The sequence below is a fragment of the Coturnix japonica genome, chromosome 4, assembly GCF_054131305.1.
Source record: "Coturnix japonica strain WE chromosome 4, WE-NBRP24, whole genome shotgun sequence".
Lineage (NCBI taxonomy): Eukaryota > Metazoa > Chordata > Aves > Galliformes > Phasianidae > Coturnix > Coturnix japonica.
The window spans coordinates 56783454-57255252 of record NC_140666.1 but is presented as its reverse complement, the minus strand read 5'-3'; the positions used below and the strand labels follow the sequence as shown (position 1 = coordinate 57255252).

General features: G+C 39.7%; 10 protein-coding genes and 1 long non-coding RNA gene across 53 annotated transcripts; 1 reads left to right on the top strand and 10 right to left on the bottom strand.

The window, feature by feature from the left end:
• Window positions 1–28945: 28945 nt before the first annotated feature.
• Window positions 28946–32883, bottom strand: LOC146761084 (uncharacterized). Its single transcript, XR_014945900.1, has 2 exons — window positions 32726–32883; window positions 28946–28979 (listed from the first exon to the last, which is right to left on the bottom strand). It is a non-coding gene; the product is annotated as an uncharacterized LOC146761084 (long non-coding RNA).
• Window positions 32884–68012: 35129 nt separating this feature from the next.
• PRDM5 (PR/SET domain 5) lies at window positions 68013–149717 on the bottom strand. Of its 10 annotated transcripts, none has more exons than XR_014945898.1 (18): window positions 144472–144653; window positions 139138–139221; window positions 138576–138634; window positions 129937–130059; window positions 121974–122157; window positions 119456–119630; window positions 118155–118247; window positions 117777–117898; window positions 113811–113890; window positions 110294–110378; window positions 108867–109024; window positions 104095–104186; window positions 102539–102632; window positions 98504–98664; window positions 97098–97191; window positions 84495–84580; window positions 74642–74746; window positions 68013–69900 (listed from the first exon to the last, which is right to left on the bottom strand). XR_014945898.1 is itself a non-coding variant. In XM_085546926.1 (18 exons), the coding sequence occupies exons 3-18, from the start codon at window positions 138612–138614 to the stop codon at window positions 69736–69738; spliced, it is 1851 nt and encodes a 616-aa protein (XP_085403052.1). In that variant the 5' UTR covers window positions 138615–138634; window positions 139138–139221; window positions 144472–144653; the 3' UTR covers window positions 68013–69735. The 10 variants fall into 10 exon arrangements, 7 of the variants coding, with proteins under 7 accessions (XP_085403052.1, XP_085403051.1, XP_085403050.1 ...); XM_085546926.1 differs by having other exon boundaries at window positions 104095–104181; XR_014945897.1 differs by lacking the exon at window positions 138576–138634 and having other exon boundaries at window positions 144472–144678.
• Window positions 149718–163266: 13549 nt separating this feature from the next.
• Window positions 163267–182124, bottom strand: NDNF (neuron derived neurotrophic factor). Of its 12 annotated transcripts, none has more exons than XM_085546914.1 (6): window positions 181752–182124; window positions 180987–181053; window positions 180226–180304; window positions 167149–167337; window positions 166115–166239; window positions 163267–165331 (listed from the first exon to the last, which is right to left on the bottom strand). In XM_085546914.1, exons 4-6 carry the CDS (start codon window positions 167334–167336, stop codon window positions 163938–163940), a joined length of 1707 nt encoding a protein of 568 aa, XP_085403040.1. In that variant the 5' UTR covers window position 167337; window positions 180226–180304; window positions 180987–181053; window positions 181752–182124; the 3' UTR covers window positions 163267–163937. The 12 variants fall into 12 exon arrangements, with proteins under 12 accessions (XP_085403040.1, XP_015717405.2, XP_085403035.1 ...); XM_015861919.3 differs by lacking the exon at window positions 181752–182124 and adding an exon at window positions 181511–181536 and having other exon boundaries at window positions 180981–181053; XM_085546909.1 differs by lacking the exon at window positions 181752–182124 and adding an exon at window positions 181511–181536.
• Window positions 182125–193565: 11441 nt separating this feature from the next.
• Window positions 193566–267322, bottom strand: TNIP3 (TNFAIP3 interacting protein 3). Of its 7 annotated transcripts, none has more exons than XM_015861936.3 (14): window positions 267248–267322; window positions 238247–238332; window positions 230115–230250; window positions 221575–221661; window positions 220369–220458; window positions 219429–219494; window positions 218179–218310; window positions 214914–215042; window positions 211115–211228; window positions 208055–208180; window positions 206699–206749; window positions 205379–205537; window positions 201957–202017; window positions 193566–194937 (listed from the first exon to the last, which is right to left on the bottom strand). In XM_015861936.3, exons 2-14 carry the CDS (start codon window positions 238252–238254, stop codon window positions 194906–194908), a joined length of 1191 nt encoding a protein of 396 aa, XP_015717422.2. In that variant the 5' UTR covers window positions 238255–238332; window positions 267248–267322; the 3' UTR covers window positions 193566–194905. The 7 variants fall into 7 exon arrangements, 6 of the variants coding, with proteins under 6 accessions (XP_015717422.2, XP_015717423.2, XP_085403047.1 ...); XM_015861937.3 differs by having other exon boundaries at window positions 230115–230247; window positions 267248–267277; XM_085546921.1 differs by lacking the exon at window positions 267248–267322 and adding an exon at window positions 262237–263422 and having other exon boundaries at window positions 230115–230247.
• Window positions 267323–270405: 3083 nt separating this feature from the next.
• On the bottom strand, window positions 270406–318909 carry QRFPR (pyroglutamylated RFamide peptide receptor). 5 transcript variants are annotated; one of them, XM_085546916.1, is made up of 7 exons: window positions 318799–318909; window positions 317118–317190; window positions 277691–277849; window positions 277049–277110; window positions 276004–276239; window positions 274517–274614; window positions 270406–272953 (listed from the first exon to the last, which is right to left on the bottom strand). In XM_085546916.1, exons 3-7 carry the CDS (start codon window positions 277830–277832, stop codon window positions 272556–272558), a joined length of 936 nt encoding a protein of 311 aa, XP_085403042.1. In that variant the 5' UTR covers window positions 277833–277849; window positions 317118–317190; window positions 318799–318909; the 3' UTR covers window positions 270406–272555. The 5 variants fall into 5 exon arrangements, with proteins under 5 accessions (XP_085403042.1, XP_015717427.2, XP_085403043.1 ...); XM_015861941.3 differs by lacking the exons at window positions 317118–317190; window positions 318799–318909 and adding an exon at window positions 291886–292385; XM_085546917.1 differs by lacking the exons at window positions 317118–317190; window positions 318799–318909 and adding an exon at window positions 280676–280749.
• Window positions 318910–366456: 47547 nt separating this feature from the next.
• Window positions 366457–386297, bottom strand: ANXA5 (annexin A5). Of its 4 annotated transcripts, none has more exons than XR_014945893.1 (13): window positions 386266–386297; window positions 386119–386168; window positions 379905–379989; window positions 378668–378762; window positions 376967–377080; window positions 376093–376183; window positions 375152–375231; window positions 374684–374740; window positions 371869–371962; window positions 370542–370637; window positions 368800–370006; window positions 368019–368141; window positions 366457–367018 (listed from the first exon to the last, which is right to left on the bottom strand). XR_014945893.1 is itself a non-coding variant. In XM_015861905.3 (13 exons), exons 2-13 carry the CDS (start codon window positions 386125–386127, stop codon window positions 366956–366958), a joined length of 966 nt encoding a protein of 321 aa, XP_015717391.1. In that variant the 5' UTR covers window positions 386128–386168; window positions 386266–386297; the 3' UTR covers window positions 366457–366955. The 4 variants fall into 4 exon arrangements, 2 of the variants coding, with proteins under 2 accessions (XP_015717391.1, XP_015717393.1); XM_015861905.3 differs by having other exon boundaries at window positions 369948–370006; XR_014945894.1 differs by lacking the exons at window positions 386119–386168; window positions 386266–386297 and adding an exon at window positions 385600–385668.
• A 2609-nt stretch (window positions 386298–388906) lies between these two features.
• Window positions 388907–402945, bottom strand: LOC146761083 (uncharacterized). The gene is made up of 4 exons (XM_085547742.1): window positions 402914–402945; window positions 401405–402037; window positions 398070–398294; window positions 388907–389085 (listed from the first exon to the last, which is right to left on the bottom strand). Exons 1-4 carry the CDS (start codon window positions 402943–402945, stop codon window positions 389001–389003), a joined length of 975 nt encoding a protein of 324 aa, XP_085403868.1. The 3' UTR covers window positions 388907–389000.
• A 5226-nt stretch (window positions 402946–408171) lies between these two features.
• On the top strand, window positions 408172–412618 carry EXOSC9 (exosome component 9). 2 transcript variants are annotated; one of them, XM_015861913.2, is made up of 12 exons: window positions 408172–408268; window positions 408410–408504; window positions 408719–408838; window positions 409063–409165; window positions 409549–409686; window positions 409859–409941; window positions 410177–410309; window positions 410407–410495; window positions 410679–410825; window positions 410999–411183; window positions 411533–411611; window positions 412379–412618. In XM_015861913.2, the coding sequence occupies exons 1-12, from the start codon at window positions 408203–408205 to the stop codon at window positions 412458–412460; spliced, it is 1320 nt and encodes a 439-aa protein (XP_015717399.2). In that variant the 5' UTR covers window positions 408172–408202; the 3' UTR covers window positions 412461–412618. The 2 variants fall into 2 exon arrangements, with proteins under 2 accessions (XP_015717399.2, XP_085403032.1); XM_085546906.1 differs by lacking the exon at window positions 412379–412618 and adding an exon at window positions 411776–411895.
• Window positions 412619–413945: 1327 nt separating this feature from the next.
• On the bottom strand, window positions 413946–419971 carry CCNA2 (cyclin A2). Its single transcript, XM_015861915.2, has 8 exons — window positions 419640–419971; window positions 419320–419536; window positions 418882–418994; window positions 418347–418570; window positions 417615–417819; window positions 416216–416329; window positions 415580–415713; window positions 413946–415121 (listed from the first exon to the last, which is right to left on the bottom strand). The coding sequence occupies exons 1-8, from the start codon at window positions 419772–419774 to the stop codon at window positions 415073–415075; spliced, it is 1191 nt and encodes a 396-aa protein (XP_015717401.1). The 5' UTR covers window positions 419775–419971; the 3' UTR covers window positions 413946–415072.
• A 136-nt stretch (window positions 419972–420107) lies between these two features.
• BBS7 (Bardet-Biedl syndrome 7) lies at window positions 420108–435385 on the bottom strand. 5 transcript variants are annotated; one of them, XM_085546901.1, is made up of 19 exons: window positions 435290–435385; window positions 435109–435218; window positions 434962–435024; window positions 434165–434340; window positions 433499–433685; window positions 432913–432985; window positions 430905–431021; window positions 429658–429788; window positions 428851–428935; window positions 428086–428188; window positions 427339–427531; window positions 426485–426559; window positions 425394–425459; window positions 424188–424327; window positions 422443–422607; window positions 422234–422343; window positions 422010–422113; window positions 421058–421181; window positions 420108–420542 (listed from the first exon to the last, which is right to left on the bottom strand). In XM_085546901.1, coding segments are annotated over exons 4-19 (1812 nt in total). In that variant the 5' UTR covers window positions 434167–434340; window positions 434962–435024; window positions 435109–435218; window positions 435290–435385; the 3' UTR covers window positions 420108–420405. The 5 variants fall into 5 exon arrangements, with proteins under 5 accessions (XP_085403027.1, XP_015717394.2, XP_085403030.1 ...); XM_015861908.2 differs by having other exon boundaries at window positions 435153–435218; XM_085546904.1 differs by lacking the exon at window positions 429658–429788.
• Window positions 435386–435502: 117 nt separating this feature from the next.
• TRPC3 (transient receptor potential cation channel subfamily C member 3) lies at window positions 435503–471446 on the bottom strand. 5 transcript variants are annotated; one of them, XM_085546898.1, is made up of 13 exons: window positions 470271–471146; window positions 462062–462833; window positions 455598–455783; window positions 450418–450582; window positions 447813–448029; window positions 446726–446959; window positions 445139–445403; window positions 442864–443059; window positions 440740–440949; window positions 438958–439041; window positions 437241–437316; window positions 436744–436779; window positions 435503–436366 (listed from the first exon to the last, which is right to left on the bottom strand). In XM_085546898.1, exons 1-12 carry the CDS (start codon window positions 470501–470503, stop codon window positions 436769–436771), a joined length of 2649 nt encoding a protein of 882 aa, XP_085403024.1. In that variant the 5' UTR covers window positions 470504–471146; the 3' UTR covers window positions 435503–436366; window positions 436744–436768. The 5 variants fall into 5 exon arrangements, with proteins under 5 accessions (XP_085403024.1, XP_085403026.1, XP_015717396.2 ...); XM_085546900.1 differs by lacking the exons at window positions 436744–436779; window positions 470271–471146 and adding an exon at window positions 471248–471446; XM_015861910.3 differs by lacking the exon at window positions 436744–436779.
• Window positions 471447–471799: the final 353 nt, after the last annotated feature.

The following is a 471799-nucleotide window of genomic DNA, read 5'->3' as shown; positions in this document are numbered from 1 at the left end:
TCCATCAGCAGTTACTTTCCTTATAGCTCAGAGTAATCAATCAACTCTCACTATCCAATTGGCCCTGGATTTTCTTGTTAATTGTAAACAGATACTAAACAGATCATTCTGGTGAAGCTGTCATAGTAAGAATTACAATCATCTTTAAAGCAAGAAGATCCTGCTCACAAGACAAATGTCTCTAATTCAATCCATCAAAAATTGTCTGAATAAATCAATAGAGCAATAAGATCTGCTTGCTTGATAGATGGTATCTCTACTAATAGAAATCACTTAGTTACTTCATCATTCATGGAAATTTGCATCACCATCAGTCTCATTTGTTACTTATAAAGCTTTGTGTAAGGCTAAAACAAAAGAAAAAGCAAATAAACATAAAACCCCATCTCCACTACTTTAGACTACGGCAAACCATCATCCTCTTCCAACAGCAAAAAGGCTATGGCAGGTTGGAGACATGGAGTTTGGTGCTGGCATTATCATCAGGTATATTCAATACTGTCCCTTAAGCAGTGTTTTTTATTTACTAATTTATTGTCTTAGTCTTTGCAAAGTCCAATCAAATCATGTGTCCTTTTCTTTAATACTGGTTTTATTTTCTGTGAACTGTATCTCATGGTTGGCTCCAAATAATAAGTTTGATGTCACATTCAAATGGGATCTGAAATACTACACAAGATAAGTATTTAATACTTCACGTAACCACATCTAATTTCAGTAAGCATCTATACATAATCCCAATACTGCATTGAAGCAGCAGCAAGTCTTGTTCACTGAGGCAGGGAATACAGATTTTCCACATTTTGAGGTTGATTTGTCACATCTGCACATGTCAAGCTTCAAGCACAGACATTAGTCTTTTTCTTCTTTTTTTTTTTTTTGGTCAGTTTAGATAAATGACTGTGCCATACATATTTCTGTAGATCATAGCACACAACCCCATATAAAGTCTGGAGAGTTTTCAAGAGTCATGGTATAAAAAACACAAACCCTTAACTACTTCCACAACATTTTTAAGTCACAAACTGACTTATTGAGAAAGGGTAAACATTGCGTTTCAATTCTGCCTGTCTATTTTGATCATCTGCATGTGCCTGCAAACAAACTTCATGATTATTCGTAAGTTACAGCCCCAAATTTACAATTGTTACCTAGCAGATATCCAAAAAGCAGAGCTAGAAATGCAACTTAACCCAGAAATGTCCGGGCCTCTTTAAAAATATACAGACCTACAAAAAACCATGCATCTAAGTCACTATTTTTAATTAATGGGTAAGCAATCATCACCCCAGATAAACAACGCCTGACGGGCAAGATGGATGGCTGTGAAAAATAACCCAGCGCAGTCTGAGAAGATCAAATCGATACTGACTAAATCAGGCAGCAGTCAGAGCAGCGGCTCTACAGAAGAGAAAATCTGTGGAGGATAACCAATAGTTATCTGGTTTATTTTCAGATGTGTTACAGAGCCTGCTGGTTGTGTTTCATTGAAGCTTTGTCCAAAATCAAGCCAAGTTTAAATATATGTATAATTGAAAGTGATTTATAAGTGCTTGGGTGGTAGCGACAGGCCAGACTGAGAGATATTAACATTAATGTGTGTTTTTGGGGAACTTGGAACAAAAGTAATGCCTATCTTTTATGAACTGCATAACTTGTATGAATTACCCGGTGCCCACAGACTAAAAAATTTTGCTAAAGGAAAAAAGTATTCCTATTTTTCTTTTGATCGTTGAAAGAAATGAGACTGTGCTGGCACATTAAAAATCATTGCTAAGGAAAGCACTACTGGCCAGAGCGCACTCGTGTGAATCAGTCAACAGACTGCAACTATGCGATAGAAATGTCTTAAATTCTCAGCTTTTCAGAAGGATGAAGTTTTCTCCCTATTCATCTTCACCACCATATGAAGAACTAAGAGAGTGTCTGGTGATGAAAAAGATGTTAATCATGTTTATTGTGACAACCACGACTGTTATAAAACAGATACTCATACAACACATGCTAACCTCCCCTGGCACTTTTTTTTCCCTCATTCAAAACCTATTGAACATTCAGTTCAAGCCCACTGAGACATATCTCTAGAAAATCACTGATGCCAGGAAGAAATCTGTTTCAGGTATGTGCAACAGAAGCTGCTAGTAATATGCTAGTGGTATTTATTGTCCGTATGTACCTTTGTTATTTCATCTGAAGTCATGGAAGTATTTCTCAGAAAAGATGTCTTTGAACAGTCTTCAGGAACAACCAGCCGTGAGGCAAAATACATGACTGAAAGATATTTATCTTTGATTTAGCTCTATAATTTATTCTTACCTGAATATTTACTCTCTACAGTGGAAAGTGATAAGGAAATTTTTGAACCAAGCTGAGCTCAAACACATCCATGTGAAATTATTGTCAAAGCTAATATTTAAAGTTTTCGAATGTGCTTAGCAAAGATTACAGAAGCAATGTCTGTAGAATAATGTGGACAGACAAAAATAGGATTGCCTTGGGAACACTTTGGTCTGTGAAGAATTCCTGACAGACTGACTACTCTCCTAGAAAAGACACCTTACTGAATGGACATTGTCAAGTATTATAGCCTTCATCCAAAAAGGCATGAATGGAAGAAGGGACACTCATTACCTTCCCTGGCCTAACAGAGTGCATGAGAGGGCTTGCTGCTGAACACCTGACCCAGCCTACAACCTCCACCCTGGGCTGATGAACGGTGTTTCTGCTCCATTACTTGCTAAATTTCCAGTCTTTTATACCGTCACCATACTGCATTTCTGTTAGGTTAAATGGAAAATAGTTGTGCTACTCACACTTTGCACATTCAAAAGCTTAAGAAATGTTGGTAATTTAATCCTGACTGCTACAATTTTCATTCTGAAAATATCTTTTACAGCCACCATACAATTATGAGACTATTTGCCTGCTCAGTCATCGCAGGCAGGAAAAAGAATATAAATTTTGGCAGTGAGAAATCAAAGTCAGTATAGAAAAATAAGCACTGTTCGCTGGGCTTGTAAGGCTAAATCATATCTGTGTCTTTGCTAGTACTGCACTGTATGGCCTGACAGAAGCATCTGTTGTACCAGAAAAGCGTCAGGGATCCAGACTCCTAACTATTTTTCCCCCAGTCTGCTCCTGAAGTTGCTGAACCCCTTTTACAGCTGAAGGTGGAGCTTGGTGAGATTTTGTCATGTGCTTATAAGGTCCGATGTGAAGCAATAAGACAGTTCCAATCGTAATGTGCAAGGAGAGTAACAATGTCACTCTGCTATTTGCTCATTTACAGCTACTAATGGGATAAGCCCATTTTATGTATATACATAATATATAATATATATAATATACATAATATAATATATATAATATACATACACACACACACACATATATATATATATATGCCATGGAGTGAGCAAAGCAGTCTAGTTTTATAACAGAGGAGCCTGAGAAACCCTTGGGTTCTTTCCTAGAGTCCACAACTTCAGCAAAGAGGCTCTACATAAATTGCAACCACATCGTGTTCTTTTAGTGCAAGAGAAACACCACAATCCTTATAATGGCTATAATACAGCCATTGTCAATGGAGATGCTATTAATCAAGGCATTCGTATGCATTTTGCCTTCACAGCTGCCTTGCTGAGACTTCAGCGTAACAGCTCACTGGGTTTTAACTAAAAGCAGAATGGCCATGTACAGCAACACAAGAGGCTAAGTGCTTTGATTCCAGCACTCTGAACACTTAGCTCTGACCCCTTCTGCCAAGGGGAGACCCTAACGTGTCTGCAGGCATTACTAGCACTAAAATGAGCAATCCCACAACAAGGATTGGAAATATCTCCTTCATTCTGAAAGTACCTTTCACACTGAGACATTCCCCACACAGCTGCTTTTCTCCACTGCCAGAAAATCAGGGCTGCAAGAGAAGAGAAGCTGAACTCTTCTTGCACTGTCCTGAATAGGTTGTTTTTCTTTAAAGAACAAGGCTAAGCTCCCAGGCAGTAAAAAACAAGTAGAAAGAGGGAGGGATGGATAGTGTCTTGCAGTGCTGGTACAAGCTTAACTACTTCGTACTTCAGTTCCTTAGAAATTGACACACAGGTTATAGAGGACTATGGACAGGACAGGTATGAACAATATCACACTGTAAATAGCTTCAGATACCACACTGAGTTGTATAAATGGGAACACAACTTGCAAGGGAAGCTATCTCCGCACTCATCTGGGTAGCCCCAGTAGAAGCCCTCTGCTGCTATACTGTGTCTAATTTCATGCACCATACTGCAAAGATCACAGACTATCCTGAATTAGAAGGGGTTCAAACGAATTATCAAGTTCAACACCTGGCTCCACATAGGACCAAAGGTGTGGTTTAATCAGGGGAAAAAGCCAGAAGACGGGGAAAAAGTCATTGAACAATCGTTGTTGTTGTTGTTTTGTGATTTCTTTTATCTGTTTGTTTTTTTTTCCCACTCACCATTTTAATAGTCTTCTGTATCAGGTTAAACTCCTTCACAAATCTCCCAGGAACACTGTGCAGATATACTTACACCCACAAGATATTCACTGAGGAAGACAGGGATATTAGTCACGTAGATTATAAAAAAATAAAAGGAAAATGCAAACAAACAAACACAAAACAGGAAACAACAGGGAACAAATAGAATTGTTAAAGAAGTAAAACATGAGACAGAAAACACATTTGATAAAATAAGGTACTGGCAGGCACTACAGTGAAAAAAGCAAAACAAAGCAAAAAACCCTAAAGCTACAACAGGGATAGATATTCTGTTAGCAAGTTGGCAGAAAGCCGACATTTTCCATTTCTCCATAAAGATACTATATACCCTTAATGGAACAGAGAAGTAAAAATCATCCTTCCCATTCTGCCATCTTGAATCACAGCCAATGTAGTGGGTCTGCTGTTCGGTCCATGCTTGACATCTTCACACCTCACTGGCTGATTTAAGTGCTGCAGTGCTTTGCAGTATCAGTAGGTGAAGCATTTTTCCAGACACCTAGAAAGCAACTTAGTGTTAGAGGATAACTTTGAAGTGCCTTCTATATCCATCCATCCTCCCCTTTTCCTTTTCCTGATTAGTAAAGTAGGAATTATTTAGTTCAGATTCACTTCTTACAACCCAGTCTAACAGAAGAGAAGTCCTCTGAGCCTAGCAGACCACAGCTGGGACACCAGTGCTCTTATCACAGAAACACAAAGAGGACGGAAACGACCTCAGTTAGTCACCCCCACCCAAAAATCAGGCAGGCAGGAAGAGGACAGCTTGGTAAGACAAGCCTGCAATAGAGCGGTTCTTCCATGTGGTTTTATGGGGCAGTTAACTTTTATTACCTGCTAATTACCATGTGAAATTTCAGACAAGCTGACTCTACAGCCCACATGACAATGGGGCTGTGTGGGCAGCCAGTTCGCAAAGATCCTGCTGCAAGGCTGATGCTGCTAAGGGGGAAGCTGGTCCACTGGGATAGCTGAGTCCAAGAATATAGCTTAGCTGTGACAAAAATGTGCCCATGAACAGAAACACAAAGAGCCTCAGAGCTAAGAAGGAAAGGCTAAGATCTATGCTGTAGATCAGCCATTTGCTTATAATGTGGCCACTGAAGCTGGTCCAACAAGGAGCAAGAAAAGAGGAATGAGATGGCCTTAGAAGAGTAGAAATGTCACAGGGAATATGCACGGTTTTAAGCAGAAGGAGCTTACTCCATCATAAAACAGCTGTTGCTTTAAAACAACAGCTATTAGAAAGAAAATTGCTTGATATTTTTTTCTTCATTGTTCATTACTACTTCTTCATTGTTCAATAGTATTTCATGCAGTCAGTAATGTAAAATATTTGTGAGCAGAATCTGATAATACTTGGAGAATCAATAATAGCATTTTTCTCTGTGGAGGCATTCAATGTTTCTGAAACATGAGTGTTTTAGGGGAACCTCAGACTACTTTCTGTAAACTGATGCCAGTTGACTACTTTGTACACCAACAGAGATGTTTTGAACTCGTATACCTGTTCTAAACTATGTTTAAACCTTAAAGCTAAAAAGATATCAAACAATCCTAAGCCACGTGATAAACAGATGCCAAAGTTTTCTAACTCTTCTGTTCATTCTCTGCAATAAAAAGCAAAAGCTATGGTTGATTTACTGTGCACTCATGTTGGGAGAATCCAGTAACATGTGGGATCAGTTTAGGTCAGGATCAAAACCCCATAATTTAGCAGGAGAGCAGCTTCCAAACTAAGCTCATGTTTTTTCAGCCTGTATTTTTTGTGCAGTTACTATGTGCTGGTACATCATTAAATGCCCTAAGAACTAAAACAACCCTATTCTTTATTGATAGCAGCTTTTGTCCCCCTAACTTAGAAATACTCATTCTAGTGTAATTCCATATCAGCAGCCTTTGCAGTTATTCAGTTGCAATCTGACCTCCAGGTCTGATGGCTGCTGAGCTGTTAACAGTCTCCTCATGTTGCCAGTAAGAAATCAGAATCTTCTGTTCTTCTTTTCTGCCTAACATTCACCTCAGCCTGGCTAAGACCCCTGCTCCCCTGTAGAGTTGGCCAAAGAGTGGAAGATCTCTGGGGTAAGAGCAAGACTCTAGTTCCACCAGGAGTACATAAGAGAGAGGGGTAAGCTACAAAAGCAGATAAAAGGCTGTCTCTCGTGGGCTGCTTCGTCTGCATAACACAGATAATAATGCACTTTTGATATGTTCTGGTTTCTGTAATGTGTGCTCATCCACATGGTATAGTTAAAGTCTGGTTATTTCCAATCCCATTGCACTAAAACAGCAAACTAAGGAGAGTGTTGTGCAGAAGACAAATTGGACACGCATCAGAGACCCAACATATTTGTTAGAGGAATGGTGCTTTTTGATGAACACCGAGAGCCAAAAACTTGTCTTTATCACAGAAGTTGCTGTCTGCAGGGGGAGGCATGGCAGAGAGAAGTACTGGGGGAAGAGCAGCCAGCTGACTGGTATCTCGCTCAAACAACACGGGGACATGCTGCGCTCAGGAAGCAGTGGAAGAATGAATAAAATCACACCACAGACTAAATCAAGAGTGACTTCTGCTCTGCTTTGCACAGTCTACAGCTGTTGCGACACCCACAGACTCATTTGAAACGTAAAATATGAGCTGAAAATGAGCTGTTGGAAGAGTTTTTGTTGTTGTTTTCTTTCTTTTTACCATTTGAATGTGCACAGAAGATATACTCTGTGCATTGAATGGTTTCCTAAGAAGAAAATTACAGAGGCAGGAAAAGTACCATGGGATTTATGCAGACAGTGCATTTTCAGTGGAAGGAAACTTTGCCAAGTTGTTGTATGTGTTCACAAAATGGTCTCTGGAAACATCTGAGTGGGGAGCACCATGATATTCAGTGGGATGCACTGAAAGGCAGCCAACATGGCAAGTATCCTGGGTGCTTCTCTGACAATAATGAGCTTTATCAAACTTTGGCTAGCGATGTCAAAATATTTTCAGTTTGTAGTCATGAAATGGGCAACAAACATACAAGCTCACTGCTTCGTGCTAACATATGTTAAGTCTCAAGAGATTAAGTACTCATCTGTTTCCAAACTGTGTTAAAAAGAAAAAACATACCTTTTCTTCCTGCCCATCCTTTTGAAGTGTAGCAATCTGGACAAGTTACAACTTCACAGGACTTCTACTCTCAGATATTTCTCACTACATAATGGCTTCAGTGTAGACCTGTAGAGGAAATCATAGGCAGTTTTCAGCATGTATAGAAAAACTGAGCCTTCAATCAACGTGTATTTGTTGACATGAGCAAAAATGCTTTGACAGACTGATAACTGAGAAGTGCAGACTGTTGTAACAGGTACAGCAAAGAGCCTGTAACTAAAGCAGTTTGTGCTTCCCTGAAATAAGCTGGGCAGAAAAATACCAGATTTGACCTACACTTTCCAAGACTATATTTGGACCTGGTAGAACCAATTACAATGTACATTGTTCACTGATGATAGACAAAGTTGCAGTAAAGCACAAACCTCTCGCTGATACTGATTCAAAGGAGTACTGCAGTGTTTCCAATAGCCCACTGCAATCCTAATGTCATTCATGGCATTGTCAGGTATTTTGTGAATGTGGCTTTTCAACCTCAGAACTAAAAGAATCTAAATTGCACAGTCTGGATCTAACAGCGATCCTACAGCACTACTGGCTGCTTTAAGTAAATACAAAAAAAACCCAACACCCTGAACCACTCAAGCCCCAGTCATTTCTCTAATGAGCTATAATGTATTAAATCATAGGTACGAGTCAACAATATCATACTGCTGGGAAAAAAAATGAAAGACCATTTTGGGAAAACTAAGTGAATAAATGGCAGTATCATCTGTAAAGCACATGGCACACCACTGGCATTCAGCATAGTGATGGAAAGCATGTGACTTGGCTGCAGGCACCAGCAATTCGGGAGGATATGACAGGGTAGAAAAGCACAGGAACAAGGATGTTGAGGAGTTTCGGGAAGGTGGCTTATTAAGGCTGAAGGACAAGGGCTGTTCACTCTGGGGATCTGAAAAGCAACCCAAAAGTATGTTACAGAGGTCTGCAGATGTGTGAGGAGCATCTAAGAAGAAAGGAGTAATTTGTTCAGCACCCCCTAGCCAACATTAAGCTCAGTGAAGCCCAAGAAGTGCCAGAGACACAAGTGAGCCATCACCCCTGCTGTGACTTTTACTGTATTAGGAATTATGAACTTGTACAACATGATTTGGATACTTTCTGAAAATATCACAATCTGATAGTCATTCATTCCTCATACTTGTGTAAGTATTTGCTCTGAAGTTGCCTTCCCTCATGGACAAAGCAAGAGAGAGCTCAGGACTTCCTTCTGGTGACCACCTGGCCCTCAGCTTCAAGCTGCTTCACTCTGATCTTCCTCTTTTCTGTTTGCTGTTATGAGCTCATTAGTGGTTTGCATATCTTTGTCTCAGCCTGCTCCTCCAGCTGTGGGGAAATATGCTGGGTCCCCACCCCTGACCCAAAAATGTTCTCTGCTCAGTACAGATAAAACAAGAGAGACTTGATGGTTTCCATGGACTGATCAGCTCTCCCATTAGGATCATAGAATCATTAAGGCTGGAAAGAACACTGAGATAATCCAGTCAAACCATGAACCCACTGTGAAAGCTCTTGACCACCTCCCTCAGTGCCACATCCACCCTTTTCCTGAATACCTCCAGAAACTGTGACTCCACCACCTCTCTCAGCAGCCTGTTCCAGTGCATCACCACTCTTCCTGAGAAAAAATTATTCCTGATATCCAACCTGAACGTCCTCTGGTGCAACTTAAAACCATTCCTTCTCATCCTACCACTGACCTTGGATAGCTCTGGAAACAAAGATGAAATACACTGAATAGGAATGTAAAGTACCTAGAGTTTACATAAACATGGAGCAGAAGAATGCAAAATACAAGGCATCCAGCTTGTATTCTAGTGGGAAACACAGTAACATTGTTAGAGATAAAAGTAAAGGAACAAAGAGGAAGGAAAGAAAGTAATTTGTGCAAGTAAGGTCATTTCTCTAAGGACAGATCTACAGCTGTCCAGAGCAACACAGGCATCCCTGAGTTGTACACGACCACACTCCTTTAGTAGAACACACACAGGTGTCTGCATACACAGTGCATGTCTGCTGGCACAGCAGGAGCTAAATCTGGAGGGCAAGTGAAAAACAAGTGAATGACACTTTTTACAAGCACTAAATCAGTCACCCTGGAGAGCGGGGCTACGGTTTCAGATCTACAGAGATCACTGTAAATCCTTTCAGATGAAGTAAATTTGGTCTAACCTACATAAATTTAAGGTGTGAAATAATCTAGGAGAATTTACAAATTGGTGCATGGTTTATTCTTGGTGTTCTTGATTCAGTATCTTCTGTGAGGGCTACATGTCCTGGCAAACATTTGTGCAGCTCTCACCGCTTCCAGTTCTTTCCCCAGTACCACAGCCCTTCTACAGAGTGAGACACAGAATGCTTCCATGCACAGAAACAGCACAGATGTTGGAGCTAAATGGAAACAAGTGATTCAGAAAAGTCCTGGCACTCCTCCTTCAGTTATCCAAGTGCAGTCCTTGTGCTTGTTTACAGTACAACTGAACCATCTTAAACAGCTTAACATTTATTCCTGTTATGTGGTGCAGTTCAGCGTTGGCTGCTGCAGGGACAAATAGCTCCTAGGGAGAGTATCCTGAGCAGACAAACATAAATGACAGCCAAAAATTAAAGAAATTCTGTCTTTTATTTCTACTTAATTTTTTGACTGGTTTATTATAGAATACACTCCTTTTTTCTTCAATCAACATTCAAATCAACAGCGCTTAAATAAATACATGTTCAGTTCACAGAACTGTAGAGTCAGTAAGGTTGAAAAGGACTGCTAAGATCACCCAGTCCAACTGTCAACCCACCCCCACCATGCCCACAAAGCCATGTCCTTCAGTGCCACATCTCTGTGTTTCTTGAACACCTCCAAGGACACTGACTTCATCACCTCCCAGGGCAGCCTGTGCCACTGCATTGCCGCTCTTTCTGAGAAGAATTTTTTCCTAATACCAAACTCCTGGCACAGCTTAAGGTCATTCCCTCTTGTCCTACTGCCATTACCTGGGAGCAGAGGCTGATTCCATCACACCACAACCTCCTTTCCAGCAGTTGCAGAGAGCCATAAGGTTACCCCTGAGCCTCCTCCAGACTGAACAACCCCAGCTCCCTTAGCCGCTCCCCATAAGACTTGTGGTCCAGACATTTCACCAGTTTCAGTTTTCTTGCCCTTCTCTGGATGTGCTCCAGGACCTCAAGAGTCTTTCTCATAGTGAGGAAAAGTTCTTGCTGCAGTAAATAGTTTTAAATGATTTGGGAAACTATTAGCTGGCACACAAAGCCTCATGTTGGCTGCAGTTTCAATCAACCATCTGAGGCTGTCTGTGCAGTGAGTGTGCAGGTCCCATGCTTATCCCCCTCAATAACGAGAAAGGGCCCAGAGGAAATGCTCACCCATGAGCAGATGTGTCCCAGCTGACCTGCTCCTGAGATCAGTTCTGCCAAGCTGTTTCTCAAGGGTGTGGGTTTTTTTTTTTGCCTGATGCAGAAGATGTAAGCGAAGCAAATATTCTTAACCGAGCAAAAGCTTCCTACAGATTGGGAACAGCAGGATAGGAGGGACTCAAAGAGAACTACACCCATGGGAGTTTGCTCTCATCATATGGTAGTTGAAAAGATCTGGAGCAGCAGCCTTGAGCAAGCTGGTTCAGCTAAAAAGACAGCTAATACCTTTGACTTCACACTCTCTGGTATTTTGAAGACCTATAATAATGCAAAAAACTTCCCATCTTTCTACCTGTAATAAGCCAAGAGAATAGCTGCCAATTGTTCAAGTTATCCTCTGAGCATACAGCATTTGTTTTCCTGTCTACGAGTTTTCTCAGCATGAATTTCTTCAGAAAGCGACTATCTTCCTTTTCGCCAACCCAAATCATGTCTTTCTGTCCCCCCCCCCAAACTGTCCCCCAGAAAGCTATTGGCAGCAACTGACAGGCTTTTATTCTAGTGTAAAAGCATAGAAGTGCTATTTCTGAAGGAGCATTTTTTAAGATTTATTATTAGAAGTAGCATTTTTTTTGCATTTAAATGTCCTTCCTCCAAGTTAAAATGTTTCCAAGCATCTCTACCCACCTGAGTATTCCCACTTGAAATTTTGGGGAAACAGAGAAAGGGAGCAGGTAAGGAGAGAAACAACTGGAAAAAAAAAAGAAAAAAAGAAAAAAAAAAGAAAAAAGAAAAAAAAAAAGAGAGAAATCTTTTTCAGAATCATGTATTGATAAATAAAAAATGGAAACATATTTCCAATTTTTCTATACGCAAGTATGCCAGGTGCCCAGTAAAGCTGCTGATGACACAATGGACAAGGAGCCAAGAGCTTTCTTGGAGTCTGTTCATAACCCTATGTTGGCATTTGGCAAACTGCCTCACTGCTACATCCTTTCCCCTTTAACATGAATATTTTTCTTGTATTACACACAAAAAAATTGTTTTTTAACTGCTAATCTTCCAGCATTCTCTGTATCATTAGAACAGACATACAGGTGATCCAAAACTTGTAGAAAGTTGTTCAGATTTTTTCCTGAACAATAACATTTTATGTGGGCTGAGTTTGTTCTGTATTTTAAATGACTGGCACTACTTTTAGCGGCATGAATTCAATAGATTTTACTACCTAGAGCCCCTTATTTTTTTTTTAAATAAAGGTAGGTGATAACATTCTTGTATTCACACCAAGCTGCCCAAGGAGGTGACAGAGACATCATCCCCAGAGGTGTTCAAGAAAATGATGCATGAGGCATTGAGGAACATGCTTTAGAGCCACCATAGGTGTGTCTTGATGGTGGGACTAGACAATCTTAGTTGTCTTTCCAGCTTTAATGATTCTATGATAACAACAGATGCCATTTTATCCTACGTGTATTTTCAGTTTATATGCCAACTACGTGCTGATTCTTGAAATGCATCCACAATTTATTGTAAGGGGACACATTATCCAAGTTTGTTCTAATTGATCCAGTTGTGACTTTTTAACATAATGGAGCTATTCATACCAGGGAGCTGCACTGAACTGGATCTCAAAAATAAATATACCAACTCAGCTAATGTGAATGTCAGTGTTTCTATGAAAATTTTTAATACAAATTTGTGAGGGCAAATCCTTCATCACAGCTTCATCAGCCTTTTGGGAAGAGCAGAGGTTCCTGTGGGATGTTTAAACCCACCCAGGTAAGTCAAAATCCATCTCTTCCCAAAGTCACCTGCAAAATTTTTCACCTCTTAACCTTATGTACCTTTCCTCACTAATGACAGCTTGAGCTGAAATGAAAAACACGCACCAAGATAGTCTTGTCTTGCAACCTTTAGAAATAAAACTAGTTTTGCAGAATGCACAGAAGTATGCACTAAAAAGTAGGTTTCAGTGGGACTTCTAATGGGCTGTGAATTACACTTGTGCTTAATTAAATTGCCTTGCTGAATCAGGTTCTAAATTAAAGTGAGATACTCTTCTGTGTTTATTTTGTTTGGATAATTAAAGACAGTAACAAAATGTGCCTTTAGAGCTAAGGTAAACTGAAGTTGTAGCAATTAAATATTTCTGTGTTTAAGCACCCGGCACAGCTCTTTGGTGCATAGCAAATGCAAGTATAGGTGAACACAGTTCTTCAGCTACTCCCCTCTACTATGAAAACAAAAGTGGAAAATTATCAAGAACCAATCTTACCTCATCCAGACTAATTAGGGAATACTTTCTTTCAGACCACTAAATGGTCTGGGTCCCCCTGGTACTCTTTCCTGGGCCCTCTGAAGCCAATAAGCAGGAGTATAATGTATTTGCTTATTTAAGCTCAAGAAATGGAAGATACTTTGAAGAGGATGCTTTTTTTCTTGAGAGAGGGATGAAATTTCATTTGGGCTCTTATCAAAACCAATTCTCATCTCTTAGGCACTTGCCACTGTCTTAGTCAGTTTTGAAGCTTTTTTACATCAAGTTCTTTTTAATGCATCTTTGCTAATACCTGTATTAATCATCAACTATGTGTATCTTTTTCTGCAACCCTTTGCTGCACAATGGCACCTTACATGTTATTACTGGTTTCATGGGAGGATCCCCGTGAAGACTGGTTTAATGAAGCAGCTTCTGCTCTCCCACAGTACACGCAGAGGAATCATAAACCATTTAAAGGAAATATAGCAGCACCAAATCCTGAAAGAAAAACATACCTGCCTGTTTGAAGGGCTTCGTAAAGCTTCCTGCACAATGTTATCAGGGAACTCATCTGTCCCCTGGAGGATGTGCTACCAATCATATGGCCTTCCTACGTCTACCAGATGAAGTGGCAGTAAATAAACTATAGAAACAGAAAAATACAGGTCTCTTTCAAACTAGCACCCGCTCAAGATCAGGGAGGTGAATAATCGCCACAGAGGGATCATTGTTTATTGTACCTTAGCCTTACAAAAATTTATTGGAAAAACACAGATGTTGAAGGGATGGTTGAGAGGTAAAATCTGGGTTGCAAGGACTGCTTTCTGTGGCTTGATATTTCAACTACTTTGTGGTCAAATTTCTTACTAGTGTCCCCAAGTTTTCTAAAACTGTGGAGTGACCCAACACCTCCTGATTATTGCACATACAGTGCACAGTCTCAGGAATATTGTACTCTACAGGTGAATTAATTTCCTTTCTTTTCCCATCTATAGACAAAGGCACTCCCTTTTAGCCAAGTGAGGAGTGCTGATTACCTTCCACATTTCAATCATGAATTCCTAAGAGGCAGTTCACACTGTGAGTATGAACAATGCCTTGCGAATGGCATTCTCCATTTCAGTACAGTCTTCTTCACAGCCTTCCTGTAAAATCTGCTAATTCTTGCTACAAGGATTATCAATCTACTACAATTAATTAGAGAGTGTACAACTACCTCAGTGTGGGACTTTCTGTGAGCTGTTTTATATATTGTGAGTCTGGTTCTAGGTGTTTCATTTGAAGTACCTGAAGTCTTATTTTTTCCATGCTAATAAGCATCACTATACATAGCTGGCTGCTGGAAAGTAGCAGCAAACATTCTGATGAGAGGCTGAGTGTCTGGATCATGAGCTGGCACCCTGCCTTCTAGCACTGACATCTGCACTGTCCAAATTTCTGTTTACTGAATTTTAAAGACAAACTTACTTTTGGCTTGAGACCAAACCCAACCATTCAGACTAAAAACTGAACTCATACCCCAGAATAGCTTTGCACCAGTGAAAAACAACTATGTGATTGAAAGCATTTGAGATTTCTGCACATTTATACTTTTCATGATTAATTAAAAGGCTATGGGACTTCTGTTCCTCTTAGACAAAATGGAACTGTGTTACTATTTGTCAGCTGGGGAGTTTGGTGCATAAGGTGCTGTATGTAAATTTACCACAGAATCATAGAATCATTAAGGTTGGAAAAAACTTCCAAGATCATCTAGTCCTACCATCCACCTACCACCAATATTTCCCCACTAACTTATGTCTCTCAGTGCCATGTCTCTATGTTTCATGAACATCTCCAGAGATAGCAACTCTATCACCTCCCTGTGCCAATGCATCACCACTCTTTTTGAGAACAAATTTTTCCTAATCCTCAAACGGAACCTCCCTTCCTACCAAGGACAACTATCTGCTCTTCAGGTGGACCACTTAAACTCTAAGGTATTTACTCTTGCCAGTTGCACAAATGAAATAATAATGCGCAGGTAAAAGGCATCCTCCTTCTACCCCACAACAGCCATGGAAGCCAGGTCAGAATGCATCTCTTCATGAAGAAGCACAGATGTACCCTGTAGACACTTAGAGACTAAGTGAAAAAATAAACATGTTCCTCTGTGTGCAATCCATTGGCATATAACTATAATGCAATCTACAATCCTAGATATAAAATGAAATCATTTAAAAAGGACTGAATCCTCTGTGGATTTTCTCAGTGGATAGGCATGAAGCTATTTAGGCCAGATGTTCTAATAATTCTGATGCATTAGGAGATGCACAGCACTGTGGCCAAGTGTTAGCACACTGAATTATAATGTAGAACATGTAAAGACACTGACTTCCAAAGTTATTAGAAGTTTCCACTCTAACCACTTTGCTCCCTTAGTAGCTACATTTTCTTTACAATATGCACTTCTGCTTTAGAGTACGTAGAAGAAAAACTATCAACCCCTCCCACTCCACCAAAGCATAACTCTGCATTCCCTGGAATAACATAGAGAGGACAGCTCAGGACTAATATAGAAATGGAAATCTCATCTCTGAACAGCAAATTGCATACTCAAGGCAGACAAGAGGCCAACAAGACACAGCTGGGTACCACATGAGTAGGTGAAATAGTGATGGTGAGATTTTTGATGACACCAAGAAAGTGTGTCTCACTGCTTGGTAATCAAGTGCATCTGTCATGGATTTAAGTACTTGCAGAGGTGGTTTTAAAGATATTTAAGCAGGTGCAATATCTACTTTGGAATGGTCTAATAAAGAGAAATAACAGTAAAGGAAATACAGAATCATAGAATGGCTTAGCTGGAGGCGACCTCAAAGATCACTGAGTTCCAACTCTCTGCCCAGGGCAGGGCTGCCAAACACTGGATCAGGTGTCCCAGGGCCTCATCCAAGCTGGTCTTGACTGCCTTCAGGGATGGGGCATCCACAGCCTGTCTTGGTCGAACAAAAAAAGGCTCTTAGAAGGATGCAAGAAACAGCATGAAGAAATAGACAGGTACTCTATAGAAAGATAATGCAGTGGAATACTTTGCACTGAGAGCCTGTTCAGAAAAATCCCTGTCACTGTAGGAGCTGAATATATTTCAGTGCTCATTTCTGCACTATCTACTTGCCAGGGTGTTAGCTGAGAGTTCTGTAACTCTTCAAGACCTTGTCAGCCTTAGAGGACAAAACGTGATCCAAAATTATCATAAACAAATTACTGTGCCTTAAAACTTGCTATCACAACTCTTAATGCAAATGTTTCCTAGATCACACCTTACAATTCAGACAGGAAACAGGAACTGAGAGTTGCAGTAACTTTCATTGCTTCAAGTGGGGTTTAATCTATTTTCTTTTTTTGTTCCTTAGTAATAAATGCTGAAGTTTCATTTCAGTTTGGTCTGAGCTTTCTCATGCTTTTTGTAATGCAAGCAAATGTTTCCAAAGTTACATATCAGGGCCATATACAGTGCACTGGTGCAATCTGCCAAAGGATATCACTTCAGCCGCTGATACTCTGATTATTCTCTACAGTAAATGGAGGGTTTGTTTCGCTTCCACAAGACAAATGTCCGGTAATCAAATTTCCTGCATGCCACTTGCCAACTATTCTGCCTTTTTCCCTCATGGCTACACAAAATCTTGTCATTAAACAGTATTAGATATAATTACTTCAATTCACATTTCCGCCTGTTACTTTCACTTAAAAATAATATGGGGGTTCAAAATTATTCAGATGAGAAACCCGTGTTTAAAAACAAAAACAAACAAACAAAAAGAGTTTGTAAAGATAAAGCAGGTGGCAGAATTCATCCTCCAGTGTTATAAAGCTAATCCCAAACCTTGCATTATTCACAGATAATTTAAACTACTCTGTTCTTTTTAAGTTGGATACAGTCCTTGATAGCTGTTGGATGAAAGCTGATGACATCTGTAACCTCTAGATAGTTCTCCTCTCTTTAACAACCAAAGAATTATAACCCATTTATGAAAAAAAAGCAAGCATTCAGCATGCACTAGATTGTTCTATATTGTTTCTAAATTGCTGGTCTACAATTTTAAGTCTGTTTCTTGCATCATCCATTTCATCCTTATCTACTTGGGAGCTCAAAGGTTAAATGAAACAATGATCTTACAATATTCTTAAAATCACAGTAACATATGTGATAATAAAAAACCTTATTCTTGAGCTCTCAAACTATGAAAATACTGTCATATAGCTACTACTGTCATGCTTATTCATGAATCCCAAACTTGCAGACAATTAACGACTCGTACTGTAACAAATCTAAAATGCTTTCGAAAGCTTTGACAAAAAGAATGAGAATGATTAATAATAAAAATGCATATTTGACAGGGGTTACTCATTTCCTTCCTTATCACTTCTTGTCTTGCATGAGTTCTAATACAGAAGTCCCTAAAATACTCTTTCAGAAACAGAAAGCTCCACTGGAAAACATGCCAAAAATCGCAGCCAGAGGCAGGCTTCTGTTGAGAATTCCATTATCAGCGTGCAGAAAAAAAAACAGTTCCACCTGCAAAGGCTACCTAATCTCAGTTCTTAAAATCCTGTCCATGCTACTTCAATGGCAGGAGTTCTTGTAAGTTGACCGAAATGTCCTCTGAGGAAAGAGGCTGAATCATTTACCCTCTGACAACAAAACCACTACCCAGCACCTCAGTGCTTCATGCAGAAACTCCATGTTACTAAACAAAAGCATTTGATCATTTTGCTCATTTGAGCATTTTAAATAAAACCCTTAATAGTGAAATAATAGCTTTAAAATTGCAATTATTACTCACTGAGATTCTGCAAATGCAGAAGTTCCTTTCTCTACAGGGCTATTAAATAGGCATTGTCTTTCTCTAGCCAAAGAATAGTCACTAAGGACCTTATCAGAAACTATTGCTTTCGCTCTCCAATTCCTACACTTCATTTTGCAGAATTGCTCTTTTCCTATACAATTATTTTCACTGATGTTTAGCTATCTCCCAAATGTCTCAGAATCCACTTAGGTTCAGTTTCTTCCAAAATTCAATTGGTACAGAAATAAACAAACAAACACCACAAAAAACACACCCCGATATTCTCTTTTTTGTCTTTGTATGTGAAACACAAGGACTGAAGTACTACATTTATGACTACACACAGTAAGACAGGCATAGAAAAACTCCTGCAGAGGAGAAACAACAGTTCCAATGGCTGAGCAGGGAGAAGGTAACAGAGTAATATTTCAATAATAAGTCATCCAAAAACAAATAAAATAAATCAATCATCACAACTAATATACTCTTCTATTGTCCTGTCCATTCCTTGTGCAAAGAACTCTTTTCTCAGAATTCTTTCATAAGATATGTAACAAAATTTAGCATGACTCAAACATGCTTACATCTGATGCCAACATTATTTGCAGGCTTTAAAGCTCTTGTATTTGGTTTGTTGTTGTTGTTTTTTTTTTTTTTTATCAGCAAGACTCTGGTTCATCCAGAGCTGACTATATTTTTTCAGTAACTCTTAGCTTACTGCAGTGTTTCTTGAAATAAAATTTATCTCTACTTTACTTGTTTCCAAGTGCTGGAATTTACTGCTCAGTTGATGCAAAATTCATTCTACTAAACTTCTTGTTTTGTTCATAAAAATAAAAGAAATAGAAGGATAGCACTGAGTTTTGTACAAAAAAAAGGACTCCCCCAATGCACATGAAGGGAATGCCATTTATCATTGCAACCAATCAACAAACAAACAAAACCTTGTGCAGTGATGGTAGTAACTGCAGGAACCCAGTTTCAGTGCATTTGAAGTGCTTTAGGTATAGCTGATCCTGTCCTGAGTGGGGTTACCTCTGTTCCTATTTTAAGGATATCTAACTTTTTTCAGTGTGGGGAACAACAGAGGGGAAGATGAGAGCTCGCCGCATTGATGGGGATATCTTCCCACAAACTGTCAATCTGTTTGGGCCATTCTTGGGACTTGTGCAGTACTGTTTTTGTATTCAGCAAGGCAATGCTAGCATTCATTATAAGCATTTACACTGGCAACAGCTATTTTTGAGAGACTTCAAGATCAATTTTTGATGGATTAGTTGCAGTATTAGATCCGATATAGAATGGTTAAAGTTCCAAAATATTATTCCACTGTATTTCCACAATACATCATAACAATACACTGTTGCAATTATTTCTCCCAAATTCTGTTAGGGGTGTGGGATAACAAAATATTTCTAAGAGAAGTGGGAATATAAGCCAGAGACACAGTATTTAGCCAGTTTCTTTTCTCTCAGAAACATCAGCAGAGAGGGTTGACTTGATATGGCAGCCTCTCTTCACCACAAATCCATGTTTATCACACTGTGAAAGACAGACTTGGCAGCCAAACACCACATTATGACATGTCTTCATTTCCTCTTCCTTGCCCCTGCCCACGTAGGGATTTGGCAGATCCAGTAGGAGACTGCTCACCTGCAATATGAAATCCAGGGCTGCCCCCCTGACTGCTCTGAGGGCAGTTGTTTACATTCCATCCCCAGCACTGATTTCTTCTTTGTATCCTTACTTTATCCTAGGTATGGCGTCACTATTTTTCCTGGCTTTCCGAGCTGCCTTTCTTGACCCTTGCTCCCCCTTCCCAAGCATTTCATGAGCACAAGCAGCCATCCTTGCTCAGCACTGGATTGTCCTCTCTCGCTCAAACACATTTACCAGATGCTCATCTGCTGTCACATATAATTCATCCCATTTCAACATCTGACACAGTTTTCCACAACTATTGATCTACAAGCTCTGCACTGCTCCATCCTTCTCATTCTTGAGTCTCTCCCCATCCATCTGTTTGTCACTGTGCCATGACATGTAATCATGACATGTGTCTTTACCCACACAGCTCATGCAAGACACACAAGCCTCCTTAAGGGACTCATCTCTGTCTTATGCCAAGCAATAACTAAAATGGGCTTGTCATCTCCATCTCTTATTTCTTCTAAGATGATCTCTCTTCCTCACAGTGTCCTGAGCAGACACACCTTAGAGCCAACACCACCATAAGGATGATTCCACTGACCCTCACTAAGGCTGCTACACTGCACAGAACCTGTCATATAAACAACTGTATTTCCTCAAATACATTTTCAAACAACCCAAATACATTTTCAAGATCAAAGCAAATACAAACCATGCTTATTTGAAGTTCAACATTCAATACAATTCAGTACAGTACCCATTGGGCAGATACTTTCTACAAGTTAAAAAATGAAGTATCTTATGATCATAGAATTATTAAGTTTAGAAAAGACTACTAAGATTATCTATTCCAGCCACCAACCCATCACTACCATGTCCATTAAATCACGTCCCTCGGTTCAAAGCAATGTTGAAACTGTCATCTGCTGCATGCATTCCCTTGTTCCTGAACATCATCACCTTAACTAGAAAGTTTTTTCCTCTCCAAAGATCACCTTCATATTGCTTTCAGTGCTACCAACAGCATACATGACGTTGTCCTGACTGAAGGAAATTTACCCATATTGGTGTGGGCATGCTATCAAAGAGCTCTCTTAATCACACAAAATGAAAAAACAATACAGTTGCAGTCTTACTTACATGAGGGCATATAATGATCCAGTTAAGGCAGAAGAATAGGTTTTCTCTGACCTCACAAATGTGGTGAAATAATGCTCTGTGATCATGTGTGAGATTCTCACATTTGCTAGCAGAGTATGGCAGACCTAATCCAAAAATAAATGAGACATTTATTTATTCCTTTTTCCTCTCTCTAAACTGCCTGAAATAACAACATCAGTGACTATACTATCTCTTCTGTCTGAACAAATGTCTGTTCTGGAGCCAGAAATGGCAATATAAAAAAGAGCCTTCTTTCTTACGTTTAGAACAGAAGTCGAAGCACCTCATACCCATCTTCTCTCATCCAGTATTAATATCCTTTAGATGATATCTGAATGCTCATACCTTGGTTGTTGTAAACGCAATAGCCTTTAGCACACTGAGAATGACCTAACTGAAAAATCTAAATTATATTTAATAGAATAAATAATCCCAAGTTAATAGTGGTAACAAACAAAACGTAGAACCTGTCACTGTACTGAATGTATTGCTTTCATCATTCAGTGTACAAAGGAATTCAATTTCTTTACATTTAAATTAAGCTGCCACAAAACATTTATGTTGTAGTGCCAGAGATACAAAGAATTCAGTACCCTAAGGAACTGGGCTCTACTTGGTGCTGAAATAAAGCTGTTGGAGTTAGGGTGGAAGTGTATTTCTATTGGGCAGCAAGTGCTGGCTATGGTTAAAGAGATGATGCTGAGCTACTGCAGTCACTGGTACTGCTGCCTAATACAGGATGAGACTAAGAAAGCAAGTAGATGGAAGTGGTCTGAGGTTACAGGTGTTCAGCATCTGGACTAAACCAGCAACTTTCAAACATGAGAGCTGCAGAACTGTGTCATATGTCTTTTAGTCTCCTGGAAAATAAAACATCTCCTTTAAAACAATGGAACCCATAATGGACTTTTTGAAGGAGGTCTGCAGGGGAGAGTTACGGAGCATACTTTGCACCTACAACTAAAAGAGTTAGCTTACACCAAATCTGATATAACTTAGTTCTCTCTGACTTAAGCATTCACATTTTTCAAGTGTATGCAGATTGTGTTTATGTTTCACAGCCTGGGATTTATATAGCTTTTTCTAAATTGTTTTCATCAATTAGGTCCACAACACAAATTTTCCAAAGCAATACAGAAAATAGTAAATATCAATGAAACTAATAAAATATTGAAAATACAGATTTATTTTCCTATATAGAACCTCAATTCATACAGTGGCTATTCTTCGTGACAGAAAACATCATGTGTAGTTCCTCAGTATTCGCTGTAATCTTTAAAAAAAAAAATAAAAGAAAAAAATAAAAAGGTTAATTTCATTTGCAAGTCATGAATCAGTTAGATTTTCTAACAATCAAAAGATTATTAAGAAACTAGAGTTGCCACACTGGAAGAGCCACTAACTACCAGTCACTAAATCCATAGAATTATATCAGCAAGGTGTCATGAAACATGCACCCCAGCCCAACCAAAGCAGTATTCTACATTGCCTGCAAGTCTATTATCTCTGGTTTCAAAAACTATATGAATTTGTGCCAGAAGAAAAAGGCAGATTTCAGACCTGTTTTATAAAATGTTCAAAAGGACTCGGAGAATTACAGACTTTAACAAAAGAGACTCACACAAGTTTGACAAATATGTCAGAAACTATGGAATATATCTGAACCAGAACTCTGAAAAAGATGACCACCTGAAGACATCATAGCCCTAACTCTCTTCCACCTTCACAAAAACCTGACCATCTAATGATGTGGAAGAGAAACTAGATGACTGTGGCTTGAAGTCACCTGACTGCCAGGCCGTTGCTTATTGCCTTATCTCTTTTGGTTTAGCTCTGGGGAAACTGTACATGGAAAAAGACTGACTGATAAACAAACTGATACACATCGCAAAAAGAAAACCCAATAAATTTGTTTGTTCTCAGCATGCTGACATCATCATTGTGAACTTTCTTTTCCTCTCAAGGAAACTCAAAACCATTGCACCGAGGACTCAGAGAGACTTCAAAATGGTGAATATAACAACAGAGAAAAGGGGGAGAAAGGAAGTCTTTATTCTGTAACATTTTTACCATGTGATTAATGAGGTTTATTGTATTCAATAGGTAAGTTTAACCAGACACATAATAGACTAACTTGCCTAGCGGAAAGTTCTTGGTTCAATGCTTGCAGCATATTGATTTTCACCATTGGCAAGATTTTGACTGTGACACCACAGAGAAGTGCTATGGCTATCTCTTAAAAAAAACAGATACATCAAAATGCAACACATTTCTTTACGGCTAAATATCGGAAAGGTTAATTTCTAATGTGTCTCTCTCCCTTTTTTCACTCAACATCTTCTGGCAATCAAATCCAAGTGCCTCACACCACTGAAAGTTTTACAACATTTTCAGAGCAGCTGTGACTGACATACAAATTTCTCATCATATCAAAGTAGGTGCAAGAAAGCTCATTTGGCACAGTTTGTCATCTGAGAATGTGAAAATAGATCACGTTAATAAAAGAAAGTGTGAGATCCATACCACAAATTCTGTCAGCCAGCAACTTGTATGAACCCCCCATAAATGCAATGTGAGCACATCCAGATACACAACTGCGGGGCAATGGGACGGCAGCTATCAATTATTTAAAGGAAATCTGCTGGAGACAGTCATGCCAAGCACCTGAATCCACTTTAATGGTGGAAGTGGACGCATGTGCTTGGAGACTTTAAATCCTTTATGAGTAACACTTCAGTTAAGATGTATTAACAGAGAACAAACTTTAAGGAAGACTGTAGTGAGTGTGTGGTGTGTGGCTGTGTTGTGGCTGACGCTGTTCAGCAATGTTCAGGATCTGTAGTTCAGTTTGTTGTTGCACAGATAAAAAGTTAGGAGTTTCAAGTGATCTTGCATAAACAAACATTTCCATATCACAGCTGCTTGCTTTCGTGGCGCTTACATTAAAAGGCTTAATGAAAAATTAAGTGAATGATGCTACATGCTGAAAAAGTCTTGCTTTTGACAAACTGATTAACTATAAAGCCTCCGCTAGCATTTCTTGGATGCATTCCCAGAAAAACCTCTTGTACTCAGGCTATTCCTCATCCCAGATAAATAAAAGAATACAAAACATTAATCAAATGCGGAGAAAGTTGTTTTCAACAACCAATAAGAAGCATTTTGATAATACTATGCTTGGTCTTAAAATACACGTATCAGCATTTACAGAGCAGACACCATTTCTCATGCTAAGCTTGTTCTCCACTTAACACAATACTTCAAAGTCCCCAGCGCATTTGTTAAAAGCAGCAGAATATAACACTGCAGAAAACTTTACAAATCTTTCTTTCTCCTCCTCTAAAATACAAAAACATGTGCAGTTCACAGAGGATAATTTAATTTTGAATAAACAGTTTGAAAACATTCAAATCATTTCACAGCTTTGTGCTTCTACAGAATCAAAATACTCTGAGTTTCTGCTCGGTGAGGTTTTATGCTAGTTACCTGGAAGCACAGATTGCAACAACATTTGTTCTGTAAGGCAATCAGCACCAGTCAAAGTGACAAGTAATTGGAGAGCAAAGAATCAGACCAAAGGAATTATCCCATATTCATTAGCAGAAATTTTAATTACAAAAACTTGTAGGCAATAGCTAGACAAAATGGCAGTACGATATATATGTGTGTGTATATATATATATGTATATATATATACATATATATATGTATGTATAGTTTTTCAGTAGATTTCAGTACAAGTTAAGGAGGTAAAGGAGAAGAAAGAAAACTGAACACTAAAAAGAAAAGAGAGTGCTCTAGCAACGTACATGCAGAATGCCTGGCAGGAGAGAAATTTGGCAGCAAAACTCATAAGAAATGCCTAGTGGGAATGAGCATGGAAGGAGGGAAGAGAGAGGGAGATGGAGAGAGAGGCAGAGAAGTTGTTCTGTTGCCTGGCCGCAATACACAAACCTTACCAGCTACATGTGTTGTCATGGCCAGCAGGCAAACAACTCCTGAAGACTTGTCCAGGCAACATGCTTTATGGGATGAAAGCATCTGCAGTTCTTCCTGGAGAAGGACTCTGGCATCAGTTCGCTTCCTATGGTTCTTTTCAGGTACACTGAAACACCTAAGGTGAGGAGATCTGTAAGGTTGCGGGTGTTCAGGAAAACACTTCTATTGTTATGCCTCACTACTTTTTCTGGTGTTTCTGTTCTGCTGCTGGCAACTACTGGGAGCAATCTCATCTTGAAATGTACCTTTCCTGCAAACTTTTGAGAGAACATTTGTCTCAGCTTGTATTGGACAGTGTTGCCACACGCTGCATAGCTGCCTGTGAAGGATTTTACTCCTCATGCAGTCCAGTAGCCCTTATTCTGTGATCTTAGGACATGTTGTTTCTCTTCAGCACAGCATTATAAGGGAAATTACATTTCCTCCTGTGTTCACAGTTTGCTGTAGCTCATAAAAATGTAGATATATTATGAGCAGAGTGTTCCTGTAACTCCAAGAGTAATAATTGTTCTTTCCCTGGCTCCCCTTCAGCACTCAAAAGTTAACATGACCGGGCTGCTTATTCTAAGCCCATGAAATATTAACAGAGCTCCTGGCCAAGAACCACAAGAACTTCTGCCCAATCTGTTTCAAGAAATGTACTGTCTTTTGTGGGGAAGCAGGGAGGAAACATTATGGTAAAATCTTATTTGGCTCTTTTCAGCAGAGCTGACAATATGTTGTGGGCTGAGTGACTGTAGGTTGAGTAAGTTGGCAAGATCAAAACTGTTTTCTAAGCTTGACTCTGGAGCCAAGTCTGATGGGTAGCATAACATACTGTATAGCCTCTAGTCAGAAAAAAATCCATATATAGAAAATAAATAAATAAATACAGCATGCAGTCACCAAATCTATTCATAAGTTCATGACTGGCTGCATAATCAAAGGAAAATTACTTCATTGGGCACACTGCCCAATAATGAGCTAGAAAGGGTGAGACTTATATTTCTCAGATTTAATTGTAGGCAACTGGGATGACATCTCTAACCCCATAAACCTCATGTTCCTTGAACGGTTCATTATGAACTTCATGTTTACTGCGGTCCTGGAAATATGAGACAATACAAAGAAAATCCAGAAAGCAAATAATGAAGAAACCGACCATTTAAGCAGGAAGAATTTCCCTGATTTGAAACACTGCCAATATTTTGCAGTTGTAGAATTATTTTACGTTTCACAATGTCTGTACTAGCTCAGCATGGTCCATGTTTTAACCCATTTTAACCCACTTTAAAACTATTAGAATGCTTTGGGTCTCCTTGGCTGAGGCAATACCTTGATGCAAATGTCCTCCTTATGACAGCCCACTGCCTTCCTCCATACTCCGTAAGTACTCTGGAAGAAAACAGAAACCTGGACAAAAGGAATACTACTTGTATTATTGTCAGCAATGAACAAGAGTCTGCATGCTGTGCTTGTAAGAATCTGCACCAGGGAAGGTGACCCACTGTCACTGTCACCACTGCTGAAGGGCACTACCCATCACCTCACATCCATGGTGTCCATCAGCACTCAGCAAGTGTTGATGAATGTTACTGGTTGCAATTTTTTTTCACATGGAGGAATTCAGTGTCACACTTCTGCTTGATATGCACTTCTATGTCAGATGCCACTCTGTCAGACTGCCCTGCTGCTGCCATCTGTCATGCAGCAACAACATGTAATGGAATATAGGTGGGAAGGTTCAGCCTCTACTGCCATACCACCAGCATCAGTTTCTGAAGTCATGGGCTGACACCATAAAAAAGAAGCCATTACTTTTGGAGTGGTTTTTGTACATTTAAAATGCCTCCCTAGGTCCCAGTTTGAAAGGGCTTTCCAATTGACCTCTACATCAATCGTACAGACTTCCTACCTATACATATTCTACTGGCCCTTGTAAAAAGTTCTAGATGCTAAAGTAGATGCAACCAGTACAGGCATGTAGACCGTGTGCTAGGCAACAGTGTGTAGTATTTTGATATTCAGGGAGTGAGCAAAGACTTGAACACCAATAGGTGATGTGATCCCCAATGTAGGACATTCTTGAAGGGGAACAGAAAGCAGTTGATGACTACAGCTCCCCTGGCCCTCCACTTTTCCCCTTAAAAGCACTTAATTCCTTTCTCAAACCTTCTCATACTGTATTAGGACCACTCAGTATGTTCTTAGAGATAATAATTTCTAACAGGGACTGCCTCAGCCTATTCCTCAGTTGTTACATATTTATTGTATGCCTAAGTTAGCTACCTATTCTTAAGACTCTTTCTTAGTACTTAGTTTGTGCTCTTGATTATTGGCCATTAAAAGAGGGTTAAGGAGTTTTTTTTATTTGTACAGTGTCGGATGAGATCAAATGTACTTAGATGAACATTTGTAACATGCAACAGTTCTTAAAAAATAAAATTTGACATTGGGACCAAAACAATATAGATAAACAAAAAATATCTTGTTATTATCTCTTAATGAGAACTACTGATTATTTTTTACCTTTCATTTGACAGTCTTCATCTCAATTAATTCTACACAGCAAACTTAAATTATTCAGGTTGATAAAGATCATCCTGACTCCCAAACATACTTATTAAAAGAAATTAAAGCCTGGTGCTAATCAGGCAAAGAGCATGTGTTACTAACCAAACATACAAAGCCTAACAATGAGATAATGACAGGTAGGGTGACAGATACAAAGCACTGCTATTTAAAGGTAGTGAAATGCTTTGAGCTTCCTGAAGGGAACAGGCATTGTTGATGAATCTTCTGAAAGAACATCCTTTGCTTTTTAAATAGGGCTTCTTTCATATCTCAGCTATAAAAGCATTTGCACAGAAAAGTGACTGAAGATGATAAAAGTAGTATGTTGAGAAGCTGTACCAGAGCCAGGAAAGAGTCACAGAATGAAAAGCAGGGCTTGTTGTTACATAGCACAGAGGTAGTTTTCCACAAATGACCCAAGTATTCCCAGTCCTGGCACATCTATCCAGAAAGTTATTTCAAAGTGAACTGGGGAATCTGGATTCAGTGCTGATTTCCACCGACCTCTAGTATATCTATCAGAATACATTTGTTACATCCAGAGTCAAGGCAATGCTAATGTATTTATGTGTCTATGGGTAACACTGCACAGGTAAGTAGACCCAGCAAAACTTGCATTTTGAGCTTTGTTTTGCTCACTGACAAGTGAGATGATTAACACAAGCATGGTTTGCTTTCATTTGCATGGAGCACATGGTTCTCTCTGAGAGAATTATCTGTAATTTTTTTCCTGGCAACCCTTATTGTTTTGGGATGCAGCCTGACATAATAACCTCACTCTGGTAAGTGAGATTTCTGCTTGTAATATAGGTCTGAGGAGTCAGGAAAGTTCCTGTATTGGCAAGATCATGGCCTTGAGAGATCAGTTCTGCCCAACATGGACAGGATGATGCACAGTCTCGTGCAGCCCCTCAGTGAGTGTGGGCTTCACGCTCCAATAAGAACAGCCTGCAGACTGCCCATAAAGAGCAGATGTATGCTGCAGGGTTTGATGAGATTACAAAGGAATTATTTCACAGCTTGGGAAGTCTTGTCTGGCCTGGGTACCCAGCAGCTTGGCCCACTGGCTAAGGTGGTTATGTGATCCATAGGCAGTCACTGGCAGCATGCTGTCCCCCAACCATTTTGGGATACACATTATTCAGAGTGCTGTAGGTATGTTCAAGGACTCCCACAGTTAAAGTTAATTTCTGACATAGCTTATCCAAAACAAGACATAAGCACTAGGGAAGTGCCATGTGGCCTGACATACTGTGGATTAAACACCTGAATATAATTATGACTTTTGCACACCACTTACTCACAAGTTCTCTGGGGAAGGAAGATGAGCCAGTTTATGTTTCAGAGAATTCCAAGTCCTGCGCTTCTCCAAATATACAAGAGGAAATTCACCCACATATTTTGCTCCTCAAAGTTCGCTCCTTTCTACTGTTTCTTATTTTGCATGGGTTGTCCATGGATGTTATTAAACCCAGATCTCACCTTCCAGAAACAAACACAAATTAAATGTAAGTAAAAAGATAGTCAGGGAAACGTAACAGTTGTTTGCAGCACATTATTGACCTGAACCTTCAGTATCTATTATTGGTCTTTAGATGTATACACTCAACTACAGCAAAGTACATTAATGTTAATTGATATTAAGCTCTTTCTACTCTATCAAGATGAGAACCTGAAATAAATGACATAGAAAAGGACAAAAGACAGATGCAGACTATTTTCATTATTTAAATTTGCATTCCCGTGCTCAGCAGTCTCTTTTGCAAAATAACAATAATTAGAGCCTGCATTTTTAGGCCTGCAGCTGACAGTCAGAGAGAAGGTGCAAAAAGAGGAATGTATAACTACTTCCTTAGACACAAAGAGTAAAATCTTGCCATGTCATTCTGTGAGCGCATTTTCATTTGTAGAAGTCATTGAGTGCAAAATGATAAATGTAATTTTGTTTACTCTTCCCATTCTATGGCATGCAAAATAAAAGGAATATATTCCAACATGGATATAACTTTCAATAAATTGCTCCAGGTTACCCTCATCTGTTTACAGCTAATGCTGAATTGCCACGTGATGTCTTTCAGTCTGAAATCATATAGGCAGGCATTAAAAAACTGAGAGCATTAAAGATATCAGTGTTGGCATAGGATCTGGATTTGATTCAAATTACAAAGATTCACATTACAATTTTTACAAATATATATATATTCTCATCTCATAGAATATCAGAAATTGAATTTTTATATGCAAGTCTCAGAAAGCTTATCTAATATCCAACAATGATGCACATGCATTTTGTCACAGCATGGTGGGCTTCTCAGGAGTTTGTATCCATCCTGTTTATCATTCAGTGATGAAGATGAGTCACAACGTGATTCCTGAATTAAACTAAGTGTATTTTGAACCCAGGGATTGGAGTTTATTGTTGTCAGCATATTTTAAGAGCCCACTAAATCTTAAACTTGAGAAGTACTTTTGCCTGATTTATAATTGTAAACGAATCTGATTATTGAGGTTGGTAGAGACCTTGTGTTATACCTGATTTTTTTTTTTTCCCAATTTCTAACTGTACCACAATTGGCAGATATGATTGTAACATTCAAGATAGAATGATGACATAGAGATGCAACACATCATCTTGATGCTTAGTGTAGCATATAATTTACAGAGCTGTACAATTTTGCATCTAGCACAGATCTACTCTGCCATTGTGCTAAGTTATTCAATAAGCACAGTGCTTCACACCCACAGCATTTGTTGGGAATGTATTATTTGGGTAGATTTTCTTTCCCTCAGGAGTGCTGTACAGTAGCTAAATGTAGGTACTCAAAATGAAGCTCAGTTATGAACTGCAGGTGTAACACCAACCTGCATTAAAGCCGGTCAATGTTGGATGCTCAGGAATGCAGGATACTTTATATAAACTCTCACAGACAAGAATCATATTACTAACGAGAAGCATGCCAAAATAAACTTGCAACAAGGACATTGCTGAGTTAAAAGAAGAAACCTTACTCAGAATGCAAGCACAGCTTTTTTCTTGAAGTTTGAACCCTTCTTTCTTGCATGACTGTCAGTGATGAGCTATTTTCCAGCTTTCCAGGTACACAAGTTTGGTTTTACTAACTTGTTTGCTGGATGACAACAGTAAGTTGCTAAGATGAAGCACTGCAGTCTTGAAATGGCATAAAAACCCCAAGCCTTCATTCTTCCCAGTGCTGTTTTCTAACGTTTCTACTGTTGGGTAAGAGAGTGCAGTTTAAACAATCTGCCAGAGGGATTTCTGTTGAACAGCAGAGTTAACGGTCATTTTATAAGGACTCCAGAACCAGTTTCTTTTGTATTTCTTTCTTTTTTTTCTTTTTTTTTTTTTCAATGACACATCTTCAGTATTATCGTATGCTCCATTCTTTCCCATAAGGGATGGGTCATGTATCCTTTGCTACACTTGCATGGGCAAAGCAAGTTGTTGACCTGAAAGACTGAGTCGTACTCTGCAACCCAATGCCTACTAACAGATATAAAACATCATGCAAAAACTTTTTGTTTCAATAAAAAATTAGATTTATCCTTTTCACTCTGGGGAATAAAAAGGATGAAATTAAAATACATAATTCACTGATAAGTTAAAATAAAGCCTTCTCCAACACTGCTGCCATCCCTTCACAACACTCCATGCTTTACCCACAAATCTCTACTCTTGACCTCACATCCTCCTGGGAACCTTTCAGAAAAAGGAATCACTGTCAAAGCACTGCAAGCCCACAGTCCTTTCTCTTAGGGGCAGAGAAACAAGAATGTTCTGAAGTTATGGTTAAACATGTAAAGACACAAATACCTCCTGTGTATCTCCCACTAGTGGGTCAGCTCTGGTAGGACAGTTAAGATGATCCGTTATTGTAAGAAGCCTCTTTTACACCCTTCCTGGGCCAGTGTAAAACTGCCCAAAGTTCAGGAGAGAAGCAAACCCTGGAGTATGTTTCAAATGCAAATATAAGAATAGGAAAAGATAAAACAGGAGGCAAAAAAATCAGACAGAAATGTAAGTGCCAAACCCTGGCAAATGCAGCTCAAAGCAGTGTGTGCCTGGCTCCATGCACCTGAACTGAAGCATTCTTGGCTCGAGAGGTAACTTGTCCTGGAGAGAGGATGTGGAACAATTTCAATGTTAGAGAAAGATCCTATCTGTAAAGCTCTGTTGTCTTGCTAAGAAAAAATGTTGTGATATCAAAGATAGATCATATGAAAGATGGGCAGCAGCCCACAGACCATTCAGTGGCATATGATCTTCCAAGGTTTTGCCAAGTTAAAGGGAAGACATGCCAACAAAAACAGTTTTTCCTCCCAACATGAGACCAATTACACATCCATTGTGTTCAAGGCCAATAGCTTCTGCTTTCCCCTGAGTTCTGAGCTGGCAAGGTGTGGGGGGCACTGCCTCTCACAGTTGCTCCCTTCCAATGCTCCAAACTTCTAGCCAAGACAGCATTGTGCCAGGCAATTTGAGATCTGCCTCTGTGTGAGCTTTGGCATTGCATCAGACAGTTTGTTTGGTACAACACACTTGTTCCACCAAGTAACTCTATAAACCTAATTTCTAAGCAGTTTGCCTCCCTCCTCTTGTACTATGGTTAGGTGGAACATGTATTCCCAGCTTAAATAATTCTTGTTCATGCTTTTTCTATGCGAGATTAAGCATAAAGAATATTGTCACTTGAGAAGATATACCAAATAATAAAGCGTTTAGTGCATATATACAAAGAAAGTATTACTTAGGATTACCATACCACAGCATATAACCAGATTAGAAACAGCACTGTATATTAATTTGAATTTACTAAGTTTTTTTTCCTTATATATCTGCCAGGAGATCTCAGCCACCCAGGCATGCAAGTTGAAGAATTTACTTGAATAAAATTGGATCTGGACATCTAAAACGGTCATTACATTATGCTTTTTACTAGTTAAGAATATGCAACAACTGATATACATCAATGAAGCTGTCTTGATTTTAGCGCAGTGATGCCAATTCACAGAATTTGAGGATTTAGCTGCACTTTTCCTGCTAGAAAACAGAATTTATTTCAAGCTGTCCAAATAAACATACTTCTGACTCGTATGTAAATAAACAAAAAGAAATGAGACAGACTTGTTTTGATGTGACTGTTCACTGAGACACCCTTCTTTCCCACAACTGTGCATTCACGTAGCACTGACAAAGCCCCAGGCCTCACCTTTCTCAGTAGTTTCTCTGCCTCAGAGTAGTTGAACATAACAATCTCCTCACACCTGCACAGCATTCCTGTCTCTCCTCAGTTCCTTCCCCCACCTCAGATATTTCCCTCTGATGTCTCAGGACACACATGAATTCAAGCTTAGAAAAAAGGGTCTTGCCACCTGCAATGATTAGAATGAACTTATTCACAAAGAGGAAAAAAAAAAAATACCAGTTAGCAGCAAAAATCTTCTGATTTCATAGCAGCAGACAAATATCTACTTTACCAATTATTTGAGTCCTTCCTTCTTACCCAGAGCTGCGTGCATGTGTGTGCATGTGCATCCTTGTTCCAAGTAATGCAGGAGGCCTTATTTTTCTCCCATGCTGTCCTGGGATCCTGATACAAAAACTGATAACTATTTCTTTGTGTTCTGCAAAGTTTTTTCTGACTGCTGGTCTTTCTTACTCAATGTGACTGTGAGAAGGACTAGACTGCTTGCAAACACAGAGCATGCATGCATTTGACATGGCTTTATAAAAACGTTGCTTTTGAATAATGTTTTGCTGTATCACTTTGTACATTTTCTACCATATGTACAGCAAGTCTTGAAAAAGAAGGATGATTAAAAGTCTTCAGCTGCAGTCTTGAAGCAAGAGGTTGAGAACCCCATGTCCTCTGCAGGACAGCCCAACAATATCATTATGAGAGCACAAATTTGAGGTAAAGAACTGAGTTTGTGAGAATAGTGGATGAAAAGATTCAAGGAACAATGCAAAACACTACCTACATCATATTAAAGTATTATTTTTTAAGCTACTCTTTGTTTAATTTTTTGTTCATCAGCAGAAGAGCACATTTAGAGTGAAAGAAGATAAACTCAAAGATAAACTCCAAACTACTCACAGTAAAGAAATAAATTTCCTATGACCATTGGATAAACACATTATTTACATAACATAACTTGTGACAGTAGTCAGACAAGAACATAAGATGTGGATAAAGTAGTACATTTGCATGATTTGGAATGTCTTTCAGACAAGTTTTACACAGTATATTTCTCTCTGTGAAAAGTTTTAGAACGCTTCATTTAAAATGATAACCACAAATGTCAGTAACAGCATCACATGACTTTATCCAGTTTAAATGAACAATTTTGCATGAACCCGGCTTGCTAACCACCATGATACTTTAAGCACAAGATTAGCAATAATTACCAGGGGGAACAGGTTGCTGTCTTTAGTGGGTATATCACTACTGACACCAATGAACTTTTAATCAGGTGATGAATCCTGTTTCCACATTAATTTACACTCCAAATTAATAAGCAGTCTATTAATGCTCTGTAGAAAGTAGCAAAGATCAGGCTCGTGTTTCTAATATTTACCCTGAATAAAAATGATGGGACATACAAGAAATACAATGGTGCCATTTTTTTTCCTAATGGAATACTGTATTAGAAAAAAAGGATCAATATTTAGCAATAGTGGTTTCACTAGCCTAAATCAACTAGAAACAAAATTAGAGTCAAGTCCAGATGTTGCTGGGAAAAAAGGAGATGACTTACTTAAGAAGAAAAATTAAGACTTAATTTTCCCTTGATAAAGTTGCCAGATGAGAGTCTCTTCATTCCCACAACATAAACTGACTTGTTAGCTATGAGAGTTATGTTATGAGAATATGAGTTAGTTATGAGAGTATGATGCATTAATTTATTATCCCTACACTTTCTCTTAAAAATTGATGATATCTATAATATTCCCTAGAAATTGTATTATATTCTTGTTGAGAGCTTGCTTTCCCTGTTTGCTCTTAGAACATGAGCAAAGAGTAAAATACCATAGGAAGTGACTTCCATAAATTGATCGTTCTGAAAGTAATGCCTCCTATTTATTTCCATGGAAACTACAACAGATACAAAGAGCACCGTACACTATTGGACGGAGCATTTTCTCAGCCACAATCACTATTCTTCAGCACAGCCAGCACCATTAACTATGCATTTTTGCCAGCAATGAACAAGAACCTGCATGCTGTGCTTGTAAGAATCTGCACCTGTGGAGGTGGCCCACAGTTGCTGTTGCCACTACTAAAATTCAGCGCTTACCGCAGCACAATGCTCACATCCACTGCTTGATCTCCATCAGAACTCAGTTGATGAATGTTAATGGGTGCAATTTTTTTCACATGGAGAAATTCAGTGTCACACCCTTGCTCCATGTGCACTTCCATGTCAGATGCCACTCTGTTAGACTTCCCCTCGGCTGCCATCTGTCACAAAGCAACAACATGTAAAGGAATATAGGTGGGATGGTTCAGCCTCTACTGCCACACTACCAACATCTACCTCTCACATTATGGGCCAACAGTGTAAAATAGGAGGCATTCCTTTCAGATCAGCCCTCATACTTCTTTCAAATAAGTTGAGCTATTTCACTTCCCCCAGTCTTTTGATAGCTGAATTTTCAGTTGTAACTGAAGGGGGAAAAAAATCTCACAAATTCTAACATCAATATTTTATATATATACATAAATATATAAATAGACACAGAAATGTATACACACATACACACTTTTAAAATAAATTGCCTTAACAAACTCTACCTCAAGAACTGTATGTACGCTGTTGCCCCTGACCTCAACTAAACAAAGCATGTAAGCCATTGTTTACTTCCTAAATCAGCTATAAGACAAATATGATTTTATTTTTTTTAATCTCTGGATGTGATTTCAATGGCATTTATGCAAAACCAGTAAGCCTACACTTAAGTGACCTGCTAAATCAGGCCTTTGCTTAGTTAAAAGTAAAATCCCTACCTAATTCCTGCTTTCATTCTGAAGACAAGATTTATAAAACGTTATGATGACATCTGATCAGTGGTGTTTTTGAGATTATGTGGTACTTAACATGACATGTATTTTTTAAGCCAGCTTCAAATCACTGAATATGAAAGAGAAAATAATGGCTGACTTCTGCAGCAAAGAAAGATATTTTTCAATCTGAAAAATGAATGTGTACCTCATAACTAGTGTAGAATATGTGAAGTTTTCTGAGGCATAGAAGGCACATATTGCACAGATCGGTTTTGTTCAGAGACTGTATTTTCTGTGATATTTTCAGCAAATTGCCTCATCTTCCCACTACATACATATAAATCACACACACACTTTCTTAATTATTGTAGGGAGTGGCATTATAAATCTCTCTTTTTCCCAAGATTTACAACCTCATAAAATCAGTATAATGCACATCATCTCTCTTGCGTAGCTTCTGGCACGTCATTTTATTCTCCATCCGGCACAATGGACTACTCTGTGGGATATTTGTATAACAGTCATCAGTCTCTCTAATGAAAGATGCCTGGAAAAAATATGGCAGTTTAACTATGAGATGCTATTTCGTAACAGTAAATCCTAAGGTTTTCCATACACATACAGTTTTCTTAACATTACTAAATTTGACTATGCCATTTAAAACAATTGTATACTGTGCTGGTGATTGTGAAAATAAGACTATTCACAGAAAGTAAGTACAGTTAGTTAACTTTAGGAAAACTCTGTCGTCATAGACATCAAGAAAGAGAAAATTCATTGCTTCCCAACAGAACAGCATCCATTATCTCTCAGTAGACAGAAGACAAAGCAACTCTGGACCTTCATGACTCTCCAGTTAACTGGAAGTGCTTTAGGACAATACTCCTTCCTGGTGAACTGGACACGGGCATAGAAGTTAATGGACCAACATAAGGGATAACATAGAGCAGGGGTTTGAAGGAGTGCCTTGCCACCATTCCAAAGACAGGCTACAGAAGTGACATCAGGCAAAACACTTGCATTTGGACACCAAATAAAGATAACAGTCTGCACTGGAGATAACAGACCAGCACTAATGGTCAAGAACAGGGTGTGCTGATAGACCTTGTGCTTTGAGGAAGAGGTCCAGGTTCCTACCACTAATACTCCTGGACTATGCAGTTATGAGACCCTGTACCAAAAGGCCTCCTTGTGTGTACATGGGTCTTAAAAGATCTTCTGCAAGACAACACTTAAAATGTTATATTTCCCCTCAAATACCATTCTTTCACCTACTGTCCCAGTGCTGCTGTTAGTTTCACACCTGTAGAATACAGTGTATTCTAACAGAGCAGTGATTCAAACTGCAATATTAAAGACATGAAAATAAAGACTTACTGGTACGCAGATGCTAACAAGAGTGGGCTCTGGAGTTCTCAGGGACTCTGACCATAATTTTTTATTTTTCATTAATCAGTGGCAAATTTCTTACCTTTGCAGATGTCAAATAACAAAGATGAAAGACTTCAGTCTAACAGTGATTCCTTACTTCATACTGCTGGTTTCACAATTTTGCAGTTAACATTCCTGCTTCTGAACTTCACCCACTCTTGCATGCTGATTTGTTCACCTCTTCTGTAAAGCCACCCAATGAGACTTACAGAGTTTGAAGGCTAAATTTCATTCTCTGTTTCCTGCAACTCCAGTTCTAGAATAAAAATAGAAAGTAGTAAGTGTTGCCTAAAAACCTAACCTGTGAATCCATAGCACATAAACTTGCAATGCTAGATGGTATACAAGCAAGCCTGTTGATTAAGTCGTATTTAACATGGAGAAATGTCTATTTGTCATGAACAAAATTCAGAAGTTTGGAAGTTAACCTGGTTTCCTGTTCTTTTCTCTGGTTGATGGGTTTGTTTTTTTTTTTATTGTTGTTTTGCTTTACCATGGTAATTCCAGACAAGTTGCATTTAAGCTTCTGAGAGCTACTATTAGTTAAGCTTAAGTTTTTACCTGAAGTGATACTGCTTTCACTGAGTTTTTCCTATTATGGAAATCATAGGGGAAAAAAATCATTTACATAAATCCTGGGAGTTAAGAAGTACAATGTAATATAAATTTGATTGCAGTTTTCCAGAGATGTTGCCACATCAGAATTAGCCCAGACTGTGCAGAGTAATTGTGTTTTACACCAAGGAACAACAGAACAAAAGCCCCCTCTTTTGCATAATAGCTGACTTCTATAAGGTCAATTACAATGAAAGTTCTCACAGAGATAGTAAGGCATGAAATTAGGCACAGCTCCAAAGTTTCTAAAACTCAGGTCCAAGCCATCCTTTGGAAATACATTGCATGTAAATGCATTTCTGAGCTGAAACCTAAAGTCCAATGTGTGCCTTTACCGACACTGACATACTTCTAAAGAAAAGACCTCTCCACCTCAGAGAAAGAGTGCAAAGATTCTGTAGAAAGCTACAGTTCAACATAGATGGTACCCAGAAACTATATCTTAATTACAGAACTCTGCTGAGAAATTGCAACTAAGGAAGTTATTTAAATTCCCTACAACATATTAATGGATATGTACAAGAATTTACACAGTTGCAACAACACAAAAAGTCCTATTATTCTAGAATCCTCCCTCTTTATGACCTACTTTTACCGTAGCTGCATTTATGTTTGTACATATGTTACCTTGTATATCTGTTTTATACCGCAAATCATCCTGCTAAGTACTAATGCTGTAGAAATTGAGATAATAGAAAACTCATTCTTCCAAGCTTCTCCATGATAAATACAATCCTCAATAAAGCAATCCTTCAGCCTGACTTGGAATTTTATGCTCCCTCTAAGCATGACATATTCCACACCTATGAAGTCAATCAAATGCCAATGCTATTTTTCTTTTATTACCCAGGGCTGGTAGAGCAGCTTCAGTAAAAATAATTCATACCAACTGTTGCCAGTTAATGGAAATTCAAAGTCTTCAGACAATGTATTTTATTCCTAGTGCTTGAATTCTCAGGCAAACAGTGAAGTATAATTGATACCATATGCTTTTTATTGTTTTCCACATGAAAGAATCATGATATCGAGTAGATCACTGAACTATGCTGTGGCACTGAGCCACATCATCAAACAGCAAGGTCAAGTGATGAAGGTACAGTACTCGCGGTGGGACTAGCATGTGTCATATCTTTGTATTGGAGGTTTATTTCAGTTCGTCTGAGTAAAATCAGACTAGGAAAAAAAACCAAAACAATACCAACCATAATTCCAAAATACTACATTACATTAGAGCTAGGTCAGTTGCTTTGGCCCCCTCAGAAAAATTAATAACTAGGTCATATAAAAACAACTGCACCTACCAAATTTCAGGAGTACTGCTGACAGAGAAATAGACTCTTCCTCCATACTTGTTCCTGCTATTATGTTCACTAATTGTTTTAAATATTAATTTATCTGCTTCATACTTCTTCTCAAAAATCACAACTAAAAGGAATATGTTTAGAAAAATCTAAACAAATTTTAGCTTTGGAAAAACATTTTAAATTTTGCTTCCAAGCCCAGATCAGGTTTAGTACTTCAATCATTCTTTGACTCATCCTCAGATGCACCTCAGCTTCTCCTGTCTGATTTCAAGCTGAAAACTTGCTGGAAGCAAAACATCTTTGCGACATATGTCTCACACTACAGAGAAATTAGATTCATATCAAAGAATAAGAATTTCAGAACCAAGTGACAGCCAAAACACTTCTGTGTTTTGACCACATATTCCTGTTTTATTCCTAAAATCAAAATCATTTCTGATAGCATATAAATTAAAAGTGTGTCTTTATAAACACAAGGTTATTTTTGTCAGATCTAAGTATTACTGTAACCTTCTATAATAAAACTCTAGTACAGACGTGCTTTTTTCAGCAGATAAAACACACAAATTTTGTTCTGCCTAAAACTCTGTACATAGATGGCTAATTAGGACTTCTAATTAATTTATTTTAATGGAATTTTTTTATAGCACGCTGCTCATGAAAGCCCAACAGAATACAATACAAAAAATGCAGACCACAGAATTTCAAATAAATTAAAAACAACCCAACAGAATCTTAACCATTTCATTACATGAAATTTCTTAATGTTTCCCAGTAATTATAAAGTCATTGAAATGCTTCTAGTTTGGCCAATGCATTATATATATGAGATTAATGTTTTGTTCTCCTAAATCTTGCTTCTCATGCTTCTCACGACAGACAAGGAGCAGCATTACACAGGGAACAATAAGGCTTCAGGAATATGCCTGAATTTATAATATAGCTGAACTGCTTATATAAATACTGCACATGCATTTCTAATCATCACAGCATTTTTTCTTTTTAATTTGATTTATAAATCAGCTTTTTTTTTTTTTTTCCCTACCAGAATTACTAACAGGCTGAAAAATTAGAACTTTCATTAACAGTTCACAATGCAAATATTACCAACTACAGTGCAATTGGCATTTTGGAATCCAAAAGCAGGACTATTTAAAGAGAAACAGGAAACAAGGCAAATTTTTGATTTCCATACTTCTCAGGCAGGAAATTTAATTTTTCACCTTCTGGAAGGGTTTCAGTTGTAAAGACTTTCAAAGGAACACAATGGTGGTATGACCTAATTTGATGGTTTTAAAGAGAGGAAACCCTAAATTTATGGCAGGGACTATATTATAATGCAATATCTTGGCCTTTGTTAAAGAAAGAACAACTATTGCCCTGGGGTTTCAATGACTTTGGATGATCTTCAAATCTTTGCCATTGTGGTTCTTCCATGTCACAGATAAATTTCTTTTAAAAGTAACCTAAAATTCTGCACAGGTACAGTGGAGGGAGACCCTAATTATTCCTTTCTTCACACAACGTAATAAATGGCAGTCTTACTATTTTAATGCTCTCCCTACCTTTTCTCTCTGCTAACATTCCCTTCTTAATAAATCAGTTAGCAATATTTAAAGATTAATTTGTATCAAATCATTACCAAAACTTTTAATGGCAAGATTCTCCACAAAACTTCAGCCCTTTATTTGCTTTTAGATCAGAAGTAAAAGTGTGAATAATGAGACAAAAAATAATCCTAGCTGCTGTTCATCTTACATTTTTAGATGAACTGACCTTGAAAATTGAGCCATGTTTTGATCAATGACCAGCTGCATCCGCCTGAGGATAACATCAATTATTTGCCCAGGCCTGGCAGTCCACACTGAAGTGGTGTGAATTATTTTTGCTCCATCTTGAACCAACTCTGGCACATCCTGAGTTGCCTGTTTGAAATGTTCTTCACACACGGGCACAGGATATTTGCACAGCTGTGAATTTGGCATCCCTTCTTCCCTACCTAAAGACACATCCTATCATTTGACCTCTGGAGGGAAAGGCAGGAGGACAGGACATGAGGTTAATTTCTGAAAACATTTAAGAACAGTGCTGGGATTTGCTGGCAGAAAGGAGATAGTTACAGAAAAGAACAAGGAACCCAACATTTTCCATAACAAATGGGAACTTACAGACCCTAGAAATGTTGCCTTTCCCATTTACAGGATATTCAGTGGAAGAATACTTAATTTCTTCTTAAAGATACAGAAAAATATCCAAGATTTTTTTTTCTGATGAATCTGTGAGATTTATCCCTTTACCATCTCCACTGAGCAGTATTTGCTGCAAAAAAAGAGATAGAAAAATACTAACCCCTTAGGAGGATTTATATATGAGGTGCAAAGCAAATGTTTATGTACTAAATATGTACACACACAAATATTAATCTTAATATGTTTTTACGCTCAGAGGATATTGCATATTTGCCTATGTATTTTCTGGAATTGGTTATGAATGCAGGATTACCCTGGCAGCTTTCTCCACCCCCAATATTTACACATTCCTGGGTATTTGCCTAAGAGGATTTGGATGTCCTCAAAGACAGGGAATGCATAGGTCTTTCTCAGCAAGTGGAAATAAGATGAACTTTTGATGGAAATTGATACATGAGAAAGAAAAGGACCGGGGAGGAATCTGAAGAATTAAACCTATGTAAGTCCAAGTCCCCGCTTCAAATTCAGCGGAAGTTTTGATCTGTGTGTCTTGACCTCATTTTCCAATAATTTGCATGTATGTTAAACACATACCAACTTCATCCTCTACAAAAATGTATTGCAAATGAGCTTCTGTTTAAATGCTGTTAGATATACAATACCCAAAAAGTCACAACACCAACAAGTAATTGGTGACAATTACTACAGCCATGAAATGTTTTTGCCAGGAGCAAATGCATAAATATTCTAGCTGTTGTACCCTAGCATATCTTATGCAAAATGCCTGCCTTTAATATTTATTTAGACATGTGCAATGAGAGATGAAGCTATGGATTCTGTCAAATCCCCTAAGGGGAATCTGGTAGAGCCAATGCATCAGGGTTTTCTTTTCATGCTGTATTCTGTAATACTCTTTGTATGCATTGCCCAGCTCTACATATGCAAGATTAGAAGCAAAACAGATCAACTCTGCAGCAGCTGCTATGTGACTTGAAAGGTGGCAGTGCATTCTCTGGTGCACTATCATTCCACATTTCCTATTTTCTTGAAAATTTTATTGGGGGGGGGGGGGGAAGGCATTAGTAGCAAATATATGCAGTGATGATTAAGCATCATTTTGAGAGTGCATTCCATTTCTTCAGCTATATTTTGGGGATTTACTGTGTCTATGCTCAACGTACTTTCAAGCCATAGGGATACTCTATTCCTGTATGTCAGCATATACCCCTCTCACATATATCTTGCAGTGTATGTTCCCACTTGCAACACAGAACCCATCTGGAAATGTTTCCATTGGCACCTGGTTTCTTTTTAGATCTTTATATTCAACAAAATCTCTCTCTTTCTCTCTCTCACACACACACACAAAATGGAAGAACTTTAAACATAAATTCTGCACAAGTTGTTCATTCTCAGAGTTGCCTGGTGTGTGCAAACTCAGTTAAATGGTTAATTAACAACATTTTTACTGGATACATAAGGATTCTTTGATTTTTATTTGTTCTTAAGCAAAAGGCATATAGTGAAATGCTGAAACTATCTGTTCTGCGAAAAGGGCCACATGGTTTCCCTAGTCAGTACCATTAGATCTATAGTCTCCGTAAGCATGTAAATTTGTTCAGGGTCAAAGAACACAAAAATCTCCTTTTCCCACTGTTGGTAACTAGTCACAACTGCCTCATCTCAAAGATGCTCTTATGTTACTATTACGTGAGAAATCATGAGTAGCTTAGATCTAAGATACAAATTAAGTATTTAAGTATTAGTAGGGATTCTCACAGTGGATTGGTATAAATAATGAGTGAACTTCCTGTGCTTTTTTAAGAGGTGTGTGTTTCCTTGCTAAACTCTGCTGTAGTACTTACTTCACTATAATATAATTAACCCTAGCGAAGAAACAGCTCCAGTGAACATGGAGGAACCATTCCCAGAGACTGCAGTCACTCCAGCAGACAGAGCTGACACCACAACAAGATTTAAATCCCAGACAAGACTCTGGGGACTCCCCGAGCAACACAAGCAGAAGATCATTGATAACGTAGGATCCTCCAATTCTAGTCTTAGCCATATTATGGTGAAAATAATCTTGACAGCTTTTGCATTAAACACCTTATTAAATCTCAGGAAGGACCTACAGCTGAGGCTGTTCTGCTAGGGGTAAACTAATGTGGATTTGAATTCCCTTTTTTTCCTCACAGAGGCAGAACATGATTACTTCCATAAAGCCTGGTGAAAAAGGATTTGGGTGCCAGAACAGGTCATGCCTACTTTTGTCAGCAGAAAACCAGCTTGGGACTTGGGAACAGCATCCTCTGACGGGGACTCCACAAGCTTCCCCAGGAACTCTGCTTATGCAGAAAATATAGATTGTATTTCAAAAGTAACTCAAAAGCTCTCCTCAAAACTAGGCCAGATTAGAATACTAAATACTACACTAGAATACCAATGGGAAAGATCAAATTTCATTTTGGCATCCAGAATCAAACTCTGCAGCAATAACAATTATTTTGGCTCTCCTTTAGCATAGTCAGTAGCACTGAGCCTGCAATTGCATTTTTTACTACTGAGAAATAGCAATTATCCCTCCTTCTTTTATTGACATTTGTCACAGCACATTTTAGTCAAACACAGAAACTTTTTGTCGGATCAGCGTGACACAGCAAGTTTGAAATTCAACAACTTCTTCCTCCCTTTAAAGGAACTAGAAAAAAATAAAGTCCTGAAAGAGCAACATCTGTAAGCCCCAAACTCTTCCCTTCTTCATTTTTGTACCAAGAAATCTACTCACATAAATCAATATATACACCATTATGAACAAAATAATATGAAAGAAACAGCTGAAATGCATGTTGTTATACATGTGGAAAGGCGGAGAACAAAGAGAGAAGCTAGGAATACAATATCACGTTAAAGAGAATCTATCACTAACTAGAGGGCCATTTCTCTTTCTTTTTTGGGGGTTTAAAGTTTTTGGTCATGTTTATAAAACCGTAATACAAAATAATTCTGATACTAGTAGGAGAAATACTTCAATAGTGGCCTTGCCCAAGACAATTCAATAATCCATCTAACTACACACATCTTAAAATAGATAAAATATGAATCTAATAAAATCTGTGATTTCCAGCAAACAGCTTTCCTAGTTATAAATTACAAAAAGTAGCAAAAACTCACGGCTGTCAGATTGCACTAACAGAATTCTGTGAATATAGAAAAAGGTCAGGCAGGTTTCACAAAACATGTTAAAAGCTATGTTTGAATAATAATATATTTAATACCCGAGGCCAAATTATCTGAATATTCTCCAACTGTTCTACCAAAGTTTGCCAGAAAAGTAGGCTATAGAATTGAATGGCCCTTACAACATCTTGTAGTCGAATGACATCATCCAAAAGGCTTTGCAATACCATACAGAGGGCACTGATGTGACAGGTAGACAAAAATCTTGTCCCTTTCAGCAAAAAACCTTAAGCACTTCAAGGATGCTTATGTCCTTTCCTTTCAACCTCCCCCTGCAGAAACACACTACTCATGCTTAATATATCCATATTAACTTTTATGCTACAGAAAAAATACTGCAAGCATGCCCTTCAGGCAGAATATCTACAATCAGTGTCACAGCTAATAAGAAGTGACTGAGAGAAAATAAGACACATTTTCAGATATCTTCCATACTTTACCCTTTCCAACTCACTTCAGTGGACTCCCCAGCAACATCCTTTATTCATGTATTGTATAAGTTACATTAATGTTTTTCAACCAAATATTGTAAAGTTTAAGGGTGAATAAATTGTGATGAGATGGAGAGGGTAACAACTATGCTGATGACAAGAGAATGCTGAGTATAAGAATGACTACAGACAAAGAACAAGCCAATGGCTAGCTGTCATCTGCTTTCAAGCACCCAAGTTCTCAGCATTTATTCCGTACTCAGCTTCTATACTATGAAATTATGAATGATGAAATTTTCAAAATGATTGATTACAATTATTCAGTCTCAACTTCTACTACAAGCAAAAGAGCCTTTCTAATGTCTTTAATTGGAACATCCATCAGCCAATGAAGCACTTTTGAAAATCTCCTCCCTGGATGCAGGAGGGAAGCACAAGCCACTATTAGATACATTAAGAAATATTGAGAACCTGTAAGCTGTTTTGTCCTCAGCTCTTTTCAAAATTAACACTCTCAAACCCAAAGCAAAGATGATTGGCAGACAGACCTCTGCCCCATATGGAGATGATCACAGAAGTGAGGGTTGCATTTCTGGATAAATCCTTCTGCACCCTCTGCAAAGTCTGCACAAGGCAAAGCAGAGAACAGTTCTTCAAGCAGCATATTCTCTTCTGTCTTAAAATATTCAAGTTTTCTTTTCCTTTTCATTACTAGCTCCAAGATCACTATGGAATAAAAACACAAGCATCCAGATGATCTGGCATGATAATTATGTAAGGCTATGATAGGAGGACAGACATTCCTTCTATTCCTTGTTATTCTGCTGTCACAGTTTGTTTGTTTTTCCTGGCAGAAAGTAAGATTTGTAAACAATGCTAATCATGCTTCAAGCAGCACATTATCCCTTGTAATTCAATGCTTCCTAAGTTTAAATATTTCACAACAGAACACAGGAATCACACAAGTCAGATGTTGCTGGTATGACACTGTTCAGAAAATGTTTCTTTCCCCTCTGATATGGTGTATGTGTGAAACTAAATTAATCAAGTCTTCAGTGGAATTTCTGCCCGCAGTAAAGTCTTATGTGGTACAAAAGAATAAATAGAAAAATTCTGTCAAATAAAAAGTCATCAGAATACTTTTGCTCAACCTTTACAAAGACTACAGAGTTTCATTGTGGGTGAGATATAGTTGTGTACATGCAGGAGTTCAGTGACATACAATGATGTCTCCAGGAGGCCGACCAAAGAGAGAGGACCTCTAGCTGTCCAAGTGCATCCTCAGGAGCACAATACAGCTACGCTTTGGCAACTGCATCCCACCACAGTGTGGGCAGTGCGTGCCTCACCAGCATTAGTGTGTATGTTTGAATCTGTTACATTCAGTTGCTTTGGTTTTGGTGTGGTTTTTTTTTTCATTGTTTTTTCTGTTTGTTTGGTTTTTGTTTTTTTCCTGGATGGAAGCAATTTGAAAGCAAGGGAGAAAAAAGCACTAGTGAGGCACTGAAACCAGAAAAGCCATACGGAGATGAAGTAGGAAAATAAACAGAGGGAATGCAAGCATCAAAGAAAGATTGCATGGAAGCTGGATTAAAATGTAGAGTCCCAGGATATCCAAACACAGATCCTGAGGCAGGACAGACTACCTGTGAGTCTGTTTTGCAGCCGTCCATCCTTGCAATTGTCTTTCACATTTGCATTCACTTATTATCTCACCTCACAATGTGGAACAGTATCTGAGAGCTGCACAGTGGTAACAGGTGGCGATAATCCCATGGATTTCCTTGAAGATAGTATGGGAAATGAAGTTTTCACTGCCTGGCCCATGCTCCTAATGAAAGAATATGAACAAGAGCACAGGGAACAGCTGGGATGCAAGTATATGCTTCTGATTAGAGAGGGAATACTGCACATTCTGCATGAAGGCTCCAAAACAAAAAGTATCCTATGCCAGTGTCTGCATCTTTCCCAGTGTCTCAATGATACTGGTTCCTTAGCCTAATCATTTCAGTGGGCTTTCCAAGGGATGGGGGGAGTAGCAGGGGGCATATTTATGGACATAACAGAAAACTTGTCAGGTCTTGCCCAGCGCCAAAACGCTCAACTTAGTTTTTCAGGCAAAAGAGTGTTCTACGCTTACAGAGCCCAAAGGACAGTCCTTATAGGTGTTATTCATAATTTAAATCTGTGCTCCTTAGTACCAAAAATCACAGACAAAAACTGTTATATCAAAATTGAATTTTTAGGTAGACAGAAAATATTCCTCTTCAGGTATCACAATTTTGAGACATATCCTAAATGTGATTTTGCTGTCACTAATAGTCAGTCAGAAAACAGAAATAGAATAGTAATGATGATTTTTCTCCTGGGCAATATAACCAATAGCTAGTAAGCCCTGGTAGTTGATATTCCCTCTTCTCATTGATCTTTAACTCACTAGACATGAGTAATTTTCTAACAGAAATAGCACCAATCTTTATAATCATTTGCACAATATTAAATACAGTGCAATGCCTTAAAAAGGAGTGTGATCTCTAGAACTTGGTCTTTGTTTACTATTATTGTAATGCTATTCCAATAAAATAGACTTGACAACAAGTAAGATTGAGTTCCACTGTGTCATGGGACTGTATTTGAAAGAATTACAAAATAATTTGTGACTGATGCTATCATTAGCTTACTTCTGAAAAGCATCTTAGTTGTTTGGCTATAATTTCCCGAGGATCTTAGCATATCTGACCAGTACCATTTTAATTTCATGTTCCACAATATATACAAAAATGTTTTATAAAAGCACACTTTTTTTTTTAAACTGATATTTACAATAAATGGTATCACCAGATTCATAAATGTAATGTTTTTGATCTTGAAGGTAAATAAACAAACAAGCAAAATACCCCCAGCTGTTTGCAACTGCTCATTGATGTTAATTCTCTCAAAGTCTGAACCTCATGCTAAGAGGTATGAGGTCAGAGCAGTTGCAACACAATGTAATGTAAATGTGTTTTGTCCAGACCTTTGATGTGGATGCAGAATGCACATCACATGGTTTCCTTTCAGTGTTCCAATTTACTTTGCTTCTCGCTTCACATATAACATATGTTTGGTTTCATGAGTTTTTCTGCATATTCCATCACTTTCACTAGTGACCTCTTCAACTTGCAGCACTAATTCAAGAGGATTAGTGACATTTGCTTCATATTTCTTTGAACTTACCTCTACTAAGGGATGGACTGTTGAACAGAAGTTCATCCTCCTGAAAAAAATAACAGAAAATAGGTTTCAGTATCTGTTAAAAACACGTGCCCCAGCAGGCAATCTCCTGTTACAACAGGGAATTACTTTTGATAACAGAAAAAACTTTGATCAAACCCTTAGACTCTGTGGAAATACACTCACCCCCACTGTCTCATTCAGGTCCAGTGGCTCAGCCACTTCAGCTTCAATTACTGAAGCCTGAATTTGATAGAACACAGAATAAAGTAGCTACAGTAAATTGTCCAGAAATCCATAGAGTATATGAGATTCCAAAGCATTCACAACTGAACTTGAAGATATAAGACATGCAGTTGCTGACAGTTTTCAAATAATATTTTGCCCTGAAAATACCTTTGTTTTCTTTTGGACTTGTGAAAAAATCATCTTTCAATTAGGATTAAAAAAATAAACCATGCAACCATTCTTAATTTTTCTATTTCTAAGCTGTCCCAGTGTGGCAGACATTTAGTTTTTTCTTATTCAGATTAGCAAATGGAGATACACAAGAATGAACAGAGGAATAGATAAAAACCAAATAAAAGAGCAGTGAAAAAACAATGCAAGTTTTTTAACTGAAAATTGTCTCTCTCCTGTCTGGGCTGTAGTGTCACAAGTCATGGTTCATAAATAGGCTCAGAGTTCATTTCTTTGCTATTCTGGACTTGAATCTTGAGTCTTGAATTATAAATCCAGCTTTTCCAAGGAGAAAGACAGTCACTCAAAATAGGATCCACAAAAATTATCTTTTGAGGATGGTGATGAATCTGCCTCCCTCCCACCCCAGAGAGACACATTCCAGGTTGTAGCAAACTCCTCCACTGTAGGCCACTGCTCTATAAAAAAGGAAAGAAACAGAGGAAAAAACACCATCTAAGTTTCCTGAGTTCAGTGCATGAGCTCCATTCATGGAATCAGCGCACTAAAGGAACGTATGTAAACCCCTTGTACCTCTTCTAAGTGAAAGTGGCAGCCACTGCTGTGATTAACAGATAGCTTTAAGTTACACTGCAAGGAAATGAACATGCAAGAGACGCAGGAAGTTACAAGCCAAACACATGCACCCCACAGGTTGGAAGCAAGAGAGAAAAGATCAGTCTTCTCAAGAGTAAAGTGCCTTCTGCAATGAAAAAGTTGCAAAACTACTTATCTCTGGAATGTCGTTACTAACAACTAGCACCCTTTCAGGCTTAGGAAGCAATTAAACTAAACTTCAGTACATCACTAGAGCATCACAGTAAATCTAATATAGTTCCTTTTTATATTCAAATGAACAACCACTTGCATATGTGCAATTAAAAATATCTATGTTTTCTGCCTTTACTAATCTTGCTTATTTAATAGGTTTTGTGCACTAGGCATATGCAGGTTTGCATTCTGCAAACAGGCAATCAAATAATCTCCAAGATGCAAATAATTTCTGCCACAGGCATATTCAATTATGGCTTGTCCAGGTTCACATAACCACACTTGAGCAAGAATTAATGTTGAAATTTGCATATTAATTTTCATTGTTAACAAAATGTTCATTCCCTATTATTCCTCAAGAATTTCACCTCAGATTGCACTGGAAATACCAATGAATTCAGGAGTAGCTACTTGTGGAAGGATCTTTATTTTCAAGTTTAAGTGCTGATATGTCAGCACATGGGTGCAGAAGGGAAAAAAAATGAAGACATTTATTTCTTAACACACTCGAAAAACAGCTTTGATAATAATTTAACTTAGAGATTTTCTGCTACACTGCAGAAAAAGAAATGGCAGATGAGTCTTTGGCCCGAGTGAGGTCAGATCTTTACAAATGTTTCTTAGTTGTCCTATCTAGTTTCCCACAAGATGGGATAAAGACCACTTTTATGTGTGTGCAGTACACAATAGGGAAGGTCCTCTACGCTTTACTGAAATTTAGAGGACAAACAAGAAAGTAGAAGGCAAATAGTTTCATCTCAACAAATCTCCAAATAAAACATTTTCCCTTTCATCTCTTTAAAGAAGCATGCATCTTTCACCTACTTGATATATTTCACAAAATGTTATATAGAGAATTAAAGGTAGCAGTGCATGTGTCAGCTAAAATTAAGTGTAATGTCAGTTCGATAATTTGGCACAAAATAATACTTTATATACTGTTATCCTATAAATCTAACTCAGCTTGGAAATTGGCCAGCACTACACAATTTAATATACAGTTTGCATATCATCACATAGTTTAAATATCAAGTTATATATTTTTTTTCACATGGGGAAAATAAAATTAAGGAAAAAATAATTACAAAAACATAGCCCAATTTTAAGTTAACCTCAAATCCAAAGAATAACCCCCAGGCAACCATAAATTATGTGTGTCCTCACTCAATTGAAAAGCCACTGCTACAAGAAGGGATGAAAGAGGTGGGAGAGTTTTGCTGATCAAATAAACCACAATAACTTAATGCTTGCTTAGTATTACAGAGTTTATTTGAGTAGATAATGTAGGCTGAGAATATTGCTTCAGCCCCATGGTATATGGCAATTAAAACCATGTGAAGTGCTTTCTCATCATCTACTCTTAGGTCCTGGTGGCAGAAAATATCAAGTGCCAAAATAATGCCTGAGAAAATGCAGATCCTACATGCCCTGCACTTCTCCACTCAAGACTGACCAAACTAAAGAACATCTTCTTTACACTGAAGCTGATCTTCACCAGATGGCTATTAATTTGAATAATAACAAAGGAAACTATAATGAGAGTGTGCCTCGCAATTCTCTTGAGTTCAGCACATAAAAGAAATTTAAAGTTTACAGCTCAAGCAATTTTCTAAAACAAGCTAGCACACCACTCTCTCTGACTCTCTTCTTCCATGAAAAGAAGAAGAAATAGAATTTAAAGAATTGTTGTTCTTATTACTATGAATTCACAAGTGTGTCAATCTCAGTCTGCTGGTAACACTGAACAAATTTTTTCAGTCGGCAATGTCTGTATTCCTTCAGCTGGGTCACAGAAACAGATCTTCAGCTAATTAAAAGTCAACATAATTCTCTTGAACTTCTGTGCATGTGTTTGTTTACACACCACCCACAGCAAAAGCTGAGAGTTTCAGTTTGCAGTTCAGTTTTCTGATTCTTAAGTCTTTACATTGTATTTTTACCATTTTTGCCTGGATGCAATTTCCTTGAAAAACTTTATAACAAAATAAATATCCACAGACAGTAACTCATCCTAAAGAAATCTCTGATCTCGGAAGCCTGAAAATATCAGGGGAGGACTTTTAACACTGTTAAAACGTTAAAACGTTTCTGACTTGAATGCTAAAAAGTAGGTTCAGATCAGCGTTTGCACACTTGATTCTCAGGGGAATTTAACACTACTGAAAATGGCAGACCTCATAAGAAATAGCTGATGAGTTTCTTCATTGCTGCCTCCTGAAATCTTGCTGAGTTTTGCACTTTACTTTTCTACATTGAGTTATAACCAGAGAATACTATCTGAGAGAAATGAGTTTGTCTTGAACTAACACGCATCAAAATACTTTGAACTATAGGTAGATAAATAATGTCCAGTAAGTTCTACTAATTATTCTGCTCCCATGAATGTACTGGAACATGAGTTTGTCTATCACAACATGCTTGCTGTACTTATCTTTCAAGAGTCTAATTGGTAAACAAATTTCAAAGTTACATGCCTGACTAAGCAAGGAAGATGAATTTTGAATTACCTACAAATCCTAGTTGAAGAGCAATCGTACCTTATCCAATGGGAAACAGAAACAGTGCCATGTGACATATCTGAAATTCAATGATCTTTGAAATTTTATATATTAGAGTAACTGAAAAATGCAGCCGAGGAGGCAAAAAAATATTTGCAGCCTCATAGATGTACCTTCAGCGGATATGTACATCAGATTAAAAAAGTTATTCAATGTAGACTTTTTATTCAGCTGTAGTTAAAATGCAAATAGCCTGTAAAAATTTAGTTTGTTTTTCCACTTCCTGTGTTATACAATGTACTCAAGTTACACAAGGCTGTTTTTTCAGCTGGATCACAGCATGGCAGCATTTGCAGACCAGTGCTGATGTTTCATTAATGATCTCCATAACAAGAAGATCATTGTTTTCCTTTATGTAAATGCTGGCTAAATTACAGTCACATTAGAATTTACTACCTTCTTTTTGGTGGCCCAGTATTAGAGAGAAGGTCAGGCTTCCTACCAGAAAGGACGCTTGAACAACATGTAGGCTATTTTCGGTTGTGTGCTTAGTGATTAAAAAAGCCACATAGTTAATGAAGTCTGCCAACAAAAGAGGAAATCTCAATTGTACATGTCAAAACAAGAAGAGGACCTGGTTTGCTAGGTGACATCTATTCTACTCAGTATAAAAAGAAATGGTTTAATACAGCTGAACATTCAGCTAAGGAATCAGATCTAATAACTTCCTAAGAATACTGTTCCAAATTCTAGGTCTCCACAGACTTCAGAGCATAGCTAAGACAGTTCATTATTTAATTCCTCATTTATCATCATAAACTAGAAAGAATACTTTTCATCCCTTATCTGAGCTATTGATCTTAAGTGTAAGCTCTCCAGTTCAGAACAGCCTCTTGGGGTAGGTGCAAAACAGTGAAAATAAAAATACAAGCCCCAGCTGTGACTGAGAACAAGCAGAAGATCCCTGTAAACACACTAATAACCTCAAATAAAACTGCAGTTCTTAGAGTAAGATTTCCAATTGGAAGTCAATGAGTTCTAAATTCACAGATTAGGAAATGGTATGTAAAACAATCAGGAAATGACTTTTCCCAAATCAAAGTATTTTACTGTAGTAATGAATTGCTCTCATATTATGAAAAATCCCACTCTCCATAAGGTCTGACAGGAAAATCCTGACCATTCATGTAACATCCAATCATCGGTATACACTGAAAACAAGGTTTTCAAAACCTTGCGTCAATATGTGTATTCCGAGTCCCACTGCTTGGACACTGTCACAAGCAGCCAGACTCAAGTGCTTTTCTGAGTGAACTTAACTATGCTGACTGACTCTATTCACGCAGCCCTGAAAGCATAAAAATACTCAGTTTAAGCAAACAAACAAACAAGCAAAGCAAAACCAACAGAACTTTAGCTGTTCAGTAAAATACTCATAGCATTCAGGAAACAGTGCCAGCCACACTGTGTCAAAGTTTAAAATACTCCATAAGGTATGTCAAAGATAACAGAAAATGGTTTTCTAAGAACCTTGAACTGAATGTGATTACTCATGTTTGAAGAAACTCAGATGCAAAGGAAGTGTTAACTTTTCTTTACAGAAAAATCTCCTGACTTATACCACTCCCAGTCACATTTTCCCAGGTTATATCTTATCCCAGTAATCCACCACAGTGCACAGCCACAGCAGTGAGAACTTGAGCAGGGATCAAGATCTGTCAGGTATCTCTGGAGGGAAGCTTCCATAAATACTGTGAAAAATATTGTTTCAAGTTGCAAAATCAGCAGGGAATACTCCATCATTTTGTACTTTTGTTTGTCTGTATGGAAGGAATACAGATGAGAGCATCTTTCCAGATTTCTTGGAGAAAGATCTAAACACCAAGAATGATAGCCAGGAAAGGAAAGCTTGAGAAGTTGACATGTAACAGCAATAACAATTTGAAGGGAAAAGGCAAAGAGAAAACCCTTCTAGGGAAACAGATTCTGCATCACACCTAATCCACTCCAAAAATTCTATTGAAGTAACAGAAAAGGTGTGGAGAAACTGAGAACACAACAGCGAAATATAACAGGGATGTAATGACATTTGCTAGGACTTTAGCAACAGCCAAAATTCCAGTTCCCTGTATTTCACATGCAATACCACTCCAACTTCCATGAAATGATGAATTTCTTCTGAGTCTCATTTCCCTTATTCCCAGTCTCTGAGATAATGCCTCACTGGTTTACATAAAAACCTAAGGAACCCTACCTGAAATTACACAAAATCTGCTTTTCCATAGCCTTTCTGCTCATAGCCTAGGTTTGCCCCAGAGTCTTTCACCCAGAGATGTACACACTTTTACTAAGACAGTAAGAACACCAAATCCAAAATGTCCTGCAGATATTGTGCATCACTGCTGCTCTTCCTCCAGGCTCTACCACAAGAACACTATTTTAATAAATACAGCAATTTGGGGCAGATAACAGAGCAGCAGTGGCAAATGACACAAATAGCCTGAGCTATAAGAAGAGGAAAATCCAATCTTTTACTGCACATCTTTATGTCTACTTACTCCAAAATTAAACGCGGAGTCCAAAAATTCTTGTCAATAGGTGGCAGACTGGATTAAACTATATTAAAGATGGGTTAGAAAGGATGGATGTGCCTTTCACTTAAGATAGTTGTATAAAGCCTTTACAGTTGCATTAGAGAGTCAGATTTACGGAACTATATATATATATAGTATATATATAGAGTGTATATATATATATACACACACACACACGTATATATAAATAAACAAATACATGTATGTATAAATATAAACATAGATACCAAAGCTATTCAGGTGGAAGCATTTCACTGCATATTTTGCAGGGCAGAAGTGCATCTGTGCATATATGAACAGGCTCAACAATAGAAAAGCCAGTCAGGAAGTCAGAGCAAGCATTGTAAGTGCGTGAAAAGAATGGTTTCAAGGAAGGACATGATGACAGCTTTTTAGATTTTCAAAATTACCATTACAGAGAAATTCCTGGAAGCACATCCAAATACAATTTTTCCCCCCTCAGAAAAGAAATCTGGTACCTACTTAGTAAATAAGCAAGATCTCATTGATGATTTTCTTTACATTGCCATTAGTTTCCTCTCCTGAAGTAAATAACTTGCAAAACCCCATATTTTGTCTGCTTCAGCAAGAGAAAATTAACATGCTCTAGAAGTCTGCTGCTAGCATATTCTAGATAGCTATTCTAGCAACAGCATTGCAATATCAAAGCAATAACCGTGATGTGAGGAAAAGTTTCAGCCAATAATGATATAGATTTGAGATACATAAAACCAAATTGAATTGAAATAAATAAGGCTGCTTTTCAGTCAGCAATACTTAGAGAACTTAGAAGAGGAAAAAAAAGAAAAGATTCGAAATAAAAAGAAAAATAAAAAACCTCAACACACTACAACCTGGATATAAAATAAGTTAGAGATTTTGCAAAAGGAAGAAACTCACCATTTAAAGTGTTTCCAGGAGAACAGGAGGACAATGGGATGCATGGAAAAAATGAAGCACGGTTTACTCAGTTTTGTGCTATGATAAATGGTCTAAATGCTCTCGGCCAATCTTAAGCCAAATCCAGAATACTTGTAGCATGTCCAAAAAGACATTTACGTATCATACATCAACAGGATGGGAATTACTACTGACCTACTTCTGCAAAGATACATTGAACAAGCCATCTCCACAGGCACTCCCAAGTGCTCATTTCTGCCCATCTCTGCTTTTGCTACAAGTTTATTTGTGGGTAGGCCAATCCTGTAAGCCCCAGTACTCAGCAGAAAGATTTAAGATTTCCAAGGCTGAGCAAAAGCCCCTGTGACTATTTCTTTCTTGGAACATCTATGCTTCAAAGCTCTTCAGACTGGACACAGATGGTCGTTCTTACTGTTTGATGGCATTGTCAGCACAAAATCATGAAATACTTTAAGGAATAGATATTTATTTCTGAAGTCATTTTTCCACAAAAGCTGATCAATACATCACCTGAAAAGAACTTGTAGGAGCAGTTAAATCTATAGAACATTTTCACGGGTGTTTCCAATTTGTCAAGTGTCCAGCAACACTGCCATGCTGAGAATCTCTGAGGTTTGTCTACAGGTTTGTTGACAGGAATGAAAATGATCAGGATGCTACAGGCAGCCTTTTAGTACGCTTCACACTATTGTAATGAATGTGTACATTACCTATGATGTATTGTGGGGCTACAGATAATTAGACTAGAAGTAGGTGGAGCCCCTCTGGCAACATGGGAGCTACTCCCTTTCCATGCCACTTCTATTGTGAAGATGAGCACATTTCTCAGCTCTGTGCAGCATTTCTAGTTCTCTGCAGCTTTCACATCAGTCATTTGTAGCCACAGAGAAACTGATGTGTAGACATAGCATGATTCAAATAGCTACTGCCATGGAGTTTAGCATGAGGAAGCAGATAATTAATTAGCATATTTATCTGTTTACTCCTTAAGTCTATGCCTACATGCTCATTCTGTTCTACTGCTGAATCACCACAAAGGCTGGGCAAATCAGATGCAATCATCTTGGTTCTTGGAGATCATAAGCATCTGCAGCTCCTATTCTAGTCAGTGGAGGGTAGAAGTATTTGGCCTACCAACACAGGGCAATTAACTGCCTTATGTTTCAATTCTCACATCTATAAAATGGGAGGAACTATTCTTTTTTTATTACTGTGTCAGCAGAATATTAGAAGTAAACTGCTGGGATAGATTATTCCTATTTCCCATAGACTACAGTGATCTGTCATTTTATTGGTTGCTTTATCCCCTGTTATCAGCTGTCTAGCTGCACTTCCAATTAATGAAACAGCCAGAGCAATGAGCTGGATGTCCTCAACACTCTTCACCATTCTTCCCATATGACTATATATGCCACCTGTCTGGTTACCCCTCCTTTTCACTGAGATGAGGACATGTGTTCTGCTGCAATGAAAATAAGTAAAAATGTCAAAAAGGGGAGTATCAGAAAGCATATGGCAATAGTAATAGAAATTTGAATACTATCTTCCCCTGCCTGATAATTATAAGCAAATGGCAGCAGATCTAAATCAGGATTGGTAGCAGCGGCTCTACCAGCAAATCTGATAGCCCTAGCAAACTCCATTCAGCAGCTTTTTTACTTCAAATTATTATCACATAGAAGTGAAATTCTCTGACCTCATTTCAGTGATAACTAAGGCAGGTTATTGCCTCTGGAAGAAAATTTTGTTCAATGTAATAGAAGCAGCCACTGCCCACTAGGGAGAAAATTCTCTAGATATATTCAGGTCTAATACTCTAGACTGAAGGGGCAATACTCTGCAAAGGAGATTTTAGCAGCAGACAGTGGTTAGTATATATGTTGCTTTGGGCTGCCATAATGCATATTAAAACACCTAGACATTTTTTTGCAGCCATAAGACCTTCTGCTTTTACTTTGCGTCAGACAAGTTTACGTAAAACAAAGCACAGGGTACAAGGTAGATCTAGTCAGACTGCATTTATTTTAATCCTGGAATCTGCTGGGCATCTTAGAAATCCTGACACTAGGTCCTAACAGCATAGCATGAATATAAGCAATTAAAACAATCAGTTAATTGGTCTGACAAGTTGAAACCTGTACAAATTTGAAAAGCAGAAAACCTAATAGAACACACTAAGATATTCAAGTGCACTTTCAATTCACAGCCCTTTGGTGGCTAATATAGTGAACAGAAAACACGAATAGTTTGCAGAAACAGAACACATAAAGAATTAGCTACTAAATAGTGCTAACTGCTAGATTCTTACTTCCTGCCTTGTCAATGACACTGTTACCTTCTAAAGCAACAGTGGGCAGCAATTAAATAGGACTGTTATTCACCACTAACTTCACAAAGGAAAAGAAATGAATGAGCTTTTCCAGGCTGCAGTAGTTCCAGATTGTCTCTCAAAGGGCTGCATCAATTACTGTCACTTATTTGTCAGCAGTATGACATGATTAATTGGTGAGATCCACATTTTTGCGTGCCTTACGTCACAGACAACTCTGTTTCCCCATCTGTTTTTATTGGTGTTACAGCCCAAAACGTTCCACACCATGTACCTTGTCAAAAATATATTAATGTCTCACAATGGACCCAAGCTAAAACAACTTTAAACCCTACAGATCACCTAAATGTGCTGAAAATAAAGATATAAAGAGAAAAGACTGAAAGATTTAGTAGAATTTCAAGTGGAGATTACAAAAAAAAGAAAAAGAAAAAAAAAAAGAGCAACAGACTTCAAGCCTTCTTCAACAAAATGAGACTGTTATGTTCTGTTATGTTGGCAGAATAAAGGAATTTGTTGTCAGGACTAAAATATGTGCAAAAGTTTTTCTCACTATTTCAGAGAAAGTAGCACTTTCTAAAAACCCCAAGACACGTACAAAGTAAATTGTTACTTAGCAAGAACAAAATGTCAATGTCAAAAAAGCCTTAATTTTCAGTTCTTCACATAGTATTTAAGATGATGTTTGAGCACTTATTTACTTTTTTAAAAGCACCTAAGTTTTATGGACTCTCACAAAAGTCAGACCATGCATCTCTAGGAGTCTTACAATGAAGAAATAAACATATACATGATAGTGAATAAAAACGGTCCCATATGTGTAATAAAGAGCAGTAAAGCAGGAAAAATTATGCTAAACCATGAACTTATGACTATAACAAAGTCTGAATTATCAAAGCATATTTACATCCTATGTAGGTTTTGTTTTGTTTCTGTGCAGAAACAAATGTATTAAAATAATAATAATAGTAATAAAAAGTAACTAAACATTATTTCCAGCCTAGTCTTGACAGTCATTTGGACATTTAATATATCTTGTGATACACATTATCTTTCTGAGATCTTCTACTCAGAAATTGTGCCCTTTTTAGCATCTTCCTCAAAACACTCTTTCCTCTCTTACTGAGAGAAAAGTTGCAATATGTGAAATTATTTTCAGCATCCAGAAGGCTGTTTTATAATCTATCCCATCTCCCCCCAGTCCTCCCCCCAAAAAAGATACCATGAGGAACACTAGGAACACTATTGCTTTACATGGGAATTATGCTTGCCCTTTCACATTTTCTGACTGTCTGATCATTCAAAGCACTCAGCAAATATTTACACTATGGTAGTCTTGCTTTTTTGTTGCTTTAGCTTCCAAGTTCAGAATAATGAAAATAGTACAGAGAGTAATTAGAAGCGTTTCATAAATACTGGACCATATGCTAGTAATTCTGCATTGACAGTACTTGTCCATGATACAGTCAGAAAAAGAAGCTGGTAACAGTCCCAAGAGCCAAAAAATTCACATATTTTACTCTTGTTTCCACTAAAAAGTAACTATGTTTTAGTATAATTTCTTTAACTTAAGTCTCTGCTTTTATCTGCCTTCATAGAAAGGACCGCAAACTATAAAAACAAACAAAACAAAAAAAGATAGGAAAAACAACAATATAGTTTTTGATCAGATAAACTAAGGTAACCAGAACAGTCAACCAGTGTTAAAATCAGGTAACAACACTGCATAATAAGTTTAGTTACCAACAACAAAAATAAATAAACAAATAAATAAAAATCTGCAAAGGCTCTGAATATTTTTGTTAATTTCAAAAATGTTGTGTAACTTTACACTAATGATGCAGGTGGAAGCACAGAGGAATAAGGGTAAAAAACAAAAAACTAACACACAACTATGAACATCCAGGCCAAAATGCAGTTAGGTTTACTTTTGTCAGGCTCCATGCCATATCTGAATACAGATTATCAAAGTACCGTCATTATGGGTAAAATGGCAAGACAGGCTATGACAGTTACATTCCCGCATTGCTGCATAGAACAGAAAAGAAAAAAAAAAAAGAAAAAAAAAAAAAAAGGCTGCATCTGATAGATCTGCCCATTATCTGAAGGCTTACTGATTCCAGAAGGAAGGTATCTAATCCTCCGGTACAGAATCTCTCCGATGCTTCCGAGGTGCCATCAGCACCTTGGACAGGGTGAGTCCAGACGGAGCGAGTGGCACGTGCTGCAACCCCAGTGGGAACAACAGAGAAAGCAACCCCCACGGTCACCTTCTTACAGCCTATAACGGCCTAGGGATATTTCTAACACGACCCTTGGCAAAATTTTCACGGCTTCTGATAGACACATTGAAAGACTCCAGTAGGTCATCAATCAGCGCATCCTGAAAGAGAATAGGATTCCAAAAACTAGTGCTATTGATGCAAGCTGTAGTCAGTGACAGCTGATAGCAAGTGGTAAAACAAACAAACACAAAAATCTAAGAGAAGAAAAGTAGGACTATATGAGGCATTTATCTTTACCTCCATTTTGTTGTTAAGTTCCTAAGACTGCCCCTTTAGAATTATCTCCCTTCAGACCACTGCCTCCCCAAAGGAAACTAGCAATCTGTTTCACATTCCAATCTGATAATTCACTTTTCACACTAATTTTTAATTCCCTACTTTGACCCCATGCTATTTATTTCTACTTTCTTGTCCTGATACTGTTGTATTTCACAAGATACAAGAGGAGGCTATCTAAATTTTGTGTTGATCATTATATAGCCACAACTATACCAATAGGTCATTTTTCATTAGCTGTGTTTTTCTGTGTACAGCTACAAACTGTGAACATACCACATATCTTTCCCTTACTTGCATAGTGAAATTCAAAACTATGTTGGCTTAAAAACAAACAAACACAAAAACAACAACAAAAGCCTGTTTAAAAATCTAAAGAAATAGAAATTGACAGAAAAAATTGAATGACTTGGTGCTCCATATTTATGCAATATATATTGTATAAACCTATACTATAGGTTTATGTACACTAATCCTCCTGGATGTATTTGCATAAGGAATGGGTCTCTGGTCTTCAGTTTTGAAGCAATTTACTATTTCTGCACACAAGCAATGTTTTAAATAGAAGTCATAGGTTGCATTAGCAAAATGTTTAGAAGGCTCTGATCTATTCAACTTGTGATCTTCACCTTCTGATTTTAGAAGTCCCCAAAATTTTGATTAAATCAGTGATATTTCATACATATTGTCATTATGTTTCATTTCACAGTTTACTTAAGCAGACATATTTGAAGAACAGTCGTGTGACAGTACAGGAATAAGAAATGAGAACAGCATATAAATCTGGCAACTATGCCTTGACAAATGTAGTTCAGCATCAAAATAAAAACTCCTGAAACAAAGGGTAGGCAGAACAACTCTTCAAGTCAGACAGTGCCCTAAGAAGAAATGGAGCAGAATTCTAAAGCCTACACTCCAGGTTTGTTTTTGTTTCTTTTGTTGTTTTGGTTTTTTTTTCTAGAAAATTTACAATAGTCATAAGATCTTTGCAAAGACCTATAGTCCTAAAACCTTAAAATATAGGTCAATAGTATTGTCAATAGTATTTAATACATCAGAAATCCACAAGAGGGCAGAAGTATAGGTAAACTACTGAATGTAAAAAAGACATACACATACACACCAGATAAAGAGAAGCTAGACCATACCATATCTTGCTCAAGATTTTAGTATTCTGAAATACAGCTGGGTTTTGTGTACATTCTTATTCTTGTTGCTTGGTCATGTGTTTTGTTTATCTTGGTGTGTTTGGTGTTTGTTTTTTGTGGTTTTTTTGTTGTTGTTGTTTTGTTTCTTTCTTTTTTTCTTCTTTTTTTTTTAAAGGAGAATTTGACCATTTACTAGAGGAAATCATAATTACCTTCAGATTTCTGATTGCATTTAAATACATAAACTTGCCATATGGTGAGAATATGAAACCTATTAACTAGTTTCAGACAGTTCTTCATTTGTTCTGAGACTGGCCTGCTTTGGTTTGGTTCCACATAATCAAAATTAGCACAATTCAGGCATTCATATTTGTTCACTGATTTCAGCTGGAAAACACCATTCATCGCTGCCAATGATATAATGACTTCAAAATCACATAGAGGAAGCCAGTATCCTCATCTTGGCAGTATTACGATCAGTTTGTACAGCAGCTATCTCAGCTCAAAGCTGCAACTGGAGAGATTTGATTCTCATACAGTACCTCATACTGTTCCCTGACAGGACAAAGTTGTTCTAATTAACTCGGGATCCTACAACTTCAAAAGACTTTTGAGTATTTGAGGCTACAGCTGTAAACAGATGTATTCTTAGGTATACTTTTACTCATCAGAGCTTGCAGTGCCAAATTAGATACCAAGATCCATCTTGTAAAACATATGGAAAGTATAAGATGATAAAGTACAGGAGGGAAGTTGGCTCGCGTAATCTGTATAAAGTCAGAAGAATGATGTGGTCCTTCATTTTAAAGCAGGTAACCACCTACTTGATTAGACATTGTCTACCCTAAATTCTCTCCTCCACAGTACCCAAGCAAGAATGAAATTACACATGAAACAATGTTGCCCATCACAACCTCTCTACTTATATTATCACTTCCTGAAAGATGAGCAGCCTGTTTTCAGTTCTCACTATTCTCTAGTAGCAAAGGTAGCAAAATGTAGCAACTTTGGGAATTTTTGCCATAAGGTCAATACAAATTAGATGCATAACTACTCAGGTTGTGAAAGGTTTGCAAATAAACATATGCTAAGTTGCCATCTGACTTCTTCTGCAATGCTTGCATGGGAAAGCGCATTTAAATTTCTGCCACTGAACAAGTACATGGTCTTGTACTGATACACAGGGACATGAGCAACATCTGTGCAAGCTCAGCAGAGATGTACTTTTCAGCATAAGGGATTCTCGCACCTCAGAGAGAAATCTACTCATACACAGGGACGCTTCTGCTAGTTGCTGGACATGGAAGTAATATCCTGTGGCTCATCAGAAGGTTTTTCAATGAACCTTATCAATGAAGGTTTATAAGTCTCCCTACTATAGTCAGTTTTTTTCTCACAGACACTATGTAGAGAAAGTTTTCTGCCTAAGGTGCAAGCCAGGTTTTCATCCTTTCACACATAAAAGTGGATGCAAATTGTCTTGTTTTATCATTATGTAAAACTTAAGTCATATTTATAAAATTCATTTCTTTCTGCGTGCCCATTTTGATCTATGTTCACACATGCATGCATACATATGCAAGCATTTAAACTTAAAAACTCAATACAACTTACTTGCATCTGTATTGGCTATAGCCTTTCATTTTCTTGCACCAGTATAAATCATGCTCCTAAAGTAAAATTGAGAAAGCATGAGATAAGAACAAGAAAACATATTCAGTTTTCTCAGACTCCTCTTCTCCATGCCTCTGAGATCACAGTGCCAAAATCTACAGCAGCTGTGGATTCACCTATGGTTAAGTCTGAAAAGGAATAGAGACCCATTTCATCCATTAGTTATTTTACTGACTTTCTAGAAAGTGTTTTTCTTTATGTCTGGATCTTATCAAAATATGTAATGATGACTACTCAGTGGGAAAAGAGATGGTAAAAACAGATATTATCCAGTCAGGATCTGCTTACAGAAAAAGCAAAGGCAAATGCCACAGCCATATCCAGCGCAGCTCTAAATTCTAGAGGAATTTAGAAGTCAACAACTTCAAAAGTTGTTTCTACCTTTCTGAAAATATATTTTGAAGCAGAGCATGTAAGTATTTATCCTTTAATGATGAAGAACTACTGCTAAAGTGACTCCTATCTCTCCTAGTGAGGAACTATATTTCTGCTTACTGACAACACGTTAATTTGGATTAATATGTACATATTTGAATAGGAAAATACTGACTTCTGCTGTTAGCCTTTTATAAAGAAAACAAAGCATGTGCCAGTCCTAAAGGGTGGAGTTGGTATAATGCTGAAAGAAAACAGAATGCAGTTCACAGTACCTAGCAAACAAGCACAGGCCTAGTAACTAGTAAACTGAAACCAAAGCAGGACAATTGATTGTAATTCGACAACTAACAAAAAAATACAAAAAGACAGTCTCAGCTGATAGAGCAGATTACTTACAGTCACAGAAATATACAGAAGTAAGCTGCCATTTTGGTACAAAAACAAATGTACTAGTTGACACAAGGGAAACAAACAGCATTTTTATTTCTGAAACAATGGGCTGCTAACCCTAAATTTTTAAAGAAACCATTAAACATGTAAAGCAATCACACTGATTTTTCCATCTGACTGAGAACAGCTAACTTTTAACCAACAGGCAAACCCTATGCCACCTCACTGTGGCCAGCTGAATGAAGGGGTTTTAGAGTTCTACAGCAAAATGAAAAGCCTTTCTTTGAATGACAAATTTCTAGAATCAGGAAAATAAAATAAAAAGAAAAAAGAAAAAGAAAAAAAAAAGAAATCCAAAAGATTAATTATATAATTTTATATAATATAATATATATTACATTATATTATATTATAATATATTATTATATATTATTATATATTATATTATAATATAATATATATTATATAATTATTTCCCCCCTACCCCCCCACTCATCCTCATTTCAATTCTAAGGCAATATTCAACCTAACCTATTTTGCTACAATTACTGACTTCATGAAAAATATGAAAAAAGAAAGAAGAAGGGAGTGAACAGACAGCCCAGGTTGGATGGGGTCCTGAGCAGCCCAGTCCTGTCCATGGCAGAAGGTTGAAACTAGATGACCCTTCCAACCCAAGTCATTCTATGACTCTATGATCACAAATTGACCTACTATGAAACTGAACAAATCGCATACCGATGTAGATGATGTAGAGAACAATCTTTCTGAGTTTTACCACAGCACAAATAACTTGTTAGAAAAATCGGTTTTTAAAAGACAAATGGTTTTATAAGCCTTAATGTGTCTAGAAATACTTTTGATGCAAAATGGATTTGTGACCTACCTTGAATTTAGCAGGCATAATTTGTTAAAAATTTGTTGAAGAACACTTTGAAGGGTGAGTCATGACACAGATAGAAAATAACTGCAACATTAGTACCAAAGAGTCAACATTGCAGTGAAGGTGTCTAATCCAGCAGCACCATCACCTGTTGTAGTATTTACTCCCAGTTTTGTTTGAACAGCTGTCAAATCAAAAATGAACTTGTGGATTTAAGAGCTTAGTCTTCTCATTATAGAAGGATAAAATAACAACAACAAAGCAATAAAGCACCAGATTTTGATTAATGGTGCTTTTATGAGGAATGCCCTTCTCAAAGACAAATAAAAAGTGAAAATATTCTCTGTAATGTTCAATTTTTAAAGACAAAGATTTCAGTGTGTTTCTCACTTGCACTCACATGTCTCTGTTGAATCAAAGAGCAACTGTTTTTCACTTATGCTTGCCTTTTACAGAACTGACTTCCTTACTATGGAACTCTGTTTTCTGTTAAGAAAATGATAAAGAATGTAAATTCCAAGACTTACTTAAAGTTCATTGATTTCAAGGAGCATACACAGAATCAGCCTTTAGATCACTACAACATCATGTACTCATATTTTCATACTAGACTGTCTTTTATAGACCCGACCTATATTGCAGTTTATGCATATGTATGCATAGATGTTCATGAAACGCTTGTGAGAGTGCCTTGTTTCAAAAATCTAGCTAACACCTCTTACTACTTTTCTCTTTATTAAAATTGAGAAATAATGTGAAAATCCAAGTTTTATTTCAGTTAGTTTTTGGAAAGATCACATAATCTGATGGGCTAATACCATGACACAAGATTTCTGTCCTTCAGAAATATTCCATCTGAGATTTCAGTTGCATATAACAGAGAGAGAAGTAGCAGGCATAGTAGGCATCTAAATTACTTATAAATAAATATATAAACCATCTCAATTGAACAGTCGCAGTTTATCCAATCAGCACATCTCAAATATGTTTCTTAAGTATATTGCATATGCCATTTCTCCAAGTCCAACTCCACTTAGGCTGCACAAAGACTGACAGCAATGGGAACCATCTCAGCACTCAGTTGACTGGTTACAAGAGATCATTGAGCATTCAGTGCAAAACACAAGACCCCATTAACCAAAATTCAATTCAAGTGATTGAAGTTTCACTTCAAAATGATATGTATCTCCTCATAACACACACTTCTTGCCCACTCCAGCCACAAGCTCATTTCAAATGATTTTTGTTTAACCACAAAGCAATTGCCCATCACTTTAAAGGACTGCATCAGAACATATCACGGCATACATTTCTACCAATAAGTGAAGCACTGTGTAGTTTTGTTTCTGCTGCTCCTTCTTTCTACCTACTTATTTTTTATTTCTTAATTATTCATTTTTTTTTAATGATCTGGTTGAACTTGCTAGTATAAATTAAAGGATCCATCAAATCCTTGAAAATCTTACAGAGAAAAAGAACTACAAATATCCTTTGTGTTTGCTGTTATCGTCACGTTAATCATTTGTATCAGCTTTTGGCTGTACATCTGATCAGACTGGAAAGCAAAAGGAAGGAGTTTGCTGCTTTTCCTAACATTAGAGGTGGAACTCTCTCAATGTTAACAGTAATGGAAAAATAAAGAGAACAAATTCAATGTCTGGAGAAAACCATGCAATAAAAAGAACTCACAGTCTTCTAAAATAACAGTGGCACTTGTTATTTAAGGAGAATTCTGAACTCTTCATATCAGCCTGTATTATACAACTCACCACAGAAGAATCACTATTTTAACTAATGTTTGTTTTTTTTTCCATGTTGCAATAACAGTTAACAAAGCAAAACAAACATGCAATTTCATATTAAAAAAAACTAAAATAAAATAAAAAAATCAACAATTACCTTTAAACCAATGTTTCAGTTTCTCACTTCTCAAAATCACCTAAAGGGAATGTTTGCCAATGGAATTTTTTTTTACTCAAAGGAAAAAGTTTGGGGTTTCTTATGTTTCGTTTTTCTTTGTTTTCTTAAGAAAGGTATGACCAATTAGAAATATATAAAGGTAAGTCTGCATTGTGTATAAACTCCGTTAAGCAGTTCACCACCATGAATTCACCAAGATCATCTTACCTTATGCATGAAACTCCAGCACCTCATGGAAAGAACAGGGCAGTTCCTAGATGATCCAGCTGCTGGTTCCATAGGGATTCAGACAGACCAGTAACCACTTTAGTCTGCGGGAAGATCCTGGTCTCCTTCCTTACATACCTACGTGAGGTAGAGCTGGGCTTCTGCACCTACTTGTTTTTTCAGCGAAGGTTTTTCTAGATGCTGGCTACCCATTACTCTATTGAAAGTATTAAGATCACTGTTCCAGTTAGTTAGATGCTGCTACTGAATTTACTATTAATATGTACAATATAGCTTTTCCATCAGCAAATTAAGTAATTTATCATTTTCATCCACCAACCTTCAGCAATTAGCTATGATTTTTAAATACAATTATTAATCCTAAATATTTAACACTGCAGACCTCTGGCAACAAAATACGAAGCAACACCACTTATAAAATGATCCCTCTTTTTTATTTTCTTTTTCTTTCTGCAAGGCGATTTTCTTCTTAGTGTTTCTATATTGTAGACACTCAAAAACTGTTTAGAAAAACTTTGAACTCTTCTTTTTTGTTTTCTTTTATCTTATTGCCTTCCACTATTCCCTGTGCTGTAGTTTGCATTGACTACAGAGGAAAAAATGCAGAGGAAGAAAAATATTTTTTAAAATCTATAAATTTAATTTAATGTGACTTAATGCTTGATTTTATTTTTGCCGAAAAGGCAAGAACCAAAAAAGTCACCTCTGTGATGTCTTCCGATCCCAGCCACATTAGTTATCTCTGCAGATTATTAAGAACACAGTTAAATTAATACCCCAAAAACATCACCAGACATCACAGTATTTGATATTGATTCTGCTATCTGAACAAGTTAACTACATGATTTTTTATAGTAACTGCAAGAATAAATTAAATTTCTCTGGACTTACAAGTCTGATAAAAATACCATTTCCAAATAAGTAGACAAGAATTCTTTCATCAGCCTGGTAATACCTATTTCTACTATATTCATCTTATACGTGCAAAACATATTTGATTTATATGGAAAAACTTATTTATATGGAACTATCAAAGACTCCAATTTTTATAACAACTCAAAACTACTAAAAAGAGCAGAAAAAGGACTTAGTATATTTTCACACACAGATCGGAAATGCAAAGTAGGAAATCTTTATAATCTTTATAGTCTGCAGGAATCCTAAACAATCAGAATCAATTAAGTATTTGCATTTTAAACATACAAATCAAATGGAATGAAATAGTCAAGTGTTACACTGAATAATTGTAATTTGTGAAAAATAAGCCATGCAGTTTGCCTTCAGAACTAATACTCTGAAAAACTACAAAAACACTTGAAAAAAAGGTTCCATGTTTAATTGAAATTTAAAAGAACATAGACTTTATAACTTTGCAGGGTAGAGATTATAACATAACACAAGATTACATAACACATACATGTGGTGATGCAATTTTCTTTCACACATCAGTGCGACATCTAAGTCACTTGTTCTACACTGAATTGGTATGTTAAGGAACAACACTGTATTAACTGTATTCTTCACATGCAATTCTCATTCAGAACCCCCTTCATATGGATTTATCTCTGTATGTAAATGCAATGGCTTATTTTAAACAGTTACGATATGGTCCGGCAGACTATGCCTGTTGCCTTACTATGTCTTATTCATTTTTAATATTGAACTAGGGGACACGGTTCTAATATCAAATTTGCAGATTTGGCTAAAGATCACACCTTTGCCTGCAGAAACCTTGCAGGTAACTCATTAAAGCCTAACTGATCATATGTAACTCAGGGAAGATCTATTGTTATTTCTATTGCAGTGCTGGTTGAAAAAATCTATCACGACAGATATGAGAAGAAAGTGAGATTTAAAAAAAAAAATAAAAAATCATGCTGTTCATCCAGTTGTTTCTACTGCAGTTCAGAAAAGCTGAACTCTCTTCCCATAAAAACTAGAACCGGGATGTTCCAACACTACGTCGTTTTATAAAACATTGTCTAAAATGAATACGAAAATTTGCCAGTGGCCAAGTCTTAATATTAACTGCTGATATATCACAGTATCACAGTCTCGTGCGGGTTCGAAGGGACCTTAGAGATCATCGAGTCCAACACCTGGGATTTGAGCCTCCTGTGTAGCAGAGAGGCACTTCTACCACTTGCACCACAGGGGGGGATTTGAACCCAGGCCCTCCGGTGTTGCAACGCGGCATTCCTACCACTGCGCCACCGGGGCACACAGGATTGTCACACCCATATCAGGATTTTCACACCCAATCACTCTCTGAAGTTACATTTTTTTCTATTCTAGTAAATAACAATTTCTTAGTTATGTATATGTGACACAAGGAAGTCCTATGGTAGCTCTTTTCCTGAGTTTTACTCCAGTAAACAACTCAATCTGATATTTGGGAGAATTTCATTGTTACTTAGGTGTATTTCTCCCGTGGCTCATTAACATCCTGGCATTTCAAGAACCAATAAAAGTTAATGAGTTCCATTTATTAATGAAAAAACTGTAAATAAAATGAGACAAAATCATGTCACAATAAAATGCAGCATTGTAAGAGTTGAATATAATATGTCTGGATAGAATCAGCAATCAGTCACATAGACAAATTCTTCCTGGTTTGTACTTTAAGATTTGCAATGGAATGCAAAGCTTTGATATAGAAAAAGTTGCAGACAGCCAGGGGTTCAGCTTCAGATGTCCAAGATTTCCAGTCAGTATCACTAAGATCTAGATTTTTAAGGCTGTAATTGAGAAAGTAGAATTTATTTAAAGCTGGTTGGATATTTTTGTTTGTTCATTTTAAATTACGATAAAATCTTACTAAATGGTCTCTTCGACTTTTTATTTTCAAGCTACATTTTACTTCAAGTGAATGTCTTTGTTTTTGTCCTGCTAACATATAAAAAAGGTGAGAAAAATAACATGCGAATACAGTTGTTTTCCCTGACTATGTCTACTAGTCAAGTGAGAAGTCTGGAGTATGTATACATGCAAGTGGAACACTTTGGAACATGAGATCCATTCTTCTTACACATCATAATTAGCTGTCAGTTTCACCGTGGACATTTTCCATGTGCACTTTGAGGTAGTCATTTCTTGTAAACTTCTTGTGGCAAAGCTGGCATTCTGCCATTGGGCGATTGGGGTTGTGAGTCAGCTTGTGTCGAATCAGCATTTTCTTCAGGCTGAAGGACAAATCACAAACCTAGGCCAGAGAAGACAATAACAAAGATAACACCAGAGATCTTAAAACTTCATATATGTATAATGTTCCTAATTTTACATCACTGAAGCCATAGCTATGCATAACTGCAAAACTTAATAAATGAGTTTGTCTTCAAATGAATAACTGCTTCAGAGACCACTTCTAAGATTATTACTCTGTCTTTCAATGTTGTACCTTAACAACACATAGAGGTATTCCAGTAACGTTACTTTTAGAAAACCTATTTTTCTTTCTGGACATAACAAAAATTATGACAAAAATCTTGCAAGCATCTGTCAATTTAACCCTCAAGGGAAACGCTTTCTTTCTGATCAGAAGAAAAGGATCTGTGGGATCCTAAAAATCAGTTCAAACTTCTCTGTTATTAAGAGACAGAAATGAGAAAGAAGGGGTTCTTAAGACTACAACAAAAGTTAATAACTATAATGGAGGAAGCCCAACTGCTGCAGTGTTCTTTTGCCTGGTCTTTGCTCCAGATTTGACAAATGAAACAGTCAGTTGTCATATCAGTAGATAAAAATGAACACGTACAGGCTTACAATCTTAGAATTCCAAACAAAAACAAGTCCTGTGCAGAGGAACTTCAAGAGAACCCAACAGCATATGATGGAAAACGGAATTTTAAATTCATATTGATATCAAACTGGTAACGAAAATGCTGGATGACTCTTTTTAAAAGCAATGTACACAAACAGAATTAACTATACAAACAAATAATTGTGACCTGCAGTATACATATATGTTGGTATACTGACAGACAGTCAGATGAATATGAGCCAGCAGTGTGCCCAGGTGGCCAAGAAGGCCAGTGGCATCCTGGCTTCTATCAGGAACGGTGTGGTGAGTAGGACCAGGGAAGTCATCCTGCCCCTGTACTCGGCACCGTGAGGCCTCACCTCGAGTACTGTGTTCAGTTTTAGGTACCTCAGTACAGAAAGAACATTGAGGTGATGGAGCAAAAGCCCTTCCAAAGAACAGCAACAAGGTTTGTGAAGGGCTTGGAGAATATGCTCTACAAGGAGAGATTGAAGGAACTGGGGCTGTTTAGTCTGGGGAAAAAAAGGCTGAGGGAAGACCTTATTGCTCTCTTCAAATACCTGAAAGGTGCTTACAATGAGAACAGGGCTGGTCTCTTCTCACTGGTGACAGGACGAGGGGAAATGGCCTTAAGCTGTGCCAAGTTTAGGTTGGATATCAGGAAAAATTTCTTTAGAGAAAGGATTGTTAAGCACTGGAATAGGCTCCCCAGGGAGGTGGTTTAGTCACCATCCCTCGATGTGTTTAAAAACAGTTTGGATGTGGAGCTCAGGAACATGATTTAGCAGAGGGTTATTAGAGTTAGGGTAGCACTGTTATTTGTGGTTGGACTCAATGATCTTAAAGGACTTTTCCAACCTGAACAATTCCATGATTCTAGGATTCTATGAATGCCAGCTAAGGCAAAACCATACAATGATCATAAAAAAGGCAACAGCCTGAGGCAAGTTTTGTACCCAAAATATTTTTCCCCAGACAAGAACATTGTATGTGCTATTGCAATGGAACACTTCTGAATTTATGACATGATGTAACAGAGAGAACTATTATACAGCAACTGTAACTTTCCAACTTTTTTCCCCTAAACATATAATTACCTCTTTCAGCCCCAAGCAACAGTCACCCTTTGTTAAGTGATGATGAATGTTACTTACAGCATTCACTGGCTGGGTCTTAATACTGCTTTTGTCAAGTACCATTTTCTATTTCTCCTCCACAAAGTGAACTCATGTACCTAATCACTACCATCACACTTGCTCTCATGTTTCAATGTGTTAGAAGTGTCTTGTCATTGTTAACACAGATTTCTTGAATGCTAGGAAGCCAATCATGGATATACACACATAAGTAGCATGTATTCTGTGCATCTAATAGACATCTCACAATTTAAAATAAATAAATAAAAACAATGAGAACATCGTAACAGAGTTCAAGGAGCAAATTCAGCTTCCATTGAGGTAACTTCCAAAAAGTTAAACAATGACTGCATATTATATTCACAAAAAGACAGTTTTCAGAAACATTCCAAGGTAGAAGTAGAATCTGTAGTATCCACTTTGAATGGGATGAAAATGTCAAAACATAAAACCACAGAACAAAAAGAACCAGCCTAAGAGCCATTCATACCAGTATTAACCTTCCTCCAAAAGTTTTCAATAGCAAAAAAGGCTAAGGTAACAGGGTAAAACGTAACACTCTTTGTGACTCATTAGGCCAATCAGCTTTAGAGATTTCCTCAGAAGTTACTGGTATTAAAAATATTCATATAAATATTATTAAAGAAAAATCTCTTGATTTTTAAGATTAACTGCTTATAGCACAGTCTAATGGTAATTTTTTTTTCATTTATAATGCTCACTTAACAACCGAATCTAGAATCATGTCCTGCCATTGCTCTATGATATTTTACTACCTGACTTCTTCAAAAAGAAAATAACGAATGCAGGATCATTACCTGAAGTTATGACATATCTTGTGCTGCGCCCAAACATACAAATATCTTATTTCAAGAGTTTGATTTATATTTCAATTTTACAAGCAAAGCTGACGTTTTATGGATTTACAACTGACTTGCTTACTTGCACTGGAATTCTAATCATTCTCTCCAAAATGATAAAAGTTTTGACTGACGTTTAAAACGTTAAAGTGTAGGGTCAACTAAAGGCAGAGCGGTGGGAAATACTGCACTGGAAATAAACCAGGATAAGTAGCACTTGACCTTTCAGCCCTGAAAGAATAATATCTTGTCTCTTAGAAAACTAAAGTTCAACTGTCCTTCCAGTTAAAAACAGGCAAGTCTTCAGAGAAAGATGCAGTATACTAGGATATACGTATTTTGTGTTTCTGTACTTCAGTTTTTATTTTTCCTTGTGATGTATATTAGAAGTATAAAAAGGGAATATTCAATTTCCACTATTATCAGTGGAAAGTGAAGTCTTTGCTTCATTAAAAACAAGCTCTAAAATTGCTTTCAATGACTGATAATACACAGAAATGACTATGTAAAGAAAGTGCAGCACCTTCAAATGGGCTGTATGGATTAGTTTTACATTGTATTACATGAAGCAGGAGAGCACTGTAAACAAGGGCAAGTGAGTATTGCATGAATGAGAGGTTGTGACAACAGCCATGCATGTTAAAAGCAGGAAAACTCAGCAATCTCTTTAGTATGTTGCTGGCCAAATACGAGTGCTGAAGAATGATTTGAGCGAAACATAACAGTAATCTAAAGCATTAAAAAAAACTGCAGTAAGTGAAGGTACATAATTCTTGGGAAAGAATGAGGGCTAGGTACAGATCACAGCTGTATTAAGAAATATTATGATTTCAGAAAACAAACTGCTATCTTGTTAACAGGAAGACTGAAGAATTATTTGAAGCAGGAAAGTACATTTCCATGCAGTTCCTATAACAAATTAAAGAAAAAAGATTAAAATAAAGCGACCCTCCCCATACTAGTCCCAAAAAGCATACAGTGTATCCAAGACCAGTACATCTTGGATCCAAAGTGTGGGAAACTTTGTTCTTACACTGCAAGCCAGCCAACAGTTGCTAAACTGTACAGCAATCTGAGAACTGAAAATATTACTGACAATGATCTCAAACGAGAGAAATTCTCAAGGTGCTATCTATAGCCAGGATAAGATTATCCCAAAAGAATACAGCAAATATCCTGACTTGTAGATATTAGTAAAATTGCTACTACTGAGTCTGAAATTTTTCATTCAGTGCCTTTTAGTCTGAACAAAATGTCAGACTATGCCATTAAAAGCCAGATCAATTAGTAGAGCCTTTTGACTTTCATGCAAAGTGGTTATTCTAGACTTGCATCCAATTTCAGAAATTTCTGAACAATTTTACAACTCTTCTGACTGAACCAACTAGGATATAGCTGAAAACAGGTAGTTTGCTTGAGACTAATTCAATCAGTGCTAGAAACAAAACAAAGAACATGCACTCATTTTATTCCCTGGGCTGATGGCCTCACTAAATCCTCAAACAAAGATTTTAAATCCAGTATTTGATAATTCTGAATGTCACTCGTTGCCAATTGTTTCTGCATATTCAACCTTCCCATACACCCTGGAAGAGATGAGATGCATTGTATAGAGAATGGGGTATGCTGTAATTGACAGTGATCTATGAACTTTAATACAATATTATGCATTTCAGAATTGCAAATATACACTGCAACTGTAATTTCTTCATCATTCAAAGAAAACACATAGATATTGAAAATAACGCACAAGATTTAAGTTAATAAAAATAAGACACATTCTGAATTCATACTTGTGTTATTGAACATCAGAAGCTTTCAGATTCTATGTAATGCCTTTAATAACTTTTTCTGTATAAGCTGCTCTCTCCAACTATTAACCTGTCAAACAATCAAAGGGAAATCCAACTAACATGAATTTGTAACTTGCAACACCCAAATTGCATTAAGAACAGTGAAAATAGCACTTATGGGAGTCAAAACCATTAAAAAAATTGTGTGCAGTGCTCTTGGCAACCACAAAGGATACATAAAATTCACCAGAATGGTCTTTCATGATCTAGGCAATCGAAGACCTATTAGGTGTAACTTTATGCCACAGTCAATAGATGCAAGGCTATAACCTCACTGAAGATAAGCCTTGCTCCTGCACTGAAGTCAAGAAAACAAACAGATAGATCAACTCACATCACACTGAAACGGCTTCTCTCCGGTGTGGGTTCTCATGTGCTCATCTAGGCCTCGTTTTTGACTGAAAGCCTTGTTACACTCAGAACACTGGTATGGCTTTTCCTGTATGAAATGACAACAGTGAGTGAAAGTGAGTCAACACAGAGCCCAAGTCATTAAAGGAGTGGAATTCCATGCTGGATGGTGCAAGTTTTATATTCTCTCTAAGGGATTACAGTCAGTGAAAACAACAGAAAACGACTTTCAGATGATTAAGTGAAAGCTGGGAAAGCTGTGGCCTGACAGTTTCCACTTCAACACCCACTTACGAATTAATTATCTGTTTCAGTCTTTCAAACCCAGTCATTTTGGAAGTCTGTTTTTTGTAATATGAAAGGTACGAAAACATAAAATTTCAATGTGTTTTCCTTCATCCACCACAAAAGCTTAAAGCATAAAGACTAGTAAGATGTCTATAAAACCTCACATTCTTTACCAGGTTTCCGAGGAAGGGAAGAAATGAGGGGAAGAACTGGGGGTACAAGAAAATCTTGCAGTAGAGAAAAAAAAGCTTGTTTTGAAAAAAGTGATGACAGAAGGTTAATCACAAATTCATTGCAGAATCTCAGAAGAAGTACAGATGGCAATCTAGCCATCTGTATTTTTATTAGTACTATTGGTTAGCAGCTACTGTAACACACAACATTATAAAAGTAGCAAGTTCACTAACCTCAAATGCTTGAATATTAGAGGTAAGTATGGAAAACCACTTATATAGAGATTTTCTTCTAAGTTCTTCCTTAATATATAAACCTATAGATAGGTAATTCCTCCTTTATTCCACTAAACTTATGAAAGAACTGCATGGAAAACAACATCTAAATGAAGTAATTAAATATGAATATAAGTATTCTGGCACTAAAAATTGTTCCACTGATGATTCTGAAGCTCTAGAGCCATGTTTATTTTCAGACAATCATACTTCTTTCATTCTACGTTCTTTTTCCTTTGTTCCCTAATTACATATTGCTTGAATTCAAAAGACAGATAGGTGCTCAGATTACCACTAAGGAATTTTCACTAGGTAAAACTGAAAATAAAAAGTGACAATCAATAGGCAATAAAAATGATAACTCCATGAATTAACAAATAATAGTAATTAACCATATATGGTCTTTTAGGAGGTTCTGTGAGATCCAATGCTAAGGGCAAATGAACAACTCAGGTAAGGTTTTGAAGCTAAAAGGTGTTATTGACTTCCAATTGAGTACGCAGGGGAAAACACATCTCTATGTATTGCTTAATCCTGCCAGGTGCTCAGCATAAACTGCATAAATTAAACAAACAGAATATCAGTTGGTGCTGCTCTGGGTAAATCCCAGACTCTTTCTTTAGGGCAGCTCTTTGCAGTATCTATAGACTACAGTTTTTCTGTGGTAAGCCATGACAGTGTGCTCCCATGAAGTTTCCTAGAAGAGGTTCTGTCAAAGAAACATCTCAGCTTGCAGTGACAGGAAGCACTATCAACAGGGAAAAGTAGTTCTTTAGCAATATCAATTTTACATTTGAGTGTATTATGAAATTTTAAAAATACATTATAGTTTAATGCAAGACAAAACTGTCTGCTGACACAGCCTGACTAGATGGTGTCCAGCTGCACATCATTAAGGAGGCCTAATAGAAGCCCTTAACAAAGTTTTCTTTGTAAGATTCTCCTTACACGTTTATCTTCTTTGTGTTTTTTGTTGTTTTTTTTTTTTCAACATTAACTTAATTTTGTAATTTCCACAACACTTCAGTGTAGAGTAAAACAAATTACTTTTAAAATACCTCTACTGATCTTAAATTACCATCTATACTAAAAACTTTGTAATTAAGTTTTCTGGATTGCCTGAAGACTTTATGAAGCATTATTTTTTTAAGGAAATATATGAATAAGCCATACGAAAAGCAGGTTACTGCAACACCTTTAAATTGGTTCTGCATTGTGGTTAACATAAACCACATTTTCTGTGAGATCTCAGAAAACAACCTTTCTTTGTGCAAGTTGTTCCACTGAAAGGGAAAATGTAAAGCGTATGATGTGTATATCTAAAAAACCTCAGAAAAAAAATCAATTACTGCAAGCAGTATCAGGTACACTTGCTTTCTTTTTATCATCTTGTTCTAAAGAGAACGGAAGAGTTAACTTGATTATGATTAGCTTCATCATTTCAGAGCCAAAAGGGCTTCAGAAGTGCCTAGGTTCCATTTTAGAGAGAACACCAATATGAACACCAGGAAGTTAGTCACAAGCCCGGGTAGTAATACTGCCCCCTGAGGTTACATGCATTTATTTGTATGATCTGTACAATTCCATACTGCGGGAGGGAAAAAAAAAAATAGAAAAAATAAAGAAAGGCATATCTATTGATTCTCTTGGCATTTACATTCAAATTCACATACGTAGCACATGAAACATATCCAAAACTGCCTTTGATCTTATTTTAGATCCCTTACATCTGTATATTCCATTAACTTCAGCAGACACAGTTTTGATTCACATCAGCCTGCTCTCTTCATTAAGCTGCCCTTCATTCACATTTGTGTTCATTAAAAAAACGATAAGATAAATTATAATAAAACAGCTGTGTTATACAGTTATATATACACATACACATATGTAAATATATATATATATATATATGTATTTAAAAACATTTTAAAACAGCAATAAGTCTGAACAAATTGAAATGCCACCACACAAGGACAACATGGACAATGGTACGATTTGAATAAAGTTGGAAAAAGGAATAACAAGCTAACTGTCAACAAAACAGGAAGTCAGCAAAAGGATCATATAAGTTTGACTTCAGAGGAGTTAGCAACTGCTAGTATAAATCTACCCTCAGTTCTTAAGGCATCTGCCAGCCCATGGTTATGGTGGCAGCAAAGCCAAAGGCCTACATGTGTTTCCTTTTATTGATGATGCAAGTGAGGAAGGGAGCTGAGAGACTGAGATCAGAGACAGGATTTGGCTGATACTGAAGTGATTTAATATTACTCTTTTAAGTATACCAGGCCTAAATAGAAATATATAGATGGAGATTTCTAACTTTTCTGCATCAAGTCAAGAAAGACCCAGGAGAGCCTAAATGAGACTTGCCATTCTGGAAGGGGTTTCTCTGTGAAAATGGTACACTAACGTAGAACCTCACATTTCTGGTGATTTTTAGCTTATGAAATTTCCAAAACAATAAATAAATAAATAAAGAGCAGAATTTTAACAACAACTATGATAAATAAAAACATTATTTTCTCTCCAGAGCACACTTTCTCTGCGTTTGGATAGCTGAATCATAAATATCACCATGGACTCGACACAAACTGTGCCTTGCACTGGGAAAAGAATGAGAATGTCAGGGTGAAATACACTGACCATCTTAAGTGTTACATGACAATCAATGAACTAGATGTGAATTTTCTTTGTGCTGACAACTGAACAAGCAGGAAAACCAAGAGAAACTAGGAAAAACATATTACATTTTATATTACTTAATAATAAAAGATTCCCCCCCGAAACATACAGAATTTACCTATCTATAACAGACAAGTCTAGAGGTAAACATGACATATTTAGGGAAAATGAACAATGAGGCTGCTACCCGTGGTTGCAGCACACACACAAAGTTTCTTGATAAAGACAGAATGATTTTGAAAAGATCTCAATCCAAGTTCCTTAGTAAACAGTGGAAAAGAACTCTTAGGGGTGTTATTTACTCCTACTAAAGGAAACACAAGAGATAAAAAAAAAAAATAAAGTGTTGTTGAAAAAAAATAGCAAGAATGGAAAAATGGGGACTAGGACAAACAAACACGATCACTCAGAAAACATTAAACTATGTCAACCAGGCCTGCAGTTACCAATATATGACATCTCAACTAGAACCCCTGAAAATCCAGAAGCTCAGTCACTCTGAACAACCTAGGAAAAGCAGTGGCGTAACCTGCTGCAGAATATAGGAGAGAGACAGACTCTGACTTCTGGGAGCGTTATTTAGAGGTCATCTTAAGCATTCAGGGAAGCTTAAGACATATGTTTTATACTTCACATACGCCATTTCTTTGAATGCTTTAAGTCCTTTGCTAGCACCAGTAACAGCCTTTTTATTTCATTCATTACTGATTATTACTGTTTATGTGTCCCTCAAACTACACTCAGAAGCTCTTTGGACAATTGGAGGTGATGTCTACTAAAAATGGTGACCAGAACAGGTACCATTTTGGTCAACAGACCCATCTGAAAGGGAGCTGAAGAGACAGAACTACAGGAGCCTGGAAAGAGTTCAACCTGAGGTAGCCTAAACAGGCTAAACTGCAAGGTGAGCTGTGGGTAACAGCAAATGTCTACCAAAAGCAAACAGAACAGCAATGAATAAGAAGACACAGAGAACCTGAAGGATCCTTCTGCTTGTCCTAGAAACCCCCCGGCATATACTGCCAGACTATGCTGAGGGAGCCAGGCCAAGTGGGTAGCTCTCTATAAGAAGACCTGTTAGACAGCAGCTGTGTTAACAGACTGTTAAGCCTCAGCAAATTCCAGTGTCAATATACAGTTTTTTCTATATAGAGAGTGATGGGTAGTTTCAATATCAATGAAGTGGTGACATGTAATGTAACACTCAATTCTTTTTAAAAGATCACCTTTCATTATCACTAAAGGGTAGGAAACTGAGAGATAGTGCAGTATGAAAGACAGCAAAGTGTCTACTGAAACAAGGGTGGCTTATGTAGTTACACTTCAGCCCTTAAAACAAACCATTAAGCTGATTAATGTCAGGAAAAAAACATCAGTGACACTTTCTTCTAGGTCATCACCACTAGCAACACAACCCCTGTTGAGAAGAGAGGCTAAGTCACTTCAGATCACAGATGGTGCAAGTTAATGGAGTCCAGTTTTGTATGTAAGTGTGAAAAATGTGAAAGAACTAACAAGATGCTCTCTTTGTAATTGGAGGGAGTTTGGAAGTCATAGCAAGCAGATCTCCCACAAACAAAGGTCCACTTAAACTATCAGACTTGCATTAAATTACTGGAAAAATGTTGACACAGAAAGACAAAGGCTGATGAGAATTTATAACCCTCCAGAAGTAGTAGGCCTTTGAATCTTATAATGATTAAAGCTCAATAAACAAGAGAAAGTTAGACAGTTAATAAATCACTTTAGAAATACACACTTCCTCCACTGAAAAGTAAAAACCTTCTAAAAATATTTCCAATAGCTACAGCAGGCACAGAAATCTTCCTGTTGTAACAATAGTGAAATGCTCCTGGCAAATTAAAACAAAATTTTTTGTTAGGAAAGTTCTCTATTACTTCAGTTTTTGGGTTTTTGAAAAAATTCTGCTATCTTCTAAACACAGCTGAAATAAACATAAAAGCACACAGCTACATTTAAAAGCCTGTCGGAAGTAAAAAGCTGTATTTCTCCAAAAACTGTACTATTTGCACGTAGCTGGACTTTACCATTACCATCTTTCTTTCCCTTTCTTTCCACAGTAGTTCTGCCCATTTACCATTAATTGTGAAGTTTTACTCCTTTTTTCTAATATTTTTTTTCTTTCTTTTTTTTCTTTCAGTTTTTTAAACTGCTGAAGCCATTTCTGCCCTAAGATTTAGAGGAAGAGGGGATTCCTTGACCAGCCATGATAAGAACCAAACAGATGCTGATCTGCTCTTGGAAGAATAATGATATCATTACCAAGGATATGTTCTCCCTATACCTGGAAAAATATATTTTGTCAATGTTATTTTTTTTCTTTTTTTTTTTTTTCTTTTTTTTTTTTCTTTTGTCATGTGTGAAAATATGGTTGCACTGCAATTCAATCCTCCTGTATTCTGTATACAAACAGAGATATCATATGCAAAGAAAAACGCAGCACCATCAAAGTCATTACCCTCAGGCACAGATGTTTGAAACTCACTCGTGTGACACCAATGGGGAAAATATAGAGAAATATACCCTCCCTCTGTAGGCAAATATCAGGCTCACAATCACCTGAGGAACCTGAACATCTATATGTCTAGGGGTCCTGATGATATGCACTCTAGAGTCCTGAGGGAGCTGGTTGACATAATCACCACGGCACTCTTGATGATATCTGAAAGGTCATGGTGGTCAGGTGAAGTCCCATTTTTAAGAAGGGACATTTTTAAGAAGGACAATCCAGTGAGTGATTAACTTCTAAAGTGTAACTTTACACTGAATACATGCATCTGACTGCAGCCTACACAGATAGATTCATTCAAGCCTCTGTGAGACTAATTTTCTCGGCCACCGCTGAAAATTAATCATGAAATTTAGGAATTCAAGGGCTGACTTTGAAATTATAGAAATACATGGCATTACTGAGCCAGGAATTGGATTTGATGATCAACCTTTGTAGATTACTTTCAGCTTAGGATATACTATGATCTGTGCATCCAGAAATACACAACATCAATTGCAATCTACAGTCCAGTTCCATTTAATGTCTGTGTATGTGTGAAAAAGCTGGCCATGTATTTCACATGCGGAAAAGTTAGTGGCAAAATTACAAAAAATATGCTTATCACCTATTTGTTCATTTCTTACATCCCTGAACTTTTTAAAACATAGTTCAGCATTTATACATTTTTAATACTATATTTATATATAATAGTATATTTATATATTTTTAAATAGTAGGAGCCTATGAATAAAAAAAAAGGAAATGTAGCTAAGAATACATTAAAATTTCTCTATTTTTCAACTATTAGCTCAGAAACGTACAATGAGGATTAAAGCCAGAAGCCTTTCAACCATCAGAAACCAGATTATTAGGCAAACTACAGATGTCAGATCTATCTGTTACACATTAAAAGTATAAATGTGAAATATTCTAGCCAAATGATGAAAAAGCATTTGGGAATGACTTTTATACTACCTGTTTTCCATCAATGCCATGCATTTAACTGAAACAATGTAATAAATCTACATTTTCAAAAGTACTGAAAATATCTATTTGACACAACAGTAATTCTGGGCACCTATCAACTATTAAATTTCCCAACATTAACAGTATTTTCTCCCTGTTTAAATTTAAACTACGTAAGATTGTGCCTTGTACTGAATAGAGCCTTAGGGAAAAGCTAAACTTTACTGTACAGCAAAGAATGGATGCGTATCTTTTCAATACAGGATATAGTTTATAAATTTGCTTTATTAAGAAATTCACTGAGTTCCTCATTTACGTTTTCTTAGGCTGTTATACTTCTTAAGAAGAAAACAAACAAATCGGGCATGTCTGTCTGCTTTTAAAGAAGCAAATCAGCACTCTGGTGAAATTTTAAAATTAGATGGTTACTATTTTCTTATTTCGTCGGTAGGAAATTTGGCTTACCCTCCCTGCTTACTCTAGAGTTTGAGCTGACACCTGTGGCCACCCAGGTTGTACCAAGTTTAGCAGCTGTCAGACCTTAACTTTCTAAAATGAATTTTCCAGCAGCCATCCCTTATTCACAGGATCAGGTTTGGCATTTTATCCCACTGGTAAAACATATGTAAATTTAAATTGTTAAATGTCATAATATTACATTTTAGCTACTTCACAATTTTTCTGATCAAAAGACAAGACTTTTGGAAAATAATTAAACCAGAAGGCGCATACCAGGGTTTGTTGCTGCACTGAAGGACAAGACTACACAAAAGCCTCAGCAAGATCCTTGAAACACATACAATATAAACGAGGTCCTCAGGTCCAATTGTTTTACTTCACACAGCTGCTACTACAAAACACTACTTGCTACCATAGACGCAGCCTCTGAGTTCCATAATGAAGAACACCTTCACAAACACTCCAAGCACCTGAGAGAGGCTACAACGTGATTGAGTGTACTGGCTTCAAAAAGGACTTGCATGAGGAGCTCAGAATTTTCACTTCAGTCTGTTTGGTTAAGGATCTGAGATGCTCAAAACTAGCAATCTGACTTATTTATTAAATACAAATTTGTAAAGATACCAGCCTTGTAAAATAAACCATCTTAATCATTCTCAGTCTTGATCACACCCACAAAACTAGAGTGAAGGGATAATGGGCAAGAATGCTGGAGAATTACCATCTCTTCTATTGCAGCTAATGTATACCTGATTTGGATAAATTAATTTAAAATTTTAATTATATGTATATGAGCTTCTCTGTGAAGCTTCATAAAAGGAGTAATACATGAACAACATGACAGCAAAAAGAATCCCAAAGGGTCACGTTGTGCTTCATTTTTTGGTTTTGCCTGCATACTTTTAATCATCTAGTGTAAAGATTTCCAGTCATCTGCTTAGCACACTTGCACATAAGAAAAGAATGAAAAAAAAACTGAAATATAAACTGTATCATATATATATGATCACTACAGGCTTAGTATATGGAAACACTCAAATCACATTTGGCATGAACTGAGCTGTACAAAATCACTCATTCTTTCCTTCTGTAGGGATACTGTAACAGCATATTGTTCAATACATTTAAAATCTGATTTTATAACCCTCTTAGTGAAATAAAAGTTCTGTTTCTCTGATTATAACATTTACACACATTAGGAAAAAATCTCCAATCTTTAAAAGCTGTTTTCTAACTCTTCCCTTTCCTATTACCCAAATAATAAGCATTGGTCAAATTTTTCTTCCATCATTGATAAGTAGTTTAAATTATTTTCTTTTCCCTCCTGTTCTCACATCAATTTAAGTTCTCAGTTTTCCTTTTGGTTCCATTTGATGGGAGCATTTTGGAACCAGGTGGTAAATTTCAAAGGCTTTAATTTTTAATTTTTCTGCAAAATGTAACAACATATGGAAATACATGTAAGCAATAAATTATGTAAAAAGAGATAGTAGTAACTAACTAAAAGTCAGTAATAAAAGAGCAAATTCCCTACTAATGTGTATAATTACATTTCAAAGAATAGCTAAGGGCAAGAAACAACCTACAAAAGTACACTCAGCTGAAGAGCAACTCTATTCTGGGCTCCATTCAGCACCACTTGAAATAACTTTTGAAACAGTTTGATGCATATACAACAATCAGAAAAATATAGAATTATCAAGACGAAACTGCACAACTTTCCTCCATTCAAACACTTCGTTTTCTAAGACTGCAGGATTTGCAGTTCCGTAAAAAATAAACACTCTTCAGTTTATTTAAAAGTTTGAAGCAGTAAAGAAAATGTTTTTAAAGCTCTTTAGCTTCACTCGCATGATTTTGAAGAAAGAAAATATCACCTGTTGCAAAATATTACATTCAAGAGAAATGCACCACTACAAGCTTTAAAGGCCTATTCTTAGTCTTTTATTTTTCCTCTATTTTTCTGCATAGGATGCTGGTGGTTTTGAGGTGGTTTGGTTTTTTGTTTGTTGGTTTGGGGTTGTTTTTTGGGGTGTTAGTTTTTTCTCTTTACTCAAACTAATTTAGAAATCAGGAAAAAATTAAGCTTTTATTATGACACAGAAGTTTTATTTACTGCTCCTCCCACCCACACTCACATAATATGGTAATAAAACTTCTCCTTATGAAGAAATAATAATATGAGACAGTAAAAGTAGAAGAGATTTCATTGCAATTATTAAATTGATTCAACAGTTGAAAAAAGTAAATCATACTGGTATTACTTAAACCGAAGACAATTAACTCAGGAAAAACAGAAGGCCACTAAGGGAGACAGAATTTAACAGTTAATGATTTAAAGCTTCTCATTTGGGTAAGCATGAAATACCTTGGTCAGTATAGCCTTACTTCTGTGTAAACAGGAGATATTTACTTTTCTCCACATGTGATTATAAATAATTCTCAAATAGCCACCAAAGCAAATAAGCTACACTTACCCTTGTGTGGGTGCGAATATGCATCTTTAGTCCATCATTCTTGCTGAAAGCTTTGTCACAGTAAGGACACTGGTAAGGACGCTCACCTGAAAATAAGGAGAGCATCAGAATCCACAAGTATGGCCTCAGTACACGAAGGCCTTGTACCACAGTTATTTGACAAACTGAGGCACTTCTTTTTCTGACCTTGTTTTCACAACTCAAACAAAAAGAAAGATAAGTATCTGTGAAATTATAAATTAAGGTCCACCTAGGCTAGATGCATGACTGGTTCAAAATATTACTCTTCATTGCTTAGTTTTGTCTTATTATGCAGAGAGAAACAAACAAACAAACCAATAAAACATCCAAAAAAACCCTATTGCCTTCAGCCAAACCACACAACACAAAAGGTCACTTTTTGGATGGTAGAATCTAATCTAAATATGAAATACAATCTTTTTTAATGCTACGCCTAAACTATCCCATAAACTAGTTACTATTTTTCCATGAAAGTTTTGCAATTATTCCTGCTGATATACGTAACTGAAACAGAAGCAGAACGTTCTTTGCATCTCCCTTGCAGTTCTCTTATCTTAAAGATATTTAGTTTAATGCTCTGTTAAATCAGTGTCATCTAGCAATGATTTGGCTGATTTTTGCAAACTCAGCGTAATGCAGATACAAAGCTATTCAGAATCACAAAATTGAAAGATTCTAAGACAGCTCAATAATATGTAAGAAACATATAACTTCTAAAAGATCTTTTAATTTTGAATTCTTTAGCCTGCGTAATGGAATCTCACTCTATCACCTCCTCTTTCCCATAAGGTTGTTTCTAAAAACTCAGCTCGGCATATCAAGATACAATAATTTGTTTTACTAACACATTTGAATCTGCTCTACACAGTCATCATGCTGAAGATGCAATAAACCTTTATGTGAAAATATGGGTGAAGTAAAGCTTGTTCTACTAAGCCAATGGAAAGAGTTCTACTCAAGAAGTAACTTTCAAATACATAGAGAAAATTAACATAGTTCAAATGCCTGATGAACAATTATTAACACTCAATCACAACGTTAAAACCTCAGACATCTTTCATTGATTATCCAGTGAAAAGAGAATGGCAGTAAGAGAGTTTACAATTTAATTTCAGAAGTCCCTTCTAGCACTGATATCAATCTTCCCTTGAGGAGTGAACCTTCATCCCTTTCCTCATCTTTTCCCCACATTAGGTGTTCCTCCTTGGCTATTGAAAGGGAAAATAAAAGATGCATTCTTTCCTCTGAACAAGATGTAAAAGGATCGCAAGAAGTATATAATAAAGATACCTTACAGAAACAGCTCTTCAGAAGACCCAGCTGTAAACATAGTAAAGCTGATCGATAGTCAACAGTGTACTTAAAAAATTCCATATAGCCTCAGGGTATGCAGAGATTTGAGGACAGTTGAGATTAAATGATTATTTAAGGAGATACAAAATCTCTTTTGTAGAATTTTGTTACTTTCTCTTCTGTTACTGTTCAGACAACTCTCAATGACAGCAGCAAATCTTTGTAGTGAGACAATTGTGAAACAAATATTTTTTCTCTTTATCTCTTTCCATAAGCAAAATTACATCATTGAGTAGTTTGAAATATGACTCTTTCTCATGACCCTTGACTTTAATCCATGCCTCTGTCTTTCAAACTGTCCAACAGTTGTCAGTGTTCCAATATTTAATTCAGCAGACATTTTTATGTTCTAGAGCTTTTGGATGTAGAAGTTAAAGCTTTCAGCGATTTGTTAAGTACATGAGGAGTCACAGGTAGGAGTTGTACCTCTCTTCTCTCACTCTGTCTGTCCCCAAACTGCTTTAAATATAAACCATTTTACATTCAAGAGATGATTTTGAGCTCGTCTCTAACTCAATAAACAGCATCCTTCAGAAACTAACCATGGAGATCATATCTGATTTAGTAAGGCCATAAGAGCTTTCAGGAGATGCCAGTAGAGGGCACCAGCATGACTTCATATCAACTTGTTACACCTGAAAAAGACCAACTTCAAGCAGCTATTACGTACTTTAAGTTTTCAAAAACCTCTACTGTTCAAGAAATTAGGTTTACCACATAAAAAAGACTATGAGCTCTGACTTGACATTTGGTGACACCGTTTTTCTAAATTACACAAATAACTTCTTACACATTTGTGTCATTAATAATTGTTAGAATAACTTAAAAGATAATCCCAAACAAATTTACTGTTGCTCTTATTTTACTTCATTTAAATTACAGTTTGTAGCCTGTAAGTTCAACACCCAATATATATACATATGTGCTTCTGTACTTACAGCATAATCAACTGTTTCCTTTGTGTACTTGCACCTTTTATATGTATAACTTATGTTTTACCTCATAGTTTTTGGGATTTTACAAGGTGAAAGCTGGGTCACTTAAGATAAATCAGTGCATGCAACAGTCAAATTTTCCTCTGGGCAACCTGTTCCAGCGCCTCACTATCCTTACTGTAAAAAACATCTTCCTTATATTCAGTCTAAATCTCCCATTTCAGTTGGAAACCATTCCCCTTGTATTATCACAACAGGCCCTGCTAAAGAGTCTGTCCCATTCCTTCTTAAAGCTCCCTTTTAACTACTAAAAGGCCACTCGCAGGTCTCCCCTGGACCTTCTCCTCTCCAGGCTGAAAAGCTCCAGCTCTGTCAGCCTGTCCTCCTAGGAGAGGTGTTCCATCCTTTGAATCATTTTTGTGGCCCTATTCTGGATACGAAAGTAGGTTTTCAAAAGGAGTGTTATTTCACCAAGTGAGAATTTGGTTTGGGTTTTGTTTTAAATTTTAGTTATTAAATATATTGATAAAATGCAGAAAAAAATCTTCAACATTTGAGTATATTACCATGAACTAATCTTGAAAGTTCACATTTGGAAAATACGTGAAGGTCCACCTTCTACGCTGTTGTTCACAACTCTGCCATTAAACTGCAATTGAGAATACGATCTGCATTTAAACAGGTTTTCTATTATATTACAGTATCAAAATCCACTAGGCATATTAAATACAGCTTGTTCAGTCAACATGCCTGGAAGTAATGTTGTAAATGTAACAATAACTGCAAACAACTTATATCAAAATAGCAAAGCATTCAAGTAAGATGGAAGTAATAAATGCTTTGACTACAGTCAAGTTACAGCTGACTGTCACATTCCTGCTACCCAAGAACAAATGGCTCAACACATTAAGGGCACTTCTGTACAAATAACCCCAAATAAATAATCCTTACATACACTGCTGTGGATTTAATATAATTCAAAGTCTAGACATTCTACTTCCAGATTTTGTATGAATAAAAACAAAGCTTTTAACATAATAAAAATAAATTTAACCCTAATACATGGATTATGAAAAACAATTCCACAATGGAAAACCATATGGGATTTTGATTTGAAAATATGCCATGATAGAATTGCTATTTTTAATTTATTTTTTTCCCCTGAAGCGTGTACATCTCTAGCTTGGAATCATAATATCTACTGAACTTCAATATGGCATAAGAAGTTAAAGAGCAGGATCTTCCATTCCAGTTCACCTTGAGACAGTTTTCTATGAGATGCTTGCAATCAAAGGTGCTATGAGGCAATACTTTGAATTAGTTGAAAACTTAGATTTTCCAAACTCAGATACCTCAGCAAGTGAAGCAATTAAGAAACAAAACCAAACACTAATTTCAGAGGCCGAAGCAATACATTTAATAAAGACTTGAAGACATAATAGATCAAATGAGTCCAATATGCTGCTATTTCCAAACTGGAAATTATAAACCAGGTAGGAACAATGACCTCAACTAAGATAGATCACACCATAGAGGTGATGAACACATTTATATCAAATGAGACAAGGCTGTAGTAACTGACAAACATTTAACAGAGAAACAGGCCTAATCTGAAAACTTTAAAAAATAGCCTGAAGACAAAAAAAAAAAAAAATTAAATTAAATTAAAAAAAAAAAAAAAGAGAGCAAGGCATAAAAATGATGGTCAACAGCATGCAAAAGTACACATTCCATGAGCTATTACACTGTGTTTTGGAATCAATCTATCAAGTTGTTTTGTTTTTTTTATCTTCTAAACATTGTTCCTTTTCAGATGTTGAATTGTAAGGGCTAAAAGATTTATAAAAATAAAAATCTGCATTTATCATTTTAAAATGTCAATATTCCAGGCTAAAATATAACCCCAATTAAACACCTAACTTAAGACTAGGGTAGGTGAGAGGGGGAAAAGGGAGAATCCACCATCACCCAACTTTTGTAGAAAAAAACAGTTCACTTGGGGAAGAATTCGGAGGCAAAGGGGCCATCTGGATCACACATGCAACACCTCATACCAGGTGACCAACAGGGCAGCCCAGACAGAGAACTGTAAAAGGGCTTTTTTAGTCAGAGATAATCTGTAGTGATGACAGCATTCAACAGCAAGTAAGGATGGGCAAAAGGTTAACAGATACAACAAAATTATAATCTGTGACATATGCTTAAGAAAATTATCTGTTCATACAAAGCACTTGACAACTTCACATATCTACCCTTAGCTGCCGTTTCTCTGTATATGAAATTTCCATCAAATAAATAGGGAAGGTTGTGTCCTTAACCATACAAAGGTTCAGTTATTGCACTTTATACACATGGAGATACAAACCTAAAATGCACAGAACTTAATTTCTTTCAAATGAAATTAATGTCATTAAGAACTAAGATTAAGCTAAATATGAACTCGAGAAACAAAGTGACTTTGACAAAAGTTAAAATAGAAAATGCCAGAAAAATTGTTATTGAGTGGATATTAAATACTTACACTTCAAGAAAATATTCAGTAAATTAAATCACCTTCGTGCTGTATGGCATGTCAAATGGCTTTTGAGAAGATAAACACTTTCTCTAAATAATAAATCTCCTCTTTGTGTAGAGGTGGCTGTTTTCTAGATATAGAAAAGTATTTTTGAAAGTGTTGAATAGTCTTAAATGTTACGGTCGGTCTTTTAATGCTTAAGCTCTCTTAAGGAATTTTTACAGTTCTAACCACGAGCTGTAGGAATGGAAAATAACCAAGTAACCAAGCAGCAGGGCCAACTGCAGCAGCTAGCTGCTATTTACAAGCCTCACAGTTAACCTGGACTAGTCAATGCAAACAGTGATCTGGCTAATACAAAATTCTGGGCTGCTTGATTTTCAGCCATTAAACTTAACATTCAAAATAAGCACTAGAGAAGTACAAAAGTACCCACACAGGAGTAGCTTTCACATGCCAAGAACTAAATAACTTCATGATCTGAAAGATAAAATACTTGCAGACATCAGCTGAGACAAGACCCAGAAACACCAAAACACCTGTAATTCTACACTCAGTCAGATAAAGAAAGGGACAGGATTCTTTGGTCTGAATAGTTCTTTGCAGGCTGCTATTATTCCTTGAGAGAAGCAGAAAAACAGTACTCAGGTATGGGATAAGAGAAATTTCTTCACATTTAACAAACATGCAAACTTTGCAGACTCTAGAGACAAGAAGTGAAATATTTCTGTAATAGTTTTTCTTCTCTAAGACATTAATTAATAACATTAAATCTATGTACTTCTGAATGCTTTCTAACCAGGCTCCAGTACTTGTGTATTTTGTAGGCACAAGGGAAAATTAGAATTTCTTTTATGTGATTCAATCAAATACATTTTCCAGTCACTAGCAATGCCACATTTAATAAGGAAAAAAGAAACAACCATACACAAATTTAATGCTCTTCTAAAATAAAACCAGATTGCTTTAACATATTTGTTTTTTCATACTCTTTCTTGGAAGTACTTTTTTTCTTTGAGGCAGAGCAGCAATACTTTCACAGCTGAGAAAGCTTGTTTGGTATGAAGTTCAGGATTTACTCAGAGAATTCAAACTTGACTATAGGCCTAACTATAGCTTAATATTTGTCCTATCTAGCTTATCATTATTAGTATATAATTGTGGTATTAGCTGTTTGTAACTAAATAAATCATTAAGATTTATCAAATATAAGGTTATTATTCTTGCTCCTAAATATGCCTATGTTACCTGCAGAGAGGGAATGAGACATGAACTACCAATATTAATTACTTACACTCTTACCACTCTTAGTGGTATAAGGATTCTTAATCACAAAAAAAAAACCCTATGCCATTACTTTAAATAATAAAGCAGTCTGATTATTTGCATCTGTCAGCAGATGTAAGCAATTTGGTTTCACTGTGAATGGAGCATTAACATCTATGACTTCAGGTCAACAAAATCTTTTCAAGTATATCAGGTGGTATAATTCATTTGATCTAAAGATGTCACTACCATTCAAATAATCTATCTTTTATTAGAACATTTCTTCGTTCATGAAGACAAGAATAAGCTGACATCTGCATGAAACTTCACAGGTACTTTTAAAGATTTAACTGTTGTCTGAAGATAAATACGACAATGATGTATAAACTGAAAGGCTTAGAAATGCAGAATCCTCACCTTTGAGGCCTTCTGCAAGCTTCTTATTAAATTCAGTAGATAAAAGAGAGATCATCTATAAGTTACTGAATAGAAACAACCTATTTGCAGACATTTGCAAACTGTTTGCTGACTGGATACAGATGTATTTTTTCAAACACTTGACTCAGATATGAGAAAAAGTTCCTTCAATCCTCTTCTATCTTTTTATTATTTCATGTGAGAAATCATATATAACTTAATGACAATTTGCCTGACAGTTTGCTATAATGATGATCTTAGCTGTACATCTTTTCTTATGTATAAATTAGTTGCTTGTTTATCTATTAAAATTTTGGAGACACACTTTATGCAATAGCAAGCAGTAGTCACTGTGTGCTTGGATTCTATTTTCCTCAAGCATTTTGAAGTCTTTTGTTTTCAGAGATGGCTGAATTACTGTTAATAAGCAAACATGTTTATTTTAATTCTATAATTTACATTTGGTTTGGTTACTCAGGAATTCTGACACGAGTGTAAAATTTGGACCTAGAGGTTTATGCAGTTGTATCATTAAACATGATTTGAAATATAATCACATGCCTAGTTAATCAAATTGCAGAAGCGTGACTACAAGGGTAAAAATAGGACTATTGTATCAAGCTGTAAATGCAAAGCAAGAGATATCCCAAGAACAAATAAGAATCTGAAGGTATAAGTGACAATTATGATAGAACGTTTCAATGGGCTCGATGATGCTCAAACATTTTCTGAAATACATGTATGATCATCAGTTATCCCTCACGAGTCCCCATGTAATGAAATAGGAAAAATATATAATGGAAAAGACAGTTACAATTTAAATAGACTTAGTTGTTATCTTTGATAGAAAATAAATGAACCTTCAAATATTAGCTACTTCACCACAACTTTTGTTGTTCCTCAACTTGACGTACTACATCCCAAAGACGGAAGCGATTAGGATATAACTAATGAGGCAAGAATCAGTACTGGTATCAGGCAGATAAAATGCATGTATACAAACAGCACAGACACACACACAAGTACATACACATGCACACAGAGACACACATGTAAGACAGCAATTAACAGATCTTAATACCTACGTGTAAGGCAACTGCAAAACTGCACAAACCACAGCCAGTAACTTTTAGCACTGAAAGCTGCTTGAAACTTTAAGCACGTAATTAACCTCCCAGCCCATAGCCTTCTAGTTCAAGGAGTAGTCCATTGAATTTTTTCTCCAACTTACGAACAAGCCAAAGAATTTACATCACAGTCAGAGGATTCTTTTGCTGAATTAACCCTATCTCCCTCTGACCCTAAGAAGCCATAAACCAACAGGATACAGCAGAGGGAGAACGTGCTATAGTGTTTCAGCTGACCTACAGAGAGCTGTCTCTGTCATTCCAAAGCTAGAAACCCAGATGATGAATTACAGAGCAAAATGCTAGGTTCAGATGCAAACATCAACCACTTCCCTCTACACATGCACATGCAGACATGTTCACTCACCCCAGACCATCTCAGTTTCTGCAAAAGGCCAAGTACTGTTAGGGCTCATTTACAGAGTCTTATTCCAAGATAAAAGAGGGAAGAAAATTGCTTATTGAAGAAGCATGCATCCATCTATGAGTAACAGTATTTAAGAACACGTGCTGTGTATTGAATAAAAAGCTTGTCTTTTTGTACATAGATTATTAAATATGACAAAAGTACAAGTCCAAAGCAGAATGAGCAGGATTCCCGAGAATCTTGGCTTGAGCAGCGCTACAAAAATAAAATAAAACAAAACATGATACACAGCTCTTTTAAAAAGACTTCTGCCTAGGTTTATTTGGTAAACACAGAACAAAGCCTCTTATATAAAGTAGCTAATAAAGTCTAGCTGACCACATGCACAGCAAATGCGATAATACAAATATCTGCACTAGGACCTCAAAACTAATCTCTAAGACGTGAAGCTCTTTGCAGTCTTTACATTTATGATGTACTGCTCAGCTGCACTGAGAACTTATCCCCAGCTGAAGGCTTATTCACAAAGACAAATAATCTCTTACAAATGGACAGTGGCTGACTGTTTCATTCCTAATTCAGAACAAAATGCGATACTTTGAAGTCTGGCTGAAAAAAAAAGGAGTCCACAGTTTCAAACTGATTAATTTAAAACCAAAAAATTTAGCAGATACCAAGAGCATGAAGTACTCAACACAGCGACATTTCAAAACCAGATACACCACTGAATGTAACAAGCTTGTAATACTTCTCTGGTGAACTGAAGACATATCAGAAAAAGCCTGACAAGTTGTCAAGGATTTTCAGAATACTGTGAACTTTATTGATAAAAGCCTTCAAATGAGTACTTTCTTTGTACTGTTTCCAGATAATATTAATTTCCCTTACCAACTATCACCAAATCATAGGGATTAGAAGGGACTGCCAGTGATCGAGTCCAACCCCCCTGCCAAAGCAGGTTCCCCACACCAGGTCGCACAGGTAGGCACCCAATCCGGGCAAGTTTTGAATATCTCCAGAAAAGGAGACTCCACAATGCCCCTGGGCAGCCTGTTCCAGTGCTCCGTCACCCTCACCATAATGTTCTTGAGCACATTCACGCAGAACTTCCTATGCTCCAGTTTCTGGACATTTTCCCTTGTCCTGTATCCACACACTGCTGAAAAGAGCCTGGCCTCGCCCCTTTGTCCCCCACACCTCAGATATTTATAGACCTGGATCAGGTCCTCTCTCACTCTTCTTTTCTCAAGGCTAAACAGACCCAGTTCACTTAGCTTTTCTTCATAGGGGAGATGTCCAGGTCCTTCACCATCTTTGTGGCCCTCCCCTGGACTCTTTCCAAGAGACCCTTTTTTGCACTGGGGAGCCCAGAACTGGACACAGTACTCCAAATGAGGCCTTACCAGGGGAGAGCAGAGGGGGAGGATCACCTCCCTCTACCTGCTGGCCATGCTCTTTTTAATGCACCCCAGAATGCCATTGGCCTTTTTGGCCACGAGGACACACTGCTGGCTCATGGCCAACCTGTTGTCCACCAGGACACCCAGGTCCCTCTTTGCAGAGCTCCTCTCCAGCAGGTCATCCCCCAGCCTGTACTGGTGCATGCAATCATTCCTCCCTAGGTGCAAGACTCTACACTTGCTTTTGTTAAACTTCATCTGGTTTCTTACTGCCCAGCTCTCCAGCCTGTCCAGGTCTTGCTGAATGGCAGGTGAGTCAGCCAGTCCTCCCAACTTCGTATCATCTGCAAACTTGCTGAGGGTAGCCACTATCCCCTCGTCAAGGTCACTGATGAAGACGTTGAACTAGACCAAACCAAGCACCAACCCCTGGGAAACACCACTAGTTACAGGCTTCCAACCAGACTCTGCAACAACAATGATGACCCTCTGAGCTCTGCCAGTCAGCCAGTTCTCAACCCACCTCACTATCCACTCATCTATCCCACACTTCCTCAGCTTTGTTATAAGGATGTCATGGAAGACAGCATCAAATGCCTTGCTAAAATAAAGGTAGACTACTTCCACTGCTCTCCCCCCATCCACCCAGCCAGTGACTATATCATAGAAGACTACCAGGTTGGTTGAGCATGACCTCCCCTTGTTGAACTCATTCTGAGTACTCCTGATAACCTCCTTTTCTTCCAATTGTCTGGAGATGGCATCCAGCACAAGCTGTTCTATCACCTTTCCAGGGACAGAGGTGAGGCTGACTGGCCTGTAATTATCTGGATATTCCTTCTTGCCCTTTTTAAAGACTGGAGTAACATTGGTGATCCTCCAGCCTTCAGGCACCTCCCTCATTCTCCAAGACCTCTCAGAGATGATAGAGAGCGGTTCAGCAATCACCTCTGCCAGCTCCCTCAGCATCCGTGAATGCACCCCATTGGGACCCATGGATTTATGAACACTGGTATTGCCTAGGTGCTCACAGACCACCTCTTCCCTGACTAAATACTAACAGTATTTTAAATAGGGGACCTGAAAGTTATCTTTTCTGCAGTGAGCTGTCTCTCACTGTATTTAATCCACAAAGATAATAAAAAAACCTCAGTGCCTTTCTACTTCAAGTAAGTTTAAAATGTCATTGTTTACAGCTTCTGGTATAATAGCAGTTAAAAATGTTGCAAGCCTGTATCCCCGAGACTGGTGTTCTCTGGTGTGTGGTTTCATAAAACTCACCTTTGCATAACTCCTAATTTTGGCAAAATCTGCTTGAGAACAATGAAACATTAAATTCAACTGGTAGGAGAACATGTGTGAAAAGCATTTTCACTTGGACATCCATAAAACCCTTTCCCAAGATCTATCTGCAATATTGGCTTGAAAAATTAGAGCCTCTCTACAGTGCAAACTGATGTGTAACATGCACAGTACACAGAAACCAAATCTAAGGTTTCAGAATAGGACAAATAAAGGAAGAAAGAAAATAAAACAAAATATATATATATAAATTCTAATTTCCATGGAAGTTTAGTATGTAAAAACAAGAAAATTAAAGGCTAATATTTTCCTCACAAGGTGCCAAGGAATAGCCATAAATAAAGTAACAAAGTAATCCTAAATTAATAATAATATTAATTAAAAAAAAATAGCAGACAATTGAAATTGAGGCAGTCATGGTCCTAGAAATCCAGACCAATGGGCTAAGTGACTACCAGTGCTAACACATTTGTTCCTTTTACTCCTGAAAACATGGTTCTTCAATGTACAGCCCAAGTGAGTAAGCAGCTGGTCCTTCTGATTGAACAGTACCCAAGAAATTTCTCAGTTCTCATATCATATGCTCCATGAACGGCATTCTGTGCTTTCATGGTTTCATTTTCCCCCATCCTCTTCTGTGCATCTTGAGGAAGTAACAAAAAATAAGAACAAACTACAGCTTATAGGATAGAAGATAGAAGAGAAAGACACAGCATGCACTGTGTCTTTCAGGACAGGACTTTAAAAGAGGTTTGGAGATTGAGTTGTAGAAAGAACGAGCACGAGGAAGCAGAAGAGAGAACTATTGCATAGTGGTTCTGCCTTAACAGCTTTGACTTGCAGAGTCTTTCATGTCTATGATTACAATATATATTAACCACCTGAGCAGAACACTTATATAGGCTCATAAGTATGTTTTATAACATTGTCATGAGTGAAAAATGTTCCAAGCGTGAAATTTAGCAAAGATGAAGAGGTAATGATTAAATATAAGATTAGTCTTTTAAACTGACTACAGGGTCACAAAATTTGTTAGTGGTAGTCAAGTCCAAAATCATAAAATACATCAAACTACTAAAGACCTGTAATCCCAACAGGTGGTCCTGATACACTGAAGTGATTAATATTTATGCCAAAAAATCACATGAAGCTGAGTTATTAGAAACACCAATTCTGTCATCTTCCTGCAAACCAAATATGCTTATGTGAAGTAAATGTAATGTCAAAGAAAGACTACTTGTTAATTGATGCTTTGGTTCTCAAAAGCAAATACACACAATTTTATGTTGGAAACAAATTATCACAAAGCAACCCCTTTCATTTGCCCACCAATTACATGAAATATGAAAAACCTAAGCACAGAAAGTGAAACCTATCTAAATGACATGACTGATTTATTTTCAGTGTGTTTACAGAAGCATATTAGTAAACAGCAGCACAATCTGAGTGACAACATAAAACAAGTTACATAACTCAGACTTATAAATACTAATAAAACAGCAGAAAGATTCAGATTTTGCAACTGAAAATAAATTTGGAACTAAGGTGTTCTAAAAGTAGATCATTCTAATTTAGTTAACATGCAGGTTGTAATAAAGTCAGAAGGTACAATAACACGAGTTCAGAGTTTCAAAACACCTCAGAAGTCATAGAAATGAATGAATTCACACTGAATATTCATATAAATAGATATATATGTGTGTATATATATTCATATATAAACACAGTTAAAAATAGTACCTCATTTTACACATTATGGAGATAAAACATCTGAAAAACAGGCTGTTACTCCTACCTGTAAATTTCTGTTTCTTAATGAACTAAGTATTTCTAGACAAACTTACAGATACCTTAGTACTCAGATTTTTTTTTCAGTTCCTTACAATAAGTATCACTTTACCTGTATGGCTTCTAATATGAACTCTCAGTGTTCCATTGCTTGCAAATTTCTGTCCACAATAGGGGCAAATTTTTTCTTTTTCACCTGTGTGAGTCTACACGAAGAGAGAAAAGATGAGAATGAAAATTATAGCATTGTCTTCGAATATAAAAATATGGAACAGTTTAACTATATTTCACATTGACAACTATTCTCTTCAACAACCATTATTCATGTCATTCCATCCCATCAGACAGAGGTTTTAAGGAATCAAAGCATTCTTTTAATTTTCTTATTAATTTTCTAATTATTACTAATCTCATTATTAATATATTAAAAAATGCTTTTATAGCTCATAAGTTTAAAATTTCCTTAATAGTTATAACAGATTTCCAACTCCCCTTTATATATTTCCATCATTATAATAGGAAACTAACTTTTCAGATTAATTCTCTGATAGTAATCTCTAAGCTAGAAAACAGTACCTTGATTACCTAAATAAAATTAACTGAAATGGGACTTTAAAACTTGTAACTTCCCTGAATTTTACTTAATTATTAAATGTGGTAGTTCTTTTCCACTGGTAACTTGAACAGGAGCTTTAAAAAGTCTCTACAGAGATTTGTGTAAGTGATTTTTGATGCTTTCATACAAATGAATCACAGACATCAGTTCATCTGAAGTATGACAGACAGCAATGCTCCAAAGTGCAAGAACTCATTGATTACAGTCAATACAGATTGCATATTGGATCTTGCCTAGTTTGCATTAAATGCTATAATCAGATTGTATTTATAGAGTTAATCATAAGAAAGACATTGTGATTGTCACTAAATCTGAATCATAAGCTGATTTCATCTTTTCAAATCAACCTTTTAAGGCTAAACTGCCTTTTATAAAACGAATTATTTCAAATTCTACCATCCACTTTCTGTGGTCAAAAGCAAGACCACAGTAAGTAAGTTATATGCAAGGATTCTCATAATTTTTTTTTTACAAAATACTTCCCAATTCTAAATTGAAGACTTATCAGACTATTGAATAATTTCTCCTCACAGTCATGACAGCTTTACAGAGGGTTTTCAATGACCTTTTCATAGAAAGAATATGTATCAATTCCATAAAAAAAATATGTATATAAAGTTCTTTATTACGTTATAAAATGATTCTCTCACATGGTATATGTTATTGCTGCAGTTGAAGGAAGATTTATACAAAGATAAGCACTAGTTCCCACATCTATAGCATACGGTAAAGTTGGAGAGGCATGTCAAGAGTCCTCTACATTTTACCCTCAATTCTGAAAACAGATTGGTGGGATAATGCACTGTATTTGCCTTAATCATGCACTGAAAATACTGTACCAGTTACTCCATTACACTTAAGGACGTACAAGGAATAAATACAAAATAATTGATTTTACTCACTTTTTTGTGACTTTTCAGGACCGACGGTGTCACAAAAGCCTTGTCACAGAGATCACACTTATATTTCTTATGTCCATCATGTACAACTTGAATATGAACATTTAAGGTGTCCTTTCTTTTGAAAGTAGCATCGCAGTGATCACACTTGAATGTCCTCTCACCTTACAAAGAAAATCAGGTTTAAACATATTAGCTTTGTGTGTTAAGTACATTAATGCCTATCATTTCATAAAATTAACAGAATTGAAGAGCTAGATCCTGAGAACAGAAAGAATCTCAACTCACACAAAAAATGAAAAATATGAAGTGTTATAACCATGTTACAGCTCAAACTATAAAGATTACGACAGGAACAGTTAATACTACTTTTTGAATTAAATCAAATATCTCAGAGAAAGAAAGAAGCACTATAATGTGAAAATCTGTATACAGCTTTTCAGAAAACAAACAAGATCTATGATCATGCAGAGGAATCATCACAATGAAACTTTACTGTATCAGTTAACCGATTAAATGATCTACAAGGTGGCACACCTTCAGAAATCTGTGGTGCTTAGGGTTATAATCAGAGTCACAGTCTAAACTGGAAATTGAGTTTCTATATCCCAAAAAAACTTTCCAGACAGCAACTCTAATACAAAAACAAAACAAAACAAAAAAAAAAAAAAAAAAAAGACCACCATAACCTCAGGACAACTGCTCACTTCTTACTTTTCAATACAGAGCTTTGAGTTGCCAACTCCTCATCCAGTTAAGGCACAGACTTGCATATGCATTAGCTAATTTTTCCAGTAGCAATGATATATGGAGAGAGGTGAGTTATTTTCTTGATATGGATCAACAAATCCTAAAATAACCCCAGTCCTAGTCTAAAATTAATGTAAATTTATATCAGCATGCTGCATATTAAAGCCATTTGATTCTGCATGTTGAGGCATTCAAAAACATTATTTATTACAGTTTACAGATGTAATACCTATAAGTAAGTCTTACCAACACAGCAGTGCACCGAATACCCACAGACATTCCAAAGCCTAGATAAACTGTTTCTCTCCACTATAAATCAGCCAAAATTGCCCTCTTCTCCCCAGCTATCAAAACACTTATTCCTTTTCACCTTGGTAACAAAAGCTTTTTTGTCTTCAATGACACAAGAATATGCTAAAAGATACTATAATAAGTTGTCTCGCCCTAAGATATTTGCAGTCTAGCAATCCAGAACATTTTTTAAGGACAACAGGAATACAATTTATAGATGCTGCTATGGAGGATTAACACTTCTAAGCTTCTAGTGAATCTCTTCAGCTCTTGTCTTGGAAACATAAGACTACTTTGCGAACAAAGTGAAGTCATTACTATTTTTACTAAATAACATGACATTTTTTATTGCTTTGACAAAAGAAAATATCCAAGTAATTTCCATAAAAGGAAACTATGTCTTATCTGTCAAAGGGTAGAAAGGCATTAACGGAGGCACCTAGGTAGACTGAATCCATGGACCAAAGTAAACTGTATGAGTTTCAATAGGGCCACGTGCCAGGTTCTGTCTTTTGGTCATGACAACTACAGGCAACCCTACAGGCTTGGGCAGGACAAGAGACAGCTGCCTGATGGAAAAGGACCATGGTGTACTGATGGACAGTCAGCTGATTGTGCACTAGCAGCGTGCCCTACAGGCATGAGGCAGAGTAGATAGAAGACTACATAGAGGAAACAGACCTGGGGGTGTTGGTTGACATTCTGGTGAACAAGAAACAGCAGTGTGCCCAGGTGGCCAAGGTCGATGGTATCAGAAATAGAGCTGCCAGCAGGACCAAAGAAGTGATCATTCCCCTGTACTCAGCTGTAACGAAGCCACACCTTAAGTACTGTGTTCAGCTTAGGGACCATCACTACAAGAAAGACACCAAGGCCCTGGAGCATGTTCAGAGAAGCTGCTGAGGCATCTGGAGCATAAGTCGTTTAAGGAACAGCTGAGGGAAATGGGATTACTTAGTCTAGAGAAAATGAAACTCAGGGGAGACCTTATTGCTCTCTACAATTACCTGAAGGGAGGTTGTGGTTAGGTGAGGGTCAGACTCTTCTCCCTTGTAACTAGTGATAGGACTAGAGGGAATGGCCTCAAGTTGCACCAGGAGAAGTTCAGGTTGGATTGTTTAAAAAAAAAATTTATTCCCTGAAAGAGCGGTTAGGTGCTGGAATGAGCTACCCAGGTAGGTGGTAGAGTCAATGTCCCTGGAAGTGTTCAAGAAACATTTCAATGTTGTACTGAGGGACATGACTGAATGGGAAATGCTGGTGATTGGTGGACAGTTGAAGTGGGTAATCTTAAAGGTATTTTCCAACCTTGGTGATTCTATGATTCAGAACTGAGAGGTGCCATCATCCAATAATGCTGGACAATGCCTATAAATCTGAGTTATTTCAAAAATGATTGACACATTATCATGGCAACACTACTTGCTAATATTAGAGTTATGTAATGAGGAGAAGCATTCTACTGTTTCTTTGCCTGAAACACAGGTTTTTAGACAGCAACAGAGCTTCTTGTTTTAATCACAGCCTTGAACTGAGCAGTTTATTCTTCAGTTTATCCTTGCAATGACTTCCACTTTGCTATTGGTTTGCCAAAACCTTTTTATAAAAGGACTGCACACGAGAGATGCGGTGTGACCAGAGGAGTTTTGCTTTATATTATGCTACATTAAGAACTATTTGTTAAGATAGTCCACTTTTACTCACTTGTTTTCATTTCCAAAATAAGAAGAAATGGAATCCAGTGCTTAATAAATATACAGAATACTATTAAGCTTTATCTAAGATGGCAGAAGAATGCCATCTTGAAATTTTACTTTTACTTGTCTGCCAACAAGGCTGCTTTGTGCCAAGGAACACTGACTAGTTCATAAGCTTAAGTATTTACATTTGCTTAAAAAGTGGTGGTTCAGGAACAGCTAAACTTGACACAAATCATTACCCAAAAAGCCCTCAAATTTTCTGAGTACTCATACACTTGGAAAAAAATAAGTATGTTTTTATGGTTTTAGAGAAACTTTCATCAATATCTACAATTCTAGATACTGTGAAATGTTGCTTTTGGATATTTCACAAACATTAGGTGGATTTACTTATCAATGCATAGTATGTTTGAATACATATTACCAATTTCCATTGCTTTTTTTTTTTTTCTTAAATAAACAAACTTTTTCCCTCCAGTATTTTTAACATTTTACATTGAATAACAGTTTTTCACAATGCAGTGCTTTGCAACACTGCAGAAGATTTGAAAGATTATTGTAAAAGAACAAACCAAACACTCCAGTCTATTAATTCTTCTACCAGAAATAACATTCTACTGAATCAAAAGTTCATTTTTTTAAATTCAGCCAATGTAAATATTCCTCAAATCAAAGAACTATCTTCTATGCTACCAAGATTTTAGATCAGTAATATTTATTTTAATTTCAATTGCTAACACTGACACGGTTGAATGGTCATTCAGAGATCTGCAAATATTGAGAAAATTCCACAAAAAATATATCTGCACACAGTACAAAATGCCATGAACACGTAAGTCATAATGGAAAACGGCCACAGAATTTTTCTGAGCTGCCAGTTCTACACTTCTGGCAGGAAACAGCATACAGTGAAGTCGGGACTGGCACAGGAGAGACAGTTTCAGTTTCAAGCTCTGAAATGGATTACCTACAAAAGCTAAGTAAGCCACCTCTTTGTCTTTGTTCCCAATTTCCTTTTCTTAAAATGAAGGTAATACTACCACATTTAAAGCTGAAAAATCTTACAATCAGATCTCAAACCATGGTCAATTTTCTACAGTGTATTTGTATTGACATTTAAGTGCATTAAAAAGCAAGGTTTGAATTTGCTATAAAATTTTCTAATTCCTAGTGATTAGAGTTGAATTTTAGGTCTCATTTAATATAGCAAGTTGTACATTGAAGCAAGGTACTAGAGGTCTATTTCTCAGACAAGAGAACAGAAGATGCTTTTTTTCCTTTGTGACTTATCACTTACTGTTATGAATTAGTAGATGCCTTTGCAGAGAAAACGGGGTTCGGAACAAAGCTTTGCATTCCTCACACTGGAACGGTCTCTCTTCAGAATGGGTCTGCAGATGAAAGACAACATGTCAGAGGAAAGGCTTATGAAAATCAATTAGCTGTCATTACAGTAATTATACTTAATTTTTCAAACTGAATTCAGGAGGGGATATATTAACAATTTGAAATATCAGGGGGCAGAGAATTAAAACAATCATTGTGCCATTATTCTGAATCCTAAAAGCCAATAAAGCTGCCTCAGAATTAATGTACCACTCTGATCTTCAGAAGTATTGTATGTAAATAAAAATTAAAAAAAAGAATAACCAGGAGGAAAACTTCAAGTTCAGTTTCATTTCTTTATCAGAACTAATACTGACCCTTAAGTACTTAGTATCATCAAAAAACATACAAAAATACATGTACAAAAAAACCTGCATTTTTTTCACTTAGCAGTAAAACTGATCTATCTCAAGACAGTCTAAAGTTTAGCAAAGAAAATTTCTTAAATCATGTGACTACTCTTGCATACCTTTATTTAAGCTTCACATTTTTAAATAAAAATAAAAAGCATACAGAAGCATCAGAGTTGAGATTTTTGTTTGCTGTAGTAAAAATATACCATAGCTGAGAAACAGCATCAATAGACTTCAAAAAGAGATAAGTAGAAATAGCCTACAGAGACGTAAATAAAATAAAAGGCTAAGTTTGGATGAATTTCACAAACAGCAGGGTTGCTGGAGCACATTTCTTTTCTGGAGCTTGGGAAACATCCAAATTCAACCTAGTGTTGTAAATTTTCCTTTTCCACTCCTCATTTCCCTGGTGCTGTCCCCATAGTAAATTCTGATAGTAAATTCATCTGCACAAGCTGTTATCTACACAATTCCTACACAAATTTCCTACAATTTTCATTAAGGGAATAGTGTTTTTAAAGCATCGGTCTCTGAATATTGTTTTAGCTAAAAAGGACCTTAAGGGGCAACTATAGTGCCAAGGAAAAAATGGGGATGGACGGTGTTTTATAATATGCATTAAATTAAACAGATTAGTTTTGTAGGTTAAGGGTAAATACAGGTCTAGTAAATACGTACTACTGCTTATGGCAGAAAAATTCATAATATCATAAGACACACAGAGATATCCCCCATAATAAGGAGGAAAAAAAAACTATAAGGAGCCAGCACAAATATTTAGATGTAGACTCCTGGCCTCAAACTCAGACTGATTTTAACACAAACGTTCTCTCACATAAACAGCAGTAGCAAAACATTAGAGTACTTGCAATGTTATACAGAGGTTTTGGACTTAAAATGAATTACTTGAGTCCAGTCAATGCCACTTAAAAAAGCAAGTGAAGCACTGTCAAATGTGTGGAATATATTATACATTATATAAAATATGTTGAATGTTTCAGTCCCGCTCTTTGAGGCTTACATCACAATCTACATTAGTTGACACCCTGATTGGCAGCCTCAGCAGTCAGACCAAGGATTGACAGGACATGAAGAGACTGAACTACCTTCTCACCTCAACAGGTGGTTCCTCCAGAACAGGGTTGAGACATATTGACGAGACACTGTGGGGAAGCTCGCAGTGCTGATGTCTGTGCTGTACCTGTTCTGTGGATAAATAGAAGGGTTCAGTCTCTAGGGCTGTCAATCTGGCACCTTTCACGAGCGCAAAGTTCATGTCATTTACTTTAAAAATGCCCTATTTTAGAACATTCAACACTTGAGTGATAGTTCTGAAGAGCACAGTCATTTGTATATAATTTCTTCTTAGCATTCTCTTGCCAGTCCTAGTCTTTTGATCAAAATACAAGAATTCATCCATATTTCTGAACTTCACTGCAAATATTTAACTAGTCAAACACACAGGCAAGTGTAAAAAGATATCCCGGCTCATTTACTCTCCTTGTGACTAGTCCAGAAACAAGCTTGGTGTATCACAGAAAGCCATGAAACGTGTACCTTCAAACAAGCATATTAATTCTAAAACTGTCCACCTTTGTCCTACTAACAGGTTCCAGAAAAGGGATGGCTTCCATTAGGAGTATGGAGGGAAAAATTTAAGAGCCAGAAATTAGTCTCAGTGACCCCTGCAGGGGTCCCTCCCAACTCATGATATTCTATCATCCTATGTTCAAGGCAAACACATTTTGAGATGCACGGCACCACAGCTGCCAAGCCTATTCATTTGCCTTTCAGTTATGCAAGTTTTTGATCAACTACAGAAACTCCACACTCCAAGGTGGGCTCAGTACATTTGTCAGGCTTACATTAGATCTCTAAATACAGCTAACAAAATCACTAAAAGCTGCTTGAAGAGACAACATATACTAAATATATATACAATTTTCTATATAACAGGATATGTGTATATCTGGGAAGCAGGTACACAGTGCACACGGATTAGCTTGCATTTAAGCTACGTATTTAATACGTACATAGCAATACAAAGCAATAGATTACACTACACTTAAACAATTATATCTGTGATATTATTTTCAGAAAAGGGCCCCACCAGCAGCTTGTAAAATGCAGTAGATTGATCTGGATTTGAATATCCCAAAATAGACTGCTCACATGCAAGAAGCATTCTAGAACAGTCTTCGCCCAAAGATGAAGTATCAGATACTAAAGTCTGCAGCATCAGAATTCAAAAAGGAAGGTGGTCATACTAAACAATCTGAGTTGAACTCTCATTCTATGACCTGATTTGTGTGCCCAGGTGGCGCAGTGGTAGGAATACCACGTTGCAACACTGGAGGCCTGGGTTCGAATCCCCTGTGGTGCAAGTGGTAGAAGTGCCGCTCTGCTACACAGAGGCTCGAATCCCGGGGGTTGGACTCAATGATCTCTAAGGTCCCTTCCAACCCACACAAGTCTATGATACTATGATGATGATTCAGAGTGGAATATAAGCAGTACATATTGCTAGGACTGCACATATTTTCAGTAACTTGATGTTCTACAACCAAAAATGAACTTCACACAGTTATCAAAACTGTCTAAAGCTTTTACCATAAATCTGAGTCTTGAAATGAATTAAATGTTCAGATGCAGTACTGCAACTCTTTATAATCATAGTGTGATGAGTAAGATTATATCTACACCATGAAAATACCGTTATATCGTGCTACTATCAGACCTTTCCATTAAGCTGGGGAAAGGAAACTAAAGCACAGCAAAAACATCAGTTTGTGCTTTGTGCCTCCTCTAAAGCAGATCCAAATTGTTGAATAAAAATTTCCACTGTTAAAATACCAGCAGGACCATGAACAACATTACAAAGCCAAAAAGAACCAACATTAATTTTCACGCTTCCCTCTACTTAAATATTCATTATGGAGAAAGTAAACATAATTTATGAATTTCACTAAAATATTTTAAAACAGAAATTATTACTCTATTTTCATTTCCTTGTTTTCTCTTGGACACCAGTGATTACAGTATTTTGATAGGTATAGAAATTGAAGTTGCTGAATTAGGCTGACTTGGAAATGGTGCAGGCATTGACACATATCATAAGAAACTATACAAAACTAAGTGGCCATGTGCACTTTTTGGACAGTTGTATGATCAAAGTAACTAAGGATGGGCTCTCACAGAATATCTCATGGCAGCCTTTTCTATAATAGTATCTGCAAAAGTTTAAACTCAGCCCAAGGCTACCCATTCCCAGTATAGTAGATGAGGTAGTACAATTCTTTCAATTCATTATGCTCCCCAAGACCAAATAACCCTGGATTAACAGTAAACCCTTTAAAATCCTGTGTCTGGTGACCTACTTCTGCTCACTGTCATATCCTCATATTTTATTCTCTGAATTCATCCACTATACATAGCAAAGGAGCAGATGGAGTAAGAACTTTCCATTGTCCTATACAAAAGTAACCTGGATTATATAGCATAGAAGACATACCTTCATTCAGCCTAACCTGGATGAAAAATGACTATCTGTAACACAATTCCCATCTCCTAATTTCAGCTATTATTTTATAACGTTATTTTCACTATTATTTCCAGAAAAATAAATAAATAAACAAATAAATAAATCATTTTCTTCCCATTTTCTTTGCTCAGACATTTAGTCTGAGCTTTTTCAAAATACATCTGAGCCAGATCCACGCCAAGTAACATTTCTCAGTGCTGACACCTTCAAGCAAGTGACAAAACAAACTTGCACAAGCACCTACACAGAGCAGTGTAGTACTTGTGTGCAGCAGCAGTACTCCAGAGCACTACCACAAAGGGACTAACAGTTCCTGCCTCTCAGATCTGCACCTGCAAAGCTGTAATGAGTACCAAGTTAGGATTTACAATTCAGTGCTCTGCAGAACAGAGTAGATGCACTCATAGCTAACACTCTGCCTATCTTCCAATAAAATCCTGTGAAATGCAAAGACCTGATCTCCTCTGCACCTCTGAGAGAGATTTAAAAATATACGTTTCAAGAGCCAAATTTCATTTTGATTCTGATAGCTCCAAAAGTAAATATATATATATGTGTGTGTGTGTGTGTCAAATTAAATAGCTTGATTAAAGGAGTAACAAACAACAGCAACAAGTTTCCATCTCAAACAAGAACTCAAAGGTACAAAATATATCCTGTTTCTTATTATGAATGAAAAACAAAAAAAAAAAGATGTAAAATCTCAAATGATCTTTCAAGTGTGATACTATCAAACTTGAAATTGTGTCTTCTGTCAAACACTATTGATTTAACTGTTTTTAACTACAATACCCACCATTCCTACTGCAGAGTTCCCTGTAACTAGCACAGTCACTGTATTCTGAAAGTAGTCTAATTACTCGGAGATTTTTTTCTTCCTCCAAAGAGCCAGTTCCCCTTTACAGACAGTACGATGGGCAGATAGGTTCAGGAAATAAGTATTCCAACATGCTTTGAAGAATTCTCTCAAAGTTGGGTACTTGCTAAATTTGTATAAATTTTACTATTTCTTCCATTAAGTGAAGCCTCTAATACTTGTCAGACAAAATAATCAACTCTGCAACATTCTCTTATGCAGTCCTTGCTTATCGTGAAGATGTTTTGAACACTGAACTGGGTCAAAACGTTTGCTCATTACTCATACTTAAGCCTGAAGTCTGTTCTCAGCCAAAACTCCCTATCAGTCATCAACTGCAAATTAACCTAAGGAAATATGTTACAAGTATTCATTGAAGATATAGCAATATTTTTCCAGATCATATTCTGTGTATTTCCCTAGAATATATCCAATTTGTGAGTTTCTGGCACATTTTATTAGTAACTCTAAAACAAGATAGCATATACCATGGCATATATAGGAGATAATCTGGTCTTTCAGCAGATTTCTCCATGCTTTCTCTTTCAGACCATCACCATTTCACCCTATGAGAGGCATTATTATTATTCTTACATTATTTATGGCTGAAAGTGCAAAAGATGTTGTAAAGAACCTGTGCCAAAATCCCAGATGGCATACAACATGAGCCAAACTGAAAAAGACTTCCAAGTAAGGGTAGATCAGTTTCAGCAAGAGTGGTAAATAAAGTGGGAGTATTAAATAAAAAAAAAAAAACATAAAAATAAAAATAGTGTCAAATACAGGGCACAAAACTAGAGGTTTTTTTTTCATCTATTAATTCTGAAACAACAGTCATGGATACAGCCTTGTCATTAAAAAATGTAAGTTTGAGTTGAAAATAATGACAGGCATCATGAAAATTTAGTCAAGTAGATTTGAGCTTAAATGAACTGAAGCATAATATCTCTTCAAGAGCCTACTTCTCAGGTAATGCCTCTTCTGATGTTGTTATAAAGTATGAACACTACTACTGAGTACAAATTCACTAATGCTTGGAAAGCATTTGGTGCAAAGTCAAACAGCGAGGAATGATTACAACAGGACTAAAATTTGTTTTGTTCATACACTATGTTTTTGTTTGTTTTTTAAGTTAAAATTAAAAACATTTTAGATCAGATAAAAATTTAATTTGATATCTTAATGTAAAAACAAAAAACAAACACTGGGAAAGTCAAAATGAAAAAGCATTTGATGCTTTTAAACCAAGCAATTGTGATTTGCTTCCAATTTCCCTTTTTTTGTTTGTTTTGCTTTATTTGGAACTCATGCCTTATCTTGAGATTTTGGTTATAACAACATTCACTAATATATATATATGTATACACATTTTCCAATACTTTACTCCCATGTTTATAAGCACGCCAGAGCTTAATGATCAACAATTTAAAAGAAAAAAATCTGCAAATCTAAGGCTGGCAGATCTGTAAACAACAGCAGAGTGCTTTACCTTCTTGTGATTCTTGTAAACATTTCTGTGGGCAAATCCCTTTCCACAAAGCTTGCATTTATAAGGTTTATCTTCACTGTGTATTATTTTGTGTGCAGTCACTTGATCAAGTCGTTTGAAGGACTTATTGCAAACCTCGCAGGTGTAGGGGCGTTTTTCTGCAGAAAATGAGTGGGGGACATTTAATCTCCTGTTTATACAGGGGGAGAAGATGAAAGGCAGAGACAGTCATCTCCTCAGAGATTTCTGCAATTAAGTCAACCCAATTAAGATTAAACCAATTAGAAAGACATCTAATGCCCTTTATGTTAGACAGTTAAGTCACTTCACAAAAGATGAGCCATGGTGTATCTCAAGAAACTGGCACATTCTTTTCAATAGTCATTGCTAAAGCTAAATTCTGATTAATTAGCTTAAATCAAAAGAGAACGACTTCAAAGAGGAAAACACTGTTTCCAGATTACAAATGTGAAGGAGGGTATGACAGCTTTAAAATGTTTTAAAACTTAATTAACAATATACATATTAGCTTCCAAAACTTGCTATTCAAAAAGCCTCTCTGCTTCAACTGGTGACTGCAATTTAACTACATCAACGCTCATCCAAATGTTCAAAATCAAGTTAGGAACCCTGAAATATAGATTATGTTACAAGAAATGAACTTCTGGTGTGGACTGATACCAAAAAAAAATAATTCAACTACAAGCCTGTACCATTGCAAAAACCTGCATTTTTAAATGTTAATGTATGAGAGAACAATGCCCATTTTTCCATTGTGTCAGCTGATGTTTCTAATCACTGGTGAAAGAAATAGAAACACTAGCTTGCAGTGATCAGAAATTCTGGCAGAGCAAATCTGTGTCCTGCTGCCAAGCCTATGGACAGGGAACACCCTGCTCATAGTGATCTGTTCTGGCAGAGGAGGACAGGTATAGTAAAGTACTTGTGTCACCTATGAAACAGTATGGGGAATGAACCATGTTCCTCTGAATGAGAATTCTGTGCACGAGCCCACATAACATATATACACACATATCTGCCCTTTTATCACAGATCTCTGGCTGACAGCATAACTCAGCTCCCATCCTCTTCTTTTCAAGATAAAATTCTGCTCAGCAGTTCTTCACTCTATAAGCCAAGGAACAAGCTTTTCCCCATCCCAGGTAACTGCCACCACATACCCCAGACAGCATGAAACAAAAGCTTGACAAAGCAGCAATAGAAGAAAGCATATAGCATTACACTTGGAATTTTGAAAGGCTTAGAAACAATAAGATCTTTTCCTTGGAGCACGAGATTTCCTTCAACAGCCCAGGACAACACAGAATTCCCCAAGTGTTCTGTTTCTATGTGATTAATGTAAAACTGAGTATATGTTAAATACATCACCCACGCATATATAAGTTTGTGACATTTTAATATGTTACCTGAATGAGTTATCATATGGCGTTTTAGCTGGTTAGCTGAAATAAATCTCTTGTCACATTCCTGACACTCAAAGATCTCATGAACCTGCAAAATGAGTGTTTAATGACAATTAAATACCTGTCTCAAACAAGAACACATATCTTACATACATTTAAGTTCTCCAAAAGATTGTGACTATTTATAATTCATTAGTTAAACTAATATGTGGGGATATTCTATGATTTTTCCCTTTGTAAGTCCCCTAAGGAACAAAATCTCTCAAAACTGATATTCAGAACCAGGAACAAAAAAAAATCATTAAAAAAATATTCAGAAACAAAGGTTATACAAAATCACAACATCAGATCCATTTAAAATATCATTAATATGAAAAAATAAAACAATAGATGCAGAATACCTTTTCAGATCATTTCCTTCTAATAAACTAGACATCAGTAAAAATAACACAACTACTTTGTAACTACTGTAATAATTTTAAAATACTAGTACAATCAAACTCTATTAGGATTTATCTCTACTCATAGAAATCTGATTAAATAAAGGTGTGTTTTCAGAACAACTGTGCTTCATCAAATCACTTAGGGACACTTCTGTTGAGAATTTAGATTCCACTTTTTCTGTTATTTAACAACTAAGGCAACTCATGCAGCACTCTTTACAACACCAAACTCTTTCCAGGTTGAGGCAAAAGGTGATATTGTTTGACCTGAGAGCTTTGGAGGCAAGATAGTGGAGGGGCAGCAGTCTTTCTTAAACTGTAAAAGTAAGCCTGAGGAGGATTTTCAACATCACAGCATATAATGCCAAGAACCAAAAGCTGGAAAAAAAAAAGTTAGAAATTGCAGTTGAGAGCTGCCATCTCTGAAAATCAACTAAATAAAAATTAAACCTATGCTTTTGTTTACCAAAATCACAAGATACACACCATCTCTCCACCTGTTCAGATGAGTATTCACTCTCCCCTCTGTCTTACACTTTCCTTTCAGCAGCCTCACCTTAACCTAGTCACAGTGCAACAGAACATACATTTCAGCCTTTCAGAACTGCAGCCTTAGCACAACTTCCTGGCAGAGATCACATTTCACGAAGCACTTCTGGAGATCTCTAAACTTTCTGAAGAATCTATCAGCTAAAAATAACAAACGTTAAAGCTTTAACACAAGGTAAAACATTTGTAGGCAGCACAGTAATGGCTCCCACTTAAAACAAACAGAGGAAACAACCAAAACAAATTATCCATAAGAACCTCTTGTGTTTCTATGCTGTTACTCCTCAATTAACATTAGTTTATGAAAAAAAATTGCTCTAAGAAGTAGTTACGTTGTTTCCTACAACCTCTACAAGCTTGTATACCTTAGACAGTGATGTTCAACCAAATTCTGATCCACAACCAAGTGGTAAGCTCAAATAACAATCATTCATTTGAATTACCCTGTTTACACACCTGCATTACTGGTTAATTTCCCTGATATACAGTCTACAATTCTACCTTTTCCAAAATTATCTCAATTTTGACTCAGATTATTGACTGAAGCTTACACCAACTCTGCAACCAATTACTATGAGAATCCTGCCAGAGTCTCCTGGTTTCAGATGAACACAACAATGTTTTGGTGTTACTTGAAACTGCTCGTAAGGCACTCTTAAATCTATTCATAAACACATCAGAACTTAAGGTTCTAACTTTTGGATGGAGAAATCAAAGAAATGAATACTATACAGTCAATGAGTTTCCCTAGCACCATTAAAGAGAATAATAATGAATTCCCAACGAAATATGAAAAAGCAGTTGGATTCTGCTATTCAAAAAGCACTTTCATTTTGAGATGTATTAATAGACACGTTCTTTGTATGGAAGATCTCAAGACAATCATTTCTCTATCTGGGGATTATAAGAACTCAACTAAGCATCACAACTTCTTTGGGCAGGAGATGAGAATACTTATGAATAAAATTGTAAGACTAAGGGACTGAAGATGATGACACTGAAGTTTAATTGTGAATGGCTAAGCGAGGGCTTATCTTTAGACATTCAAGGCAGAAACAAATGGCAAAGCACACAAAGCTAAAATAGGTTTAAATCAACAATGACATGAAAGCTACAGAAGTCCTCATAGAGTGAATTGACCTCCACCTCCCCTCTCGTCATCCTTTTTATCTCCTTTCTCTGGGACTGTCAAAACCGTCAGTTGTTCAGACTTATTTTCTGTTACATTATACCTACTTCCTATTTTTCATTTTTTAAATTTACAGGAAATTGGGTGAAAAAAAGTGTTTCCTCTCCATTTCACTTATTGTTTTCTTACCTAACTATTTTTGATAACACATACTTATACAAACGCAAAGTAGTTCAAACAACAGAAGGTATGAGTACTAGATGCATTTTCCTTCACTATGTGATATAGATGTGTGAATCTGTAATATCTATTTCCTGGATGTCTTAAAAGAGAAGCTTGTGTCCTAGTGCATGCACTAAGCAGAACCAAAGTAAATCCTTTCATAAAATGAACACCTATGCTATTTTACATTCTCAGGGGCCATCAAAAGGCACAATGGCATTTTAAATCTGTGATTATTAATGGTGTGGCACAACACAGTTTGATATGGGAAGGAACAGACTGAAGCCAAGAAATGTAAGGCACGTTAACACAATTAAGGAGGCCGAAGAAAAAGAGAAGTAAATAAATAGACAAAGAAAAAAGAAGAGGCCCCATCATTTCCTTTGAAACAATATATTTTAATTGATATAACCTATATCCTCAATGGACTTAGGTTATACCCAGGGTATAATTAAAGACTTACAGTTAATCTGATAAAAAGAAAAATTTAGATTTTTGTAAAAACAGGATCTCTCGGGTTTTACCGATTTATCAAATTAATCTTGCAGGGACTTCTGCTGGATACAATGGATTCAGAATCTCGTGTTCTTAGAACATCTGCATTTCTGTATGAACCCCCTTATTTCCAATTGATGCTTTTAAAACAGTTAACTCTTCCTGATCTAGCAATACACACACACAAAAAAAAAAAGCCATTGCAATTTTTCTTTGAATAAGTGCTTTTTTTTAACTACCTCATAACTAAATTACAAATAATAACCTTACTATTTCATCAGAAGGTAGTAAGAAAGACTGAATGCATTTTGTACAGAAACTGAAAGCTCATGAACCTATTTTAAGGACTGTGCGTATCACAAAGTTATATAACATACATTTACATTTAGCTTAGCAATAAATAACAACATGCACATTTGAATTTATGTTGAAAACCACAGAAGATACAAGCACAAACATGTTTTTATTTGGTAAAAGATGCACGACATCTCTAGGAAGACTTTTGACATAACCATCTGTGATTACAAAACTAAATATCCTCCACAGAATGCATTTGTTTTGTAACCATGACAGATATTAGCCAAAGGTTTGCATTACAGCATCTTTTAAGTGACCTAAGCACCATAGTATTACATCTCAGGGAAGTCAAAGCCTGCTGTGGGTTAGCCTTCATCTTACTGACCTTTCGATGCTCTTGAAGATTTGTTGTTGAGGAACATTTCTTATTGCACACTGAACACGTCAGCTTTTTCCTAGAATTTCCTGAAACAGAAACAAAATACCACCAACATCTTAGAAAGGAAGTGCTAAGAAAGAACCTAAATATTTCTACTGAGCTTGTGACTTTTCACGGGTCATTTCACTGACATAGGATCTTCACACTTGTACCCCATCTTGAAAGTATTCAGTATCAGGAGTTCTCTGTGGGTGTCCAACAAGCCAGTTACTAATGGAATGTAAATCAGCTAAACTAGAATAATAAAGAAAAAAGCCCTCATATAGGTATTACCACATATTACCAACCAAGATGGAAGAGCAAAATTCTCAACTAAGAACAATTCACTTTACAACTGAACAGCTGTATCCTTCCAGAAGCCAATACAGCTCTGTACTATAATTTTAATAGAAAAATTCCATTTTGTTTCTCAAAAAAAATAACAATCCAGACAAACATTTCCCAATTTTCTTTATTCAAAAAGCACTAAGATTACTATTAAATATAATAGCATACATTAATGGTGTTCAACTGAACAAGATAAGAAATTTGTATTAGTACCAGATCACAAATTCATGTGTAGTTTGTACTATAAATCACAGTTCAAACTACAATAGTCAGCTACCAAATATACTTTCCTTCCTTTTTCACAGTTGCTTTAAAAACTGACAGAGCATTTAATCGGGTTTCTCCATTATTTAAAATTTACATTAGTAACCTACAAAGTTATTTTATTACAAGGCAAAGACACCACAAACCTAATTAGTTGAATATAATTATATGTCCATGCAAGATACTTCATAGCTTGTATGAAAAGATGTTCAAACCGCATTAAACACTAAAAAGAATGGACTCAGAACCAAAGAAAGGCAAGCATTGTTTATTCAAGCACAGAGGAACTGAATACTAATCAAAATCATTGATGGATTCCAGCTCTATTTTTCAGGCTCTTAGCATTGCATATCTTTCCTAATCTTGCTGTCCTAAAGAATTAATATGATATTGATTCTATTTTTTTTTCCCCTACTTTATTTCTTGGGAGGAACTTTCAGAAAGAAAACATTAAGCTTAGTCTTACTTTTCTCTACCCTTCCAAAAGTAAGTTTTAATAACTTAATTTTAACGATAATCTCTCTCCCCACATATCTTAGCACTAAAAAACAGCTCTATAAGTTTGCATGTATTCTTCTAGACTACATATTAAAACCTATATACCAAAAACAGTCAATTAAAGATGGTTATAAAAGTGATCATGAGAGCCCTCACCTCAAGATGCTTCAAGAAGCACTGAAAACTTTTGTGTATTAAGTAAGTGAATGAGGCAAGAACACCAACAGTCTGTTGCTACAGAGCACTCCATATACCAAATTTCCACTTACAAATGCAATCAAAAGGAAATCACTTATTTTTCCTGAAATGGACAAAGGATAAACCACCCAGGACATTAGGAATCACCCCTGAATAAGGGAAGTGTTCTTCCTGGGCTCACTTAAGAGCAGTGATATTGTAGTTAACTACATCCTCTTACTTGGCACACACTACAAACAGATAAATTATTTCTTTGATTTACTAACATGAGAGGTGAAAACAAGGTCTTTTGTCTAACTGAAACTATAACATATCTCCCTAACTGGTATTTTTTCCATCTATTGATGCCAACAGCGTGCATGAATGTAGACACCACAAGTCTAAAAAGAACGGTTCATACCACTTCAAGAAAAGTAATTTCTCATGCAAAAGTGCAGACTTTCAGATGACACTGATAACAAGACTTATTTATTATGTTCTTAAAATAAAACTACTTTTTAAAAATTCAATGCAAATATATACATAACATTTTGCTAAAACATGTTGAAATGACTTCTAATCTCAAATGGTCCATGGGGGCTGTAACTAGAAACACTAGCATTTCTTAGCCCTCAGAGACTAGCAAAACATGCCTCAGTCTTCATTGTTTCCGTTCTGTTGATGATTGATAAGATTAAAACTAAAGCAGCTAAACAGGAAAATAAAGGTTACATATTTCATCTGGATATATCATAGCCTGCTGTTAATGGAGGAATTTGGATAGAATGTTATTCATTGCTGGACTATTTTACCGCCTACAGTTTTGTTTCCAAATAAAGAACTTCATTTCCAACAAATATTTGTACAAAGAAATGAAAGAATCTAATAGCAAGTTTTAAGAACATATAGGATTTCAAAGACTTTGAATGTTAGCTCAGTATGCCCAGCTTAGGTCATACTACCACAATGGATCAGAAGAGGAAAGAGAAATAATCATGAGTAAAGCTGCCCACGCGTAGCGAGCAGACTGTGAAAACATAATACAAGGTATGTTTCTCACTACAATATACCATATCAACACTTCATAGTAATACATAAGTACTTCATCTCTTACCTATATTTGCTATTGTAAAATTTAAGTATTGACATATGCTGACACGCATATAAATACAGGAACTTAATACCTTAACTTACAAGAGTATTCAGACTAGGAAGGTGAAAATGAATATCTATGTCTCTGTTCATAGCTTTGCATAATGAACTACATATGTAGCAGTGCTTTCTACTTTCCTTTGCCTCCAGGTTTTGCAAGGCATGAAGGAATACTAGAAATGTCCCTCAACAATATTAGGTTATTTTCCCTCCTGTACTGACACCAGTTGCAATTTCTATGACTCCCAGACGGTAAAAGAAAAGCTCTACTCACTATAAAGGCAGTGCAAAAGTAGGTGCCTAACCTCAGTCATGCCTGGAACAATCATACAAGAGAATAACTGTGGGATTTGTATACCTGTACATAACTAACCAAGGTTGAGCCTAAACATAACATAACACTCCCAGCTGAAAAAAAAAATCTTACAATAATAAATTTTTTAAAAAAGTAGATAAACTTCTATAAAAATTGTTATGGAAGGGTTTCTGTATACTATCACTGGGTATTAGGCTGGACATTAGGAAGTATTACTTCTCAGAAAGGGTAGTCAGACATTGGAATGCACTGCCCAGGGAGGTGGTGGAGTCACAGACCATGGGAGTGTTCAAGAAACATCTGGATGTTGTGTTGAGGAATATGATTTAGCTGGGAAGTATTGGTAAGGTTGGACTAGATGATCTTCTAGGTCTTTTCCAACCTTGATAATTCTGTGATTCTGTGATAACAGTTTGGCAGAAGAAAGAGATTTCATGTAATAAATATCTTACAAAGCAGCTCAGTGTTCTCATCAAGTAAAGATTGTTTTCTTTGCACTGTGGTATACTGCTGTCCCCACACATTCTGATCTGCAAGTGACACTGAGAGGGCACATGCGGAGAGAGCAGAATGACAGCTGAGATCTGCATTGTGGACCTGAGAGAAGCATTTTGCCCTTTCATGAAAACAGACTGAAGTTTGATTGAAAACTATTGATTCACAGTGCACAGTGACAAAACAGCTAGGGACTAGCAGACTGTCTGATTTGGCTTCCTGTACAACAGAGGCTATAGAGTTTCCTGCAATATCCTTAACAAGTCTAATCATTTGTGAAGCATGTCTTCCAGAAATACATCCCATTGTGTCCTGAAAATACCAAAAGATCAAGATGTCACAACCTCCTGTAGCCATTTGTACCAGTGACTTTGATTTTCCTCACTACTGAAGTGCTTTGCTTTATCTTTCACTTGCGTAGTTCAGACTTACCCAGATTCCCACTACATTTCCAGCAGCAAACTAACGATTCATCTGGTAGACCATAAGTTCTCCCTGGGGGAGGAGCAATACTCATCCTTACAATTAGTTACTACTTAATTTTATTTTTTATATAAATGAATCCATTAAAAAAGAAACTAAAGACAATGATGATGTCGATTTGCATATTTAAGGCTAACAACATGTTAAAACTCTTTTGGTTTTTATTTTTTCTCCCAAAGAAACACTGAATTCTTTCTTACCACTATGAACATTTTCTTTATGTTTTTTCAGGGCATCCTTACTCTTGAACCTCTTCCCGCAGTTATCTGCCTTGCATATGAATCTGGCATCCCCTCTGCATGCCTCCTTGTGCTGTTCATAACTATATGGGATGATCAGCAAATAAAAACAACATGTGAAGCAGTATATGCAGAAACCAGACATAAGTACTCTGAGCTTTACACATGCTGCATTGCAGAGATCCAAGGCCACCTCATGCATTACTTACAGCAAATAAGAATGAAAGCATTTGACTTCTTTCATTGTTAGGATTCACATACACTAACAAGCTTGAAAGCTAACATGCAAAGGAAGGCCAGCAATGGTATGACAGCAGTCCAGTAACTCGGACACAAAACCTCGTTTCTGAGCTGAAGGAAGTATTGCAAACAGAACACTGAAAACTTCTTGAAGAGTCTCCTGGGCTGATATTCTCTGTGCACTGAAGTACACTAAAGAAAAATAAAGAATAAAAATAAGGTGACCATTTTACAACTTACACAGAATTGAAGTAACAATAGATGAAAATACTAACATTTCAGTATGTCAATAACCAGTGCAACATGTGAGGTATCCTGGAATTTAGTGGGACTAATCAAATACATGAACATCAAGAGTTATGGTCCTACTGCTGTATCCTGATTAATTTTACTCTGCATAACGTAAAGATTTACTTAACCAGATATAGAACACAAATCCAACTCCCACTTCAGACTAGAAGAAACATGTTCACATTCAATTAAAAAAATATATATTTAATTATCTCCACCAAATATTTCCCAATTATGCTTTCTTCTCTCATAAAGAACTGCTGGCATAAGAAACATTATTGTTATTCAGGCATAAGAAAAATGTTGTACATTTATTTATTACAAAAGTCTTGTAATACAAATTGTGATACAAGTCTTTCTGACATGGAAGAGTTAGATAAAATGTACTACTTATAACAAGATATTTGGACATCCACTGGACTCCCTATAATTAAACATATAATAAAAAGTAATACAACTTTTTAATTGCAAGCAAATAGATATACATAAACAAGAATAGAAAAAAAAAGTTATATTTTTGTATAAAAGCATAACAATAAGACACATGACTTTAGTGACAAAACTGCATTTTTATAGTACCAAGAACAGAATAACAAGATGCACTCTTAAATCTGCTATCTTCTATATTTCTTTTTTCTTTTTTTTTCTTCCCTCGTCCAAAAATTTAATTAATCCATAACAAAGCACGGCTTTCCCATTCTGTTTCTTTTTAGAATATCATTCTTTTTTTTCCTAAATCCCACTCTAATTCAGTAATGACAATTCCAGCTACAACAGACCTCCTAAACTATTAAACAACCCACTTGAGATGGAGATTAAGGGCTCCGCACCAGTCAGTAGCTTTTATCAGGCTTACAGTATGTGATTTGAAAATATTAAAAATTAGTGACATGTTTTTATTCAAACTGAAGTCTCAAAAAAAAAAAAACAAAAAACAAACAAACAACAACAACAACAAAAAAAAAACAGGAAACATACTAGGAATTTATTAGAAGAGTAAGGACACAAATGCAAAGGCATAAAAATTAAAGCCTGTCTGGTGATTAAGCCAAGAGAAATAAATGACTGAATTAAAAGGAACTCTGAAAAACATTCTTGTTTCTACTCACTGTCTTTGTAGAGCTTGTTTAACAGGGAATTTCTTTCCACAGTTTCGGCACTTAAATTCTTTTTCCTCACTGGGTTTTTGGTGCAATGTCTGAAGATGTTCAGCTAGAATCTCCTGGCTTGCAAAACTGGACTCACAGTTTGGGCATGCATGGTCTTCTTTACAAGTAAGGGGATCTGAATGATTGGAGAAGAAAACAGACTGTTTAGATACAACGCAAACATACTTTTCTGAGTAAGTGATTCTAGATTCACTTTGAACTGGGATGCAAGACAAAAGTATTATAAGCAAATTCTGTTTAAAGAAAACAGAAAGACTTCACATTAACAATCTTCTCCATCCAGGGAATTGTCTCACATCCTCTCCCATAATTTTTGTGAGGAAATACTGAATACAAACTTACAAAGCTTGCAATGAACATTATCACTTCTAAGCTCGGCATACCAAAACTGCATCAAAGTTCCAAGTGAGACTGACTCACAATATTAAAAAGACAAGCATGCAGTTATCATAATATTACTGAGATAAGTTTTACAAATTGCTCAAGACATCTTACAAAGCCACCATTACAAACTGACATAAGAAATAATTGCACTGTATTTGTTCTATGTTAAGAGGAGAACTTGTAGAATGTAATGCCTCTTAGCTAATGTTAAGTTGCAAGAGGACCAAACCAATCAGTGAAGGACAACATTTGCCCAACCTCCTTTCAGGATGACATTGATGCAGTTCAGTGGGCAACAGACCAACCTGTCCTTCCTCTGACAAGCAAAGCCAGGGTCATCATATCCCATCAACTTCTCGACATCATGAATGAAACTGCATATAACTCCTTCTGCCACAGATGCCACTTATTTTCTCTCCAAACTTATACATATCTACAATACCTAGCAAGATTTTCCTCTTCCAAAAGGAAAATGCTTAGTTAACTGAATGCAGATTATAGCAAATCAGCTATGTAAAATCTCAGCTTATTTACACTGTCTTTCATTTTTGAGCTAACCTTGCTTACAAGAGTTACAGCCTTGCATATTTCTGAAACCATTTTGCCTCTTGTATTGCATATTAATTGTGATATTGTACCCAATCTTTATTTTCAAGGACTTAGATTTTTTATTCCTATTAGCCAACCTGCAACATTTTACTTAAACTGCCTCACAGCTTTGGCACAGACTTTTTAGATTTTTCAATCCCTGCATACATGAGACTGAATTTCACTGCCATCTCAGAAGTGGTGGCAGACCCGCTGCTGTTTCTCCTTCTAAACAAACAGTCTATCTTGAGTAGGTTACAATCAGTATTACTGAAAATGGATATCAAGTATTAAGTTAGCAGATAACTAACTTAGATAGTCACTCCAGCTCTACAATCCATAACTATGCATAAATTTACATAGCAGCTCAGGTCACCAACCCTTTCTTAGACATCTTATCTTAGGATAGGCTGAGCTGCTTTATGAAAAGGTTTGTTCATTTCAGTTTCTAATATAGTGAATTAACTTTTCTTACTCAGACCATAAACCTTTCATGAGGCTATATTCAGGTGAGATGAACTCCTTTAGTTCAAAAGAATTAATGGTAACGTCACACAGTCTAAGTTAGTAAATCTACTTTAACTCAGTGGACTAGTTTCCCCATATTAGGGAAAGCAAAGAACTCCAGTCCAATTGAAAATAAGATGAAAATCACACAAGAACACAAACTTAACCTGGAGAACCATACAATTACTCAATACAAACAGTTAATGTTCTCTTTCTTCCTTGTCAATACTACCTTCATTGTTACTTCCGGGGGTGAATGGATTGAGAGCAGCTAAACAGAGAAGCACAGAAAGTAATGGTGGAGTACTGCTGTGTACTGTGAGATGGCAGTACATACATGAAGCCTGGAAAGCCAGCTGTGCTTTAGGCTACATCAAAACAAGCATGGCAAGCAGGGCTCTACTCTGCTCTCTGGAGACCCCACCTGGAATACTTCTGAAGAGCTAAGCAAAAGGAAGACATGAATCCATTTGAGCAGGCTTAGAAGAGGGCAACAAAATAATCAGGGAGCTGAAGCATCTCTCCTATGATGCTAAAAAGGCTGAAAGAGCTAGGGCCTGGAGAAGAGAGAGCTCTTGAGAGACTGTCTTTCAATACTTACCAGGGGGTTCTGAGAGACATAAAAAGACTTTTAGAAGGGCATGTAACTGACAGGATGAGAGGTAATGGTTTAAAACTGAAAGACAATAGATTTAGGTTAGATACAAGGGAGAAATTCTTCACTGTGAGGATGGTGAGGCGCTGGCAGAGGTTGCCCAAAGAAGCTACAGAAGCCCCATCATTAGAAGTGTTCAAAGCTAGGCTGAACAGGGCTTCAGACAACCTGATCTTGTGAAAGGCTGTCCTGTCCATGATGGAAGAGGGGAGAGAGGGAGTGTTATTAGCCAATCTTTAAAGATTATCCAACCCAAACCATACTGTGATCCTATGATTCTATTTTTAAGCTCCCAAGCTATACTATTTTTCTCATACTACTCACCTGCAATTTTTTCACCAGCTGGTTGCACTTCTTTATTGTTGCCACTGTCTTCATCTTCCTGGATAACAGTTACTTCCTCCTCATCCTCCTCCTCTTCTTCCATGTCACTGTCCAAGTACCCAATCAGAAGTTCTGTGTCTGTTTCAATATCATCCACAGCAAGATAGAAAATATTTTCCCCTTCCTGTTGCAAATCATAAGTGGAAAAGAATAAATAATTACTTTAGAAGAAGTAAAATTTAAAGTCAAGTCTGGAACCCTGAACTAATAATAGCCTCACACTGGCTCTGCTCCCCAGAGGTCACAAAGCCTTTCTACAACACCTTTCTTGGAATTCTTTCCCAGCATGGCTGCATGGATAAGGTGCCTTAGTGTTCCACAAATATGTTCTGTCTCACATATGAAACTTTTTCAAGTTACTCTGTAATCTAAATCTAGGTAAAGTTGATGCTGAAATCTCCTTCTCTTGCCACACTCTTTCTACAAGCACTTCAGTTTGAAAATGAAAGGCTCAAATATTAGACAAATAATTCAATTTGAATAAAGAATAAGCTTTAGTTTTGTCCCCTATTGGCTACACGATTCAGAATCCAGCTTTCTTACCTACTGTGTTTAGGTTTTTTCCAAGATTCCCAGATCACTTTGTGAAGATATCTTCAACCCTTGTCAGTTATCCTCACTATCAGTTTAGCAAGAGCATCTTTAAATTAATGTTCTTTAAACTACTTCTTCAAAACCTTCTGCTAGTTTAAATTACAGAAGTCAAGGATCCAGCCCAGATTCCGCATGAAAGAACAAACTTCATTATAATAAAGTGTAAAAACTTCACCAAAATGAACAAACAAGCTTTCAAGTAGATACATAACCTAACTTCTTTATTCTTTGACAGTGTTTAGTTAAAGTTACCGAAGTAGACTGGAATGGAATCAGTAGCAAAAGCAGCTGTATATCTAAGCTGATACGTAGACCTGCTTTTTTTTGTGTGTGTATATGAACCAACTGCATTGGGTGTCATCCAAAGCTCTGAAAGTAGACTCATGTTTATGCAATGAAGATTTCCAAATAGTATCATAAATCTTAAAGCTTATTTGATTTACATCCAGGAAAGTTAATTGCTGTTTATTTAACGTACATTTAGCCGTAGATTTTGTAACAAGCCTCACAGCACAAGGACAAGATAATGATTTTTAATTCTCAAAATATATTAAGATTAACTTTAACTGTCAACAGTAATGTAGGATTCCTCTTATTTAGAAGGTCCATTAAATATTACAGATGTTATTGTGACACAACAGTGAACCCTATTTAATTCAATGGACTCATAGCTGCTGCTGCCTTCCAGGATTCACCACTTCTTTTCTCATCTTACCAACAGCACTTGAAATCAAACCAATTATGTGTTTTTTTTTCAAGATACATCTCACATATATCTAACAGCACGTTACTAACTTATTTGTACATCTAAAAGTGGCTGCCTTTCATGATTCTGTCAAAAGTTTCAGAATACTTAAATCTACCACAGTCTAAATTCAAATAATCTCCTGCAGCTCTGATGTGAGGAAAGGCAAAAGGTCTTTCTACACTTAGCCTCCATTTAGGATAAAACCCCAGGGATAAGCCATCCCTGTTCCTACCAGTCTTATTAGAAATCAAGCCACCACAAAATAAAACTAGGAGTACAGCAACCAGAACTAAAGATTTTTTGTCAATCTATGCCAAGGGCACGAATCCCAGCAATCAAGCTCTTATCACTACTGCTGCATCCTCATCACCTCTCTACCTCCCCAGCATACACCTGGGACATGTTTTACAGCATATCAAAAGGCATCTTGGATGTATGGTTACAATTGTACAGTTATAAAATCAATGGATAAACAGAGGTTATGGAATAGAAAGAGAATAAGTGATAAATGCTCACCGATGTCGAGACTCACTGTAAACTCCACACATGAGCAATCTCCAGAAAGAGATCCTGCCTTAGTGGTGGTCAGCCCTTAAATGAGATCTAGGAGAGGTGGAGCCAAGCTCACCACTTCCAGTAGCACAGCTGAATTACCTTCACCCGTGCTTCCACAACTGACTTTTTGCTTGCCTCAGATGGTTAATCAGAGGTTCAGGCTGTGATCAGTTTCCTATACACTGGTTCTGTCCTATTTGTGTACTTTTGGTCAATTAAAAAATACAAAGAAGTATCGAGAAGACCCTCGATGCTTGAGTGGTTTGTGTTGCTTTCTCACTGAAAGAAATCAGCTTCAATACTAACCCAACCTAAAACACAGCTCAAGCTCGTTCTTCCTTTAGGGCTAATTTGCTTGGCTTTTCAATCTATGCTAATTGCCATGTATTTGGAGTGCTAATTAATAGACATATCCCCACTGTAGTAGCTCCTCAGGCTGCAGTGAGAGTTCTCCAGAAACCACAAAGGAATTTAAATCTCTTCCTCCACACAAGCAGCACCAGCATAAAGTATAGCTATCTACGTGCAAACAGACATGGTGAAAGGAGTAAAAAAAAATCTTCCAAAAAATTTTAATAGCCCTCCAATTTACTAACAACTTGTGTGCTTTGTAGTAGAAGAAGGTGGCAGGAAACATGGGCCAACAGGCACTGACAGTGCACCATACTGTTTCATGCAAAAGGCATAAGACAGTTGTATCACATAATCAAGACTGGCTTAAGCTGCAAGGGACCTTAAAAATCATCTGATTTTACCTCTCATGCTATGGGCAGGGTTGCCAACTACTAGATCAAGCAATAGGTAAGGGCCCCATCCGACCTGCTTTGAATACCTCCAGAGACGGGGCATCCACAGCTTCTCTTCTGGGTAACATATCCCAGTGTACCACCACTCTCTGAGTAAAGAATCTCCCCTCTTAGTTTAAAGGAATTCCCTGTTGTACTACCACTACCTGCTTGTGTAACAGGTCAGTCTACCACCTGCTTATACTCAAGTACCAGAAGGCTGCAATGAGGCCTCCTTTGAGCCTTTTCTTCTCCAAGCTAAACAAACTCAGCTCCCTTAAATTGTTTCATAACAGAGGTGGTCCAACCCTCTGATCATTTTCATGACCCTCCTCTGTACCCACTCCAACAACTCAACATTTTTCTTGTGCTGGAGGCCCCAGATCTGAACGCATTATTCCAGAAGAGTAGAGATCAGAGTAGAGGGGGACAACCATCTACCTTTCACTGCTACCACCACTCTCTGTTGATACAACCCAGGATACAGAGGGCCTCTGGGGCTGCAAGCACACACTCCTGGCTCATGTTCAGCTTTTTTCCACCAGGACCCCAAGTCCACAGGGTTTATTTCAGTGACTTATGCTCCCAGCCTATACACATACCTGCAATTGCTGCAACCTTGCACTTGGCCTTGGTGAGTCTCATTAGGTTCTCATGGACCTATTTCTCAAGGCTGTATAACTGATCACTTCCTCAAAGCTGAAAACACAGTGACCACAGTCACTGTTCTTAAAGCAGTGTTCGTTGAAGTTGGCTTTCCCCTACATCCAGTTCCCTGGCAGCAAGGAATCTCTTTAGCTTCCTTGTTATGCCAGTTCTCTTTTGGTAACTCTCCAAAACCTTTCTTTTGGTATCTCTTCTGAGCTATATTAGACCAGTTCAGTGCCTGCCTGAAATAATTTAAAATTCTGTCTGGCTGTGATGCTGTTTGTAAAACAGTTTTCATGTTAACAACTACAGAATCTTTTTTGCAAAGTAATCTTCAGCACAGACTGTTTAATAAAAATACAACTGAAAAACAGATATGTTTATGTTTATCTGTATAAAAGAATACTGAAGATGTAATACTTCAAATCACTCTAAGAAATGGGGATTTTTTCATAGGAGCCATTTTCCTTAGATTATTATAATTACAATGTTGGGATTTTTTGTTGTTTTTTTCTTTTTCTTTTTTTAAATCAGAAGTTATTCCTATCTATTTACTTATAAATATAACCCAAGGCAAAAAAAGATTACAAATAACACAGTTTCTATTGATTCAGAAGTTGTAATCCTGAAGCTACTTTAAATATAATAGGGGATTAATTCATTCAATAAATACTTGAAATCAGTTAAGAGAGCCCTGCAGCAATTCAGCTGCAAAATGCCCAGAAAAACAATGCTGCTGCCCTCCAACCTCTCATTATTTTTTAGGAGCAACATATTGGCATCACCAACAAAAGAGCTGTTAATGATACATGCTGGATGTTTCTAGTCAAAGAATACTTGAACATCACTGTTCCACCATTGAGCTGTGCCAGAAGTCAGAGACAAACACGCACCCTGCAGCATCACCAGGAGCTCTCTCCAGAATATTTTACTACATGTTTTTCTAAGTATGTATTGCATTACTGAAAAGGAAAAAAAAAGAAAGAAAAAACCCCACCCTTATATAAAGTAATTCCCATGACTTTTTACCATAGAGTAAGCATTTTGTACAAGACCTAAATTTTGTACAAGACCTAAAGACACTGTATACTATTAACCTCGATGAACTAATCATATTTTCCAGTCAATTCCAGGGTGTGGTTTACCTTATTTGTATACAGAAACATGTGAATATACTTTCATTTTTTTTCTTCATTTAGACAGAATACCAAGCACTAAGCAGCAGACAGTGAACTAATAACTTCATTTTGAATATAATGTTATAATATTTCACAGCAGACCAAAAAGCTCCTGTTTTGAGTTTTTGGAGACTACTAAAGAAAACTAGTGGGAAAGACAATTAGTGAAAATTAGCAAGAAAGGGAATAAAAAAGGACTCGTTTAGCTTCCATTCATATATTTGTTAGTTTATGCTTAGCCTCCTAGGAAATTTTAAAAGAGAAAAAATAAAGCATACGAGCTTTATTTTCTCATTTTATAGGCTAGTATCATAAACAGTCACATATTTTTAAGTAATCATTGTTGATTTGTGTCATTCACTAGTGAAGATTCACCTTAAAAAGTAAACAGAACTAAAAGAGATAAGTCAAATACTCGTTTAAAAATTCCAACCAAACTCATAAAAATTCTTCACTAATAAAAGCATCTTGAAGACTTTTACATTTCTCAAGAGTAATAATAACGTGCTGCTGAGAACACAAATTCTTTAACCATCTCTAACTATTCTGTTTTCTTTTCTTAATTAGAGAATTGGTTTTCTCTAACTATGCAGACATATTCTACTTTATTATATAAAGCATAATCATTCTTTAAGATCAAGCTTTTATTTTGTTTATTTTATTTTGTCCTTGTGGCAAGCAGGCAACTCACAGTAAAGAAAATTGGAAATTTTCAACTGCCTACCATATTGTCCACTGATTTCATAAAGCAAAGCACTACTGCCTAGCATTAAACACAAAGATACAAAGATTATGGAATTAAAATACTACTGGATATGTGAGCCTTTTTCTTCCCAAGAGGAATAGCAGTGCTTTGGGATTTGCACCTCCATCTGCTATAGTGAAACAAAACCCTGAAAGGAAATATGCACATCTTTAGCCTCACTTAACTCAAGCAGTACCTATTCACGCTACCTGTAATAAAATACATACGTATACACACAAAATTTCAAGGTCACTTACAAAGAATACACAAGTTTTATCAGTTGTTTAATCAATGGTACTTAAAAAAAAAAAAAAAAAAAAGCATTTACTCAGAATATTTTTGTTTGTGTTCATTAATTTGTGTTCGTGATACTTTTCCTTTCTTTAAATAACCATTTTCATTAATAAATACACTGGATGTGACATTCTATTAAGACTTTTGTTCAGAAATTCAGGTCATTGTACAGAGCATTTTATTTAAAATGTAACAACAAACATTAATTGTTCACACTGCTCCCTCTTGTGAAGCTTACCTCACATTTGCCAACACTGACTGTAATTAGTATCACAGTGACTATCCAGTGATTATGATACTTATCTGACTAATGCCTAGGACTGATGACCATGTATGAAGGCCTTTCATATTTAGTGCTGTAAGCAGGACAACAAATCTTGCCAGAAATCTTCATGTTTGAAGCCTTCGTATAACAGAAAGAACAAGACAGAAGGACAAACATACACAAACAATTTCACAACCAGTGATCATACCAAATTAACCACTGACTTGCCACGAACATCATGGAAGATCATAACAAAGCAGCCAAGTACCATAGTACCATTCAACTACAGTGATTAAGGAATAAACACTAGGCAGAAGAGATGCAGCAGAACAGCAGAATAGAAATCATAGGAAGGCTCACTGTTGATACTAAAAGAGGGAGGACATATGAAGTCTATAAGAAGAACCGGCAGCAGAAATCTCACTGGACAGTTCTTGCTTAAAAACCAAATGAGAAAACAGCCCCTCTAGAGGATGTGAGATTTAAGGAGGCATCTGTTTTTCAACAATCCTTATGTTTCTCCTTTTTACTGATTTTTACACAGGCATATGGTGATAGAACAAGGTGGAATGTTTTTAAACTAGAAGAAGGAAGATTTAGATTTGATGCTAGGACATATTCTTTACTTAGAGGGTGGGAAGTCACTAGGACATTAGGAAGACATTAAGAAATAGTTGCCAAGCTCTGGATGCCCCATTTCTGGACGTATTCGCAACCAAGTTGGATGGGGCCCTGGAAGACCTCACCTAGGTAGTGGGAACCCTGTCCACAGTAAGGATGTTGGAATTGGATGGTCTTTGAGTCTCCTTTGTTTTTGATAACATTAGAGTATAGGTGTTTTAACTTGGAACAGCTTTTTGGTAAGTATACATTCTGAGTCAAAAAAAAATAGAACACAGCATAGTAATTTTTGCTTATGTGGGATTGAAAATTACTGAGCTGTGTTTAAAATTAAAATAATAATAATAATAATAATATGCTCCAAGAGCTTTTTTACTTCATAATCCCTAAAAGGACAATAGGTATGACTAGAAAAATATGGCTGCCTTTGTTATCATTCTGCAAAGTGAAGGAATGCTTCCAAAACTTTAGAGATTAAAGAGACTAAGATTCTTCAGCTTGAGAAAAGAGCTGTCAAATAAAATGGAAAGAATATAATAGTGTTTTATAAAATCAGGGATGGCACAGAACAACGAACAAAGTGACTATACACCGTCACACTTGGATGAAGAGAAATCAAGTGAAATTATAAAGTTGCTAAAAGAAAACCATAAGCATGTTTCACATAGTATGTAATAAAAACAATGGAACTCACTACCACACAGTGTCGCAAATGACAAATATAAAAATATAAAAATAAGCTGGATAAATTCAGATCTGCTGCCAAGACTAGAAAAAGAAAATTATCTTCTTTTATTAACTTATCCTCAAGCACTGCATGATCATCCTATCAGATAATTAGATCCTTGTTTACAACTGGAATAATTTAAGTACCGTGCTTGCTATCAAACTTGGCAAAATGCTGTATTACACTTTAAATTATCTATAAAGCAAAGGTAAGATTTTGCTTTTCTCACACCAAAGTCCATATCTGAGTTCAGCACAAAACACAAGGGGATCTCTGAATCACTAATCTTGCTTTAGTCAAGTATAAAGCTACATGGTTATGTTTCTAATTTCCACCATGAGAAGAAACAACTGTATTCAGGCAAAAGCTTAATTGGACTGAGAAAGGCTGTAGTGAGAAAATTAGGCTGTCATTACAGAAGTGTATGAACTACACTGGAAATAACTTTTTTTCTAAGTGTAAACTGTTCATTTTACTATAAATGAGAAATAGCTCGTGTAAGTTACTTTGTGCAATTCCATCTCAGTGGATTAATATAAATCTTTCAAAGAATATCAGATTTTAACTATCAACCCCTTCAGTCTCTACATATATTTTATTTATGGTACCGTATTTAAGCACAAGTGTCCACTTTTAAGAAGAAAGATAAGGAAAGGAAAGTTACGTTCTCAGATCTTTTTTCTGCATGAGATAAAGATCAAGTTAGTAAAAGGAAGCAAATGGTAGGAATGCACCAAATCTACCTGGATTGCAGCCAAATTCTTTTGTTCCTGAGATGGAGCTTCATGGACAAAACGCAGCCAATTAGAATGGCGTGGATTGCTTGCATCCAGGATATAAAGGACTTCACCTTTGCTGCCACGAACCTGAAACATTTCAAAATAAGGAAAATTAAAACTTAGCATCTAGCCTATCTACCAAACACACTAACATGTAAAATATAAAGGCATGCTGGTATTCAGCAAATGAATCTCACATACAAGTATTCCTCTTCATGCTTCTTTATAACAAATACAATTATTCCTCATAGAAGAAACCCATGGGCCTCTATGGGATATACCCACATGTACTGAGAGAATACGTGTACTGGCAGTGGTGATTGCTGAACCACACTCTATCATCTGTGAAAGATCCTGGCAAACAGGATAGGTGCCTGAAGACTGGAAGATAGCCAACATCACTCCAATCTTCAAAATAGACAAGAAGGAAACTCTGGGAGACTACAGGCCACTTAGTCTCATCTCCATCCCTGGAAAGGTGACAGAACAACACGTTCTGGTTGCCACCTCCAAGCAATTGAAAGAAAAGAAGGTTATCAGGAGGAGTCAACATAGATTCACCAAGGGAAAAATCATACATGACCAACCTCGTAGCCTTCTATGATGGCATCACTGGATGGGTAGATGGGGGGAGAGCAGAGAATGTTGTGTACCTTGACTTCAACAAGACATCTGACACCATCTCCCACAACATCTTGTTGTGAAACTTAGAAAGTATGGGATAGATGACTGGACAGTGAGGTGAACTGAGAACTAGCTGACTGGCAGAGCTCAGAGGGTTGTTAGCAGCAGCATAGAGTCTGGCGGGAGACCTGTAACTAGTGGTGTTCCCCAGGGGTCAGTGCTGAATCTGATCTTGTTCAACATCTTTATCCTTTCATTCAGGTCATTGATGGAGTCCACCCTCTTTTTGCAGAGTGCAGTAATAGGACAACGGTTAACAGCTTTACACTAAAAGATGGTTGATTTAGATTAGATATTAGAAAGAAATCCTTTACGATGAGGGTGCTGAGGCCAAGAGAATCTGTGGATGTCTGGAGGTGTTTAAAGCCAGGTTGGTTGGGGCCGCGGGTAGCCCAGTCTAATAGGTGGCTACTCATGGCATGGGGATTGCAACTAGATGATCTTTAAGACTCCTTCTAAACCAAAGCATTCTATGATTCTATGCTGGCCTGAAATAGTGATTTCAGTAACAACAAACTGATATACTACATAGGTGCATAAATTATTTAGTATGGCAAACAAACACACTCAGATTTTGATCACTAAGTGCATAATCGACTTTTAAAAGTGGTGCTGTAGAACTGAAGGTACATGTAAGCACAACAGCTTTAACAGATGAATGAGCCATTGCACTGTTCCCACTCCAGAGCATCAGTAGTAGCAAAAACAGTCTCTTCAAGCAATATTTACTAATAGTTGTAACATCAAATCTAACAAGTTATCTGATATTTCCGTTAGTGAATGTTTTAAAGAAAGAGTTACTTAAGACACAATCTCCGTTTCTGGAGCTTTTGGATATCACTGCAGATCCACAGAATTCCTATGATTGTGACAAAATTCTTACTTTGTCAAAATGAGAATAATAGAAAAAGAAACCTATTTTTAATCAAGTGATTCTTTGCTCTTAAAACACAAAGAAATACTGTTGAAATAATATAGCTGCCATTTTGACATATTAAAAATAGCTTCCTTGTTTTCTTTCAAATAGTGTATCACTAAAATCTCTCTGAAACGGAAGACAGAAAGCCATGAAAAAAAGGTCACAGCACTACAAAGATCTGATACGTTTTCTTTATATGAGGAACATATTTTCATCCATCAACAAGTTTCCAGAGTAAGTATTTCCTAAGAGCTAGGGATTTCAGTTATGCAAGGTCAAAATTAGATTGTCATCATGGCTTTGTATTTAAATTGTTCACATTCTTGCTATATTTGTTTTTTACAGATGCAATATGCCTTCAGTATGGCTGCTTAAGTTACCTACACTTTTAAGATATTGTTAGAACAAAAAACTGTATTTAATTATCATAATAGCTGATGACAGCACGTCGTTCTCATATTAATACGAGAAATCTACTGTAGCTCTGCAAACAAATATGTCTTTGAAATATATTTCAGATCTTCTAAGTGATCTGAAGAGGCACATATCATGAAAAGGTGCCAATATTTTAAACTTTAAAAGCTGTTTAACTTTCAAACACACATTAACCAAAACTGTCAAATCTACAGACTTAAACACACCTGGAAACAATATCATCTAGCACTAAATGCTAGGACACCTTCTCTAGAGAGGCTGCAACATCTTCATTCTTGGAAGAGCTGTCTAGAACAGTCTAGAAAACTGAATATTAGTGGATCTGCCAGAAGAAGGGAGTTGGACCAGATAACCTTCAGAGGCCCTTTCCAAGCTTAGCTATTCTGCTATTTGCTGACTATTCCACTAGGAAATAATACCTGCTCCTTACTGGAACTGCTGGCTTCACCAGTAACTTGGGCAGAATAACTGCAAACCATAAAAGCGAGTCCCAGCTTTACACAAAAATACATGTAAATGGTGTATTTACCTTTTGAAAAGTCCCCACCCCCTTCCTCACAGAAGTGTTGTATCATTTATATTGTAATAATCACCCTGTTCAAAATACCCATACAGCAAAACTTCACCTTGCCTGAGTAATAATAATTACTTTTGCCTGGCTCATACTTGTTCATTCTTAGAAAGTAACAGGATCAAAAATGACTGTCACTAAGATAGTCACTACTCTACTAGAACACAGAATTCTGCTAGTCACTGTGATGAAATTTCCTCCTGCATTCCCCATCAGCAACACTGAAAAGCACATATGATAATAGCTTCACTATATCACCACAATCCTGGCAGTTACCCAAACTATAAAAGCAAAAGAAGAGGAAAATTGGAAGACCGTGTCAAGCTGCTTATGTGCTCCTCAAGAAACTTAAGGATACTGCTGTTTCCCTCTCTACCCCCCACAAAACAAAGACTCAGTAATTAATTTCCCAGAACACAACAAGCCAACTCTCCATAAGAAATAAGCTAAGGTTTCTTGGCCTTACTTATATCTGTTAACCCTGTTTTACAAGTATTCAGACACACATCCTTACCACTTACTGCGCATGAGACCTGAAGAACTAAGCAGAATTCATTCTGCCACAGAATTCTAGTCTGTTCCCAATCTGCTCCTTTCCCTTCACCAAACCACTCCAAGATTCTTCAGGATTACTTACCTAACACAGCTATTTCTTGTAGGAAATTGCTGGAAAACAAAGGATACCTTACTGGGAGAGGAAGTGAAAAACACTTTTGTATATCATAAACTAAAGCAGAAAATGTCTTAAGGAGGCTGTTCTTAAATAATCTGTAGGTAAACAGCTACATTTTCCCCAGAAATCTGAATGGTTATGGTGTTTTTTTCTTGATAGCTACCGAACATTTATAAAAGCAGCAGAAGATTTTTTACAAGATGAAGGTTCCCTGAAATTTTTCTTAAGCAGGATTATAATTTTATAACACTTGTGAACATATTCCTATTTTAAAATTGTTATATTTGAACCTGTCACCTGTCTATATAAGACAACTTCTAAATAATAGAAAACTCATAGAAAAATCAGTCATCTTCATAGATCAACAAAGACATAGAAGGATATGATATGCTGACAGACAACATGAGAAAAGAGCTAGAACTAAAAAGCCTAGGTACAAATGGATGATAACACACTGTGGTTTTTTGTTTGTTTGTTTCTTGGTTGTTATGTTTTTGTATAGAAACAGGGCCTTATCCTCCCTCTAAATGGAGGGGTAAATCAAAAAAAGTTGAGGTTGTCTGCTGTATTTCAGTAGACCTGTTCTAGGATCCATTTAGTTCTAAGGCTCTTTTGACAACAGCGGTCAAGATGTTCCCGCAGTTTATGTAACCAATGGAGATAAGTTGGAGTTTCCATTTACTACCAAGGCGTAATGTTAACAGACATGCAGCCATCTTAAGTTTCACAGGCCAAATAATTAAGTAACAATTCCCTGCAAATTTAAGTATAGACAAAGCAGAATGAATCTAGAACAAGGCTCAAATTTCATTCCTCATAATTCATGGCAAGATATCTATTTTACTACATCACCCACTACAATTTAGCATCTAAACTGCATTCACATTACCAAAGCACCCAACAAAACACCTAAATAGAATGTATCCAATAACAAACCCCTTAACAATCAATACATAAGATGTCAGATTAATCAAATATCTGTACAGTAAGATGAAATATCTGACACTCACTGCCACCATACAAGTGGTTTTACTTCAAGACCAATCAGGATATCACTGAACTACACTGTAATATTATTATTAATTATTGTATCACTACTCAAATATCAGGGGAAAAAGTCCTACAAACAGCTCAGTAATGCCTAAGATGCTTGTAATGCCCATCCACACCATCACTACTTTGTCTGCCAGCCTTTTATGATGCACTGAAATTTTCAAAATGCTTTCAAGGTATTGCATGTGCTACTTAGAAATGTTCATGAGTGCAATTGCACTGTACTATACACATCTAGCAAGGAAAGAAGAACTTCAGTGAAAATAAGCAGATGATCATCCTTGCTGAAGGCAGTTAACATGTCACCTTTCTGGGAAACCCTTTTCTGTTTTTGTTTTTGATTAGCTGAAAACATTATTTTTATTGTTAATGGTATAAAATAGCTAGTTACAATGCTTCTGCATCCCGAGTTTCAGACCTACTTCACAGAATAGAAACTCACATTTTAATGTCACTATAGAAAATATTTAAGTAATACTTGAAAGAGAAACTTAACGCAGCAGCTACTGGTTTTCTTACCAATCAAGAAATACTGGCTCATAGGTGATACACATTTTCCTCCAACCAAAACATAGAGCAACATTTTTTTCATGCTAATGAATCTCCTGCTGGTTCATTATATTATTTAACTTTGTCAAAGACAGAATGGTTCACAAGTTTGCATTCTTAGACTTTCACAATAAGGGTTGAGCTTCACGCTTACTATAAAGATACTCAAGTCTCCTGAAGCAATTTTTGTCTGACCTATTAAGAATTCAAGTCTGAGTAATAGCATCTCAAACTATCAAAATGGACTTTCTAAGAAGCTGATCACCTAACTGAAGCAGCAATCCTAACATTCTCAGACAGATTCAGAGGTAGTTTCTCCTCATCACAAAAACTACAGACCATTAAGGTCCTACTTTGACCATTAAGGCCCTGAAATGGGCTTGTTTCAAAAGTCACTGTAAAGACTCCAAAATCACACACTTAACAAGGATAAAGATGACTAAATTAAAGTTTTAAATAGGTTTACTTTGCCATGAAATTTAGAGCACAGTTCAGCTTAATTCCCAATATATAGAAGCCTTCATTCACCAGAATCACATTCTACTACCAATATACGGAAGAAAAAAGCAATGTCATTAGTTTAAATCACTTGATTTCTCATACCTCAAACAGCAAATACTAAAGCTCTGACAAAAGCTAGTCTCAGTTAATAGTAGGTTTTATGCTACCTTCATAGTACTCTGGCGGTTTTGGGGTATTTTTAACTGAAAAGAACCATCGCTGCAGATGCATTGGCAGTAGCAGAAACATATGTTTCACTTTTTAATACAAATAAACATGAGTATTCGCTTCCCTAGAATGTCTCTTTGCTAGCATGTATCTGCTCTTGGATTTAATGTAACAATGAAGAAAGCAATCTTGGCAGATACACAGAAACCAAACCTGAGATGTGTATCACTCAGCATTACACAATGTATTAAGTGCCACCCCTATCCTAAACATTCCTCCTCCATAAGTCGGAGTATCTGAGGAAGGATTAAGTCTTTCCAGTTTTAACGTGTGCCAGACCAAAAAGTATATGTTTAGCACAACCTAACTGTTGAAAAGAATACCACTTTCTCAGTTAGGAATAGTAAACAAAATAAACTGAATAGATATCCTCCCTTTCCATACTGAAGGGAACAATAAATATTAAAAAGGACATTTGATCCTCCAGAGGTAAAAACCTCCATGAAATTTAATACCTAAAGATTATTCTGTTCTTGCCCCAGAGCACTTTCTCTTCAAGAAAATACACATAATTTAAAATCGCTCTGTCAGTTACACTAACACAGACCAACAAAGCAGTAGTTAATCAAGGCGCTAGTAGGATGCTAAGAATAGGAACAAAACTCACAAATCATCAGCATTAACTAGCTGTACTGCTAACTGGTACAACATGCAATTTGGCCAGACTTAGTGGCTTAGCAGCTGAAGCACAGTTGGATGATGGCTTATCAACAGCAAGAAAGAAAAAGCACAAAGGCATCCAGACATTTTCCCATCTTTTTTTTTTTATTATTTCTAACTAAATGGTTACTACAGCATTGACTATTTTTTCATTTGTCCATCAACTCGTAAATAAAATATTCCAGCCAGTAACTATTTACAAAGGTAAGAGTAACATAATATATATGCCCCCAATATATACCACTTCCCCCACCCCTTTCTTCCTCCCCTTCCCCCAGTCCCACCGCAACCTACTGGAGCCTTTTGAATGAACAGATTAGGGACAGACAAGAAGCACTCTGCTACATTTTATTGAAACACAAATCTTAATGTTCTTAGAACTGTTTTTAATTCATTCGACCCAATAAATTCCTTTAGGTTCCATGTTTTCCCAAAGACCAAAGAAAAATATAACACACATTTCAAGCTGGATGGGGCTCTGAGCAACCTGATGTAGCTGTAGGTGTCCCTACAGCTTCATTGCAGAGGGGTTGGACTAGATGACCTTTAAAGGTCCCTTCCAACTCAAAAGATTCTACGACTCATGAATTCCATCTCAGCATGATGTCTTAAAGATGCCAACTCACAATGCTGGTCTCAGAGAAAGAAGAATAGCTTGCTCAAGACAGGCCACATCAGAGACCACTATTCTATACCACTAGAAATGCACATAGTAAATTCTCTTACAGAAAACCATTCCACAAAGTTAAAGTTAAGAACTCAAAAACCACTTACCAAGAAAAAAAATGCTCCTTTAAGATTCATTTTTACTTGACCTTTGAAAAACTTCTACTATTTAGCTTTCTTTCATAAGGTGCCCTCTCTGAAAGTGTATTGTTTTTTGTTTTTTTTTAATGCAGCCGAACTGCGAGTTGTCTTAAAGTTCCCTCATCTAATAGTCATCAACTTAATTATTTTTAATATATTTGGTACAGCTGGCTACACACAAACTTGGCTGGTTGCTATGACTGCCTCCCACAGTCTCTGGAATAACCATTTACTTGGACTGTTTTACTTCTTACTTTCTGCATTCCTGGTCTCAATTTTCAACTTAAGACTACTCCCAGCATGATTCAAATTATAATATAAAGTTCGTGTTCAGATCAACTTCAGTAAACATGAACAACTTAGGCTCAAACATTCAGGAAGTCATAAAATTTGGTATGCAGGAATCTTTTCAAGGCTTTCAAAACTAGGTTACAACAAGATATTATGAAAAGGTTTTAGAACAGCTCATAAAAATCTCATTTTCTGGTTTGCTGTCAATGGGGTCATATTAGTGTCATCAATAAATACATGTATTTCCCTTTTATTTTCTGACTTACAGAAACAGATAAATCTCATTTAATCATCAGCAATGAGACATCTGGAAACTCATATGGCTTTCCAACCAATTTAAAAACCTATAGGAGCTAGAAAGCTCCTATAATCCACCTACCATCCCTTCTAAAAACCTTGTTCTAGCTCAAATATTTTATTAATTTAAAATAAACTGCAGAAACATTATGAAAAGGAAAGTAAGCCAGGGCCTATTAACACATATTCAGCAAACATCTGTAACAAAAGCACATTGTATTGTTGATGTTTCTTCAGCTGAGAACAAACAAGATGAGAACAGTTGCTCTTGATACATAACCAAGGGAATCAGGGGAAGGAATTGTCTACACCTCTGTAGGAACAGATACTTTGGGTAAGTCCCTAATGTAAAAAACAAAACAAAACAACAGATTTGAGGGAAAAGGGATAAACAAAGATACAGGAATTCATAGACTTGAGTTAACACTCAGCTAGCAGTATTTTTGCCACTTCATCTCTGGATTTAAACTGCAACTAGGTTTAAAAAGACAAACATTCAGCTTTTAGTATTCCTTCACACATCATTCTACTTCATTGAATCTATTTACAGCTGCACTAAGACCACAGTAACACTGTGCTCTCTTTATAAAGATCTCAGTGATGTTTATGCCAGAAGTGTTGGTTGGTTTTTTGTTTGTTTGTTTTAAATAAGTTTGGTTTGCTGTATTATGGGTTGGCTTCCCACCATCCCCACCCCATAAATGCATGGATAATCCTTTAAGGCAGATGTCAAGCCTAAGTTTTTGCACCATGCCATACAACATCAAAATAACCATCACCCTTCCATGCCTAACCACTGAAAACCAAGAAGCTCCAAGAAGCTTGAAAATGAGTATCTTTTCCAGTAGCAGAAAAGACGACAAGGGTGGAACAGAAGCACAAAAGCAGGTGTTACAAACAAGTTTAGAAGAGCCCTGAAAACCCCCTTCATGTACCTTTTTTACCTTCCTTTGCCCATAGCACCAGGTTTTCATCTTACTAAAGTTCTTCGTATCTACACAAAGAATTACAAATGCTGGTAAATACAGAAACTTTCATTATACTATTTATCATACAATTATCATAGAATTACCAAATGTTACAAACATCACAGTAGAGAATGTTTTATATCAGCTTACACCTGTTGGTAACCATAAATCAGTATCTTGTAACTGACAACCACCTTCCTATATTCAAATGACTTTAATTACTTTCATTTATTTTCACAGTATTCAACAATTTTTCACTGTGCTGTTGTGCTTTCATATCTTCACATTTCACTGATAAGAAATTATCATTTGCTATTCCTTTATCCCTTATCCTTTAAAAGAAGCAATTTCTCTATCTCAAAAAAATGTCCTTAAACATTGTCAGTAAGTACAAAGACTACTCACAGTAACTTTAAGCTTGAATGCAATGGAATGGGAAAGGGAACAGGAATGGGAAAGGGGTTACAGTAAAACTTAATTTCTGGAGCTGTTTTCACTGGGTGTAATCATGTTGCTGTGGACTACTTACTTCCCACATGAGCCTGCAGTCTGTGTTCTCATCCAGTTCCTGAGGCATTCGCTTCTCCCCTGCAAAGGGGCCAAATTTTTCACCCTAAGAAATGATTATAAATGAAAATGAATCAATGAGGATGCGAGGAAAAAAAAGAAAAGGAAGAGAAAAAGAAAAAAGCCAATGAATTTCCAGTGTCCAGCAGAGGTCTCAGTTTTAGCTTCAAATAGTAAAGGGCAGTTTTCCTTTGGAAACCCACTGTCTGGCAGAAACATTCACAACATTGTGAGTTCAATCTCATTCGCACTGTTTTTATGGCTTGGAGGATCTCTAAATAATGATATTTCCTCTTCACACTTAATTTCCAATTTAGCAAATAACACTTTTTCCGGATTTTAAATAACAGTTATAATCACAAGTCGCATTGGATTCTCAGGAATCACTTTGCAGTAGACATCCTACTAAATGTAAAGGATTTGACATCTGGGCAAGCACAAAGTTTTCATTAGATTTACTTGCAGGATTATTTGCAACACTACTTTTTGAAGTGCCCCAAATCAAATCACTGAGTAGTTTTGAGGTTTCGAACATATAGAGGGATTTATTTTAAAAAGCAGGAGTATGCACGTGCCTCTGAATTAATTTAAGCCTTCAAAAACAAAATTAAAACGTTCTAACACCTGAGCGCCCTAACACATACTGTGAAAGCATCCATTGATATGTCCTTCCAAACATCTTGGGGTTTGGTGCTCAGTGTTTTTCTTTCTTTTTTCTTTTCCAGATGTCATGCCAGCAGCAGGGTAAATTCTACAACCAGGGCAAAATCTATGACCAGAGCTTATATAGGTCTAACTTCTTTTTCCCCACTTCTTATTTGCAATGACAAGCCATATGAACTGGAATGCAGAATGCTACTTTCCTTTAGGCGGTATTGAAATAGAAAGGTTTTAATATACTTTAAGGCATTACAGGTTAAAACCACACAATAAGAAACAACTTTGTTTCAACTTTACAACGTTTTAGCTAATAAATGGATCGATCTTCTCTGAAAATACCCCCCACAGGCACATTCCACAATCCTAGGAACAGTCTGCTACGTATTTCCCCCTTTTCCTTCCTTGCCTGCATGTGTAGTGTCAATGAAAAAATGGCATAGAAAACCTACATGATGACTTTTCCTAATTTAAAGTGTGTGTGTAAAAGAAATTATATATATACATATATATATATATATGTATGTATATATAATTAAATCTGACGGGGTAACAAAGAAAAAACAAAATAGGCATTGCATAATAATAACACAGAATTGAGAGGCAATAGTTTAGAAACTATGCTCAACAAAGGTATCATTAGAAAGACCAGTAAAAAAAAAAAAAAAAAAAAGCTAAGAATACAAGAACAGCAGAGAACAATTGGAGTCCAAATCATAAAAGGGGACACAAATATGGGCAGAAATAGCAAATATTGGCACTATGGGGCTTCCCCTCCTTCACTTCCCTCTGTTTTCTATTCCAGTTAATCATATGAGGTCACTGGTTGTCTCTTGCCAGCTTACATCTCCTAGGGTTTAGCACTCAACTGATATTCCCTTCTTTCACTCCATCTGCAACGAAGGTGAAATATGATCAGTACAATTACCTGTGCACAGCCACCAATGTCCTCAGCTTCTCCTGCAGCACAGCACTGTCTAATAGGGGCCACGCAGATGTTACAAGGGAGACAATTTGCTGTGCTGTTCGCTTAGGTTAAGGAAGAAGTCAACATGAGAGCAAAGTAATTCTGTTCTAGAGGTGTATGATCCTTTTAGGCTCAGTAAAGATAAGGTAGGCTCCTTCTGGAGGAGATACCTCATGACAAGCTGAACTTGCTTTTCCCATTTCCTTACAAAGCATCAAGTAGTTTTAGTGCAGAAAGGAAAATAGCTCACCACAACTGCTGAGCTCTGAAGAAGAGCGTAAATGTATCTGCAGAATCTCCAGTTACTTATAACAATTATCAAGATGAAAAGAAGCTCATATAAGCTGGATTAGTTCTGTTCTATGCAGAGAAGATAAATTCTCCATAAATTTAATACAAAAATAATTTAAAGTCATAACGAATATGGAACCTTTGATAGCTAGTCTCACACAATCACTTCAGCAGCAGAATAACACTCCAGTGAACAGAAAGTGATGAATTAATTCCTTAACTACTTTAGAGGTTTCTGCAACACTCACCTCAGCAATACTTCCATCCTCACACGCCAAAAGATGCCTAGCTACCAGATAAAGCACCTACAGGATTAATTTTACCCATCACTGAACCCTGCATCGCCTCTGGGGTGAAACACAGCAACAGCTTAGTAGTGCATACCGACTGAAAACATGAAACACCATATGTCATTCCTAGCTCAACTACTCCAGGCTAATAAACCTCTACTGCAATATGTTTAAGCCCTTCTGGAAGCTCAAAACAATAGAGAAAGCAAAAGGCAGGACGCCCACCTCTAACGTAAAGAGAACATAACATGAACTGGAGATGATTCAAACTTCTAAATGCTTTTTAAGGCTCCTCAAACTTGGAGCGAAAGCAGAAATTAGAGACACAAAACCAGGGGTCTCACAACACAAAAGTCCCTGGGGATAAGCACCATTATCTATTCAGCCTTAAACATTATTTCTTTTCCCAATATTTCTATTAGTCCTAGCCAATAAGTACACTGTCATAATGAATATATAGGTCAAAAACATACTAAGACTTCCTCCCAGATCAATGAAGCAGTCTTAAGACAGTCGAAAAATGACTGAGGTTATGAAAGGCACATCATTCAAAAGAGCTGCTTTTCAGAACATGACTAATCTTGTTCTGATCTCAGCAGAACACTGAGAAATGCAGTAGCTCTCTCTTGTGATTATACCAGGGGTCTCATCATACTGGTGCTGCAGCCAAATGCCAGATGCTGGAGAAAAAATAAAATAAAACACTACAAGACAATGACAGCTTTTGTAAAGGTCACAAAACAAACCCGAAAGATTTCACTTTGTACACCTTCAGACAAAAAAAAAAAAAAAAAAAGTATTAAAAACTGGAAATGTTGCATAATGACTGAAGGAACAAAGGCAGATGGCAGGTAACAGCAGCTCAAAACACACCATTTCCAAAACGTTGCAAATAATATAATTTTCTAAGGCCTACTTCATGAGTATTTAACACCTGGACAGTTGTTACTGCAGTTTTTGATATAAGATCATCTGAAGTGTGCTTGACTTCCAATTACAGCTGTGCAGAAACAATAGGAAATAAAAGAATCACAGCATGGCCCAGGTTGGAAGAGACCTCAAGGATCATGAATCTCCAACCCCTCCACCACAGGCAGGGCCACCAACCTTCACATTTAACATTAGACCAGGCTGCCCAGGGCCCCATTCAGCCTGGCCTTGAACACCTCCAGGGATGAGGCATCCATAACCCTGTTCCAGCACCTCACCACTCTCATAGTAAAGAACTTCCCCCTGACATCCAACCTAAATCTTCCCTCCTTCAACTTAAAACCATTTCCCCTTGTCATGCCGTTATCTACCCTTGTAAAGAGCTGACTCCCTTCCTGCTTATAGGCTCCCTTTAGGTTCTGAAAGGCTGCAATGAGGTCACGCCACAGCTTTCTTTTCTCCAGGCTGAGGTGCACTTTTAACTACTCAAGAACACAGATTTTATTTTACAGCATCGTATTCAGCAACTACTCTCAGAGTTTCAAGGAATTAATTAACAATTAATTATTTGACAGCTGTTAACTACTCCGTATCAAAGCCATGAAGCATAGTACTGCTGCCTCACTCACTACCAGGCAGGAAGAAAGTTGGAAGTGTCTCAGATGTGATTTCTTTTCCATGGGGATATCCAGTGTACTATTTGTACTTTTTACACATCTACTGTTCTCTGAAGAGAGTCTTTAACCACTTCTAGGAATGCTCGTACTAAGCAATACCCAGTTTCCATAGGGCGACTCAGAAGCTGATTCCTCATCCTACTGGGGAGCAAAGTCAGGCACGTGCTTCTGAAGGGTTTTGCATACCATACCTGTTGGTAAAATTATAAAAGCACAGTGGATTCGATGCCAAACAAAAACCAAGTCCATAACAGGAACTTCAAAAGCAATACAGAGCAGCTCTAGCAAGAAAAAAGAGCTATTCTTCCCAGCATGCAGATCTAAGGGTTCAATTTCAAACAGTATGAAGGAAGGGGATTCAGACCTTCAGCTGATACTGACACGCAGACATCAATTTTGATCACTTTCACTCTCAAGTTCATTCTATTTCAGAGTCCAGGGACGCACGTGCGATAGCAGTCTACAATTCTCCTTCGTGTGTGAATTCCCAAAGGTTTAATATCAGAGTTCAGACCCTCAGCGGAAAAGAAAACATTAAGCCAACTGATAAAAACCTTGATTGCCTCCTACCTCCTTTCTCTCCCTAAAGGAGGCCTTAGAAATGAGAATCATAGAGTTACCCAGGTTGGAAAAGACCCCGAGGATCATCAAGTCTAACTACAGCCTAACCATAGTACCCTAACAACCCTCTGCTAAATCATATCCCTGAGCACCACATCCAAACGGCTCTTAAACACATCCAGGGACAGTGACTGAACAACCATGTGGAACACCTTCTCTACGGTGTTTAAGCCTGGTGGACAACTGCAAAGACCTGGCAGTCCTCCCAACCAAATCAGCACCAAAACCTGGCTAAAGATGTAAAGCAAATCATTTAAAGTAAGTAGAAGTGCAGAGAAATGCAGGGTTCACGACTTCAGGTATGCCTCTAGCGGTTGAAACAAGTTGTTTAAAAGTGTCAACCGAGCAGTTTTAATAGGGACTCCAAACAATTAAAAGGTTTTTCCCTTAAGTCATCGAGCACCAAGGGCCACGGACTGTTTGAGATAGGTGGGATATGCGGGTAGCTGCGGATCACAACCTCCCCAGTCCCGGGGATGCGGCTCCGAAAACGAGGAATTAACCCTTCGCCTGCCGGGCTGCAGCGGCTGGGAAGAGGCAGGAGCCTGCGCACGACAGACGGGCACCTCCGCCCCCGGGAGGACTAAACGAACCCAGAAGCACGAAATGAAGTCGGGACAAGCCGGGGAAGCAGCAGCCCGCTGAGCACAGCCGCCGCAGGTAGCCGGGCCGGCCGTCCCGCTCCCCGTGCTCGCCCAGGCACACCGCCCCGCCGGGCACCGGCCGGACCCGGGCAGAAGGAGCCCGGCCGTGCGGAAGTGGGTTGAGCGCCGATAGAACGGGGCTGAGCCGTCCCGCTCTGCCGGGATACGTGGCAGCGGCTCCCCGCCGGGCCGCGCCGCCGCTCCCAGGCCGTCACCCACCTTCTTCACTCTGCGGGCCGTGTAGAGCCCCATCCCGTCCTGCACTTTGGACGACTTCAGGGCAAACCTGTCCGGCACGTACATGCCCAGCATTTTGTACCGGGCCGGGCCGCCGCCTGCTAGCGGGAAGGAGGATTCCCGGGGACTTCCATTGCACCGGGGGAGGGGGCAGGAAGAGGGGCTGGGTGCGGGGCTCGTCCCGCTCCTAAGGAGGAGGAGGGAGGAGCCTGCCCGCCGCGGCCGGGCAGAGGCGGCGGGGCGCCGGCAGGGGGCGCGCTCGCCCGGCGGGGCAGCGACCGTCGTGAATCAGTTGAGTGTTAGGAGCCGCTGAGGGGCTGGATCCATTTCCAGATAGGTTGTTACATTGAACAAAGAGGAAACAATGTATCCAGGCCTATAGTTTCAGTTTTAAGAATAACAGCAAAACTTAATCTTTTAATGAAGATCCAGTGCCAAAGCTTCCATATGCACAGCTGAACTTGATATTTTTCTACGCTAGGATGCTTTCTTGAATTGAGGCCAATCTGTCTTAGTTCATATAAAATTAAAATATTAGCACACTTTTCTGCCATTTTCCAAGGACTATGAATATTTTAGAAGTTATTTTCACTTCATGAAGTCCTCAGCAATTCCTTCCTTCCCTACCCTCCCCCCCCCCCCCCCCCGCCCCAAAACAAAAACAAAATAGTTAATAGATCAGTTTAAGAAAAATAGGAAAGAAGCCAAAACAATCTCTCCTTTTGTGGCACTATGGATGTTATCATGCAAATTGGATATCCACAACTGCCCTGGCACCATTACAGATTGTTTTTTTTTTTCTGAGTTTAATTAGTCATCCATACATATAAGCTTCACATGCTGTTGGTATTACCCTTTCTGGTTCATACAAAGGACACTGCAAAGGATAAAGTCAGCCTTGTTGAACATAAAGGTGACACTGTTGAACATAAAGGTGATACGTTACAGCTTCTCTATTTTTTCCTATATGCAAATTCATGGAGGGAGAGATCTCAAAACTCCAAGTGACCCAGAATAGACAGAAATATTGAAAGGCTCATATCATTACATGTGTATGTTCATCATAGAATCATAGAATTACCCAGGTTGGAAAAGACCTTGAAGATCCAACTGCAGCCTAACCATAGTACCCTAACTCTAAAAATCCACTGCTAAATCATATCCCTGAGCAACACATCCAAACGGCTCTTAAGCACAGCCAGGGACAGTGACTCAACCACCTCCCTGGGGAGCCTATTCCAGTGTTTAATTACCCTTTCTGTAAAGAAGTGCTTCCTAATATCCAACCTAAACTTGCCCTAGCGCAGCTTGAGGCCATTTCCCCTCGTCCTGTCCCTTGTCACCAGTGAGAAGAGACTTTGTTAATCAACAGCAAGAGTGGAGAATTATGCTTCTGAATTACTGTTTTGTATTTGGTGCATATAGCCTGCTGTTGTCCTCTGTCATGAACATTATTAGCTGAGAATGATAGATACACCAGCAAAAGGAATTCTCTTGCTGGCATACCAAAGTCATCTCTGAAACAACCCAGTTCTGCAAAAAGGTACATGTACAGCAGGTTTTGCTGGCATAGCTAGCAGCAGTTGGAAGGCATATTGAAGAACTCATATCATGTTATATAACTACACTGACAGAAGTGATTTTGCTGTCTCAGTCTAATGAACCATCAGTCTGTAGTAGCCAGGCAAGGTTGCCTCTAAGGCTCTCTCCACGTATACAAAAAACTATCAAATAAGAGAAAGTGCAAAACAGATGGATATCTTTCTCAGTAAAGGCTTGAACAAACAAGCATGGAAAACATTTGTGTCAGCACACTGAAAAGGCCATTTTCTGAGACTGAGAAGTATGCCTTTGTGTTCATTACCCAAAGCCTCTTACCAAAAGCCTATGAACTGCGATCTGCACTGATCTACTGATTTCTTCTCAGAAAGTCACTGCCAAACATTCACTGTACTTGATATTTCAAAGTGTTATCAGTACTTTACAGAGTTAAATCACCACACACAATGACTTGCTATCTTCAAGCTCTCCACTCCCTCAGAAACACCTGCCATGGTGTTTCTCTCTTTGCTTTGTATTCAGATAGTTTTTCTTGGCACTTGCACTAAGACAGGTGCAATTGAGGGCAGGGTGACAATCAGTCCAGGAATGTTTGCATTCACAGAAACAACTAACTCCATTGCCAGGAACTATTCAGCATTGCCTAGGTGGCTTAACTGCACTGGTGAGTGGCACTTGTGTTCTAAAACAATGCCTGAGAAACTGGTTTGTGTGCACAACTTGGACAAAGATCACATGCAGAAACCACAGTCATACAGAGAAAATGTAAGAGACTTGTATGAAAGTCCTTGGCCCAGTTTAATGACAATACTGTTATTACTCAAGAAGGTTGATCTGCCACAGCTGGGCGAAACAACAGTAGATGATGTTCCAAGAATAGGAAGAAAGCAGTTAAGCTTTGTACACAATATGAAATTATTTGCTCATATAATTAAGAAAAGGTGTATCAATAGGATCCCATGAGATTTCAAATAACAGTTCTCTGTAGGCAGAGTCCTAGGAAAAGGACTATAGAGAGGTTAAAGAGTAGAGTGGAGTCTGCACGTGAAACACACTGGTTTTACCTAAAGTTAAGAACCTGAATTTATCCAGAGCATTGAAAAAAACATTAACGCTGTTGAAATACACAAATATACAATTAATTATATACAAATACTATATACAAATAATTAAAAACTTTACTTTCTTTCAATGTGAAATCCTACAGCCATCCAGGTGTAGGAAAGCTCAGTCAGCCCCTTCCTTTTCCTGAGGGAGCACTGAGTTTATAAGGAAATGTAAACGATTTTCATTTTCTGTTTCACTGCATGGAATATAATTGATTGCAGTTATAAGACTACACTAGCACATACGTGAGAATAATTTTTATTTTAGATACATAAACTACATTTAAATTAACCCAACCAGGAACTTTAAAGATAGGTGTAAAAATTACAAAATGGACACATCAAACTTAACACCACCACCTAAATGAGCTTTGAGCACTGAGGGTTATGCTTTGTTCCCCCCTCCCCACACACACACACATTTGTGTCACACTGGGATAGGATTTGTGGAAAGGACTTTGAGATAAGTTCCATTGTTCTTTCTCAGTTACTATTATAATTTGCAGTGTTTCTGCTTTATCTGGTTCATTGCAGTTTTAATTAACACAGCTACTGTTACTTTATGTTTTGTTTCCTAGTATTAATAGCATAACTTCATTTTTGTTTTACATTGCTATGAATACTTCAGTTGCTATTTACAAAATGTACTTGCAAAAAAATATGGAAAGAAATACAAAGGGACAGCTGTGTCCCATTTCTATTGGCCTAATACTTCTAAGAAGAATGCTTTGAAACTTTTTGGAGTTCATTTCTACCAAGTAAATCAAATGAATTGTTGGGGACCAAAAATGTCTGAGGAATATATCTCAAAGTATAACAATTCATTGTGAAGTAACATATTGAAAATAAAACCAAAACCACATTTTTAGTTTCAACCTGCACCACATAACACAGTGAATAACAAAGGACAAGTAATCTATTAAGTTATTTAAAAGGTATAACATTCCAATTTGGACTTTTATAACATAAATGCTAATTCTTTTTAAGTTTTCTATTCTTAATTTCATCTTTCATTGTCTTACTTTTACATAAAAGTACCTGTACTTTTTATATAATAGCTAAATAGATGTTCTCTTATAGTCTAACTACTCAAAATTGACTGAACAAAATTGCCTTTCAAATATTTCGTATTCCTGTTTTTTTACTTTCTGAATTACTTGTGCATACATCAGGGTAGATATGGTTAGATGCTTTCTTTCTAATGAGCTTCTTATGGCATACCCATAGTCTACGCAATGCTGAGCAATTAAGAAAAAAGAAAACAAAAACAAAACAAAAAAACACTTCACTACTTCACTCTTCACCCCAACCCCAAAATGCAAATAGCGGGTCATTACTCATAGGCAATCTATCACAGAGAGAAACATATTTAGTTTCTATATTAGACTGTAGTTACTCATCTAGAACTGCATGAAGCATTAAGAGAAAACACTAGGGCATCTAATAGCCCTTAGATTTAAAGTCTGACAGTTTCAGGAACTGCTTACATAATACCCTTGTGAAAGGCATAAGGTATTTTCAGGAGAAAGCTTTAACACAGACATGGAGGCTGGTGCGTCCCAAATGGAATTCCATGGAAGAAATCCATGTGTTGGGACAAACAAAACAATTACAAGTTATTCATCTGGAGTTCTAATACTTGTTGCAACATCACACCAGAAGCATGTTAAGATGCTCTCTCCACCCAAGGAACAGTTAATTAAGGGTCAGACTTAATAAGTTAACATGTCATATTCTAAGAAGAAATAGAAAGATTTAAGGACAAAATGATCTTCAAGATTCCTGAAGTATGCATGCCAGCCCCTGAAGCATGCCACACCTTAGAGGAAAAAAAAAAACAGAAAACTGTTCTCCAGAAGAAAGAATGGTTTTTAATTGGTAATCCTTTGTTTAGAATTATGGGCATCCACTATTTTGGCCAGGCTGGGCCATATTGTGTGAAGAGGTATTGTCTTGGGTCATAAAAAAAAAACAAAACATACTATAGTTAAAGCCTATAAGTAACAAAACAGGTTTAATACTTACTATTAAAACACAAAAATGAGGACAATAAAAATCATAAAACTATCAGGTTGGACACACATGGTTTAGATGGGACGCTATTATCCTTAAAAGTTTACTTGACATTTCTTTCCTTTCCTTCTTCTCCTGCCCCTCTCACAACCAACTGAAATCAGAAAGGCAAGTGCTATTTTCTCCTCTTAGTAGTCCTGTGCATCCTAAGTATTAGAATATTAGCTTGTTGCAGCACCCATAGCAATATCAGAATTTGGTTCTGGTAGCTGATAGAGATCCTAGAAGGCTTGCTGCTCGTGACAAGTTTATATAGGTTCATTGCAAATGGTTTCCCAACCTTTCTACGCTGCAATATCCAAACCAGGTCAGAAAAGATCTTTGCTCATTCATATTTTGCATTGGAATACTCTGGAAACTTCCAGCTTGTGTAATCACACGTACAGTGATGTATAGTGACAATAATGCAAAGATGGTACAAGAGAGGTGGCAATAAATATCCAAAAGGTTATTTAAAGGAAAGACTCACCTAATAGAGGTCTTCAGCCTGCTGGAAAACACTGAGGCAATCTCCACCAAGGAGCAGTCTCAAAGAGATACTGCTTTGGTGGTGGTCAGCCCTTAAATAAGGTCTAGAGGGGGTGGAGTCAGGCTCCACCCCTTCTGGGAGCACAGCTGAATTACCCTCACCTGTGCTCCCACAGCTGACCAGAAACTTGCTTCAGCTGATTAATCAGAGGTTCAGGCTGTGATTACCAACTTCCCATGTATCACATTACTTGAGAAAATGGCAATTGGAATAGCATGCAGACTATTACATTCCCCTGCTCTGGGGATGATGGCACCCTTTCTGTGAGTAATCATCAGGCACAGCCACTGAAAATACCTAGAACAAACTGTGTTTGTCAGCTTAAGGTATATATTATACTACCACTTAAAACCTCAGTCTCTTAGATGGAAGAACCTACTTTCCTAAGAAATTAAACTTGGTTATTGAGAGTAGGACAAGTCCCATTACTCAGTGTCTCAGTTTTTTTCCCCAGTTCTGACTGTGTTTTGTGTTTGTATCTGAAAAACCAAAGTTATTCTTTCCCTAATGTATTTTGATTTGCTGAGGAAGATTCCTTTCAGAAACATTTTTAGGGACTGCTTTCCTTTTCAACTTACATTTTCTACACTAGTTCTTCTAGAACTTTTAGGATTCAGTATTTTTTGAATTCAGTGAACATTTCAACCTTGAAACTGCTTCCCTATCTAATCCTTCTTCCAGTCAGGAAAACAACAACACATTTAGTGTAAGACACAGTTTTCTTTAGTAATAAGAACTGGCAGAATCATGAACTTCTGGGTCACATCCTTAAGCATCTTAAAAGTGTCTTCCTCAGCTAATTGGCATACTATTTCAGTTTAAGTGTGACTACCTGAACTGATCTCACCCACCCTGTTATTTCCCTTTCAGACCCTTCAGGATCTGATCCGCTTTTCTCTCTTCATAAATGGTAAATGACATTCCAGATTCAGCTTCTCTCTAGTAAGCTACTTCTTTCAATGCTAACCATTCACACACATGCCCTACAGCTTAGAGGCCAGACTTTCTTAGACCCTATTTCCCATTAGGCCTTGCACTGACCTGATCATATGCTCTTTCTGGAAGCGTTAAGTCTTAAATTTGCATAGTTCCTCTCCTACTTGCAAACTAATACTGAGGGATCTCAAAGTAATACAAATTTTGTCACAAGGCCAATTCCTACTCTATGGAATTATTTGTTTGTTTGTTTAAAAACAAACAAACAAACAAACCCCGCCGGAAGTTGAGGCTCTCTTTTCATACCTGCATTATGCCTTATCATTTAACTCATCGTATGTGGCAGTTCCATCATTCCCGTTTGGCCACTGAACACTGTGCTGGGTTTTCCTGTAGCCGGAAGACAGCTGACCATACTGTACTATGAACTTGTAGTGACTTGTTAATATTTTTATAGCAGATGGATGACAACTTTCATTACAAACCTCTACCTTTGAGGTCTGCCATGTGGTGCAGGATATTCAGACTTAAGCTACCACACACATCAGCAAATGTCAGGAATTAGTTTTTCATTATATTAGGCAGGATGAATGTTTGTAAATAGTTTTCCATTTGAGTGTTTCCATTTGAAAACTGTAATCCTCCATTATTTTCCATCTGACACCACAGATACTTAATAATTCTCTCTCGAATATTCAGAAATCAAAGTCTGCTGAAAACATACAAACAGAGACAAAAAGAGCTGCAAGGTATCTGTTGAAATAAGTAAGTTTAAAAAACAAACAAACAGAACACAATCTAGAGGCTTTGCACCAACCCAGTGCTCACTGGAATTAACAACTTTTCCATTTCTCTGTGCATCTTAAAAACTAGATTGTGTTGTCAACAACATTCTCAGCATTGCATTTCATTTCAATAAGTATTATTCTGATTTATGAACACCTACTGAATAGCATTGATTTCCATAAAATTAAGTTGTGCTTTCTCATATCTTCTACTAATCTTTGTGAGAAATACTCATTTTTAAATAGCCACAATCTAAAAATTTCACAGTCCTTTAGACAAACAAATTTTTAGATGCTCTGATGTGTAACTTCCTGGCTATCATGCTTCCAGGGACACTGTTTTCTTGCATTATTTAACTAGGATTAAATGATAGATACAAGTCTGAAATATGCTGGTTTGGAAACTGTTTGCCCATCTCAAGAGACTCCCTAATTGCCCATTTCTTCCTTTTTCAATACAGTCACAATATCAAATAAGAGAACTATGAACACAGCCATCCTATTTTTATCAGAAAGAAAAGGTACACAAAATGGTCTTTCACCATACTTAGTAGGATAATTTGTTTAACTTTAGGAGTCTTATTTCCAAGTCTTCATTACACAAGATGGAAGGCTAGACCTTGAGTAAAATCCTTTCCAACTACAAAATGTAATAAGATTTAATAATCAAGCACATAATTTTCAGATATTGTTTTCAATGTCTATAAGGATCAACTGTACAATAACTAATGTACAATAGAAAACATGCAAATAAGAGAAATGAAGAAAACCCATGCTTATCTCAAAGATTAAGTTATACAGTTACAAATATTGCATGTGGCTCAATGTTACTTAGTGAAGTTACTAATCTTGAAAAGACTGGAAGGATTTAAGATAATAATATCATTTTTTACTCCCCAAACTAGGAAAGAAATAAATACTTCTGTGTTCCCTACAAGCAATGGTAAAACGAGCCAAACAACACTTAAACAAAGCCTTCTGTCTAAACTTCACGAGTCTACTTGGCTTCACAATGCAGCGATGTCTGGAATAATTGGGGAAAAGAATTTCAGGCAACACACTTTCAGGAACTACTTTTGCTCTTCACCAAGAACCAGACAAAGCTTGATACAGCCCTGCAAACCCACACGTTGGGACATTTGTCAATTCCAAGAGTGGATTAAGAACTGCTTATTGATTTTTAAAGAAGTAACTACATTAAATTGGTAAAGAGAAGCAAATTGAAAACTTGTTAGAATAATTCATACATGTACAGACACATAGACATAAGACGAGTGTACTTTGAAAGTATGTCAGCCACATCGTTGCTTCCTTATCCAAATATTCATCTCGGGTTAACAAGACCAACAAATCCTACAGCTCAGGCTAAAGCTGTAGCTGGTTCTGTTTTGCCATGTGTGAAGCTATGAAAATGCTTTCTCTAAGCTCAAGTGTGCATTCCTCTGACATTTCAGAGGAAACAATGGCACCCCCCTGGGTCAGGCTGCAGAGAGTTTGGATTTGATATTGTTTGTGGGACACCATTCTGTTTATCACACAATAGGGTTTCTGTTTCTCCATCGGTTCTATTGTGTTAAATCATACTGCTTTTTTAGAAGCTATGCTTTAAGTTATAGCCTGTCAGGCACCCTAAGGCATCTAGACATTGGATGCCCTATAAATTCAAGGTTATTACTGCTCAGTATTGCTGTAAATGAGTTAGTCATCTTTTGTCATAAAGCAGCAAGAGAACAGACTGAAAATACTATGCAGCTGCATCTTATTTAAAAAGCGTGTCTTTCAAGAGGTACAAGACATTAACATGCCCTTTCCAATATTATATTGAAATCTGTTCAAGCTATAATTATTTATCACAGAAAAGCTGAATGAAATGCTGTTGCCACAGTTAGCTGTTGTTGTACAATATAGCTATGGTCAACCTGCATGCTAAATACACTTCATTTGGACAAAACAACCGCAGTCACAGGCTACAGAGTGACTAACATGGTCTGACCTGACCTGTGTCTCTAAGGTTATTCTTACAGCATGAAGATACTCTAAACAAGGAGCAGGAGAAAGTAGGCACTCTATGCAGAGCATTCAGTACGCAGTTCCTGAGGTCCCACCTGTCTAACCAGTGACTTTTGGAACCCATCCATCCCACTCCTCACATAGGCTTAGGCACACATTTATTCATGGAGATCTCAGCAAATAACAGCACAAGCACAGTCTCCATATACTTTCTCATGCTTTCTTAGAAAATATCATTTCTCAATGTGCAATCATTCTACTTTGTCAACTGTGAGATAGTATTTCACAGAGCTTTGCTTCCAGATAGTCTACAAAAGTTACTGCATAGATGTATATAATAACTAACCTTGAGCAATGATACAAGCTATAAGAAAAAAAATGGAAAATCTAAAAGACTGGGAGCAAAACATTAAGCAGACATAGATGACACATTTGTTCATTGCAAGGATTTCAACTCTTAATAGCCTACGCTTGGTTGAATGCAATTAATCTAACTAATACTCTTGGGTTGGCTTTTGAAAATTTGTTATTAATAGTTATTGTTATATCAGATTAAAGTCACATAACAACTCCCTCATGCAATAACCAGATGGCTATTTGATCCAATATATCCCTATGATGGAAGCTATTAGGAAGAAGTGATAATTAAAAAGGTTTCAATAAACTAATAAAAGTAAACCTGAAGTTCTTTCTGCATAAGAAATGCACTGCTTTGAGAAATGTAAGAACCAGAAGCTACTGATTATGGAATTTGTGGTATCACCTCTCAATATTGCCCCCCACCAGGTCACACTGTTCCCTCAGGTCACACTAACTGCACAAAGTAAACAGAATTCTAAGCATCATAGATCATGACATTTCTGGTTTTCAAACACAATATGATACTGAGTGCTACAGCAGCCCAGGGTCAGTAGGACTAGAGGTTGCTTGAACAAAATTCAAAGGCAGCACATTCTCAGCCAACTCTAAGTATACCTTGTATGACAGAGATCACATACTAACCACTGGCCTTGTCCAAGGAGCAGACATTTGTACTGTATTAATCTTACAGGGAGCGTGTGGAAAAATTCAGCATGGAATTATTAAAAAGGCTGCATGTTTGGTGTTTCTGTGGTTTGTCAGAAAGGTCACTGTTTAAGATGTTTTCATTTAAAGAAAATACATCTCTATTCTTTTTACTGTTGTGTGGCTGTTTCTTTCACGTATGTTCCTCCTCTGCACCATTGTCTATCATCACATTGAGAAGTAACTAGTTCATCTGGCTGACAAGAAAGTTTGATTTTATAGATTTGTACAACTTCTTGTTACACTAGCGGTTAATTTACAGACGCATACATTTCACCGTAAAAACTTCTCTGAAATCATTAGGGAGATTTGGACAGAAATAAGATGAAAACCATGTTCAGTGTTGTAGGAACTACATTACTTCAGCAGAGAAAGATGTTCTAGTTCTTAGACTCTCATCATATGACTAACCACCAGATCTAAGCACTGATGTTGAGCAGAACTGTATTTGCACAGGAGGTCTACTACAACAGCACCAAATTTGAACAGAATTATGCAAAACATGCAAAACGTATTGAACTTTCACCCTTCATCATGTACATGCCTCCTAATTAGGAAAGACCTGCAGCTTGGACAAAAACAACAACAATAAATAAGGCAGTCGTTGAAGAGACTGGAAACAAGGAGAGCTTCCAGAGGGTAGGGATGGCAGGATGTTGTCTTTCCCTCATGATATTCTAATACACTTTTCTAGCTCAAAAGACAAAATAACAGTAGCTAAATGTTCATATTGCATGTTTTCATATTTGTCACGGCATATTTTTCTTATTTTTTCCAGGAAAACAAAATAAGTCAGTTAGGGGCTGAGATAGACAGCATCCAACTTATTTTTTTAACATATATTATTTTCCTTTAAAGAAGTCTGCTGAGTCAAGTGGGTCTCTGCAGATGAAGGGGCATGGCACCTTTGTTTGAAAACTACTGGGTATCCTTCCGAAGCAAACAGCAAAGAGACAGGAGGTTGCAATGCAGGCTCTCGAGATGGCTGAAAGCTGTAGGAGAATTTAGAAACAAGCCCCAGTAGCAAAGGAAAAAAAAATGATAGAGACTGAAGGAAACAGTCTGCTTCAATTGCAAAAGCCACAGAGCTGAGTGAAACCAAAGCTTGAAGCAAAGACAAAAGTAGCAGCAGGAGACTTGTTTAGAAGCCCTTCCCCATGTCTTGTTTGTCTTTTCTTTCTTGTTTTTGCTGTAAAAGGTTTGCCTGATGAAAACCTGAGGTTTCAGAGAATCACAGAATATCCGAACTGGAAATGGTCCACAAGGATCATCAACTCCTACCTACACAGGACAACCCAAAACTCAAATCCAACACTTGAGAGCACTATCCAATCACTGCTTGAACTCTGGTGGCTCAGAGCTGTGCCCACTGCCTTCTGGTGAAGAACCTTTGTCTAACACCCAACCTCTTTTCCTCAACACAGCTCCATGCCGTTCCCTTGGGTCTTGTCACTGTCACCAGAGAGCAGAGCTCAGCACTGCCCTTCTGTTCCTTGTGAGGAGATGTAGGCTAATATGATGCCTCTTCTCAGTCTCCCCTGCTCTGGGCTGAATAAACCAAGAGACCTCAGCCACTTTGCCCTCCAGACCCTTTCCCATATTCATAGCCCTCCTATGGACGCTCTCTAATAGCTTCAGGTCCTTCTCACACATTGGCACCCAAATTTGCCTGATGCGCCCCACGGTACTGTCAGCCATTTTGGCTGCCAGGGCATATCAACTGAGGGAAGATACCCTGATAGACTTACCACAGAGTCCTGGTCAGGACTTATTATTTTCTTCCATGAATGAAGGTATTGTAGTATTTCACTTCATCATGACAATAATCATCTACTATGTGCAGCATATTAGTAATGCATTTATCACTCTACTTCTCGGAGAAGGGAGATTGAGTGACAATTTCTCGTGCTATGTACACGTACTTATACCAGAAACAGCAATGATCTCAGAAGTACTTCCCTCATACTCTGATATAAAATCAGTCTGAGGATCTGGTAAAAAGCATGTCATAACTTTCCAGTCTTTCCCACTTCTCTCATCCTTTACCTAAAGTAGGAGCGGCTGATCAAAACCTCCAGGCAGAGTGCCCTACAAAACATGCTGTGAATGCTAGGCTGTGTAATTACACAATCAGCTATAACACTGAGTACACTAGGCTGGAGGAAAATGATCTAATACCCCAAGCACAATGAGAGAAGGAGCTTTGACAGTCGATAATAACAAGTAACCTGCAACTGAATGGAATCCGGAAACTTGTAACTCACTTCAATATACTGCTCAAACCAAAGCAGCAGGCATTGTATTTTCTTCATGTCATTTGGGCCTGTTCCACCCTCTCTGATGAGGGCATGAGCCAAATTACCCAGCACTCAGTCACCAATTACAGAGAAACAGAACCAGTGCATTGTCTATACACTGTCACGCATCATCTGCCTGCTAACTGTATTGCACTCACCATTGTCATGTGTTGTCCTCCTCTGCAGCCAGCTACACCATTTGAACAAAGGAGGGTGAAAGAACATAAGGAAGCCATTAGAGGTTAAGAGCAGTTGCCCAACATTACTCAGAAAGGGATCTGAGGAAACATAATGGAATCACTCATGAGCAACTTGTCTGTCCGGTCAACATCTGCAGGCAGCCTGCAGCCTCTCCTGCTCTCAAGGCAGGCTATACTAGCTCTTTAGAACAGCACAGTATATATGCTAGCTCAGTGTACCTACCCATTAGTTTTAAATATGTCACCCATTAAAGCAATCTTTTGTTCTGTTATAGAATGGCTACAAAGATATAGAACTCATGAAAAGAGAAAATGAGGAACAATGCCTCACTGCTAAACTATGGAGAGAAATGTATGCCTCCAGCTTCTAATTATAATGCTATGCAAAAAAAAAAAAAAAAAAAAACCAAACCCTTAAAGTAATGTTTTTGTATTTATTTCCTATTCAGCTCCCCAGATGTGCAATAGGCAGTTGAGGAGAATGAACACAGTAATAATAATAGGGACAGACTGCAGCTGGCATACACGTGGATGTGTGAGAGGAAAAAGTAGCCAGAGTGCCCACGGCCTATGTGCAAGTCCTGCTTACACTCAGCAGAGTTTTCTTCCTTGAATCCTCAGAACATTAACTCGTCTTCTCTGTCCTGGGGAAAAAGATCTAATTCCAGGAAAGAACAAAAGCAAGGACCACACTCAACTTTCAAATAGAAAGTGACAATTTCACACAAGATTCACACCTGTTCTCGTTCAGTTTTTCTTAGTATTTGTGCTCAATTAGAAGCTTTCAAAGGAGAGGATCCCTTTTTGAAGCGCATGATAAACATTTATCTACCTCAAAAAGTATCTTAGCTCTACAGTTTTCAGCAGGCAGAAATATACCATAATTCAGTAGACTTTCAAGATACATATTGATTGCAAGAGCAGAATGCCAGCTGTACATTCATTATTCAATCACAATAGTAATATGAGATAAATTGTTGTCTTTTTTTCTTGTTAAATGGACAGAGATTTATCGTTAAAGAGCAAGTTGTACTGGAAAGAAACATCACAAATAGGTTTTCAAATGCAGCCAGTTGTCTGTTCACTTGAACTTGCACTTCAAAACATTTTTCCTTTAAAACAAATGGTTTTAAAGAAGTACTGTACTGAGACAGGGGTCCTGCATACCATGATGGCAGCATTAATTGCTCATGCAAGCTAACCAATTATGCAGACCTAGACAAGCCTTAAAAGCATTCTTCTAAAACAAAGGATTTAGAACCACTGAACAGCTGAAATGGAGAATTTGCATCTCCAATCCAGTTAATAACACAAGCTTATAAACCAGTCTAGACACTTGTTTAGGAGACTAAACCAACTCTGAATCGTACCAGTTGCTATCTTAAATTTACACAGCTTCACTGAAACTCCAAACAGGCTTAGGATCCAAAACCCATATCATACTCAAAGACAACAAACTCTTCAAAAACATTACTGGGGAAAAACTGTAGTATGAAAGTGATATGAAAACTCTAGCTTCTCCTTTACACATAGAACAAACAGCCAGAAACAGCCGCAGTAGCTCAACAAGAGAATGCAATTTTTGTCAAAGAGCATCTTGAAAGCAGGGAGATAGGGAATTCAAGTAGGGATTAGAGTACTGTAAGCATCAACAAAGTATGGGAAAAGGAAAAACAAAAAAAAAAAAAAAAAGAAAAAAAATAGGATAATGCCAGGTTTAGAACAGCACGGTGTATTTTTATTTAACAGCTTTGCCATTAAATAATCAAGGCATGCTTCTACTAATGGTTTGTTCACTGCTTTCTCAGAGAGCAGAGGAAGACTTCCCTTTTCCCCTTGACAAGTATTAAGCAGATACGATAGTTTAATTTTCATAAACTGAAAAACTTTCATGTCAAGCACAACCAATGAACAGTACCTCTACAAACTTACTCTTATCTTACCTCCGAGGCAGGAGTGGTGTCCTTTCCTGCTCATGTTAGAAGGCTTCTTAAAGGAAGCAAGGTCACTTGGCTGTAACAGCGGGTTGGTAATGGAGCCCAGCTACATGCTCCTGGAGGTGAGGTGGAGCTGCACATCCTGAGGAAGAGGTTGACTTTTCCCTATGGACTTGTACTGGATGCAGGTGCACAAATCAGTGAAATTCTGTGAGGCAGAAGCAGATGGAAAAAAGCCATATTCTTCAGTGTAGTTTTATTATATACCCACACCACAATAAAATATCTGTGTAAGAGGGAAGGCTGGCAGAGAAAGGAGTTCTTACAGGTATTCCTCAGGTTTCCATAGCCTCAGTCAATGACCATTGACATGTCATAGCCCTGTGTATTTTAGCAATATCAGGACTTGCTTCCCAGAAGAGGAAGTTAAATTGTTCTCAGTTGCTTCATTGACCAAAACTGTACATCCTATTCCATTGCACTTTCTAAGCAGGAGTGTTTGAGTGAAAACAAGAGGCAAGAATTTAAGGGTAAAATAAAATAAAAGGCATATAATACACAAGAAAAAACTTTCACATTCCTCTAAACTCCTGTAACCACTGGAATGCCAGGAGGCCTTTTTATTGATACCAAACATTATGAAATGGAAGAGGACATAAAAGAAAATGTTAATATCACTGAAATATTCCTATCCTTCCTAACTTTCTGCACCAGGGAAAGAACTTATGTGCACTTTGGCATCCAGAATCTTACCAAATATTTTCTTTGCATATGCTGAGACTTTATCTGTACATTTTAGCTCAGGCCCGCAAGAATGCTTGTATGTTGAAATTGGAAAACAGAAATGAGTGAAAATAAGAGTTAAATGGTTTGCTTTACTCCACTGCAAGCAATTAGTTTGTGGTTAAGAAGAACACAGATTACAACTGGGAAGAAAAAAGCCAAACACCCTCTCTTTCTCAAATATTAAAATAAATTCTTGGCCAAAGAAATAACTTCAATTTACTACACACATTATCTATCAAATGCTGTCAGTCCACAATGTCCTTGTACTCTCTAGAGACCCTCATATTTTAAAGCCCAAGTCTTGATCTGGGATCTGCTTAGAAGAACCCTCTGCTGACTTCTAGCCACAGCAGGTCCCACTACAGCCACAGAGCACTGTGTTATATAAAGGGACCCAGCTGACACAAATTGCACCAGGTAGCTACTAATAAAGTCAATGAAAGCACCAGGGGAAACTGCCAAACTGCTCTGAGAATAGTCCTCTGGACCAAAACCCAGCAGCCCAGCAAAGTTTCTATGTTTACTAATTTCATGCACTGTGCCAAGATTGAGTTTGTTTATTTCTCTGGGAAATGAGCTTGCATTTCTAACTTTTCAACCATTATGTTACTGGTGCTGGATAAGCAGGATGATGATATACACACCTGCATCTAAACTGGGGGTTTGAATTCTGTTATCTGAGATGTAAAAGGCAGCTCCCCCTGGAGTAACTCTGTAACCTGAAATGGTTGTTGAAAGTGGCTTTAAAACCTGAGCAGGACCGTTGGCCAGATTAGCATCACTGTGTGACAGTCTGAATTTGGAACTAAATGCTGCACTCACAAGTACGAGGTCTGCTGCTGATTTTATTAGTAGCAGTATTTTTTTTACAAGATAAGATAAAAATGAGTACCACTTGTGGAAAACAGAGAAGGCGGTGTCTGTAACACTGCCACATGGGGCAGGCGATGGCAGGTGGGAAGTGACTGTGCCTAAGACTCTGTCAAAGATCAATGGTGTGCTAATAAAGGCGCAATATTTGACAGTGCTGATCCTTTAACCTATGGTACAAGTTTTTTATAGTGTAGGCCAGCTTTAAGCCTCAAGGGTTCTACTCAACACAAGCAAGTGAAAGCAATTTGCTTTATTGAAATGTGTCCTTAGTTCTTAAATAACTCTGAAGTCACAGTAATCCGATACGCCTTTATGAGGAGCTGCCATCAGTGTGGGCCACCATGCACTGCTTCCCCATAGTCCTGCATGTTCCTCAGCTACAGACCCCAGTACAGCATTTGTTCTCAGTGAGACATACATACCAAACTCCACTCAACCCTCTGTTTCCAAGCTCATGTTTCAATTTTATCACCATTCAAACCTGGTGCTTAAAAAAACCACAAATACTCATCCTAAAACTTACCCGTCAGGTACCTGTTCAACTTTAAAATCCACCTTGGACACCTCCCACTTAAGGGCAGTGGTTGTTTTTTCCATACAGATTCTGGTGCCCTTCCATTCCATCCTTTAAAAGGAGAACCTCATCCCTCAGGCCTCTTTCAGATCCAATTGACTTCATTAAGACCTGAATAACAACGGGATGATCAGTGAATGCAATACTTGTATGATCTCAGTTTCTTCCAGAAAAAATAAAGCTAGTTTGGGAAAAGAAGAATTCCAGAGGGAGAAAAACTAAATATGGTGACATTTTTCTTTGAAAATGTAGCACTCAGATATAGAAGACAAATGCATTTTGGGGAAATTTTTCATTTTGTTCATTTTGTGAACAGAAGTGACAAGAAAGGCAGAAATGCCAAGTAAACTGGGTGAATAAGCAACAGAGAAATATGGGAAAATGGAACAAATGGAGCTAGAATGGCTGCAAAATGCACTTTTTGAAGTGAATACTGTAATATATCAATGGAAGGAGTACCATTCCCTGACATAAATAAATAAATAAGCAAATAAAGAAATAATGGCACTAATGTCAAGCTTACAGCAGCACAAGTGTTGCCTTTACGTGAAGGATTCACTGGCTTTTTGGATAGTGAAAGGTGGGAAAAGTATATCCTTTGCAACTAATGAGTCGATACTGGTATCAGACTGGTCCTTGAGGGATTCCTACCTATAGTGACTGCTCACCTGCATCCTGTTACCATAATCCAGTTTAAGAGATCACAGATGTTTTTGAATGAGGAGGAGAGACTGTCTCTAGGGAAATCTAAATTTCAATTATTAGGTTTATTACATAATCAAACACAACAGCTTTTTTTCTTGTCAGACTTTATAATAGAGCATTTGCACATTCAAGAATTGCAACAACAAACTGCATATGGAATGAGGCAGGAGCTTGTGCAGCCATGAAACATTGCTGCTGCCTCATGGTGTGCAGATTGAAATTGCTGGGGACAGCAGAAGGGAAAGCTTGAAGAGCTCAGCACTAAGAAGCAAAGGAAAAGGGAAGAGCACCTCCAGAGGGATCGAGCTTTTGTCTCTCCTGTGAGAAGCCTGAGATGTGCTTTCTGCAGGTATTGGTCTCTTTCTCTTTGATTCTTCCTCCCCATCCCCTAGTTTCTTTAAGTGTGTTATCAGACTCCCAAGGGGACTTCATAGTCAGGAAAGTCTGACAGACACCTGAGGAAGAGAGCCAACGTTCACTGCCTAAGTACTGCACCCTGCAGTTTGCGCTGATGTGTACCATGAGTAAAGAAAAAAAGTTTCTGTTACCTGTCCTGAGGCCCTGAACCACACTATAGTATCAGGAGTGATGCAGTGTATATCCTGCTCTTAGCCACTTGAAACAGGGTTGCTCTAGCTGCTTCTGAGAAGTGTGTTTCCCATTAAGCAGCTCTATACAAGTATCTGACTCAGTGAAGGTGACATGTGAAAAAACAAATAAATAAGAAAATGTAGAAAAGATGAGATCCAGACACTTAAAAACATTTACACAATGGAAATAACTGCGTTTTAAATTACTCTTTTATTTTTTTTCTTAGCACTACCATTCTTGTCAATGGAAAAAAATCTTCTCCATTTACTATTGCTGTGGTCAAGATCAGCAGCATTCAGAAAGCAAATGTTTTCAATGATAATCTAACAAAAATAATGTCTGGCTCTCTGGTGAGTTGTTTGTTTGAATGGTATGCTTGCTCCAACTCAGGCCGTGAACCTCTAAGGAATGCTATACATCACAAGTACTTGCAACCATGACAAAATGGGACCCTTTTTTATATGGGACAAAGTTCTTCCATGCTGTCCCTTTCCTCCAGCGATCCTATCTGAGCAGACGCAGAGCATGTCACAAATGCCCCTCTTCCAATGGCTCTCTCACAGACTTTAATCTCTCTCTCTGTAACATCAGTAATAATTCCTTCACCTGGACTTTGGCCACCTTGCTCCGAAAGATGAAAAACAATAAAAAATAAGTGTGTGCTAACTGAATTGAATTCAAGTCGCAGCCTGCCTCTTCTGTGTCTAACTCTGTTTTCTCCCTTAAAACATCAAGAAAAAGGAAACAATATATAATCTAATATTTTTTTTAATTTTCTGTACAGGAATATAATGTTATGGCAACTTTGTACATGAAATACATACAGTATTTAAATGCGAAAATCAGCTAGGTAAGAATTTACATTAGCAATGAAACTGATTCATGTGCAGCTCAGTTAATATTTAGTTTAGATCTGTATTTTAATGGGGAAAGATTTTAATAGTTTACAATCATAGAAACATAAACATTTAAAACAGGACTCTATAAAATAATTTACAGAAACTCTACCATCTACACTCAGAGAAAGGGTGTATTCCTGTTTGTTTTGTGTGTGAGTAACAAGGTGGATGAATGAATTATCTCAGCCTTTTAAGTATAAAATAATTTAGAAGCAGTTCATGCAATGTGGAAGTGAAGGAGTGTCAGTTCCTGCAAGGTCTCCAGCTACCTCAGACATCTACTGAGCATCGAATGTGGGTCACCAGACACATGATAGTACAGCTGTCAGATGCTACCAGAGGGCATTAGCCTCAGTTCCTCCAAACAATCACTTATGTAAACATAAATATACAAGCTGATATCTTTTCTACACAGTACAAATACAGGCCACAACTTCTCAGCTGTGCAAGTAGTCAATCTGTATACTGGGAAGTAGGATAACGCTCAGAGTGGAGTTCCATATAACTCTATTTACAGGTGCACTAACAGAACTTCCTTGTTTTCACCAATTTGCTCTGGTATTTGACAGAGTGCCCTCCATGCCCAATGACGTACACATCAAGCAGGTAGGACTTGCCAGACTGCAGGCCCCGAATTGTCTCTGTGGTAACCGCTTTCTGTATGTTCTGGCTGTGAAAGTATTTACAGAGAACCTTTTCTGATTTCTTCCTTGTATCTGGACCCAAGCACTGGTTCTGTTCTCTTTTCTTCTGCTCCTCATTGTAGTTATCATCCACCTCCTTTTTGTAGATGCAGAATTTGTTTCTCTCCTGCGTGCCGAGCCATGCCACTGTGACTGAAGAACATGTGCGAAGTTTGTCAAAGGCTTTGATTCTTGTATCTTCAGGAAGAGAAGGAAATAACTGCTTGTTAGGCCTCGTTGTTGCCAGAATCTTCAGCATAGAAGCACCTTTTTTGTTCCCTTTAAGCCTGATTAAATACTTAGCTTTTGCTTTCCCTCGCAGCTGGAACTGCCGAACTCCTTCCACATTTTGAGATAAGAGTAGTTTGCCATCTCTTCTAACCTGGATCTGAACAGCATCTAGGCACGAATGAACAGAGAAGGTGACCTTCTGGTGAGATGACACAGGAGCAAACCGCAGAAATTTGGCTCCCTTCCTCTTGATGAACACATCTGTAACTTTGCCATCCTTCAGCTCGACTGTTTTCTGCTTGGCCTCCTCCTTCGTTCTGGCAAAGGTGCCAACATATGCAGTGCTCAGGTTCGTGTTAGTGTTTACCGCAAACATGTCAAAGTAGTACTGTGTGTCGGGCTTCAGGTCAGACACCGTGAAGATGTTCTTGTTCCCAATACAAACTTTGTGCAGGTCAACTCTTGGCTTTGAGGATATTTGGCGCCCAAATTTTGATGGTGATTTTAGAAAACCACGTTCTTTGCCAGCATTGTTGTCTGAGGGGAAGCCAAAATGGGCAAAGTCAAATGGACTGAAATCCAGACCTGGTTTTGGAGCCATCATGAAGGCATCATCAGAACTAAGCTTGGCTTCAACAGCACAGAGGCTTTTGAAATTGTGCTCTTTATTGATGACTATGCAATACTGAATTGGCTGTTTCAGCAAGGAGGCTGTGGGACTCGGCTTCCACGCCAGCGTTACTGTCGTACGTCCCAGAGAAGTAACATCAATTCTTGGATCGTAAGGTAATTCGGGGTAAGGTTGGTCAGATTCTGGAGTAGTAGTTGCATATACTTTAAAATGTGTATCCTTCTCTGTTGACAACAAATCTAGTTGGTACAGACCAGAAGGAGAACTAGAGGACACAAAATACTCAACATCGTTGCCTTTGTAAGAGAACAGCTCAGTGCCTTCTTCATTAGTAATCTGTTGTTTCTGTTGCTCAAGAGGTTCAGGTTCACCTAAATTATAAGCAAAGAAAAACATCCGTAAATATGTGATCCAAGAATATGAGAAAAGTACATGAGGCACTTCTACATAAAATGCAAATGTGTGATGACAAAAGAAAAGTTTTACCTTCTTAGGAAGGTATTACCAGAAGTTCTGTCAAATAAAGCAGGGTTTGGCACACAGGTTAACAAAGGCAATAGGAACCACACCTGACCAGTGCTACCACAGTCTTGTAGATGGCAGCTAAACTTTCCACCAGACTACGCCAAACACATAAATTGGATGTGCATACCACTCCCAGAGAAGCTGACTTTGCTCCCTGTTTTTGGGTCCTCACACTTGGCCCTGTGAGTCACTCTAAAGCTGCCTGCCAAAATACAATGAGGGTCAAAGGTGACCATCGCCCATTTAATCCAGTGTAGATGACATCTGGCACTTGTGAGAATCTCTGGAAGTCAGAGACTGTTTCTCTTCCTGAGCAGGAATTATATTGCTGTCTCCAAATAAGCTCCTTGTCAATAGATGGGCTCACGAAGGGGCCAACAGAGCTCTGCAGGAAGGCAAATCATACCTCTCCTATTCACTTCAGGTTTTGTTTTCACTTTTTACAGCTCTTTTCCTTCTCATGTTGCTACCTACTGCCACTTTTGTGCACTGAGGGCTGAAGATTCAAAGGTCATAGTAACGGGCCTGCTGTGAGACTCCGCACTATGCTGACATTGGCTTGAGGAGCTTTGAATCCAGGAGAAAAGCAAAAGCTGAAGGGATAAGGAGAGCCCTGGATGGGTTGTTACCTGAACCTTCTCCACTGGCTTCCTCTGGGAGCTCTTGCACACTCAGTTTCCACTCCAGGGGAGCATCACAGGGTGTCACTGTTACTGCTAGGGGTGTGTTGTCCTCTTCCACCACAAAAAAGTACCTAGGGGAAGGTTAACAGACCCTCAGCATCAATAAATTCTATTGGTACCGACCATCAGGGACTGATTTTACGTTATTAAGGTTGACTGTGTTGGGGCAACAGAGACAAAAATGTAACTTACAGGTAATACGAGGAAATGCTGGAGGGCTAGTTGGCATGAACTAAGGAGGTGAGGGGCTAAGACCCCAGTTGCACAGTGCTGCCAAGACATCATGGCACAGGAGGTTGTGTGCCCTCCCCTCCATCAGCTTCACCTTTTGCCCCTACACTAACCACAGACAGTATAAATGGGCACAAAATGGTCACAGAGGTACAAATGAGGGAAACAGGGCCTTTCCTGGAATTTAGATTTATGCTCTTCAAAGCAGGACATGCTTTTCAACAAGTGTCCAGACGAAGGCCCTAGAAGCACATACATACACATACTCATGGAGGATGGTGGCAGTGCTGCTCTTCCCTAAATTCTTTGACTCAGTTCCTTCTCCTGCCTAACCTCAGTATTTTCTGACCCTAGGGTTGAGGCTGGGAAGTGGGTGATCAGGCCAGACTGGCTTGAGCTGCTTCTTTAAAGCACACTATGAAATAAAAAAGAAAAACAAGTATGGTGGTGTCAGCCAGTAGTTTTTCCTTCCCCTCCCTTTTCCTGCAGACGTGGTTAGTGGCCCTGCTTTGGGGAACTTTTGTAGTCTGCAAGGGCTCTGGGATTGTGGCAGAAATCACACAAAAACTGCACGGACCTTCAGCTTGGAGGTCAGACTGGGTTGGAGCTCACATAGCTACTTACTTCACCAGACAGAGTGCTGGCATTTGCATTTCTTTTACTCAGATCCAGCTTTGATTCAAAACACACAACAAATAAAGCTGCTGTTTTCTAAGAGCAATGTCCTCACTTAATCTGGGCAGAAATACCTTTTGGGTGTGTCACGGAAGAGGTAGCTGCTAATTTCGGCTCCATCTGGGATGACTGATGAATCATGAAAAAACGCTTTGTCCCGGATCTGCATCTGGAAGAGCTCCTCATCTCTGGTAGGAAGTTTCTGCATCCTGGAGCTGAGCGGCAGCAGCAGCAAGAGCAGCGGGCAGTGGAGCAGGAGCATTCTGCAGCAATAACAGGGATTCCAGATTGGCAAGGGCTGAGCCATGCACACAACAGGAGCTGCTCAAGAGACTGCAGCAAGGCACAGAAGGAGTCTAGTAGTGAACTATTTGTTCACAAACTCAGCAAGCTGCCAACTCATGTAGGTCCTACATATTGATTTAGGGCTGCCAAGGAGCTTAGTACAGCCTTCTGCAAACACTTAGATGCATTTCAAAGCTGTAGAGCACAGGGCAGAAAAGAGAAATGATTTTGAATGGCTTATTCTGCCACTGAAGCTCACATACACACACAGTGATGTTGCAAGCCCTTTATGTTTTAAAGGAACCTTCACAGCATCACCATGCGAATACTGGGAATACGTGCTGTTAGGACCAAGCTTACACTGTCGGAGCATTTGGATGAAGAATGTAAATAAGATGTTTTCATCTCGAGCTGTAATTGAAAGCAAGCCCACACAGTGGTTTGAAATTGGTATATCTTCCTCCCTTTAACAAAGAGCAAAAGCCTTGCACATCCTTTGGTAGAGCTACAGTTTGGTGCTTTGCCATGGGAGAGTTTGCTGGATGTGGGCTCAGAGCAGATGGGGGGGTACAGCAAGCTAACTTTGCTCAGCAGAGTTTGGTTGGGCTTCTAACAAGTCACTGAAAAGTAAATATTTCCAGTGAAATTACTATTTATAAAAATAGTGAATTAGGAAAATATGTGATATAAACCCACATATATTTGAAGCACATTGGTATTAACATGCAATTCAGCAGGGCTTAATCCTCAAGCCTGATGGGAATTGCAAAACACAAAAGCAGTGAATCCCTTACAAATTAGGCATAATAATTCATAATCTCAGCCTTTCATTATTATGTCTACAACTAGGTCAGTAATGACTACGCTAACATATACAGCGGGATGGACTGCAAATCTCCTCTCAGTACAGCAGATGATCTCACATATAATGGCTCTGGTATGGGGTGGGGGGAAATGCAACCCATTTCTGGCATGAGTACAGTGAGTTTAAACCGCTAGATGATTACATTCCTAAAATTAGGAAAAAGAGTGTTAGGCCATTACCTAAGCTGTGTTAGCCACCAGCTTTGGGGAAAAGCACAATAAAAACACTAAACTGGAGGGAACAGTTTTCTTGTACTTTTCTTCTTGTTACTTGTCCGAATGTGAGGGCATGCTCTGGTCCTTACACTGTGGGATAAGCTGATTACTCCTTCGTATCAAACTCTTTCTTTTTACATTTAACATTAAATCTGTCAGGCTGTTGATTTTTCTTTCCCTCGCCATGACCTTTCTCCAGGCTTTTACATAAAAACAGTAAATACAGGGCTCACTGAGAAGTGGAATGAAGTAGTTTAAGCCATAATAAAATCACTCTTCCCTTTCAAGCTCTTAACAAAAATATAAGCACATGTCCCCAAGGGAAGCATCAGTGTCTGCCTCCTTCCCCCTCCCACAGTTACCTTCTGAAAACCCAAAAAGAGCAGCAGCCCCGCTATTTATTCAGTGATAACCTCACAACAGCAATGTAGGGCCCCAGGGCAGGGAAGCTCTGTGAAAGCAACTCCCCATTTGAAGGATGTGTAATGCTTCATCTCCGTTGATCACAGGTTTTAAATTGCTGTTCCGTTAGTATTTGAGAGCTTTCTTCAGTGTACCTGGCTTTACCTAGGATATGGAGCTGCAACATGAGGTCCAGTTGTGAACTGGCTCTCCCAGGGCTTGTCAAAGTTCATCCCAACCAGATCCTTACCTAGGTTTTGACAACAGCAGACACATTTTCTTGAATCCAGACCGAAGTGTTGATGCTTATCATCACAGCTAATGACATTTGGCCTTTGGGAGCAAAGATCCTAACTCAAAATACTTTCTGACTTGAGCCACCCAAGTCAGCAGAAATCCCTTCTCTCAGGACTCAGGATGAGCTCTGTGTGCTATGCCGTGCTGTTTATTGACTTTTCATGTATTATTGTTGGCCAACAGGGAAGAAATTCTTTCTAACTTAATCATACAGCTACAGCAGATTATTTGGTTAGGTAAGGAACACGGACACTTTCTACAGACAGCGTCCTCTGCGTGAACCCCCTGAAACTGCAGTATCATATATTCTTACAGCCTGCTCCACTGCAGTGTAACTGTTACCAAAATAAACTACTTTTGATTATAGGACTACCCAGGCTAAGCTCCAGTTCTTAAATAATTTCACTAGCTAATCCACTTGAAAAACTTTGGTAGACAGCATTTCTGTCTCCATGAACTACTGCGATGTAGTAGAAAGGTAGGGATTTGTCTGTGATTTCTGTATCTAATTGGAAAATCATTTCAGCTTAAAAATAACAAGAGACATCAAGGTTAGTCCCATACTCCCTACTGAGGCCAGCATCAGCCCATTTTATATGTGAAATAGCTTGCAAAGCTGTTAAATGTTAATGAAAGACCAACATTTTATAAGCTTTGTTACTTTACAAGCAAATGGGGTTTTGAGTGCCTTCATTTTCACATATCCAACCTTACAGACCCAAAACAGGCCCAATTGTCATTCATGACACTTCTGAAAATGGAACATCTAAATAGCAAAGAGGCACTGAAAATTCACTAGCAGTTTTGGAAAAACCTTTTGTCAGCATCACACCACTTCTTTACATGAGTTAATAAATAGATTTTCTTTCTTGCTTTCTTTCATTTTTTTTTCTTTCTCTCTTTCCTTCTTTCTTTCCCTGTTTCTTTCCTTCTTTCCTTCCTTTTTTCTTTCCTTCTTTCATTCTTTTTAACAGTGCATTGGTTAATTTGGCACAGTGTTAAAACCCCTACAGTTCACCCACACCAAACATCAGGAGAAAAGCAAAAAGAATTTGTCCCTTCATGTTTCTTCCCAGACAAGCTCCCCCCTCAGTTCACTCCAACAGCGTCCCCCCCAGATTTGCACACTGTGCCTGTGAGTACACATACAAGTGTTCTACCATCCCTGTTCCACAAATGTTTCTGCTTTCTCAGTGCCCTGCAGCCCAAGCCTGTTTTATTTTCTAACCGCATGCACAGGATGAGGCCAGAACCCTGCACTCCAACACCACACGAATGACGTGAAGTACGCTCTGTGATTTTCATTCTCCAGACCGTGCCACTTCCCAAATGCCTTTTGTTCCCTTTTCCATAAGTTCGCCTTCTTTTCTTTTCAACTCAAGAGTCAGTATTTTATTGATATATTCCCGCTGACTGGAGGGATTTGCCTGCTGTTTATCACTGAATTTAAAAGTGAGCCAAAGCAAACAATCCTAAGTGAAATAATAAGCGGTGCTTGCCTTCTCCAGAGTGCACAAGTGCCCTCTGATGGCCCGTCCTTCCCACTGACCCCCTCCCAGCCCCAGCCACCAGCCCAAGGTGACAGCCACAGGCACACACGGTCACCCAAAAGGATCAGGAGAGCAGAAACACAGGCTGTGAAATGGGAGTGGGATGCGATGGCCTCAAGCGCTTCAGCCTTGCCAGAGGTGAGCGTTTTCTTTCTGAAAGTATAAATAAATCAAGGCAGCAGTCTGGCCATTTTATAAACTTGAGCTGCAAGCACATAGATGAAAATCATTACATTGGATCAGAGATTTCACAGTGAATCCCATTCCCTCCTTCCTTCTGAACACATCACATTCAAGCAGCGAGGCTTCCCAGCCCTCCCCACAGCCCATTCACACACTCTCTGCACGGTCCCTAAGACATCTGTACACCTAACTCCACTTATACAAAGAACTGCAAATATCTAGGGAGAATGCAACCATAAACCGGAGAGAGATCCCACTACACGTCCTTCACCGCTGCCTGCAGATCACAGGGACCTATGAAGAATTTGCAATAACAAAACAAAACAAGAGATCTGGGTTTATTTGTAGCAAAGGCATCTGGAATAAATGAAACCTAATGTTTAATTAGAAAGAGTGGAAAATACACGACTGTAATTTAGTGAGGATCATTTCAAGGCCCTGCCTGCCATGGTACCTTTGTGTAGTATTTCTTTTTCTTACATGGTTGGTTAACTTTTTTCCTCTTTATGCCTTATTTTTAAATTCTGGTTGGTTTTTGTTGTTTTGTTTTGTTTTCCCCAGTTGTTTGCATTACCCATGCTGTATCTCATAATAAGTCTGCAGATTTATTGACTTGATTCAGGTCTAGCTTTGAAAATGAAACTGCTCTGACAGACTTCTCTGACTTATTATAGGAACATGGCAAGTTTGCGAGCTTTGCCATTATAGCTTTCATTTCCAGAGATAAACAACACAAAATGCATGTGCCTTGGCACACAGAGTTATCACCACAGACACAAAGCAATTTAAAAGCACCTACCAATTTCAATTGTAATATAATTAATCATTTTTAATGTGCAAAGGATAAACAACAACGCCTTTGAAATTTTAAGTATTTACTGGAAGCGGGTCAGTTTGTTTTCTCAGAGGGAGACCTGAGGGGAGCAGCACAGCATTTAATACTCATGATTCCCTGAAGGATCTGGAAAACGTTTGGTATGCCTTTCATTTGTTGGGTTGTTATTTTTTTTTGTCTGTTTGTTTTTCTTTAGAAAGAACAAGCTGCAATCTGGCAGGCCCGTTGCTGGCTACAGCCTTGTGCCTGCAATCCTCACCTAGGGGGCTGGGCCCATTGCCCACCCTGAGAAGAAATATCCATGCCCCATCGTGCCCTTATCACTCAATACTCAAGGACACGGTGTGATGATGCCTCTGCCCAGCCTGTTGATAACTTGGGGGTTTGCTGGCCACCCCTTGCAATCCCAATTCAATCCCTTTGCTAGAAGTACTGTGGCAGTAAAGCAAATGGCAGTAGCATGGGAAACTGTCCAGTTCCTGCAGAAACAGGACTGTATGAAGAAGTTAAGGGTACGTTTCCACCAGCTCTTAATGAACAACAGTGGTGATGAACCGCAACTTGTGGGAGAGGTTAACTCCGAAGGGGGAATACTGTGAAACGTGGAGCTGTCTCAAATTAGACATGTTGAAAAGCAAACATACTTGGGGAGATATGGTATCAAAAATCAAATTTTACATGGAATATTCTGTTTCCAAACTGAGCCGTATTTATTTTTCCACTTTTAGTGGAAACAGATTTGAGCTTGAGATCTCTGTCCTGCAGCACATGGGAGCGGGATGCTTCAAAAACCCAGCAGAGCCAGGACATCCCAACGTGGGGCGATGCCTGGCAACTCCCCTCCTCCTGCCTGCCACTGCCCACTAAACAGCTCTTATGTTCACAGCCACTTCCCTCCACACTACCCACGGGTGAGTATCAAAAATAAAATGAGTCCAAGAGACCTCTAGCACAATATCCAGCTGTTCTCTAGTGGCTGAGGCCTGCTGCCTGCCTGCGCCTGCCTAACTCTTGGTTCCCCTCATAGTTCTAGCATCAGCAGGCTTTGTGGCTAGCACCACTCCTGCTTAACCTCCCCAGCCCTCCCAATGCGCCCACGTGGCTAAACGTCCTCCAGTGGGACCACATGTGTCACTCCCATAGAATGACACCACTACAGCAACGGTATTCCTCAGGAAAAAACCAAGGCCCCAGACTCAAAGCTAAACTCAGAGAAAGAGAACTTCTCCATCATCTCAGCAGGTTTTGAGCCCTAGCAGGAGGAAGCAGATGGGCAGAGAAACTTGAGTTTGTATTACTCTCGCCCATTAAAGATAACAGACTGAAAGCCACCTAGCTCCACAACAAATCTTTCACCACAAGATCCTGAGGTGTTTTGTAACGGAGAGCAATTACTATCCCCTTGTTACAAGCAATAAAAGTGGGGCACTGAATTCCTTGTTCGAGGAAATCCCAATCTAATCCTTCCCTTTAATCACAACACAATAGCCACTTCCCGAGGCCAAGTCCCTCTGCTTGCAGCAGGGCTCTGTGCGTGGGTGCTGCTGCCGCCCCGTAATGGATTTCAGCAAGAGGATTAGTGGGGAGGAGTGCACTCGCACAATTACAGATGACAACCAACGCCAGCACATTGCTGTTTGGTACCAAGTTTCCCACTGCTTCCCTATAATAGCCCCAAATGACATTACAAGCTGCAGCTCCTGCCAAAAACCACATGGGACAACGATGGATGGAGAGTCAGGGAAGGACGCTGGAATTGTATACTATTTTCCTTCTGCTTTTTGGTAGATGGTTAAAAAAAGAGAAAGTTGCTCACTGCTTTGTAGTTCCTTTCACTAGAAACACAGTTTCTTCAACATCAAGAAGAACAGCACACATGAACACACAGTTATGAGCCACAGCCAGCTTTCATGCTAGCTTCCTGACCTCCACAAATACAGTTTTCCTGTGAGATCTCCTCAGAAACCCTCATTTTCAGGTACACCATGTACCCCTCCTTACTGACTGAGGTTCCCAGTTAATGACTGCCCCTGCAGATACCTGGGGCAGCACAAAAAGCTGCAGCAGCTTCCCAAACACCCAGTGCAGCTGTGAGCGCACAGCTGGACAGCTGCTGTGATGCTTGTGCCCAGCAGGCAACTGTGATCATCTGCGGGTGCTGGCAGACACCTTGGAGTGATGGCACAGCAAAAACAACTCCATAATTGCAGTTCCATAATTATGCTGACCCCCTAAAATTTCCAGCTCCTTAAATAACACCAGAATCCAAATTTTCCAGTGGAATTTACTGGCCAAAATTAAATTCCTTTTAAATATCATCTGTTTTAAAGGCAAGCAAAGAGAAGTGTACAAATCCGGAATGCTGTACCACTCAGGTGCTCTCACAAGGACTTGTTACATAGCACATCAATACTCACATCCTGTGTCCAATTTTTCCTAGCTGGAGAAAGCTTGCTGCAAACATGTAAATATTTGTATAGTGTTTGAGAATGGAAAGAAAGAAAAAGAAAAGGTAGATTCCTATAGAAGGCAGCTCAGTGAACTTGTGAAAGTTGCTGGCCCAGGAAGCCAACAGCTCTGAGTCACCCAGCTCAACTACCTGCAGTCACTCCATGCTGTCAATTGAACAATGCCAGAGAAAACATGAACTTTGCTTCCCCTGTATGTCCAACCTTCACATCAGGTAAGGTTAATTCAGCCCAGAGAGAAGCAGAAAGATACCAGCCCTGATTTCCCCATCCTCTCATAAATTACTGGGACAAATGTGAGAAGCAAAAGCACCCGATGCTCAGGAGGAAGCAGGGCCACTCAGGAAGAAGAACAGACATATACCATAGCATGGCTCTGACGGCATTATTTAGCACCTCCAAGGGCTAAAGACCTCATGGGACAGAGATGGCTCTCCATCATCATGGACCAGAGATCCCTGCACCCTGCTCCATTACCACCACAGCCCCACCAGGTCAGCTGTAGAACTGTGATGCAGCTTAGTGATAGGCAGGCCTCAGCCCCATGCCCCAGCTCAGCAGAGGCTGTTTGTGCAGCCGGCAGGCCAAAGGCTGGCCCTTCATCCCAACACCGCCCAGGGAACACGTGGCAGGCCAGGCTGCCACGGGTGAGCAGACATCCAAACAGACCCTGGCCCTCAGACCCTCCTGGGGTCAGCGTCCCTCCTCGCCTGGCGGGAAAGAAAAGGAGAAAGAAGGAACAGAATGTATCTGGAATTAAAGCGCTAATTGCAGGCATTTTCTTACAGCCCTGAAAATGCTTTTCCTTAAGTAAGTGTGGATGGGAGCATGCGCCATGAATTAAGGCTGCACGGCACCCACCTTGTGCCAGCAGCCCTGCTCCACGTGCCTGCAAGGAGTGTCTGCATCCTGCTTTAAAATGCTTGTTCAGCTCAAACTGTAAGTTAGAGGACTTCAAACTCAAGCTCTGCTTTGTTCACATGATGTGAAAGGATCTTAGAAACAGATTATTTTTCACAGGATGTATTACTTCACCAATCGTGCTCTAATAGTCTTAAAAGTTTTAACGGACTGACATTAAATCCTCTCTGCAAAACGGTAACTCTACTACACCCTAGAACTGTTAAGTTTTCAATGATTATTCTTCATTACTGAAAAACCAGTCAGAGAGAGCCCCTAAGGTCTTCTCCAAAGAAAGAGATCCTATTAGCCCCACAAATCATATTCAAGTTAAGCATTACTCAGGTGGCAAAGCCCACGGAGAAGTGGCTGCAGCTATAGCAGCCCGAGGAGCAGCAGGAACACTACTTCCTTGTGCTTCCAGAAGCAGGCAGCAGCCAGGACATCACTCTTCTCAATCTCTGTAATCCAAACCCACAATTCTCATCACCAGGCTCTGTGGCAGGAGAAGTGCTTTGGCACTGACAAGGGTAGAAGTGAGGAAGGTGCAAAGTATCATTCTTCTCACCCTAATAAAGTGACAACCCCTCACCCTAATAAAGTGACAACCCCTTTAACACTACCTTTCCTTCAAAAAACAAAAAAGAAACAAAAAAACCCAGCCATATACCAAAGCACTTCACTTAATTAGGTGCATAATGCTTTTCCCCTGCAAGTTGCAGCGGAAGCACAGCTCTCGTGGTGTGTCACCTCGTGGGTGCGCAGGGGTCATACAGAGGGGCACTCATATCCGGACCCGCAGAGTAGGGAATGACGTGGGAAGGAGAAATTATTGCCTCTTGCCTTCCAGGTGCTCTCAGCAAGGACCGTGGCTCCTTATCTCAGCTGTCACGCAATCAGCAAACATCTCTCCCACGACTCCATTTAATTAGCCCACATGCAGAGCAGCCACACAGCTCCACGTCCCCAAAGCAGCCAGCCCCACACACCCTTGAGCATCCCATGAGTGCATCCCTCCTACAGCACAGGACCTTCTAGGCTGGCAGACCCGGGCACTCAAAGAGTGCTTCTCCTGCTGCCTGCTTGCACAGCACTTACAGGATAAGCACAACCCCCCAGATTCGTCCAGTAAAAGCAACACATTTTAGGCTGGAGTCACAACATCAGCCATCTTGCACGCAGACTGCCATGCCCTGCCCAAAGCCATCCATGCGTATTTTCTGGCAGCCCCTGTCACAGCTCTGTGCTCACGTTCAACTCTCGTCAGCATAGCAGCCGTCCCTGTATGCTGCCCATCAGAAAAAGAATTCTGAAAGAGGAAACTTGTTTTTAGTATTTACCATCCCGGTTCTTCTTAATTTATCTCTGCCTTCAGATATGCTCTCCCAGAGTTCAGATTGATTGCTCTGACCCATTTTTCAATCAAAGGGCAAATGCTTCCTCTCCAAATGACACCTCACTGAAGTTTTCAGGCACAACCACTCTTCACTCACCAGCTCCTCCCTGCAGCATTAACTCTGTGGAGCAGTTTCCTTGGGCAGACACAATCACTGTGGGACGTAACAAGGGTTTCTGTCATGGAAGCAATACATTCTAAGTCACAGTGCAAAACAAAGTTTGGGGATACAGCTTCTGTGGGGTTTTTGCCTTTTCTCCAGGAGGATGCTCACTTCTCCATGATAGAGCTCCAGCGCTACTCGAGTCATACCCCAAGAAATTCCCTTCCCTTGGACATAACTCAGTTTTGTCTTTCCCTTTCATCCCGAAGGGCCATGCCCCCATGGACAGCCAAGTGTGGTGCCCCACAGCACTATCCTGTCTGGAAACATCACACTTAGGACTCTCTGGAAGCTCCTGTCAAACCCCAGTCCCTTTTTCTCCACAGCTTGTAAGAAAGCAGAAAAAAAGGAGCCAAGCCCCACTGTCACTTTAACTCTTTATTAGTGGCTGAATGGTAGCAGCTCCGTAGTGCTCCACACTAATGACACGGGCTGCTCTGAGTGGGCTGAATGAGAGGTGTGCAGCCCTCATTAGACCCTCAATACAGAAAATATGCAGCAGGATAGCACAGAGAGCCAGCACCCAGAGGGTGTCTATCGGCATGAACGTGCAAATTGCCTCCCGCAGAAATGAAAATAAAAAAAAGTTGGGGAGTGAAAAGACAAATACCCGGCACACAAAATAAAACCAGCTCTAGAATAGAGGCAAGGTACCGAAGAAGGCCATAAAATAGCCCCCTGAAAATAGTGAAGTAATGGGCTTACAGTTTTATTATTCACATAAAGTTTAGTGACTTCAAGACGGAGGCGAGGCCAAACACGACATACTACCCCCAAAAGCCATACCATAACCTGCACCCGTGCCCAGATGTTCTGCAGCAGAACCCACTGCCCCACCACAGGACAGCCCCACACACCCCACCGTATGCTTCTGGCTGCCTTCAGCCAAACCCACGTAGGGTCTTGGTTATTTTCTGAGCGATCTTTGAAACTGCCAGAGGAAGCATACAAGCCGGTCTCCTGCAAAACTGTTTGATACCACCTCAAGGCATAACCACTTGCAGAAATAAATCAGGATTTCTTTTTAATAAACTGTTTATTACGAGTCTTTTGGAACATAAATTGCAGAAGACAAAGCAGGGGCTGAGTTTAATAAACATCTCATCCTGCAATACCAGCAGACCCTGGCACACCATGGAGCCAGGCAGCCCCCATGCCCCACAGAGCCTCCACGCTACAGAGTCCCTGATCCTCAGATTCCAGAGCCAAGGGCCCCCAAGGCCCGGGTCAGCTTCATGCCCAGAGCATGGGTCCCACAAACTATGGCCAATGGGCTGAGCTGAATGAGCAGAGCTGCAGGGCAGCACTGACTGTCAGGCACAGAGCGAGGCCTTGCACAGGCCGTGGAGCCCGTCAGGGTGCAGGCGTTGCGTGATTTGGAGCAGCTTGCTTGACAGCTCGCACCATATTGTATTTATAAACACTGAGGAACGTGAAATGCTTCTACTCCGTGCTTCCAAAGGAGCAGTCCACAACACAACAGTCCTGCAGGGTGATCCCAGTGCAAAGCCAGCTCCAATTAAAAAAAGAGACCCTATTAATTTCAGCAGAGTCATTCGGGCAAGTAATTGCTTAGGATTCCACGTGGCGTAGAACTGCCCAGCCACATCACGCCTGCTGCCACCTAGAACTGCATTCCTGGCATAAAGGGGTTGATGGCACCTCCCTGGGGTGGCAGTGTGGGATGACAGGGGCCAGTGGCACCCGGTGCTTGTCACACGCTGCTGGCTGCCAGGCGCCACTGAGATGTTGGGAACTGGTGGGCTCAGATGAGCTGCAATGGGAAGGGTTTTATCGGCAGCATTAGAAAGCTCACTTAAACTAAGAAGGGCTTCTCATCTGTGCATGGCAAGATCTAGCCTGTGAGGAGCTGATAATGGGAGGAACTACAACTACGGGATCCCAAATACACCCGCACGGTATGCGTGGGACATGCAAAACAACACTTCTCATAGGTAATGTTGAAAATAGAACATAAAATCTATTTCTAAAAGCTCACTCCTTCTTCAACAGGAGCAAGTTTTGAATCCTGACCACACTACTGAGTGCTCCAGAGTTTGGTGGTGCAGCAGGCAGCAGCGCAGCCCTCTCCTGCAGCTCTGAGCGCTGCGTGGCAGCAGTACAGGACAAGGCACTCCTGATGAGGAGTGCTGCAAAATGCCGTTTTTCTGAAGGCTGGGAGCAGTGTGTTCCCAGCAAGGGAACCCGTTCCCTCGCAGCACAGTGCGGGCTGCCCTTGTCCCACACTCCCGCACTATCCGTATGGGAACAGGGCTATGCCCCAGCCAGTATTGCCCTGCGAGCACACTATCCACTTGGGGTAGGAAAGGCTTCACCTCCACACCTCACACCTCTTTTACACCCGCACAACTCCACCGGCTCTGCCTAACAGAAACGGAGGCACGAAGCCCTGAGCGATGCTACAGTGCAGCCCAGCTGCAGGATGGCAGCGCGCTGCCCCGCTGCTCGCCCAGGGCCACCCGCTTGTCTGGGACTGCTCCCTCCCCCGGCCGCCGCACAGCAGCGATACCCTGCGGTCTTACAACGAAACCCTCGCGGGGAGGCAGCGGGTGCTCGGGAGCCCCTCGGTGGCAGCGGGAGCGGGACGCGGAACGAGCACAGAGCAGCGCCGGGCTTCAGGGCTTTAAAGCATCGAAACGGTATCTGCAAGTGATTAAAACGACGCTTTGTAGCCATTGTCTGGGCGCTGCCGGAATAAAAACACAATCCACGCAAATCCTCGGTCTTACATCCCACCGCTCACTTTTTTTCGGTCGTCGCTTTTTTTTTTGTTCCCCCTCCCTCCCAACTCCCTTCTTCGCTCCAACGCGGCGCTCCCGATGCGCTCCGCCCGGCGGGGCTGCAGCGGCACCAGGCTGGCAGCGGGCGGGAAGGGCGGCAGAGCCCGGAGGAACCGAGGGCGGCGGGGCCGGAGCCGGGGCCGGGATTCGGTGCTCCCTCCTTCCCTTTGGGTTAGCCGCTGCCAGTGCCTTACCTTGCTGCGTCCCGTCACGGAGCTCCCTCGGGGCCCGGCTTTTTCGGGAGGGGGGGAGGTGATTGATGAACCCCTACTCCGGCGGGGACGGGTTGCAGCGGGGACTGCGTCCCGCCCGTCCCTCCTCGCTTTATAGCCCCTTCCCCTCCCACCCCTCCTGCGAGGGAAAAAAAAAAAAAAAAAAAAAAAAAAGGAAAAAGAAAAGAAAAAAAAAAAAAACACGGAAAAAAAGAACCAACAAAAAATTACAAGCACTTAAAAGGGGGTGCCGGAGCCGGGGGGAAAGCGAGGGGGGAGAGGGGGTAGCGGAGGGCAAAGTTTGGGGCGCGGAGGGCGCGGAGTGGCGGCGCCCAGCGCGTCTCGCTGCTGCCGCCGGGGCGGGCGGCGGGGGAGCCCCGCGGCCGCCCCGCCCCGCCGCGCCGCTCCGGGCCGAGGGGCGGTACCGGGAGCCCCGGGCCCCGGGGGAGAGGGGGTGGCCGTGCGCTGCGGGACGGGTCCGGGCTGCGGCGTCCCGGCGGGGAGCGGGCAATGGATGGGGACTTATCGCGGCTCCTTCAGCCCTGCGGACGGCCCCGCATCGCGTATGCGGTCCCTCACCTTTTTCCTCGCTCCGTTTCGCTCGGAAGAGGCTCTCTCGGAAGAGGGTTTGGGCAGTGACGGATGTTTCTACTCTTACCTGCGAGGAAAAGGTAATACGTATCATTTGTTATCGGGGAGCCAGCCTCTTTCTGTTTCTGTTTTTGGCACATCGCTCATAAAGATGTCAAGCGCTCCACAAGCATTAAACAAGCCATCACCGACAGCAGCCGCTCGGCAATTCCCCTGAAGGTACCCATTCCCTCCCTGCACTCCACATTCTACCTTCCGCAGACCTCGGGGGCAAAAATAAAATAAAACCTCCTTTTCCTCAGCAAAACTGCTAAGCAAAACTGACAGCAATGCCCTGGGGAAGGGACACAAATTGCCCTCGGCTGTAGGCAGCAATCAGCTTCGCTCTGCGAAGGCACGGAGCCCAGAAGAGCTCCCGTCTGCGGACACGCAGCTTCCCCGAGCTGCTGATGGCCATCGGCGCTGCTTCTTCTAGCACGGAGCGGCCGTTTCTCGCCACAGTACGGCAAACACTGCCCGGCAGACTGCTCGGGAACAGAAGTTTACCCAAAGGAGCCCAGAATCCAGAGAAAAAGTCCCACGGCAGCCCGAGTTCAGTCACAGTTCTGTTCTCATGTCCCTGTTTTTACATATCGTGCAACAGTATTTCTCATTTTCAAATAGGTTCGAGGGTAGGAGCGTGGGGCAGAGAGGAAAGACGTGGAAGTTTAGAATTAATGTATGCATATCGTAGGAGAACTTACAAATACCTGGTGCTCGCACGCAGCATCCCCGCTCCTTCGTTCCAAGAGGAATGTTTGCCTCCAACAGTAACACCTCGGAAAGAAATACAAACAAAAGCTCAGCTCACGGCAGATGTTTCTCCTCTCCTGCAGAAGACGCAGGCACTCAGTGATACCAAATGCGAGGAACTAACGAAACAAGTCTAAATTAGTGAAGAAAAACAAGGGAAATCAGCCTTCTCCCAAGCCTTTGTTACGTGCAGCAGCCAGTGGGGAGCTCTGCACTTGGTTTAGGGGATGTATTTACATTTAGGGTCACCTCGTGACAAAATATTGCTCTGGAAAGCCAGCAAGAATGGCTGGCTCTGGCGTGAGGTCATTAGAGGTAAAATATTGCTGCCCAGCCAAGAGCTCGTGAGAGCGTGCGCTTTGCACACAGGCACACAGATTATTTCTAACCTGAGGACAGCTTTAGTGCTATTGTTCTTACAGGGTACCGCTGTGTGTGATTCCAGTGCAAAGCAGAACCACGTCCCCAGAATGTTATTTACCCAGCCATGCAAGCAGCAGCGCTTCTGTGTGTGGGTCACCAGTGCTTGGATGCCACAGATTAATCTCTGTCAGAAGTGTAGATCCCTGCTGGGATTTAGGGCATGGCCGAGAACCACACTGAGCCAAGGGAGCAGCCTGGGAGGTACTGAGGCAGCCAGGTGTATTTGAAAGGAAGCTGACAATTTCCACCTGAATCCACTTGGCTGTCATGGGCACTGTCAAAGCACAGGGGAGACTTACACTTAGTGCAGAGCCCCAAGCTCAGGAACAGCTCTGTGCGAGCAGCCAGCAGCAGGTTGAGCAGCTCACAGAGCCCACGGCAAGAGGGAAGGTGGTAAAGAGCAGCTTCTTGTGCCAAGGCAGCAAAAATGAGACACTCCAGGGGAAGAAGACCAGGAAACTTCTGAGCAGTTTGACTTCAGCCATCAGCTTCTCTTTGCCACCTATCAAAGAATTCCAAAGAATGGAGTTTAACCAGCAAAAAAGAACAAGCACAAAACTGAATGTTAAAATAGCATTGAGAGCCAAACTGCTCGCTCACATGTAGCTGCAATCTTTCATGCAGCCGTGGTTCATTTACTTAGGGACTGAAACTGTTTTGACTTACGCGAGCAAACCAATATCCAAAATTTGGAACATCTGTAATTGGTTCACAAGGAAGGCAGCGAATTCTCTGTGCTGTGTGCCGTTTCTCCATGCTGGGAGCCCCTGCCTGAGCAGAGAGGTGCTACCAGAAACAAGATGTATGTTGCGCATTACGGGGAAAAGGGGAGGAAATGTTTAATAATCTGCCCCATGAATAAATCTGAATAATAAATCTTTCTGGAACCAAAAGGGAAACCTGCAATTGGATATTCTAGAAGCAGAGAAGAGGGCTAATTCATCGTATAAATAATTCATTGCAAATTTTAGCACCCAGCACTGCTGTGCTCTCAGAATGGAGTACATATGACACTGTGTGTGCCCGCATGTGCCTGTTTAATTGTGTGTATCTATCTCTTTTTTTCACCCGATTATGTGACTCTCGCTGTGGTGCAGATCTTAAGATCTGCCCTCAGTAATCCATTGATTAACGTTTGTTGGTAGGGAAAGGGTACTGTTATCTATTAACCTCAGAAAGCACAACATTATGCTGGATGTATTGATCAGTGATAAGGCTGCGATGGCTTCGGCTCCCAGCCCTGCAGAGTTGTGGATAGGTAGGGCAGCAGGGCTCCATGGGACAGCACTTGCCAGTGTGTGCTCGACACGTGCCTGTGGAGAGTCAGAGCCACTGGGACTTGCCTCCCTTCCTGGCTTCTCGCTGTAATGAGGGACATTTCCTTTATGCCATCTGAAGAGGAAGAAGAAGGAAAAGCAAACACAGCAGTTGGCGTGCATCTTGCGAGTTAGCTCAGCTTATTCCGCATCGCTTAAAAGCACTGGTGTGAGAGGGACCAACTGAGACACCTCAACGGCAAAGTGCAGTTAATGCAACGTTACGGCCCCCTGCCACGCGCCCTCCAGGCTTTGCCCAGCTGTGGGGCGAGCTGCCATGCTGCCAGTGACCTCAAGAAATTGCACATTTGGGCCGCTCTGAACTCATTACTCACCTATTTTATCCAATTACGGTTTATTTATTAAGCTAATTTTAAAATCTCTTGGTGTTGACTGTTTTACACCTCTGGTACATTCTTTTTTAATCCTACTGTTTTATGAACCTATTAGTAAGACTTTTTTGCTCCAAGACCAGAAATCCAAAGCAAAAATCTAAAATACAAGTGGTATTGAGTCAAGTGGCAAACATCAGAGTTTGCGATGATGTTGCTGGAAATCTCCTGCTGCTAAACACCACTTGTTTGATTTTGTCTAACATTTATATAATGTTAGAAAAAAACAAATTAAAGATGGATGATTTTACTGTAAAATCCCACATCTGCATGTGCAAAATAACAATGAGCAGAGCTCTCATGCTCCAAGCGTTATTTCTTAATTCATGATTTTATTCCACCGAGAAAAGAAAATTGGTGCTATTTCACATAATTTAAATAATCTAATCTACTTCCCAGATAAAATTGTTAACAAACCATTGATTTAATCTCAAGTGTCCAATAGACCTCTTAAACTCTGATGCAAATTATCTATTCTGCTAATTAAAACAAATGAATTTAATAAAAGAGAATGGTACAATAATTAGAAGCAACGTGAACTACAGGCTGCTTTGATCTAGAACATGCACTCTTTAATTCTTATGTGGCTAGGTGTTCCCACAGACACATCCCAGATCTAAATCCTCGTTATATGCCTGTCTTCAAAAAATAATTGTTTTCGACACGTCACTGCAAACTGTTTGTTCATGTCACTGCTTTCAATCACAGGATTACACACTCATACCACAGAGCCACAAATTCTTGTCTGAGCAGCAAGATTCAGCTGTACATACAGCTTTTGCAAGCAGCCCTTATCGAGAAATAGGACATTCTGCTCACTATAAAACCTTAGTGCAAAACTGTAAATGGTAATTGTGATTCCAAGGGCCAATCTGATGACTCCTAAAGCATTCATCTGTGAAACGCTGAATTCCAATTTGCTTGGCAGAAAATCAGAACAGATTTGACAAACTGATTTGGGTTTAATCTGGTGACGCCTCACTGAGAAGGTTTCACTTTCACAAAGGGCAGGTTGGGGATGCCCTACACAATTCCCTCCAGGCTACTGAAAAGTCTATGGCATCAGCCTCCTCCTCCTCTTCCTCTCCTTCCCACCTCAAGGTGAAGAGCAGCCTTTGATATTGTCTGCTCCCATTTCAAGACTTGAGATTTCCTTTCCAGATAAGAAAATCATTCTGTGATAAGAAGAAAACAAAATTGCAAACTCCACAGAAATACCCCAACTGTACTTATGATGATTACATTTCTCCCTTTACCCCTTTCCCAGAAGATCCAGGATCCCCAGCTGAGAATTTAATATGCAGATGTTCAGAATCCTTAACATCTTTGCACATCTTGTAGCATATACTATTGCCTTGTGTGTTAGGCATGGCTACCTCTGTGAACACGATGACCCATCTCACTGTGTGTATATAAGATTCTCAGCACAGTCAGGATGGCCATGTTGCTTTACAAAGGTAAGCCGTGATTACTTAACTCAATAGTAAGTGGAATTAGGATGTCCATTCATTGCACCTTACCCAAAGAAGGTGGCATGTTGCTGTGTTACACCATGAGGAGCAGGACCCAAACCTCCTTGCTGCTCATACCACCCATGTTGAAGAGAAGCACAACGTCCTGCAGGGTGGAGTGTTTACGCTGTCCTGTGATGAATTAGTGTACTTGCTTGGTTACATGAGTAACTCATGTGCTTCTATAATTGTAGTTTTTAAAGCGTTTGAGAGGCAAAATCCATGAGGCGAGGTGCACAGAGTATAAGACACAGCTAATGCTGCTTTCTTTGCCACACAGGGAAGTTCAGTCAGCTTTCCGCTGGGTAACTACGTGTCAGGTTGAATGCTTTTCCTCCTCATGCCCCCATCGCACACATTTTCCTCTAAACCATTAAGCAAGTTTTCCAGTGCTGTGATTTTATTTGGGTCTAATAGCTAAGGGCTGGAAGAGTTATAATTACGCATGGGAAGCATGCTAGGGGATATTAAAATTGGAGAGAGCGAGAGCTGGAACAGCTTTGCCAGACAAGTGAGCAACAGGGCAAGGATCACACCAAGGGAAGCATCAAGCACTTGTAGCCTCAAGAACACATTCCCATTTCCCCCACCTTTCCTGCTGAACGTTGCCAGTTAGCAGCAAGCGCTCGGAAAGCCAGGCTTGCTCAATACAAATAAATCCGCTAAAACCGAGGCCGATGTCCTCCCCCGGCCCTGGCTGCAGCCCTCGGAGCCCCATCCCTCACACACGAGCTCCATCTCGTGGGCCTGTCCGGAACGCCAACACGTGTGGTCGCGGCCTTCCGCACCCAGTCCAGGAGCCCCGAGGGCAAATGGCTGTTTCTGCATCCCAGGGACAGATTGGGACCCTCAAGTTAAAAAGGCTGGCAGTGCTGGCCTCTGGCTCTGGGCTTTCAGAGGTCCTCCTCGTGTATGCATGCAGGGGACACCTGCATGGACACTGTAATGGAGTTATGTACCCATCGATGGGAGATGGCATAGCTCCGGAGCTACACGGTTCCCTGTTCTAAGGATGCTATCATCATTTTGAATCCTTTATTATTAAACGCCGGATCATGTGAAGACACTTCACTCAGTCTAAGTAGGACATCTGTTTCAAAGATCTATTAATTGCTTCCCATCTCAAGTGAACTGATGATAAAGACCAATGCGGAAGATTAAAAGCTAACTGTAATAAACTGCATTGGCCAGGAAAACAACATCTAAAATCATTTGAGATTGAAATGATATTAAATACAATTATGCAAAGCTTAAAAACCAACATCTTCTATAACAGCAGAAATTTGTCTGTGATTAAGGAATGCCACATGTGGGAACGTACATAACCAACTCGTCTGCCTTCCAGAGCACTCTCTGTGCTCCCTCTGGCACAGAGGAGCTTCCACAACTCAGGAGGCAGCAGGACTCACACGGCTGTGTGAATGGCTTGCACAACTCTGTAGATGCCCAACAAGCCTGGCTAGCTGCACTGTTGTTTTTTCACACTATTCATATGCTGTGAAGAGCAAAAGGCACAACAGAGATGCTCACTGTTTACAATTTCCTCGTAGCCAAGTACATCAGAGCTATTCAAAAGAAGTTATTTGCAACCCTTGATAAGAGCAAGGGCTGCTCATTAGAAGATGGGCAATTAAGAGAAAAATGCAAGAACTGAATGTTTGTGTGTGGTCCTAACGAAAGTCCATGGGAGAGTTTGCCTCAAGACATTAAGAAATCTGTGCAGATGAGCTTACTGCTAAAGCCATAAGAGCCAAGGAGGAATTGACTGGATACATCTATTTAATCTTGCCTCTCATTTTTACAACACCAGCTGGAGGAACACAGGGAGCCAGCTAAGCTGGAGATTCAGAGTGGAGAGAGCATCTCTGGACTAAGTGGCTGGAAATACATTCAGGGTATTACTGTTCCAAATGGAGTTGTTTGCTTACAGATAATTATTTTTTCTCAGCACCAGCTTTAAGCCTATTGTACAAGCAAACAAACATTCTCCAACCGTGTTTTCATTTCCCATCCCTCCATACAGAACCAGCATTTATTGTCTGTAAACACCACTACCACGGTGCCAGAGGACTCTGAGGAATTGTACTAAGATTACTGCTTGGAAAACACCTAAACTAAATACAAGAAACATTCTCAGCTACACTTCTATGTGTAATGGCTTCATCAAATAAACTTCTGAAGGACAACTGGTCTTACACAAAATGATAAGTATGAAACAGCACACTTATGGTAACAGTCTGTACATCAGCAGAGTATCTGCATGGTCTGCAGTGTAACCACTCAGAAGTTCATCACATGCTTAACATTCCAAAGTTTGGATCATGCAGACTGTACTAACAAGAAAAAACATTATCTAAATGCCTATGTCGTATAGCGTTGACAACATTTGTCTGTCCAGATGTCCTGCTTTTATTCTTTATAACTTGCCACCATCCCTCAGAAAGCCCCACTAGTTCTGTGAGCTGACCAGTCATGGTGGAGATCAGAGAGGCTCTCACACAAGCAGCAGACTCGAGTCTTTAAAATCAGATTTACAGGGACATATCTCACCTGGATGAGGACTTGTGTCAATTCTCTGATCTTCCATACTAAGAGTTCTCTTTGAGCTGATTCTGCTAAAGGGACACTGATCTTCTTCATCCTGCTTAAACACTCATTCTGGATCGGCAAAGGAGTCTAAGGAAGCAAAAGATGTCCAATAGCCATCACCTGGCACCATACGAGCAATGCCAAAAGGCACAATGAGCCTTTCTGCAGCCTGAAGGCAAAGAAGAGACAATGTTTAGCTTTGGAGGCCCCTGATCTCAACAGGAAAAACAGCAATGGAACAACAGCACACTTGTGTAAGCAGGACAGGCTGCTTTGGAGCCCAATTAAACTGTCCTAGTAAACTCAAATTGCCCTTATAAGAGAGTAAATAAAATAAATGGAAATGGACTTTCCCCTCACCAGTGTATAAACAAAAAGTAAGCACTGAGGAAGCCAGCATGGTGGCAGATTTACAAAAAGCTGGTGTCAGGGAACAGTCTTCTGCCACCCAGATTCATATAAAGCCTTTTCAGCACAGGTAAAGCTTCCCAGACTGGACAGACCTGGTGCTGGTGACAGCTGAACTCCAGGTTAAAAAGAAGCCTTCATTTTCTGTTACTTTAATACTCTGCCCTGGGGACATGACACCCTGACCCTTGCTGTGTAACCTGGCTGAACGTTATAGCAGCAAGTCTCAGCTCTCAAGCTGAGACCAAGATTTTAGAGCACAAAGTAGGATGTATTCACACATGCAGGAGCTCCACAGATCACACATGCCATCCCTCAGCCACCTGGAAGCACCTGGGTTGGCTGATGCATTTTTCCTGTAGATCGTGGAACACCCGTGCAGTTTAACAGAGCCAGAATGACATGGATCTGCAGATCCCCACCAGGTGTCTTTGGGCTCCAGAGGTGGAATGTCTGCAGAATTTCAGGGAATGATCTGCAGCAATTCAAAGCAGCCCAAAGAAGTTAATGGAGATTTATATGACTGCAACTGTAACATGAGTGCGACTGCACTCTTTCTTGAGAAGGAGGGACCAGGATGAAGGACAGCTGCTGAGCAGTCCTAAAACATCTGAGCCTGAACATTATCTAGGATACATAAATCAAGGTGCAATGCTTGCATCAGTTTCTTTTCAGATGAAGAAAGGTTTGTGGTCTTCATAAAATTAAGCTGTTTTAAAACAAAATTAAATTATCCTCATCAGCAACAGCAGAGTTTACATATAGAAATCAAACAAAACTGAGCCAGCTGAATGAACCAGAAGTGGAAGCTGTAGGGGATGTTCCTTCCTTCTTCAGCATCCTCCCCCTCCCTGGTGTTGCTCAAAGGTTTTTGTTTGCCTTTCCCACGTCTCTTATCTGTGCATCCAGATACGAAGTGCCTCACAACATGCTATAGCTTGAATATTTGCATTCATCAGGGATACAACTTTCATTAATAAGAATTCAATTATTTGGAAAAGCTTCCTGCCTGTTGAGCATTTACCTCCTCAGTTCTCATCCAGCAGAAATTTTACTGTCCACATAACTCATTTGGCTCATAAAACACAAATAGACGGTTTGTGTGACTCAGGAGTAAAGGACTTCAGAGCTACGAGCATGAAAAGTGGAGCCTGCCACAGGCATCTGTGGAACAGTAGGAAGTTATGGCAGGCCTGTGAATGGTAGCACTGTCTGAGGCTCCCCGTGGGAATGCGATTAAATTAACAGCACATTCCGATTAATCGCTGTTTTATTCTGGAAATTTTCCTCCCAGCCACCCAACATGTACCTTGTAATGCAGGGCTGCAGCTCATGGGGGTCACTCGATAGCAGCAGGCTTGCCTTTATGGTGAGGTGTTCTGCCTTCCTTCAGTAACATTGCTCAGTGAGTGGCATACTTAATCAAAGAGAGATGATTTTGTGAATAACTCGCAGTGGACCTAAGTACAAGCCAGTTCTGTGAAGTAATATCATTGCCCCCATTAAATGGATTAATTTGGTATTTATGCTGCTAAGATCTCAGGCTCAGTATGCCAGAACAGGTAGGCACAAAATGAAAATTTCCTCCAAGAAAATTAAAGCATTTCCCTCCTCAAGTAAACCAAGAGACTAAATGAAATAAAGCAACCTGATGATGAAAATGCTAACTAAGGTGCTCTAGTTTTCATCAGAGCTGTAAGTAATCTCTCAGTCAGGTTACGCCATATAAATACCAGTAGCATACATTCTGCTTTCCAGTCCATGACAATTCCCTTCTCCAAATCCTCCTTTAGCTGTGGGGAGAGCTGCAGAGCTCCCTGATCTGATGCCTTCCATTAGACCAACAATGCTGTAACCTACAGATCTCAGCACTTGCAAGGATCTTGTATCAGTGAACATGCTCTGCCATGCACCCTATCTGCCTGCCCTCATTGTCCTTAGCCCTGTTGCATGCCCTGCAGCTGTTGTGGGCCCTTTACACAAGCAGCCCTGAGGCAGGAAGCACCTGGGGGTGCAGGCGGAGAGGGGTTGCTGCTGCCCTAAGTGGAAATGCAGAATTAGCCTATATCCTGGCTCCTGGTGGGAAAGTGTTTCACTAATCAGAACAATATTTTCCACCCTGTGGTGTCTCACAGACCTTTACACTCGCATCTGCAAAACACAGAGAAATTCTCCTGTCATTCTCATAACAAATTCAAAAGACAGAAATTGTTTTTGAGGGTTAATTTTTGTTTTTTTAAAGCAAGGGAGAGAACTGCAGCGTGAGTAGAAATGCTCTCTCAGTTCAGCACAGAGTAGTACAGGAATGGCTGTAGCAGAATTGCATCTCATTAGGGTAAAGCTGCATTTCCAGTGTGTTCCGGGGCAGCTGGAAAGCTGAGACAAGTTTGATCAAAAGTTATTTTCATACAACACTAGCTTCTAATTCTATTCCACACTGCAGAGAGAGAGAGAGGAGGACAATGACGAGAACTTTTGGGCATCTCATAATCCTAGTTCCCCCAAAACATAAAGAAATGGAAGCGAACAGGGCAACAACACAGGGAAAGAGACTGGAAGTACGACATGGACCTACTGCATTGATGGTCTGGGTGTGGGGAACCAGAACCAAAGGGTACTGTGTTCTGCTATCCCTAGCACTAACAACACATTTCTAGTTCTTCTGTCTATATTCATTTTATCTCAAGAGAAAAATATTTTCTTTTGAAAACGTTCTTATTATAATTCATAGGATTATGCATAACAATATAACACTTTGCACTGCAGAGGATAACAGACTAATCTCTCCTATAGGGATGACATACTTTGCCAAGAGATCTAGAAAACAAAGCACCAAACTTCTAGCAGTTATTAAAAACAAACAAGGATTGTACGCCACAATTTGAAAGGCCGCTGCATGTACAGAAGGATTTAGAAATCAGTCACACAGAGAAGATGGGAAATGAGGTTAAGGAGTTATCTGAAGAATAACAGAAATATTTCTGACAGGTAAATGACAAGGGCTACAATAGAAACAACATCTTATCACATAGGATACAAAAGCCATGCAAAAGGAAAGGTAAGAAGCTAGGAGAGAGAGCGAAACACTATATGAGAAATGGAATGAGATAAAGATTTGTTGTTTGGACAAGAAATTAAATATTGATGCACAGAAGATCAAAAACTATGGATTCAAGGAAAGTAAAGTGATCCAAAATTTTGCCTGTATTCTCACACATCATCTTGAGCTGGGATACTTAGCCTCCCCTTTATAGGATAGGATAGATGTTTATCTGGGAAACCCTGTGTAGTTTGCCCACAGCAAATCCTGAACCCACTTCCTCTTTTATCCAAGGCTTCCGAGGCAATTAGAGCAGCTCCCAGCTTCTTCTGGCAAATTTTTCTTCTTGAAAGAAATTTAAGACTAAGAGAGAATAAGGAGGGATTCTATTTAGTGGTTTATAAACACTGACAACTTACTTATCATCAATTAGATCCTCATAGAGTGCCACAGAGTATCTATGTATGAAAGCAGCAGGAAATATCTACCGAAGCAGAATGGAATAAGCATTAGTATGACTATCCTCGATAGCACCTAATTCTTCCAGAAGATAAAAGCACTTTTAGAGCTACATTATTTTAGGCAAACACAGTGTTTTAAATACCTGGGAAGTAAATCCAAATCTAGAGTTTCTCGTCAGCAAAATGCTGGTGTCACATCTGCTGGCTCCATACACACACACATAAATGCACACACAAAGGACAAAAAATTCCCCAAAGACCCCAAGCTTTCAAGTGCCTCATTTGCATTAATCACTCCATGCGTTCAAACATGTGCTCCTATTTGAATGTTGGATAATTGCTGTTATGATAATCAAAACATCATTTAGTGAACCCAGTATATCATGTTGTAAATAACGTAAAGATAATATTAGAAGCAGATAATTTAATCTGACATATGAAGACTTGTTCTCACTCATAGAAATGAAAATTACTTCATAGCATGTTGGGTATGTAACACTGAAACTGTATGGAAAAAGTTCAGTTTTGAAGAAAGATCTATGGAAACCTATGCCAAAAAGAACATGTATGTGTTATTTAGTAACGTTATGTGCCCATTAGATTCCACAGCTTGCCACTCAGAATCTGCACAACTCTGTGTCAGATGGTGCACTCCCAGAAGAAGGAATATGGTGAGCTGGCCACAACCAGCAAGGAGACATCTGGGAGCCCCATCATTTTAACTTGCCGAGTAATCAGTTTCACCATGGATCAGTTCCTCATCATGGTTATGGGGTTTGCTGTAGGTATGGTAAAGGGAGGATGGCTGGACTAGATGATCTTATAGGTCCTTTCCAACCTTGTGATTCTATGATACCCACCAAAGTTTACCACTTTTAACAGTGCAGCTGAGTGCTGGGCAGCATGGATGGAGATTTAACTAGGCACAGTAGTGGCTCTGCTGGACAAACAAGAAGAAGCATGCAGGCTGCAAGTCAGAGTCCTGCAGTAAAAGAGGAAGTGCAAGGGCTAGTAAACATCCCTTTAAATGGCTGAAGGGTTTTGACAGGAGCTCACTCTGTGCTTGCCTTGTTTCCTCAAGCCAGCATGAAAGAGAGGAAAACAGGGCCTACAAACCTTGGCAGAGCTCATTACATATTCAGGTATTCAAATAAGTTTCTGGTCCATTATTAAATAGAGTTACTCTGTCTGTGCGAATTGCTCCTTTGGCAATTTGCATAGTAATTCCAGCATTCCCAACCCCTCAGCAGTTCCTACAGAAAAAGGGATGTAGAAAGAAAAGGCCTTTCACAAATACAAGACACAAGCTCTTAACTGCAAAATCCACTCACCACCAGTACACAAAAATATTGGAGAAAGCTCAATTAAAAGGCTCAGATGGAAAATCTGTCTGGTGTCTGGAAAATAAAACATGAAAGAGAAATTGGGAAATGGCAGAATTTTTTTTAAAAGGTGCTGATGCCCAGTTTTGGCAAAACTAGAGGAAGGAACAATGCTTGCTAGGAGTAGTTACGGTTGATCTTCAACTAGAATATAACTCACCTCCTCAAACTTGCCCAGGCCACTGAAGAAAGCATATTCCCTGGGGGTACCTGAGCCTGACAACACTAACTCAAATAGAGAATGGGGCCTGCATTTGGGAAACATGCATCTGTAACCAAAAATTGGAAGGAATTCTATGGGCATTTTAGGCACTTGCAAAAACATGTGGATTTTCTATCACACAACACAAAGAATACCTCACAGTTTGCATGATTGGGATCTGCATGAGTCAAGGTTTATCGCCTTGTGCCCAAGCCAGCCAGACACTAAAAGCCTGTGACTAAACTGAGAAAAAGGTAGCCCTGCAAGCTCTATTTTCTTCTGGTGAATGGCTCGCGTTGAATCATCTGCTTGGGCCAGATAATGCTTGCACAAGTTGCAAGATAATGAGTTAAGCTCCACCAATGGAAGGCACAAACCTATGCAGCTCGTTGGGGAAAACATCAAAATGAATGAAGTGGGGTTTGTTGCCTCCCACAGCAGCCACACAGAAGCTGGTCTGTTTGGGGAAGGCACGGTGCCTTTGAGTGCAGGGTGCCCTACCCACAACACTGGTCACCTGCTGGGAGCCTGCATTGAGCCGGGCTACATTATAATTGGATTTTCCAAAGGCATTGCATTAGCATTTTCCATGATCTCACCCTTATTAGCCAAATAGCTAATCAGGAGTCGCGCTCTTACGCTGTTTGCTAGTTAAGTGATCTGCTGCTATAGTGTCTGCAAGCCAACTGCAAATTCACACAGTGATAAAAACTCCTGTCTATCTAACAGGCAGGGAGTTTGTTCTGGGACTAATCTTGCAATTAAATCTCTAATTTTCAATAGATCTTGAAAAAGCAATTTCTCTTCAGAGCTCAGTTCACCCAGAGCTTCGCTCAGGCGCTTCTCAATTCTTTATTGAAAGTTAGGAAAACTTTTCTTTAATCAGCATAGAAAAGAGCAGCATCACAGTAAAAATTAACAATAGAAAAATCCTTTCCCATAGACTCTTCCCCAGTGTGTCCAAAATCAAACTCGCAACACGTTTTATCCTGCATGGCTATTATTTTAATCCGTTTGTATGTTGATGGGAATGAAAATATCTGTTCTAAATGCAGAAATGACACACAAACCATCTCCAGCTGATCTCTATCTGTCTTCATATAGATCCAAAATCTACTGCAGTATGAACTTCAACACATATTAACTACTCCTACGTTACTAGCAAAGCACAAAGGACATCTCATATAGCTCCTGGCACTAAGTCCCCATTCCTTCCTTCAGGTGGGGTCCCCCAGCAGGCTGGGGTACCTCCCTCACCAAGAGCCTGAAAGGCAGTCTGGCAAGTGGGAAGCACTTGATGAACAGCCATTCACCAGAGTTTTAAAGTCTCATAGTATTAATACATTTTTGTTTTAGAAACCCAGGATTTATTCTCTGATTGGAGGCCACATGACAATGTTCAGATTCATTACATTGGGGTTCTTTGCAACAAGTCTTTGGAAATATAAATTTGTTTTCGCTGTGAAGTCAAACTCACAAAATACTTATACAAAAACTTTACAGATACAAATAAGTGTACAAAGAAAAAGAATTACTGTTTTTACATATACACCTTTAGAACCAAATTGAAAGGAGGGCTGGCCTGGACTCAGAATGGGAATAGGCACCTTGTGCCCGGCCTAGCATCGGTAGTACCTGATCCCAATTGCACAAACACATTAAAACAGTGAAGTACATTTCCTTTGTAACACACAACCAAAAAAACCCACAGAATTCAAGACGGTACATCAACAAATCATTCCCAGGAATCTAATAAAAACAATTATAATCCCTAAAGAGAAAGAATCACAACACTATTGAGCTGGAAGCTCTTGAATTCAAACCAGATGCAACTGTCTTCCAAAGCTCCAGCAATAGCTGCATCTTTTATCACAAGGCTTCTTAACAAATAGCCAGCAAAAACAGCATCTTCAGAACAAAGGGCATTAACGCTTCCCAGTGGAGTTTAACCGGATCGTGAGGATCTCTAGCCTGAACGATCTGCTTTTCTATTGTCCTCGCAGGGATTTCACGAGGCATAAATAACATGCACTGAAGAGATAAGAAGCTCGGGGCAAAGAACAAAATAAAATAAAACCAGAACAAAACCAAACAACGAAATTGCAAGACTAGCTTGCTGTCTTGGGTGTACACATCTTCAGGTCAAAGGCCGTCAGCGATGGGCTCCTTTCTCTGACGATGAATCTGCAAAAGTGAATCAATAGCATGATTTTGACATTGAGAAATCCAATCTGCTCGTGATTCAATTCCCTCAGTGTTTTTTCTATACCCCTTTCCTTGTAGCCAACATTGCACATCCTTACAAGCCAGTAATCAGCCTAACACAAATAACAGTGAGCATGAAGAAGCAAAGGAGTGTGGGACATCCTGCAGTGCATCAGCATTCCTAACTTAGTCCTGAATAATCATGGTACAGAGCAAACTAGAGGTCCTATGAACCTCCATTCCCCATATAAAACTCTTCTAGACTTCTAAAAAGAGCAGCTGACATTCGGCAGTGCTCATTAGGTATACAGTATAGCAGTAGGTGCACCCAAGAGAGTAGGTAAGTACAACAGAGGGAAGAATTCAGTAATAATACAACTGTTAAGTAGGTGTCTGTGGTTCAAATGTGTTTGTCAGTAACTCATTCAAGCTAGGAAAACATAAAATGATCAGAGAAAGGAAATGTACTATGGCCAATGTAACACGTCCTTCCTTCCTGAAGTTTCAAAAGATTCTTGAACTGCTGTAACTTGTTACTAGTAGCACACGCACTGGTGCTCACGCCACTTCACTTTCAAGAGAAATATTAGGAGTGAAATGCCTCCGGCAGGGATGTGAATTTGCCTGGGAGAATTGCTCTGCAGCTACTACACAGTAACCCAATCCTTCATGTCTGAACACATGGGGTTGGTGATACCCCAATGCAGATGAAAGAAAGTTAACCAAAGTGTCCACATCTGGGACAAGACACAGCACCACACAAATCATTGATTTTGGCTAAATTTTTCCTTGCAGGTAGTATCAGAGCTAAAGTTCATGTTACTCGTTCAGAAAAGCCAGGGAAGGCAATCATTAGCAGACTGGTTCTTTGTACATGTTTAAGGTAGACAGAAAGAAATATAAATATCGGCATTTGTGTATTATGTACACATAAGATAAATCAATAATGTACAGTTCACTCACCCAGTGGAATATAGTACTCTTATACTATATAGGGCACACCTCAACTTGTATTCCCACACAGTGTTTGTGAAGCAAAACCTTTTCCAAAGAAAACAACTTGATGAAAATGTGAAACACTGATTCTTTGGCCTTGAGCCTCTGAATTGCATTTTGAGAGTACCATGCAGCTCTGGCCCATCACTGCACAAAAGCCTCTTCTGCTCCCAGCCCCAGGGTCATACAGCAGCATGGCACCAACAACCTGCCACAGTAATGAGTGTGGAGGAAGACCAAAAAAGCTTCCATGATGAGGCAATGCATCCACCCTGGTCCTACTTTTCCAGCATCCTCTTTTCTGCTCACTTGACTCCATGAAGAGAGAATGGAAATCCCTCCCCAGTCAGAATAAGGTCAGGTAGCATCCCAGAGCCTTTTCTTTGCATTGCAGCAGCACAATTCAAGTTGTACCAGTGAACATCCTGGAAATAATCACACATCCACTCCCAGGGGGATGGCAAGCTGTTAATAAAATAACTGTCTTGACTTTTCTAATGAAACGTATACAGTAAAGACAGGCTAAATACCAACAGTGTTGGTTTTTTTGGGGTTTTTTTTTTTTCCCTTCTCCTCTCCAGGAAAATTAAGATGTCAGTTAATTGACTTTTTTTTCCTGTTTGTTCTTCACTGGAGACCTCCACAAATCTATTATTCCATTTTACATTTTTCCCCTTCCTGCAGATGCCATTATTTTCAGTGGAAAACCCCACACTTCCCCCCTCTTCTTCCAATTAGCTGTAATTATAACAACATTAGCCGCAAAGTAGGTACCCTTGAGGGCAAAAATCTGGAAAGCAGTGCAGTGTGGAAGGGAACAGGAGATGATATTATAATGAAAGTAAGTGGACATATCAAGCTGCTGCATGTACTCATTTGAACATCCCTAGGGCTTCACAGGTTGCTTTCTGCTTTTCCAAGGTATGCCAACTGCCTGTACCCAGCACAACTGGATCCAAAACTAAAACGAACAGTTTAAGTGAAAGAAATCCAGTAATTGTATCAAATGGGGGGCAACTGGAGTTCTTAAACATGCACATTGAGACTCTTTCTGCCAAGTAAACAAATACAGTAAGATTAATTTCAGAAATGAAGAAAGCAATGCGTGCCAGCACTTGCGGCATGCAAAAGGGTTCTTGCTCTAAGTGGGCTTTGTGCTATAAACCTATTTTCCAGACAATTTCCCATTAAAAACTGAGCTCAGGGAAAACGTCCAAATTTCAGTCGTTTTTATTTTTATTTTTTTTTCCCCCAAACTGTCTTTTCAATTTTACGCAGTTGGATAAGGAAGGAAGTCAACACTATGTGCCAAAAAAAGTGACATTAAGTGCACTTGCTGGAATTCTTTCTGCCTTGCTCCCTAGAAAGGGGGGGAAGGAGGAAACTTGTTCCAACAATTCTGAGTGACAAAGCACAGATATTTAGGAGCTAATGTCCCTCTGAAGGCAGCACAGCTGGCAGAACAAGGCTGAGCTGGAAGGATTTAAGCATGTTTTAGGAGCAGGATTTCCAGAGAGTGAAGAACTGGGGAAGGAACAGTCCCAGAGGCAGACAGGAGAAGTTAACTTCTCAGAAACCTGTTGCTCGTGCAGTGAGTCATCTCTCTTCCTTAGCCTCTACCCACCTCCTACCATTTATCATTACACACTGCCCTTCTCTCTTTACTGCGACCCTCAAGCAAATAGCCTCATGTTTTTGGAAGCCAGGTGATTTGTCCTAACCCCACCCTGCAAATTACGGATGCCCATTACATAATAGCCTGGTCTCTAACACCACCCATCTCTGAAACGTGGCAGGGCACAGAGTGCTCCTGCCTATCTCCCCAAGCTGATTGCCTTCAGATGGAGTGTTTTATTGGGAAGACAGGGAGAAGACATCTTTATTCTCACAGACAAGCTGTGCCCTAATATGAGTCATCTGACTTTTTTTGAGCTAATAGGAAGAAAAAGCAAGAAAATCAGATCCATAAGCTCAGATACAGTCCACGTGCTCCTCTTTGCAAGTGCTTGTTGAATACTTCTGGATTCAGCTTGGATCCCAACCTTTCCAGAAGTTATGTATTATGTGGTAAGTAAATCTTCACTGTCCCACGCAAACCCTTGCAGGTCAAAGTGCCTCTAAGCTCCCATGATTACCAATGGCAATACCATGTTTCTTAACAGGTGAGGCCCATTGAAACTGTTTCTAGGGTCTCAAAGGCCTGAATGGTACTTCGTTAACATTTAAGTAAATGCCCTAGTGCCAGAGATTTGTTTATACAAGCAAGTTTAGTAGTCAATACAATGTAGTTTAAAGAAAAAATGTCATCTTACAACAGCACAGATGCCTCTATCACAAATGCTTGCAAAAAAGGTAGATTCATTTTGAGACAGATTTGCACTCTAATACAACTCATGAGGTTCTTTCCACCCTCCATTTCCTAACTAGGAGTTCTAGATTTTAGTTGTTTTTCTTTAAAGTCTTCCATTTCCCCTGATTCATTTCCTCAGCCAGGAGATGCGCATATACTTTCTCTTGCTACTTTAAGAGCTCTTTATAGCTATAATCACCATAGTTTGAAACGTTCATTGCTTTGTCCTTTGAGATTGACTGTAATTTTCTTTGGGGAAGCATTAATTTTTATTAAAGAAAGCATTTCAAAAATAGCTATGGGCATATGCGAATAAAAATGCATTAAGTAATTTAAATCCTGATTACTGAATCAAAAATATAAAGAAAGGCCACAGTAGCTAGTCCTTGACAACATCATGTCTACAACAGTCAAAAGCTTTTGTTATACCTATTCAGGCATACAGGGAGATCAAAAATCTAAGTAATCATAAATGCATACCAAGATTACTAGTTGTGCTTGGTCACATCCAGATGTTCACACCTGCGTGCACACACACCAGCCTTCAAATTTCCATGTTCTACATGAACAAAGGCAGGAACAAGACACTTGAGGACACTGTTGCATTAGGCTTTGAACTCTGTTCAAGGTCACGCTGGTGTCATTTCAAGCCTGAGGACTGATCTCCCAAGCCATAGTACCCACTGTCTCTGTACAGTAACTTCATCTTACTGCAAAGGCTACAGACCCTTCATTTCACTCAGATTAAATCCTTAAATGGTCCATAGATACTCAGCTGCAAAATACAGACAGAAAGATTACTTAACCAGCAAGAAGAACAGAGTAGCTCCAAGCTGCTTTTACTGAAGAAGGATGTCACTGAACCCCACTTAGCTGACACAGTTCTGAAAGAAGGAGCTGATAGTGCCCTGCTTGGGTAACAAAAGATGCTCCAAACACTGAATGAACATATAAAGGCATATTTCATAGCTCAGCATGATGGGATGGTGAGAAAATAGTAGGAAATCCCTGTGGCAGGTGCTTTAATTTTGAGAATATTCTAGTAGTTCCATTTGAAAAGTATCAATTTCCATAGATACAGGGAAAGATGCGCTCATTATACAAAGTAGAAAGGCAAACCAGGCTTCACTGATGTAGCAGTCTTACAGGAAAGCCTTTTCTGAACTGAGTAGTAGCTAAGAAAAGTGGTGCTAGCCAGAAAAGCAATACAGAAATGTCTACACAAGAAGAGAAGACCTGAAATTACAGCTTCTTCTTTCCTTCATTGGTTACAGAAGAACCTGGAGATCCTCTCATGTGCCTAAAACAAACATTCCTCATAAGGGAGAGCAGAAAACAGTGTGGGCTCAGCTATAAAAAAAACTGCACATAAAGCTATGAATTCTTCCTTGGTGACGTACGACTTTGCAGTCCCAGTGACATCACAGCAAACTAGATATTATTCTCTGCCAGTGTAGAGACACTCAGATTTGAGAGGTGTTTAAAACCAGGTTGGAGTTTTTTTGACAGCATGTCATAGAAAAGATCTGTCTTCTGATTCATCTCACCTGTGTTCTGTTCTAACACTACAATTTGCGATCCATACTTAGTAATTATTCCTCAAGGAAAAAATACCAAAATCGAAGGAAACTTCCTTCAGATAGGGAAAACTTAAGGGCTTGCCCTAGAAACATCAATATCCAAAACAGCATTTCTAAAGGCAACTGCCTCATGCTCAAAGTTGCTGCACTGCTTTTGGTTTTTCTATAATGAAGCACTAGCTCAAAAGAGATGAGATTTATTGGTCAGTTTATCACCTAATGAGGAAATGAAAGCTGAGAAATGAGACTCAGGAATGCTGCCACACATACTAACTCATTTAAACTCAGAAATGCAATTAGAAGTAGTCAAAAAGAGAACAAAGAAATAGGAAAACATTAAGAATACTTTCATCATATATATTCTTGGAGATTCTAAATTTGAAACATTTCTTAAAACAAATGGCTTAAATACAGATTTAAGTGACTATATAGAATATATAAATCCAGGCTACTGCATGTTAACTGATAGTAGACATTGGACTTCTCTGTGACCAACGGCTAATAAAACACTGTTTTATTAGCAGAGATAAAAAGAGCCCTGAAGATATACTGCAAACATACCCTACACAGCACCATGATGGTACTAGTTGACAATTTCTTTTTAGGGGCACTAAAAAAGAAAGGAAAAAGTCTGTGAGTTTCCTATTCACTGTTCCTCTGAGGAGGAGGCATTTGGATGTTCTGGACAAGGAATAGTTAAAAAAAAAAAAAGACAGAACATGGGGTTTAAAAAAGATTTTCAAGGAGACAGAAGTCATTATAATCAAACAGTGTAAAATAATTTGCTTTTCCTTCAGATCCCCTAAGTGTACTGCCCTGGACCACAGCTGCAGTTGGTGGCCGGACGTTTCATACACTGGTATAAACATCCTCTCAGTATTCTCTCGTGCAATAAATCACTCTGAGTTTAAGTGGGAGGAACTACAAAATTAATCTCCTGTCCTCTCTTGCAGTCACAGCACTACTTTCCCTGCAACCACATCAGAACCCTCCAAGCAGTTGCCATGTAATTATGGGAAGCTCGTCCTCTGTTTTGGCAAGCTGTGTTCCCACCGCACCCTCTCTTCTGTACGAATGTGGGGGATTATAAACAACAGAAGAGTTCTTCTGCAGCCATCTTCTTCCAGATGTTACCAAACAGTTTTGGTGGTGAATCCCACCCACTACATATGGAACCCACTCACCCCAGGAAATGGTGCTCAGATGGAGTGTACATGCTCCTGCAATGTACACCAGTTAACCTGGTTGGTCCCCTAGTACTGCACTGGATGATGCATCATTTGTTTGAGACAGTACTGATGTAAAGGGACCATTAATACACAAGAACAAAGAAAAACACAAAACTTACGGTGCCACTATTCTCAACTACACTTGAGAGAAAAGCGGTGCATTGGAGAAATTCTGGATTTGCACCCAGAACAAAGTCCTTTCTTTGTGCTCCCTGGCTGTCTTTTGAGAGGCCTGAATCAAGTACTTCAAAATGCCAAGGAACTTTGCATGATTTCAAATCCAGCTACAAATATTAAAATGATCCTCCTGGTTTCTAACAGATAACTTACATCAACACGTCAGCAAGCAATTAATTTGGTCTGTTTAAATGGTTTTATTTTCATACCCAGCACACTGAACTATCGGGACTGATCAAGAATAGGCATTTTCACTTTAAAGTGAAACAATGTCCTAAGTCCTGCACTTTTTTACCAAGATCTTCTAAAACCTGTCCCATCTTGGCACCCAAGTTTGGCTCATCATTGAATTTAGTTTTAGCTGAAGCAACAGAACCTCTACAGACAATTCTGAGGATATCTACTCCTTAGGACTCCTAGTAGGCATTTAATGAGGCAGATGCACGATCCCATAATGTGTAAAAGAGGCATTTTACCAATTGCAACAAAACCAAAAGCTGTGACGTAGATGGTATTACATTAGAAACTTCACCTGTTTTACACATACACCAGTCTCACCCTGCTGAAGCAAAGCTGTCATGTAAGCACACAACAGATAAATAGGAAAGTTTACTATGTATCCCTCAAAGGCTCCCATATTTAAAAATAGTACAGCTGTTGTCTTACCATTTGCCTTGTGCTGAACATCTGGAGGAAACTGGTCAGGAACATACCACTGATAGTCTGGCTGCACAGAACAATAAAACATTATTACAGCAATATGGACTTCATAGACACTTCAAACAAGAGAATAGCAGCATGTTAAAAACATAATTGTGCTGTGAAGTTTTTTATTAGTCATACAGAAGTAGTTTACAAAAATCTTATATCTAGATTAATTTTCTACCCAGCTGAGTCTTTCAGCTTGCCTCCTTCATTGTGATGTAGGGTTTAGTTGCTGCACCAATTAGAAACACTGTTGTAAACCTTTCTAGATCCCTCAAATAAAAACAAATTAACAGAAACTAATTCCATTTTAAATGGACTTTATAGTTCACTGTGGCCAAGGAATAAAACATACCAGAAGATATGAGCAGGTATCACACTTCAAATTGGCTCCATCCTCTTTACTTAGCAAGACAGATAAGCCTGGTGTGCACTGACATGATAGGTGAATCTGTTCTGCTTTCAGCACAGGTAACACACTGCTTTGCACAAAAGGAAAATCCCTTTGAATAAAGTTCTCTCTCTTTTCTCTTTCCCACATATTAGCATTTGTGTTGCAATCACATTAGCTGTTGTTTGACAATCTACTGAAAATACTGTGGGATGAGAAGATTCCCCATATTTCTTATAAGAAGCACCATTGGGAAAGTTGTGTGCCTACAAGCATAGTACATGGAAATTCTTCATGGTAAGGCACAGCAAGGAAGAAAGGAAAATTGTGCTGTAGTTTATATTGTGCACTGTGGTAAATGAGCATTACCAGTAGAGAAAACAATCCAGGGACCAGGCTGTTCATCTGAAGCTCTATTAAACCATCAATGCGGTTTGACCACTGCATTCAAGCTCATCAAATTCCAGGTAATTACCACTTCAAATTAGTTAAACTGGGGAAATAATTGCTGTTTTGCAGAAATTACTCTAACAAAACCCTGAGTAGTCCCAGGGAGACTCTTACAGACTTGAAGTTGCGGGGGAGAATGACATTAATGTCTCAAAAAGTTCTGCCTCAATTAAGATGGCAAGATGAAGCTGTAGATACAGAAAAGAGATTCAACTTCTGTGTGTGCTTTCATTCATAGTCAATAGCAGAGATTACTATCATACATTGCCAGGGAAAAGGAAGTATCCTATTTTCCCTTGAAGAACACCGTCCACAGGAATTAACTAATTCTGTGCTTGAGGACAAACAAACAGATTTTCATACAATGCAAGACTGTGCTTTACTTTATGCACAGTTAATTTTCCCCTCTAATTGCTCAAAATATATTTATCTGCATTGCTCTTCTGAATTTCTACTGACTTTTTTGTTCTTTGGTTTACTGTTTTCTTTCACGCATACACAATGCAGAGTGGAATGAATTTCAGAAAAAAATTCATGTTAGACTAAACAGATTTTTTCTACTGACAACATAAAACGAGCAAAAAGGGCACAAGATATAAAAAGATTGAAAAAGCAAAAGCACAGACTAAACACACAGGATTATGTACGTTAACTCAGGACACCCACTAAATTCTAACACCTTTCTTCATTGCTAATAAATTGCTCAGGGAGCTATCAAAAGCCCAGAGCAGTAACGCTGCACTCACACAGGCAGAGAATTTCAAAGAAAGCTCAGAATGAAACTAGGAGTTACAAAGCAACCAGTCAAAGTGACCCCAGTGCTCCAACAGGAATGGCAAAGTTGTAAACCCAGTGATCCCTTACAGAATTAGAAAGCCAGCTGATGCAAGTTCAGGGAGAAGAGCCAAAATAATCTGGGACAGTGCCCAAATTGAAGTGAAAAACATTCCGCAATGCTTCAAATTCTGATAAACAGGCAGATAAACACACTCCTGAAGTATGGAAATGAGGTTTGACCACAGCTTTCTGCTGGTTTCTGCAGCCTTCTATGTATTTTTCAGGAACTAAGCTTGAATTTCTCAAATAAATGGACATCTTTAATAGTCAATAGCTTTAAAGGCAGACACAAATATTTTATGTTTAAAATGACATTCATCATGTTTAAATGGGTCCTCGCTGGCTTTGAAAGAGTACAGCCTTCCTTTTAGATAAACCAGAGCACTTCAAAAATATCAGTCTTTGAAGCATTATTTTTCTTGAAATAGAGAACTCAACCTGACATAACCTGGCCTAAACAAAAGCATTACCCTTCGTGCTGAGGATTAAAGTACAAAAAAATAAAAACCTCCTATTTCCTACTGTGTTATCTACATATAAATGTAACTCCTACTTATGTTTCTTTTTTTCCCCCCCTCTTCTCCCACTACACAGGCTTGCTTGGGAAAACTACAGTCTTAAGGTATTCATGGTCAGAGTGGCTCAACCCCAGTAGAACCTCATTCCACACATAATCCTATTTTACATCAGAGGACCAGAAGGAAGATAGTACCTGGTACAAGAGACAGCATCTGGAATTTCACCCTTACAATTTAACAGCAGCTCTGTGCATCTTACAGCTGGCTTGTCAGCGTGTGGAAACGGGGACAGGGAATGTGTGACTGTGCATCTGTCTACAGGAGTATAGCCTAAAGGTAGGACAGCTGCTGTCTCATCAGCAAATGCAGAAACCATAGGTAAAGCACAGAAACTATTTTCCAGTGACAAGGCCAAAGAAAGAAATACTCAGGGTAGGACATGGAGATGAGCCATTAGTCAACAAACTTTCTTAGTCAGACTAGAGAGAAGAGAACAAAGTAATGCCGGCTGCAGCTAAATACTCATTTTTGTCACTGTCATTTATTCTGAATGCCCAGAACTGAGATCCAGTTAGAAAAGGCTCTGAATTTACATGAATGTAAATTAATCTGAGGAACCAGCAAGAGTTCAATCAATCTTTTTTTTTTTTAGATTATAGGATGACCACCATTATCACTGAAATCAAATGGATAACAGTCCCCTTTTTCTTCACAGTAGTTTAAAAATAATTATTATTTGCCAAAATTATTCTAAAACTTACAAGGAAGTATATACTTAAGGTATATAATTATTTACAGGCTTAAATCGCTATAATTCTTTTTCCTCTATGCACAGATTTCAGCTGGCTATGCTTCAACTGAGACATGGCAGCAATCTATGCAATTTAGTACTAAAGACACTGGAACAGCAAGGAAGAACAGAACACGCTCATAAAAGAAAACCAGCATGTTGAGACAGATAATTATGGAAGAGAGCCTGTGCAGAGCTAAGAAAGACTCTTCAGAATCTTGAGGTAATTCTAAAACCTGTATAAAATCTTGGTCTGGCACCAAAAACAAATGGAAAACCAACACATTTGGATACTGGTGAGGACAGCAGTATGGCAGCACCGTGTTAATTCTTCTGTGGTCACCATGCTGTGAGAAAATCAGTGCCTTTGTGAAACTGGAGAAGGTGGGAACCTTACTGAGTGCTGCTGCTGTTCTTGTGCTCTGCGAGACACTGGGTGGACTTGAGGATCTTGATAGTGAAGAACCAACCCACAACTCCCGTAATTAGCACATGGAGAGAGAAAGAGTGGAGGTGGGTAGGTGAGCCTCTCAGACCGTACCAGAATGTCTTTTGTCTGTCAAAAAATAAACAAAGCAAGAAGAAACGCATTACTAACAGGAAACGACAAACAGCAGAATATCCACATAGCAAATTCCTTGGTGAAAAGGAACAGGGAAGAAAAAAAACACTCTCAGTGTGTTTCACAATGTTCAGTTTATTCTCTCGAATCTGTTCATGATTTAAAAAAATAAATTAAGAAATTTGATCTTTGACATGACACTTTTTATATTAGAATTTTTCTCCTATATATGGCAAGCACATTTCTGGGTGTTTTCTGTCTTCAAGAGATTTTCATCTCATGCCATAGCTTTCAGTAGCTTAAAGCAAACCTACACAGACAGGTACTCGTGCAATAAGAAAAAAATCAACTTCTGGTCCTCTGACAATGAACCAAAATCTATGGTCTAGAGATTTGGTTGAGTCTTATCTTAGGCTGCATGCCAGTAGAATCAATGGGAATTTGCCAAGGGACAGAACAAGGAGGAATGACAGATGAGTCAGAACTAAATATTTTGACTTCAGAAAATAAACTAATAAATATGCTGTATAACCGTATGACTGCTCCCATATTTAAAGTCCCTCATAAGTTCTGTTTAATCATATCCCAAGGCAGGAAGAGACAAACAAGATGAGCCCAAGTGTAAGTTCCCACTACTCATCCGCCTCAAAAATTTCCTGTGGAAAGAGGCAAGGCTCAGCCTAGTGAAAAGGAAGAGCTGTGCATATCATGGAGGAACCGACGCACTGGAAATTCCACACCCTACCTGGTCTCTCTCATCTGTTCACAGACACAGATAAGATGTGGAATGGATTTTTGCTGCTGCTGATCACACAAGTTTAAAGCCCAGTACTCTATGTGGGTGAGCCTCAAGTACACATCCACTAGTCTCTGTTTCCTCTAGAACAAACCGGTGAGCCCCAGCTAATCCCCAGTTACAACAGATCTGACCTTTTGGCAGGGGGAGAGAGGAAGAAAGAAGGAGGGCACTTGTTCTCCCAGCGTAAAAACCCAAACCCTTCAGACTGTCTTGCCACGTGCAGTGCCACCAGCTGTTGTGGCTGGCAAGCAGAGGGAGAGGCTGGGGGTTTATGAAATGGAGATAGTTCCTCAGTGAGCCCAAGTGCCAGCATTTCAGTTACATCCAGCAACAAGGAACAGGAAAAGAGAGCATACCTGCTGCTGTAACTGCCTTTCTTGTTCCTTTCCTTTCAGACAGGTCTTCATCTGTGAAGAAATGAAATATTCACCCTAATAAGCCAACTTTCAGAAAGCCACATCCAAAGCTGTTCCTGTCATTGCAGTGCAGCAACAGCCAAGTTTTGCGCACACCCCAATCAAAGACATGCACTACCCATAGAGTATGTTGAACGTGTGCACTGTGGAAACATTTCTTGCTCAGACTGCTGGGGAGGGTGGAAGAGGACACGCAGCACTGTTTGTAGTCCCCTATTTTCACAGCATCCACTGACCTGCTAGAGCCATGCAAGTTATGTGTTTATGGTTTCTAGACAAAGCAAAAATACATTGGAAGAATGTGCCTGAGTGCATTCTCCTACAAAATAAATAAATAAATAAATAAATTTAAAAAAATTTCTTTATCAAACCACACAGGAGTAGGCTGGAATGGGAGAAATATAATTAAAACATGTTTGCATGCAATACTAACAGATTTGTCCTAGGTATTTTTGTTTGCCTAGGAGGATTTCTATTTTATTTTTCACACTTGTGTGAAGTGCTTTGAAGCACCTATAAAAGCACTCACTAGCCAGAGGCTCTAATACTAATGCCAGCCCATGGCTGGGCTGAGAACAAGGCAGTATTGCAGTTTCTGCTTTACAACAAAGCTGGGGCAGACAAAAAATCATCACAGAACATTTTGGTAATCAGCCGTTCTTTTAAGACATTGCACAATTTTGTTGAGAAAAGAAACCTCAGCATTTCATCATTTTTAAATGGGGTTGAGAAAGCTTGAAGTTTTACATGCCATGACTTCGCCTTGGCTTCCTGAATGTCTATGAACAGAATTCTGACACTACTCCGAAGAGATAAAAAGGATGTTGCAATAACAAATTATTCTAGAGGCTGCTCAGCTAATTTGCATGGAGACATTTATTTTTTTCCTCAGTGATATTAATATTGCTCTGTAATTTCCATGACAGAGGTCAGGACTCATTACAGACACTTTTCATTTCAAAAGCTGGTTCAATGTCACGACTCTAATATCAAGTGCCAGCAAAACAATCAGGAACCCTCTGGATTTGTTTTTGATTCCCCCTTCCATTTTAAGATATGTTCAAGGGATTCTTGCCGTAAACTCTCTCCTCATCTGCTTAATTTAGAAGTTGTCTCTAATCACTTCTCATCTTCTTAACGCATTACTTCAGAATGATTTCATCCCAGGTGGTGACCTCACATAAAATTCAGTGTCAATTAATAGGAGCCAGAAAGCCTTGGGATGCGTGAAGAATGGGAAAATAAAAATAAAATACTCATGTGTTGGCAGGAACATCTTTTTTTTTTGACTCATACCTTAGAGTTTAGTTTATTCAGTTGAGCCTGTAATCTCTCATTAGCCCTCTGCAATGCTTCTTTCTCCTCATTAAGTCTTTCTCTGTCAGATCTCTCCTTTCTGAAGTCTTCTTCATATATTTGTACCTGCAATCATTATGACCAAGTTTGTGAATTTCAGCAGAGCCACACAGACATTTTAATCCACTTTTTTGTACGTGGTTGCTTTTTAAACATTGGCCAACCAGAGGGCTGCATCACCAAAGGATCCCTCTTTACAATCCTGCAACCAAAATATTTTCCCCCATCTTTCTTTTCAAATTAAAAATAGCAAACAAAGAGTCTCCAGTGTCACATATCAACTGAAACAGTCCACAGCTTCTGTGTTCATAGACAAATGTAATCACTGGGGAATATTCATTTTAAAGACTATAAATAAGACTGCAAAGATGATTAAAGACATGGATATTTTCAGGGGACATACAGTAGTAAAGAAAATATTCCCTTTTTTCCCCAGTCTTCTTTTCAATTACAAGCCCTTGTGAGCATCCTGGGGTCGGTACAGCACAAAAAAACAACTTCCAGCACACAGTCTGACATAACATTATCATTTTATCCAACCTAACAATGAAAAGCTATGATTAAACAATATCCTGCCTTTTCCATAGCCACTGAACATCACTGAATACTACATGACAAGATCAGCCTTGAGCCTGTCTTGTTTTATGCTCTTGCAGTTGCCTGTAGTTTTACTTTATATGTTGCTCTAACCATCTAACATTGGTGAAGACCAAAGGATTATGCTGCACAGAAATACTGGTACAATTCAAGGTTGTATATTAATGACCAGAAGACTTGGACTAATCAGGATTGTCAAGAAGTTTAGACCTTGCCTGAAACACTGTGGGAAGGCATTTGTAGGAGGATGCCCTTGCCCTAGAATCTGGAAAAAGGATGAGAAAAAAGAATTGGCCAGTGTGCCTTTTGTCTGTGATATGGGACCTTTGATTCCCCCTCTCAAACTGCTGCCCAAAGAACTTACCCATCTCATCAAAGAGGCAGAGGGGATCACTGATGCACAATTCAGAATGCAAACATGGGGGTTTGACCCAGTTTCTAGAAGACAAACTGCCCTTTGAGGAATACAATATCTTTTCTCTTCCTATATCACCAGGGGTCATAGCTCCGCATCCTGTTTAAAAAACATCTGACCACCCAGGGCACAGAGAGCAAAATACATGTCCATAAGTTAATTGATACTAAGCTGGCTGGCTTAGTTCTCCAGCTAATGGACAGGCATCCACCTTGTGTGAACCTGGAGGTTGGTGGCACTTCCACAGACAAATAACAGCAGAAGTACACTGAAGCGGGAATGACTTTCAGAGCTTCCAGGAGTCCTTTTGTGTCCTTCCAGTTGGCCACTAAAGCCTGCTGACAGTCTACTTGCAGACTTTCTTTGCTGCAGCTCAAGCTCTGCCCATAGCACAGACTCTATTTGCTTTTTGCTGGCAGCAGTATTATGACTTCACAGGAAGACTAAAGAAATGTTAACGCCTCAGGGAACAAAAAAAAGTCAACGTAGGGCTCCATAAATTATTTTCATGACTTGCCTGTTGCAGCTAATTTTTGCAAGGTTTTTGGGGCCCAGAGGTCCCCCTCTAGATATAATCCCTTTCCTGAATAACAGGGTGTAAAAATGAACAAAGGCTTTCTGTGTGGCCACGTGGAGTCTCAGCTCCACAGCCTGTGGCTGAAAGAGGCACAAGTGCTGTGATCCCCTGAAACAGATGCAAAGCTGTCACCTACTGAAATGTAGTTTTCTTGTACCCCTGTCCATCTGCACTCATCTCAGTGTTTCCACGTTTCTTCCTTCCTGCTTCACTCTCTGCTGTCTCACCTCCCTCTCAATCCCCAGCTGTAGGGATTTTCTGAAGCTGCAAGGGAGCAAACTTTAACTTTGCCAGTTTGGTCAGATATTCTCTTGCTCCAAGAAAGGGAGGGACACCTCCCAAGGAATGGATGCCTTCAACTCATCTCTAGTGGCCAGAGGCAGGCTGATGACAGACAAGGCTGATGGCGAGACCGTCCCATCACTGATCATCCCAAGGATCCCTCTCTCTGTAAAGCTAAAGCCTCCTGCTCCACTTTGTGCAAAAGGAAGTTTGGATTCACTGTACTGATTTATAGAACCAGAAAAATACATTCATAAAATGGTCACCCCACGAGAATTCTGAAAAAATTTGGTTTACTCTATTTTATTGTGTAGAATGAAATAACTCATTACTGTACAATCAAGTGCAGGATTTTATTTTCCAGCATGTGGCAAGCATTATATTAGAGAGCAAACTTGGGCTCCACTGTCAAACGTGACAGAAACAAGTATTTTATTCCTATTGAATACAATTTCCATTCTGATCATATCCATTTGTGGGTCAATAATGTTAATCCTAACACTGTCCAGGATGACAGAATTAAACTGCAGAACTATCTGTAAAGTATCATGCTTTAACCAGATTCTTTCACATGTAGAAGAGAGTACACAACCCACTTGAATGGCTTGAAATGAAGATTAAAAAAAATAAATACACTTCCCTACAGTGACAGGCATACAGGTTATAGATGCAAATGTTTTGCCTCATACTTTGAAACGCTGCAAGACCAATGCTAATGAATTGTTTTGAGAACCCTGGTCTTGGCAAATTAAGCTTTCAACTTCATCAAAATAAGAAACAGAAGACACAAATGACCAATTCATCAGTAACTGATGAAGTTCAGCAGTCTCTCCAGATGAATTCAGCCCGTAACAAGGCTGCCACGACACCTCCAAGATCCACAAAAGCCATATTGCTGCTGGAGGTTCTAGACAAGGCCTTGCTTCAGACCATTAGAAGGACTCAGTTTCACTTTATGGACTCTGCTATGATGACAGCATCTTAGGAAACACCAGTCTGAATAGCTTAGAGCTCCTACAGCTTCCTTTCAAAAGTACTATATAGTGAGTCAACCAGACACTGCTCTTGGGAGTGAAGGCAAAACCACATAGCGTGAAATTCAGCCAGACTTTCTTTTAGCCATTCTTACCTGTTGTTTGAGAACTTCAAGTTGGGTTCTCATGTCATCAAGGCTGTTCTTGTCACCAGTCTCTGAAGGAGTCCTGAGAATAGACGAGTTCTTTTTCAACACATCCAGAAGGGCCTGAAACATAAAATATGACACTTACTACTGAGACTCACCACATCAGAAAAAAATTATTTTAATCCATTATAATGTTTTCTCTTTAAATAAACATATTAGAGTGACTCACAGACTTTTCCTTCAGTCACAGTTGCTTCAATTATACACACAATGTTAACCTCACTAATAATAACATGTATGCATGCCGAAGTCCAAGTTTTCTAAGTGCCCACACTGCATCCATGAATCTGAGACAGCACAGTTTAGAAGACTGTGTTTTTACTTACAACTACAACCAACAAATAACAGTGGAAATCACAGTTGCAATTCTCATCCAGGAATGTCATTTACCTGCATAAACCAGTATTTGGGAGAACGAAGGTAGGTATTTAAATTCATCCGGGTCCAAAAACAAACAACCCAAGACTGCTTAAAGAAGCATTCTGCCATATCCTATGTGTGAAACCGTAGTAAAGTCTGAACAAAACACTCTCTGCAGAAGGAGCACAGACTTCTTCAACCAGAACCAAAGGGAAAACTCCCTCTGAAAGGAAGCTATGTAGTCTCTGTAATGCATCGCTAGAGGGAGTTATGTATACACACACTACGCAGAATACTCTTACGCTATTTTTCAGTCAAATTCTGCTAGTGTACTTAACATGTTTTATTGAGTAATATTCCACAGCAGTTCCTTGGACTGGAATAATTTTTAAACTACCCTTATCACTTTCTGTCTATAACCACACACTATGCTTATGTATTTGTTTACTCTAGCACAAATAATACAGTTTCAGTACTTTTCTATGTCTCTCACAGGACGTACTGACTCAGCTAACTTCATTCATTTCAGAAGGCCCCATTCTTGCTAATGGTCCCCAAATCCTCATGGCTGCCCATGTACTATTCACGTCTTAAGAGAAGGAGGAAGATCATTTGGAAGAGGAAGAAGTAGAAAACAAAACAAAACAAAAAAGCAGTATGTAATGTAACACAAGGATTAGTATTATTATGGACTTCAACTTCCATAAAGTACCAAAAGGAGAACAAAAGAAGAAAGCACTTCTTGCAAAGAGTGCAGAAGAGAAAAGGGAGGCCTTTTATTTGATGAGCTACTGTCACAAGGACAGTACAGAAGATAAACAGGCATATCATAGTGGCAAAGTTTGTGTACTATGTCGTACGTGAATAAGACTGATCATAGATATGGGAGGGGAATAGCTCACATCTTCCTTTTTTCCCTTCTGGCCACTGCTAATATCTCTCAGCATTTGACTCTTCAGCATTCTGCATGAATAGCAAAACAAATAATACAAACAAATTTCACATTGACATTTAGACTGGAAGTTGTTTCCTAGCAGCTCCAACAGCCAGTGAAGCATCGGTATCATGATATTAGGTAATTAGATGGAAGGTATTGTGAGCTGTATGTTGCACAATAAATTAAATCATAAAACCTTCTTTCATTATACAAATAAGGACAAAAGTATTACGCAGTGATGCTCTGAGCAAGACTAAGGATCATACTACCCAAGAAGAAGGATAACAGAAAACAGCTCCATGCAAGGAACATGTAAAAATGAGGAAGATCTCACAGCTCACTGAGTTAAATTCAGCTCGACTTCATTCAATGTCAAATATTGTTCAATCAGAAATAGTGAAAACCACAACCTGAAATTACAAGGTTAGCCACACAGAGTTTTTCTGAGCTTTTCTACATCAAAAAAGGGAAATGTGAGACCAAAAAAATATCTAGCTTCCTTCTCAGCATTCTGAGAAGAATAAATAGTCCAATCTAATTGAAACACAATACATTTTTAGGTCCAGGAATAAATTTTGAAGAGAATAGTCATAGAGACATGAAAAACTAGATGAAATAAAGCACAGTTTAACCTGACATCTTTCATTAAAAATAAGTAAACAAATAAATTACAAAAAAGCACAGGTTTTCGTAACAGGGAAATACATTCCAGTCTATGGTTGAATAACATAACTGAGGTGGTAATGCAGCAAAATTATCCATTAAGTCTGGGAGAGGTTTGTCTAATACTTGATTTGTATGGTAAACAGAAAATTCAGTACTGGGGCATGGTATTGCAAACTATTCTGGCATTACAGAATCATTTCCATAATGCAAATGTTAATGCAGGATCAGACCAAACCCTGCATTTTGGGCTCTTTGGATGACCAATGGATCAACATTGGATGAAGCTCGAAGTGTACCTAGACACAAGTAGTAATGTCTTTGATAAAATGGGAACTAAGCAATTAAAATAACTGAGATGCAAAATCATGCATAAGAGCAAGTACAGTTGCATATTAAGAGACCAAAGGAACCAGGTCAGCTTAACTAAACTGCCCTCTAGTGAAAATATGACCGCCCTGCATAGCTAAAGGTAAAAGGCAGGGGTAACAGCAGGAGTGAAGGAGATCAGCTACCATAAGAACAAATGAATATCAACCAGATAGAATAAATTCGACCCAATTGAAAGAGAACTGTCCAATGAAAGAAGAGATGCAGTTCCAGAATAGCCTTCCAAAAGATGCAATGTAGAAGGAGTTTCAAGTATTTTTAAGATAGAAGTTTGATTTAGGAGAATTTGTAAGAACTTCATGTCGCTAAACTAGCAATAGCAGTTTTATATGCATTCATGACATGAGATGTGAAGGATGCAGTTACTAGGAAGCCAGCATCACTTATGTTAGAAAGCACACTACATGAAATTGATGTTTCATTTAAAAGCATGCTATATTCATCTATATCTTCGTTCCAATAACATCATAAGATGAGAAAGCAAAACAAAACACTGAAGTAAGCTGTTTGTACAATAAAAAAATGAAAGTCACAGTAAAGTTTTGATCAACTCTTGCGAATGCATTTCAGAATGAGTTAGAAATCATAAATTCTGTCAGATTTTAATACAACAACATTGCTTCCTTCACCCTGACTTTTGCTGGTCCTCCAGCTTATGTTTCACTTAAAGACACACAGCAATGGTTACTGCAGTGCATTTCCTCAGGAAGCGTTTGTGGTTCACCATGAAATATAGAATTGTTAAGAAACACCCACTGCTTCATGTGACCTTCTGATCAAACTACGTTACATTTATAACCTTCCCTCCAGTGGAAAATTAAAACAGAAACAAACCAACAAAAACCTTGAGCAATTTCATGGCAATTTCCTCGACAATACATACACATGTGAACAAGAACATGCATACACTCATGTATATTTATACATACAAGAGCATTTGTCTTGTGAAGAGAAACCATTCTCTAAAAAAATGTATGTAAAACAAATTTTTAAACTAATTTTTTAAAGCAGTGTCTCACGAGATTCATACTAACATATATTTGTGCCATTTCCTATTTTTTCTTCTGTTTTAACAAGGAGAAACCTAGAAAGAACATAAATATGGCACAGAGAAGTTTCACAGTAGAAGCCAGAGGTTTTCTTTCTTTAATCTTTACAGTACAAACTCTGCTGCCTGCCAAAGAAACATACCCAGATACTTGCTAAGTTCAGTTCATGCTTCCCTAGCTCCCTGAATCTGTCATCTATAGACCAACCGAGATTAGTTTGCTGCTATGAACAGACTATCCACCCAGGATTGGAAAGATCATCAGGTGGTGCCAGTGCTTGATAGTAGAGACCCTAGAATTAAAGGGAGAAGTGATTTTCTGGCCAGTGCCTCATTCTTGTTCCTACCTTATTGAGACGACTTATTTCACACTCATAGTGCTCTTGTTTTCTTATCATTGACACATTCTTCTGCTTCAGGAGCTTGTTTTCTTCCTTCATTTCATGTAGGGCTTCACTGAGGACCTTTATTTCTTCCTGGGATGCAAAAACACAGAGAAATGCTGTTGAAATGCAGATGGAACCATTTTTCGAGAACAGTTTTCAGAATATCCGCTGTCTGGCAGATGTGCTGAATTTCTGGTGTCCCAAACACAGCTGTGAAGGAAAGCAACAGGAAGGCGGGTGGTTAGTAAAACCTAGATATGATAAAGTCTATTGAAACCATTTTGACCACTCACCATACGATGAAATAGAGGTAACGCAGCAGACTAAATTCTTGCTCTCTACAATCTGCAGTTGCACAAAGGCATGAGAAATCTGGCAGGCCAAGGCAAACAGTAGCAAACAAATGACCATCCCAGCCCTGCTTCAGGCTCATCTACTCATATCAGGCATACGGGATTGTGAAGTCCCAGCCACGTAACATCAAAGATAAAAACACATACACAGTCTGAGGGCTTTATCCACCACTTGAGAAGGCAAGGCTTATAGAAACCCACTTTTTTGACCCTACCACAGCTGGTGCCTTGAACTTGACTCTTCTTGGTATGTCTGTCCACACTGCTTCCTCCCAGCGAGCTACCACAAAGATGTTCCTATTTGCAACAAGGCTTACAGTATTCTTTCAAGGTAGTATTGTAAGAACTAGTAGGTCAGATTTGCCAAATTAAGTTTGACTCTCTTTACCTATTGCTTTCAGCAATTTTCAGTTTACAGTGAGTGGAGCTAAGATTCAGATCACAGCCTGAAGTAGCTGGTGACATGTAAGCTTCTCTCCTTTCTCTCTCAGAGAAAAGCATTCCTTGCTAGCCTACTTTTGTCACACTGTCTGCTACTTACATGCATTGAACAGAATGGCAAATACAATTCAAATACACCTCTGCAGCTGCCTTATGCGATAAAGAAATGAAAACCAACAATCACACGCATGTGATACCATATAAATGCTCTGTGCAACAGGCACACCTCTGTGCAGCCAGCTATGAGGTATTCATGTTTGAGCTCATGAGATATGAATTGCAGTGAACATATCAAGTCATTGAAAAATACCCTTGACAAGCTGCCAATTACTCAGGAGGTAGCTTTATTTTCCTTTGTTCTAGGCTACTTGGAATGCCCGCATAGGAACTGGGGAGCTAGCTGTTAGAATTGTATTATATTCAATGCTTCACCATTACCACTCTTTTCTAGCTCCTGGCACACATTCTTATCAGAGACTGATAACTTAGAGAACGTGGCTATTTGCAAGTAAAGATTTCCAGTTCATTCAGGTTTTTGAACCATCCGCATTCTTATTTCTTCTTATTTAACTCTAAATTTTAGGTGTTTTGCCACCTAGACTTTATTGCATATGGGCACATAGTCAAGCCCAAAAAGGAACAAAAAATTTTGCACATCTAAAAGCATTTGTTTTCCTCTGCAGGCAATGGAGGTCATGGGGACAGATAACGAAGTTCACAACATTGTCTTTCTGAGACGTACCTACAGATGCATCAAAAAGGGAAACAGCCCCATAAGACAGCAGTAGTGGGTAATCTACCCCAGGAATAATTGCTGCTATCGGCTTTCCTAAATCATTCGGGAAAGCATGCAGAGAATGGCTACTCTGCTTCTACTCTACTGTGGCTGTGGGATTAGATTAGCAATTAGAGAGCAAACATCTTATCACTCAGCTCTGGCAATAACCTTCTGCAGCCTCTCCCAACTCCGTGGCTATGGGATGGAATGTGGAACATTTGAAAAAGAAACTGTTGCTAGCTTCTAAGAAAATTTTATACATACATTTTATACATACATACATATATATATATATATATATGCATGCATTTAACAAAAAATAAATGATACTATGAAGAATGTTAGTTGCTTTAGAAAAAAATATATAGCCCTACAAATCTCACCTTGGTAAATTTGTCAGTGTGGGTCCCTTTGCTATGCTGAACAATAAAGACAAATCTTGTTTGTGTGCTTTCAAGCTGAATATCTTTAAGCATTTCTCTGGATCATCTCTTGGAATTGCTTTTTCTTCATCTAGCCCCATGGGCAGCCTGGCTGTTGATGTGGGTATTAAAAATCATGTTGCTCATTCAAAATGCTCTGCTTTTAGCAGGTATATCTGCAAGGGTATAGATCTTCTGCACCCCTGCAGGGCATCCAGCAGGTAAAGAAATTCAAAGGGAATAGAAGCACTTTCTGACTGGCTATATAATTTGTAAAGAAACTGCTGATCTGAGGCTGGAACATGTAAGGGGTTTCTGGAGTACAGAGTTATTTTGTTCATTATTTGTGTATGTAGTTAGAAAAATAAAAACAATAAATGGAGAGTACACCCTTTCAAAAAGGTAGCTATTTTTCACAGCTATCGTACTGTGAAGGGTGGGCAATAAAAACTTCTTTAGTAATATGAACAGGAAGATGGATTGTCTTACCTTGTCTGCATACTGAGGGTAAACATAGGCAGTGATTCAGCATGTTCATAATGGCACGGTTTGCTTTAAAGCATGGAAATGGTTTGTGGGTTTACTTTAGTGGGAATGCTTCAGGGATCTGACATTGCGCATCTCTATGCAAGAGCCACTGCCTAAGGACTCCTTGAGAGAGGTGCATGATTATTCTCAGAGTGAGGTGAATGCTTCTCTAGAGCAGAGAGCTACAACTGATCAGCCCCATTGCTTTCAGCACTTAATGCCTGTAATCTTTAAGGGGATCTAAAAAAGCTAGTTGTAAACTGTTGACACTAGGCTGCATGTAAAAACGTGCATCAAAAAGTGGGGGTTTGGAGTTCAATTCATTCCCTTAGTATTTATTGCCAAGCATTTTATATAAATCTGCATCTTTTCCACTTAAAGTCACTGTATTACTTTCTTTCACTGAGCACTTAAAGTTTACCCTGAAATTATCACTTAGGCAGAACACCTCTGCACTGTGCACATCAATCCACCCTTAATTCCCACACACAGACTACTGCTGTGCAGTCTGACAATTTCTATGCAAATGACTGTCTCACCACATAGACTTCTCTGTATCAGACACTGCCTCGAGTCCAGTACTGAAGAGCACCCAACACCACAACCCCATCTACTGGTTGTACAAAACCTCACACCATGTAACCCGCTAGAAGAGAGAAAATGCAGGACAGCATTCAACTCTAGGTAAGAGTGCACCCTCCTACCGCTTCCTGTGATGGTCTGTCTCTGTCCAAGACCTGCAACCTCTCCATCTCTGGAGGATGTCGATGTCTTTCCTCTTCCAGCTCGCAGACTTTCCTCTCTGACACGCGCAGTTTTGCTTTCACTTCTGCCAGCTGAAAGGCAAATAACATACTATGGTGGGCTGACTGTGCATCCTGAAAGGCTCAGCACACCAAAGGTGCCTCGGCACACCATCAGTTCTCAGTAGACCAGTGTAAAGAAGTGGGTCTGTTTAGCTGTAAAGTTCCCAGTCACTTACTTCTCCTCCCACCTCCCTGACTCCAAGCTCTGCTGCTCTGTTTGAAGAGTCTTAATGACTCTGGACAACTGCTTTCATAGTGCTCAATCAGTTGATTCTAGTACTGATTTTGCTGCCAAGGCACAGCTACCAAGGGGTTGTTCCTCTGTATGAATTCTTCATTTTAATGTGCTTTTCTCCTTTCTCTTTACAATATGGACCAGCTCTGCTCTAGTACACATTCAAAGCAATCTAGCCAGGGGCACAGAAATGTATGATAATAAATGAGGAAAAGTCATTTGAATTCTTCTCCTCCTTGGGGAAAATAAATAAATGAATCAATCAATCAATAAAAATTATAAATAAATAAATAAATAAATAATCAAGGAAGAAATGATCTGAATCTCAGAATAACTTACTGGAACATATTAGAGAGAAAATTTTCCAGATAAGCACATGAGGTCACTCATCTGACTTCCTTCTCATAGAAGGAAATAAGAGATGAGAAGTGTCAGCTTACAAAGCGATTTGGTTTTTGGAGTATCAAAAGAAACTGCAAGCACTCCATTAATAAGCCAGAGTGGTAAGTACCACGAGAGGTGGGACAAGAACCAACAGATACGTAGTGATGTGGATCAGCGGCTGGACACGTGAGACACCACAAGTTACTTTTCAGTTAATTGTGCTCTGAATTGTGCCCTTTTGGAAGATAGGAAGATCTCTGTTGTCACGTCCAGCCTGGTTCCCTACTCAGAGAGATGGCCTGCTTCTCTGCTCTCATGCTATTTTACCCCACTGAAGGTTGTGCATGCATTATCTTCACTTGTATGTGATGAAGTATTTTTACCTATCTGCGCAAAAGACAAAGTAAATATTACGCCTTCTGCCCCTATCCCTTCAAAGATCCACACTATAAATACGTCTGGCTGGTTTTTAAGCATAACTAGCAGTAGGTAGCATTCATATTCCAATAGAACTAATTAACATTGTTACCTGTTTCTCATAAAGCTGTTTCATGGTCCTAAATTGATGGTCCCATTGCTTGTTCACCTCCAGAAGCTGCAATTATCAGGAAGTCACAGTAAATAACTCTTATTTCAACACTGTCAATAAATAGAAGAGACTGGCATTCTGGTCCTCTAATTATGAATGTTCACAATCTCTTTGTTACCTGGCCAGTTCATATCAGAGAAAGCAGGTGGAAAGTTTGGCAAACTTTATGGCCCATCTGTCAGTTATTTGCTATTTCAGTTATAGAACATGAGTATACAGGAAGTAACAATCAGAAAACATGCAAATATACAATAAATTATAGGTGGATCATTAGCAATTCTGAACAAATTCCCAAGCTGCAGTTCCTACATGGCCAAGGACTTTTTGTTAGTCTGCTTTAAGTTACATAAAGGTATTTTGCAATTAGAAGGCCACCAGCTTCAAAAAGTGAATAGAACATGCCTATTAATTGCAATTACTATTGAGTGCAGAGCTTGCTTGCCTTTCTCAGTGCCACTAAACTGAAAAATAGCAGGCATGCAAGACAGGGAAGTCTTGTGAACAACTTTCATGCAAGTATTACAACTAAAATCAGTGTGTGTGTGTGTGTATTTTTATTGAAGAAAGCCAAAGAGGCCTCTCAGAAACATTTTGATTTTTAGGATACAGGATCCAGGATATGGGATGCTCAGCAAGAAATCCGCTCCAGTTTGCTGCTGCCTGTGAGTAAGACTCCATTTGCCAGCACTCACAGTGATTCTGTGGCCTTCACCATAGAGATCATTAAGAAAATTTGCCCTTTATGACATAAAAATCTCTGCTTTTCTGGATTCATATCTATAATAGGTGACAATTTGATTTTGGAGGTGATTCTCAAAATATTTTATTATGTATAAAGATTATAACAATAAAGGTTAAAAGTAGGTAAATTCAAGATTACCTCTTGCCTCTGTCTTTCCAGTGAGAGGATAAGTCGTTCCTGAGAGTTAGCTAATACAGTCTTCTGTTTGTTTGGTAATATGTGCTTTGACTGGAGGGGGAAAAAAAGAGCTTAAAATGAATGCTTTCAGCATCCTCTCTTCAAGTCAATATTATCAAATAAAACTCTCATTCACCCTGCTACATGTACATGTAAAGAATGTGAAACAGCAACATTTTCTTACACTGTATTTGATTTCAGCACCTCAACACTCTCTGGCAGTGGATTCTGAAGCATACATCTGCTTTAACCTTGCTTGGCTTGTGCTTTAAAGACATTTTGCAAATGGATTCCAAAATAAACAGGATTATGACTATTTGCACCATCTCAGATGCAGAACACAAAAAAAGGTTTTTAATCATCTTACAAATACTGCAAGTCACAGAAATTGAGCATAAGTTAAAAGTGGGCGCAAGCAATTCCCTTCATTTACAAGAACTAGAATATTTAGTAATGATGCACCCGGTAAGTGTTTGCAGGCCTGGAGCAATCATCTTTAAAACAATGGGTTCAAAACAAGCAACAGAGAAAATGAATTGGCTATTTGAAGAAATTAGGAAAATCAGCCCAATCTGCAGTTCTTCCATAAAACTCATACCCATGCAGGACAACAGAAGCTATGTCCTCATTTCTGTAATGGCAATGCCACATATTTAATTTTCAAGAAGATTCTATGGGTTGTTACAAAGGTATACAAGTGATGCATTTGTATAAGATAATTGGCCTGGAAAAAATGTTCATGTTCATCTAAATACACTACATCAGATCAGGCATATTTTTATTTCCCTAGTCTGAATTCTAATCAATAAATGAGAGAAACATAGAATAAGTGTGAGCACTTCAGAGATCTTGTGACTCCCGAAGAAAATTTATTTTCTTCAACTAAAGAATTTAATGCCAACACCAATGGGAAAAAAAACATAGAATATCTTTGTTGTGGTTTTTTTTCATAGGTACAAATCCTGACCATGTATTTACCCCATGGCCAGTTCTAATGTTGGAGCACTTGACTTTAAGAAAACGATTAATCTCTCTTCCTGTAGAAGCTCACCAACACATTCAAATTAATGCATCCAAAACAATTACATGTCCATCAATTGACTTATTCATGTGTTGAATTGTTTTTGATTGTTTTCCACTTCAGAGGGAGCTGAAACATTCACTTACTTCTAGCGGATCTGCTGGAGCTTCCATCTCACTCACATCTGCCCATGCGCTTTCAAGATGGCCTTGAGCATTCACTTCACTGCAGGTCTTTGAAAGAAGAAGAGCAACAAAAGATGATGGAAAACGCACAGAAATGCAGGAGAAACACAAGTGCTGTGTGTGGAAGCAGTGGGGACTGAGGACTAGGTGGTGGAATTTTGATTTTAAGCTTTTCCTCCTTCCTATCTGGGACTTCCCAGAATGGTTCGGGCACACTGCCTATGACTAATGCACCAGCCAAGGCAGCACAGAGTGCTCTGTATGTAAATTGCAATTGACTGGACAGTTTGCTTCTGAGAGGAAGTTACATGTGTAAGGGAAAGAAGGGTACATTTTTCTCAGCAAGTAGGACACAGCAGGGTTTTCTACCCCTGCTTTCACATGTAACAAAGCACTTACATAAGTATGGTAAATACTGAGTGACAGTAAGACAGTGTGAACTATCATGATAGATAAAATTAGTGAATCATGCTTAGAAAGGCTGTGATGTTAACAGCTACGAGGAAGAGGACACCCATACAAAAACCAGGATGTCAGAGGGAGCACCTTAACTGGAAAACTGGTTTACTTTTTCTTGAAGAAGGGTGGCACAAAGATGCAAAATGTCAGATTTTGTTCTGATCTCAAGGACTTGCAGTTTTAGTCAGTAACTCTAAGCACACTTCTAGCATCAAGGTACTCAAGTCCTAATAGTTTGAACCTATGTCTTAGTTTCCCATGTGGAAAAAGAGGCTGACCTTACCAAGTTAAACTCACAGGAAAGATCAACAAGGAAAAAATTTCCACAGACTTCACACACAAAGTGAAGAGAAAATATAAAAGCACAAAGCATAACTGACTTCAGTCTTGGAATTCTGACTGGTTATGAATTCAATATGGAAAGATGAAAGAAAAATTGTTTTCCTTATTGTGGATCCCTGGGTCTGAAGCCTTTTTTTCAGTGAGGGCAGAAGTTATTCCATTGCTTGAAAAGCAAATAAAGACTGGCCTGTGAAATACAACATAGAATAATATATTCTTCAAGAGACCTTTCAATTTGGAAAATGGCATTAATCAGACTCAAGTAATCCTGAGAAATGGTGGAATTTCTAGCCACATTCCAGCTTTCTAGTTCAGAATGTGTGATGAGGCAAATTCTGTTTTCCAAACTACAAAACCCAGTCTGGGAGAGAGCTACTGTTTGAAAATATTTGCACATGAAATATATCCTCCCAACCCTGACTCTGTTCTCAAGTCTTCTCTTTTGTGGAGCGCCTGCAAAACTTGTGGGTTATAAAAGAAAGAAGCTAAAAGACACATTTTATTTTAGTAAAGATACTTTAGGATTCTACATGGGAGCCATTCTACCCATCAAAAAACAAAAGCATTTCATCTGTATGTTTAGCAAAACCAGCCTTTGAGTACATATTCCTTCCATGTAAGCACTGGTTTAAAAACAGGAAAAACTAGGTATGATAAATTACACGGTAGCAATTTCCACAACTGTGTTTCTTGAAATTTCTCCTACAATTCATATAATGCAGTAGATATATGCCAGCAACTGTCAGGCTATGAAACAAAGTAAATCTCTCCACCACCAAAGCAAAATTAAGTCCAAAGCCAAATTAACTGAAACAAGAAAGTTATCGTCTGGAAACAGGCTCATGGTAAGGCCAACTTCTAAAATGAATAAATAAATCACACTACATGAGGGAAAGTAGTAATAGTAAAACTGTAAAATCCCCACAGTGAGGTAGGAAGAGGAAGGAAGCATCACACATTTTTAGAACGAGACCCAGCACTGCAATATCACTGTCAGACATTTATGTCATATCAAAGCTTAGAATTTCAAAGCAAAAGCCTAGGTAACAGACCTATCATACACATGGGAAAATAGACCAACCGAGCCCTAAAGATCAGCCAGATGGTGGTGTCAGATTGGTGAGTGAATAATATCTCCCTTTCACCCACAGTCTGGGGCTGTCACAGTCACTTCTGCAGCATCCATTAATTGGGCGTCTGTATAATTTTGTGTTCTCACACCCAAGACAGAGGAAGACTATTTTCTGGACCGAAATTACTGCACACGAATAGTCAAAAGTTAGCTAGCTGCTGCCTGAGAGAGTAACGTCACTCAACACAAATGACATTAACAGCCACTACCTCTCATTTTCTCACTGTATCTCACTGCTTTCAGCTGTCCCTGCCACAGCCATAAACACTATAAACTCATGGAAACAGAACCTGCAGAGTTCCAGGTGAGGTGCTGAGCAGTTCCTGCAGTGGGGACAGAAGAGCAAACTGAGGGCTCAGACCTGCTTGTGAATCACAGCTCCCACCTGAAAGATACTGGGGCCCAAATCATTCCAAAGAGAGGGTGAGGCTAAGACCCTGGAATTCACATGGTGATTGTTACCACCAATGAGTTCAAAACTGTTATGTGGAAAGCTGGGTAGATATCAGGGCCCTAAATCCCTAATTGTTAATACCATAGTGATCTCATGAATGACCACTGAAAGTGAATAATTATCTCTCAGACGGGAGGATTCAAAGCTTTTCAGAGGCTGCCGTGTTATATTATAGCACAGGGCTGTGACCTCAAGGAGGATTAGGAGAGCTCATCTAATTCTCATTCTTTTAAAGTCCTGTTGTGCCTCAACTAATGAAAACCTCTCCAAAGTTAATATTATTTTTAATATTATTTTGTGAAAAATGCAGATTTCAGTTGAACAAGAAACATCTTGACGCAAGCAGAAATCTATAGAGATTTTGATTAGTTGCAGCCCGTCCATACATATTAAAAATGGTTCCAACTGTACTTGTACCATCTTACTCTTAGCTATCACTTTCCACTACAGGGATTTCACTGAATATATGACAGAATAGAGACAACATTAAGTTCTCTTTAGTATGTAGCTAGGCAAGCTCAGCATTCTTACGGATAATGACAGTGCTCCTTCAGACAGTGCTTTAAGCCAACTGGTCTTTTAAAAGACTTGATAGGAAATCCAACTCAGGGGCCAAAATTTGGGAGAGTTTGAAGCAAAGTATTTTCCTCTACTTGAAAACATTTAATGGCACTGGGGGGAAAAAAAAAAAAAAAAAAAAAAAAGATGAGGGGATGACATTCATTTTCTTTTGCAGAGATAAAGCTTCTAAATTTGTTTATCAGTTTACCGCTACACAATGTAAAACAACTTAATTACATGATAGCACTGCAGAAATTTGAGATGAATTTATGAAACTCCTTGAAAGAAAGACTCTTGAGAGCTCTGGGACTTTAGGGGTGAAAAACAAAACAAAACAAAATCCCTACACATTTTTAACATATTTACAAGCTGCTTGAAACTGCTGAATCAAATAAGCTATTGTCAATTGCCTGGAAAATTCTAGTTCAAGACCAGACAGAAAATGCAGTCAGAAAGCTAAAACAAAAGCAGAATGCTTACAGATTCAAGCAATGTTTTAAATAAGCTGTTCCAATTTGCCAGCCTGGACAATAGACCCAGAGCAGTTAAAGAGTTGGGGGTGAAATTTGACTTCATGATACACAGCCACGGGAAGCTCAGAGATGGCAGAAAATTACAGCTGAAGAGGGGGTCTGCAAAGTCTAAACAGATCTGCACAAAACACCATGAAAGTAAATTTTGGAGGCTGCCCGAGCAACTCTCAATATAAGGACTGGAATAGGACTTCAGACATGGACAGGACTACAGGCCATATACACATGAGTAACGGCACACAAGTCAGCACTCTATGTAGCATTGCAGTAAAGTGCTTGCAGAGAAAATGAGTCTCTTGGAATAGAGACTAACAAAACCCAGAAATCATATGTACTTCAGCCACTCACATGCAAAAACTTAATTCACTAAATGTGACATAACAGCATTGACAAACTGGTCAGCAAGTGCTATAAATTCCTACCTAATGCTTACACAAACCTTAATTTCCCTATTTCTTCTCTTCCTCTGAAGTCTTCGTCATGCCTTTTACTGGCTACGCTTTAAAAACCTCCAGTAAGCAGGCTGCAGGGAATAGGCAGTGAGTGCAGAAGTTCAAATTTAGAAACCTCTTGCAGTATTACTACCTCCAACTTCTCCACAAACAAGTACATATCCTCGTCCCCATCCACAGCAGTCAGCATCCTGATAATTCTTTCAGCCTTCCTACAGTATGCCACGCAGGCCTTTATCTAGCTAGGCTGATTCACGTGTTCTAGAGCAAGAACTTGCTCTAGAATTGCACGCTTTTTTTCATCTGTTTTTCACCCTTTCCTTCTATTCCCATTCTTTCCAGGAAGTCAGTCCCTTTGCACATTTCTTACACCTGGCCCACATAAGAAAACAAAATGTCGCTATTTCTGCTGCTGGGCTGAACACAAATAATCTTTTCCTTACATAGGAAAAGATTTTCTTAAAGAGAAAATGTAGAAAATCGAATCAGTACAGATTTTGCTCTCCAGAAGTACTGAGGCTTAAGAATTGATACAAGAATGGTCATTTTCCTTCTGCAAAGAGCTGGTATAGTTTCCCCTCTGCCTACGCGTTCAGTAGGAATGCTTTCTTCATTCCCACACATGCCATTCCCCTCAGTATAACTCTGCACCAGCACACAATGAAAGACACTAAGAAAGTACAATAGTGAGTGAACCTTCCCCTGCAGGGTGCTTGAGTAAGCCTGAAACCTTCCATAAGGTAGGTGAATCATAATTTAAAATGTTTATGTTCTCTGAATCAGCATGAATTCCTAGTAAGACCTTTGCCCTTCTTTCTCTCTCCCTTCACACTCCTTCTCTCCATTCACACCCACATGCTCATCCTTGGCACTTAAGAATTTTGTCTGTGCTACAAGCATTGGCAACAGACCAAAACTGGCCACCTATTCCTCAAAAACCACTCAGCAGCTCTGATGAATGTGATGGTCAGTGCTTGTCTGTCTCCCACATTTGGTCACAGCTGTCTTATTTTAAGAGCTAAGGTGGATGGGGAGATGCTCTTTAATGGCAGCCCATTGGAGCACATTAAGGGAAGAAAGTTTCAGTGGCTTCAGAGCACAGTTGCCCAGAATGTCTGGCAGTGAGCAGGAAGCCAGGACCTCCTGCAGACCAACAGCTGCGAGGAGCAGAAATAATCCTGCCAGCTACCAGGTGTGGAAAAAGCTTCGCAGTGACTGAATGGGGGGTGCAGGATCTGTCTACCCTCAGAGTCACAGAAAGGGCTGAACTGCTCAGGATTCCCTTTCTAATGGCTATGCTATTTCTAGGAAATTATGTACTTTCTGTTATTATCAGCCTTAAGGCATCTTCCTCTCCCCCATTTTAAAATAAGGATTACTTGCAGTGTTTCTTCTAAGAAGATCCAACATTTCTGATTGTAAAAGCCTTTTAGTCATCACTGGGAATCTTGCAATGAGATTTAAACAGGAACCTCAGAGCTTTGGCCAATGCTGAGTCCTCTTGAAAGCATCAGCACCACAAGAAGTTAGAAGTTCTCATTTTTGGAGAGTGCTGGATCTTTATTTTGGGAAGGGCTTCTGTTACAGTATTACAAAATAGGTGCACAGATTAAGGTAATGAAAGCCTTTCCATCACTTCTGAAAACTCCCTTCAGTCACGGCAGTGAAACCAGAAATTGCGCCAGTCAAGTAACAGCAAACCTCTCCTTGACTACAAGAAAACAGTAAAATTATCCCTCTTTTTTCCCCTTCCTACTCTATCAATCAGATACGTGCTGAGATTTTTTTTAATCTTACTGCTTCAGAATGGTAGAAGTGACATTTACTTTGAGATGAACCTCAGCTAAAATTTGGTGGCTTCTGAGAAATCTTCTGTTTGCTTACATTTGGGTCAAGCTTTTCTTTTGTATTTGAATCATGTCTAAAAGTATTCTGACATCTTCTGCTCCACTCTGAACAAAATTGTCTAAAGCAAATGCTTTGTTCTGGAAGCTGTTACTTAGCCAGCAGTGTCTGGTATATTATCCATTGCAACCCCTTTTCTCCATTCTGGTGCGCATAGTGAAAGGGTTCAAATTAAGGAATTTTGGTTGAAGAATAAAATCAGCTCTTAAAGCAGAAGAATCTCTTTCTGTCTCAAGCTGGTCCATGTGCTTCACCAGAAGAAACGCACTAGAAAGGGATTTTCCCTTAAACAAGCACATCGGCCTCAATATTTTGCCTTGTTCAGATACGTACTCCCTCTAACAGAGTAACATGTGCAGATTCACATAAGTTCCCTAATACACAGGAAACAAAATTAGAGCAAGATGTGTCTACAGAGCAAGTAAAACATCGCACAGGCTTCTGTTTTAGAACAGAATAAAACGATGCCCTTTTATCTGCTGTTTTCTGGCATCACTAGTGAGGCTAACCACATGGACACTGCTCCTTAGGTACCTAAGCTTTTGCAAACTCAGTTCTGAAGATGAAAATGCCAATTTCCTGATACGATAATTGGTTAATAATTTACACCTGTAGCAAGCAGGATATTTTGAGTTTTAAAACAAAGTTACTACAAGTATTGAAAGTCCTTACATTAAACTTCTCACTTTCCACTCAACTATTTCAGCAGTTTGGTTTTCCTGCATTACAATATATTTAATGGAATCAACTAATCTCAACCAATAATCTTTACATCGACACACCTCTGAATTTAATTAGTATCATTATCCCTTTTCTACTGAATATCTTTATCTTCCCTCACTGCCCTTGGTAAACACCCCTCATGTATGTCTTGCAGTCCTTGTTGTTTGTATAGACTCTTGTTACTCATCACTCTGCAACATGATGTTGCAGGAAAAAAAAAGGGAATAGAAAAATAGATGTGAATGAAAAACTGCCAGTTGTTTTAATCAGTGTATATGTTCTATGTTTGAGGGTTTCCCCTCATTCTACCTCGGCATCTCATTTCACAAACTGACCTTTTCTGCTTGTTTTTAAATACTATTTTATAACCTTCATAACTGAATAAGACAGAAGTGATTTTAACAAACTTATTATACTAAGTTTGTTAAAATCACTTCTGTCTTATTCCTAAACCCAATCCAGCAAGTGGACTCCTGGTTTTCAACTCTGACATTGCTGGAGCCTCACTCACTTTAAGTCAGCAACCAGCATACTGAAAATCTCTTTGACTTAAAAGTACTATGAATAAACAGCCAGTGTATTCCTACTGTGAAAATATCACAAACCTTTCTTCTTTAAGCTACACAAGCAACACAAGCACATACTCTGAGGGGGAAAAGGTCCTATACATGCAAAAACTATAGAAGTACTACGAATCGAATTGTGCTACTGTTTTCTGAGTGAAGGACTGAAGCACCCCACAGAAGTGGTTGAAGTGAGTGCGGCCATTCTTTTTCCCCCTCACACCCCATAAATCCTTTCCTGCATCTCCTCCTGTCACAGAGAGAAAGTGGGAGCTGGGCATTCCCACAGAGCAGTTGTGCTTGCTGTTCAGCCCAGCAGTCGCACAGCCTGATGCTAGTCAGTACAGCACTGACTTCTACTTTACATTCTTGTTCCTGCCCTGGGGCTGGAAATCCTCATTTCTCCACGTAGTTTCTCTGTTTCTAATCCCACTGGCCCAACCCTGCAGCATCTCCTCAGGCTGAGCCCTGGTTGCATGCCCTGAGGTGGTGAGTCATTTTGGAAATGGCGGTTCACATGTGAAAAGAGCTGTGTGTAATTTTGTATTTCGTAGAAAAGTCATCTCTCCTTCACCTCCTCGTGCATTTCCTGTATCATTCTGAGAGGCACTGCCTTCAGAGATCTCTTTTTCCTCCTGGCGCAGCCGCACCGGTGGGTAAGCGTGCCATCCCTCCTGGCAGAGCACTGGCATTCATACCTTCAGTGCTGCTCTCCTCCACCCCTCCCTCTCCTTCCCTTCCCGGTCAGCAGAAAGCAGGGATTTCCTTTCCTTTTCCTCCTGTGTGGTAAAAGCAGCTTGCTGTTCAAGGGGAGGAGAAGAAATCCTAGGACATGTTTGCCGTGTTTGTTAACTGCTGCTTCAACCACAAGCAGCAAAGATCGCCCTGGCAGGTGGCTTTACATTTCTGTTTATAAAATCATAGACATGCAGGTTTAAATCATCATTTTTCCTCTTCAGCATTTTCTTCCTGTTTATCTAAATTTAATCCTCCTAGAGCTCTCTCTTCCTTACGTCTCTTTGCACCCTCAGTTAAATCACAGCTACCAATCACAACAACCAAAAGGGATATCAGCGCTCTGGGTGCACACAGCCTCATGGATACACCATACCAAAGAGGCACAACTGGCTGCACGGGGTGGCACTACATGGAACCAGCGGCCATAGCTGACCTTTTAAAACATTATGAAAAGCACCTTCTCATTTTAACTTCTTCATTGTGCAAAGTAGCAGTATCAGGGGGGAAAAACAACAACAACAGAGTGTGTCCAGTGCATCATTTCAGAAATCAAGCAGTTTCCTGCATAACCAGGGCAGGGAACGTGCCCAAAATGTTCTGCTCTCACAGATAACAATTGCGAAAGTGGATGGTGTTTACCTTAAGGGAACACGAAGTCCTCTGGTGGTTCAGACTCCCTTGGGCAATAGGTTCAGGGTCCTCACACGACTTGGAAGTGCCACTCCTCTCTATCAGGTTCCTTATTTCAACATCAAGCTCTTTACTTTCACACCTGCTTAAAAAGAAATTGCAGAAAGACTTAAGAAGGGAGATCTGTCTGCTGTCTTCCAAACATGACAGCAGACAGAGTTTGTCATCCTTGCCCTATCACTATCTCACTATGCGTAAAGTTGATTTCCCTCCTCTTTATAATCCTGCCTCTTCAAACCATCTTACTTTTGTGAAGCCACAGCATGGAGAAAGAGAAAAAAAAAGCAAGTATAATGTCAGGATATTTGGGTGTGATTCAAGAGCTAGACTTACAGCGTAGGCAGACTTTTGCACAGGGAACAGAACCACAACATTTCAATAATGTAATGTTCTCATTCACTAGAACATATTACATGACTTTTCACTTATACAGAAAAATATTTCCTTGTACCGACTCCTTTATTGTTTGTATTAAACCAATATGGTAGCTTTTATGTGTAGCTAGTGAGTTCAAAGGAAGAGAGTACCTGACGGAAAAGAGTCCTGCATTTTGTTAGACCACTTGGAAAGGGAATTATGGCCAGCTAAAGTCCCAGTGAGTAAAAGAAGGGCTTTCTTGGCACACGTTTTCATAAGCTGCTCCAAACTCCTGCAGCAGTTTTCAAAGCCTCCCTGCTGCTTGGGTGGTAGAGCCAGATCTGGTGATGGGCTGGCTTTGTGAGCAAGGTCGGCTCCCCAGAGCCAGCACACAACCTGGAGCTCCTTAGCTTCCCTTCCACTTATGGTCTGAGGAGATGAGCAGGGCTTTGGGCACTCACAGGACTGGGAAGGAGCCACAAAGCCCTGTCAGCACAAATGCCAGTTTATCAAGAAGAAAACTACAGGAGGAAAACAAGGAACCTAGAGAAAGAAAACCAGCCCTTTTCTGTATCACTAAAAAGTTGCAAAATCCCAGATAGCAGTGCAAGTGGCAATTTTTTCCTTCTTAGGCAACTGTTTGCTAAGCTTCTTGTACAGTGAGTTCTGGAGTGGTGGCACAATCAACTGCTCTCTTTGGAGGCTTTGCTTTCAAGCATCTACATAACACCTGCACTGCCCCATCAGTAACCCCTTTCCCTCTAAGCACGCCTCCCTGGAAAACAGCAGCTTCAGCTCATTAGGATTCCCACCCCTGGCCTAGTGTGAGACTAGGTTGGTTATATGCCATGCAGAGAACTACTGGATGCACTTGAGGGTGCTTGAGAGAGCTGAGAAGTTATGGCACAGAAGCAAACATTTGTGGTGCAGTTTTAGAGAAAAAGAGTTATATATTTACATCTAGGAGAATGTATGAATGAATGATATTTACATTAGGGGAGAAATTGCTGTTACGGCCCCCTCAGAAGCCCTAAAAACGTGGGAAGAGTTGAGGAGAGGTTAAGTACAGCAAAATGAAATGTTACTGAGCAGCACTGAGGGATTTAGGACAGCTGTTAAAACCGCTAACCAACACTTTCAGGCTAAGCTTTCAGAACTTCCATTTTTACTCTGTGCACGGACAATCAAATGAAGGTGAGAGCTGCTCTCCTCCTTGTTGCTCCACTCAGCTTACAGAGCTGAGAGGAAAAAAACTCTTCTCTACATGTAGCTTCTCACCAAAGACTGTTCTGTTCGTTACCCAGGGTTGCAGTCACATGCATATCACTTTTAGCTTCTCACAACCTCTCTGCTGCAAATGGCCATAATTTGCTGCTGGCACAACACACCCATCTGGCTGGGTCAGAGCAGTCAGGTTTCCCTTCAAGTGAAATAAAGCAGCTTAGAATAAAACAACTGCTTAAAGGAAAATAGCAATTTCTAGGGGCACCTCTGAAGAAAGCAAAAGAGGAACAATCTTGGCAGCAGTGTGCACTGAGGTAGGCTGCACACATCTCCACTGCTCAGCCACAATGAGAAGAGATATCTGACCACAGCCTACTGAGATCAGAGCATGAATAAAGCTGGGAAATCCCCAGTAAGGATGGGGGTTGGCTTTAAGTGCTTCTTTTCAGTCAGGAAGTGCTCATCACTCTGCTCTGTTTCCTGCAGCTTGCCCGACAGACTGCTGTTCCTGGTACCTCCTGCAATTCCCTTTCTCACTCTGCATTCTCCTTCCTGGGCTTAGTAGAATACAGGCAAGAAAAGGATTAAGATCCAGCAATGAAAAAGACTGAGAAGCACAAACAACTCAAAGCCCTGCAGTTGGTTGCTGCTCTGTAATACCCATGTATTTCAACATCACCATGAAAGTTAGAAAAATAAATTTCTTTGTCTGGGTTTCTCAGTGCACTTGTTTCTTCCTCTCAGCCTTAAAACCGGGGTGTTTTGACCAGAAGCTCTCCCCACTGTCCATGTGAATTTCAAAAGAACATTAGTTACTTCTATACTTGGAAGGGTATATTTATTGTGAATTATGTAAAATGTTAATTAACCGTACCTGTGATTTAGATGCATTTTACATACCACACCTTCAGAGCACACAGATGACCCAAAGTGCTTGAATAACCCTCCAAGAGAGCAAAGATTAGAGCAACCACAGCACAAGGCAGCTGTGGATGATAACATGAGCTTCCCCTAGTGAGCAGCAGAGGGCACACAGCATATATCTGCCGCAGAAAGCAATTCTTCCTGGACTACTTTTGGTATTGTGAAGTTCACATACATATTTGTGCACCGTTAACATCTTTAATACCTTACATCACTATCAACATTTCCTAAAGCTGGGTATTTTGTTTCTCATTAATGATTGTGGGGTTTTTTTGTTTTGTTTGTTTGTTTTATGGAGAGAAAGTGGGCAATCCACTAGAACAAACAAACAAAACAGAACAGGTCCCATTTACACAGCATGTTATGGTTAAAGAAGATGACAATAATAAGGTATTATGGTAACTCCTCTTTGTAAATTGTGAGTTATGTGCTTAATTTTGTTTGCTGGGAAAATTAAATCTTCTGAGATGGAAGCAGCACGGACAGATATAACAAAGGCAGGTGGTGGCTCACTGTAAGTTTTAGCAGCTTACAGGAAAAGGAAAGAGCACAACCTTACTCATAATTTCTGTGTCATGAACACTTGAAATAGTTGTCAGTATCCTTCCAGCTGTGCTCTCCAAAAGCAAGAAATTCCTTAGGTCTGTCCTCTTTCTTTTGAGAGCTGCCATCTCAATGCAGAAATTCACTGCTAGAGCTGTGTAACAAAGATGTTTTCATTTCCCCTTAGTATTTACCTTGCTGATGTTTTTCTCTTTTTTCTTTCCTCTCTCTTTTTTTTCTTTCTTCATGCTCCATGATGTATCTTTGTGCTATTTTAACTTCTGGATTTAAATGTTTTTTGGTGTTTTTTTTTTGTTTTGGTTTTTTGTGGTTAATTACTTATAAATAGCTGCATACTTTTTATAGCAACTCAGTTTCTTAGCTGAGAGTCAGAATAAAAACGTGACCAGCCTGTGCTTTGTCTGTGACTGGAACTAAAATTCCTACCTAGATCAATGCCACACAATCAAATAAACTATTCAATTCTGTCCTCAAAGAGTTATGTTATGAAGTGCTGGTTATGCATGCACAGTTTAATTAAATTACGTGTGTAGCAGAGTCAGAGCAAAGCTTTGGCCCCAAACTATCACTGAAAGTGGAATATTATGGCATCAGAAAGGAAACATGAGACGTGGAAATCAACAGCTTCTATTAGAGTCAAGTGCACTTCTTTACAGTCAAGCTTCTCCTGTTCAAGAGAAACAGCACAACACCCCATTAAGTTCCATTTCTCGAATGGAGTAGCAGCCATGCCCAGCTCCTGATTGCCTGCTCTGTGGCCATTTCATGAGTCATCTTGCAATGGATCGCATAGATTCATAGCTAAGAAATACATACTTGTATTCAAATAGTTGTGTATGAATCCCAGGAACATTTCCAGTATTGCTGCCAATATCTTTTATGAGCTCTTATCTCTCCCTGGTTTTCACTGGGAAAGACAAGGTATTATTATTGTCTTTTCCAGTATTATTATATATTAACATTATTAGTATTATTAGTTAGTAATAGCTGTGTGGAAATGGTGCAATAATTCGACAAGTCTCAAGGAATATATTGCAAAATTCTGAATTGACTGATTATTTGACCAGAATTATTTGTTCTTTCATTAAATTAACAATATAACTATTTGTAATAATAATTTATAGAGTGGTGTGCTGGGGTCATTCTCCTGTGATTGGCAAAAGCAAAAATAAACACCATAAGCAATTGTGAGAAAAGGTTTTAAGCCAGGATTTATGGCCAGACACCAACAGCACAGAGCCATACTTGGACGGGAAATGAATTCCAGAGTCTAGGGGTTAAGCACATGCTATGTCCCCTTGGGTGGGCATTTCAGACATCCCATTCTTGCAACCAAGAATAGAGAGCTGATCCTTAGAAAGAAGTAAACATCTGAATTTTAATTACAAAGGACAAACTGGTTTCTATAAGTTAAAATTTGAACAAATTTCAAGGCAAACCATTTCAGCTAATATTTCCCCCATTTGTGATACAGCACTTAATTTCATTAAGGAAAATACTTTTAGAATTTGGGCAAGAAAAGACCTGCTTTCAGAATTTCTAATCTAGCATGGGTTAGAAATATTTGAAAGAAGGATAAAATCAGGCATATACTTCTTTACAATGGCAGTTTATCCATAGAACTATACTATTATCTTATGTTCCGTGATTCTGAAGGTTTTTTGCTCTCTTAGTTCAGTTTTATTTAATCATCCCTAGGCTTTTTTCCATGAACATATATTAGGATTTTTATATTAAAATTTTACCCACCCAAGACTAAATGACAAATAGAATTGCCAATCTATTAAAAGACAGGAAGAAAAATCTTTTGCCAAGAAAACAAGATAACTTTTGTTATAGAATTGGGTGGGTTTTTCATTATTGTTATTTTTGTTCTCCTTCATAACCTCATGAACTCTTAGAGCTTTAGTAAGACATTAGCAAACCACGGGTTCCTGGGCTGATAAACAATAGCTACAATGTAGTGCAGCTCCCTAAGAATCAGTGGTGCTATTCCACTACTCAACACCCAGCAAGCAGGTCTCCACTTGGAGCTTAGGGCTGGGAATCCGAGCCCCATCTCTTGAAATGGAACTGCACTCATTCTACATTTCTCCTCTTACAAATCACTCTAAGCGACTATTTATTAGGCATAAAGTACTCTGCACAAGTGCAAGCACACAGAAAGAACACCTGCCTTTGTTGACTATGAGGACCTAAATAAACAACAGAAAGAAAAGGAACGATAGAATTCATCTGGTATTTCAATAGCATAGTTGGAAAGCCAGGCATCAGCAGCAGTTGAGCTCCACCTCACAGAACAGCAGTCTTCAGAGTGAGAGGTCCCAGATGCTGGGAAAAAGGGGCTGGCACTGGTACTTGGGAGCTAAGTACGAGATTATGCCTAATCTTGCTCCACTCCCAAGGAGAGAGCTCCACAAGGCAAGGTGTATGATATGAATTATAAAAAGCGTGGATACTGAGACTACAGCAGAGAAACCGCTTAAACTTTTGCTCAACATGCAATTCAGCCAAAACATCTGCCTGTCACCCCATAAACGTCCCTACACTTCTGTTCCCTTTACGACAAAGGAATGGAGCTTTTAAGGAACATTTAATAGCCAGCAGCTGTTTGGCTGTCAAATGCCACATCTGGAGAAGCTGTGCCGTAAATGTGAACAGAAACAATTATTCTTTAATAGTTTTGCTTAATTTTAAGAATTACACAAATCACAACAACAAAAGAGGTGCATGTTCTTAATGGAAACACATCTGGTTTCTCTGAAAAGAAGCCAAAAGAACGGGTCCGGTGATTAACTGAAGCTGCTCATGTAATCTGCCCTGCCTCACTGAAGAGCAACAAAGCTACCGATATGTAGGCACTCAGTGTTTTCCAGTGTTTGGCTGTTCCCTTCAACAAATATGGGACATGTGAGAAGACAACAGCTATGCTGGTTACATCATTCCCCTTTCACTAGGATCTTCTGCTTAATTATACTTCCAAAACCCATAATTCAAGATCTTCATGATAAACAGAAACGGGGAGAAATTCAAACCCCTGGGAAGTCATGGAATGGGATTCACTAACTTTGTCAGGCTTCACACAAGCTTCCAGTGAGTGACTGAAGACGGTCTCCCAGGAGAAGCAGCACATGGAGCAGTGTCACCCAGGCTCCCTTCACAGGGCTCATGCAGCTGTGTGGGGACCCCGGGGGGTGGGAGGGAGGGAGAACTGAAAACTGAAAAGGAATTGAAGTTTTTCCCTGAAAATCACCCAAAGCGGAAAGCTCAGCCAAGCGTGTGCTTTCTGAGCAGATCAACTCCTTACTCTGCTGAAAGGCACACCTGCAGAAAGCTGGTGGGAGATGGTGGGAAAGTGTTGAAAGAGCCGAAAACTAAGAGTTAACAACACAAAGGGAGACAAATCTACAGCACAGCAAAAATTGTTTCCAGCGCTCCCTTTCTATGCAGATCAATAGCCAGAAAAGCTGGAAGCCTCAGCAGTTACCCTCCAGCAGCACTGTCTGCACTGCCTGCTTGCTCCACAGCCACACCATAAGCACCGGGTGTCCATTTGGGCCTTACAGGCACTCATTTCCCTGGAAAGCTGTCATCCTGCTGCAATTATATGGCTGATGTTTTTAACTGGTGTTTCACACCTCTGTTCTCTCTCTTCCTCAACCAGGTATCACTGCAAACTGAACGAGACCTATGCACTGCCTGTTCTGCCTCCTAGCTCACCCTTGGGCAGGATGTAGATGTGTCATCAAAACCTCACCGATCAGGGCACCTCTGGAGCAAAACAAGCCCAGGATTCATTTGGGTCAGTTTCTCCCCCATAGGCCTTACATATTTTCCATTGTCTACTATCTGTGTAAGCAGAATAAACAGAATGCCACTTGGAAATTCAGCCAGGACATTTAACTTACAGTAGCTGAGGAGGATAATCAGCTCTGTTGAGTCAAGTCAACTTCTTGCCTGTGGCAGCTGTTAGGCAGCCAAATGAAACACAGAGGAAGCTCACTACACAGCTGCCTGTGTCACAGATCCAGTGCTTGAACTGCCAGCACCTGGCATCTGCTTTCACCAGGAATGCCATTGCCTGAAAGGGTTCTGACACCTCCCATCAGAGATGGATTAGAGTCAAACTGCATGAGCAGTAGCACATACTGTATTCAGCAAATGAGAAATCCCAAGCAATTTCAGAATCCACTTATTTCACAAACTAGAAGGAAAAAAAGAAGTTTCTTTCCAGAAAAAAACAAACAAACAAACAAGATGGATACAGTACTACATATTTCATAAACATAAAAACATCTACACTTTCCTTTTGTTTTGTTCTCCTCTCTCACACCTGCACATTACGATCAAAAGGTATTAACTATCCCCAACTACCTGAAACATTTATGAACATTATTGTCAGAGCTTACCTTACTGGATACAACTATTCCTTTAAACTCTCAGCATTCTTCTTTTTCTTTAATCTCCTCACAACTCACTGAATCTTAGAAATGGGTTGACATCATCACAGCCTCACTGAAGACTCTTAACCATCCTGTGACCTCTTTATCTGAATGAAGCATCTCTCCATCCTACTGTACAACCTCTTTTCCTGCCATTATCAGTAGAACTAGCTTTACTTCACAAAGAAGTGAGCAGACCCAAGAATCTTTGCAGTCAGAAATACTAAAAACTTGCCTAGATAGGCTCCAAGACATCTGATCTGACTAACCCCACTGATTCAGACAACAACGAGTGCTTTCCAATTGCTCTTCTCAGTACCTAATATTCTCATGTTTTACCCGTTTAATCAGAACTGATACAGACCTCCACTGGACAGATTAAAGTGGGAAAAAAAGGTAATTGTATTAGGCTGAGTCTCTGGAAGAAAAAAATGACTGACAAATGCAGGAAAATCTTGATTATACAGTTTTAGTAGCTTAATACATATGACTGTATATATATATATGTAAAAATAAAACAAAAGGAGAAGTTTCCCAACAAGAAAATTAAAGATATGAGACTGGTCATACCTTTCCATCTCAACATGCTGATGGGAATGCAATTCTAGAAGGTCCTCTGCCTCTTCACTCTTCCTTTTGAACTTTTCACAGTGAATCTATTAGAAATAGGGAGGGGAAAAAAAAGTGCATTCAGAGTGGAGATAAATCAGTTAATAATCTCTGAAAAAAAATTAATTGCACAATCACAAGAAGAGACAACCGTGCATTGTTTGCATTCCTGTTTTCCCATTACTTTAAGAAGTCATTCCACTGCCTGTATCGCAGGCCGCCAGGGTATGTTTCTTCACGGTGTGTGGGACACCTCTCTTTCACCAGCAAAGGAGCCCATGAGTCTTATTCTTTTCTTTAGGAGAAAGTGACAGAAGAATAGCATTATTGTAGTTGTAATTGGAATACTGGGGGATTAGATTTTATCTTGACCTAAGAGATTTTATAACACCTACTGTAAGAACAGCAATGGAATGAAGTGGGAGTCATCAAGAGTAAAATACAATATTTATGACCAATTACAAGTCTCTTATTTTATTGGCAACATCAGCTTAACATGGAAGCACAGCTGAACTGTTTTATAGAAACCACGGTGCTTCACCTACGTGCAGATAAAAAAATGTAAAATACAAGTTTGCCAGGAGAGGATCATGTTTGGCACCCTGCCCCTCTCCAAATTCCCCATTCCATCAGTCATTTCACACATTTTAAATACATGCTATAATTACTAGTTACAAGAATCCTATTAAGAAAAAATGCCAATTCATTGTCACGTAAAATTTGATTCTGGCTTGTTTGAGTCTTGTGAGTGTTTGCTTACTCATAACAAAAACAAGTTGATGTACGGAAAGCTGCATTTGCTTGATTTTAGTGGGAGCTGCAGACACAGGGGGCTTCTAGAAAGTTCAATACAGTAGGACAGCCCACATACTAAATGAATGTGCTGTGTTAAAGGGATAAAAGAAGTTACTGACCAATGTTGGTAAAATGAATGTAGCAGGAAGTAAAGTGTTTGGGTGTGTCAGCAGGGGGAATGAAGAATACAGAAAAAAATTGTTGCACACCTTTTTGCAGTGACAGACCTGTTCATCTAAGCAGCCCAGGCTGCTTTAGAGAGTTCAATGCTGTTAAAAGCAGTGTGATCCACACTGCAGATCACAGCCAGGCTGCTGCCAACCAAGCAACACTGCAACCTTGGCCACCTGCTTTGATCTGTCTCCCTCGACCTCCAGATAAATGGATGACTGCGTTGATGCAGGGTAATGCCTTTGCCTTCCATTTCTCATGGCTGTTTGGTAATATCAGTTCTGTCAGTATGTCAGTTCTGAATAGCTTTTAATTTTTATTTTTTAAAATCATTTTTATATTCTTCATGACAAAATGAATCCAACCTGTGTTGGCAGCACTAATTGTCCTACAGTTACATATCTGAGCAAGAGACATCTGGACAATTGCACAGAAAATGCACATTTTTGTTGTAAAAGGAACTAGAAGCTTTTACAACGATACCGTGAAATTTAATGCTGTAAGGCATTATTATTAGATCAGACAAATAGAAGCCGAGTTGGATAAAAATTCATCTACTTCAAAGAATTAAGGCTCTGTAGAAAATAATAGGGGGTTATAATTGTCATGGAAAAGATTGCTCAGAATTACATAAATTTTCTGCTTTCTGTAAAGGTCGTAAAAGAAATGGGAACACTGAAAAAAAAAAAAAAGAGGGTCCGTTCTTCTCACACATTTGTGTTCTAGGAGTAATTGAAAATGTTTAGTAAAAAGCATGCAAAATTTTATCAGTCCCCCAATAATAATTTAAGCCCTAAGTACTTCCTTAATATACCCTGAACAAGCTGTAAGAGACTTTTTTGTTTGGAGTACAAATGTGTATTAACAAGGAAGATTTCCATGTGTAAAACAAATGTGAAGAGAAAAAACTCCCCAGAGAGGGACTAATTCTTATAAAATATTAATTATAAAATTAACAACAGCTACCCAGGCACTTATCAAGCTTATTGAAACATTAATTAAAATGCATTTCAGAAGCATCTGTATTGTAGCTGTTACATCTGCACTGCTCTTCCTTCACCTCCTGCCACCTTCTCTTTTTCTTTCCAATCCTACCACTATCTTAAGAGCATCCTATTTTCCCGAACCTTTCTCCAAACACATGCTGTAATTCACTGGTTCTATTGTGCCAAAGCAGCATTTGGTGGGGATATAATGCAGAATGGCTCCCAGAAATGAACAGGCCTAAAGAAGGCAGAGAAGGGAAAGGGACTTTGTGTTCCCCCTGCATACCCTGTCTGGAATGGCTGAGTGATTCAGTTATACAAAACATCACCATAGACAAGACATTGTCACAATGCAAGGAGCAGAAAGCACACACACAGGAAAACAAACAGAAGCATGTGCTAGTAAATTACACATGGGGAACAAACCCATGCATATGTTACCTTTTCACTGATTTGTACTCCTTGTACTACAGAAGACCTGTCACAGCCAGACCAAGCAAAATCACCACCTTTAGTAATACCCAGATTGCAAAATAGCTCCAAAACAAAATGGAACATATGTAATCACAAACAAGCCCACAGATAAACAAGCTGGCAGGTTACACATTATCAGTGCTTGGCTGGTGTGTGGGCGGAGTGGGGGAAAAGAAAAGGATTATTACTGTAAACGTGACCAAAATGGTAGAGCAACCAGAGGAAAAAAAAAAAGTCCAACAGCATTTCATGAAAGGTATCCAATTTGAAACTAATCTAAGACAGGAATAAAGCCGTCAAGTTTGCTTGTTTGTTTACCCTGTAGCTCTGAAGAAGTCAAATATGAAATAATATTTCTGCAATGCCTTCCTCCCTGGATTGCTCCAGGTTTAAAGCTTGTAAACAGCACTAATGTTCAGTGCAGCCAGCCCTGAACCAGCCACTACATATATTTCTGCTTCTGTATCCTCTGCTCCTCGCTGAAAATGCAGCTTCAGCCATACAAGCACAGCATAAAAAACCTCATAATCTCCTTCCCTGGTCATTCCCTTGTAAAGTACTGAAAATTCAGCATTAGGCAGTTTCTAACTAAAAAAATATAAATCTAATGCTTTATTTGTGTCAAAAATGACAAGTTACTAGATTTCTCAGCTCTGTCTTGCCCAACTTGATTCCATTACAATGAAGTTGGTATCAGCACTGCGTGATGCAGGAAGATTTAATACTTAATAGTTAAATGTGATCTCACCATTAAGCGCAGTTATTCTTGGTTAGGTTAGCACAGCATAAGAATGTTAAATATGCAAAATACCCTAATTTGTAGATGCCATCCCACAAAACCATGATAGTCAGAACTTAGTAGCCTATTCTCATTTCCTGATATAATCACAAATGATTCAATAAGCAAAATAAAGTAAAACCCCAAACAGCAGAAAGATAAATTAAAACCCCAAACAGCAGAAAACCATCGCAGTGGACCTGGCTGAGGAGCGAGGCAATTAAAGGCTGACTACCCTATTTCTACCCAGAAATAAATGTCTGGATTTCAACATCAAGTCGATGTGACTCTGTACTTTAAGCCGTTTGGCATTTGTCCAGGAAATAAAACACACAGCATAATCTCTGCATTTGCTTTCTCATACGTGATATAGGGCAGTGACTTTGCACTGATAGGCACTATCTGCTGTTTAGTTCTTCAGTCTTACTAGTGCTGGCTTTCCATAACAGGAGGTCTGAAAATGTTTCCACTGACATACACGAGTGAGTTGAAGTGGTGAGTGCAGATTGCTGTTTTTAAGTATGTGACTTGGCTAAAATAAATAAATACAGAAATAAAAATTAGAAGAAATATCAATGTATCACTTTTACAATACATTAGAAGAGAAACAGTTAGACATGCTTATTTGTTTGAAAACTGGTCCATTTTCCTATTTCTAAACATCCTCAGATACAGATGTAGTTTCTCAAGGTCTTCAAGGTGAGGAAACATTCCCAGGTGAGCATAAACCACATCAAGCACAAACACTACCAAAACCAGACAGCATCACACCCAGAGTTTGTGCATCTGCACAGGTGAATCTAAAGCACAGAATATAATTTGCAAGGCTTCAAACAATGCATTCCATGCTAAAAATATTAGAACTACACTTCTAATGTGCAAGAGCCAGTTAAGAAGCAACCACTGGAAGTCAAAAATCATCAAGCTGCCATAGCAACACACAATATGCCTCAAAATGTCCTCAGAACTTTCTTAAATTTCTGCAAAGTCATCCTCTGTTTCCTTTCCCTCGTTTGAAGCCATAAAAAGATGAAAAAGAAAAGGAAAAGATGAAAAAAGATTAACTCATATTATTATAAAGTTGGGGAGTTGGCGGGGGGAGTGGGCAGCTGAGCTTTTTTGATTTGGATAGCTTTACAACACACACTTGGAAAGTTTTAATGCTGTTAGAAGAGATCATTTCTAGAGAATGGTACGTTTGACTGAAGTCTGTCATTGCATAACTGTGGTTGTCAATGAGACTTCGAAGATTATTGTAGGCAAAGTCTATGAAGGCAAATTGTTGTTAAAAGAATATGATATCGTTCCAGAAAGTACAAAATGCAGTGTTGAAATAAAATTAAGTCTTCAACAATAAATACATTTGATTCGATTAAAGGTTGTTTATCAAGAAATCACAGATAAGTCAAAACAGAAATCTGCCAGACAGACAGTTATTTGGAAGAACATTTATAAACTAAGCACCCTTCTTGCAAGAGCACTTTATGAAGGCTTTCCAATTGTTCTCAATAGCTCTATCTAAATTCAATTAGCATGACAATTTACTTGCGGCTGGGCAAGATGAGACAGAACTACTGTTTGTTAAATGCCAGCTTTAAACAATGCGGTGAAAAATAAAATGTGCTTTTTTTTGGTGAAAACTAATCACCAGCAGTCATTACAAAGCATACAGAGGTGGAAAGACCCTGCAAGATAAAATCGAAATTAAATATATATTTTATAGAAATGGTTTTGTTATTTTCCTGAAGAATTTCCAGTGCAGATCTCACTACAGTTCAACTAATGTTAAGGAGAAAGAAAGAACGGAACTTCACTGTGCAATTCATGCCAAGAAGAAAAATATTTAAGATCTATTAAGCCCAATAACTTTGGAAATTGTACCCTGGAGTACAAATAGGTAACTTGCCATATTAACAGAAAGGAGATCACTCCAAGGGCAGGGCCCACGTGGCTGGGAAGGAGTTTATGAGAAAAGCATTCAAGACAGAGGCAGTCCTACCCACAAAAAGCTGTGCAGCTGTGGGAGCAGAAGTTTAATGTTGAAAAGGTAAGAAAAATCTGATTTAGATGAGAAGTTTAGCTCCAATATATTTAAATGTTATATTTTCCAAGTAAGCTTCAAAATATCGAGGCAAAAAAATGAGAAAGGAGGGGAGTACACAGTAGAAACAATCTTAAAAAACAGTTGTCCAAAGAAGTTTGGTGTTTCTTAGCTGGCAGGAGCACCAGTGCTGAGCAACTCAGTGACCCATGAAATGCATGTTGCTTCGCATACACTCAGTGTACCCATCCTCCTGAAAACTTGATGTTGTTGCTGCTAGAAATTAAGTCTCTGCCAGTAGTACATCTTGGCATGCTGCAGATCAAGCAGCAAGTCTAGGGAAGATGGCCCTTTAAGAAATTCTCTTTTCCCAGGCATCTGTGAACATTTTTGGGATATCATAGGTGTATCTACAACTTGAGATGGGGGAGCAGAAGCTGGGAGGTTCCTACAGCTGCCCTACTGAAAGGAACATGCAGGTCCTCTGGGAGTGAGCATCACCACATTGAAAACAGAAGAGTTAATTCTCACTACAGCAAGCAGAAGTACCGCAGCTTTGCCTTTTGTCAGACAAGTAGTTTAAAAAAAAAAAACAACACAACAACACATTTGCTTTCTTCTCCCTCTATACAAACCTCATCTCATAGCTCACCCTGCTTCTTAACCCAAAATTTTCCACTCAAAATTTCTAGCTATGTGGATACAAGAAATCCTTTTCAGGTTGGAATGCTTCAGAGGCAGAACCTCTGGACCACTCAGAGACTACTGGGGCTAGAAAAAACAATAGTAAATATGGATAAAGGCCCTCCTGTATCTTAGCCACAGATCCAACCACAGGAATTCTCTGCCTGCTCATAAGCAGCGCAGGGTCTGCCATGGTCTACAGAAATTGTAAAACTTGCAAAGGTTTCATCAGAAGCACTACCCAAGGAAGTACAGGTGCAACCCAACAGACATGCACTGAATCTATTTGTATTTGTTACTTAAAATAAGTGTTTGACATAGCCCTAACCCACTACCTGGTAATAATATTTTACCTTTCATTGTCCATCTTTGTGCAGGAAAAGTGTAAAAGCTCTGCTATAACAGAGTATAAAAGTGCATAAATTACATGATTCCTACATAATAATTATAAAGAAACTAAGAAGTATTTAAAAAAATAAAAAATAATTTTAAAAAAGCTATTAAAGCATCAAGTTTGGGATTTGAGATCTTTTTGGCAACTGAAAAGTGCGAAGAGGCAGATGTCTTCACCCCGAGGCTAGGAAGAGACCTAGTGATGCCAGCTTCAAATGCAGCAGTTACTCACCATCTTAGGCAAGGTGTTCATCTCCGTGCTGATGGGCTGGTATGCGCTTGTCTTAATCAAGGCTCTCTGAATCAAATAACAACTAAGTGGTTTGGAGGCAAATATATACCTATCTCAAGGTTTAACCTACACACCAGGCTTAGGGAAACCCCTTTCTTAAAGTCATTCTAACATTGAGGACACACTCATCTCTTACAAATAAACACAGCCCACACAGATCTACTTGAAAGCGCTGCTTATCAGAGACCACAGAGGATTCCCTCTCAGTTTTCAGATGGCCATGGAACAGTGACACAATGGCACACCCACTCGCCAGCAAGAGACGTGTGGTGGGAAAAGTGGTGGTCGAGCATGGTGGAAAAGTTGTATAAACTCAAAGGGTACAAAACACAAGCATTAATCTAGAAGTAGAATAATTTACTGTAAGTAGTAGATAGGTCAGGGAACCATTTCTAGGAATTCTTTTTAATTAGAATTTATTCTAAAGGTTTCCCTGCAGAAATAGCACTCAACCCAGCCAAAGTCCCTTCATCAGAAGTGACTTTCAGTGCTCTACTCAGGCAATAAATATCACATTATCGTTTCGGATTTTCTCTTTGAGGAAGAGAGCATATAGAGGAGGAGTCTGCAGAAACATCTTCCCCTCCGCCCAGACGAGAAGTGATGCAGCAGTTTCAGGATACACTGTTCATCTCAGGCTACAGTCCACTGCACATAATAGCTCATTAATCAAGTTTCACAGTTGATAAAAGTTAATGCTGTAATTCTGTTACTACGAATCTCATTTCTAGGCACACTGAGATCTTTCAGCCTGACTCTTGCGTTGGTTTCGGTTTTGATAACAACAAAACCTGTGCAGCTTTCCACCAAGGAGAAGCAGTTCAAACATGTTTTTGAAGCTCCTGTTGTCTTCTGTACTGAAAATACCAGTGATTCGGGAGCCCTGGAAACATTTTCATGCTCCTTGCAGAAATATCACAGCTGTTCAGTAAAGCAGGGTAGGTTTTTTTGTCACACCATTTTAGCCTCTGCCTCTCACATGCAAACGCACAATAATCATCTGCAAATTCACATCCAGTTCACTGTGGTTTTGTTTAAACTAAACTATTCTGGAAACACTTGCAAAAATAGCACAGAAGGCAACAGGCCAGGGTCAGGATGTGGGAGACTAAAGCTCAAATCTTTCTTCTGCATAAAGGGCGTTTAACTGCTCTTGTACTTCTAGGACAAGCATTTCAACTGCTGAGTTTGCATGGTTATTTCTCGAGTCTTTTGCAATGATAGTCTTCCACTGCATATTGAGTATTTACTATCTCTTTGTTAAAGAAAACATTAATGATTTCAGCTTGATGGTTCCAGCTTTTACCTATGTAGTTCAGAATTACTGTCTGTCTGATTAGAATGAATAAAAGGCACACACATCATCTCCTTTTGAGAACACTGCCTATTCACTCACCTCAACATCAGACCACTTACGATCTCTAGTTCTGATCTCTATTTTAGTCCTATCTAAGTGCTTATAAAAAGCAGAACATCCTCAACAGGAGAAGCTGATAGCAGTCTACCAGCTCAGTAGCAAACAGAGCACCATCTTGGGAGACAATGCCATGTACTCAAATCCTTCCAAGCAGCAAAAGAAACTGAAGCCAAGAGATGTGCATCCGAGAAGAATTTTTTCCACTGGACAGACAAGTAACAAGGGAATAACATCACTTCTTCCCCTGTAATACATTCACAAGAAGTGCAGTGAATACAGTCAACTACATTTTTGGCTTTCACTGCACTAAAACACAGCTTTCAAATTTGGACGCATGAACAAGCTTAATTTCTTTGGGACTGGAAACAGTTCAGCAGCTTGTTGTTATGTTGTTGTCATCTGTCAGCTCAGCAACAATGATGGAGCTAAATTAAATCTTTCCATGTGTGCTGTTCCTGAATTTAATATCCATCACCTGTTCAACACCACCATCATTTCTGCCAAGGAGGCCAGGAATAATAAGATTTTTCCTAATCCAGGACCAGGCAAAGCCAGTATTGCTAAGCCTTTAAGATCACATCCTTTCTTGTCTGAAGGGGTGCATGACATCCCATGAGTAGCAAACAAAATATATACGTATGTTCTGTGAAGCATTCCCCTGAACAAAAGGTAAAACGTTTACAAACACCTTTAAGTCTTTCTGAATCACACACGTTCACTGCAGTACTGGGTTGTGTAAGAGCCTCTTAACACCTAAGACTGAAGCAGGCACAGGTAGGGGCGCATTGCTCTGGTCACTGCAGGACCAGCTACTCGCTTAAAAACACTAATAGGGAACAGGATCATAGAATGGCCTGGGTTGAAAAGGACCTCAAAGATCATTGAGTTTCAACCCCCCTGCTATGTGCAGGGTCACCAACCACCAGACCAGGCTGCCCAGAGCCACATCCAGCCTGGCCTTGAATGCCTGCAGGGATGGGGCATCCACAACTTCCTTGAGCAACCTGTTCCATTGCATCACCACCCTCTGTGTGAAGTATCATTGATACTTCTTAAGAATCAGCCGTGAAAACATAGAATGGCTTGGGTTGGAAGGGACCTCAATGATCATCTGGCTTTAACCCTTCTGCTGTAGGCAAGGTTGCCAATCATTAGATCAGTCTGCCCACGCTCTTCCAGTCCGCCAGCCACCTCGACTCAAACAATCACACTGTTTCATTTTGAACACTTGTAAACGGTTAGTGACATTCATGTAATGCCATTTTCATCACAGCAAGGCAGGCACAACAAAAAACACTGTGGAGGTAGATAGATGTAGACGATGGAAAAATTGAACGGGGGGAATCCTTTCTCTTAACCTCCAGTGGAAAGTTGTAGGGGTACAGCAGAAGTCACACATGCATCTTTTCACCTGACCTCCCTCCTCCCCCTATTCAGAAGAGGAAAACCCCTTTGGCTACACCATAACACATCTGAATAATAAAAATTTCATTGCTTCTCATGCATATCCAAGGCACTTATCTATAGAAAGACCAGATTGGATGGCTGCCATTCAAATCATTTTATTGTTCACTGAAGAATTGTTTGTATAGGGTTTTTCCATGAGGGAAAAATAAGGAAATGAGTTAGAGAAAATTTAATATAACGTAAAGACAGCAGCTTAAAGTACCGGATCCTTGGTGACTTGTGAAGGGCTTAATTGCCATGTAAGTATTATTGAGGAGAGAAAAGACCACTGCAAGGAAGAAAAGAAACCGGGAAATAAAAAGCAATTTTGAAAGTACTCAAAACAGTTTAGGACTCCAATATTCTGGAGAGGAAGCTGAAGGTAGATTTTAGCTGTTTGAGAAGTTTCTGAGGCTTAGTTTTAAGGTTATACTTTGATACCACACTTATGGCATTATGAATGATTTCATTCTGCTGGGAAAATAAAAGCCTTCCATTGTCAACACAAAAGTAACTCACTGGTTACCTACAGCTGTCCTCCTCCTTTTGGAGCATGAGCGAGAAGCCCACCTACGCACTTAACCTTTGCCAAGCTGAAACGCTCTTCTGCTTCTCTCACAGAAACAGAATGGCCACTATTGTAGTTTTCATTATTATATTTTTTAAAGTCTCAAATGGTCCAGATTAAGTAGTTATACAAAGCAGTCAGTTCCAACTGTCATGATTTTGATGTAAACTAAACAGCTATGGTGCAGGCGCATCTTGACCATGCTTGATACAGAACTGAAACACATTTTTGTGCTCACAGAATGGCTTTAGTAGGGGGAAGGTGCTGTTACCCACTTCTGCTCTTAATTTTAGCAAACTCTGATTGAAGTTTGGATTCAGCTGGGCTAGAGATGTATGAGAAGTCAAGGCACTTCCCACTCATTCTGTTCGTGCTCACTGTGTGGCTTACTGCTTAGGCACAGATGAAAGACCACACACAAGAAATTCTCTCTTCCTTACAGAAAATCTGGAAATGCCACAGCAACTTTATGAGGTCTCGGACAGCAATTCAATTAATTCCTTATTATAACTCAAATACATCTTTATGCAATTTCACTGGATTTTCACACCAAGATGTTTATGAAGTTGATATGGTATCAAAGTAAAGAAAGAAAAGGCAATGATCTCACTTCCATCCAACCACAAATCTATTAACTTCTGCCACTTCCAGTTACTGCCGCAGATTCTCATCAGGGGGTATTGTCAGTGGTCTTCCTCCCCAGCCCACCATTCTCACCCAACACCCTTCCTATCAACTTCCACTGCAACCAAGATCTTTTGAAATCAGCTGGCACGCTGTCAGATATTTCAGTGGACCTGGCCTTTCACTACTACTTCCACAGCACAGAGAACAGAAGCCAAAATTTGTAAACAGGTTTTAAAGCAGGTTAGGACCAAATTTCAACACAACATTGCTTCCTTGATGTTTGTTAATTCAATGAACACTAAACACACAGTTCAGTGTCAATGAAGTCTGAATGGAAACCTTTTTTCTGACCAGAAAGTCCACCCTGTTCCCCAGCTGGCTGCCCACCCATTGGTTTCTACCATTACAGTTATTCTTAATGAAATAGTTCAGGCTCTGAATTTTGAGTTTCATCCTGAACTAGAATTAAACCCAATTTTGGCAGTGTCTGAGTCCTCCATGAAGGAAATTTTTCTTTCTGCATTAGCTTCAGAAAGAACTCTTTCCTATCCATACTTAGTTTAATGTGTTTGACAGTTAACAAGAGGAAAAAGTAAGCCCTGAAGTAATAATATGTTTTGCACACTCTATGTCAATGAAGAATTAAATAAACATTTAACAATTTGTTAATAATATGACCTCTACACAATAGAGACAGTTAAGTTTCTTTGGATGAGACAAAGCATTTTCCTTCCAGATTCAAGGACATTCAAAACTGCAAGCTCACCTGAAACATTGAACTTCCCTATAGATAAGGCCAAGGATAAATTTCAAGATTCAAGGTTGAGCGGAAAATACCAAGTATCATCACAAACACTATGGTCACTGCCCCTCAGGCATACACATGACATTTCCCTATGTTTTAAAATAAATCATGCAAAAATGTTTTAAAATATAAATAAAAATTTGCACAAAGTAATCACTCTTCACTACAGTTACATGCCTAACCTTTGTGTAGAGGGAATTCAAGGTCAGCAAAGGTTTTGGCCACATTACCTAAAGCATTATTGGACCCTGATGATCATGATGGCAAATGATACTGAATAGAGTAATGCTGACTGATATCAAACATTGTTGTGCAAAAATGCCCCTCCCCCCATTGATCAGTAAGATTAACCTGTCACTGTGAACTAACACCTCAATTATGGGTTGTAAATTGCTAACTAAGCACAAGACAACAGATCCTGGGTTTAAAAAATGAAAGAAAATACAAAATAAGGCCTGACGTACCCAGTAAGAGCTAGTTGTTTTGCTATTAACACAGAGCTGAATAGAGATAGTTGCCTTCTTCTAGACCATACTTGCAGGTGACCAAGGGAAAACAGTGGAAATGCAGGCATTTCATAGGAGCTACCCTGATTGTCAGTGGACAGGGAAGAAAAACATACTTTGTAGCAGAGAAAGACAGTGAAGGGTGACACTTCCACTGCACTTCAGAAGAGAATTGTACTTTCTAGGCTCTCTGGATGATCCGAGGACCTTCTTCTCACTACCACTAATACTCAAAGAATCACATCACACAAAGCACACAGAAATCATGAAATGGCTTGGGTTGAAAGGGACATCAAGTATCAAGTTCCAACCCCTCTGCCACAAGCTGGGTTGCCAGTCACTAGATCAAAATAATTCAGCCTAACTCCATAGGAGAGGTGCTGCAGCCTTTGGATCAACTTTGCAGCTCTCCACTGGATCCACTCCAACAGCTCCACATCTTTCTTGTGTCGGTGCCCCAGACTTGGATGCATTACTCCAGCTGGGGTCTCATGAGGGCACAACAGAGAGGGACAATCACCTCCCTGTCCCTGCTGGCCAACCCTCTTCTGATAGAACCCAGGTCACCATTGGCCTTCCAGTGTGCAAGAGTACACTGCCAGCTCATGTTCAGTTTTCATTTACTAGGATACACAGGTCCTTCACAACAGGGCTACTCCTCAAGGAGTTCTTCTCCCAGTACATAACATAATATCATTAAAGTCAGAATAATATCCCCCTTCCTACTATAAAACATATGAATCTAATTTTCCCTCTTTGTAAACTCAAGAATAGTATCTACTTCACTATATGATTGTGCAAGACACAGAAGTGAGTGTGGTAAACCTAATGACCACATTAGAGAGGGAGTGCACCATTAGGAGCTAGATCCAATCATTTCTAATACAGTTCCCTATTACATAAGCTACCAGACAAAATCAACAAAAATTTATAAAGGCGAGGACTCCCATATAATATCCTACAAGAAAACCACCTTAGAGCTGTTTCCTGTTACCAAAAGAAAGGACAATAAAAATGAAGGAACTCCTGATCTTAGGCTGCTATTTCCACCTCATATGACCTGAATTTTATGGAAGAAGCACTTTTGTGTTACTCAGATTTTACTCGTAAAACATAGACAGAGGCAATGTATAAGCTTTGGGGAACAATCAAAAACATGTAAAAATTCATTGAATGGTAAAGAAAAAGGTTGTTAAGTGTTTTAAATGTTGCAAGGAAAAGCCATTTGCTGTAGTGGGGATAAGGTTGCTCTTTCTACTTTTTTTATGGAGGGGAAAAAAAAAAAAAAAAAGAGACAAGTGTTTGAAGCAGCAGGAAGTTATAGCAAATAGTTTTACTTCCCATGTGTGCTTCCCCTGCAATTATAACCTTAAAAAGAAAACCAACAAATGAAAAGATTAAGTACTGAAGATTAGTTTATAACCTAGGTACTTGTATCTACCTATCAATTACAACCTTACTCTCAATCTGTGCAATACCTTTCTGTGCATCTTACTTTTAAAGCTACCTTAAATCACAGCAGACAGCTAGTCTAATAGATGCCCCATTACTATCTATTAGCTTTCCAAATGCTAGCAGATGTTCAAGTTTAGCTCACCCTATCTTCCTGAAAAGATGTATCCAGCTTTCTCAAATCCGGGAGTAATAGTGAAGAAAAATGTAACCTATATGAGAGGATTATCCAGACAAGACAGAAATGGAGTGTTATTTTCAAAGCCCGTGCCTCAGATCTATGTGGGAGTTACACTGTCGGGGGCTTAGTTTCTGTTCAGCATCATGTGGTTATCACACTGGGCCCTAAGACAATCTCACCTCACTTGCTAAATGGGAAGTCTATCATTGCTCACATAGCACTACCTTCACCAGTGCAGTGGTGAAGCCATGCTGGTCAGACCCAGCATGACTTGAGACAGACCCACACAAAGGCCTCCTCACCACATCACCCCGGTGTGAGTTATACAGTTTGAGTTTTTCTGTCCTGCAGGGTAGCCCAGATCTTTTGATCCAGATACCTTAAAAGTGGGCTGCAGCCAAGCTAATTAATTATCTGTGAGCACTGTCATGAGATTCTGAATCTTTAGCAGTTAAATTCCTTCCAAAATAAACAACAACAAAAACACTCAAAAAGCCCCACAAAACATTAAATCCCAGAAGTAGCTCAGGCATTTTGCTCTCTGGTTTTCCATTCATCTGGGCTGACATTTCTCACTGTTAGAAAACAACCTGAGGTCACTGGATTGGATCAAGACCTTCTTGAATGCATTTTAGAAGTTTTCTTCCTAAGGAAATCCCCTCATCTTCAACTAAGATCATTTTTAAATGATCTTTCTCTAAAAGCATTAGTCAAAGGCAATGGGAAATTGTAAATCTTTGTGGCTTTTATTAACTTATTTCCTTTACAGCAGTATGCTCTAAAACCAGTAATATGATGCTTTCTAAACTCAAGAGTGTTACTGCGGTGCCTTCAGCAATCTTGTGATTCTTTTCAATGCTTAATAACCACCATATCTCAACTTATAACCACTCCACTCTACTGAAGATACTTGCTTATCAATGGTGACTTTGGGTTATATTTCATTTTGTTCCTAGATAGTTTAGAAACTGGTGTTGCTGAATTCTGTTTAAATAGCAGATAAAAGCAAAGGACCAAAGGCTATTGTAAACTAAAATTCCCATCTCCAGCAGGCACACAGTTTTGAAAGGTGATCAGTACTCTGCTACACAGTATCAGAGCAGTTGCTCCAGATAACAGAATATGACAGAGGACAGTTTCCGAAGACAGCAGCTTAAGGTAACATGTGCTAAAACAACAGTAATGCAGACACAAAGGTCAACACATTTATAGCGAAAGAAATTCAAAGCATTCTTCCATACTAGAAAAGAAAATTTAAAATGAGCAGTTCAGTTTTGACTCCAAGCATACACAAAAACTCAAACCAGATTGTGCCTCTTCATGAAGAACTTCTAATATTTCTTACTGGACTTACAAGCTATCATGTGTTATTTCTCCCCTGCACCTCTACAGACCTTTCAAGATACTAAAATGCTGAGCTTCTTTTTTCAATTTGAGATGCATTTTGATCTATTAAATTCCTAAGCTGCTTACTACTCACTGGAATAACTATTAATCTCCAATTTATTAAACAAAACTAATGGCAACATTGCTTGTTTAACCTACCGCTCTGTCAAACTTTTCTCTCTTTCAAAGCTACAACCCACACAGTGGAACAAGATTATATATAGCAGTAATACAACTAAATAGTTGGAATCCCCTTCAGCTTGAAGCAAACAGCTTGAAGCAAACAGCAGTAGTGACTCATTACATTGCATTAAAAAAGGGGATTTCCTGATGAAGTAAAACACCAATGTACGTTACAAAGAAAAAGAAGAAGAGCTAAGAAGAGTAAAGGGGGAGATCCAAAGATCCATTAGGGAGGAGAAACCAGGGGAGCACAAAGGTAACAGTTTGTATTTCAGCTGAAGGTACAAGAACCAAACTAGACCTGTTATTCTAAAACTGAAACTAGAAGACATGCGGATATTTGAGCCTTCACTCTGAAACCCAGCTGAGCCAACACTAGGCAGCTTTCACAAGTCAGCAGCGCTCTTGCAGTTCATCGCTTCATCCTAGATTCTGGCAAAGACAGAGCAGCCCTATGCATCACCTATACCATCAAAACCGGCACAGAACTATAGCCTTCATTTCAAAGATTGCACAAGACAAGAGAAATGGATTATCAAGTAAGCCATTACCCAATATCTGGGCTTCTTTCCATGAGTCAGGGTGAAGCAGTCTACCGCTTTCAGTAAATATGTAGTTCACATTTGCAATTACTGTTTCTAGTAAAGACAAACTCCCCCGCACAGTGAAAGTAGGAGGGTGGTTATGAACTATGTGGGATGTTTCATACGTAGGCTGTGAGAACACGGGACACCTTCCACCTTGAATATGAAACACCAGGAGATAGGGTTTTTAGTAACTGACTGGCAGACAAGCAAGATTCCCACAGAGCACTGGCACACCAGTATGCCTGCACTAGTATCACAATGCTGGGAGGCAGATCCCCAGCAGGTAGAGGGCTAAAACCGGGGGCTGTTCTGCCACTGAATCACACAGCTTTCTCACCACATCATGCTGTCTAAGGCATAAGAAACTTGTACAGTTTACTGTTCACACTGCATGCTGACTGTATCAACAGCTTCCTTTCTCCAGAGCAGCTGCTGTAAGGAAACTGGGCCAACACTTCCACCGACTTGCTTATGAAATATGAATGACTATTAAATTAGTACACTCCTCTCTGCAAAACTATTTTTCATTCATAAGTTGGTTTTGAGAATGGATTTTTATTGGAATGAGCCTTACTGAATTTTTCTTCTAGATCCAGATGTTAAAGACCCCATTTTACCTCTCTTATGCTCATGTGTCTCAGTGGCTGAATACAGAGGAAACAAAAACACTAGTAACAGAATCAAGCACACCAGATGAAGGCATAATTGTGCATCTCCACAAAGGCAGAATGCCTCAGGTTGGACAAGGAGAATAAAAGATGGCATGCAAAGGAAGGAGAGGCAATGCATTTAGACAAAGCAAAAATCAATTCAGCTCTGCCTTATTGGAAGAGAATTCATAACATTTTCTTGAAGACAAGTCTCTGATTCCTCCTTTGCAGTCAGCAAAGGACCAAGATAAATTTACATTCGTGGTATTTATAAAAAGACAGATAAAGCATTCTGGTAGGCAATACAGGAACGGTAAATCTTTTTAAAAATATTGCTATTGTTTTCCAACCACTTTTCAAGAGATCTATTTTGCTGTATTTCCCACATTACAGAATCCTCCTTTATAAGCACAGAAACAAATCTTCTTAGAAATTTTCTAAGAAATGATCTGTTTGAAAAAAGATGATTAATTACAACCACCAGCTACAACAGCCATATTAATTGCAGAATTAAGTTCCTGATGAAAATGACAAGAGGACAAATACTGTGCACCAAAGGAAAGGAGAAAAGCATATAATTACTGGCCTTCAACCAATCAATATCAAACTTCAGCAACAGCTAGCCTTTCCTTTGCCACTCCTCTCAGGCAACGGACAAAACCTTCAGCCCCACTTAGCCTCTCCATAGACTTAGTCTCTTAGACTCCCCATAGAGGAATCCTCTATGTAGAATAGAGCATCTGCCTCTAGGCAAGGTGAGTACTGAAATCTGCTGTCCATCTGGCTCTCCAGTTCATCCTCTGCACAGCTGGACACCCTGGCCTCCTCACCCACAAGCACAAGATAAATGTCATGGAGGAACAGCCTCACTGCATGCATTGGTGTCCGTGCTGCATTTGTATCGCAACCAGTTGCTGAGCCACCGGAGGGCAGAACCCTGGACTTCATGCTGGACACAGATCAGATGTATGGCCTGAATGTCCATGTGCCTGCTCTTCAGGCAGCATCACACCTTGTGTTCCCAGCAGTCTATCTGCTTCAGAGTGCTGATGTAGCACAGCCCCTGCTTGGTTGTTGTTCTCCAGCCTAATATTACTACTTCACTTCTGGAAAGCCATTGCCACTGGTTTCAAAATTCAGTTGAAACTAACAAGTCATACATCTGAAGAAAGAAAACCACTTAGTTCTCTCCACTGCCTGAGCTCACCTCACCACCTACACACACTTGGGTTTTGAGCACCTTTGGGAATGGTCTTCTCTAGCTCTCTCCTTCCTCCTTACATCTGTCCTGCATATACACTATGGGCCTGAACCCACTGACTGAAAGGTCAAGTTCACTGTTGCCTTCAATGGAGCACAAGAATAAAAACATCCAACATTTATTTTTCATGACATTCACATATCTCAATGAGGAAAATGACAATTAACCTATAACCTTCATATAGATTACATATCAGTAGATGTCCTCAAGTTCCAGGAAGGAACTCTCAGAGGCACATAGCCACAGAATGTGAAACTGTGATAGATGTTACTTCTAGAGCTACTGCATTTCCAGATTTCAAAGCTAAATAAAGTAAGTTACAGTCTTACCTGGTGCAATGCCAAAAGAAAAGAACTTTTAAAAGCATTCTAAGCAGTCAAATAGGTTGGTCATTTTTTTTGTTTATTGGGTTGGTTTTGTGTTGTTTCTTTTTTGGGGGGCAGGGGGTCTTGTCTGTAATACGATCCATGTTTCAAGGAAAAATAATAAGCTGTGGTGTTAGTTATAGCCCAAAGGACCTGCTAATTTCAAGTGCATTAGCTCCATCTCTTTTTGCCTAGAGTACTTCAGAGGAACAGTCTTACACAAAGTTTTGTTGCATTAATGTCTAGCAATGACAGCAAGGTGAGGTTGCTTCAATAGGCTTTATCCTTTCCCACTGAGGAAAAAACTAGCATGTAACAAAAATCCAAAGCCATGAGTCTGTTAATGGAGATTCCATTTTAACTGCTGTTTGCAAGAGATCAGCTAGAGTGTTGTAGTACTTTTTTTTCTCCCCCAGGAGCAGGACTAAAAGTCTGATTATAGTGCCAAATAATTCAGAAAGATTAGCAATTATTTTCAAGTAAAGATCACTTATATAACATAGGTTTTTCTAAAAAACAAAACATAGAAAAAACACACACAGTATTCTGAGAAAAGATACTTCAATTAATTTGCTATATCAGTTCTGAAACCTCAGCTCTAAGACTGATCGTAGAATGATTTGGGTTTTAAGGGACCCCAAGGATCAGCGAGTTCCAACCTCCTCTCCACAGGCAGGGCCACAAATCTCCAGATCTGGTTCTAGTCAAGGCTGTCTAGGGTCCCATCCAACCAGGCTTTGAATACCTCCAGGGATGGAGCATCCACAGCCTCTCTGGACAGCCTGTTCCAGCAACTCACCACTCTCTCTTTGAAGAAATTCCCCTTGATATCAAGCCTAAATCTTCCCTTCTTCAAGTTAAAATGATTTCCCCTTGTCCTACTATTATCTAATCTTTCAAAGAGCTGACTCTCCTCCTGTTTATAGGTTCCCTTTAGGTACTGGAAGGCTGCAGTGAGGTCACCCAGCAGCCTTCTCTTCTTCAGGCTAAACAAGCTCAGCTCCCTCAGCCTGTCTTCATAGGAGAGGTGCTCCAACCCTCTGATCGTCTTTGTGACCCTCCTCTGGATGCTTTCCAACAGTTCCCTGTCTTTCCTGTATTGGAGACCCCATACCTGGATGCAGTGCTCCAGATGGGGCCTCACAAGGGCAGAATAGAGAGGGACAATCACCTTGCTTTCCCTACTGGCCACCCCTCTTCTGATAGAGCCTAGAGTACCACCGGCCTTCCAAGCTGCAAGCACACACTGCTAGCTTTTGCTCAGTTTCTCATCCACCGGGTTTATTTCAGCAGTTATTCTCCCAGTCTGCGTACCTGTCTGGGATTACTCTGACCCAAGTACAAAACCATGCCCTTTGCTATGTGGAACCTCCTAAGGTTCACATGGGCCCAACCTTTCAAGTTTATTGAGATCCATCTGGATGGCACCTCTTCCTTCTAACATGTCAATCGCAACAGTCAGCTTGGTGTCATCACATGGGTGAAGATTTGGACTATAGCATAGCAAGCCCAAAAGATGTTATAAAGGGAAATCCAACACAACACAACAAATCTGACAAACCAATTACCATCTTTCAGGTCTCTGCTGTCCTTAGTTGCCAAATAGCATCTCAGTTTTGCATTTCATCCTACCCAGTTACAATGCCATTCCTGAGGTGGGGAACAGTAATGCTCCAGACTGGTGTAGAAATTTAACCATATCCCAGTGTGGAGCATCTCAACAAGTTTCTGTCAAATACGTATTTATTCATTCCTTAAAGAGAAATAGAAAGATTTTGCAAAACATCCCACAAGGTGTCACTAAAGATGCACCAGCCAAAAGCCTCCTGAAACATCATTCCCTATCTTTGCTTCTCATTCCTTGAAGATGTTACAGACAGATTGGAAATCATAAAAAGCGAAGACAACTGGACAAAAGCGTATTTACTTGAACACCTCTGTCACTTAAGATGTGGCCTATTAAGCAAAAATTTGAACCAAGTAAACACTGATCTACAGGGAACGTAATTCAACTTAGGCAACAACTTAACAATGAAATGGCTCAAAAGTTTGCAGCAGGTTTTATGTTTTACAATGGAATAAAAAGAAGCTGTGTTGCCCCCCCAACCCCCAATCCTCCCCTTTTAGACTCCTAATATAGAAAAAGGGGGGGAAAAGTCAACTATCAGAAATGTCAGTCCCACATTAGTACTAGCAATGATGTTTTGTCTCATTTTATTTTCATCACTCAATTTTAAACACATCTTTTAACTCAGTGCCTATTGCTGAAAGTTACATTCCAGTGCCTAATTTTATTATTATATTATTATATATATTATATTATTATATGAAAAATAATAGTTTACAGCCTTAGCAGATGCCATGTTTACTCACAGCTGAACAGAGCAAAGATGTATCATTGACCTAATCACTCACTTGCTCCAGAAACACCAGGTTTAATGACTTACATTGCTTATTGCCTAGCAGCCAATGCACAGTAATCAGTTGATTGTTGCAGAAAATACTTGACTCCCTATATCTCCATGCCAATGGCCAAACTCCAAAGTGTGCTCCCGGAAATACAAGCAGTCAAATCCTGTGTGCTCAGGCTATAATCTGTAGGATCCATCCAAGTTGATTTGTAATACAGACCGTTGTTTGTTTCTTTGGCAGAATCTTGTAAATGACCACTTCTCCCTTATTTCATTCTCCACAAGAACCAGGAAAGCTGAGACAATCTATCAGACCTTTTTAGAGCAATAGCATGCAACGATGCAATGTAGCTGCTAATGAGCCTTGTCCTCATTACAGAAACCAGCTCAGGCAGAGAGACTCTTAAAAGTGAAACCACAAAATGGACTTTTTAGACTTAAAAAAAAATATCATCAAAAACTGGAAACATAGTTCTAACTAGTTTAGATGTGAGAAACATCTACATCTTTCTTATAGGCCAGTTACTAGCTTTAAGGCATAAAAGTTGAATACACTCATTATTAGATAGACATAGATAAACAGTATTTAATTAAAAAAAAAGTACAGCAGGTATAACATATCAATACTGTTTCTATTTGCCTGTACACAATTATTACAAGAGCACAAAATACAACTGGTCTCAATTAAAGTTCAAATGTTTTTTATCTGCTGGATTTGTACATTAAAATGCTGGCACTCTAGTAGGTTCAAATTCAATCCATAACCAGTAGCCACCTTATACTTCCCAGAACTTCATGGGTAAGTATAAATAAGAATATTTATTCTAAGGTTTCTTGTATTTTACGCAGAAGTCATTTCAGAATAGGTTAGGGTCATCTATCAGAGAAATAAAGCAGATACCAGTAACTGCAGTATAATTGCTAAGAACAAAAGCTGTAAGAGCATTTGTAATTACAAAATATATTAAAATAAAACCAAGCAACAGGAAGTAAAAAGATGGTTACTGCAAAAGCAGTAGACATAATTTTGTGGAATCAAAATCATGAAGTGGAAGCAGTATCGCCCATAACTATTCACCTGGAACAGCTAACTGTGACAAACTGAAATAGCATTCCTTTCCAAGAACAGTCAATCAAAATTTGTCCTGTAAGACTGAAGATGCCTTTAATGCCAGCTATATTTCAGTCCCTGTTTCTAGCTGAGGAATTAATGATGCTTTCTCTATATTTTCCTTTTCAAGTTCAACACTTTGTACAGTGAAAAACAAAATGAAACTTGACACGCTAAGACAAACAGCAGTTCTGTAACATGCTTCTTAAAAGAGTGCTTTGCCTCATTTTTCACATGACTGCCACCTAAGTCTTTTCAAAATAGATGATTACTGCAAACTCAGCAACTCCACCTGCCCCTTTAGTTTACTTAGTCATGAAACATTTTTTGTGCATTATAATAAATATGCTTCTTTCCTCTGCCATATCACCCAAGATTTTTAAAAGTTACACATTCTTAAGAGTAGAGATCCTCGTTCCTTTACAGCCCTCATACACACTCTTGGAACTTCTTCCATCTATCTTATTGCTCCTTGAGCCCTCCCTCCTTCAGACATATTTCACTTCCATAGAATCTGTCACTTTTTATTATGCCCTGCTAAGCCTCTCTATAGATCTTTCTGCAGTTTAAAAGCAGCCTCCAGCTGCTGCTACCTTGTAAATAGCGGGATTATCAGAATCTGTTTTGCTCTGGACCACCTCCAGAAACTGGGACAAAACCCCACTGAGAATGCCCTATTCCAATACATCCCTGTGGCGCAGAGACACCTTTTTAGATACTTCTTCAGGGACCATCTCATACACAATTTGCCATTTCCTCATCTTTCCCGTAACTTAGAAGTGCAGGGAACAGGCCAGCCTCACACAGTGGGGGACAGAGAATATAAATAAGCATCCAGCCTGGGAAGAAGACTCTGAGACAACATGCCAAAGGAACAGCTGCCTACAAGAGCTACAGTAGTATGAGGCAAGGACTTTGTTTTAGACTTACTTCAACAATATGGCTTAATTCATGGCTTGGACAGACACACTGAGCTAGACCATTACCTGATTGAGATGCAATAACAGCGTTGACTGGAAAGATGGAAACCTTGTTAGTAGACTTATGTGCAGCCTAGGGACAGAATAATGATTCTCCACTAACTGCAGAATTGAGCAAAGGCCCAAATGCAGCAGGCAGTAGCAACAAAAGAATTATAGAATCTATGGCTGATAATCCCCATAAATCTGTAATTAAAAACCCCCAGCATAGTCTCTGGATACTTTCTTAATTATTACTATTTTTAAATCTTATTGTACTTGGCTTCAGATCCTGAGGGTATCTAAAACAGCAGGACAGCTAAAGAAGCGATGCACAGCCTGCCTTGCCTTACAACAATCCTTCTCACTGCCTGCAATTTAGCTGTCACATCAAGCTCAACCCATCTGCTTTTCATCTCACCTCTAATTCCTGGAATTATTCAAGGTGTAATTAGTATCAGAAACAGCCAACTAATTAATTAAGGAAAACACTATCTCAAAAAGCTGCTTTTATTTACTCTCATGTCTTCCAGTCAGTAAGACTACCATAATAATAACAAGTGCACCCATTGCACAAACCAAATCAAACTGCAGGCCTGTATCCCTGATAAGGGATATCTTCCACATAAGGCCAGGAAGCTACAAATCCAGAATTATTTCTACCAGTTTCTGAGGTTTTTCAGTACCTTCCAGAATGTCATTGCTTTAGTAGTGTCTTTAGAAATACCACATAAAATATCCAAAAACCTCAAAGATGAAAATAAGGAAATTATTCTAAGAAATTATTTGTCAAATGCAACTCCCACATGGAGAAGAAACAACAGACCCAGCTTTTATTACCCCTACAAGAGAGGAAAACACACAACATCTGGAAGCACCATCACACACATTTTAACACTTCTCACGTCGTTCCTTCCTAATATTCAATTCTAAGGCGAAAGGAGCGCTATCAAACCCTTACCGTATCCTACTAAATGCCTATTTTCAAAAGCTCCTATCAAACCCTTTCAGAGCTGAGTGAGCAGGGGATGGCCTTTGGCATGCAGCAACGCTGCCATCTACAGCCTGAGTTGTGCCACAACACAGCCATTTGGCTCCGTAGATGGATGGGACTTTTTCGAATGTTTCTGCTACAAATCAAGTCCGAACGAGGATGCAGCTTTAAAATGACATTTAGTAGGACATCTTGTAATACTTCAGTCACGGAGACATTTCATGTTTTCTTGCTATTCGTTTATAGACTGCATTCTCTCTAAGTCTCTTCTTATGGACCAAACAATGATACGTAAGTTTTGGGGGTATTTTGGTACCTAGTAGATGTGTGTATGAAAGCCACATGTTTGAGGCAAGAAGCAAAAAACAGATGAATATGAGATTTCTATTGTCACACGTACACGAGACTCACAGAAGAAAATTACTGACCTTTTTAAAAGTCATAGTTCAGATGTTTTTTGTTGCTTTTTTGTTGTTTTTATAGTCAAGGTAGACATTAGCACTTGTTATATGATGCAAGAAAATCATCAGTTCCAGTGCAACTGGCACATTGCTGAGAAGCTTCTAAATTCCTGTGAATTGTAAGTAAGAAAAATCAGATTCAGAAATAATATATAGTACAGGCAAGCTACCTTGAAAACACCGATAAGCACCTGGAAGCTTAAGTTAATTCAAGGCCAGCTGGAAAGGGAGGAAATATCTTCTGTTTAACCCACTAACGTAAAATAGAAATGATCTATTTTACCATTGCTGCCTCAACGACTTCATCAGTGCTAAGCCTGACTTGGCTCATGATATATGTTACTGCACATTTCTCCATGTTACCCCCATCTCACCTCCTTCCCTGTCATGATGAGGGATTCAGGGTCAGGCTTGATGGGTTCCTGGGCAATCTGATCTACTGGCTGGCAACTCTGCCCATGGCAAGAAGTTGAAAGTAGCTGATCTTTGAGGTCCTTTCCAACCCAAGCCATTTATGATATGATGGCCACATCCAGCCCTGATATCAAATGCACCTGACAGCTACATACACCATTTCCAAGTAGAGAATTTTTTTTTTATAAGCTCAATTTGGTACTTTTTTGTTTTATTACCTAATTCTATTTGTCTACCTCAGAATTTCAACATGAGGCACAATTTTATGCCAAAAGACTGCCTCCATCTGAATACAAACTTAGTATATAATTGTTAGGACACTTACCTTAAATGCAGCTGCATCCCTTCTTCCACATGTTTAGCAATAATCCATTCCACAGCAGAAAGCATGTAAGCTGCAGCCTAGCCAATAACATTCCTGGCATTCACACTGGGAGCCCTTCATCACAACTCTGTCAAACGTTCTACTTCAGACTGTGCTGCAAATTGTTGTCATTCATGTTTGGTTTATGGTAGAGTTTCTGTTCATCATAAACTCTACTGCTCTGAAATCAGCAAGGATTTTGGTACAACGTTGTCCACTAGCAGCTGAGTATCAATAAGCAGAGGGACAAGTCTGCAAGTTGTCTTCTTGTAAAGTTTTAAGAATCCTTCAGGCTGCTTTCTCACCATCCCAAATGTGATCTCAGAAGCAAAATCTTATTTATGATAACCACTGAAAAGAGTATTTAAATTGTCGTGGAAGTATGATCCAAGTAAAATATACCTTCAAGACAAAATTAGTTAGATAGACTTCATGGAGTTCATCTGGAATAGAGTCCTAGTGTAGTACAGTAAAAAATGATCACGAAGAAGCAAAGTAATGTTAAGCTAAATTAAACAAACAAACAAAAAAGAACTATTGATGTTTTTCTTTTACAGTCAGATTTTTTTCCCCTAAAATTGCAGGCAAATTTACTAACATAATTTCTTCAGTAAGTATTCTCCTGCGAAACAACTGGCTTGCATAACATTTAAAATAAAGCACCTCAAAGTCTTTTTCCCTTTGAGTGAGATGAATGCAAAAGTCAATGCACTTCTGCTTTTTTTTTTCATTCAAAGTATTCATTACTCATTTCTCGAACATACAGCCTAACCTTGTCTATTCTTTGCTTTAATGAGCTGTTGAAGCAGAAAGTTAAATTAAAACAAGGCATCTGTGATACTACAGAAAAACTAAGTCTGATTCTGCAGCAGGTGATACATGTAACAGTAGAGTATTTATGGAAGTATCATAAACAGAAGTAACCAGGATACCAATTTCAAGAGGGAAAATTATATTGATATACAAGTAAGAGCCTGACAGCCTTCTTATTTAGACAAGACATAACAAAAGCATTGACATCATGCCTTCAATTTTAACTTACAACATTAAGACTCTGTTCAATGGAGGAAAAAAAAATAGAAACAGTCTGAAAATAAAAAAGATATATGTATACAGATTTGCAATGCTACTCATGATGCTACGTGCTAACTTGGGGTTAACTGCACTATACCACTATACCACAGCAAAAAAATAATGAAAAGTTGGGACCAGAGAGGTTATAAGCCAGTGTAATTCATAACTACAAGGATATCTTTTGGATGAAGAGGGAGAAGCTGTGATCAGTACATGTAAGAAACAGGCTAAGACTTTCTGAATGTGAACAAGCTTTTTGAAATCAAGAGATTTAATCTTCAGCAGTTGATCTTAGTTACATGTTTCTATCCAGATGTTTAATAAAAGAACACCTGTAAAAAAAAACTAGCCACAACTAGCAGGAAGAGATGCTGTCTTAGAAATGGAAAAGGCTGATGTGTCATTAAGATTACTTGAATCTTCTTCATGAAGTAGATGTCTTTCAAGCTTTCATTTCAGCTTCAAGCACCCCACAGTGAGCAGAACCAAATTATAGAAGTTTGTATCCCTACTAAATTTGAAGAAGCTTATTATGCATGCGTAAGTTAGCTGCAGATATCCCTAGACCACATCAAGAACAACCCTGGCCTACAGGGTAGCATTTCTGCTGCAAATCAGCTTGATCTGTGGGACTGTTCATCCTTATTTCTACAAGTGAAAGAAACCAAGTTTTACTGCTTTGGATTGATGGTGTTTTCGTTGTACTCCTTGTTGCAGCTGGAAAGCTGAGGAGGGATACATGTTTAAGCTCTCAAGATAAACTATTATGTGACTCTGGAGGAGAGTAGCCTACTACATCTGTAATTTATTCCTGCAGATGTTCCTGTTACAGAAATACAATGCAGTCAGTGAATCTAAATTTAGCACTTTTGCCATTAGTTCTGATGCACCAGCTTCATCTACAGATACATGATATCAAATACCTTAAATATTAATTTATTCCAAGTTTGATTTTTTGTTAAAAAATGCATATTTTTAAGCAGACATTCACAATTCTGTAAAAACAAAAGCGTAGAGAGGTAGTTTTGATCACTGCAGCTGCCTACAAGTAAGTCAGAAAAGGGAAAACTCACTCTTGGCAAGACAGACGGGAGAAACAAACAAGCAAAACAGACCAGAAATCCCATAATAATCCCATGCAAGCAGCAGTAATCAGAAACTGGTAAAGACATTATCACTTCCTAACAACAGGAATAGAGATAGCCATTGAAACCAGAATCTATTACAGCATTGGAGAATATTTACATAAGTTTTGAACAGGTCTTCATGCATTAGTAGTTTCGAGAACTAGAGTCACTTGTAATGGATTATTAACTGAATAGTAACAGCATGGATTTCTTCTTGCCTCAAGTCACCAAAGGCGCTTCTAAAATAACTTCAAACTGTTAACTCCACTGGAGCTTCAACAGAGTAAAATAACAACACTCAGAACTTCCAGTAAGATCTCCAAAACCCAGTTTTGAAGCATCAAAGCAGGACTTCTGGTATAGACAGAATAAAGAAATAAAGTTAAAAATGATATGTTTCTGAAGGGCTATAAACAGTTTAAGGATGCTTTGTAGATTAAATCTGTTCGTCAAAGTCATAAGCTTTGAAACACTGCTATTAAACAGAATCTACAACAAAGAACACCCCACTTAGAATATTCAATGAAAACATGCCTTAAAACAAGCCTGATCCAACAAACTAAGAAGAATGCAGAGAATTGATCCTCTCCCTCTCTTTCTCCACCTGTTTCAGGAAAGCCTTCTGTTCTTGCTGGGCAAGTTTAACACAATCCACATGGGTGGCTGCTCTTGATACCCTGTCTTTACCCTGAACTGAGCTCCCACTACATTCCACCACTTCCTTTCAGAAGAAAATCAAAGGGTATCTTGTACTCTTCCTAGCTCTTCATCCTGTTCCTTTAGATGCTGTTTAGTTTCCAGAATTGCTTCCTAACATATTTCTGAATTTTCTGTTATAGTAATACTCAGCCTACACTTTTTATATATTCACACACATATACACACACATAAAATAGGTCTCCTCATTTCACCTACTTGGTCCTTTGTTTTCTAGACAATAATAATCTAGTTCCCTATTTCAGAGCTCTTTTCATGTTCCTCCCACATCTTAGGTATCCCCTCCTCCCTACTGTTTAAACAGCTTCTACCATTTTTCAAGCAGCACAATAGACAACCTTCACGTATTTGTTAAAAATTTCATCACTATGCAGAAAGGTCAAACACATCCCTCATCCCTGCTGGCATGGCAATCTTGAGATGTGAAGAGGGAGGCTGCCTCCTGTTACTCCTTGGATGAGGCCAATACTCATTGTTTTCTAATTGCTGTCTTTTAAATCTCAATTTTTCCTTCCTCATGCCTCATAATTTGATTTTCCCTTCATGTTCATGAGATGCTATTTCTATCATAGTAAGAAAGAAATCCAAACAAAATTGTAGACATTTTTCTTTATGGCTTTGCCAGACACACTCTCAGCTCAGTGATTTTTTCGAAGCTAAGCCAAGAGCTCATACCCATACTTCATGTAACTAAGCCTTGGGCAGCTGAATTCTGAACAAGGCTTACATGTACTTAAATGTGCCTTTCAGCAGACCATCTCTGCTTTGTTCATGTCAGCATTTATGCACCTTCTGACAGCTTCCTTTCATTAAGGCACGTTTCCCTTTAAAGCCCCTATCACCATTATTACCTCCTCAAAACAAATTTCTAATGGGTATTCTACCACAGCAAAACAGCCTCAGCAAGAGACAGTTATATTATTAGCTACCTAATTTCAACTTAAGCTTTTCTGTTTTGACTGAGGACAAGCAACACGCAGATTTGCATTCTACTGACAAACTTTGTTATACAAACACGTTTTGCAAAATCTCAATAAATATCCAGGCAGCACTCCCCAGAACAATAGCCACAATTCAGTGCTTTACATTATCATCTTCAGTGCTGGTTTTCTTTGTTTACTTCTTGGTTGTTACTGACTTAAGAGTTTTAAGAGTTGTTTTTGTGGGTTTGTGTTTTTTTTTCTCTCAGTTTCTTCCAGGGTTGTTGTAAGGTGGAATGATATAAAGATGGTAACCGATACTCAAAAGGTAATAAGGAAATAAAGTATAAGGAAAAACTCACCCATATGGATGCCTTCGCTGGGAAACGTTGAGGCAATCTCCACCAGGGAGCAATCTCCAAGAGATGCTGCCTTAGTGGTGGTCAGCCCTTAAATGAGGTCTAGAGTAGGTGGAGTCAAGCTCCACCCCTTTTGGCAACACAGCTAAATTACTCTCACCTGTGCTCCCACAGCTGACCCGACACTTGCCTCAGCTGATTAATCAGAGATTCAGGCTGTGATTACCAATTTCCCATACAGTTGTGGATTGGTGCATTGGTTTCTCAGCTCTTGTTGGCATGCTTGTTTCAGTTTCTTTTTGAGAATTTGGCCTGAGATGCTGTGAACATACAGTGCCAAAATAAAGCATGCCATCTTCCCTGTTACCATTTGTTATGCTTGCTTAGGAACAATCAGTACCTACTTGAAAAAAAAAAAGAAAGAATCATGTTTAACAAGAACTGATTCCAGCTTTTACTATGCAGTTACAAATCTGGTTGCAACGTTATCAGGAAACTTGGACACAAACCATAAAAAGTTCAGCTACTAAGTTAAGATAGGAATTTTACCCTCAGGCTATGTTTGTATATCAAATTGACCAAGAAAATCCCAACAAGCACATTTGAATGCTTCTTTAATACAAGCAATGCTATAACTGGATGATGCTGTGAACTGATGCTTCTCATTTAGGTATTTAGAACAAATATAACCTTAAAGTCATAACACCAATTGTGGTATTAGCTCACTTTAGTAGAGTATGTGTTAGGATATAGATTACATAAATTATGGCTATGTATCTTCACATGCAAACTCTACTCTCAGGACACTATAGCACTTTTGAAAGGGGGTAAACACCAAGCCACCAAAATATTAAACCATTTTTCAAGGTAGTATCAATACCAGTGTCATACAACAATAACTAATAAACAGCAATCACCACATAAAATAGTATCTGAGAAAAACCTGACTAAACTCAGGAGGAATAATAATGCAGTGCTTTATTTTACTGAGCTGATGTCTCAGTCACACTAGATGTCCCTCTGAAAATGGGGTAATTGCTTAACAGCAATTAAGGTCTTCCTTCCCAAAACACAGCTAAATAAATTCTGTGCATCAGCTTTTTATGATTTCCCTTACTTGAACTACTGATCTTAAACTAAGCCTCTCTCATAGACACTGTTTCAATGAGGAAAATGTTTCCATGTACATCTTTGCAGAATTAGGTACTTGTATTGCAAAGTCTTCCACAAAAGGAATATTTCTCTCCATCTGACTGCAAAGCAATAGGTGACTCACTTCAAAAAAAAACCATTAAGAGCAGATGCACATATAAACATTGTTCTCATTTCCCTTCCCACAAGCCATACTACTAAGATACCTGCTGTTGGCTGCCTCTTCCAGGTTCTGCATGTTGTCCTGTTACCCTAAGCACTGGCTCTACTAGCATTCCAGCCAGCACTGCTTGCCCCACAACAAGGGCCTGTACCTTAGAATCAGTTTCTCCATCTGTCCTTTTTAGGGATGAGACTTCACAGCACAAATAACCTCAGCTCAACATTAGATAAGATTCCTTTATTAAGATCACCTGATAAAAGACTGCTTATCTTCATCAAATAACTAAACTCCCCATCCTCATTTACTTTCTACTCTCAGCAGGAGATGGGAAGAACACAAAACAAGGCAAACAAATGTAAATGAGAAAGCTCATGGGTCAAGATGAAAACTGGTAGAGTGCTTATGCATTGGTTTTGTGGATCAGTTACTTTACTGCCAATAGATTTAGGTAATGAGCTACAGCATATGGTCAGCACGCAGCAGTTCCTTTCAATCACATTCCCTTTTTCCCTGCTCTGCTGTGATTCCTCCACAAGAGCAGTTGTTCAGAAAAGTAATGGCCATGACTTTCCAAAGGCTGCAAAGAACACATCCTCCTGACCCCGGTGTTGACCTCTTCTACTCTTTACTCATTGTACTCTGCTGCTTCCCACTCTTTCTTAAACATACCTGAGGCACTGCCAAGTCCTGCAAGTTAGTGTTGCAGAGAGCTGAAAGTGCACTCTGTTCAGCTGCCCATTATATTCAGCTTTTTTTGGTGCCTACAAAGCATTATGCTAGCCTGCAACAGAACCTCATGTCTGCAATAATAAAATCACAGCTCCCTGGCTGCTCAGTCAGGTATATACTGCTACAACTTAAAAATAAACCCACAAATGAATCCACCTGATGTCCTTTGAACTATTTCCCACGTTTACCTGGGAAGCAATTTTATGCAATATTTGCCCCTTCCCAATCCTCCCCCTCACCCCCCAAAAATTTCTGTAACAGCCACACAACTGCAGTCACTTGAAGTCTTCATTCCCTCCTTCTCACTGCTCTTCATGGTTATACCATCTGAACTCAGCTGAGACAACTAAAGCAGGACCATACATCTGATGTTTTTTTTCCTAGCCCATTCATATTTCCAGACTTCATTCTGTTGAGTGTGTCCTTTCAGATTCATGGCTTCACTTCTGTGCCAGTTGCTGGCAACATCTCATAGTAACTTTAAAGGCACAGCTCATTACAGCTGAGAATAAAAAGATAAATAAATAAATTACTTTGAGCAGTCAAACTAAGTTTCTTCAAGCTGTTTCACATGTAACTGATATGAAATTAATGGATATTAGACAAGAAACTTTCAGAAGTACTTTTACTTGAAGAACAAAACCACTGATTAATACTCTCTATTCAGGAAGTCAGCTTGGTTATCTGCTCTGCTGACTGGTAAATCTTCTGATGAAGTTCACTATGCAATTCTAGTAACATTAAATAGGAATAAACAGACAAGCCAGGAGGAGAGCATGGCTGTTCTTAACACGCAGAGAAAACTATTGTTTCAAAAGGCATTAATAATATAGCTTACAAAGATCTACAATAACCATTTTTGTTTTGTTTATAGTTAACTGTAAGCACAAATTATGTTGAAATATCACTACTCTTTTACCATGATATTGGTTATTTCCTTTCTTCTAACTTTTTCTGTAATAAAACAAAAAACAAAAAATAAAACCAGCAGCCTTTTAAACCACATCTCTCGGGACGACAGTAACAGCTGGAACCTCTAACATGACTGAAAATTAATCAGTAGAAATGCACGTATAAGATTATACAAATCTTTAAACAAAAGTAGACTCCAAGTTCATTGAAGATGCTCCAAGAAATGCCAAAATGGAGTTTTAATGAAAAAAAAGCTAATACAGTCGCTTGTGGAAATAGTTTTTATCAAACAACAGAACAAACAAGTCAGACAAAACAAACATATACAATACCTGGAAGCTTTGTAAAACAGCTATCACCTTTACTGTTGAACTACATTACTGAAATTAGCAGTACAAAAATAAAAGCTTAAAATAAAGTGCTTTTTGCAGATCTGTCAAACCAGATGATTATCATCAGCCAGATAAATTTTGCATCAACTGAGGAAAGCTGTCATAATTGACCTTCCTGAGCCCCTGTTCTTCAGGGCAGGGAACTTAACTAAAGACCTGTCTCCTGAAAGACAACTAAGACAGAAAAGCAAAGGCAATCACAGTTGTAATCACAGGCAAAATCTGCTGCAGCCGTTTACCAGCATCATTCAAAGGCAATGCAAAAGGGCACCTTTGTATGACTGAAACTAAATGATTTCACTCATCCTGTTTTACCCAGATACAGCTCTCTGATATCAGCATTTTATCTAATACATGAGCTAGACTGGGTAAGAGCGCTCTTAATTCCTGGCTGCCAGATCAAGCTGGGAATCTTCCTCTATAATTGTAGTTAAGTATGTCATATACAATATAATAAATAGAAATTTAAATAAAGAGTACATCACAAACCAGCATCAGAATGCATTATCCAAACATTTGTAAATATTACATAAGGACCAGTTTAGTTCCGATTGATTCATGAGAAACTTAAATCTCAACTGACAATGAAACATAAGCAGCAATATCAAAGAAACTTAAGTCACCATCAAGGGAGCACCAAGGTCTATGGAAAGTGAGAGGTGACAAAAAAACATCTCACAGGCCATTAAAGGATTCAGCCTAATCTCCTCTGGAGCTGCAAATTACATATTTCGAAGCATTATTTGTGAAACCTGATCACACTTTTTCTCCAGTCCCACATTCATAAGAATCCTTTGATTTTCCAGTCTCACAGTTTGACCCAGTGATAGCAAGCTTGGTTTTTGTTTTTGGGGTGGTTTTTTTGGGTTGTTTGGTTGCTTGCTTATTTACTTATTTACTGGAGGGAGCAGGGAGGGGGGCTTCTTGTTGCTTTTGCTTTGTTTTTGTCTAATAATTTATATGGATTTCAACTCTGTAATACCAGCCCTGTTCTTCCGCTGTAATTAACACACTTGTAAGATGAAGGAGAGAGAGCTTGTGCTTCAAATAAGCATTTAGTCAGAAAACAATAGTATTCAACTGAAGGTCTTATGTAGAGTCCAACCAGTTCTGGGACTGGCCCTTATATACCTCTGGGAAGTGGCAACAACTCCAACCCAGAAGCTATTTGTCAAAGTATGACTTAGTGTAAACACTGAGTTCACCTACAGATCACACCTCTGTAGGCCATTGACTTGTACAGCACTTTGAAGTTCCACATTCTCCAGTAGGAATAATGCATTTTACAGGGAAATACACTGGAAATTTAATGTTGTACCCAAGAAGTAACCTGTAAAAAACAGCACATTAGTCATGCATGCATTGTTAATTTCTAATATGCTTCCTGCTAATAACATTCACATGCAAATGTGCCCAAATCTCATCACAACCAAATTATTGCTGACTCCCTCTCCCTGCAAAACAGAATTTCACCTCAGTCTACATTTTCTCTTAACTCAGATCTGAAGTCTCTCGATCCTCAGAGCTGCACAGATAGTACATCATATAGACAATGTTGGACCCATGTGAGCTTCCCAAGCTGTCCATAAAAAGTGTGCACTCTCTCCATAGTGTTTCTCTTCTGGCATTCAGCTGAATACAGTCCAGCAGTGTGCCAGCATCTAGACAGAATAAACTGGCAATCAACTGGTTTTTGTACTACCTAAAAGCAAAAGGCAAGGTAAGCCCTAAATTAACTTAGGAGGAAAAATATTTTCCTTGAAATCACAGTAACATTTTTCCAAAGCTTTTTCTTCATCCTTATAAAATATACTGCAATTTCTGAATTACTATTCCAACCTTACTATAATCAAAATATTTTCCCCCTTTCATTTCAGCATGCAAATTAGAGAACTATTTTAAATGGCATGTTCAAAGTTTTACAAAAAGAACATTTTATTCCATTCTCAAAGCCTTTGTAATGCTACTGAGTGCTTGCAGAATGCACAGGAAGCTCAGAGCTGAACAAAGTGAGGTGCCTTTTCAAATTCCTTTTTGAAGACGGTTGATCACAGAACTTCACTTCAATGTTGCCATCACTGAATGCCTCTCTTCTGGACTCATCTGAGTCAGTGGGAACTCTCTGAGAATCACTTGCCTTCTGCCGCCTCATAGTAATCCCTGAGTTCCCAAGTTGCCTGGTTGGAGATGTATTTTCTTTGACAATGCAGAAGCAGATGGCAGAAAGAAAATTCTTCTTGAAGTTCTCATTCATGAAAGCATACACAATAGGGTTGCAAATAGAATTGAAGAATCCTATAATTTGAACGATTGCAAAGATCATTTTGATTGTCACATCGTCATACTGTTTTTCAAAGTTACCTGAAAGGAAAAACAAAACATGCTAAAAGCACAGAACAGCACCCACTACTTAACCAATATGCATGCAGTCCGGCACTAGAAACTTTTGATTAATGTCAACAAAAGACATCAGTGGAGTGTATTAATATTTGCAATAGGAATTAATGAACAAGTGAACATCTGGACACATCTCACACTTCTTAAATTGAGATCACAGAGGACTTTGAATTCCTTGAATTCAAATACTTGTTCATCAAACTATGGAATAACCAGTATAAAAGATTATACTACAATTAAAGGCCTTGCACCAGCTGAAACAATCCACAAGATTATTTCTGAGCACCTAGTTCATCAAGAATTATGGGTAACCATATCACAAGACAACCCAGACCATTTTAATAGCTACAGCTTTGCATCTTTTATTCTGCCCAAATACAAACATAGTTTCTTTTGGCCAACTGGCTACAGAATGCTGAGTTATCTGCTATCATTTTACATGCAATAGAAGATGAATAAATGCCTGCTGCATTTAGAGAGTACAACAGTTACTACTCTGACAGCCAGCTGCATAGCTTCACATGTTGTCACAGTACTCACATAGAATGTGGAAGACAAACAGTGCAAGACCCAAGTGAATTTAGGCAAAGAGCAAAAAGCAAAGATAACAAGATATCATTTCAAAAACAGCATACAGCCCAGAACACTGGAAAAGTTCAAGTGGATTAGCAGACACAATGGGGATATTAATCCCTGTTGTCCAGGTACTTATACTTTCAAAATACCTACCTACATCACTAAAACCAGGGCAAGTGAAAGGATAAATATTTAACATTGGTTTCACTCAAAGCCGTATGAGAACTTACACAGATGCAAGTAGGAGTTCTTACTCAGAGTTACTTGTTCAAGAGATTTTCTACTTGGAAATAACTTTTACCTTGAGGTGAATGAGAATAATTTACCAGGAAAAGAAAATAATTCACAGTGATATGCTCACCACTCTAGTATTAAAGTCTGCTATTTCTGGAATCTTGTTATACCTCATAAACCTCCTTTTCAATCTGGATTATCTGCTGCACAAATTCAGGAGAAAAAAAAAAAAAAAAAGCAATCTTCTCTTTAAGATCCTACATTAAGATCCTACATTAAGATTCTAAAAGAGCTGCAGAGATTTCAAGTTCCCTTTCACCCTTTCTCCAACAAAGCCCAGTGGAGTATACAGCAAGACGAAGACACTTTTCATTTTTAATTCATACAGTAGGAAAGATGAGATGAGGCTGACACACATGGGTATCTAAGATACAAGACAACACTACACCTGATAATATTTTTATGCATTTAAATTTTCTGTGAGTACAGCAGAACTGTCTACAATTCAAATTTCAGACTAATCCATCTGTTGTTGATTATGCAACTCTGTAACAAGACAGTGACCCAGGATTTAGAAGTATGACATTAACCTCTGCTAGCAGAAGGTATATTATATCTGAGCAGCACTAGCCTTTCATCATCTATAGTTTTAACATGGAAGAAAAAAAAAAAAAAAAAAAGAAAGGCTTTATTTTATGAAACATTGCAAATACTCACTGTATTCCATCATCATGTGAATAATGTGGAAAGGGGCCCAACAGACTGCAAAGAGAAACACCACTGTCACCATCATAACAATTGCTCGCTTCTTCTTCCTGAAATTGCATCAAGACATTTCATACTGAATCACTATGAATTGATTTGTAGTTTATATATGTCTCATTAAGTTAGATTTGCCAAGATGTTCTGATGACTGCAGATGCAAATAAAACACTGGAAAAATTATTAGAAGTACATAATTCCCTTTGAAACAAGAACTGCAGCAGCATATAAATGTAGTAAATAAATAACAACTTACATTTCTGTCAGGAATGCAAAGCATTTTGTGGCTGCAGCAACTGATTACAAGGGAGGTGGGGGGGAAGAATTTACAGAGTTGGCAGAGCTACACATGCAACATTCAGACTTGACTAGTAGGTGAAATGCTAGAATGAGAGCATGAAATGCACTTCCTCATAAACATTAAACTCTCATTGTTCTCAAAATCATTTTATTTATATAACTAGATTTATAGATTGCAAGACAGATCTCTTACTTAAACTGAAAAGTTTACACTTGACTGGTAGCAGTTATAGGATCTTCTCTATATGAAATGCCTGCTAGGATAGGGAGTACCCTAAAGTTCATCTCAACTCGTAACTCTCAACATCATAATTCACATCAGATTGCACAATCTTTCAGTTTTGACTGATAATGGCTCACTTCCTTAGGTACTTTGTTAGATAAATGTCTAAGGAACCATTTACTTCCAAGCTGCTTGCCAGTCTTCTCCTTTCCTAAACTCCTTAATGAGCAGACCAATTGGAGGTGCCACATCATGCACCAGCTTAATCTGCCAAATTAAGGGCAAAGATGTGAAGTAATATAAACAGATAGCCCATATACACTACTAAACAATCAAGTTGTTATAAATGTAAACTAATATACCTTTTTCTCCAATTGGGTTTTATAACCTTCCAGATAAAGTTACTACCCAGATGGTCTTAAAGAAGTCCAAGAACACTCAGAACTCTTTGAAAGTTAAAATAAAACAAATCGTATTAAAGTAATTTTCAAGTGAAATCTGTGTGGGTTTTTTTCCCCCCCCAAGTACCGATTTAATTCACAAAGGGATTATAAAGCAGTGTTTACATTCTAAAAATTATATAAAGAATTCTCCACAGGCCATATGGAAATACATAGAAGTTACTTTCCAACTCATGGCCTACTTCTTTCAAACAAGGATTTCATCATGTGTAGTACCAGATTTATTGAGACAACTTGACATTCACAGTACGGCAATTCTGCATTTTGATGCAAACTTTCTGTTTAAATTGCCTTCTTTCCAGTATCTCATTTAAATAACTAGCCAGCATTAGAAATCTGGGCTATGTCTGTAGACTTTCCCATGAGTAAGAAATATTTCTTTGCACTGGTTCTCAAAATGCAACAGAAAAAACAGTTTCCTAAAAGTCAAAGTTTCAAGTGCATTTCATTTTACAAACCTTGATATTTTAGACATTTCACTCCCATGAATAGTTTGAAGAACTGAAGCATCTCCCACTCGTTTCTTAATCCAGAGTTCATAACCAATTTTAGTGTATAAGCAAAGCATCAATATCAATGGAAAAAGAAAGAGTATAACAAGTATAAAAGTGGTATATATCTTCTGATAAGTTGGACTGGCCCACTCTTCCAAGCAACAGATGTGCACTTTTTCATACAGGAAGTCATATTTAACCTGTAACAAGTGTAAAGGAGATGCATCACTACAGTAATAATCCCAGACATAAAAACAATCAAATATTCCTTGTTCTTATTACAGAAACCGGAATTCATCAGAGAATTATTTTTGAAGTGAGAAAATTCTTCCAAGTGCTTTGTTACACCAAGTGTTGTCTTGATCCAAGTAGGCAAAAAGAGGTCAGGAGAAGCTCTGAGTTGCACTCCTCCTCAAAGCTTTTTTACATCAGGATTTTCAAAAGAAATCTTTGCTATGTATTTTGCAAGTAGAGACAAGTATCTACACACTTCACCTACTACTCCATTTTAAAAAATAACAACAAAATAAACTGGTAAACATTTAGACTCACAAGTAGCAGTTTCCGACAAGCCATTTTTCCCCCCCCAGGTAAATACAGTATCATCTTAAACTCTGATGGGCAGTGAATTACACTTTCAACTAGACACAATTCTTTAAAGTCTAAAAATAGGCTATGCTGAAATACAAAATTAAGACCTACAGCTGCTGCTTCTGTGTCCCTAAAAAAAAAAGAAAAGTAAGCTACAGGACAAATCTCAAAGGCAATTAATACTTTTCGATAAAAACAGGGAGGGTATACATGACTAGTCCCTGCTCGCAGTCTTTCTTGCGGTACATGTGAGACTTAATTATTCCTTTTTTTCATGCTAGCATACAGAACAAAAGCTCTAATTTTTGTTATTCCCTCTTAAATTTCTCAGGAGTTTAGTCAATCTCATCGTTAAATGTGCAAAAAGATCCTGGAATTACTGAATTGAAAACATGAATTGCCGTTTCACCTAACATACCTCAAGCCGTTGCACATGCCACATAGGTGACCCAACAATAACGGCCAGCAACCAGACTATGCCTGTAAACAAATACATCTTTTAACAAGAAGCATAAGTTTTGGAATTAATAGTTTTACAGGTTCATCTTTAAAAGTCAAAGTAGACTATTGAAAGGCATTTTTCAATATGAGACATATTACAGTCAACATTCATATGTGTAACAACATGATCTTTCATTGCCAGCTCAATTTTTCCCAAAAATGCCTTCATTTATTAGTATCCACATACAAAGGAAAATTAATTTGTAGGAGCAGCATTAATTGTATTTTCTTAATGTTAAAATGCAAGGATTATTTATGCCTATGACAATATTTCAGCAGTGCTCACACATTTTGAACCTCTTCACATCAAATAAATAAATGGCTGCTAGAGGTTTAAGAGTCTCAGTTAAGTAAACATTTAACTTCACATTCTAGATTTATTGTCATGATTTTGGGAAGTAGTTACTCTTTGCATAGGCACTTTCCCTGAGTTATTTTATAAACATCAGCATTATTTTTATTTCTGAATCACATGTCTTGTCAATTCATTCTGCTCATCATGCCATCTGTACCTGCTACACTTTATGCACACAGTTACTGAAGACACCTCAGATCTTACCAAGCATCGTGAAAGCCCTTTTATTGGTGTACTGCCATTTCATTTTTAGTGGATGCACAATTCCCTGGTGTCTTTCCACAGCGATGCAGGTCATTGTAAGAATCTCAGTTACAATGGCAGTGGATTGAACAAATGGTACCATCTTGCAAGCGAAGGCACCTATAACAGTCAGAAGGTAAAATATGCAACTGCTGCAGATCATGGTAAAATAATAGTTAACAGTAGTCTTGTTACTAAAGTACTGTCAAGCAAAAGCAACACATTAAGTGCAGTTTTCAATAGTCACAGTGTTGTTCACTACACCTATGAAAACAAGCATTCTAAGGACACACTAACACCTACTGTTCCCACTCTACTCTGTGCTGGTGCAGCCTCACCTTGAGCACTATGTGTGCTTTTGAATGCAACAACAAGACATAAAACTTCTAGGGAACAACCAAAGAAGGGCTACAAAGATGGGGAAAGATCCAGAGGGCAAGACATCTGAAGGGCAGCTGAGTTTCCTTGGTTTGTTCAGCTCAGACATAAGGAGAATGAGACTGAGGAGCAGCTTCATGGCGGCCTACAGTGCCTCACAAGGGGAGCAGAGGGTCAGGTGCTGATCTCTGCTCTCTGGTGACAGTGACAGGACCCAAGGGAACGGTGTGGAGCTGCAACAGGAGAGGGTCAGGTTGGGTGTTAGACTTGCTCATCTCTGTGGGTCCCTTTCAACTCCAGATATTCTACAGTTCTACATTCGCATGCTCTAAATCAGCCCTCCTATTCTGCTTTTGTTCACCATTTACTCTCAAATGTTCTAGGAATACTATCTTTCACTTTCATACAGCTTTTAGAAGGTCACTTGTTTAGACATAGCTTTTCTGTTGCAAAATATTCTTTCTGTTCAACTAAGTACTGCAGCACCTAAAGCATCATTTTGACAAGCAATACATTATAAGTCCTCTGTCTAAGCAAAACACGTGAAAAAATATAACCTTTTCCATTCTTCAAATCATCCTTTTTTCCTGATTAAAACATAATGTTAATGGCACTGTCCAAATTAAATGCTGTATTTTGACAATTGCATATGTTCCCACAGTGAGATGCTCTATTTATGTAGAGCTAAGCACATACCCTCAGATTTCATTGCTGCTACAGCTTCCAAAAAATACATATTTACTTCTTAATATGTCATTAGTCATTCTCCATTACTCATTCTCAAGTCCCAGCCTTCCCAAAATTTAATCTTCGTCAAAAATGTTGTCTTAATGTCTTTCCCAATCTGCTTCCTATTTACATATTCTCTGTTTGTTTTTCTCAAGATCATTTTCTATTTCTGCATTCCCAAAGTTCCTTTACATCCTTATGATTTAGTGTCAGCTATTCACTTCAGGAACAGCTGCAGTGATTTCCTTTACTTGATCATTAATTACACCTTATTCGTATATAACCGATAAACTCAAAATAGCCAAATGATTATCTGATTCAGTTCTAAAATTAAAATGTTGCAAACGCCTTATGCAAGAAAATACAAAATCAGGAAGAACACAAACTGGCAACTATAAAAACACAAACCTGCCCTCCATGAAGGGAACAAGGTACAGGTACACTCCTATCCAGCAGGCCAGGCTAAAAGCCATTGTAGCTTACAAGAAGAAACTAGCTTGTTACTGGTTGTTTTTCTGCTTGTTTGTTTGGTTTTTGATCGATTATAACTGGTCAAAAGTGAAGAAATTTAACCAAAATCACTTTGAACTTTAAAAAAAGTGAAGGGGATGGCAAAAAGGAAAAGGAAGCAAGTCTATTATCTTTCAAGAACACATTCTCTGTGAGCACCACAGTCAGTGAGATGTGCTTAAAGACCTGGCTTAAAATGAAATTAAATACATTTATTTAATTATTAAAATGGCTTAAAATGAAATTAAACACACACACATATATACAATATGTCCTATACATTTGTCCTAAATAAATTTAAAAAAAATAATTATATGTTTTAAGACCAGTTTCAAGTTACTTGGAGGAAATCTTAGCATGGTCAGCAAGGAATGCACTATGCCCTAGGCTGCCTGCTTGCTTCTCATAATAGTTTCTAATTTAAGTATTTTGTTAAGGTGCTGGCAAGAGCAAAATAAGCACAAAGTAAGCCCCACATGTATAAATGTAATTATTCTACAAGACATCGTTTTCCTACTAGACCCAGAACAATACAGGATGCACTACACGCACAATCACCAGACCTAGTCAGTAAAATTCAGAGCCCTTTAACCAGAGTGCATTGAAACTTCCATACTGAGATGATGAAAAGAAAGCTCCAGTCACATGCTCGCACATGTCGAATGCTAAATATAACCAAATAAGAAGTTATAGTTCACAGCCCCTGACTTCTTCTAAAACTCAGCCAACCGTCATGAGTAGAATAGAGCTAAAGGGACCTTCAGTCAGATCCAAATCCCTTGAAGTTTGTCACTTCTGATTTCAACAGCTTTTGCTGTTCTTTTTCTCCTCACTAACAAAGTTAAGGTAAAAGAGACTCCTTTTGCAGAAAAGGAGTAGGTCCTTTCTTTTGCAGAAAAGCAAAATTTTGACAGGAAAGAAAAACGTCTAAGCTCCTCTTTCAAAAGATAAGCCCAAGTTTGAGTGTTAGAACTGTGGGCAAAAGAACAAACAAAATTTATATGCTTTTTCTCATGATCTGAGAGAATTCAAATAGTGAAGCCTACTTGAACCATACTCTACTGTAATGGTTTTTTTTATATACCTCTCTTTCACCAAAATCACAGAACACCAAAATATTCTTAGGAAGCAAGGAGGCATCAGTGTATTACCTTATGGTAACAAGGAAAGGTAGTGACATTCACCAAAGTTGTAAGACACCATAGAATTTTCAGCTTGTGTCTAAGTATTCAAAGAGGAAACAGAATGCCCCACTTCAATGAGTGGTAACTTCCACATTGGGAGTAGAAAAAGAAATTCACTGAAGACTTCTAAGAAGATTTTTCTTACCTTTACTGATATATTCTCATTTTCCCCCCAGTAAATAACTGGGAAAGAACACAGGATAACATTGTGCCTTCAGCTGAAAGTCAAAAAAATAAAAAATAAAAATAAAAATAAATATAAATTCTTTTACGGGTTCATGAAGGGCAGGTCATGCTTTACCAACCTCATCTCCTACAACTGAGTGACCAGACTGGTAGATGAGGGAAAGGCTGTTAATGTAGTCTACCTAGACTTCAGCAAAGCATCTGACATGGTCTCTCACAGTATCCTCCTGGGGAAACTGGCTGCCAGTGGCCTGGACAGGTATATCCTTATTTGGTTACCCAAATAAGGAACTGGCTAGAGGGCTGTGTCCAACAGGTAATAGTTAACAGAATTCAGCTGGCAACCAAGCGAGACCTCTTTACACTCTAGAACTTCCTGAAGAGAGGTTGTGATGAGGAGGGGTTTGACCTCTTCTTCTCCCAGGCAACAAACAGGACCCAATGAAATGGCCACAAGTTGTACCAGAGGAGGTTTAGATTAGACATAAGGAAAAACTTTTTCTCTTAGAGAGCAGTCAAGCACTGTAATGGCTGCCCAGGGAGGTAGTGGAGTCGCCATCCCTGGCAGTGTTCAAGAGGCACCTGGATGAGGAGCTACAAGATATGGTTTAGTGGCTTGTGGTAGCAATGGTAATGGGTAGACAGTTAGACTATATGATCTTGTAGGTCCCTTCTAACCTTGTGATTCTATGATTCTGATTTCTTGCCTCTGAGGACAAATTCACAGGAACAGATGAACTGAACTAAAGTAACTAGTTCTTAAAAGAGTAGTAAAAAGATACTTCTCATGGCAGATAAACAGCTGAAATAGAAACACTTGCTCAGCCTCATGGCACACATTTCAATTCCTGAATGGACTGAATCTTTGCAGCCAAAGCAGAATAACAGCCACGTGCATCTCTGTACCCCTCCAAAACATTTCTAGTGCACAGTAGTTAAAGGCTACTAAAAAAGCCTCTACATATCAATAGTATAAATTGAACAGTGTTCCAACACCAAGGCTTCTCATACCATTAAGACAAGAGTCTCTGAACACCAACTTGCACTAACACTACCACATCATTTTAAGGCTTTTCTGCATGCCTTGAACTGTCATTTGCTATACAAAAGCTTCCCACCTCCAGAAGCTATTAGATACTCCGGTGTTTCACATGTAAAGCTTCACCAGATTTAAGTAACAGTAAGAAGAAAATCCCCTCTAGTTTGTAAGAGTTTTCAAAATTGTTTAACACACACACAAAAAAAAAAAAAAAAAAAAGGGATAAAAAAGCACTCAATGTCACAACCAGCATTAGGGTCATCCACTTCAATGGAAATCTGATGTCAGAACTGAGATCCAGCTCCAGAGTACTTAATTACATTTGGATTCATTTTTTTGTAATAACCTATTTCTGTCAAATTTAATGTCCCCAAAATGCTTCCACATAAAGCCTGTTCTTATTTTTTCCTAAACCTTCATTATATTATTTACAAATAGATAGCAGACATTCCAAATTGCTTGATGATAGATGAAGATTTTCTGCAAGTCTTTTAATACATCAAATTACATAGCTTATGTTTTCATGCTACAGACACTAACAGCTTTCATATGCAAGAAAAATGACAATTACTCATTTTTAAATGAGGTGATTATTTCAGAACAGTGGCAGTTGGGTTGTGATGGGTGGGAGTAGAGAAAAAGGAGAAAGACGATCTGGAGTCATTATTTCAATACATTAGATATGTCTGTGCAACACCAGTTGCTCCAGGAATATTCTGAAATAGAATATCGACATGGAGACAAACTCTTCAGTAGATCTTTCTAAAATACTGTTTCCAAATCCATAAACCCTAAATCAATTTTTCTCTTAGAGATCTTCCTGCTGTTGAGTTTAAGTAGATTTACTGAAAGGACTTTGCACAGCTATGGAAGTCCAAGTGTGATTTAATGGGAGGGGGAATCATAGAATCACCAAGATTGGAAAAGACCTAAAAGATCATCCAGTCCAACCATTCACCTATTACCAATAGCTCCCACTAAACCATGTCCCTCAACACAACATCAAATTGTTCCTTGAACACCCCCATGGTCAGGGACTCCACCACCTCCCTGGGCAGTCCATTCCAGTGCCTGACCACCCTTTCTGAGAAGTAATACTTCCTAATGTCCAGCCTGAATCTCCCCTGCCGCAGCTTGAAACCATTCCCTCTAGTCCTATCACTAATGACACGAGAGAAGAGGCCAACCCCCAGCTCACTACAACCTCCCTTCAGGAAGTTATAGAGAGCAATAAGGTCTCCCCTGAGCCTCCTCTTCTCCAGGCTGAACATTCCCAGCTCCTTCGCTTCTCCTCACATGGCCTGTGCTCCAAACCCACCACCAGCTTTGTTGCCTTCCTTTGAATATCCACCTTATTACCAAGCTAAGCATCACTATTTTACTAAACATTTATCTGTAGCCTTTAAATCACTGAAAACAAAACACACCAAGAAGTCATTATTTGCCTTTCAAATACATGAAGTGCAAAAAGAAAGTAGACAGTGCAGTCAGAATATATTGTTCCATCAGAATTCTAGAAATAAAGACCTATTTAACATAGCAGCCTCACATCCTCGCCCATCTACACAAACTGCTCTGCTTCCCTGTGTATTTATTCTGTTAATTGACCAAAATTGGCTGTCTTCTATCAGGGCTTACACTGATAGTCATCTGGTAAACACAGGAAAAGAGAGCAAAAAAGGGAAAACCTGAAAAGATAAAATCAGCTATTTTCTGTCTCTTTGCTTGTCATCTTTCAGTTAAGGAGTTTTCTAGCTATTTTCAGGATAAGGAATGCATTTTCCACTTCTTCCTCTGATCCATATTAGAAGCCTGGCTAGACTGAATCTTCTTGAACTGGAAACATTGAAGCCTGACTCCAAAACCTGTGCAAACACCAGCTACCTGAGGCTATTAACACAAAATAAGCCAGGCTCAGAATCTATGAAGTCAGAACTCAGTAAAAAGATTGGCATTGTCTATTTCATGCACACAGCCTGACCTATTTCAGGTCTTAAAAGCACCTGGAACATTCGTAAATTATACTGGATAACAGGATAACTGCTCCTATACATTAAAAGTTTTTATGATTCTGTGCACTGAAGTAGTCTGCTATAACTGAGAAGCACAAAAATCTTATCTCTATTTATTAGATTCTCAGGGATTTGTTTTGGTTTTGTTTCAGCTGTGCCTATACTAAATCTTTCAGAACAGTTTTCTTTTAGGTATTTTGCAAACCATCAAGAGGCCTTAGTAATCTGATACACAGCAGAAATAATCTGACAAATATTTTTCAAGGATTTTTTAAGGGCCTTTGAATCACTTATTTTTAAAGAGAAAGCCGCTAATTCACCTGCAATATACAAAGATGTGACTTTTTTGGAGTACTTTATAACATGCATATTTAGGATATTAACGATATCTTTAAATTATCAAAATGCATAACTTTCTACAAGCTAAATCTTTCAGCAGTCTTTCCAATACCTTGATACTGAAGACAGCACTGAAGCATTTAAATACCAATTATTTCCAATGGAGAAAGAATACAATTTCCAGAGGATTACTGGGAATGAAAATAACTAATTGCTTCTTCTTCTTTTTAAGACATTAAGAGGCCTCCCAAAGTATCCCTTATGCACTGATGAAAACTGCATGGTTTATTCAATCCATTATGAATGCTCCCCAACAACAGTGTATTCAGAAGCCTGTAAATGCGAACTATATGTCCTTAAACAATTCTTCATACCTTCTTTATCACCATCATTGTTCCTGTATCGATGAGTTTACTGTTTCGCCCTGTTTCAAACATCAATATTTTTTTTTAATAAAAGAAAGGCAAAATTCTAAAACTATTCTCCAATAAAAGTTAAATTGTTCCTTCCTCTGTTGAAGTGTTATTCACTAAGCCTTTGCACTGGAAGTCTTTATCACAGCTTGTAAAATAGTTCTCTCCAGCTTGCCTGATGCAAGCAAGCTCTGTTTCCTTGTATTTTGTAAATTCACAGCAGAGAACAAGTCTGCTGCAATTATACAGATGATATCCTTAAAAGTACTTCAGCCTAGACTGAACAAGGTACATTTTAAATCAATTCTTTGACATACAGGCATTTTGTATCCTTACTAGTTAAACTACTAAGAGAAAGGTGATTTGTCGTTCACCTGTTACCTAGAGAAGACAATGAACATCTACATTGCTCCAACCTAAAAAAGGTACAAGTCTATCATATGATAGTAGGTCTGCAGTAAATCTGACTATTTATGGTCAATTACAGGCACTGAGGAAACTGTATGGTGGGAACTCACTCGTTTAGACCATAAGCTTTGAATAGCCATAGATGGTTTACCAATGAATACCAGAGTTCACAGAAATAAATCTGTGCTATGATTTAAAAGTGTGAACACAAACTACGATGGCTGACGAAATAATTCTTTCTTCACACTGTCTGCTCTCCTTCCTACCAAGGCTCATATTCACCTTCCCACAGTTCAGCTAAGCCTCCAAATCAGGCATCACAATCTTCAGGCAATTTCCAAACAGCAGTCTATTTCAAAAGACAGCAATCAGTGAATAAAAACAAATACTAACATGCAAGGATGCATTAAAGCTGTACAGCAAAACATTGCTGTAAGAACACCAAACCACCACAGGATACCATTATCAATTGCAATTGTGGTAGAAAGTAATTCAGATTGGGGTGTTCAGGCAGGGATAGAGGTCAAGGATACAGATCTTTACTGAAGAGACAAATGGGACTTGCTCTCAAGGAAAAAAGTGAGGCATGATAAAGAGTCTCAGTTCACACAATATAAGACAGAAATTGCTGAGTGCTTCTACGAAGAATACAATAACGACCTCACAAATAATCATAATAATAAATAACATAAAATTGCCCTAGCCAATCCATCCACATCCTTCAACTTGCTTACTATGCTTAATCAATGCAACAAACATTTTACATCAATCATTCTGTTGAATGTTCATACAAATTAATGCAATGCACAGCTTGCAGAAATTCCCTGGAAATGTAATTATAAGCCTCCTTGTATCAGCACTCTTTTACTGCTCTCATCAAATGTCATCCTGGCAATATATTACATAATAAAAAAAACACAAGCCCATTTTTCCTTTAACTGAGGCACTGGATAACCCTTTCTGAAACCATCTTTACAGTAAGCCTAGATAAAACTTAAATTGGAAACTTAAACAAAAAGCTTAAAAAAATAAAAAAAGAAAAAAAAAGAAAGGAGTCTCTGGTATCTACCTGGTTTCACTGTCGAATATTATCCCAGTGAGCAGAGTATGAGAACATTATTAAAGTGAAACAGAACAAAGAAATTTCTTAAGTTACACTGTAGAATAGAAATGAGAGCTTACAGAGATATCTCCAAGTATTAGACACAAGAGACCCGCTGATTTTATTCACTAAGATTTTGTCAGAAAAGAATATTTATTCATACCATACCAAAAAAAAAAAAAAAAAGTATTAATACTGCTTGATACAGTACGTCTGGTGAAAAACAGAAAAGATCCTAAATGCAAAACTAGTTACAACACGCTACTTGGATTTCAAGGAAGCTTTTAGGGATGAGCAAACTGCTGCGCCAAGGGAAAAAATGAAGTCTCTAAAAAGACCTCTTTGGCACGTCTTGATACCTTCAGTTAGCATGGGAAGCTATATCTAGCAAAGACAGCTATGTAGAGAAGACCCACACCTTCCTGAAATGGTAGCAGTAGTACAGACAAGATAACTAAAGGCACAGTTGCCCAATCTATTAGCTTGCCTGGGCCACACAGAGTAAAGATGAATTGTCCAGGGCTGCATCCACAGAGGTCACTCCTGAAGTACTGACTCCTAATTACTTCCATGGAAAAAAACAACAGATAAAAGAGTACGATAACACTATTGATAGAGTAAATTCTCAGCTACAGAACACTATTTTTCAACACTCACCAGCATTTGCTATGTATTTTCACCAGCAATGAACAAGAGTCTACGTGCCATATGTGTAACAATCTGTTGCAGCACAGGTGACCCGCTGTTGCCACAGCTGAAGAGCGCCACCCGCTGCCTCACTGTGCTCACATTTACTGTTTGGTTTTCATAAACGTTCAGCAAGCATCTATGAATGTCAGTGGGTGCCACTGTTTCCACATGAAGGAATTCTACGCTTTTGCTCCACATGCACTTCCCTGTCAGATGCCATTCTGTCAGACTGCCTCTCTGCTGCCATCTGTTGTATGAAAACAAAATTTAAGGACATAAGGGTGGGAAGGTTTAATCTCTACTGCCGCATCTCCAACATCCACCTCTGATATCATAGGCTAACACAATAAAGTAGGAGGCATTATTTTCAGAACACCCCTCATAAAAATATATTGCTTCATTAATGTACACAAGTAACAAAAACTAGTTTTTTATTTATTTATTTTTTAATAAAAAAGGGTGCAACATAAAACTAGCAAGATACGTGACCTTGCTTTTCTGAAACAAATGTATAAGGCTGGTTCAAGTGCAGTGGCTGCAATCCTCAATTAGTCCTCAAGGTGTTCAGTAGAGATTTCTGCTGAAATTTTACTATTCCTGTGCTTCATCCTTGAAAACTATTGTTCACAAATAGTCATACTGCCACAAAAGGTGGTGAAATGAATAAGGTATGACTATGTACTGAGTGATATTTCTGTCTGGTAAGACAGGGCTTCTAAAAGACTGCTGATGAGATATAACCAAATTTTGGATTGCAACTTTATACATTCCATTTGAAAAATCTCACGGAATGTATTAGTGTCAACTGAAAATGGAGTAGCCTATAAGTAGGAGAGAAAAAAAGCAAACGAGCAGTTCTTTTGTAATGCTGAAACTTACTTTCAGATTCCGTTATCAAAACAGGAGGCATGGTTGCATTTGTTTTGCTGTTCACAGGACTATGTTCAGCCAGTGTAACAAATTCCATAAACCTATTTGCCACAGCTTGAGTTAGCAATTAACTGTGCCCTGGATTCAGCCCAGATGGTGTTTGGTGCTGAGGGGCTGGGCCAGGCCTCATGGTGGGGCAGAGCCACCACCATTGATGGTATGGGGCAGGGCACTACTGCACTGAAAGCTGTGCTGGACCACATGCGGCCAGCAGCTTGGATGCAACTGAGCACAGCCATCCCAAATGCTACTGTGCATTCAGTAGTGCTTCAAGTGACCCAGTACTCCCTAGATGATGGGGAAAAATACAGTTGTAAGATGCATTCCTATGCATTCTGCATATACTACAATAAGATATAAAATCCCCAAGATGAAGCACAGTACTAGGTCTACAGTAATCTTATCTTTTTGCCCTTGTCTTTCACTAAGGGTACTCTACTGCACAAAATGAAACAAATAGTTCTCCAGTTTCCCCAGACAGTTCAGCAAAGATGCTGCTGTTACACAGCTAACTGCTCGTTTTCAGAAAATAAAGCAACTCTTGTAAAATTTGGCTGGCAGATAAAAGCACAGATTTACCTCTCACAGTGCTGCCATCAGTGTGACCACAAGACCCACTGCTGTCTCTCAGAGACAGAAGAAAGCAAACCCTCAACTGTTCCAATCTCTGTTCCACTCTGTGCCAAAAACACTCTTTGCTGTATGCAGCAATTCATCTTTTAGTCAAGTTCCAGTTTCATCCCCTTTTTACAACTAAATGTACTATCGGTGATCACTTACCCCAAAGCTGCAATTTTAATTTTCTTTTACATTACTGAGAGATTGCAGAATTTCTGTTTAAGAGCCTTCTTGAAGTTACAGCCTTTTCAGTCACAAAGTATAAACAAGAAATGGAATAATACACTGTTACTTTCACAGTCTCATGCAGTTGAATAAGTTCTTAACAGATCTGAGAATCAAAAGTGAGACAGATTCACCCATTTTTGGTCAAGATGGTGCTTCTCCCAGTTGCTGCATATGTTTTATAACTACATAATAATCAGGCAAAGCACGACACATTCAGTTTCTTGAGACTTCAATTGATGAATTGTAGGTGAAGTTAGAAATTGTTGAAGAATGTACTGCAGAAGAAGTCATGCTAGTGCCTTTCAGATCTGTCACAATGGAATGAAATTCTGATAAGCACAAGAGGAATATATGTCAGTTTCTAAAGAGTTTAGACAAACGCTATCTATTACAAAGGAGCAACTCTGCCATTCACAATTTGAATTATTTCACACTGTCAATTACGAACGTTTTCCTTGAGGTCCTACTTTAAACTGCACACACCTGGAGGCTTTTTCAGTGGAAGTCCTTAACCCTTCACTTCAGCGGGAATAAAACAGGAATGATTCTTTCCTGATAGCATCCCCTTACAGAGATAACACTGGATGGCAAAAACTTTAACGGCTACATTAAAACCATGGCTGTTATTATATTTTTACTTCTGTATCTACAGCCTAGAGTGACTGCAATTCTGCCCTCACCTCTTCCTCTTGATTTTTGAGTGGGGAAAGAAGATAAACACATACATACAAAAGTGGAAATAATTCCAACACAAAGGTCAGTACAAAACATACTTGTATGTCAGTACACATTACCTAGGTGGTCATTTTAGTGATTCAAATGCAGATAGATCAAGAAGGGAAGAGATTAAATGTCCAGAAACTCAATGATATTTCTAGTATCAAGAGCGTCAGGATAAAGTACCTTTCCCAGCAGAAATATACTACATAGTCAAGTCACCTTTTTCTCAATAGTTGTGAGCTTAAACTACCCAGAACAGACGGGTTGCATTAAGATGGATGAGATTAAACTTCCTCAGGGTAGAAAAGGGAAGGCAAAAGGAAAACAGAACCCATAAAACTAGCAAGGAAAAGTCCTCCCAGTCCAGCAGCCTCTGATAATATATAAATGTAATCGCCTTTTGTGTTTTACAGTGTGAGCCTCAGGAATCAGATGCCCCTGGGGTACCACCATTTTACATTTCATTTGTTTCCTTTCCTTCCCTTCCATTCACAGTTAAGACAAACATCCATCTATTATGTTACTTACTATGCCCCAGCATCATGACGTTAGTTAAATCCAATTATCCTAACAGGACAATTGATGCTGACATCAAAGTCAATGGGAACTGTGAATCCACTTGTAGCAAAGAAGATCTAAGACATCAGAGAGTAGACAAAAGTAGAGTGAAACCCGTAAAACAGTATACTTTAAAATATTCAAATACTGAACCATTGAAGATCTACATCTCAACTATGCTGTGACTTTATACTGACTTCTTCTAGATTATGTCAAGCATCCTCAATAACATAAAGGGAAACGAGTATGCAGAACAATATGGGTAAAGCACATCTTTGCCATATCTGCTGCAATTACACCTCAGAGGGAAGCTTCATGCCACCAAGCTTTCAGCTTTCACTGTCCAGTCTCAAGCTGACAGATTGGTATCACCCCCTACAGGAGAGAAGATTCACAACTCTAACGTTTAGAGGAAGGCACCCCAGTTCAGTCCTTCCCCTTTTGGGTGGGTTATCTTGATGTTTCCAGAAACTTACTGCCGTATTCTTCTCTGAGCAAGGAGAAGTAGTAGTACAAAAGAAGGAACAGTTGTATAACTAACAGTTTTCCTATTATTTCCATTACATACCCATATTAATCTGGGGACTCAGTAGCAATATTAAGATGTGCCATCTTAAAAACAATGGTTCCTTCCCCAAAATCACTCATAAGAAAATAAAACAGCTGCAAAAACAGTTTTTTCTCATTGTCCTTATTATCAGTTGCTCCTGTAGTTTCATATTTATCACTTCTCCTAGAAGCTTCTTGATTCTGAGACCAAACAAATAAATAAATCAGTCTTCTCATAGTGCTAGGTATCCATGTTTAAAATCTCTGCTTTTCAAGTTTCCCCTTACCTGCCAATTCCTATCCTGTATTCTCATCCATCAGATGTACCGAAATTAAATCTTAATGCTCTGAAGATAGTTCAGTACTCCCAGCAGCACAGGCAGACTTGGGAACTGAAATTAATGGAGTTCTTTATGGACACCCTTTTTGTCACAAACATTTCAATCTGCTGTTGTACAAAGACTTTACCTGCCCCTTGTTGCAAAACCATCCCTTTTGTTTTATTTATTCAACACTGTGTTTTAGAACCAAGAAAAAGAAGATAAATGCCTTTTAACTAACATTACATCACGCCTGCCTTTTTGTCACTTTACTTCTTTGGACCAGGGATGTATTTTAAAGTGCTTGCTAGGTAGGTACCAGAGAGGCCTTACACACAGGTCTAGTGGCAACACAACACAGAATTATTAATATTGGAAAAGACCACTAAGATTATCCAGCCCAACTTCTAACCCACCCCCACCATGCCTACCACTCATGACCCTCAGTGCCACATCTACATGTTTCTTGAACACCAGGGATGGTGATTCCATCGCCTCTTTGTAGCAGCACATCACCTCCCTTTCTGAGAATAAATGCTTCCTAATCCCCAACCTGAACCTCCCCTGGTGCACTGTTACCTGGGGGCAGAGGCAGACCCCAGCTCACCACAACCACTTTTCAGGCAGTTGAAGAGATCCTGAGGTCTGCCTTGAGCCTTCTCTTCTCTACACTGAGCAACCCCAGCTCCCTCATCCACTCCATGCAAGATTTGTGTTCCAGATAACAAAATTCCCGAGATAAAACCGTACCTCGAAACGACACGTTACTACAAAGGTAAGTTCTGTCTGTGCTCTCTGAGGAGACGCTCCTTTTCCACGCCAAGAGTTAAAGAGCTCTAACTTCAGGTTTTGAAGAAAGAAAGAAATAACACCACCTCATGGCTACTCCACAAGCACCGCACGGGCTTACAATCGCACCGCAACTTTTAACGAACACAAGCACGAAAGCGCAGCGCATTTAACACAACCCGAGGGAGCGGCGTTGCCGTTGCTTAACTCCACAGATAGTCAGCGCTGACAGATAAAACCCCGAGCGTGCAAAGCGTGCGCTCACCCGAAAACGACCGGCGGCTCAAGTTGTAGAGTGCATCTCCCCCCACCCCCTCCACTACGAGCGTGCTGAGGGCTCGGGAGCAACACACCGCCCAGGGCTCGGGAGTAGCACATCGCTGCCCACCCCAGGGAGCGCCTCAGCCCAGCGGCATCCAACCCGGGGGTACCACCGCAACAGCCCGGCACGCACCGCCCAACCACTCGGAGGAGATGTTCTGCAGCATGGTGAAGGGGACGCAGAAGAAAGCGATGAGGAGGTCGCTGAGCGCCAAGGAGCAGATGAAGATGTTGGTGACGGTCCTCATGGCCCTGCTGCGGGTCACCACGTAGAGCACCAGGCAGTTGCCGAAAAGGGCGAGGGCGAAGATGAGCACGCAGATGAGAACGAAAGCCACCTTGGTGCGGCCCGGCAGCTCCGGGACGTACACAAGCGGCTGCAGTCCGTACAGGGCGATGAACTGCTCTCGTGTCACGTTGTTGTCCCGCAGGAGCTGCGCGAACTGCTCCGGGGTGATGTTCAGGGAGCGCATGATGCTCTCGTCTGTCCGTCCGTCCGTCCCTCAGCGCACCCCGTGGCACCCCGCCATCACCGCCACCCCGCCGCTCAACAGGAGCGCCAGGAGGAGCGCCCAGAGCCGGGCACCGCCCGGGGGGGCAAACTTTGAGGCGGAGGCGCCGCCTGCAGGTTCCGCCGCGGCCAGCGCCCCGGGGCGGGGGGAGGCGCGGCAGCAAATCAGCGAGCAGCTCAGGGCCGCCCCCGCCCCGGCTGTTGGACCCGCTGATCCCCTGAGCGGGGTTGGTCTGAGCTGCAACAGTGCTCAAGAAAATGCCACTGCTGTTAAATGTAGAGAATAGTTGGAGTTAAGTTCCAGTGGAGAGCACAGATTGAAAACTGCACTGATTTGTCTTCCAGCCTTGCCTAGTACACCTTACCCAGTACCATATGACATATAAATACCTTACCCAGTACCATATGATATTTAAATAACAAGAGATTGTCTTTCATCACTCACACTATTAATTATCAAAAAGGATCCCGCGTGGGCAGTGATTTGAGAAAACAGTTCCAAATATGCATCTCTTTCCCTGTAGTGATAGATGTTTCTTAGGGAGGCAGCACTGCCTAGGAGAGAGCTGCAGAATCAGCTCAGCTGCAGAAGGGGTGCTCCTTGCCCTTGGTGCCTGTGCCAGAGGAATGTAAAACATCACTAAGAGAAGCCTAGCAAAAGGCATCTATTAGTTATTAAGCCGAGCAAAAGGCATCTATTAGTTATTGGGCTGTTGATTTGCTAAGAAACAATCAAGATGGAAGAGTTCACCACCACCAAGTGGCTCCCAGCAATATGAATGTTCTCAACAATAGCAAGCATATTTTGTGTTGCATTTGAAAAAATACCTAAGTGTAAATCAGTGAAGTTTCCAATTCTTTATTACAGAACTGTATCCTCCAAATTGCTGTGAAGATCTTTAACAATATTACCTCCACAGCAAAGAATTAAGATTCTCTTCATTAGCCCAGTGTGAAAGGGCCCTGCCACCCATCCTTGGTACATTTTCTTCTTGAGACCATTGTACTCAAAATAGGTTCCCACTCTGGCTTTCTAAGCCTTGTTCTGGAGGACAAATGCTCATTAGACAGTCTTTGTTCCCAAAATTCAATTTTCTCAGCACTTTCCCCTGGTCTATACACTGACAGGTGTAGCCTAAAACCAACTTCTCCCAGCCAGCCTTTCTGCTGCTGCTTGTACAATCATTCCAGCCTGAAGCAAGGTAGCAAATTGTTCTTTACTTCACTCATACACTCTTTCCTACACCTCTTTTTCCTTTCCAATTTCCCCCCATTGTGTTAGCAAAAGAAACTTAATTTAAAAGCTTTTTCATTATCAAACAAACTGGATGCATTTCAGCAGATGTCATTTCAATTATAAATAAAGAAGGGCCAAACTTAGAGAAGAGCAATCTTTGTGTTTGCTGACTGCAGTGTTTTATTATTGATTGCAAAAATGTCTGAGTGTATGAGGAACTTTACAAACAGAAAAGAATAAGCTCTCACCTAACTACTGCAAATAATCCTTTTTTATGGTTAACTCAGACATTTGTTTCCCGTCTATCCTAATTTAATTACTATGGTTGCTCATTACAAGTAGTAAAACAGTTGCATTAAAAATGAAAAACATCCGAGTGGTTATTCTGTGTAATATAAACAAACCTTGAAGCTGGAGGCCATAGAAGTGTGCTAGTAAAACTGCTGTAGATTTAGCTGCTTTCTGAATACAAAAAGAAAAAGAAAGCCATGTCAGGATGCAGGTAATTTTTCAGATAACATCGGTGATGAGTATTCAGATGAAAAAGAAGATAAATGTAGGATTTAGAGAAATTTTCATTCTCTGTGTGTGTTATTGATCCTCCTGGCTGAAGCAATAGTAGCACAGACATCAAGAGAGTGATATGGCAAATCACTAGTAATAGTATTACCCAGCTCCTTGACCTGAATTAAATTATATTTGGAGTAAATAGGGCTGAGTTACAAAAGGTGACCTCCTTTAAAACCTGCTGAAATTACTGAAACGACTTCTCTGCTTCTCTGGGCTATAAATGATTTATAGGTAGGGAGAACTATTGCATCTCAATATTCTGCCTCCCACAGTTCAGCATCTCAGCCATAGGTCTCTGCAGGTATGGGGTGCTCTGATTCTCAACCCTGACTGCTCCTCAGTGAAACATCCCATCATACAAACGGCTTTTCTCTAGAACTGAAAAGAGAATGTATGCATGTATAAGGAGGCAGCACTACTTTGGTTCTTAATAAAAGAGGTGTAAGGCAGCTTTTTCAAGAAACATGGTTTCTTTTTCCTTAATTGGCTTTCTCACTTTTTGATAACTTAACTGCTGCCTCACTTGCCAAATACAGACATGCACATATCTCAAACTTTTACATGACTTTTCCCAGGTTTTAATGATCATTCTCTACACCTTTTATCTTCTGCCTCCAAATCTGCATCTGGTTCCATTGAAATCTATGGATTTTTGCTTTTTACTTCTATGGAACATAGATCCTGTCACTACATGATCATCTTGCTACTTAATGCATTCATGTCTACATACTGTGAGAAGCTGTACAATGAGGTAGCATAAAGGCTACCTATACTAGCATGTACACATCTTTACAGATTATAATAATTTACAAGGTACTTTTCTGTTCCTCTGAGTATTGTATATAAATATATTAAATATAAATGTACTGAGTATATTGTATTTCTGTATCTAGCATCCCAGTGCAAAAGCCTTGCTACTTGAGCAAAGATCAAGTCTCGAGTTTGCCGATCTTTTTTATTTGATTAATTCTAAATAATCAATTATATATTTATTTGTCACAGACCTACAGTTTGATAAGCATGGAAAGAACTGAAATAAGATTTCTCTCTTTCAAAAACACTCACTTCATGCCACGGTATGCTTTCTTTTTTTTCCCAGAGCAGAGGATCCATCTGTATGACACTTCCTTTTCATTCAAAAAGGACAGTGATTTTTTGGCAGAGTGAGAAATACTGCCACTCAGCTGATGCACAGGTGATAACCTTTCCTTTTACAAATCCAGAAGAAGCTATAATTGCACTGTAACCTTTCTACTTGTAACAGCAAGCAAAAAGCTGAGTGCATGGCTGCTGTGGGAAAAAATAATAATAATTATTATTATTATTTGCATATTTTAAGTTTGTGAAAGCTATCATTAGCAAATATTTTGAACAAGTGAACAAGCAGATATTTAGTGTCCAATTCTTAAATAGAAATTTTAAAAGAACCCTTCTTTTTCCCCCAAATCTTTACTCACATTTTCTAACACGGGCAAGGGAGATAGGTAACACTGATGCATCTTAACATAGAGATAAAGATTATTTATAACAAAAAAAACCACAACCATCTCCAGTACAGTTCCTTACTCAAACAAAGACTTTCTTACTAAAGCTGTTTTCACATTACTTGCTTTATAGCTTCTACACTCTGCACTGCATCCCACTCCCTCAGACTGTACAGGCGGCACAGAAATTGTTTTACTGAGAAAAAAACTTGTAACATTTTCTTGAGGAGTTGATCACCCCTCCCTCAAAGCAGCACATTTCTTACAAACCTCAGTACATATAATACTTAGATTTACCTTCTACCTCACTTTCTGACTGCCTTCCCTTAGGAAGTCCCTTGGCTTTTCTTCCTACCACAGATGAAGACATTTCCAACAGTCTTACAGATAAGTATTTGATTTGTTTTACCATTTGTTACCCACAAATGTTTAATGAGAAACCCAAGGAATCAAAACTAAGCTGCAGCAAGCAGAATACTCAAGGAAAAAAATAATAATGGAGTTGCTTTATTCTACTCTCCTTCCTTTCCTCCCCTATCCTGTCTTGTCATAATAATGAGGCCACTAAATAATAATAACAATAATAATACACAACAAAAAGTAGCTCTGCTGATTAAAAATAAGTACACTGTTTGAACTGGAAGCTTTGTTTTGTGGTGTTTTTTTTCATTTTTATTTGAAGATAGGGTTTAATCTAAAATACTAAGTAACCATTACATACACACATGCAAGCATAAATGCAGAATTCCTAGGGCCTTGATTAGCTTTTTAAGTAGTTGTATCACTTTATATTTTCCTTTGTGTAGCTCTTTTTCTTTCTTTCCTACTCACTACTGCATACATATCTCCAATTCCTTCTACATTTATGCTGAGAAGCAGTTCACTTATCTTCATTACTCTGAATCTTTTATTTTTCCAGTGGCAACTCTAATCAGTATTCTGGTTTATTCACATAAGCAGAAAGTGAGCTACCTTTTGCAGCTAGTTATCAGCTGCCACAGTTCCCTCCAACATGACATTAAATTTCCTCATCTTCCAAGTCAAAATCAAGTCTAAACCATGTCCCATCCACTGGAAACTGTCACAAATTCTTCAGCTAACCATTTTTGCCAAGGTCAGTCACAAGTCTCTTTCTGTTATCCTTTGATTGGTTGTAATGAATGTCAAAAAGCAACAGGAACAACCCTACGATGCAGACATCCTTGCCCTTTTTATTTCTTTCAATGATTTCCAGAAAACATGTATCCAAAAATCAGTTCACACGTTTGTGTAAACCTCATTTAAAATTAAAGCCAAAGGATTTCAGTAAGAAACATTTTCTTTCATCAGAAATGTTTCTGCTAACTGCCTGGTCAGCTGCAAATACAAAAAAAATCCCAAATGTCTCTTGCCACTTCTTTCATTTTAAATGAACAGCTTAGTATTCATTTTTGGGGCTTTGGTTAACTATCACACAAAGATTTATTTAAGTGTAGAAGTCTTATTAACCTGTGCAGTTTTTAGTAGTAAGCCCTCAGTTCAGCTTGCACTAGACTGAATTCTCCATCTGGAAAGCAGTCAGAGTAATTTCCATACTTTCACTCAAGAAATAACATATAAAAGTTATTTCATTTCCTGATAGTCCAATTCTCATTTTCTTCCTGTCTTTCTTTCTCCCTTTCTTTCTATTGGTAATCGGTGATCACAGGTAATTGCTATGCTTAACAGTATCATTGTTAATATAAGCATCAGTATCAATCCTGGCATTGCAATCTTGTAGCAGGTGACCTCAGTGTTAATAATATCAATGCCAGCAATGTTGGCTAAGTAAAGCACTGAAAAAGCCTCATCATTACCAAAGACAGATGCAGCTTTGGTAACAATCCTGGCATCAAAGAGCATTCACCTTCCAAGAACTCAATTGTTTCTCAGTTGCTGATGGTCTACAAGTGAAAGTATCAATTAACTTCACAGTAGAAAACAAGTCAACTTGTGACCTAGCCAAGATTAACCTCACAACTAATGAAAGATTATTAAATCCATAGCGTTACGGTGTGGAAGACTAAAGGCATTTCAAATTAACTGCAGCTGCATTGAAAGGAAGTGTCAGACATCCTACTTTGAGTTCATATGAATACTTATATTTTCACACCAACCTTGCCTTTCTTGTCTGAGATATACAAGTCGATGTCCCTCAGAAGTATTCTAAAGGACAAAATTCTCAAAATTACATATACATCAGCTTGAAAGGAAATCTTACTTGGGTTGCTTCAGTTGCATGTTGGCAAAGGCCAGTCTCTGAAAGCAAAAAATGCAGGGCAGTTGTTTTGCTTATTTGATCACCTCGGGTTGTCAAAGAATTGCACAGGGATATAGTTTTAAAAATTCAAACACAGGTTTAAGTCATCCTGTAACCCATCTTAGACACTTTATTTCTCTTGCTACTGCAGCAACAACAAATTGCAGGCAGTGGATCGTTCAGAAGAAACAGGTGTTAAAAACTGTAGGCCTGCCCTCTGTCACCTTGGGTGAGAGTGCTGACTCACTCAGAACTCAAAATCTACTTTCTCTTCCATGTGATACATCAGTCTTTCTTTGCAATACGAACTTTGCCACCAGCAGTGAACAAGGAAGAAAATATTAACGTTAGTGTTTTCTCTCCCTCAGCTCTTCTCCCTGCTCCCATTAAGTATACACACAGCTGATGGAAGCAATATTCAACACAGTCTGTAAAGCTCAGCCTCTGGAGCTCACCTAATACTGGGCATTGGAAATCACTGGCTTTAGGTAGCTCCTCCAATGAGTCTGTGTTCTGCAGGGAAATCACCTAATGACAGCCAATGGCAAGCAGTGGAACAAAGCTCCATTCCATGTAATCCAGCAATTTCCAGAGAGGAGAGACAGTGTGTCCTGTTCAGGAAATGAAAAGAACCAGTGGTTGAAAAAGCATTATTTTTAACTTAAAACCTCAAGCCAGTAACTTACAGATGGCTACCAGGATGCCATAATGCAGAACATATACCCAGTTCATCAAAAAGTTTGAGATTTGCAAAAGGGCTCAACAACTGGCAGATTATTCTGGCTTTTGTATTCTGATACTGGTAGTAGTGACCTAATGCCGTTCCATGCTGACAGTGAACAATAAAGTATAGGCCGCTCATGCCCACACACAGTTAGGAAAGCCTTATTTACTCCCAGAAGGGGTTCAGAACAATTTATGTCGCAGGTCACTCCAATGATTCGTGCTTCACTTTAGGACAGAGCATTTCATACTTTATAGTGCTACATCTTGTAGAACATCTTCTGCACTCTGAAAAAGATGCTTGAGATATATTGTCTATTCTGACATTTCACAAGCTTTAAAGGATGGATATTGTGGAACAAAGCAATTGAACGACTGCCTTTTTACCCTTAGCATCTTGGAAAAAAACAGTCTAAGCCTCACTCAATTTTTTAAAGTCAGAAGCCCTGTTACACCAAATGGAAACAGTATTAAACCAAAGATGTTCTATCTACTTTTATTTGATGAACCTTTCTATATAACACTGACACTTAAAATCCTCTGAAATCCTTTTATAAATGACTAAGGAATTACAAAGGAAAAAATCATTATAATCATAATACAAGACATGGTTGCTGAGAAACTGCTTGGGGAAAAAATGTTGATGAATAGAACAGGAAACACTGTAAAGAGAGACTGCAATGGAAATAACTAGGGGAAATCAGCATAAAAGCATGAACTGCAATTGGTAGTATTGCTTGGCTACATATTTCCCTCCCACAATAGAGCTTGCAGAGCAAATCTGCAGATGGCATGAAATGAAAGCTACTCACCAGCAGATATTTCTTATCCTTTTTGAAATTTAGATTTAGACTCACGGCCTTCTTTTTTCATGTTAGTCTCCCTACTGAGATTAATCTTCACTTTTCTTTGAGAAAGTAATTAAAAACAATCATACTTCTATAGAAGCCGTGAACTAGATGGTCAAAAACCATCTCATGATGTCATGAGCAGAAGTCTCAGAATACACTACCACTTTCAAAAATCTCAGGAAATAGCTAATCCTACACTTTTTGATCTGTATGCTTGTTACTGTGACATGAATTGAGTAGCAGCTGGATCAGTCCTTCTTAATTCCAGAAGATTATTATTACAGCAAAACATATTCTGTTTCCTAGATGTTTGGCCTGATTAGACTCAGTTTCCTATCTTAAAGATGATCAAAGCATTTCAGAAGGAAGAAAAAATCAGTTTATGAAACACATATTGTACACCATCATTTTAAACAATGCATACAGTATTGAAACAGGGAAAAATCACAGGTCCCCTGAATATGGTCAGAACAAGCAATGTGAGGCACCCATGAATGGTAATTGGGTTCTTGGCTGTAACTTCTGTATCTTCCAAGTATTCTATAGTGACTGGTTACCCTGCTAAGATATGGCTGCACCACAAGATTTTATGCATGATTATTTTAATCTAACCCATATTATTGTAAATTAGATTAGTTTGCCCTGAGTGAGTCATTTCTTTCTTTCAATTAGTATATTAAATCATTCTTCCTTTTTAATATTTTGCATAACTTCAGCTAGACAGGGTAGCACAATGTGCTTAGCAGCAAGGGGCTCATTTTTGAACATTTCTGCTGTTTTTGTTCCTGCTACCACCTACTGTTCACCCCCAAAAGTATTTCAGAAGTATATATATCTACACAGATTTCAAGGTAGAATCATGTTCCCTGTGAATAAATTCTCTTAGGCTATATATCTGAAAATGCCAGGGCCAATAATATAGAGAAGCAATTGAATGTTGTGCCCCCCAGGTCTGGGGTAATTTTTGGACTTGTCTAAAAGATGACGAACACTTCTGTGACAGGTTGCCTGATGTATATGTATATATACATCTGATATATACATACATATATATATATATATCTTTTTTTCAGTAAATGTATCTCCATGAATTGAGTGTCACAACACACAATGTTAACACATGCATGCCATTGTTAGACAATGAAATAGGAACCAACATATGTTTGAATGCACCTGCAAGCGTACACAATAATTTGTAAAATATGGGTTAGTCTCTACATAAGATTTTGTTAACATCCTGAGGGTTATGAACTGGGAGGCAGAAAAACAAAAGATGTCCAGACATGAAGAGGCTACCAGTTATCACCTCCTTTAGGAAACAGATATGAAAGAGGAGTAGGAGAAATTAGTCATATACGACTAATGAAGTGGTTGCTGGGCTCATAACATCAGTGTTAAAAATGAGGCAGCATGGAAAGAATGGGCATAGGAGGAGATGGAATTTCACTCTCAAGGTCCATGTAAGTGAGAATATTTCCCCTCATCAATCACCACCTGAGCACTCCTTTATACTTTGCTTTTGCATATTAGGTTATAAGTGGATCTAGTTCCAACAGAATTATAAATAGTACTAAATGATTAAATAACTACATGCCATAATGAACTAGGAAAAGGGATGTAGGATTTTCAATGTAAGTTGCAGAATTTCAGCCTAAAGCTGAAAAGCTAAAAATCTGTCTAAGGTAGATGCATTCACCAAGGACCACAAATGAGCAATGTTTATAGAGTAAGCACCAGGAAATGAAGTACTTCTTTTCCTAAATTAATGGAGACAAGAAAAATAGAGCGATGAATCAAATCTTCACCACTCAATATTTCATGGATGTCATTATGTTGTGTGCTGCTCAACTTTTTATATGACTTAGGTGATTTTTTTATGATTTTAGCTATGAAAAAGAAATATGTTCAGAAAATATTCAAGTCTATTGAGGAATTAATGGCAGAGTAATTTGCAGTTTTTTACATGCTGTTTCGACCATGGCTCCATGCACTGTCCTCATTCTTTATCTGGGGAAGGAAGTACTAAGCTGGAACAAGTAAAGACATTTTGTCAAAAAAACAACGACCACTAAATCAGAAAGTCTTACATCCGAATACAAGTTAGAGGTATCCCAGATCCTCCAAAGGTAAATCACTCAACTATTAAGGACCTCATACTTCTTCCTCTGCCTGTGCAGAGTTTTCTGGAAAAAAATATTGTTTATCAGCCTTAGACAATTTTCTATTTGAACCTGTTTAGAATCATAGAAATATTTAGGCTGGAAAAGATCTATAAGATCATGAAGTCCAAGTCCTAAAGTACTGTATCCATATGACTCTTAAATGCTACCAGAGGTGGTGACCTCACCACCTTCCCCTAAGCTCCCTATTCCAATGCATAACCAAGGTACATTCCCCAGGATTGAGGGAGAAGGCAGATGAACAGAAATATAGTTCTGCATGCGTTGATCCCAGGAAAATTCATTATATCAATTTTTTCTCTAAGTGTTACTGCATTTTCATACACACTCAAGAAAATCAAATCTCTAATCAGTGTTCATGAGCATACCACAGAAATGAGAGCCTGGTTGACCATTCATCAATCCATTTTAATCAAGACAAATACAATGGAACACAGGTGATACAGTAAAGTGTTCTGCCATGTAGAGGTGCGGTCATTCACAACAGGTAAGGCCAGAGGAAATAAACAGAAGTGGATAGGGGTAGCAGAGAATTTGGACAATTCACAGAGGTCTCCACCTAGGGGATGGCCAATTCAGATCCCAAGTTGCATCCAGCTTAAAGACTGGAAGCCTGAAGATCACCAGCATTTTCAAATCAAATGTGAACAGCCAAAGGCACATGGTTGTGTTAATGTAGCACTGAGTCTAATCTAAGCTGGCATCCTGCTATTTGTCTTGAGCACAGCTCCACAGATTCCCAGGCAGAGATATTTTACAGCCAGATAGCTGGAAACATGGGCTGAGTTTTTCCAAAGGATGTCTGAGCAGCCCTTGTAAACTGATGCCAAGAGATTAAAGTTGTAGAGCTCCCTTGAAACCTTCCCCCAACATTTCTGAAGGTACTGTGACCACAGATGAGGAAAGCATATAACTTCTTCTCCTGATTAAATCCCTAGAAAAGTTTTCCTAAGGACAGAGATTTCCTATTTCTCCCATATCCAGAACACGCAATGGGCAAGATTAACTTCAGTGAACAAGGCTGCAGATAAATATGCTCAGAATATTTTTAGTATGACAGCCTTCTGTAGGTTAAGAAAGACAGAATCATAGCAGCAGTTAGTATTACCCTGTGCAAGTGCTTGGGATACCTCCAGAATGCAATACAGCACAACCCACAAACTCAGTCATCTATTGACATTCAAATGCTTGAAGCAAGAGACCATTAAAATCTTACTGAGGGGAGAGAGGAGGTAAATGGAGATACAATTTGCTAAGGGTTAATATGTAACCAAAACCAGGGATGAGACTTGAGAGTTGTGCCAGTGGTTTTTCCATGAGATTATGACAGTGGAGGAACAGTCATTTAGGCTGGAAAACTCAGCTGAGCCAGAAACAAATTTCAAGAACAACTTTAAGAATCAAGAGTTATCAGCTACTTTACAAGGTCTTGCCACTGCATCAGCCTGCTCTATGCTGGTATATTGACCACATCGTACAGTTCTGACTCGTGTCAGTTAAAAAAAATAAAAGCAGTCAAGCCAATGAGGAAATGGCAAAGAGAAGGATGGCTGATAATACTGAACAGTTCTGTCATGTCCTAAACTGTTTGGTTTGGAAAGTAATGAATAAATGATGAAGAGAACAGAAGCCTAAAAGAAGAATGCTGAGTGAGAGAGAAGGTGGGCATGTTTGTTCCTTAAAACAAACAAGCAAACAAAAATAATGAAGCAAACACTAAGCAAAAAGGAAAACAAAAGAAAAGAACACTAAGTGAAACTAGCAGTTAGCAGCATTAAAAGAAAAAACACAACAAAGAAACAAAAAAATAAAATAAACCTTTCTACATGTAACATATTTACACTGGTTCCAAAGGTGACCAGAGCAACCATGGAGATAAGAGCTTCACTGTGCTTAAAGTTATTATTTGAAGTGCTTATTGCTGGAGTGGAAAATTCAGTTAAGATAGTACCAGGATATATTTCATAGACAGAAACTTTTGAGTTCTAAGGGACACATAAGGGTCATCTAGTTCAACTCCCCTGCAGTGAACAGGGACACCTACAGCTACATCAGGTGCTCAGAGCCCCATTCAGCTTGACCTCGACTGTCTCCAGGGATGGGGTACCTAGTATCTGGGTAACCTGTGTCAGTTCCTCACTACTTATTGTAGAAAACTTCTTCATATCCAGTCTCAATCTGGATATTTTAGTTTGAAAATATCTCCCCTTGTCCTATCACAGCAGACTCTGTTGAAGAGTCTGTCCACTTCATTCTTATAGCCCCCCTTCAGATACTGAAAGGCTACACTCAGGTCTCCCTGCTGCCTATTCTTCCCCATGCTACACAGCCCTAGCTCTCTCAGCCTCTCCTTATGGGAGCGGTGTTCCATCCCTGGGATCATTTTTGTGGCCCTCCTCTGGACACGCTACAACAGGTCCACATCTCTTGTACTGAGGATTCCACATCTGGACACAGTACTCCAGGTGAGGTCTTCCCAGCACAGCAGAGGGACACCCTGCTGACCACACTTCTTTTGATGCAGACCAGGATATGGCTGGCTTTCTGAGCTGTGTGGGCACATTGCTGCCTCCTGTTAAGCTTGCCATCTACCAGTACTCCTAAGTCTTTTTTAGCAGGGTTGCGCTCCATCCTTATATCCCCCAGCTTGTGCTGGTAGTCGTGGTTGTCTTGACCTTGGTACTTGGTAAAGCCATGATGGTTCTACCAGATCACCTCCCTCTCTTCCATGAGCTTTAGCACAGCTTTCTGGAGAGTTTGCTCAAGGATCTTCCTTGGCACAGAGGTGAAGCTGACATGTCAATAGTTCTCTGGGTCGTCTTTTCTACCCTTCTTAAAAATGGATGTGACATTGCCTTTTTTCCAGTCACCACGGACTTCTCCTGACTGCTGTATTTGCTCTAATTCACCATGCTTGCCTAGGCTGCTCTCAAATAGAACTAATAATCTGGATGGAATTTCAATTTCACACACTATGGCCATCATCCACTTACAAAACTTCTCAGAGCAATGGTCCCAAAATCTTCCTGATGGGAACCCTCGAAAATAGAAATACAGGAGCTTCTTTAAGGGATTGCATGATGTAGCAGATACTGCATCCCAGACATGCTACAGTGTAAAGACTGTCGTCCCATCTCCTTTCAGTTCTATATACCTGTATCTTCTAATTAGTTCTGTCATTGATGCAACAGGTACATCGCTTATTTGCCTGCATGTCTGAGTAATGTAACACTCCACTGGCAATTACACTATTCACATTCCTTGCCCATTTTTTTTCTGAAGAATTTGCCTGGTTATATTTTCTATTTTCAAGTAAGCAAAGGCGTAAAAAAAATAAAGCCACAATTCTGAGTAGACAGCGTTTAGTTTTCTAGGTTATCATTAAGCTCGTTGTGTTGAAATATTAAATGTGTCAGCAAATAAATAAATAAATATAAATAAATAACATGACACACCAGAAAATAGAAATGGTTGTTTGTAAAACTCATTCACTTCCTGTGGAAAGCTGCCAAATTCTGCTCAATCCACTATTCACTTATTTCAAACCTCAGGTTCCAGGCTGACAACGCTTGACAAACTTTGGAAATTGCTTTCCCACAACTTTTATTTGTAGAAAAGTAAAAATTAACCCAAGCCAGGAACTGTAAAAAAGCTTTCTGCTTCCTATGACAGTCACTAAATCCAGAATAAAAGCTTAACATACCACAGTGTGCAACACAGAGGTTGCTCTGTTCCCCACAATAGAAGCCAAACTCCTTAGGTGCCATGGAGTGCTTTGGAGCAAGGTGCCCTTCAGACCCTCCAGCAGTGTACCCCAGCTGCCAAACTCTTCTCCTGTCTCACCATTTGTGGGACATTTCTCTTTTATCAGAAATGGAGAACTGGACAATCTGTAAGCAGACAGTGAAAGGAAGCACAGCCTTACCTAGAGAGAAGGACATGAGAAAGAAGCAGGTCCAGTGACCTCAGAAGAGGGAGAGAGGAGTGACAGGTTATGAGTATGCACAAGTACTCATCACCCTACTCTAGAAGCTCTGGGTAAAGCCAGATCTACCTGTGGAGGATGGAGTACCATCGCCATGATTGCTTCTCTTTCATGTCATCAGCTCACCCACCTGACATCAGCTTCCACCTTACTCTGAGATTCTAGCACACCAAAATGGAAAGAGTTATAAAAATATATAGAAAGAGCTAAATAACATCTATGGAAATGGATATAGATCAGTTACTGGAGAGAGGAAGACTGAAGGAAAAGCTGAACCCCTGAAGTAGCCTTTTCTCTTCTGTAGGTTCCAGCTGAACTTCTCTCATAGTCTAAGGCCCAAGGCAGACTGGAGAACCATTTATACATTATCCCGCCAACAGCAGAAGCCTTCTTGACCTTGGATTCCCTGGTCAGGGCAGAATGTAGGCACATGGGAATGGGTAAGAGAGAAAGCAGGAAGTAATTGCCAGCATGGAAAAATGATTTTAAATTATTGCTGATTGTATATAACACAGATAAAACCATATTTTTCTAGCTAAATTTTGCCTGCATTCAAGATGAACAAGTCATTTTCCAATTACTCTGCCTTTAATGTCCCTGAGTTAATTGCAGTCAAGGTACGTCAGAGCACAGCTCAAACAGAAAACTATTTTTTAACCTGCACTTGTTTCTGCTTATCTGGAAGAACGTAGGTTATTGCACTTGAAAAAAAAAAAAAAAAAAAAAAAAAAAAGCACCTCAGGTACTGTTTCTTTAATATATTTTCTACCTGAAATCTCCTTTGAAATAATTTTAAAAGTATAATTCATTTTATAAAAATAACTTTGACTTTTTAGAATTGTATATTTGGCACCAAAGTTGTAGAGAAGGAAACCCACAGAATGGGGAAAGTTGCTAAGGGAGGAACTGCTAATGGAGTCTTTTGATAGCTGTCAAAATGAATAGTATTCAGCTGAGCTTGGCAAATCAACTTGCCATAATAGTGATCATTCCATGGGGTCAGCCTTTCTTTAGAGAACAATGAAGTGTGAGTGCAAAATGAAAGTAAATCCAATTATTAAAATATGATTGTTTGCTTCTGGTTTTGAATCACACCGGTTTACATCAGTCATTATTATTTATTCTTATATTTTGCCTTTTGGAAAATGTTACTGTGGCCTTTTTTATTTCCATGCCATTTTTTTTTTCCAGAACACTTTCATTTTATTTTTTTTTATTCAGAAAAAAAAAATGTACTACAAAAATTAAATACTCGGTATTTAATATTTGATAATGATATTGGAGACCCTCAGAGAACAAATTGTTAGATTTTGAGATTTCATTTGAGAAGAACATATCTGCCTTCTCTTAGCTTTGCCAGACTCTGCTAATTTCACAGATTATCCACCCTTGTTAGGCACACTGCCATAGAAGAACACAGCAGAAAAGTTTAGACAAACATGGATTAATTTTTCTTACCATACTTCAAGAACTCACAGTCTTTTCCCAGAACTCTTTTCCATTGTAATGTGTTTCATTGGAAACACTGCTATAATAAGCAGAAAATCTGACATATAGGGGACAAGCAGTTAGAAACATTCCAGGAGAAAGCAGTACCTTTTTGACTGCTCATGGTCCACATTACTTTACCACCTTTAAATAACTTTTTTCCTTTACAAGCTGTTGTTCTTCAGGTGTTAGAAAAGGGCAATCACTTTCTCAGCCATTGTTTTGCTGGTTATTTGTGGGAATAATAACTCCTAGGAGAATGTCACATCTATCATTTGTCTGTTCTCTTTTTCTTATTATTTAACGTAATGAGTCATTCTGCTGAGGCATAAAACATAAATAAACAGCATGTCAGGTTGTAGGTTGGCTGGGCACCCCTTTTTGCCCTTTTCTTCCTAACACTTAAATCACAGAAGCCTTACTTCGTTCTGACCACAGGGCAGCTTTCAGCCTTCAGGGAATTAGAAAGCACTTAAACATTTTCCAGAACTGCAGCCCTTTGGGAACTTGGCATATGTAAACAGCCGAAGAGCAACTATTGTCCTGTTGTTCTTTTGTAGATGCCTGACAGGCAGCCCTCCAGACCACAAGCCAGCTGGTTTCTATTGCACAGGCTGCCCATCTGAATGCTGGCATCAGGTGTAAGCAGTCAGTACTGGTAAAGGCACAAAGGAAAATAATGCCTAAAACTTGAATTACCTCTGTCTTCATTTCAGCTAGGACAGAATTGTTTTCTTTAGAGTGTCTGGCATGATACTACGTTTTGGTTATAAAAATCAACAATGTTGATAACACACCAGTGCTTATAGTTGTCTGCTAAGCAGTGTTGTGCAGAGAAAAGGACACCCACACCAAAGGGCTCAAGGAGCTGGGAGGGAACAGAATTAGGACAGCTGACTTAATCTGACCAAAGGGATACTCCACTCCAACCAGCCTTGAAAATGATATTGATTTTATTTCTTAGGCTTTTCACAAACTTTTATGAAGTTTTCATGAAGTGAAAAAACAGCACTTAGAGAGAATATCCAGTTTTGAATGGAATTCACATGGAAGCTGTAAGATAATATTCATATGAACATGCATGCATTCAAGTGCCATGTAACCACAGCAGTACTGGCTTATCTTTCAAGCCAACTCAGGCACCTTTATGGGTAACAGATTAATGCATAAATTTCTAAAGCCTCTCAAATCTCTGCCTAAATTACCATTGGTGTTATTGGAGAAAAGACCTGGAAGGCATTCAAGAGTTAAAAAACAACAACAACAAACCACCTCAACAGCATTTCAGTTTTACATGTCAAAAAGATTTGGCAGCATTTGCTGACAGGCAATTCAAGATCACTTTCTCTTTAGCTTTCAAAAACCAATTGCCTTGGTGGCAAACCCAGAATAAGGTGTTCTTGATTTTTCCTCTTGATTTCAGTTTACCATCCTCTCATTTGTACCAGTACAATAGCTTCTGATTTCACACTTCAAACCTTACCACTGAAATAATGCACTTCAGAAATAACCCATCACCTGCCAAAGAATGAGCAAAAGAACAAAGATTTAAGTAATCAGGATGGAGCCTGCCTTCAGGCTGAAGCTATTATTTACTAAGGTATACCTTCACATCCTTGACTTCTGAGGTTTGTAGTCTACACTTTTCAATGCGCATAGCCACAGGAAAGGTTCATAACTTAAATTTGTCTTTACCTGAGTAATTTTTGTCTCAAGCTATCAGTTTTGTTAAGGGTTAGGAGCAAGATCGGCACTGGAAGCTGACCAGGACTGTAAATATGGCAGTGGTGTGTTCTTGGGAGATAGAGGTGAGAGAGTCAGACTATTCCATTTCCGTAATACCTTTGCTTCCAAGCTTCACATTATTATTTTTCACAAAGAGAAAGCAGTTTAGAATAAATTCAAGAGCAGATTTGGATAATATGTGCCCCAAGAGAAAATCATTCCTGCTTTTATCCTTGGCAGCAACTTTTTAATGAAAGCTGTAAGTGTTTGGGGTGGCTTGCAGGAGTTTCATAGACCAAGGGGACTTCAACTGCAGCAGCCTCAGTAGCAGCACGATCCTTGAGGCAATGTGCAAATTTTGAAGCTTTTGAAAACAGCTAACAAAAATCATTATTACTGGTTTATTTGGTGGTATTCCTTGTTTTGCTTTTAGTGGATATTATTTCCTTAAAAAGTAGGCTTCTTATTCTGCAGTACTTGCTTGTATGATCCCAATAGCAACTGCTTCTACAACTAATTGTTATTCTGTTCTTCACTGGAAGATTTTCTTCACATTACACTACCATTTTTCAGTTGTGTATTAGCTATGCTTTTTTCCCTTTAAAACTGATTTTATGTATACCTAAATAATGCTCATCCTTAGAAATCTGAAGAATTTTATGCATTCAGTATGTGTTTGAACTTGCTTAAGAGGCAGTCAACAGAACTTGTTTGTGCTTTGTATTTTTACTGAATTCAATACAGATAAACCTAGCCATAGGAACAGGCGATAACAACCTTTAATTGCAGCACCTCTCCCCTGCTGTTACATTTTTCTTTTTTACGATAAAGTAATTTAAAGAATATCCATGAAAGCTTTTTGCCCTCTTTTGTACTTACGCTCATCCTCTGAAGTATGAAAGACAACATCCGTAAGAAAACAGAAGAACTGAAGAATCAAAAGAAATGCCACTAAAATAAGAAACGTTGATTATAATTAAAAATTACAGAGGATCACATGGTCAAAATACCATATAACAGATCCTTGAAAACATGATTTGGGTCTGTGTAGCATAATTTGGTATTATCACAGCACATTAAAAGCTGTTGTTGCTAGAAAGACTGTTAATTAGTAATTAGTTTAATAAACTCTTACTCTTTGCTAATTAGAAGAGTCCACTGCCCAAAGCAGTGTGTTACTGCAAATCTGTGGCTGCTGGACTGTGACGTTAGGCAAAGAAGTCAATATAATTGTTGACATTTACGCATCTTAACATAAATACAAATTTCCTTCAAAAACAACATATTTCCAGATACAATTTAAAAACCCACAGCTAAAATGATCAAATTAATAATATTACTAGTGTCTCATTTAGGTCAGCTGGACATTTATAACTTCCAAATACAACAATTGGATTAGTGCAAAGGTTCTATTTCCACAGATCTGATATCCTCACTCATGTCAGTGTGGAGAGCAGATTATGTACAGCTCCCAGGGAAGTCTCTGGCATACTGAAAGCATGGATGCAGGCTTTCATATCCAGAAAACAGCCACAAACTAGTAAATAATTTTGCAACTAAATACTACAATGGTTTTCATTGCCAGAGATTTTTCTCTTAATTACTAAGACCAAAAAGAAGGAATTTCCAGTGTTGCTGTTTTGGGGTTTTTTTAGGTGTTGGTGGATGGAGTGTTTTCTTCGTTTCTTTTTGAGTAGATTCATCACAAATCTTGAGAGATAATTTGGAAAAAAAAAATAAATAAATAGAAAAGAAGGTGAACTCCACTGGCATTCCCCATCTGTAACTTCTTTTTGCATTATGTGCTTGCAGGCTGAAGGCTGCCAAAATAGTTCAGGTTCTGAAACAAATTTCTCTGAATCTAAGCACACAGAATAAAAATAACGGGCACGTATGGATTTATGAGTTCATTAAAAATGTTTTTGTTTCACATCATCTTATTGTCCCCATGGAGCAATCATTTCAACATAAAGTGCCTCAGAAATGGGTCACCTTGAACACAAGTTGGCAGAATTGGTTGAAATCTGTCCAAGACCAATGGTTAAAGCAGTCAGAGCTGTGCCAATTTCCATGAGCTGAAATCCAGTTTATCCTGTGAAAGGGTCACTTTCCATCTTCCCAGCCAGCTGGGGCAGCCACATGTTCTCCACCAGATAGGATTTTAATGTTCATATAGTGTAGGATTGATATGCCGCTTTTTCAGAAATGCTTCCCTTGACTGTTTGGTATCGGAGCCTACTCAGGGCTAGATAGCAGAAAGGATTTATGAGGGAAGGACCAGCTACATCTACACTGTAAACCTCACAGCACAGCAGGGTACTGTCCTCACTTCTGGGCTGGCATACACCCTAAAAGCAATGTCTGAAAATGAGGACATCAGGAAATGATTTTTCTCCAAAGAAGCGGTCAGGCACTGGCACAGGCTGCCCAGGAAGGTGGTGGCGTCACCGACCCTGAAGGTGCTCAAGAAACATTTAGATGTTGTACTGAAGGACATGGTTCAGTGGGAAATGCTGGTGATGGTGGACAGATGGACTGGGTAATCTTGGAGGCCTTTTCCTTGGCAATTCTATGAAAACAAGCCTCAGTTGCAAAAGTCCATATGAAAACTAATAGAAAAACATCCAGCCAAATATTGAGAACATGGGAGACATTTTAGATGCTTTTGAGGTTGGAATGATCCCCACTGAGGGGAATGAAGATGGAAAACTGAAAAGTGGAAAATATCATGTATTATAACTTGTCATATTTTCACTTCTCAGTAGGAGTAGGAATAATACTTAGGGTACTGTATTTGCATTATTCTAGCTGATTTTTTTCCTGCTTTACTGAATCGAATCAGTTTTGAACACTTAGACAAAAGTATTTAAATTGGCTGTGAGAGCAAAGGCAGTTTAAAAAGGCTGCATCCTCCCTAGTTGTTGTTTTGGTGGGGTTATTTAAGTGTTTTTGCATGGCACTAACAGCTAAAACAATAGGAGGAAGAAAGCTAAAGAATAATACAAAACACCTTCCACAGAAGAAAAGCATCATTACAAGCCAGTCTCAAGTGAATGCATAGAAATACTTTAAAATACATAAATCCAGAATATATTTGAAATGGAATCTGCTACTTTTGAAAGCACACATTGGGGAAATTGCATTCTGCAAAGCACTGTTTCCCAGGGGCAGGTGTGGAGAAGCTTTAAAAAGATGAAGGGCCAGATAACGGTTGATCTGACAGAGAGGAGCAAGGCTCCACAGCCAAACGCTCTTACCACAGCCCCATACCATTCCGCACCATTGTCACAGGTCAAGCCCCTCTTGTGAAAGAGCAGCTCCTCAACTAAAGCATGGAAGTTTCCTGTTCTTTGAATTTATTTCATTTCAAGAGCCGTTCCTTTACTTTGCTTCACTAGAAGTATGCAGCAGAAAAAGGCATAACCAAGTTAACCTGTCCCTCACAGGGCCTAATACATTCATGTTCCATATTACATCTCAGAGAAACACCAGCCCCTTCTAACTGCATCAGCAAGCAGAGATTGTTCCTAGAGCTGAAATGTCAGAGGGCTTTTTGTAAAGTCAAGTTCATTTCTCAGACAAAGCATTGCTCTGACATGGCTACAATTAATTCCCCTGCTGATTAATTCCCTTGTTTATCTCTGCAGCAACAGGTTACAAAGCTGCCCATGAGATCACAGTGATCTAACTCACCCAGTGGCTGTGAGAACACAGAAAGATTGCTGAGTTCAGGTACCTGCTCTGAAGGGTTCATCTCTGCTGAGAACTCTTTCCCAACAGAGATCTGGCCACCCATGCTTTGGAAAGCATTGATTTCTGATTCTGAACACGAAGAGGGCAATGGCAGAGTACGCAGGGTAAGGTACAAAACAGTAAATAGAGTTCACCATCACAGGATGTGACAGATGCCTGCTACAATGATCTTATATTCCAATGAATTCACTTATTTCAAGAGAGACTCCTTTTCCTTTAAAAAGGCTTTCACTTTAACTCGGAGCTCTTTTCACTTTGAACCAGGTGCCATCCTTCTTTCTGCTGAGTTCAAAGATCAGTGCTTTTACTTCTGTCTGAGATTTTTAGACTCTGATAGACTCCTAAAAGGGAAGACTTCACTAGCTATTCCTCAAAATTTCAGTCACAAAATGGCAGAACAATTTCTGAACTGTTAAAAGAATGTTCCATGCCAATGCAGTGTTCCTTTTTCTCAAAATAAAGGATAAATTAATGAGAATATTCTGCTTTAAATTTATAACCACCTGTGCCTATTTTAGATCATTAATGAAGCATTAGGAAATATATATCTTAAAACAATTCAAACAAGCCTATAAAAAAAAAGAAAGTAGTGATTCTTCTCTAATCTGTGCAGTAAGAGATTATCATGGCATTCAACTGCTAGTCACGCTGAAAGTGCAGGCACTTTTACTCCAGGAATAAGCGAGAAAAATAAAACTGCAGCAAGCTCTGGAAACCTTTCACAACTTCTGCTGAGAGAAAAGTTGCAGCAACACCTTTGTTTAGTTCTTTTTTGTGCAACAGAAAACTTTCTTGGCTTGGACACCTCACTGCAGTACCAGGCTCCAGGCAGTAGTGCTGCCTGGAGGGGACTGCTTCAGCTCGGAGTGCCACCCTACTCAGACCTCACCTTCTCTTTGATGTTTGGTTGTTAACATATTCCAAAAGCTCTGATTTGCTCACAACCCCAGTGGGTGCACGCTCCTGCCAAACAGGAATGGTGGAATGAAGGCCATCCCACCTTCATGCCACCTAACTGGGATAAAGTACTTTTAAGGAAAAGTAAGAGCGATGTCTCTCTCCTGCTTAAAGTGGACTCTGATGAGGCTTTTCTGTATTGTATCATTTTATGGAAAGCTCTGTGTTTTAGTATTTGATCCAGTCAGCAGAAGTTGAATGGGAAACAATCATCAAATGTAAGTATTATCAGAATACAGCGAAGTGCCATAGCTCTTTACCAATGTCCCGGTCAGCTCAAGCAATAGGACTCAGCAAATCAAAGTAAGTCTGAAGATTTTTTCTGTATATGTGGTGTGACTACAAATACATCAGAAATATAAAATTATTTCAGCCTCACATGGTTGCAGTCAAAATTCCATTTGTATTATAGAACATACACCTCAATAAAACCAGGGAATGCAACATGTTTTAGCTTGTCAGGCTTGGGCTAAGTGGAACATCTGGGAAGTGGTGTATAGATTGGTTCTAACTGTCCCACTGCTGTTATGCATAAAAATCAATACATCAACTGCCTGGAACTACACTACCACCTGATACACAATTCTCACCAAATAACCAAACACCAGTGATCCAGCAAAACACAAAGTAGCCTTACAGACAAAGAATGTCAGGGCATTATGTAGTGAAGATGCTCTGTTCACAGTATCAGTGTAGACACTGTGTTGCCAATCAACTGACAATGATGAGCTTTGGAGCAAAGGATTTATCATGAACTGTAACCATAGCATTCAATATCCTGGCTCTCCCAGATCTGTGAGCCAAAAAAAGGAGAAGTTATTATACTCTTTCAGTTTTACTCCCTGTAGTTGAAATACAACTGCATATTTGCAATTTAAGCACCATCTCCCCTGCAATATCCCTTGATCTCTATCCCAGCTAAATCCATCAGGAAATGCACGGTGTGAGCATGCTAGTCTGCCCACTAGAGCATTAAAAGCACCAGACCTATCTTGTCAGAGGGTTGGTACTTGCAATATTCTTATATAGAGCAAATAGCAGAAAACCACCTTGAATACAAGTGAAAATTAAGGTTCATAAACAGCTCATATTTTCACAACTGCAAAAACAAATCATGTTCAGCTTGAACTGGCTACAAACATATGGTATGAATGGGGTGGAAGTGCCAGATATCTTGTCCTGTTTCAAGCTGCTTTGAGCCACATGGAAGGGAAATTTTCCCACATCCTGATATGATACATACTGGATTACAGAGAAACACATGTTGCCCATCAGATGTGTAGCGCCACAGCTTCTTCACATCTCTGCTCATCCGTATCAGAAGGGGAAAAAAATAGCTATTGGACAGATTGGGAAGGGGTGAGGAGCCTGAGAACATTTGTGGCTATGCGAGTACATCAGTACAGGGTAGGGGCTGACCTGCTGGAGAGGAGCTCTGAAGGGAAGGACCTGGGGGTCCTTCTGGACAGCAGATTGGCCACAAGCAGGCAACAAGCCCTTGTGGTCAAGAAGACCAAAGGTATCCTAGAGTACATTATAAATAGCATGGCCTGCCGGTCGAGGGAGATTCTCCTCCCCCTCTACTCTGCCCTAGTGAGGTCACATTTGGAGTACTGTGTCCAGTTTTGGGTTCCTCAGATCATTCTTGATTCATTGTCTTTCTAGACAGGGAGCTTCTAGAAAGAGCCCAGCAGAGGGCCACAAAGATGATGAGAGGCTTTTGTTGTTAACGTTATAACATTATTGTATAATTAAAACATTATTGTAAGCACTCTAAGCCACATCTAAAAAACCTTGGTTAGACTGATGTAATGACGGCATTTTTCCACATTATTATAATTCAACACCCATAGAAATGCATATGTATTTATCCAGCTACATTTTGATGCGTAAGAGACTTCAGAAAAAAAAAAAAAAAAAAGAAAGAAAAAAAAAAAAAGAGACATGTGATAAAATAGGAATCCTCTGTGAAGAACAAAAATGGAGAGCTCAAAGCAGAAAAAATAGATATTATTGGATTAAGAGCAACAAGGAAAGGCACCTGAGGATCAAAAGAAAACAGAACAAATAAATTTACTGTTAGTCAATCATCTCTGTCATAAAGGAAAAAAAAAAAAAAAAAGAAAAACAGGTTTCCATCGAGGAAAAAAAAAATCACTTGTTGCTTAATAGGAAATATTAATTGGGAATCCAATTTCATTAAGAAGTTTTTAAGAGGGAATGTTAGTGCTAGCCTAAGAGGCCACTTTTCTTACAGTTTAGAACACATCCTACTGATTGAGTGCACCCTCAGTAAGTTTGCAGATGACACCAAGTTGAGAGGGAGTGTTGATCTGCCTGAGGGGAGAAGGGCACTACAGAGGGACCTGGATAGACTTGATCAATGGGCCAAGGTTAACAGCATGAGTTTCAATAGTACCAAGTATAGGGTCCTGCATTTTGGTCACAGCAACCCCAGGCAACCTTACAGGCTTGGGGAGGTGTGGCTGGAAAGCTGCCGAATGGGAAGGGACCTTGGTGTGCTGATGGACAGTTAGCTGAATATGAGCCAGCAGTGTGCCTAGGTGGCCAAGAAGGCCAATGGCATCCTGACTTGTATCAAGAATGGTGTGGTGAGGAGGACTAGGGAAGTCATCCTGCCCCTGTACTCAGCATTAGTGAGGCCTCACCTCGAGTGCTGTGTTCAGTTTTGGACACCTCAGTACAAAAAAGACATGGAGGTGCTGGAGCAGGTCCAGAGAAGGGCAACGAGGCTCGTGTAGGGCTTGGAAAATCAGCCCTATGAGGAGAGGCTGAGGGAGCTGGGGCTGTTTAGTCTGGGGAAAAGGAGGCTGAGGGGAGACCTTACTGCTCTCTTCCAGTATCTGAAAGGTGCTTACAGTGAGAGCAGGGCAAGTCTCTTCTCACTGATGACAAGTGACGGGATAAGAAAAAATGGCCTCAAGTTGCACCAGGGTAAGTTCAGGTTGGACATTAAGAAACGCTTCCTTACAGAAAGGGTAGTTAAACACTGGAATAGGCTCCCCAGAGAGGTGATTGAATCACCATCCCTGGCTGTGTTTAAGAACCATTTGGATGTGGTGCTCAGGGATATGATTTAGCAGGGGGTCGTTAGAGTTAGGGTACTATGGTTAGGCTGTGGTTGGACTCGATGATCTTTGAGGTCTTTTCCAACCTGGGTAATTCTATGATTCTATGATTCTACTGGTGGATGTTCAACACAGCCCACAGATCAGTCCAAGCTCTCTACCCTTTTAAAAATTAAACTACAGTTATTCATCATACTGTAAAGATGATGTATAGAATTATCAAAGTATGGAAAAGACTTAACAGCTGTTCAAAATAATTAGACGTAACCTCAAATGCAATTCCAGTAAAACTCATGGGAACATTAATTTCCGATTTCTTTCCTCTGCTAACCACCACTTGCATTCATCAGTGAGTGACATTTTCACTGCAGCACAAGGTGACATTGTGAGAGCAATAGACGTCAACTCCTGTAAGCTGTCAGTACGTCTGAACTGAGGTGGGGATTTCTGCTTTCACTTTGACTAAAGCAGTTTGCATATCATGCTCAGCTGCTGCACTGGGGGAGGTATGGCTTCTACATGGAGCAGACTTACCACCACTGGAACAGGGCAGAAGGAGGATGCAGCAGTGGACACCAGGCTATGGATAAGCTTCCTGGGGAAGATTCTGTAGAAAGAGTGTTCAGTGTCAGTGCATTGGTTGCCTTTGGGAAAAGGAGGTTTTTAAATTTTTTATGCTGTGATATTTTTATTCTAGTCACATTCTCTCACAAAAGCAAAAAACCCATGCCCTGTGGCCTTTATATTTGCACCTTCTTACGAAGTCCAGAGAATTTAGTCACTCTAACAGGCTGCATTTACCAGGTGACATCTGCTGCACAGAGAAAACAAGACTTACCAGAGAGACAACTATTCCTGAGATGTTGGTAGTGGCAGGGAAGTGATTGAGTGAGATGAACCTTGACAGCCTGGGCAGGAAAAACATTCCCCAGGCCACAGAGGAAGGTGGAAAACTGTAAGGTCCCTGCTGGGCAAACTCATTTACATCTCCAATCCAAAAATGAGCATACACATGAAGCAAAAACATCAGGCAAGGATCAGAAAAAGGATCCTTTGTGCCAGATCAAAGGACTGGCCCTTATGAGTCTTGAGCCTCACTTACAGCCTCACATCAGTCCCTGATGCGTCAGAGGAAGGCAGTAAAACAGATTTTGTACAAACAAGGGCCGATGAATGAATCCTTCCTAGCCATAGCAGGAGACCTTGTACAATAATTTGTCTTACTGCAGCACTGCAGTGACCAAAGCAAAGAGCAAGCAGAGGAAGCAACTCCAATTACCAGATTTAATGATATTTTTCAATCATAAGTGCTTGATTCAAATAATGAATTCCAATCTTAGTGCTGTTTAGCAGGTTTTTTTTGTTTTCAATTTTCATGAAAACCATTTGGATTTGCGAGTAGAATATATAGCCACTTCATTGAAATCAATGCTATTTCTCCCCCAAAAAGGAGAGTGGGCTTTAATGTATGCATAACAAAATTAATCATGAAACCCAATACTTATTTACTGTGTGACTAGGTGATATCTTATTTCAGAACTGCAGGTTATGTACCAACTCCTAGTGAAGCCACATTAGCACAAGACTTGGTACGCACACATTTAGTCAGCACTGCTGGCTAAAGACAGCTTCTCATGGACATCAAACATAGCTCATCCCTCAATAGTTCATTTTCTACTTCCCCAGATTAGACTGGAAATACTCTGTTAAAGGCCTTGACCTGGTATCTCACACCCTTATTAGCCAGTCCATAACACAACATACAAATATAAACTTAGTGATTTTTTTTCTCTCTGCAAAGCACAGTTCCCTGGCTTTAGGGAAACTGTAACTCTGCACTCGGGGTTACAAAGCTTCAACCCTTGTTGCACTCAGAGCCATTAGGTTTTGTTGCACCTGGAATGCCCCATACGTCTGCCTGCTTATACAACTCTATAGCAATCTGTCCTTAGGCTTGCTTCCTTGCTGCTGTTTCTAAATGAGCACATACTTCATGTGGACTCACTCCCAGCCCTCAGCAGCTTACAGGGTCACCCGGATCATATCAGCCTCCTTTTTTTTGAGGTCTGAGGTAACTCAGTTACCTCATATTTGCCTCGGGTTAAGAGAGCACACAGGCAGCTACTGTGCAGCCCCGTACCTCATTTACTTTCAGACTATAAGATGAAAGGAAGAAAGGAAGGAAAAGGGGAGGAAGAAATCCAAGATATCTTACATTTTAAAAGCTGGTACACATGTTTCTCCGAATTCATTATTCCATGCCTACAAACTGCCCATCCACGCTCTAGTCTGTGTAAGTAATCCATGTATAAATTATGTAGTCCATCTGCATATAAGCAAGGGAATTGTTAGGAAAACCAGTTGAAAAATAAATGTCTATATTTACATTTGTTTAATCTGAAGGTACCAATGAATTTCCTCATATTATTATTTCTAAGAATGCCAATGATGCAGTTGGCTGTTTTTTTCCTGCTGATAGCCTTCATAAAACATGAAGTATTCACGTTTCTATGAATTCAGATACTTCTCTGCATTTGGAGTCTGCAATAATCTCTCACACACATATATATTACCCCTGCCATTTTTATAGAAGGTGTGGTTTGTAAAACACAAGTAATTCCAAGGCCTAGAAAGCAGTATCCTTTTACACTTATCAGTAGATAATGACAATAAATGCACACGACAGACTTCCAACACATGTTTGCTGGATAAGGGGCTACATCTAAACTTCAGCTATCATAGTTCAAACCCAAAGCTTTAGAAACTGCTGTAGATCTTGGCATGTCTATCACCCCTCCAGTCCTTTGGCTGTCAAAGTGCAACTGTGCTGAAAATCTAAAGGAGATCACCCTGTTTCTTGACCTCAGAAATGAAGACAACCACATCACATCACAAAGCAGAAAACTCACCAGGCAAAGGGAACACAGTGCACAATACAGGACCCTTTCTGTCTCTGGATGCTGGCACTCGGAGTGCTTTCAGGAGACAAACAACTCAGCACGCCATTTCCCTCCCAGTTACTGCCCCAGTCACAGTTGTACCCAGCAAAGATCTCTGGAGCAGGAAGAACAAAGTTGGCCTGCAGGATGCTCTCCAGGAGAATCCCAGAAGCATGGGGGTATCCTCCACTCACCTGAAACAATCCAGTGCAGATCCCTTGCCAGGAACAACACCAACCTTAGGCCAAAGCATCTGAGAAAGGCTGAATACCTCTTCCTGGATGGCTTTGGAAATGAGAGGCCTCATTGCAATTCTCCTATTTTCATCTGCTGGGCTAAATTGCTGTTTTCACTGGCATAGGCTAGCAGAGTTTATTTATTGGTATATTCATCCCTGTGCTGCTGGGCAGCAATTGCAAATCTAATTACTTCTAAAGTGGATCTTGGGCTTTTGCACAGGTGTTTTGTTAAATATTAAATCTAAATAAAAAACATACCATCAGGGACTGGTTAATAAACATGAACTACCACTCTCAAGAAGAGGAGTCACATCTTTTTCCCTCCCTGCCACTCTCATGTAATTCCTCAGGCAGCACCACAAGGCAGTGGTGCTGCCTGAGGAATTACATGAGAGTGGCAATCACCATCTCACTGCTTATAAGCAACAGCTGGCACCATTGTCAAGCGTGCAAGCTCAAGACAGGCTTTCTCCCTCTATCACTGCTGGCAACAAAGAGCTAATTGATTTGTGGAGCTTTGTCTCTCCAGGCCAGCTTTGTTCAGTTTCTTCATCGAATGTCTTCAGAGATGTCTGTATAATCCCGTCAATACAACTGCCAGAGATTAATAAATAATTCAATTGAGAATGTGCAAGAATGAATTGCAAGCAAGCCAAAATGCATCAAAAAGTAATTTAAAATGTATTTACACTGACTGAGAATTCACTTTTGTAAGTGTATTGTAGTGTTCTGCAGTGACACCTTCAACTTAAAAGCCTGGTGGGCTTAAAACAAATAAACAAGCCCAAAAGAAAGAAAGAAAAATAGTTGTCACATTTTTCTTATGAGTTTGACTTCAAAATTATGAAGAAAACATCATAGCTGTGGTCAACAAAAAGAAAAATAATGTGGGAAATATTGTAGGAGGTGTTAGCGCTCATTGTTTTTCATTCCTTCTGTATATATTTTTATCCGTGCTTCAAGATTTGATTTTAAATCTCTGAGTGGGTTGGAGGAATCTTAGCTCCCTTATTGCCTTCTCCAGCTTTCATGGCAATTTATATTACCTGATCAAAAAGTTATCCCAAGAGTCATTTAATCAGTTCTTCAAGCTTTTTCTATCATTGGGGAAGATAAAGAGCATAGAAGATATCATTACAATAAAAATATACTGTTCCCTTAGTTGACTTCAGAAGTTTTTGCTTAAATTTTGCTTCTTCCACACTCCACTCCTCGGTCTCCATCGCTGATCACTTTGCACTGCTTCTACTGTTCAGAAGAACTGGAATAACATTCCAAACTGCCTGTGGCTGCTTCTGCCTTCTAGACAGCAGGTAGTATTTTTATTTCTGACCCTGTCAGAAAAATACACACAACTTTAAGACCAACCTGAGAAATGCATTCTCCAGCCATTATTCACCACTATAGATACCCTGGACAGCCAAGTGTATGCTAGCAATTGTGGAGCTAGCCCAGCTGCAACACATGAAGCACACAAACTCTTGTATAATTCAGACATTAGGGAGAGGAAAAGGTAAAATCACGTCACTCACAAATCCTGCAGCACACACAGCTCAGCCACCCAAGAAGAAATATTTTCCATCTGTGTTTCACATGAGACGAATATTTTATATGGTTGTAGTTTCAATGCCACCATTTTATTTCTCTTGAAAAATATAACAGGAAGCTTTGCCAAGGCTCTTTTAGCCAGAACAAAAATGTTTTCAATCAACATGAGACAACAACCCTGAAAATAAACAGCAATAATTGTTTTTCTTTCCACTGCTGTTTTTCTTTCCACTCTGCCATGGAAAAAAAAATGCAAATTTCAAAACCTTTGGCTACTAAACATTCACCTTCTGCTGGTGAAAGTTTATTCACATTCATTTAATCAAAATATAAGGCTTTAACTCACTCTCAAGTTTTTTCCTGAAACAGTTCCTTAATCATTCATTTAAATAATATCAAATTTGAACAATAATTAACAAAGAAGCAATATCAGTTTTGAACCAGTGATCATGCAGTATAGCGACATACATGATATACTTCAGTTTGAATTTCTTATCAAGAAAAGAAAGTAACTATTCTTCCTTAAAACAACAACATTCTCCTGAAACAAGTACTAGGAGCAATACTTTAGGTTTTTTACGATCATTGGATCATTAAGACTGGAAAAACTTTTAAGACTGTTTTGTCCAACCATTCATCTACCATCAACATTGCCCACTAAGCCATGCACCTTAGTGCCACATCTCCATGGCTCTTGAACACCTCCAGGGATGATGATTCCAGGCACCACCTCCCTGGGCAACCCATGCCAACCTATCACCACTCTTTCAGAGATGAAGTTTATCCTAATATCCAACCTGAACTCCCCAGGGCAACATTACATCACTCCCTCTTTTTATTCCTATTCTATTTCATCCTATTCATATCCATATCCTTTATACTCCTGCTTAAAGTCCTAGAACAATATTGAAATTCTACAGTCAAAGTGCTGGGTGCTATGGTTGTTTTAGCACTTAGTTTTCATTTACTTTAATTATTGAATCAACAAGACAATACACAGGGAATGATGGAGTACAGATTAGAATACTTTCTTAATAGTAGTCCACAAAAGCTAGAGAAATGCCTTAGTTTAACTGTTGCTGAGAAGTTATCATATAGTTCATTCCGATGCAAGTAGTAAATTGTTATATTGTTATATTTACATTATAATTATCCTAATTCTTTCAGTGGTGTCAGTTGTATTCATATTGTTATTGCACCATGGCCATTTGTATTACATTACTGTGGCTAGAAAAACAGTGACTGGGTTAAAACCATGATGCTGCTAGTGAGAAAACTATATATTTCAGCACAGAAAGGCATTATTCCACTAATATATCCACTAATTCCACCATATCCACTAATATTTCCTTCCTCGGGGAGGAGGGTGTGATTTTTGCGAACTAGTCTTTCCCCATCAGATGCCACACAGAGGCATGTAGGAGGCCTCACCCTGACAAAAGTAGAAAGGTGTAAGGGGCTGGAAAATACAGCTTGAGGCAAGGCACTATTCAGAGAAAGGCAATAGGAGGCCTACTAATTCAGGTTGTTAACCGTGCATAGAATGCCAACATTTTTAAAATATTATAATCAAACATTTTTCTAATCTCCTTTCAAGGAAAATTAGAAACCAACTCAATGCTGACAAGCGTAAGCACTTGTTTGAAGTTACTTAATTGCCTCCACTTTCAGTATTTGACTAAAAGCTCTTTACACACTTTCAGAAACTTTCACTTCTGATCTAAGTGAGTCTTGCAAAAACAGCCCTTCATGGTGTTGCACTGCATCTACTTTGTTCAGCACTGATAGCAGACTTGTAGGCAGGGTTGGTAAATTTTGGTGCAATTTAGAACCTCACAAGAAGCTTCAGGTAAATTTGATACTAAAAATGAGTCAAAACAGAACTTGTGGCTGGAGTGAGAGTCTCATGTTGGAAGTCAGCTTTTCAAAGGAGTCTGAAACAATTTCTTTTGTGAAAGCATCACCTATTATAAAGAAACAGCATTTAATGAGATTCTATGGGTGTTAAAATGGAATGCTAGCTATTATCTGACATTAAATCATAAAAAGAACTCGCAGGCACCTCACTGAGCACCAGAGGAGAAAAATGTTCAAGCCTTCTGAAGTACTGTGTACTGCTTAGAGCAATGGCACTGCTAGAATAAAGAGTATGTGAACTTTATGCAAGTGTCATGGAACAAAGCTAGACAACATAACTCAGAAGCAGGCTGACTGAGGAAAGAGGTATTCTTACATGTCAAGATTCAGCTCACCTTCTGACATGTCATTTCATCAGGTGTTCACAGATGAAGACAACTTCGGAGCAGATGGTTTTGGCAAGTCAAAAACCCATAGCAATTTTACCACTGACTGAAGAATGACAAAGTGACTCAATTTCAGCTTTTTCTTCCCCCTGGGTAGGCGATCTCCCCACCCACCGCAAGCCATGGAATTTTAGCAGTCTTTTCAGACTCCAAAACCAAATGGAAGACTTTGTAAGTGATTGCACGTCTTTCCTTTCTCTGTTTAGAGAGCTCCTGGTCTGAACAAATTTAGAATCAAGAAACAAATTAATTTGATACACAGCCTACTTCACAGTAGTAATTACAGAGCTACTCCCTACCTGATTTCATTATCCTTTTCTCCAACTATTTCTCTGCAGGATGTGATGGCTGAGAGAGCAGGCACTTGTCAGAAATGTTTATTTGCTAAGGAGATGTTTCCATACAAGAGGCAAAATCCTGAGATGCACCATGCTTTGAGATGACCGATTGTGTCTCCTTCCAAGTCAGGGCTTTGTTTATATGAGGCCCATATTTTTGCAGCAATTAGAACGTTTGCTTTTCAGTTCACTCCTTGATTCCTTCAACCTGATGGAATCCAGATAGGTGACAACCTTCTGCACACAACCTTGAATCATCTACAGCACAATTTGGAGGGTTTGGGCCATCTTCAAAGTGGAAAGAAAATTTCACATATCCTTTCTGGTGAGCCATGAAGACCACACTGCTACAGTTCTGTTTTAAAAATCCTGAGTCTTTGTGCTTTTCATCAAATAACAGTATACATCCAAAGAGTAAAACATTAACAATTCGATACTTTAGCAAATAGCTTGTCCAACACTTTTTTTTTTTCATTTTAAGGTCATGTACATATTTTATGATACATTCTAAATATAGAAACTGATTGACAGTTCTTGCACAGCGCTTGAAGCTAAGAAGCTTGAAGTACTGTAAAGCTTACATAAACAGACAACAAAAGGAAACTTCTAGTAGCAAATGCCTGAAGAAAGACACTTTATCTATCAAATGGAAAGCACAGCCGAAATGATTTGTTTATTGAAGCAAACATTCATGCATTCATTGTACCACTAGAAAGTAACTTTCAAAAGGTTCTCGACTAATGAAATAGTAAATCCCACACCTAGTAGGTAGGTAGACATAGAGGAAGTAAGTGGCTTTTTTTTTTTGCTTTTTTTTTTCCAAGTAATAAAAATAGAAGAACAGAAACCATTTTACTTGATTCAAAGAAACTGCACATCTTTGGGAACACAGCACCTTTGTTCTTTCAGCTAACTGGTAAGCAGCTGCCAGCAGTAAGCAGACAGTATGCAAACTCCACCAGAGTCTGCTTGTTAGTTCCAGTCTTTACAGTTCTGAGGTAAGCAGCTTGGGAACATCGTGTACCTTTAAAATTTTCAATTCAAAAGCAAGATTCAACTTGTTTCAACGGGAAAGGTGGCAAGGGCCATAATGTTTGCCCTGTTACAAACTGATTTAAAACCCTTTCTCAGCTTTCCCATTCACATGCTGCTTTTCAATCTTTGCTTTCAATGAGTCACCATCACCATCTCACTTGGTTTTATGAGACAAATTAGAAAATCCATTTGGGATGTCTGGTTGCTGACAATGCAAGCAATTTGAGTTTCCTCATGTTAAAATAGATATAACTGTAAAAAGCCAGGAAGTATGGAAAAGAACAGGTTTTGAGGAGGGGAGCAAAGACCTGTTTATGCAGTGCTGGAAAGATTATTCTGTAGCAGGAAACTATAAATTCTGACACTTACACACAGTGACGTTCAGCCTTCTTGTTCCTCTCTTCACCACTCCACTTGATTAACGTGTTCATGGGAACGACTGCTGATCTAAACTTATCACTGAGCACCTACAGAGGGAACAAAGCTTATGTTTAATTTCTACTTGGCTTGCCTTTCCTTTTCTATAAGCTTCTCAAACACTACTGATTTTATTCACTCTTGCAATGTAATTTGGGATGGAAAGGTACCATTATCAGTCACACTGTTGCTTAATATACATGAAAGCTGATCAGGCAGAAAAGTCACCACACTACAGTGCCTACAGCAAGACCGGCCATATGTATGTTATTCCAGATGTGTTTCTCCAGGCTAGTCTTGAAGACTTAAAGTGATAGAGACTTTACTGTCTTCCTAATGTAGACAAGCACTTCAGTATCTTTCTTGAAAAGTCTAAGTACGTATCTCTGAACTTTTTTCAGTTCAATTAAAGCCTGTTCATTCTCAGTTTACCAGCTGCAGTCAGACAGAACAGGCTGCTCCCTCCCACCCTACAACAGATACTAAATATGTGGAAAAGACAGATCCTCATAATCCTCTCTTCTTCAGGCTAAAGAAAATCCTTTGCTTCATCCTCTTCACATGTTGTGTTTCCATACTTCCAATGGCTCTCTTTTCCTCTATATACTGACTTATTGGATTTGGTATCTTGCTCTAGGAGAAGCCAGAATAAGACATAGAATCACAGAACTGTTTGAGTTGGAATGGACCCTTAAAAGCCATCTAGTCCAACTCCCCTGCAAGGAACAGGGACACCTACAACTACGTCAGGTGCTCAGAGCTCCAGCCTGACCTTGAGTGACTCCAGGGATGGGGTATCCACCACCTCTCTGGGAACAGGTTCCAGTACCTCACCACACTTTGTGTAAAAAACTTCTTTATATCCAATCCCAATCTCCCCTCTTTTAGTCTGAAACCATTTCCCCTTGTCCTGCCACAGCAGACCCTGCTAAACAATCTGTCTTCTTCTTTCTTGTAGACCCCTTTATGCAGAAGAATTCATTCCTCTTCCTCACAAAATATACATCTCATTTTTATCCTCTAGTGGGATGTCACTTTTTACAGTCTCCTACCTGAAACTGTCATGTCTTTCTGTACAAAAATCACCTAGCCAGCTCTCCCCATGCCATTGTTATTCCTAAGAACCAGTCTTCAAATTTCTAACTGCTGAGAAAATTTAATTCATTGCAGAATAAACCTCCAGTTTGTCAAGATCATTTCAAATCCTAAGCTTGTCTTCCAGTATATTCTTGGCTCCCTCCCTGCTTGGTTTGCTATGAGGATTTAAAAAGGCCATTCTCCTGCTTCTTGTCCAAGTAATTAACAAAAGTACTGGCTAGTTCTCATCCTTTTATCCTCCCGTCAATGCTATGTGCTTTTAGATTGAAGCAGGATCAGCTGAACACAAATTCAGATCTTTCCTACAGGTAATTGTATTGAGGATTCTAAATTAAAATTTGTAAGGCTTTTGTTTAGATATTCTCAGCAGCAGTGAAATTATAGCTCCTTCAAAACTAAACAAATATTGCGCTATAAAAATTTCTCTCTTTAACGCTTTATCATTTCCATGTTTATATTTATTCTTTCTCATTCCACTTACTGAACTGCTGCCTTATTGTATAGCCCCCTATCGGGAACAATACCTCAGTGGTACACTGCAGTTATAATAGCTATTAATAAACAAACATGCATTTGTTTGGAGAAGCTAGCTTCTCACTGACAACGGCACCAATTGTTTAAGGGTAAGAAAAGCATCTCCTGAAGATTCTCCTCATTGCAGATAAACTTTTTTATTTAACCTAAGAGCACTTTGTCAAGAATGTTTCTATTTATCCAAATCTCTCTCAAGGCTATCTTACAGATGCTTAAAAATTACCCCAAGATGACCATAACAAAACAGAGAAAGCTTTGATTATCCAGGTGGTTTATAAATTGCAGCTAACTCATAATCTCTTTCGTGCACACATAGAAACAGATATAGTAGCTTCCCAGTAAAAGAATGCATTTCCAGGACATTTCACAACCTGTTTACTTCTCAGGCAGCAGCTATGTACAAGGAGGAGAGCTAACAAGACTGCTTAACAGTCCTTCACCACCAAGGTGAGGAGTATTTTAGAGTATTTATGACACCAAGGCAACACTGAAGGAACTTCACTATGTGTAAAGTCAGGTTAAATACATCCACAACTTTATCTAGCTACCATTTGCTTCTGATGTGAGAAGCAGCAAATGTCTAACACCGCTATTTGTCAACACCAGCTCAAAGTGGCCAGGCAATACCAATATCCCATCTGACTGGGAGCACATCTGTAATAAACAGATCAATCAACATCACAGGAACTTGTTGTTAGCACTTCGTGGCCAAACAGTAAAACATAAATCAAGCCTGCAAGCTGCTTCTGTAGACACATCCCAGGCAGTCCCACAAAGCAGTAAATATAAGCCCATCTCAATGAGCTTCTCAGGAGGAAAACCAAAGCAAGACTGCATGGTACTGCTGTCTTATTGGGGCTGAAAATGATGGAATGGAGAACAGGGGAAACTGTTCCAATCTGCTGAGAAAATAATCAGTGTGAAGGTTTCTTCCACAGATGCAAAACATGTACCATTGTGACTTGTAAGATCAAAGAGACAAAACATGTGAAAGTTAAGTGACAAATCTTCAGGCTCTTTAAAAGACATCCAAGGAACTATGAGGCCCAAACCAAAATTATCCAGATTTAGAGCTTCAAATCCACTGGACATTCTGTGAATTGTAGCTTAATGCAGACTATATACTAAAAAGTTCTCACCACAATCCATCATAGCAATCCTTTACCTATTCCTTCTTCCAGATGTTTCAAGACCACAATGGTGAAGAAAAATATATAAAATACCAGTTTGCCTTGAATAACTTTTCCTCTAATTGTGCTTTGGCTGCCAGCCTGAACAGTTTACTCAGTGTCTGTTTGGGTCAATCTTGGCAAAGCTGAACCACAGAGATCAGTCAGCCCCAGGCAGTTTGTGCTTGGAAGGAATGTTTGCTAAAACCTCACCTTGCATCTGTCACCTTTTTCCAAGCTAAATAGAGCCTTACAGATAGTGCTAATTTTTACTCAAACATCTTGCTTTTATATTAAAATAACATTATCTAATCACCTAGAAACAGTTTTAAATAGACATTTCTCTAATCATTAAAATACAGACTTTGTTTCCAATCCACTGTTTGTCTGGACTACCAAATGCATGTCATTCATTTAACAAGATGACAGCTCAAAGTAAATTTCCCTAAATTTCCCAGATGAGCTTTACTGCAACAGTAAAGTTTCCCTGAGATATCACAGAACGACCCAGGTTGGAAGGGACCTCAAGGATCACATAGTTCCAACCCCCCTGCCTGGCAGGGCCACCAAACATACACATTTACTAGATCAGGTTGCCCAGGGCCCTGTCCAACCTGGTCTTGAACACCTCCAAGGACGGGGCATCCACAACCTCCCTGGGAAGCCTGTTCCAGGGCCTAACCACTCTCCTAGTAAAGAATTTCCCCCTAACATCCAACCTAAATCTTCCCTCTTTGAACTTAAAACCATTTCCCCTAGTCCTGCTATTGTCAGCCCTTTCCAAGAGTTTACTTCCCTCCTGGGAGTAAGTTCCCTTCAGGTACTGAAAGGCTGCAATGAGGTCACCCCGCAACCTTCTCTTCTCTAGGCTGAACAAACCCAACTCCCTCAGCCTGTCCTCATAGGGGAGGTGCTCCAGCCCCCTGATCATCTTTGTGGCCCTCCTCTGGACCCTTTCCAAAATCTCCATGTCTTTTTTGTACTGAGGGCTCCACACCTGGACACAGTACTCCAGATGGGGCCTCACAAGAACCAAGTAGAGAGGGACAATCACCTCCCTATCCCTGCTGACCACCCCTCTCCTGATGGAGCCCAAGGATCCCATTTGCTTTCCGGGCTGCCAGAGCACACTGCTGGCTCATGTTGAGTCTTTCGTCCATCAGTACCCCCAGGTCCTTCTCTGCCGAGCTGCTCTCAATGACCATTCCTCCCAGCCTGTACAGGTGCCTGGGGTTCTTCCGGCCCAAGTGCAAAACCTTGCACTTTGCCGTATTGAACCTCATTAGGTTCACCCGAGCCCAGCTTTCCAGCCTGTCAAGGTCCCTCTGAATGGCATCCGTTCCCTCCACCGTATCGACTGCACCACTCAGCTTGGTGTCGTCAGCAAACTTGCTGAGAGTGCACTCAATTCCCTCATCGATGTCATTAATAAAGATGTTAAAGAGCACCGGTCCCAAGACAGACCCTTGAGGGACACCGCTCGTTACTGGCCTCCACTTAGACATAGAGCCATTGACCACCACCCTCTGTCTGCGGCCTTTCAACCAATTGCTTATCCATCTAGTTGTCCACCCATCAAATCCACCTCCCTCCAATTTGGAGAGGAGGATGTGATGGGGGACCATGTCAAAGGCCTTGCTCAGGTCCATCAGTATATTTCCAAGCCAATGAAATAACCAAAGCAAGTTCTTTGTAAAACTAGTCCCATAATCCCACCTTACTGAGCATCAGCACTGGGAACCCCAGCTGTTTCATCTGATCTGTGTAGAGTGCTGAGAATAACTGAAAATTGCTCATAAGGACACAATATATGTGTATTTCTTTAACTGTTAGCACATCTGCCTTAGAGTTCTCTGCCACCAGCTGATTCTACCACAAACATATTCCTCCTGAAGCACTGGTTGTAAAAACAGAACTGTATAACACCATGATAAGTAAATGTAAAAAATATTTAAGTCAATATGAAAGCTAAAGGTTGTGATGGTTGATAAGTCAGGAAAATCCCAGAAGCCTAAACTCAGCCTAGAAACCACTTTTTTATTTTATGAGTTGTACTGTACATGGGTTTCTCCTGCTCCTTTGGGCACACAGAACACAGACAGCTAATCACTTACAGTTTGATTCAATTGGCTCTTATTTGCATAGTCTGCAATTATTTAATAAAATATATGCCTCTGTTTTATTGCATCTGGAAGCACAGCAGGTTGGCAAGTCACCAGCAATTTTTATAGTGCTTTCCAAACCTGTGCCAATTAATAAGTAGCGATGGTATCTAAAGGTGTGTTGGTCAGTTGGAATTAATAGCCAGACCCATCCCATTCCCAGCCATGTGCCATCATTAAATTAAATACATCCCTCCTGCTGTGTCATCAGCTTCCCCACATCCCGGATTCCTTTGTATTGTTTAAGTCTCCAACATTTTTTTTTTTTTTAAACTGAAGCAAAACTCAGACAGTGCAAATGTTTGTTCCTCACAGCCTGGCTCCCCACATCCCCTTATTTTGGATCAAACATCACATTTATCTTTGGTATCAATTTTTAATGTAACAAGCTTCACCTCAAATTTAATAACTCGCTTGATTCCCAAGCAACTTAATCCAGGAATCTCAACTTCATTTTGACTGCCCTGTATTAAGAAGGGAAGAAATTTTTTTCCACCTGGAGACAGCACAAGCACAGCTGAAGAACAATACTATGCTGTTTTCCATCTTTCTGAGCTTTCACATAGACTTACAAAACAAAGTCTGTAATTTGGTTGACGTTGTACAAGAGAAAATAGTCCCCAGGCCACTGTCACAGCTCCATTGGCTATAAAAGAAATAAACAGGCCTTGGAAACCAACAGCTACAATGCAGTCTGGACCAGGGTACAAAGATTTCCACGCTGACTTTAGCCTTTAAACCAAATGTAGACTGATTGCAGCAGTGACAAGGCCAAACAGATTAACCTGTGTGAAGCTCCATGCCAGCAAAGCCATTCTGATTGCTCATTTTGAGTGTGTTGCCTCTAATCTGCTACAGTATTTACCATGTTTTTGTTTTTGTACCTGGCTCAACAACAAAAGGCAACCAACTATTTTAACTCACATGTTAAAACATATGCAGTTTTTCAGAGCTGCACTCTGAATGTTCTACATACAGATCCATGCACTTGGTTACTGATAGCTTTTTGGCTGTTCTGAGTTGGGTCATCCAACACTAATAAACAAGAACTGAAAAATAAACCTGGTCCTAAACTGTGAATGGAATGCAATTTCCATCTTTTTATAAGAAAGAAATCATTAACACCTGACACGTCTGGAATCACCAGCAGTTTGATTCCCTTATAAAGCACATCCATTCTCCTTTTCTCAAGGGAGAATCTTTATGTTGCACCAAGGCCTAGCTTTAGCACTGCTCATCACACTTGTTTGTTATTTGGCAAAAGATGGCCGATGTCTTCAAAAGAATAGCTTGAGTATCAACTAGAGGAAGTGTTTCTTGTGAAGCCTCCTATTTTATGTTAGTGTCCACTTCTCCTTTTTGTCTACTGAAGATACTCACATCCTCCAGCATAATAACGAAGCTTGGCTATCATCAGATTGACATGCAGTACTTTCAAGTGGTAAGAAAAAAAAATCTTCACTCCTTTTCCACTCAGTAAGTTACTTTTCTGCAACTCCTTTTTCCATCACGGGCAGAAAACGGTTTTGAAGGAGAACATTACTTCATTATCCCCAACAGAAAAAAAAATGTTTCTCTGAAAGACTTTTTCAGAGTGTTCTATTATGATATTGCAGGCAACAACATATCTTTGAAACCTTTAAAAACCATTATCATTTTGCTCAGTGCTAGTTGAATTTCAGTATTTCTGAGGTGTGTTGTTATTGTCCCCCCAGCAGTACAACGCCTTCAGATTTTCAACCATTTGTTCTGCCAGCCTAGATTTCATATTGCTTTATAACTCCAAACCACAAAAGACTTCTCTGATTTCCACTTGGAAAGCCTTTCATTGTTCATAAGGTTTTTTCCCCACTTGATTCTGCTTCTCCAGTCACCTTGTCTATAAACAGTCGTTTGATATCCAGTTTATCTATGAAAAACCTATACCAATTTGCATTGCAAACTGAGACAGGAGTACATGTTGCTTTGTGGATTCACTTGATGCTCTCACCATTTGACTCCATCTCACACATTTACCAAAGCTGTTATGGCTGCCAGTAGATGGTATTAAAAACGTATATGTATTTTACCTTAGCTAAAGTCAAAAAGGAGGAAATCATTCAGGACCCAATTTGTCTCTTGATGATGCAGAATGTGGGTGCAATTTGCCATTGGGGTCATTTCAAATATTTAGCATCTCTCCACCCTCTGCAAAACACTTAACTGCACATCCCTTCACAACTGTTGTAAAGCTTATTATCTTTAGCTTTAAGATACAGTGTTGCCTTGAGCCATATTAGCTCCAGCAAGCAAAGTGCAGCATTTAACAGACAGTGCCCTGAATATCTGCAAGTTGTTAAAGTAATTAACGGTAAACATTTCAGTGGAAGGTTAGTGCCAGCACTGAGGCACTGTGCACACAGTGTGACATACAAGAAAAAGTTTTCGACTACTGGCTGATGTTTTGCAGTATAATCTCAAGACAGAAATAAAGGAAACAGAAATAGATGTATTCAATAGCATATAATAGGTACACCCACATGGCACTATAGGAAACATGAAGACTGTACCAACTCAAGAAAAGGCAGACACATCTATCTGCGTCGTAGTAGGCATTGCTTTGCCCTTTGGCTACTGCTTCAGATATCATTGATTTATCTTTTTCTAACCATGGCAAACTAAGATCTAATTTATTATCAAGTAAATTTGATAAAACTTCAATGGTTTTTTTTATGGTATTTGGTACTTTCTGATAACTGAAAGTCTTAACATCAACTTTCAATCACTGTTTCTTTTATGACATTTTTCTTATTGGAGATGTACAAAACACTGCATACTCTCCTAGATGCCAGGAATGAAATTCTCAGTCTAAGTAAAATTTTCCCTTCATGGGATCACAAGCATTTTTCCCATTTAAAACATTTCAAGCAAGCATCTTCCCTTTAGTTTCACATCTCTTATCAGAAATCTAGTCTAGCATTAGGTGCCCCACCCCAACCATATCTCAAAAAGAGGTCTTAAATCACTTGTGCTATATTTGTGCCATTCTTCCGGTTTGAGGTTCAACCTGCAGCAACTGACTGTCAAATATGCATTTCAAACCCAAAGATCACAGGATTATTAATTGCATTTCTGTGCTATAAAAATAGGCTCCAAAAACATTCTCTTCCCTTAGAAGTATGTTACTCTTCAAAATAGTGTTGTGAGGGGTAGTATGCATGCAAACTTGCAAGGGGCTTTGTATCAACCTCGTTAAACCAAGTTTTAGGCAATAATTTTGTCCATAGGTCAAGCAATAAGCAAGCAACCCCGAAGTTATTTTGTGATATTATGAAAGTTTTACAGAAAAGAAGTTAACACACATTTTGCATGGAATTTTAACATGGTAAGAATGACAAATTCTTGTAATTGAAAACACTACAGCAGAACAAAATGCCTACAAACCTAAAATTTATTTCCATGGATTGATGAACTAATGAAATAAAAAACTGTATCTTGGAATTATTATTTTTCCAGTATTTCTATGCGCCTGTTTGAATGTTCCTCTCAGAACAATTTCATTTGGCCTCATTATGCCACATGGGTTGAAATTTCATGGATATAATCAACTTTTCCATCCATCCAGTAACTGAACAAAACTAATCAGGAATAAATAAATAAATAATAAAAATAAAAATAAAAAGAACTAAAAGACAGAGAATATTTTTGATCTTATCTGTATTTAACAGATTAGAAGTTAAGATAATTGAAATTCATGGTGCAGTAACAGCGAAGTAGGTAGGTAGGATTTTATCTTCATGAAAGGTATTTGGAAGCAATTCTTATTACATATTCCAGTACAAAGGAAAGCAACTAAGGCTCTAGAGGAGTAACTAAGGGGCTTAGCAGCCTAAAGGATTTCTCGCCAACATTTTTAAGTTACTGTTACATTACCACTTATCCCTAAGTACTCGGCAAGTCTTTCTTTTGAAGTTATCTATTTCAGGTTACAGACACTGGTTTTTAGAGCACTATTGGACACCTGACTGACAGAGAGTAAGTACTCATTAATCTATCTGACTTGCTTTAGCATTACTTTCAAACAAATTGAAAAATTAATCAAATACTGCCTTCACGTTGCAAGCTCAAGTGTGCGTGCATGTGTACCTGCATTTGCAGAATCAAATGTGCTTTAACCCTCAAAAGCAGGATGGATGAAGGATTTTAAACATAAGTCAGTCAGGAAGGCAACACCTGTCTCAGTAAAATACATGTTTCAAAAATTGATAGGTTTTCTCTTTCGTGGCACAGAACTTCATCTTGCTGTCTAGTCATTTCTTGCTAAAGTCTCACTGCTTTATCTTCCCGTTACATTGTGTAATTATTAAGTGCCCCTGCACGGCTGATACTTGGGCCTCCACTTACAGAGAGGGAAGATGCCTATTGCTTATGTCAAGTATTAGTCATGAAGAACAGTGCCAAACAGCACCATAAAGCTCCTGATCTCTATTTCACATGATAACCTCAATTTTTGCTTTTCTTGTTTTCCTATCTTATCCCCTGTATGGGGCAGTGACTAATCCATCCTTTGATGTTTTGGTTTTATCAGTCACTGCTTTACATCTGCTGTCACAAACTCCTCAATAACATATGCAAAAGAACCTATTCACCACACTGCAGTTGCAGGTAGTTTTATACTACCTCCTACTATAGCTAGTTAGTTTTAATAAAATTCATTGATGCCCATGTCTTGCTGCTTACCACCAGTGTACACTAACAATAATGAAAAGAAGGTAGTAAATATCTGTACAATGACAAAAATGAAAAGATGGTAAAAAATATCCAAAAGGATATTACAGGAAAAACTCACCCATATGGAAGCCTTTGGTCTGCTGGGAAACACTGAGACAATCTCCACCAAGAAGCAATCTCCAAGAGACGCTGCCTCAGTGGTGGTCAGCCCTTAAATGAGGTCTAGAGGAGGTGGAGTCAAGCTCCACCCCTTTTGGGAGCACAGCTAAATTACTCTCACCTGTGCTCCCACAGCTGACCCAACACTTGCCTTAGCTGATTAATCAGAGGTTCAGGCTGCGATTACCAATTTCCCATACACACCAGTCCATACCTCAACTGGATTATCTCAAATGATTCAAGAAACAAGAAGCACAACTTGCAGGTGGTGAAAAAACAATAGCCAGTAACAAATTTGATTATATACTTTTGCTGCTCACATCCATTAAAATCTGAAGCCAGTAGAAATATGAGGTCAAGGTTCCATGTGAAACGTCCACATTGGAATCTATCAGGATCTTCATGTAAGTCTACAACCATTTGCTGAACTATTTTCTCAAAAGGTATTCTAATGAGAACATCTTTCATTAAATACAGCAACTCTATGGCAGATTGATTTGACTTGACAAAAGTAATCCATACAAGCTACTGAAATCACCCAAAAAGATCGCCAAAGCTGCTGAGTAATTTTGAGATTTTTGGTTCCCATGCTTTTCTTGTATGCATAATGCTGAAACAAGAACCTGTGCTCAAACATAATATAGCTCAATTTCTAAGCCAGAGAGGGAATAATCTCTAGAAAGACCAAAGTAGTGGCTTGATATCTAGATAGCTCCTCATCCAGACACCTCTTCAACACTGCCAGTGACTCCACCACCTCCCTGGACAGGCCATTCCAGTGCCTGACCACTCTCTGAGAGAAAAAGTTATAAAGCACTGTCACTAGTAATTGTCACAATGATACTGGTATAATAAAAATGTGGCCTCAGCACACTGTGCCTTATTCTCTCTACTTAAAAACAGCCTGAAAGAATATGGCCTGATTATAAAATTTTATAGTGGCTTGTATGTCACAGCAAACTATCTGGCCAGTTATCTGTTAATGTTTTATAAATGTATTGTTACTGTTTGGGAGAGGTGGTATTTTGTATGTGTGTTGTTTGTTTTTTTAGGATCATATCATCAAACATGTTAAAGTATTATCCACAATTACTTGCAATACACAGAGAAGTCAACCATTCCAGTTGAGATATAAATTTTGAGCTTTAATTAAACTTTGATCTTGAAAATTAAATCAGATATTCCTCCCATATTTGAAAATAAAAACTACTGTAAAATTATGCTGTTGGTTCCAATTTAATGAAATTTATTCTATTAATATCCTGGGGGAAAAAAAAAAAAAAAATTCTTAAAAACCAAGTGCCTTCTACCAAACTGAATTACTTTCATGCATAAGCTTGAAAACCTTTTAAATAAAGTTTATGGGATAATGTATGTTTTCTAGGTGAGGTGATGTAGCAAAAATCATGAAAATAAATCAATTGCAATGAGGAGATGAGCCAGTTATGATTCTCACTACGATTTAAGAAAAGCACAGTATATACTATAAAGAATTGCATAAATTAGAATTAGTTTCACTGAAGCTAATGCAAAATTGGCACAAGAATGACCCAAATAGGGATAAAAGTTCATAATGAAAATGTCAAGTACTTCTGATCTCAGTGACTGCCATTATGTTGACAGTGATTTCTATCTCACTAAAGGTCTCGTTCCTGCATTTAGCTCTTGGCTTATTTGCAGACTGGCACTGAGAGGGACAGTTTTCCTAATTCCTACAATAGATATCACCAAAAGCAAAAAACAAATCCATATCCTAAATGCAATTCACATATATATGTAAATATGACATCCAAAGCAGGACTACCAAGCCCTACTGCTCAAGGCACAAGTAGGCAAATACAATATCTGTTCTTGCAGTTCCCACCCCACACCCTTCAAGGGAAACACACTGCAGAAGCAGATCCACAGCTTGTTGTTCTGTGGGAGCCTGGCTACAAGATTTGTGCCATGCTCCTACCAGCCCATGAATGCACATGGCCTCTGTCAAAACCGCACAAAAATCCTGCTTGCCTATGCCTATATTCTAGGTTCTATCATACACTTAGATTTGCTTTCCTTTGTACCATTTGATTGTTTTTTCAGGTTTTATTTAGCCTGTTTCACCTATCATTTCAATTTTATAGCTACAGGAAATATTTACTTTGGTTTAAAAAAAAAGTCAGATATTCTGAGCTGATGCCAAATCCCAAATGGAAGTATAATTGACAAAAGAATGCAAAACATGCAGTGATCTACAGCCAGATTATGAACACTGCTCTTTGAAAATCAAGCCTCTTGTTCTAATCCTAATAGGATTGAGCAACAGTTTGCTTTATAAATGTATTTATAGGTGAAAAGGTAGAAGAAAATGGTTGCTGCTGAAGAATTTTAATTGCAAAGATGAGGAAAAAAGTATTTCTTTGGCATGATTTAATTAAAAAACACCAATGCAACGTACCGTCTTTTATTTTTATATATAAGGAATAGTTTTGAAGTATGGGCTTACAGGACAGAAGGATACAATTCCAACTGATCATCACTGATTTAATAGAGGGCTCAGCCCAATAAACACAAACTATCTGCTGTAGGACAGCAGTGATCCCAGTGTGTTGGTGACAGAACTGAGCTTCTGGGCCTGAGCTGACCTGCAGAGAATGAAAGGGTGAGCAATGACAGTGCCCCTCAGGCAGCGTGCCTGCAGCCTAGAGCTACAACTGGATTAGGCAACAGTTCGTCCTACCCAATTCTAGAACTAGAAAACTAATTCGATTTCAATTTCAAAATGACCACCCTCATCTGCTTTGATAACAGACAGATACATCATTTATCTGAGCTCTTCCCAGTGCTGAGGACAGGGCAGAGTCAGCCAGGCCCAAGCATGAAGGAAACAATGCCTGGTAGCTGCTCCTTCCTGGGACCTAAGCTGAGCTATTGAGTCACCCTTGAACCTGGGAAGATCAGATTGTTCATTTGCTCAGCACTTCTGCAAAAGTCACAGCTGAAAACACAGGTAATATTTCTGGAGACAGGAATTACAGGGAAGATCAGTCTGGCAACCAGGAGATAAAACCACACATTCATTTCTTAGACTTAATTTTAAGAGAGTCTATGTTATCTGATTTAATTGCTACAATTGCCATTGGAAAGCTGACAGTCCAAATCTATCTCCCATTCAGCAGGGTAGCCTTTTCTCTTGGCAGCTGGCACTTGACACTTCTGATATGAAAAGGAAAGACTATCCCCCGTCTCAGCAACCAGCAGCAAGAAATGCTTGTGCAAATTCAATTACACTGTCTGACTCAACAAGCCATGCAACTATTTCCCAAATGCGTGCATTTTTCTGCAGCAGCTCCTAAATTCAGCAACATTAGCAAACACTGTCAAGACAAGGTGTACCAAGCCCTGGCACACAAAGCATCCTTCATAATCATGCCTTCTTCAAGCATCTCAGAGCAAGCATCCAAACCCACGTGAGAGTTTCTACTTGCTTCTTCCACCATCACTCATTCACTGAGGAGCGAGATCTGGTCTAATTTACACAAGTATGATTGCACACATGCTAATGGCTGCTGACAAACCACCACCCTTAGGCACTGTAGAAATAAAAGGCAATTTGTTTGTCAGAGTATTTTCAAAGCTGGCATTTTATGTGCAATTCTGGTCATTCTTACTGATAACACAAACCCAAGCTAGAAATGATGAACAGAACTGGAATGGCAAAGAGGGAAGCAGAACACCTCATCTATTAGAGAGTAAGAAATTGCCTTTGTGCAATCAGGCCAGTAAATTAGAGAGTGGGAGGCACAGTGTGACTGCTTCCCACTAATAAAATACTGGGAGGAAGAGGGGCTGCTCAAGATGAATCACAGTGCTGGCCAAAGGAACAGGAAAAGCAGTGGCTGATTTTGAATCAAAAAAATCAGGAAATCCCTCATCAGCAGAGCAATGATGTCCCAGGAAAAATGAGACAGAAGGCAATGGAAACAAGTAAACTACTTTTAAGGTTAAGTACAATACGTTTCCAAAGAGAATTGTATGATGTTGTAGCTGTGACAGCAAGCAACAGGACTTGGTCACTGAGGATTTTTTTTCCTCCAATCCCATGTTCTCAAATAGAAATAAAACTAGAAGAAATTGTTTCTTCCTCCTGCTTAGATATGGTATGAAGAAAAGTTTTCCTACACAAATAGCTCCAGTACTGTCAAAAACCAGGTGTGGGTGAGCTGTCTTTCAGGAAAAGATTGCAGACCTACAGAGTGAGTTTGCTTAAAAAAGTCATAATTTAAGGTTTCACCTTAAACCTTTCAATCAGTGTAGAAATACCTTCCAGAAATACCAATTAGCCGCATCAGAACAGCAAGCTATCTGTTCTCATTAATGTCTGTGTGATGCTCATAATCTCAGTTCATGTTTCATGAGCCTCCCTGCCTCTTCTGCTAATGTTTTATTTTAAGAAATAAACAGCATTTTCAGTGTCAGTCAGGAAATTACAAAACCAGACCATCATAATGAAGGACAATTTTAACTCACTTTGATTGGAACTACAGATATCAGCCTTGACAGCAGTCAGTCTCACTGTTCCCACAGCCTGAAAGCAGGATAGCAAATTTCCAACTACAAGATTAAAGGTAAGTATTTCCTCATAGTCATTATCACTCCCAAGTGATTAGAGGGGCTGTGGTAAAGCAGGGAGATAAGGTATTTCAAACAGCTTTAAAAGTGCCTCTGAGCAGGTGAAAATAATTCACATTTAAGTATTCATGGTTTCCTGATAATAAAGAGTTTTCAAATTAAAAAATAAAAAACAGCAACAACAAAAAGTTGCAAAGTCTGATAGTAAAGAATTTTCAAATTAAAAAATAAAAACAACAACAACAACAAAAAGTTGCAAAGTTCTGTATCAACCAAAAAAACCCAGTCTTCCAGAGCAAGTGAATTTGTCAGCTGCGGTGAGTCCCACCTGCAATGCTATCAGGGTTACATTCAAACACTTGGTGCAGCCTTCACCATAACTTCCTCAACTACCATAAAGGTTACAAGGTTTTTCCTGAACAGGAGGCTCTTGAACAGTGCAGTCCAAGGCAACCCCAGTCTGCAAACAAGGGGTGGTTCATGTTGGCTGAAGATGCTTCTCTTGAGCTCAGTATATTTTTTAGTACAGTTTCTAGACTGAGATTCATCTCATACTGAAGCACACACCTAGTCATGCCCTAAACATACAGATTTCCCTCCATGAAGTATAAGGACAGCACAGGGTGAGGAGCTCAGGGAAAGGCAACCAAAGTCTGCCCTGAGTGAAGTACACACTGCAAGAGCTGGTAAGTAAGATGCCACAATACTGATGGATGAGTCTGAAGCAAATGCCTTCCTCCTCTAAAGCTAGGGTGAAAGATTTGCCAACATCTGAAAAAGGGAGAAGCAACATTTCTTCAGAACTCAATATATAAATTTACATGATGGATAAGGAAAAAATAAACAGGAGAGAACACTCCACTCAATAAAGGCAATGAGAAAGACTGCTCTCTCTGCAATTAATTACCTCAGCACCTGCTACCTATCTGTAAAGTGCCCGTTATTCCTCATGCATCCTACAAGACTGTCAACAGCAACTAAACATGTTCACCAGTAGTGCTCTTAACAGTTGTTTTTTTCAGTGTGTCAGAAGCACCTTTTTCCTACACATGGTTGTTAGACATAGGGCATATAAACATCAGCCAAGAATTAAATTGCTCTAACAAACTATTTTCTTCTCTTTTTTGAATCCTAAGTGGATGTTGTCCCTGACTGCTCACAAATTAAAATTTAAGTTCTAATCAGACGCTTAAGTAATAGAATGTGAGTGGTTTGCTAAGCATTCTTAATTCCCTCTATATGTAAAGGAAAACCTGCCAGTTTACATGCTTACGTACCTTACAAGTAGTGCCTGCCCCTGTGAAGCTCTAACACTTCCCCATCCATAAGCCGAACCACAGTCCTTCAGCTGTCACCCAGAATATCCATGGCAACTACAGTCAAGCAAGCATTCTGATCAGGAGGATAATACCCTACTTCATGTGATGGGCTAGCTGGTTTCTAATCTCCTACTCAAACAGTGTGGTGATAGATACCTGGGAAATCCAAATCAGGCACACCAGTCCCATTCAGTCCATACTCTGGCAATACAGATACATTCAGTTTCTCCACTGCTTCAGCCCTCATGACCAGTAGGGAGTCTTTACCATGCCTGGATCCATGCAGTCCAGGTGATGAACACTTACAACCAGGTATCAAACCTCAAGAAATCACTCTCTCTGTTATATAGTGTCTCATGCTTCCAGGCTTGACCTTCTCAATGTTTAAGCAAATGATAAAATTGTACAGTAGGCTCCCCAGGGAGGTGACTGAGTCACCATCCCTGGATGTGTTTAAAAACCATTTGGATGTGCTGCTCAGAGACATGATGTAGCAGAGGGTTGTTAAAGTTAGGGCAGTATGGTTAGGTTGTGGTTAGACTTGATGATCTTTACGGTCTTTTCCAGCCTTAGCAATTCTATGATTCTATATGCAAGCAGGGCAAGAAAACAAAGTCCTGTTGTTCCGTTTTTTAGTGCTAAATGGTTTGGAGTAATAAAGAAGATTTCTACAGGGGAAAAAGAATCAAGCAACTCCAATACAGTTCAAAGGCTTTTTCTTCAAGACTAATTTCTGGATATTGACTTCTTCAGTCTCTCTACACCAAAATACTTTAAACTCGTAACAACACCATTAGTTCAATATACCAATGTTAAACAACAACACCTGCACAGAATGGAAACAAGAAGTACTGAATATGTTTTATGGTAGCTGGCAATCTGGTTAGAAATGAATTCATCGAAACATGACACATCTAATTATTACTTATGAATGTCTTGAAACTAATTCTCAATTTCAAATTATGAATCTTCTTGAAAATGTTAAAATGCATCAGAAAGAATATGATTTAATTCCACTGAAACTTCTACTTCCCCTACCTCTACATCCTCATGCTATCATTTCACCTTGTACTTCATTCTCTCAGAAGTGATGCTAGTGTTCCATGATTCTGAAAGCCTTGTTTGCACTCCTTCCTGATTTAATGCCTCCCATCATTCATCATTAATTTCTAGAAAACAAGAATTAGCTCACTGGAACTGATTCTACAAATGCATCGCTTTGCCCTGAGGAATCAGTTCAGATCATATATACAAAACATGTTTCAATGTCTCTTGCTTAGTTATGAGTATCTTATTCCATTTCTTCTCAGAGGTGAAATGAAAAAGGCTGTTTTTTCAAGTTTGCTATAGAAATGAACCTGTCAGTAAATAGTAGCTAGAGACACTCACAGAGTTACCATAAGGTACTAACTAGAAATTATTCTAGATTTCTATTTGCACATTTGTCAGAATTTACACATGGGATTTCTCCTACTGGAAGCTTGGTACCGTCTAAGTGTTTTGATAAAGTTGGCACAAGTTTTTCACAAAGTCCTTAGGAATACATTTCAGGGTATACATACATTAAAAAATATGTAAATCTCTCGGAGGCCTGCAAATTCACCTTTGCCTTTTGTTGTATTATTTCTCCTTGATCCCACAACTTGGAAGGAGTAGTAGGTCCCCATTACTCTGCATGTACCTGTGCCAAAGGCACTAGATTGAGCTGGAAGAGGCAGTTCTTTTCTGTAGTACTCAAAGGACTACATCTTACACAGATGCATACTGCTGATGCTGTTATTAAGATCATAAAACCCATGCCTATTTGGCAAAGGATGAAGCTGGCTGTCCGTTTCTGCATGAGGCTGAATGGGACTACCCCAAGAATGGAGTGGTTATATTGAACTGGGTAGGAACAGCCAAGAAAGTGTAGTACAAATCCCTCCTGTGCTCACATAGCAGCATGAAAGCAAACACACAAAAATAATTTATGACTCCTATTTGTAGTGAAAATAAGGAAATTATATTCAGTAGTTTTCTTGCTGCACTGAGCAATGAGAAATTACTGTTACATCATCTTCTTGAAATCATGCTAGCAAATCTGACTTTTACTGATCCTTTCAGAAAGATACAACTTTGATTTAAACCACCAGGAAATGGATAAAAAAATATAAAACATAACCTTGGGAAGCACAGAACTGGTGTTACTTTATCTCATCAACGCAATAACACTTAGTCTCATTTGTACAGCTCTCACTCTCAGTTCTGTTTGTCAACCCAGATCCTTCCCCCAGGCATTTCACAATGCATTTCTAAGTAGAAGAGAGAGACAAGATCTGAAATGAAGATAAAATTCAAGCCAGTTTAAAATTAAAGTATTCATACATAAATCTTTATTGTACTGAATTCCCCTCCCACAAGTATACTGAACTAGGATACAATACATTTTGTCTGGCATGTTTTATTTTCAGCAAGTAGAACTTCATGAATTCCCAAACGCCTTTTGCCTACGCAAAAGGACAGCTAACACAAAATGTATCTGCATTTTGACCCTACTTGGACTGCTGGAGTTGACACGAGTCTCCAAAACTGAGTGCATGGATTCAGCTCTGTGCCACTATGGTTACAAGGATACAATCCTCAAATTCATCTGGTAGCTACACAAAATGCTACTCAACACAATACTCATCCTTACCCAAACCTGTCAGCTCTTAATCATTTGCAAGCAGGCTGACCATGATCACCCCCATTCTCATCTTGTAGGCCTGGAAGACAAACAAGAAATGTAGCTCTTCAGATCCTAACACACTGCCCAACTCAAACCCCCAAGCCCACACTCAGCAAAACCATCATGATCCTTTCCTACAAAAAAACTAATTAGGACAGTTGGATTCAACACAGACTGAAGCAGTCAGCCTGGTTCTTGGCTTAGCACCTTGGGTCTCAATCAAACTTACATAAACTCTAGTGACATAACTAGTAAGGAACCACCAGGTGATGTGAATAACAGATATATCTGACAATGAGTAATATAATCCCAAATAATTTCAACTGTCATCTCTTTATGTTACCTTTCCTGATGTCCTGAAGAAAAATTTTGTGTCCCACCAAAGTGTGGCTAACCAAACTTTAGAGGAAGTATGTAATACACCAGTAAATCTTTCTCTGGCTACTGCTGCCCAAAACCTTAACCCATACCCTCACTCAATCCCACCTTTACAACCACGCAACCTCAGCTGTACCACAACAAACCAGAAAGTTCTGGCATTCACAAGTCCCCATTCTACTTCTGCTCACCTTTCAAGATCCAGCAACAAACTTGATGTCCAGCCTCTTCCACCTCTAACTGGACCCAAACACAATCTTGTGACCCCTAAACTCACCACTTTTAAGCAACAAATCATTTGTCCTGATTCACAATCAGATTGAGAGTTCTATCCACCTCCCCAATGCTGCTCACCAGTCAAGACAGCATTTAGTCCAGCAAAAGGCTCTAAAGCAACCTTATCTGCTGCTGCAGTTTGCTGGAACAGATTCTCACTCCAGAACTCTCTCAGCAGTAAACCATCCACCTCTGCAGTAAGCCTGTCCAACTCACTGTTCTTACTAATTCATACACTGTAAGCATTACATTAAGTACTGCTGTCACAAGTAACCACTCCTCCCCTGAAAACAAGTAACCAGTAAAACATTTTCCTGCTGAACACAGTATGTAATTTTCCAGTAAGAATGTAATGCCAGTGAAAAGAATACGCTGTCAGTGTGAAATTATAAAAGCTAATGGAAAGAGAAGGGTAAATTTTAAACTTCTAACAACAATGCTAATCAATCACGCAAAAAATACCACAGAGACTCATGTAATAGCAAAAGTATTAGCAAAACCAGGACAAATTGCCTTCTTCATAATGTGAATCTCAACCATTGCATATCTAGTTAAATAGATAATGGACTAACTTCCAGAATTAAATACAAAGTGAGGCTATATCAGGTATTCCAACTTACTGCTATCACATTCTGCTGTAATACTTGCATGTCGCTGAAGGCAAAGGTTAAAGCTGCCATAAAGAGAAAGCACAGCATTCATTAAGACATTAAGGTTGCACGCGTTGGCTGGATATCAATTTTCCTTTCACATTACATATTTATACTTAGGCCAAAATTGTACAGCCCACTGCATTTGTATTAGGTATCATCCTAATGTCACTTTTTGCAAATGGAAATGATTGTATGATGTAAAATTATGGAGAATAGAGCTCTTCAGCCCTTCTTTGAGGGAACAGACTGCCCAAATAAAATACTCCACATGGAATAAAACAATGGGGAGTCAGCAAGCTCTATTAAAAAAGCAAAGATTGAAAACAGCAAGAAACAATATTTTCACACATGGAGAACAAAATTAAAGGTCAAGTGAACTTCTCACTTTCCATCTTGGTCCCCCCTAAGTTTCTGCGTAGGCCCAACAATCCACAGTCATTGTCCCCATCAGGTCTGCCATCAGCAGCTACGCAGATAGATTGTTCTGCCCGGAACAGGTGGCCCATGCTCGGGTCACACTGGGTGCTCAGAGGACTCCAGGCTAATGACAAAGTCATCACCGAGCACTGCCTGCTGACAGCATGAGGCAGGGAGAGTGGAAGGGAGCAAAGATTATGTGTTTTCTGTGCTCCCAGCAGGTCCCAGAGATCTCTTTTATCTTTAGGTATGAATTCAGTAAGACTCAGCATTCCCAACTGAGAAAATGGCCCCTGCTCTCAGCAAAAGAGTGCCTCCTAGAAACAGGGACTAGGATGTATTTATGGTGATGAATGAGGAAGATATTAATCTTTTTTTTATGACATTCTGACATTCTAGAAATATTCAGAGAGGTCTTGACAGAAAGAGAAGCATTATCACTCTAGAAGAACACTTTCCTCAACTTCTCTGCTACCTGGAACAAGAAAAATCCATATGTTTACTATCATAATCTTCATCCTTGGAGGTGTTCAAGAACAATTTAGATGTTGGACTGGGGGACATGGTTTAGTGGGAAATACTGGTGGTGAGTGGACAGTTGGACTAGGTGATCTTGGAGGTCTTTTCCAACCCTGCTGATTCTATGATAATACAATAACATAATAACCAGAACTTAAATTGCATTTCTGTTAAGCTCCAGTTTTGCAGAATTTTAAAATAAAACAGCAATGGTCATTAAAACGTACCCTCTGAATGGCAGGTCAGTATGCAGTGGACCTTATACAATCCAGCATAAGATTTTATGAAATATGCTATGAAATATGTATTAAGTTAATGCAATCCTCCTCTTGACAGCACAGCTGTGATCGCAAAAGGTCTTTTCTTGACTGTAACCTAGAGCAGAGATAGAAACTGCCACGAGATCAAAGTGAAAAACAGAAGAGGAACCTGCACCCATATGCAGGGAGAGGGTTACTGCCCCTCTGACAGTCACACAACTACTGCTAATGAGTTTCATGCATTCCTTAAAAAGCACTTGCTAATCCCTGTTTGGCTATTACCAAGATCCTTGTGTAGACACTTCCAAATACCATGTAAAATATGGCTAAGACTTCCATTATCCTTTTAAAGAAAATACACCACCATGACAGCTAGGATTTGTAGTTCTTACCTACAATAATTCAAGTGTCTTCACATAAAGATTAAATAAGTACTTGAGCTGTTTAAAGACCTGGATCTTCTGGTATATGGGAAATTCCAACAGAAACTCTTTTTGTTCTGAATGAAACTGCCTCCAACAGCAGCCTCATCTCCTGGTTAATGAAACAACAACAAAACCAATTCTTTTTCTCAGAACTCTGGAACTACCAGTTCAAATCAGAACTGCAAATGCACTTCATTTCACTAGAGAGGAAAAATGCCTTACAGAAATGGAAACAAAAACAATGGAAATAATTCAATACACCACTGAAACAGTACAACAGATGGAGACTTCTTTGATGCAGTTCAGATGGGACCAGGTTGTACCGGACTTTCTCCCAATCAGACCTTTTCCAAGATTGACAAGTTCCACAAAATATTTCCCTTTTATAACAGTAACCACTAGAATAGAGCCTGTTCCACTGATTTATTTTCCCCTCATGTTCCACTAAATGTTCATGCTGCACTCGAGCAAAACAGGACAAAAAGCCACAAAACATCAATAGAAGTATGCAGATTAAATTCAGGTAAAGAACGCAAGCACCAAACTGTGTTAATTATTGTGGAAAAATATTGCACAGCTGAGAGTCATTGTTTATGCGCTCATCTTAAGCAAGTTTTAGCTCAGGATCACATAACTGAATGTGAAGCAGCAGCACAGTGGATGGAACGGCACATATTTTGTCCTGAGTCTCCACTGCTTTACACTCTCCATTATATTCACAGGGGCACAACTGTATTCCATAAACTGCTGCAGCATTTACAGCCATGTTGCACAAATGTAAATCACTAGAAAAATACAAGGAGATGATTAACTGTGAATAAATTAAACAACAAACAAGGAAATTAAAGGCAATTGCAAGCCGCAGGCTCTGGATCCCTGTGCAGGCCACATCCCGGCAGATGCAGAGCAACTCCAGTCTCATATCAGAGAGCTCAGCTGCCCCTGGAATGAGCCCTGAGCGGGCAGTGAACATGTTTTGATATTTGCCACTTAATGGAACTCATTGCTTATGAAAGAACGCTTTGAGAATGAGCTGGTTTATATGTTTATACTGGAATTTAGCAGAGCAAAATCCCTGGGATTAATCCCAGCAACTCATGGATTGATTTGAATGAAGAGAACAAAACTTGTGCAAATGTTTTGAAACCAGGGTAAGTCAAACCCTGGGCCTTCTTTCATGAATATTTGACAGTTCCCTTTCTTTAGTCAAAGAAAGTTGTACATAAGCTTGCTTTTCTCTTCCACTGCCTTTTGAAAGCCTCTAAAAGGGAGCTGTCTGTGGCACAGGGGGAAAAGCAGAGCTGCTCCTGTTCCACTGCAAAGCCAGACTGCTGCGCACAGTCTGCTCTGAAATCCCTCCCATTTTCCCCATACAGCCCAAACATTCCCTGCCAATTAAGCTGTTGTCCTCACTCATGAGACAGCATCAAACATATCCTGTGAGGGCTTGGAGGGATTTTAGCTACTAGAAACATCCAATTTTCATGTTGTTTTGTTGTTGTTGTGTTTTGTTTTTTCACATAAATTCTGCATTCTTATCTAAATATCTGTGTTGTTTGTGCTTCTAAAACTCCCCCTCTTCTTCCAGAGTTTGTCAGTTTGGGGGTGAATTCTCACTCCTGTGACTAGAATTCCCCTACTTTAAGTTCCCAAGCACTATCTCTTACCTCCCCTGCAAGGCTGAATTGATAATGCCCCATGACAATAGCCAGAGAAACCTCTCTTTTGCTTTTTTAACAGCTAAACCTGTAGCACCGGACTCCATTAGCTTTACAGGAAGGTGTAAATGTTTAGAAACTGTGGGCCCAGCTCAAAAATCCTGTAAAACAGACTGAATCCTCTGAGAATTAACTACAAAACCTGTTTAAATATATCAAACCAATCAGCCATTTTCCTTGCTAAGCCCAAATGTATAACAGGCAATATCAGAAAAGAGAAGTAACAAGGAATAGAGGTGTGAGAAGGAAGCAAAAAATAACCAAGGTATACCTAGAATAGCTTTGGGAGAGGGGTGAAGTGGGGGGGAATTATTATTTTTTAATCTTGGAAGCGAATTTGATTGCAGAATTAAATTAAACATGTGATTTGAATTAAAACCACTTATTTGTCACTCATCTGCCAAATAACTGAAACCCCAGTGTTCTCCCTCAAGGATGGAATATCACAAAATGTGATTACACACACAGGCAGGGTATTTTGTTTTAAACAAAACAAGATATAACATCCTCAACAAAACACAGCATGAGATGCAATGGGAGATATATCCACAGATTCCCAGGTCTTTCCAAGAGATTTCTGGATCATGGATAGAAAATAAATGTACAAGGATGTATCAGCCTGATGACTGCTCAAATTATATTACTATAGCACTGGGGAAATGTATCAGCACTATAGCACTGGGGAAATGTATCAGCTTGCAGAACCAGAACAGAGGGGTTGATACCAGATACAGGCTTGCATCAGATACAGGCTTTAGGGATACAGCTACAAAAGAAAACATTACTTCTGTGATATAGTATCTGAGAAGAAAACACTGATAACCTAAGAAGAAGGAAAGGCTAAGGAAGGTGCCCAGCAGCATGGGCTTTGCAGCTGGCATCTCCCTGCTGTACCGATGCTGCTTCCCAGGCACACTGGAGAGCCCCAAAGGCTGACACTACTGCTACTGTGAACTCAGAGAAGGTAGAAAAAGTTCAAGAAAAAGAAGGAGCTGATGGATCAGTAAAGTGCTTATGCTGTAGTAATAAAGCTCTTCTTGTTCAGGCTGCCTCACTGACTCTAATCAGAGAAAAGTCCCCACAATGAACCTACAGCACCCTTCTCTCATCAGAGTTTGGTTTTCTTCATTGTATCTCTACCAGTTTCTCTTCCAGACTGATTCTAAAAGAGGCTGAGCAACATGTCAGCTCTTTCCAGGAAGTCATTCATATATATATAATAGTTTTCACCACAAGGAAATACCACCCCAAATATTTAGCCTAAATATTGTACCTACCATTATTTCAGACTCTACAAATACCTTCAACTCTGTTCTGCTTAATCTTTGTGATCCATCTTTTTTTTTTTGCATTACCTTCCTGTCTGTTCTATCCAATTTTCCAAAAGTCTTTCTATTAAACACCCACAATGAGATCTTCTAAATACTTACCATCTATTAGGAAAAGGATTTTCTCCCTGCTTAGTAGCAAAGCTCCTGGATTGAGTCAAAGAGGCTTCTGTTGCTGTGATGTGTCACCAGCTACCATCTTCTGGTTTGTCCTTAGGCTTGTCATGTTACTTTCTACACCAAATCTGTATCCTCACTTAAAGTATTCTTTTCACATGCTACTTTGCACATTTCCTAGTTAAATATTGCACCCTACTCTGGCTGTATAGCTAACTGGAAAACTCCTTTTCCACTTCCCAAATAGTTCCTCCAAGCCAAGAGCAGAGGCACAGCACACATCCATCCCAGTGCAGTGATGAACAACCTCACACTCACTATACATGTCAGACTGCATTTCTATTCAACAAGCAGCTTTAACCTGACCCATGCAACTCACAGCTGGTTCGCATTCCCAGTGCTACTCCAGTTTTGGTAGGATCCTGCATTGCTGTTCATGCTTGTGGTCTGAAATGCCCTTTCTGTGTGTTGGGTGCAAAAGGCTACCAGTCCCACCTCTGCTCAGGAAACAGGATGTTGTATTATTGTATATCACTGCTCTGACCGGGCAGGGCAGCAAGCTGCTCACCAGTTTTTGAAGTACTTCACTATTTCTTTTCACTGAAGAAAGTCACTCATCTGACCTAGAAAGCTTCAGAGGGCTGAGGAGAAAAGCTCAGAACAGACAGCAAGCTCTTTCTCCCTCCAGCGACAGTATGACAGCTGGGAGCCCAAAGGCAATGCTAAACATGAGGAAATGGCTTTAGATACAGAAGAACAAAAGAAACAAATTGGTCTGCAGCACAATAACAGTAGGGAAAATAAGTTTGTTTATATTTACACATTTCCTCTGCACATTATGCAGTTTATTTGCCTTTGGGACACTGGTAATTACAGATTTATGAAACAGTCATTTATTGAAATCACTGACTTTCAGAGATAATGAAGATAATCCTGTGAAAGAGCTTATGAAGCCAACACATTCCTTCTAGAGGGAAAAAAATAACAGCTCAAAAGTCTCATTCCGTTACGCTCTAACCTCACCTAAAAACTTTGTTGTGTATTGCTTATGATCCTCCTCTCTCGTGGGACAGCCTGTTCTCCGTCACACCTCTACCAGTCAGACTTAGTTTAAATGACTCCAATTTATGTGCATTTAATCATCTGCAAACAAACTGGCTTCTTAATCTAAAAACCTCTTTTCACTTCACTCCCATTAAGGGAAAGCTCTAGGTCAGCCTGCCCTAAAGCCTCAGGACCTCACCACACATGCAGAAGCACAGAGCCAGAGTGTAGCTCAGCAGTGAGCACAGCAGAACACAGTGAGGGAGGAAAGCTGGGCTGCTAGCAGCCTGCAGCTCACCAGGCTGCACTTTCTCTTGACAAGCAGAGATCTCTCAGCTTGCTCTACAGAGTGTTACCCCTCCCTGATCCCACACGTGCTGCACTTTGCTTTCCAATGTCTGGAGAGATTCTCAAAGCAGACTGCAGGTCAGCCTTGAAGAGACAGAATTAAAGCTGAAAAAACACTGCAGATAGTTGTTAGGACAATACTTTGCAGCCTTGCTTTTGGCATTATCCTATGCAGAGCTTTTCTTAAGCTTCCATACTGGATTCTGAATGCTACCATGTAACACTAACCAGAGCAGCTGAAGTCATCTCATCCCAGCCACTACCTTCCTTGATCTCAGTGTGTGCTGCTGGAGGAATGGAAATGGTAGATTAGCATATTGCCCAGGATGTCCATACTGTGCCATCTTCATTACCATTACTAGTGCTCAAGCTAAATTCAAAGATAGATTAGCATACCTACCTTTTGCTTTGCAAGCATTCCTCAGTATTCAAGCACTGGGTGTAACTTCAGTGTCACATTTTAATTTCAAGTGGAAATGTCACCTCTTGCACAAGAGTTCAGACAGAATCAAACCCAAAAACTTAATTTGAATGTCTACACGTCATTCCAGATGTGCACTTGCAACTTTTTAACATTTTCAAAGAATGTAACACAGCTCCAGTGTAGAGATTTCCTTTTGCCAGCAACCAAATCCTTTCTTCAACCCAGACCTTTCTATAATTCTAGGCCTATGCAGAGAGAAGTCACGTGGTTTACATCTTGTTGCAAACAAAAGTAAAGCTAAAAACAAAGCTAAGAACTCCACATAAAAGCTAGTACGAAATGGAAATAGCATCTTTCACCCAAGCAGTTGTGTTACTTTATGCATCAGAGCAGATAATTAGAGCCACAGGGTAAGGCAAAAAACTTTGTTTACTATGCAAACTGCTTGCAGCTCCAATCTCACCCTGGGAATGAGTGATTTGCACAGTCATTAGGATGTTGGTCCAACAGATGCTTCGGAGAAAGTAATTTGAGAGATTCTAGAAAGATATTTAAGCAATAAAGTTGAAGTTTGTTTTTCCCACCTTATAATTGGTTCTTGAAGGCATAAGGAAATGCCCCTACTTTGACCAAAAAAGAACCCAAACAAAAACAAAACAAAACAAACCCAGCACGCATATGCAAAACTGATCTAGCCACTAAGTGATGGATTGCAACTTAGTTCAAGTCATATGAAAAAGAGAGGCTTGTCACAATTCTGACGGCCTCCTCAGACAGGCAATGGATAAAGCAAACATCTGTAAGATGGGGAGGACAAAGCCTTGGTAGTTTCACAGCAGCGAGTACAGCATTTTCAGTAAATTACTAAGCGTCACAAAACATGCTCACTAGAAAATTGCTTTGCTTCAATAAAAAGGCTCCAAATAATATTTCCCTAAAATTACACACAAGAAAACAAGCACTGGGGAAAGCAAAACCTAGAAATATAAGGTTTTGCTGATCAAAACAAACAAGCACAAAGGAACTCATAGAAATCACAAGTGCAGGTCTCAGTTGTGTGCAAAACTAAAGCAACCCATGCTCAAAGCTGGCACAAGGGAAAGAAGCACAGGGAGGACTCTGTGCTTTTCATGATGTATGACAGGAAACAGAACCAACCAAGCTGCTCATTGCTCTGTGAAATGTTTGCCACTTGTGAGACATCCTTTCAGACCGACAGCATTACATCCACCAGGTTCCCCAAGACCTCTTCTGTACTGATCCCTTTGTGCCTGTTCTGTGCCAGCCAGCCAATCCACAACGTATTGCCTTATACCATCCAAATAAAATGAACCACCGTGGTAGCTGCTTTTATGTGACCCAAAAATGCAGATTTCTGTTTCTGGGTTTTATTTTTAGATTATTCAGTACAGCTTAGGCAGGGATGCGAGACAGAATGCCAACCAAATGAACACATCATGGCACAGCACAGAGATGGGGGGCACCTGCAGAAAAGACAAACAGGCAATAGCCCTTCTGCAGCGATCTCAGAGACACTGCACTCAGTGCAGTCAAGTGTCAGAGGTCAGTTTGATACCCTGGGAGAAAAAAAGTCCTGTCGGTCTTCAAATGCTTTGCAGTTTGCTGTTGGAATACAGTGTCTAGCACATAGAGCAATACATTGCTGAGCTCTCTTTAGAGAATCATCATTCAAACTAGCATTTTAAATTGGGATCGTTCAGAATTCTTATCATTTCTCTTCCACTCCACTATTGGAAGCTGCGTGAATTTGTGAAAAGTTACTTCACAAAATTCAAGTTGGGGAGAAAATGAAAGAAAGGTGCTGCCATTATTTGCAATCGGCTTTAGAGACACACCAAGCAGAAAGCAATTTCTCTCTGTTCATTAATAACACTCGCTGACACTTGGCACGCGATTATGACTAATTACCACTACAAGGCATCAGGAAGAGCTTATTGGCACTCTTGCATTTGACAACTTAAAAAAAAAAAAAGAAAAAAGAAAAAAAAAAAAACAGCCAGACCCATCTGAAGGTGTCAGATGCTTTTATGGGGGTAAAAAGCAGGTTTTTCCTCCTTACAGCTGAAGCATTTTCAAAGTATACATTATATTGTCACCATCACGCTTCTCACCACTTTCTCCAACTGTGCCATTATTACAGCATTACTCATACCCTTATATGGCATCCATAAAATGTTGACAGCTAAGAAAGCTCGAGTTAATTTATGCCAGTAAAAAAGTATGAAGTAGTTTTCCTTCCTCTAGGCATCTGCAAACTCATATAATAAAATCCTGAATTATGTTCCCACGGAACAGCAGGAAGGAGATTGGAGAAAAGGGATTGATTGAAATTCTCACCTTCTACGTAGTGTTTTACCTGTTTCAAACTCCAGAATTACCCAGAATGCTTCTTCTAAGCTTCTCCCAGAATTTGTTCAGTTTCAGAAATATTAGAGTCAAAATGAACAGTATTAATTTCTTTTTTTCCTCTGATTAAACCTAGCTGCCTACTCTGAGAAAGGAAGACAGCCCTGAAACATGGTCTTTTGGCTCACATCATGAGCTTCTGTCATGCTGTGGCATAGGCACGGTGCAGTGCGTGACAGACCTTGCACAAGCAAGTCAGAAGAGCAGGGCAGGGGTGACAGAAACTGCCTGGGAACACTGCAAGAGAATGTGCTGTCCTGCGGTTTCCACAGCAGCCGTGCTTTGCAGACATAAAAACATAACAGGAATCATTTTTGAGCACCATTTAACAAAACACATTCATGTGGATCCTGGATTTAAAAGCAGAAGTCAGTATTACGTGGCACAACAAAACTCTGATAAGGCATAGGAAAAATATCTGCAGTGACAGTAATTAAGCAGAAGAGCAGGCTGCTCAGGAAGGCTGCAGAATGTCCTCGGAGATTATTAAAACCAACATGGACAAGACCCCTACCAACCCAGCCTAATTGTAAAGCTAGCCCTGTGTTTAATGATACAATCCCAAAGCTTCCCTCCAATCTACATGTCGTGCAGGATTCAATTCCCGCTTACAGTAGTACACGGCTCAGGTGTCTGAGTTGTTCTTTCCACATCCATGTCATCTGGGTAGGTGAAGAGTGCCTTAGCTCTTTGAGAATTAAGCTGTGTACGCAGATAGGATGGACACCAAAAGGGGAAGGCTGTTAACTCCACAGAGACGGAGTTCGCTGAGATCTACTTGAAAAGAGCAAACAACAAAGCAACGAAGCCATAACTGCTGCATGAAGTTTCAGCAAGAAATAGATGGGCAAAGTGAGAGATTCTGTTTGCGATGGAAAGGTAACAATGCATCTCCTCTCCACTGTGCTGCAGCCACAGCAAACACCCGGGGCAGGCAAGTGCCTGCCAAGTATTGTGTGCCCAGAACACCACAGCACATGTGGGGCTGGGTGACTCTATCACCAAACATTTTCCAACATACCCATCTCCCTGCTGGGGGGGGCTTCATCCTGAATGAAAAAGAAGCATAACAGTGCAACTAGCTCCAACACTGAGGGAGACAAAAAAGAGATGAGAGGCATGAAAAGAGTCCAAGAAATAAAATGAGGCACAAGACTAGGCATTTAATCCATTGATACATGCTGCTATGGTATGCCAGGCTGGGGTGATGTTTTGTCAATTTTCATTTGGTCTGTATCGCAGACAGAAATGGTCTTTTCAACAAGTCAGCTAAAAGAAAATCAAGATTAATCTTCAAGGTTTCTACTCCTTAATGATAAACCAATTTACTGAATAGGAACCCACAATCCAAATCGCTTCAAAAATTGTTGAGAAGCAAATCAGAGGGAAATTATTTTAGAGAAACAAGGGACACAGACACATAAGGGCATTTACTGTGGCTTTGCCTTTTAAAGCACTCCAGAACTTCACAGTGCATCTGATGCTGTAAGTTGACAGATAATAATTTCTGGAATGTAGTGGTGAAATGCAGAAGACCTGGAAAGCTGTTAGCCCCAGCTTATCTGCAAGGAAGCCATACAGCTTCTACATACAACTTCCCACAGTAAATGAAGTCTCATAAAAATCAAGTAGAGAGATCCATTTCACTGCTGTTGAGAAGGGAAAAGCTTTTGCACTCGGCCTTTATGAGCATAAATACATCTGCACAGGAAAGAAAACTGATAAATTGATAAATCTGCTACATACAGCTTTAACTGTCTCAGGACCACATAAATGTGAGGTAGCTTTAAAGCAGGGATCTGTCTGGCTCATTTTTAATGAAACAACTTGGGTTCCCACTTGGAAGGCAGGGTTCCAGGCCACACATTTCAATCCTTTCTGCAAGAGGCATCAGGCCTCCAAACACAATTTGGTGGCTTAAGACCCCCTTAACACAGCAAGATTTCAGACACGTGGCTCTCTTTGGGATTCCATCCCAATAGCTAACTGCAGCCTGCCATCAGCTGAAGATCACACAGAATCACAAAGGTTGGAAAAAACACTCATCTAGTCCAGCCATCTACCCATGCCTGTGACAGCTCTAGACCATGTCTCTCAGTGCCGTATTCACCCTTTGCTTTCACAGCTCCAGGGTTGGTGACTCCACCACCTCTCTGGGCAGCCCACTCTAGTGCCCAGCAGCTCTTTCGGAGAAGAAATTTTCCCTAAGACCTGAATCTCCCTTGACCTTCCCTACATGGACATGCACAAGAGTCACACCCACATCTCAGCAGATGTGAATATTGTTCTTGTCATGGATTTCTTTGTGAGCCTAGCTCAAACTCAATGGCTCTATAAAGTAAGATCAATAGATTTTGGTGTTTATTTAATGCAAGAACTCATCCTTTGTGCCTAAAGACATAGCTGCAGACCTGTCCATCAAATAAAAGCTTGGATTTATCTACTGATCTGTTGCTATATACCTACTCAACACGACCATTGATGAGTCCTGCAGGGAGCAGAGTTCTGAGTGCCAATTAGCTCCATGATTCAAACTGCCTGCCTTCAAGTAATAAGACATGACATGACTCAAGCAACGTTAAATGCGTGACCTCACAGCTTTTCTGTGTAATTATTCTATTTTCAGCCCTTTGGATTCTGAAGTTGTAGTTCTGTGAATCAATTGACATCTGATAACTCTGCTAGAGATTATAATAGTGCAAAATCATTGCTTCAAGCTTCCTCCTTCAGAGATCATGAACTCACTCAGCAATAAACAGTAGCAATTAACTAACTATGAATAAGTTTATCATAAAATCAGCTGAAGAAATATGTTCAGATGTATCCAGATTAACCTGCTCTGAGGTCCTGAGTGACTAACTCACAAATCAGAGTCTGATTTGGACTAACCTGAGCCAGCAACAGGTATCGCTCAGCCTCCCCCTTTTTTTTCCATCACACATCCATCCGCCTCATCCAAATTATCCAAATTCTGGGAGCTCAAAAAGAAAAACACACATCTTTTAGAAAGAATATAAATTAGAACAAACCAATGACTTACAATGGAAGAAGCTTTCCTAATTCATAGTATGGCATGCAGAAAGAATTAATTAGCCAAAGAGTACTGTTTGCCTTTCTTATTTTTCCCCCCCTTAATAAAAATTGTAAAGGAAAACCTCAGTCATTGATTTTCAAGCATTTTTTTTACTATTTACCATATTAGTTCATGTATATGTAACCATAAAATTTACTTAGGTCTTGCTTCTTATGCATCATACCAGCATGGTAACATTTAACTTTGTATTTTTCAGCTGTTTTTATATTAGAATGACAATCTAGAAACACACAGACCTCCTAACACTACTCTAACACTTCATTCCATGCAACATCACGTTTCCTTGATCTCCACTGAAGTCTCCCTCACATTTTTTTTACTTTCTTATTTGTTGAGCCGAGTTTCACAAAGCAAACTAAATATGTCAGCCATTAAATTAAATCCTATTCAAACTTTCAGAAGGGTGAAAGCTACAGAGTACACATTGCTTGTGGTAGCGCTGTACACCCCGATGTATTTCACTGAAGACAGCACAAATCACTAGCACAGAAAATGCACTGCACTCATCACGACAAAAAAACAAGCCTGCTTTGACTCATTATTCTACCACATTTTTTCAGGCTGTTAAGTAATTGTGTGCTCGGATGTTTTTATACCCTCCATCCAGAAAACTTTTCACTGTCAAAACACTGGGGCTGCCCTGTGTAATGCTGGTGTTTGAAAAGCACTTTGAGAGAGAGACTGCCACAAAAGAATAGAGAGGTTGTCATGGCAAGCCCCTTTCCTTCCTCACTTACTTTCTCAGTTTACATTATGGAAGGCAGAGCTCTTATTTCTGGCTACTCAGTAGCCTGCTATGGTCTGAAAACACGCACAAGGCTGTTTTCTAACCATGTTCCCTTCCCCCAAAGACAATTTCCCTAGACTATGAGGGAGACCTGCCAAAAACCTTTTCTTTAACCCACTTATAAGACTTCCCCCATCCACTTGCTATGCTTAGTGCTCCACAGGCTCTGCAAACCATCCCTTTATTCCCCCCAGGCCCAAAGATCACAGTACAGTATATTTCCCTGAGAGGGTGCTTAAGGGAAGTGCAAGGAGTCTGTCTATCAGAGTGTGGAGAGGACACTCCTGAGCCTTCCAGCAGCACTCCTCTTTCCCAGCCTGTAATTAGCAGCTGCTGTTCCTCTTCCCAGCAGAAACCTCAGGGCTTGGGTGCAGATCTGCAGGACCACAGGGGAAAGGAAACAGTGGCACCTCCAAACACAACTCAGATGGCAAACCACAGGAAGGGAGAGAAGAGACCCATCCACTTGTAATGCTCAGAACCACAGCATGGCAAGGCAGGAGCATCATCCCAAATCCAAAGAGGTCATTAGAACTCCAGGACCAGACCTAAGCACACCCAAAAAAAGAGATGCTTTCTGAAAGGTACACTCCTTTCCTGGCTGCCATGCTTGCAATGCTGTATCACTCTTTAGCCAGTTTTGCAATAGGTGCATAGAGGTATCTAAGATAGAGAGCAGCTCCTTGGAAGTGAGATCCTTCTTCAGAAGCTATCTAAAGTACTTGGAGAGCCAGTTGGGAAACTTCTGCCACTTTTCTCATTTAGCTCCTCCTTCTGCAATGTAAACAGCGTGGGAGATCTCTGTGTGTACCCTTCTCACCTGCACCACAGTGACCAAATACCAAGTCCTGGCTCTGCCTATTCCCCTCCCTGCAGCTGTTCTGGGACGTGCTACAGTGTATTCCATGTTTGTACCTCATCTATATGGCCTCAGGACATGACTGTCAAGCTGATTAGCCTGGAGGAACACGAATTCTTCCGGCAGAGTGAACACACTCCCTCAGATAACAGATATGCCTGATACTCCTTGATGTGTGACTGCCAACATGACATGAAAGTCAATGTGTTCCAGGTCTCCTCTTTTCTTCCACCTACTTCATGACTTCCCATCTTTTCTGTTGTGTCTTTCCCTCTTTCTTCTTTAAAGGCCCTGAAAAATGTTCATATATTTGATCGAGTTATGCATTAGGGAATAAAATCTCTTTGAAATATAAATTGCAACTGAATATTAGAATAGAGAGAAAGAAAAAAAATACAATTCAACCTTTAGTCAGGCAAGGCCATATTGATTATCTGTACTTATCTTTTCGAGAAAAGCCACTTTTGCATTTCATGTGATTATTTAAATCAGAATTAGCTCAAGGCATCCCAATCATAGCAGTTATGGGGAACTGCAGCTGCTGCAGGCTAGATCTCTGCTCTCAGTTACATGGATGAAATCACTGCCACAGAACTAGCCATAGATTCGCATGGATTTTAAAAGTTATCATCATATCTGAGAACATTTTGTCCAGCTAGTCAGTGTTCCAATGCCTGCTATTATAGGAAAGAGAAACCAAACTGCTATCTCTGAACTCATAGTAGCTTGAGCATTAAAAAAAGCATGCAATTTTGGACAGAGAGGAAGGTACTGAGCATCTCTACCGCTCAGAAAACTGGGATAGAGATTACCCCAGAATGAGAGGGGCAGGGCTGGGAGATTTGTTACAGTGAAAAACCTGCAATCCTGAAGGAGCTAAACAGGATAAAGCCCCACAGCAGATCTACTATGGGGTCTTGGTGGGACTGGCAGGCTGGAAGAACCCTCAGACCCCACAGCCAGGGGTAGGAAGAGCACCAGCCTTGCCCCTCTAGTCCTAAGGAAGTGAAAGAAGAACAGCAGATAGTTTTAACTTCATTATAAAAATTGATGCCCAAACAGTAACCATGTCTACAAAAAGATTTTGTTCAAATGGTTTGATTTGACAGATTTGACAGAAATTACACATTGAACAAATATGATCCCAAGTTCTCCTTAATCTCATTAAAAAGTTATAACGTCTTAAAATCACCGAATCAGAGAATCACTTCAGCTGGAAATAACCTCCAAAATTACCCAGTCCAACCATTCACCTATCAATCACCAGTATTTCCCCACCAAACCACGTCCCTCAGTACAACAACTAAACATTTCTTGAACACCCTCAGGGACAGTGACACCACCACCTCCCTGGGCAGCCTATGCCAGTGCATCACCACTCTTTCAGAAAAGAAATGTTTCCTGATACCCAATCTGAATCTCTACTGGTGTAACTCGAGGCCAATCCTTCTCATCCTTTTGCTACTTACATGGGAGAAGAGGTTGACTCCTACATAGTCACGACTGCTTTCAGGCAGTTGTAGAGAGCAGTAAGGTCTGCCCTGAGCCTCCTCTTCTCCAGACTGAACAATCCCAGTTCCTTCACTTTGTTAGCTGTGATCTATCAGAGTTCATGCGTGAAAATATATAATATATGGTATCTGTATAACAGAAATGGTAGTTTGTCAAGGTCTGATTTCTTCCAGTTGATGTGCTATTGATTTTTCCTGTAAGATACTCGGGCAAGTTCTGAAGTCCAAATAGCTTAAATTACAAGGTTTCTTGTCAGAGCAGTTCCATCTGTTTACACAGCTTCAGAGCTTGTCATCAATATCAAAAACAAGGAGAACTTTGATCCTTTGTGCAAGCAGTGACACCAACGCCAAGTCCTGTTGGAAATTGTCTCTGCCTCCGTGCTATTTTTCCCACTTCTTGCACTGAGTGACTTCTAACAGTGATCAGCTCTCTCAGGAAATCCTGCCTTTATGTTAGCATTGTATTTTCAAGACCCCCTCTGCTGGCAAAACACAACAAAAAAACAGCACTTCCATTTGCTGTTTGGTGATGCAGGATTTTCTTCAACACTTTGCTAAGATCTTTTTCCAGTTGCATGCAGCAGACATCCATGAAGTAGAATACCCATTTCACTTAAGCAAGCTCTCTCTACTAAGCATACTACACAGAACTATATTTCATAGAATAAAGTCAGATGAACTAATGCTTAACTGAGTCAACAGCTGAATAAAACTTCATGGATCAGTACGTTTTGTTTTGGTACATTTCCCAGCTCAGCAGTTATTTATCATTTGTTACTATTAAAATGATAGCTAGGATGACAAACCCTGACAATTTCTCTGCTTCCAATCAGAGTTCCCTTGTGATGACCGTTAGCAATTCACATGCAATATTGCCACCTCATGTGTCATCAGTTAACATTTGTGCAGCGTTCTGAGCATCTGGTTGGTTTACTAAGCATGCTGCCAGAAAGGGAAAACTCTCACCAACTTGGACAGGATCCCTGGGTTTTATTTCCTTTTTGCTAACAACCGAAAGGGTCCCGTTCCATTTTCATTTGCAGAAGACTCTCTCATGCGTTACAGAGACAGATAAAGAAACACCTTTGTTGCAAATCCCAATTGGGTTTTGGAAAGAGAGGTTATGGGGCATTATATATATGTATATAATATATAATATATAATATATATATAATATATAATATATATATAATAATATAATATATATATATATTTTGTGTTTATATATATATATAAACACAAAAAGAGTAAATACTGAAAATCTACAAAGAAGTTTGTTAAATACTTGATATCTGTATTATATATATTTTATATATATTACATATATATATATAATGCTTCTGCTCAGAGAAGATCAACATTTTCTGAGCTTGTGTATCTGTAACTTAGTGGTTCCCTCCCAGTGACATCATACTCAGAAACTGGTAAAGTAATTCTAAAGCAATGATGACTACAGCACTTAAGTTTAAAGTTCTGTTAATTATAAATAATAATTACAGTTAGATATTAGGAGGAAGTTTTTCACTCAGAGGGTGGTTATGCTCTGGAACAGGTTGGCCAAGGAGGCTGTGGATGCCCCATCCCTGGAGGCATTCAAGGCCAGGCTGCATGTGGCTCTGGGCAGCCTGGTCTGGTGGTTGATGACCCTGCATATAACAGGGGGTTGAAACTAGATGGTCATGGTGCTTTTCAATCCAATTCATTCTATCATTCTATGATCAGAACACTCACGGTCTCTCAGATTCTACTGTCAAAGCAGCGCGATTACTTCAAGGCTTGAAAGATAAGAAAGAATGTCATGGATCTATGAAACGTGTTAGTAATTGAGGGAGAAGAAATCAGAAATCTGTGTGTATATGAAACACTGCCCAACAATGAATTAGAAACAAGTGAGTTTAACAAGTTGTTAAAGGAGCAATGGCTGTTTTGTATAGCTCACCCTTCAGAAGGTCAGCATTCAACATCAGAAATTATGCCATGCCTAAATCCAGCTTCTATATCTTATGTATTGTTTGTTCATCAAGGAACATGATGGCACGCTCTCATTTCCTACTGAAAACAAGAACATCCTGTAGCATCCTAAAGGAATATAAAGGAACAACAACAAACAGGAATGCTTTGAGCCACGCCTCAGGTCGAGGAAACCAGAGGAAGCAATCTGGAAGGCACGTAAAACAAACAAATCTAACGAAAAAAAAACCAAACGAAACCAAAAGAAAAAAGCCCACAGTAAGAGGGGCGAGAAAGAGCACCGCCATCCTGCCGCCATCGCTTGTGCAGCAGCACCACCCTGTGCCCGGCACCGACGGAACGGTTGTGACCTGGCCCGGTCCGCACCCGCTGCATGAGCCGGCACCAGAGAGAGCACGACTAACAGCGTCAGTGTGCCCAGAAGGTGAAGCCTTTCGTTAGAAACCGGGACAGCAACATCGGTAGAAACGAAGTAGAAGTGCTTGAACAGGTACATTACCTCCAAAGTGCTTTTTGCCCACCGACCTGTCTGGTGCTCCAGATTCGATAATACCGCAATAATACCACATTTCTGCACACTTTCCTGAAGAGGTTCCCCTCATCTCCTGCATTTTAAACCTGGGAGGTGCTGGAATAGAGCTCAGTGTCTTCTTACCAGCAGTACAGTGCTGCGCTTTGGGTTCAGGGTGAAAAGCATTGATGCTAACTCCCCCATGTTTTAACAGTTGCTGAGCAGGGCTTACACAGAGTACAAGCTGTATTTATTTGCTGGCAGAGAGGAGCTGGAAGTGCAGAAGGAGCTGGGAGGGACACAGCCAAGACTGCTGACCCATGTTGACCAAAGGGATATCCCACACCATAGAGCAACATGCTCACACATAAAAGCTAAGGGAGAAGGGGGTGGAGGGAGGATGCTCTGAGTGATGCCACCCGTCTCACCAAGAAACTACTATGTGTGATGAGCCCTATTTTTCTGGGTGTGGCTGAAACATCTGCCTGCTACTGGGAAGCGGCAAATGCATTTGCTTTGCCTGCAAGCACAGCTTTTGCTTTACTAATAAATTTTTTGTTTTCCTGTCTCAAGCCACAAGTTCTCCTGTTTCTACCTTTCCAATTCTTCCCCCAGGGGTGCAGCATAAGCAAGCAGCTGGGTTGTGCTGAGCTGCCTGCTGGGGGTTAAACCAAACCACCACTGAAAGGGTTCATTTCAGAGGAGAAAGGTATTGATTCTGATGAGAGCAACCCAGAGCAGCTGCACGTTCTGCACCAGTCACCTCTCTCTCTCTCTCTCTCACACACACACACACACACACACACACACACACCCTTATGAATGCCAAAAGGAAGAAGGTAAGCGCCTGACTGTTCTGCCTGGCCTGAGCACCAAGGTCCAGATTTTCCACGAACAGGTATGAATTTCTTTAAAGAGCAGACAACTGCATAGCTATGGCCATAGCTGAGACACTAAGGAAATCATGAGATCTGAATACAGCTGATTTCTGAGAGACTTCATTACATACCTAAGAAGAAAAAAGAAAGTCAAAGGCAGCACTGCTATTAGCAGCTTCAGCAGAGAAACCTGTAGTTGACTTACTTCAGGACTGATGAAATCTCATTGCCTCAGATTTAGTCATCCTCTGACTTGAACACAAGGTAGAGTTCAAAAGCTGTTGCCTTGTTTCTGGCCCCCCACCTCTCCTCCCTGAAGGGTGAGGGGAATGGGAATAAAGCACCAGCTGTGAATGCAGCCAAGGTGCACTTCTAAAGGATGTCAAAACACCTACACAGAATGCAAAAGTTATCATTCACTCTCTTCAAAATAACGTCTCACACACCAATGCACTGGATGCATTTTGCTGATCTGAGACTTCTAAATGCTTCATACATTAAATTGGGAAGCAGAAAAAACGTTATCAGTTAAGCTTTCACTTGTAGTATTGCCTTCTCCATAAATTACTTTCAAGATGGGTTTCAGAGTAAATAAGTGTTAAAGCATTTCCTTTCCAGCTGTCATAAAGGAGCAAGAGGATAAAAAAGCAATGATATGAACAGGACCAAAGTGGTGCATCAACAAAAAAAAAAAAAAAAAAAAAGGAAGGAAAAAATATCAAGTGAATAAAATAGCAAATTCCATACACACAAAAAAACTTGTCTGATACACCATATGCAACTCCAACTACATAAATTTGCTTTAAAATAGAACTCTGTAGGAGAGGGTTGAATCTGCTATTCAGGCACTGGAATGGCTGCCCAGAGAGGTGGTGGAGTCACCATCACTGGCAGTGTTCAAGAGGCGTCTGGATAGGGAGCTAGGAGATATGGTTTAATGGTTTTCTGTAGGTGTGGTAAAGGGAGGATGATTGGATTAGATGATCTTGTAGGTCCTTTCCAACCTTGTGATTCTATGTGACCTTGGGTTCTTGACTTAACTGAGATTGATAGGACAATCAACTTCCAAGCACTTCATAACCATGCTGGAAACTGAACATAAATTTTCATGAATCAAAATCAGAAGATGTAGAGGCGAAAAACAAACACAGCCATGATAAACAATTCACGTAGAGAGAGTAATTAATTCTCAGGTGATTGTAGTTCAAGGTTACCTTACTGTTGCAGCATATTGAACAATCTATATTTCGTATTCCTAAAGGGAAGTTAGATAGCAAATACTGGAAACATGAATCAGTAACTGTATTTCTATGCAGTTTGACTTCTTTGAGAAAGCTCAAGTTTGCAGACTGTTTCTCAATTCAAAATGGAATTTAAAATGCTTTTGAACCATTGCATCCAGCTGTATTTCCGTGGCTGCATTCCAGGGCCCTCCAGCAGTTCACCACAGGGTCAGGGGAATGTGCAGGCTGACAAACAAGGCAGGGCAGGATTGCAGCAGCAGCACTTATACTTCAGTTTAAGCTATGGTGGAGACAGAACCATAGAATCATTACGGTTGGAAAAGATCTCTAAGATCATCTCATTGACACAGAACACACCCCTTACCAACCTCATGTACAGGCAGTGACAGAGGAAATTCAGCAGAACTTCCAGGAAGGGTTGAGAAAAGCAGTTAACTGCCAAAAGAAAATCATTTGTGTTGGTTTTAAGTCTGTAAGTAACAAATTTGGACCCCCACAAAAAAGTAGGGAAGACAGAGATAGTGAGTGGAACAGTGAGTGAGTGTGTACAGAAAGTAAAGGTTTTAGAGTGGATAACATGTTTACTTAAAACAACTCTTCATATTTTACTTGACTAACCAAGTGCTTGTTAGCAAGATATTACAGCAATAAATCACAGTTATAATTTCCAAAACTTCAAACTTCACATTTATTCAATACGGAAGTTTAAATCTGTGAAGAATCAATTTCATCAGGACTATTAAAATGTGCAGATTGCACAGCTGCTGTACGTGACTAACTGATAAGCTAAGTTTAGAACCGTGGTGTTTAGACTTCATAATGCATTAAACAATCCCCTTGTTCTTTTCCACACGTGTCAATGTAATTTTCAGAGCCATTCATAAATGGTAAATGAAAGCAGCAATTTTAAGGCAGCTTATATAGCAGACCAGTGTTTCTTTAACACTGTGCCCTCTGCTCCCTGCTAACCTGTTGCAGCACCATGCTCTCATCATCCTTAGTCCATGCAAGATCCCCGACGTATGGACCACTTTCCTCCCATCTTCTTTACCTGTGCCTATCCCAGAAATCTTCAACCAGTCCTACAAATGCAGCATATCAGCTCTGCTCTGGCACTGATGCTAACAGCTCTCCTCCTTTCTCAGCTTTGGAGGAAAAGAAAACAAGAAAAGAAAGCAGCACAAAATAAGAATGCAGTGCTGAGTAGATATCAGTAGTTCAATATTCCAGCTATACCAAATAGCAGCATCACCACAGCAACAATATACTGCCTGCTACTAGGCTGGAAATCATGATGTGCAGTTGCAAACTAGTAGGAAAAATACACCAACTCTTTCAAGCAGTGGAATTAAATGAAAATGAATCTTTGCCCATTGAAAACCACAAACAACAGTGCCAAGAGGGAAAAAGTTTATTGGTTCTTTAGATTTCCAATGACTGCTTGTATTATGTTCTACAAATTCATTCAAATATTACATACAAAGGACATCTTCATTTGCATTGTTAGAACTAGTTTAAGATTTAGTGGAAATGTAAGGAATAAAAGCCAAAAAAGTCTTTAAATTATTAGTGGAAATACATGATTATTTTTTTCCCCCTCCATATTTCAGCAAAACAATTGCAAATAAACTGCATTCTGTGTTCAGTTCTCATCTTCCATGAAGAAGACTTTTGCATACACCCAGAAGGCACTTGAAATTCCCAGAGGTTGGGATGTCTGAGGAGAAGGGACTGATTATCAGCCGGGTAGTAATATGTTTGGTTTTAATAAGTGCGATATGAATATAAATTCAAACAGCCATAAAGCATTAAGATGCAAAATCTTAGCTAGGCATGCTAACTAAAGGGCTGCAAAGCTGGAGTACAAGAAATCCTTCATGTCGCTGCCACCATTATTCATCATCTCCACCACAGAGGAGCAGGAGTGCCTTCCTGTAGTCCCCAGATGTATCTTTCTGTTGATACAACAAACCAGTCACCATGAGTCACAGCCACAGAAATGCAAGGAAAAGCAGCTGCCAAGGAAAGACTAAACAGATTACACACACATCCCATCCACAGGAAATCCAATCAGTCGATGACTCTCCACTCGGGAATGGCAGAAGGAAATTCTCTGCCTCTTCTGCCAGAGTTATATTTACAGAGAAAGAAGTTCAGAAACACTGAATACCCCTGAAACCTTTAGTAGAACTGAGCTGCCTACTACATGTTAGAAAGCATTCAACTGCAAATGAGGAAGTGCAAAGAAGAAGCTGGAAGCAGCACCAAATGCAATAGCCTTTATGTTGTAACCCAGCCTAATTGATGGAGCACCACCTAAGGAGTGGCAAGAGCATTTAAAATATTCCCCAAAACATTACCAGGAAAAAAAGCATTTGGGATCTAAGTTTGCAGCAAATCCATGACAATCCTCTCACACATGGCTCTAGATTTCTTGCTTGCTCCTACACTTCCTCCTCCTCCACATCCACTCAGTGGAGATTTTGACACAGACAATCACTCCACTGTGAGATTTCATCCTACTTTTGAGTCGTGCTAAAGGTTCCACATCACAATCATAGATTTCCTCTCCAACCCCCAGTGCTACTCCTCGGGAGCCATCACCCTCTCTAAAGCACTACAAAACAGAAGGAACTCAGAAAAGAAAAAGGAAATGAAGCAGTAACTAAAAGCAGAAGAAAAAAAGAATAAGAGTAATTGTAATTTTGGGAAGACCACATCTAGTCTCCCAGTGAACACTGAGGGGAGAAAAAAAAACCAAACAAAATAGCTTTTCATAAGAAATGTTTCCTACTTAAATGATGCTGCTTGGCACTTCACAGAACTGCAGGCCAACCACAGCTGTCCTCAGAGCACCCTATGCTGTCCTGCATTACTGCTTCCCTCTCATAAACAGTGGAAACAATTACTTCTTAACTCCCCCTGCTTCCCCTGACAACAAAGAAGTGGTTTTACCTGAATCATCTGATACAGCGATTTTGCAAAGTTCTTTCTGAATTCATGTCTAATATCCAACAGATCGATTTCACTTCTTGAAACCATCACTCTGATCAGGGTCTCATCATCAGTGCCAGCCCCCTAAAGAGAAGAGTTTAAATATTACATTATATGTTTGTTCCAGACAAATACTGTAATAAAACAACAACAACAAAGCAAGTGGTATCTCAAAACACTCCTGCGTTACATTCTTATACCAAAATGGGATTTATAGGACAGTACCACAAGACATCCACACTGCAGTGTGTAGAACAGAGGACCAGCAATGCAAGGTGCTCTAAGCCCCAGAAGTCTGTGAGGTGCCATACATTCAACCCTCTTATTTTGTGTTACATCTCCACAGACTCCAACTGTGAGCACCCAGATAAATTTTAAACCCTCCAGTTCCAAGATTACACAGTAGCACGTCTGATCACTACAACCAGAAGCACACACAAATCATCTTTTCAATGAAGTCTCAGACTGCAAACCTGCAGTGAGTTCTGGAAGCGGGTACATAAATCTCAACAATGACTATGCGAGCACAGGCAGACCAATCCATTCCACAAGTTATCCAGCTGTTTATTAGAAGGCAAACTTCCTCTGCCTTTTCCAACCATGCAATTCTTTTATTCATCTGGCTTTAAATATTCCAAGTTTCTGCACTAGCAAGTGCTGTCAGACCAACATCCTGACCCCTCCTGCCCAGACACGTCAGACTCCACACAAGCTGAAGCAATACAGATTGTCACATGCTGACCTGCTAGTGCACCTCAAGGAAGGACTTGGCAGAGTCCCCACGATCATCTTCAGCCTAATGTCCAGGGCCACTCAATCCTTCGACTGGGTGTAACATTCTTGGGTTACATCTAAAAGTGCCCTAAAGCTGCTCAGAAGTTATGGAATGAGTCCAGTTGTTTCTGAGTAGGATTTGATAGTAAAGTCTGGTAAAAGCTCGGCTCTGCCCCACCTTAGCATGAAAGCAGACACTGTAGAACTTTGTCATACCAAACCGCTAAATTATGAGTATAAACTCTTCTGCCAAATTTACTAATGATGAAGTTCTTTCTTATGGAAACAGATTAACCATCTTTATATATATAAATATCTGGGATCTCATTCATAGGCTTTAGTAAAGCATCTCATCATAGAAATTAAAAAGATTCTTAAGCCCGTAGGGGAAAAAAAAGTTTGCACACTTTGGTGTGTTTGGTCAGCAAGAGGAAGAAAGGAAAGATTTCTTCTTCTTTTAATTACTATTGTCCAATGTAAGTTAGTAATATATATTCTCTGCTTCTCTCTTCCCATCCAAGATGAGGTGAGGTGAAGAAAAGCACAGCTGTGTGAACCAATAGGGTTCCCCTGCTAAAGCTTTTATAGCTGTTCAGATTGCTTTTGTTTTTCTCTTACAAGTTTATTTTCCCTTTCAAAACAGGATGGTCATTATGTTTGTGTTTCAAAGTTAACTGCACCTTTAGTCTCTAAACACTCTCATCCAAAGCAAAGAGCAATAGATTGCACAAATGGCAGTTCAGCTTTGGTCATCTTGACTTCCTAAATATATCCACCACCTAAATAAAGGCAATGAAGTCTTTATTCAGCTGAAGGTGCTCAGTGAATCTAGCCAGACATTTTCCATCGTAACAAGATCAAGGCCAAAAACAGGTGATGAGACTGATGTTTCCTGTAAAATACTTATGGTCTGAGAAATTTACAGGGAGGGGTAAAAAAGCAGCATATGAATTGATCTGCCCCAGATCTGCATTCCCTAAACCTTTGGTAGATGCTTAGTGATACAGTGCCCTGTTGGCATTTGCGGTGGGGAAAAAAAAGAAATGACAAACAAGTGAAAAGGAGGACGATATCCAGGGGAGATGGAAAGTGACATGTAGAAAAATATATACATACTTTCATGGAATAATACAAAGTTTCAGCAAAATAGGCAGGCACGCTTCGGATGCATTTCACTGAAAAAAGGCAAAAGATTAAATTACTGACTGTTATTCAACCATAGGGCAATCTTTCACTGGCAAGACAAGCTGAACGCTTCCGCATCATTTTCTCCAGTGTGGACAATTATATATGATTGTATACAAATGCTTACAGTTAGCTAAACTGTTCCCCTACTACAACTCTTTGGGTTCTAAGAGTTATAACTGAAAAGAAATATCACTTGCCAAATTCCACTCCCAGTTACAAACCCACTTCAGCATGGTAAGCAGGATGCCAAGAATTCAACCAAAGGCAGAGCTCTGTCTCACTTTCTGGTGATGGTACGCACTACTGAACAGAGCACAGTTAGCAACACCATTGTTCCCACTTTTTCCCCACTCCCCCTCCTTGCCTCCATCTCATAAAGAGTAAAAGCCTATTCTCTAAATACAAAAATAGACCCCAGGTGAGTAATTTAAGAAAGAACCGTGTTTTCATGCCAAATCCTGTAACAACTGCAATTTAAGAAGGCTTGGGAGTAAACAAAAGAAGGCCAGTTCGAGTAATTACCAACTGCCAAAAGCAGCTTCTCCAAATCACCAGAGGTTTCACGGTCAATGGTTTCTTCAATTTGAAAGCCAGAAATAGTCATGTATTTGTCAAACACTGGAAAATAGAAAGCATGCTTACAGTCACACACATATTGTCAGCATTTTTCCTAGAATCCTCCTCAGTACAGGTTAATGCCATCTGTATCTCGTTATCCACTGCGCAAATGCTATTGTTCACTCCTTCTCTGCTCTGAAATATTTTAAATACCTATTTCTTATTGGACTGCTATTATACAGCACATTCCTACATAACTTGAGAGGAGCAATGCCATGAACCAGAACATGCTGAGGACATCCTAGCAGGAAAGCAGCTTTGTGGAAAAATATCCAGGTGTCCTAATAGACCAATAGACAGGAGGACTCGGCAGTCTGATCCAAATGTCCCTGCTTGAGCATGGGTTTAACCTCAAGCAGGCCCTTCCAATCTCAGTCATACTGGGATTCTGTGAACATACCCAGTAGAAAGAGGGAAGGTGAGAAGCTGAAGGAAGCCTTAAACATTTTACCCAGGGCAATGCTGCCATCAGGCTGAATCTGAGATCTTTTCAATGCTGGGCTACTACATCCACTCAGCTTTGCCCAGGCTGTCCTGTTGGCAGTCTGTTCTGCATCCAAAGAAAACTGCTGTCTTATCAGTAGTTATAAAATATTATATTCCCATCATGTTAGGTAATGTTGGATATATAAAACAAACTTTAGGATTACTTTATTGCCTACAGCAGTTTAAAAATAAAAATAAAATCACAAATAAAATTAGCTTTGAAAATCCAATGAATCCAAGATAAAGGAAAAACAAAGACTGGAGAATGAAAGAAAAACTTACTGCTCATTAACTCCAGTGACCTAAGCAGCTTGGTAAAACAGACTTATGAACAGGTGAGAAGGAGGAAAAAAAATATTGTTTATTTATTAAGAGCTAATAAAAAAAACACACCTAGGAAATGGTAGATTGTTTCAGATTATGGTGACTCATAACAGACTGTTATCGTCACTTTATTACCATGACCTCTTTCAAAAGTAAATGTAAACATGCATCCAGCAAGAAGCACTCCAGCTGTCCCTCAGATCTACTGCACCACTCCCTCAAGCAGCAGTTGATCTCTGCTTCTTGCTATGGGGGAAAAAAATATGGGAAACAAAACTGTGGGTACTAAAAAGAGAAGTGAATAGAGGTTGCTGGACTTCACCAATGCAGTACCAGAAACAACTACCACTTTTACCATCGTCAGGGTAATGCCAGGACTTCAGTCAGAAGTTTTTAGCCATACATGCACCGTATCACCTACCCCTCCTCAAGTGAGAAACGCTTCGAGTTCCCAAAATGGTGATGAATGTTTCTTCATCTGTTCCCCATTTCAGCTCCCCAGCTCTAAACAAAACCTGTTGTAAATTGAAAAGAACAAAACAGCAGAATTTGTCATGTGATTACACGTCCTGTTGAAAAAAGTACCATTTGTCTTACTCTAAGGAGCATTATACTCACCAATCAGCAATAGCTGGAGGGGAAAAGATGAGATAAAATACTAAAGTGACTTTGGAAGAAAATAAATGATAAATTCTGAAACTGACTGTGAAAGCATTTAATAATGCTTAAGGCCCTAACATTGAATGTGTGCACAGTCCCTTTCATAAGCCCCAAGTTTTCAGAAACTGCCATCATCTAAGAGAGAAAAATCTATTCCTAAAATTGTTTTTTCTCTTCCCTTTTTTCAATCAAACTGGCAAAACGTCATTATAATATGACTCATCTCAATGGGACAACTATGTTTACTTGGCTCGGGAGCTTTCCAAACTAGAGGTGCCAAAATGGATTCAAAAGCTTGCAGAAACAGTACTTGTGAAATGCTAAATTCTTAAGCAATATAAAATTACACTGGTAACAAATTGTAACTGTGTTAAAGCACAGTGACTGCTCTTCAGCTAAGTCTGAATGCTACTCGCAGCCTATAGTAAAGTAGAATGTTTTTAGAAATTCAGAAAAATAAATTAATTCTTTTGTCTAAAACTCAGAAGCCTTTCTTCAAATTGTGTGCTAAACCGGACATCAGGAAAAAGGTTTTGCATATCAGAGAATATAGCTTTTTTCCTCCCACCTCACTGGGGCAAACAGCTACCCAGTGTACCCATTTCTTCTCTAAATGTTTCCTTAGTTACACATAATGGATCTCAATACATTTCTCCCATCATGATACACAAAAAAATCCTTCCCAGGACATAATAGCTATCCCAAGAAGTACTCTGAATAATGGTTCCAATACCCATTAAATCAGAGCAGAGTCCAACAACCAGGGATTTCAGTTCCAACCCATCCACTTATAAAGAAACTGAAAACAGGTGATAAACCAGGTGCCACTTCTACCGATCTTATCATTGCCAGGAACAACAGTTCATAAATAATAAAACAAGTCTCAAGTATTTTTACAACCGCACTACTAAGTTTTCGTGTGCTTTGCTACTGCACAACACTCAAAATGTGCCTCAACTGCATAGTTTAAAAAAGCAACACAAAACATCTTCCAAATAGTTAAACTTTCTCCTCTTAATAGTTCCCTACATAATAAAACCATCTCAAATGTCCTTTCCCCAACCACTTTTATTTAAATTATGTTTGTTTGGTTTTAATTTTGTCTGAGATCACTGAAAATTACCACTGAATTTAAAAAGTTATACTCGAATATTTCATATCCTTCCCGGAATGTCATAGTAATCAATGGAAACATCTGGAAGCCAGACATAGTCTTGCATTTGCAGTCACATACTTCAGTTCTGACCATCTGTACCTGGCAATAATCATTAGAAAATGCTCTGAATCTATTCCAGTTACATTAGCTGTTGAACACAAAGATATCATTAAGAGAAACATGACAGAACACCACCCTGTGTGGGTCCCAGCTCAAGCCAAATGCACACAGCAGACCACAAAGAACATTTTAAAAACGGAGGAATTTTTCTATATTTAGGTAGGGTGCCTCCTAAATTTAGACAGTCAAAAAGAGGCACCTATCTAACAAGGACTGCGGTTCATGACTTTCTTCAGCTACATAAACCCAGCTAAAGGTAAAACTGGCATGGTTTCATGAAAGAGTCAGTTTAGCCATTTAAATATTTGCTTCACTAATTGCCAGGCTCTGGTTGGCCCCATACAAATTTTAACAGAAGGAGAAAGATGCTTTCTGATTTCACATAACAAATGATAGGCCTGTGCCAAGAAGAGATTTTGCCAATGTCTCTGTGCACCTTGCCCTACTTTCAAAAGAATCTTTAATTGATCTGGTGAGCTTCTTTCCCTCCTTGCCATCTTGGACAACCCATTCGTTTTCTCCTATCTTCGCTAACAGTTTATGAAAGAAAATCTGTAACATGGAGATCCATTTCAAACTGTTGAGAAGAAACATGCATTGCATTCATTCTGTACTCCAGCCACTAAAATAGTGCCTGTGCTTACAACAAAAGCCAACAGAAACTAGCAAAAGACTTCTTCAAGGATATTGTTTACTGTCAGTATTCCTCTTCCCGCCTACAGCACAGTTTAATGATCAGCAATCCAGCCAAGGAACATACTCGCAAATGGCAACAGGTGTGTCCCTAGAAACTCTATAGAGGAAAAATATTGGATTGCCATTTTGTTACAGTAGCATAGGGTATTTGGAATCCTTTCTCTTTTTATTGTTTTATCCTCCCTGGAGGCATCCTTCACTGATTAGCATTACCATTTCCCTGTGACAAGGACATAACACTTGACATAAGGGCTGAATTTAGAGAAGCCCAAATTGAGCATTAAAGAATAAACTGTTAACACTTCTGAGTTTTCCAGCGGTGAGATCTCTGAATCACAAAGCCTCAGCAATCATAATTTTCTCTTCTAGTGACTTAATCACCAAAACAAGTCATACTTTATGCTGAAACACAAAAGTTTTGATCCCAACACTCCAGTTTTTTCACTTCTTTTCTCTAGAACACATAAAATCACAGCATAATATATTTTAAACAAACAAACAAAAAATTCTCTCTGACATTTAAACTATATTTGTGTAGGGTCTTTACAAGAGAACTGGTAGAGATGCTCACCCTTCCTCCCCCTCAAAAGAGTCATTCACCCACCTGAGCATCCTTCTCAACAAGAGCATCATCAACTCTGCCATCAGGATCTCTGTTTGCCTAAAGAAAAATATACAAGCTATTAAATTGATAGTTGAATCAAAAGTCAAACTGATACATTAAGCCTGTAAAAGTTATTGTGAGAAGTCAATCTGTAATGTACCTTCTTCGAAATCAACTTCACTTCTCAATTCTGCTTGCCTTATTACCTTTAAAAACCTACAGAGCAGACATTCTGCTGTATCCATACCATAAACACCACAGAAGCTTTTCAAGCAAGGGTAGAAACAGCCTGTAACAGAGCTCAAGATTGTAGGTTCAGAGGAACTAACTCAGTTTCAGTACCAGTCCTGCCTATCATTTGGTCTAAGAATGCTAGTCAGTGAGCAGAAAACAACTAACACACATCAGACATCAAAACAGAAAGAAAATCATATACACATGCAAGCATGAATACAAAGAGATACACACCTGCAGCAGGACCACCAGCAGTCTCTGGAAATGGCCTGATGTCTCTCCTGTGATCTTATCCTCCAAGTTGGCCTCATACTCTGCAAAAGAGCAACACCATTACAGAATTGTGCATCAGAAACAGCTTTAACAGCTGGACATACTCTGCCTTATAACATAATGTTATTGTAAAAAGATAAAAAGATAGTACCTCACACCTGCTATCGGCAGTGCTAAAAGTATTTTGAAATGCAGGGTAACACACAGGCCCAGCTCTTCAAGGAGCTGAAGACCATACACATCTGGGGTTAATCTGAAATACAGCAGTATCTATTCAGCAAGTGTAAGCCCAGAAAAATCTTGTTTCCATACATTTTGTCCCTACACTTTATTAAAACATGAGGATTCCTTCTGTGTTGGGAATCAGGATTCTGAATCCCCACTCAGATGTGCTGAATTAATCACTGCCTCAGAAAGATAAACCCCCATGATCATTGGATGAATGCACGTACTCTTGTAGACCACCGGAAAGCTGGACCTGCTCTAGCATAAATGCATTTTAATAAAATGATAAGTTAATAATAATAATAACAATAATAAAAAATAAAATAAATAAAAAAGGAAATAATAATAATAATAGTAATAATAGAAAATCTATACCAGGTTTCTAATTTCCAAACAGAAATCCCTGGGTAAGACAAAGAAATACATCTGGACAAATTCTAAGCATAAGGCACAAAAGAATGCATATCCCAGCCATAGGCCCAAATAAAAAGCACTTTTTGTTTACAACTCAAACACTAATTTCTAGTAATATGAAGTTTCCCAGCTCAGCAGAACAAAATTCCACTTGCTGCACGCACACCCCTGTTCACAGATAGGTCCTGTTTGAAATACGTGTTAAAACTGTATTGAAAGACCTGATATGAGAATCCAGAATTTTATTTTATGCTGAATTTTACCTTGCATATACACCTGTTTAATATTCTGCACTTCAGCAGGTGTTCTGGAGGCAAGAATTTCAGTCAGCACTTTCTCATTGGTTCCTGCTCCCTAGGGTGCAAGTAGAAACGGTTGATTTGATAGCAACAGGAAAGCAATTATTCCCTTTGACAATCAAAAGGCAAGCATTATTTATACACTTGGACCAAACAGAGAATTTTTTCTTATTATTATCTCATATATTGAGAGTAGAGAACTGGGAATTTTTTATTTCAATTCTGGCATGATTATATGCAAACACTAACCCAATGCTTACAAAAAGCTCACTGCTGCAGGATTCAAATGAGCCTCTCCATGTACAAATACACACAGACATCTCAGTTCTTCACTGTCACAGTCAATGACATGAAGGTAACCAAATGGTTTCCATCTTAGCGGTAGTTCATACTCTGTCATTGATCTTTACCTTACTATCAGTTGTGCCTTGCCCCTTTTCCACCACAAATAAGCACATTTTACAACAGAATTGTAAATGAGACCTTCAAATAGTTGCTGCCCTCTCATTACACGTAGCCACAACAGGAACTCCTCACTTTCACTAGGATAAAATTCACAAGAGCCAAAGTAACCACATCTGAGTCTGCTTTGCCTGTAAGAAAAGCCACTGCTGCTTGCACTTGAACAGGAGTGACTTCAGAAAAGCATTGGTTGATTACAATACTGTGCATTTTCTTTTCTGCAGCATATTATATACAATTCTTCCTAAAATTAAAAAAGAACTTTATCAGCTTTCCCTTTACCAACCGGATGTTCATTCCAACACACAGAAAATACCAACATACCAAAAATACCAACAAAAATTTTATAAAACACATTCAGTCCTTTCCCTCTCACCTTGATTGCGTGCTTCAGTGCATGAGCATCAAAAATATGTGCTGGTCTCATCAAAGATACCATCAATGTTTCAAACTTGCCTGTAAGTTCTGATTTCAGGTCATCCACAAGATCCTAGTGCAGAACAAAAGTACCGTAATGAATAATGACTGAAGACTTCAAAGGGGCACCTTGTGTATCTGCAAGTTAGAAGACTCTGGAGATGCATTGAAAAGGACACAGGATAGGGTTCTTTTTTGTTTTAACTGGTATATGACCTAAACAAATGTAACTAGATAAAGAGGAGGGGAAAAAAAAAAAAAAAAAATGCTTGTGCACTTGGAAAACCTGAATCATGAAATCATAGAATCCTTAGTGATGGAAAGGACCCTTAAAGATCATCTAGTCCAACTCTCCTGCAATGAACAGTGACACCCACAGCTCAATCAGGCTGCCTAGAGCTCTGCCCAGCCTGGCCTTGAACATATCCAGGTGTGGGCCAGCCATCATATAACTGGGAAACCTGTTCCAGTGCCCCACCACCCTCACTGTAAAAGACTTTTTCCTTATATCCAACCTAAGTCTATTTAAGTTTAAATCCATTTCCCCTTGTTCTCTTAACACAGACCCTGCTGAACAGTCTGTCCATTTATTTCTTACAGCCCCCCTTTAGACACTGAAAGGCCTCTTTCTCTTCTTCAGGCTGCACAGCCTCAGCTCTCTCAGTCCTTATAGGAGAGGTGTTTTATTCCTTGAATCATTTTTGTGGCCCTTCTCTACATGCATTCCAACAGGTCCATATCTCTCCCATACTGAGAACTTCACATCTGGACACAGTACTCCAGGTGTGGCCTCCCTAGTACAAAGCAGAGGAGAAGGATCACCTCCCATGCCAATTCTTTTGATGCAGCCCAGGATATAGTTGGCTTTCTGGGCTGCAAGGTCACATTGCTGGCTTATGTCCAGCCTCCCACTGGCCGGTACCCTCAGGTCCTTTTTGACAGGGCTGTGCTCCATCCTTAAATCCCCCAGCTTGTATTGGTAGTAGGGGTTGTCTTGACCCAGGAGCAAGATCTCACACTTGGATTTGATGAACCTCATGAGGTTAACCTGGGCCCACTGCTCAAGCCTATCTAGATCCCTCTAAATGGCATTCCATCCTTCAGGTGTATTAACAACACCCACAGCCTGGTGTCACCTGCAAGCTTGTTGAGGGTGCACTTGACCCCGCTGTCAATGCTATTAATGAAGACATTAAATGAGTATCTGTCCTAGCACTGACCCCTGGGGGACACCATTCATTGCTGATATGCTTTGTTTCTATCACATTTTCTAGCTCTAAAAAACTGTTTTCCTGCTATTGCTTTACACAGCAGATATTAAGTCGAAACATTCAATAATTCCTTCCATACTGAGGATAAGGTCAGTACTAAAATCATACTAACAGGAAACTATGCAAGTTTTTGCACTAAAACATAAGACATATTATAACAGTGTACATGGAAGAAACAAATCAATCAAAACCAACATTTCTTTCTTTTGATAATCTAACTTGAGTATTCTAACCTAGTCAGACATTAAGGATATGAAGAAGAAAGGGGAACAGAAGCTAAACTCAATTTTCTTCAAAGGAATCTTTCACAGAAACCATGATGAATGTGCCTCACTATCACAACTAATCATCAAAGGACACATACAGCTCATTTTTTTTCTTTTTCTCACCCTGCCAAATAATGTTTTAAAAGAAGATGCAATTTCTTGACGTTGAGCATTACTTCTGCTGGTAAGGATCTTCAGAATAGTCTCTTCATCAGTCCCTGAAGTCAGAAAGAACAAGAAACAGTTACAAACAAACTCCAAAGAAAATAAACAGAAAAAAAAAAAAAACAAGACCACAGAATAAGCACAAACTCAAACAGGAATAAAAGATGCTTTGAAAATAAAAGCCTACTGACAAACAGCAGAATTGTGTAAATAACAAGCGCCACCAGACCTCTAGCTGAGCCACCATGTTTGGTGCTTTGCTACAGCAAAAATATGGCAGAGGACCCAAGTACTGCTATTTACTGCTTTCCATCAGAGCCCACTTCCAAACAGTGCTCCCAGCTCTGCAGCTGTCAGGTAAAAGAACATTTAGACACAGGCTGCAGCTTATAAGAGAGCCCTGCTTTCAGGCTTTCCAAGAGACTTAGGAGTACATCGAGACATTGTATACATAATATATATATAAGACTGTACGCTCAGTCGACTCCCAGAAAAACTCAGTCCAGTACCCCTAAAAGTCCCAGGGTAGGAAAGTATGGAGCTACTATCCATTTTATATACAGTAGGTTACAAAGTGATCCTCACAGCACAGGATCTTGCTGGCTGTACTGAATTTGTCAACGGACCTGAGGTTTAATGAACTTTATTCTCCCCTTCCCTGCTTATCCCCACAGGCATCTTCAAAAGTATCAATTAGGACTTGTTATAATGGCAAAGATTTGGGGCAGGAATCTACAGCCTGAGTTAACAGACCACTCCTTAGTCTACCTCCATTCTGTGTGCTTTGTATTTAATCACAACCATAACACGGTAACTCACTTCCAGACCAAGGGAGCACTTGTACATTTTCAAAAGCTACTACTATACTGCAATAATTTTCCAGTTTTACCCTTTCAGTTCATAGTCCAACTTACTGTGCAATAAAACCCTACACGTAGAAACCTGTGGAGTGTTCATTTTTAAATAAGGTCTATCCAAGCCATGTTTTTTCCTTGTGTTAATCTAAAAACAAACATTATTGAGAGCAGCACAGTCAGAACTAGAACATGCCCAGATTTCTGTAGTTCTGAGACTGTCATCTGTAGCATGTGAACATACACTTTATCCTTTTCTGCTAGTGTAAAAAATGAGTTCAGAAAGGATGTTTCAAAGCAGGAGTGAGAGCCCTTTCCCTAAAATATTAAATACTTCTTACCCATTCCCTTCATGGCCTTGCGAAGGGCTTCTGCATCAGCTCTGGCATCAAAAGGAGCAAATGCTGTCACAGTACCTCTTGTATACTAGAGAAAAAGAAGATTGAGAAAAAGGGAAAAAAAAAAAATATGATATTGAAGATAAAGTGTCTTTCAGTTGTATGTGAGCTCAGACTAAATTTGAATCCAAGACTCAAAAGCAAATAGCATCCTTCATGTCTAAGTAGCAATTTGTGGGCATTTAAATGCTGCTCTCGCTAAAGGTTCTGCTGTATTTTCATCCAGCAGCAGAGCAGCTAAATTCAGGTTTATTTGCATAAGGGTAGTTTGCAGAATTAGTTCTGATAACACAATGGAGCCTGAGTGCAGAAAAATGAGTGAAATTATCATACCTTAGAATAATTTGGGAAATTAATTGCACAGGCCACACGGGACAGAAAAGCTGCACAGAGACCCAAGATGTGTTTGGAAATAAGAACTTATTTCCTTCAAGCAAAGTGCACTGGAGTTTTCAGTCAGTATCACACCAATTGAATCACACTAATTGATTCCATCCTGCTGCATACGTGACAGTTCAAGAATCTGCTGTGCTCTATATCTATCTATACAGGTAATTTAAAGAACTACAGAGGTCAAGAAACAGCCAAAGGGGGAAACAGCTGGCTTTTGGGAACAGGGAGGCTTTCTAACAGCAGGAGAAATCTTTCATTGTAGGTACAGTCATACTGAAGTAGCAATTAGCAAAGGAAGAGCATTTTTCCACTCTCAAGGAAGAGTACAAAAGGAAACGCAAAGGAACCCACTAAGAATAAGGCCGGGTTATTTCACGGGCAGAACAACCACCTGGCCTCTGTGACACAGCCTTTCCCTTTCCCTTGAGTTAGCAAGTTCAGCCTCACAGTGCTTCAGTTCCAAGTCAACGTACCCATCTAGGGTAGGTCAGCCAGAAAAGTACAGAGGAAAAAGGACTGGAAAGCACCAACCAGAAACTGCCCTGAAGCACTGCTGCCTCTCAGGCCATCTGCGTGTTATTAGCAGAGAATCCTTAGCACTCCCAGAGCAGAAATAGTAGTAGGTTGGGATTACCCCACTCTATATCAGAAATTCAGAACACAAAGTTTAACTGTGTTTAAGAGCAACAACAAACTTCTTTCTGATAAGTGCTTCCCAGCAGCCAGCACACATCAGAGAAATGTCAATTCCCCTGAAGTGTTCTCCTTTTCAGCATTACAACAGTAACAAAACATCACAACATTACAACAGAAACATTACAAGCATGTTTTGAGGTGATATTTCAAATGTAGGTGCATCAGTCTGTACTTACTGTCTTTTTTGCTAGATAATTCCAAGAACTTCCTTGAAGGAATCCCAAGGATTCAGGTGTCAATATCATAAAATCAAATTTAATCTGCTAGAACAGGCAAAGACTGAGAAGTCTGTATTTTCCTTCTCCTCCATTATTATTATACTGACCAACATGGGGTTATTCAAAAGGGTATTTCCTACTGCTTTGCTTCATATCACTTTATAAAGCCAACACTATACAACTACCATGACCTTCCTTTGGAAATCCCTGTCAGGTCAATCTATCTCAGATAAAGTAATCCCTGGTTTTTAAGTAAAAGTTTTCCTTGGCTTATCTTGTTATAAGCAAGTGGTATTTCCCTGAGTGATTCCTAAGTCTTGCAACAATGACCCAGCATTTCTCTGTCTGTTCTAGAGAAGGTATGAGCAAACACTAAACACTAGATTAAAAATCACTCTGCATTATCCTTCTTGCTTTTATTAACCAAGCAATCTTCCATAATTCCCTTTCAAAACACACTGGGGAAAACCTCACTATACACAAAATCTGATAAGCAGTTCTTGGTGCAGCTGCAAAATAAAAGTTATCTTGATGACTGGATGCCATTTATGTTCCACACGCTTTCTTCAAGCATGCATTATTTACTGGATTTTGGCTACACTATCATCCTTAAGCAATCACAGACTCCTTGAAAGGCACTTAACTAGCCCATCAGAAATACTGCTGCAGCTCTGCCATTCAGGATAACAGAAATGCTCATCAATTGGGCACCACAGACACAGCATCTGTAGTGGGAGAACCTCCAGTTACATGTGCTGACCTTAATACTGTACACCAGCACACACCAAGCACGACTACCAGCAGGGACTGTTCATATAAGACAACCTTGGACATAGTTTTATCAGACCTAGTCAGATCTGAGTTCTAAAAGCACCTTTAGAATCCACCTATGGGCAGACCTAATGCTGACCGTACATGCCCCAGCACTGAGAAAGTGTTGAGCCGATCTGCCTGTCAAGAAGCTACATACCAAGCCATTCAGAGCAGTGCAGTGACTCAGCCGTCAAGGTATGGCGGTACATGTCCAGTTATATTTAACAATTGCAAATCCATCCAAAAATGTTCCACCGACCAAGGTGTGCCATTACCAGTTATCCTGGTCTCAGCTTCTTATTTACAACAATCAGTGGGCAGAAAGATCAGCAGTGGCAAGAAACTGAGCCCAGGAAAGAAAAAGCTGCACCTTCTTTCCCAAAGACAGTTCTTTTGGGCCACAGAAAGAGAGAGTAAGCATCAGTTCACAACCATCATCACTATGTGAACCACTGAAGTCAACTTGCAGTCACATGGAGAATCAGCAATAGGAGCTATGAACCAGATGTCCTCAACAAAATAACAGATTGATACAAGAATTTCTGACAGATTTATTTACAAACTTTGTAAGTTTTTACAGAGGTAAATAAATTATCCTACTTCTAGTATCTCTAAGAAAGCAGCTTGTTGTTTGTGCAAATTAGATTCACTGTAACAGTACAGCCTCGTAGGACACTATTGTTGTGGTCAGTAATTTCCTCCCTCAGAGCAGTTCCTCTCTCCACCCAAAGAACAACAGAAAGGAAAACACAAATCAACTTTTATATAAAATCCATTTGTAATCTGGATCACTTAGTAGAAATCAGCATTCCAAACAGAGGGCGGTAAAACCAAAGGGAAGACAATAGGCAAGACCTTGACAGAAAGAATACTGAAGGGTTGTAACACTCAAAGCCTAACCACATGTCTTTCTTTCTATGTGCCCCATTAAGCTGAGTGTTAAGCAATCGCGGGCAGCACAAAGACAATTTGAGATGGTAGACTAGAAATAACGAGCAGCTTCCATTTTCTCAAGACACCTGTCAACAGGACTGGTGAAGGTTACAGATACACAAAGTGGGCATGAAAAGGCAGAGGTAGAAAGAGAACAAAAGACTCTGAAGCAAGAGAAAATCCAGGTCATGCCCCTCCAACAAGGAAATCCATGTTGCTTCACATCTTTGTTTATTCTGCTGTAATAGAAGTCTGCAGAAGGACAAGAAGTTACCTCATCAACCAAACTGCTCCCGAGCAGCACCTCAGAGCTATTATTTCTCCCAAAAGACAGCTTCACTTTACAAATTGGCACCATGTGGCCACATATCCTGGTAACAGCATTATCTGTAACATCAACAATAGCCACCTAATGAGGTTCCCTTATTTTTTCCTACCACACACACAATTTCCCATTCACAATGCTTACCCACTATTCAATTAAAAAATATTCATGGTCAGCAAACAAAAGACCATACTTGAACCGATTCAGATTTATTTCCAGCTACTCTTGGCCCACACCCACTTGTAGCCATGTTTCCCACACATGAAGAGATAACCCCCTTCAGGATGTTACACAGCAGCTACATAAGTTTCCTACTGGAAAACCCAACGTGTAGTGCAGAGGAGGTGATACGCAGCAGCATTTTTATTTTAACCCTCCATCTGTTTACAAGGTGGCACAGAAGAACTGTGGAGTGGTGAGAATGGAAATGGAAAGTGCCTTCCAAACAAACAAACAAACAAAGTGTCTCACCAACCACCAGACCAAGTCATCCACAGGTTGGCAGAACAGGAACTGTTGTACAGCACACAGCAGTTACACCTGCACCAACTGCAAGCAGTCCTTTACTGTCAGTTTATAAACGGAGATGCAAAATGGTCTCCACAAAAAGCTGGGGAGTAACAGGCCAAAACAGACCAGCCCACAGCACGCAAACAGAATATATTCCTGTTGCATTCTTATAAGATTTCCCAATCAGATAACACGAAATAGCACTTCCAAGGCAGGTAGTTTATCAAGCGGGAAGGGACTGCCTCATACATGTCTACGCATTAAACAAAGTTCACTACGCATATGGATGTGTAGGAAAAGACCTGTGTCTTAGGACTGCAGCATTTCTCCAGTCAAAGGGAAAAAAGACAGGCATGGAGAGACCAGTCAGTACAGCACACTATGGCATGCTGCAGTTTTCCACAAGATGAATGAATCTTTTTTTCTCCTGGACACAGAGCACAGAAACTCCCTCAACAACATGGAAAAAAAAAAGAACTGTTGCCATGCCTGAGAGTGAACAAGTACTGCAGTGACAGGGTCTCCAAAGATAACTCACCTTCTTCAGAGGTTTTATTCTTCATTGATATATCCAACCTATACAGGACTTCAGTACTCTGTGCTCTGCAGCCTTTCTAAATGCTGAACCTCTGGTTTCACATATAAGTAACTGCCGATAATTGATCTTCTGCATTTTGATATTAATTTGTGCCTATTTTCATATTTTCATTTCTTAACCACTGCTCCATGGTGCAATGAAGTTAAAAACAGGTTCCTGCCACGAGGATCAGAGCATATTAGTTTGTTTTCTAAAAGGAATGATAGGATGCAAAGCTTCAACACTCTCCTTCTTGCCTGCATCACCTCACAGGCAGAGTGCCACGGAAGTCGGGGGGAAGCAGCCACCTGAATGTGGGAACAGGAGGCAAGACCTCCCTGGTACAAGGCTTGATAGAATCATAGAATCACAAGGTTGAAGAGGACCTACAGGATCATTTAGTCCACCTGTCCTCCTATTACCATTACTACCTCTAAGCTAGTAAATCATATCTCATAGCACCTCATCCAGACATCTCTCAAACACCACCAGCTCCAAGGGCTTCAACAAAGGTCAAGAATTAATGCCTCAGTGGAACAGGCTACAAACGAATTGCAAACTTCCATGCTTTTACTATGAGGAAGTTTCCTCTGAACCTCCTTTCCCAACTTTATCAAGCAGTTCTTAACTGGCTGTCTATTCATTCATTAAGCATATAATCAAATACCAGCAATCATCATCATACACTCAGTTCATGCACTGGCAGCAAAGTAGCAAATAAATTACAAAGTTCCTTCCTCTAGATGCAACATCTTTTCAAAAGGTGAGACAAACCAGAGCACAAATGCACATTTCAGTGCCTGTGCACAAGTGTGTCTTCCTATCAATTAATCCCAACATTCATCTGAGAGCACTTAATCCCAAACATAAGTCAAATCATTTTATGAATAATAAATAACTGACTCAGCTCACTTAAATTTAATGATATTCCTACGGGCTGTTATTATTCCTGGCATTCAAAACTTTCTCTTAAACAAATCCTAACTTTGTCCTAGCTATAACGCTACTGCTTAGGAATAGAATAGTCCTGTTGGAAGGGACCTCGCGAAGCACCCAGTCCAACTGCCACGGAGCTACGGGACAGAACCGCAGTCACCGCGACCTTTGGGAAGCGCTTTGCACTTTCTACAGCCGTACAAAGCCCACAGATAAGCAACTAAGTTCCTATTTTACCGGTCAGAGCAGGGATGGGGTATATACAAGCGATGTGGCTGACTCGTATCGCAAGCCCCGCTCCAGGCTCAAGCACAGGGACATCGGCAGGGCGCTGCGCGGAGACGGAAGGGAGAGCGGTACTCGCGGCTGCAAAGCTTGCAGAACAGAGCGAGTAAGGGAGGCCCAAAGCCCCGGGATTTTTCTCCCTCCTCCTCCAGCGGAAAGAGCCTCCGCCCAGGCACGGCGTAAACCCGCAGCCCCGAAAAGTTGGCCAAATTAGTGGAAACTGACGGGAAAAAAGGAAAAAAAAAAAAAAAAAAAAAAGGAAAAAAAAAAGTGAGCAGCGCATGACGTGTCCCTCACATGATCGGCCACTTTCCCCGTCCTCCTCCTTCTCTCCACATCCCCCGCCAGGCTCGGGGATGGGCCGATTTAAGGAAGACCTGAAAGAAACCAGAAACTGCAAGAGAGCCGTGCCCGCAGGCAGGCAGGGGAGCCCACTGCGGGGCGGCCGTTCCGCGATGCCTCCCGCCTCACCTTCGCCATCTCCACGGTTCGCAGGGTCGGGGCTGGAGCCGAATCCGAGTCTGCAAAGACAGAAGCGACAGTGAGCGACAGTGAGCGACAGCGAGCGCCCGGCTCGCAAAGCGGCTGCGAGCCCCGGACCGCGGGCAGCTCCCTCACCGCGAGCGTCCGTCGAGCCGCCGCCCAGAGCCGCAGGGAGCGCCGAGTGAGACGCAGAAAAAGCAGCGAGCTCCGGCCCCGCCGCTGCCTGCTCCACCCGGGGGCCGGGCCAGGAACCGCCCCGGGCGGGCGGAGAGCCATGGCCGCCTCCAGCGGGCGGTGGCTGCGGTGTTCCCTGCTCGGGACCCCGTGGCCGCAAGGCGGGGATTGCCCCAGGGTAGAAGCGTGAGCTCGGACGTGAAACTCCCTGCGAGGGCTTTCACTTTTGCAGCTTCTTACAGAGGGAGCAGTTCAGGGGCCCAAGTGCCTTCCAAAGGGGGAGGTGGGCTGTGCGGCTCTTCCATTAGCTGCTCCCTCACCCGCACCGATGCGATCCAGCTGAGTGCTAGGCGCGAGGAGAAGTACAACTCAAATGGAACGTAGCGCCTTTGCCAAAATAAGACGCTACCATCTCATTATATGAAGTTTTTAACGTGCTTTGTCTTAAAGCCAGTAATGCTTTTTCTTCAGAAAACGGCGAATTTATTGATTGTGGTGTAACTTTAAATCTTTTGTCCACCGTTTCTTGATCCAGTGCATGTAAAGCTCAGGAAAAACACGAAAACCACCCAGCTGGCTTGATTTGCAGGATCAGAAAGTGCCCCGATTTCCTTCTAATCTGTTGAAGCAACATTCTACACACACTGCGAGATGCATGAAGGGAACAGTGAGTTGCTCAGTATATACATCTAAAAACATACACATGGATTAGATGTAGGATCAGGGTTTTCAAGGAAACACAGTTATGAAATGGTGTCAAAAATCATAGCTAACGTTCAGACTTGTTGCTGTCAGGTTAAGCACAAACGAACTTGCACACACCCATCCCTGTCTGGGAAAGCAGAAATCCTTTTCTCCCTCCACATTATATCCAGAGCAGACACAGGTCACACTGGGATTGCAATTTAAGCTTTACAATCTAGAAAGTGCACACGTACAGGCACAAACAGGTGCCAATGGGCCCTCTTTAATGCACTCCACAATCCCGATCATTAGATGTGAAGCATGTGAATGGAGGTAATTGCATTCTGAGTGCCAAAAGCCACAGATGTGAGCACAGCCAAATGGAATTCAAACTTCGTTGGTGAGTCAGACATGTGATAAGGAGCAGCTATGGGGTAATGAGAAATTCTGACAAGGTTCTGTCAGTTTTATTTGAACGATTAGTCAGGTATTTAGAAACTAACAAAGCTCCAGTCCCCTTTGAAATAGGTTAGTAATATCTGTTACAGCAAATACACGTCTTCAGTGATAAATGTATCTATTAAGCTTAACAAGTAACAAAAGCAGCCTTTAAATAATTCAGAAGTAATTGCATGTTGTTCTAACACGTTATTTAGCAATAGCATCTGAATACCTAGAAAGTCACCACACCACTCCAGAAAGACAGCAGTCCAGCTGTCCCTGTGTTCCCACCCCCGTGCTTCTGCAAGCCCCTCCTGGCTCCCATAGAGCTGCAATACACGCTTGGAATTCTTGGCTTCCCGTAACACCAAGCATGGCTTAGACTAAGCAATATGACACCAAATTTCTGCTGGCCTAATGAAAGAGCTGCAAAATTGCTATGCCTATAATGATACATTTTAAAAATAAGAAAGAAAAAGAAGCTTTTCTCATATATTCTGAGCTAGGAGAATATATATATATAAATTATATGTCTTTTGTTTCCTGTACCTTATTTAATATCTTTACTGATTTATGCTCCCAAACATATGAAAGTATCAAATAGCGTGAGATGCCTTTAATTCCATTTCATCTATAAACATCATGTTGGAGGCTGTGGATCTGGGAGCAAATTAAGATACTTGTTCTGCAGTGTCTCTGTGTGTGCTTTGCTTCTCCATATCATGGAGGAAGTTCACCATCGTTCTCTTTAAGGTATAGATTTCATTTCTTCTACCTTTGAGCAGCTGACACAAAGCACCTTCTTGTTCTGTCCGGTGTGCAGCCTCACTTGCAGCCAAAGATGAGGTATTGTTCAACCAAACAAAGATAACCTCTGGCTTTCAAATTCATGAAGAACAGGAAAAAGAATCTTGGATACAAGAACAGAGCACTTTCCCTCTCTGGAGGGGTCTGAAATGCATGCTGCAAGATGAACTGTGACTCCAATGGTGCAAAAGGTTAAGCCGAGCATAAAAGAGAGTCTTGTTGCTAGCAGACAAAGTTAGGAATAAAACCTTCTCTAGTTAAAACTAAAATATTAGCAAGATTTGATTAAGCAAGTAAATATTTGCATAACTTCATGGAACGACTGGGCATAGAGGAGTTTTGCAACAAAATTATTAATGATTTGCCAGTCTATTTGCCAAGAGCAGATTTCCAAAAAACTCTCCTAATTGCAGAATTTTACTCTTTGTGTTGATTTGAATGCAAAGCGAAGAGGTGAAAACAGCAGTATCAACAAATCCAGAAAGAACATACAGCTAACAGGGAATGCAAATCACACTGATTACCTTCAGTAGAAAGAAATTAAGTCAGGCTGGAAGGGTTACATTTGGTGACTCCTAACATCAGAACATTTATGGCTGCAATGGGCAAGTGTTTAAGCTGGCTGCTGCTCTACTATTAAATAACGTTCACCTATAAACCACAAATTAGATTTAATTTGTTTGTTTTTTAATAAAGCCTATTTTTATGTGACCAAAAAACACATTAGGAGCAGTCCTTCCACCTCCTTCAGCCACTAGAGCATCTTACCAGGATGGAGCAGTCTGCTCCCCAGTGCTGCTGCTGGCACAAGGTAATTCCAGTCCGTCCTTAGCACAGAGCTGTAAACACCTGGAATGACAGAAAACAAGCAAATAATGTGCTTTGAAGTATGGGTCTTATCCACATAGAGTGAAATTCTGGAGGTGGTCTCAAAATCACGCTTCCAAAGTGCAACAAAATGCTGGAATACCTCACTGAGGTGGAGTTAGCTTTGGTTAAACAACCAAGGGCTCAGCAGCCTGAAAACCAAAGTAACTGCAGAAGCACAGACTGCATTTGCAATTTCACTTTTCTTCAGGAGGCAAAGATGGGAATGAATCAAGATAGGGCTGTATTCTGAATTTAGTTTTATGTTCTGGAGATACGTTGCTGCTATGTCAGACCTTAGCACTTCCATGACCACCATGACTCTTGAAATGTGATTTTAAAAGCTATATATTAATGCAAAACAGAACAATAACAACAAAAAGTCAGTTGATTAAAGCACACCAAGTCTTGTTTGCTGTGCGTTTCTATTCCTGCAAGGTGAGGAGTACATTGGCTGGTCTGAAACCCCACGTTATTCACAGCATCTTCCTGTAGAGGAGGTGGCAGGAGAGAAGGACAGAAGGCTATGATGGGGACCATTCCCTGTTGGAAGAAGATGGCTTCTATCTCCCAAAGGTGTGCTCAGCTTCAGGGTGGGCAGCTGAAAGAACATCAGCATCAAGGAGACCTGAGTCAGCTGGTCACTGTGATTGTATGATTATATTCTGGCTTCAAAAGTCACCTTTTGTTCTCCAAAGTTATCGCTATGTTTTTTTCTTAAGGAAAAACAAGTAAACAAACAAAACCAACAACCACTTCAATCTAACCTACACTTACAAGGATCACGAGCCTGCAGCACAAATGAAAAGAGCTTTATACTGCACTTGGGCACCTAGGGTGAATAGGACAAGGCAGAGAGGCTGAGCAGTAACACTGTTAACACAAGAGGGAGGGAGGCCGATACTGACTTATAGGCAGGGTGAAAAGGTTGTGATTTAATACTCACAGAAAGTTCATGAAATTACTTTATGCTGCATGTGCTGGCACCAAGGGGCTGCTGAAGGACAGGTTATGAGCACAAAGTAGAGGAAAATGCATTTATTTATTTTTTCAAAGCACTCTGAGACTTGCTTTGGAGACTGCACATTGGTTTACATTCCAGCAAAGACAGTATCCTGTAAGTGAATCATTACTTTCAATCCACAGCCCATTAGAGTGCAGTGATCTGACAGATTCTTGATTTCTCTTGGGACACCAGTACAATATGAAAAGGTTAATGGGAGCTAGGAGTACTAATAGCCATAATAGCATCAGCCAGCTGAATTCATCTTACTGCGAAAATGTCTTATTTTCTTTTAGGCAGAGGAGGTGCAGCTTTCTTTGAAGTTATCTTTATATAAAGATACATCGCAAGGATATTAGCAATGTAATAATCCAAATTCAAATAAAGACATCACTCAAGCCAGGCTCCAATACTTGTCTTAGACCCTTACATTCAATACTAGGATAACCTCACAACACTATCCTAAGGCAAGCTTTGCTCTCCAGGCTGCCCACTTCTCCCCAAGAAGCAGAACTTCCCTCCCTGATGGCTGGGAGCACAGACCTGTCTCCAGCCAAGTGAGAGAAAAGAACTCGGGTGCTTTGGCTGTATTGCTGTATTTCTGGATGTTCTGTGCAACACTTTTATCTGGAGCAAATCACATGCTTTGAGACACACACATACACAGAGTGTCTGAAAGGACATCCCATCACTAGTAGAAGAAGACTGCTTTTTATTCCCTTTGCAAGCATTTAAAGCATTGTGTAAAGAATTAAATGTAACTACAAACCTTTAAGATATATCTAAGTAACTAATGTAAGTCCAAAAGATAATTCCCTTAGCCAGTTAAGCCATTAATTATACTTTGGAAGGAAGAGCAGAGAGAAAAGCATTCAGTTGTATTTGGTGGAGGTGTAGCATAGCAAAAATATGAAAAAATCTACGTGAAGAAAGTAAAACAAAAAGTCAGCCATGAGTGCATGTATCTCTCTCTGTGGGGGAAGAGGAACATGAAACGGTTTGGCTGAAAGGAACTGGCATAACATCACAAAGTAAATTCAGCCTTTGCTTTTTATTACTTCCAAACAGTTCTGGGTAAGGTCCTGCAGTGAGACTTCTTTCTCATCTCCCATTAGCATCCCCGTGAGAGTCATGAGATGCAGCTGCACTTATCTCCATTTTCAGATGGAGAATAAAGATAAGCTGGGTACCAGTGGTTTTGCTATGGCCACAGCTGGTGACAGGTAACTGAAGCCAGGCTTCAGGTCACAAGCCACTGACTTGCACTGCTCTGCTCTTTCTTCACACTGCTGAAGGGCCACTGTTACTGAAGTTACTGCAGTTACAGGGTTACTGAAAACTGCCTCCTCAGTTTACACATTCTCTGACAAAGAAAAAGAAGCCAGAAATTATTTTAAAGGTGTCAGTATAAGAAACACACTCCCATCTTTGCATGGCTATTCTCCCCTGAGACAGCACAAACTGACTCCCATAAATAAGAGCAAAATCAGGCCCACAACATTTTACTTTAATCATGAGCTGATAAGTCTGGAAGCAAAAACCAAACAAAGTCCACACTGACTTGTTTTCTCTTCAGCCTGTCACACATGTCAATCTCAGTCTTCCAAGCTATTTTTCATCAGAACACAGTGCTTCAGTTTTGGTCTGTGGGCACCCAACATCACTCAACGACCCAATGATTTTATCAGAAGGCATTAGCGTCCTAAAGAGCTTCCATCAGTTCTCCTGAACTTTGCTTACTTCCATCTTTTCTTTCCCTACCTTCTCATCTACCTTCTAGCATAGAACATCTAGTGCTCTCACAACCAGAAGGAACATTAAAAAGAATTCACAGACAGCTAGAGATGCATATTAAATGCTACTGACAGAAGTGTCTGCAGTAATTAATGAACCTAAATGGCAGCATCCCTGACTTATTCTAGTGAGAGGATATAACATCTATGTTTCTGGGAAAGTTACACTGTGAGCTTTTGAAAAAGGTGTATATTCACACCTGTGTGATGCATTCAGGAAAATGAACAGGAGCAGATGTATTTTACTCTTAATACCAAACTTATTTACTTCTTGCTATTATGTTATCTGCTGGAGACAGCTGCAGACACAAATTACCTCTTTCTTCCAGCCAAAATAATAGATATTTGTGTCCAATCAAGACTTCTCTCTCCAGCTGTGAGCTTTCACCTTGCTACATTTCTGCCTTAGGGGGCAGCTGTTCAGAGAGGGTGAGCAAAGTAAGGCCGTACGTCCTGGAAATGGAGAGCAGCTGCTATGCCTCTAACCACTATAGGAAGCCAGCAAACATGCAGACATCACAGCAACACCAGCTGCCACCTGCACAGTCATTAATGGAAGGAATCCCCATTGCAGCTCCGTGCTACAAAGGTGCTTCTGCACACACTGCAAGGAGGCTCAGGAGAAACATACAGAGACTGATGGCAAGAGAATCAGGAAACAGACCTCTGGGATCCAGAAGCTAGAGTCCACACTGGCTGTCAATATGTAGTTTTGGAGCTAGAGTGCATATAACCTGCACAGGGAGAGCGGTGCATATCACCATCTGGATGTACACTGGCTGTGTTTTGCAGTCCAACTCACAGACTTTTGAGCACAAACCCTCTGCTCAGACCTGCACACAGATGCAACACACAGCATAATTCATGTATAGCTGTGACTCACAAATCTCTTTAGGATGTTTTTTTTTAAAGGAGCCAACAAAGAAGTAGTTTATGCTGAATAATTGCCACTGTTAGTAGCTACAGAGCAGAAAGCATGAGCTCTGTGCAAGGATTTCATTAAAATACATATCCCAGTATAGCAGCACTGCTAGATAGTATATCAAAAACAAGTTACTGTGCACTATATGGTGACAGAGAAGAATGCCTGCATTTTGCGTCAGACCTGCATTCCCATTCCCAGCCCCTGCAGTAAGCTTGTTAAACCATCTACAATCATACTTGGCAACGATTTTATTTGAAAATAGCTGCGGTAATAGTCAAAGGGGAAGTGAAAATGTGAATAATGCAAGTGCTGACATACTGAAATCACCTTCCCATATGCCAAAGAAAGAAGTGACTTTAAAGCAATGTAAAGTGTATAGAAAAATGGGACATCTAGTGGCAACGCCCGGGAAGTGAAACTACAGATAGAAACTGCGAACAGTTCTCTTGAGCACAGAATAAGTCTGTAATGAAACAGAGGAATAACACTGATGATATGCAAGAGTCCTCAAAAATGCTGTACTGGGGTAAAATGTTATTCCAGGGGTACATACAATTTCTCTTTCTGAATAATTAGTTAAAAGAAAATAAAAAAATAGCCCCCATGCAAACAGATAAAAATTCCATGGGCTTTTCTTTCACCATACACTTAGTAGTTGTTTCCCTGTACCCCATCCCTTCTAAAAACAGAAAAGACCAGTGCCATTCAGTCTTCATCTGTGTAACAGCTCCACACTCAGAAATGTGATTCTGATGTCATTTGCAGGAAGTTAAAGCTGCTGACTCTGGCACTGAATGGAAAGAAAAGGGTTGTTTACCTTCACCGTCCCCTCATGGTGCTGGTGTTTGATCCCACAACACTTTTGCTTGCTCCCAACAGCTATAGGCAGGCTCCCTGCTAGCTCTGATCTTTTCAGTGTGAAACCATCAGCAGGTTACCATCAACTGATAGTAGTTGCTAAGTAAAACACTCTGGTAGATCACCTCAAGCAAACAGTTTGTATTTGAGTGGGAAAGCTGACTTCTGAGCTGGAAGTGGGCCTGTGACAAACACGGCGCAGTAAATGGAGAAAAATAGTGAAAGGTCCTGTGGCTTTAGGTTCTTTGTCATCAGTCCTTAAGGGATAAAATTGCAGGCAAAGCCTAATGTTACACACTGAGGAATTAGATTCCATGCCAGAGAAACAATACACAAGCAAATCTACAGCAGTGAGGAAAAAGATGAACAAACAAGGAGAAAACAGTAAAGCCCATAGATAAGCCTGGTTACTTCAGAGCAGATTGCAACTAAAACCATTGTGATTCACAAAAGCCTTTGGTTTTTTCTGCTGCACTAGCAATGGGTACATTTTCAGTACTTCCTAACACTCACATAACTTCCTCCTCAGAGGAAAGCAGAAGGGGAAAGGATTTTCATGGCAGTGAACTCTCTGTATAATCGAGGCAGATTTCAGTCAGGCAAAGCTTTTTAACTTTGATATTCATAAAAAGACATCAAACAAAACAGCTTCCAAGCAGTCAAAGAGAATTCAGGTCAGGCATTGAATATCCTCAAAGAACTGGACTAAAGCAAAGATATCAAACTTAAAAGACTCATTTGAATGTAATTTCTCCTTAAGTTAACATTGCAGTTACAGAATTATTCATTTACTTTAAAAGCTGATATGTTTCCTGCTGAAGCTCAAAAGCAATGCTTCGTTTCTCAGGACTGAAAGCTGAGACAAGCAGCAGATCAGTTTGTTCCACATCTCCTCACACCAAGTGGCGCAGCCTCTGACACAGGTGCTTGTTTACTCTTGAGATCTTTCACCTTTTGAAACACTGGCACCTTCAGATTTCCTTGGACCCTGACATTGTTACAGGGCTGGCAGCAAAAAACAAGAAGTTGAAAGGGAATTTGGGGACTTAGTGCTATCAGCATGAGCTAGTAACATAATATCAAAGGAGGAAAACTTCTGCGGGTTCATCAAGGGTGTCTGCTCAATGCATCTCCTAGGAACCAGCCACTCACGTGGCAAAACAAACCCATGCCGTAGCAAACACTCTTTCCCTAAACAGTTTCACCAGTCTTTCAAGCAGCAACAGACCACAGGAAAAAAGTGCTGAGTCTCCCCTGTCTAGAAGTCCAACTCACAAACTTTATTCATTTGTCCCTGCAACACACTCCAGGCAGTCTCAGGAGTTTCTGACCAATGTTAAAGCAGCAGATACAATACATGCAAGAGTCACTCAGAGCCTATTCACAGATCTGGCTCCAGCCAGTAAAATGGCTCAAGGCAGGCAGGTCACCTCAACCTCCTACTGTGTGGGAGGCACACAAGCCCACCACCCACCTGCCTTGTGGTAGGTAACCCTTTACCAGTAAACCTGACTTGCTGCAAGCTCAGAGTTGTGCCTGTTTCCCATCTGAGGAATTAGGGCAATGGGGGTGGCCCAAACGCCACCCTCAAGAGAGGGCACACACACATCAAGTGCAGCACATTTCCCTCCCAGCTTTAGCTGTGCACAAGGTGATTGAATTCAGCTGAGTTTGATCAAATTATGTGAATATAGGACTGGTATAGAGCAGTGATGAATCATCTTTTCCACCACAGTTATTCTTTATACGATAATTTAACCACACTTATTCATATTGCAATAATTTATTGTGGACCTCTAACTCCTCTCCTAAATATCCATAATCTTCTGACAGCTGAAGAGTCTTCAGTGATTTCACATCTGAATTAGGACAACATGCACACAGAGGTCTCCAGCAAGGTCTGACTTTGCCAAATCAAAGTCACAAGGTTTAAAGACTTCTATTTTAACCATATTGTGCATTTTGACACAGAAGTATGTTACATCATTTCAGCTTCTGACAGATTACCATAAGTCACTCTTGGCAAGATCATTTCATTAGGGGCTTATAAAAAGACCACAAAGATTTGCTTTAAAATCAAGGAAGAAGGAGTACAAGGGTTCACCTCCCTATAAGGCAAGACATGCCTTATGGTGTGCTAAGCACCTTTACAGGTTATCCTAAGCTACACTCACAGTCAGACAGAAAACCTCTGCACAAACACTGGAAGTTCTATAGAATTGCTTTTACTTTCTTGGTTTCTACTCTCTTGTGCATTGAGCTAAAGGAGCCAGCTTCCCTTCCCCTCTGTCTGCTGACAACGTGAGATGTGTCCCACTCTCTACTGCTCCCGGCCTGCCTCCCCCTCCCCACGCAGCTCATTTTGGCCTGCTCTGCCAGCAGCACCTCACAGGGCTTGCAGGAACAGTCTGCACTATCACAGAGTCAGTAAAGGCATAATACCAACATCTGGGCTGAGCTTTTTCAGTTTTGACAGGAGAATATTAAGTTTTCATCTCATGTCTGAACTTACATGGCATTTGTATCATGTGGGAAGGATTGCTTTGAGTACATCAATCACCTCAAAGAAAGAGAAAACCAAAGAGGAAAAGTATATGCCAGCAAACCTTTCCTGCAGAACAGAACAGTTCAACTTGCCTTCAGTAATCAATCAAGGCAGCAGCAAAACCCATTCCAGCAGAGATAGCTGATCTCTTGTGAAGGAATGGATACCTCCGAACATTTCATTACCATTAGTTAAGACAAAGAGTTGCCTCTTAACATCTCCATCTCCTGTGGTATAAATATTAATAAGGCACACACCACTGACCAGATACAGTGCAGCTTGCAGACACTGCCGACCTTTAGAAAAACAGCTCTGTCTCCTTCTCCTGATATGACAGAAAATCTCTGCTGCTAATCACATGCCACAGAAACATCGGCATGTGTGTACAGGCTCCAGGTCTGGTTTTCACTTTACTTCCATCACTTGTTACAAAACAGCAGCTAAAGAAGTCACTTAGGTAATACGAATTGTGTTTTTGTGTTATTAATTGTGTTCTCAAAACACTGTTATTAGGGAACAGTTTTAAGGTTGGAAACAACGCAGGTACTCGGAGATAAGGAAAATAAGTCTAAATCATCCCATGCTTTCTAGATCAATATGGGCTGATATTGCAGCCAAACCATGGAATTAGTGGATTTCTGGTATTACAATTGTCTTTCTTTTTTATCTTCATGTATTGTCTCTTATGGATCACTTGTGAAAGTTTTGATATGGCTGGCATGCTTCCTTGTAAGTCTTCTACAAACACTAACACTGTACCAATCGAAAAGTTAGAATTTATACTCTATCATCGGGAACATAGGCACTGGAATGGACTGCCCAGGGAAGTGGTGGAGTCACCGACCCTGGGGGTGTTCAAGGAACAACTGGATGTTGTGTTGAGGGACATGGTTTAGTGGGAGCTATTGGTAATAGGTGAATGGTTGGACTGGATGATCTTTTAGGTCTTTTCCAACCTTGGTGATTTTATTATTCTATGATAGGTTACTGAATTCTGATACCTTGATAGCACTGATAAAGAAACAGCTGGTGGGGACATATAATCTGTTTGGGTGCCCAAGTGAAGGCTCACTTCATTTGGAAAGGGAACACAATAAAATCTAAGTTAAAAATGGAAAGTAGATACTTAACACTATGAGCAACACCAACATATCACCTTAGTGAGTCAACACTGCCTTACATTAACAGAGTTCCAGTTTAACGGACCAAAAAAGAAGGTTCATGGCTTTTGATTACTGTGATTTGAAGGACTGCCTGCACCCTCAGAAGATCCTCCAGCTACTTTTGAATGACTGCAAAGGTAATAGAAGAGAGCGGCCTCCCAGCACTGCAGGCATGACAAACATGGCAGGCATCTCACATCCCAGTGCAACAACTCATGCTACCTCATATGCAAGGTTCCACTTTCATGTGGACACTCATGTCCCAGGCCAGAAACAGTCTGGGATTGTATAAAGCTAGAAGATCCTCCAATGAGAGAAAGACCTTTGGATGAGACCAATTCAAAGCATTGAGCAGGATGTGGGACACAGGCAGTGAATTTCTTCTGACTACTTCAAGTAGCATTGCCTGTTTCCTAAGATTTCTCGACAGTATTGTGAAGGGAGCAAACAAATCAATCTAACAACAAAACAAAGTAATCCATTAAGCCTAAATTTCATGGACCATCATATTCCATATTTAAATCATTCTGCACTCAGAGTCCTTTCCAGATACCTGAAAACTGGATCAAGCCTCCTCAGTAAGATGCAACCACAAAATCTTCATTGACTATGTTCTTCCTGTCTGCATCATGGGATCTAGAAACTCCCTGGAAGTGGAAGTAGATTTCTATCCACCCACCTGAGTCCAAGAGCCTCGATTCTTGAACCAGCACTGTGTCTTCTGAGCACGACACAAGTCACAGGAGCAGGCACACAGTTCAGATGTGCCAGCATGCCTGAACAGAAAAACCATCGGGCTAAAGTCCTACCAACATGGCTGAACACAGCTCTTAAATGACTGCAGTTTTGATAGTCCTCCAAAGGGGTACGTTTCCAAAGTAAAACTTGAGAGATGCAATGATATCTGAAGGGAAGCAAAAGAATAATGAGTTTCTTGGGAATGCTGAGAAATTAAAGCTGTTTCACAGGTCTTGCACAGCTGTGGCTGTGAGCAGAGCTATGCTATTCATCAACATGAAAATACCCGTGCCAAATTAAACATCTGAAAAGAAACAGGTTATTCTACTCATTTTAAAGGATTTGTGAATTTCCCAAAAGTAGGACATTTCTGCTGTAAATCTTCAGGCCTTGCCAGGAAAGATTTTGTCCACTGAGTCTTTGTATCCTATAATCTAAAGATGTGAGAAGAGCTGATTCTGTAGTGTTTGTAGACAGCCATGCTCCTCTTTAGCCGCCAGCTAATAAAAGCAGGCATATTTAACTATTTTAATTTTTCCTTCAAAATTCCTCTTTGTCTGAATTCCCTCCAGTAGTCAACAACAGCCTAATAACGGGGTGTCCAGACACTGCCTGGCATGTTAAGGCCAAACAAAAAGGAGATGCAGCCATCCCCATGACGGGACATCTAGGTGTGTGCAGTGCGGCAACACACAGGACACATCAGATGCTTTGCAAACCCATGATTAATTTACTACTTATGATCATATCTTGTGTTTCTCTCATCCTGCAGTTTGTTTACATCCCCAAGGATGATTCATCTGACAATATTTTTCAAGTCTTTGACTTATTTCTTACATCACTGATTTAAAAAAAAAAACAAGACACATCCTTTGTTGTGCAGTTGGACACTGGAGGTATAGATACTTTATATACTTTTATATAGATACCCTTTCAGCCCTGTGTCCCCAGCAGCTGATGGAAAGGTGTTGCCTCCATATCCGCACCTGAAGAAATAGAAATCCATTCAAACAGTGGAGACATTTGATATCAATTGTGTGTGTGATGCCAAACAAATCTGTTGGATGCCTGGATATCCTTCCAACTTACACTGTAGGCAACAGGACTGAAATACAGAGATGACCCTCAAGGAGTGCTCACATTGTCTGCGTTGGATGTTTGGAGTATTAATTCCTACACTGCAGGTGTTTGTGAAATTAGGACATTTGTGATGCTATATTAATACCAAAACAAAACAAAGATCTGCTAATCCTCTGACTTCCAAAAAAAAAACCAAAAACCCAGACTTCTCTACATTGGTGTAAAATACACATCAGAGAAATGTCATCTATAAGCTTCCTATACCCAAATAAATGTAACAGCCTATGTCATGTCTGTTACACTTGTAAAGAGTAATTAAAAGTTTATCTCTATTTTATGCGATACAAGTATGAAGAGCTTCTGCAAACAAAGGTATTAAAAGCGAGAGTTGGAATAGATAATAAGGCAACAGGAAAAGGTTTCAAGCTAAAAGAAGGGAGATTTAGGTTGGATATAAGGAAGAAGTTTTTTACAGTAAGGGTGGTCAGGCACTGGAAAACACTGCCCAGAGAGGTGGTGGATGCCCCATCCCTGGAGATGCCTCAAGGTCAGGCCAGATGGGGCTCTGAGCACCTGGTGTAGCTTTAGGTGTCCCTGTTCACTGCAGGGGAGATCAAATGGCCTTTATTGGTCCCTCTGAACCTCTATGATTCTGTGATTTTGATTCTGAAAAGTGCCCCAATCACTTACACTATTTGAAATAACTCAGGGTTATTTCTCTGCGAAGTCAGCTAGATATAAAGTAATCTCTTTGTGCTCAGGAACATGTCCTACAGTTTTATGGTTATTTATACTAATCGAGTGAAACCATTAGCCACTTTCTGATCTTTGATATGAGGCCAAAGCCATCTCCAACATTTTCACAGAGAAAGATGAAAGCGTTATAGGTAAGAGTTTGCCTGGTCGTGGACAGGAAAACCTGCACAAACCAGGCTGACCTGAGGGGTGTGAAGAAGGATGGCACCAGATTCAGGCCTCTAGATCAAATGCCCTCGAGACAAAATCTTCCAAAGCCCACATCTAATAGTACTGCATACTGTTCAGAAGATGATGGGATCCAAAATGATGCAGTTAAGGGACTAACATGCAGCACAGGCTGTGCGGCAATTTCAAAAGCCTGAAGTGAAGAGTCGGGGCCAGATGGAATAAGAGCAACGCCACCACAGACCGGAGGATGGCCTCTCTCTCTTGCTTTTAACATCATGTCAGCACTCTCACCGGTTTCTTTACCCCAGGCTGCTTTAGCTCGTGGCCACAGAGGCCACACACCAGAGATTTCCATGCCGAACTACCCAGCAGTGCACAGAAAAAGAAGTGGAAAGATACACTGACAGAGAGGAGTTGGGGGAAGGTCCATAGCAATGAATGTGGCATAGGTGCTGTAGCCTTGTCCTCACAGCATGCCACCACGCTCAAGAGAAATGCACAGCGAGTGTGAACAGGAGCATCCTGTTTGAATCAGCAAGAGGTGCCTGTCTGAATCAGCAGCACAGTGCCCTGCAGAAAACACCCCACTGCCACCTAATACGACCTAACAGAAGTCCAAAATAAAACCTATGTACCTGTACAGAATGCTGGCTCTACAGTAACGAGTGTATTTCCTTTTGCCAAGCTCACTGCACAACTGGTGGCACCTAGCTTTAACTTCTCCACGTGTCCCCCTCCTAAACTGTCCTGTGGCTGTGGAGCTGCCCCAAGGCGGGGGGCTCGGGTAGGGGTGAGCGTTGGGATAGTGATAGGGCTGTCCCCTCCTGGGGGTGACACCGGCTTAGCGTATTGGTCACTTGTGGGTTATAATCCCTGTGGAACAAATGGAGGACGACTGGGTTAGACGCTGATAAAGAAAAACAAGAAGTCTTACAAAAACACCAGCGTGTAGGAAAACGCTACATTTTTAAACAGCTCGAATCAGGTTGAATTCAGATCTCAGTTCGCCAATGCGAAGCTTAAATAGACCCTCCCTCGCAAAGGGGGTCTGAAAGGATTTCTCTGATACTTTGTTACGGAGTAACGGCTCCGGGCCAAGCTCGCCCGCTGTGTTTCCCCTCGATTTCTCCCTCAGCCGAAGCCGCTGCTGCCGCGGACCGGCGGGCAGAGTTTCAGCGGATGAAGTTGGCGGCCGGCAGCGTGCGGACGGGGACGGGGGACGGCGGGCAGCCCCCGGCCGAGCGGAACGCCGCGGAGCCCCGGACTCACCTGCGCTGCGGCGGCGGGCGGCTCCCGCGGCTCACGGCGGCGGCTGCCGGCACCCGCCCGAGGGCTGCGAGGCGGCGGGGCGGAGGGAGCGCCGCGCGGCCAGCTCCGCAGCTGCCGGATGAGCAGGCAGAGCAGCAGCAGCAGCAGGAGGAGGAGGAGGAAGAAGAGCGCCAGGTAGAGCGGCAGGTCGAGCTCCCGCTCCATGCCGCCCGTGGCTCCTCTCGGCGGGCCGGTGCCGATCGCCGCTCGGCTGCCCGCGCCCGGAGCCTCCTCCCCTGGGCGGAGAGGGGCTGCCGGCGGGGTCCCGTAGCCAGCGGGCGGCCCGGCGTTGCGGGCTGCACCGCGGGGTCCGCTGCGGGAGCGACGCTCTCTGCGTGCTCCGGGAGCACCACGGGGTCCCGCTGCCAGGCCGAGAGTCCCAGGCGCTGAGCACCCCCCGAACTTGCTTGGAATCTGAAAACCTTTCTCCTTGAAGACGTGTAAGAGAGACACTGGGCCAGGATCAAAAGCACCGCCACAGAAGTTGAAAGGTTCCTCTGAATGTTGACTGCTCGGATCTGATTTTGATGATAACTGATACAAATGGAATGGCTATGGATTAAAAACAAATCAAAACCAAACCCCACAGCTGTTCTTCACTGCACTGTATCACTACCCAGAGTCAGTCAGACAGCAGTCAGGTCAGAGATGAGTACAGGAGCCATCCAGAGCAGGTCACCGAGGAGCTGCTGCAGCATGGCCTCAGCTGGCACCGTAACCATTCCCCTCCCTGGTTGCCCACAGCCTGAAGACTGCTGGCCTTTGTGTGGAGCAGTTCAGCTGGCCCCTGCATGCAGCACTGGTTCCCCTAGGGACAGTGGCACCAAGCGAGAAACAATCAGATGCCCCCCAAATCAAACACCTCCCAGCTCAAGCATCCCAAGCTGTCAGCCTGGTGCACAAGGCCTCCCTTGTCCCCCCTCTCCAGCACTGAAGCTGCAGTAGTGCAGGTGAGGTGAAAGGGTGGAGGGCTGTCAGCTCGCCACGCTCCTCAGAGAAAACCCTCCGTGCACATTTTGGGCACCATCTGTCTGCTTGCTTACACAGCTGACCTCAGCTGGAGTCACATCCCTGATGCTTCTGTGGATTTACAACAATGAGAACTGAAAATTAACAGAGTGAATGTGGGCACTGCTGTGTATATTCCATGTTTTGTCAGGACCACAGGGAGGGTGTGAGTTCCTGAAGTAAGGTGTAAAATAAATGCATAAATTCGTTCATGCATAAAATCTGCTTCATAAAGCACCCCAGAGTCTTCAGTATACGTATGGCATCAGTGTAAATTAGAACCATTCAGATAACCTTGCACTGAGTTACCATTTTACACTCAATCTTCATTAGCCCTTTGTCACTACAGTTAATAACAATGTTTAATAAATAGTTTGAAGCAGTTTGGGAAAATGATTATTCACCTTTTCTTTAAGTAGCAAAACTTCATTCTAACATCACTAATAGAGTAACAAATATTACCTAGTAAAACAAGGAGAGCCACCAGCATCCATCATTGCCCAGTGCTCTCACATCCCTGCTCTGCACTCTGAGTCTCAATAATCCACACCCTCCCTTTTATTTAATGGCTGAACTTGCTTATTTATTATTTATCCCACTTCAACTGGAACAGGTAGCACCTCTCCTGTAATTGCATCAAGACACACTGTTCTAGTCTCATTACAGCCGGCCATGCAGCAAGCGCGTAGTGAGATTTCCCTCATGTAAACAAACACACTTATTCATTTAATTATCAGTCTGAGTCACAGCAGTGTTATGGAGAATCTGGGAATGGGGCTGGTTGGTTGGAGCTGCAAAGGCGAGCACACTCAATAAGCAGGCAGTAGATTCAGGCTCAGGTATCTGAGCACCTCACAGACCAGCACCACCAACGGCAGCACAGTGACTTGGCATAGTCATAGTACTGTGGATTATGAGAAGGGTAGCACAACACTGAACTTAATTATTCAAAATAATCCACGTTTCCAAATAGAAAAATAGCCCCAGGTATGACTAAAAGTGCTACCATTCCTCACAGATCAGCACGGTGATATGCGATGTTTTCAGAAGTGGATTTCCTCTGTGCTGAGGGAGTGTTGGTATGTGGGTAAGATCACATAGTATCAGTAAACACTTTGTTTGCTTTTCCCATAGGAAAATGGAATCCAAATCAATAGCCACGCTCCTTGTTTATCCTGTTGAAGCTAAGAAACCAGTGTTTAACCCAATGTTTCCGGCAAGCAATATCTGAGACCAGGTTATGAGCAAATGCTCTTTTTAAGAGCATTTAAACTGATTTTTGCCTACTCCATGTGAAAGTCCACAATAGCTTCCACTTCACAGACATTCATTATTTTCCAGAATGATCAAAAATTGCTCCCATTCAGATCTGGTGTAAGGAGGTGTCAGGCTCCTTTGAATCTGAAGATGCTTCTAAAGTCTTGAACAACGCTAAAATCCTAATGCAGGCTTATATGTGTTCCAAGCCTTTAACAATTTGGGCTTAATATGACTCTTTAAACTTACTAACTGCTTTCCACTGTGAACTTTTATCAATAAATTCAAGAGAGCAATTTGCTTGGAGTGCCAAACTGAAGTGCTTACCTCTGCGGCTCAGTGACAAATGGCACGGTGCAGAGATGGCAGACCTCTTGATATTTAGCTATTGTGCTGAGACTCCACATCGCAGATTAATTAAGCACACTCACACAGTGGCAGGACAGCACTGCAGCCATTTCAGGTCAGTCTTTGGAAAAGCACAGATACAGGCAGCAGCAGTAAGAAAGAAAGGATCTCATTTCTTTTATAACTCCATGGCTGATCTCAAATCCAACAGTGTAAATACTTCCTGCTTTCCCAAAGGGACTGCAAGAGCTACAGGGTCTAAAGTTTGTGTGGGACTCATTCTTAGGTGCAAAAAACGTCATCATAAACCAGCAGATGATGCGAGGTCTACAGTTTGGGCAGAAAATATTCTGGGACATGCTCAACTTGCATTCAGCTGGTATTTAGATGGTTCGGTGACCATTCCAGGTTCGCTTTTGAAACAAAATGCCTTTAGCATATAACTACATCCCTAAATTGTAGTATTTTAGCAGGCTGTACTGCTCAGCTTTTACTTCTGCAGGCTGCATTGCATGCAGTGGTTACCTACCTTCTTATTCCAGTGGAACTGTAACTATTTCAAGCTCTCCAAGGTTCTTAGAAAAGCAAATTATTGCTCCCCAACCAGTTTTATGTGCTGAAATACCATATCTATGGTATGTTGTTTATACATATGTAAACGCATATGCTGCAGACACAAGAGGGCAGAGCTTGCGGCTAAGCAATATGGGCACATTACAGCTATGGATACCATGAGAAGAAGAGATCAAGCATTTATGTATTTTTGTAAGGCCAGAAAATGCAGCAGCTGGAGGTCTGCAGTCAAGATTCTGAGATTCAGATGCAGTTTGTTTTTTTCTTCACTCCTCAAATGTGATTTTCACTCATGGTTCAGTTTGGTAAGATAATCCAATTCATGCATTTCTGTCTACAGAGCATTCATCTCAAATGAAGAAACACTCCTATACGAGCACAATAGATCATTAGGCTCTTCTTATTAAGAATTCCTGCTCAGCCTGAGCACCTGTGATTTATTCACTCATTTATTTACTCTGCAGTGCAATACACTCGTGGCTTTTCTTCCTGGTTTCAAATACCTACAGTATTTCTATTACCTGATTACAACTGTAACTCTGCTATTTACTGCACAGAAATGTTGTAGAAATAGTGTACTAGCTCAACTTCTATTCCATTAAGCAATGATGTTGACCTTATTTTCTTTGTGGCTTGCTTCATGATTCCTGTGCTATATGTTTTTCTACCTCCTTAATGTGTAAGAAAGTCTTCACCCTTCCTTGCACACGTACAGGCATAAAGAATACAGCACGAGTCAAATGAAAAAACTTATTTCCATCCCACACACATCTTGGTTTCTGCATGGGAGGGGCACCAGCCCCATGGAACCATATCCAGCTCCTCCTGATGTTCACTAATAATGCCTTAGTGTAACCTGGGGAAAGGACCCAGTCAGCCTTGGGAATGCAGGTGGAGGCAACTCACCTGTGTGATCAGAAGGAGCAGAGCCTGGCTGCACCTCTCCTAGACTTCATTTAAGGGCTGGCTGCCACTGTGAGATTCCTCTCTCGTGGAGTTCTTCCCTGCAAGCCCCGATCCTTGGAGACAGGTGTGTATTCCATTCCTGTTTGTCCCTTTTGCTATTCCACTCCTGCATCACCTTTCCACTGCACTAACTTTTCTGACTGTAACAACTGCCCTGGGGGGAAGGAATAAACTATTGTTGTGATTTGCTAAGCAACAAGACTTAGCTCCTCATTCTCTCACCCAGTTGCTAATCTCTGTTAAGAAATGTGATGGCAGAGGTGTACAGTTATACAGCCAATAGGTAAACAGAGGTTAAACAGCTGTTTCATAAGAAAGATTATTATGATAGAAAGAGAATCTATGAGAAACTGAAAACTCTTGCCAATGTTAAAGGTTTGCAGTAAACTCCATAAAGAAATGATCTCCAGAGAAAGTGATCCTGCCTTAGTGGTGCTCAGCCCTTAAAATGAGATCTGGGAGAGGCAGAGCCAAGCTCCAGCCCTTCTGGTAGCACAGCTGAATTACCTTCACCTGTGCTCCCGCAGCTGACTCATTGCTTGCCTCAGGTGGTAATCAGAGGTTCAGGCTGTGATCAACAGTTTTTCACACACAGAGGGCACTTTGCCTGCAGCCTGACAGAACAAGGCAAAAAACAGTTCGTGTGAGGGCCCAGGATCAGATTTTTTCCTATTCTCCTTCTAAGGCACAATTCTAAGTGTATGCCTGTATGGGAAGTTGGTAATCACAGCTTGAACCACTGATTAATCAGCTGAGGCAAGTGTCGGGTCAGCTGTGGGAGCACAGGTGAGAGTAATTTAGCTGTGCTCCTGGAAGAAGTGGAGCTTGACTCCAGCTCCTCTAGACTTCATTTAAGGGCTGACCACCACTAAGGCAGCATCTCTTGGAGGTTGTTTCCTGGTGGAGATTGCCTCAGCGTTTCCCAGTGAAGGCATCCATATTGTTGAGTTTTTCCTTATAAATAACCTTTTGAGTATTGGTTACCATCTTTGTATCATTCCACCTTGCAATGCCCCTGTTGCCTTTTCTATGATTAATAGAGGGTAGCATGGTCTAGGAGCCTCCAATAAACCCTTGTAACAATTTTAGTATGTAAGTACCTGAAGAGAGTTTCATGAAAAGCTGTTTCATATTGAAATGCAAATGCTTCATAAAACTGGTTTTCATTCATCTGCACTACTGAGCAACCACTTACTGCAAAAATCCCACTGTCCACATAGTCTGCAAGAATAGTACAACTTATTAGCTAATGTGAATGACTTGTTGAGCAATGCATCCATTTCCAGATTTCAATTCTTTTTCACTGGTTGACAATATAATGTTTTTTGTAAGAGTATTAGAGAGATGGTAAGCATTATCTTCCCTTGCAAATGCAGCAATTATAACAAAACAGTGCTAGTGAACGAGATCCAAGTAGAACTGATTAATTTATCCTTTCCAAGATAAGCAGCATGCTGAATCAATAACAGTGACAGCTAAGATACCCAAGGAAGCCCTGATATTTCCTGCTAAATATCTGAACTGCTGCATTAGTCATGCACAGAATGTCCATTTAAGCATTAAATTCAGCTCTCTCTCTTCTTCCACAGAAGCTACGAGAATTAAGCTACTCTGAAAAATGCTTGAATTAATTGCTTGCCTGCTGTGGTCGACCTCAATGCAAACACTGCAGGTCCAGTTTTCACACCTGGAGCACAAATACCAGTGATTCCAAATACAGTTGGCAGTAAGTCATTGTACTTTCCAACCCTCTCCTCCCCTCCCAAAAAAAAAAAGAGGAAAATAGAAAAAAGGAAAAGGGAGGTGGTGGGGAAAAATAAACAAACCAAAACAACAAAGGGACAAGGGGGAATGGTTTTAAACTGAGACGGGAGGTTTAGGTTAGATATTAGGAGGAAGTTTTTCACACAGAGGGTGGTGATGCACTGGAACATGTTGCCCAAGGAGGCTGTGGATGCCCCATCCCTGGAGGCATTCAAGGCCAGGCTGGATGTGGCTCTGGGCAGCCTGGTCTGCTGGTTGGTGACCCTGCACATAGCAGGGGGTTGAAATTCGATGATCATTGTGGTCCTTTTCAACCCAGGCCACTCTATGATTCAGTGAAAAGGTGGAAAGAAATAGAAGAAATAGCAAGATAGGTTGATTTAATGTGGGCTGGTTCAATAACAGTGAAGATTTCTCATTGAAGAGAAGTGTTTACTTCTACTGTCAGGCAAAATGACATTGAAAGGCTCTACAGAGGGATCTGGATAGGCTGAATCAGTGGGCTGAGACCAATGGTATGAGCTTCAACAAGATCAAGTCCTGAGTTTCAGGAAGGGAGGTCACGGTGAGGGGAAGTCGGCCTCGTGGGTCACAGTGACAGGACAAGAAGGAATGCCCTCAAGTTGCACCAAGGGAGGTGTAGGCTGGGTATTAGGGAAGAAGGAATTCCTCTCACAAAGAGCACTAGGCGCCTGCACCGAAGAATCGCGTGTCCGCCCACCGCCAGGGGGCCCCATTCAGCAGCTCCGCCGGCCGCGCTCTGTGGTGAGGCGGCTGGAGCGGCCGCCGCGTGTTGATGACGTCCCGCAGCCGAGCTCACGCCGTCCGTTTGTGGGGTCCGCCATGAAGGAGACGCCGCTGTCCAACTGCGAGCGGCGCTTCCTGCTGCGCGCCATCCAGGAGAGGAAGGTGCGGTGTCGGACCGGCCTCCCCGTACCCTGCCCCGTACCCAGCCCCGGGCCCTTCTCGCCTCAGTTGCGGGGCGGCGCGGCCCGGCGTGGTGCGCTGACCGCCCCGTGTGTGTGTGTGTGTGTGTGTCTGTCCCCTCAGCGGCTGGACGGGCGGCAGTGCTACGACTACCGCAATGTGCGCATCTCCTTCGGGCCCGAGCGCGGCTGCTGCGTGGTGGAGCTGGGCAAGACCAGGTAGGAGCGGCCGGGGGTCTCCGGGCTGGGACACACACAGCTCTATGCGCATTCACCGCCCTCAGGGTGAAGGAAAGGAAACTTGAGCTGAACAACGAGAAATGTGTTAGAAAACATCCACCTGGGTCTTTGTTTTTTCTTTATGTGTTTTGTTTCCATCGTTAGGTATTTTCCTGCTAAGCTTTCTGGCCTAGCTGCTTATTTCTTTCTGCAGGGTCCTTGGGCAAGTCTCATGTGAACTCGTTCCCCCGAAGCCAAACCGGGCTACAGAAGGGATTCTGTTCTGTAACCTGGAGCTCTCACCCATGGCTGCACCTGGCTTTGAGCCTGGCAGGTACGTCGCTTTCTTAAGAAGTCCAGGCAAGGATAATGGTGCAAGTGGTAGAAGTGCCGCTCTGCTACACAGAGGCTCGAATCCTAGGGGTTGGACTTGATGATCTCTAAGGTCCCTTCCAACCCGCACGAGACTGATACTGTGATAATGTATGAACCACTGCTTGGACACGCACAAGTATGTACCATAATGATGTTGAATTTGGGTTGATTTTGTTTGAACAGGCAATCCGAGTTACTGGTCAAAGTGAACAGACTGATAGAACGATGCCTGAGGAATTCCAAGTGTATAGATACAGAATCCCTCTGCGTTGTTGCTGGTGAAAAGGTAGGAGAAAACTACCAGTCTCAAACCATTGCATAGAATCACTGAGCTTGGAGAAGGCCTCCAAGATAATCCACTCCAACCATCCACATAGCACCAATATTTCCCCACTTAAGCCACGTCCCTTAGTTATACATCTAAATATTTCTCGAATTCCATCACATATAAACATATTTAATGAGTTTAAACATAAAAGTCACTTTTTCAGGTGCTCTGTCTTGTTTTGAATACTGGTCTTTTTTCATCCTAACTCTTAAAGCAAATACTCGAGGAATGTAAGCTGCTCTTTTTTGTGATTCAAAAACTGGAAGTTTTTCCTGCTTGGAAAAGCAGGAGCTTCTGTGGAATTATGTTACACATTACCAGTTATACATGTTTTCCCTCAGGTCTGGCAAATCCGTGTGGATCTGCACCTGTTAAATCACGACGGTAACATTATAGATGCTGCCAGCATAGCAGGAATTGTGGCCCTATGCCATTTTCGCAGACCAGATGTTTCTGTGCAAGGAAAAGAAATAACGGTGGTAAGTCATACCAGGTTTACCTCCATAAGTAGTAAATGGGAAGTGTTATACAAGGAGAACCAAAAGAGGTTTTTTATTAATATTTAGTTGACTAGACTTTTTTTCTTTGCTTTCTGTTTCTTTACATTGCTCTTGCACAATGTAAATAACCAATAACCAATTCTTTTCTAAGTACTCTCCTGAGGAACGTGATCCTGTGCCCCTGAGCATCCACCACATGCCTATTTGTGTCAGTTTTGCCTTCTTCCAGCAGGGGTAAGAATTCTTCTTAAAGCTCTTGACAGAAACAGCTTATTGTCAGTTGTGCAAAATTATTGTTACAACACTGTGAAAATACTCTTGTTGACAGACAGCTTTCTTAACACGTTCATACGTGTTCTCCACAGTGTGATAGTAGCCAGCAGCTTGCACAGATAGGAAGAAAACTGTTACAGGGGAGTCAAAGTCAACCTCAAACTTCTGTTGTCTTATGTTAAAAACTTGGTTCTAGGACGTATTTGTTGGTGGATCCAAATGAACGAGAGGAACGTGTGATGGATGGTCTCCTTGTAATTGCCATGAATAAACATCAGGAAATTTGTACCATCCAGTCTAGTGGAGGGATTATGCTATTAAAGGATCAGGTAAAAGTCAAGGAAAACATTTAAGGATCTGTTCTGTGGTTCTATTTTAAGTCATGTTTTCATGATTCTAAACTGTTACCGTGTATGTAACGTACAGGTTCTGAGATGCAGTAAAATAACAGCTGTGAAGGTTGCGGAAATAACAGAATTAATTCAGAAAGCTTTGGAGAACGACCAGAAAGTGAGGTGAGTTTTTGGGGAAGGAATGGAAAGTACTTTGAAAAATTGATTGAAAAGTTAATGCCAGTTTATAGTGAAACAGCAGGTTGTTTCTGTTTGTAATCATTTAAAATATTACAAGTATGGAAATGCTTGCTATATTCATATATGTGAAATATCCTGAAATAACATCTGTTGTTGGATGACTAGGAAAGAAGGTGGGAAGTTCGGCTTTGCAGAATCAATATCAAATCAGAAGATCACTGCCTTCAAAATGGACAGTGCTGCTGTAGATACCAACAATGTGGAAGAACAAGCAGAAGAAATCATAACTAAAGCTGACCCTCCTTCAGAAGTGTATGTTTTCTATTCGTTATTCTGGGGGGGAGTTTTCCTCTTATCTGCACTGGCCCTTCTAGAAGCTAGTAAGACACTCAAGCTATCAGATGGCTCAGGGTGGCCCTATAGCCTTCAGAGGAAACAGCCTTAATACAGTGCAATTACTAACTCCAAGATTTTCTTTACTTCAGTTTTGCCAAACCAATATTGCACACTCCCGGCACAGCCCAAATTGGGGAAGGAATAGAGAATGCCTGGGGAGAGCTGGAAGAATCAGAGAGGGAGGAAGCAGCAGAAGAGGAAGGTGAAAGCAGCGCTACTGCTTTTGAATGCCAGAGGGCAGAAACAGAGGATACAAGTATGAGTGAAGCCAAAGGTACTTCCCTTGATACCACATACGTTTATTTACATTGCTTTAAGTATAAATTATTAAAGAATAGAAATGTGCAAGATGTTCTGTCTTCCTTAGGACCATCGTAGTCACTTTCTTTTTGGACATTATACTTATTTGGCACTTTCATTTCACCTTTACATCTGTTTTCTTCAAAAGAAAGCTTGTTTTCTGTAGTATATTGAAGAGCTCCAGAATAAGCATTAGTAGTTATAAGCCTGTTTTTCCACTTCTGACTATCTCTTTAAAAGTGCTGCAGTTAGTGATCGCAGAAGGTGTTCATATAAATTGGATCAGTTTGTGAATTCATGTTTGTAATTATTTTTTCTTCTAGATGAACCTATTGTACTGTCTGACAGCGAAGAGGAAGAAGTTGTCATTCTGGAACCACAGGAAGTACCAAAGAAAACAAGGTAAACACCATATGAGATTAAGAGGGGGAAGGAGATGGTAAGGAATACTTGGCAACAGGATGGCCTATGCTTAGAACTTTGCCAATGCCAAGGAAGGTCTTGGTCGATTGAGATTATACAGCAGAGTGAGGAAGTTAAAATCTGCTAGTTTGCTCCTCCTTTAGGTGACCAGTCACTGTGGCTGATCTACAGCTGTCTGAGGTGATTATGGATCACAGAGTCCTAGAAAGGCTTGGATTAGAAGGTACTCTAAAAATCATCTTAGTTCCAACCCCCTGCCAGTGGTGGGGTTGCCACTCACTAGATGAAGTTGTCTGGGGCCCCGTGCAATCTGACCACCTCCAGTTCATCTTTCAGTAAGGAGTGATGGGGTGAGAAGTTAGTGTTTTCTTTAAAAATACACTGCTCCAGCTCCATAGCAGCATGGCTGGGATGTAGCCCCACCATGCTGAGCACCTGTGTGACCTGGGCCTGCCTGAGCATGGTATAACCTCAAGGGCACACAGCCTCCTGAGCTTGTCAGGTATTTGACTTGTCTTAATCACTCCAAAAGGAACCAGAGCTTAAAGGTAAACTTGAATGAACTGCTACATTATAGCTAATCTTAAGTTTTATCTCAAGTTAGTTTTACTGTTGTGTCCTTGCTTTAACCATGGTAACCCTCACTGTGTTTAGAATGCTTTCTAGAAACAACTTTGCACTGAGCACAGTTTTGAGATGGAACTCCTTAGTACAGTCATTTGATAAACAGTCTTGTTTACTCTCAGACCACAGACCAACTTGAAACAAGAAAACACAAGTAAGAAAGCATTTAACAAAAAGAGGAGAAAGAAGAGAGCTTCTCGTTAAAGGCATCCCCTTCAGTAAAGCCATAGAGTGTGATGTTGTTTTATTACTGAACTTATTTTTGTAGATAATTTTATTTCTTCGCACCCCAAATCCGGTTCTGCTTTTTTCTATATTTTATGTAACTGGACACAGCATAAAATAAAAAGAAGTTAATGTAAGTGAGAGTGTGGTAGCATCCATCTGCAGCACAGCCTACTCACCATTCCCATGTGAATGACTCATAGGTGATGAATAGTTCTGGTCGGAAGAAAAGAGGCCGCAGAACTTCCACACAGAGGCAACTCCTACCTCAGTAGTTGTTTGAAAAGTTTAATGAAACACTCCATGCACAGACATAAATTCTTCCTGAACTATATTAAGCTCCCAATTGAAAATCTGGCAGAACAGAGGATGTCTCAAAGCTGTCTGCTTTGTGTTGAGAACCAAGTAAATCAGAAACGCGCACATATTTACAAGAGTAACGTAGGACTAGTTTATATGTGACTTCAGCTTTATATGACAGGTAAACAGGAGAGAAGTAGCTGTCACAGATACTGCTTCCCAGCATCGCTTTTAGAAATGAATGGTGGAGGGAGAAAAAATGGCTCCCAATGACAATGAAAGCTTCAAGAAAAAGGAGAAGGGAACAAACCCAGAAAGCCCTGTCCCTCGGGAGCTAAACCAGTGCATTTTCTCAGTGTCTTGAAAGTTACCCAGTAGATGCCACAGGAAGGTGAAGAAGGCAAAAGCCTGTTTCTCACAATGAGCATCGTGATCTTCAAAACATGTTGACCAATGCAGCTTTTTGACCTTTCAAGGTCACCAACTCACGTCACAACTGTGGCACACATATTCCTGTCTATACGTATTCCCTCTCCTGCAAGGGTCAAGCATTTCAAATACTAAGCACTAGACATGATATACTGCAGTCTTTCCCAACTGATTTTAGCTTTTCCAGTGGCAAGATAGATAGTGCAATAAAACTAATTGAAGACTACTGAAGAACATGGTATAGTTCTTCATTAAACACTAGAAGATGGGCAAGAGTTAAAGCACAACCTAAAAGGCTGACAGCCAAAAAGCAGCCTCTGTTGCATACTTTTGCCTCAGCTGGATGACTCACTTGGCTAGATTGGTTTAGTAACTGAGATGGCTCATGGAGGGCTTGAACCACAGAGCAGAGTGGAGCAGAACAGAGAGCTTTTAGTAACTGAATCTAGATGTGTAATTGGGCTCAATGCATACATGGCAGCTCAATAGAGGGCTGCTGATTTTTAATTAATTTTCTCCTTTTCTTTCTTAAATAGCCCACACCCACGGCTTCACACATACATAGAATTTATACTAGGTGTGCAGCTAATCAGTATAGAATCAACTTGAAGTTTAAGGGGTACAGGTTTCTCACAGGGCATCCCTTGCCAAAAAGAATCAAAAGCAATGCTGGTTTGAGATGGTGTTACTACAAGGTAGTGATTTTAAGGTATTGGCAAGACTGCTAAGAACAGAACAGGTGTAAAGCTTGTTTATTTGCCAAACTGGAACGGCTCAGTTAAATCCAGCTCTTCCGTGCATTCGCTTCTTTCCATACACAAAGAACAGTAGGTACAGGGAGTGTCACTCCATTTATCCAGGTTGAAGGTAGATGTCCTTTTCATCAAATGACACACTAGATTGTAGGCACAACTAGATTGTTCATGTAACAGTTCTAGTAACTAAGAAAAAATAAGATCACTTGGTTTACCTTTTTGCTGCATGCCACAGAAGGGACCCTGCCCAGCTGAGAGGGATGTACAGAATTAGTACTACTCTGCACACAGCCTACGCACCCCAGAAGACATTGTGTCCTTTCTAGGGCATAGAGCATTAGTTCACTCTCCTGCAGCATAATCGTTTCACCACCCCTCAGGAGGTACACAGGCTGTAGGTTCATTTACTACCTTGATGGGCTATTGGAAAAGCTAATTAGTAGGAACTTCACAGGCTTAAAATTAGTTTAACACTTGGGCTAGAAAATAACTACAGTAAGACTGCTTTCTAGATGTAGTTTACTAGTTTCAGCTGTGCAGTTCCTGCAGCAGAGCATTGAACCTTTAATGATGGTAATCCATTAAAGAGAAATCAGGGCTTCCAGTAACCGGTGCCTCCCAGAAAGCCTCACAAAAAAGTGATTTCAGCAAGGTGTTCTCATAGCAATACAGTTTCTTCCAGTACTGTAGCTGTTTGGCCATACTAAGTCTCAGCTTAGATTAGGGAGTATAAAAACACTACAGATACCACTGCGGAATTCAAGTCCCTCTTACTCGGAAGGAGAAAAAGTCCTGTGATAATGCACTGCTACTATTACTGTTATGTCTATAATTAGATAAGCAGTCTCAGACTTGACTTGGTCTTCATGGTTAATTCTGTGCTTCAAGAGAACATTCTTATAAAAACATAGCTACATATTTTAAGAAGATTGCATGTACAAAAGATTTACATTAAAACCACATAAAACTAACTTCAGAATTACGCTCATCAAAACCTGCATTAATATTCTGAGTAATCACACCTAGAACTTTGAACCACATTTAAAAACTGTACATCATTTTCTTGTAATATACATCTGCGTATTTAAAAGATAAGTCTCTTGATTATTACAAATCTAGTGTCTCTGGTGGGTCAATAAGCGATACTGCGTGGTACCTAGAGAAGGGAAAAAGAACACAAAGAGATGCAAGATGGAATGTTGCTGAAGTGCTCTCTGCTGTAAATAATAACATAGATACTGCAGTAAAGCACATTCCTTGCAAGGCTCAGCCAGCTGGATACGTTTTGGAGCACGGCAGCCACCGCACCAACCTGGACTTTTTTGAGCATTACATACATACACACTCCTCCCTAACAAAGGGAGGAATTTCCAATTCAATTCCTCCAGTTTTTACCTGAAGGTTCAGGCAGTGGTTTGGGTAGCAACAACAGGCCTGCTGAACATGAAACACTGCTCAACAAAGCACTGTGCAAGGACCTGGAGGGTCTCTTCAGCCATTTTACTTACACCGCATTGGTGTGACTTTAGATTCTTCCCCAATTAACCCACCCCAGCCCCAGTTAAAGCTCAGGCACAGCAGACTGGCTTGCCACACATGTCTGCAGATACTTACTTTGTGCTCTTGTACTTTTCCCTTATGGACTGTTGCGTGTGCTGTGCTGCTTTGAGGTAGGTCTTGTGAAGGTCCGTGAGGCAAGGCTTAATGTGTTCAAGGTCGTAGCCTGTCACCTTGCACAGAGATTCAGGCTGAGGAAAAAGGAGGAACACTGAAACACATTCATGTCATTCTGGGGGAGGTTTTCAAGCTTCCCTGTTGAAACAGTATTGTCCCAGGACACTGGCAGTCTGACTATCTCAAGCACGGAGCAGCTCAATCACTGCTCACAACTGAAGCGTTCCTGTAGATCTACAGGAATCTTGAGGACTACTGAATTCTTTGCAGGGCAGAAGTATTCCTTGCCTCCATTACTTAGGCTTTCTGCCTGCTCCCTCATCCCAATAGAGCTGTTTATAGCTTTGAGGATGAATAGAACACAATGCAGCCATAGATACCTCTGCCTTTCCAATAAAGGTACATCCCTATCTTTTCAAATACTGCAATCCTTCATTAATGGGTTACTGGTATGGAAGGGCTGCCAACTCCAGCAGCCCAAAACTCAACAGCGTAGGCCCCAGCACTCAAAACTTCCTTCCAATACACCAAGCATGCATCAAGGGATGTGAATGCTCAGGTCTTAGTGTTACATACCCAAGTTTGTCCAGTGATCGTATAGCTTGCTAGATGAAATGCTGCAGCAGCAATAACTGATGGCAAGTACTTCAAGTAAGGATCAGCATCAATTAGAGTCAGCTCTCCAAGATACTGCAAGGGAGACAAAGGGAAAGTGAACCATCTGCTTCCAAAAAGAAGTAGAAGAGCATTTAAGCAGCTTCGCTTGGACAGCAATTTAAGCTTCCAATCCTGCCATCAACTGGAGGAACAGTTTTACCAGTTCCCACTTACACCTGGCCCATAGATTTGTTCCTTTGGATTAATGCTGATACTCTTCAAGACAAAGCTTACCCATATTAAAGCAGGCAATGACGCAGAAAACTTTAAAGCATGCTATACTACCACTTGTGATAACGAGAGTCACAGATCAGCAACAAACACAAGGAGCAAATCCCCAAACACCTCTCTTATAGAATCTATTGTTAGCTAGTGTCTAACACTGTTCTCACGCAAGCTTTTTCAGTGTATTTCTTCTTTAGAGGCATCTAAAAATCAAGAAGGAAGAATTACTGGTCTCACCTTTGCACAATGCAACAAAGACTTCCATGTAGGAACTCTGGTACCTGTGATACAGAACCTTCAGCTGAGACACTGTGCTCTGCTGAGAAACTGGCCTCTGGATGTAGAGCTCGGTGTTTGTGGAGGGGAAAAATAAAAACCCTTCCTGCCCAAGTGAGAGGGCAGGTGCACGTGTCAATTTTAGACAGGAACACAGGGAATACCTAACAGGGAAACAAACCCCAAACTAAAATGCAGCAGTCTTGGCCTACTTTGAGTAAGCATTCATGTGGAGCCAGGCCAAGTACCAAACTGTAACAGTAATGGAATGTCTCAAAGAGCAGCAATGATACCATTGCTTCCAGCAGTACAGAACTGCTTCTGGAGGAGCCAGAGGCACATCATGAGCACTTCTCAGATGTGTCCCAGAGAGATCACACACTCGAACATATTAGGAGGTGGAAAAGTCCACTCTAAAAAGCCCTTTACCTCTGGTCTGTACAAATACAGCTGTAAGGTGGAATGATACAAAGATGGTAACATTCAAAAGGTTATTTATGAGGAAAAACTCACTGATATGGATGCCTTCACTGGGAAATGCTGAGGCAATCTCCACCAAGGAGCAGCCTCCAAGAGATGCTGCCTTAGTGGTGGTCAGCCCTTAAATGAGGTCTAGAGGAGGTGGAGTCAAGCTCCACCCCTTCCTGGAGCACAGCTAAATTACTCTCACCTGTGCTCCCACAGCTGCCCCAACACTTGCCTCAGCTGATTAACCAGAGGTTCAGGCTGTGATTACCAATTTCCCATACAACAGCTCTTGTAAAATGCATTAACAACAGAACTCTACAGTTCCACAGACTGAGCTAGTAAGCCTTACCATTGATAAGCTCTCAACTTTAGCATTCGTCTGCTGGTGCAGGAAATACTGAGTGAGGAACTGGTTGATCGTCGGAGCTGCCAAATCAAATGACAAAACCTTCAAAATTAAGTGCTCCATCCTCAGAACTTGCTTCTTGTTGTAGGTGTCATCCGTGATGTAGACAAACTCTGCTACTTCAGGGGGGTAGATTTCCTCAAACTTCCTGCCATGAGAAACAGAAGCAAACAGTTAGGGACTAGAGAACCAGGCCACCAGCAACGCTTCATTAAAACCAGTGTGCTGAACTGTGTGCTGACTTCCAAAGTAGCTGGATACAGTGACTGAGCAAGCTTGCTGCACTCAGGTTGATAGGTCTCAAATCACCTGAATTTGAAGTTAAAGAATTCCAAGAGTCTGTTATTTTGGGACTAAGTAATTTAGAACTTAAGAGTTACTGAAATTCCAGAAGAAAACCAAATAGCTTTTTCATACTCTTTCTTACTATTGCCTTAATTCCTTTGTGAAGCCTTTCACTCCTACATCTGGAAATCCTCCCATTAGGCCAATCTACAAAGACAACCTGGAATCTCACTTGCAAACCTTCACATGGGCTGCCAAGCTTTTGTATATTTCAACCTATTACAAAGCCCTTACTAAACAATATGATTACAGGCTATCATATGAAAGCTACAAGACTTCCATCACTACGAAACCAGTAGGTGTTATTTTCCATCAAGAACTTTTACTTACGATGCGAGCAGCATAGCTGCAGTACCCACAAGCTGGAGCTTTCCTCTCAAAACAGACATTGAAGAAAGAAACCTGTCAATGTAATTTACAGCTAAGTGCAGAGTTTCATTCTGGAGCTTGTACTCTTCTCCAACTTCCACCAGCCAGTCCACCAGAATAGCTCGCATGTTGTTGGTGATGTCAGGCTGCTTCTTCATGTAGCCTATTTTAGGCTTGCATTTTACCTGCGGGTTCAAATGACAGACAAGACTGAGTTTGGACTAGGTGCCTGCAGGGAAGCAGTCACTCATACTCCATTTACCATACCCAGGTTGCTTTTAACAGGTCACGATAAGCAATGGTCAATCTGGACTCAGAAAGTTACATCTGCATCATGTGCTTTGTGGCTTGTGCTCAGTGCAGAGCGCAGCCAACCTCCCAGCAGGAAGCAGGGGGACTTACTTACTCCCAGCTTTACTTCAGTTACTGTGGCAGTAACTTATCCTCAGATACACTCAGCCCAAATATGCGAGCAAGAGAACGGGTGGCATCTCACCTCCATTTCCCTAAGGTACTTGTGGATATCGCTGACATAGTCTGGCACATTGTTAACGTTTGGTCGTTCTTCTGCTTCTGAAGTTATGGAGATATCCATGATACTCGGGGAGTCTAGGAGAAAGGCCTCGTTAGAAGGGGCCCGGCAGAACCCCGTGCAGCAGGCGCGATGCTGCTGGCCGGCGGGAGGCCACGCGGGGGGGCCAAGCAGGCCCTGGGGAAGCCGAACCATGGCTCAAGGAGGAAGCGCCCCGCTGTCCCCACTAAAGAAGGGCCGGGAAGCCCTTTCCAGGCTGCCCAACATGCTCCCCGCTTCCCTCCAGCCGAGTCCCGCGCTCCAGCCCCGTTCCTCAGCCGCAGGCCGCGTCCCGCCGCCGGCACCACATCGCGCGGGCCGGGCGCTCGCCCCGGGCGCGGAGGAGGCAGTGCCGCCGCTTACCGAGGCTGAGCTCCATGGCGTTGCCCAGGGGCGCCAGGGGCCGCCGCTCCCCCAAGGTCCCGAGGGCGGCCCGTAGCCCCGGCGCGTCCGCCGCCTCCTCATCCCGCTCCTTCTTCCTCTGAGGCCGCCGCGGCTCCTCGTCGGGCTCGTCCACGTAGACGCTGAAGGGCTGATGCCGCCCCGCCGCCGCACCTCGGCCCTCTCCGTTCCGCGCCGCCTGCGGGAGCGCTCGGTCAGCGCCGTGACAGCCGCCCTGACAGCTGCACAACGCCCCAACATGGCGCCCGCCCGCCGCCCCCCGCCAAAGCCCCGCCGCTCACCTGCGCACCGAGCCCGAGCCCCGGCCGCGCCGGGCCGCCCCGCAGCAGCCCCAGCGCCACGCGGGTACCGGCGGCGGGCGGCGGGGCTTTGGCGGGCGGGGGGACGTTCTCCTGGTTCTCCTGCTCCGCCAGCATGGTGCCCGCCGGGGGGGGGGGGGGAGAAGCGGCCGAGGGGGAAAGGGCCGGGGGCGGCCGCGGAGCGCGGGTGGTCGGGTGCGTGCGGGTGTGAGCCGGCGTCCCGCCGCCGCGCAGTCTCGCGGCCCGGCGCCGCTGCCGCCGTTCGAGCAGCCCGCGACTATTGAATCGCCCAATCAGCGGCCAGGCGTCACGCGGGCACCGGCAGCGCGGGGGGCGGGACCGGAGCGCCGCAACGCGCATGCGCAGCGCACACCGCGCGCCGCTTGGCCCCGCCCTGCCCGGTGACCGCGCAGGCGCAGCGCAGCGCAACGGAGGACACCACAGCTGGGATTAGAACCTTAATTAGCTTTAATTACAAACTCAGCTTCAGGTACAGGATTCTAAACGTGCTTTAGAGACATCGGCTCTTACATTCCTACCCTCTGCATCGTCTCTAACCGTACTGTAAATACAGGAAAAAGGCCGGTGGATACAGCTGTCTCTATTTTCAGTGGAGGTGTGAAGACCCGCTGTGTGCAGCGCTCTATATATATAGTGTCCATTATATATTTTATATATATATATATCTCCACAGCAATAGGCAGCACACACAGCACACACTGCCTGCTCTCTGCCCGTCCTGTCCCGCTCAGGACGCGGCCTCAAAGAAGGCGAGCAGCCGGTCCTGCTCGCAGCCGTCCAGCAGCTCCAGCAGCAGAGGAACTTTGCTCTTCACGTTGGTGCCTCGAAATTTAAACTTATCGATGAAGAGATCAGTGATCATACCTGCAAAAGTCAAATGTCTGTTGTCAGTACGACCAGCAACCAGCTTAATTTCCATGTGGTTATTTCTGCCTCACACATGCCTGTCTCTGAATGGAGGAAGGAGCTGACCTCACAGAGCAGGCTCTGTATATTAGGACAAGGAGCCCCTGAGCTGAAAGCTGAACAGGGAGCTCTATAGAAGGTTACAGACTTTCCTTCACTCAATTAGTTCTTCTCCTAAGATCCTCCCCTTCCACCCCATGTGCATTTGTCTATTATTTTGTAACACCTCAATGCTGGGAACTCCATCAGTCAGGTATACATACATTCTTAAGCTCCACCCCAACTCATAGCCCTCAGTCTTGCCAAAAAAAGACAAGCAAGGTACAGATGTAAAAAGCTACTGAGGTGTATCTGCCTATCAAATCATCTCAGCTCTACTAGTGCTGACCTCATAACTACTTCAGCAGCATCCAGGTTGCGCTCTCTGAGCGTTAATTTGCAGTTAGGACAAGAAGTTTAATTGATCAACAAACCGTAAAGTCTCTCAAGATGTGCAGGTTGTTTCTTGTATTCCTCCAGCAGCTGATCTGCCTCTTCCAAAATACTGCGGTATTCTGGCACCAAGAAGTCCGCGTTTCCTTCTTGAACTTGTAATTCCTCAAAGATATTTTACAACATAAAAATCAAAGGTGGTTAAGTAGCTTAAGAGCATAAAAGTAGAAAGAAATTAAGCTTGGGTTTGACAGGAGGAAACACTTCAGAGGGGAGACAAACCCCTTCTAAATGAGCAAGGGTTATTTTCCAAGAGCTTCATCTTTTAGGTCTTCTAACAAAACACTGGATGTTACTCATCAATTCATACACTAGGTTTACAAAATCCTGTGTATTGCGGCTCCTAGCTCTGAGTACTGTGGAACGGGATCACTCCACAGCTCAGCCCTTATCAAATGAAGCCTAATGAAGGCTCAAAGCCTTCACCACACTTCACAACACCAATCCTGGCTGTTGGAGAAATCCAAGAGCTTAGACAAGGTGCCAGAGTGACATCTCTCAAGGATTAACCATTGAAGAGAATATTAGGCAGTGATTAATTATGGATAGAGAAGCTTCAGAAACGATGACATGCTGGGATGACAGTCCAAAGCAAGGAAGTCTCATCTGACACGGACCATCATCTCTAGAGCTAAAAATCTTTCACAGGTCAGCGCAGAGAGATGAAGATGGAAGTGGAAAATAACAGTAGCAAAAAGAATATTAGATGACAAAGCTGGCTGCCTTGTACTGTTTGACTCAGGCATTCTCAACATCCATCAGTAACCCCACGTTATTCAGTAATGATATAGCACCAATGGGCTGTCTGCTAGGTAAATGAAGTACATGCCCTGGGAACAGAAACACGACATGCTTCTGACTTGAGCCACAACAGTTTGATACCTGACAATACAATCCCTATCAAAATCCTTCCATGGGAGCTCAGATACTTACTCTCAAAGCATCTATTAAATGAACCTTCTTGGCCAACAGCTGCTGATACTCTAATTTGGGGTGGATGAGCTTTAACGTATGCCTCACAGATTCTTCATTTATATCTAGTAGAAGAAAACAAAACAAAACACCCACACCCCAACAAACAAACGAATGAGCAATTCACACTCAATTTATGAGAATAAAAAATGATGCAAAGGACAAGAAAATAGATTGAGTTTTACCAAATGATATGTTGAGATTAATCTTCCTTTTAGTGGCCTCTTTGGAAAGCACATCTTTCAGGATGGATATCGTCGAAATATTGTCAGACTTGAAACATCCCTCACCTATTCTATAAAGGGAGAAAAACTTTACGTTGAACAAACTTACAAGAATGAAAAAGAGAACAATCAAAAGGCAGCCACACGGTGCTCTAGTCGTTGTATTTTACCTGTAAGTACTTTCAAGTTGGGTACCCAGGAAGGTGTTTTGAAAATAAAAGGTGACAGTCTCTCCAGGCGGAGTCCTTTCGGGGACTTCAGGTAAGCAAAACACAACCCAAGAGTGAATTTCAGCAAAACTGAATTGTCCTTTGAGCATCAGTGTATTCATTGGCCTATGAAAGGATGAAAGTTCAAAAGTCACTATTGGCTCCAAAGGATGGGCATTGATAGTGCATTAGTAATCCATATGAGAAAAAAATGTTTAGTTCCAAGTTGGTGGTTTTTTATAATCAGCTCTGTCCATGAAGTCAGTTATCTTGCTAAGTAGCCGTGCAGCACAGATTACACAGAATCACACAGAATTGTAGGGGTTGGAAGGGACCTTTAGAGATCATTGAGTCCAACCCCCCTGCCAAAGCAGGCTCCCTACACCACGTCACACAGGTAGGCATCCAGGCGGGTCTTGAATATCTCCAGAGAAGGAGACTCCACCACCTCCCTGGGCAGCCTGTTCCAGTGCTCCGTCACCCTCACTGTAAAGAAGTTCTTCCGCACATTCATGCGGAACTTCCTACGCTGAAGTTTCATCACATTACCCCTAGTCCCGTCCCCACGCACTGCTGATTAATGCTAGTTTTCTAAACAAAAACCTATGTGTACATTCCACCTTTACCTCATAGCAGGCATGTCAGAACTGGATAAGAAACTGAAGGTGTTTGACATGCACCATTTCAAGTTGTTAAACCTGAAAAGTAGCTAAAAAACACAGGAAATACAGCTAAGCTTCAACAGTTTCCCATCCTGTAAACCACAGACATTTATTTCAAGAATGAGGCATAGAATGTATTTGCATTTGGCCTTCAATTCCTTCAACTTGTCAGTTTTGTTTTAATGCATGCAACATAAGATGTTAATTAAGGAAAGAGTAATCAAGTAGAAAATACATAAATAAGTAGATTTCAAATTCAGAGATAAGGAAGAAAAATCTTGGCTCAATTTCAGAGTCAAATTAGTTGTGGGAAAGAATCACAATATAGGTGTAAAGGGGAGACTGTGGCTGAAACTGAAAAGACTGCGGTTACTGTCACAGCAGAGTTTCCTTTCTACCACACCCTCAACTCTATTAATTGGATTGCTCTATAGCACAAGTCAGTAAAGTGAAAAATACACAGACCTTGAAAACACATAAAGAACAGCAAGGGATGTGGGAACCAGTTAAATCTATATTTTATGTCAAACCTACAAAGCCTATAATCTCATACGGGCTCAAAAATGTAGGTTAGGAATGACATGCTTAAGCCTATAGAGTACAATTTTTGACTGGATTGCATCAGTTTTTCAAATAAAAATCAGAGAATCACAGAATGGCCCAGGTTGGAAGGGACCTCAAGGATCATGAATCTCCAACCCCCCTGCCACGGGCAGAGCCACCAATCTCTCCATTTAATACTAGACCAGGCTGCCCAGGGACCCATCCAGCCTGGCCTTACACCTCCAGAGATGGAGCATCCACAACCTCTCTGAGGAGCCTGTTCCAGCATCTCACCACTCTCGCTGTGAAGAGCTTCCCCTTGACATCCAACCTCAATATTCCCTCCCTCAACTTAAAACCACTTCCCCTTGTCCTGCTATTATCTACCGTTTCAAAGAGTCAACTCCCCTCCTGTTTAAAGGCTCCCTTTAGGTACTGAAAGGCTGCAATAAGGTCATCCCGCAACCCAGCTCCCTCAGCTGTTGTAGTTGTTGCAAATACCTGTCATGGTCAATAGAATGAGTTCTCTGATGAAGTGAAAGGGGTTTAATTTGGTATTGATAAACTTGGCAGGTTTTTGGTTGAATTCTTGGAGTTACATATGCTTGAAGTGTTCCATATCGTCCTTCAATTGATCGAATCTGAAGAAGGAAACAGAGAAGCCACAAAAAAAGAACAAGAGAGAACTGAATGATTTACTGAGATTTGGAGAAGTAGTTATTATTCAAAATATAAGAAAGAAATCTGTAGATTTTCTGCAGTACTACAGAAGTGTAATAATATTTACTTGGTAATCCCTAAATAAAAAGCACAAAGATGGAGTCAGATGAAGTGACCTGCTCAAGAGTTAAAATGCACACCAACAGATTTTCTTAAGGGACCCAGGAAATAAGAGTCTTAACCTTGCCCACTAGTTCCATAATTGACCTCATCGAAAAAGGAACAGAAATTCCCCCACATCTGATGCATTTTATACAGGCTTAAATTTCTAACCACAATCTTTTCCTTTAAAACGTGCAGTCAACAAATATCAAGGTAGGAGGCTGCAGTGTGAGGTGACTGCATGAAAAGAAAGCCCAGAGTCCAATTTATCCTGAGGATTAACTTCAATAATCTTGATTTCTCTTATCATTTTCCCCAGCTATAGTTACAAAAATGTTTGAATGTGTTGGATTGTTAACAAGAAACCACACAACTGAGAATAGCCACATCAAACACTTCTCAGGACAAAAAGTGTCAGTGCTCTCCTTCCCACACTTCTCCACTTTCAATTCCACAGAATCAAGTACATTCACTACTGACCATTTCTCAACTGCTTTCATTTTATGGGTACTCAATGAAGGATCCCAAGCTCTCCTCTGATGTAACACAATTTTAGAAGGCTTTAGAAACCCTGGACCAATCAGAAAAAAATATTAGCCCCAGATTAGACACTGCTTCAGAAACAAGCAGCACTAGAATCATGGAATCATAGAATTGCTCAGGTTGGAAAGGCCTTAAAGATCATTAAGTCCAACCGCAACCTAACCATACCACCCTGACTCTAACAGCCTTCCACTAAATCATGTCCCTGAGCAGGGACAAACACAAACTGGATGAACCATTTACTCAGCTTAATTGTTCAGCCCAGGTCAGGCAAGATTCCTTCACACTGCAGCAAACATCCACATCACAATTTCTTATGGAAAATAATTTACAGCACTTTACCTTAAGTTCAAGTCTTGTAGTATTTGCTTGGCATCGGTAAGTGGCAAGAAGACAGTTGCCATTTGGCTGCGAAGAGCAGAAAAAGAGGAAAAATAATACAAAACAGGTCTTTTTTAACTGAAGACATGCACTGTAAAGCTGTGTATATATATATATATATATCCCCTTGTATTTACTTATATATATATATATATATAATATAAAATATAATATTATATATATTATATATATATTATTTATATATATTTATATATATAATGTATATATTTATATATATATAAAGCTGTGTGTATATATATATATCCCCTTGTATTTACTTATATATATATATATATATATACACACACACACACATACACACACACATGTATATGTATTTACGTATATATGTATTTACTTATATATATATAGTTAAATTACTGGTCATGAATGGCAAGAAACTTAGAATATAAATTTAATTGATATACGCTGAAGCTTTCAGAAATGATGTGGTAATTTAGTTTTTAAAGTTAACATTCTCTGAGCACTGTTAACAAGACATTATAAAACATTTTCACAATGTTAACGTAGTTTTAAGTTTCCCATCTTACCTGCCCTTCCCAAAGAAGCACCATAAGTAATTCTACAAGCATTAAAGTTTATCAACAGTACATTAAAAAGTGCTAATATATGACTCTCCAGACAACAGAATTTTCATGGCCTGTTTTCCTTGAGATACACTAAGGAAAGGATATGATGTTCTTCACCTAAGTTACTTTGAAGTAAACAGATAAGATACTGACAAATTCAAACTAGAGAACATCTCTGAGCATGCCTGTAATGCTCCTCATTTGTCAAGTAAAAAGCCCTGGAGCAGTCACTCTCAAAGTCCTTTCATGCACAGCTGGCTTTGCCCTATGCCATGACTTGTCACTGACACCTCATTCTGCAAACTCTAATGAAAATGAGCTCTCCCATATTACCAAGTAGCTTAGTTCTATGTATTTTAAATTACAGATACATAAATCCAGATTCTATCTCGCATATACTGTATCGAGAGCTTTTCATTGTGGGGTCTCCAGAAACATCATCATCTCTTTTGTTTCACTTACATCAGAATCGCAGTTGCTAAAACTAACAACAGCAGAATTTTTATCCACGTCCAGCAAATCTACAGGGACATCGCTCTGCAGAACAGGAGGAAGGAAAAATGTAGAGCTTAAGTTCCTGGATAGCTTCTAATGCATTCATCCACTGACACCAATTATTTCAATAAGGGAGAAGCAATCATTGCTTCATCATTTATATTCAAGTGATAAAATCTTAGTAGATATGCATCTTACCCCTGAACATTTAAACCCAGATTAACATTGTGATCTTTCTCTTATTCTCATGCAGTGTCCCGAATTCCTGTGCAGGTGGCTTACAACAACTTTAACATAAGATGTGCAACTTTTAGACATACATAAAGTATGACTGAAAGTATGACTGAAGCATTCCTCTATTTAAACAAGGGGATTACAATGGTCATTCACAAAACCAAGAATCAAGTTAGAGATTGATTAATGATTCCTTTACTTAAATTTATGCTTGTGACACAGACTACTTCCTATATAGATGTGTTTTCTATGCAATTAAATCTAAGATTGTTATGAAAACAAAATTAAAGGGCTCCTAAATGATTAATTACTTGATTTGGTGCTGCTTCTAACTTCACAGCAGTGCAAGGAAACACTGATAAAAATTAAGCATGCTTCCTAAAAACAAAAAGTTTATAAACAGTTTTATCGCCTTCTCCAACAACAGAAGGAGGCCAGGCATTACTGTGTATTTCTTTACAGAAAAAGCCATTAGTTCTGTACTCAACATTAAATTCAAGCCTAGACCAACCAACTTCATTATTCCTCACTTCACTGAAGAAACTGCAGACATTACAGAGCTGCAAATTGCTTGTAATTTATCTCACCTGTACCAGGATTATATCTATAGCTGCTTGCACCTCCAAGATGAGACTGTAGCTAGCATCATCTTTGTTTAATGTAAACTTATCATTCACACTGAATGCAGGTACTGATGAAACAGCAGAACTGGACTGAGCAGACTGCTGGTACTTTTCACGTTCACCAAGTACTTTCATCTGTAAGTGTTCCACTTCATTCCTAGAAAAGACAAACCAGGTGTAATGTCACCATAGAGTTAACAATAACAGCTACCATAGACAATAAGTCAGTTAGGCTTCAAGGCAATCTTTCTTCACTTCTGTTCAGGATTTTCCAACAAGAGGTGACTTAATTCCCCTTCCATACCCAACACATTGAAGATAAAATACAAACTGCATCACATGAAAATGTAGATTCTACTGTACTTCGACAAAGGAAATATCCAGGAGTTACAGGAGGGGGCAGTGATTTCCTTCAAGAGCACCATGTATTTTTAGAGACATGCTGGTGACCACTTTTCTGTCATCATTCAGAAGCTACAGGTAGCACAGGAAGGGAATCTTATCTTGATGAAACCAAGGAAGAAGGAAACAAAACACAGCCACTCAAAGGCAATATAGAAAAGGATTATGGGATGAGAACGCTGTTCTCATATGTATGTTCTTCTATGTACACTCATGATACAGAAAATCTAATGACATAGGAAGGAAAGAGGGCATTTCAGTTTGTAATGCTTCAATTCTTCCACTTCAATTTCTGTGTAGTGAAATTACCTTAAGGATGAAATCTTGCTCTGCATTTCTTGACTTAGCTTTACTTCTTCACCTGATCCACCTTCTCTATATACAAGTTCTGTAGTCAGTCCTGTCAGCCAGCCTAAACCAACATATGAAGTTCATATTCCTTATATGCTATAAATAAAATCTTCCCTCAGTGTTTGTATGTGTGTAACAATGTTTGTTTCAGATACTGGATAAAGAGACTTAGGACTTAATCTTGGAGGACTAAGCCAGACAACGAGCATGGAATTTTTTCAGCAGGTGATTGTTCTTGATTTACAAATTGGAAAATGTTATTTTTTCATGAAGCACTTTGTGCAATAAACACCCTTGCATCATTTTTGTTCTAAGTTTCATTTTTCCACTTCTGTTTCTGACAACAGTTCTTCAAATACCTCAAATAATTTGTGATTGCTAACCAGTACTACAGTTGAAAATAAAACAGAAGACGATATGCAATGTGTATACAGCACAGTACAAACTGCACTGTGCATTTTGAGACAGAATGCTGCTGGCTGAATTTAATATACATATATTTTAACTCCTTTTCTTAATTCTATTTACTTATAAAAGCAATAATCAATTGATTCTATCCTGAAGAGTAAATACTATATTCAAATAAATATTTTCAACAAAGCACCCTGATTCTAATTATGGTAAAACTTTAAAGAGATACGAGCTATGCTATCAATGCAGTCTGCTTCAGTTCTATCACATCTCCATATCTAGACCTTACTGAGTACATAACACAAAGCTTACCTGAATACGTGCATGCTAAAACTTCATCATAACCATCTTTTCCTACACAGCCACCTTGGATTGATGAAATGCTCTCTGATAAAACCTTCAAATAAATATATTCAAGCAGAGGGAAATATTACTGCGCTTGTTTTAAATACCTGGTGGTTTTTTTTGTTTGTTTGTTTTTGGGGGGGAGTTTTACCTACATCACAAAATATCAACATGGATTCAAAATATCTAGATCCACAAGAGTGAGCTGGCTGATTACCACAGCTAAAGCAAGATGCTTTAAACAATGCATTCTGAATTAACTCTGCTTAATACAGACAGTAGAAAGTGGTTTAAAGGAAAACATTAAAGGAAAACACTTTTCCAGCAAGATTTACAGTCTGTCTGAATGATGAAATCAACTCTATGGATCAAATCCACATCTTTACTGTGCATAATTACTTTGCCTGTGAATTGTTAAAGTCGTAACAGCTACACTTAATATTTTACATGCAAAACAAACCTCACACAATGTGGAGGTGGGTTTTTTGTCTTGTTTTCTTTTTGCTGAGAAGCACAGTATTAGGTTTCACCCAGGAGAAGCCTAATAGCTCTCTGCACTATTTTTTGCTCTAATCAAGACCACTGCAATAACTGGTTCTTAAGTACATAGATACCACTTTGACGTTTGTGTTGTCAGCATTATAGAGCATAGAAAACTAAAAACAACAAATATATTTTAGCTCTAACCAATCTTGTGAATACTTGATATTTTGAAGTACAGAGTTTTTAAATTCATCTTTCCAGCAAGAAAGAAGACACTGGATGTGAGCTTACATAATCATACCGAAGGACAGGATCATCTGCACTCTCAAAGCTATAGACTTCCAGCACTCCATCATCTCGCCCAACAAGTAACTCTTTAACTCCATCTCTCAGAATGTCAAAACTATCAATGCATAAGATACCTAATGAAAAAGAAAACAAACTGTCTGCTTCATCTTTGGTTGTTTACAACGCATTAATATGAAGGCCACATTAAATTACATAGAAAGAGATTCTTGCTGGGCTTTTTTTATTGATGCTATTTCTGGAAGAGTCCACTAGAGGGCTGAAGTCTTTTCTCTGTGACTAGCGTCCACATTTTTTTCCCACGCTGTTTGTCTGATCAGCTCTACCAGCTGAAGAAGCAAGCACATTTTGTCTCCTATAGCCGACAGAAAGCCAAATGGACTGCTGTGAATTCCAGCTGATGGGGCAGACACAGGGTCCTGATTTGCACCAGACCCGTGTTAGGTTTGTGCTGCTACACAACATGCTAAGATGTATTGTAACAGCTAACCATGGCTAGAATGGACACAGAGTTACGGTGTGGAAGAAGGAAGCAAAAGAACCCATTCATATTTCATATTTGAAGTTTAGCCATACCAAGAAGATTTTTAACTGAAGAGTTAAGTAATAGATCTAATTACCTCATGAAAGCTTAGAAAAAAAAACACATATATCACTATTCTTCTCCTTTATACAAAAATAAGTACTAACACACGCTGCAGAAACAGCATACCAAGGCTATAACAGGAAAAAGTATTGTACTATGCCCAAACAAGTTACACCATATTATGGAGCCTTAAGGAGAGCATTATTCCATCTTTAGAAAAAAAAACCTTGCCCTGCTTTTGTTGTTGTTGTTATTTTTGTCTTGCAGTGAAGATGCCAGTCTTTAATCTGAGGGGACTTTCAGGTCACTGCATATCTGAAAAAATCTAGCATGTATATTTACATTTTAAAAGTCACCAACATAATAAAAATCCCAAGTGATCAAGCACAACGAAACTGTTTTACAAATGACACTTTAACATTGTATTGTAAATATGAAAACATACTAAAGTACAAGAAACAACATACTTGGCAAACAGACAAGAATTACTTGTAAGAATGGAAGAGAATTAACACATTAGTATCACATATTGACAATATTAAAATACATCTCCTAAATATCTATGAAACGTATTTCTTGATGATTATATTGTAACAAAGCCTCAGCTGTGCTCAAAAACTAAAGAGGGAGATGCTGAGACACAAACCTCCTCTCCTTTTTTCATTTTCAATTTCCCACTTAGGTACAGAAGCAGAACCAGTAATCTGGATAAGCCCCAGTTTACCATCAGAAGTTCCATACACAATTTCTTCTCCAGAATCACCTACAAAAAAATTAAAAAAACAAATCAGAAGTTTAGAATCATAAAAACGCACCTATTGAAAAGGTTTGAAAATATTCATCCCATCAGGGGAAAAAGGAAATCCTACCATTAGTGTCACAGAATCACACACAGAATCACAGAATGACCCAGGTTGGAAGGGACCTCAAGGATCATGTAGTTCCAACCCCCCTGCCTGGCAGGGCCACCAAACATACACATTTCCTAGATCAGGTTGCCCAGGGCCCCGTCCAACCTGGCCTTGAACACCTCCAAGGACGGGGCATCCACAACCTCCCTGGGCAGCCTGTTCCAGGGCCTAACCACTCTCCTAGTGAAGAACTTCCCCTTAACATCCAACCTAAATCTTCCCTCTTTGAACTTAAAACCATTTCCCCATGTCCTGCTATTGTCAGCCCTTTAGAAGAGTTTACTCCCCTCCTGGGTGTAAGTTCCCTTCAGGTATTGAAAGGCTGCAATGTGGTCGTGTAATAGGACACGCTTTAAAAACAAATGCTTCCTTGCTCTGGAGTTCTGCCTACAAACTTTTCCTGATTTTCCTTTAAATTTAGGAAATATGGGCTATTTAATGTGCTTTACAGAAGAAAGCATTTATATTATTTATTCAGAACACACATCTAATTGTGAGTGTTGTACTGCACCTAAAGCAAGTAAGAACTGTTTCTTGAATCTAGACCTGAACACTGACAAATAATCTAACAGAAACTAAATTAAGCACCAGATTAACACACTAAAGGGATTTGTATCAGGGTAGAAGAGATTAGTGAAAAGGAAGATCAAACTATTTTAAGATTGATCCTTTCACAGCCTTAGTTTATGTGAGCTCTACACAATTCTCATCAATCTATGGATGGAAGGAAGCAGTGATTCTACTTACAGAAATCCAGATGTAAGAGAAACCCAACCCAGTGCCTGAACGAGACACCCCCAACAGTCCAGCTCCCATTTACACAACAAGATCACCTTACAACTCACCACCACTGTAAGAGGCTTTCATCCAATGTAAATATTGTTTAGAACTAAAACAGTCAAGCACATATGTGTGCCCCGGTGGCGCAGTGGTAGGAATGCCGCGTTGCAACACCGGGGCCCAGGTTCAAATCCCCCCTGTGGCACAAGTGGTAGAAGTGCCGCTCTGCTACACAGAGGCTCAAATCCCAGGTGTTAGACTCAATGATCTCTAAGGTCCCTTCCAACCCGCACGAGACTATTATCTATTATACGTGTATGTATTGTATGTTTACAAACAACACCTCAATATGCAGACAAACAAAAATCCAAAGGAGTTTAAAAACGAAGCTAATAATCCCTACTCTGAAATCTCCACAGCAATCTCACCAGCATCCCAACCTAAACTCCCATGGTTCCTTCTCCCCAGCTTTCACCTGAAATCCTACCAGCCTTTCACTCTTACTTCATGCTGCAACTATGTCTCAGAAACAGATTTTCTGCATGAAAACAGAAACTTCATATTTGTGATTTCTGTTACTTCCAACAGACTTTTTATCTCCAGTTTTCCCACCTATAAACCTTTTCTACTAGAAAACCAGCAGCAAAAGCCCTTAATACTGCTAAAAGTGTGTTTTTCCTCCAGTGTTTCAGATAGGAATAATTTAAGCAAGTATCTTCAAGTACTCCCCCCTCTCACCAAAGAGTTGTTCATCAATTCAGTATATGGGACAACTAAATTCCATTCTCACCATAACACATACAGATGCTCTACAACTACATTCTATAAACAGAATGGGCAGTAAGATATGGTTTCACATAGTTTTTGACTACCTTTTCAAATCAGCTTCAAATCAAGAAGAAATGTAATTAACAAATATAAACGTTACAATCTCAAAAACAGCAGAAGTCCATTATTTGTTACCTCCATCTCCATTGTGTAGAGCAAGAACAGTAGGTGGCCCAGGAACCTCTACTTCATACAGTAGATCAGATCCCTGGGGACAAAGAGAACTACCTTGAATGAGTTCTTTTTCAAAAGGAGAAATCAAGAATAAAAACAAAATTGTTTTTTTAATATGGACATGTTTCATTTACACAGATTTTCTTTAAGCCAAAACAGAGAAAACTTCATATAACTAAAACATCTTGAAATGTGTTACCACTTAAAATAACTATGACATAATAATCCGAGGACATGTGGCATTAAGAAACAATTCTGCTAAACCATTTGATATCACTCAGACTTTCTACAGCAATAATTTGTGAGTTTTCAAACTTACAACAACTCACGCATTTAATTCCTTTGTGTAAACACTTATAACAATTTCTTTACTTCTTCTATCCATGAATTCCAGAGACTATTTGTAGTATCAATCAATCAATCCTAATTTTACAAGTACCAGCACTGTAGACAGCAACACTTACAAATAAGGTTATGCTTATGCTTATTCGATAAGAATCAATCCAATGCTATGGCGTCAACACATAAAACAAGCAAATATTTTAACCTGTAAAACTCTGAGGACTCTATCCTGACACGCAAGCACTGGGGTAATGCAATTCACTTTATCTACAGGAAGGCAGAGAACGTCGTTGATTTTATCTCTTGACAGGTAGTAGTGCTTATCTTTGCAGTCACAGTAGTGGTTATAGATATAGCTTGCGCAAAGAAACAGATCTGCTCCTGAAATGTGCCTGAGAAAAAGAAAACACTGTAGCATGTTGCCAGAATATTTGCAGTCATGTCTTTGTTAGGTTAGTATATGAATGTGTTATTGCTTGCAGGTTCCACACATCACCTTTTACAAGACAAGCACCTTAAACCAAGAACATACAAAAAAACAAGAGAAGAATCTTGTTCCTGACCTCCTACAGGAAGGGCAGATGGAAAGAATATGCTGCTAAAAAGCCAATAACCCCAGCTACACTCACCTGCACACACACACACTGCTGGAAAGGCCCCCAAGCCCCTTCCAAGCCCCTTCCAAGCCCCCCCACACTCTTCCAATTGCACCATTGCTTTCCAGATTCTTTCCTACACGCCAAGGCACAAGCTAAAGCCAGAGCAGCACCAAGTGCTGCCTACATGCACACAATAAGGTTAAAAAAAACCCATACAAGTATAGATTGAGAATAACTTCATGGAGACAACAAGCGGCAGGCACTGTACACACATAGCTTTGATGTCCTCGGTGAGGTTAGTTTCAAAGGAGAGGAACTGCTTCCCTCTTTTGGTGAAACCTCGGACATCTGATCCTGTTGCCACAAAAACTTTCTCTTGAGGTGTATTAAGAGCTCCCCCCAGCTCCAGGCGGGCAATTTTGGGGCCGGGCAGCGTTTTGAACACTGTCTGTAAAGAAGAAACGCAATCACAATCATATTCTGTGATTACAGTCAACTTTTCACGCAAAGGATGCTAAACTTGCTTTACAGCCACTGGCAAAACTAAGGATACTACCAAGTACGTGGGGACAAAAAGCAACGCTAACCGCATGCCTTCTGGATTTGTTAGGGAGAAAGCTTTACAAAGCCCGTTTTTACAGAATCACAGAATTATCAAGGTTGGAAAAGACCTAGAAGATCATCTAGTCCAACCATTACCAATACTTCCTGGCTAAATCATATTCCTCAACACCACATCCAAACGTTTCTTGAACACTCCCATGGTCGGTGACTCCACCACCTCCCTGAGCAGTGCATTCCAATGCCTGACTACCCTTTCCGAGAAGTAATACTTCCTAATGTCCAGCCTGAATCTCCCCTGGCAAAGCTTAAAACCATTGCCTCTAGTTCTGTCACTGATGAGAGAAGAGGCCAACCCCCAGCTCACTACAACCTCCCTTCAGGAAGTTATAGAGAGCTATAAGGTCTCCCCTGAGCCTCCTCCAAGGCTGAACAATCCCAGCCCCCTCAGCCTCTCCTCATAAGGCCTGTGCTCCAGACCCCCTTTAAACGGCACGTCGACACTTACCACAGGTTCCCCCTTTTTTATGCCGAAACACGTAATCACTCCGTCCTGATCACCCACCACCACCTTCAAAAGCAGAGCACAGCGTTACGTCAGCGCACACGAAGGGCTTCTACACACCCCTTCGCTCCGCTAACCGCAGTTCCGTACTTCGGTACGTCACGTTCCGCCAGAGGAGCCGGGCCGGCCCGTACCTTCTGTGTGGCCCTGCGACCCGACGCGGGGAGCAGCCTCATGGTCTTCTGCGCCGTGACGCCCACCTGCAGAAGGAAGCGCGGCCCTCACTCACCTCGCCCGGCCCTTGGGCCCCGGGAGCGGCGCTGCCGGTTACCTGCATGTAGTCCACGCGGCTCAGGCTCAGCTCCATGGCTCCGCCGGGCCCGGCCCCGAGCTGCCGTTACCCGTCACCGCGGCAACCGTCGCCCGCAAACAGCGGCGCCCCCAGCCGCACAATCGTGGCCGGCGACTGGGCGGCGCTGCGCTTAGTGCCGTGAGCAACGGCCGCGGGACCGCCCCCACACGGGCCGAGCAGGAGCAGGCCGAGTATCAGTAAAGTATCGCAATATTTTATTTAACAATGAAGCATCCGAGGCATCGGGTCACAAAATACCGGCCCTGCGCAGAGTCTGAATTAAAAAAAAATCATTTCTACCGCATGAAGAGGAGCTTTGGACTGAGATCACGGTCCCTTCAAATGTCGTTACAAAAAAGAACAGCCAACCTCCACCACACCTCACCAGTGGAAATAACACACTGCATTATGGCACAGCAGCTGTGTGCTCACCCTCACCTGCTCCTCAGCTCATACTGCCATCAGCAGCACAATCCTACCCCACTCTACCTGATCCACCACACGCTCAAACACCCTGTTCCCACCTCGCTGCTGCCAGGAGCACAACACTACCTTATATCTATTCATTTGTTTTTCTTGCAAATTCAGTGCAAAGGATTCTCAGCATGTATCCATAAACCTGCTAAAATATCAGTAATTCACATCTCTATACCTTCTTAATGCATCAATGCAAAAAAAAAACCACAACAGTTTGATAGTTGTTAACTTTCAGATGATTAAGATGAAGACAACAACGTTTTGGTGACGAGTTAATAAAATTTCCTATGACTAAATTCCAGAGCAGCTGTACATAAAGTTATTTAGTGCTAAAAATCTACAATACATTTTTTTTTTGTTTTCAAGTATGAGATACTGAAATATTATTGCCAATAAATAGTTGTGCTGTAGTCGAAGCCACGGTTCCTTTGTCGCATCATTCACATCTCAACATATTGGGATTGAGTTTCTCGCTGAGTTTATGTATTAAAATCGCTAACTCTTCTGTCGCTTGGGACTTGTCCTCCAAAAGTTCATAGCGAAGACTGGAGATATCTTGTTTGATTTCCTTTAATTCACCTGTATTAACCGCAGAAAGAAATACTTATTAGCAAAGTCTGCTAAACGTTCATTAAATGATAAGTCGCATTAGTGCCTATTTCAGATGATCTCCTGCTCATCCAGAACATCCATGAGAGCTGAGTAAGGGGGGCAGAAGGCTTTCCCTCTTCCTCATCCTCTCTGATATCCAACCAACTCCAGTGTTGTGCTTCACACATACACAGAACATCAAAGCCCTCCACATAGGTTAATGAATTAATCACGGCAACACTGCTAAACAGCTGGTAAATGTTAGTACCCCCTTGGAGAGAGAAAAGGCAAAAGAGATTTGTTTCTGAAGTGATATGCCGAGATCACACAGGGAAAAGTGTGGCAGAGCTGGCAACAAAACTCACAGCTTCTGAGTCTCTCTCCTCTTCCTTACCAACATCCTTTGAATCAGAAAAAGTCAGCCAATTTAACACTGTTACAACTTGACACAAGGACAACAACAGTATTTAAATGGAAACAATAGTCAAGGTTGGGCTTGTAACAAGATATGTCAGGGTTTCCAGTATAAGATATCTGGCCAAGAGATACTCAAATACTTCTGACTGGGATGCTGGAAGCATCAATACAGTTAGTGGCTTCCTCACAGACTTCCTCTGTGACTGTGTATGCCATGTCTGCACCCCAACTTTACATCTGTAAATGGGGCCCATAAACTTTCTCAGTTCCACTTTTTTGGTCTTACTTGTCTGTTTTTGTTGCGCGTACTTCCATTGCTGCCTGACTTCAGTGCACGTGAAGTAGAAATAAATTCATTTTAACTGGAGGCTCCATGCACCACTGTAATGCCAGACTCTAATAAATGTGACAAACATTCCCTCTGAAATGTGAAGAAGCCTCTTACCTTCATTTACTTCATCATTTTCTTTGTCCACTTGTGCTTTCAGAACGTACCGTTTTATCAGTCTTTTCATTATTTGCTGTCAGATTAAAACAGACACGGTCAGCACGTGTAGTAGAACTTTATTCACTTTTTCTTACAAGAATGGAAAAGATATAAGCAAGTGAAAAAGCAGCCCCAGATCAAGTAGTTGCTTCATATGGGCTTTTTAGGTGGCACACAGGGATTCATCACTACAACAAAGCATCTCTCTCTCAACCAACTACCTCTTAATTTACAGAAGGACGCAGCTGGTTGGAAGGAATAGGACAACAGGGAAATAAAGAATGATATTTTGTTTCTTTTTATACAGCAAGCAGGTGGAGACAAGAAAGGTTGGCTTCCTGTCACCAATTAGCTTTGTGAGAAGTCATCAGATGCACCATCAGGATTTAGAGGCATACACACACCCAGTCTCAAGATTTATTACCCTCATCATAATTGAGACTAAATTGTATTAGTTAAGGACACTGTGTTTTCTCTCCAATGCTTTGATGCCATGACTTCAAAATGCCTTTGGCGCTTACATAGCCACCTGTATAATGACAGTTATTAACGCAACACAGAACTATTACCTAAGCAAAGTCCCTAAAGACACAAAGCTCTACCTAGAAAATGCTGCTCAGTCTGATACAGTATGCTGATAAGGAGCTCACTCTGGGTAACAAAGCAAGAAAGAATGCTGCAGCTTTAAACTTCACTATTGATTCTGTACATTAAAGTGATTAGCAATGAAATAACATTGAGGCTGTCAGGCTGCTAAAGCCATATAATGAATTCCTAGTGTAATGAATTCCTAACTTCTGAGGCTCCACACATATAGTGTATTGCAATTCAGTGTGTTACCTCATGTCACCTGCACTGCAGTAATCTTCATGCATACTGTCAAGCACAGCAAATGCAAGATAAAGTAATTTTACACTAAGCCCATTCTGCTGCAGACCAAACTATCAAATTATTCAAATTTGCTGCAGACAAGTATGTACATAAGCATCTGTCAGAACTGATGCCAGAAGCCTGGTGTCTAAGCACACCTAATTTAGGCTTTAAGTGGCTACAAAAATAGGTCTACTCTTTGTTTAACTCAGTTCACGTGTGAGGATTTGTCTGTAATAGCAGTACATATCTACTTTCTAAAACATACCGTTATCAAAATTAATGTGGCTTGCCTTACAGAATTCGTACATTTCGTACACTTCGTACATTTTCACTAGGGGAACAAGAGCTCCTATTTACTCTTATTTCTGAACAGGAAAGAAGTCAGGAAGGTAATATCTGACAGACTCCTCTTAACAGAGAGGAGAATTCTCATCTGCAGGAGTTTCAAATGTCACAGAACAAGAAGGAAGGAAGGAAAAGTGATGCTAACTTCATCAGCCCACTGAGCTTTCAGATTTCTTCCCCAGAAATCAGTTTTCAAAGTGTGCTTCTTGGGTTTTCAGAACTGGGATATCAAGGAAAAAACTAAGTTTTATTTGAGTTGGCTTCTTTAAATGCTTCCAATAATCAGGCTTGAACAAAAGCAGTCTTGTTGGTTTTGTTCCCCTCAGTAGCATCCCGGAGTTTGTTTTCCACAGGAGGTTTTGTTCATCTGGAGAAGGCAGCATGTACCTGAGACAAGATTCCGCTGGTACATTCATACACTTCTATCACTCAGAACACTGGCCAGGGAGGTACTTACCTGATAGCGTGTCGGCTGATTGAGAATGCTGTTAAAACTGTGTGATTCAAAAACTCGGGAGTTCGACTGAGTGAAAAGGTTTAACTAGGAAGCAATAAGAAGAAGTTAACACATGTGACAGTATTCACATTCAGAAATCAGTTCAATGCATTTTTTTCCCCTTTGGATGTCCCCATAGTCACTAAATCAGAATATTATTTCAAAAAACAAAATAAAATCACCAAGGCAGCTCTGATTTTATTTATTTATTTTAAAAGCTAATTACTTTAGCCATAGTTTTCACTGCACAGCTCCAAAACAGTTGTGCTCATACAGCTGAGGAGCTTAGTTACGCCTTGGTGGTGAGGATGAGTGGCCACAACAAGGAGAGGGGATCTGGCTTTAACAGCACTGCTGCACTTCTGCACTCTTAGGTATATATTTAATTAGAAATACATACTCTAAGCCATTCTTTCTCAGTAAGAACTGTTTTGCTTAAGTACAGTTTCCAGTAATACAGTTGGAATAATGGTCATTGTTCTGGATCAGCAGATTCCACCACATATTCATTAGGCCCCAAATAATTCGCTATCTTTGTACTAGCGGGCCAGAAACAGAAGGGAAAAGAGCTACCTTGTACAAGATGCTTTTGAGACTAAGGCCAAACATTTGTGACTACCAAACTGGAAACCTATTTCCCTCAGATATATTAGTGTGAGTGATGTAAAGGCCTAGCCTCCTCATGCATATCTGTCATTAGTTCACCACTGTTTTCAATTAGTCACTGAATTAATGATGGCTGACCTCTCTGGTGAGCAAAGGGAGCTCACTGAAGTCAGCCTGCATCTATGCAGTCAGTTGGATGCTTTCTGTAACTGACACGTGTATTGTGTCCCTACTTGCACACAGCCTGTCACCTCAGTAGGGCCCCAGGTAAGGGATTTCTGCCTGCTCCAGGCTGCTGCTTTCCTGCAGGCATAAGGATCAGTAGCACCAACAACCCAAAAAACATCCTCAGCTCTAGAAAGAACTTATAGGAAAGATAACTGGACTTGCCATTTCTGGTAATTTACAGTAAAACAAATCAAAATTTGTTTTTGTTTCAGTCTTTGTGATATACACAAATTTATTTAAAATTAAAAACAAAAAGGAGGAGGAGAAAGGGGCCATGTGCTTCTTCTTTTATCTGTTAGTGCCCCAGTTGCCATATCAGGAAAACAGAGAAATTTGTTACCTAATCCTCACAAGAGTGAGGTGACACTGCATTCATTAATATCTGTAAGGAACATTTTGATACCCAAACTGAGAATGTTGTGGAAGTGCTGAAGATGATGACCACCAATCCTCCCTCTTTTCTGTTGCCTTTTGTTGAGAACATACCTTTGACAGTAGGATGTAAGGTATCATCCTGACCACATTTTTCCCTTGCCTGCCCAGTGAAAGGAAAAGCTCTTTCCATACCCTCAACTGTTGTTGTGGTTTTCTTTTCATTTTTAATCCTCAACTAGAAGTCTTTCTAGGTCATTGCTTGTGGGAATTATCTCTATCTTTCAACAGTCAGTTATTTTTGTTTTACCTGTGTTCTTCCAGTATTTGGATCTTGTTGTCTTAATAAAATATATTGCTATTATCTGCCTAAACGTACTGCATAAAACCGATCTGAATTACAGATCTGTAAATACGAGTACTGGATTTATCTACTACTATCATCAGAAATACAGATTATACCCTAAAATTTAAAGAAAAGTAAACTGCTGCAATGGAAACTATTCTTGAAAACAACCAAGAGATTTCAGTACCTACCCTCGATTTGGAATTGCCCATTCCCATTTCAATGTCCTTCTGTAGCCGCCTCCTCCTGCACTTAGAAAAGTTAATGATCCTCATGATGAAATAGAAAAATGATTTGGGGCTTGGTACAAGACTAAATGGTGGAGGTAATGTCTTTCCATCATCAAAATATGATAACCAAAGTTTAGAACGAGCAAACTTCCACTCCACATCACTGTCATCCTGTGTTAAGACATTAAAACAGGCATACACTTCATTTCTAGAACTGTAAAAACATCCTCCAAATGAAATAACTACCCTTTCTGTTTTTACATAAGTATTATTTATTTGCTAATAAAGCTGCAAAATAGTTGTACAAAAAAATGTGACTATTCTATCAAGACTATTTCAAACAAATTTCGGCTGTCACTGTATGTCAACATCTCATTGTCAGTACTTAGTTCAAGCATGTGAGCAATCTAAACAAGTGTTATTTTTGCACTGAGTGAGGGCTAACATAAAAATTTGTTATTTAAAGCGGAACTTTTTTATTAATTAAGGTGGTCACTTGAACATGGTACTCAAAAAAGCGATGAAGTATTCACTGGCTTCCAAGCAGACATGGAGTAAAGCACTACTTTTCACAGCTTTTTACATAACCATGAAAAGTAACTGATTTATGAAGGCATACACAAAACAGAAACTGTCATGAGGAAATCACGTTACAAACTGATTAACTATATTGAAAGGCTTAATTTGGTTAATTTCAAGGGCAAAAAGTTGCTTTAATATAAGCAGCTTTCTCCTGCTGAATTCCCTGACATCACCCAGAAGTCAGTGAAGTATGATAACCAACTGTACACTATATTCTGTAACCTGCTGTGTGTGTGTGTTGGGGGGTGTGTGGTTTAACTTGGGTTTGCTTTATAAAAGCTGTTATCTTCCCCAGTTTGAGTTTTCCTAAATCTTTATTGGAACTGAACGCTAAATACCCTAATTATCTTCAACTTTCAAGATACTTTGTCACCATTATGAAATTCAAATAAAATATCTCTATAATCAGCAGTGCAGCCAAGAACACTGTGTGACACAGGCATATTCATTCCACAAAGCCATTTGCCAGATTTGGAGAAATCTGCGTCAGTGTTTTCAGGGCATATGGCAAAGCGCAGCAAACCTACAATCAAGTCCTAATATTGTACTTAAAGCAGAAATAAAACCCCAGCACACTGCAAATAAAGCTTTTAAACATTGCAAAGAGCAACTCGGTCATAAGTCCTGAAGATAAACACCTATATCATACTCCAAGTACAGATGCAAATAAATGTAATAAAGCGTGCACGGTAGTAGCGCAATGACCAAAGCGTCTAACTCCTGCACAGTTACCTAAGAAGGTAATTTAAACTACATCCAAATGGTTCATCAAAGACTGAAGTGCACTATATTAGGAAAACATACAGCATGCACCTTAATGAGGCTAGGAATATAGCCATGTCTAAGATCATAAGCACAGTAGCTTTGTTTTCTGTTTCACAGCAGTCCTCATTTGAACATTACTTTAGATTTTAAGATTTCTGGATGGATGGCACCTCATTGGATGCATACAGCTGCCATAAGATGAAATACAGACTCTGTAAGATTTTGCAGAGATCTTTTTGTTAGTTGTAGGACATGGTATTTTTTGTGATCTCCTTTACTGAGAATCAATACCTTGACCGTACTTCTGCATAACTAGATGCAATCATTAAAATAATTCTTAATAATGCCACTCTCTTTCAACATAACACCACATCCAAACGGTTTTTAAACACATCCAGGGATGGTGACTCAACCAGCTCCCTGGGGAGCTTATTCCAGTGCTTAACAACCCTTTCTGTAAAGAAGTTTTTCCTGATATCCAACCTAAACTTACCCTGGTGCAACTTGAGACCATTTCCCCTCGTCCTGCTACCTGTCACCAGTGAGAAGAGACCAACCCCACTCTCGCTGTAAGCACCTCTCAGATATTAGAACTCAGGGACACGATTTAGCAAAGGGTTCTTAGGGTAGTATGGCTAGGTTGTGGTTGGACTTGATGATCTTTAAGGTCTTTTCCAATCTTAGCAATTCTATGATTCTTTGACTGCAAAAAAGAACCATTTGAGAACAGAGTCCTACCTCGATTTCTTGATATGAACTGTTGATCATAGCAATCAGCATGTTGAGCAGAACTACCACCATCGTGACATTGTATATGCCATAGAGAACATATCCAATGTTCTCAATGAACTTATGATCGTATTTCAGGACAACAGAGGTTACTTCAGACAAGCCAAATATTGACCAAAATAAGGTTTTGAAACTTTCTTCAACTCTGAGGAAAAAAAAATAAAAAAATAGGAAGCCATCAGAAACTACACAAGCAAATACATAATGTGTGCTTATAGCAAGTGATAAACAATCTCAAGCAATTTGTTCATGAATCAAGTTTGTAGAGAGCTGATCAAATCATAGATATAAGTAAGTATTTTTCATGACATTCTCAGTTCCCCCACCATGCTGTAACTACACGTTGTAGATAACATAGGTACAACACCAGTAAAGGATGCAAAAGAAGGGTCCAGGAATTAGTAACCTATCATATTTTCAGGATTCAAGATGAAGGACGCTCTCATTATTTTCCAGTCTAATTCTGCAGGGGGCAGACCTTCCCTGCCCTAACAATGGGGCTGATGCAAAGAAAACTACTGTGCTTCTTTCAACAGTTTCTACTTAAGTCTAACATTAGGCATGGTACATTCAAAAATGGGTATCAGCAAGTTCAGCAGCAAAACTCAGAATCCAAACAGATTTTAATGGGATTTGTTCCAGTCTGCTGTTTAAATCAGTGGAAATCGGGCACTCAACAAGAAACAGGCACCTAAATGCTCAAGGCTCTGGGCCCAGGACACAGTGCACCTCTATACTCCCATCTTGGTCTGGGCAATTCCTGAGCTGCCAAAGCTCTGTGACAGCTGACAGACAGCCCTGCAGACCTTCAGGGAATCTGAGAGCAGATTACTGTGACTTGGTACCAGGAAACCTTCAGAATCTTGTTGGAAAATCACTGTTGTATTTGGCCCACAGGTCAGGTGTTTAACCCTTGCTTCCATCAGATAGGTCAGACAGATCCACTGCTGGCATCAAAGGACAGACAAGTGAGTTTGGCTTTCCATCAGTGTATTTTTGCTGTAAGTTGACTTGTCACACCATGGGGACATAGCTCACTGCAACACACAGTCCACCTCCCTGAGAGCTTGACTAACAAATGTAAGCTAAGAGACATAGATATTCATTAAAATTTTGACCCTCCCCTTAAAATGTGCCTTTTATTGTACTCTACAGAAGTTACTGGAAATGACTTCTTACTCTGTGTCACTAAAAAGTGAACTGACAGCTGTGTCCTAGGCAGCAAAACAAAAAGAAGCCAGTACGCAAATACTGAGTTACCTGTTTTAACATTGCTGTATAATTTTATATAAGAATAATATATGATCAGGTAATATTGTTTAGTAGAATAACATCACTGCTTAAACAATTAACTAATAAGCATTCAAGTGTTAAGCATATTAGACATCTGATAGAATGATACTTTTGTTACAGTTTTTCACAACTTACTTATCTAGAGAAAAGACAACAATCTGGAGGAAAGATATAATCAATTTAAGAAAATGTCATGGAATTGGCCACAGGAAAATACATTTACAGAGGTCATGTCTCCTGTAGGAAGATGGATGGAAAGGAGGACTTCTACTACCCCTGGTTTGAAACGCCCTTAATAATTATCCCTTCCTTCACCATTTTGTTTCAGGAAGTAAACTGAATAAAGAAATGGAAAAGATGGAAGCTTCAAAGATCATGGCAATCCATCACATCTTCTGAAAACAGGCTTCACTGTCATTGCTCTGTATTCATCCAACCAAAAAAGTTACCACATATACTGTAACTCTGATCCAAAATAATCCAACACAGCCTACAAATTGTTCAGTACAGAACTAAGAAAGTAATACGTCATCCACATAACCTGCTTTTCCACTCATGAAAAACAGAAGTGTTACTGGGAGACCTGTTATTGACACCTGGGCTTAATCTCTCCGTTTACCATATTGACCTGAAAGAGTTCAGTTGATGTTTACAATTCTAACAATTGCTTTAATGTAATTTAGGAGAAATCAGTAATATTCCCTTGCCATCAGCTGTTCACAAGCCTGATTGATCATCACAAAATAAAAATAAAACTATTTTATAGTGAAATTACAGTTTCCATTATACAAGTAGGAAAGAACTGGTACTTTGTATTCCCTTTCTAAGGTTTTATTTTAACACTTAGGAGAGGGTATGTAGTTTGACAGATTTTTTAGTGGAAAACTGAGTTTCATAGCTGCTTTTTACTTAAACACAACTTCATACTTACGTAGTAAAGGCTGGGTTTAGCTTAGCTCCAAGGTAGTAGGAATACAGTATGAACATCCCAATCATAAATGCAAGAAATACCATAATAAAAAGGACCATAAACTTGAAGATGTCTTTAACAGTCCTTCCAAGAGAAATCTGCAAGGGTCCAAAACTCTCATTTGCAGGCAGGATATATGCAATCCGAGAAAAGCTAAGAACAACAGCAATTGCATAAAGGCCTTCAGATATTATCTGAGGATCAGATGGAAGCCATTTATCTCTAGCTGGAAGATACAAAATAGAGGAGTAAATATGAAGTGTTACACATTTATCACTATGGTTAAAAATAAATCTTGATAAGATTTGCCATGAACATGTCTGAATTTAGTTAAAGCAAATATTTGGAGAGTCTATGCCTATTTCCTGTAAGTCACAAATGATGGATGTAAATTACATTGCTTTTTGCTAGAGGAAAAATTATACTTGGGGAAAAAACAAGGACAACATCTTCTACAATTTGTAATTCAACCCGAAGTAAAAATATACAAGAGTATATAAGGAAAAGCAATTCTAAGTGCTTTTCTTAGTAAGACTGCACTATTAGCTTTGTTAGTAAACACTATGCCACAAATTTATTCATATTTTAAGTTATACTAATGAAAAGTGAACTTACTAACCACACAAGGATTTTGCCACTGCTAAAAATTTAGGATATAACATAGCTCTCACTGAGATCATGGAGAATTTTGCCATTGACTTCAGTGGGAGGAAGACCATGACTTTTACCCACAATATTCACAGAAACAACAGTTACATATAGATTCAGGAATTTTTCATTGCATTAATTACTGCACCATCTTAGCACAGCACTGCTGTCTCAGTGTTTGATATCAAAATACCAAGTATTTCTACGTATGTATTTCCGTATGTCCAATTTCAAATCGATTCTATAGCACTTAAAGTAAACAAAGCCAATTCTACTACTGTACTACATAGACACTCAAAAACATTCACTCAAATTTACTGCCCAGAGCAAATGCAGTCTTTACTGACATTGCAAACAGCCTCATCACATCTCTGATTACAGTTTCTGTGCTGCAACAACTATTAGTACTTTCCTTCTATTTGAACAGATTACTGGGTCTAGCATCGTTCCTTTAGCACAAAATATTGATAGCTCTTCACAATATGAATGATGGTATTGAACAACTGAAGTAAGCAAAAAATAAATTCTCATCATAATTGCATCTGTTGTGCTTGATGTTGAGAATAAAATATAGCTTGCGAAGGTTTAATATCGCAACAGTCAAACTTAGCTCTGTACAAATGGTTACAACAGAAGGCAGTTAAATAATAAGCAGTTATTTGGACTTTTGTCCTTACTTTGGCCTATCACTTGGTTTTAACACAGTCAAACATTTGCCAAATTAGCATCATAATGATTATAGCTTAAATAGAAGAGAATGAAAAATACAAATGCAGAATTGACTAAATAATGCTATGAATACAAACATATGAAAATACTCATTTCAAGTCTTCAAATGCTAATGGCATCTTATCAGTTTCTTCATTATTAAGATTTGTGTTGCAGAAAATTCAAACTCACCGTAGGTAAAATATTCTATTTCTGGAGGAAGTGTGACCTCAGAGAGGTCACTCTCTTCGATGTAGTTGTCCACATACTGTTGTGCTTTAGTGGCCTGCAGGAATGCTAGAAGCCTCGCTGTGAAAGCAGCAATGAAAATGGACAACATCCCAAAATCCAAAACATTCCATAACTGCAAGATATATTCCCTGGGTCCTTCCAGCCACAGCTCTTTGCATTCTGACCACATCATACCTGCAACAAGAAATTTAAACAATATAGCAAAGTCAGCCACAACACTTCCATTTAAATTCCATGATTTGCAGTGTCACAGTGTTGTCACACAGCTTGATCAAGGTGCACTGACCTCCCTGCCCCAGCAGAATTTGACATAAAGAGAGTGCTTAAGCCAGGACATACAGGTGATTCAAAAGGCAAAGTGAGGCACCTTTGTGTAGCAGCCACAGTTATACTTCTTTTCTGCAGCCTGTAAAAGCTGAGAATGCTACATTATCATGTGGCTACCTGACGTTTTCCTATATAAAGAACCTGACTGATGAAATGCTAGAAGATGGCACTTTCTGACACACAGCTTCTAACAGGCTGATATCTGATCAGGTTTTGTGATGAATACTGAATAATGAGAACTGACTCATTGGCCCCTTGGTAGAAACAGTGATTTCTCCAAATGCTACCTAAGCAGCAATGCCACATAAGCACTGATGTGTCAGTACAGTAACTAAGCAGTGAAAATTCTTGATCTTCTCATGCATACAGCAGCACAGTAGACTTCTTAATCCTACTTAAGTAAACCACTTCAAAGCAAAATTTCTATTGTGTTCTCTCCAACAAGTCTGTGTTCCTGTTACAAATGTCAGAACTACCAAACAGTGCAGCAAAGTCATTGCAAATCAATGGTTTTGCTCTGCACTACAAGAGGGGGCAGGCATAGAGATGCTTTCACTGGTTCTGATGTATTGCTCTGCTGTGCAGGCTTACTGTAACAATGCAGCAGTTGAAGCAAAGGTTTGAGACCCGCAATTCTTTCTTTTAGAAGTAACAACTGCAGATAAACAGTGACACAGAGACAAAGGGGCAATATACCTACCAAGTACCCACACCATGATCAGCATTTCTGTCCAGGTGAACTGAGTAGTCTTCACCCTAAAGATCTGCTTAGGGTAATCAGTAACAGTGACATTCGGTAGCGTTGTTATACCTTCGAATCTGTCAGAGGCATTGAACACCAGCAGGCCTAGGAAAATGATGAAGGATGCTGCATGTGCCACAAATTTCATAAATGGGCTTCGAAGAATTCTTCCAAGCTGTAAAGACAGAATGAAAGCAGTCACATTTTCTTTTTGAAGTAACAAACTTATACATTGCGTATTTCAGAAGCATTGCACTCATTGTTCAGGACAGTCTGAAATGCTGCTTTCAAAGGTTCCAAATGCACTGAATTGTGATGGTTTGCCATTGCAGACAAAACTCTCTCAAAGGCAGCCACATGGAACGTGCTGTTCTGTTAGTGAACATTTATGTTATTCAACAAACTCTAGATGGCAATATTTATTGGGAAGTGCCCCAAGAAGTTACAACTGTACAATGGCAGTCATAGAAAATAGTTTCTAATGCCCACAGATTGCCAATGCAGGCCTGGAGAATATATATTCAGAGAAGAAAATCCTAGATAAATAACCTGCAAATGTCTGCTAAAACTAATGACTATTCCATCACAGTGGACTACAAATGAAAATATCAGAAATAATACCTTTTTCAAATAAATTAAGCTGATGCATTCACAATTGCACCTGGCAGAAATATGGAACAGCATATGTACAAACAGTTCTTCCTCAGCTCAAGAGAGGAATGATTACCTCTAGAAGACCACTGTCACTGTCTGGAGCTGGTACTGAGGTTCGGCAGAGGCCCTGCTTGGAGTACTCTGGGGGGGACTACACAACTGAGTTTAACTGTCCCTTCCAGACTACTTTGCTTTGGAAGGAAGGAGTTGTACCTTCAGAATATACTCCCTTCTGTGTTTCTGAATGGAAGGCTTGTTCCTCCTCTGCTCAAAGTCTGGTAAGCTGGATGCCAGGCAGACTTTTTTGACCTAGCTGCAGCACACTTATTAAAGTTAAAGGTCTCCTCCATGAGAAGAACACGTTGCTGCACACATAATGCTTGTCTTTATTAATGTTAGTATCCAGTTCAGATGTGACACATTATCACATACATTAAGAAACATTATTCAGCATCCTAAAATCATATGTGAAGTGCTGCGTTATCAGCAGTGTTGTGTACTGTGTAAGACGAAAAAGGCTGAGTTCAGCAGGTGGGGAACTGTAAGTAGCTTTCTTATTTCAAGGAACAGATTTCCTGAAACTGGGGTCAGCTACCATGAACTAAGCAGACCAGCACACACTGAACTGCATTTGCTACCTGTGCAAACAATCCCAGGTTCCTTTCCTGCTCCTGACCTTTTATGAAGCATTTTGAAATTACAACATCAAGTAACTGATCTGAATGTACAGTACGTTTACTTGACATGAGCGCTGTGAAAAGTCAGGAGTTTCTGGTACTGAGAACTAAAGCTCGAGGACAAATGTCACTTTTCCATATTAGATACTACCTAAAAAAAAATATTTCTATGGCATGGAGCTGTGAGGAATATCTTCACTAAAGATAATCACAAAGTAACTTCAGAAAATAATCAGAACAACAATTATATTCTATCACCAAGGTTTATCTTAAAAGTAAAACAATATTCAACCGAGGAGAAATACCAGGTTCCCTTGAAACATGCAGGAGAGGGGCAAAATATTTTCCTTTTTGAGATAAACTACAAGAAAAGTATATAAATGAATCAAACATTTCTCTGCTGCAGATTTGCTAAGGAAAGAAAACTAAAAGATCAACATTCTGTAAGAAAAGTAAGTTTACATTTTTAAATAATGTTAATGTAACTTGGAGAAATATTTCTCCTTCCGATTTAATGAAGACATAGTAATGTACTTAATTTTCAGACACTTGACACACAAAAGAACACAAGGATTTCATTTTTATATAGCCGAGAAAGCTGTATTTTCCTATCATTTTGGAAGGTAAGTCTCTACATTTACAGGTTCTTAAGAATATACTCTAGCGCATGGTTGAAAAACTGTGTTTAATTTGATTTCTATTATATGGTTCACCTGGCAAACAGACTAATAACAAATATTTTACTTAAGATTAAATTCTGCATCAGTGAAGTCAACAGATGTTCTGCTATTTGTTGATATGGGAGCAGCCTCAGATCTTCAGGTGCTACCAAAGGAGAACTCTTACAGAACCTTCTGGCCAACTGGGTGGTGATTTAAAAAGCACAAACCAATCCACCATAGTACCATAAGTATAAGAATGTAATGACACAGCATGGATTGAATTTTGGGTTTTCTTCCCTTAAATTTCTGTAGATCATTCACCTCACAGAGAAGGGCTTTTTTTTTCCTTCTATAAGCTTAACAGTATTTTCATGCTTCCTCACATGGCCCTCTCCTTACAGTGCAAATAAAGCAAGTAGCATAATTTGGCTTAAGACTACAGACTACTAAAAATATCATTAATTAGTTAAATTTGGAAGCAGCAGACTTAGAGGCACATCATGACACTTGGAATGCCAGAAAAACATTACCCAGAACAGTACAGGATTTGTAATCTTTAAAAGTCAGTACCCTGCTACATGGTGCAATCCAATAACCGATGGCTAGAAACGGAAGGCCCAGTGCCACAACCAGCACAACCAGACACTTGATGGCTATGGTTTGCTCCCGCAGTCCTGAGAGGTTTTCATACCAGATAGTCAGTAGCTGTTGCTGACAGTTTGGATGAGCCACAAACTGCAAAGGAAACAAGTAAAAATTTAACATTTTGAATGAGTTATATGAACGCCTCGTAAATGATCAGCAAATCTCAAACATTTGCAGTTAATGCAGACCCTAAAAACATACCTTCTCCTCTTTCTTTTAAAAGAAATGTTAATAAATAAAGAAGAAAATGCTGAGTTCATTAAAACAAGCACTATAAGGGCAGGGTTGCACAGGCTGAAAATATGTATTGCCCCATTTTTAAAGCACTGTTGTATTTTTATAGAATGAAGCCATCTGCTACATGGATAAAGACTGTACAGCCACTTCTGTTAGGATCATGCCATGAAACTAAGAGAGTGCAGAAGAAGCATAAGAGGTTGGAGGGAAGAGTGCTGCAGCTCCCTATGCTTCCTTCTCATTATATTTACATTTCTGGTCAAGTCTATTTCCAAAGTACTGTCACACTCATCATTATCACTATTACTGTAATTAACCCATGTTCCACAAGACTGCTGCATTACAAGAGCACATGGGGTGTTGGTCGAGCAGCAGGGTAAGAAGCCTAGTAAATCACAGCCATTTGAAGCTACTGGATAACATGTTTGTCAAAATGAGGCAATTACTAGTAAATCAGAGTGAAGAATGGTTTCACAACAAGGTTTTGAAAATAATTCTAATGAATGCATGTTGGTTTAAAAGGGATTATATTTGAGTCACTCATAGTTTAAAAAAAATAATACTGTAAATGTTGTGTATCAATTTCATTAGGCTTTGTACTCTGCTGAGATCACAGTGTACCATATGCACTGCTGTATGCCAGGTCTTGCCTGCAAAACTCCATTTATACTCCTAAAATCATTAATAAGAGCATACAGTAGTACAAGAGGGCAGACTTCTTCAGAAAAAGCAAATTAAATCACTGGCAATGAAAACAGGGAACCTTAAATCTCCCAGGAGGAAGGATCTGAAGCTGTTGCATTAACTCTAAAGAGGGAAGTATCTTCATATTCTAAACCACTTTGCTCTAAAACAGAAGCCCCTCTGTATTTTGATATGCTATTTGGTAGCTGAGATCACATACTGGCACAGTTTGTTGATATCATGGAATGGCCTACAGCAATAAATAAAAAAAGGCTCAAAAATCTTTCAGAAATTAGTAACAATAAAACGACATTTTTATTCTCTCTAATAGACTGTCAGTTTTTGAGCTTATGCACCATAAAAACTGCCAGCCTGGCTCAGGAAAAAGAGGCTCTTTGTGTGTTTGAGTAAACCGTGCATTCTGACATATGCCCCTGTCTCTTCTTTTCAAGTCAGGCCAAAGGACAAACACCTCAGCAGATAAACTGTGGGCAAAGATAGGTAAGTAATCATTTCAAAATTACAAAGACTTTTTAGAAAAAAACAGGCTTAAACCTGTAGGGAAGATAAGAGGAAAGAAACACCTACATCATACCTCCTATTGCCAGAGGGCTGTGGAAAAAAACAGCAAAGGAGTTGTCAGGGTGCTTGCCCAAGGCTAGGAATCAGCCCGAGGGCCCCCTTACATCTCACCCAAAGCTGTTCACTCCTTTATTTCTCTGGATCCATCAACGTTCTGCTGCGATGCTAAGAGGATATCAGCCTGTGCTGCAACTTTCCTCAGCCAAAGGAGGAGCTAGCAAGTGAGACGCCAATGGTTATGGCAAGTTCTTCTTTGGCAGTAAGTCTGAGGGCACTTAAGATCTTAGTAATTTATTTAATTGTTGGTAATTGTACAACATGCACCACTTCCAATCCCTCACAGCAACTCATGGCATTTGTCTGATCCAAAAGATCTCTGCAACTTATCCTTCTCTTTGGATTTATTGAAATACTTGATTTTTTACTGTTTTAAAAGCAACTCTAGCCTGTTCTGGTATTTTTCCTGTATCTCCACATGTTCCCAGCTTCATCTCCTCAGAGAATACATCATCTTTCACCTACCAATCACACCCTATACATTCTTCCTTCCATATTTCTCTTTTCTCAACCTACTTCCCATGCAGTCACCAGCTTCTCATTACATATGCTGATTTAAGCTTATTATCATATTTGTCTAATACATTAGGACACACCCCAAACCCAAGCATACACAGAGATGCACAAGATCCACATCTGGTTACTAAGGAATACCAGAATGTAATTTATCTGCTTTACAGTGCATAACTGGCTGCAGCTTTTTAGAAACATTCGGTTCCATGACTGTGAATCAAGTGATCAGTATAGACTTATTTTTCTGTATGACTAAGAATGATTAGCATGTTCTTTATTCCTAACATCTTAATGACTGAGTTCAGATCTGGCAGGAGCAGATCCAGGCATAACCTGATTCACCAGCACACAACACAGAGAATTTTGAATTCTCATTCACGTCTATTAGAAACTTCAGTATTCGAGAATTCAGTCTTGTGATTTTACTCAAACCTTATTGATTTCACTTGGAAATTCCATTTTGATTCTCATTTCAGCAGAGCAGCAGAATTTGGCTCAGTGTCAGCAAGTCCTCTCAAATTTTGCTGGCAGTCTGCAGACAGAGTTAAGATGCACTACTAAAAGCAATATAGCAACAACAATTCAGCAGAGAAAGCAAGAATACTTGTAAACACCTTTTCTGGGCTTGTGATCCCCTTAGACCTTCACTCTTGGGCCTGCAGTTTTAGTCTGAACCTTACCTCAAAAATTAAACCTTGTTTACAAGGATGGGCTGCCCTTCAATGCAGAGCCATGGTACTGAGTGCAAGAGTTTCCTTAGTAATAGAAGCAAAACCTCCAATTCCCAACGGAGAACTTCTGAGAGCATTTGCTCACTTATCATATGCTTTTTCCTGTCTCTCCTCTCCCCACAAAGGACATATGGCTCATTAACCAATTCACAGAACTGCTGCTCTGTTTCACCGTATTATCATTCTTACAACAGTGAACCGACCTTAGCATACCTGATCTGGAAGCACAGCTAGAAATTCCAAAAGCTAAGAAATGTAAGCCACATCCTTGCCTTCTTCCTCAAGTTTTAGCATTCAAAGTAACTCTCGTAAAGTTCCCACGTCTGAATCTGATCTGAAGTCAGAATATCACAGTCATCTCCCACAGCTGCATGGAGCCAATCCCAGCATCAAAAGACCACCACAGCAGAGAAATGTCCTGGCTCAACCTTCGTCACGCCCTCTGCAATGGCCACTTACACAGCACAGACCATGTATGAATATGGTAATAACTCTGCACCATCTGTTTATGTCCTCCCACCAAGATCATTAGTCTCATAGGTTCTGAACTGTACTTGTTAGGAACTGAAGCCAAACTCTTGAGTTCATCTACAAATAACTAATCTCTCACAGAAGAAGAGAACAAGTTTGCTACATGGAATTGTCTTTTTTGCGCTGTTATTCTTAACAGATCTGGGTGGTCCTTTGCTCAGAAATAAATGTCATTGGAGACAACTCTTAGAAGAAAACCACAGTTCTCAGTAAGAAAGCAGAGCAGTAAGAAAGCAGAGCAAAGGTTTGCTGAGGTTTAGAAATCTGAAATGCAAAAGCATAAAGAATCCATATGTTATTTAGGTATGATTACATGTTCATATGCTTTGATTTTTCCCCATTCCGTTCTCCTAGTTAACTACAAATATTTACTTTGGATTTTGGCAGTTGATACATATCTATCTGCTATAGAACAATTCTATATAGGAAATAGAAATTTGTTGTTTAAATCTGTGTTTACCATTTCTGCTACAGCATTCTGGGCATATGATAAACATGAATATTTCCCAGATGTTCTAGCAGGTTGCTTGCAATTCATTGTATATGGCAGATTGGCTCAACAGGTGGCCACATTATAGAGGGTTATTTATTCTGAAAGACACCAGACTTCTTGGAGGAGATGATGAACCTGTAATGGCTGTTAAGAATGGAAACAACGTGTCCATGTAAATAATACATAGGTGTTGCGGTACTTCTTGAGTATTATCACAGCAGGACACAAAGTTAGCTACTTTCTGTGCTAGTGCTGTGGGATCTGGAAGAGAACAGCATGGATGAATACTGAAAATTGCCGCAGCAAATGGATATACATTATGTTGAATGTACTCAGCTTTATTGTTCACATGTAGCATTCATTCACAAAAGTAACTGTTCATTAAAAATACCTACAGGCACCAATTGAAAATACGTTGCACTTTACAAACTACTGACAGATACAGGTGCATAAATGCAAAAGTGAAAGTAACTGATTAAACCACCTACGAAAATATTCCCAACATTTTCAGGACTGATTGTTAACAATCTTCTGGGAGGAATACAGAAAGTAAATGATTTAAGATTACTCACTACAATACCACTTTTTATTACATCCACACAGTTGCAGATAAACTGTTTATCTTACCACCATATTTTAGAATAAACTAAAGAACCATAAATTTAAAGGCAACTTAAATGCTTGCTTTTCCTTTCAAAGCAGGAAAAGGAACACTTCTCTTCCAAAGGAAGACATGTGTGTGCTCACACGTAGAAAGCTGCCAGACTTTCAAAAATTTATTTTCCAGAATTTACTTGCCTTGTTCAGTTATTGAAGGCAGAAAGCAAAGGTAAGAGAAAACGTAATGAACAAACCAGTCCACTTTTTGGTTTGCCGAAGCCAACTGTTTACATAAACTATGTCTACTCAAAAGAGAAGGCTATCACAGACTGGCAGGAAGGCACATCCTTTACTTTCACTAAGTGGAAATCTGGCTCCACGTACTTTTTTATTTATTTTTTTTTAGATTTATTTAATCAAGAGAAAGATCTGAACAACTGCCTATAGCCTTGCTAGCGTAGCTGATTTATGTAATTAAAACCTCCTGCCAATTCTCAGAAGCGTAAAACAGATTAAGCAGAACTTCTTCACTGCAGCTCCCTTCTGCCAGCTTCCACCTTGTGAGAGTCTCGATTACATGCACCATCTCACTAATGCAACTGAGCATTAGTGAGTTCTTAATACCCATGGCACAGTGAGATGACACTGTCCATATTACGTCATCTGAAAGCACTTACCTTTTTCACTTCATACTTAATGGCCAGTTTCACACGGCTCAGTGATGCTCTATGTCTCTGCGTTTCAACTGGCTCTGAATTCAAATCCCCATTAAGGATGGCCTCCACTTCTTCTGAGTCTCGGCAGAGATCAAGAACTCCAACCACAAAATCTTTGCATTGCATAGACAGCTTACGATAGTCATTCTGAAACAGAAGGGTCAGAGAAAATGACATGTGAGGAACAGGCTTAAGAGTTAACACCAAGGGAAAAAGAACATGCAACTTCATGCTGTCTCCCTATAAGCAAGATTATGCCTATTTTTCAAGCACGACCTTTAATCTTCTCAGTTGTTTGTGTATGTCAGTATTGCAAACACTTCAATTTATCTCCGGTCTCTTCCAACAAAACGTTTGTGGCTACATCTCAAAAATTTAAGCCAACTGCCAAGCACACAAATTTGAGTCTTTGTTCACACTTCTGTTTATGCTTCTGTGTCTTTCATCACCTCTGTGCCATTACCTTGGTAGAAACCTGTCTTCATTCATCTGTCTATGACCCCTCAGAAAGATCTCTACGACTTTATCTGAGATGCAGCCTCCAATTTCCCCACAAAAAGCCACAGGTGGAGGAGGAAGCTTGACTGCATCTCCTTGTCTTACCTTGTTGCATCAAGTGTTCCATTTCTATAGCCTCCTTTTTCATTTATTCCATTGCTCTTCTTAACATTCCCTCCCCTGCCACAGCCATCAACATGCCAGTCTGAGTCCTCTGTATCTGTTTTTCCTGCATTCCCTGTTCCTTGGTCAACTGTTCATTTTCATACATCATCTTCTAAAAATCATTTTCTGGGTATAAATTTCTTTCCTTTGTGGCCCTCACTTTCTCAAAAACTCTTCTCTACTGCTCTATTCCTCTGCCTTCATCACCCCTTCATTTCCTTTTTTTCTTTTCCTGAAAACCTTACCTTCCTCACCTTTGCCTCAGTATATTACTTTTCCCTCCTTGTACTGCTAGTTTTGTTACTTCTTCACTTAGCATCCACAGAATGGGATAGAGGTATAAATACACACTCCAATTATTTAGGGGAAAGAAGTGAAAAGAGGACATCTGTGAGAATCAACCAACAAAGGTGGCATCTCATTAAGGTTTAACAAAGTTTAGTTTAGATGGCTTTATAAAAGTCCCCACATGAATGAGTGTACTGCCCATTCACAGGCAATCATCTTCACTTCAAACACTCCTCCTTCTTCCTTTGCTAACTGTGAAGAAACATTTGGAGAAGTAATGTGCTTTTAAGAGCGAGGGAGTAACACCATTTACCCAGAATTACACCCATCTGCTCTGTGAGCAGCCCTGCTAGTTGCTGAAGGACAGATTGCTTCACAAGTACTACCTGCCCACTATGAGGAGCTACCTGGATATCTACTGAGTAGTTAACAGTGCTGTAACATTTCTTGATAAGTGGATAGACCACTTTCCTATAACAGCTATGCATATTGCTAAGCAACATTGGACAAGTGATGGATTAAGCTTAATTCTGTAAAGCCAAGGATTAAATACAGGCTGTATTGCTTTCGGATGCTGTTATGAGAGTGAAGAAGTGTCAGTTGCTAATATCTGATTCAAGTTTTGAATCTTACACTGGGAGAACACATCAGATTTCCATCTCCAGGTCCTTACTTACATATTAGTAAAATCAAATTTCTCTCAGGATATTTGATTGCTTGATAGAATTAAACAGCCAAATGCTACCCGTACTGCAATCACGGGACCCAGTTCTCCAGCAACCTTCTGTCTCTAGGGCATTGCATGAGTAGCAGAAACCAGATCCATGGTGTCTCAGTCACCCACACACATCTTTGCCTTCTTGAGAAGACACTTAGAGCAAATTAAGCCACCAGGTCACTCATCTCTTCCCTGCCCTAAAAAATGCCATCAGAACTCTGTCTGAAGCATCCAAGTCCACGTAGGAAAACCCTGCTACATCCTGCACATGCTGCCAATTCAATAAGGTGAAGCTATTTTTCAGGGGAATGCCAAACAAAGAGTGAGGCACCAACAGACCTGCTTACACAGTGGGGTTCTTAACCTGTTTCTCATGATAACACAGGCACTCTGTCTCCCTGATCAAAGTGCCTCTTCAATTAACTCACAGCCTGACTCAGCCAGTTTTCCTTGCTATACCATCTTAAACCATCTCTTTCAAAAGCCCCTAATGGCTGCATGGGCATTTTTAGCCAGTCAAAAGCATCAGCCCGCAGTTGACACCAGAGGGTAACAGACAACTGATGAGGACTGGGACTGCAGAACAGTGCCTCCCCAGCAGTGCCATCACACACTGGCTGCTACATCTCAGCATGTCCAACTCTGCCTATTCTCTGCAAGAAGAGAATATTAGAGACTACCTCATGAGTTTTTATGCAGGATTATGGACCAAGGAAATAGTCATCTATGTGCAAAGAATGAAGCTTATGAATTAAAATATTACAATGATTTAATCAATAACATTTATTCTGAAGAGATGTTATAACAAGCAGTTACATATAGTTAGGCAAAACATATGAATATGTTTCTTATTATACAGGAGCTGCAATTCCATAAGTGCCACAATTCATGACTACGCTCACTGGCATGACTACTTCAAAGGCATTACACACAATCACACATGCATTAAGTATTAAACGGCTCTTTTGAGATCAAATATAGCTAGACAGTTTGCATACAGAACTGTAGGAACTGTATATGCAAATCAAGAACATAATTGCACTAACGATTACGGATCCAAGCTCAGCTGTTTAAAAGCTGGACCTAAACGTAGCTCAAGCTCGAATGTTCTTTGTTAGTTCAGCTGAGATAACACTATGTAAATTTACTTGGATTAGGGACAAATGCTACTTTTAGATGCACGTCCATGTTTTCCACTGGTTTCAGTGGGAGTTTTTAGCAAAGCTGAGAATGGGGATTTATCCTATAGAAAGCAGAACCTTTTGGATACTTGCTCCAATGGACCAAGTTCTGATGTGACATGAGCTTCTGCAATTCTCACTCACAACTGTTCACACTCCCTGAAAAAAAGCATGTTCATTATAAAGTCACTTATGAACTTCTACATCACCAGTGATGTAGAATCCTAGTCTTGCATCTTAAACACAGAAATTCATGCCAATTTCCTTCCAATAATGTCTATCACACCTAAAACAATCTGAAAATGTGACACCTGAGAATCCAATCAGCTCCTTTCATAGACCAACACTTAATGTGAAAGCAGCAGCTATAGCAAAATAAAGGGTGGGGGTTTTTTTAGGGCTTGGTAGCAGCCTTGACTTGGACAAAACAAACTGAAATTTGTGACTCCATCTGGAATCCTGCTGACAACTTATCTAATGAGGACTGGAATCACTAAGGAAAAGAAACGCTGCAGTTCTTGCTCTGGCCAAAGGGATGATATGCTGCTTTTGCAGCCACTAAAATGGTACCTTGCTGCTTTGACTGCCAGGTAACAATCACCTCTGATGTTCCCTTTGCCAGTTCACAGATCTAAAGAGGAGCCGCCTGCAGGTTCAGTCAAGCCAGCCAAGCTTTACTAGGCTGAAAAAAGCGAGAATGAATCATGAATCTAATGGGAGGATGATAGAAATTAAAAAATAATAATTAAAAAAAAATAGAGAATTAAAAAACAAAACAAAACACGATAGAAGAGTACTTTAAAAAAGAGGTGAAAAAAGGAAATCTGGAGAGGTAAATGAATAACTGAAAAAGAGATGAGCAGAAGCAAAGAACAAAGGGGGATGAAAAGATCAAGAAGAACTACAGTGAAATAGATGAAAAACAGCAAAGGAAGCAAGTGGAGCTTGGAAAAGGGATTTCACAGGGAGTAAGAAGTAAGGAGGTTTAAGGACAGAAGAGAATGAGTACAGTGGCCTTCGGGATTCCAGTATCCCCATCTTTTCTGTTGTTTTTTTTTTTAAACTCATTTTCAGTAACTTCCTTTTGTCCACGTCTTGCATCTTCCCAGCAAAATGTGAGTTCATTGGTTTCTTCGAATCCTGGCTCCTTATTTCTGATGAAAAAACAGAATCAATGTAGTAACATTTTTAATTACACTAAGGACCTCAATGGGGAGCTGACTGTCATGAATGAATGTCCTCAGTCACTTTCCCACATCTTTAACACATTTGTGCAAACTCTGGTTTGCACACAAATGTCAGAATTTGTTAGCATAAATGCTAAGAGATAGGAGCAGACTGGACTTGCATATGCAGAAGATGTAAAGTTCAATTCAGCAAGCATATACTCAGAAGCTTTGTCCTCGGGCGTTTTAATGCAGCTTCATCCTACACTCACTCTCTGTGGGAAAGCCACCTAGAGAGATATTTCATCTTCCGCACCCAAGAAGTGCATTGCTGAAGTATGCAGGGGAGTATGCAGAGGGCCTTAATGTCCCATAGAGTTTACGAATAACTAGTTAGTATCATAAAAATCCCTTTAAGCAGATCTCACCGCTAACTTCCGTCAGCCACAGAAGCACTGCTTGCTTTCTCCTAAACCTACCTCCACACGGGGCTGTCAGTGCAGCATCTCATGTAACATTTATGCTGCCAGTAGTCCAAGACACCCACACACAGCCCCACTGGAGCACACAGCCTTGCTGTCAGTCATGCAGTTTCAGCCCTTCTTGGACCCTCAGTCTGACGGTGATGCTAAAGAATTGTTCACCTCATTTTCCTCTTTCCTCCTTTCCTATTTCTCCTCTTCCCAAGAAGGGCAACCAGATGTCAGAAAAAAAGATGATAGGTAGATAGGTAGATAGGTAGATAGATAGATAGATAGATAGATAGATAGATAGATAGATAGATAGATAGATAGATAGATAGATAGAGGTTGCATCCTCGGCCACCAAAGCATTACTCAGAAAATCCACATATCTCCATCTTATGCGCATGATTCTGGGACACTCTGTGGCTCTTCAGTAGCTGGCCTTGTTGAAAAGAAATCAATACGAAACCAGACTGAGCCACACACACCAGAGATTTAACCTTCTGTAATGATCTCTAAATGAGGCTTGTAACTATGATTGATTCACTGTGGGAAGCACAAAAGCCAACAGGTTCAACATATCCAATACAAATCTCAAACTCCTCAGTTTTATGTTCACAAAGAGATTCTTCAGCAGAGGATAAGAAAAATCAGACATTTTTGCCATACTGAATAAATACATTCCAGTAAATACTCAATTCACGTGCAAAACTGCACAATATGAGAAGGTTCCTATAGCAAAGGAGGACGAGAAAAGGTTTAAGCTGACTTATATATTTATTAGTTAGCAGCATAATACTTGAATCGTCCTCAGCACAGAAGCTTTCTTTTTAAATTGTATTTTAACCTACTTAGCTATATCTGGAGCCATTTGTTCTCCTTTGATAAACTTCATTTTTGCCTTTCTGCCTATTTTCCAGCAAGCTGTTGCATATTTCTTCTGGGAAGAAGAAATTGCATTAGCAAGTCTTGCTGTTGTTTTAAAAGACGAATGCATCTCTTGCCCCTCTCAGATCACTTATGAAGATATTAGTGAAAAAAAGTGGCACCCAACACTGACCCTGCAGAACCCCATTAACATTTTTGCTATGACTAGACATGGTGCTATTAACATCACTACTCATTGAGAATAACCTGTCACTTTCCCCAAGCCAAGTTTATCCTATTACACATAGTGTTCTGATGCTACTGCCATTGAGGATTGTGTGTTTGGTCCCATTTTGTTGGCAGTGAATTTTTTTGAGAAGGGGGCACACAAAGAGGGCACACTTTTCAAGGCACTAAAAAAAAGTACAGGTCCGCAAACCATCACTGAACAACAGTTAACTAAGCCATTAGTCATCTGATGGAGAAGCTGAAACATACAGAAAAGCTGAGATACTGACATACTAAACCAGATGTGTCTTTGAAACAGGTAACAGCAGACACCCGTAATCAGCTTAACAGACAGTTCTGGACAAGTGACGGTTCTAAAAGGTGCATTAAAAGAACATTTATTGCCTGTATTCTTAACAATTTAGAGACATTATTCAAAATTAGTATGAGTAACAAAATGTGAATAAGGTCACTGCTGCAGTAGGCTTAATGTTTCTGCTTTCTGCTCTTATGCTATGAAGCATTTGTAACTGAAAACACTATTTGTGACAGCAAATGCAGTTGTTTTTCATCTTCTGCAAGTTTAGCAGAATACACACCATCTCCTTTTCCAGTTTTCTCCATATGCAGCATTTGAAGCTCTGAAGCATTCCCATTTCACTTAAAAATCCTTTTTAAAGACTTAAGTATTGAGAATGCAAAATCAAGAGCTACAGAGAGTAAATACAAAAGCATTTGCAATTGAAAAAGTTGAGACAGGAAATTATTTCAAGCATATAAGGACATTATAAGGCAGCATCAACATCAAAACAAACAACAAAGACAGAAAGAAATACAAAACTACCGTTACCTTGAATTCCTTTTCAATGTTAGCCAATTTGGCAAGCTCATTGCTGAGTTCCAGAGCAGTGAGCACAGGATCTTCACTGGAGAGGGACAGGTAAGCTGGACTGGCCAGTCCTTTGTAGGCATTTATTCTTGACCTGGAGTGACTGAAAGAATCATGCTTTTGCTTCTCTGTACAGTCATTACATTTGCAGAAATAATCATGAGGCCTTTCTATCCTTGCTCCTTTCATCAACAGCATGTGCACGACTTCGTATTTTTGGCAGTGAGCAGCTAAAATGATGGGAGTGATATCTGGAGAAAAGCGGGTGCCGTCTTCGTCATAGGAATAAAAATCATCATCCTGGAGCTCCTGCTCACAAGGGCTCAGAGTCAGTCGCTTATTTACTGAAAACCCAGGATGATTTAAAATTGCTTCCACTATCCTAATGTAGCCCTTGCTGATTGCGAGCAGCAGGGCATCTCCAATCCGTGCCAAGTTCTCTTTTTTTAACAGAAGTTCTGTCACTTCCAAATGTTCGTTCCCTACAGCAAGCTGCAAGGCGTTTTGGCCCATGTAGTCAACACAGTTGACATTCAGTGTTTTTGACTCCTCCAGCATTTTGCGCACCACAGGTATGTTCCCATACTCTGCTGCATCTAGAAAGCGCTCTTCCTCAGCAGTTAGACTAGTGCCTCTGTTGTTGAACATGAATGCTGGGCCTCTAATGGCCTGACGCCTTCCCTTTTCCCTCATCATAGTCATACGCCTCAGAGACGGACTTTCTTCAATGTACCTAATGGGGAGAAAAGTAAAAAAGTAACAAAATTTCAGTCTTGGTTAGCTGTAGTTTCAGGCTCTACTGCGGCCACAAAAATGAGCACTTACCTCATTTTGCCCCCTGCCATTTGCCCATCCATTAACTAGAAGCATTCTTTCATAGTATCTGCCCTTATAGCGGGCAGCACAAAGAACACTTTCCTTCACCTTTGATTTATGCCAAGTATGATACAATATGTGTAAATATTGCCTCCTTTCAACCATCAGATTGAGTCCCCGTGGTGGATGGCATTTAATTGCTATCAAAAGTGCAACTTAATATTGTAGATGTGTTTTCATTCTGTATATAACAGTGTGCTAAGAGGGATTCATGAAGAGAAGCGACATCTGATATTAAGGGGAACAAAATCTTGACCATGCCAACAAAACAGAAAGAGCCTCTGGAATTAAACATGTGAGTGTCTCATAAACTACATACAGTATACAGTGAAGCCTGATCTCATGCCTATTAGTGCTTACTACAAGGAACAGCAACAGAATTTGGAAGGGTCCACTCACAAGTGAATCTAGTCACATTAGACGTCTTTGAAAAACACCAGTGCATACGTGTTCAGCAGACTTTCTGGATACTAGTAGCTAAACTACTCACACATTCCTGACAACAGACATGATGCAGTCTAGACTGGGATGAGCTCTTCTGCAACTGGAGTTCTGCAGTGCTGTGAGCTATGTTGGGCCTACCTCTACTACACAGCTGCCATTGCAGGAACTGAAAGGAAAAAGCTGTCTGATGTCACTGAGTGCTCATTAAAAAAAACAAAACAAAACACATGCATTCTTGTAATAAGAGCAAAACAATATAAAAGCTGAAGATTTAATTAATGAAAAATGGGATGGCAGACACATGGTGAAGAAGAAACAAGTGTAGGGAGGACAAGATTGTATGGGAATGGAAACAGGGAACTAACTGGGGAAGCCTTGAAGTCCCTGCAACACTGGCTGCAAAAGCAGAAAGAGGGAGAAATGAGAAGAGCACAGGAGAAAAGAATGGATGAACTAACTAACTGAAGAAACACAAACTGGAATTATGAGCTGGTAAAGTAAATCCTCAGCATCTCCATTCCTCATCTATTGAAAAAACAATTGCCTCCATTTTTACAGGAACACTGTGCAAATTAATTCATTCATCTCACTGAAAAATTCAGACATGAGAATAAACAGCCACAGAGGAAATTAATCCATCTATCCTCAGTGCAAAAGCCAAGTAAAGTGCACCTGAAGAGACGGAGGGCAAAGCAAAATAGATAGAGGTCCTTTTTAAGCAAACCCTGTCAGTTTGCAACAAAACAGAACCAAGAGAAGAAATGGCACCCACACCTTGGGCACTATGACCACCATTCAGGGGAATGCAGTGGAAACTGCAGGGCAGCTCCAAAAGTTACAAATCCTAAATGCTGCAGGACCAAATCCACAATGTGAGCAACCTTCCCTTATATGTGGTCTTTTATTTGTGTGTGTGACCTTTTAGCAAAGAGCTCAGCTACACTGCTACTACACAACATGTAATGGGGAAATCCAGGGATGTCAACCATATATTGCCATGTCAGCCCTACAGGTTTTCACTGGGCAGACCTAATCCTATTCAGATTACAAGAATATGCCTGGGTTTCCAGCTGTCTGCATCAGTTGTAATAAATTTAGCAGAACATTAAATCTTACTTTATCAAAGCTACAAGCACTGTAAAAGCCGGTTTGCACACAGGCTAGCACAGATGGGAAGTTTCATTGGAGTGAAAGTGACTGAGTGAAGTGACTCATTACCAAAGGCAGGTCCCCGTAGCATCTGAACTCTCTTAAATGAAGTATTTCTGTGCTGCTAGAAGTGACCTGGGTGGCACTGGAGCATTGATTATGCTGTTTGGTGCTTACTTTTTAGAAAAATGTCCCAAAGCTGCTTTGCTTCACGTATCACATCCATTCTTTTTCACTCCCTTACCACCTTCCTTCTACCTATGAAAATGTTTGTGTAGGAGATGGAATTTGCAACTGCATTAACCACAGGGGTTGATTTACTATCTAAAGTTTATGCATTTTTCATGCTTGGAAGTACTGAGATATGATGACTTTGGCCCAGAGCACACGTGGTGAACAGCCACATTACTCCCCAAATAATCAGACATAAAACAAGAAATACTGCCATCTCATTGTTACCTTCTAAATAAGATAACCAGATCTTATTGTCTGCTGCACTAATAGGCTTCTGTTCCTCTTCCACATCTTAAAACATACAGGTACAGAAATGTAATTGTTTGCTGTAATAGTATAAAGAAATAAAAAGATCAAGTACACCATAATGAAAGACAGAACAGATTGACTCTTGGTTGAACAAGACTCTAAACATTCACCTTGAATCTCATTTATCTTTTTATGAAATACATAACACATTTTCCCCCATATATACAGGGTAATTTTTCAGTATAATTTGAAATATGTCACTTTTATTTTCTGTTTTATCTATTTGCTTCAAAACACAGTGTGTGACTGAGGTGACTCATCTGACTTCTGTAAAAAGAGATATATCATTCCAAAGGTGTTAGACTAGAATGTCCATACTCAATAAGGAAAATTTCCTTCACTATAAATCTTGTTACAGAAATGATGTATTTGAAGTGACTGCAACATCTTCTCTAAACAAAGATAGAGGTTGCTTGGTATTTTCATGACTAAAATATTGTCAAGGCCTTCTGAAAAGAACAAGGAGCAAAAACTCTTGTAGTTTGTTGACATTGTGGTGCTCAGTCAGGGTCACCTGTACCTCCCTGCTCTCGTCCTCCCCTCATCATGCAGCAAGGCCCTGAAGGCTGAGCAGCTCCAGTCAGTGCACTGTAAGCAGGAAGGGTTGAGTACAAGGCCACTATTCCAGCCTCTGCTCCCCTTTTCCTCTAACTAAGATGCTTAAACTATCCCAAACCATCAAGAAAATGGTCTACATGGCTCAAAACAAACAAAAAAATTATTTAACAGTTTTTGGTAAAATTTATATGCCATATTTGTCAACTTAGGTAACCAAAACAATCTCAAGTCCTATCTCAAAACACAGAATCATAGAATGGTTTGCACTGGAAGGGACTTTTAACATCATCTAGTTCCAACCCGCTGCTATAGGCAGAGACACCTCCCACTAGACCAAGTTGCTCAAAGCCTCATCCAGGGGCTCCGGGGTGGGGGCATTAGCAGCCTCTCTGGGCAACCTGTTCCAGTGTCTTGCCACTCTCACAGTAAAGAATATATTCTAGTCTGAATCCACCCTCTTCCAGTGTAAAACCACTTCCCCTCATCCTGTCACTCCATTTCCTGATAAAAAGTCAACCCACAAAGCTTTCCTGTAGGCCTCCTTCTGGTACTGGAATGCTGCTATCAGGTCTCCTTGGAGCCTTCTCTTCTCCAGGATGAAGAGCCCCAGCTCACACAGCCTGTCCTCATGGGGGAGGTGCTCCAGCCCTCTGATCATCATTGGACTGCCTTGAAAACGTGACTAAAATAAATGCTCATGCTCTGTTTTTTAGAGCATTAAAGTTCATCTTCTCATCCTTGGCCCCATAAGGAGGTGACAACCTATATTAACAGAGGGAAGAAGAGATGGAAATTATGATGTTCTTCTTCACTTCAGTTCCCAATAGTCAAAAAAATAAAAATAAAAATAATTTAAAAAAAAATTAAAAAGAGAACCTATAGAATATAAGGAAAAAAAAAAACCACAGAAAAATGTTGAATTACTACATATTAATTCTGCATCAGTGATGCACCACAATACAGTGTTGCGTGAAGCTGAGCTCCTCCATCATTCTGCACCAGTACTGTTCACATTTCACAGCAGGAAAAAGGTGAAGGAGCTGATAAAGCCTCTGTGCTCAGCGCAAATAAGGATGGTACTGGAGAAGAGCAGTCACTTTAACTGCAATAGCCCAAGTCTCACCCCATCAGGACATGTTTCTCTGGCCATAAAAACACTCAGAAGCAGCTGCTTTGAGAAAACATTTAAGATACAAGTCTGACTCTCATACGCATGCTAAAAAACATATTCCTTTCCCCATTAAGCAAGCAATGCCCTTGTCTGTCTCTTGGGTCCTACATGCATCACATACGCTATGACCTTATACTACACTGCAGTGCTGCCTGTCACAGGAGAGTATTCTTGAAATTGACTTTACTTCCCTTGGGCAGAATTATTCCTAAGTACAATACTAGAAACTTCAGCAAAGCAACAGCTCCTCAGGACCAGAGTATGCACTACGATTCCTCCGCTTCTACCATGGATTACTTCAACCCGCTGTGCTAACCTCTGCTAAATCTATTCATCTATTCTGCCTTTCAAAGTTATGGAAGAAGGACAGAAATATGGGACGATGCATTTGAGAGGACCTGTAATCATGTTTCCAAGACTTTATTTTAATATTTATTTCTGTAAATTACGTATGAAATAAAACTAGAGAGGAGTTGAAAAAAAGAAGTTTCATTCTCAGCCTCTGTAGCCTTGAGCTACAGAGTAATTGTACAACTTTCATACTGAAGAATAAGCAGTTACTCTTCCTGAACTATTAATTGCAATGAAGGATGGCACCCACAGCTTACAAGCACCCCACTAATAAACTGCAGTACATGAGCAGCCTTGAACCTATTGCAGCCATGAAACGCAGCCCTGTGATTGCAGGCAGATCAGACAAGTACATCACAGAGCAGCAATGCACCCACCTCCACAGGCAGCCACAGTATTGAATGCCACCCAGCACTCACACACTGTGCCTACAGTGCTGCCACAAGTAACCTCCAAGGTCCTGCTCTGAAATCACAGAACGACACATTGTCTTACACCCAGAATGTGCACAGACACACACATATGTACACACAGCATTTTAGCCCGTGACTCCTGAGGTCTCTTAAACAGAGCAAACTCAAACATTTGCTTTGTCCCCATTGCAGGCAGGGCTGCACAGTGTTGGACAGGCAATTCTCACCCGACCTCTCTCAAGCAAACTCTCTGCTAGCTCTCCAACCTCAGTTATGGGCATGGGCCAAAAGAGGCCACTGTTAAATGCCTGCTTTGTTTTTCCCCCCAGAAGAAATGGTGTAAAGTGCATGTATGTGCATACTGCATTTTGAGGAAGTCTGCATGTATTTCACACAATGTAGGAATCTGCACCAAAGCTAAAATGTATGAAATGACAGCTTCCTTCTCCCTTCTGGAGAGCCAAGGCAGTAGCTCACATCAGATGGAGACAGATTCAGCCCAACACAGAACATAAATCAGGCCAGCTGCAAGATCTGACCCCGGTCTGTGCTCTCCCACTGCTCTGAAATGACATAATCCATCATCCAAAATGCCCTCATGTCAGCTCACAGAAGTTCTGGCACGGAGCTGGAAAGAACTCCAGTCAAAAAAGGAGCAAAACACCACGAGGCATCAGGAGGAGGTATATACACACTTAGTTTGTTCGTTCCCACCTCCTAAAAATCCCCAAAACTACGCAGAGCTGTTCCCTACCACTGCTCATCACTAACACTTCCAAATGAAAGACCACCTGTCTGAACCCCAGTGGAAATAAGAGCACTACGTTTTAATGAGAGGATCATATTGGTGCACACAGAGAAAAAGACAAGGGTTCTCATCAGGGGAGAACCAAGATCATAAAGCTGCAGCAACACAGGATTGTAAAGCTGCTTTCACATTGCCTTTCATTTCACTTTTCTCTTGCAGTTTAGATCATGAATCCTTTTCGCCAAGGATCTTCTTGATCACTGCATGCAAACCAAAGCACATCCACCTGAGTACATTATGAACAATCTGATGCTCACTCATCCCATTCACAGATGCTACAGTTTTAGGCTCCAGCAAGAACCACAAAGTGTTACTCCAGAAGAGCCCACTGTGTATGAACATGGACATACCACAGGTAAAATGGCAGCCCCGATGCCATGCCAGTTCAAAGGGCTTCCAAAGGACCAAAAGCTTATTGCTGTGTAAACTGAACTCAACTTTAACCCAAGTTGGCATAACATCAGTTTGCTACAGAAAGGAATTCCAAGGACAGGAAACAGAAGAGCTACCAAATAACAACTCCTCTGCCCAGCTTGTGCTGTCTAAAAAGTGAATGTGTGAGCCTGAACTAATCTTCCCGGCTCTTTCTGTGGGGAATGAGGAGAGATGAGCACCTCAAGAAGACTGATGACCGAGGCTGGCGAGCCCACTGCCACATCCTCTCATCTCATTGACTGCAGTCAGAGCTCAGGCAAATGACTTCAGCACGAGTTTCAGGCTGCTCAACAGCAGTGAACAATCCCTTCACTTAGAGGCTGGATTGCTGAGTACAAAATGTTTGCAAAGAATTTCTGCGCCAGGATGGCAGTGTGATTAAAACAGGGCTCAGGCTCTTATTTGTGATTAAAACAGGGCTTAGACTGAGATCATTACTCCTGTATTTCACTGTTGTCTCTGGGGTGATTTTATTCAAGGTTTTTTCTATAAATGCTGAATGTGTTAACTTCAAACTCAATGCTTTTGTCATTTAGTCAACAAGATACTTAATGATCAAATATTGCCTTGAAAGTATCAGATGCTCAAGAAATACTCAAGGAGAGTGTTACACATGGAGTGATGTTACAGACGTGACATATTCAGTCAATCAGAGAAATGAAAGTTCACGTTCCTATCAGTAAAACTGCACTTATTTATCCTGCAGCAAATACTGCCCAGGGCTGGGACTCAGAGACCTGACGGAGCCTTTAAAAACAAGGAACAGAAACTGTCCAAGACAAACGGAGGAGCAGGACCTCACACACCGATGTTCCCAGTGCAGGTGCTTCAGCTCTCTGCCAGTGGCCGCCTTTAAGCAGCACTCTGAGGGCTCTGAAGATACAAAGGGAAAAAAGGGGCACACCAGGCTCAGCGAGCCTTACTTAAATCGATGACTGGGTTTTCACGGCACCTACAGCAGCAGGCAGGGAGCGACACAACACACAAATCTCACCAGACACGCTGTCTACGAGCTGATTTCTTTCTCAAAACCGCTACCGAGCAACTAATAAAGTTTAGCGAAGATCTCGGATCTCGGCCGCGCATCGCACCAAGCGGACACACCAGGCCGCCCGGCGCGGCGGGGCCGCCAGGGGGCGCGGGGGGATGCGGGGCCCCGGCTTTACCCCGCATCCCTGCGGCGCACAGCGCGAAGGGTCCCGGCGGCAGCTCCCGTCCGCACCGGCTTTACCCCGCCTCTCCCTCCGGCCGGCCCCAGCGGCAGAACGACGGCCGGACGAGCGGCGCGCCGTGCTCAGCCCCTCCGAGCCCTGCCCCGCACCTGAGCTCGGCTCGACGGGACGGAGGCCGCCCGGCGCCCGGCTGCTGTTGCCCGCCCCGCCGCCCGCCCGGGGAAGTTGGCGGCCCCCGGGCCCGACTTACATGGTGCTGGCGAAGGGCGGCGGCGGGTAGTAGCCGTAGGGCTCCCGGAGGGTTTTCACGGCGCGCAGGGGCGGCGGCGGGGGCTCCAGCCCACCGTTCACGCCTCTCCAGCCGCGGCGCCGGCGCTGCCGCTCTTCTTCCTCTGCCTCCTCCTCCTCCTCCTGCTGCTGTTGCTGCTGCGGGGGGAAGGTCACTCTCCCCTGCTCCTTGCTCTTCCGGCTCTTGCTGGACATGGTCGGGGTCTCCTCCGGCGGCGGCCGCTGCCGCTGCTCCCGGCCGACCTCGTCGGGCAGCGTGCGAGGCGAAGAAGGAGGCGGGAGGAGGAGGAGGACGCGGGCAGCGCTGCCCGGCCGGGCACGGAGCGCCCGGAGGGAACGGCAGCCGCACCGCGATCTCCCTGCCGCCCCTCCGCCCTCTCCGCCCGCCGCCTGTCAGCGAGGCGGCCCGACAGCGGGAGCCGGGGAACGGCGGCGAGCGGGGAGGAGAGCGAGAGACGGGGCTCCCGGCGGCGGCTCTGCCCCTCGCCTCTCCTTGTCATTATCCCTCACTAGAGCAGCATCGCGGCTGAGCGGAGCGGGGCGACCGCCTGCCGCCGCGGGCACCCCGCCGAGGAGGAGCCGCCGCTCCCACCTGCCGGCATCGGGACCGCCTCCGCCCGGCGGCCGCCTCGGCTCTGGGGAAGAGAAAGGGGGAGGGTGGGGGCATGGAAAAGAAAGGCAGGGGGTGGGCGGGGAAGCCAACCGCCTCCTGCTTGCGCACCTCAGAAGGGCGCGGGGTCGATCGCCGTGGGTGCGGGGTTTTGGAGGGCAGCGCCCGGCCTGTGGGGCACGGCACGGAGTGAGGCGTATCGCAGCCACGGGGAGCTCACGCGAGGTGTTCAGAAACAGTTTCCCTCTGCACCGGGAGCAGTTTGATCAACATCTCTAAGTGAAAAAATATATATATCTACTTTTAAAAGCGTATTTTGAGTGGCTTACCAGGGATGAAGGCATCCAGGTTCCCAGAGGATTCCAGGTGTCGCTACCTGAGAACGGCTGGTTTAATGCTGCGTGGTGTCGAGCTAAAAGCAGTGGGAGGATGTTGAGACGCCTATCGCATGCAGTCAGAAGTAATTATACTCTATAGATACCAGCCACAACGGTTCCTGCTGTACAGAGATGCGTTCCAGCTTCTTGTGCTGGGAGTTTTTTTAGTGTGGTAGGGAAAATATTCCATCACAAAACCGCAGCCGGAACAAAACAAAGGCAGAGTGTGTTGTTACACGCGGAATATGCAGAACAGTAGGTATGTGGGGACTGTGTGTTGGTTTACTTGTGCAATACATCTATTCCTTTGTCTACATCCAACTGAGATGATGTTTTCCTCTAGCTTTAAACTTTTCCTAAGCATTATGTGGCCAATCTGTATTCCAAAACTTGGATCCTACTGCAACTGAAATTTGTGAAGTGCTCCAATTGCTGCAGAGTAAGTGGGCTCTGACTCCTAATACAACTGCTCAGATAGAGCTCTCACTGCTGAGCCAGCAGCGT

Bases quoted from the DNA above. Each gene is read 5' to 3' on its own strand.
- EXOSC9 (XM_015861913.2), top strand. From the start codon at position 408,203: ATGAAGGAGACGCCGCTGTCCAACTGCGAGCGGCGCTTCCTGCTGCGC. The intron at 409,942-410,176 runs GTAAGAATTCTT...ACTTGGTTCTAG, and splicing joins TTTGCCTTCTTCCAGCAGGG to GACGTATTTGTTGGTGGATC. The intron at 410,826-410,998 runs GTATGTTTTCTA...TCTTTACTTCAG, and splicing joins GCTGACCCTCCTTCAGAAGT to TTTTGCCAAACCAATATTGC.
- BBS7 (XM_015861908.2), bottom strand. From the start codon at position 435,325: ATGGAGCTGAGCCTGAGCCGCGTGGACTACATGCAG. The intron at 431,022-432,912 runs GTAACAAATAAT...ATTTTTTTGTAG, and splicing joins TCTACACAATGGAGATGGAG to GTGATTCTGGAGAAGAAATT. The intron at 425,460-426,484 runs GTAAGTGAAACA...TGCTCTTCGCAG, and splicing joins TTAGCAACTGCGATTCTGAT to CCAAATGGCAACTGTCTTCT.
- TNIP3 (XM_085546923.1), bottom strand. The intron at 230,251-238,246 runs GTATGACCAGTC...TTTCTTTTTAAG, and splicing joins CAGCATGTTGAGATGGAAAG to CAGGTGTGAAAGTAAAGAGC. The intron at 219,495-220,368 runs GTAATCTTGAAT...TGATAATTGCAG, and splicing joins TGGAAAGACAGAGGCAAGAG to CTTCTGGAGGTGAACAAGCA.
- LOC146761083 (XM_085547742.1), bottom strand. From the start codon at position 402,945: ATGGATGCTGGTGGCTCTCCTTGTTTTACTAG. The intron at 398,295-401,404 runs GTGAGTCCGGGG...GCTTCCCTTCAG, and splicing joins CGCCCGCCGCCGCAGCGCAG to ATATCATTGCATCTCTCAAG. The intron at 389,086-398,069 runs GTGGGTGGATAG...CTGTCATTCCAG, and splicing joins ATCGAGGCTCTTGGACTCAG to GTGTTTACAGCTCTGTGCTA.
- ANXA5 (XM_015861905.3), bottom strand. The intron at 377,081-378,667 runs GTGAGAAAAAGA...GTTCTGCACTAG, and splicing joins TTAAAACATTATTTGGCAGG to GATCTTGTGGATGACCTGAA. The intron at 374,741-375,151 runs GTGTGTATCTCT...ATTTTTCTTTAG, and splicing joins TGCTGGTGGTCCTGCTGCAG to GCAAACAGAGATCCTGATGG.
- TRPC3 (XM_015861910.3), bottom strand. From the start codon at position 470,503: ATGTCCAGCAAGAGCCGGAAGAGCAAGGAGCAGGGGAGAGTGACCTTC. The intron at 462,834-470,270 runs GTAAGTCGGGCC...TCTCCCCATTAG, and splicing joins CCGCCCTTCGCCAGCACCAT to GTACATTGAAGAAAGTCCGT. The intron at 446,960-447,812 runs GTAGGTATATTG...TTCTTGTTGCAG, and splicing joins GATCATGGTGTGGGTACTTG to GTATGATGTGGTCAGAATGC.
- QRFPR (XM_015861941.3), bottom strand. From the start codon at position 292,225: ATGCGCTCCCTGAACATCACCCCGGAGCAGTTCGCGCAGCTCCTGCGG. The intron at 274,615-276,003 runs GTTTGTAAAATG...ATGCAATTTCAG, and splicing joins GAAATGTCTAAAATATCAAG to GAAGAAGAAGCGAGCAATTG. The intron at 272,954-274,516 runs GTGAGTATTTGC...TTTTCCTTTCAG, and splicing joins TCACATGATGATGGAATACA to GTAACTTTGAAAAACAGTAT.
- NDNF (XM_015861920.3), bottom strand. The intron at 180,305-180,980 runs GTAAGTTCTCCT...TTTTCCTCGCAG, and splicing joins CGTGCGAGCACCAGGTATTT to GTAAGAGTAGAAACATCCGT. The intron at 165,332-167,148 runs GTATTTCTGCCC...CTTATAATTTAG, and splicing joins TTCCGTGACACACCCAAAAG to GTGAACCTGAACCTCTTGAG.
- CCNA2 (XM_015861915.2), bottom strand. From the start codon at position 419,774: ATGCTGGCGGAGCAGGAGAACCAGGAGAACGTCCCCCCGCCCGCCAAA. The intron at 419,537-419,639 runs GTGAGCGGCGGG...GCGCTCCCGCAG, and splicing joins GGCTCGGGCTCGGTGCGCAG to GCGGCGCGGAACGGAGAGGG. The intron at 415,714-416,215 runs GTATGTAACACT...CTTTTTCCTCAG, and splicing joins CGATCACTGGACAAACTTGG to CCTGAATCTCTGTGCAAGGT.
- PRDM5 (XM_085546924.1), bottom strand. From the start codon at position 144,564: ATGCTGGGCATGTACGTGCCGGACAGGTTTGCCCTGAAGTCGTCCAAA. The intron at 139,222-144,471 runs GTGGGTGACGGC...ATCATTTCTTAG, and splicing joins CGGCCCGCAGAGTGAAGAAG to GGTGAAAAATTTGGCCCCTT. The intron at 117,899-118,154 runs GTTTTGTGTCCG...CATCCCATATAG, and splicing joins TCCTTCAGCTCAGAAACGAG to TTATGAACAGCACAAGGAGG.